The 576,716-nt window shown below is 40.2% G+C and overlaps 1 protein-coding gene across 5 annotated transcripts; it reads left to right on the top strand.

Annotated features, from left to right (window-relative positions):
• Nucleotides 1-94,448: 94,448 nt before the first annotated feature.
• Nucleotides 94,449-498,339, top strand: TPST1 (tyrosylprotein sulfotransferase 1). Of its 5 annotated transcripts, none has more exons than XM_053707438.1 (7): nucleotides 94,449-94,646; nucleotides 240,870-241,816; nucleotides 341,103-341,280; nucleotides 404,911-404,961; nucleotides 442,867-442,897; nucleotides 473,294-473,332; nucleotides 496,656-498,339. In XM_053707438.1, the coding sequence occupies exons 2-5, from the start codon at nucleotides 240,978-240,980 to the stop codon at nucleotides 442,894-442,896; spliced, it is 1,098 nt and encodes a 365-aa protein (XP_053563413.1). In that variant the 5' UTR covers nucleotides 94,449-94,646; nucleotides 240,870-240,977; the 3' UTR covers nucleotide 442,897; nucleotides 473,294-473,332; nucleotides 496,656-498,339. The 5 variants fall into 5 exon arrangements, with proteins under 5 accessions (XP_053563413.1, XP_053563411.1, XP_053563416.1 ...); XM_053707436.1 differs by having other exon boundaries at nucleotides 341,103-341,301; XM_053707441.1 differs by lacking the exon at nucleotides 442,867-442,897.
• The last annotated feature ends 78,377 nt before the right edge of the window (nucleotides 498,340-576,716 follow it).

The raw sequence follows: 576,716 nt of genomic DNA, 5'->3' as shown, positions 1-576,716 counted from the left end.
AATTATAACCCTTTTTAATTTTGCTTATATATCTATTAATTAGTGGCAAAAACCTTCCACTGGGTCTGATTTCTGATTTCCATGGTAAAAGTTATATTTTGAATTTACATTAATATGTTTGATTCCTAAATTATTTTCTTTCCCTTTTTTTCACTATTTGATTATTTAAAAAAAATGTATTTAAAGTTAGATTACCAACAAATTGATTCAAACTTATATAATTATTAAAATTATTAAGTTGTTGGCTCAGTGCACATTTTAAACCTTTATTTTAAATGTTTTTGATTATCTAATAATCTACTATGCTAGGTTTGAAAATATCATAAATTTTTCCTTCCTTTTTTTTTTAAACTTTTATTTATAGCCAATGCAGGGTACAGTGTTAAAAAACACACCATCACTCACCTCGCAGGGCGGCTTATGAGACAAGAAGTACATTACAGTGTATTGCGACAGTATAATATGTAATTTTGAGCATTTTCCGATGGATCAACAAACGTTTTGGTAAATAATTGCTTGTACCACAACATTGGAGTTTTTTAATATTATTTAACTTAACACCAACTATTAACACACAACCCAAGCAAACCAACTAATCAATCAGACAACACATAGCAAACCACCAGTCTCATCCACAATATCATCTAAAGTGTTAGCCTTTGTAGCAGTTCGACTAAGTCGCCCCTCAAGTCTATATTAATAACAGATTATCTTAAAGTATGAAACATAACGATGAGATGCTGAACAATTTCTCTTTGCACCTGAGTTATATAAAACCACTGCAGTATCCACACTGCTAGCCCGATTCTAAGAATATTGCAGTACTTCATACAATTAAAACAGCTTGCAAATCCTTAGTTTAGTTCGAAATGCATCTGCAAATTTGGAGGTCAGTGTAAAAAAATTGATACATGTATCCATTACGTTTGGGGCAAGCAAAATGCATAAGAGACGAAATGAGATAAAACTACGTACAGGGCATTTCTACTCAAGTGGGGGGATGAGGGAGGTAAAGTGTAAGTGCAGACACAAGAAAATAAGACAAACAATTTTTAATACCAACAGCAAGCATACCAATCAAGCAAACAGACCACCCAGTCAAACAAAAACATAACAAACCACCAAACCTATCCACAAAGTTATCTAGAGTCTTAACATTCATAGTAGTCCAGCTGAGCCGCCCTCAGGTCTATATTGATCACAGATTCTCTTAGAGTATGGGATATCACAATGTGGTGCTGGGTAATTTTCCACACATCTGTGCTACACCATACTACTATAATAACTACACTGTTAGCCCAGTCCTGAAAATATTGCAGTACTTTGTATAATTAAAACAGATTGTAAAATCTTGGTTTAGTTCAAAATGCTTCAGCAAAGTTAGAGGGCAGTATAAAGAATCAGTACATGTATAGCCCTACTAAGCAAATGTTAAAACTTTTACAACCGGAGTAATGTACTGGTTCAAAATTAATAGTTTCTTGACCATGATAAAATAAACAGTTGGGTTCAGTTAATATCCTCATTTAAACACAAGCGTGAAATAAAATGTAATTAGAGCAAGAATAGCAAAGTTAAAGTTAAAGTATGAGGTGTTCCCCTTATTTACTCCTTAAAGCAGGGGTTAATGCAGAATGATATATTCATGAGGGGTTAAGGTATCTGGTAAAAGCGTACTTATATGTGCCAACCCTGTTTAAACCAACTACCGTTTTGCAGCAGGAATTTAATTACCTACCATTGGTTCTCAGCTGTATAGATGAAGTAAGGGAACTTTCAAAAAGATTACAAGGCCAAATCTGACAACACTAATAAAGGATTGCTCTAATTTTTATACATTTGTACTTGTGGTGCTTTCTAGGGAATATAATCAGGTGCTGGCAGATGAACATTACGTTTAAGTGTTGAGGAGAATAGTCTATATGCAATGTTCCGTTGAGTGTGGAGCAGGCAAATTGCATAAGAGACGGAGTAAAATAGCACTGTACACAGAGACATTTCTGCTCAAGTATGGAGCTGGAAAAGGAAAACCATAAAAGCAGACACAAGCAAGTTAGGCAAATAACTTTTAACCCTAAGAACGGAGCTCAGTCTGTAAGCATTAATAGTCCACAAGTCCCAACATTTAACCCACCAAATACTGCCCATGACCAGTGCCGTAACCTGATATATATAGGAGACGGCAAGATATAAAGTTAAGAGCTAACCGTCCCCCCCACGGGTCATCCCGTGATTACTTTCTAAATTGTCTTGGCTTTGCAGGCTCCATTGTAACACCCGTCGGTGCAAGTAAGTAGAAGAACAAGCTCGGATGTTAATCAAAAAGATCCCGGTGGTTAGTGAAGGTTGAGCTGATAGGTCTGCAACCGGCTTCATTTCAAATGCAAACTGTAGCTGAGTCGTTGCTAGCAGCAAGTCTCTAATTGACACTTCTCCATGTGATCGGCATACAGCCCGGTAAATTGCAATCTTTAATGGCTGGTAAGGAGAAGAGTGATTGTCGGGGTCGCGCTGCAGCTCGGGTCAGATCTTGCGGCTTTCATCGCCCCCTCCTTAATAACTGCCGGGGGTCCTGCTTCCTTGCTATTTCTGAATATGGGACCAGAGCCCTCTACCATCAGTGGCTGTCCCTTTGATCCCTCCTTGTGCCGTCTCTGATGTGCCTCAGGAGTCATGCCGGTATGATTACAAATAGGTTCTGCTGGGAGGCGGCGCCATTTTGGACTCGCATGCAAGAGATCCACGACCTGAGTTTGGACCAGTAGAATCTGCAGGGTAGATTCCAGCTTGGTTAACGCTGGCAGAAGCAAGCCCTGTATGGCAGTTAAAATGTCTTTGTTTTGAGAGTCTGTTGCGACTGGGGAGATTTCCATGCTTATTCCTTTGTCCCCAGCTGTGCTGTGTACCATGCGTATCACAGATCTCTGCTCTTCTATAACTTTCCGTCGTTCCGGGGTCCAAGAGTTGTAAAGCTTGATCCTTAGAAATGCCCGAACAGCTAAAACTGCTAAGGAAATTGGAAAGTTGTTTAAAATTTAATTTGACCTGAGTGTCCCTTTTAGGAAAAGCTTTATAATGTCCACACTCTCTGCAAGATTACGAGTTTTGCGATAACAGGGGTGCGGTGCTAACGAGCCTTTTTTTCCCACCGCTCCCTTAAGACAACGCTGGTATTACAGGTTTTTTTAAACCTGGTGTTAGCTGCAAAAAGGTGAGCGTTGAGCAAAATTTAGCTCCACAACTCACCTCAATACCAGCGTTGCTTAAGTCAGCGGTGAGCTGGCTAAACGTGCTCGTGCACAATTTCCCCATAGGAAACAATGGGGCTGAGCTGGCTGAAAAAAACCTAACAACTGCAAAAAAGCAGCGTTCAGCTCCTAACGCAGCCCCATTGTTTCCTATGGGGATATTAATTTTATGTCTGCACTCAACACCCTAACATGAACCCCGAGTCTAAACACCCCTAATCTTACACTTATTAACCCCTAATCTGATGCCCCCGCTATCGCTGACACCTACATTATATTATTAACCCCTAATCTGCCGCTCCGGACACCGCCGCCACCTACATTATACTTATGAGTAGTAAGAGTATGGAGGTTATGTCAAACTTTTTTGACAGGTGGACACGCCCCTTTCCACTCCCACTTTTATGCCCCTTTTTATATCAATTTGATATAAAATTGATATAAAAAGGGGATTTTGATACGAATTTGATATAAAATCGATATTAAAAAAGTGTTTTTAATACAAATTTGATATAAAATTGATATTAAATTGTTTTTTTTATTAGGATTTGGATTAAAAGGTTATAAGAGGTTATTAAGCGTAATTATTTTGATATTGTTGATTAGGAGCTTTATAAAAGACTATAAAGTTTAATGTTATTTAATTAAAAAAATAACTCCCCACGTCATTTAACTCCCCACGTCATTTAAAGGAACCTTCATTCTTCGCTTGGACATCGTTTAAAGGGGATGGCTCTGCATCGGTGGGATTGAAGATGGACCCGCTCCGCTCTGGATGGATGAAGATAGAAGATGCCGTCTGGATGAAGACTTCTGCCGCTTGGAGGACCTCTTCTGCCCGGATCGGATGAAGACTTCTGCCCCTCTGGAGGTCCACTTTTGCCCGGCTGGGTGAAGATGGCTCAAGGTAGGGTGATCTTCAAGGGGTTAGTGTTAGTTTTTTTTAAGGGGGGACTGGGTGGGTTTTAGAGTAGGGTTGGGTGTGTGGGGTGTGGGTTGTAATGTTGGGGGGGTATTGTCTTTTTTTTTCCAGGTAAAAGAGCTGATTACTTTGGGGCAATGCCCCGCAAAAGGCCCTTTTAAGGGCTATTTGTAATTTAGTATAGGGTAGGGAATTTTATTATTTTGGGGGGCTTTTTTATTTTATTAGGGGGATTAGAGTAGGTGTAATTAGTTTTAAAAAATTGCAATTCTTTTTTTATTTTCTGTAATTTAGTGTTTTTTTCCGTACTTTAGTTTATTTAATTTAATTGTAATTAATTGTAGGTAGTTTAGGTAATTTATTTAATGATAGTATAGTGTTAGGTGTAATTGTAACTTAGGATAGGATTTATTTTACAGGTATATTTGTCTTTATTTTAACTAGGAAGTTATTAAATAGTTAATAACTATTTAATAACTATTGTACCTAGTTAAAATAAATACAAAGTTGCCTGTAAAATGAATATAAACCCTAAGCTAGCTACAATGTAACTATTAGTTATATTGTAGCTAGCTTAGGGTTTATTTTACAGGTAAGTATTTAGTTTTAAATAGGATTAATTTATTTAATTGTAGTAATTTTATTTAGATTATTTTAAATTATATTTAAGTTAGGGGGGTTAGGGTTAGGTTTAGACTTAGGTTTAGGGGTTAATATATTTATTAAAGTGGCGGCGAGGTCCGATCAGCATATTAGGGGTTAATATATTTATTAAAGTGTTTCCGATGGGGGGGCTCGGTTTAGGGGTTAATAGGTAGTTTATGGGTGTTAGTGTACTTTTTAGCACTTTAGTTAAGAGTTTTATGTTACGGCATTAGCCCATAAAACTCTTAACTACTGACTTTTAAATGCGGTAGAAGTCTTGACAGGAGAGGGTCTACCGCTCACTTCTTCCAAGACTCGTAATACCAGCATTAGGCAAATCCCATTAAAAATATAGGATACGCAATTGACGTAAGGGGATTTGCGGTATGCTCGAGTCGCGGAAGAAAAGTGAGCGGTACACCTGTACCTGCCAGACTCGTAATACCAGCGGGCGTTAAAAAGCAGCGTTGGGACCTCTCAATGCTGCTTTTTAAGGCTAACGCAAGACTCGTAATCTAGGCGTCTGATTGTAGATTCAAGACCATTTTTTTTAAAGCTAATTAATAGAGATATAAGCAAAATCACAAAGGGTTATAATTTAAACATGAGTAAAAGTGAAATAAGAGCTAAGGAAAAATGACAAAATAATACAGAAATATTGTTAAAGCCTGCTGATTATAGATAAAGAAGCTTATAATTGGGAATGCCAAAGACAATTAAATGATATTCATACATATATAAAATTGAAAAGTAACCCAGTGAATTTATATAAAGTGAGATTGTTAACATTACAAAAGGGTATTTATATCAATATATGAAATTAAAAAAAATAAATAAATGTACTGTTCCCTAAAAACACAACTTTCTATATTTTACCAAAAATTCATAAGAATCTACAAACCCCAACCCTTCTGGGGAGACCTATTGTCCTCAGTATCGGATCATTAATGAGTAATCTGTTGATATACAGTACATAGATACAGAGGTATACCCCAGCGCCAACTCAACCTTAAATGCCTGAGGCGGTGATACCTAGCTATCACCTATGGAGAGACAAATGTGAGAAATAAGCCCAGGCGCCAACAATACGAAGGCTAAGGTTTAGGTATAAATGTGAATGATTTTAGTTCACTAAAATGTATGAGTTTATTATATAAAAACACTGTTAAAATCACTCTGTTAAAAAATGCAATATTACATGTGCACGGATCCACGCTAATAAAACATAAAAACAATGGTGCATAAAATGGTAACAACTATACACATAGATATGGTATGTAATAATAATTTACAGTGCTGTCTAATCCAAAGTGTAAATAGGGTGAATCAGCAATCAAGTGTCCAAAAAAAGGGATTTGTGTTGTGAGGTATATAAATTAATCCATAGCGTCAATCAAACCAAATGGTATTTGGAAGTGGATAGCAACAATATTTCAAATAAAATGTCAATCCTGTGAAGTAAGATACATAATAAATGAAAAGTCCAAATGTGTCCGGGGACTCCGGTGTAGTGATATCCTTCTCCCTTGGGACTTGGATGTCCGTGGGGGCTACGCCCCAGTGAAAATCAAAAAATCTAAGTGAAAAATAAAAATAAAAATTAAAAGTGAGGTGCTGAAAGCAAACCAAAAATCAAAAACAATGGCAACGAATAAAATACCAAACAAAAAACCTGTGGAATAAAAAGGAAAAAACAATGTGTAGAGTGTTCCCAAAATGATCCTCCTAATGAAATAAAGCTTACCAGGTCTACGCGTTTCGGCCCTTCCTAGGCCTTTATCAAGACTGATGATAAGCTGTGAATGTTGATCTTATATAGAGATATCAATTTATTGCCGGAAATGGGCTTAGTTGATAACTTCCGGTTTTCCGTAAATATAAAACTTGGTTATTTAGTTATTTGGATGTGCTTAGATATTTCTATATATCAGTGCATATGTAGCTTATAGAGATATACAATATGTAGTAATTAATATAGTTAAACAGTTAAAAACTTTCCTTATAATCCTTAGCCTTCGTGATTCAGTGACGTCACTTCCGGTGGGGATACACGGCCGAATGTATCTGGCTAAAAAGGCTTTAAAACTAGCGATCTAGTCACTACTAGTGCTCAAAACATTATAGCTAACCCACTATTAAATAGTGGAGTATGTGTTTCAAATATTAGGGTATTATAGTGTAAAAATTGGGTTCCGATTTTCGGAAGTTCCCATTGGTTGTGACGTCACAACTAGTTGGCGCTTGTGATAGGCTTAGAAACCCAACTGGTTCCTATACTAGAGACAGATTCTTTGTAAATAGCGGAGGTGTGTTTGACCTTTCTGACTTGATTTGTTGTCTATGTTCCTGAATGTATTATTGCTGGCCATATTACTGACAGAGGTGATGCCCTTATATTTTTTGTATCTGATCACGTCCTAATCCTCCTATCTTAATTGTTGCATTTTGACATGCAAAAAAGTAATGATGTTAGGACTTAGTGATCTGATCGTTTCCTGATCAGAACAGGACTAATGCTAATTCACCTCAGCATGAAGGCAGTGAATCGCCAACAAAATACTAAATGATTCTAATGTTCTCCTCCTAAAATTGTGAATATTGTATTAAGCGTATGTGTAAGAGATTTCTTGTCATAAAAGAGCATTCTCGTCATTTATGGGAGGGGGTTCATATTTTTCACTTAAGGTATAGAGGGAATTCCTATTATACACTTAAAGTGCAGACCTTAATCCACTTGGGATCAGGGGATGGAGGGACAACTATTTTTGGACTTCTCATAAAGAGGTAGTTGTCTTATTCACATATATAGCCGACAAGGGGTAAAAGAATTGTTATTCTAAAAAGTATTATTATTTTGATTTTTGTTTTAAATCCTCATAATTCGGTAGTTTTCTTGTCATACATCGTTGGTATTACTCTGCTTAATGTAATGGGGAAGGGGCTATTATCAGTGCTCCTGGCTCGTTCAATGTTTTTTTTTTATATATGTATATGGTCTATTACTCAATACCCTTTTTTTGGACACTTGATTGCTGATTCACCCTATTTACACTTTGGATTAGACAGTACCATATCTATGTGTATAGTTGTTACCATTTTATGCACCATTGTTTTTATGTTTTATTAGCGTGGATCCGTGCACATGTAATATTGCATTTTTTAACAGAGTGATTTTATCAGTGTTTTTATATAATAAACTCATACATTTTAGTGAACTAAAATCATTCACATTTATACCTGAACCTTAGCCTTCGTATTGTTGGCGCCTGGGCTTATTTCTCACATTGATATACAGTACATAGACACATTCTTTAACCTTATGTCTTGAAAACAGAATCCTATTTAAAGTATATTTTGAACATAATACTCAATTAGGAAAAATATAAATAATGGCCAATACTGGTTGATCAAAGCAGATGTGGCTTTATTGTATACAAATATTATGACGGATAAAGGTTTAAAAGTAATTGATAGTATACTGAGCTAAGATGAGACACATAACTTAGAACAAAAGGAATTTATTATAGAAGGGATTAAATTAATACTTGAGACAAACTTTTCTTGGTAAAGCAATTGGGTCAATCACAATCCTTTAGAAAAGCTTATCAAATTATTTCCCCCAAAAATCACCATTAAAATCTATTCAGATTTTTTAGGTAAATCATTACATAAGTTTTCTAAAGCTACAAGAATGGCCACTAATTTTGCACTCACCTGTGCCAACCTCTATATGGCAGCATGAGAGGAGGCATTTTTGATCTCTATACATAACTGAAATGGAAACTAAATTGCCAATTATGGGCTAGGTTACAAGTGGAGCACTAAATTATTGGCTGGTTATTTGGTTATCTGGTTATCTGGTTAATTTTCTAAAAGTGCCCCAAATGCCCTCAAAATAGAGGGCATTGTAGTTTTTTATTAAAAAAAAGTAGCATTTTTTCTAAAATAAAAACAACTGCACAAGATTTTGGGGTCTTAAGTCTGTGGGAGTGGGGTGTTAGAAAAAAACAGCACCGAAAAGAGCCTTTACATACATATTAACACATAAATATATATGTTTATAATCATGTACATATATATTTGCTGCCCATTGCTGCGCGACTTACCCCCTTCACTGTGCGGTGTCTGGCGGCATCAGAATGAGGCTCCCATTGTAAACTATGGAAGCGAGCTCTTGTGAGTGCGATGCTTCCCAGCAATGCGATCGCACCCTTGCGTTCACATTGCTGTTAACTTGTAATACCAGCGCACATCAGTGTGTGCTGGTATTACAAAGTGGAGCGCTAATATCGCTTTCTTGAAAGCAATATTTAGTGCTCCACTTGTAATCTAGCCCTATATATTATCTGTGATGTGTTTTTATTTGTAAGAGATGTAGAAACTCTTTAGAATTACTTGTAATGTTTGTGCTGCCTCAATGAGGCATAGAATATTACATAGCCTCTGTTATGTTCATGTTGTTATAGTTAAGAAATCATATATTTTGATGCCATTGTTTTCTAGGCTTCCCTGTGTTTGTTCTGTACTGCCATCTAGCGACCCTTTTTGGTAATGCTCCTGTTTTCTAGAATGTCTTACCCCTGACCTTATTATGCATTTCCTTTTTGTGTATTGCTCCGCCCTTGTAGTTTTATGATGTTTTCCTGTGTCATGGCTGCAGCTAACAGGCCTCATGTAACAAGCACTCATGTTAATTCATTGCAAGCTACGATCAGTATCATCTTTTGACCGCAAAATACTTTAACCATTCATTCATCTGCTGTATTATAATCTGCTGTAACCTGATATTCAGAATAAAGCAACGTTGTGGATGAACAAAGTATTGGTGAGTTCAGCTATCTGACAAGGATTGTCTGCAGTGATTGTATCTTCTTATACAGGCCAGGCATAGAGGTCTCAGCAAGGGATAGATCATTATTAAAACTATCTGAGTCAGAATAATGTTTAAATAAATTGAATTAGGTTGGGAATGTAGAAATAAAGACATTTATTTTTTTTAGTTATGATTATCTACATAGAAAAAGTAAAATATTTTAAACTAGTTGATGTGAGTAATTTTATTTAAATGAATAGATGCCACCTCAAAAGATGGCTATTAAACATTTCTAAAGACCAATTTCATAGATTAAAATAAACTGTTCAGAAAACGTGTTTTTAAAAGAGCAATCAGAAGTATTAAAGAATAGTTTTTAGGGAAAACATTATGAAGAGGAATATTTAAATTAAATTCTAAATGAAATTGAGAAAAAATGGATTTATTGATATATCAAAAAAAAAAAATGATTGTTGACAGTTAGGGGAACTAAAGGGAAGAAGGTATTTTTGGATTACTGCGTACAAAATAAAAAGTAAGGGAATTTATATGTAAACACTGGAGAGTTTGAAAAAAAAACAACGATATGTTATTATTCTTGAAGGACCCAAAATAGTACCTAATATAAAAGATATAACTACTAAAAGCGGTATACGAAATGATAAAGAATAAGTATTGTTGAATAGGGAAGTGAAATTTTACAAAGGTGGCAAATATTTAGGCTGCTGATCATTTAATAAAAGAAGTCCAAAAATATCCTCTTGTTTGGATAACAAGACTTAACCAGATATTAACCAGTCTATCACCTGATGTAATCTACATGCTATAATAATCATGTCAGTTACAGTACATCGGTCACACGTCCAGAAGTTTAGTTACCCGGAATTGCACCATTTTTTATAATCATATATATATTTATAATTAGATACATTTTTCTATTTTTCTTTTATTCTTAATGTTTTATTCTGGATTTTTTTTTTTTAATTTTCATTATAATTACCGTAAGTATCAATTGATTAATAGATTTAGCTTTTTAAAAGATACATTTATATATTGTTAGACTACACTAACCAACTATAAGGTGGTGAAAGTGCTAACATTTGACTGAGAATATAATATCATGTGTTGTATTCCCATAAAGTATACAAGTTTTTATGTATAATTTTTATTAATTAATTTTATAGTAAATTATAAGAATTTGTTTTATGGGAGAAATGCTTGTCATTTCTTTATTGGCAAACTCTTTTTGTGTTTATTTAAGAATGGAGAATTGTAGATTCAATTCCAAATAAACACTTACACCTAGATTACGAGTTTTGCGTTAGGAGGGGTGTGGTGCTAACGAACAGTTTCCCTCACCGCTCACTTACAGACAACGCTGGTATTACGGGTTTTTACAAACCCGGCGTTAACCACAAAAAAGTGAGTGAAGAGCAAAATTTAGCTCCACATCTCACCTCAATACCAGCGCTGCTTACGTTAGCGGTGAGCAGGTAAAACGTGCTTGTGCACGATTTCCCCATAGGAATCAATGGGGGAGAGCTGGCTGAAAAAAAACCTAACACCTGCAAAAAAGCAGCGTTCAGCTCCTAACGCAGCCCCATTGATTCCTATGGGGAAATACTTTTTATGTATACACCTAACACCCTAACATGAACCCTGAGTCTAAACACCCCTAATCTTATACTTATTAACCCATAATCTGCCGCCCCCAACATCGCCAACACCTACATTATATTGTTAACCCCTAATCTGCTGCTCCGGACACCGCCGCCACCTACATTGTACTTATGAACCACTAATCTGCTTCCCCCAACATTGCTGAACCCTACATTATATTTATTAACCCCTAATCTGCTGCCCCCAATGTCGCCACAACCTAACTACATTTATTAACCCCTAATCTGCCGCCCACAACGTCGCCACCACTATATTAAATGTATTAACCCCTAAATCTAAGTCTAACCCTAACCCTAACACCCCCAAACTTAAATATAATTACAATAAATCTAAATAAAATTACTACAATTACCAAAATAATTCCTATTTAAAACTAAATACCTATAAAATAAACCCTAGGATAGCTACAATATAACTAATAGTTACATTGTAGCTATCTTAGGGTTTATTTTTAGTTTACAGGCAACTTTGTATTTATTTTAACTAGGTACAATAGTTATTAAATAGTTATTAACTATTTAATAACTACCTAGTTAAAATAAAGACAAATTTACCTGTAAAATAAAACCTAACCTAAGTTACACTAACACCTAACACTACACTATAATTAAATAAATTCCCTAAACTAAATACAATTAATTACAATTTTAAAAAATTATCTGAAGTACGAAAAAAAGTACGAAAAAAAACAAACACTAAATTACAGAAAATAATAAAATAATTACAAGATTTTTAAACTAATTACACCTACTCTAAAACACACCCAATCCCTCCTTAAAAAAACCGAACACTAACCCCTTGAAGATCACCCTACCGTGAGATGTCTTCACCCAACCGGGCAGAAGTGGTCCTACAAATGGGCAGAAGTCTTCATCCAAGCCGGGCAGAAGTGGTCCTCCAGACGGGCAGAAGTCTTCATCCAGACGGCATCTTCTATCTTCATCCATCCGGCGCGGAGCGGGTCCATCTTAAAGACATCCAATGCGGAGCATCCTCTTCAAACGACGGCCGACTGAAGAATGAAGGTTCCTTTAAATGACGTCATCCAAGATGGCGTCCCTTCAATTCCGATTGGCTGATAGAATTCTATCAGCCAATCGGAATTAAGGTAGAAAAAATCCTATTGGCTGATGCAATCAGCCAATAGGATTGAGCTTGCATTCTATTGGCTGATCCAATCAGCCAATAGAATGCCAGCTCAATCCTATTGGCTGATTGGATCAGACAATAGGATTGAACTTCAATCCTATTTTCAGCCAATAGGATTTTTTCTACCTTAATTCCGATTGGCTGATAGAATTCTATCAGCCAATTGGAATTGAAGGGACGCCATCTTGGATGACGTCATTTAAAGGAACCTTCATTCTTCAGTCGGCCGTCGTTTGAAGAGGATGCTCCTGTAATGTTGAACACCACTTCAGTAACCAATTGCTTTAAAATTAGTGTAACTGAGATTACTTAGTTTAAAGTAAATATAAAAACTGAGGTACACAGTAATATGTGTTATGTTACACCCTAAATATGTTAACACTATGGAGAAGTATTAACAACAGAAGTAAGGTGTATTTATATGTAGTGTCCCAACAAGGATAAATAACAAAGAACTCTTATGGAGAGTATAATTGTTTTAGAATATCCATCAGAATGAGAATAGATAATTCCAGCAGTTCTGGTATGTTGCAGAAATAGATAGTGTAACTTGTCAGCTATAGGTAATGTAATGCTGGGGTAGATGGAGGTTCACTCCTTAAGTTACGTTTTTGAGTAATCAGTTCACAAAGTTACGAAAAGCAGTGACAAATGTGTAACTTCAGATTATTATAATGTTACCTTCAGTCCGGCAAGATATATCAACCTCCGTAGAGAACAGCAAGATGGAGGTGGAGTTCCGCTGTGGCTCAGTACAGCTGAGCTTCCTGTGGCGTGTGACGTCAGAGGACGGGAAACGGCCGATTGCCGTGACTAAAACTGTATTACCAGCTGAAAGATAATGAGTAAGAATAAACGTTCGGCAAATACCTTAAGTTCTGGAAGCACTTGAATTACACACTGAGGCAGGTAGTTGTTGAATAGTGAGAACACGATAAGGCAATCCCAAATTAGTTGGATAGTAGATGAACTTGCACACACTCTGGGAATATAATTCACACTGCGGCAGGGAGTTGTTGAATAAAAGCAGCACAGCAAAGTAATCCCAATTGGTTGAATAGGAAATGATCTTGTACACACTCTGCAATAATGTTGATACGAAATATCAAAGGTTAGTAGTAAAACACGAAGTTCAGGAGCTTAGGTAGAGATGAACTACTTAGAGCAGTTTAAACAAAATACTAAGCATGGAATGAAGGTGTGCAGGTGTTTTGTAAGGGGCGTATGCATATGATTGGTGCAAGAATCCTTAAAGGTGTATGCACGAGGTAAAATAACCTGACAGGCCCCATCCTCAGGCAAGCTGTCCCACACCTTGTGGTCGAGGACGATCAGGAAACCTTCGGTGGTACTGAGCTACCAACCGAGGAGCGTTAAGATTAGAGGAGGGTTCCCAGCTGTCTTCTTCTGCAGAAAAGTTTTTCCAACGGACTAAATATTGCAAGGTACCTCTATAGAACCTGGAATCAAGGAGAGAATGAACCTCATAAACATCAGGATCCTGTGAATCCAAAGATGATGGTAGCACCGATACTGTATTCCTAGTCGGGTTGTAGGGTTTGATCAAGGAAACATGGAAAGTCGGATGAATTTTTAGACTAGGAGGTAAGTCAAGAGTGAAAGCATTTTCATTGACAATTCTTTGAATCGGAAATGGTCCACAGAATTTTTGTGTTAGTTTCCTAGTAGGAACTTGTAACCTTAAATTTTTGGTGGATAACCATACCCTATCTCCTACTTTGTAGGGAGGAGGTTTCCTACGACGCAGATCGTAGTAATACATTTGTGTTGTTTGAGCTTTTTCTATGTTTTCCTTAATAAATCTGAAATTGTCCGATATACTATTACATAATTCATCTACTATTGGTGAAGTGGATGCAGTTGAGGAAAGAGAATCAAAACTGGGATGGAATCTATAATTAGCATAAAACGGTGAGAGTTTGGTTGAGGAGTTAGTTAAATTATTGTATGCAAATTCAGCTAACGGTAGGAAGGTAGACCAATTGTTTTGTTGGTATGAACAGAAACACCGTAGGTATTCATCCAACCATTGGTTGAGTCTTTCAGCCTGTCCATTAGCCTGCGGATGATAAGATGTTGTATAATGATGGTTTATCTTAAAGGGACATGAAACCCAATTTTTTTCTTTCGTGATTTAGAAAGAGCATGTCATTTTAAACAACTTTCTAATTTACTTCTATTATCTCATTTGCTTCATTCTCTTGATATCACTTGCTGAAAAGCATATCTAGATATGCTCAGTAGCTGCTGATTGGTTGCTGCACATAGAGGCCTTGTGTGATTGGCTCACACATGTGCATTGCTATTTCTTCAATAAAGATATCTAAAGAACTGAGCAAATTAGATAATAGAAGTAAATTGGAAAGTTGTTTAAAATTACATGCCCTATCTGAATCATGAAAGTTTAATTTTGACTAGACTGCCCCTTTAAGTGAAGAACAGAGACTATTAAGTGAATTGAGATCCCCTGTCCAATATTATTATTTTAGGAACTCCATGTAGTTTAATGATGTTATCCAAAAACAATGTGGCTGTCTCTGAAGAAGTTGGCAATTTATGAAATGGTAAGAAGTGTGCCATTTTAGTAAATGTGTTGATAACTACTAGTATAGTAGTATAGGTCTTAGATGGTGGCAATTCAACAATAAAATCCAAAGCAACTTGTTGCCAGGGTTTATCAGAAGTGGGTAGAGGCAAAAGCAATCCATAAGGAGATTTATTTTCGGTTTTTGAGACTTGACAAATAGCACAGGTCTTAACATATTCAAGAACTGTGTTAAACATGTTAGGCCACCAGTATTTTCTAGAGAGTAAGTCTACAGTACGTCTAACACCTGGATGTCCAACTAGCGGTTAATCATGATGTTGTTCTAGTAGCTGAATCCTGATTTCTTCTGGAATATAAATTTGGTATCTATAATAGTATAACCCATCTTTGTAAGTCACATCTTTGTTGTTGGATGGAGGGGATTGATCAGCATACTTTTGAACCTCTTTAAGAAACTTGGAGGTAAAACCCAAGAAACGTTCTGTCGGTATAATACATGTAGGATTCTGAGTGTCAATGTGAACTGTTTCATGGCGTAAGAGCGCATCTACTTTACCATTCTTACATGCGGGACGGTAAATTATTTGGATATCAAACCTGGAAAAATATAAACTCCAACGTACCTGTCTGCGTGATAAAGTTTTATTGTTTTGCAGATGTAAATTTTTATGATCAGTAAAAATTATAATTGGATGTAAAGCTCCTTCTAGGAGATGTCTCCAGAATTCAAGTGACTTACAGATGGCAAGCAAACTCCTTATCTCCTATAGCATAGTTCTTCTCTGCTGAAGTCATTGCTTTAGAAAAGAATGATATGGGATGTAATGGATCTGTAGGTGAAATTTGTTGTGATAGGACTGCTCCTATTGAATGATCAGAAGAGTCAACCTCAAGTATATATTGTAGATTAACGTTTGGAAACTTTAAAATGGGGGCAGTAGTGAATGAAGTCTTCAATAACTGAAAAACCTTGGTATGAGTTGAAGTCCAATTGAATGGAACAGTAGATCCTGTAAGCTGTGTAAGAGGTCTAACAATTTTAGAGAAATGTTTTATGAATTTTCGATAGTAATTAGAAAACCCCAGGAATATTTGTAATTCTTTCTATTTGTGGCAGTAGGCCAATCTTTAACTGCTTCAACCTTTTCAGTCTGCATTTGTATACCAGAAGGTGAGATGGTATATCCTAGAAATGATATTGTAGTATTATGGAAAGAACATTTTTCCGGTTTGGCATATAATTTGTGGACCCTTAACCATGCTAACACCCATCTGACATGTTTGATGTGCTCTTCTAAATTGGTTGAATATATAAGTATATCATCAAGATATACCACCATACACACGTCCAGCAAATCCCTAAAGATGTCATTAATGAAGTGCTGGAACGTGGCAGGGGCATTACACAGGCCGAATGGCATCACTAAATATTCAAAAAGACTGTATCTGGTCCTGAAAGCTGTGAGCCATTCGTCGCCTTCACGTATACGTATAAGGTTGTAAGCCCCGCGTAGGTCAAGTTTTGAGAAAATGGTAGCATTAGTTAACCTTTCAATTAGCTCTGGTATTAGAGGCAAAGGATAACGGTTTTTCACTGTACATTTATTTAGTTCTCTGTAATCTATTATGGGTCTTAGTGTTTTGTCCTTATTTGTAACAAAGAACATTCCTGTGGCTGTTGGAGAAGTGGAAGGCCTTATAAAACCTTTACGTAAGTTTTCCTGTAAGTATTCTTTCAGATGAGAGAGTTCTGGCAGGCTTAACGGATATAAATGACCTACGGGTAATACTGATCCTGGAATCAATTCAATTGGGCAATCGTAAACCCGATGAGGTGGTAAAGTTTCAGCTTCAACCTTACTAAAAACATCTGTGAAATCAATGTAATACTTTGGTAATATCAATGTATCAGTAGGTGTGAGCAATAAATCTTGTTGTGGGAAACAGGTATTTTTACAATAGGATGAGGTAAATGAGGGTTCTAAAGTATTCCAGTTGATTGAGGGATTGTGCAACTGTAACCATTGAAGACCTAAAACAACTGGAAAATGTGGAGAAGGAATTATATCAAATGTAATAATTTCTGTATGCCCAGTATCAGTGGTAGTAAAAAGAGGAATGGTGTTATGAGTAATGTGTCCAGTATCAAGTATGGAGCCATCAATAACTCTGAGAGAAACAGGTACATTCTTTTTCACAACAGGGATTTTATTAAGACTAACATATGTAGCATCTATAAAGTTGCCAAAGGCTCCAGAATCGATTATGGCATTGGTCTTCAGTCTGTTAAGGTCCCACTGTATCAAAAGAGACAAATTGCAGTAAGTTTGTGTTAATTCAGAATTGTGTGACTTATACAGATATGTAGACTTACTCTTTTTATTCTTGCGGAGAGTTGGACAGTCAGTGACTGTATGGTTAGGATTGGCACAATACATACATAGTCTCTGTAATCTACAACATAATCTTTCTTCTGCAGATAGGGGACCTCTCAACATGCCAATTTCCATCTGAGTATTTTGGTCAGTAGATGAGCTAGGTTCCATGGAACGAGCAAAGGGTTGTACTTTGTGCTGAACCTCAGTGTGTTGCCGCTCAGCCTTCCGTTCACGCATCCGGCGATCAATTTGTGTAGCTAATTTCATTAAGCCGTCTAAGGTATCTGGCAATTCCGTGCGTGCAAGCTTGTCTTTCAAAGTCTCAGAAAGTCCAAGTCTAAACTGATTCCGGAGAGACACTAAACTCCAAGATGAATCTGTTGCATACAATTTAAATTCACTTATATAGTCTTCAACTGGTTTTTTACCCTGTTTTAATTGCCTCATTTTGGTTTCTGCTGAAAGCTGAATGTCAGTGTCAGAATATAATTCATCCATAGCATGGAAAAAAATCACTTAGAGAATTCAATATAGGTGAATTTGATTCACAGAGCTGGTCTGCCAAAATTCTAGGTTCTGCCTTCAAGTAAGAGATAGTGGTTAATACTTTCACATGATCTGTAGGATATGTTCAAAGTTTTAGATTATAGAATAGACCACAGGCATTTTTAAATTGCCTATAATTTTTCCTGTCACCAGAAACAAATTATGGTAAACAAACTTGTGGTTCTGAGGGACTAATGTGTTGCTCCTTTGAATCTTTAATTAATTCTCTTAATACTTGATTTTCCATTTGTAAATCTAAGATGGCTTGTCCCATCTGGTCCACCTTTTGGGACAAGTTGTATACAACCTGTGGGAGGTCTGGTTGTTCCATCTTGTACTAATTTTATGGCTTAGTATTATGTAATGTTGAACACCACTTCAGTAACGAATTGCTTTAAAATTAGTGTAACTGAGATGACTTAGTTTAAAGTAAATATAAAAACTGAGGTACACAGTAATATGTGTTATGTTACACCCTAAATATGTTAACACTATGGAGAAGTATTAACAACGGCAGTAAGTTGTATTTATATGTAGTGTCCCAACAGGGATAAATAACAAAGAACTCTTATGGAGAGTATAATTGTTTTAGAATATCCATCAGAATGAGAATAGATTATTCCAGCAGTTCTGGTATGTTGCAGAAATAGATAGTGTAACTTGTCAGCTATAGGTAACGTAATGCATTGGTAGATGGAAGTTCACTCCTTAAGTTACGTTTTTGACAAAGAGTAATCAGTTCACAAAGTTACGAAAAGCAGTGACAAATGTGTAACTTCAGATTATTATAAGGTTACCTTCAGTCCTGCAAGATATATCAACCTCCGTAGAGAACAGCAAGATGGAGGGGGAGTTCCGCTGTGGCTCAGTGCAGCTGAGCTTCCTGTGGCGTGTGACGTCAGAGGACGGGAAACGGCTGATTGCCGTGACTAAAACTGTATTACCAGCTGAAAGATAATGAGTAAGAATAAACGTTCGGCAAATACCTTAAGTTCTGGAAGCACTTGAATTACACACTGAGGCAGGTAGTTGTTGAATAGTGAGAACACGATAAGGCAATCCCAAGTTAGTTGGATAGTAGATGAACTTGCACACACTCTGGGAATAGAATTCACACTGTGGCAGGGAGTTGTTGAATAAAAGCAGCACAGCAAAGTAATCCCAATTGGTTGAGTAGGAAATTATCTTGTACACACTCTGCAATAATGTTGATACGAAATATCAAAGATTAGTAGTAAAACACGAAGTTCAGGAGCTTAGGTAGAGATGAACTACTTAGAGCAGTTTAAACAAAATACTAAGCACGGAATGAAGGTGTGCAGGTGTTTTGTAAGGGGCGTATGCATATGATTGGTGCAAGAATCCTTAAAGGTGTATGCACAAGGTAAAATAACCTGACAGCTCCGCATTGGATGTCTTGAAGATGGACCCACTCCGCGCCGGATGGATGAAGATAGAAGATGAGGTCTGGATGAAGACTTCTGCCCGTCTGGAGGACCTCTTCTGCCCGGCTTGGATGAAGACTTCTGCCCGTCTGGAGGACCACTTCTGCCCGGTTGGGTGAAGACGTCTCACGGTAGGGTGATCTTCAAGGGGTTAGTGTTAGGTTTTTTTTAAGGGGGGATTGGGTGGGTTTTAGAGTAGGGTTGGTTGTGTGGGTGGTGGGTTTTAATGTTGGGGGGGGATTTTTGTACTTTTTTTTAACAGGTAAAAGAGCTGATTACTTTGGGGCAATGCCCCGCAAAAGGCCCTTTTAAGGGCTATTTGTAATTTAGTGTAGGGTAGGGCTTTTTTTATTTTGGGGGCTTTTTTATTTTGTTAGGGGGATTAGAGTAGGTGTAATTAGTTTAAAAATCTTGTAATTATTTTATTATTTTCTGTAATTTAGTGTTTGTTTTTTTCGTACTTTAGATAATTTTTTTAAATTGTAATTAATTGTATTTAGTTTAGGGAAATTATTTAATTATAGTGTAGTGTTAGGTGTTAGTGTAACTTAGGTTAGGTTTTATTTTACAGGTAAATTTGTCTTTATTTTAACTAGGTAGTTATTAAATATTTAATAACTATTTAATAACTATTGTACCTAGTTAAAATAAATACAAAGTTGCCTGTAAAATAAAAATAAACCCTAAGCTAGATACAATGTAACTATTAGTTATATTGTAGCTATCTTAGGGTTTATTTTATAGATAAGTATTTAGTTTTAAATAGGAATTATTTAGGTAATTGTAGTAATTTTATTTAGATTTATTGTAATTATATTTAAGTTGGGGGGGGTTAGGGTTAGACTTAGGTTTAGGGGTTAATACATTTAATATAGTGGCGGCGACGTTGGGGGCAGCAGATTAGGAGTTAATAAATGTAGGTAGGTGTCGGCGATGTTAGGGACGGCAGATTAGGGGTTAATATTATTTAACTAGTGTTTGCGATGCGGGAGTGCGGAGGTTTTGGGGTTAATATGTTTATTATAGTGGCGGCAATGTCCGGTTCGGCAGATTAGGGGTTAAAAATTTTCTTTTAGTGTTTGCGATGTGGGGGGGCCTCGGTTTAGGGGTTAATAAGTAGTTTATGGGTGTTAGTGTACTTTTTAGCACTTTAGTTAAGAGTTTTATGCTACGGCATTGTAGTTTAAAACTCTTAACTACTGACTTTAAAATGCAGTACCAGGCTTGACAGGAGAGGGTCTACCGCTCATTTTTTGGCAGACTCGTAATTCCGGTGCTATGCAAGTCCCATTGAAAATATAGTATACGTAATTGACGTAAGTGGATTTGCGGTATTTCCGAGTCTGGCCAAAAAAGTGAGCGGTACACTTGTACCTTCAAGACTCGTAATACCAGGGGGCGTTAAAAAGCAGGGTTGGGACCGGCCAACGCTGCTTTTTAACCCTAACGCAAAACTCGTAATCTAGGTGTTATTTTATGGTAAATTCAAAGTGTTAAATATGTCCTCAAAAATATGAAATAGTTTTACAAATAAAATAGAAATAAAATAATAAGATTTTTATACATTTAGTTTGTTCTTTTAAAGGTTTTTTTTTAAGTTGTTTTTTAAGTAATATAGTTGTTTTAGTTGATTTCTTATGATTCTAACTGTAATATTTCTGCTTTTTGAAATGTAACAATATGTGTTTAAATGTAAAAATATGTTTATCTTTTGTATTTTGATTTGTTGGCTGTAATTATTGTAAAACATCATTTGATACATTTATTGTGACATTATTTTGTTAAAATTATGAAAACAAAGAGTTAATTAATTGAACCAATGAAGAAGTAAGAGGGACATCAGAAGGAGATAGATGGACGTGGATCAATCTCCTTGAAAAAGCCATGAACAGTGAAACATACATCGGAGATAGCATCATGTGAGGCGAGACACAAGGAGGCCTAGAATTCTTACCAGCACTGGAGAGATTAAACTTAAGTGAAACACTGCTCGAAGTATCTGTCATTTATAATGCTTTTTTTTATGATAAATTGTTTACAAATAAAGTACAGAAGAGATTTTGAACATCCATATGGGTATTAGTGACAACTCACTTTTATCTAGGTTTAGCTCTGGTATATGAGAGTACCTTTCTATTAAACTGTGAATCTGATAAAATGTTGAAGCAATGTAACACTATGAAAGTTGTCTATCTCTTTTCTCTTTGCAGACACCAGGTTTGGAATCTACAATTAGTGTGAACATAATAAAACTTTCCTATAAGTACGGGATAATATAATTATGACATATTATCACATTATTTTGAAGCACAAGATTATTTGCACAATTGTTTATTTTATTACACTTTGGTCACTATTTTGTGTAATATAATCACTGTATTGTGGTAACTATTTTTTATTTTGTAATATTAGTTGTAAACTATATTTTTAAAACTATTAAAGAGATATGAAACCCAAATTTTGTTCTTTCATGATTCAGATAGAGCATGGGATTTTAAGTAACTTTCTAATTTTCTCCTTCAAGCCTTCAGGCTCGCTGGAAACAGACGTTATGAAGCAGCAGTCTAAAGACCGCTGCTCCATAACCTGTCCACCTGCTCTGATGCGGCGGACAAAAACTAACACGATTGAATATGATCGGGTTGATTGACACCCCCTGCTCGCGGCCGATTGGCTGTGAATCTGAACTGCTGGTGCAATGATAAATGCCGACAGCGTGTGCTGTCGGCATTTATCAATGTGCAGTGGGCATGATCCGCTATATCAGATCATGTCCGCTCGCACTTACATAAATTGACCCCTAGTATCAATTTGTCCTCGTTCTCTTGGTATCTTTATTTGAAAAAGCAAGAATGTAATTAAATGAAAATACCAAGAGAACAAAGAAAAATTCATAATAAGAGTAAATGAGAAAGTTGCTTAAAATTGCATGCTCTATCTGAATCATGGATATTTTAAAAATATGTCAATTGGAGTCACAGACACAAGTCTTTTGCAACACTTATTCCTCCAACCTATTCAGATCCATTTCTAAATATCTGACCAACAAAGATTGTATTTTATAAGAAATAGACATTTTAAATAATGTAAAAAAGAATCTCCCATCAACGCCAGCGGAGCCCACAATATATTTAAATGTATTCATTACTGCAGTTGTTATGTGTTATTGACATCTGGAGTCTTTTCTAAAATAAAAAAATATATACAAGTGAAGATCAGATTCCAGGTGCTTGGCACTAGATGACAGGACATAAAAATGGATGAATGGGCAAACAAAAAATGATTCTTTCCTGTAAGATAGCAAACAGTATTTTGTTGCATTTTATTGGAAAAAGTGATATGAAACAATTATCATAACATGTTAAATAGTTCTGGCTAGTAAACCAGGAGTTTGTCTTGTAGAAATTACATAGTATAATGGAAAAAGGTACTTTACCTTAAAGTCACTGGATAAATGTTTGACAGGCTTTAACAGAAATGCAGAGACTATATTGTGGGCTAGAATACGAGTTGCACGCTGTTGTGAGTGTGGGGGGCGATAGCATTAACTTGCGCTCATGTTACAAATGAAAAGTAAACATGACCACACATGCACAAGCTAAATTTGCGCTTATCTGGTTAGCATGATTGAAGACCTCGCATAAAGGGTTCGGGCTAAATAAAAAGTTGCACTGAACACAATACAAATACATTAAAATAAATTGTTACACTCATACAGTATATGCAGTATCCAATAAACATGATTCATATACATATTAATAGAAACGTTAGAAGGATTAAAGATATATAGTAAATGACAAGGTGCTATAATATGTGTATACATGTGCATTTATGTTTTTATATGTGTATATATGTGTATACATATGTATATATACTTTGGAAATATTTTACATTTCAATGTTCTTCACTAAGAAGAAAAAGTTCTTTAATTTCTAAACATTTATTTATTTCTTATATATTTGTATGGATGTATATATATATATATACACACACACCTGTATATATTCATATATTCACTTTTTTAATGCAAACTAATATAATTCTGAAAACAAATATTGGAGGAATAAGTATCCCAGTAATCCCCTTTGAGAAAAGTGGTGTGTGCATAATATACTGGGGCATATTTTTCAAGCTCCGAATGGAGCTTGATGCGCCGTGTTTCTGGCGAGTCTTCAGACTCGCCAGAAACAGCAGTTATGAAGCAGCGGTCACAAAGACCGCTGCTCCATAACCTGTCTGACTGCTCTGAGCAGGCAGACAGACTTCGCCGGAATTCAACCCGATCGAGTATGATCGGGTTGATTGACACCACCCTGCTGGCGGCCGATTGGCCGCGAGTCTGCAGGGGGTGGCGTTGCACCAGCAGGTCTTGTGAGCTGCTGGTGCAATGCTGAATACGGCGAGCGTATTGCTCGCCGTATTCAGCGATATCTGTCGGACCTGATCCGCACTGTCGGATCAGGTCTGACAGACATTGATAACTAGAGGCCACTGACTCAACGGAAAATAGGTCTGGTCTCCAAATTTTCCAAGGCTGCTTTTTATTCCCAGTCCAGCCCTGTTCAGATTGGGTGGCTTTGGCTTCTTTTTCTTAGATATACAGACTCATTTGCATAGCTGCTTTTAGAATTAGAGAAATGTTTTTAAGTTATCAACATAATTTGCTTTTTATGAGGCAAAGCCACTAGTAAATATGTGTTAAATATATTGTTTGGGGATTTACAGTGACCTTCATAGCATTTCTGCTGGCTTTTCATAGACAATCAAAGTAGGATATTTTTACAAGCTATTGGCAAATGACAGCATTATCTACATACACTGTTTTACTATACATAAGGTCATGTTAATGAAATACAGTTTAGCTGTATAGTTCAGTTTGAAGAGGCAGAGACACAAAACTCCAGAAAAAAATTGTGTATGTGTGTTTTTCTTTAAATATTTATTTTTACATACACGACACATGTATATACACAGATATAATATTCCACATACACACACTTTTTTTCAATAAATACAATAAAAGGCAGAGTGATTGGGGGACAGATGTAGAGAGTAAAAGAGAGGGAAATAATTGATGAGGGAAGTTTATTTGTGTATAGTGTGAGGAAAGAAAGAAATCTGAATATAAAATTGTAAGAGAATAAAAAAATATTCTGTTTTTTGGTTTCCGTGAGTGCTGCCTTTTCTTTCTTCATGCTTTTTAACTCTGTCTTTCACAGGTACAAACTAAAAATAATGACATTTTAAACATATCTCTTGTTTGTATGTTTTTCAGATAAAGTGCTCTGTTTACCATTCTACTAATGCAAATCAATGATGAATATGGGGTGAGAATGTGATTTGACATTAACAATCTTAGGGCTAGATTACAAGTGGATTTCTATTTATCGCTTCCGAGCTAACTGCGCTCGACTTAGGCTTTTGCGTGCGTTGGATACAACACATATAACAAGTTGAAGGTAAAAAGGTTTTTTTCGCACGCTAACCCGACGTGCGCAAAAAGCTGGAGTTACAATATCCCGACTGTGTTAACGTATTCCTCCACAGATTTCAATGAAGAGTGAAACGTGGAAAAAACCCTAACACACAACATTTCACGCAAACCAGATCCCATTTTGTATCAACATGAAATATGAATATTTCACATTCCAATGTTCTTCACATAACAGAAATACACACACATATATATTGTTGGTAAAAACAATAAATATATATATATATATATATTGATTGATGATTATATTTAGGTATAGTTAGATATATACAGATATTGCACCTCTCATTGCACCTTTCAACAAATACAACCCATCTCTTTCCTCACATTTTCATCATTCAAATCCCACATGATTCGCTTATTTTCTCCCCTCTCTATAGGTATTGCAGTAATATACCACCCCCTGGCTCCTCAACTCAATTTCTAGATCACTTTGCTGCCTGGCTACCTTATTTCCTTTCCTCAGACATTCTTGGTGACTTCAACATCCCTCTTGACAATCCCACTGCCTCCTCTGTAAAACAATTTCTGCAACTCACTTCCTCTTTTGGTCTGTCACAATGGACTTGCTCTCCCTCTCACAAAGATGGTCACTCCCTTTATCTAATCTGTAGCTATTGATGCACTATTCCAAACTTCACAAACTCCCCTTTTCCTATTTCTGACCATCATCTCCTCACTTGCAACATTTCATCCCTCCCTACAACTCTCCCTCCTTCTATCCGTCACACCAAACTTCACAGTAGCATTTTGTCATTAGATCAGTAACAGTTCGCTAGTTCTCTCGAACCTCTCCTCTGATCCATCTCCTCCTTTTCCTGCCCTGACAATCTATCTGCGACTACAATTCCACCCTTACATCAGTCCTTGACAATCTGGCCCCTCCTACCATAGCTCGGAAATCACACACTCACCCTCAGATGTTCCTGTACTGCTGAGTGGCACTGGAGAAAATCTTGGAGTTCCACTGACTTTCTTCACTGCAAGTTTATTTTGAACTCCTACTACTCTGCCCTTAATCTTTATAAGCAACACTACTTTTCTTCTCTTATCTCCACCCTTTCTTCAAACTCAAATATTGTTCTCCATTTGCAACACCCTTCTCCACCCACCCCCACCTCCTAATACAACTTCTCTGTCAGCTCAAGATTTTGCCAGCCACTTCAATAACAAAATTGATTCCATCAGAAACTAAATCAGCTCTCAGCATGCTTCCAGCCTCTCATCCCCTCAAAAGCTTGCAATTAACCAAAACCCACATAGCCATATATTTAGCTCTTTTGCCCCTGTTACTGAGGAAGAAGTTTCTGCACTTATACTGTGCTCTCACCTCACTAACGGTCCCCTCGACCCCATCCCATCACAACTACTCCCCTCCCTCTCTTCTACCCTTACCCCTATACTCACACACTTTTTCAACCTCCCTCCTCAGCACTGGTATATTTCCCTCATCTCTAAAATATGCGCTGGTCACACCTATCCTCAAAAAACCTTCACTCAATCCAACCTCCCCATCCAACTACTGCCTATTTCCCCTACTTCCTCTTGCCTCAAAGCTTCTTGAAAAGCTAGTACATGCACGCCTATCCCATTTCCTTACATTAGACTCCCTCATTGACCCACTGCAATCTGGATTTCGCCCCCATCACTCCACAGAGACCGCAATGATACTGTTGACCACCCTCTTTTGCTCCAAACCCTCCAATTCTTCAGCATTTGTGAAACAGCCCTCTCGTGGTTCTCTTTCTACCTTCTCTGGGGCTTCCTCTGCCCCGTTACCACTTTCTGTTGGGGTACCGCAAGGCTCTGTCCTCAGTCCCCTTCTCTTCTCAATCTACACGTCATCATTAGGTTCCCTAATAAAGTTCCGCGAGTTTCAGTATCATTTGTATGCTGACGACACTCAAATCTACATCTCTGCTTCAGACCTTTTTCTTTCCTTGCAAACCCGTGTAAATAAATGTCTCTCTCACATCTCTTCATGGATGTCCTATCAATACCTAAGCTAAATCTCTCTAAAATTAAGGTCCTTATTTTCCCCCTAAAATCTCCACCCCCCATCTTTCTATAACTGTCGACAATTCCCGCCTTGACTATTGCAACTCCCTCCTCTCTGGTCTCCCTAGCTGCCATCTAGCTCCTATACAATCCATATTGAATGCCTCTGCCAGACTCATCTTCATTAAACGTTGCTCTTCATCTGCTGTACCTCTCTGACAGGGTGAGGCCGTGGGCGGACCTAAGAATGCCCGCGAAACAGCCATTTTTGCTGAGAATTCTGAGTGTGTGGCAGCAATAGGCTTTCATCCTGGAGTCATCTGGGAGTGGTGTGGCGGTGGTCAATCGGTGGTATGGCAGTGGTCAAGCGGTGGTGTGGTGGTGGGACAGCTCAAAGTTGTGAGCAATAAAGTAAACTTTCTACAAAATCTTTAAAGTGCGTTACTGACTTTTTTTTAAATTAACTTCTGTGACGTATGTGAATGTGAACATTGAGATTTTGATAACATGTTCATTAAGGGTTGCTAATTGCTTGTAGGATTATTGTTTGTGAATGATTGAGAAGTGAATTTATATTATATATTTATTATTTATGTAAAACAAAATAAATAATATTATAAATAATATAATATATCATAATATATACTACTACAGTACAGTCTCTAGCTCTACTATATCATCAGAATATAGAGCTGTCATAGAGGATGATATATACAGTATATACTTAGAGAATGATAGTTACTTTTTAATAGATATTCCCAGAAGATAGATCATCAATCTCATAAACAGTACACAGTGGTGCAGTCAGTGCACAGTGCACCTTTTATTTTTTTAAATTATATTATTTCCTCTAATTTTATTGTTAATTTTATATTTACATTACCATTACCCTTATTATACCAGTTTGCAGTCCAGTAGTGTACCATAACACAAATAATTTTTTATAAATAATCAAAAATGATCTATTATTCTATTAATTTATGTTCCCCAAAAAGTAATTTTGGTTTAATAAAAATTTTATTTAGTCATTCATTATTTATGGATGGATACTGCAGCTGCTGCAAAGCAAGTAATATTATTTTTTAAAAAAAAATTAAGAATTTTTTTTTAATAATTTTTTATTGTAAGCTCAGTCTCTGCAATCAATGCAAGTAAGATTTTCTTTCATGTAATTGGCAAGAGTCCATGAGCTAGTGACGTATGGGATATACAATCCTACCAGGAGGGGCAAAGTTTCCCAAACCACAAAATGCCTATAAATACACCCCTCACCACACCCATAATTCAGTTTTACAAACTTTGCCTCCCATGGAGGTGGTGAAGTAAGTTTGTGCTAAGATTTCTACGTTGATATGCGCTTCTCAGCATTGTTGAAGCCCGATTCCTCACAGAGTACAGTGAATGTCAGAGGGACGTGAAGGGAGTATCACTTATTGAATACGATGATTTCCCTAACGGGGGTCTATTTCATAGGTTCTCTGTTATCGGTCGTAGAGATTCATCTCCTACCTCCCTTTTCAGATCGACGATATACTCTCAATTTACCATTACCTCTACTGATAACTGTTTTAGTACTGGTTTGGCTATCTGCTATATGCGGATGGGTGTCTTTTGGTAGGTATGTTTTTTATTTCTTAAGACACCTCAGCTATGGTTTGACACTTTATGCATTTATATAAAGTTCTAAATATATGTATTGTACTTATATTTGCCATGAGTCAGGTTCATGTATTTCCTTCTGCAGACTGTCAGTTTCATATTTGGGGAATAGAAACATTTTTTTAAGAAATTTTCTTTCTTACCTAAGGTTTAGTCTTTTTTTCAATTGACTACTTCTTGCAAATTGCGGGCGGTATTAGGCCCACGGGTGCGTCACATGCTTAACTTTATTGCGTCATTCTTGGCGCGACAATTTTTTTGGCGCGAAAAATAAGTCTATGACGCGACTTCGTAATTTCCGGCGTCATAGTTGACGCCAAAGCCTTACACACGGTTGCGTCATTAGTGATGCGAGTGTGTCATTTCCGGTTATTATTGGCGCCAAAAAAGTTTTCAGTTACGTTGTGCGTCATACTTGGTGCCAAACTTTTTCATTATTTCAGTACCCCATTGATGTTTGCCTCTTGCCTTTTTCTCTATCGGAGGGCTATGCTATTTGCATTTTTTTCCCATTCCTGAAACTGTCATATAAGGAAATTGATAATTTTGCTTTATATGTTATTTTTCTTTTACATTTTGCAAGATGTCTCAATCTGATCCTGCCTTAGAAGTTTCTGCTGGAACATTGCTGCCTAACATCGGTTCTACCAAAACTAAGTGCATTTGTTGTAAAATTTTGGAAATTATTTCGCCGAATGTCATTTGTAATAGTTGTTATGATAAACTTTTACATGCAGATAGTGTATCCATCAGTAATAGTACATTGCCAGTTGCAGTTCCTTCAACTTCTAATGTACATGATATACCTATGAATTTTAAAGAATTTGTTTCTGTTTCTATCCTGAAGGCTTTGTCTGCATTTCCTTCTAATAAACGTAAAAAGGTCTTTTAAAACTTCTCATTTTGTTGATGAAATTTCAAATGACCAACAACATAATAATTTATCCTCTTCTGATGAGGATCTATCTGATTCAGAAGATCCTTCCTCAGACATTGACACTGACAAATCTACTTATTTATTTAAAATAGAGTATATGCGTTCTTTATTAAAAGAGGTAACCAGTCCTCTTGACGTTCAGTCTAATAAACGTTTAAATGCTGTTTTTAAACCTCCTGTGGTTTCTCCAGGGGTTTTTCCTATTCCTGAGGCTATTTCTGATATGATTTCTAAGGAATGGAATAAGCCAGGTACTTTTTATTCCTTCTTCAAGGTTTAAAAAATTGTATCCTTTACCAGCAAATTCTATAGCGTTTTGGGAAAAAATCCCCAAAGTTGATGGGGCTATTTCTACTCTTGCTAAACGTACCACTATTCCTATGGAAGATAGTACTTCCTTTAAGGATCCTTTAGATAGGAAGCTTGAATCTTATCTAAGGAAGGCCTATTTATATTCAGGTCATCTTCTCAGACCTGCAATTTCTTTGGCTGATGTTGCGGCTGCATCAACTTTCTGGTTGAAGAATTTAGCGCAACAAGAATTGGATTCTGACATATCTAGCATTATTCGCTTACTGCAATATGCTAATCATTTTAATTGTGATGCTATTTTTGATATGATCAAAATTGATGTTAGATCCATGTCTTTAGCTATATTAGCTAGAAGAGCTTTGTGGCTTAAATCTTGGAATGCTGATATGACATCTAAATCTAGATTACTATCTCTTTCTTTCCAAGGTAATAATTTATTTGGTTCTCAGTTGGATTCTATTATTTCAACTGTCACTGGGGGAAAAGGAGTTTTTCTGCCTCAGGATAAAAAAACCTAAGAGTAAATCTAAGGCTTCTAACTGTTTTCGTTCCTTTCGTCAAAATAAGGAACAAAAACTTAATCCTTCCCCCAAGGAATCTGTTTCCAATTGGAAGCCTTCCTCAAATTGGAATAAATCCAAGCCATTTAGGAAACCAAAGTCTTGGGAGGCGGATTATCTCAGCCGTCAGACTTTACATCCAGGGGAGTGGTCTCTCCATCCAGGTTTTCTCAGATTGTTCAGATGTGGGGTCTTCCAGAGATAGATCTCATGGCCTCTCATCTAAACAAGAAACTTCCCAGATACCTGTCCAGGTTCAGGGATGTTCAGACGGAAGCAGTGGATGCGCTGACACTTCTTTGGTGTTATCATCCTGCTTACATTTTCCCGTCTCTAGTTCTCCTTCCATGAGTGATCTCCAAAATCATCATGGAACAATCATTTGTGTTGCTGGTGGCTCCAGCATGGCCACACAGGTTTTGGTATGCGGATCTGGTTTGGATGTCCAGTTGCCAGCCTTGGCCACTTCAGTTAAGGCCAGACCTACTGTCTCAAGGTCCGTTTTTCCATCAGGATCTAAAATCATTAAATTTGAAGGTATGGAAGTTGAACGCTTAGTACTAAGTCAGAGAGGTTTCTCTGGCTCAGTGATTAATACTATGTTACAAGCTCGTAAATCTGTCTCTAGAAAGATTTATTATAGAGTTTGGAAGACTTACATTTCATGGTGTTCTTCTCATAAATTCTCTTGGCATTCTTTTAGAATTCCTAGAATTTTACAGTTTCTTCAGGATGGTTTGGATAAGGGTTTGTCTGCAAGTTCCTTGAAGGGACAAATCTCTGCTCCTTCTGTTTTATTTCACAGAAAGATTGCTATACTTCCTGATATTCACTGTTTTGTACAGGCTTTAGTTCGTATTAAGCCTGTCATTAAATCAATTTCTCCTCCTTGGAGTCTTAATTTGGTTTTGAAGGCTTTACAGGCTCCTCCATTTGAGCCTATGCATTCTTTGGACATTAAACTACTTTCTTGGAAAGTGTTGTTCCTTTTGGCTATCTCTTCTGCTAGAAGAGTTTCTGAGCTATCTGCTCTTTCTTGTGAGTCTTCTTTTCTGATTTTTCATCAGGATAAGGCAGTTTTGCGGACTTCTTTTCAATTTTTACCTAAGGTTGTGAATTCTAACAACATTAATAGAGAAATTGTTGTCCCTTCCTTGTGTCCTAATCCTAAGAATTCTTTGGAAAGATCTTTACATTCTTTGGATGTGGTAAGAGCTTTGAAATATTATGTGGAAGCTACTAAAGATTTCAGGAAGACTTCCAGTCTATTTGTTTTATTTTCTGGTCCTAAGAAAGGTCAGAAGGCTTCTGCTATTTCCTTGGCTTCTTGGTTGAAACTTTTGATTCATCAAGCTTATTCTGAGTCGGGTCAGGCCCCGCCTCAGAGAATTACAGCTCATTCTACTAGATCAGTCTCCACTTCGTGGGCCTTTAAGAATAAAGCTTCTGTTGATAAGATTTGCAAAGCGGCAACTTGGTCCTCTTTGCATACATTTACTAAATTCTACCGTTTTGATGTATTTGCTTCTTCAGAAACAGTTTTTGGTAGAAAAGTTCTTCAGGCAGCTGTTTCAGTTTGATTCTTCTGCTTTTGATTTAAGTTTTTTTCTTTCATTTATGAGAATAAACTTATTTCTTTTTTGGTTGTGGATTAATTTTTTTCAGTGGAAAATGACTGTTTTTATTTTTTATCCCTCCCTCTCTAGTGACTCTTGCGTGGAGTTCCACATCTTGGGTATTGCTATCCCATACGTCACTAGCTCATGGACTCTTGCCAATTACATGAAAGAAAACATAATTTATTTAAGAACTTACCTGATAAATTCATTTCTTTCATATTGGCAAGAGTCCATGAGGCCCACCCTTTTTATGGTGGTTATGATTTTTTTGTATAAAGCACAATTATTTCCAAATTTCTTTTGTTGATGCTTTCTACTCCTTTCTTTATCACCCCACTGCTTGGCTATTCGTTAAACTGAATTATGGGTGTGGTGAGGGGTGTATTTATAGGCATTTTGTGGTTTGGGAAACTTTGCCCCTCCTGGTAGGATTGTATATCCCATATGTCACTAGCTCATGGACTCTTGCCAATATGAAAGAAATGAAATTATCAGGTAAGTTCTTACATAAATTATGTTGTTTTCTTTATCATTGCTGCTAGGCTAGAAAATAGCTAAGCTAATAAAATATAAGTCAATTCAATTGCGAATGTTATATAAATAGCATGGCGATGCCATGCTCTATTGCTCTTGATTCAGAACACAAAATAAATTAATAAAATGTAGAAAAAAAAGTGTTTTTTACTTTGATGTCCCTTCCTAGTCCATGACTGTTTCTGTGTGTTTGTTATTGTCTTTCCAAAAATTAGAACTTGTCTCCCCTGACCAGACCACCCCTATTTCTATGTCTATTTTTTCATCCCTCCCACCACCTTATTCTAAAAATCTTTTATGTTCATTGTTCAACCAACAGCAAAGACTGCCTGTGTGTCGTCTACTACTAGTATTAAGTTCACCAAAGTCAGCCAACAGCTGTGGTTCCAGATTGCATTCTGTTTCTTCTTCTACAACAGCATGGGCATCAACACATCCTGCAGCCTGTTTCTTCTTCTACAACAGCAAGGTCATCCACACATCCTGCAGCCTGTTTCTTCTTCTACAACAGAAAGGTCATCCGCATCCTTCAGCCTGTTTCTTCTTCTACAACAGCAATGTCAGCCATTCAGCCAGTGTCTTCTACAACAGCAAGTCAGTCATCCAAAGCCAGTGTCTTCTACAACAGCAAGGTCAGTCATCCAAAGCCAGTGTTTTCTACAACAGCAAGGTCAGTCCTCCCGAGCCAGTGTATTCTACAACTGCAAGGTCAGTCTCCTCCAGTGAAAGCCAGTGTTGCCTCAGTCTCAAATAAATATGAATGTGAGCAACCCTATTGTTGTCTTATTTATATTCAAATCATTTCAAGTGTAAGCTTGTGGTCTCTTGTCTCTTCTCAATCAAGGTGACTGCATCATCATTAAGTTAAGCCAGCCCATTGTTGTCTTATTTATATTCAAGTGCAAGGCAAGCCTGTGGTCTCTTGTCTCTCAATCCAGGTGATGTCACTGCATCATCAAGCCCATTGTTGTATTCTTTCTTTATATTCAAGTGCAGCAAGCCTGTGTTCTATTCAATCAAGGTGACTGCATCATCAAGCCCATTGTTGTCTTCTTTATATTCAAGTGCAGCAACCCAGTCAGTATGTTCTCTACTTCACTTCAATCAAGGTGATTGCATCATCTAGCAGCCTATTGTTACTGTAATTTTATTCTTTATATTCAAGTGCAGCAAGCCTGTGTTCTCTCGTCAATCAAGGTGACTGCACCATCAAGCCTATGTTAGTCTTCTTTAGTTTCAAGTGCAGCAAGCATGTGCTCTCTCTTCAATCAAGGTGACTGCTTAATCATGCCCATCGTTGTCTTCTTTATATTCAAGTGCAGCTAGCCTGTGTTCTCTCTTCAATCAAGGTGACTGCTCAATCAAGTCCATTGTTGTCTTCTCTATATTCAAGTGCAGCAAACCAGTGTGTTCTCTACTTCTGTTCAATCAAGGTGATTGCATCATATAGCACTATCAGCCTATTTTTTTCTTCTTTGTGGATGTGGATGGCAGAGAGATGACAATCTTGAGATTCCACCCACTGGAGAATGCGAGTCACCTCCGTCATTGCTAAAGAGCTCTGAGTTCCTCCCTGGTAGTTGATGTAAGCCACCGAGGTGATGTTGTCCGATTGGAATCTGATAAACCGGACCAAAGCTAGTTGAGGCCAAGCTGTCAAGGCATTGAAGATTGCTCTCAACTCCAAGATGTTTATTGGAAGTGAAGACTCCTCCTGAGTCCAAAGAGCCCCAGACTGCTCCCCAACCTAACAGACTGGCATCTGAGGTCACAATCACCCAGGAAGGTCTCAGAAAACATGGGCCTCGAGACAGATGGTCCTGAAAAATCAACCATAAGAGAGAGTCTCTTGTCAGAGGATCCAGAACTATCCTCTGCGAGAGATCCGAGTGGTCTCCGTTCCATTGACTGAGCATGCACAACTACAGCGGTCTCAGATGGAACCCAGCAAAAGGAATAATGTCCATGGAGGCAACTATCAGACCAATCACCTCCATGCATTGAGCCACTGCTGGACGAATAGCAGACTGGAGAGAAAGGCACAAGGCAAGAAGTTTGGATTTTCTTACATCTGTCAGAAAAATCTTCATGGACAGGGAATCTATAATTGTTCCTATGAAACACAGCCTTGTATCTGGTACAAGGGAACTCTTTCACAGATTCACTTTCCACAAGTGGGAACGTAGAATAGATAACAACATCTCTGTATGAGATCTTGCTAGGTAAAAAAATAGCGCTTGAACCAAGATGTCGTCCAGGTAAGGCACCACAGCAATTCCCTGTGACCTGACCACTTCCAGAAGAGCCCCCAGAACCTTTGTGAAAAAGGCAAGGCCAAAAGGAAGAGGAACAAACTGGAGATGTTTGTCCAGAAAGGCTAACCTCAGATATTGATAATGATCCCTATGAATGGGAACATGAAGATATGCATCCTTCAGATCTTTGGTTGTCATAAACTGACCCTCCTGAACAAAAGGAAGAATGGAGCGGATGGTCTCCATTTTGAAAAATGGAACCTTTAGGAATTGGTTGAGACACTTAAGTCCAAGATGGGACGGAAAGTACCCTCCTTTTTGGGAACTGCAAATAGATTTGAGTAGAATCCTAGACCCTGCTCCTCTAGAGGAACTGGAACAATCACTCCAAGGAAAGATAGGTCCCTTACGCAGTTTAAGAAAGCCTCTCTCTTTATCTGGTCCGCAGATAACCTTGAAAGGTAGAATCTGCCCCTGAGAGGACAGGATTTGAATTCTATTCTGTAACCATGGGACACTATGTCTATGTCCCAGGGATCTTGAACATCGCATATCCAAGCCTGCTGAAAAAAGAGAGCCTGCCCCCACTTGATCTGATACAGGATCGGGGGCAGACCCTCATGCTGACTTAGAATCAGCGGAAGCCTTCTTGGCTTGCTTTCCTTCATTCCAAGGCTGACCAGACCTCCAAGAAGACTTGGATAGTTCCGGCTTGGAAGAGGAAGACTTTTGTCCCTTAAAGTTACGAAAGGAACGAAAATTAGAATTCTGGCAACCCTTTATTTTGGGGGGTTGGTCTATTCTTCTTATCCTGAGGTAGAAAAGAAGCCTTACCACCTGTAATATCGGAAATTATTTCAGCCAGACCCTGACCAAACAAGGTTTTACCCTTATAAGGCAAAGATAAAAGCTTGGACTTGGATTGACATCTGCAGACCAAGACTTTAACCACAGAGCTCTGCAAGCTAAAACAGTAAAACCAGAAATCTTAGCTCCAAACCTAAGAACTTTCATTTTGGCATCACAAATAAAGGTATTGGCTAGCTTTAGAGCCTTGATTCTGTCTTGGATCTCCTCTATAGTAGTCTCTTCTAAGATTAGATTAGATAAGTCATCGCACCAATAAGATTCTGCCCCTGCAACTGTAGCAATACTAGCAACAGGCTGCCACTGTAATCAATGATGAATATACATCTTCTTCAAAAAAGCCTCAAGCTTCTTATCCATGGGATCCTTGAAAGAACAACTATCTTCAATAGGAATAGTAGACCTCTTGGCAAGAGTAGAGATAGCTCCCTCTACCTTGGGCACTGTGCACCACGAGTCACGAATAGAGTCAGCAACAGGAAACATCTTTTTAAAAACAGGCGACGGGAAAAAAGAATCCCTGGTTTATCTCATTCCTGAGCTATGATATCTGCCATATGGTCTGGAACTGAATCTGCAGAATTGGTCACTACAGTATCAGAATTTGACAATTCGCCTTCAGAAGCCATTGAGGCATTATTATTATCAGATAGCTGTGGCAAACTGACTAATGCAGCCTTAGCGGAGTCAGAACCCTTATTAAAATTAATATTTTTAGATTTCCTCTTGCACTTACCAGCAACCGGAAAAGCTGATGAAGCTGCTAAAACAGCAGATGTTATCTGCACAGCAAAATCCCCTGGTAAATAAATACCCCCAGGAGGAAGCTAAAATGAACCGCAGGGCACTTCATGTGAAACAGGATGGGACATTTGAGGAGAAAGCTGAGGATTGGCATGGACAACATCATCCTGAGAGACAGACTCAGAAGGGGAAATCTTGTCTTTAAAAAGTAAACACCTAGATTACGAGTTTTGCGTTACGGTTTTAACGTTGAAAAAATGGCAATTTCAGCGTAAAAACAGTAACGCAGCCATTACGAGTCTTGTCAGTATAGCTGTACCGCAAGCATTTCAGCCTGTAACGCATCGTCAATCCCGCACTCAAAAAAATGACGTTTTTGTGTGGGATTTCCATAGCGCTGGTATTACAGGTTATGCGGTGAGGCTAAAATGCTTGCTTTCCAGCCTATACCGACATGATCCGTTCAGCTATCTGAGACCAGTAGTTATGAGTTTTGCGCAAATAAATTGTTACAAAGTACACTAACACCCATAAACTACCTACTAACCCCTATTCCGCCGCCCCCCCCCCCGCATCCCAAAGACTATATTAAACTTATTAACCCCTAATCTGCCTCTCCCGATATCGCCGCCACTAATAAAAGTTATTAAACCCTATTCAGCCGCTCCCCGACATCGTCAACACTATAATAAAGTTATTAACCCCATTCCCCCGCACCCCATCACACACACTATAATAAAGCTATTAACCCCTATTCTGCCTCTCCCCGACATCGCCACCACTAAATAAAGTTATTAACCCCTAAACCTCTAGCCTCCAACATCACAGCCACTAAATAAACCTATTAACCCCTAAACCGCCAGCCCCCCACATCGCAAAAATCTAAATTAAACTATTAACCCCTAAACCTAACAACCCCATAATTTTTTTTTTTTTTTTTTAAATAGTTTTTATTGAGGCAAATAACAGATACATCAATCACAACATGAGGGATAACATCTTCAGATCCATAATACAAGTCCAAAAAAACGTATACAATAATATATCAGTAAGTGGGGTGTTACCAAGGCAGAATGTTATCCTCCATCCTTGCCTCTAGTTTTAATGGTTAAGGCTCTAGCGTCTTCCATGTGCTATAGATCCTCTCATAGGATCTGATTACTGGACTTATCTGAAGACATGTCCCGGACTGCAAATAGCCCTCATCGCTAGTCAGGAGAACAACCTATACTAGTCTTACTTGGACATCATGTAAATATTTTGGGCTTATCTATAAAGCTAATAGCAAGCTTAGTAAATATACTATTACTCAAAACAGTGTATAAGATAACAAGAAAAACAAACTTCAGGGACTGCTTCCCAAAAAAAATCCAGGTACTAATATATATAGGAGTATTACAATTCATATCTATATAGATTGCTTAACATCATAATGACAAATAAGGGAGTAATACAGTAGCTATATAAGGAGAGCATACAACCATATGCAGTTAGCCATATATGCCAGGCTAATAAATGAAATCTTCCAGTGTCTCCCATCATAAACTTTTGTGCTTTAAACACCACGTCCGTAGGCCTAACACATGCAGTAAATGTTTATGCAAGTTATCGATAGTATATGAATTATAGGGGTAAGCAGTCAGGAAAATTGAAACGTAGAAGGATAATCATAGGGATTCTTTCATTAGTAAAATCCGGAGAGTCTAAGTGGCATTGATATAGAAACAAACTGGGTCCAGGCTCTTCGGACAGGGCAGAGGCTACCTAACTCTGCCAAATAGGAAGGGGGTATAGAGGATAAGCTGTGTATCCCAGGCCCCCTAGATGGGGGGGCGAGACACCAGCACTTAGGGAGCAATCTCTTCACTAAGCTGTGTGTGGGCAGAAGCCCCAGAGCCCAACATCATAATGACTCCAAGGGTGGCAAGCCCAGCATATGTCAGCTCTCTTAGTAGAACTAAACAGATTAAGCTAATTGATCAACTGACATTGACAGACCATACCAACTCCCCAGTGAACCTTGTAATATGCACAGTTGTCAGCTGTTTTGCACTAGTGAATATACATTTATTTTACATTATATGTGCAACCTTATTGAAACCTTTTGATATGCATAACATAATAGGTGCCCTATGAGGGCTAAAAATTTCTTAAAGTCATGACTAACTATCTAGCGCTACCCACGATGCACTGTTAAACTCTCAGACTGAGGGATCCTGAACTAAAAAAAACATATATGTAGCTAGTATTATAATATGTAAATGCGAACAACTCGCAGATCCATCAGAGTTAGAGACCCTATTAAGCAATGCTCAGTCTGCACAGGTGCTGGGCAAAACTTGTTGCATATAGTGGGTAGTTTGTCAACATCATAACATGGGGTAATGAACCAGCAGATCTGTGATGGTATGAAAAAACATTGGACAAAAACATATTTGCTAAAAGGTGTTGCCTTATCATATTATCTAGAACAGAGGCTGCAATACTAAATCAGCCCAGGGGCTTCATAAGAAAACGTTATATAGCATGCAGTGTCCCGGCTCCAGCAAGTTATGGGATTAAAGTCAACAGACATTAATAGTAGCAGAGTCTCAATGTCCTGTGTGCTTAAATCCACTTCCAGCAACACTCTTCAACCTACTCCTTTCCTACGGGCTAGGGAGCAGGCTACCCCTCCAGACTCCACACATCTTACCAAGTTATCTGCAGTCACTTTTAGTCTCCTATGGAGGGGTCTGTGTAAATCCAGAAATGGCTGACCTGTGCTGAATCGCTGTGCAGGGCAGTGCCAAATGTTTCTCTCCCACATACCCACTCTGCGATGTGGCCCCTCTGACTTCACTTTGTATGTTACAAAACCAGGGAACCCGTCAGGTGCCGGGCGAGCAGTTCCGTCCCCACTAGGCAACTCACACCTCAGCAGACTCTTCTCACTAAGAGGGCTAGCCTCAGCCTCCACTTTCTGCACCGGAGGGGCGGCCGCATTCCACCGCGCATCAGCCAGGGCCAAGGGGTATGGACCTCCAGTGCAGGTCAACATGGAATGGTTAACTCTGATCTCCTTGGGTAGCGGGTATAGTGTAGGGCGCATGTCCCCATAATCGACGGTGGACTCTCCATATTCTGTATCTCCAAGCACAAGAGCACTTCCCACTGATATGTCTGGACGGGGAATGTATCGAGTGTGGGGAAGACTGCTCGTCCCCAAGAGGCTCACATCCCTATTCACTCTTAAAGACTGTTCAGTAAAGCTCAGCGTACACTTCTGTTTTCTGGTAAGGCTTGTCTCCCCTGCTGTTTCAGACTTGTCCCGGACACTAGCAGCCTGCATTTTTACTAGGAGCTGATCAAATTTGGCCAGAATTACAGTCTCGTGCTCCGCAAACATAGCTTTGACTGCACTATGGAAATCCTCCATCTTGAAGTTTGAAAGGCTCCAAACAGCGCAGATGGCAGCGCTGCGTAGTGTTGTGTAGGGATTAGCTACTCTCGGGCAGTATGGCCGGCCTCTGTGTCTGAGATGATGATGGTCTTTATGACCCTTGAGGCTCCAGGCTGATATCGCTTACCCCCCTAAGAGTCAATTGCAGGCAATTGTAGTAAGGAATCACTACCATGCTGATACTCGCGGCCTGAAGGCCCTGTGCTGGTGTGTAACCAGTATCCTTCAGAGTTCACACGTCTCACACTCCACGGGTTCCCGGTACAGCTACAGGGGTGGTCTGGAACGTTTTTGTGTATAATAAACTTGATTTCTAGTTATATTTTATTTGTTTTTGGCAGGAGCTATGGGCACACACGTCTGTTCTGAAAGCTGGTTAGCTCCGCCCCCCCAACCCCATAATTTTAAATTAAAATTACAATTTTCCTATCTTAAAATAAATAAAAACTTACCTGTGAAGTTTAAACTAACAATTAACCTAACATAACTATTATACTAAAATTAAAATAACTACAAGTTAAATAAACTCAATTACACATTAAAAAAACTAACACTACTAAAAAAAATTAAATCTAAAATTACAAAAAATAACAAACACTAAATTACGAAAAATAACTTTTGTTGCGTTTGTTTCTCACCCTCTATAGCGCAAAACTTGTAATCTAGGTGAAAGTTGCACAGGAGGCACTATCTGAGCCTCCAAACACAATAAACATTTTGCAAAATTAGTAGTAATATTTTGTTCAGAGTCCATTGCAGCAAGGTGACAATTCCCACAGAAATGAGAACATAATAACTAATGTGCAGGCAGAGTATAAAACATAAACATACCCCCACAGCACTAAAGAAAACAAATAACAAACTCTACCTCTATATCCTCAGACTGACGCAACTCACCACACCGGACCAGGAGTTCCCAGTAGCAATCAGATTCGGCAAGAAACAAGCAATCCGTCTGCGATAACTGGGAAGCAGCTTAGAGACAACACGCCACTCCGCTCTTCAAGCCGTATTGAAAACGAAGGCGGAACAACGAAGGGTCACGTGAACGCACGTAAAGCTTCAACAGCGTCACAGAGTTAAAGCGCACAAAATCAAAGCGCTATGTATAACACTCTAAACTCACAAACAAATACAAGTCCCCTTATCATGACCCAAACTGTCTTATAAAGTTAGCCATCATCCTAATGTGTCCAACCCGAGTCAGCCTCTACATACATAGGTCTAAATATTAACCCCTTATGCTCCTAGAAAAAAACTGTTCCACATTTATAAAGTTCCCTCTTTAAAATGCTGCCCTTTTTTATATACATTCCCATACGCAGGAAATAAAAATGAGTCTCATAAGATGATTCACAGAGGATTAACCTTTAGAGTGCTGCCCTCAGAACCTAGAAGGCAATAGCACTTACCTGTGGATCCAGGTGCAGAGCAGAACCAGCTTCTTAGGTGTGACTGAATCACTAACATCCATCAGGGACCTGTAGATGAAAGAAAAAACAGAGTAACCAACTCTGGTTTTTTATCCAAGGGGTAGCATAGGTGTAAGAAATAAAGCAAGGACCATCTCATTGCCTTCGAATTGCTAAAAGCCACCATTACTTTTACTAAAGAGATTGACATGGACACAGCATAGTCCCAAATCCTTGTTTGCAGGGAAAAGTACCCATTAAAGGATTAAATATCTTCAGACACCATCTTCGCACATCCTCCATTGACAAAGGCAAAGAGAATGACTGGGGGGTTATGGGTAAGTGAAGTGATATTTAACAGCTTTGCTGGGGTGCTCTTTGCCTCCTCCTGCTGGCCAGGAGAGAATATCCCACAAGTAATTGGAATTATTCGTGGACTCTCCATGCCATAAGAAAGAAAATGTATCAAATTGAAAAAAGCACAAAGAGCAGAAACTTGGTTACTTACTCTCGATTAAGTAGAAATATAATTTTAACATCTATGTGAGTAGCGAAGAAATTACATTTGATAGAGGTCGAAATGTTTTTAAAAGGTCAAGGCTGCTGAAATAGAAACGTTCCAAAATAGTGTAAAAATCTGTTAGAAGCAGGGGTTTTTTTTTCTTCTTTATTTTCTTTTTTCTTTTTGTGTTGTGTATTTCCATGCTATTTCCAACTCTTTAAACAAACTATCTAAGGGCTAGATTTCAATTGGAATGCTATTTATCATGTGCAAACCCAATCACATTTTCTCAAGTGTGCTAACCCAAGATGAATTATGAATATTTCACATTCCAATGTTTTTCACATAGAAAATGGCATAAATATGCTTTTTATATGTTTTCAGCTAATTGACTGCAAAGGGTTCAACTGATATATATGCCTTTATATGTATACATATGTATTGATGTGTTTATAAGTGTATATATGTTTGTAAATACATATCAACACATATAAATACATATGTACACACACACACACACACATATATATATATATATATATGTACTGTATATGTATGTATCTCAGTGTTAAAGCCTTTTGCATGCATGTTTCTTTCGCCTGAGACCCCATATCTTTGTGCCCTTATAACTTTTTATGCATTTTTTGACTGTTGCAGGGCTGATTAACCTTTTTTTCCATCACAGTCCCTATGCAAAATATGAGGGTATGAGAAGAAAACCATGGTATTATTTCATTTTAGAGTTGTTTGAATGGCTCCAGTTTTCAAGATTTTTTTTCAGTTTGCACAACACTTCTGATGGATAAGAATAGACCTCACTGATATTAAAAAGGCACCTAAAAAAGGACATTAGCATTTTTTTATAACATGCATGTTGTCCAGCATAAATGCCAGCGAAACGTACGTCGGAACTGAACTGTTCTATTGTCATGTTCTGTCTCAGGATATCATGTGAGAGCCTCATTGTCTGGAACAGTTGCTTTAAAGGAAGATTAGTAGAAGCCATACTGATTGAAAATGAAAACAAATTTATTTAAACAACAAAATACTTTGTTTAAGCAAATACTTGCAGAATATTTAAATATGCTACTCAGGTATGTTAAGACCACATACAGCAGGAGTGAAAATAAAGAAAACTAGTAAGCAGAGATGCAGATTCAAAAAGGAAAGTCTTTCTCTTGGTAATAACTGAAATGTAAGATTTGCACAAGGCAGAAAACAACTTGTAAACAGGTAGCAGGTTTAAAGGTAAAGTCTCTCTCCTTGTAATTGCTGAGTCCAGGAATTGCACAATTGCAGGAAACAACTTGCAAACTGGTAACAGGTTTAAAGGAAAAGTCTCTCTCCTTGTAATTGCTGAAGGCAGGAAACAAACTTGCAAACTGGTAACAGGTTTAAAGGTAAAGTCTCTCTCCTTGTAATTGCTGAGTGCAGGAATTGCACAATGCAGGAAACAACTTGCAAACTGGTAACAGGGTTAAAGGTAAAGTCTCTCTCCTTGTAATTGCTGAGTGCAGGAAACAACTTGCAAACTGGTAACAGGGTTAAAGGTAAAGTCTCTCTCCTTGTAATTGCTGAAGGCAGGAAACAAACTTGCAAACTGGTAACAGGTTTAAAGGTAAAGGCTTTGTCCTGGTAATACCTTGTAAACAGGTGCAAAGGTAATCTTTCTCCAAAGAAGTACAGGAAACAGGTTCTGACTTGACAAAACAGATCCAATGTGAAGACAAAAATGCAGACTAAAAGCCATCCTTAAATAGGGAGGTTTTGCACAGGGTTGGTTCTGATTAATTCCAGAATTGAGAACACCTGTGTGTTGCACAGGTGTAATAACAAGTAAGGCAAATAGTTATTTATCAGATCTTTTAAGATCCATGCTATTGCTAGAACTGGCTGTGGCTCAACATGTAAGCAAACATAAATAGCAACCACAGAGCCACAGGTTCAAATCCCCACACAGCCCTTCTTAGCAGAATGCCTCCCAGACCTTTTCTTTTTCGTCTGGAGGCTTGGTTCATGACATCTATATTGAGTTTTATTGCGTCTCTACACTAGCCAGGACACCTGGGGGCTTAGCGCTATTGTCTTGCTACTAAAAAGGTTTTGGCTTCAGCGGTCACACTCCTGCTGATCCATTTACCTCTTTGCAAGTTTGGCGATTTGAAGCATTTGTTACAGCATATCTGCTTTTGTACCCTTACATTGTGGTGTTATCAAGGCTTATGTGACGCTTTTATATATTTTAAAATAAATTTGTATCCAAGTTTTGCCTAGTGTACTGTTTTCCCATCAGTATAAAGTGGGAGTGCGCATATCCTTGAGCTTAGTGGAAAGCTCCAACAAATGTGAGTAGTCATTTGTTACAAAACAACTACTTCCTCAAAGTGCCATTACAGATTCACACTATGTTGCAATTTTCTGTTTCCTTTTTTATGGGATCTCACTGAGGAATGCTAACAAGCTGAAAAACTCATCCAGAGGACACAGACATATCCTTGATTCAGAACTTTATTTGGTTTTCCTTTTATGATTTTTGTTATCACATTTATTTCACATAAATGCCAACCATCCCGAATCTTGCAGGATTGTCACTGGGTTAGGAGGTACATTCGGCTTTCCCTGTCAGAGCAAATTTCCCAGTTCCCAAGGACTGCCCAGGGTCCTCCTATGTCATGCTATGACTCATACCAACACCACTGTGACACAACTGGAACTGTCCATCACATGCCCTATGCCCCCACCTTTCTGTCCTGACTAGCCCACCAAACACTGGGTGGCCCCAACTTCCAAGTCCCCCTCACCTCCCTGTCATGGAAATATAGAGATATATGGTTCAATAAGAAATGGATTGAAGGACTTAATGTTCCTTTTTTTTTTCAATGGAAAATAATATATAGAAGTGGTTTATGATCTGTAATTTCATACAGATAGTGGTCAAATTAAATTGCAGATAAAAAGGGTTGCAGGGTTCCCCCTTACAAACCACTAATGTATACACAAAGGGAATAAACAAAACCATAATTCTTGTGTAGCTGCATCCAGAGAACAAATAGAGAATACCATTCCCACAAAATGCTAATTGAAAACGTAACAATATTTGTTCAAGTTCTGTGTAGCTAAGGGCTTTTTTCCCTGTATAATGCATAATAAAATAAAAACAGTACTGAACTTGGAGCTGAGTATTGACTAAGCAAAAGAGAATATTATTGAGCACTAGTTGTGAGGGTAATATAGTTATTAATGTTTTCATACTATTGTTTAATCCTTATTAAATGTTACTTTCCAAGTGTATTATTTGCTGTTTAGTGACATCTTTTTGGGAAGGAAAGAAAACACAAACATTGTTTAGTCCCTCTATCATATTTATGACTGAAATTTGTAAGCCAGTAAAGACTGAAAATGTTTTGAAATACTCCCAAGTAAAATACATTGCTAAAACAATAAACTTCCTTTTGTGGTGGGAGGATATGAATATTATCACAAGACAAGAGGTTCCTATTTTGCATTACTTATTTCACTAAAAAAATCAACCAATGAACATAATACAAAGCGCTATGAAACAGACAGCTCCTTCCACTTACTCTTTATTTACTGTTCCCTGGAGATATATCCAGCTAGGGCTCCCTAATGATTCTCTTTCCTGCCTTCATTGGTAAGCTTGTCTGTGACTACTGTCAGCTTCTCTGCTAATCTTGTCTCTCCCGAACTGTGGTCAGTATGCACACTGTATCCACATGCTCCAGCAGCCATCTTTATTTCCAAGTGGAGATAGAAAAAAGTAGAGACAGAAAAAAGAGAGTGCCTCATGTAGTGATATCGTACATACAAGGTGTAAGAGCCAAAGGGAACAGCAGGCGTTGAAAAGGTGCTCACAAGAAAGTTGGCACTAAAGATAAGTGCATATGAGCAGGCTGACCTTTTACAGCAGTCATCAGTACGCTGAGGGGTTATGTCTTGACAATGGTCCGCCGAAAGCGAGAGCAGGCTAGTCCTGGTAGCCACACTGGTGGGAGCTCCCCTGCACACAGTGTATGCAGATCAAGTCAGCGTATGCAAATCAGATGGTCGACCTCACAGGTAACTCCGGAAAACAGCACACTGGCGTTATACAGAGCCTGAATACAAGCGGTCCGTTATATACTTCAATTGCCAGTGTTAGAAAATAACCAGCGATTGTGTGGAGGGTTACAAATATGTATACAATGTAACAGGATCAGATGTATTGTAAAAGAGATATTTATTGGAGCAATACAACACGTTTCTCGGCCGTTAAGCTCTTGGCCGTTTCATCAGGTAGTATCTTTATTTCCATTTGCAGCCTTTCCTTCACATTTCTACTGGCAGCCATTTTTCCTTACTGGTCACACTACAATAGTAGTGTTACTGTTCTCTGCTTGTTTAATATCTGTATCCATATACAAGGTGTTGTATGTATTGTCTTATATTATATGGTTAATGGTTAACTACTGTACCTGTTCATATTGTAACGTTCCTGTGTAACCCAATATTCATGCACATCTATATGTAGGTCATTTGATTAAACCTTTCCTTTCCCAAGGGATTCTTTTTTTATTTATTACATTATATCAAACTCCCAATTTCTCATTAATCAAAGCTTACATATTAAGACAGGCTTACAATCTTGTATTTATAATTTCACTGGTAGTTCTATTACATTACTAGTATATTTATACCTAAATCTTGTTGTATTACATTAAGATGACTTTAACAGATAAGAACTGGACAATGTCCAACCCACTTACAGAACCTGAACAGGGAGCAAGTCATTGGTAGCTTCATCTGTTGCTCAAGCTATGTCCCCTGTTATGGGAGATAGGATAACCCCCCTACTGTGGCATATATCCTATTTGCTTCTGAGTGTGACACTGAATGCTACTAATCTGACCACTCTGGTCCAGAGGGCAAACCATTTTATGTAATTGAAACATATAACTGTCCACATTATATATATATATATATATATATATATATATATATATATATATATACAGCATATATATATATATATATATATATATACACACGTATATATATATATATATATATATATATACTGTATATATATATATATACAGTATATACAGGGAGTGCAGAATTATTAGGCAAATGAGTATTTTGAGCACATCATCCTCTTTATGCATGTTGTCTTACTCCAAGCTGTATAGGCTCGAAAGCCTACTACCAATTAAGCATATTAGGTGATGTGCATCTCTGTAATGAGAAGGGGTGTGGTCTAATGACATCAACACGCTATATCAGGTGTGCATAATTATTAGGCAACTTCCTTTCCTTTGGCAAAATGGGTCAAAAGAAGGACTTGACAGGCTCAGAAAAGTAAAAAATAGTGAGATATCTTGCAGAGGGATGCAGCACTCTTAAAATTGCAAAGCTTCTGAAGCGTGATCATCGAACAATCAAGCGTTTCATTCAAAATAGTCAACAGGGTCGCAAGAAGCGTGTGGAAAAACCAAGGCGCAAAATAACTGCCCATGAACTGAGAAAAGTCAAGCGTGCAGCTGCCAAGATGCCACTTGCCACCAGTTTGGCCATATTTCAGAGCTGCAACATCACTGGAGTGCCCAAAAGCACAAGGTGTGCAATACTCAGAGACATGGCCAAGGTAAGAAAGGCTGAAAGACGACCACCACTGAACAAGACACACAAGCTGAAACGTCAAGACTGGGCCAAGAAATATCTCAAGACTGATTTTTCTAAGGTTTTATGGACTGATGAAATGAGAGTGAGTCTTGATGGGCCAGATGGATGGGCCCGTGGCTGGATTGGTAAAGGGCAGAGAGCTCCAGTCCGACTCAGACGCCAGCAAGGTGGAGGTGGAGTACTGGTTTGGGCTGGTATCATCAAAGATGAGCTTGTGGGGCCTTTTCGGGTTGAGGATGGAGTCAAGCTCAACTCCCAGTCCTACTGCCAGTTTCTGGAAGACACCTTCTTCAAGCAGTGGTACAGGAAGAAGTCTGCATCCTTCAAGAAAAACATGATTTTCATGCAGGACAATGCTCCATCACACGCGTCCAAGTACTCCACAGCGTGGCTGGCAAGAAAGGGTATAAAAGAAGAAAATCTAATGACATGGCCTCCTTGTTCACCTGATCTGAACCCCATTGAGAACCTGTGGTCCATCATCAAATGTGAGATTTACAAGGAGGGAAAACAGTACACCTCTCTGAACAGTGTCTGGGAGGCTGTGGTTGCTGCTGCACGCAATGTTGATGGTGAACAGATCAAAACACTGACAGAATCCATGGATGGCAGGCTTTTGAGTGTCCTTGCAAAGAAAGGTGGCTATATTGGTCACTGATTTGTTTTTGTTTTGTTTTTGAATGTCAGAAATGTATATTTGTGAATGTTGAGATGTTATATTGGTTTCACTGGTAAAAATAAATAATTGAAATGGGTATATATTTGTTTTTTGTTAAGTTGCCTAATAATTATGCACAGTAATAGTCACCTGCACACACAGATATCCCCCTAAAATAGCTATAACTAAAAACAAACTAAAAACTACTTCCAAAACTATTCAGCTTTGATATTAATGAGTTTTTTGGGTTCATTGAGAACATGGTTGTTGTTCAATAATAAAATTAATCCTCAAAAATACAACTTGCCTAATAATTCTGCACTCCCTGTATATATATATATATACAGTATATATATTTATAATTTTTTCAAGTTTATTGTTGTGTGCATGTTTGATTTGAATTCCAGTGCTGGGAAAATGTTTTGAGTTATGTTATTCTACAGTTTACAAAAACTAGATAAAAGAAAGAAGACTTAATACCCAAGACAGTAATACAGCAGGGAAAACATAATTTACATGTGTGAGATTAACCTATTGTAATTCAAATCCATCCTGATCACTGCTAAACAATATTATATACATTATGTGCATGATGGGTATAATGGGCATACTTGCTTGATAAATATGGGCTAGATTACAAGTGGCACTCTATTTAGCGAGCAAAAGCTGACACATGCTAACTTGAGGATTTTGGCTATCATAACCGCACTAACTTCTTCACATAGCCTGCAATGAAGAGCGGCAACTGGAAAAAAACAAGCACTTCTCGTTTGCACGCCAACCCAACAGGAGTTAAACCAACAGCGCTAATTCGAAGGTAGTTATGAATATTTTGCATTCCAATGCACATAGAATAAAATGGTCTATCTATTTTTAAATCGATATTTATTTATATATATATATATATATATATATATATATATAAAATGTATTTTTGTAAAATATATATCTATACCTATATAACTATAAATATATAAATATATATAGGTATATACAGATAAAAATGTATAAAGGAGTATTTATTTAAAAATACATAAAACATTTTCCCCTATGTGTCCCACTGCATACCCTTTATTTCTTTCATGTAATTGGCAAGAGTCCATAAGCTAAAGACGTATGGGATATACAATCCTACCAGGAGGGGCAACGTTTCCCAATCCTCAAAATGCCTATAAATACGCCCCTCACCACACCCACAATTCAGTTTTACAAACTTTGCCTCCTATGGAGGTGGTGAAGTAAGTGTGTGCTTGATTTTCTTCTGTGATATGCGCATGTCAGAGGGACGTGAAGGGAGTATCACCTATTGAATTCTATGGTTTCCCTTGCTGGAAATCTTTTAATAGGTTCTCTATATCTTCCCGTCTCTAATTCTTCTTCTAAAAGTGATCTCCAAGATCATCATGGAACATGCGTTTGTGTTTCTGGTAGCACCAGTATGGCCTCACAGGTTCTGGTATGCGGACCTTGTCCGGATGTCCAGTTGTCAGTCATGGCCACTTCCATTAAGACTAGATCTTCTATCTCAACGACCGTTTTTCCATCAGGATCTCAAATCATTAAATTTGAAGGTATGGAAATTGAACGCTTAGTGCTTAGTCATAGAGGTTTCTCTTACTCAGTGATTGATGCTATATTACAGGCTCGTAAATCTGTTTCTAGGAAGATTTATTATCGAGTTTGGAAGACTTATATTTCATGCTGTTCTTTTCATAAATTCTCCTGGCATTCTTTTAGAATTCCTAGAATTTTACAGTTTCTTCAGGATGGTTTGGATAAAGGTTTGTCTGCAAGTTCCTTGAAGGGACAAATCTCTGCTCTTTCTGTTTTATTTCACAGAAAGATTGCAAAAGTTCCTGATATTCACTGTTTTGTTCAGGCTTTGGTCCGTATCAAGCATGTCATTAAATCAATCTCTCCTCCTTGGAGTCTTACGCCTAGATTACGAGTTTGCGTTAGCCTTAAAAAGCAGCATTAAGGGGTCCTAACGCTGCTTTTTAACGCCCTTTGGTATTACAAGTTTGGCAGGTACAAGTGTACCGCTCACTTTTCTTCCGTGACTTTTACATACCGCAAATCCCCTTACGTCAATTGCGTATCCTATCTTTTCTATGGGATTTTACTAACGCTGGTATTACAAGTCTTGGAAGAAGTGAGCGGTAGACCCTCTCCTGGCAAGACTTCTACCGCATTTAAAGTCAGTAGTTAAGAGTTTTATGGGCTAACGCCGGCACCTATAACTCTTAACTAAAGTGCTAACAAGTACACTAACACCCATAAACTACATATTAACCCCTAAACCGAGGCCCCCCCACATCGCAAGCACTATAATAAATATTTTTAACCCCTAATTATGATTTATTTTTATTTTACTGGCAACTTTGTATTTATTTTAACTAGGTACAATAGATATTAAATAGTTATTAACTATTTAATAACTACCTAGCTAAAATAAGTACAAAATTACCTGTAAAATAAATCCTAACCTAAGTTACAATTACACCTAACACTACACTATCATTAAATAAATTACCTAAATTAACTACAATTAATTACAATTAAATACAATAAACTAAATTACGAAAAAAAAAACACTAAATTACAGAAAATAAAAAAATTTACAAGAAGTTTAAACTAATTACACCTAATCTAAGCCCCTTAAAATAATAAAAAAGCCCTACCCTATACTAAATTACAAATAGCCCTTAAAAGGGCTTTTTGCGGGGCATTGCCCCAAAGTAATCGGCTCTTTTACCTGTAAAAAAAAGAATACAATACCCCCCAACATTACAACCCACCACACACCCCTACTCTAAAACCCACCCAATTCCCCCTTAAAAAAACCTAACACTACCCCATTGAAGATCACCCTACCTTGAGCCGTCTTCACCCAGCCGGGCACCAGTGGTCATCCGATCCGTCCAGAAGTCTTCATCCAATGGGCCAGAAGAGGACATCCAGACCGGCAGAAATCTTCATCCTATCCGGGCAGAAGACATCTGGACCAGGAGAAGGCTTCCATCCAAGCGGCATCTTCTATCTTCATCCATCCGATGAGGAATGGCTCCATCTTGAAGACCTCCGGCGCGGAACATCCTTCTAGGCCAACGACTAACTCCGAATGACGGTTCCTTTAAATGACGTCATCCAAGATGGCGTCCCTCAAATTCAAATTGGCTGATAGGATTCTATCAGCCAATCAGAATTAAGGTAGGAAAAATCCGATTGGTTGATGCTATCAGCCAATCGTATTGAATTTCAGCAGATTAGGGGTTCATAAGTATAATGTAGGTGGTGGCGGTGTCCAGAGTGGCAGATTAGGGGTTAATAGTATAATGCAGGTGGCGACGATGTCGGGGGCAGCAGATTAGGGGTTAATAAGTGTAATATTAGGGGTGTTTAGACTTGGGGTTCATGTTAGGGTGTTAGGTGCAGACATATTTTTTCTTTCCCCATAGGAAACAATGGGGCCGCGTTAGAAGCTGGACGCTGCTTTTTTGCAGGTGTTAGTTTTTTTTTCAGCCAGCTCAGCATCATTATTTCCTATGGGGAAATCGTGCACGAGCTCGTTTTAGCCAGCTTACCGCTACCGTAAGCAACGCTGGTATTACAGTGAGATGTGGAGCTACATTTGCTCAACGCTCACTTTTCTGAGGCTAACGCAGCCATTCAGAAAACTTGTAATACCAGCGTTGTTTTAAGTGAGCGCTGGAAAAAAAGGCTTGTTAGCAACGCAAGTCTTTACCGACAAAACTCGTAATCTAACCGTTAATTTAGTCCTGAGAGCTTTACAGGCTCCTCCTTTTGAGCCTATTCATTCTTTGGATATTAAACTACTTTCTTGGAAAGTGTTGTTCCTTTTGGCTATTTCTTCTGCTAGAAGAGTTTCTGAATTATCTGCTCTTTCCTGTGAGTCACCTTTTCTGATTTTTCATCAAGATAAGGCAGTTTTGCGGACTTCATTTAAATTTTTATCTAAAGTTGTGAATTCTAACAACATTAATAGGGAAATTGTTGTCCCCACTTTGTGTCCTAATCCTAAGAATTCTTTGGAGAGATCCTTACATTTTCTGGATGTTGTAAGAGCCTTGAAATATTATGTTGAAGCTACTAAAGATTTCAGGAAGACTCCTAGTCTATTTGTTGTCTTTTTTGGTTCTAGGAAAGCTTCTGCCATTTTCTTGGCATCTTGGTTAAAGCTTTTGACTCATAAGGCTTATGTGGAGTCGGGTCAGGCCCCGCCTCAGAGAATCACAGCTCATTCTACTAGATCAGTCTCCACTTTATGGGCTTTTAAGAATGAAACTTCAGTTGATCAGATTTGCAAAGCAGCCACTTGGTCTTCTTTGCATACATTTACTAAATTCTACCGTTTTGATGTATTTGCCTCTTCAGGAAGTAGTTTTTGGTAGAAAAGTTCTTTAGGCAGCTGTTTCAGTTTGATTCCTCTGCTTATGTTTTAAGTTTTTTTCTTTTCAATTATAAGAAAAAGTTATTCTTTTGGTTGTGGATTTAATTTTTCAGCGTAAAATGGTTGTTTTTATTTTATCCCTCCCTCTCTAGTGACTCTTCTGTGGAGTTCCACATCTTGGGTATTACTATCCCATATGTAACTAGCTCATGGACTCTTGTAAATTACATGAAAGAAAACATAATTTATGTAAGAACTTACCTGATAAATTCATTTCTTTCATATTGGCAAGAGTCCATGAGACCCACCCTTTTTATGGTGGTTATGTTTTTTTGTATAAAGCACAATTATATTTCCAGTTCCTTTTTTGATACTTTTTACTCCTTTTTCAGGTATTCGACTGGAAAGGGCTTGAAAGTATATATACATATGTATATACCACCGTATGTGTATAAATGTGTGTAAATATGTGTTTATATGTGTATCTATGTATGTATATACATACAGTATATACACATATAAACATAAAAACAAATGTATGCACATACATATGTATATATACATACATATTATAGTATTTTCCATTCAAATACATTGTCATATAGCATATATCTTTTAACTCGTACAACTTCTTTTTTTAATTAATATGATTATTTTTTATTAGATATTGTACATGTGGAACATATTATTGTAATGTATTTATGTTGTGTTTATTGCCCTAACTCTTTGCGTGAGGTCTTCAGTCGTATTAACCCAACAAGCAAAAATTTAGTTTGTGCTTGTGCGGTCTCGTTTACTTTCAACTTGTAATACGCATGCACGTCCCAAATATTTAGAGTGTTACTATAGTAGGACTGGCTGGTGGCCAGTTGTAAGTGATCCTCACGCATCATTTGAATTTAACTATACTATGTTGAACTTAAGCATACAAGCTTCATTGTCATCAGCTATTTTGCTGCACCGGTGATAGAAAATTCCACCATATCACTATAACGTTCACTTGTTAACTATATGTTCTAAGTCTAGTTTAATGAACTTACTGTTTATAATAAATAATCAATAACATAAGAGTTACAATCTGTTGCAGTATAAAAAAATTTATTTAGTAGTGGTAACCATTACACACTGATACATGAGAATACATAAATTAAGTTTCAAGCTCAAGGACTCATCTTGGGGGTGTGACAGGCAGTGTGATCTCTCAACCTGTCACATATAGCGTATTTCAACTTAATTTATTCTGTAGATACAACAACATTGTAACCAAAAGTGAACTTCACTTGAGCAATATGTTTGTGTAACAATTATGTTTATCACAGTGCAGCCTCTTAGGCATGACAATATATTAAACGACTATCAGCTATACAGAGCAGCATATTATTATTCTTTGAACATTCAGTTGCTTTAGACTTTACAAGATACAATTTATTGTTACCTTAGCCTGTTGCTCGTTTCAACATGTACTTATTATAAAATATCTTGGATTCAGAACTGTTTCAGACCATACAAAGTTTATTAAACTGTATTTTGTTACTTGGGTCAATAAGCCCTCATTACCAAGTACGTGGGTTTTTAGAACTGTCTCTGACCACACTAAGCCCTCTAATCTGAATGATTCAGGAATGTGTAGTTAATATCTCAGTTACAGGTAATATCAGAAGAGATATTTAACATTGGCAGGTCTGACACTATAACTGATCAGTGGGGTTATACACCAATAGTACCTCAAACCTTGAACCCCTTTGCTCCTGTCAAGTATAAATTTAACCCCAAGTTGATATAAATAATTGACACTTGAACTGGACCTGAGGTCAATAAGGTATTGACTTTAACCCTCCAGATCTTGTTAAGTGGAAACAGAATCTCAGATCTACCATATATGTGATAATATTTTATATCTAAATATTTTTACGCATTATTTAATCAAAAGCCCTCAGAAATGCAGATAGAGTATATTGTTCAAAAATGGAATAAGACATTTCCAGGGATAGAAGGCACAGTGATAACGAATTCCTTCAAAGCAACACAGAAAAGTTGGATTTTAACTTCATGGAGGGAATCACAGATCAAACTATCGCTAATGACTTATCTAACACCAGATAGATTGTCTAGATGGTATAAGACCCGAACAGTCTGTACGCGTTGTAGCGCCCCCTGTGCAGACTTATTTCACTGTTTTTGGTCCTGCCCAAAGATTGCTCAGTTCTGGGCGAAAAGTTTTTATTGGATGAAAGTAACTCTCAAGGTAGATTATGAGATTCAACCCCTGGAAATATTCTTTCTGGCTCAAAACGCTCAGCAAGGGATTAAATGAATTAATATAATCATATTATTGGGTCGTATCTTAATACTAAGATCCTGGAAGGCCAAAACTGCTCCCACCCTGAAAGAGTTAAAAAAAGCACTAGTCACCCAAGTAATTTCTGAACAATATAATCTACAAAGCGCAACTGATGACCATCTTGCAATGTTTTTTAGACATTGGAAGACATTTATTTTATCTTGCCCTCTCCCGATACAGATAATGTTACTCAAACCATTTAGGGAAAACCCCTATGTCCAATTGCAAGTGCTTGCTGGACATTTTCCAAGGGTTTGGCTTGGGGGGGAAGCTTCGGAGGGAGAGGGGGTGTGAGGACAGAGGGGGCCTTCTCTTCTAGCTTTGATCCCTTTTTTTTTTTTTTTTTTTTTTTTTTCTTCTTTTTCCTCTTCCTTTTTTTCTTTTTTTTTTTTTTTTTTTTTGATTCACTATAAAGAATCAACCTTGCAAGCCAGGGCAAACAAGGTATGGTTAATGTACCCTAAAAAGGGAAGGAATGAAGATTTTTTGACCGTGTGTTGGTTTACTGATTCTGTTGGGTATGATATGATTAGGCGTTACTGCAAAATGGTTGTAAAGGGAAAGGAGAGAAAAAAACAAAAATTTATTTTTCTGTATGCAGTGTTTTCTTTACACATGGAATATTAAGTGTTATTTATGTATTATGTTTTGCTGGAAAAATTTCTTTTTGTGAAAAAATAAATATAAAAAAAAAAGATATTGTACATGTGGAACATATTATTGTAATGTATTTATGTTGTGTTTATTGCCCTAACTCTTTGCGTGAGGTCTTCAGTCGTATTAACCCAACAAGCAAAAATTTAGTTTGTGCTTGTGCGGTCTCGTTTACTTTCAACTTGTAATACGCATGCACGTCCCAAATATTTAGAGTGTTACTATAGTAGGACTGGCTGGTGGCCAGTTGTAAGTGATCCTCACGCATCATTTGAATTTAACTATACTATGTTGAACTTAAGCATACAAGCTTCATTGTCATCAGCTATTTTGCTGCACCGGTGATAGAAAATTCCACCATATCACTATAACGTTCACTTGTTAACTATATGTTCTAAGTCTAGTTTAATGAACTTACTGTTTATAATAAATAATCAATAACATAAGAGTTACAATCTGTTGCAGTATAAAAAAAATTATTTAGTAGTGGTAACCATTACACACTGATACATGAGAATACATAAATTAAGTTTCAAGCTCAAGGACTCATCTTGGGGGTGTGACAGGCAGTGTGATCTCTCAACCTGTCACATATAGCGTATTTCAACTTAATTTATTCTGTAGATACAACAACATTGTAACCAAAAGTGAACTTCACTTGAGCAATATGTTTGTGTAACAATTATGTTTATCACAGTGCAGCCTCTTAGGCATGACAATATATTAAACGACTATCAGCTATACAGAGCAGCATATTATTATTCTTTGAACATTCAGTTGCTTTAGACTTTACAAGATACAATTTATTGTTACCTTAGCCTGTTGCTCGTTTCAACATGTACTTATTATAAAATATCTTGGATTCAGAACTGTTTCAGACCATACAAAGTTTATTAAACTGTATTTTGTTACTTGGGTCAATAAGCCCTCATTACCAAGTACGTGGGTTTTAGAACTGTCTCTGACCACACTAAGCCCTCTAATCTGAATGATTCAGGAATGTGTAGTTAATATCTCAGTTACAGGTAATATCAGAAGAGATATTTAACATTGGCAGGTCTGACACTATAACTGATCAGTGGGGTTATACACCAATAGTACCTCAAACCTTGAACCCCTTTGCTCCTGTCAAGTATAAATTTAACCCCAAGTTGATATAAATAATTGACACTTGAACTGGACCTGAGGTCAATAAGGTATTGACTTTAACCCTCCAGATCTTGTTAAGTGGAAACAGAATCTCAGATCTACCAAATATGTGATAATATTTTATATCTAAATATTTTTATATCTGTACATATAACACAAAGGACTATCACTGAACTAAGTCTAAGAATTACAGATACTACACAGTAACACTGTAGTGGATACAAGAGCAGTATCAACTCAATATACATCACTTAACCCTTACGTGTCTATGATCATTACAAATTTACCAAGTTTCCCCTGACTTAACACTTTTACTAAGTTAATTTGATTCAACGTGACATACAACCACTTTTCACATTCTGTGAATATTGGATCTACATTTAATCCGACCAAACCCTGTGGTCTTAATCCTTGTGTGTGTGTGGTTTTCTATTGTTTTTCTTTTTAAATTACTGAATAAAGGTTATATTTTAAGTAAACTTTCTCTGCACTTCCTCTCCTAGGATACCTTTATCTTGTCCTAACTCCAGCCACTATCGATTAGGGGATGAGTGCTACTTAGGTGTACAACTCATCAATCCTCGGATTGATATTGTTTTTCTAGTCCTATATTGACACTTTTTATATTTTAAAAGTATTGTTTATTTGAATAATTTCTTTATTTTAAAAGAAAAGTTTTTCTGGTTTGGCGAGATATACACCTGAAATCAGGAAGAAGACCTTGGGGGGTAGTTATCAAGCCGTCTACTTTACCTGCCTTCGCCCGCCTAAGCTCGCCTACCATCGCTGCCGCGGACCTTCAAAATTTTGCCTAAGTTATCAAAAAAGCTGTCAAAAATCCGCGCACCAAGTACGGGGCGATGAGCAGCGGACTGTGAGAGTTATCACTCATCCAATCTCGCTGCTCTTTGGCTTTTTGACAGCTTTATTGATACCCCTGTCACTAAGCACCCACACTAACTACACTGTTCTACCCCCTATACCGGCACCCCAGGAGCCCCCCGCAACTCAATAAAGTTATTAACCCCTAAACCGCCGCTCCTAGACCCCGCCGCAAATCTTATAAATGTATTAACCCCTAAACCGTCGCTCCCGGACACCGCCGCCCCCTACATTATACCTAGTAACCCCTATCCTGCCCCCCCATACCGCCGCCACCTATAATAAAGTTATTAACCTTTATCCTGCAGATCCCGGACCTCGCCGCAAATAAATAAATAGTTTAACCCCTAAACCGCTGCTTCCGGACCCCGCAGCAACCTATATTAAACTTATTAACCCCTATTCTGCCCCCCTACACCGTCGCCACCTATAATAAGTTTATTAACCCCTATCCTGCCCCCCCTACACCGTCGCCACCTATAATAAATTTATTAACCCCTATCCTGCCCCCCTATACCGCTGCCACTGTAATAAAATTATTAACCGCTAAACCTAAGTCTAACACTAACCCTAACACCCCCCTAACTTAAATATTAATTAAATAAATCTAAATAATATTTCTCTTATTAACTAAATGAATCCTATTTAAAACTAAATACTTACCTTTAAAATAAACCCTAATATAGCTACAATATAAATAATAATTATATTGTAGCTATTTTAGGATTTATTTTTATTTTACAGGCAACTTTCAATTTATTTTAACTAGGTACAATAGCTATTAAATAGTTATTAACTATTTAATAGCTACCTAGCTAAAATAAAGAGAAATTTACCTGTAAAATAAAAACTAACCTAAGTTACAATTACACCTAACACTACACTATGCTTTAATAAATTATTCCTATTTAAAACTAAATACTTACCTGTAAAATAAACCCTAAGATAGCTACAATATAATTAATAATTACATTGTAGCTATTTTAGGATTTATATTTATTTTACAGGTAACTTTGTATTTATTTTAGCTAGTTAGAATAGTTAGTAAATAGTTATTAACTATTTAATAACTACCTAGCTAAAAGAAATACAAAATTACCTGTAAAATAAATCCTAACCTAAGTTACAATTAAACACTACACTATCATTAAATTAATTAAATAAATTACCTACAAATAACTACAATTAAATTAAATTAAATAAACTAACTAAAGTACAAAAAATAAAAAAAGCTAAGTTACAAAAAATAAAAAAAATAAGTTACAAACATTTAAAAAATATTACAACAATTTTAAGCTACTTACACCTAATCTAAGCCCCCTAATAAAATAACAAAGCCCCCCAAAATAAAAAAATGCCCTACCCTATTCTAAATTAAAAAGTTACCAGCTCTTTTACCTTACCAGCCCTTAAAAGGGCCTTTTGCGGGGCATGCCCCAAAGAATTCTGCTCTTTTGCCTGTAAAATAAAAATACAACCCCCCCAACATTAAAACCCACCACCCACATACCCCTAATCCTAATACTACCCCCCTGAAGATCATCCTACCTTGAGTCGTCTTCAGCCAGCCGACCACCGATGGAACTGAAGAGGAGATCTGGAGCGGCAGAAGTCATCATCCAAGGGGCGCTGAAGAAGTCTTCCATCCGATGAAGTCATCATCCAGGCGGCGCTGAAGAGGTCTTCCATCCGATAGAAGTCTTCATCCAGGTGGCGTCTTCAATCTTCATCCATCCGGAGCGGAGCGGAGCCATCTTCAGACGAGCCGATGCGGAGCCATCCTCTTCTTCCCGACTACTAACGATGAATGGATATTCCTTTAAGGGACGTCATCCAAGATGGTGTCCCTTCAATTCCGATTGGCTGATAGGATTCTATCAGCCCATCGGAATTAAGGTAGGAAAAATCTGATTGACAGATTGAATCAGACAATCAGATTGAAGTTCAATCCGATTGGCTGATCCAATCAGCCAATCAGATTGAGTTTGCATTCTATTGGCTGTTCCGATCAGCCAATAGAATGCAAGCTCAATCTGATTGGCTGATTGCATCAGCCAATCGGATTGAACTTCAATCTGATTGGCTGATTCAATCAGCCAATCAGATTTTTCCTACCATAATTCCGATTGGCCAATTGGAATTGAAGGGACGCCATCTTGGATGACGTCCCTTAAAGGAATATCCATTCGTCGTTAGTCGTCGGGAAGAAGAGGATGGCTCCGCGTCGGCTCGTCTGAAGATGGCTCCGCTCCGGATGGATGAAGATTGAAGACGCCGCCTGGATGAAGACTTTTATCGGATGGAAGACCTCTTCAGCGCCGCCTGGATGATGACTTCATCGGATGGAAGACTTCTTCAGTGCCCCTTGGATGATGACTTCTGCCGCTCCCGATCTCCTCTTCGGTTCCATCGGTGGTCGGCTGGCTGAAGACAACTCAAGGCAGGATGATCTTCAGGGGAATAGTGTTAGGTTTATTTAAGGGGGGTTTGGGTTAGATTAGGGGTATGTGAGTGGTGGCTTTTAATGTTGGGGGGGTTGTATTTTTATTTTACAGGCAAAAGAGCAGAATTCTTTGGGGCATGCCCCGCAAAATGCTCTTTTAAGGGCTGGTAAGGTAAAAGAGCTGGTACATTTTTAATTTAGAATAGGGTAGGGGATTTTTTTATTTTGGGGGGCTTTGTTATTTTATTAGGGGGCTTAGATTAGGTGTAAGTAGCTTAAAATTGTTGTAATATTTTTTAAATGTTTGTAACATTTTTTTTTATTTTTTGTAACTTACCTTTTTTTATTTTTTTGTACTTTAGTTAGTTTATTTAATTTAATTTAATTGTAGTTATTTGTAGGTAATTTATTTAATTAATTTAATGATAGTGTAGTGTTTAATTGTAACTTAGGTTAGGATTTATTTTACAGGTAATTTTGTATTTCTTTTAGTTAGGTAGTTATTAAATAGTTAATAACTATTTAATAACTATTCTAACTAGCTAAAATAAATACAAAGTTACCTGTAAAATAAATATAAATCCTAAAATAGCTACAATGTAATTATTAATTATATTGTAGCTATCTTAGGGTTTATTTTACAGGTAAGTATTTAGTTTTAAATAGGAATAATTTATTAAAGCATAGTTTAGTGTTAGGTGTAATTGTAACTTAGGTTAGTTTTTATTTTACAGGTAAATTTTTCTTTATTTTAGCTAGGTAGCTATTAAATAGTTAATAACTATTTAATAGCTATTGTACCTAGTTAAAATAAATTGAAAGTTGCCTGTAAAATAAAAATAAATCCTAAAATAGCTACAATATAATTATTATTTATATTGTAGCTATATTAGGGTTTATTTTAAAGGTAAGTATTTAGTTTTAAATAGGATTAATTTAGTTAATAAGAGAAATATTATTTAGATTTATTTAATTAATATTTAAGTTAGGGGGTGTTAGGGTTAGTGTTAGACTTAGGTTTAGGGGTTAATAATTTTATTACAGTGGCGGCGGTTTAGGGGGGCAGGATAGGGGTTAATAACTTTATTATAGGTGGCGACGGTATGGGGGGGCAGGATAGGGGTTAATAGGTATAATGTAGGTGGCGGCGGGGTCCGGGAGCGGCGGTTTAGGGGTTAAAATATTTATTATAGTGGCAGTGGGCTCCGGGAGCGGTGGTTTAGGGGTTAACATATTTATTATAGTGGCGGTGGGCTCCGGGAGTGGTGGTTTAGGGGTTAACATATTTATTATAGTGGCGGTGGGCTCCGGGAGCGGCGGTTTAGGGGTTAACATATTTATTATAGTGGCGGTGGGCTCCAGGAGTGGCGGTTTAGGGGGTAATAACTTTATTTAGTTGCGGCGGTGTAGGGGGGGACAGATTAGGGGTGTTTAGACTCGGGGTACATGTTAGGGTGTTAGGTGTAGACCTCTCCCATAGGAATCAATGGAATATCGGGCAGCAGCGAACATGAACTTTCGCTATGGTCAGACTCCCATTGATTCCTATGGGATCCGTCGCCTCCAGGGCGGCGGCTTGAAAACCAGGTACGCTGGGCCGGAAAAGTGCCGAGCGTACCTGCTAGTTTTTTGATAACTAGCAAAAGTAGTCAGATTGTGCCGCACTTGTGTGCGGAACATCTGTAGTGACGTAAGCATCGATCTGTGTCGGACTGAGTCCGCCGGATCGAAGCTTACGTCACTAAATTCTACTTTTGCCGGTATCTAGGGCTTGATAACTAAGGCGAATTAGCCTCGCCACAAATACGCTGCGGAATTCCAGCGTATTTGAGGTTGACGGCTTGATAACTAGGGGCCTATGGGTTTCTATTACAGGAAACTGACCTCAACTTATCTAATCTTCTAAAATAAAATTTTAACAGTTCTCACACTGTAAAGCATTGAGCCGCTCCATTGCAATATTGTAGCCAAAATAATGTTGTACAAACCGGATCACGTCTTGATGACTGCAAAGTCAAAACACGTTCAAAACTTAAGGCTATATTAATGAATAACTGCTCACAAAGGTGCAATCCTGTTTGAAAGCCTCAATAACTATGCACTAACATTCTTGACATTTACTACATCAGACATTTATGAAACAGATTTTATATGTAATTAAACAACAGATCGTGTAACATATCTGCACATTTTTCCACAGAAAAACCTAACATATATTTACACTGGGGCAGGGGATTCTGGGTAATAATAAGTAAATTAGTTTTAGAGTCCCTCACCTTTTTGCTTCCAAATATCTGTTTTAAATACAGACTCGCTATGCTAGTGCAATGCTATTCTAGGCAACTTTAAAGCAAAGCAGGGATAATATAAATACAGCAAGGAAATGGATCATGTAGACAGCTGTTCCATCTCTTTAATTTAATGGAAAAATACACTTTATAATAAAAACAAAAATTAAAAAAACAAAACATTAAACAAAATACTGACTTATTAACATACCATAAGAAAAAAAAAACAACTTCAACTGCATACAACATTCAAAGAAAAACTAACAAAATTCCAAAAAAACCTTTCATTTCATAAACCTTTATACAGACAGAAAGTTAAAGGGACAGTCTACACCAGATTTTTTTTGCTTTAAAAGATAGATAATCACTTTATTACCCATTCCCCAGTTTTGCATAGCCAAAACTGTTATATAAATATACTTTTTCCCTCTCTGATTACCTTGTATCTAAGCCTTTACAGACTGCCCCTTATTTCAGTTCTTTTGACAGACTTGCATTTAGCCAAACAGTACCCTCTTATTTGTAACTCCACGGGCGTGGTCACAATGTTATCTGTATGGCACACATGAAATAATGCCATCTAGCTGTGAAAAACTGCCAAATGCATTGAAATAAGGTGCTGCCTCAAGGGCTTATAAATTAGCATATGAGCCAACATGGGTTTAGCTTTTAACAAAGAATACAAAGAGAACAAAGCAAATTTGATGAGAAAAGTAAAGTGGAAAGTTGTTTAAAATTGCATTCCCTGTCTAAATCATGAAAGTTTAATTTTGACTAGACTGTCCCTTTAAAGGCAACAAAAGGAAACAGTTTCTTTGTTTTGTCTTAACCCTTCGTCATAACATATAAGGAATCTCCATTGCCCTTTCCAAATACATCTCCATGCCAGTTTGACACAAAGATTTTAGAACTTCCCCTGAGTAATACCAGATACTAACCTAAAGACTTTCCTCCTGCCATCTCTACTTCACGTTAGTAACATACCAGCCTTTATTTGGAACAAAGGAGTACTTATTTTTATCAATATCTAATAATTATTTGACAGCAGAAAAATGACTACTCTTATTCTTTACAACCAAGGGCGTGATCCGATATACCGCATAGTTTTCGGAGCAAGCAAGGGAACACGCGCCGGCCGTAATTTCACCTCGCACATCGGGGTATCCAATATACGGCGCCGTCAGATGCTAAAGTGGCGTAAGTAGGACAAACTGGCGTTGTTCCGAAAAGTGCGCAAATACACATTTTAGTCGTTGTAAGTACTTACGCCAGTATTTTGTCCACGTAAAGTCTCAATAAAGTGTAGTTTTATGCAAATTAGGCTAACACTCGTAAAAATTACCCGCAACTCCATCTAAAAATGCGACAACGTAATTACGCTATTCAAAAGTCATATATAAACCCATGCGCAGCCGCCACTTTCTTCAGTGTGTTTGGATGGTTTGTTGAGCTACAGCACACTACAGTGAGTTTAGGATTAGTAAGAGTAGTGAGAGAGGCGCAGCATAATAGTTAAGTCGGATTTTTGTTTGGGTAAGCTTGTACATTTACTTAAACTTATTTTTACATATTGCACACATATTGCATACATACATATACAAAATACACAACCCTTTTTTTTTCTAACACCTCACACATTTTATTTCAATTTTACAGTGTGATAGGCTGAGTGTTTGGTTGTGATTGTGTGTGATTAAACTGGGAGTGAGTGTGAGTGTGTGAGCAGGGATAGGCAAGGTGTCCGTATACGGACACTGGTGTCCGTGACTGGTCCCTGCAGTGTCCGCCACCCGTTTTGTGAAGGGGAGGGAGGAGTAGGACAGATGAATGCTGGTCCTCACTCCTCCTTGACCCAAACGGCGTCCCGCTTAGTAGCGGGAAAGTGAGGGAAGAAGGAAGCTGCCTGCAGTTAACTAACCGTGAGTGGTGACTTATCCCAATTCCTTGATCTGTGCGGCAGCGTGATGCTGGTGTCTGTGTGTAGAAGACCGCTGCCTACTCTGACAAACCTTACATAACCAACCATGATGATCATGCAATTAACATCAAGGTGGGTGGGTTTGGTCAGGAGTTGCAGACTCTCAATATAACCCCACAAAAATAAAAGGTAATACCACCAGCGGTCTTTATATAAATGTTATTTTAAACTTGTTTGATTAGATACCTAATTTGTACTTGTGGAACTAGACCAGGGGCGTCCAACGTGCAGCCCATTTGACAGCAAAGTGTCGCTTTCCTGACTTATAGAAACATAGAATATGTTGGCAGATAGGAACCAATCGGTCTATCTAGTCTGCCCAATTTTCTGAATAATTTTATTAGTTCCTCGCCTTATCTTATATCTAGCATAACCTTAGGCCTATCCCATGCATGTTTAAACTTCTTCACTGTCTCTACAACTTCTGCTGGATGGCTATTCCACCACGTATCCACTACCCCCTCTGTAAAGAGTGTTTTTTGATGTTTTTAATTTGAAATGTACCTTGGTGTCCTTCAATAACGTCTGTACTTTGGAAAATGTCCGCCATAGCCTTGGTCTGTGCCTATCCCTGTGTGTGAGTGTGTGTAGTGTGAGGATGTCAGGGAGAGGTAGGGCGAAGGGGAGCGGAGTTGCAGGGAGAGGAGTATTGTAGCGGACAGGAGGAGCAGCGGGGTCCCCGTCAGGGAGTAAATGGAGTGAGGAGAGGGAGAGTTAGAAGGGATGATGGGAGGGGAGATGCCCAGAGACCAGGCACACTTAGAAGAGGGACAGAGGGTGCACATGGGGACAGAAGGGGGGAGGAGGGAGAGGATAGGGAGGAACCCACACCAGGGACATCCCAGGGAGCAAGCCAGGTGGCCACAGAGGATGAGCGCATGAGATGCCCAAACTTCTCATTCAATGAGAATGTTGCGCTAGTCCAGGCCATCATGGACAACCACAGTGCCCTCTTTGGCCAGGAGAAGGGCAAAGGATTTGCCCGAAGGCGTAAGGCAGCATGGTTGGTGGTAGAGGATGCTGTAAACAGTGTGGCCCCGCAGAGGAGGACGGTCAAGGGACTTAAAAAAAGCCTATCATCTGTATCCAGCACACCAGCAGAAACAGAACAATCCTCTCAAACCAGGAGAACAAGGCAATCCACTACAGCCACCTCAGCTCCCTCATACAAGAAGCCAAAAAAGAAATAAATATTCTTATAGTTCACCATAAATCTTGTCCTCTGTTATTTACCATATATTTGTCATCCACATCCATGTGAGGTGTGTTTTAGTACAGTAATATTGTTAAAACATATAATAAGACCTGTGTGGAAATGGCCCAAAAAAGGTCATATTATCATGTTTATGACATATTCATGTTCTATAAACCACATCACATAGTTGTGTATGAAGGGTAAATATAGTAATATTCACTTATAAGATGTAAATCAAGGTTTCTCACATCCAATATAAATTGACACATGGGTATATCTAAATAATAATGTATTTACAGAAGGTGTGAACATAAGGTATAAACATACATTTTCATTCTTATTAATCTTATTAATGATAGTCAATAAATCATAGTGACCTAAACATGAATTAAACAAATGTGAAATTTACAGTAATTAGGGTGGTTAAGGGAAGGGGGGTAGGATGTAGTAGTTTTACTTACATGCAGTGGAAATCCGCAGTATGTAATTCTGCAAGACATGATATATACACATGCAATGGTTGCTGAGGTACAGTCAAACATCATAATACATGTGAATGTTACGGTTTACTGTACTTATGAACAAGTAACTTACAGGTGAAGTATTCGCGGATCACAAAGTCCCTCACTTCATTCCCCCTCAGTGTCCCCCTGTCCACATCCTCAGGTACAGGAACTAGCTGCTGTTCTTCTGGTTCCATGTCCCCCAATATACGTGTGTCCACAGCAATGCTGTGTAGAATACAACATGCATTGACAATGGAACACACTTTGTTGGGTTATACTGTAAAGCTCCACCTGTCAAATCCAGACACCTGAATCTGGTTTTGAGCAGGCCAAACCTCCTTTCGATGACATTTTGGGTCCGTATGTGGGCCTCCTGGTACCTGAGTTGAGGCTCTGTAAGGGGGTGCACCAAGGGGGTTAACAGCCATGGTCTGCAGCCGTATCCTGCGTCACCTGTCATGTAACATATGTATTCTGATTACTACAGGTTCATCATGTGCTTAAAGGGACATAACATGGATTTCATTTTAAAGAAATTTTTTACAAAAATATTAAATTGGTGCATTGTAAGCTATCTACTTTTATACGAATCCAAACAAAGTAAAAGGGACACTGAACCCAAATTTTTTCTTTTGTGATTCAGATAGAGCATGTAGTTTTAAACAATTTTCAAATTTACTTCTATTATCTAATTTGCTCAATTCTTTAGAGATCCTTTGTTGAAGAACTAGCAATGCACATGTGTGAGCCAATCACACAAGGCCTCTAGGTGCAGCAACCAATCAGCAGCTACTGAGCATATATAGATATACTTTTCAGCAAGTGATATCAAGAGAATGAAGCAAATTAGATAATAGAAGTAAATTAGAAAGTTGTTTAAAATGACATGCTCTTTCTAAATCACGAAAGAAAACAATTGGCTTTCATGTCCCTTTAACCTAGGAGGTTCATATGCTAATTTTTTAGACCTTGAAGGCCACCTCTTTTCAGAATGCATTTTAACAGTTTTTCACCACTAGAGGGTGTTAGTTCACGTAATTCATATAGATAACACTGTGCTCGTGCACATGAAGTTATCTGGGAGCAGGCACTGATTGGCTAAACTGCAAGTCTGTCAAAAGAACTGAAATAAAGGGGCAGTTTGCAGAGGCTTAGATACAAGATAATCACAGAGGTTAAAAGTATATTATTCTAACTGTGTTGGTTATGCAAAACTGGGGAATGGGTAATAAAGGGATTATCTATCTTTTAAAACAATAAAAATTATTGTGTAGACTGTCCCTTTAAGAAAATGTCCTTTAATAGTGATGTCGCGAATTGTTCACCGGCGAATAGTTCCCGGCGAACATAGCATGTTCGCGTTCGCCGCGGTGGGCGAACATATGCGATGTTCAATCCGCCCCCTATTCGTCATCATTGAGTAATACTTTGACCCTGTACCTCACAGTCAGCAGGCACATTCCAGCCAATCAGCAGCAGACCCTCCCTCCCAGACCCTCCTACCTCCTGGACAGCATCCATTTTAGATTCATTCGGAAGCTGCATTGTTAGTGAGAGGAGGGACAGTGTAGCTGCTGCTGATTTAATAGGGAAATCGATAGCTAGGCTAGTGTATTCAGTGTCCACCACAGTCCTGAAGGACTCATCTGATCTCTGCTGTAAGGACAGCACCCCAAAAAGCCCTTTTTAGGGCTGCTTTTTTTTTTTTTTCCTTTGTAATCTAATTGCAGTTGCCTGCCAGCGTGTGTGTCAGGTTCACAGCGTATACTGTGCCCACTTGCCCAGTGCCACCACTCATATCTGGTGTAACAGTAGTGTAGATTTAAAAAAAACAACACTTTTTTGACTGTGTTAAATAATAGCAGTTTCCTTCACACGTGTGCGTTTAAGTGCCTGCCTGCCAGGGCACAGTGTCACCCCAGTGCAACTCATATCTGGTGTAACAGTAGTGTAGATTTAAAAAAAAAAAAACACTTTTTTGACTGTGTTAAATAATAGCAGTCAGTTTCCTTCACACGTGTGCGTTTAAGTGCCTGCCTGTCTGCCAGGGCACAGTGTCACCCCAGTGCAACTCATATCTGGTGTAACAGTAGTGTAGATTAAAAAAAAACAACACTTTCTCCAACATAGGTGTGTCCGGTCCACGGCGTCATCCTTACTTGTGGGATATTCTCTTCCCCAACAGGAAATGGCAAAGAGCCCAGCAAAGCTGGTCACATGATCCCTCCTAGGCTCCGCCTTCCCCAGTCATTCTCTTTGCCACGGAGATGGCTTAGAGTTTTTTGGTGTTTAAATGTAGTTTTTATTCTTCAATCAAGAGTTTGTTATTTTAAAATAGTGCTGGTATGTACTATTTACTCTGAAACAGAAAAGAGATGAAGATTTCTGTTTGTAAGAGGAAAATGATTTTAGCAACCGTTACTAAAATCGATGGCTGTTTCCACACAGGACTGTTGAGAGGAATTAACTTCAGTTGGGGGAAACAGTGAGCAGACTTTTGCTGCTTGAGGTATGACACATTTCTAACAAGACTTGGTAATGCTGGAAGCTGTCATTTTCCCTATGGGATCCGGTAAGCCATTTTTATTAAATAAGAATAAAGGGCTTCACAAGGGCTTTAAAGACTGGTAGACATTTTTCTGGGCTAAAACGATTGATTTATAAGCATTTTTAATAGTTTATAGCTTTGAGGAGTTATTTTATTCTTGGGAATTATGTTAAAGAAACGGCAGGCACTGTATTGGACACCTTTTTCACTGGGGGCCTTCTCTAATCATAGGCAGAGCCTCATTTTCGCGCCACTAATGCGCAGTTGTTTTTGGGAAGCAAGGCATGCAGATGCATGTGTGAGGAGCTCAGATACATAGAAAAAGCTTACTGAAGGCGTCATTTGGTATCGTATTCCCCTCTGGGCTTGGTTGGGTCTCAGCAAAGCAGATACCAGGGACTGTATAGGGGTTAAATATAAAAACGGCTCCGGTTCCGTTATTTTAAGAGTTAAAGCTTTCAAATTTGGTGTGCAATACTTTTAAGGCTTTAAGATTCAAGCGTCGTCTCTACCACAAGCAAAGGCTCATACGGACATTGTCCTGGCCTTTCTCAGATCTCACGGGTGGAAAGTGAACGTAGAAAAAAGTTCTCTATCTCCGTCAACAAGAGTTCCCTTCTTGGGAACAATAATAGACTCCTTAGAAATGAGGATTTTTCTGACAGAGGCCAGAAAATCAAAACTTCTAAGCTCTTGTCAAGTACTTCATTCTGTTCTTCTTCCTTCCATAGCGCAGTGCATGGAAGTAATAGGTTTGATGGTCGCGGCAATGGACATAGTTCCTTTTGCGCGAATTCATCTAAGACCATTACAACTGTGCATGCTCAGTCAGTGGAATGGGGATTATACAGACTTGTCTCCGACGATACAAGTAGATCAGAGGACCAGAGATTCACTCCGTTGGTGGCTGACACTGGGCAACCTGTCACAAGGGATGAGCTTCCGCAGACCAGAGTGGGTCATTGTCACGACCGACGCCAGTCTGGTGGGCTGGGGCGCGGTCTGGGAACCCCTGAAAGCTCAGGGTCTTTGGTCTCGGGAAGAATCTCTTCTCCCGATAAATATTCTGGAACTGAGAGCGATATTCAATGCTCTCAAGGCTTGGCCTCAGCTAGCAAAGGCCAAATGCATACGGTTTCAATCAGACAACATGACGACTGTTGCGTATATCAACCATCAGGGGGGAACAAGGAGTTCCCTGGCGATGGAAGAAGTGACCAAAATAATTCAATGGGCGGAGACTCACTCCTGCCACTTGTCTGCAATCCACATCCCAGGAGTGGAAAATTGGGAAGCGGATTTTCTGAGTCGTCAGACATTTCATCCGGGGGAGTGGGAACTCCATCCGGAAATCTTTGCCCAAATAATTCAATTGTGGGGCATTCCAGACATGGATCTGATGGCGTCTCGTCAGAACTTCAAGGTTCCTTGCTACGGGTCAAGATCCAGGGATCCCAAGGCGACTCTAGTGGATGCACTAGTAGCACCTTGGAGCTTCAACCTAGCTTATGTGTTCCCACCGTTTCCTCTCATTCCCAGGCTGGTAGCCAGGATCAAACAGGAGAGGGTATCGGTGATCTTGATAGCTCCTGCGTGGCCACGCAGGACTTGGTATGCAGATCTGGTGAATATGTCATCGGCTCCACCATGGAAGCTACCTTTGAGACAGGACCTTCTTGTTCAAGGTCCGTTCGAACATCCGAATCTGGCCTCACTCCAACTGACTGCTTGGAGATTGAACGCTTGATTTTATCAAAGCGAGGGTTCTCAGATTCTGTCATTGATACTCTTGTTCAGGCCAGAAAGCCTGTAACTAGAAAAATCTACCATAAAATATGGAAAAAATATATCTGTTGGTGTGAATCTAAAGGATTCCCATGGAACAAGATAAAAATTCCTAAGATTCTATCCTTTCTTCAAGAAGGTTTGGAGAAAGGATTATCTGCAAGTTCTTTGAAGGGACAGATTTCTGCTTTATCTGTTTTACTTCACAAAAAGCTGGCGGCTGTGCCAGATGTTCAAGCTTTTGTTCAGGCTCTGGTTAGAATCAAGCCTGTTTACAAACCTTTGACTCCTCCTTGGAGTCTCAATTTAGTTCTTTCAGTTCTTCAGGGGGTTCCGTTTGAACCCCTACATTCCGTTGATATCAAGTTATTATCTTGGAAAGTTTTGTTTTTGGTTGCAATTTCTTCTGCTAGAAGAGTTTCAGAGTTATCTGCTCTGCAGTGTTCTCCTCCTTATCTGGTGTTCCATGCAGATAAGGTGGTTTTGCGTACTAAACCTGGTTTTCTTCCGAAAGTTGTTTCTAACAAAAATATTAACCAGGAGATAGTCGTGCCTTCTTTGTGTCCGAATCCAGTTTCAAAGAAGGAACGTTTGTTGCACAATTTGGATGTAGTTCGTGCTCTAAAATTCTATTTAGAGGCTACAAAGGATTTCAGACAAACATCTTCCTTGTTTGTTGTTTATTCTGGTAAAAGGAGAGGTCAAAAAGCAACTTCTACCTCTCTCTCTTTTTGGCTTAAAAGCATCATCAGATTGGCTTATGAGACTGCCGGACGGCAGCCTCCTGAAAGAATCACAGCTCATTCCACTAGGGCCGTGGCTTCCACATGGGCCTTCAAGAACGAGGCTTCTGTTGATCAGATATGTAAGGCAGCGACTTGGTCTTCACTGCACACTTTTACAAAATTTTACAAATTTGATACTTTTGCTTCTTCTGGGGCTATTTTTGGGAGAAAGGTTTTGCAAGCCGTGGTGCCTTCCATCTAGGTGACCTGATTTGCTCCCTCCCATCATCCGTGTCCTAAAGCTTTGGTATTGGTTCCCACAAGTAAGGATGACGCCGTGGACCGGACACACCTATGTTGGAGAAAACAGAATTTATGTTTACCTGATAAATTACTTTCTCCAACGGTGTATCCGGTCCACGGCCCGCCCTGGTTTTTTAATCAGGTCTGATGATTTATTTTCTCTAACTACAGTCACCACGGTATCATATGATTTCTCCAATGCAAATATTCCTCCTTTACGTCGGTCGAATGACTGGGGAAGGCGGAGCCTAGGAGGGATCATGTGACCAGCTTTGCTGGGCTCTTTGCCATTTCCTGTTGGGGAAGAGAATATCCCACAAGTAAGGATGACGCCGTGGACCGGACACACCGTTGGAGAAAGTAATTTATCAGGTAAACATAAATTCTGTTTTTTTGACTGTGTTAAATAATAGCAGTCAGTTTCGTTCACACGTGTGCGTTTCAGTGCCTGCCTGCCAGGGCACAGTGTCACCCCAGTGCAACTCATATGTGGCGTAACAGTAGTGTAGATTTAAAAAAACAACACTTTTTTGACTGTGTTAAATAATAGCAGTCAGTTTCCTTCACACGTGTGCGTTTAAGTGCCTGCCTGCCAGGGCACAGTGTCACCCCAGTGCAACTCATATCTGGTGTAACAGTAGTGTAGATTTAAAAAAAAACAACACTTTTTTCACTGTGTTAAATAATAGCAGTCAGTTTCCTTCACACGTGTGCGTTTAAGTGCCTGCCTGCCAGGGCACAGTGTCACCCCAGTGCAACTCATATGTGGTGTAACAGTAGTGTAGATTTAAAAAAAAAACAACACTTTTTTGACTGTGTAAAATAATAGCAGTCAGTTTCCTTCACACGTGTGCGTTTAAGTGCCTGCCTGCCAGGGCACAGTGTCACCCCAGTGCAACTCATATCTGGTGTAACAGTAGTGTAGATTAAAAAAAAAAAGGTGATTTATGCCGCAAAAGAGAGGGGGAGAGAGAGCGCAAAAGAGGGGGGGGAGAGAGCATGCAAAAGAGAGGGGAGAGAGAGAGCAAAAGAGAGGGGGCGAGAGAGAGCAAAAGAGAGGGGGGAGAGAGAGAGAGCAAAAGATGGGGGAGAGAGAGAGCGCAAAAGAGAGGGGGGCGTGAGAGTGCAAAAGAGAGGGGGGAGAGGGGGGGGAGAGCGCTAAAGAGATGGGGGAGAGAGAGAGCGCAAAAGAGATGGGGGAGAGAGAGAGCGCAAAAGAGAGGGAGAGAGAGCGCAAAAGAGAGGGGGAGAGAGAGAGCGCAAAAGAGAGGGGGAGAGAGAGCGCAAAAGAGAGGGGGAGAGAGAAAGCGCAAAAGAGAGGGGGAGAGAGAGAGCACAAAAGAGAGGTGGGAGAGAGACAGCTCAAAAGAGAGGGGGGAGAGAGAGAGCTCAAAAGAGAGGGGGGAGAGAGAGAGAGAGAGAGCTCAAAAGAGAGGGGGAGAGAGAGAGCAAAAGAGAGGGGGAGGGAGAGAGCGCAAGGGGTGGGACCGCTGTACTGCAAAAAATGGCCCGTGTGAACGGGCTTTAGGACTAGTGTGAATATATTGTATTAAAGTGCCAGTAAACCATAAAAAAATGTTATATAATTCTGCACATAGTGCAGAATTATATAACATTATAATAGCGCAAACATTGTAAAACCAAATTTCCCATTTGAATTTAAAAAAAATAACTGCTCTTTTACAGACCCGCTCTCTGTGATCTTCTGAGCGGGTCTGTTTTTTTCAAACAGCGCATCGGACAGCAGGAGCGAGCTGCACTTAGTGCTATGGCGCGGTCGGGCCGGGCTGTGACTATACAGCTGGCCCGATGCGCTGTTTGAAAAAAACAGACCCGCTCAGAAGATCACACAGAGCGGGTCTGTAAAACAGCAGTTATTTTTTTAAATTCAAAGGGGAAATTTGGTTTTACAATGTTTGCGTTATTATAATGTTATATAATTCTGCACTATGTGCAGAATTATATAACATTTTTGTTATGGTTTACTGTCCCTTTAAAGTAATATTGTTATGTCATATTTTTTATTCTAGTTCTAGGCTGATTGCAATTATTGTATCTATCTAAAATGAGAAGCTATCAAGTCCTAAATTGATAGTTTTATTGAGTTTCTAGTTTTGAGTTAAACAATGGTATCTAATATTAATATTTGAAATCTGTCTAAGAAAGTTCTCATTTAGTTGAATCATTGTAGTAATACATATATGTATATTCATTTTGTAAAGTTGTACTTACACTACAAATACGATGTAAGAATTTGAAAATGATAAGTTTTTTATGTATTTTCAATATGAGTGGTACCATAAGGGCAAGGGTGCTGGCAACAACTAAATGTGAGGCATATATGGAGTTAAACACTCGGGAGGTGTGTCATTTGAGCTATATAAGGATGATTGCCAACCCCTTAGCCCATAGGTCATTGAGGAAGTTACGTCTTTTGCTGACGAAACACGTTTGACCATTTGACTGCTACTCATCTTCTGTTTGATGCTTTTATCGTTGGAATAAAGAATTATTTGATTTTATTCATATCTCCTGTGTTGATAAATCTTTACCGAAGTGCCGGGATCACTGTGTCTAAAAAAATGTTGTTAGCACTCTGTTTTTAAGGTTTTCTGAATATTTGGTGAAATCTATTTTCCTTGCTCAGAGCTTTGATTATGTAGTATATTTTATGCGCACAGTAAATCACTACTGTCGCCGAGCACTCCTCTGGGATTCTCTGTATTTGCTCAGGTTTTAGATGTAATCTATTGAATCCTGCAGACTGAGTACCCTGCACCTGTCACTTTTATTAACAACTGAATATGCCTCAGTAATGAAACCTGTAGCTCAATGTCAATGTGTTTCAGAACACCTGCCAGCTTCCAGAGCTCAGTCATCAAGGCCTACAGTGATTTTGCTGTGAACTACAATGATGAAGCTTTATCTTTAAACTTCTGAAGCAGATACAGCTGTGAGTTAACAGCACTATATTATATTTCTATCCGCTATCCATTTCATTCACTAGAATAATTAAAGGAACTATTTCTGCACTGCTATTTTTTTTTACCTGCAGAGTTCTTAATAAGCTGGATATATTTAGCTACGCCATTGCAATAGACAATGCTGAAATAGAAAAGGAAAATAAAGTTTACTCACTATTGTGTCACTATCTTTAAACCATGCTTTTGCAAGTTTTCAAATAAGTAGCCAACCTGAACTAACCTGAGCTAGTGAACAAGTTTTAGACCTTAAAGGGACATGAAAACCAATGTTTTTCTTTCAGGTAGAGAATACAATTTTTTTTTTTTTTTTAAATATTTATTTATATCGAACCAAGTGTACAGTCAAATGAATTCAACCTCTCTGTGCCACACAGGGCCAGGTAAGACATATTATTATACACAATGAAACAAATTTAGAGCAATAATTTCACTTTCTCTTGCTGAATTCATGATCCCCTTATATAAAATATTTGTACACATAGCTAGGATTTTTCTTTTTTCAATACTCAGAGAAAACAATTAAACTCTCTTTATATAAACAAAGACACCCGGAATGCAGTTTTATATACTACTGCATCACAGATATTGATAGAATACAAAAAAAAAAAAAAAATAGAAAATAATATTTTTACATGTTGCTCATGAGAATAATCTTATTTGACCTTAGATTGTGATTCTAATGAACATTTAAAGAAAAAGCTTGCATATCTTCTGCGATTCATATTCCGTAATATATTTCTTGATATAAAATGAGGCAGACTGAACAGAACATAGCAACCATCGAAACAAAACATAAACCATAACAAAAAAAAAGAAAAAAAAACAAAAAAAAACAAAAACAAAAAAAACACAAGGAAAGAAAGTTGTCCCTCCATCTCCCGATCCCCCCCCCTCTCCCCTCAGACCTAGTATCACCATCTGTCTAATAGAACTATTTCGGAATTTCTGAACGGAAAGATCATATGATCGATTTCAGAAGGTGTAAATATCTTAATAAATTTGGCCCATTTCCTGAAAAAAGTTATTATTTCTTGCTCTGAATTCAAATCTGTAACTAATTGTTCAATTAAGAATTGTTTCTTAAGATAGTTTCTTACTTCTACAATTGATGGTATAAATTTAGTTTTCCATTTTTTAAAGATTAAATTTCTGGCTGCTAAAATAGTTACATTTACTATCCCAGCATCAGAAAAATTCCTACTATTGGTTATCAGGAAGATAATTATGTGGAGTGAGAGTTTGAAAGAAGTAACTTTCATCACTCTAAGCAACCAAAATTCAATCTTTTTCCAGAATTGTTTGAGTCTAGGACAATTCCATATCATATGGGCTAGGTCTGCTGCTGTTAAGCTGCATCTTGGACATTTATTAAAATTATTATGCCATTTGTAGCCTTTATCCGGAGTAAAGTAAGATTGATACAAGAGTTTTATATGGGACTCTCTCCAGGTTTCAGCTATGGAAGACTGAAAAAGTAATCTCAGAGATCTGGCCACATATGTATCATCTACTACATCTAAATCTGAAAGATTTGTCCATTTTTTAGCTATTTTCTCCATATTTGAAATTCCTTTAATTGAAACAAGATGCCTATACCATGGGGCAATAGAGAAATGCCCTGCTTTGGAGAGGATTATCCAGTTATCCAGCTTACCCCATGACCATCTCCATCTAAATTTACTGAGCAGTTGTAACGCGTAATGTCTAGCTTGTAGGTATACAAAGAAGTCTTTATTATTAAGATTAAACTCCTGTTTCAGGTCTTCAAATGATTTAATGATTCCTGTCTCTAAGGTAAACATTTGAGATACCCAATATAAACCTTGATTGTGCCAGTGTTGTAATACCACAGACTGTGTTCCTTCCTGGAATTCGGGATTCCCCAAAAAAGTTTGAAATCTAGGTATGTTGGTATCTACTTCGGCACGTGCTCCTATCTTCCCCCAGGCTAAAATTACTGAGTATATAGTTTTAAGATTTTTCACTTGTTTAGGAATTAATTTTAACGGGAGATGAAGCAGTGCTACAGGCTGGATTGGATAAATCATACTTGTTTCAAGATCATAATCTGAAAAATGGTTTGACTCCGCAATCCAATCTGCTGCTATACGTCCTAAGAAAACTAGATTGTACAAATATATATCAGGTAGTGCAAGACCAGCCATTTGCTTGGGTAAATTTAATCTCTGTAAAGATATTCTGTTTTTTTTTGAATACCAGATAAAATGGCGGAGTGCAATATTAAATTTTTTAATATCATATCTTTTCAATATAATAGGAAGATTTTGAAACATATAGCCAAGCTTCGGAAGTAGTACCATTTTGAACAGCGCGATACGTCCAGATAGAGATAAAGGCAGATTCTGCCATCTTCTCATATGCTGGATAGATTGTGAAAGAGTTGGGGTGATATTTAAGGAATACCAATCTTGTGGGTCCGCGGATACCAAGATCCCTAAATATCTAAAAGATTTGGAAACCGTCTTAAAAGGATATTCTTTAAGAGAGTTTTTTGTTGTTCTTAACCACAGAAGTTCTGATTTAGTTTTATTCATTCTATATCCTGAACAAGAACCATACAAGTCAATTATATCTAGAAGCAATGGAATGTTTTTATGAGTATTCAATATATATAACAATAAGTCATCTGCATATAATGCGACTTTAGCCTCTTTTTTGGAGATTCTAATGCCTTCAACTAGTTGTCTGATTTTATTGGCTAATGGTTCAATTGCTAAATTGAATAATAGCGGCGATAATGGGCAGCCTTGCCGTGTACCTTTTTCTAGTCTTATTTTTTCCGATAACACACCGTGGATAACTATAGAGGTGGAAGATTGTAAGCATATATTTTTAATTAGGTTGAGGAAGTTATTCCTCAATCCAAAGCGCTCTAATGTATCTACTAAATAATCATGGCTAACCCTATCGAATGCTTTCTCAGCGTCAATTGCGAGTATTGCTGCATCTGGTGAATTTATGGAGATCCTATCCTCTGAATTTTTAAAGTAGTCTATAATCAATAAAAGTTGTCTGATTTTGGCAGCTGAGCTTCGTTTAGTTAAAAAACCCCACTTGGTCTCTGTGAATAATCTCAGTTAACCCTTTTTGTAATCTTTTAGCTATAATAGTGGTTAATATCTTATAGTCCGTGTTTAATAATGCAATCGGTCTATATGATTCCCTGTTATGTGGATCTTTTCCTGGTTTAAGGATAAGTATAGTATGGGATTCCACAAAGTAGGGAGATAATTGAGCATTTTCCTGAAAATAAAAGTTGTAGAGTTTAGTCAAATGGGGGGTTATTGATGATTCCAAAGTCTTATAAAATTCATTTGGTATTGCATCAGGACCTGGGGCTTTCTCAAGCTTCAGTGCCTGAATTGTTTGAGAGACTTCTAATTCGGTAATAGGAGCATTTAAGGAAGAATTAAATTCCTCGCTACATCTTATAATAGGTAAATTTTCCCAAAATCTAATCTGAGCACTTTTCTCAATCGGAGAGACCGAATAGATAGATTTATAATACTCAAAGAAGGATTCTGAGATTTCCTCAGATGAATTGAGCCGCTTCTTTTCAACCTGTAAGAATTCGATTGTGTTAGATTGTTTAGAGTTTTTCACCAGTTTGGATAGCAATTTACCACATTTATTGCCATATTTAAAAAGTTTAGATTGGTATTTCAACTCTGTTTGTACTATGTGTGTAGTTATAAAGGTATCTCGTTCCTGTTTTGCCTTGATATATTTTTTCCAATTTTCCCCAGTAGGGGTTAGAAGGTATCTATTATATGCGTTTGATACCGTAGCTGTTATCTGTCTCTCCTTTGCTCGGGAATCGCGCTTGATTTTTATTGTGTAGGCAATAATATCCCCTCTTAAAACGGCTTTTGCTGCCTCCCACAGAGTTGAAGGACTAGATACCGAGCCCTCATTTAATTTGAAAAATTCCTCCATCTTATTTTTGAGCCAATTTATATATTTTAAATTTTTGCTTAGATATTTTGGGTAAAAGAAATGTGCCCCTTTTGGACTAGAATTCTGAGTTGGGAACATTATAGGGGCATGATCTGAAATGCAGATTTCTGCAATTGACGCCTTAGCCCCGATATGATATAGGCTATCATTAATTAGGAAGAGATCAATTCTTGATAAAGATTTGGTAGCTTTTGAATAACAGGTATAACTCTTGGTATCTGGGTTCTGAGCCCTCCACACATCTCTAACTGCCAGATTTAAAAATATATTGTTATAGAGTTTTGTTTCTAGATTGTCTTTTTTAGACTTCCTTTGTGAGGCCCCACGCCTGAGTCTATCCATAGGAAACCGTGGAGACATATTAAAGTCCCCGGCTAGAATCACATGACCCTCTGCTACCTGGAGAATTTTGGATTGAAGAGAGTCCCAGAACCGATGATCAATTATATTGGGTGCATATAAATTACATATAGTATATATTGAATTTAGCATTTTAATTTTTAGTATTATATATCTGCTTTCCACGTCTATTACTGTTAACAGTTTATCATATGTTAGTTTTTTCCCAAGAAGGATAGCTACACCTTTTTTCCTACTTAATGATGGCGCAAATATGACCTCTGCCACCCATGAAGATTTTAATTTGAATGATTCCTCAGTGTTTAAGTGTGTTTCCTGTAATAGTGCAATAGAGGTGTTCAATCTCTGTAGGTGTGATAGAATTGTCTTCCGCTTAATGGGGGAGGTTATACCCCCTATACTCCAAAATGAGATTCTAAGCCTATTTTTCATAAGTTTTTACCTAATAGAGAAGTTGCCGTTTCTGGAGTGGAGTAGAGAGGTCGAGAGGAGGGGGGGAAGAAGGAAGAAAGAAAGAAAAAAAAACAAACAAAAAAAACCCCATAAAATATTTTTCTCCTTTTTCTCTTTCCCCCCCTTTTTCTCCCTTTAATCCGTGTAACCATATTCCAAAAAAAATAAAAAACGGAGGGAGAAGAAAAAAGGAAAAAAAAAAAAAAAGAAAAAAAAAAAAACAAGAAAAAGAAATTATCCATTACAGCCATGTTCCGCTAATATTTTTTCTGCCTCTGCTGCTGAATTAAAAAAGAAAGTCTGACCTTCCAGAAACAGTCTAAGTCTAGCAGGATAAATAACTGTAGCCTGCCACCCTGCCTTTAACATTTTGCCGCAGACTGGGGAGAGTTCCCTCCTCTTCCTGGAAGTCTCAATAGAGAAGTCCTGGAATAGGAGGATTATATTACCTTCGTATAAAATAGGTTGGTTTTTGCGATAATATTGTAGAAATAACATTTTATCCTGAAAATTCAGGAATTTTGCTATGATTGGTCTTGGATTAGTTAAATTGGAAGAGCTCTCTATTACTCTCCCCAGTCTGTGGACTCTTTCAATTAGGGCAGGAGACTGGGTTTCTGGGATTTTTAACAATAGGGGTAGAGTGTGGGTCATAACTTTCATAAGGTCTTCTTGTTTAGAGGAATCTGGGAATCCAATGACTCTCAGATTATTCCTCCTTGACCTGTTTTCTAGGTCGTCTATCTTTGCCTGTAGTTTAGATATCTCGCTCTGATTATTCTCTATTTGAGGTATGTATGCGTTTGTTGTATCCTCTAGCTCTGAGATACGTTCCTCCGCTTCCTGTAGTCTTTTGGAGAATTGTCTAATCTCTACCGTTAACAATGTGATATCTTGCTTAATTTCATTCTTTAAAATATCAAATTTGGGTGATATGGCCTCTAGGATGCTGTTTACTAAAGCTTGATTATCTTGTAAGGTCGTAGACTTTTGAGGTTTTGAGAGGGTAGTTTCTTCAAAAATTTCGGGTGAAGTTTCAGAAAGGTTGGAGAAGTGATATATTTATCCATAGAAAGAGTGCAATCATACACCGTGTGTTATTCTTATATTAGGAAGTGATGTGTATAGTGTGGAGCAACACTTAATAAGGGGGAAGAAGAGAAAGAAAAAAAAAAAAAAAAAAGTGGAAGTGATATTCTCTAAAAATCAGGGAGTGAAACGTGCAATGTGAAACACCGTTCTGTGATAGTGAAAAAACAAAACAAAAAAAACAAATAAAATTTTTTTTAAGAGTGATAGTAAGACCAGAAGATGGCGGCGATTTAAGGGTGGCTATTGCCGTTACAAGTCTTTCGGTTCCTCTCTAAATCTGAGGCTAGTTCCTTGCCTTTTTGTGCTATTGAAGGTTATATTATAATACTTTTTATAAGGTGACCTCTAGCCGCCTTAAGTGTTTATTTATCAAGAATGTCGCCTCTGCAATATACTTATAAAAGATCTAGAGGAATATCCACTATATTCCTACACACCCAAACTAGGGTAGGAGGTTTTTACCAGTATTATTTGTATTAAGTTAACAAGCTTTCTCCTAACGAATTATATTCGTTTCAATGAGCTTTTGGAGCTATGAGAGTACAAACCTAGAGTTCTAAATAACAATAGTAGATAATTTCCATCTTGAGATTAACCTCTTTCAACTCCCTCTCTGACTATGACCAAAGAATATATGTAGATATTGAAGAGGAGGTTAAAGTAGAGCTTTGATGAAAATAAACTCGTTAAATTATGACCAGCTTTATATCAACACATTTACTTGATTTGTACTTAAGGTTAGTCAGTTCCTTGGGATTCCCTCAAATAGAAAATAACTAGTTAATACCAACCTCTGAAGATAATTTACCCTTACTGGGTTATAAACTTTATCCTTTAACTCTTTTGGGGTACGTCAGTGTAGCTATTATTTATTTTATTGACTCTAATAATCTATGAGCTATGTTAGCTTCCTGTACTCCTTATAATCCCCTTATAGACAATAGTATTATTTATGCCACAACAGATGTCACATAGCCCCCCAATAAACAGTAGGATACCAAATTATTAGTGTCATACTCCCGCAACTATAACCACTCCAGAATAACAGAGTTATAACCTTTCAGGATTTTGTATAGAGAGTCCTTTAACTTCCTTGAGAGATAATAAACAGTTCACTAGTTGGTGAAAAAGAATTATATAAGATAAAGGGCATCAAATTCCTATTATTATGACAGTCTCTGGGGATATATGTAGGTTTCCCTTTCTTGCTGCTAGAGCTTCTTGTTCTCCCAATGACTTTCACTGAGAAATGCAACTACCCATGTGCGTGGGATATAACTTGTGTCTTTTACTCCTCAATAATGCATCTTTGATGGTTCTCAGTAACCAGCCGCCACCATTGATAGCTTTAGATTTTTAAATATGGTTACTCCGGACCTGGTTATTTATTCGGGATACTTTAAACAGTCACAAAAAAAAAAAGAATCAAATTTACCCCGCACTCACCCCTGCTACAGCGATAAACTTTCTCTTTATCCCTGAAGAAGTGGAGCCGATGCAGATTTTCTCCTTGTCTTGGGACTTTACAGCTCAGGTCTGAGCCTAGCGATTTGAGATGCTTTTTGCCCAGACTCCTGCACGTCTAGATCCGTTCCGCTACTCGCGATATCCTTGCGATCAGGCCTGTAGCTGGGTTATCGCTCTCTGCAGCTGAGTCCGGTAAAGATCCTCAGCTGTATGGGAGACTCTGTCGTAGCTTTGCAATCTGAGCACCGGACCCTGCCGACTCCCCACACGCAGCACCGGTGGGTGAGGAGGGCAGTCTTAGCTCCAGGCCACAGCAGATAAGCCCCCAGGTATGAAGACCCCCGAGGGGGATGTGGATATATCTCAGTCGGCTGTGTGTTCTTGCCTCACAGTAGCGGAGCACTCCTGTATCAGCTGGGGTAATTACTTCTTACCGGCAAACGAATCTCAAGCTGTCAGCGGCTCCCCACTCGCAGCATCGGTGGTTGGGGAGGAGACAAACTGTGGTACACGTCTCAGCTGAAGCTCCGGTTCTCCTGCATGCTGTGCTGTTAACCAGTACTTTAACCTCTTGTTCGAGCGTTAGGGTGAGTGCGGGGCATAAACTGTATTTTCCGTGAATACCCAGATGCGGTAAAAAGAGAGAACCAAGGGAGCAAACCTGGCTGTCCACCCCTCTCTCCTTTACAAGGATAAAAAGGGGGGGTGAATGGATGTATCTTTACCGTAAGGGAGCTTAGTCTTACAGCCAGCTAGGACCAGCTCCAGGTAACAAAGTTCTTAGCGTAACTGGAAACACACGCTATAGAGGGAAATACCAGGTTGAAATTCTAACTGGCTGCAGGGTTTGCAAGGACAAGTGGAGCTAATCCTTCTCTGCAACAAACAGGTGAGCTCCTGGCGCGAACTACCGCCTCTGAAGCACCTGCAGGGGAACGAAGCCTGCTCATGCACTGACTCCTCCTCTTCCCTCTTGCCTCCAGACTTCAGAGAATACAATTTTAAACAACTTTCCTATGTACTGCTAGTATCTAATTTACTTTATTCTCTTGGTATCCTTTGTGGAAAGAGCAGTAATGCACTACTGGGAGCTGAAGAAAAATATTGAGTTTAATGTCCCTTATAATTATTTAGAATATATAATATATATATAAAAATATATAGATTTATTTATATAAAGGGACCATGATTCCTGAACCAGAGATTGAATTTTAGAGCAATATGGATATCACCAGACGGTTTCTAGGGGAGCATTCGTCAGTCGCTTATGCTTCTTCCAGATCTCCTGTCTCCCCCATTTTATCACATACACACCCCTCACTGACATACCAGTTCCTGTGGACTTTAACTAGACTACCAGAGAATGAAAAAGGTAACCATCATGAATGCAACTCCTCCCCAGTCTTGCACCCCACTGGACCAGACAAGACAGCGGGCATTTTTCTTGCGGAATTAATCAAGGGGCCTTCTACTGCATCTTTAGCCGCATGCCTTCAGATATCAAATATCGCAAATGCGTTAATGCATTCCCCCATAGACTTCAATAGAGAGTGAAAAGTGGAAGAAAAACACCCTACTCCCATGTAAAAACTCAATTGTGTTTAACCAAAGTGCTCTACCGGACATGAAATATGAATATTTCACATTCCAATGTTCTTCACATAGCAGAATATGTTCTATTTATTCTTAAATACATATTTCTATATATATCTTTTGTTTTTTTGTAAAATATCTTTACCTATATATGGATGATTATATATAAGTATATATATATATATATATATATATATATTTTGAAATTATCCAGTTCGCACTACCTCTTATTATTAACACTCTAAATCATTCGAGTGGTCTGACTTATAAGTTAATATCAGAACCACCCTGTGCACGGAGGGAAGAGGAATATTAATAGTAATACTTAAACAAGAATTGTGTGAAAAACCTTTTTCACACTAAGTTCCCTATGTCCAGCACCAGATTATAGGTTATAAATCAACAAACTAGTATAACCATATTGGGACTATATCTATTGGAATTACCACACAATACAAGTCATAATAATTAACAACAAAAAGAAAACAATTTAAACATTTGCAATATGTTTACTGAAATATCCGTAAGAAAGACACCAGATAACAAATTATTAATATACGAACGTGGGCCCACTTGTGTATTTTAAATATTGGCCAATATATCTAATGCCCATTTTGTAGACTTTATCCTTTTATATTCAGGGTAATAATATTTTTGTTAATATTCTTAACATATATTTGTTTGCTTTAAGGATTTCAATATTTTTGCCATGCAGCGGGCTTATCCTTTGCTCGTATAGATTGAAAAGTTCTCAGCGATATTTTATGAGAAGGTTTTTCAACACTCTAGGGGTGGAATAACATTTGTAACAATTTGCAGAGTTCATCAAAGTTAACACTTGTTGTTGTGTTTCCAATTGTATCACAGCGTGGCGCCTCAAGGGATTATGGCTTCAGAGATTTTTTTATGTATACACCTCCTGCTCACCTTGCTAGGCTGCCTATCGCAACTTAAGTAACACCACAAAGTTTATTTTACCTTGATTGCAGCTTGTCTCCGTATATAGAGAAAATTACTCACATGTCTTCTTTGTTTTGTGAAATTCCGACCCTCAGCGAGTGGACCTTACTCAATGTCGCTGTTGTTTATCCGGTCTTTACTTTCGGTTAATCCAGCTTGTTCATGAGGACTCAGCTGTAGCCCTCAGTTTGAATTTCATGCAGCTACGCGCGTTTCACCCTTACTGGTTATTCGCATAGGGCTTCATCCGGCTTCATTTCTTTCTGGTTCTAGTGCCGACCTTTTATTTGATTCTGAATCTGTTCCGCCCATAAGATGAAATAAATATTTACATATTGCTTCATTTTATAACATTGTATCTTTCTATTGCGAGGATTCCTTTATACATCTTTGTTGTTGTAACAACCTTTCATAGACCTTTTTCCAAATATACAATAATTGTTAATTTTACATATGTATGACTGGCAAAATACTTTCATTTTTATATACAGTTATCTCATATATAACATCATAATCGATGAAGAATTTATTCTTAATTTTGTTCAAGACACCATTGGTGAAGATTTTTATCATTCCATGTTTTTTATAACTTTTGTGAGATGCAAACATAAATTTAAATAACTCTTTTTATTCTTATTTTTGATAAATTACTGAGGGGTTGGGTTAAAGATAGAAATTTTCCTTTTCAATTTAGCTAGACAGTAATAATAAAAGAACTCATTCCATTATTGTTGAGTAGTGGGGTTTAACCCTTATTGTTGTGATTTAATTTTCTTGAAGGAAAGGAGCATAATTTATCTCTTCATTTAATCCATATGGTTTCAAAGCTTTAAGATCATATATCCACTTACATTCCTTTTGAAGCAATATATTATCTAGGTTTCCACCCCTTGCTGATATATCTACTTTTTCCAACCCCAGAAATTTCAGGGTTTCCTCATCACTGTTGTGAAATTTCTTAAAGGGTCTTGCTACACTACTGGTTTTTACTTTGTTAGAAATATCTCTTTTATGTTCCTTAATCCTTTCTTTCAATTCACGGTAGGTTTTACCTACATAATATAGGGGGCAGCAACAATAGACTAAGTATATAATTCCTTCACTTTTACAGTTAATTCTTCCTTTTATTCTATAGCTTTGACCACTTTTATCTACAAAGCAAGTGCCTTGTTGCATATTGCTACAAACTGAGCATTTATTGCATCTGTAATTTCCTTCCCTTGTTTGATGCTTTCCTAACCAATTGCGTTTAAATGTATCTATATAGTGGCTTTGAACCAGTTTATCCTTGAGGTTTGGAGCCCTTCTAGCTGACATTAGGTGTCTATCTCCCACATAATTTATGATTTCCTTCTCTAGAGTTAGAATTGGCCAATGTTTGTTTAATATGGCTCTAATGTCCTGCCATTTATTATTATACATTGCAATAAATCTAATCTTATTGTCTTGGTTTATTTCTTTAGTCTTGTATAACAATTCTTCTCTATTTCTTTTGATGGCTAACACATATGCTTTTTTAAGTACATTATTAGAATATCCTCTTTTTCTAAATCTCTCTCTTAGGGAGCCAGCTTCTTCTTTAAATTTAGTTACTTCTGAACAGTTTCTACGATGTCTCAAATATTGTCCTTTTGGAATATTATTTATTAGGGAGGGTGGATGGTGGCTTTCGGCCATTAGTAAAGTATTTCCTGCCGTTTTTTTCCTGTAAGTACTGGTACATATTTTATTATTTTGTATGTTAATCCTTAAATCCAGGAAGGTTATTTCTGTTTTATTAAATTCATAAGTGAATTTAAGATTATAATTATTTATGTTAATTTCTTTCATGAAATTTTTTAACATTACTTCTGTTCCTGACCAGAATAGTAGGATGTCATCTATGAAGCGAAGCCAGAGCTTGATATTATCCCCCTGGCTTCCCCCATAGATGGCATCCTTCTCCCATTTGCCTAAATATAGGCAAGCATAGGTTGGGGCACAGCAAGTTCCCATTGCCGTGCCCCTCACCTGTTGATAGAATTTACCTCCAAATGTGAAGAAATTTCTTTCCAATACAAAGCTCAAAAGTTTGCTCACATATTTGGTGTGTTTTGAGAACAGATGCCCTCTTTGATCTAAGAAGTATTCACATGCCGCTATACCTTTCTTGTGTGGTACTGAAGAATAAAGTGATTCAACGTCTATTGCCACTAATATCCACTCATTCTCAAAACACATACCTTGAATGATTTTTTATACATCATGAGTATCCTTTACATATGAAGGCAAATTTAAGAGACTGGGCCTAAGTATATAGTCAATGTATTGTGATGCTTTTTCTGTTAAGGAACCTTGACCAGAAATTATTGGTCTACCTGGTGGTGGAACTATACCTTTATGGATTTTTGGTATTGTATAAAAAGTTGATAATTTGGTCAATTTTACTCTTAAAAATTCCACTTCCTTTTTATTAAGTAAGCCTCCATCTTTGCCCTCCCCAATGAGTTTTTCTAATTCATCCTTATATGTTTCTGTTGGGTTGGTTTTAAGAATCATATATTGCTTTCTATCCAAAAGTTGTTTAGAACATTCTTTTACATAATCTGTAGTTCTTAGTACTACGACATTGCCGCCCTTATCGGCTGGCTTTATAGTAATTGTTTTATCATTTGCCAAGGAATTTAATGCTTTTCTTTGTTCCTGTGTTAAATTATCATTAAATGCTGTTGCTGTGTTTAATTCATTAATATCAGCCTCAACTAATTTAACAAAATTATTCACACAAGCCACCTGTGAGAGTGCTGGCATGTGAGAAGAATTATTTCTAAGAGTAGTGTGTCCAATTTTTTGTTGTTCAGTGTTCATCTCTTCTGCTAATTCTTCTAACTGTACTAAAGTTGCTCTGTCATGAATGTCTAACATTTCAGTAGTATTTGTATTCTTAGTGCTAAAGACCTTTTTCAGGACTATTTTCCTAGCAAACATATGGACGTCTTTTACTATTTCAAATTTATTGCATCTGTTTGTCGGTACAAAGTTTAGTCCTTTTTCTAATACTTTAATTTCACTTGTTGATAAGATTCTATCGGATAGATTTATTATGTCTGTATTTATTTCTGCACTTGCTGGTTCCTCAATGGGTATCTCTGTTGTTTTTCTGTAAAATCCTCTCTTGTGTTTTTGTCCCCCTCTCCTTGTCTTGTTCTTCTTCTCCTGAATAAAAAACCTCTTCTATTATAATTCCCTCTTCTCCTAGAGTTATCTGATGGTGTACCTGAAGTATCTGATTCTGAACTACTTGATTGTAAATTGGTATATTCATATACTTTTCCTTCCTGGTAATCCCCCCAATCTCTTTGGAATTTTCTTTTTTTCCTATACTTTATTTCTTCATGGATTTTTCTAACTTCCATTTGGACTAAGTCCAACTGTCTACGATATTCTTCTAGACTTTCCCATTTCTTTAATTTTAATTCTAGTTATTTTATCTCATTTTCTATTTTTAGTTTCCTTAATTCATTTTCACCCAACATTAATTTCATCCAATTCAATGAACATTCATTTGCATATTCCTCCCATTTTTGTTTAAAATTCTCTGTTAGAGGATCATTTAGATTAGTTCCTGGTCTTTTTCTGATTCTGAGACCTCTTGGTATCATTTTTGCTTCTGTATATTTTGTTAAACTTGAAATTTCCCATCTTAGTTTCTGTTCTTTTAGTAGTTTCTGTTTATAATCTTTAAATGATTTATATATATTATCTGTAACATTTGAATCCCTATTTTCAGTGGATATATCTGATGTAGAAAATGTTTCCGCCATAGCATATTCCCATTCTTGTTCATTAAAGAATGCCATCTTAATTTGATCCCTTTTAATATGGGTGACTATATTTTAGAAGTGTGCAATCTAGATTTAAAAGATCCCTTAACTGTTCAGAAGTAACTAAATTTAAAGAAGAAGCTGGCTCCCTAAGAGAGAGATTTAGAAAAAGAGGATATTCTAATAATGTACTTAAAAAAGCATATGTGTTAGCCATCAAAAGAAATAGAGAAGAATTGTTATACAAGACTAAAGAAATAAACCAAGACAATAAGATTAGATTTATTTCAACGTATAATAATAAATGGCAGGACATTAGAGCCATATTAAACAAACATTGGCCAATTCTAACTCTGTTCCGATCAGCCAATAGAATGCGAGCTCAATCTGATTGGCTGATTGGATCAGCCAATCGGATTGAACTTGAATCTGATTGGCTGATTCCATCAGCCAATCAGAATTTTCCTACCTTAATTCCGATTGGCTGATAGAATCCTATCAGCCAATCGGAATTCGAGGGACGCCATCTTGGATGACGTCCCTTAAAGGAACCGTCATTCGTCGGGAAGTCGTCGGTGAAGATGGATGTTCCGCGTCGGCGGGATGAACATGGATCCGGAAGAAAGAAGATTGAAGATGCCGCTTGATAGAAGACTTCAGCCGGATCATGGACCTCTTCAGCTCCCGCTTGGATGAAGACTTCAGTCGGATCATGGACCTCTTCAGCTCCCGCTTGGATGAAGACTTTAGCCGGATCATGGACATCTTCAGCCCCCTGCTTGGGCTTGGATGGACCGATCGGTGAGCCGGTGTGGTGAAGACAAGGTCAGGGGCTTAGTGTTAGGTTTATTTAAGGGGGGTTTGGGTTAGATTAGGGGTATGTGGGTGGTGGGTTGTAATCTTGGGGGGGGGGGTATTGTATGTTTTTTTTTACAGGCAAAAGAGCTGAATTCTTTGGGGCATGCCCCGCAAAAGGCCCTTTTCAGGGCTGGCAAGGTAAAAGAGCTTTTCTATTTTAATTTTAGAATAGGGTAGGACATTTTTTTATTTTGGGGGTCTTTGTTATTTTATTAGGGGGCTTAGAGTAGGTGTAATTAGTTTAAAATTGTTGTAATATTTTTCTAATGTTTGTAAATATTTTTTTATTTTTTGTAACTTAGTTCTTTTTTATTTTTTGTACTTTAGTTAGTTTATTTAATTGTATTTATTTGTAGGTATTGTATTTAATTAATTTATTGATAGTGTAGTGTTAGGTTTAATTGTAGGTAATTGTAGGTATTTTATTTAATTAATTTATTGATAGTGTAGTGTTAGGTTTAATTGTAACTTAGGTTAGGATTTATTTTACATGTAATTTTGTAATTATTTTAACTAGGTAACTATTAAATAGTTATTAACTATTTAATAGCTATTGTACCTGGTTAAAATAAATACAAAGTTGCCTGTAAAATAAATATTAATCCTAAAATAGCTACAATATAATTATAATTTATATTGTAGCTATATTAGGGTTTATTTTACAGGTAAGTATTTAGCTTTAAATAGGAATAATTTATTTAATAAGATTTAATTTATTTAGTTAGATTTAAATTATATTTAACTTAGGGGGGTGTTAGGGTTAAGGTTAGACTTAGCTTTAAGGGTTAATAAATGTATTAGAGTAGCGGTGAGGTCCGGTCGGCAGATTAGGGGTTAATACTTGAAGTTAGGTGTCGGTGATGTTAGGGAGGGCAGATTAGGGGTTAATACTATTTATTATAGGGTTATTGAGGCAGGAGTGAGGCGGATTAGGGGTTAATACATTTATTATAGTAGCGGTGAGGTCCGGTCGGCAGATTAGGGGTTAATAATTGTAGGTAGGTGGAGGCGACGTTGGGGGCGGCAGATTAGGGGTTAATAAATATAATATAGGGGTCGGCGGTGTTAGGGGCAGCAGATTAGAGGTTCATAGGGATAACGTAGGTTGCGGCGGTGTACGGAGCGGCAGATTAGGGGTTAAAAATTTTTAATAGAGTGGCGGCGATGTGGGGGGACCTCGGTTTAGGGGTACATAGGTAGTTTATGGGTGTTAGTGTACGTTAGAGCACAGTAGTTAAGAGCTTTTTTAAACCGGCGTTAGCCCAGAAAGCTCTTAACTCCTGACTTTTTTCTGCGGCTGGAGTCTTGTAGTTAGATTTCTAACGCTCACTTCAGCCAAGACTCTAAATACCGGCATTAGAAAGATCCCATTGAAAAGATAGGATACGCAAATGGCGTAGGGGGATCTGCGGTATGGAAAAGTTGCGGCTGGCAAGTGAGCGTTAAACCCTTTCCTGACTGACTCTAAATACCAGCGGTAGCCCAAAACCAGCGTTAGGAGCCTCTAACGCTGGTTTTGACGGCTAACGCCAAACTCTAAATCTAGCCGTATGATTTTAGAAGGGCTGGAAAAAAAATGCGCCTGGGACAGAGGGAGAGAAATAGGGACAGGGATAGCGGGTCAGTTAATAAGATAGAGAACGATGGATAGGGACACAGGGATAGGGAGACTGAGATTTAGGGACAGAGGGATATGGATATATATATAGGGTTGAGGGATAGAGTAATAAGTGCTGTGACAAAGGTATAGGGACCACATATAGAAATAAAGGGTTAGCGATATAATGACATGGCTATAGGGAATAAATCTATTACAGCTATGATGGACAGATGTACAGGTCCTGTTGACTATTGATATTGAAAAAAAATTATATAGGGACATGTATATATAATATAAATATATATATATATAGAGTATGTCAATGGAATATGTACAGCTGGACAGGAGCATACAAATAAGAAAAAATAATTGAAATGTAGATTGTCCAAATTATAGAGGGAAAGGGACATAGTAAGATAAGTTAAAAAGGTATAATGATACTTGAAACATTATTTTTCCTTTTAAAGCTATCACGACAAACACAACTTTGAATAAGTATATATAGTATGAAACTGTTTTAGAAGTGAAGTGAACATCTTCTTTGTAAATTCTATTATTTGCGCATCAATATTGATATTCCATTTCGATATAATGCATTTATTGTTTTAAATAAATTATTACAATAAGTAATAGATGTAAATAATATATAATTGATTATGTTTTAGAGGAAATGCACCGAAAATACATATCTGTAAAACCGCTATAGATTTACCTTCCCTAAGGAAAGAATATGTACATAAATGAATTTATACTAATTACGCTTCAATGATGCGACCTACACTCATGCGCAGTAGAATTATAGGGAAGTAGAGATGACATACACACGAGCGTGATCAAGCTTTTGTGGGAGGATAGAGTTACGTCACATCATTTACATGTGGGAAGTACAGAGTAAGTCTATACCGCCCACATTGGAGACGCCGTGGAGGGGTTGGAGAACGGACAAAAAGAAACGGTTAGGATGCAAAAATAAAAATGGAATAAAACAGGTTTGAATCTATTTTATCGATAAATGCACTATGCGGTTAGATTGTAAGTATATATAGGAGTTTATACTTATCTTTAACATCGACTGAGTTTACTGACCCTTTAAGGCAAGATACATGATTAAGAGCCTGTTGAGGCTTGAAACGTTGTAATTTCTACTCAGGACCCTATATGAAATAAAGGTCTTTTAAAGAAATTGGAGGCTGGAATATTCTTTATATTTGGATTGACTGGGACCTGGCAAGTCCTTTATTCTGTGCCCCACTACAAACAGAGAAGGTGTGCTGTTTTTCTAACCTTTTGGTGATCAAGATAGGAGAAGGACAGATTCTGCTGAGCTGACTTGTAACTGGTTTGTTGGGCGTGAGATACCATTACTCTAGCAAAGCTGGTCTACCCTTTCTCATTGATTGCAAAATATACTTATTGGTATTTCTAAAGGTGAGATTAAACCTGCTGAGAGATATTGGATATCGATTGGTGTTCATCCTGGTAAAGTATTTAAAGATTGTTGATAGATTGTTTCATATTCTGGTATTACAAATATATTCAAATGTGTTCATAGATATTAACTAATAAAAAGAATTCAGGTATTTATATTAATTTTAGCGCTGCGGAATCTGTTGGCGCTCTACAAATAACCGATAATAATAATAATAATTTTATGGTTTCTAGTAGATGCATATTGATTGAGGGTTCATTTTTAAAGGATAATTATTAAATATATTGTATTATAACCCTGCCATAGACTGACATATTATTTGGAGAGCACCACTGACATTCTTATAAATATACTGACAGGCCACTGTGCTCAAGCTTATGCTGGATTCGATGTGTATGCCAAAACCAACTTGCTTGTCATACTTTTATTTTACCTGCTTGGCTGTTTTATCTAATATTGTTGAATATCAACCTTCAAACTTGTTTCTGCTTGCATGGCTTCCAGCTCCTACTTACCAGCATTGCCAATTCAGGGCGAGATTACAAGTGAGGCACAACAGACTTTGTGCTAGCGCAATGCCGATTTCACAATCCATTTTTTTCCCGCTAGTATTACAAGTCAGGAAAAATCGCAATTGCGCTAGCGATACCTGCTCCTCAGGGTCTGCTGCAGCAGGGTGATGTACCTGCTATATTCTTTGTATATCTGCTTTGTGTGGTATGTATTTGGGCATCACTTATGTATATATGTTTTATTCTAATATGTTTTGTATATGATTCCTCTGTGTGTTGTATTTGGGGGTTCTGTTTTCGACCTGTGAGGAGTATCACAAAATACTGAGAATGCAATTGACATTATTGAATCCTTTATGGATAATACATTAAAAATTAGTTTGAACTACTAATAGTGCTGAATTCCCTTTATTTAGTGCAGTGCCATATGTAGCACTGTTTCTTCCTTGTTTTGCTATTTATTTACTTCTAGTGGTGTTTGGGTGCGAGCAAAGGCGCTAAAGAGCGCACTATTTGTAATCTAGCCCACAATTGTTTCAAGAGAACTAAAACAATAAACATAAGTAATGTGATTACAGCTTAGCAACTGTTTTACACATTATGCCACTAAATAAACTTATATGGGCACGGTAACATTATAGAAAAAGTGAGTGACTTGGTTATTGTTTCTAAGTTTTGCAAACTCAGTTTACTATTAAAGTCACTTGCATTTTGTGAACTTGTTATAACTGTGACCTAATATAGTTGCAAATACATATATAAACACGATACATACATTGTTAGATATATACCAATTTTAGCAAAACTTCATAAGTTAAGAAATGTTGCTGAAATGTAGATTCTTTCCATAAAAAAAATACCTAAGTAGGGTTTGGAGCATGCACATATCTTGAGCACTATATAGCATTGGTGTTTTGCAGCAATGTATAACATTATCACAAACACTGTTGAAACATTATTGACATATAGGACTCAAGATGTACACTTTATGAGACTTCCTAGGGATGGGTTAATCTAAAGTAGCTAAGTTTAAACAAAGGATGATAAGAGAATTAAGTAAATTAGATGATAAAGGTAAATTGTAAACACTTTTAATATTTCAAGCAATGTATTAGTAATAAAGATTTAACATTAACATCCATAATCTGCAGTTGTTGATCAGTTCCTCTTGTACATAGTACAGGGGCTGGGCAGCTTCATAAGACTTTTTTTTTATACCAATACCAGGTCATTACACCTAAGGGCAGTTTAATAAACTATTTTTTAACATTTTGTCAACCAAATGATACTGTTTTGACTTTGATCTCCTCTCATAACTAATGCCCCTGTGCATTTTAAACACCAGAATGCTTCCTTCTTCGTGTTCTGAACAGGAGGTCAGCATGCACATACATGTCTTTTTAAGAGAATGAGATATGCCCAGGGCAAATGTAATCTTTTTTTAAAAAACAAAAAATCCACGTTTTACTATACGGAATTAAAGACTTTTACTTCTAGGCAAAGTGATATTGGCTTCTTTAAAATTATTTTGTAGTGTTAGTTTTTAATCAATACTTTTGAAGCAACAAACTTCTGTTTGACAGGATTAGTTACGGCGAAACATTACACTATTTACACCAGGAATTATAAACATTTTCTGACTGACGTAAAGGAATGAATCAGTAACAATAAAGAGCAGGGATGCGATGCTTTCTAAGGTTGCTGTGTGATTTATTAATATAAAATCAGGTATTCTAGAAAATTAAGGGCAGCTAGATTTTTTTTGCTGCGTCTTTGATATTACAGCTAATAATGTAGTGACGCATTTGGTATCGAAAGCTAAATCGAATAAGACGTTATTTTTCGACGAGGAGCTTTAAAGTGTAATCTGAGTTCGTTTTTTTTCTACACAAAACCCATATCTACTAGCGAACACTACAAGGTACCGTATTTAAAAATATTGCTACACTATTTTTAATTATTAAAATTGCGTCAATCACGCATCATACATTCTGGTAATTTATGCATTTCCTCCGTTTACATACAATTGGAATGTCGACTACTCAAGATCGCAACGCCCACTGCAGAATGTGCCAATCAAACATTTGGATACACCGCAGCCCCTAGGACCAGACGGCCAATTGTCTTGTTGTTCACATTCTCCTCCTGGAGCATGGCCAGAGCGCGCCGCGGGTACGGGCAGTGAGACTGAGGCAGAGGCTGTAATCGCCAGAAACCCAGGATGCCGGGGGGTAGGGGGGACCGGAGGTGACAGCAGCTGATTGCATGGGACAGTGACACAGGTGAGAGACGTACACATCTCCTAAAACAAGGGAAGTCACACGGTGGAATTCTGAAAGACACAGAGCCACTAACACTGTGAACTCAGTAGCACGAATAGTGGAAAGTCAACCTACTGTCACTGTATGCGCGCTCGTGTATATGTCTGTCTGTATCTATATATCTATCTAATCTTCTTAGTTACGGCTAACTTTATAATGCATACCTTGCTTTATAGTTTTGCTGTTGAATATTAATAACTATATTATACAAATGTGCTCAGTACGGGAGAACAAATATATATGAACAGTATAATTAGTGCTCGTTAAACCACAATAAAAATAAAGCAAATAATCTGCTATTTGGATCGCATTTAGCATAACAGATTCCTAGAAGGTTTGCTCCAATGTGAGACGTTATTTTTCAGTGTGCCTATTCTCTGTTATGATGATTTGTCTGTTAGTAGTTGCGGATCCACATTGTGCTCATTATTTCACAAGGGTTGAAAGAGCTGGAGTTCTGTACTGTAAAGGTGATTAATTACTGATGGATATAGGTGATTGTTTCCTCCAGCAGAACATTACATTGTACCAACATTTTCAGAGCAGGATTTATTTGGGTGCTTTTTCTCTTCCAAATGCTATACAAACAGAAAACACTTCCCCTCTGGAAGAGGTGGGTTCATTACTGTATTACAATGAAAATGAATAGTTTGATGGCATGTGTCGTGCTGCATTTGATGAGATGGTTCCTTCCATAAATAGAATGAGCTTTTGTTTTGTTTTTTTTGTTGTGTTTTTTTTCCATCCACTGCGCTTATTTGCTTTCTTTATTATCAAATTGTATTGAATGAATGTTTACTAAAATAAGTATATGTATCAGTTTATCCTTCATTTGTTCACTATAGAAGTGTTTTTCTGTTCCTTAATTTTGAGTATTATTTAGATTCTTGATTGCATTTAAAACCATATTTTTGGCATATACAGATGTTTGTAAAATGCATCTTGAATAATGGGATTCCAGTCTAACCAACACTCGATTGATAATTGCATTTGTTCTGTTCTACGTCCACAGTAGTTGGAATTTTTAAGTATTTTCCATTCTTCCTGATAATATTTTGAAATTCTCTCTGCATCCATTAGTACATGATAACCAGTAACACTATCCAAAATAAAAAAAATTAAACCTTATCCCTATGAAAATAAAAACACCCCCTAATCTAATGGTAAACTACCAATAGACCTTAAAAGGGCTTTTTGCCCTAAGTTTAACAGCTCTTTTACACATATCTGGGAAGACCGCTTATGTTTTTTTTTTTTTTGCATCCACTGTGCTTATTTGCTTTCTTTATTATCAAATTGTATTGAATGAATGTTTACTAAAATAAGTATATGTATCAGTTTATCCTTCATTTGTTCACTATAGAAGTGTTTTTCTGTTCCTTAATTTTGAATATAATTTAGATTCCTGATTGCATTTAAAACCGTATTTTTGGTATTTACAGATGTTTGTAAAATGAATAATGGGATTCCAGTTTAATCAACACTCAATTGATAATTGCATTTGTTTTGTTCTATATCCATAGTAGTTGTAACTTAAGTATTTATTTTCCAGCCTTCCTGATAATATTTTGAAATTCTCTCTGCATCCAGTTGACCTAAAGCTGTCAAGATATAGCTATTTTTTTGCTTAGTACATGATAACCAGATATACATTGCTTTAATAAAGAATTCTACATCTTTGTCAAGCTTAGTTTGTATGTTATAACCTTAAAGGGATAGCATAGTTAACATTAAACTTTCATGGTTCAGATAGAGCATACAATTTTAAGCAACTTTCTAATTTACTCCTATCATCAATTTTTCTTTGTTCTCTTGGTATCTTTATTTGAAAACGAAGAATGTAAGCTTAGAAGTCAGCCCATTTTTGCTTCAGCACCTGGGTAGCGCTTGCTGATTGGATGGTTACATTTAGACACCAATCAGCAAGCGCTATCCATGCGCTGAAACAAAAATGGGCCGGCTCTTAATCTTACTTTCCAGCTTTTTTAAAAATAAAATAAAGATACAAAGAGAAAGAAGAACAATTGATAATAGGAGTAAATGGGAAAGTTGCTTAAAATTGCATGCTCTATCTGAATCATGAAAGTTTATTTTTGACTAGGCTATCCCTTTAAGGAAGACCAGGGAGGCATGTGCTGGTGCTTGCCAGACTTACAGATGAGATCATGTGTGTAGAGGACCACCCTGTCACACACAAACAAATTAAAGTCTGAATTAGAGCGTCCTTACATGACCTCACTAAAATAACTGACATCTCATGGGAATCAGAGAGCCATGGATGTTATTAAAGGGACATTAAACACTTAGAGATGGTAATATAAAATGATAAATTGTATATATAAAACAACTCTGCAAATATACTTTCATTATTTATTTTGTCCTCTTTGCCTGTAATTCCATTCTGAAATTGTAAGCTTTTCAGTTCCTGTTAGAAATGGAAGTGCAGAACACTGTTAAATCCAGCACAACCATTGGCTGCACACTCTAGTGACCTATTTATAACGGTCCCTAATTGGCCGCAGCAGAGAAGGTAACACAAGTTACAACATGGCAGCTCTCAGTGTTTTATAGACACTAAAACTTTACACTTATTTTGTCACTTTTTAAGCACCTAATATAACTTTAAAAAATACATCTACATGTTAGTCATGGACTAATCTTTTCTTTGAATGCATCATTCTATCTAGCATGTATTTAGTGTTTAATGTCCCTTTAACTTATTCAGGGAGCTTATTTTTTATTAGAATGTTTTAGAGCTGCAACAACTAATCAGCATAATCGATAATGAAAATAGTTGTCAACGAATCTCATAATTAATTAGTTGGTCTGTGCACAACACCAGCTGCTTTACTCCAATAAGCTCCTGCACATGGTATTGTGTTTTATGGTTATGCCCTTAGCCTAAAGGATGTCTACAGTCCTTTTACTTTTCACTTTTTTAGGACACTAAGTTTCTTTTTAAGTTTACAACTACTCCTGTCTTATGTGCAACCCAGAAATAAAATAGGAGTCATAATTTGGATTGTTTATATAAAATCAGGTGATTTGGGTCTATGCTTTGCATGGTATAGCGCTGTGCTTATTTACACATAGGCCTAGATTGATGGCATTTGTAATATAAATTGATGTCAGTATTACCTGTTTGCACCATTTTTAGCGGATCGCTTGCTATTGCTGATATTTGTACTCTATAGATAAATGTGTAGGGCTGTGTCCTGTTACTGATATATAGTCTTTAGCCCTTTTGCTTTTTTTTTTTTTCTTCCTATTTTTAATTGCAATATGTACCAAATTCAACCTCTGTAAGTATGTATCTGTTATTTTAAGAGTAGACTAGATATTTCCCCCCCTAACCTTTTATAGATGGTTATTTACCACTGCATATAGATATTCAAGATATTTTATGTTAAAATGAAGTCCAGGCTTACTTTGTTGAGAGGCCCCTTGCTTTGGTGGAGAACTAACAAAGATAAATAGCACACCTTGGTGAAATTGGCAAAACCCTATTTATGCAACTCAGGCACCTCAACACCATCTGAGCGCCCCTTCTTTGCTGCAGGCAAAATAGCTGCACAAAAGGGAGCCAGCCTCAGACAGGAGCATGTGGTCATGTTGATATTTTTGCATTTCAATGCAAAGTTTCTGAAAGAATGAATAACAGAATGTTATTAACATTGAAAGTCTACCTCTTACTAGTTCTACCTCTTTTCAAACAGTTTGTGGTTTTGTTTTGTGTAATTATAAAAATTTGTTCTGCTGCTTAAAATATTGGACCAACAGTTGTTTTAATGTAAAGTTTTAGTTGGAAGTTTATATTTATAACACTCAGTAAGTATGTGGATTTTATTTTAAATATAGGAAAAAATAATGTATTCATTTTTTATCCGATTAATTGAAAGACTAATCGGCCGATTAATCGATTTTATGAAAATAATCGTTAGTTGCAGCCCTAGAATGTTTTCATTGATTACTATCCTATCCTATCTATCTATCTATCTATCTATCTATCTATCTATCTATCTATCTATTTCTATATATACAGTGATCTTTTCCTGTGTACTCAATTTTCTGGAGGGCTCCTAAGTTTAAATGAACAGTATACTCCAGATTTTTTATTGTTTAAAAAGATAGATAATCCCTTTACTACCAGTTCCCCAGTTTTGCAAAACCAACACTGTTTTGTTAATACACTTTTTACCTCTGTGATTATCTTGTATCTACCCCTCAGCAGACTGCCTCCTTAGTTCTTTTGACAGACTTGCATTTTAGGCAATCAGTGCTGACTCATAAGTAACTCCAGGGAGTTAGCACAATATTATTTACTAGTCCTAAAGCCCGTGTACACGGGCCATTTTTTGCAGTACAGCGGTCCCACCCCTTGCTCTTGCTCTCTCCCCCTCTCTTTTGCTGTCTCTCTCCTCTCTTTTGCTGTCTCTCTCTTCCCCCCTCTCTTTTGCTGTCTCTCTCTTCCCCCCCTCTCTTTTGCTGTCTCTCTCTTCCCCCCTCTCTTTTGCTGTCTCTCTCCCCCCCCCCTCTCTTTTGCTGTCTCTCTTCCCCCCCCTCTCTTTTGCTGTCTCTCTTCCCCCCCTCTCTTTTGCTGTCTCTCTTCCCCCCCCTCTCTTTTGCTGTCTCTCTTCCCCCCCCTCTCTTTTGCTGTCTCTCTTCCCCCCCCTCTCTTTTGCTGTCTCTCTTCCCCCCCTCTCTTTTGCTGTCTCTCTTCCCCCCCTCTCTTTTGCTGTCTCTCTTCCCCCCCTCTCTTTTGCTGTCTCTCTTCCCCCCCTCTCTTTTGCTGTCTCTCTTCCCCCCCTCTCTTTTGCTGTCTCTCTTCCCCCCCTCTCTTTTGCTGTCTCTCCCCCCCCCTTTTTTGCTGTCTCTCTCTTCCCCCCCTCTCTTTTGCTGTCTCTCTTTTCCCCCCCCCTCTTTTGCTGTCTCTCTTTCCCCCCCTCTCTTTTGCTGTCTCTCTTTCCCACCCCCTCTCTTTTGCTGTCTCTCTTTCCCCCCCCTCTCTTTTGCTGTCTCTCTTTCCCACCCCTCTCTTTTGCTGTCTCTCTTTCCCCCCCCTCTCTTTTGCTGTCTCTCTCTCTTTCCCCCCCCTCTCTTTTGCTGTCTCTCTCTCTTTCCCCCCCCTCTCTTTTGCTGTCTCTCTCCCCCCCTCTCTTTTGCTGTCTCTCTCCCCCCCTCTCTTTTGCTGTCTCTCTCCCCCCCTCTCTTTTGCTGTCTCTCTCCCCCCCTCTCTTTTGCTGTCTCTCTCCCCCCTCTCTTTTTTGCTGTCTCTCTCTCTCTCCCCCCCTCTCTTTTGCGGTCTCTTTCCCCCCCTCTCTTTTGCGGTCTCTCTCTCCCCCCCTCTCTTTTGCGGTCTCTCTTCCCCCCTCTCTTTTGCTGTTTCTCTTTCCCCCCCCTCTCTTTTGCTGTCTCTCTCCCCCTCTGGCCCCCGGCCGCGTCACGCCCGGCCCCACCCACCCACACCATGCCCGGCCACGCCCACGTCACACCCGTCTGGTCACGCCTACTCCACCTCACAACGCCAGATCAGTTGGAAGGCCAGGTGTGTTTGTCCTTGCGCGCAGTCTCTACTGCGCATGACAGCTTCGGACAAACACAATTGGCCTTTTATATAGGGTATGGCACACATGAACTAGAGCTGTCTAGCTGTGAACAACTGTCAAAATGTGTTGAGGTGCCCTTCAAGGGCTTAGAAATTAGCATATGAGCCCACCTAGGTTTAACTTTCAAAAATAATACCAAGAGAACAAAGTAAATTTAATTAAAGTACATTAGAAAGTTGTTTAATATTGCATGCTTTATATGAATCATGAAAGTTTTTAATTTTGACTAGACTGACCTTTTAAAGATGCATAGCTAAGTGCAGTGTTTTCCCAAGGACCTATTTAGTGGGCATATCAACCGGCTAATTTTACTGACCACTTGGCTCATTTTAAAGACATAATTAAGCTAAAATGAGCAAATATTAAATATGTTCAATGTTTGTTGCACACATTATCATTAAATACATTTGGTTAAATTATGCAATTTAATTTTATGCTTAGGATAGCTTTAACAACATATATAAATAACAGAATTTTATAATATTGCACGGTATCTCTGGAGAACACTGAAATGTTTTATATTAAATTATCAAGGTGTTCTTTTAAGTTTCTGCTCTAGTCTTGGCAGTTAGGGCTATTAAACCCCCAATTTACTACTGTTATCAAATTTGCTTTGTTCCCATGGTATTCTTTGTTGGAGCAAAACTGCTGCTATATAGTTCTCCAGACACGTGCATGCTCCTTAGCTTACATCCCTGCTTTTCAACAAAAGATACCAAGAAAAAAAAATTCATGTCCCTTTTAACATTGTGAATGTACAAGACTTTGCATTCAAATACATTTTGTTTGTTGTAAAAATACTGGTTTCTCTTGTGATTTCTGCTATTTCTAAGGTAATAAAATATTTTTTTTTTTTTTTTAAATCTCTTTATTGATGGCCGAAAACAGAAAAAAAAATAAAAATACAATATACAAGGATCTCCCTTGTTGTCATATACATTGCGTGACAAAATCAAGTGACATAACAATAGTGGACAACATAATCCAGGAAACAACATATAACAATATTTCATCAGCATTTTTATAGTTGACTCCTCGTAGCGCTTGGCTAAGAGGAGCCATAGAAAAAATAAAAGAGAATAATGCTGGAAAAGAAAAGAAAGAGAGAGAAAAAATAAAATAAAAAAAATACTCCTAAGTCTCAGTCCCCGTGACCACTAGGCTTGTATCTCGGTGGCATTTGTAATCCATGTATGCGGGAACAATTCTAATACTACCATCTCAGCAAAACTAATAGAAGATAGAAAGGGCACTAAAATCTGTTTTTGTATAGCTAGAGGGTATGTCTTAATAATAGAATACCACCCACGTAAGAATTTCTTGATTCTTTTTTCTGAAGGATCCTGAAGATGGTAAGATTCAAGAATGATCTGTTCTTGAATCGTCTGAATAACCTCTGAAAAGGGAGGACCTCTTCTCACTTTCCATCTTTTTAATATACACTGTCTTACAGCTAATATTGTAATGTTCAATGAATATACCCAGAAACTATCTTGATTACTAGAGGTCTTAAATAATAAGACAATATCCTGGAATGTGAGGGAGATAGATTATGAACAGTATTGAACCAGTATATAATTTTTAGCATTAGCTGATTTATCTTAGGACAAGCCCAGAACATATGAAATAAATCAGCATTCAGGTATAGACATCTTGGACAGCCTGAGGATCTAGCCTGGTAAAATCTAGCAAGTTTAGCTGGATGTAAATAAAAATTATTTATGAGTTTCATATGCGCTTCCTTCCAGCTTGATGGGATTTAACACTTATCCAGAATATTAAATCTCTGTCTAACTCTGTCCTGATCTATATCCGGGATTCACGGAATCCAGAAATTACAAATCCTATCCAGAAAACCTTGAGTTTGCTTTGACAGCATAATATCATAAATTAATGAAATTGATGTACCCGTAATAAATCTTTGTAAGAGAGTCCTGACATCGGACCACGCAATAGACAGAGGGAGCATCCATTCTTGTGCAGTAATAAAATGTCGGATCTGAAAAAATGCGAATAAATCAGATCTGGGTAGGTTAAATAATGAAAACAGAGTTTCCCCTGGTAATACTGCATCATCAGGTCCTAATAATTGACAAACCGTATTTAAACCTTTTTCTGCCCATAACTTAAAAGGCCTCTGGTTAATACCGGGAGAAAAGAGTGGATTACCCTGAATAGGGAGAAATTCTGAAAAAGTAAAATCTAGCTCTAATATTCTACAGAATTTATGCCATGCAAGGACTATATTTTTGAATGTAATCATTGAAAAAACATTAGAAGGTAACTGTCGAGGCTTACAATGTATTATAGCTGCCAAAGCAAAAGGATATATCAAAAAAGACTCTTCTTCAAAAGTGGAGTATATATTTGTTTTAACCAGCCAGTCAATTGCAATTTTTATTAATGAAGCAATATTATATAAACTAATATCTGGAAACGATAACCCACCCGCCCCTGGTTTCTGCGTTAATCTAGATAATGAAATGCGAGTTTTTTTTTAGTAAAAAATGTGTATAAAGCGCCTAAAAAAGGCTGGGTAATATCTGGCCCAATGTACTGACCAGACTCCAGTATAAGTAAAAAGCCCTTAATAAATTAAATTGAGGTATAAAAGCCCATAATACAAGTTAAATGGGATTAAAATGTTTAAAATATTAATTTATTACAAATTATAATGACATAAAAACAAATATAAGAACAAAATAAAGTACATAAAAACAGGTTTTTTATTCAACCATATGAATTTCGAAAAATGACAGCGCAATTTTCTTAGATCACTATTAAGTAAAAGTAACGGCAAGTTTTGTAGCGGATAAAGTAGGCGTGGAAAAATAATGGTTTTAACCAGATTAACCCTTGCCGTTAGAGATAGTGAAAAATGATTTTTTGAAATAAAGAAGTATAATTATCAGAATACCAATATTTAGGATTTTTATGCAATACAAGTCCCAAGTATTTAATAGTCTCCACCTCCTTAAAAGCTTTAATGGAAAGCCTGGAAGGTGATTTACCCACGATCATCAATTCGCTTTTTCCAGTATTAACACTGTAACCTGAAAATGAGCTAAACTCTTCCAATAACTGAATCAAAATTGGGATAGATTGCTGCAAATTCTCTATAAAAAGTAAAATATCATCTGCATATAGTAAGATATTCAGACGGTACAAACCTAATGAAATCCCAGTTAAATACTTTCTTACCTGGATCGCAAGTGGCTCTAACGCTATATTAAACAGTAAAGGTGACAGTGGGCAACCTTGCCATGTACCACGCTGAAGTGTAATCTTAGGGGAGATAATCCCATTAACCAATATATGTGATATAGGTTTTGAATATATTCTGTGGATACATTATGCAAAATTCCCTTTAATTCCGAATTTTCCTAGTGATAAAAATAAATGTTCCCACACTATGGAATCAAACGCTTTAACCGCGTCTAATGTTAGAACAGCCATGTCATATTCTTTATTTAACTGATCATGATTCCATGCATAATCCAAAAAAGTTGTTAATTTACGTATGTTCTTGCATGAGTTTCTATTGATCATGAACCCAGTCTGATCTGGATGAATAAGTTTCTGTAAACAAAATGCAAATCTGTTAGCTAGAATAGCGGTTAAGATCTTATAATCAGAATTTAAGACCGATATCGGTCTGTAAGATGCTGGGTCCTCTGCATCTCTATCTTTTTTCAAGATGAGAGAAATATTAGCCATTGAAAAATAAGCTGAAATCGGCGTATCTTCTGTGTAATACTTATTAAAAAGAATCTCTAATACTGGTAATAAATCTTCCTTTAAGCACTTATAGAACTTGGATGGAAATCCGTCTAGACCGGGCGCTTTATTAGATTTCAATTTATCAATAGCATTGCCAATTTCTTCTCTAGTTATAGGTTCATTTAAAATAATCAAATCTTCAGCTGGAATTTTTGGAGTCATATTCTGGTCAAAAATAGTGTCTTGGTTACAGGTATTTATCTCCACTGTGGAATATAACTGCTGATAATAAGAAGCAAAGATTTCGCAAATTTTCGAGGTTTCAAAATATCTAGTCTCATTGTCTTTAATAACAGGTATACATATTTTTTTTCTTTCTACATTTGGTGAGACTTGCTAAATATTTAGCTGAACGCCCATGGAATCCCTTATAATATCGGTTTATTCTAATTTCCTCAGCTAAAAACTTTTGTTTCAAATGGAGATCTCGTACTTTTCTGATAGCAATATAACTATCCCAATTTTGCTGTAAGGGGACCCTCTGTACCTGTGTATACGCCTTCTGTACACTTGTTGCCAATGCAACTTCCCTAGCTTTGATCTTTTTCACACGTACATTCAAGAAAGCAACAATCTCTCCCCTAAGCACAACTTTGGCAGCCTCCCAGAAAATTTCAATTTTATTTCTATATTCCGCATTATTCAACCCATATTCTTGCCATTTTGCTTGTAACCATGATCGGAATCTAGGTTCAGAACATAAGGAACAAGGAAAAAAAAATAGAGAGTTCTGAAATTTACCCTTATTCATCAAAAAAAAAGTTAATGAAATTATTGCGTGGTCCGATATCAGGATCTCTCTAATCTCTGCCTTTGATTGCCATATGGAAAGTGGTTCAGAGACCAAAAACAAGTCAATCCTAGAAAATGTTCTATGGGCTCTAGATTCACATGTATATCGTAAGCTGTCAGGATTTTGGATCCGCCAAATGTCCGTCAATTTTAGTTTGCGACAGAATTTCTGAAAAAATTTTGCACTGTATCTGTTACTAACTACATTTTTGTGTGAAAACCGATCTAATGATGGATCTAATGTCATATTAAAGTCTCCACATATAACTAAATTTTGGTTTTTAAATGGAAATACTTTATTTTGAATTTTTTCCCAAAATTCTAATGAAAGCCTATTAGGTGCGTATACGTTACAAATGTTCTATTTTTGACTAATATTTGGAGTAAGATAAATCTAGCTTGACTATCGATATCTATCTTGATTATCTTATAATCTAGTTGCTTATGCAGTAATACTACCACCCCACATTTTTTGTTTGGGCCTTTAGTGGAAATTACTTCCCCGACCCAGTTAATCCTTAGTTTAGCTGCTTCTATCTCATTGAGATGTGTTTCCTGAAGGAAAACTATATCGGGTTGCAGTTTAACCAAAGTTTTAATAACTAATTTACGTTTCACTGGGGATGATATCCCCCCCACATTCCAGGACAACATCCTAATACTCCCTGACATTATTATTTAACATCTAACAATCCTTCCATAGTTTGTCTCTGTGAGAGGAGAAAAAAACGAGATATAGAGACGAGGAGAGAGGAAGAGGGGGGGAAAAAAAAAACCCCCCAGGAAATTAAAATACCAAACCGGGGGACAATTAGTCCAAAAAAGAACTATAATTATAAACATCCAGATCAATAACCCAACACTGAAAATATACTATATACATTACATTGTTATCCCACAGTTTTTAAAAATTCAGTAACCTCTGATATTCCATTAAATACCAGTCTACTGCCTTTGTCCTCAATTACAATTCTAGCCGGGTACATCAACCATGCATTTATGCCTTTATTTATCAACTGTGTACAGTACGGAGCCATGGCCTTCCTTCTGGCAGAGGTTTTGCTAGAGAAATCCTGAAACAACAAGATCTTGTTGTTACCGAATATCACCGGCTCATTTTTTCTTCCTTTAAAAAGATTCAATAGCTCTATTTTGTCCTGGAACTTCAGGAGCCTGAAGATAGTCATTCTTGGTCTAGTCGGCCCATTACCCACAGTCCTTCTGGTGCCAGCTCTGTGCGCTCTCTCAACTATTAATGGTAATAAGTGTGCTGGCATGCCCAGGGGCCTGTGGTAGGGGTTGTAGAAGCAAATGTCATGAGATCCTCAAACTCCGGAAACTCTGTTATTGCGCCTGGAGCGATCCTCTAGATCCTCCAGGCGCAATTGCATACTGTTTAACTTATCCTCTTGTTTTTGTAAAGTTACTTGCTGTGTGTTTGTCTGATCTTCTAATAAAGAGATCCTTTCTTCAGCTTCAACTAATCTAATTGAAAATTGCTTAATTTCCAAGGTGAGTGTTGCTATATCAGCTGAGATCACTCCTAGCTCTTTTTTAATGGAATCAAATTGCAGTGAAAAAATAGCCGACAACTGGCCTATTAAGGCCTGAGTGTCTATAACTAGGGGAACTGCGTCTGATATATTATCAACACTATTATCTGTCGTCTTGGCTTTTTTATCTTTAGATTTCGCCGGCATTTTTGGGGAACTAGATCATGCTTGAGTAATGAATTTTTCCATTGATGAAGTGACAGAAAAAATAAAGTGAACACACTCAATTTAGTGAAAAAATAAAACACAAGTTATAATAAAAAAAAAAAAAAAAAAAAAAAAAAGAAAAGAAAAAACCATGAGTATTTTTACCATAGATGAGTCAGTTAACAAGCTGACTTTTACCCAGTGAGAGAAAACTATTTTTTTTTTTATTTTTTAAAGTGTGTATATATATATGTAATTAAATATTTTTCCTAGCGTGCAAAATTATATGTGCTTGGTGTTTGCTAGAGAGCTTAAATGTGTAAGAGGAAAACTATTTTACTTTACTGGTAAAAAAACAGCTTATACCCTATTTAACAAAAAAACAACAACAACAAAAAAAGAGAAACACCAAAAATAACCAAGCGGCAACACTTGTAAGACAGTACTTGACTCCAATACCTTGTCTAATTCAGATCTCTAAGGAAATAATTTCACTAGTTTATATGATTTAACTATATACCATAAAACTTTCCCTGCAGTGTCAGACTGTTAACACTCTTATAGCTTTTAAGAGACTATAATCACAATTTTCATAAATTTGTATATATTTACACTTTGCTTGTAGAGCAGCAAGATATGCTTGACCCACTTATGTTTTCATTAAACAATTTACATAAATGTCATGGTATAAGTCCAGCCCAACAGGGCAATAAGATACATTTCAGACTTTTTTGTATTTAAGGCAAAAAAAAAAAAAAAAAGCCACTTCTTCTGCAGGAAAAAACAATAGAAAAAAAGAAGAAAGAGAAAAAAAAAACCCAACTCGGTAAACTTTGCTGTGTAACGGAGCCAGATGGAAAAGATATGTTCCAAGCTGAATGTATCTTCCACCAATTTAAACCAAATAATTAACTAAATGCCAATCCATTCTGGTGGATAATTTCTAGCAGATCATTCTGATGGATACTTTTTAGCACTTTTAACAGAATTTTACCAGCCCATGAAGGAAGATAACTTCCTTTTTGAGGTAGCATATGAGGGTTATCAAATATACTTGCGATATCCAAAGTGTGAGTTCATAATGCCTTCAACGGAGAGGATTGACTCCGACAAAGCTTCTGCCAGTGTGGAACTACAGGTAAACCCGCTGCTTGGCCTGAACACCGAACAGTACCAGCTCGGACGCCGGGGCACACTTCTGACAAACAAGCTCTCAAAGATCTTCCGGCACTTTACCGCAGGATGTCGCGTGCAGATCCTTCCGCAGCTCCTTAACGGCTCTCGTGGAATGCCGTCCCCAGACCCAGGCTGTGACACTCGTCCCGCTGTCCAGGAATCCCAGGCATCGAAAGAACTGAGGTAATACAGTGCTCGCTAATCTTGATCTGTCAGGCTCTTAGCTGCAGCAGGGTACCCCTTGGGAAGGGCAGCAGTATTCAGCTTCACTATGTAGCAGCTCCAATGCCTGGGTATACCACAAAGATTCTCCTTTTACCGTCCAGGCATATATTGTAGACAGAGACAGCATCAATTTAAAAACAGGGATGCGGCCATGCCGCTGGCCAAACTGGCCTCTTTGACTTTCCATCTCTGACAAGTCGAACTTGCCGCGGCCCCACAGAACCACCAGAGTCTGGGGTTATAGAGCAGAGAGAGGGGGGATAGAATGGTAACAGTCGACCTGCACGCCGACTTGCAACATGCGGCCAGTAGTCTCCACCCCCTAACAGGAAGTGACTCTATAAAATATTGTTATGCCCTGGTGCTGGGGCAGTTTAAAATTAGGTCTAACAATAGGACTGAAAAAGGGAAGGAAATGGACACAGGAATGCAGTAGAATAATAAGTGTTTATTATGAACTTATAGCATTAACATAAATCCAAGGCAGTGATTAAACTTATAAACGCATTACTTCGGGTTTCGAATAATGCATTCATTTCTGTGTTGAAGAGTAGACCGGAACATCACAGCTACATGCAGAGTCATCACTTAGTGGAAAACATGCAGCAGATTTTACAGGTGCTAATGTTTGAGATTTTACCCAAACTTCTCCTGCCCCCCTTTAGCAATTCTAATAATACATTTATTTCATGATTCAGAGAGAACATACAGTTTTAAACAACTTTCCAATGCACCTTTTTTTTTTAAATCAAATATTCTTCAGTTTCTTGTTATCCTTTGTTTAAAATCAGGAAGGTAAGTTAAAAAATGTGCACGTGTCTGCAACACTATATGGCTGCAGTTTTGCAACAATGTTAGAGAGCACGAGATGGCAGCACTATTTCCTGTCATGCAGAGCTCCCATAAATGTGCACACTACCTACCTAGATATCTCTTTAACAAAGAATAACAGAAGTAATAAGAACAAAGTAAATTTGATAATTGAAGTGAATCGGAAACCTTTTTTTTTAAAATTGTATTCTCTATCTGAAAAATGAAGGAAACAGAAATTGTTTCATTTCCCTTTAAAGTACAGTTTAGAAGGCATGCCTAATATTATGACAATCATATTATTTAATGTAGCAAGCATTTAGCAAAATAAGTGTTTTTAAAGCAAACAAATATACTCACAGCAGAACATAACACTATAGGTCTTGGAATGTAACATCCCTCCCTTTCTAGATAGAGTTTCTGCTACTAGAACATACAGGCATAGTGTAACATTTCTTAAAGGTAATATATGTGTTATGTGCTATACTATATATATGTTTGCATACTGTGTAGATGCTGTGTGATGAATAATTGTCTCCTTTACAAAAACTAAAACACTTGTGAATAAATAGTATCAACGTTCTAATTTACTTCTCTTATCAAATTTGCTTCATTATGTTAGTATCCGTTTTTGACAGAGCAGCAATACATTACTGGAAGCTAGCTGAAGACATCAGGTGGGAAAAACATAATATATATGGTATATATGCGTAGCTAGTTTTACAGAAGTGCTTTACTGCTTCTGAGTCTACCTAGGTATGCTTTTAAACAAAAGATATTAAGAGAACAAATCACATTAGATAATAGAAGTCATTTGGAAAGTTGTTTACAATTGTGTGCCCTTTCTGAATAATGGAAGAAATATTTGGGGTTTGTGTCCCTTTCAGTAATGAAAATGAAATTAATTATTGCATATATTTCAGTTGGTCTGTTATGTTTTTCGTGACACTACAGAAATGAAAAAAAAAATGCAATACCTTTTATACTTCCATTGCCAGCTACTAGCCACACATGCCTATTCTTCCATAAGCCCTGTAAGAAGTGCTACCACACATGCCTATTCTTCCATAAGCCCTGTAAGAAGTTCTACCACACATTATTCTTCCATAAGCCCTGTAAGAAGTGCTACCACACATGCCTATTCTTCCATAAGCCCCGTAAGAAGTTCTACCACACATGCCTATTCTTCCATAAGCCCCAGAAGAAGTGCTACCACACATGCCTATTCTTCCATAAGCCCCGGGAAAGAGGTGCTACCACACATGCCTATTCTTCCATAAGCCCCAGGAAAGAGGTGCTACCACACATGCCTATTCTTCCATAAGCCCCGGAAGAAGTGCTACCACACATGCCTATTCTTCCATAAGCCCTGTAAGAAGTGCTACCACACATGCCTATTCTTCCATAAGCCCCGGAAGAAGTGCTACCACACATGCCTATTCTTCCATAAGCCCCGGAAGAAGTGCTACCACACATGCCTATTCTTCATAAGCCCCGGAAGAAGTGCTACCACACATGCCTATTCTTCCATAAGCCCCGGAAGAAGTGCTACCACACATGCCTATTCTTCCATAAGCCCCGGAAGAAGTGCTACCACACATGCCTATTCTTCCATAAGCCCCGGAAGAAGTGCTACCACACATGCCTATTCTTCCATAAGCCCCGGAAGAAGTGCTACCACACAACCCTATTCTTCCATAAGCCCTGTAAGAAGTGCTACCACACATGTGCAGGCCGGCCTGCTTTCAAAATATTCAATTTTGTGCTCATATTTGTATATTTGATGATGTTGCACAAATAAATCAACCATCATATACCATATGGCTTAATTTATTATCTACATTTAAGTTTTAATGGATTTTTAAATTTAATTTGTGCCTAGGTTAAAGTTTTGCACAATATGATTTTTCTTTTTATAGTTCAATTTTACTGGTTCATAGTGTGATTTGCAGGACAATCCTAAAATGTGTCACACTGTCCTATAGTGTGTGTCTCTCTCTCTCTCTCTCTCCTCTCTTTTTTTTTTAAATTTTTTTTCTCTCAAATGAAAACACAATAATGAAACGTAACATCTAAATAGACTTGACTAGAATCGCCAAGGGAAATTATAGAATTGCCTGTTTAAGGCAAAATAGCTTATCTTGCTATGTCACTCAGTGATGAATACAGTTCTATTGGAAAACGGGGTATATGGAGCTTATGGTTAGTAACACAAAAGTTATTATTTTCAGTTTATATATTAATATTTATTTTATTTGTGAGCAGTAGTCAAGAAAAAATACATAGTAGATCGTTTTACTGGACCACAGAGGTTCTTACAGAAAACAATTTAAACTTTTCTGGACTATTTTTATAATAATGCTGGAAAAGTGGAATTTTTTTTTTTTTTGCTTTAATATTCTTTTTATTGAGGTTTAAGCAATAACATATCAAGTGGTTAAGGTCAATGCACAGAAATATATCTCTTGGGTATTACAAAAACTCACAGTAGGACAATGTCAGAAATATAGGTAGTAAGGTCATATAAACATTTGTGTTACATAAATAAAAGAAAAAGGACACACCCCATGGCTATTGCTAGATTATATATATATATATATATATATATATATATATATATATATATATATATATATTATATGTACATAGATAAAGCTTGACATTAACCAGGGCACCAGAGGAATGTCGTACTTTTGAATGATGTTGCTCATTCAAAAATTGGTACTTGCATTTCTAGTCATATAGATTGTTATGAAGTAACTTAACTCTAGAGAACTGTAAACCAGTTTAGAGAGAAGGTGGTGGGAATATATGTTTATTTATTCATGCCACCCTGGCCGCAGGTAGCATTGCAAGTATAAGTAACTAACACCTAGATAACGAGTTTTGCGCTAAACAGGGTGCGAAACTAACTCCAAAAAAGTTGCATTATTTTACCCTCCATAGCGCTGCCATTACGAGTTACTGAAAAGCCTCCTTGTGCGTGTGATATGGTGGCGTTAAGCTGCATATCGCACAAAAGCCAAGGGCTGATTTGATGTGCTCGTGCACGCTTTCCCCCATAGACATCAATGGGGACAAGGTGTTAAGAAAAAAACTAACACTGGAAGTGCGGAATGAAAAATCTCCGTAATGCAACCCCATTGATGTCTATGGGGAAAAAAATGTTATGTTTAAACTTAAAACCCTAACTCTAAACACCCCTAATCTACCGCCCCTGACATCCCCGCCTCCTAAATAAAGTTATTAACCCCTAATCTGCCATTCCCGACATCAATAACATTTATTTTCTCCCTAATCCGATGCTCCCCGATATCACTGCCACTATAATAGTTTGTAACCCCTTTTCCGCCGCTCCCCGACATCGCCAATACTATAATAAAGTTATTAACCACTAAACCTCCGGCCTCCCCTTTTCTCTACAACTAAATAAACCTATTATTCCCTAAACAGTCACCCCCCACAACGCAAAACGCTAAGCTAAACTATTAACCCCTAAACCTAACTCCCCCTTAACTTTAAATTCAATTACATTATAACTATATTTAAATAAATAAAAACTTACCTGTGAAATAAAAATAAACCTAACATTAAACTATAAATTAACCTAACCTTACTATTCTAATAAAATAAAAAATACTACCAATTAAAATTTAATTGGTAGTATTTACATTAATTACAAAACGTATATTCTTGCTTTTCAAATAAAGATACCAAGAGAATGAAGAAAATTTGATAATAGGAGTAAATTAGAAAATTGCTTAAAATTGCATGCTCTATCAGAATCACAAAAGAAAAAAAAAAACTGGGTTCAGTGTCCCTTTTTAAATTAGGAGCTTCTACGTAAGTTTTTTTTTTAAAAGGTTTTACACTGGATTTTTATATCGGTATCTGTGCATATTATTCTTCATAGTAGTGTCTATTACATGCATTTAAATGAAAAGTGGTGTATTCTGCCCCTTTTAAGTTTTTTTTTTTGTCAATACAAACTTTCCATTTTGAGAGAGAATTTTTTTCTTTATCAGGCCCACACCACTTTAGAGGTTTCAAAGAGATTTAAACTCTTACAGACGGAGGTTTTTCCCATTTTCTGTGCTTAAATAGCACTAGCAATTTTATTTTTTATCACTATTGGTTTCACCTTAATTATCCTCTCTTGTCATTTTTTTTTTTTTTCATGATTCAAATAGAGAATGCAATTGTTAACAACTTTCCAATTCACTACTATCTAATTTATCTTGGTATCATTTGTTGAAGAAACAGCAATGCACATCGATAAGCCAATATTATGAGACTTATATGTGCAGCCACAAATCTGCAACTCCTGAGCCTACCTAGGTATGCTTTTCAACAAAGGATAACAAGAGAACAAAATAAACTAGATAAAATAAGTTTAAAGTTTTATCTGAATTATGAATGAAAAAAATTAGTTTCATGTCCCTTTAAGTGCACCCATTAATATTATATCTAATCTTTTAACAGACAACCAGGCCTTTCTAGTGATACCTTTATATGGATATATAAAATAACACTATATAGGAATTTAGTAATGAAAAACTGAAAAAATTGAAAACAAAAAAATCCATTTTTTAAGTTTTCTTTATAACAATTTCTACAAAACTAATATAGCTAAAGGGAAAAAAATACATCCAAATAGATTTATTTATTAAACCTATTAACCCCTAAACCTCCGGCCTCCCACATCTATTAACCCCTAGACCTAACACCCCCCTTAACTTTAAATTAAAATTACAATATACTGTAACTATATTTAAATAAATAAAAATTTACCTGTGAAATAAAAATAATACATGTTAATAAACATTAAACTATAAATTAACCTAACCTTACTATTCTAATAAAATAAAAAATACTACCAATTAAAATTTACTAAATTTATTATTTTTTTTTATTTTTTGGGGGTGTTTTTTTTTTAGGTTAGGGTTTGGGCTTTGAAAAAGAGCTAAATGCCCTTTTAAGGGCAATGAAAAAAGAGCTGAATGCCCTTTTGAGTTTTTTTTTAGAGTTTTTTTTTATTTTGGTTGGTTGGGTGGTGGGTTTTACTGTTTGGGGGGACTTTGTATTTTTTTTGCAGGTAAAAGGCTGTTTATCTTAGGGCAATGCCCTGCAAAAGGCCCTTTTTAAGGGCTATCTATTGGTAGTTTATTGTAAACTAGGGGGTGTTTTTATTTGAGGGGCTCTTTTATTTTTATAGGGCTATTAGATTTGGTGTCATTTTTTATTTTGATAATTTAGTTTATTATTTTTGTAAGCTTAGTGTTTTATTTTTCTTAATTTAGTGTTTATTATTTTTTGTAATTTTAGATTTTTTCGTAGTGTAAGGCTTTTTTAAATTTGTAATTTTACTATTTTTAATTGGTAGTATTTTTTTATTTTATTATAATAGTAAGGTTAGAGGTTAATTTATAATATATTGTTAGGTTTATTTTTACTTCACAGGTAAGGATTTATTTAAATATAGTTATATTGTAATTTTAATTTAAAGTTAAGGGGGTGTTAGGTTTAGGGGTTAATAGTTTAATTTAGTGTTTTGCGTTGGGGGGGGGGCGGCGGCGGTTTAGGGGTTAAATAGGTTTATTTAGTTGTGGAGATGAGAGAGGCCAGAGGTTTAGGGGTTAATAGGTTTATTAGTAGTGGCGATGTCGAGGAGCGGCAGAATAGGAGTTAAAGGGACACTGAACCCAATTTTTTTCTTTGTGATTCAGATAGAGCATGCCAATTTTAAGCAACTTTCTAATTTACTCCTATTATCAATTTTTCTTCGTTCTCATGCTATCTTTATTGAAATAAAAGCCATCTAAGCTTTTTGGTTAAGCACTCTGGACAGCACTTTTTGATCGGAAGATGAATTTTTTCCACCAATTGGCAGAGGACAACCCAGGGTTTTCACTAAAAATGGGCCGGCATCTAAACTTAGATTCTTTAATTTCAAATAAAGATACCAAGAGAATAAATAAAATTTGATAATAGGAGTAAATCAGAAAGTTGCTTAAAATTTCATGCTCTATCTGAATCACAAAAGAAAAAATTTGGGGTTAAGTGTCCCTTTAATAGCTTTATTATAGTGGCGGTGATGTCGGGGAGCGGCGGAATAAGGGGTTAATACATGTATTTAATAGTTGCAATGTGGGTAGTCGGCAGATTAGGGCTTTATAGCTTTAATATAGTGTTTGCGATGCGGGAGGGTGGCAGTTTAGAGGTTAATAGGTAGTTTATGGGTGTTAGTGTACTTTGTAACACTTTAGTTATGAGTTTTGTGAAACATTTTTGTGGCGCAAAACTCATAACTACTGCTATCAGATGGCTGTATGGATTGTGTCGGTATAGGTTGTAATGCAAGCATTTTAGCCTCGCCGGCACAACCTGTAATACCGGTGTTATGAAAATCCACACGCATTTTTGTGAGTGCGGGATAGACGCTAGCGTTACAGGCTAAAATGCTTGCGGTATAGCTATACCGACACAACTCACAATAGCTGCATTACGGCTTTTAATGCTGAAAAAAATGGCAATTCAGCATTAAAGCAGTAACGCAAAAACTCGTATCTAGGGTGTAAGTTCGCTAAAATAGCCCATTAGTTAAAATAATGTGCTCCACCATTTGTTATATTTATGTCCCTTTGAATACTATATACATTAAAGAATTGTTAGGATATCTCTTCTGAGTCACATAAAAAAGCAAAATAGGTCTCTGTCCTAGGGTTAGCAAGGGGGGCATGGCACAAGATACAAGTAAAGTTAGACATTGGGTGAAGTAAATAATATAACAGTAGTATATAAACCAGAAGCTCTATGTAGTAAATTAGAAACAATGAGGGCTTGTTCTGAGCACATGAAAAGTCTGAGTCCTTAAAATGTTCTTATAACTGCATGTAATACACTACTATAAAGAATAATATGCACAGATACTGATATAAACATCCAGTATAAAAACTGTTTAAAAACTTACTTAGAAGCTCCCAGTTTAGCACTGTTGAAAAGGTTAGGCTGGGACAACCCACTGAAAGGGGCTAGGGAAAACAAGAAGAGCAGACACTCCCCCCCTTCCTGCATATGAAAATACAGATAGCATAAACAGGAGACTGCAGGGGTCTGTAAACACATGTAATACATCTGACACTGTGGGACTTGGTTAGGGAGTCCTGAAAATCAGCACATTGTTTTTAAAAAATAAATACACAAGCAAAACTATACATTTTTACAAAAACACTACCAGAGGGGCTATATAAATAAATCATCTACAAAACATTTATGCAATGAAAAATCTAGTGTACAATATACCTGGCACAGGTAGCAACATTATAGATAAGATAAATCAATGAACTCTATGAAACTTACTGAGCTAAAAGGCTTTAGCCCATACCTGTCTTGTAAAAATAATTATTCACAGAAAAACGTAACCTTTGTAAAAGCAATAGGCTCTTGTATAGTCCTTGAGGTAAAGGTGAGTCATAGTGCCTTGTCGTTGTTGTGTGATCTCCAAGCGCAATGGGTATCTGTGTGTTTAGGGTCCCCAGAGGGATTATTGTTTTAACAGAGTTAATACAGAGAGAGCTGACCTGTTCCATCTGTGAAGAGCTTGACAGAGTTCCCTTGTGGGCGACATCAGAGGTTGCCCTCCTAGGTGCTAGCTCTGTAGGTAAGCAAGGTAAATGACGTGGAGTCTCCTCTTCATTGCAAACATCGAAACACTCTACTGCAGTCCCTGTGATATAGGAGACCTTTTCTACATGTGGCTCTCATTGTTCTAAGTACTGTTTAAATGTTCCAACCATGCAATTGGCGTATTTGGTAGTGTTATGCTGAGATGACTTGGTGCTGTGGAGATAATCTGTGGATTATCAATTTCTTGTCGGGAGCTTCTGAAATTGTGACCAGTCATGGCTGCCACCTAGACACGCCTCCCATATTTTCTGTTATAATTTAATAATTCAAAGGGACATTATACATTAGATTTTGCTTTGCATAAATGTTTTGTAGATGACCCATTTATATAGCCCATCTAGGTGTATTTTAATTACATTGTGCTGATTTTCAGACTCCTAACCAAGCCCCCCGATTTTTTTTTTTTTTTTTTTTAGATGTATACTGACTTCCAACTGCTTCTGTTTGTATAATGGGTCTTTCTCCTGTAAGTGTAGTCAGTCCACGGGTCATGCCATTACTTATGGGATTATATCTCCTCCCTAACAGGAAGTGCAAGAGGATCACCCAAGCAGAGCTGCTATATAGCTCCTCCCCTCTACGTCATACCCAGTCATTCTCTTGCACCTAACTAATAGATAGGACGTGTGAGAGGACTGTGGTTGTTAAACTTAGTTTTTTATTTCTTCAATCAAAAGTTTGTTATTTTAAACGGCACCGGAGTTGTGTTGTTTTCTTCTCAGACAGCATTAGAAGAAGAATCTACCTGAGTTTGTGTATGATCTTAGCGGTCGTAACTAAGATCCACTTGCTGTTCTCGGCCATTCTGAGGAGTGAGGTAACTTCAGAACAGGGGATAGCAGGCAGGGCTCACCTGCAAGGAGTATGTTGCAGTATATTATTTTCTATAGGAATGGAATTGACTGAGAAAATACTGCTAATACCGATGTAATGTAAGTGCAGCCTTAAATGCAGTAGTAGCGACTGGTATCAGGCTGATATGTATGTATGTATGTATGTATACACTGAGGTATTTCTGGGGAATGGAATTTCACTAAGAAAATACTGTATATATTTAAGTAATATTTGAGCCTCCACTGCAGTGAAAGCGACTAGCAGCAGGCTTATTAATAACATTTCATAATTTTATTTTTAAAACGTTTACTGGCATGTTAATCGTTTTTTTCTGAGGTACTTGGTGATAAAACTTTATGGGCATGATTTTTACCACATGGCTGTCGTTTGTTTCTGAATAAAATCAGTTTACTGAGCTTCCCCACTGTTGTAATTGGCTTCGTAGCATAATACGTTTAGCATATGAGACTGCTGGACAGCAGCCTCCTGAAAGGATTACGGCTCATTCTACTAGAGCTGTGGCTTCCACTTGGGCCTTTAAGAATGAGGCCTCTGTTGAACAGATTTGCAAGGCTGCAACTTGGTCTTCACTCACACTTTTTCAAAATTTTCAAAATTTGACACTTTTGCTTCTTCGGAGGCTGTTTTTGGGAGAAAGGTTCTACAGGCAGTGGTTCCTTCCGTGTAAAGATCCTGCCTTTCCCTCCCGTCATCCGTGTACTTTTAGCTTTGGTATTGGTATCCCATAAGTAATGGATGACCCGTGGACTGACTTACACTTAACAGGAGAAAACATAATTTATGCTTACCTGATAAATTCCTTTCTCCTGTAGTGTAGTCAGTCCACGGCCCGCCCTGTTGTTTACGGCAGGTCTAAATTTTTAAATTAAACTCACAGTCACCACTGCAACCCTATAGTTTCTCCTTTCTCGTTTGGTTTCGGTCGAATGACTGGGTATATGATGTAGAGGGGGAGGAGCTATATAGCAGCTCTGCTTGGGTGATCCTCTTGCACTTCCTGTTAGGGAGGAGATATAATCCCATAAGTAATGGATGACACCGTGGACTGACTACACTACAGGAGAAAGGAATTTATCAGGGAAGCATAAATTAGTTTTTCATATACAGGGAAGCTTCTGCTATCAGCCCCTTTCAGTGGGTGTCCCAGGCTTATCTAAGTGTTAAAGGGGATACTGAACCCAAACTTTTTTTCTTTCGTGATTCAGATAGAGGCATAGCAATTTTAAGTAACTTTCTAATTTACTCTTAGTATTAAGTTTTCTTCATTCTCTTGATATCTTTATTTGAAAAAGAAGGCATCTAAGCTATTATTTGGTTCAGACCTGGACAACACTTGTTTATTGATCGGTTAAATTAATCCACCAATCGGCAAGAACAACCCAGTATGTTCACCAAAAATGGGCCGGCATCTAAACTTACATTCTTGCTTTTCAAATAAAGATACTAAGAAAATGAAGAAAATTTGATAATAGGAGTAAATTATAAAGTTGCTTAAAATTGCATGCTCTATCTGAATCACGAAAGAAAAAAAAATTGTGTTCATGTTCCTTTAAATTGGGAGCTTCTAAGTAAGTTTTTTTTAAAAAGGGTTTTACACTGGATTTTATATCAGTATCTGTGCATATTATTCTATATAGTAGTGTTTGTTACATGCAGTTAAATGAAAATTGGTGTATGCTGCCCCTTTAAGTTGTGTTTTTTTTTTTTTTTTTGTCAATACAAACTTTCCATTTTGAGAGAATTTTTTTTCTTTATCAGGCCCATACCACTTTAGAGGTTTCAAAGAGATTTAAACCCTTACAGGCGGAGGTTTTTCCCATTTTCTGTGCTTAAATGGCACTAGCAATTTAATTTTTTTCATTATTAGTTTCACCTTAATTATCCTCTCTTGTCATTTTTTTTCATGATTCTAATAAAGAATGCAATTGTTAACAACTTTCCAATTTACTACTATCTAATTTCTCTTGGTATTGTTTGTTGAAGAAACAGCAATTCACATCGATAAGCCAATATTATGAGGCTTATATGTGCAGCCATCAATCTACAACTCCTGAGCCTACCTAGGTATGCTTTTCAACAAAGGATAATAAGAGAACAAAACAAACTAGATAAAATAAGTTAAAGGGACACTGTACCCAAAATTTTTCTTTCGTGATTCAGATTGAGCATGAAATTTTAAGCAACGTTCTAATTTTTTTGACACATTATGTTAAACCATTTTATCGACAAAGACAGAAACTAAAATTTAGGGGTAAATAAACACAAAAAAACACTTTATTAAAATAAAATGATAAAAAAAATATTTTTTTAAAAATATTTCATTAAAATGCGAAACGCTAAAATTTAAATTCCAATTCCTTCCAGCTAACAAGTTCAGACCCCTGGGTTTTTGTTGACAGATTTGTCTGTCCCAGGTTTTAGTTCCATCATACTGATTTTTCTGAGAAATCTGATTAGTTTTTCTCCAGGCAAAATTACTTCAGAGGTGTGATGTGTCTCTCTCTTTAATTACAGATTTTGCTTGTCTCATGTGAGACTTTTAGCTGAGCTTTCTTTCTCAATTGAACCATATTCACAATGATTTGTCTCAGTTGATTTATTTTTCTTAAAAAAGGTGGTCTCCACAGAGGTCCCCCTGTCTTAATAAATACTCTTGAAATAAGATGATTTTTAATGGCCTAGGAGATTTGAAGTATTCAGTTAATTAATTGTCTTGGACAGAATTACTGTGATTATATTATGGTGAATGCTTGTATCCGTAATTGGGGGTTGTTGGAAGCAAATCTTTGATAAAGAATGCTGCTTTCATCCTCAGGTGGAGGAGATCAGCCTTGCAACAATTCCAACTCTTCATACCTCAGACCTTCAAAACCATCAGATTTCCTAAGTTTTTCTATTTAGGTATATGGTAAAAAGTGAATTTCCAAAAATATATTTCAGGCACTGTGCCTGAAGCAGATATCTTTGTCTTTATTTTACATTTAATGGCCCCTTGGAATTTCAGACTTGTATGTCCTTTCAGTGGTCTTGCCTTATCATGTGATACAAAATATAAAGTATGGAAAGCAAAAGACAATTCTTTGGGGACTAGCATGAACAAGAAAATACCTTCTGGAATAATCAAAATTAATTGGCTACTCTTTTTTTCATTACAATGACTTAAAGGGACATAAAACCCACATTTTTTCTTTCATGATTTAAAAAGAGCATACAATTTTAAACAACTTTCTAATTTACTTCTATTATATCATTTTGTTTTATTCTCTTGATATTCTTTGCTGAAAAGCATATCTAGATAGGCTTAGTAGCTGCTGATTGGTTCCTGCACATAGAAGCCTTGTGTGATTGGCTCACCCATGTGGATTGCTTTTTCTTCAACTAAGGATATCTTAAAAATGAAGCAAAATAAATAATAGAAGTAAATTTGTAATTGTTTAAATTTGTATTCTCTATCTGAATCATGAAAGTTTTTTTTGGGGGTTTAGAGCCCCTTTAAGGTTCTTACATTGCTGTCTTAGTTACTGAATCCTTCATTCTCTTTCACTACAGTAGATTAGAATTTCTCCAAAATTCTGATTGTTGTTTGAAAGTGCAAGATTCACTAGATGTTCTGACATTCTTCTAGTTTCTGTAAACTTAGTCCAGATTTCTTCTGCAAATCTCAAGGCTTATTAAGTCAAAAGCTATCTTAAAATTTGGCCAAAATTGCTAAATGGGAAATGCTTGTGCAATGCGCCACCTGCAGAATTGCGGCCAATTGGTCGCTAGCAGGGGGTGTCAATCATCCCGATCGTATCTGATCGGTATGATTGCAGTCCGCACCTCAGAGGTAGCGGATAAGTTAAGGAGCAGCGGTCTTATGATAACTTTCATTATTCAGATAGAGCAGGCAATTTTAAGCAACTTTCTAATTTACTCCTATTATCAATTTTTCTTTGTACTCTTTATCTGAAAAGCAAGAATGCAATCTTACGAGCTGGCCCAATTTTGGTTCAATGTAGCCACCAATCAGCAAGCGCTACCCAGGGTTCTGAACCAAAAAATGGTCCGGCTCCTACGCTTACTTTCTTGCTTTTTCAAATAAAGATACCAAGAGCACAAAAGAAAAATTGATAATAGGAGTAAATTAGAAACTTGCTTAAAATTGCATGCTCTATCTGAATTATGAAAGTTTTAATTTTGATTAGATTATCCATTTTAAATGATCTTAATAGCAATAAACTAAGGTGATGACATCCACAAAGTATATGTTATAAAAATAGAACAAGAAAGAGAAGGATGACAAAAATGTAGCAACAAAAAGATTGGACACAGGTCACGCATAGCGTTAAATTCTATCAATAAAAAAACTTCACAAATCAATATAAACCTGTGACAAATTAATTATAACTCTGATTTAAGAAATGGGGCTCACACCTAATGTAGTATTAGACATATAAATATATTTTAAAAATAACTAATTAACCCTTTGAGTGCTAACAACAGCTCTGAGCCGCCACAAATTGTCCCAGTCAGGTGCTGACGACGGCTTAGAGCCGTCGCTAGCACTCATCCACCTTGAGGACAATCTGGGGACTCCACCTACTCCCACCCCGGCGATCTGGCTTGAATAGTGAGTCATCATCGGGACTTCAGGATTTGCGCAGTGCCGTCACTTTATTTAAAATTAACAGTAGACAATATAGGGAAATGGGGGCATGCTGCTTAGAAGCCTGTATCTCAGGCATCTAAGCAGCTACAGACCCCCCCAAGACCCACCGTTGGTAAGGTAATCGCCTAATCTTTCCAACAGTATAAGTCTTGGGGGTCTGGAAAAAAAAGTTAAAGTAAAAAATAAATATATTTAAAAAAAAAAGTAAAAAAAAAGCTCAAATCCAGCTTAGCAGCCAAAGCGTTAATGTTAAGAATCAAAACATTCAAATTATTTGTGCAGAATTGCAGTTATGCAAACAATAACCACCACGTCTTATAGGGTATTATTTAAATTAGTTCCAAAGTTCTATTTGTAATCCCCATATACTTGTATAGTTCAATTATATCAGAAGTGAGGAGTTAAAGTGAATGTAAATTTTGATGCTGAGGTGTCCTGTTTTTAAAAATTACGCCCGTTGCAAAGCCTCTTCCTGGGTCTAAAATGAGGTATCCGGCTTCCTCCAATCACGGCTTCGAATCAGACACTGATTCCCCCGGGGGGGGGGGGGAGCCGTGATTGGAGGATGACCAATCAACCACTTAAACGTTTCACCCCCTATGCTAATAGGGATTCCTCTGGGCTGTCTGATCACACAGTCCTCTTCCTTTTTATAGCATCTTCAAACTCCACCCCAGGATTTTTAAAATATCTCTTAAAGGCACTATTTTTGCATTTCGCAGCTATTATTTATAGTTGTACTTAAAAAACAAACAAACAAAAAAACAGTGGTGGGATTGCTCTTCCACCTCCTGATCCCACCCCCCCCCAACACACACACACACACACACACACACACACACACACACACACACACACACTGGTCAAGGCAGACAGTCTGCCAGAATGCAGTTTATGGCTTTTTTAAAATTTTTCTCCCAAATCTATTTTCTTGTCCCCCCCCCCTCCCTGTAGTGTAGGGATCCCACCTCCCTGATTTCCCCCCCCACCCCCGCCAGATGTCTTCTACCCCCTGGTTGTGGCTACTGCTGTCTGAGCTGACAGTGGGAGCTGCAACATGTGTCTCTGCTGGGCGTAGGTACCAGTACGCTTGGGCAAAGTACTTTGTGAAGTAGTACCTACGTCAATATGGCGCAAGGGTTTAATATAGAGTTTTATGTGACTAGTGTTTTTTTTTGGGATGATGTAGTTTGGGTATATTAATATAGAGATGTCCTCCCACTCTTTTGTGGCTATAAAAACCGCAACTCTTCTGGGAAGGCTTTCCACAAGTTTGTGGAGTATGTCTGTTAGAATTTGTGCCCATTCAGCCAAAACCGGTAGGTGGCATTCTTCTGGCATTCACCACATCCAGATTCTTCTATCAGACTGTCATAGTGAAGCATAATTCATAACGCCATTTCCAGTGCTCCAGTGACTGTGCACTTTACACCACTCCAGCCAAGGTTTGGCATTGATATGAGGCTTATGTGCAGCTGTCTGGCCATAGATACCCCTACTCCTGATGCACAGTTTTTGTCCTGATGTGTCTTCCAGAGTTGCGGCTAGATTTAGAGTTTTGTCGGTAACGACCCGCGTAGCTAACGCATGCTTTTTTTTCCCCGCACCTTTTAAATACTGCTGGTATTTAGAGTTCACAGAAGGGCTGCGTTAGGCTCCAAAAAGGGAGCGTAGAGCATAATTTATCGCCACTGCAACTCTCGATACCAGCGATGCTTACGGACGCGGCCAGCTTAAAAAACGTGCTCGTGCACGATTCCCCCATAGGAAACAATCGGGCAGTTTGAGCTTAAAAAAAACCTAACACCTGCAAAAAAGCAGCGTTCAGCTCCTAACGCCGTCCCATTGTTTCCTATGGGGAAACACTTCCTATGTCTGCACCTAACACTCTAACATGAACCCCAAGTCTAAACACCCCTAACCTTACACTTATTAACCCCTAATCTGCCGCCCCCGCTATTGCTGACCCCTGCATATTATTATTAACCCCTAATCTGCCGCTCCGTACACCGCTGCAACCTACATTATACCTATGCACCCCTAATCTGCTGCCCCTAACACCGCCGACCCCTATATTATATTTATTAACCCCTAATCTGCTGCCCCCAACGTCGCCGCCACCTACCTACAATAATTAACCCCTAATCTGCCGACCGCACCGCTACTCTAATAAATGTATTAACCCCTAAAGCTAAGTCTAACCCTAACACTAACACCCCTCTAAGTTAAATATAATTTAAATCTAACGAAATTAATTAACTCTTATTAAATAAATTATTCCTATTTAAAGCTAAATACTTACCTGTAAAATAAATCCTAATATAGCTACAATATAAATTATAATTATATTGTAGCTATTTTAGGATTAATATTTATTTTACAGGCAACTTTGTATTTATTTTAACCAGGTACAATAGCTATTAAATAGTTACCCTATTCTAAAACTAAAATAGAAAAGCTCTTTTACCTTACCAGCCCTGAAAAGGGCCCTTTGTGGGGCATGCCCCAAAGAATTCAGCTCTTCTGCCTGTAAAAACAAACAAACATACAATACCCCCCCAACATTACAACCCACCACCCACATACCCCTAATCTAACCCAAACCCCCCTTAAATAAATCTAACACTAAGCCCCTGAAGATCTCCCTACCTTATCTTCACCACACCGGGTATCAGCGATCCGTCCAGGCTCCGATGTCTTGATCCAAGCCCAAGCGGGGGGCTGAAGATGTCCATGATGCGGCTGAAGTCTTGGCCCAAGCGGGGGCTGAAGATGTCCATGATCCGGCTGAAGTCTTCATCCAAGCGGGAGCTGAAGAGGTCCATGATCCGACTGAAGTCTTCTATCAAGCGGCATCTTCAATCTTCTTTTTTCCGGATCCATGTAGTTCATCCCGCCGACGCGGAACATCCATCTTCACCGACGAATGACGGTTCCTTTAAGGGACGTCATCCAAGATGGCGTCCCTCGAATTCCGATTGGCTGATAGGATTCTATCAGCCAATCGGAATTAAGGTAGGAAAATTCTGATTGGCTGATGGAATCAGCCAATCAGATTCAAGTTCAATCCGATTGACTGATCGGATCAGCCAATCAGATTGAGCTCGCATTCTATTGGCTGATCCAATCAGTCAATCGGATTGAACTTGAATCTGATTGGCTTATTCAAGCAGCCAATCAGAATTTTCCTACCTTAATTCCGATTGGCTGATAGAATCCTATCAGCCAATCGGAATTCGACGGACGCCATCTTGGATGACGTCATTTAAAGGAAACGTCATTCGGCGAGTAGGCGTCGGTAGAAGAGGATGGATCCGCGTCGGCTGGAAGAAGATGGCTCCGGAAGAAAGAAGATTGAAGATGCCGCTTGATAGAAGACTTCATCCCGATGATGGACTTCTTCACTCGCTTGGGCTTGGATGAAGACTTTGGATCCTCTTCTGGAGCGATTGGTGAACCCGGTGAGGTGAAGACAAGGTAGGGAGATCTTCAGGGGCTTAGTGTTGGGTTTATTTAAGGGGGGTTTGGGTTAGATTAGGGGTATGTGGGTGGTGGGTTGTAATGTTGGTGGGGGGGTATTGTATGTTTTTTTTTTTTACAGGCAAAAGAGCTGAATTCTTTGGGGCATGCCCCGCAAAGGGCCCTTTTCAGGGCTGGTAAGGTAAAAGAGCTTTTCTATTTTAATTTTAGAATATGGTAGGGCATTTTTTTATTTTGGGGGTCTTTCTTATTTTATTAGGGGGCTTAGAGTAGGTGTAGTTTAAAATTGTTGTAATATTTTTCTAATGTTTGTAAATATTTTTTATTTTTTGTACTTTAGTTTATTTCATTGTATTTATTTGTAGGTATTGTATTTAATTAATTTATTGATAGTGTAGTGTTAGGTTTAATTGTAGATAATTGTAGGTATTTTATGTAATTAATTTATTGATAGTGTAGTGTTAGGTTTAATTGTAACTTAGGTTAGGATTTATTTTACAGGTAATTTTGTAATTATTTTAACTAGGTAACTATTAAATAGTTATTAACTATTTTATAGCTATTGTACCTGGTTAAAATAATTACAAAGTTGCCTGTAAAATAAATATTAATCCTAAAATAGCTACAATATAATTAATTTATATTGTAGCTATATTAGGGTTTATTTTACAGGTAAGTATTTAGCTTTAAATAGGAATAATTTATTTAATAAGAGTTAATTTTTCTCCTGTTAAGTGTGGTCAGTCCACGGGTCATCATTACTTCTGGGATATTATCTCCTCCCCTACAGGAAGTGCAAGAGGATTCACCCAGCAGAGCTGCTATATAGCTCCTCCCCTCTACGTCACCTCCAGTCATTCTCTTGCACCCAACGAATAGATAGGATGTGTGAGAGGACTGTGGTGATTTTAATTAGTTTATTACCTTCAATCAAAAGTTTGTTATTTTATAATAGCACCGGAGTGTGTTATTCATTCTCTGGTAGAATTTGAAGAAGAATCTACCTGAGTTTTTTCTATGATTTTAGCCGGAGTAGTTAAGATCATATTGCTGTTTCTCGGCCATCTGAGGAGAGGTAAACTTCAGATCAGGGGACAGCGGGCAGATTAATCTGCAAAGAGGTATGTAGCAGTTTATTATTTTCTGACATGGAATTGATGAGAAAATCCTGCCATACCGTTATAATGTAAACTCAGCCTTAAATACAGTAGATGTATCTGGTATCAGGCTGTCATGTATGTATATTTTACACTTCAGTATTCTGGGGAATGGTACTTCACTGGATTTATACTGTATGCATAGACTTAACCTAATTTGCAGGGACTTGCAATAGGTTTTTAAATAACAATTAATTTATTGAGGTTAAACGTTTTTTGCTGGCATGTAAAATCGTTTATTTCTCTGAGGTACTGGGTGAAAAAATGTTTTGGGCACTGTTTTTTCCACTTGGCAATAGTTTTGTTTAAATTTAAACAGTTTACTGATCTCTCTCACTGTTATGTGTGAGGGGGAGGGGCCATTTTTGGCGCTATTACTACGCATCAAAAAAAAAAAAAAAACTCAGTCAGAGGTTCATTTTCTTCCTGCATGATCCGGTTCATCTCTACAGAACTCAGGGATCTTCAAAGCTTGTTTTGAGGGAGGTAATCATTCACAGCAGAGCTGTGAAGATTGTAGTTGACTGTGATAAAAAACGTTTATTTGTGTATTTTTTCTGCTGTCAGGGTTAGTTATCCTTTGCTAATGGGAACAATCCTTTGCTAAAATTGTATATTTCTTACAAAGATTTGATGCTATAATTTATTTATTTCAACTGTCATAATTTTTTCTGTGCTTCTTATAGGCACAGTTCGTTTTCATATTATTGTAAATTACTTGAAAAGCATTTCCAAGTTGCTAGTTAATTGCTAGTGTGTTAAACATGTCTGATTCAGAGGAAGATACATGTGCTATATGTGCTAATGCCAAAGTGGAGCCCAATAGAAATTTATGTACTAACTGTATTGATGCTACTTTAAATAAAAGTCAATCTGTACAAATTGAACATATTTCACCAAACAACGAGGGGAGAGTTATGCCGACTAACTCGCCTCACGTGTCAGTACCTGCATCTCCCGCTCGGGAGGTGCGTGATATTGTAGCGCCGAGTACATCTGGGCGGCCATTACAAATCACATTACAGGATATGGCTACTGTTATGACTGAAGTTTTGGCTAAATTACCAGAACTGAGAGGTAAGCGTGATCACTCTGGGGTGAGAACAGAGTGCGCTGATAATATTAGGGCCATGTCAGACACTGCGTCACAGGTGGCAGAACATGAGGACGGAGAACTTCATTCTGTGGGTGACGGTTCTGATCCAAACAGACTGGATTCAGATATTTCAAATTTTAAATTTAAGCTGGAAAACCTCCGTGGATTACTAGGGGAGGTATTAGCGGCTCTGAATGATTGTAACACAGTTGCAATACCAGAGAAAATGTGTAGGTTGGATAGATATTTTGCGGTACCGACGAGTACTGATGTTTTTCCTATACCTAAGAGATTTTCTGAAATTGTTACTAAGGAGTGGGATAGACCCGGTGTGCCGTTCTCACCCCCTCCGATATTTAGAAAAATGTTTCCAATAGACGCCACCACACAGGACTTATGGCAAACGGTCCCTAAGGTGGAGGGAGCAGTTTCTACTTTAGCTAAGCGTACCACTATCCCGGTGGAGGATAGCTGTGCTTTTCTCCAACATAGGTGTGTCCGGTCCACGGCGTCATCCTTACTTGTGGGATATTCTCTTCCCCAACAGGAAATGGCAAAGAGCCCAGCAAAGCTGGTCACATGATCCCTCCTAGGCTCCGCCTACCCCAGTCATTCTCTTTGCCGTTGTACAGGCAACATCTCCACGGAGATGGCTTAGAGTTTTTTAGTGTTTAACTGTAGTTTTTATTATTCAATCAAGAGTTTGTTATTTTAAAATAGTGCTGGTATGTACTATTTACTCAGAAACAGAAAAGAGATGAAGATTTCTGTTTGTATGAGGAAAATGATTTTAGCACCGTAACTAAAATCCATGGCTGTTCCACACAGGACTGTTGAGAGCAATTAACTTCAGTTGGGGGAACAGTGTGCAGTCTCTTACTGCTTGAGGTATGACACATTCTAACAAGACGATGTAATGCTGGAAGCTGTCATTTTCCCTATGGGATCCGGTAAGCCATGTTTATTAAGATAGTAAATAAGGGCTTCACAAGGGCTTATTAAGACTGTAGACTTTTTCTGGGCTAAATCGATTCATTATTAACACATATTTAGCCTTGAGGAATCATTTATTCTGGGTATTTTGATATGATTATATCGGCAGGCACTGTTTTTGACACCTTATTCTTTAGGGGCTTTCCCTAATCATAGTCAGAGCCTCATTTTCGCGCCGGTATGGCGCACTTGTTTTTGAGGACAGCATGGCATGCAGCTGCATGTGTGTGGAGCTCTGATACATAGAAAGGTCTTTCTGAAGGCATCATTTGGTATCGTATTCCCCTTTGGGCTTGGTTGGGTCTCAGCAAAGCAGATTCCAGGGACTGTAAAGGGGTTAAATATAAAAACGGCTCCGGTTCCGTTATTTTAAGGGTTAAAGCTTCCAAATTTGGTGTGCAATACTTTTAAGGCTTTAAGACACTGTGGTGAAATTTTGGTGAATTTTGAACAATTCCTTCATACTTTTTCGCAATTGCAGTAATAAAGTGTGTTTAGTTTAAAATTTAAAGTGACAGTAACGGTTTTATTTTAAAACGTTTTTTGTGCTTTGTTATCAAGTTTATGCCTGTTTAACATGTCTGAACTACCAGATAGATTGTGTTCTGACTGTGGGGAAACCAAGGTTCCTTCTCATTTAACTATATGTATTTTATGTCATAAAAAAATTTAGTAAAAATGATGCCCAAGATGATTCCTCAAGTGAGGGGAGTAAGCATGGTACTGCATCATCCCCTCCTTCGTCTACACCAGTCTTGCCCATACAGGAGGCCCCTAGTACATCTAGTGCGCCAATACTCCTTACTATGCAACATTTAACGGCTGTAATGGATAATTCTATCAAAAACATTTTAGCCAATATGCCCACTTATCAGTGAAAGCGCGACTGCTCTGTTTTAGAAAATTCTGTAGAGCATGAGAACGCTGATGATATGGTTTCTGAAGGGCCCCTACACCAGTCTGAGGGGGCCAGGGAGGTTTTGTCTGAGGGAGAAATTTCAGATTCAGGAAACATTTCTCAACAAGCTGAACCTGATGTGATTACTTTTAAATTTAAGTTGGAACATCTCCGCGCTCTGCTTAAGGAGGTGTTATCCAATTTGGATGATTGTGATTATCTGGTCATTCCAGAACCACTATGTAAAATGGAAAAGTTCTTAGAGGCCCCGGGGCCCCCCGAAGCTTTTCCTATATCCAAGCGGGTGGCGTACATTGTTAGTACAGAATGGGACAGGCCCGGTATACCTTTAGTACCTCCCCCCATATTTATAAAATTGTTTTCCTATAGTCGACACCAGAAAGGACTGATGGCAGACAGTCCCCAAGGTCGAGGGGGGCGGTTTCTACTCTACACAAGCGCGCCACTATACCCATAGAAGATAGTTGTGCTTTCCAAGATCCTATGGATAAAAAATTAGAAGGTCTGCTAAAGATGTTTGTTCAGCAAGGTTCCCTTCTACAACCAATTGCATGCATTGTCCCTGTCACTGCAGCCGCGTGTTTCTAGTTTGATGAGCTAGGAAAGGCGATTATTAGTAATTCTTCTTCTTATGAGGAGATTATGGACAGAATTCGTGCTCTTAAATTGGCTAATTCTTTCACCCTAGACGCCACCTTGCAATTGGCTAGGTTAGCGGCGAAAAAATTCTGGGTTTGCTATTGTGGCGCAGAGCGCTTTGGTTAAAATCTCGGGCAGCGGATGCGTCTTCCAAGAACAAATTGCTTGACATTCCTTTCAAGGGGAAAACACTCTTTGGCCCTGACTTGAAAGAGATTATCTCTGATATCACTGGGGGCAAGGGCCACGCCCTTCCTCAGGATAGGTCTTTTCAAGACCAAAAATAAACCTAAGTTTCGTCCCTTTCGCAGAAACGGATCAGCCCCAAGGGCTACGTCCTCTAAGCAGGAAGGTAATACTTCTCAAGCCAATCCAGCCTGGAGACCTATGCAAGGCTGGAACAAAGGAAAGCAGGCCAGGAAACCTGCCACTGCTACCAAGACAGCATGAAATGCGGGCCCCCGATCCGGGACCGGATCTGGTGGGGGGCAGACTCTCTCTCTTCGCTCAGGCTGGGGCAAGAGATGTTCTGGACCCTTGGGCGCTAGAAATAGTCTCCCAAGGTTATTCTCTGGAGTTCAAGGGGCTTCCTCCAAGGGGGAGGTTCCACAGGTCTCAGTTGTCTTCAGACCACATAAGAAGACAGGCATTCTTACATTGGGGTAGAAGACCTGCTAAAAATGGGAGTGATTCATCCTGTTCCATTAGGAGAACAAGGGATGGGGTTCTACTCCAATCTGTTCATAGTTCCCAAAAAAGAGGGAACGTTCAGACCAATCTTAGATCTCAAGATCTTGAACAAGTTTCTCAAGGTTCCATCGTTCAAGATGGAAACCATTCGAACACTTCTTCCTTCCATCCAGGAAGGTCAATTCATGACCAAGGTGGATTTCAAGGATGCGTATCTACATATTCCTATCCACAAGGAACATCATCGGTTCCTAAGGTTTGAATTCCTGGACAAGCATTTCCAGTTCGTGGCGTTTTCTTTCGGATTAGCCACTGCTCCTAGGATTTTCTCATAGGTACTAGGGTCCCTTCTGGCGGTGCTAAGACCAAGGGGCATTGCTGTAGTACCTTACTTGGACGACATTCTGATTCGAGCGTCGTCCCTTCCTCAAGTAAAGGCTCACACGGACATTGTCCTGGCCTTTCTCAGATCTCACGGATGGAAAGTGAACGTGGAAAAGAGTTCTCTATCTCCGTCAACGAGGGTTCCCTTCTTGGGAACTATAATAGACTCCTTAGAAATGAGGATTTTTCTGACAGAAGCCAGAAAAACAAAACTTCTAGACTCTTGTCGGATACTTCATTCCGTTCCTCTTCCTTCCATAGCGCAGTGCATGGAAGTGATAGGTTTGATGGTAGCGGCAATGGACATAGTTCCTTTTGTGCGCATTCATCTAAGACCATTACAACTGTTCCTGCTCAGTCAGTGGAATGGGGACTATTCAGACTTGTCTCCGAAGATACAAGTAAATCAGAGGACCAGAGACTCATTCCGTTGGTGGCTGTCCCTGGACAACCTGTCACAAGGGATGACCTTCCGCAGACCAGAGTGGGTCATTGTCACGACCGACGCCAGTCTGATGGGCTGGGGCGCGGTCTGGGGATCCCTGAAAGCTCAGGGTCTTTGGTCTCGGGTAGAATCTCTTCTACCGATAAATATTCTGGAACTGAGAGCGATATTCAATGCTCTCAAAGCTTGGCCTCAGCTAGCGAGGGCCAAGTTCATACATCAACCATCAGGGGGGAACAAGGAGTTCCCTAGCGATGGAAGAAGTGACCAAAATCATTCTATGGGCGGAGTCTCACTCCTGCCACCTGTCTGCTATCCACATCCCAGGAGTGGAAAATTGGGAAGCGGATTTTCTGAGTCGTCAGACATTGCATCCGGGGGAGTGGGAACTCCATCCGGAAATCTTTGCCCAAGTCACTCAACCGTGGGGCATTCCAGACATGGATCTGATGGCCTCTCGTCAGAACTTCAGAGTTCCTTACTACGGGTACAGATCCAGGGATCCCAAGGCGGCTCTAGTGGATGCACTAGTAGCACCTTGGACCTTCAAACTAGCTTATGTGTTCCCGCCGTTTCCTCTCATCCCCAGGCTGGTAGCCAGGATCAATCAGGAGAGGGCGTCGGTGATTTTGATAGCTCCTGCGTGGCCACGCAGGACTTGGTATGCAGATCTGGTGAATATGTCATCGGCTCCACCATGGAAGCTACCTTTGAGACGAGACCTTCTTGTTCTAGGTCCGTTCGACCCACTCCAGCTGACTGCTTGGAGATTGAACGCTTGATCTTATCAAAGCGAGGGTTCTCAGATTCTGTTATTAATACTCTTGTTCAGGCCTGAAAGCCTGTAACCAGAAAATTACCACATAATTTGGTATATCTGTTGGTGTGAATCTGCAGGATTCCCTTGGGACAAGGTTAAGATTCCTAAGAGTCTATCCTTCCTTCGAGAAGGATTGGAAAAAGGATTATCTGCAAGTTCCTTGATGGGACAGATTTCTGCCTTGTCTGTGTTACTTCACAAAAAGCTGGCAGCTGTGCCAGATGTTCTAGCCTTTGTTCAGGCTCTGGTTAGAATCAAGCCTGTTTACAAAATTTTGACTCCTCCTTGGAGTCTCAACCTAGTTCTTTCAGTTCTTCAGGGGGTTCCGTTTGAACCCTTACATTCCGTTGATATTAAGTTATTATCTTGGAAAGTTTTGTTTTTGGTTGCAATTTCTTCTGCTAGAAGAGTTTCAGAATTTTCTGCTCTGCAGTGTTCTTCTCCTTATCTGGTGTTCCATGCAGATAAGGTGGTTTTGCGTACTAAACCTGGTTTTCTTCCAAAAGTTGTTTCTAACAAAGACATTAACCAGGAGATAGTTGTGCCTTCTTTGTGTCCTAATCCAGTTTCAAAGAAGGAACGTTTGTTGCACAACTTGGATGTAGTTCGTGCTCTCAAATTTTACTTAGCAGCTACTAAGGTTTTCAGACAAACTTTGTCTTTGTTTGTTGTTTATTCTGGTAAACGGAGAGGTCAAAAAGCAACTTCTACCTCTCTCTCCTTCTGGATTAAAAGCATTATCCGATTGGCTTATGAGACTGCCGGACGGCAGCCTCCTGAAAGAATCACAGCTCACTCCACTAGGGCTGTGGCTTCCACATGGGCCTTCAAGAACGAGGCTTCTGTTGATCAGATATGTAAGGCAGCGACTTGGTCTTCACTGCACACTTTTTCTAAATTTTACAAATTTGATACTTTTGCTTCTTCTGAGGCTATTTTTGGGAGAAAGGTTTTGCAAGCCGTGGTGCCTTCCATTTAGGTGACCTGATTTGCTCCCTCCCTTCATCCGTGTCCTAAAGCTTTGGTATTGGTTCCCACAAGTAAGGATGACGCCGTGGACCGGACACACCTATGTTGGAGAAAACAGAATTTATGTTTACCTGATAAATTACTTTCTCCAACGGTGTGTCCGGTCCACGGCCCGCCCTGGTTTTTTTAATCAGGTCTGATAATTTATTTTCTTTAACTACAGTCACCACGGTAACATATGGTTTCTCCTATGCAAATATTCCTCCTTAACGTCGGTCGAATGACTGGGGTAGGCGGAGCCTAGGAGGGATCATGTGACCAGCTTTGCTGGGCTCTTTGCCATTTCCTGTTGGGGAAGAGAATATCCCACAAGTAAGGATGACGCCGTGGACCGGACACACCGTTGGAGAAAGTAATTTATCAGGTAAACATAAATTCTGTTTTTCAGATCCAATGGATAAAAAATTAGAGGGCTACCTTAAGAAAATGTTTGTTCAACAAGGTTTTATATTGCAACCTCTTGCATGTATTGCGCCTGTCACGGCTGCAGCAGCATTTTGGTTTGAGTCTCTGGAAGAGACACTTGAATCATCTACACTAGATGAGATTACACACAAACTTAAAGCCCTTAAGTTAGCTAACTCATTTATTTCAGATGCCGTAGTACATTTAACTAAACTTACGGCTAAGAATTCCGGATTCGCCATTCAGGCACGCAGAGCACTGTGGCTAAAATCCTGGTCAGCTGATGTTACTTCTAAATCTAAATTGCTTAATATACCTTTCAAAGGGCAGACCTTATTCGGGCCCGGGTTGAAAGAGATTATCGCTGACATTACAGGAGGTAAAGGCCATGCCCTGCCTCAGGACAAAGCCAAAGCTAAGGCTAGACAGTCTAATTTTCGTTCCTTTCGTAATTTCAAAGCAGGAACAGCATCAACTTCCTCTGCACCAAAACAGGAAGGAGCTGTTGCTCGCTACAGACAAGGCTGGAAACCTAACCAGTCCTGGAACAAGGGCAAGCAGGCCAGGAAACCTGCTGCTGCCCCTAAGACAGCATGAATCGAGGGCCCCTGATCCGGGACCGGATCTAGTGGGGGGCAGACTTTCTCTATTTGCCCAGGCTTGGGCAAGAGATGTTCAGGATCCCTGGGCGTTAGAGATCATATCTCAGGGATACCTTCTGGACTTCAAATCCTCTCCCCCAAGAGGGAGATTTCATCTGTCAAGGTTGTCAACAAACCAAACAAAGAAGGAAGCGTTTCTACGCTGCGTACAAGATCTTTTATTAATGGGAGTGATCCATCCAGTTCCGCGGTCGGAACAAGGACAAGGGTTTTACTCAAATCTGTTTGTAGTTCCCAAGAAAGAGGGAACTTTCAGGCCAATCTTGGATTTAAAGATCCTAAACAAATTCCTAAGAGTTCCATCGTTCAAGATGGAAACTATTCGAACAATTTTGCCCATGATCCAAGAGGGTCAGTACATGACCACAGTGGATTTAAAGGATGCTTACCTTCACATACCGATTCACAGAAATCATTACCGGTATCTAAGGTTTGCCTTTCTAGACAGGCATTACCAGTTTGTAGCTCTTCCATTCGGATTGGCTACGGCTCCAAGAATCTTCACAAAGGTTCTGGGTACTCTTCTGGCGGTACTAAGACCGCGAGGAATTTCGGTAGCTCCGTACCTAGACGACATTCTGATACAAGCTTCAAGCTTTCAAACTGCCAAGTCTCATACAGAGTTAGTACTGGCATTTCTAAGGTCGCATGGATGGAAGGTGAACGAAAAGAAGAGTTCTCTCTTTCCACTCACAAGAGTTCCCTTCTTGGGGACTCTGATAGATTCTGTAGAAATGAAGATTTACCTGACAGAAGACAGGTTAACAAAGCTTCAAAATGCATGCCGTGTCCTTCATTCCATTCAACACCCGTCAGTAGCTCAATGCATGGAGGTGATCGGATTAATGGTAGCGGCAATGGACATAGTCCCCTTTGCACGCCTACATCTCAGACCGCTGCAATTGTGCATGCTAAGTCAGTGGAATGGGGATTACTCAGATTTGTCCCCCACTCTGAATCTGAATCAAGAGACCAGAAATTCTCTTCTATGTTGGCTTTATCGGCCACATCTGTCCAGGGGGATGCCATTCAGCAGGCCAGACTGGACAATTGTAACAACAGACGCCAGCCTACTAGGTTGGGGCGCTGTCTGGAATTCTCTGAAGGCTCAGGGACTATGGAATCAGGAGGAGAGTCTCCTTCCAATAAACATTCTGGAATTGAGAGCAGTTCTCAATGCCCTTCTGGCTTGGCCCCAGTTAACAACTCGGGGGTTCATCAGGTTTCAGTCGGACAACATCACGACTGTAGCTTACATCAACCATCAGGGAGGGACAAGAAGCTCCCTAGCAATGATGGAAGTATCAAAGATAATTCGCTGGGCAGAGTCTCACTCTTGCCACCTGTCTGCAATCCACATCCCGGGAGTGGAGAACTGGGAGGCGGATTTCTTAAGTCGTCAGACTTTTCATCCGGGGGAGTGGGAACTTCATCCGGAGGTCTTTGCCCAAATACTTCGACGTTGGGGCAAACCAGAGATAGATCTCATGGCGTCTCGTCAGAACGCCAAGCTTCCTCGCTACGGGTCCAGATCCAGGGATCCGGGAGCGGTTCTGATAGATGCTCTGACAGCACCTTGGACCTTCAAGATGGCTTATGTGTTTCCACCCTTCCCGATGCTTCCTCGATTGATTGCCAGAATCAAACAGGAGAGAGCATCAGTGATTCTAATAGCACCTGCATGGCCACGCAGGACTTGGTATGCAGATCTAGTGGACATGTCATCCTGTCCGCCTTGGTCTCTACCTCTGAAACAGGACCTTCTGATCCAGGGTCCATTCAAACATCAAAATCTAACTTCTCTGAAGCTGACTGCTTGGAAATTGAACGCTTGATTTTATCAAAACGTGGGTTTTCTGAGCCAGTTATTGATACCTTAATACAGGCTAGGAAGCCTGTTACCAGAAGGATTTACCATAAAATATGGCGTAAATACTTATATTGGTGCGAATCCAAGAGTTACTCATGGAGTAAGGTTAGGATTCCAAGGATATTGTCTTTTCTACAAGAAGGTTTAGAAAAGGGTTTATCCGCTAGTTCCTTAAAGGGACAGATTTCAGCTCTGTCCATTCTTTTACACAAACGTCTGTCAGAAGTTCCGGACGTTCAAGCTTTTTGTCAGGCTTTAGCTAGGATCAAGCCTGTGTTTAAAACTGTTGCTCCGCCATGGAGTTTGAACTTAGTTCTTAATGTTTTACAGGGTGTTCCGTTTGAACCCCTTCATTCCATTGATATCAAGTTGTTATCTTGGAAAGTTCTGTTTTTAATGGCTATTTCCTCGGCTCGAAGAGTCTCTGAGTTATCTGCCTTACATTGTGATTCTCCTTATCTGATTTTTCATTCAGACAAGGTAGTTCTGCGTACTAAACCTGGGTTCCTACCTAAGGTGGTCACTAACAGGAATATCAATCAAGAGATTGTTGTTCCATCTTTGTGTCCTAATCCTTCCTCGAAGAAGGAACGTCTGCTACACAATCTAGATGTAGTCCGTGCCCTGAAATTTTATCTACAGGCAACTAAGGATTTTCGTCAAACGTCTTCCCTGTTTGTCGTTTATTCTGGCCAGAGGAGAGGTCAAAAAGCTTCGGCTACCTCTCTCTCTTTTTGGCTTCGTAGCATAATACGATTAGCCTATGAGACTGCTGGACAGCAGCCTCCTGAAAGAATTACAGCTCATTCTACTAGAGCTGTGGCTTCCACTTGGGCCTTTAAGAATGAGGCTTCTGTTGAACAGATTTGCAAGGCTGCAACTTGGTCTTCTCTTCATACTTTTTCCAAATTTTACAAATTTGACACTTTTGCTTCTTCGGAGGCTGTTTTTGGGAGAAAGGTTCTTCAGGCAGTGGTTCCCTCCGTGTAAAGAGCCTGCCTGTCCCTCCCGTCATCCGTGTACTTTTGCTTTGGTATTGGTATCCCAGAAGTAATGATGACCCGTGGACTGACCACACTTAACAGGAGAAAACAAAATTTATGCTTACCTGATAAATTCATTTCTCCTGTAGTGTGGTCAGTCCACGGCCCGCCCTGTTTTTTATGGCAGGCTAAAAATTTTTTGGATTATACTCCAGTCACCACTACACCCTTGGGCTTCTCCTTTCTCGTTGGTCCTTTGGTCGAATGACTGGAGGTGACGTAGAGGGGAGGAGCTATATAGCAGCTCTGCTGGGTGAATCCTCTTGCACTTCCTGTAGGGGAGGAGATAATATCCCAGAAGTAATGATGACCCGTGGACTGACCACACTACAGGAGAAATGAATTTATCAGGTAAGCATAAATTTTGTTATTTCGTTAGATAAAAATTATATTTAAGTTAGGGTTAGACTTAGCTTTAGGGGTTAATACATTTATTATAGTAGCGGTGTGGTCTGGTCGGCAGATTAGGGGTTAATAATTGTAGGTAGGTGGAGGCGACGTTGGGGGCGGCAGATTAGGGGTTAATAAATATTATGTAGGTGTCGGCGGTATTAGGGGCAGCAGATTAGGGGTACATAGGGATAACGTAGGTGGCGGCGGTGTGCGGTCGGCAGATTAGGGGTTAAAAAATTATAATAGAGTGGCGGCGATGTGGGGGGGGGCCTCGGTTTAGGGGTACATAGGTAGTTTATGGGTGTTAGTGTACTTTAGAGCACAGTAGTTAAGAGCTTTATAAACCGGCGTTAGCCCAGAAAGCTCTTAACTACTGACTTTTCTGCGGCTGGAGTTTTGTCGTTAGATTTCTAACACTCACTTCAGCCACAACTCTAAATACCGGCGTTAGAAAGATCCCATTGAAAAGATAGGATACGCAATTGACGTAAGGGGATCTGCTGTATGGAAAAGTCGTGGCTGCAAAGTGAGCGTTAGACCCTTTCCTGACTGACTCTAAATACCAGCGGTAGCCCAAAACCAGCGTTAGGAGCCTCTAACGCTGGTTTTGACGGCTAACGCCAAACTCTAAATCTAGCCGTTGGTTTTTAACTCTTTAGTGAGTGATGCAATAGATGATTATTTAAGCACTATGTGCTTCAGCACTCTGTAGCCTCACTCTGTGAATTTGACTGGTCTTTCACTTCCTTGCTGAGATATTGTTGGTCCTAGATACATCCACATCACAATAATAGCATTTACTGTTGACTGGGGGCAGTTTTAGTAGGGTAGAAATGTGATGAATTGACTTGTAGCATCCTTTTATAGTGCCAGGTTTAAAGTAATGGATCTATTCAGTATGACCCATTGTACTGCCAACACATGTCTCTCTGCTGGATTTTATGCACTTTTTAGCAATGTGTTTGGCTGAAACACATAAACTCAATATTTAGTTGGGGTGTCCATATACTTTTGGCTATATAGGGGTCTATTTAAGAAGCAGCGGATGGTGCCTCCGACCCACTCCAGTTCCGGCTGAAGCGGAAGTTAAGAAGCAGCGGTCCTAAGACTGCTGCTCCTTAACTCGTCCGCCACCTCTGAGGTGGCAGACAGTAATCATCCCGATCGAATACGATCGGGCTGATTGACACCCCCTGCTAGCGACCGATTGGCTGCAATTCTGCAGGGGGTGGTATTGCACCAGCTGTTCTCAAGAACTGCTGGTGTAATGATAAATGCCGACAGCTTATGCTATATCGGATCATGTCTGCCCGCACATTTAATAAATGGACCCCGTTGTGTAAATTAATGGGCTATTATATTTTTAGAATTAAATGTTCTAATGAATTAGATCATGTAGGTTTTCAACTATGATGACCCTTTAAGTTATAAAGAAAAAACTTTTATAAGCTTTGCAATACACATTTTTGCTTTACAAGTTGGTTTTGTTTGCTAGATGTTCCTTATTATGCACACATATAATAGAAGCTAATTGACATTTCTACAGAGACAGAAGGCATTAACCAGATTAAATAGTGTATCTTTCATTTTATGTATTGCATTGTGTGGTAAATTAAATAGTACATATTTTCTCAGTTACTGAAACAGCTGTACTTGATCAACTATTGTAAAAGCAACAATGTTTATACAAATGATTATTTAACCGTAAAGACGGTCCTCTTCTAGGGGAAGGAATTTTTTGCCACGCTGTCTTTTTTGATTGTCTACGTTGCTTCCAAGAGAATTGCTCTGGAGTTAGTAAGTGAATAAGCAGCCATTGATTAAAATTACTTTCCTGGAAAATCTGAGTAACCTTGTCACTGCTAAGAGTGCCAACGGTGCCTAGTACAGGGCTTCACAAATTTATATCAAATTTAGGAGTCTGCCTGAAAATTGAGGCAGAAGATACAAATGCTTTTTATATATAGAATATTCTTAATAAAATAAATAAATAGCAGTTATGACTAAATTTCTTTGAGCTCGTGTCCCTTTGTTCCTGGGGTAATACTTATGTAATATATAGCTCTAAAGCCTGTTAACATACTTTGCAGATGTATCTCTTGATTTTTTTTTTTTGTTAAATTCATCAATGTACTGTCTTCAACAGTCTGAAAAAAATGTTTTAAACCAGTTGTTGCTTTCAGCAGGCTGTAATTTAGAATGTTAATTTGGGCAAATTAACCCACTTATATTTTGTGACTTTCTCTTGTAAGGTGTATCCAGTCCACGGGTTAATCCATTACTTGTGAGATATTCTCCTTCCCAACAGGAAGTTGCAAAGAGGACACCCACAGCAGAGCTGTCTATATAGCCCCTCCCCTAACCCCCACCTCCAGTCATTTTCTTTGCAACTCTCGACAAGATAGGAAGTATAAAGAGATATGTGGTGTCTTAGTGTAGTTTTACCTTCAATCAAGAGTTTATTCATTTTAAACGGTACCGGTGTTGTACTGTTTTACTCTCAGGCAGAAATTAGAAGAAGAATTCTGCCTGGAGGTTGATGATCTTAGCGCTTTGTAACTAAGGTCCATTGCTGTTCTCACACATAACTGAAGAGTATGGGAAAACTTCAGTTGGGGGAACGGTCTGCAGATTACCTGCTTTGAGGTATGTTCAGTATTTTTATTTCTAGAGAGCTAATAAGTTCTAGAAAATGCTGACAGAGCCTTGTGTATTTGAGGTTAGCTAGATGCAGTGATTTTGCAACGACTGGGATCATGCTTACAAAACAGGGTAATACTCATGTTAATACTCCTATTACTTAGTGACAAAACGTTTACATGTTTCATAAATAGAACGTTTTTTTCTCTGAGGGTGATAAGTCTTTAGTTGGGGCCTAGTTTTCCACATGGCTAGTCAGATACTCCTAGGAGTATTTCCTTAAGGCCCCTCTGACATCGAGTACATGGTGGGAGGGGCCTATTTTCGCGCTTTAGATGCGCAGTTTCTTCCAGACTGAGACATCCAGCTTCCCTAGAGAAGTCTTCTTGCATCTGAGGACCACTATAGAGGGCTTATTTCTTCTCTAATCATATTTGAGGGCAGGTAGGAGCGACAGCAGAGCTGTGGCAAAGGGCTTAACTGTCTTTTACCGTTTTTTAAATCCAGTTTGGGGGCTAAGGGGTTAATCATCCATTTGCAAGTGGGTGTGATGTTGCTTTAGTCCCTTATACACACTGTAAAAATTTCGAAGAGTTTACTACTTTTTAACACTGTTTTGCAGTTTATATGCTAGTTTTTTTTTCTCTTAAAGGCACAGTACCGTTTTTGTTTAATTGCTGTTTCACATTTATTAAAGTGTTTTCCAAGCTTGCTTGTCTCATTACTAGTCTGTTAAACATGTCTGACATAGAGGAAACTCCTTGTTCAATATGTTTAGAAGCCATTGTGGAACCCCCTCTTAGAATGTGTACCAAATGTACTGAAATTTCTATAAACTATAAGGATCATATTATGGCTCTTAAAGATTCTCAGACTGAAAAAAGGGAGGTTATGCCATCTAGCTCTCCCCATGTGTCAGAACCTATAACTCCCGCTCAATTGACGCCAAGTACATCTAGCGCGTCTAATTCTTTTACCTTACAGGACATGGGGACAGTTATGAATTCTACCCTCACAGAGGTATTGTCCAAACTGCCAGGGTTACAAGGAAAGTGAGACAGCTCTGGGGCTAGAACAAATACAGAGCTTTCTGACACTTTACTAGCTGTGTCCGATTTACCCTCACAATGCTCCGAAGCTGGTGCAAGGGAGTTTCTATCTGTGGGTGACATTTCAGATTCAGGGAAGGCTTTACTTCAGTCCGATTCTGAAATGACAGCGTTTAAATTTAAGCTCGAACACCTCCGCTTATTGCTCAGGGAGGTTTTAGAGACTCTGGATGACTGTGACCCCATTGTAGTTCCAGAGAAGTTGTGTAAAATGGACAAATACTTTGCAGTGCCTGTTTACACTGATGTTTTTCCAGTCCCTAAGAGGTTTTCGGAAATTATTACTAAGGAATGGGAAAGACCAGGTGTGCCGTTCTCTCCCCCTCCTGCTTTTAAAAAGATGTTTCCCATAGATGCCGCCATACGGGACTCGTGGCAGACGGTCTCTAAGGTGGAGGGAGCTGTTTCTACCCTAGCTAAGCGTACAACTATCCCCGTCGAGGACAGTTGTGCTTTCCTAGATCCTATGGATAAAAAATTGGAGGGTCTCCTTAAGAAAATATTTATACATCAAGGTTTTATTCTCCAGCCCCTTGCATGCATTGCCCCAGTTACTGCTGCAGCTGCTTTTTGGTTCGAGTCTCTTGAGGAGGCTCTACAGGTGGAGACCCCGTTAGATGATATTTTAAACAGGATTAAAGCTCTTAAGTTAGCTAATTCCTTTATTTCTGACGCTGTTTTTCATTTAACCAAGCTAACGGCTAAGAATTCAGGTTTTGCCATTCTGGCGTGCAGGGCTTTATGGCTTAAGTCCTGGTCAGCAGATGTTAATTCAAAGTCTAAGCTTCTTAACATCCCCTTCAAAAGACAGACCCTATTCGGGCCTGGCCTGAAGGAGATCATCTCTGATATTACCGGAGGAAAAGGTCACGCCCTTCCTCAGGATAGGTCCAATAAATTAAGGGCCAAACAGAATAATTTTCTTTCCTTTCGAAACTTCAAGAGTGGCGCAGCTTCAGCTTCCTCTAATGCAAAACAAGAGGGATATTTTGCCCAGTCCAAACCAGTCTGGAAACCTAACCAGGCTTGGAACAAGGGGAAGCAGGCCAAAAAACCTGCTGCTGCCTCTAAGACAGCATGAAGGAGTAGCCCCCGATCCGGGACCGGATTTAGTCGGGGGCAGACTTTCTCTCTTCGCCCAGGCTTGGGCAAGAGACGTCCAGGATCCCTGGGCATTAGAGATTGTTTCCCAGGGATATCTTCTGGAATTCAAAGGTTCATCTCCAAAGGGGAGATTTCATCTCTCACAACTATCTGCAAACCAGATAAAGAGAGTGGCATTCTTACGTTGCGTTCAAGACCTACTGGTTATGCGAGTGAGCCACCCAGTTCCAAGGGAGGAACAGGGGCAGGGTTTCTATTCAAACCTGTTTATAGTTTCCAAAAAAGAGGGAATTTTCAGACCTATCTTGGATCTCAAGATCCTTAACGAATTTCTCAGGGTCCCATCCTTCAAGATGGAGACAATCCGAACCATCCTCCCTATGATCCAGGAGGGTCAATATATGACTACCGTGGACTTAAAGGATGCTTATCTCCACATTCCGATTCACAGAGATCATCATCAGTTCCTCAACAGGCATTACCAGTTTGTGGCTCTTCCCTTCGGGTTAGCCACAGCGCCAAGAATCTTTACGAAGGTTCTAGGGTCCCTTCTGGCGGTTCTAAGGCCGCGGGGCATAGCGGTGGCCTCTTACCTAGATGACATTCTGACCCAGGCGTCGACTTTTCAAATCGCCAAGTCCCATACGGACATTGTTCTGGCCTTTCTGAGGTCTCGCAGGTGGAAAGTGAACAAAGAAAAGAGTTCTCTCTCTCCTCTCACAAGAGTTTCCTTCCTAGGAACTCTGATAGATTCAGTAGAAATTAATTTTTTTTTGACAGAGATCAGGATATCAAAGCTTCTAACTTCCGGCCGTGCTCTTTATTCCACTTCTCGGCCGCCAGTGGCTCAGTGTATGGAAATGATCGGCCTCATGGTAGCGGCAATGGACATAGTTCCGTTTGCCCGCCTACATCTCAGACCACTGCAACTTTGCATGCTCAACCAGTGGAATGGGGACTACACAGATTTGTCCCCTCTTCTAAATCTGGATCAAGAGACCAGGGATTCTCTTCTCTGGTGGTTATCTCGGGTCCATCTGTCCAGGGGAATGAGTTTCCACAGGCCACAGTGGACTAAAGTGACGACAGATGCCAGCCTTCTGGGTTGGGGCGCAGTCTGGAACTCCCTGAAGGCTCAGGGTTCGTGGACTCAGGAGGAAGCCCTCCTTCCGATAAACATTCTGGAACTAAGAGCGATATTCAATGCTCTTCAGGCTTGGCCTCAACTAGCTGCGGTCAGATTCATCAGATTTCAGTCGGACAATATCACGACTGTAGCCTATATCAACCATCAGGGGGGAACAAGGAGTCCCCTGGCAATGATGGAGGTTTCCAAGATAATTCTATGGGCAGAGGTTCACTCTTGCCATCTCTCAGCTATCCATATCCCAGGAGTAGAGAACTGGGAGGCGGACTTTCTAAGTCGGCAGACCTTTCATCAGATGGAGTGGGAGCTCCATCCGGAGGTATTTGCCCAGCTGATTCAACTATGGGGCAAACTAGAACTGGATCTGATGGCGTCTCATCAGAACGCCAAGCTTCCTTGTTACGGGTCCAGGTCAAGGGATCCCCAGGCAGTGCTGATAGATGCTCTAGCAGTGCCCTGGTCCTTCAGACTGGCTTATGTGTTTCCACCATTTCCTCTCCTCCCTCGTCTGGTTGCCAAGATCAAGCAGGAGAGAGCTTCAGTGATTTTGATAGCACCTGCGTGGCCACGCAGGACTTGGTTTGCAGATCTGGTGGACATGTCATCCTTTCCATCATGGACTCTGCCGCTGAGGCAGGACCTTCTACTCCAAGGTCCATTCAAACATCCAAATCTAATTTCTCTGCGTCTGACTGCTTGAAGATTGAACGCTTGATTTTATCAAGAAGTGGTTTCTCCGTGTTGGTCATTGATACTTTGATTCAGGCTCGAAAGCCTGTCACCAGAAAAATCTATCATAAGATATGGTGTAAATATCTTCATTGGTGTGAATCCAAGGGTTACTCATGGAGTAAGGTCAGGATTCCTAGGATATTATCTTTTCTCCAAGAAGGATTGGAAAAGGGATTATTAGCTAGTTCCTTAAAAAAAAAATTCTTTCTCTTGTGGTGTATCCAGTCCACGGCCCGCCCTGTCACTTTACGGCAGGTGTTTTTATTTTTTGAACTACAGTCACCACTGCACCCTATAGTTTCTCCTTTTTCTTACTTGTCTTTGGTCGAATGAATATCCCACAAGTAATGGATGAACCCGTGGACTGGATACATCACACGAGAAAGAAATTTATCATGTAAGCATAAATTTTGTTTTTGCACATTGTACAGAGTCTTATTTTGGCAACTGCAACTATGAACATATATATATACTTTTGTTAAAATTGGGAAACGAGGAAATATAAAGTAAAGTGTTTGAAATATAATCAAAAGCGGTTGATAATACTCACTGCCCACTGCTCATATTACACCAGACACTTGGCTGGCCCAGTTAGGGAGGCAACATAGTGGAATGTTAAGAGGGACTGAGGAGGAGACAGGGACTCTCATTATACAGTTAAATCGTGCGCACAAAATAGTTAATTTGGGGCTACGTACTATTCAAAAATGACAGATTCATAAAATAAATATAACATTTGTTACTGTATTGGTTCTATAGCAAAGCTTATTGGTTGTAATACAATTGCAATACAATGAAGACATAAGGCAGTTATTATTTATATAAGAAGAAAGGATAAGGGCTCAATGATCAAAAACCCGCTGGCATGTAGAGAAATCTCGTAAAATCTTTGGCTTTCATATCCAGAAACATGCATAGGGAAATAAATAGCTTTCAAGCTAAAATTTGCCTTTCTATTTTTTATTTTGAAGGACCTTGCTGTACTAACAAGATTATCCCGCTTGATCTTTTAGATTGTTTGGACCTAATTCTTTCTGTAGGAACTTTCCAAATTTTTGGGAAAGAATCTTGGATATGGAAGTCCAAACCATCCACAAAGTGCTCTCAAGTCATGCCTAAGGACCCCTTATTTCTCCTACATTGGTGTGTCCGGTCCACGGCTTCATCCTTACTTGTGGGAATATTCTCTTCCCTAACAGGAAATGGCAAAGAGAGCACAGCAAAAGCTGTCCATATAGCTCCCCCTCTGGCTCCGCCCCCCAGTCATTCTCTTTGCCGCTCTGAACAAGTAGCATCTCCACGGGGATGGTAAAGAGTATGTGGTGCTAGTTGTACTTTTATTTCTTCTATCAAGAGTTTGTTATTTTAAAATAGTGCCAGTTTGTACTATTTACTCTACAACAGAAAGTGATGAAGAGTTCTGTTAAAAGAGGAGTATGATTTTAGCAACAGTAACTAAAATCCATTGCTGTTCCCACGCAGGACTGTTGAAACCAGAGAACTTCAGTTGGGGGGAACACTTTGCAGACTTTTCTGCTCCAGGTATGACTAGTCTCTTTTCTAACAAGACATAGTAATGCTAGAAGACTGTCATTTTCCCTTATGGGATCAGTAAGCCATTTTCTTAGACTCATAACAGAATGAAGGCTTATAAATGGGCTCTATACTGGTTGACACTATTGTGGGCTGAATCGATTGATTTATATAATATTTATATGACTTTTGGGGTGTTTTGTGACTTTGAAACACTTTTGGGGAACGTTTTTATTATGCCTGGCACTTGTTTAGACACCTAATCTAGTCAGGAAGGCCCCTTCACTCTGGTATGCAGAGGGAGGAGGCCTCATTTTCGTGCCTCAGTTGTGCAGTTACTTCTAGAAGCAGTGCATGCAGCTTCATGTGAGAGGGTCCTGTGGCCATAAAAACGAATTCAAGAAGGCTTATTTCTGTGGTGAATAACCCCCAAGGAAGGTAAAAGCCGCAGCAAAGGCTGTGGCAGGGACTGTAGTGGGTTTAAACTGGGAAATTGAACAATTAGCTCCGGTTTGCCCATTTAAGGGGTTAGAGACTTGAAACTTGGTGTGCAATTCTTTCAAAGCATTAAGACACTAGGGTGCCAATTTTGTAAAGATCGGATATTTCCTTCATAGTTTTTCAAACATTCAGAAATAAAGTGTGCTCTTTTTATTATTTAAAGAGACCGTAACGGTTTTGTTTAAAAACAGTTTTATTGCATTAATAGCCTGCCAAAGTCTGTCTAACATGTCTATACCTTCAGATAGCATATGTTCTGTGTGTATGGAGGCCAAGGTGGTTCCCCCTTTAAATGTATGTTCAAATTGTGCCATGGCGTCCAAACAAAGTAAGGACAGTACTGTCACATTTAATAAGGTTGCCCAAGATGATTCTTCAAGTGAAGGTAGTGGGGATAGTTCATCATCCTCTCCTTCTGTGTCAACACCAGTTTTGCCCGCGCAGGCGATACCTAGTACATCTAGCGCACCAATGCTTGTTACTATGCAGCAATTAACTGCAGTAATGGATAATTCTATAGCAAATCTTTTATCCAAACTGCCAGCATTTCCCAGAAAGCGTGATTGCTCAGTTTTAAATACAGAGGATGAGCAAGTGGGCGCTGACGATAATTTATCTGTTATACCCTCACACCAGTCTGAATTGGCAGTGAGGGAGGGTCTGTCGGAGGGAGAAATTTCTGATTCAGGAAAAGTTTCTCAGCAGGCAGAACCTGATATCGTGGCATTTAAATTTAAGTTAGAACATCTCCGCGCCCTGCTTAAGGAGGTGCTAACTACTCTTGATTGTAACTCTTTGGTGATTCCAGAGAAATTGTGCAAATGGACAAATTCTTAGAGGTCCCTGTGCACGCTGATGCCTTTCCGATACCCAAGAGGGTGGCGGACATAGTGACCAAGGAGTGGGAGAAACCAGGTATACCTTTTGTCCCACCTCCTATATTTAAGAAAATGTTCCCCATTGTCGACCCCAGAAGGGACGCATGGCAAATAGTCCCTAAGGTTGAGGGGGCAGTTTCTACGTTGGCCAAGCGCACAACTATTCCCATTGAGGACAGTTGTGCTTTCAAAGATCCTATGGATAAAAAAATTGGAAGGATTGCTTAAAAAGATATTTGTTCAGCAAGGTTTCCTTCTCCAACCAATTTCGTGCATTATTCCTGTCACCACGGCGGCGTCTTTTTGGTTCGAGGAACTAGAAAATTTGCTCCATAAGGAGACTCCATATGAGGAAGTCATGGACAGAATTCACGCACTAAAGTTGGCTAATTCCTTTATTTTAGATGCCGCTTTTCAATTGGCTAAATTAGCGGCGAAAAATTCAGGTTTTGCAATAGTGGCGCGCAGATCGCTTTGGCTAAAATCTTGGTCGGCGGATGTGTCGTCCAAGACAAAACTGCTTAATATTCCTTTCAAAGGTAAGACCCTTTTCGGGCCAGAATTGAAGGAGATTATTTCAGACATCACTGGGGGAAAGGGCCATGCCCTCCCACAGGATAGGCCTTTCAAGGCTAAGAACAAATCTAATTTTCGTTCCTTTCGCAATTTCAGGAACGGACCGGCTTCTAACTCTGCAGCCTCTAGACAAGAGGGTAACAATTCACAGCCTAAACCAGCATGGAAACCAATGCATGGCTGGAACAAGGGTAAACAGGCCAAGAAGCCTGCGGCTGCTACCAAGACAGCATGAAGGGGTAGCCCCCGATCCGGGACCGGATCTAGTAGGGGGCAGACTTTCTCTCTTTGCTCAGGCTTGGGCAAGAGATGTTTCGGATCCCTGGGCACTAGAAATAGTCTCTCAGGGGTATCTTCTAGAATTCAAGGAACTTCCTCCAAGGGGAAGGTTCCACATGTCTCGCTTATCTTCAGACCAGATAAAGAGACAGGCTTTCTTACATTGCGTAGAAGACCCATTAAAGATGGGAGTGATACACCCAGTTCCAACAGCGGAACAAGGACTGGGTTTTTACTCAAACCTGTTCGTAGTTCCCAAAAAAGAAGAAACTTTCAGGCCAATTCTGGATTTAAAAATTCTAAACAAATTCCTCAGAGTTCCATCATTCAAAATGGAAACCATTTGGACGATTTTACCAACAATCCAGGAGGGTCAATACATGACTACCGTGGACTTAAAGGATGCATACCTACATATTCCTATTCACAAAGATCATCATCAGTTCCTAAGGTTCGCCTTTCTGGACAAACATTACCAGTTCGTGGCTCTTCCGTTTGGTTTAGCCACTGCTCTCAGAATTTTCACAAAGGTGCTAGGGTCCCTACTAGCAGTTCTAAGACCGAGGGGCATTGCGGTGGCACCTTATTTAGACGACATCCTAATCCAAGCGTCGTCCCTTTCCAGAACAAGGGCTCATACAGACGTATTAGCCTTTCTCAGGTCTCACGGGTGGAAGGTGAACGTAGAAAAGAGTTCCCTGTCCCCGTCCACAAGGGTTCCTTTTCTGGGAACAATAATAGATTCTGTAGAAATTAAGATTTTTCTGACAGAGGTCAGAAAATTAAAACTTCTAAACGCTTGTCAAGTTCTTCAATCTATTCCTCAGCCTTCCATAGCTCAGTGCATGGAGGTAATAGGATTAATGGTTGCAGCAATGGACGTGGTTCCTTTTGCTCGAATTCATCTAAGACCATTGCAACTGTGCATGCTCAAACAGTGGAATGGGGATTATGCAGACTTGTCTCCCCAGATTCAAGTAGACCAGGTAACCAGAGACTCACTCCGCTGGTGATTGACTCAGGATCACCTGTCTCAGGGAATGAGTTTCCGCAGACCAGAGTGGGTCATCGTCACGACCGACGCCAGTCTCTTAGGCTGGGGCGCGGTCTGGGACTCCCTGAAAGCTCAGGGTCTATGGTCTCGGGAAGAGTCCCTTCTCCCGATAAACATTTTGGAACTGAGAGCGATATTCAATGCGCTCCTGGCCTGGCCTCACCTAGCGAAGGCCAGATTCATAAGATTTCAGTCGGACAACATGACGACTGTAGCGTTCATCAACCATCAGGGGGAACAAAGAGTTCCTTGGCGATGGCAGAGGTATCCAAGATCATCAAATGGGCGGAGGATCACTCCTGCCACCTATCTGCAATCCACATCCCAGGAGTAGACAGCTGGGAGGCGGATTATTTGAGTCGTCAGACTTTCCATCCGGGGGAGTGGGAACTCCACCCGGAGGTCTTTGCCCAGTTAACTCAACTATGGGGCACTCCGGATATGGATCTGATGGCGTCTCGTCAGAACTTCAAAGTTCCTCGATACGGGTCCAGATCCAGGGATCCCAGGGCGACACTGGTGGATGCATTAGTGGCGCCTTGGTCGTTCAATCTAGCTTATGTGTTTCCACCGTTCCCTCTCCTTTCCAGGCTGGTAGCCAGGATCAAACAGGAGAAGGCCTCAGTGATTCTAATAGCTCCTGCGTGGCCACGCTGGACTTGGTATGCAGACCTGGTGAATATGTCATCGGCTCCACCATGGAAGCTACCTTTGAGACAGGATCTTCTAGTACAAGGTCCATTCGCACATCCAAATCTAGTCTCTCTGCAACTGACTGCTTGGAAATTGAACGCTTGATTCTATCTAAGCGTGGGTTTTCAGATTCAGTTATAGATACTCTGGTTCAAGCCAGAAAGCCTGTGACTAGGAAGATTTACCATAAGATATGGCACAAATATATCCGTTGGTGCGAATCCAAGGGATTTTCTTGGAGTAAAATCAAAATTCCTAGGATTCTTTCCTTTCTCCAAGAGGGTTTGGAGAAAGATCTGTCAGCTAGTTCTCTAAAGGGACAGATATCTGCTCTGTCTGTCTTGTTGCACAAACGTATGGCAGCCGTGCCAGATGTACAAGCGTTTGTACAGGCGTTAGTCAGAATGAAGCCTGTTTACAGACCTATGACTCCTCCATGGAGTCTAAACTTAGTTATTTCAGTTCTTCAAGGGGTTCCGTTTGAACCTTTGCATTCCATAGATATTAAGTTACTATCTTGGAAAGTTCTGTTTTTGGTACTTCTCCCTATCTAGTATTCCATGCAGATAAGGTAGTTTTACGTACCAAGCCTGGTTTTCTTCCAAAAGTTGTTTCCAACAGGAATATTAACCAGGAAATAGTTGTTCCTTCTCTATGTCCGAATCCAGTTTCAAAGAAGGAACGGTTGTTACACAACCTAGATGTGGTCCGTGCTTTAAAATTCTATTTAGAAGCAACAAAGGATTTCAGACAAACATCATCTTTGTTTGTCGTTTATTCTGGTAAGAGGAGAGGGCAGAAAGCTACTGCTACCTCTCTTTCCTTTTGGCTGAAAAGCATGATCCGATTGGCTTATGAGACTGCCGGACGGCAGCCTCCTCAACGAATTACAGCTCACTCTACTAGAGCTGTGGCTTACACATGGGCCTTCAAGAACGAGGCTTCTGTTGATCAGATCTGTAAGGCAGCGACTTGGTCTTCTCTGCATACTTTTGCCAAATTTTACAAATTCGATACTTATGCTTCTTCGGAGGCTGTTTTTGGGAGAAAGGTGTTGCAAGCTGTGGTGCCTTCCGTTTAGGTAACCTGACTTGTTCCCTCCCTTCATCCGTGTCCTAAAGCTTTGGTATTGGTTCCCACAAGTAAGGATGAAGCCGTGGACCGGACACACCAATGTAGGAGAAAACAGAATTTATGTTTACCTGATAAATTTCTTTCTCCTACGGTGTGTCCGGTCCACGGCCCGCCCTGGCTTTTAGTCAGCTTTAAATTTTTTTAGTTCTGTACACTAGTCACCACAGCACCCTATAGTTTCTCCTTTTTCTCCTAACTGTCGGTCGAATGACTGGGGGGCGGAGCCAGAGGGGGAGCTATATGGACAGCTTTTGCTGTGCTCTCTTTGCCATTTCCTGTTAGGGAAGAGAATGTTCCCACAAGTAAGGATGAAGCCGTGGACCGGACACACCGTAGGAGAAAGAAATTTATCAGGTAAACATAAATTCTGTTTTCCTAGCTGTTCCTGTGTAATCCCTTCCTCTACAAGTCGTTTATTTTTATTTTTCTTTTGCAAAGAATTGGTTTTCAAAGCTATCCTACATCTAGATAATATCCATATATTTTCTCATGTTTAGGAAGGTTGCACCTCAAAAAGAGGAAAAAGCATAAAAGTTAAATTCTGCAAACAAGTTAAACAGGAGTGAGGAGAAACCGTGCTCACGTGTCAGTTATGACTTTGCTCTCAGTGTATAAGCCCAAAAACATACATCCTTCATTCAAATGGTAGAATGATCAAAACACTTTATTGGGGAACAAACAATTTCACTTGAGTGTATGGCAAGCTTCAAGTACAAAACCACCAGCACATTTGAAAAAAGTAAGGTGAGGTATATGTTTATTGGGTAGATTTGTCAAGCCCTACTTATCAAAAGTTCTTATTTTCTCATAAAGCATCCTATGATGTGTAGAGCTTGTTGGGCTTTTTTGAAACATCATCTAGATTTTGCTCAGTAACAGGGCCAGGTTTTCTATTTCAGTCTACAATTTTTAAAAAATAGGATGGAAAGACTTTTGTCCATTTAGGGACTTGAAGTAACTTAGTATGTTTATGTTAATTCTTCATTTTAAAATATTGTCATTATGTGGAAAACGTAATGATGCTTTTATTGTTTTTTTTATTGATCCATATAATTTAATATTCCTCAGGCTTCTGCTGGAATGATTCTAGGGTTGCCAACCCCTCTCATGTTTCCTGGGTTCTTCCGTAATTCAGTAAAAAAAAATAATTAGATTTCTCCCAGCCCGGCAGTCAGTGTGTTGGGGGAAAAAAAGAACTAAATTTTTAATGGCAGCATTTGTTTCCCGAGTTCCTGTACTAAAGAGCCAGCTGTAGGCTTGCACCATTGAGGAAGCATAGCACTTGGTTCACCAGACTTTTGGTTCCACCGCCAAGCTTTATTTATCAGGCTCTCGATCCCAATGATAACAGACAGCTCTGGGGCGTTTCTGCATGATACAGTGTGTGGTTACGATATTCATATACATGGATTATCAGCTTTGCTTAGTATTCTTAAGCTCTGATTAATGGCAATTACTCTTTTTCCTGAGAGATAGTAATATAAGGAATGTTTATAAGGAATGTTTCCTTGGAGAATTGTCAGGATTGACTTCACTTACTGCTTTTAGGGAATGCTTGGTAACCTCTCGGTGTCCTGTGAGAAGCTGTATTTGCAGAGCAGACAGTTCTGTAGTAGCGTTTAAAAATATGCACAGGAAGTTCAGGCAGGGTTTTGGTTTTTTTAGGGGCAGTTTTTTTTTTTAAATGTATTAAAAAAAAAAAAAGAAAAAAAAGAGAGAATTCTGGCAGCAACCAGTACACAGAAAATATATTGTTGGCATGAAGTACAATGAGGGCACAGTAGTCCTGTGTGAATGCCAGCTCCTTCATATTGTCACAAAATGATCCTAGAAATTGTTTTGTAAAGCAGAATTGTTTGCAATGTTTTTAGAGCACTGTTACTTCAGTTATATATATATTCTCTTTTTAAATACATATCTCTACATAGAAATGCAGTTGCAGGAAATTTAGGGAAGAAATAATGTCCAATATATATAGAACCGATAAACACTGATTATGTAACTTAATTATGTGACTCATATTTACTAACAGCAGACAAGTAATATGACAATTAAATAAAAATAAGAAAATAGTTGTTTACTGTGTTTAACCCTGTCAGAAAATATAATCATGTTTCTTGGATTCTATCCATATATATCGCTTGTGGGTACATAACACTTTTTTTGTGTTGCTGTGTGTGAATGTAAGACAATGAAATAATACAGGTTTTATATATTTTTTAACCTTCCTATGCGCTATAGGTACTAGGTTACAATGGAATTGTTTATTTTTTTTACGTACAATAATTTTTGTTATACAGTGTACACACATATATACACACACACACTTCTAAGGAATTTTGAAAGTGTTTTTTCATGTTTGTTTAAGAAGACAGTAATTTATTTTATCAGATGGTAAGAGCCAACAAGACATAGCATGGGATTACAATCAAATTCAATAGGAGGGCCTGCGTACCAGGGGGCTGATTTATTAAAGTGCGAGCAAACATGATCCGCTGTAGAGGATCATGTCCGCCGAACATTGATAAATGCCGACAGCTTACGCAGTCTGCATTTATCATTGCACAAGCAGTTCTTGTGAACTGCTTGAGCAATGCCGCCCCCTGCAGACAGCTGCTTCTTAACTCTTGTTTCCGGCGAGCAGAAACGGCTGCATCAAGCTCCATATGGAGCTTGATAAATCGGCCCCTAGAGCTTAAATCCCTCCCACTCTCCCTGATTCGTTCAGTCAAAATTTTCACCTCCAAGATGGAGTTAGGGGAATACTAAATTGCTGACCTACACATTGTCGATAGGGGTTCTCTTACCTATCTGAGACCCATTTCCCCCTCAGAGTGCCTACAATGACAGAGTGAAAGACAGAAGTTGCTCCTTGTTACTTTCTTGGAATTGTGCTTTCACATATCTTTCGAAAGGGCCCATCTACCGGAAGCAGTCGTCTGCAGCTAAGGTAAGCAGAGTAGATGAAGGCGCTGACAAGTACAATAGTATCTATAATAGCCACTGTCTATTAGTTTAAAGGGACAGTCTACAAAATAATTTTTGTTTTAAAAGATAGATAATCCCCTTATTACCCATTCCCCAGTTTTGCATAACCATTATATTAATATACATTTTAGCTCTGTGATTACCTTGTAACTAAGAATCTTCTGACAGCCCCCTGGTCACATGACTTTTTATTTATTATCTATTGACTTGCATTTAGTACTGTGTTGTATTACATCTTAAATTCAACTCTGGATTTTGAACAAACAATAACATATCGTCTGCGTATAGAGATAGATGGTATTTGTTCCCATTCATCTCTATACCCGTATTGATGTTTCTCAATTTAATTGCCAAAGGTTCTAATGCCAAGTTGAACAATAGGGGTGACAGAGGACAACCCTGACGGGTTCCTATGCCCAAATTAAATCTAGATGATAACTCTCCATTGGCAATAACCGAGGCATTGGATTTTAGATAGACATTTTCAATAAGCTTACTAAATGGACCTTTTATATTGTATTCCTCTAAGCATGTTATTAAATAAGACCATTCGACTCTGTCGAAGGCCTTTTCCGCATCTAAGGCCAACAACAGGGTATTTGGAATTACTTCTCCTTTATGTTGTTTTTTCATAAGCCAATAATGGTTAACTACATGTAATGCTTTACGAATGTTCTTGCTTAATGGTCTAGCCTGAATGAATCCTGATTGATCTTTATGAATTAACTCCGAAAGTAAGATTTTCAATCTGTTAGCCATTATTTTTGTTAAGATTTTATAGTCCTGATTAAGCAGGGATATCGGTCTATATGACATGACATTTTGAGGATCTTTCCCTAATTTAGGAATTACAGTAATGTTAGCTGCAGAAAAAATTAAAGACGGCTTAATTCTATCACTCAGGTATCCATTAAATAGATGTGTCATCAGATTTATCAATGATTCTTTCATAATTTTATACCATTCTAACGGTATCCCATCTGGGCCAGGGGCCTTGCCTATTGGCATCTTTGCTATTACTTTATCTACTTCATCTGTTATGTTAGAGTTTAACATTTCTTGCTGTTCCTGTGAAATTTTTGGAATATTAGTGCCTTCTAAAAAAGACCTAATATCCATTACATAGTTTTTACTCTCAGATGTGTAAAGATTATTATAGTATTTCCTAAATTCCTCAATTATCTCTATATTATTACTAATTATTTTTTCCCCGGCTTTCAATGCCGTGATTTGTCTTGGTGATTTTTGTACTTTAACTAAGGACGCTAGAAGCTTACCAGATCTATTACCAAATCTGTATAATTTCCCCTTATCTTTTCTAAGATCTCTTATAGCTTGTTGGCTTATATGTAATTCCAGCTCCTTTTTATCCTCCATATATTCTTTCCTCCAGAAAGTTGTTCCAAGTTCTAAATATTGGCTATAAGAGTATGTTGTTTTTTCACTCAGTTCTTTATATTGTCTATTTATTTCTCTATTGTATTTTATTACATAAGAAGTTATCTCACCTCTGATAACCGCCTTTCCTGCCTCCCAAATAGTTTGTACATTTTCACAGCCATTTATATTATTTTTCATATATTCACTCCATTTTTCCTCAATATGTTTCCTAAATGGTTCTGAACCGTACAAAAATTTTGGAAATCTGAAGCTTTGTTTATCATACATCTTCTTTCCCAAATTAAAGCTTAAATTAACTGCAGCATGATCAGAGATAATAATTTAATTGATCTTTGCTTCCTCTATATTTGTAATTGAGGCTTTTGAGACCAAAAAAAAATCGATTCTTGAAAAAGAATCTTGTACTTTTGAATGGAATGTATACTCTCTTTGGGTAGGATTTGTAATTCTCCATACATCTGCTATATCTAGTGTCTCTGTTATATAGTTCACCATTTTTTTTATCAAATTTTCCTCTTTTTATCAATCCCTTTTTCAAATTTCCTATAGAACTTCCACTTCTATCTAGATAGAAATTCGGAGAGAGATTAAAATCTCCTCCTAATATTAATTTAGTGTCGATATATTTAAGTAATATTTTTGTTATATCCTCCCAAAATGACCCATTAATCTCATTTGGTCCATAGATATTACATAAAGTTACCAGTTTATTTTCAATGGTCATTTGTACTATTATATATCTGCCATGTATATCATAAATTATTTTTTTAATCTCATATTCCAATCTCTTATTAAATAGGATAACTAGTCCTCTGCTTGCTTTCTTATATGATAGAAAAATCACTTCTTTTACCCAATCTCTTTTTTAATTTCTCATGTTCCTTATCTAGTAGGTGGGTTTCTTGTAACATGGCTATGTCCGTCTTACATACTTTCTTTAGATGATTCAAGATAGCTTTTCTTTTTATAGGAGAGTTAATCCCTCCTACATTCCATGTTGTTATGTTTACCATTTTTATTTTTTATTTTTTTAAAATGTGAATATATTCAATATATTCAAAAACATTATAAGGTAAAGAAGAAAGGAAGAAAGGGGGAGGAGTGATATCTATAGAAAGAAAAAAAAAAAAAGATAGTGCTAAGAGCAAAGCCCTTTCTATTCACGTGAATGTGCTTAATGTGACTTTGTATTCATCTTTATAAGATAAGATTTTTTATACCTAATCTATTAATTGAAACTTAAAACACTTACTCATCTCTTATTGTGTCTTTTTAATCATCTTTATAAAATCTTTTATTCTTAATCTGTTAGTTAGTAAAAAAAAAAAAAAAAAAACACTTACTCATCTCATTAACAATAATAAACCTTAAAGTGAATCACTCCTATAAAATATTTAATGTGCCTAAAATTGGTGTCTAAATTTTCTCAATAGTAAGGCTTAAAGTAAATCATTCCTGTGAATTATTAATGTGTCTAAAACTACTGTCTAAAGTTTCTCAATCCTCCCCCCTTGTCCCTCTCCCCCCTAGACTTCTAACCTTTGTTAGAATCCAAAAATGTCATTACTTCCTCTCTATTATTTAGAATTTTTGTTTCATCCTGGAGTAAGATCTTAATTTTTGCTGGAAAAATCACAAAAGCTTTAAATCCCTTATTATTGAGTTCATTACATAAGGGTATCAATTGTTTTCTAGCTCTCGCAGTTTCAACTGCATAATCCTGATATATAGAGATTCTTTTATCCTGAAATAGAAGCGTGCTCATTTGTTTATAGGCATTAAAACTAAGCATTTTTGTTTCAAAACTTGTGAATTCCACTATTACTGGTCTTGTAAAATCTCGAGAATAGTTATTTTTTTTTAACATATTAATTCTCTGAGTTTTTTCCACTTTAAATGGCCCTTTTTCAACAGGTATTCCCAGTAATATTGGAAGTTCCACTTCCATGAATTCTTTTAATTCATGTACCTTTATTGATTCTGGGACTCCCAAGAACCTTAAATTTTTTTGTCTTGACCGGCTTTCTAAATTTTCTAATCTCATCATTAGTAGTTTATTCTGCTTTTCTAATTCCATTACTCTCTCATTTAAATTAGTATAGCCATCCTCTATATCAGAAATTCTCTGTTCAGATTCCCCAAGCCTTATTTGAAAATTCTTAATCTCCATTGATAAAGATTGTATGTCTCTTTGAACTTCTTTTTGTACCCCTTCTATTTTTGGAACTAATATCTCTGTTATTTGAGTTATTAAAGATACTCCCTCTTTCTCTGGGATATTTTCTCCTAATGCCACTGGTTTTTCTACATATCTATCTAAGGATAGCCTTGTTTGCCTATCCCCTTGTTTTTTTGGTGGCACATTGTGTTTAAGGAAGATTTTTTCCATAAAACCTCATACAAAATACAATTTCCCTATTCTCAATATACTCAATAAATATTTGATTATTCCCTTAATATTAACCAAACAAGCTAACAAACATGCTTCAGAATTATACAACCTAAGTACAAATTACTCAAGTTACTTATCTGTTCTTAACTCTATATATAAGTATATCAATGGGATATCATTTTGTTACGGATATGAAAAACCAAGCACTATTTCCAAAAATACTGCAGAAGAAACATTCAATAAATCATTTTTCAATTGTCTTCTATGTCACTAATCTAGCCTTCTCTAGTCTTCTCCCACTGTTGCTATGATTCTTTTATTCAATTTTATATTGCTTGAAAAAAAAAAGAAAAAAAGGAGAAATTCTTAATCTATATAAAAGTCTATAAAAAAGTCAGTAGATTTTCATTTATGATTGTCTCCAAAATATTTAGTTTCTTGCACAGTCTCCCACAGTGGGTCTTTATAGAGGTAATATTATAAAGTCCTTGACTGCTGTGCATGTGAGAGCAAGGCTCACAGCATATGTTAATATGCCACTGCCTCTTCCAGACCTTATAAAACTGCTCTTGCAATGTTTTCTTCAATGACTGTGGTGTGTCTTTATTTATCTTTAGTCTAGGGAGACATCAAGCTTAAACTTATTTATAAATCTTTTCTTGCAATGTCACTTCCGTGATTCAAATAGTTAGTGTCACTTCCATTAGCTCTTTAGAAAAATAAGAGTGACAGTCTTCCACCAATAACCACAATGTTAATCTTCTCCACAGATGGTTTTAAAAGTATGAGGAAAGTATAAGAAAAGGCAAAGTATCCACGTAGAGGAAAGTAACAGCTTACAAATGTGCAGTTAATCTCACAACTGTTTGTGATCAACAATACTTGATTTTTTCCAAAAGTTCCAATTTTTATATAATTTTTTTTTTTATGGTGTCTGCATGTTGTAGTACCAGCAAGAAAAACCAGCAAAGAAAAACTTCTTTTTTTTTTTTTCAATAACAGAGGGTACTTATATATTTTTATATCTTCACTGGGGGAGCTAACCTTATATCAAACTATTTTTAAAACACCTTGTAAGGAGACCGTTAGTATTTCTTTTGTGCACTGAGGAACGCAGTTTAAGAGAGAAAGGAAGGTCGGTTTTATACCGCTTTACTCACCAATCTTTATCCTCTCCAAATAACCGCATTGTTTTCCAGCTTATCAGAAAAGCCTGGAGAGGCCTGGAAGTGTCACAACTTTACCTTACTGTTCTTCCTATACTCACAGGTTTTATTCCCTCCAAGTGCCAAATGCCAGGTGTATATTCATCTGTACCTTGTTTGTTGAGGTTCTCCCCCAGACTAGTCACCCCCTCTTAAATTTTCCAAACTCGAGCTGATACTGAGCTCCGGTGCTACGATGTTTGTCCGCACCAAAACAGGGCTCCTCTTAAAGGGAGAGTGTGGGCGCACAAAACGCCTCTATGGCGGAAAAAGACGGATAATCCACAAACTTCATGCCTTTCTTCTTGTCTCTGTCCTTTCTGCTCCACCTCTCTTCAGTGGAGTCTGCCCGACTGGAATTGCTCTACCCAGCCTAGGGCCTTGCGGTCGGCGTTTTCCTGCTTAGAGAGACACGCTACCACGGTCCCTTCTAGCCCTGCCTCCGGAAGCTTAAATAACTCCTCGGACGTGAACACAGTGTTATCTATATATCCCACACGAACTAGCAGCATTTTGTTGTGAAAAGGAAATAAGAAAAGCATGTGATAAGAGGCTGTCTAAAGTGGCTTAGGAATAGACAGAAATTTAGAGGTTTAAATGTTATAAAGTATATTAATATATCAATGTTGGTTGTGCAAAGCTGGGGAATGGGTAGTAAAGGCATTATCTATCTTTTTAAACAATAACACTTTTTTATTTTATTATAAAGTTATTGAAATATACATAATTAAAAAAAAATATATATAAACATCAAACTTCTATACAACATTACATACATAATAACAATTGAGTATCTGTGTGTGTATGTATATATATATATATATATATATATATATATATATATATATATATATATATATATACACACAACTATATGTCAGGGGATTCTTCCAATTTTCTGTATTATATAGGTTTATACATTATAGGGAAAAACAGTCAGGAGAGACAAGGAAGTAACAGAGAGAGCCTCACACTTTCCCAACATAGCAAGTTTTTAAGTCATGACTCTATTATCTATACTAGTGGTGTAATCTCTTTTAAACCTTTATATAACATGTTTTGAGTTTCCTCATTCATTGTTTTTATATATTCCCATTTATTCATAAAACAGAGTTTTCTCCCTCTGGTATCTCCTAGGGTATCATATTTCTCTATTATTAATTGTTGCCATATTGCTTTCTTAAGTATTGTAATAGATGGATACTTTTTTTCAATCCACAACTTTGTAATTGTTTTTCTTGCTATAACTATAACCATCACAGTAAATAATTTATAATGCGACATGTTTAAATTAGACATTTGTAATAAAAAAATTGCTTGTTTAACAATTTTATAGTTCATTTCTATTATCTTGGATATCCAGAATGAAACCTGGGCCCAATATTGATATATCCTTGGGCAATCCCAAAAATAATGTGATAAATTAGGGAATGGGTATGAGCATTTTGGGCAAGTTGGGCTAGTTTCCTTTGCCCATTTATACCTTTTAGTTGATGTAATATAATCATTATGTATAATTCTATACTGTAATTCCTCAAATCACTTGCCAATGTGGTTTGTTTTACAATTTTCAAACTATAATATAGTTGTTCCTTAGTGCTTTCTATATCCATTAGCTGGTTGCATTGTTTAACCATCTCAGGAGTATTTGCCTCTACAGACCTATTGGCTAGTTTATTGTATATTTTGGTTAGTTTGTGGTTACCTTTTTCATAATTTTCACACAATTCTGTTATTATATTCTTTTTACAATTACTTATTGAATCTCGCGTAACCTTTTTTAAATATGATTCAATCTGGAAATAATAGAAATGATTTTTAATTTTAACTTGATATTTTTCAAAAATCTGTTGGATAGAGTATACAACTTTGTTATTCTCATGATAGAGGTCGCATATTTTATTAATTCCATAATTTCCCCAATTACAAAATGGGTAATTATTACCCATTTGAAATTTAGGGTTACCTGTAATTGGAATATATTGTGAGTACTTGTAATGTATCCCTAACAATCTATTTGAGTTTCCATATTGCCAGAGAATCTTGGAATATTATGATTTTTAATATTTTTAGCAATTTCGGTGACCTCTGCATGGGGTAAATATGCTATTGACATAGGTTTGATCAGTTCTTTCTCTAATTTCATATTGACATATTTTTCTTTTCCTGTTATCCATTCCATATTATATCTTGCTAGTGCCGCCCAGTTATAATATTTTATATTTGGCAAACTCCATCCTAATTTATTTGCAGGCATTTGTAATTTGGAGGCGCTAATTCTTGATTTATTTCCATTCCATATAAACTCTCTTATTGCAGTATTGAGTAATTTAAGATCTTTAGTCGGGATTCTTAGAGGAAGCATGTGAATAGGATATCATAACATAGACATTTAATTACATGAACCGTTATTTCCCCCCCAGATCCCCAAGACTCATACAATTGGAAAGGTTAGGTGATTACCTTTCCAATGGTGGGTCTTGGGGATCTATAGCTGCTCAGATCCCTGAGTTACAGGTTTCTAATCAGCATGCCCCCTTTCCTTATACTTTGTATTGACAATTTTAAATAAAGTTGCGCGGTGACATCATCACGTCATTACGCATGACGTCACCGCACGTAACGGGAAGCCCCGGCGATGCCTGTCACTATGCAGGCCTGATCGCCGGGGTAGGAGTGGGTGGGAGCCCCCAGATCACCAAAAAGGTAGTTGAGTGCTAGCGACGGCTCTGAGCCGTCATTAGCACTCAAGAGGTTAAGCAACTTTCTAATTTACTGCTATTATCATTTTTTCTTCGTTCTCCTGCTATCTTTATTTGAAAAAGCAGGCATCTAAGATAAGGAGCCAGGCATTTTTTGGTTCAGTACCCTGGGCAGCACTTGTTTATTAGTAGTTGAATTTATCTACCAATCAGCAAGAACAACCCAGGTTTTTCACCAAAAATGTACTAGCATCTAAACTTACATTCTTGCTTTTCAAGTAAAAATAACAAGAGTATGAAGAAAATTTGATAATAGGAGTAAATTTGAAAGTTGCTTAAAATTGCATGCTCTATCTGAATCACAAAAGAAAAAAATTTGGGTTCAGTGTCCCTTTAAGGACTTAGAATCAATGGAAGTAATTGTTTCAGTTCCAACTTCAGAAATAAACCTGTGATTTTATTCCCATCTCTTTATAGTACCAAATAATTAAGGTACATTTCAGCCTATGGATTGCAAAGCATTGAACACATTTTTAAAAGTTCCCACTTTCAAAATGGAGGCGATTTGCACTATTATTCCTTTAATTCCGGGTCAATATACCTCTGCATATATTTCATTATTTTATTTTCATATCCCCATTCACAATGATCATGTCATGTTCCTGAGATTTGCCTACCAAAATAGGCATTATCAGTTTGTGGAATCTCTATTTGGTCTGGCAACAGTGCCCAGATTATTTACCCAGGTTCTAGGAGCATTGTTGACTGTAGTACAAGCTCAGTGAATCTCTCTAGTTTTTTACTTGAGTGATATTTTGATCCAGGCACCCTTTCTTCAACTGGCTGTGACACACACACACACACTTCTTCAGCTGTTTAACAGTAATGGCTGGAATATCAATCTTCCAAAGAGTTCTTTAACTCATACATGTGTGTTTCTTCATGGGTCTTTAATCGACTCAGTGACTAAGTAACTGAGCACATATTCAATAGGCCTGTGCTCAACCTCTACTCGGTCCTCTTCCTTCCATTGTTCAACTCATGGAATTTGTGGGCCTCATGGTTGCTGCTTCAGATGCAGTCCATTTACCAGATTTCATCTTCAGTCTCTCCAATTTCAGATGCTGCATACTTGGAACAGATACTACAAAGATTTATCTCAGAAGATCCTATTAAATCACAAGACAAGAAAGTTAACATTGTGGCAGACTCACCAATCCCTTGTTCAAGGGGCCTGTTTTCTTCAGATAGTATACGTAGTGATTACCACAAACGTCTGCCTGCTAGTCCATTTTTAAATTAACAGATATATACTTATAGAGGTTGAGTTTGGTACATATTACAATGTATTAAAAATAGAAAAGAAAAAAAAGGTAAAAGGGATAAAAACTATATATTAGTTAAAGGACACAGCCTTACACATTTATCTATTGAGTACATATAATTAGCAATAGCAAGCGATCCGCTAAAAATTGTGCAAACAGGTAATAGTGACATCAATTCATATAACAAATGCCATCAATCTAGGGCTAGGTGTAAATAACAAGCTTGGCACTATATCATGCAAAGCATAGTCCCAAATCACCTGATTTAATATAAACAATCTAAATGATGATTCCTATTTTATTTCTGGGTTGCACATAAGCCAGGAGTAGTTGTAAACTTAAAAATAAACTTATAGTGTCCTAAAAAAGTGAAAAGTAAATGTCTGTAGACTTCCTTTAGGTTAAGGTCATAACCATAAAACACAATACCATGTGCAGGAGCTCATCGGAGGAAAGAAGCTGGTGCTGTGCACAGACCAACTAATTGCAAACCAACTAATCAATTATGAGATTCGTTGACAACTATTTTCATAATCGATTATTATCGATTATGCCGATTGTTTCAGCTGTTGCAGCTCTAAAAACAATACAATTTTATTTTTTATGCTTACCCCTTCCTACTCACACTTATGTCCTTGTGCAGATCTTTTCCACTCCAAACAATCTTTTATTCAGTGAGTTTCTTGAAACCTAATATGGGTTAATTCTTGCACATAGATTTGCAGGGGAGCAATGGCATTAAAGGGTCATTAAAGTAAAAATCTACTTTCATGATTCAAAAAGAACAAGCAATTTTTTTCCAATTTATTTTTCCTTTCTAATGTTCTTAGTTCTCTTGTTTAAAAGCATAGATAGGTAGGCTCAGAAACAATGCACTACTGTGAGTTAGCTACTTGTCACTGTCTCACCCAGTGTGTTCATCTAGGTTCCAGTAGAGAATTGCTGTCCTTCAATGAATATACAGTATCTTGCTATATAATTAAAAACAAATCTATTTTTCTTTTGCAAGATGTACCGAGTCCACGGTTTCATCCTTACTTGTGGGATATTATCCTTCCCAACAGGAAGTGGCAAAGAGAGCACCCTCAGCAGAGCTGTCTATATAGCTCCCCCCTTAACTCCACCCCCCAGTCATTCTCTTTGCCGGCTCTAAGCAGGAAGGGTAAAGTGAAAGAGGTGATAAACTGTTAGTTTTTATTTTTCTTCAAGCAAGATTTTTTTATTTTTAAATGGTACCGGTGTTGTACTATTTACTCTCAGGCAGGAAATGGATGAAAATTTCTGCCTAGAGGATGATCTTAGCATTTGTAACTAAGGTCCACTGCTGTTCCCACAGAAGCTGAGGAGTACAGGAAAACTTCAGTGTGAGGAACGGTTTCTTGCTATGCAGCAAGGAGGTATGTTCAGTCGCTTTTTTTCTGGAAAGACTGTGATATTTCAGAAAGGCTGACAGTATCCCCATGAGGGAAGGGTAAGCAGTAATCCTAGTCTTATAAGGGGCATTACTAAGCTTGCATAAAGGGGCTAAACTTATGGTTGACACTCAGTTTGAATAACATATAGCAAACGGTTGTGTGTTCTGGGAGTACGGTTCATAACACTTTAAGGGACAACTGTATTGAGGGTACACTTGGCTTTTTGGGGTTTTTATAACCCACATGGCTGTAAAAATGCCTGGTATGTTTCTTTGAAGGCCTTAGTAACATCGAGTGCGATGGGCGGGACCTATTTTCGCGCCTCAGTTGCACAGTTGTTTTCTCTAGATAAGCAGCAAGCTACAGCACCGGAGGGTCCTGGTGAACTTCTTGGGCCAAATCGAAGCTTTATCCCCAAATTGCCAATCCCTAAGGCCAGGTAGGCGCCACAGCAGAGCTGTGGCAAGGTGCTGACAGGGGTTTTACCGGTTTTTGATACTTTGTCAATCCGGTTTCCTTATTTGGGGGTTAATTGGTTAAATTGCTTGTGGTGCAATCTTACTAAAGCTTATTGATTATACTGTAAAAATTTCGGAAGATTTGAGATAATTTTAAGCAGTTTTGCAGTTTGTGTATGCCTTTTTTTCTCTTAAAGGCACAGTACCGTTTTTTTATCATTGTTTTTTTTTTAATTAAATAAAGTATTTTCCAAGCTTGCTTGTCTCATTACTAGCTTGTTCAACATGTCTGACATTGAGGAAACTCATTGCTCAATATGTTTAGAAGCCATTGTGGAACCCCCTCTTAGAATGTGTCCCACATGTACTGAGATGTCTATAAATTGCAAACAGCATATTTTGACTTATAAGAGTTTGGCACTGGATGATTCTCAGACAGAAGGAAATCGGGTTTTGCCATCTAGTTCTCCCCAAGTGTCACAACCAGTAACGCCCGCACAAGTGACGCCAAGTACCTCTAGTGCGTCTAATTCTTTCACCTTGCAAGATATGGCCTCAGTTATGAACACTACCTTCACAGAGGTGTTATCTAAACTACCTGGGTTGCAAGGGAAGCGCAGTAGCTCTGCGTTAAGAACAAATGCTGAGCCTTCTGACGCTTTAGTAGCCGTATCCAATATACCCTCTCAATGTTCAGAGGTGGGGATGAGGGATTTGCTATCTGAGGGAGAGATTTCTGATTCAGGAAAGATGTTCCCTCAGACAGATTCAGATATGACGGCATTTAAATTCAAGTTAGTACACCTCCGCTTACTGCTCAAGGAGGTTTTAGCGACTCTGGATGATTGTGACCCTATTGTAGTTCCAGAGAAATTGTGTAAAATGAACAAATATTTAGAGGTTACTGTTTACACTGATGTTTTTCCGGTCCCTAAGAGGATTTCGGACATTGTTACTAAGGAGTGGGATAGACCAGGTATTCCGTTCGCTCCCCCTCCTGTTTTTAAGAAGATGTTTCCCATACCTGACACCATGCGGGACTTATGGCAGACGGTCCCTAAGGTGGAGGGAGCTATTTCTACTCTGGCTAAGCTTACAACTATACCTATTGACAGTTGTGCTTTCAAAGATCCTATGGATAAAAAATTAGAGGTTCTCATAAAGAAGTCAGGCTTTAGTTAGAATCAAGCCTGTGTTTAAACCTGTTGCTCCGCCATGGAGTCTAAATTTAGTTCTTAACGTTCTTCAGGGGGTTCCGTTTGAACCCATGCATTCCATAGATATTAAGTTTCTATCTTAGAAAGTTCTGTTTCTAGTTGCTATCTCTTCAGGTCAAAGAGTTTCTGAACTATCTGCATTACAATGTGACTCGTCTTATTTTCTTTTCCATGCTGATAAGGTGGTTTTGCATACCAAACCTGGGTTCCTCCCTAAAGTTGTTACTAACTGGAATATCAATCAGGAGATGGTTGTTCCTTCTCTGTGTCCTAATCCTTCTTTTAAGAAGGAACGTTTATTGCACAACTTGGACGTGGTTCGTGCTTTGAAGTTTTATTTGCGGGCAACCAAAGATTTTCGTCAAACATCTTCTTTGTTTGTTGTCTATTCTGGAAAGCATAGGGGTCAAAAGGCTACGGCTACCGCTCTTTCCTTTTGGCTGAAAAGCATCATCCGTTTGGCTTATGAACAAATTTGTAAGGCTGCGACTTGGTCTTCGCTTCATACCTTTTCCAAATTTGATACTTTTGCTTCTTCGGAGGCTATTTTTGGGAGAAAGGTTTTGCAAGCAGTGGTGCCTTCCGTTTAGGTTCCTGTCTTTTCCCTCCCTTCATCCGTGTCCTAAAGCTTTGGTATTGGTATCCCACAAGTAAGGATGAAACCGTGGACTCGGTACATCTTGCAAAAGAAAACAAAATTTATGTTTACCTGATAAATTTCTTTCTTTTGCGATGTACCGAGTCCACGGCCCGCCCTGTCTATTCAAGACAGATAGTATTTTTTATTGAAAACTTCAGTCACCTCTGCACCTTTATAGTTTCTCCTTTTTCTTCCTTGGCCTTCGGTCTAATGACTGGGGGGTGGAGTTAAGGGGGGAGCTATATAGACAGCTCTGCTGTGGTGCTCTCTTTGCCACTTTCTGTTAGGATGAAACCGTGGACTCGGTACATCGCAAAAGAAAGAAATTTATCAGGTAAGCATAAATTTTGTTTTCAGGATGGATAACCTTTATATTTTAATGTATCTTAAATAGAAACTATCTTTAGATAGACTTTTTTCCTCAAAAAAACATTTTACATAGATTTTTTTTCTCTCAAAAACTTTGCCCAGAAAATTGTTGCAATTACAAATGTTTAGGCATTCTCATGTTTATTTATTTTGTTTGTATTGGTATGACACAAAAAAAGTGGAGAAAAAAAGCCCAAATCTGACACATTCCACGCAAAACTCCAACAATGAACTGGACAAAATTATAGGCACCTTCTTAAAATTGTAAGAAATACAGTAATTGCATTCCAAGTTTGTGATGCTCCTGTAATTTGTAATTCATTTCACCTGTATCAATTAACAGTTGCTGAAAATATAGATATCACACCAGCAACCAGTTAAAATGGTGTCTCTCTGTGTCATACTGAGCATGGAGAAGAGCAAGCAGCAAAGAATTGTCTGAGGATTTGAGACCAAAAATTGCGGATAAGCATGGACAATCTCAAGGTTACAAATCCATCTCCAGAGATCTTAATGTTCCTGTGTCCGCCGGGCGCAACATTGTCAAGAAGTTTACAGCCCATGGCACTGTGGCTTATCACCCTGGATGTGGACGAAAGAGAAAGATTGATCGAAGATTGCAACAAAGTTTTTTTTTAATAATGGATAAAGAACCTCAATCAACTTCCAGACAAATTCAAGACACAGGCACAGTGTACAAATGTGTCAGCTCACAGTATATGTCACCATCTGAATAAAAAGGGACACTATGGTAGGAGACCCAGGAGGACCCCACTGCTGACACAAACATAAAAAAGCCAGATTGGAGTTTGCCTATACTTACCTGAGGAAGCCAAAATCCTTTTGGGAGAATGTGCTGTGGACAGACTAAACAAAATGAAAGCTATTTGGTAAAGCCCATCATTCTACTGTTTTCAGAAAAAGAAATTAAGCTTTTAAAGAAAAGAATACAGTCCCTACAGTCAAACATGGTGGAGGTTCACTGATGTTTTGGGATTGCTTTGCTGCTTCAGGCACTGGATGTTTTGACTGTGTGCATGGCATTATGAAATCTGAAGACTACCAAATAATTCTGTGGTGCAATGTAGGGCCCAGTGTCAGAAAGTTGGGTCTCCGTCAGAGGTCATGGGTCTTAGAGCAGGGCAATGAGCCAAAGCACACCTCAAAAAGCACCCAGAAATGGTTTTAAGAGAAAGCACTGGAGAGTACTGAACTGGCAAGCAATAAGTCCAGATCTCAATCCCATAGAGCACCTGTGGAGAGATCTCAAAACAGCAGTTGTGAAAAGTAACCCTTCCAATCTGAGAGACCTGGAGTAGTTGGCGAAATAAGAGTGGTCCAAAATTCCAGTAGAGAGGTGTAAGAAACTCATTGATGGTTACAGGAAGCGATTGATTTCAGTTATTTTTTCCAAGGGGTGTTCTACCAAATATTAAATTGAGGGTTCTAATAATTTTGTGCAGTCCATTTTTGGAGTTTTGCATGGAATGTGTCAGATTTGGCTTGTTTTTCTCCACTTTTTCTCTTGTTAAGTGTGTTCAGTCCACGGGTCATCCATTACTTATGGGATATATTCTCCTTCCCAACAGGAAGTTGCAAGAGGATCACCCAAGCAGAGCTGCTATATAGCTCCTCCCCTCACATGTCATATCCAGTCATTCTCTTGCAACCCTCAACAAAGAAGGAGGTCGCGAGAGGAGCTGGAGTTTTTACTTAACTATTCTTCAATCAAAAGTTTGTTATTTTAAATGGCACCGGAGTGTGCTGTTTTTCTATCTCAGGCAGTATTTGGAAGAAGAAACTGCCTGCGTTTTTTTTCTATGATCTTAGCAGGCGTAACTAAGATCCACTGGCTGTTCTCGACATTCTGAGGAGTGGGGTAACTTCAGAAACTGGGAATAGCATGCGGGGTCCTCCGCAAATGAGGTATGTGCAGCACTTTATTTTCTGGGAATGGAATTGACTAAGAAAATACTGCTTTTACCGTATGATGCAAGTACAGCCTTAAATGCAGTAGTGGTAACTGGTATCAGGCTGATAAATGTATGCGCAGTCGAGTTATATTCTAGGGACTAGAATTTGACTGAGAAAATACTGTTAACACTGAAATAATACTTAAGCCTTCTCTGCAGTGGTAGCGACTGGTAGCAGGCTTAGTGATAGCTTTGCATGACATTGAAAAATGTTGTTTTTTAATAAAACGTTTACTGGCATGTTATTCGTTTTTGTGAGGTACTTTGGTGATAAATCGCTTTGGGCATGATTTTTTTTCCACATGGCTAACATATTTTCTGCATGGAAACCGTTATATCAGGGCTCCCACTGTTGTGATTGGAGTGGGAGGGCCCTTGTTTTAGCGCCTTGTTGCGCAGTTAAAATTCTTGCACAGTCTTCCTGCTTCTTCCTCCTTGATCCAGGACGTCTCTAGAGAGCTCAGGGGTCTGCAAATTTCATTTGTGAGGGAGGTAATCAGTCACAGCAGATCTGTGACAGTGTGCTGACTGTGATTAAAAGCGTTAAATCTTAATTGATATCTGTTTTATCCGTTTTGGGTATTGAGGGGTTAATCATCCTTTTGCTAATGGGTGCAATCCTCTGCTAATAATACACTTCTTGTTAAGAATTGTTTAATTATATCTGTATTTTTGAAGCGCTGCAGCGTTTTTTATATTGCTTGTAAACTTATTGAAAGTGATTTCCAAGCTTGTTAGTTTCATTGCTAAGTCTGTTTAAACATGTCTGATTCAGAGGAAACTGTTTGTTCATCATGTTCAAAAGCCAATGTGGAGCCCAATAGAACGATGTGTACCAATTGTATTGATATTGCTTTGAATAAAAGTCAATCTGTACCGATAAAGAAGCTATCACCAGACAACGAGGGGGAAGTTATGCCGCCTAACTCTCCTCAGGTGTCAGTACCTGCGTCTCCCGCTCGGGAGATGCGTAGGATTGAAACACCTAGTACATCTAGGCCCTTACAAATCACTTTACATGATATGGCTAATGTTATGAAAGAAGTATTATATAATATGCCCGAATTAAGGGGCAAACGCGATAGCTCTGGGTTAAGGACAGAGCGCGCTGATGACACGAGAGCCATGTCTGATACTGCGTCACAATTTGCAGAACATGAGGACGGTGAGCTTCATTCTGTCGGTGACGGTTCTGATCCGGGGAGACCGGATTCAGAAATTTCAAATTTTAAATTTAAGCTTGAGAACCTCCGTGTGTTACTAGGGGAGGTATTAGCGGCTCTGAATGATTGCGACACGGTGGCAATTCCAGAGAAATTGTGTAGGTTGGATAGATACTATGCAGTACCGGTGTGTACTGACGTTTTTCCTATACCAAAAAGACTTACAGAAATTATAAGTAAGGAGTGGGATAGACCCGGTGTGCCTTTTTCCCCTCCCCCGATATTTAGAAAAATGTTCCCTATAGACGCCACCACACGAGACTTATGGCAGACGGTCCCTAAGGTGGAGGGAGCAGTTTCTACGTTAGCCAAGCGTACCACTATCCCGGTGGAGGATAGCTCTGCTTTCTCAGATCCAATGGATAAAAAATTGGAGGGTTATCTTAAGAAAATGTTTGTTCAACAGGGTTTTATATTGCAGCCTCTTGCATGCATTGCGCCTGTCACGGCTGCAGCGGCATTCTGGTTTGAGTCTCTGGAAGAGGTGATTCGCACAGAGCCGTTGGATGAGGCTTTGAGCAAAGTTAGAACCCTTAAGCAAGCTAATGCGTTTGTTTCAGATGCCGTAGTACATCTAACCAAACTTACGGCTAAAAATTCCGGATTCGCCATACAGGCGCGCAGAGCGCTCTGGCTTAAATCCTGGTCAGCGGATGTAACTTCCAAGTCTAAGCTACTTAACATTCCTTTCAAAGGGCAGACCTTATTCGGGCCCGGCTTGAAGGAAATTATTGCTGACATTACGGGAGGTAAGGGCCACGCCCTTCCTCAGGACAGGGCCAAACCAAAGGCCAAACAGTCTAATTTTCGTGCCTTTCGTAACTTCAAGGCAGGAGCAGCATCAACTTCCTCCGCTCCAAAACAGGAAGGAACTACTGCTCGTTACAGACAGGGTTGGAAAGGCAACCAGTCATGGAACAAGGGCAAGCAGGCCAGAAAGCCTACTTCCGCCCCTAAGACAGCATGAAGTCAGGGCCCCCTATCCGGAGACGGATCTAGTGGGGGGCAGACTTTCTCTCTTTGCCCAGGCTTGGGCAAGAGATGTGCAGGATCCCTGGACGTTAAAGATTATATCTCAGGGATAGCTTCTGGATTTCAAAACCTCTCCTCCACGAGGGAGGTTCCATCTTTCGAGGTTGTCGACAAACCTAGTAAAGAGAGAGGCATTTCTACAATGTGTACAAGACCTCTTACTCATGGGAGTGATCCACTCAGTTCCGCGATCGGAACAGGGACAAGGATTTTACTCAAATCTATTTGTGGTTCCCAAAAAAGAGGGAACCTTCAGGCCAATCTTGGACTTAAAGATCTTAAACAAATTCCTAAGGGTACCATCGTTCAAGATGGAAACCATTCGAACCATCCTACCCATTATCCAAGAGGGTCAATATATGACCACGGTGGACTTAAAGGATGCTTACCTTCATATACCGATTCACAAAGATCATTATCGGTACCTGAGGTTTGCCTTTCTAGACAGGCATTACCAGTTTGTGGCTCTTCCCTTCGGGTTAGCCACGGCCCCGAGAATTTTTACGAAGGTTCTGGGCTCACTTCTGGCGGTACTAAGACCACGAGGCATAGCGGTGGCTCCGTACCTAGACGACATTCTGATACAAGCGTCAAGTTTTCAGAATGCAAAGTCTCATACAGAGATAGTTCTAGCATTTCTGAGGTCGCATGGGTGGAAAGTGAACGTGGAAAAGAGTTCTCTGTTACTACTCACAAGGGTTCCTTTTCTAAGGACTCTTATAGATTCTGTAGAGATGAAGATTTACCTGACGGAGTCCAGGTTATCAAAGATTCTCAATGCTTGCCGTGTCCTTCATTCCGTTCCAAGCCCATCAGTAGCTCAGTGCATGGAGGTAATTGGCTTAATGGTCGCGGCAATGGACATAGTGCCATTTGCGTGCCAGCATCTCAGACCGCTGCAACTATGCATGCTCAGTCAATGGAACGGGGATTACTCAGATCTGTCCCCTTTGCTAAATCTGGACCAGGAGACCAGAGATTCTCTTCTCTGGTGGTTGTCACCGGTTCATCTGTCCAAAGGAATGACCTTTCGCAGGCCAGATTGGACGATTGTAACAACGGATGCCAGCCTTCTAGGCTGGGGAGCAGTCTGGAATTCCCTGAAGGCTCAGGGATCGTGGACTCAGGAGGAGAAACTCCTCCCAATAAACATTCTAGAATTGAGAGCAATATTCAATCCTCTTCTAGCTTGGCCTCAGTTAGCAAAGCTGAGGTTCATCAGATTTCAGTCGGACAATATCACGACTGTGGCTTACATCAATCATCAAGGGGGAACCAGGAGTTCCCTAGCGATGTTGGAAGTCTCGAAGATAATTCACTGGGCAGAGTCTCACTCTTGCCACCTGTCAGCGATTCACATCCCAGGCGTAGAGAACTGGGAGGCGGATTTCATCCGGGAGAGTGGGAACTTCACCCGGAGGTATTTGCTCAACTGATTCGTCGTTGGGGCGAACCGGATCTGGATCTCATGGCATCTCGCCAGAATGCGAAGCTTCCTTGTTACGGATCCAGGTCCAGGGACCCGGGAGCGGTGCTGGTAGATGCATTAGCAGCCCCTTGGGTTTTCAACATAGCTTATGTGTTTCCACCATTTCCGTTGCTACCTCGGCTGATTGCCAGGATCAAACAGGAGAGGGCATCGGTAATTCTGATAGCGGCTGCGTGGCCACGCAGGACCTGGTATGCAGACCTAGTGGACATGTCGTCCTGTCCACCATGGTCTCTTCCTCTGAGGCAGGACCTTCTAATTCAGGGTCCTTTCAACCATCCAAACCTAATTTCTCTGAGGCTGACTGCCTGGAAATTGAACGCTTTATTCTATCAAAGCGTGGGTTTTCGGATTCGGTTATTGATACATTAATACAGGCTCGGAAACCTGTGACAAGAAAAATTTACCATAAGATATGGCGTAAATATTTATATTGGTGCGAATCCAAGAGTTACTCATGGAGTAAGGTTAGGATTCCTAGGATATTAGCTTTTCTACAAGAGGGTTTAGAAAAGGGTTTATCCGCTAGTTCGCTAAAGGGACAGATTTCAGCTCTGTCTATTCTTTTACACAAACGTCTGGCAGAGAATCCAGACGTCCAGGCCTTTTGTCAGGCTTTAGCTAGAATTAAGCCTGTGTTTAAAGCTGTTGCTCCTCCGTGGAGCTTAAACTTGGTTTTTAAAGTTCTTCAGGGTGTTCCGTTTGAACCCCTTCATTCCATTGATATTAAGCTTTTATCTTGGAAAGTTTTGTTTTTGATGGCTATTTCCTCGGCTCGAAGAGTCTCTGAGTTATCTGCCTTACATTGTGATTCTCCTTATCTGATCTTTCATTCAGACAAGGTAGTTCTGCGTACTAAACCTGGGTTTTTACCTAAGGTTGTTTCTAACAGGAATATCAATCAAGAGATTGTTGTTCCATCATTATGTCCTAATCCTTCTTCAAAGAAGGAACGTCTTTTGCATAATCTAGACGTGGTCCGTGCTCTGAAGTTCTACTTACAGGCAACTAAAGATTTTAGACAAACTTCTTCTCTGTTTGTCGTTTACTCTGGACAGAGGAGAGGTCAAAAGGCTTCGGCTACCTCTCTCTCTTTTTGGCTTCGTAGCATAATACGTTTAGCCTATGAGACTGCTGGACAGCAGCCTCCTGAAAGAATTACAGCTCATTCCACCAGAGCTGTGGCTTCCACCTGGGCCTTTAAGAATGAGGCCTCTGTTGAACAGATTTGCAAGGCTGCAACTTGGTCTTCACTTCATACTTTTTCCAAATTTTACAAATTTGACACTTTCGCTTCTTCGGAGGCTGGTTTTGGGAGAAAGGTTCTACAGGCAGTGGTTCCTTCTGTTTAATGTTCCTGCCTTGTCCCTCCCATCATCCGTGTACTTAGCTTTGGTATTGGTATCCCATAAGTAATGGATGACCCGTGGACTGAACACACTTAACAAGAGAAAACATAATTTATGCTTACCTGATAAATTTGTTTCTCTTGTAGTGTGTTCAGTCCACGGCCCGCCCTGTCTTTTTAAGACAGGTTCTAAATTTTAAAATTATAACTCCAGTCACCACTGCACCTTATAGTTTCTCCTTTCTCGTCATGTTTCGGTCGAATGACTGGATATGACATGTGAGGGGAGGAGCTATATAGCAGCTCTGCTTGGGTGATCCTCTTGCAACTTCCTGTTGGGAAGGAGAATATATCCCATAAGTAATGGATGACCCGTGGACTGAACACACTACAAGAGAAACAAATTTATCAGGTAAGCATAAATTATGTTTTTGTGCGTCATTCCAATACAAATATATATTTGTACATATATACCTCTTTAAGCTCATCCCAGTCCAACACCTTCTCATTTACCATATCACACAATTTGCAGCATACTTAGGACCAGATTACACACTAGTCCCCCCCCCTCCCCTAACGCCAACTATTCTCAATGAAAAAAATTGTTGCGGTCACAGTAGAGCGTGTTTTACAAGTTGAAAGTAAAAAGTTAGAGTGAAAACTTCTTTCCATACCTTCTATGGGTTGTACTAAAACCGCTTACGGTAACAGATTAGCTGATGCTGAACACTCACTGGCCTGTAGATATAGGATCCATATCATATTTGTCAAAATTTCTTATAGACTGTTCGGCAACTACCTAATACCACACACACGACCTCTAATCCATACACAAGAGCAGTCGCACACACGCCAACACCAGGAGCATGGTTTTGCACTAATGAATATTGGTTTAGGCGTCTCAATACTTTGTTAATCTTGGCATGCTTCTCTGAGCTGGTACTTACTATCATGCTCTGTCTGAATCATATAACTTTAATTTTGACTTGTGTCCCTTAATACAGAATAGGCAGAATAGCTTCCATAGGGACTGTGGCAAGGTTGTTTTATGATCTAAAAATTAGGCAAATCTATAAGTTTTATATTCATTATTTAGAATTATTTTGAATGTATTCTCCCTTTATATGGATTGCTGGTTACATCAGATTAAAGGAATATGAAACCCAAAAATTAATTAAAATACAGACATTTTAAAAACCGTTTTCGCTTTGTGAAATCATGCATCTGGCCAATAATGCAATTAAAGAGACGTGAAAGCCAAACATTTTTCTTTTGTAATTTAGACAGAGCATACAATTTTAAAACTATTTCCAATTTGCTTTTGTTATAACATTTGCTTCGTTCGCATGGTATTCTTTGTTGAAGAGATACCTAGGTAGGTGTCTGGAGCACTTCTTAGCAGGAAATAGTGCTGCCATCTTTGCTTTTGCAAATGGATAACATTCTTGCAAAACTGCGACCATATAGTGCTCCAGACGTGCACGCTACTGAGCTTATGTCCCTGCTTTTCAACAAAAGATTGTAGAAAATTTGATAATAAAAGTAAATAACAAAGTTGTTTAAAATTGTGTCTAAATCACGAAAGAAACGTTCTTGCTTCAATGTCCCTTTTGAGTAAATTACAGAAATAAGGGCAGAAAAAGTCTCGTTTGGACTAGAACATTGGTTCATGAGTTCAGCCAGTGTATCGTTAATAGCTATTTTCAGTGTGTTTTGCCCATGTGAAAAACCTGTGTTCCATTTGGAAACTTCTGGATACTTGTTAGCAAGTTGCAAAGTCCTTTTAGTTGTCAAGTAAAAAATAGGCCCGCACATCAGTTGATAAGTATTGTTATTTTGGATTGTGATTGCTTTGAACAGGACTGCCCCATGAAAATATGATCTTTTTTTTTTGTGATCCAATAAGAAGATAGTGGTGCCAGAAATATTGAAAAATATTTTCTCACAACTTTGGAAAGAACTTATCTGCAGCTGCTGTTCTTCTGATAATTATCAAACAATATATTGTGATTGACTCCTATGTTCAGGAATAGAGTCTGGAATGGCATGTACTTATGAATGCACTGGTGTGCAAACGCTGTCTGAAAACAGAATGAGCTGGGTTGATATAAACAGTGACAAGCAACTATAATAATCCATTCTAATTTTCTTCATATCCCATAACAAGGAAGAGATCCCTTCCAGCTGCTTTATATAAGGACATTTTAAACTCCTCTAGTCTTTTTTATGTGTAAAAATTGTGCTTGTTCCACGTTCCCTGGAGAGGCTAAAAAAACATATTCTTTAATCTTCAAATGCTGCAAATCATATAAGTGGTTTAGGCAGTTTTCAGGATTTTGAAAATAAAGGTTACAGATGTGACCTTTTTAGCCTATCTTGGGATTGTAGGACAAAACACACGTTTTACACAAAAGCAGTGCATGTTTTTACTGTCTCTTTAAAGCAAAGGACCAACTGTAGAGCCTCATGTTATGTTAATAGACTTTTATATCATCTGTATTTTATTTTAGCGTATTATTCTGGTTATATCATTTTACTTTCTGCATATTAGGCCATGTGAATGTTTATTAAGCCAATGCATTTCATCGCTACTCAAAAATAACGTTAAACATCTGTTTGTTATTCAAAAAAAAAAAAAATATATATTCAAAATACAATAAATGTTATAAACTCAACTCAAGTAATCCTAATGAGCAAATGTTTGTTTATGCATTGGGAAAATGCAGATTATGCAATATTAATATGTAGCAATTTGTAAATTTATAGTTTTACATGAATAATTTTGTCTCTTAAGACTTAGTTATGATGCCAAAATTCATGTCCTTAATCAGTCTGTTGTCCCTATGCATGGGTTATGGAACTTATGGTGAACATGCAACAGACATGCATATCATTTATCTTATATAGCTTGAGATACATCAAGGCTGTTTCGGAGACTATGAATAGACAGATGTTGACCTGATGATAGGACTTAATAGCTTCCAGAGTATGAATTGCTGTTTAGCAATGAGATTTAATAGCAGAAGTAAAGTTTAAAAAAATTCTATAATGCAATGTTGACAACTACAATTTCTTCATTTTTAAGACCGAAACTGTTATTTTCACTTTTAGTCCTATGTACTACATTTCAGCCTTTGGCTCCGAACTATTTTTCTTTCTTAAAGGGACATAAAAATCAGTATAGAGAGCTGTAACAGAATTACAAAGCACATGCAGCCATAGTCACTACTGAAATAATTAATGCAATCTCATATTGGAGGGTAGTAGAAGGGCCAGAGTTATCACAGTCTGGCTGTCAGGATTTTTTTTCCCTGCTTTGTTTGCCATGTGCTGCTGGCAGCCATTTTACTCACCTCTCTTGCTGACTCTGGTGCATAGTATGTGATGCTGCTCATTTCCTACACGCCCTTTTATGGCCAGACTGGTGTACATCATCCATGTGAGACAGGTTGCAGTCTCAGAATTGTGATGTCATCACTTATTATTTAAAGGGCCTCTGTTCAGTATGCTTTGCCCTTGCGTTGTCTCAGACCTGTTTGTGAGAGTTCCAGTTCCTGTGTATTACCTGGCTGTCTGACGTCCCTCCTGGTTCCTGATCCCTGGCTTGTTCCTGACTCTGCTGTTCTCCTTCCTGATTCCGGCTCGTCTGTCTATTCGCTTTGGCACCTGACTCGGCTCGTCTGACTACCAGCTCTGGTTTTGACTCCTGGCTTGTTATTTGACTTGTGGACGTTTTATTATGTTTTGCTATTAATAAAGGTGTGATTATTTCTTTCATGTAATTAGCAAGAGTCCATGAGCTAGTGACGTATGGGATATACATTCCTACCAGGAGGGGCAAAGTTTCCCAAACCTTAAAATGCCTATAAATACACCCCTCACCACACCCACAATTCAGTTTTTACAAACTTTGCCTCCTATGGAGGTGGTGAAGTAAGTTTGTGCTAGATTCTACGTTGATATGCGCTCCGCAGCAGGTTGGAGCCCGGTTTTCCTCTCAGCGTGCAGTGAATGTCAGAGGGATGTGAGGAGAGTATTGCCTATTTGAATGCAATGATCTCCTTCTACGGGGTCTATTTCATAGGTTCTCTGTTATCGGTCGTAGAGATTCATCTCTTACCTCCCTTTTCAGATCGACGATATACTCTTATATATATACCATTACCTCTGCTGATTTTCGTTTCAGTACTGGTTTGGCTTTCTACAACATGTAGATGAGTGTCCTGGGGTAAGTAAGTAAGCTTATTTTCTGTGACACTCTAAGCTATGGCTAGGCACTTTTTATAAAGTTCTAAATATATGTATTCAAACATTTATTTGCCTTGACTCAGGATGTTCAACATTCCTTATTTTCAGACAGTCAGTTTCATACTTGGGATAAATGCATTTGTTTCAATCATTTTTTCTTACCTTAAAAAATTTGACTTTTTCCCTGTGGGCTGTTAGGCTCGCGGGGGCTGAAAATGCTTCATTTTATTGCGTCATTCTTGGCGCGGACTTTTTTGGCGCAAAATTTTTTTTTTTCTGTTTCCGGGGTCATACGTGTCGCCGGAAGTTGCGTCGTTTTTTGACTTTTTTTGCGTCAAAAGTGTCGGCGTTCCGGATGTGGCGTCATTTTTGGCGCCAAAAGCATTTAGGCGCCAAATAATGTGGGCGTCTTTTTTGGCGCTAAAAAATATGGGCGTCATTTTTGTCTCCACATTATTTAAGTCTCATTATTTATTGCTTCTGGTTGCTAGAAGCTTGTTCACTGGCATTTTTTTCCCATTCCTGAAACTGTCATTTAAGGAATTTGATCAATTTTGCTTTATATGTTGTTTTTTCTTTTACATATTGCAAGATGTTCCACGTTGCAACTGAGTCAGAAGATACTTCAGGAAAATCGCTGCCCAGGGCTGGAGCTACCAAGCTAAGTGTATCTGCTATAAACTTTTGGTATCTGTTTCTCCAGCTGTTGTTTGTATTGCATGTCATGACAAACTTATTAATGCAGATAAAATTTCCTTTAGTACTGTTACATTACCTGTTGCTGTTCTGTCAACATCTAATTTTCAGAGTGTTCCTGATAACATAAGAGATTTTATTTTTTAAATCCATTAAGAAGGCTATGTCTGTTATTTCTCCTTCTAGTATACATAAAAGTCTTTTAAAACTTCTCTTTTTTCAGATGAATTTTTAAATGAACATCATCATTCTGATACTGATAATGGTTCTTCTGGTTCAGAGGTTTCTGTCTCAGAGGTTGATGCTGATAAATCTTTGTATTTGTTCAAGATGGAATTTATTCGTTCTTTACTTAAAGAAGTATTAATTGCATTAGAAATAGAGGATTCTGGTCCTCTTGATACTAAATCTAAACGTTTAAATAAGGTTTTTAAATCTCCTGTAGTTATTCCAGAAGTATTTTCTCTCCCTGATGCTATTTCTGAAGTAATTTCCAGGGAATGGAATAATTTGGGTAATTCATTTACTCCTTCTAACGTTTAAGCAATTATATCCTGTGCCATCTGACAGATTAGAGTTTTGGGACAAAATCTCTAAGGTTAATGGGGCTGTCTCTACTCCTGCTAAACGTACTACTATTCCTACGGCAGATAGTACTTCCTTTAAGGATCCTTTAGATAGGAAAATTGAATCCTTTCTAAGAAAAGCTTACTTATGTTCAGGTAATCTTCTTAGACCTGCTATATTTTTAGCGGATGTTGCTGCAGCTTCAACTTTTTGGTTAGAAGTTTTAGCGCAACAAGTAACAGATCATAATTTTATAGCATTATTATTATTCTATAACATGCTAATAATTTTATTTGTGATACCAACTTTTGATATCATTAGAGTTGATGTCAGGTATATGTTTCTAGCTATTTTAGCTAGAAAAGCTTTATGGCTTAAAACTTGGAATGCTGATATGTCTTCTAAGTCAACTTTGCTTTCCCTTTCTTTCCAGGGTAATAAATTATTCGATTTTCAGTTGGATTCTATTATCTCAACTGTTACTGGAGGGAAGGGAACTTTTTTACCAAAGGATAAAAAATCTAAAGTAAATTTAGGTCTATTAATAATTTTCTTTCCTTTCCTCAACAAGGAACGAAAGCCTGATCCTTCATCCTCAGGAGCGGTATCAGTTTGGAAACCATTTCCAGTTTAGAATATATCCAAGCCTTATAGAAACCTATAGCCAGCTCCTAAATACCCATGAAGGTGCGGCCCTCATTCCAGCTCAGCTGGTATGGGGCAGTTTACGTTTTCTTCAAAGAAATTTGGATCAATTCCGTTCACAATCTCTGGTTTCAGAACATTGTTTCAGAAAGGTACAGAATTGGCTTCAAGTTAAGGCCTCCTGCAAAGAGATTTTTTTCTTTCTTGTGTCCCAGTAAACACAGCAAAGGTTCAGCATTTCTGAAATGTGTTTCAGATCTAGAGTTGGCTGGAGTAATTATGCCAGTTCCAGTTCTGGAACAGGGGCTGAGGTTTTATTCTATCTCTTCATTGTACCAAAGAAGGTCAATTCCTTCAGACCAGTTCCGGATCTATCTATTGAATCGTTATGTAAGGATACCAACATTCAAGATGGTAACTGTAGGACTATCCTGCCTTTTTGTTTAGCAAGGGCATTATATGTCTACAATAGATTTACAGGATGCATATCTGCATATTCCGATTCATCCAGATCACTTTTAGTTTCTGAGATTCTCTTTTTAGACAAGCATTACCAGTTTTGTGGCTCTACCGTTTGGCCTAGCGTCAGCTCCAAGAATTTTTTTCAAAGGTTCTCGGTGCCCTTCTGTCTGTAATCGGAGAACAGGGTTTTGGTATATCCTTATTTGGACGATATCTTGGTACTTGCTCAGTCTTCACATTTTCGCAGAATCTCATACGAATCGACTTGTGTTGTTTCTTCAAGATCATGGTTGGAGGATCAATTTACCATTCAGTTCATTCCTCAGACAAGGGTAACCTTTTTAGGTTTCCAGATAGATTCAGTGTCTATGACTCTGTCCTTGTCAGATAAGAGAAGTTTAACATTGTTATCAGCTTGTCAAAACCTTCAGTCACAATCATTCCCTTTGGTAGCCTTATGCATGGAAATCTTTAGGTCTTAGGACTGCCGCATCGGATGCGATCTCCTTTGCTCGTTTTCACATGCGACCTCTTCAGCTCTGTATGCTGAACCAGTGGTGCAGGGATTACACAAAGATATCTCAATTAATATCTTTAAACCAATTATACGACACTCTCTGACATGGTGGACAGTTCACCATCGTTTAGTTCAGGGGGCTTCTTTGTTCTTCCGACCTAGACTATATCTCAACAGATGCAAGTCTTACAGGTTGGGGAGCTGTGTGGGGGTCTCTGACGGCACAAGGGGTTTGGGAATCTCAGGAGGTGAGATTACCGATCAATATTTTTGAACTCCGTGCAATTTTCAGAGCTCTTCAGTCTTGGCCTCTTCTGAAGAGAGAGTTGTTCATTTGTTTTCAGATAGACAATGTCACAGCTGTGGCACACATCAATCATCAAGGAGGGACTCACAGTCCTCTGGCTATGAAAGAAGTATCTCGAATTTTGGTTTGGGCGGAATCCAGCTCCTGTCTAATCTCTGCGGTTCATATCCCAGGTATAGACAATTGGGAAGCGGATTATCTCAGTTGCCAAACGTTGCATCCGGGCGAATGGTCTCTTCGCCCAGAGGTATTTCTTCAGATTGTTCAAATGTGGGAACTCCCAGAAATAGATCTGATGGCTTCTCATCTAAACAAGAAACTTCCCTGGTATCTGTCCAGATCCCGGGATCCTCGGGCGGAAGCAGTGGATACATTATCACTTCCTTGGAAGTATCATCCTGCCTATATCTTTCCGCCTCTAGTTCTTCTTCCAAGAGTATTCTCCACCTGCTGGTAGCTCCAGCATGGCCTCACAGGTTTTGGTATGCGGATCTTGTCCGGATGGCCTCTTGCCAGCTATGGACTCTTCCGTTAAGACCAGACTTTCTGTCGCAAGGTCCTTTTTTCCATCAGGATCTCAAATCCTTAAATTTTAAGGTATGGAGTTTGAACGCTTGATTCTTGGTCAAAGAAGGTTTCTCTGACTCTGTGATTAATTACTATGTGACAGGCTCGTAAATCTGTATCTAGAGAGATATATTATAGAGTCTGGAAGACTTATATTTCTTAGTGTCTTTCTCATCATTTTTTCCTGGCATTCTTTTTGAATACCGAGAATTTTCCAGTTTCTTCAGGATGGTTAAGATAAAGGTTTGTCCGCAAGTTCCTTGAAAGGACAAATCTCTTCTCTTTCTGTTCTTTTTTCACAGAAGGATTGCTAATCTTCCTGATATTTCATTGTTTTGTACAAGCTTTGGTTCGTATAAAACCTGTCATTCAGTCAATTTCTCCTCCTTGGAGTTTGAATTTGGTTCTGGGGGCTTTTCAAGCTCCTCCTTTTGAACCCATGCATTCTTTGGTCGTTATATTACTTTCTTGGAAAGTTTTGTTTCTTTTGGCCATCTCTTCTGCCAGAAGAGTCTCTGAATTATCTGCTCTTTCTTGTGAGTCTCCTTTTCTGATTTTTCATCAGGATAAGGCGGTGCTGCGAACTTCTTTTGAATTTTTTACCTAAGGTTGTGAATTCTAACAACCTTAGTAGAGAAATTGTGGTTCCTTCATTATGTCCTAATCCTATGAATTCTAAGGAGAAATCATTGCATTCTTTGGATGCTGTTAGAGCTTTGTATTATTATGTTTAAGCTACTAAGTCTTTCCGAAAGACTTCTAGTCTATTTGTCATCTTTTCCGGTTCTAGAAAAGGCCAGAAAGCTTCTGCCATTTCTTTGGCATCTTGGTTGAAATCTTTATTTCATCATGCCTATGTCGAGTCGGGTAAAATTCCGCCTCGAAGGATTACAGTTCATTCTACTAGGTCAGTTTCTACTTCCTGGGCGTTTAGGAATGAAGCTTCGATTGATCAGATTTGCAAAGCAGCAACTTGGTCCTCTTTGCATACTTTTTCAATTCTACCATTTTGATGTGTTTTCTTCTTCTGAAGCAGTTTTTGGTAGAAAAGTACTTCAGGCGGTGGTTTCAGTTTGAATCTTCTGCTTATGTTTTTCATTAAACTTTATTTTGGGTGTGGATTATTTTCAGCAGGAATTGGCTGTCTTTATTTTATCCCTCCCTCTCTAGTGACTCTTGTGTGGAAAGATCCACATCTTGGGTAGTCATTATCCCATACGTCACTAGCTCATGGACTCTTGCTAATTACATGAAAGAAAACATAATTTATGTAAGAACTTACCTGATAAATTCATTTCTTTCATATTAGCAAGAGTCCATGAGGCCTGCCCTTTTTTGTGGTGGTTATGATTTTTTGTATAAAGCACAATTATTCCAATTCCTTATTTTATATGCTTTCGCACTTTTTTCTCATCACCCCACTTCTTGGCTATTCGTTAAACTGAATTGTGGGTGTGGTGAGGGGTGTATTTATAGGCATTTTAAGGTTTGGGAAACTTTGCCCCTCCTGGTAGGAATGTATATCCCATACGTCACTAGCTCATGGACTCTTGCTAATATGAAAGAAATGAATTTATCAGGTAAGTTCTTACATAAATTATGTTTTTTGCCCATCTCGTCTCAGTTTCCTGATTCCTGGCACCCTGACATTACGCAAGGACTATGAATCCTGATGTTGCAAATAATCCACCTTTACCTACCATTATTTCCAGGATGGATGAACAGGATCACCGCTTGGATCAATTTGCACTAGCCCTGCAAACCTTGCTGACTCGCACTGCACATTTGGACCAAAGTGTCCCGCAAGTTATGGCTGCTCCTGTTTCCGCTGCTGCACCTAGTCCTACCAGGAGCATGTCCGGTTCTGCACCTCTACCTCGGCTATATGGAGGCGATCCTATTCAGTGCAGAGGGTTTTTGAACCAGGTGGGCATTTACTTTGAGATGTTAACTCAGGCATTTCCATCTGAAAGAGCTAAGGTGGGATTTCTCATCTCGTTACTCTCTGACACAGCTCTTGCCTGGGCTAATCCCTTGTGGGAGACTAATACACCTGTGCTTTCAAATTACCCTGCATTTGTGGCCTCCTTTCAAAGGGTATTTGATGTTACGGCTCGCTCCTCCTCTGCTGCTAAATGACTCATGTCCATTCAGCAAGGTGCAAGATCTGTTGCTCAGTATGCATTGAGTTCTGTACGCTTGCTGCAGAGGTAGGTTGAAACAATGAAGCCCTTGTTGCCGCCTTCTTTCATGGACTCTCTGATGCGATTAAAGACGAAGTTGCTGCCAGAGGATCTCGAGGCATTGGTGTCTTTTTTTTTTTTATCCTAATTGACATCAGACTCAGAGAGAGGCCCTTCTTCAAGGAGTGCTTGCGGAAGCCTCCTGTTCCATTGTCTCCTGCGTGTTCTTTCCCACCCATGCCTCCCTCTCCTCCCATGCTTCCTGGTCCCGAGTCACCAGGTACTGCTGAGCCGATGCAGTTGGGATTCACGCGTCTCTCTGTGGCGGAGAGGGCCTTTAGGTGGAGGGAGGGGCTCTGCCTCTATTGTGGGTTACAGGGCCACCTTTTTGAAGTCTTGTCCTACACGGCCGGAAAAACGCTCACACCTAAGGCCCTGTCGGGGGCAGACCTTGGGTGGTTTATCCTCGTCCCCAGAACCGCTAAAGGAGAAACCTTTGGTCACGGTTGTCCTTTCCTGGGTGGACTCCTCCATAGTCGCCCAGGCTCTTGTTGACTCCGGCGCTGCGGGCTATTTCATTGACAGTGCTTTTGTCTCAAAGCACTCCATTCCTGTTTTGCCTCGGTCCTTTCCGCTTGCTATTGAGGCCATTGATGGCAGGTCCCTTCAGCCCGTACTCGTTACTCAAGAAACCGCTCCGTTATCCATGGCTGTTGGGGCTCTCCATTTTGAAACCCTCCAGTTCCAGGTGATAAATTCTCGAGAAATGTGAGTTCCATCAGACTCAAGTAACCTTTCTAGGTTATGTTATCTCCGTTGCAGGGTTCTCCATGGATCCTGACAAGTTGTCTGCAGTTCTGCAGTGGCCTTGCCCAGTTGGTCTTCGGTCTATTCAACGTTTTTTGGAGTTTGCCAGTTACTATAGAAAGTTTATTAAAAACTTTTCTTCCTTGGTCAAACCTATCACAGACCTGACCCGTAAAGAGAATGATCCACTTCATTGGTCACCTACTGCCATTAAGGCCTTTGATAGTCTTAAGACTGCCTTTGCTGCCGCTCCAGTTCTGGCTCATCCTAACCCTGTCCTGCCTTTCGTTCTTGAGGTTGATGCATCTGAGACTGTAGTAGGTGCCCTCTTGTCTCAACGTCCTACGCCTGACGGTTCCTTGCATCCGTGTGGTTTATTCTCTAAGAAATTGTCTCCAGTGGAGTGCAATTATGAAATTGGCGACAGGGAATTACTGGCCATAATTTTGGCACTCAAGGAATGGAGGCATCTTCTCGAGGGTACCAGTGCTCATTCTTACTGACCACAATAATTTAACTTATCTATCTGAAGCAAAACGTTTGTCGCCCCGACAGGCCAGATGGGCGCTATTTTTGTCTCGGTTTAGTTATGTGGTCTCTTACCTGCCTGGTAGTAAGAATGTTAGAGCTGATGCCCTCTCCCGACAATTTTCGCCTCTGTCCAAGGAGGAGTCTTGTACCTACTCCAGCTATACCTCCTGACCATTTTTTAACTACCATACGTACTAATTTGACTTTCTTTCATGTAATTAGCAAGAGTCCATGAGCTAGTGACGTATGGGATATACATTCCTACCAGGAGGGGCAAAGTTTCCCAAACCTCAAAATGCCTATAAATACACCCCTCACCACACCCACAATTCAGTTTTACAAACTTTGCCTCCGATGGAGGTGGTGAAGTAAGTTTGTGCTAGATTCTACGTTGATATGCGCTCCGCACCAAGTTGGAGCCCGGTTTTCCTCTCAGCGTGCAGTGAATGTCAGAGGGATGTGAGGAGAGTATTGCCTATTTGAATGCAGTGATCTCCTTCTACGGGGTCTATTTCATAGGTTCTCTGTTATCGGTCGTAGAGATTCATCTCTTACCTCCCTTTTCAGATCGACGATATACTCTTATATATACCATTACCTCTGCTGATTCTCGTTTCAGTACTGGTTTGGCTTTCTACAAACATGTAGATGAGTGTCCTGGGGTAAGTAAATCTTATTTTCTGTGACACTCTAAGCTATGGTTAGGCACTTTGTTTATAAAGTTCTAAATATATGTATTCAAACATTTATTTGCCTTGACTCAGAATGTTCAACTTTCCTTATTTTCAGACAGTCAGTTTCATATTTGGGATAATGCATTTGATTTAATCATTTTTTCTTACCTTCAAAAATTTGACTCTTCCCTGTGGGCTGTTAGGCTCGCTGGGGCTGAAAATGCTTCATTTTATTGCGTCATTCTTGGCGCAGACTTTTTTTGGCGCAAAAAAAATCTATTTCCGTTTCCGGCGTCATACGTGTCGCCGGAAGTTGCGTCATTTTTTGACGTTATTTTGCGCCAAAAATGTCGGCGTTCCGGATGTGGCGTCATTTTTGGCGCCAAAAGCATTTAGGCGCCAAATAATGTGGGCGTCTTATTTGGCGCGAAAAAATATGGGCGTCGCTTTTGTCTCCACATTATTTAAGTCTCATTTTTTATTGCTTCTGGTTGCTAGAAGCTTGTTCTTTGGCATTTTTTTCCCATTCCTGAAACTGTCATTTAAGGAATTTGATAAATTTTGCTTTATATATATGTTGTTTTTTCTCTTACATATTGCAAGATGTCTCACGTTGCATCTGAGTCAGAAGATACTACAGGAAAATCGCTGTCTAGTGCTGAATCTACCAAAGCTAAGTGTATCTGCTGTAAACTTTTGGTAGCTATTCCTCCAGCTGTTGTTTGTATTGATTGTCATGACAAACTTGTTAAAGCAGATAATATTTCCTTTAGTAAAGTACCATTGCCTGTTGCAGTTCCTTCAACATCTAAGGTGCAGAATGTTCCTGATAATATAAGAGATTTTGTTTCTGAATCCATAAAGAAGGCTATGTCTGTTATTTCTCCTTCTAGTAAACGTAAAAAATCTTTTAAAACTTCTCTCCCTACAGATGAATTTTTAAATGAACATCATCATTCTGATGATTCCTCTGGTTCAGAGGATTCTGTCTCAGAGGTTGATGCTGATAAATCTTCATATTTATTTAAAATGGAATTTATTCGTTCTTTACTTAAAGAAGTACTAATTGCTTTAGAAATAGAGGATTCTGGTCCTCTTGATACTAATTCTAAACGTTTAGATAAGGTATTTAAAGCTCCTGTGGTTATTCCAGAAGTTTTTCCTGTTCCTAATGCTATTTCTGCAGTAATTTCCAAAGAATGGGATAATTTGGGTAATTCATTTACTCCTTCTAAACGTTTTAAGCAATTATATCCTGTGCCGTCTGACAGATTAGAATTTTGGGACAAGATCCCTAAAGTTGATGGGGCTATTTCTACCCTTGCTAAACGTACTACTATTCCTACGTCAGATGGTACTTCGTTTAAGGATCTTCTAGATAGGAAAATTGAATCCTTTCTAAGAAAAGCTTATCTGTGTTCAGGTAATCTTCTTAGACCTGCTATATCTTTGGCTGATGTTGCTGCAGCTTCAACTTTTTGGTTGGAAACTTTAGCGCAACAAGTAACACATCGGGATTCTCATGATATTATTATTATTCTTCAGCATGCTAATAATTTTATCTGTGATGCCATTTTTGATATTATCAGAGTTGATGTCAGGTTTATGTCTCTAGCTATTTTAGCTAGAAGAGCTTTTTGGCTTAAAACTTGGAATGCTGATATGGCTTCTAAATCAACTTTACTTTCCATTTCTTTCCAGGGTAACAAATTATTTGGTTCTCAGTTGGATTCCATTATTTCAACTGTTACTGGTGGGAAAGGAACTTTTTTACCACAGGATAAAAAATCTAAAGGTAAAAACAGGGCTAATAATCGTTTTCGTTCCTTTCGTTTCAACAAAGAACAAAAGCCTGATCCTTCATCCTCAGGAGCAGTTTCAGTTTGGAAACCATCTCCAGTCTGGAATAAATCCAAGCCAGCTAGAAAGGCAAAGCCTGCTTCTAAGTCCACATGAAGGTGCGGCCCTCATTCCAGCTCAGCTGGTAGGGGGCAGGTTACGTTTTTTCAAGGAAATTTGGATCAATTCTGTTCACAATCTTTGGATTCAGAGCATTGTTTCAGAAGGGTACAGAATTGGTTTCAAGATGAGACCTCCTGCAAAGAGATTTTTTCTTTCCCGTGTCCCAGTAAATCCAGTAAAAGCTCAAGCATTTCTGAAATGTGTTTCAGATCTAGAGTTGACTGGAGTAATTATGCCAGTTCCAGTTCCGGAACAGGGGATGGGGTTTTATTCAAATCTCTTCATTGTACCAAAGAAGGAGAATTCTTTCAGACCAGTTCTGGATCTAAAAATATTGAATCGTTATGTAAGGATACCAACGTTCAAGATGGTAACTGTAAGGACTATCTTACCTTTTGTTCAGCAAGGGAATTATATGTCCACAATAGATTTACAGGATGCATATCTGCATATTCCGATTCATCCAGATCATTATCAGTTCCTGAGATTCTCTTTTCTGGACAAGCATTACCAGTTTGTGGCTCTGCCGTTTGGCCTAGCTACAGCTCCAAGAATTTTTACAAAGGTTCTCGGTGCCCTTCTGTCTGTAATCAGAGAACAGGGTATTGTGGTATTTCCTTATTTGGACGATATCTTGGTACTTGCTCAGTCTTTACATTTAGCAGAATCTCATACGAATCGACTTGTGTTGTTTCTTCAAGATCATGGTTGGAGGATCAATTTACCAAAAAGTTCTTTGATTCCTCAGACAAGGGTAACCTTTCTGGGTTTCCAGATGGATTCAGTGTCCATGACTCTGTCTTTAACAGACAAGAGACGTCTAAAATTGATTGCAGCTTGTCGAAACCTTCAGTCACAATCATTCCCTTCGGTAGCCTTATGCATGGAAATTCTAGGTCTTATGACTGCTGCATCGGACGCGATCCCCTTTGCTCGTTTTCACATGCGACCTCTTCAGCTCTGTATGCTGAAGCAATGGTGCAAGGATTACACGAAGATATCTCAATTAATATCTTTAAAACCGATTGTTCGACACTCTCTAACATGGTGGACAGATCACCATCGTTTAATTCAGGGGGCTTCTTTTTTGCTTCCGACCTGGACTGTAATTTCAACAGATGCAAGTCTCACAGGTTGGGGAGCTGTGTGGGGATCTCTGACGGCACAAGGAGTTTGGGAATCTCAGGAGGTGAGATTACCGATCAATATTTTGGAACTCCGTGCAATTTTCAGAGCTCTTCAGTTTTGGCCTCTTCTGAAGAGAGAATCGTTCATTTGTTTTCAGACAGACAATGTCACAACTGTGGCATACATCAATCATCAAGGAGGGACTCACAGTCCTCTGGCTATGAAAGAAGTATCTCGAATTTTGGTTTGGGCGGAATCCAGCTCCTGTCTAATCTCTGCGGTTCATATCCCAGGTGTAGACAATTGGGAAGCGGATTATCTCAGTCGCCAAACGTTGCATCCGGGCGAATGGTCTCTTCACCCAGAGGTATTTCTTCAGATTGTTCAAATGTGGGAACTTCCAGAAATAGATCTGATGGCGTCCCATCTAAACAAGAAACTTCCCAGATATCTTCCAGATCCCGGGATCCTCAGGCGGAGGCAGTGGATGCATTATCACTTCCTTGGAAGTATCATCCTGCCTATATCTTTCCGCCTCTAGTTCTTCTTCCAAGAGTAATCTCCAAGATTCTGAAGGAATGCTCGTTCTGCTGGTAGCTCCGGCATGGCCTCACAGGTTTTGGTATGCGGATCTTGTCCGGATGGCCTCTTGCCAACCGTGGACTCTTCCGTTAAGACCAGACCTTCTGTCACAAGGTCCTTTTTTCCATCAGGATCTGAAATCCTTAAATTTAAAGGTATGGAGATTGAACGCTTGATTCTTGGTCAAAGAGGTTTCTCTGACTCTGTGATTAATACTATGTTACAGGCTCGTAAATCTGTATCTCGAGAGATATATTATAGAGTCTGGAAGACTTATATTTCTTGGTGTCTTTCTCATCATTTTTCCTGGCATTCTTTTAGAATTCTGAGAATTTTACAGTTTCTTCAGGATGGTTTAGATAAGGGTTTGTCCGCAAGTTCTTTGAAAGGACAAATCTCTGCTCTTTCTGTTCTTTTTCACAGGAAGATTGCTATTCTTCCTGATATTCATTGTTTTGTTCAAGCTTTGGTTCGTATAAAACCTGTCATTAAGTCAATTTCTCCTCCTTGGAGTTTGAATTTGGTTTTGGGAGCTCTTCAAGCTCCTCCGTTTGAACCTATGCATTCATTGGACATTAAATTACTTTCTTGGAAAGTTTTGTTTCTTTTGGCCATCTCTTCTGCCAGAAGAGTTTCTGAATTATCTGCTCTTTCTTGTGAGTCTCCTTTTCTGATTTTTCATCAGGATAAGGCGGTGTTGCGAACTTCTTTTGAATTTTTACCTAAAGTTGTGAATTCCAACAACATTAGTAGAGAAATTGTGGTTCCTTCATTATGTCCTAATCCTAAGAATTCTAAGGAGAAATCGTTACATTCTTTGGATGTTGTTAGAGCTTTGAAATATTATGTTGAAGCTACGAAATCTTTCCGTAAGACTTCTAGTCTATTTGTTATCTTTTCCGGTTCTAGAAAAGGCCAGAAAGCTTCTGCCATTTCTTTGGCATCTTGGTTGAAATCTTTAATTCATCTTGCCTATGTTGAGTCGGGTAAAACTCCGCCTCAGAGAATTACAGCTCATTCTACTAGGTCAGTTTCTACTTCCTGGGCGTTTAGGAATGAAGCTTCGGTTGACCAGATTTGCAAAGCAGCAACTTGGTCCTCTTTGCATACTTTTACTAAATTCTACCATTTTGATGTATTTTCTTCTTCTGAAGCAGTTTTTGGTAGAAAAGTACTTCAGGCAGCGGTTTCAGTTTGAATCTTCTGCTTATGTTTTTCGTTAAACTTTATTTTGGGTGTGGATTATTTTCAGCAGGAATTGGCTGTCTTTATTTTATCCCTCCCTCTCTAGTGACTCTTGTGTGGAAAGATCCACATCTTGGGTAGTCATTATCCCATATGTCACTAGCTCATGGACTCTTGCTAATTACATGAAAGAAAACATAATTTATGTAAGAACTTACCTGATAAATTCATTTCTTTCATATTAGCAAGAGTCCATGAGGCCCGCCCTTTTTTTGTGGTGGTTTTGATTTTGTATAAAGCACAATTATTCCAATTCCTTATTTTATATGCTTTCGCACTTTTTTATCACCCCACTTCTTGGCTATTCGTTAAACTGAATTGTGGGTGTGGTGAGGGGTGTATTTATAGGCATTTTGAGGTTTGGGAAACTTTGCCCCTCCTGGTAGGAATGTATATCCCATACGTCACTAGCTCATGGACTCTTGCTAATATGAAAGAAATGAATTTATCAGGTAAGTTCTTACATAAATTATGTTTTTCCCTTGGGGAGGAGATCCTGGCTGCACAAACCAATGCACCTCCTGAGAAACCTAGTGGTAAGTGTTTTGTTCCTGAGAATATTCGAACTAAACTTTTGCACACTTACCACTATCCTAAAGCCGCAGGTCACCCAGGCAAGAACCAAATGATTTGGTCTGTCACTCGACAATTCTGGTGGCCAGGTCTTTGTTCTAATGTTGCTGCGTATGTTGCCTTCTGCTCAGTTTGTGCACAGAATAAGATTCCTTGACGTCTTCCTGTGGGTCTTCTTCAACCTATTGCTAATGGTGAGCGTCCTTGGACACATCTTTCCATGGACTTCATTGTCAAGCTCTCTGTTTCCAATGGCAATACTGTTATCCTTATGGTGGTTGACCGTTTTTCTAAAAGGTCACATTGCATTCCCTTGTAGAGGCTGCCTACCGCTCAGGAGCTTGCTTCAATTTTTTGCCCAGGAGGTCTTCCGTTTACATGGGTTACCCAAGGAGATAGTGTCGGACCGGGGTAGCCAGTTTGTCTCCAGATTTTGGCGTTCCTTTTGTGCTCAAATGGGAATCCAGCTTTCCTTCTCCCCGGCATATCACCCTCAATCCAATGGGGCTGCGGATCGGTCTAATCAAGCTCTGGAACAGTTCCTCCGTTGCAATGTCTCAGATCACCACAATAATTGGTCTGAACTGTTACCTTGGGCAGAGTTTGCTCGTAATAGTGCTATTAATGCTTCCTCCAAGTTATCCCTGTTCATGGCGAATTATGGGTTTCAACCATCCTTGTTGCCTGATTCATTTATGTCTCAGGGTATTCCGGCTTTGGATTAGCATCTCCGGCAACTCCTTTCCACATGGGTGCAGATTCAGGATTGCCTTCATCGTTCTATGCAGCGCCAAATGTTCCAGGCCGCGCTTTCCTACCAGGTTGGTGACGAGGTTTGACTATCCTCCCGCAACTTGAACCTTTGTGTGCCTTCCAATAAACTGGCTCCCCGTTATGTTGGTCCTTCTCGAATACTCAGACGGGTCAATCCTGTGGCCTACGCTCTTGACCCTCCTCCTGCAATGCACATCTCCAATGTTTTTCATGTCTCCCTCTTGAAACCATTGGTTTGTAATCGATTTACCACTGTGTTGCCTCGTCCCTGTCCTATCTTTGTTGACAACCATGAAGAATATGAGGTTAGCAGCATTATTGACTCACATATGTCCAGTGGCCGCGTACAGTATTTGGTTCACTGGAGGGGTTACGGTCCAGAGGAGCGTTCATGGTTTTCCTCCTCTGATGTTCATGCTCCCGCCCGTTTCCCCAATAAGCCTTTTGTCCTCCCACGGGGGAGGGGTCGTTGAGGGGAGGGTACTGTCAGGGTTTTTTCACTGTTTTTTTTTGCCGAGTGCTGCTTGCAGCCATTTTACTCACCTCTCTCTTGCTGACTCTGGTGCATAGTGTGTGATGCTGCTCATTTCCTGCACGCTCTTTTATGGCCAGACTGGTGTACATCATCCATGCGAGACAGGTTGCTCTCTCAGAATTGTGATGTCATCACTTATTATTTAAAGGGCCTCTGTTCAGTATGCTTTGCCCTTGAGTTGTCTCAGACCTGTTTGTGAGAGTTCCAGTTCCTGTGTATTACCTGGCTGTCTGACGTCCCTCCTGGTTCCTGATCCCTGGCTTGTTCCTGACTCTGCTGTTCTCCTTGTTCCTGATTCCAGCTCGTCTGACTATTCGCTTTTGCTCCTGACTCGGCTCGTCTGACTACCAGCTCTGGTTTTGACTCCTGGCTTATTTGAATTGTGGACTTTTATTATTTTTTGCTATTTATAAAGGGGTTATCATTTTTGCACTTCACGTCTCAGTCTGATTCCTGGCACCCTGACACTGGCATAAACTCTGAGAAAGGTAAAAACTGAATTTTTTGTTTTAAAAGCATGAGTTTTCAATTCTTTCAAAGTTTTTAATTTTTTATTCCAACATTTAGGTTTCTTGTAAAGGCTACAGGGAAACCAGACTTTGCTTAATTCTTCTTATAGCTCCAGATACACTATATTTCTCTTTATGATCCCCTTTTATAGAAGCACTCAAAATTTGTCAGACATTTTTATATACAATCACACTTAATCAGTCTGTAGCTCAACAACAAAAATCTAAACCTTGAATCTTACAAGAAACAGCAGCATATAAGAGGAGGCCTATACAGCATCACTGAAATAGTACACATATATGTACTGGATATTTGAGTGACATGCATTCTCATGATGACTCATAAAATATGCAATTTAGGCCAGATAATACACCCTGTACGGGCCACCTGTTAGACAGCCCTGCAAATATTATGAAATTGATTTAGTGGAATAAAAAAACAGCAACAAATATTGTGTTAGAATAAGGCTAACACAGTTTTATGGGAAGATTTGTTGTGTGCTGGAGGTTGTGGTGGGGATAAATCATAGGTAAAGTCAGTTATAGTGTGAAAAATGGTATTTAATATAGAAATGGCTTCTTCAGCTGATGTATAACCAGTCAAACAATCACCCTTGGAAGACGCTTGTAGAGAAGAATATATTGTCAATAGTATTTGCAGTTGCTCTTTCCGTGAATATATTTTAGTATGATCAAAATGCATATTTCTCTGTTTGGGTCTAATTTTAGTTAAATTATTTTAATATTGCACTATTGTTATATTAAAGGGTAGTGGTACATGAAACATTTCTTTCACAAGGTGGTGAGATTCCACGAGTCGCAACATGTGGGATTGAATTCCTGCCACTAGGAGGAAGCAAAGGTACCCCAAACACTAAGTGCTTTTGAACCCTCCCACCTCCCTGTGAATCTCATTTATTGTTTGTCTCCCAGGTTTAGGTGAAGGTCTGAAGTTCTCCAGATTCTTTGTTGAAAGTGGTTCTCAGACCTGTGTTTCCCCCCCTCATACAGCCGACCTTGGACACAGGGGTGTATGGAGTAATGGTTACTAACATTCTATTTCCCTATTGGATTTAGTCACAAGCCTACCACAAGTGTTGCGGGGACCTGTCATACTCCTTCCTAGAGACCCTCTGCTGTTGCTTGCACAGCACTGGATGGGCTGTCTACTGGACAATAGCTGTTTGAGTCATGTTATGCACTCCAGTCAGTCTGCCCCTTTTTTCCTCTAATGGTCATTGTCCTACTCGTTTGTGTACCCCACTAGGAGGTTCTTTGGATTTTGCTCTAAATTTTAAAGATTTGATAAGCTTTACAATATCTGAAGTATTAGAGATTATGGGGCCTATTTAGCATGATGTGAACGGACCTGATCCGATATTGTGGATCATGTCCGCAGCACATTGATAAATGCCGACAGCATACGCTCTTGTGAACTGCTGGTGCAATACCGCCCCCTGCAGATTCGCAGCCAATTTGGCCGCTAGCAAGGGGTTATCAATCAACCCGATCGTATTCGATCGGGTTGATTTCTGGCGATGTCTGTCTGCTCCCTCAGAGCAGGCGGACAGGTTATGGAGCAGTGGTCTTTAGACCGCTGCAGCATAACTTGTGTTTCTGGCAAGCCTGAAAGCTCACCAGAAACACAGGGCATCAAGCTCCATACGGAGCTTGAAAAATATGCCCCCCATGCCTCTACAAAGTAAGCAAAAGCTCAAGTCTGCGGACCCTATTATTTCTTGGGACTCTAAAACCACTACTATATCTCATAAAGAGTGTCAGGATATTGGTCTGGAGATTAGTTTGGATAGTTCTGTACCCTTTGATGGAGAATTATGTTCAGACGTCCATGAATCTCTGATCAAGATGCAGATAACTCTTTTATGTTCAGGGTGGGACATTTTATCTAATTTTTAAACCCTCAGCTAAGTTTACTGTGTTTTTTCTCCATTGTCTAATGCAAATTCACAGCTCATCAGAGATTTTTTTGTTGCGCATATTTATTTTAAATTTTTTTTATGACTGCTTGTTGGCCTTCGAGTCTGCAAGTGTCGGGATAATGTTCATGAGCCCTGGAGACTGCCCAAATCTTTTTTTTTTTTTTGCGTACTCTGTAGCGTTATTTTTTTCTGTGCTTTGGCTTTCGGGTTAATGCACATATGCCCTCTGCTATGCGCACATCGGCTTTGGTGTTCTAATCTCTCCTGTAATAGTTGCATTTTCACGCACATTTTCCTATTCAGCTGCGCATTACCAAGGCTTCCGATGTGGAGTTTTCTTTTTCCCTTGCGTTATTTATCAGTTCACATTCGTTCAGAATTCCTAGAATTTTGCAGTTCTTACAGAATGGTTAGGATAAGGTCCTATCTGACAGCTCTTTGAAAGGGCAGATTTCTGCTCTTTTAACATTGTTTCATAGGAAATTTGCTAATTTTCCTGACATTCATGGTTTTGTTCAGTGTCTTAACTTGGTATTAAAGGTTTTGCAGGCACCTCCTTTTGATCCTTTGCATAAAGTGGATATCAAGCTTCTTTTTTGAAAGATGTTGTTCCTTTTTGCTCTGCTTGAAGAGTTTCTGAATTGTCTGTACTTTTTGTGACCCTCCTTATCTTAAAGGGACAGTCTAGGCCGAATTGTAATTGTTTAAAAAGATAGATAATACTTTTATTATCCATTCCCCAAATTTGCATAACCAACACTGTTATATAAATACACTTTTTACCTCTCTGATTACACTGTAAGAGTCTTCTGACAGCCCCCTTATTTTAGTTTCTTTTCTCTTGTAAGGTGTATCCAGTCCACGGATTCATCCATTACTTGTGGGATATTCTCCTTCCCAACAGGAAGCTGCAAGAGGATCACCCACAGCAGAGCTGTCTATATAGCTCCTCCCCTAACTGCCACCTCCCAGTCATTCTCTTGCAGCTCTCGACAAGGGAAGCAGCTAGAGAGATGTGGTGAATTAATGTAATTTATCTTCAATCAAAAGTTTATTTTCAAATGGTACCGGAGTTGTACAATTTTAGCCTCGGGCAGAAAGTTGAAGAAGAGTCTGCCTGTGGTCTTTGATGATCTTAGCAGGTTGTAACTAAGATCCATTGCTGTTCTCACACATAACTGAAGAGATGGATAACTTCAGTTGGGGAAATAGCGTGCAGGGTCTCCTGCTCTGAGGTATGTGCAGTTTAAAATTTTTCTAGAGAAATGATAAGCTAGAAAAGGCTGACAATACCGGATTTATGTAAGGTAAGCCTGCTTACGGTGATTTAATAACGACTGGTATCATGCTTGCTATAAAGGGTAATATTTTTATTATTTACTCACATTACTGAATAGATATAACGTTTGCTTGAGGTGTATAAACGTTTATTTCATATTGGTGATAAAACTTTATTCTGGGGCCCAGTTTTTCCACATGGTTGACTAGATTTTGCCTAGGGATAGTTTTTTAAGACCCTCTCACTGTGAGTACAGGTTGGGAGGGGCCTATTTTCCATTAGGTTTTGCAGCTTGAGACATCCAGCTTCCCTGAAGGAGTTCCCTGAACATATAGGACCTCTCTAAGGGGTTTTTGTGCCTTCCAAAGTCGTTGTACGGGCAGGTAGGGCCACAGTAGAGCTGTGGCAGTTTGTTGTGACTGTTTAAAAACGTTTATCGTTTTTTTTTATCCGGTTTTGAAACTAAGGGGTTAATCATCCATTTGCAAGTGGGTGCAATGCTCTTTCAGCCTATTATACACACTGTAAAAATTTCGTAAGATTTACTGCTTTTTTCACTGTTTTAGCAGTTTCTGTGATTGTTTTTTTCTCAAAGTCACAGTATCGTTTTTATTTTTTGCTTGTTCACAGTTATTAAAGTGTTTCCCAAGCTTGCTGGTCTCATTACTAGTCTGTTTAAACATGTCTGACATAGAGGAAACTCATTGTTCATTATGTTTAGAAGCCATTGTGGAACCCCCTCTTAGAATGTGTACCAAATGCACTGATTTTACTATAGATTACAAAGACCATATTCTGGCTTTAAAAAATTTATCACCAGAAGAAATTGACAAGGAGGAAGTTATGCCGTCTAACTCTCCCCACGTGTCAGAACCTATAACTCCCGCTCAGGGGACGCCAAGTACATCTAGCGCGCCCATTGCGTATACCTTGCAAGACATGGCGGCAGTTATGAATCATACCCTTACAGAGGTATTATCTAAACTGCCAGGATTGCAAGGAAAGCGAGACAGCTCTGGGACTAGAATAAATACAGAGCTCTGACGCTTTAGTAGCTATCTCTGATACACCCTCACAATATAATGAAGCTGAAGCAGGGGAGCTTCAATCTGTGGGTGATTTTTCTGATTCAGGGAAGATACTTCAATCTGATTCTGATATGTCTACATTTAAATTTAAGCTTGAACACCTCCGCGTATTGCTCAGGGAGGTTTTAGCAACTCTGGACGACTGTGACACTATTGTAGTCGCAGAGAAATTATGTAGATTGGATAAATACTATGCAGTACCTACTTACACTGATGTTTTTCCAATCCCTAAAAGGTTTTCTGAAATTATTACTAAGGAATGGGATAGACCAGGTGTACCGTTCTCTCCCCCTCCTGTTTTTAAAAAGATGTTTCCTATAGACGCCGCTACACGGGACTTATGGCAGACGTCCCTAAGGTGGAGGGAGCAGTTTCTACTCTAGCTAAGTGTACCACTATCCCTGTCGAGGACAGTTGTGCTTTTATAGATCCAATGGATAAAAAATTAGAGGGTTACCTTAAGAAAATTTTTATTCAACAAGGTTTTATTCTCCAGCCTCTTTCATGCATTGCCCCAGTCACTGCTGCCGCGGCTTTCTGGTTTGAGTCCCTAGAGGAGGCTCTACAGGTTGAAACCCCGTTGGAAGATATTATTGACAAGCTTAGGGCCCTTAAGCTAGCCAATTCATTTGTTTCTGACGCCGTTGTTCATTTAACCAAGCTAACGGCTAAAAATTCAGGTTTTGCTATTCAGGCGCGTAGGGCGCTATGGCTTAAATCCTGGTCAGTTTACGTGACTTCAAAGTCTAAACTTCTCAACATTCCCTTCAAAGGACAGATCCTATTCGGGCCTGGACTGAAGGAGATCATTTCTGACATCACTGGAGGAAAAGGTCACGCCCTTCCTCAAGACAGGTCCAACAAATTAAGGACCAAACAGTCTAGTTTTCGGCCCTTTTGAAACTTCAAGAGTGGCGCAGCTTCAACTTCCTCTAACACAAAACAAGAGGGAACTTTTGCCCAGTCTAAGCCGGTCTGGAGACCTAACCAGGCTTGGAACAAGGGGAAACAGGCCAAGAAGCCTGCTGCTGCCTTTAAGACAGCATGAAGGAGCAGCCCCCGATCTGGAAACGGATCTAGTAGGGGGCAGACTCTCTCTCTTCACCCAGGCTTGGGCAAGAGATGTCCAGGATCCCTGAGCATTGGAAATTGTGTCCAAGGGTTATCCTCTGGAATTCAAAACCTCTCCCTCAAAAGGGAGATTTCATCTCTCACTTTTATCTGCATACCAGATAAAGAGAGAAGCATTCTTACATTGTGTTCAAGACCTCCTAGTTATGGGAGTGATCCACCCAGTTTCGCAGGAGGAACAGGGACAGGGCTTTTATTCAAATCTGTTTGTTGTTCCCAAGAAAGAGGGAACATTCAGACCTATCTTAGATCTCAAGATCTTAAACAAATTTCTCAGAGTCCCTTCCTTCAAGATGGAGACTATTTGAACCATCCATCCTATGATCCAGGAGGGTCAATACAGGCACTACCAGTTTACAAAGGTTCTAGGGTCCCTTCTAGCGGTCCTAAGGCCGCGGGCTATAGCAGTAGCCCCTTACTCAGACGACATTCTGATACAGGCGTCGACTTTTCAAGTTGCCAGGTCTCACACGGACATTGTTCTGGCATTTCTGAGGTCGCATGAGTGGAAAGTGAATGAAGAAAAAAGTTCTCTATCCCCTCTAACAAGAGTTTCCTTCCTAGGAACTCTGATAGATTCTGTAGAAATTAAGATTTACCTGAAAGAGGCCAGGTTGTCAAAACTTCTAAATTCCTGCCGTGTTCTTTATTCTACTTCTCGCCCTTCAGTGGCTCAGTGTATGGAAGTAATCGGCTTAATGGTAGCGGCAATGGACATAGTGCCCTTTGCCCGCCTACATCTCAGACCGCTGCAACTCTGCATGCTCAGTCAGTGGAATGGGGATTACACAGATTTGTCCCCTCTACTAAATCTGGATCAAGAGACCAGGGATTCTCTTCTCTGGTGGTTATCTCGGGTCCATCTGTCCAAGGGTATGACCTTCCACAGGCCAGATTGGACAATAGTAACGACAGATGCCAGCCTTCTGGGCTGGGGTGCAGTCTGGAACTCCCTGAAGGCTCAGGGCTTGTGGACTCAGGAGGAAACACTCCTTCCGATAAACATTCTTGAACTAAGAGCGATATTCAATGCTCTTCAGGCTTGGCCTGAGCTAGCTGCGGTCAGGTTCATCAGATTTCAGTCGGACAACATCACGACTGTAGCTTACATCAACCATCAAGGGGGAACAAGGAGTTCCCTAGCAATGTTGGAGGTTTCAAAAATAATTTTATGGGCTGAGGTTCACTCTTGCCATCTATCAGCTATCCATATCCCAGGAGTAGAGAACTGGGAGGCGGATTTTCTAAGTCGACAGACTTTTCATCCGGGGGAGTGGGAACTCCATCCGGAGGTGTTTGCACAGTTGATTCAACTTTGGGGCAAACCAGAACTGGATCTCATGGCATCTCATCAGAACGCCAAGCTTCCTTGTTACGGGTTCAGGTCCAGGGATCCCAAGGCAGCGCTGATAGATGCTCTAGCAGCGCTTGGTCTTTCAACCTGGCTTATGTGTTTCCACCGTTTCCTCTGCTCCCTCATCTGATTGCCAAGATCAAGCAGGAGAGAGCTTCAGTGATTTTGATAGCTCCTGCATGGCCACGCAGGACTTGGTACGCAGATCTGGTGGACATGTCATCCTTTCCACCTTGGACTCTGCCGCTGAGGCAGGACCCTCTACTTCAAGGTCCCTTCAAACATCCAAATCTAATTTCTCTGCGTCTGACTGCTTGGAGATTGAACGCTTGATTTTGTCAAAACGTGGTTTTTCCGAGTCGGTCATTGATGCCTTAATTCAGGCTCGAAAGCATGCCACCAGGAAAATCTATCATAAGATATGGTGTAAATATCTTCATTGGTGTGAATCCAAGGGTTACTCATGGAGTAAAGTCAGGATTCCCAGGATATTGTTTTTTCTCCAAGAAGGATTGGAGAAGGGATTGTCAGCTAGTTCCTTAAAGGGACAGATTTCTGCTCTGTCTATTCTTTTGCACAAGCGTCTGGCGGATGTTCCAGACGTTCAGGCGTTTTGTCAGGCTTTAGTTAGAATCAAGCCTGTGTTTAAACCTGTTGCTCCGCCATGGAGTTTAAATTTAGTTCTTAAAGTTCTTCAAGGGGTTCCGTTTGAACCTCTGCATTCCATAGATATCAAGCTTTTATCTTGGAAAGTTCTGTTCTTGGTAGCTATCTCTTCGGCTCAAAGAGTTTCAGAGTTATCTGCCTTGCAGTGTGATTCCCCTTATCTGATCTTCCATGCAGATAAGGTAGTTTTGCGTACCAAACCTGGGTTTCTTCCTAAGGTGGTATCCAATAAGAATATCAATCAAGAGATTGTTGTTCCGTCACTGTGTCCTAATCCTTCTTCAAAGAAGAAACGTCTATTACACAATCTTGACGTGGTTCGTGCTTTAAAGTTTTATTTACAAACTACTAAAGATTTTCGTCAAACATCTGCATTGTTTGATGTCTACTCTGGACAGAGGAAAGGCCAAAAGGCTTCAGCAACTTCTCTTTCTTTTTGGTTAAGAAGTATAATCCGCTTAGCTTATGAGACTGCTGGCCAGCAGCCTCCTGTAAGAATTACAGCTCATTCCACTAGAGCGGTGGCTTCCACATGGGCCTTTAAAAATGAGGCTTCTGTTGAACAGATTTGTAAGGCGGCGACTTGGTCTTTGCTTCATACTTTTTCTAAATTCTACAAATTTGATATTTTTGATTCTTCGGAGGCTATTTTTGGGAGAAAGGTCTTACAGGCAGTGGTGCCTTCCGTTTAAGCGCCTGCCTTGTCCCTCCCTTCATCCTTGTCCTATAGCTTTGGTATTGGTATCCCACAAGTAATGGATGAATCTGTGGACTGGATACACCTTACAAGAGAAAACAAAATTTATGCTTACCTGATAAATTTATTTCTCTTGTGGTGTATCCAGTCCATGGCCCGCCCTGTCATTTTAAGGCAGGTGTTTTTTAATTTTTAAACTACAGTCACCACTGCACCCTATAGTTTCTCCTTTCTCTTGCTTGTCTTCAGTCGAATGACTGGGAGGTGGCAGTTAGGGGAGGAGCTATATAGACAGCTCTGCTGTGGGTGATCCTCTTGCAGCTTCCTGTTGGGAAGGAGAATATCCCACAAGTAATGGATGAATCCGTGGACTGGATGCACCACAAGAGAAATAAATTTATCAGGTAAGCATAAATTTTGTTTTTACAGACATCCATTTTAGCCAATCGGAGCTTGCTCACTGGATCTCCACGTGTGTGAGCACAGTGTTATCTATATGTCACACATGAACTAACACCCTCTAGTGGTGAAAAACTGTCAAAATGCCCTGAGAGAAGAGGCGGCCTTCCAAGGGCTTAGGAATTAGCTTTTGAACCTCCTAGGTTTAGTTTTCAACTAAGAATACCAAGAGAACAAAGCAAAATTGGTGATGAAAGTAAATTAGAGAATGTAATTTTAAACAATTTTCCTTCTGAATCATGAAAGTTTATTTTGGATTAGACTGTCCCTTTAGCGTTCATCAGGATAAGGCAGTCTTAAAGGGACATGAAACCCCAATTTTTTTCTTTCATGATTTGGATAGAACATACAATTTTAAACTACTTTCCAAATTTACTTCTATTATCAAATCTGCTTCATTTTCTTGTTACCTTTTGCTGAAGAAACAGCTTTGCACCACTGGGAACTAGCTGAACACATCTTCTAGTTAGCCAATCACAAGAGAGAAATGTGTGCAGGCACCAATTGGCAGCTAACTCCCACTAGTGTAGGATATGTGCACATTCTTTTTCAACAAGGGTTAACAAGAGAATAAAGCAAAAAAAAGTTCTTAGTGTGTTAGGGTATCTTTGCCTCATGCTAATGGCAGGCATTCAATCCCGCACGTTAATGCTCATGAACTCTCACCACCATGAAAGAGAGGAATTTATCAGGTAAGTATAAATTATGTTTCCTTCCTAAGATAGGCAGAGTCCACAGCTTCATTCCTTACTGTTGAGAAATACAACACCTGGCCACCAGGAGCAGGCAATGACACCCCAGCCAAAGGTTTAAATATCCCTCCCACTTCCTCATTACCCCAGTCATTCTTTGCTTTTTGTCACGTTAGGAGGAAAGTGTCAGAAGATTCGGAGAGTCCTGAAAAGGGTATATGCCCTTCGAGATAGGACTGGAGTTTTAAGTAGTCATGTCAACCTCTTAGTGAGAGTATTGATGAAAGTTAGAGTCTGGAGATGCAGGGAAAGTTTTTCTGCGAAACCATCCAGACTACTGCCAACTGCTCTTAAGCAGTCAGTGTTGATGAGTTTCATTGCCTGCTTTTCTCTCACTCAAGTCCATGTCAGGAGTGCTGCTATAAGACTGTCACACTTAAGAGGCTGTGTTCTGTTCCACAGCATGGATCCTGGAGGTAAGATTGTTTCAATATTTACACATAAAACACTCCTTTATACCTTGATAGGATCCAGGGTTAATATCCTCTGAAGGGGGTTTATTAAACAGTTGTGGTTAATTCATCAGTCTTTTAATTATTTACATGCTGCTTTTGTGTGATTTTTTTTTTCCTGGGCTGATAGACTGTGTGTTTTTGGCTGGAACAAACAGGTTTCATTTAAGTTTTACTTTCGTTTTTTAAAGTGTTGCACAGCTTCCATTACTTGCTGTACTTGTAATAACAGGGGAAGTATTGTCTTGCACTCCATGTGACCGGGTGTGGTCTATGTTAATTTCCTCCATTCCGTCTGAGACTTGAACCTGAGGAGTGCCTTTCTTCCGTTAACTGTCTGGGTCTAGGAGGTGGTGAGTGCCCCAGCCATTGGGAGTATAAAGATGCAGTTTTCTATAATAAAAAAAATGTTTTTATTTGCAGTTCCCCGTAGCACAGCTAATCCTCCATCCAGAGGGGGCCTTCTTCCTGCAGATTTTGCCACGCAGTTACAAACGGCGGTGTCTGTAGCCCTCAGTGCATTACCTCGCTGTAACAAATGCAAGAGAAAGGTTAAACATAGCTCTCCTGACCCGGAGTCATCTAAATATTTATCGGATTTAGCTATTATGTCCCAGTTATCCGATGATGAGTTAACCTCTGTAGCTTCAGAGGGTGAACTTTCTGGGTCGGAGTCCTTAGCGTCTAAGCCTCCTGCTGTGGAGGAACCGTCCTTTAGATTTAAAATTGAGCACTTGTGTTTTTTATTAAAGGAGGTTCTGTCTAAGTTAGAGGTTCCGTCTATGTTAGAGGTTCCAGAGGCTGCGCTGCCTGAAGAACCTATGATACCTAAATTAGACAGAGTTTACAAAGACAGAAAAGTTCCTTTGACTTTTCCTGTGCCGGTTAAGATGGCAAACATTATTAAGAATGAATGGGAAAGAATTGGTTCTTCCTTTTCCCCCTCGTCTATTTTTAAAAAGTTGTTTCCGGACTCTCAACTGGATTTGTGGGGCTCCATTCCTAAGTTGGATGGTGCAATCTCTACGCTTGCTAAACGTACTAATATACCTCTTGAGGATAGTTCTTCATTCAGAAAGCCGATGGATAAGAAAATGGAAACCCTTTCTGAGAAAGATGTTTCAACATTCGGGATTTTTGTTTCAACCGGCGACTGCGGTTGCGGGAGCGGCTACCTACTGGTGCGACTCTTTGTCGTAACTCCATTGAGGTGGAGTCTCCCCTCGAGGATATTCAAGACAGAATTAAAGCTCTAAGAATTGCTAATTCTTTTTTCTGTGATGTGAACATGCAAATTATTTGCCTAAATGCAAAGGCCTCTAGCTTTGTGGTCCTAGCCTGCCTGGCGCTCTGGTTGAAGTCTTGGTCTGCGGATATGACTTCTAAGCCTAAACTTTTTTCTCTTCCCTGCAAGGGAAAGATTTTATTTGGTCCAGGCCTGGACTCCATTATTTCCAAGGTTACCGGAGGCAAGGGTGCCTTCCTACCGCAAGATAAGAAGAACAAGTCTAAGAGACGACAATCTTCAAATTTTCGTTCCGACAAATCCCAACAACAACAACAATCCTTCTACAAGCCCGAGCAACCCAAGAGTACTTGGAAGCCGGCTCATTCCTCGAATAAATCCAAGCAGAATAAGAAGCCCGCCAAAAACAAATCGGCATCAAGACGCGCCCCCCCCCGATCCGGGATTGGATCGTGTAGGGGGCAGACTGTCTCTTTTTTCAGACGCCTGGTTCAATTACGTACAGGATCCGTGGGTCCTGGAGGTGATATCTCAGGGATACAAGATAGGCTTCAAATATCTGCCAAGGGGCAGATTCCTTCCCTCGAATCTGTCTACCAGACCAGAAAAGAGGGATGTCTTTCTAGGGTGTGTTTGGGATCTATCATCCTTAGGAGTTGTTGTCCCGGTGCCTATTGAAGAAAGAGGTTTGAGGTTTTATTTTCATGGTCCCAAAGAAGGAGGGAACTTTCAGCCCAATTCTGGACCTAAAGTGCTTAAACAAATTTCTCAGTGTCCCTTCCTTCAAGATGGAGGCGATAAGGTCCATCCTTCCTTTAATTCAGGAAGGCCAGTTTATGACCACTAATGATCTGAAGGACGCTTACCTCCATGTTCCAATCCACAGGGAACACTTTCAGTTCCTGAGGTTTTCATTCCTGGACCAGCACTTCCAATTCATTGCCCTTTCCGTTTGGCCTAGCAACTGCTCCAAGAATCTTTACAAAGGTTCTGAGGGCTCTTCTAGCTGTTGCCAGAACTCGGGGTATTGCAGTAGCCCTATACTTGGATGATATTCTGGTGCAAGCACCATCCTTTCGTCTTGCGGAAGAATTCCCGGAGTCCCTTCTCAGTCTTCGATCACATGGATGGAAGATAAACTTGGAAAAGAGTTCTCTTATCCCAAGTACCAGGGTGGAATTCCTGGGTACTATAATAGACTCCATATCCATAAGGATATTTCTAACAGACCAGAGACGTTGCTAGCTAACTTCGGCATGTCTTGCCCTCCGGACCTCCTTAAGTCCCTCTGTGGCTCAGTGTATGGAGGTGATTGGTCTCATGGTGTCCTGCATGGACATCATTCCTGTTGCCAGGTTCCATCTCAGAGCTTTACAACTGTGCATGCTGAAGCAGTGGAACGGCGATCATTCAGATCTGTCAACAGATTGTATTAGACAGCCGGTCGAGAGAATCACTCTCTTGGTGGCTCTATCCAGATCATCTGTCCCGAGGGACATGCTTCTTAAGACCATCCTGGGAGATTGTGACTACAGATGCAAGCCTATCCGGATGGGGAGCTGTTTGGGGTGCCAAGAAGGCACAGGGGTTGTGGACTCAGGAAGAGTCCAAACCCTCCTGATCAATATTTTGGATCTACAGGCAATCTTCAAGGCCTTGAAGCCTTGACCACTTCTGAGTTCGTCCCAGTTTATCAGATTCCAATCGGATATTATAACCTTGATGGCTTACATCAACCATCAGGGGGGAACGAGAAGTTACTTGGTGATGAAGGAAGTATCTCAGATTCTGGAGTAGGCGGAGGCCCACAGCTGTTTGCTGTCAGCGATCCACATTCCGGGTGTGGACAACTGGGAGGCGGATTTTCTCAGCAGGCAATCCTTCCATCCAGGGGAATGGTCTCTCCATCCCGAGATGTTTGCAGAGATATTCAACAAGTGGGGGACGCCGGAGATAGATCTCATGGCGTCCCGTCTCAATACCAAGCTACCCAGGTGCAGGTCGAGGGATCCCTAAGCGGATCTAATAGATGCACTAGCAGTGCCCTGGAGGTTCAAACTCATATATAGTTTTCCTCCATTACCGCTTCTTCCTCGAGTGGTGGCCCGCATCAAGCAGAAGCAGGTATCAGTTATGATTGCTCCATCGTGGCCGTGAATGAAGTGGTTCGCAGATCTAGTGGGGATGTCCTCATCTCCTCCATTAAAGTTACCTTGTCGCAGAGACCTGCTGATACAAGATCCATTTGTTCATCAAAATCTAGATTTTCTGAGGCTGACTTCGTGGAGATTAAACGCTTAGTCTTAGACAAAAGAGATTTCTCTTGAGTGTCATTGATACTCTTATTCAAGCTCGTAAACCAGTTACTCTGCGTATCTACCACAAGGTGTGGAGGACCTACTTATTCTGGTGTGAAGAGTGTGGGTTTTCCTGGCACAGAGTTAAGGTTGCCAGGATCTTATCTTTTCTCCAGGATGCGCTGGAGAAGGGCCTTTCTGCTAGTTCCCTGAGGGGACAGATTTCGGCTCTGTCGGTTTTATTGCACAAGAAACTGGCTGAGCTTCCAGATGTGCAGTCCTTTAAGGCTCTGATTAGGATCAGACCTGTGTTTAGATCTGGGGCTCCTCCTTGGACCCTAAATGTTGTTCTTCGGGTTTTGAAACAGGTTCCGTTTGAGCCTCTGCATTCCGTTGACATTACATTGTTATCTTGGAAGGTTCTCTTTTTATTGGCTATTGCCTTTGCGCGCAGAGTTTCTGAGATCTCTGCTTTGCAATGTAACCCCCCTTATCTGATTTTTCATGCAGATAAGGCAGTTTTACGTATTATATTAGGTTTTCTTCCTAAAGTTGTGTCAGATCACAACATCAATCAGGAGATTGTGGTTCCTTCCTTGTTTCCTAATCCTTCATCGAAGGAACGCTTACTTCACAATTTGGATGTGTTTCGCACCTTAAAGTTCTATCTTCATGCTACTAAGGAGTTTAGACGATCTTCCTCTTTATTTGTTGTGTATTCGGGGAAGCGTAAGGGGCAGAAGGCTACTTCGACTTTCCTATCTTTTTGGTTAAGGAGTGTCATCTGCTTAGCTTACGAGACAGCGGGACGTCGTCCTCCTGAGAGGATAATGGCTTATTCCACTAAAGCAGTGGCTTCCTCTTGGGCCTTTAAGAACGAGGCCTCTATGGAACAGATTTGTAAGGCGGCTACCTGGTCCTCCTTACATACTTTTTAAAAATTTTACAAGTTTGTTGTTTTTGCTTCTGCTGAAGCAGCTTTTGGGAGAAATGTTTTGCAGGCTGTGGTGCCCACAGAATAGGGTCCACCTCTTCCTTTTTGTTCCCTCCCGTTATTCATTCAGTGTCCTATGGAGCTTGGGTATAGTTTTCCCAACAGTAAGGATTGAAGCCGTGGACTCTCCCTATCTTTGTGAAGGAAAACATCATTTTTGCTTACCAGATTGTCATGATACAATCATGTGGAGTAGTTGATGCCTGGATTGGCTGCTCAGCAGAGGTGGTATTGTCTCAGCTTGGAAGGGGTTAAGGTGAACTGTTATTTCTTTTTGTGGAATCTGTATTCAGAGAAGCTGTGGGCTGAGCCCCCAGCCCCCTCCTTAGCCTAATGATGTAGTGTAAAGGAATGCAGAACGCTCCTCCCCTTGGAGACTGATAGTGGTAGTTAAGACTTGTTGGTATTGGCTGAAGTCGTTGTAAATTATAACCCAGGCGTTGTCTTTGACAAGACAAAGAGAATATGTTTTAAGTTTTGCAACAGCAAGGTTTTTTGGTCAGAACTGCCCTTGGGACCAAGCGACTAACATCTGAAATGGCAGCTCTCCACATATCTAAAGGAACTTGGCAATAAGTTAGATATTGTGAGTAATTCTTTTCATGTCCCATTTTGTTTCTAAAGAACTGTAGCTTTGCATTTGTATGTTATTTTGAATGTCTTTATAATTTTGCACTGTGTAACCTGTATTGATAATTTTGTTATTAAACGCATAGAAAATCTCATTCTGTCTTTGGGCTCTAATATCTGAATTCACACTCCTATTGAGACAGGGTTAAAGGCACGTTACCCAAGTATTAAATAGTGTGAGTTTTAGGGGTTCACCAAAACTCCCCTTTAATTTAAAAGTTCTGGTGGTGGCAGCAGGGAAATTGTTAATTAGAGCAGTGTGGACCGGATTTGGTTAATGTGGTGTCTCTTTTAAGGTCCTTTTGCAGAGTTGCAAGGATAAGGGAACCAGAGCTGTGTGCCATTAACCCCTTCATGCCCACACCCCTCTATTGTGACGTTGAGAAGTTTTGATTCGTCACACAGATAAATTCCTTTCCTTCCGGATAGGGAGAGTACACGGCCCCCGCCCATTTTTTTTTCTTGTCTATGGGTGGTCTCCTATTATTTTATTTTATTCTTCTGGCACCATTTATACCCAAATGTTTCTCCTACTTTTCCTTGTTACCTCGGCAGACTGACTGGGGTAATGAGGAAGTGGGAGGGATATTTAAGCATTTGGCTGGGGTGTCTTTGCTTCCTCCTGGTGGCCAGGTGTTGTATTTCCCAACAGGAATGAAGTCATGGACTCTCCCTATCCGGAAGGAAAGGAATTTATCTGGTAAGCATAAATTATGTTTTTTGCTGAGTGGTGCAGTGAAGTACTGATTCAGATGCTGTAAAAGGGTGGTGCAGTGGCTTCAAAGTAAGATTTGTTGGGTAAAATTCTTTATTTTATGTGCAAAACATTGGCATTTTTAAAAAAAAATATATTCTGTCTTATACCATTTATAAAATGACTATTTTCAATTTTAGTATTTTTTAAATAATTATTCCAAATAATATATTGAGTGCAAATTACTATGACAACTAAATATTGGGACGAGAGTCACGAGACCCTAAGTAATTTGCACCAATAGGGCTGGTTAATGGATTAGAGCAAGATTGCAGCCTTACCTTAGACTCCACAACACTTAACCTTTTTTTTTTTTCCCCTCTGTTTGAATAAAAAAAATTTGTATAGCAATATGAGAATTTTTAGATAAAGCTTTAGTGAAAACTATTGTATCTGTCTAAAATATGTTTAAACTGTGAAAATTTTTTAGTTAATGCCCTCCTGGTTCTAAAATTGCTCTCTGGCTTTGGAGGACATAAATGTTTGACACACACGCGCACACACACAAACAAAAAAGGAAGAGATATTAAAGGGACACTGAACCCATTTTTTTCTTTCATGATTCAGACAGAGCATGAAATTTTAAGCAACTTTCTAATTTACTCCTATTATCAATTTTTCTTTGTTCTCTTCCTATCTTTATTTTAAAAGTAGGAATGCAAATCTTAGCAACCAGCCTATTTTAGGTTCAGCACCATGGATAGCGCTTGCTTATTGGAGGTTTACACTTACCCACCAATAAGCAAGCATAACCCAGCTTCTTAACCTAAAAAGGGCCGGCTCCTATGCATCACATGCCTGCTTTTTAAATAAAGATAGCAAGAGAATGAAGAAAAATTGATAATAGGAGTAAATTACAAAGTTGCTTAAAATTGCATGCTCTATCTGAATCATATAAGAAAAAAATTGGGTTTAGTGTCCCTTTAAGCATAGAAGCCTCTTCATATCACATTAAAACTGAAGAATGTGCTTTAGATTAAATATTCTATTAAGACTTATAATTGTAAACTGGGTGCTGAAAAAATAGAATGAAAATATAGTGTGTGCACACATTGGATAATAAGACATGAAAGTTCTCAAAAATGTTTTTAGTATGTTAGTCAAGCTGTTACCCCAGCAGTGTTATTCTACTACACAGCCAATGTAATGTCCTTAAAAGTCTATCATTTTTCCCCACTGTAGGGAAAATTGTTATTCTTGGCTTTAATAAAGTGGATGCCAAACATGTAATGTCATGTCTCTAAATTTTTAGGGAAGAATGAAACCAAAATTTTCAGACTTTTAGGGGACAACAAATGTCCTTTTGAAGGTACACAATATGCATTTGACAGAGGTGGGTAATTTTTCTCAGATGTTTAATGCTTCTTTTAATATATAGAGGGAGACACAAATAGACACTTTTTTTTTTTTTAAATGTAATGAAACACGTGTGATTTAATAACCATTTAAATCTAAGAGAGTAGCATAACTGTTCATTTGGGAATCTGGAAGTTAACAGAATACTTACATTGACTAGAGTTAATATAGGCTGTATTTACTCTTTAAATATGAATGTTAAGTGTTAAAGACCGTTATACTACACCAATGAGTTTTAGGACTGCTGCCATATAATGCTCCAGACAAATGTAAGTACCTGAGCCTACCTACCTGTCTTTCTCTAAAGGATGGAAAAAGAACAAAGTAAATTTGATAATGAAAGTAAATTGTACAACTATGAGTCCCCCCAGCTGAACACACAGACACACACACACACACAATACACATACATATATATATGTGTGTGTGACATGCGGTGAGCTCAGAGGCTAGTGAGGCAGTGGCTATGATACGCCTGAGAAGCACATATATGAACCTAATAGAGGTAACTTAACTGTACGATTAAATTAGCAGGTTACACAATGACTATTAGAATTGTATCTAATATCTTGTATTTAAGCCTCTGCAGACAGTCCCCTTATCTCAGGGCTATTTATTTATTATCTATTGACTTTTAGCCAGTTAGTGCTGTGTCCTGCACAACTCCACGGGAGAGAGCACAATGTTATCTATATGACACACATAAATTAGCAGTCTCTTGTTGTGAAAAAGCTAATAAAAAAAGCATGTGATAAGAGGCTGTCTGTAGTGGCTTAAACAGTCAGAAATTTAGAGATTAAACGTTAATTGTTCAAAGCTGGGGAATGGGTTGTAAAGTAAATTTGATAGTTTTGATTCCTGAAAAACAGGAGTCTAAACAATCCAGTAGTTTAGATATTCTCCTTTCTCCAACATTGGTGTGTCCGGTCCACGGCTTCATCCTTACTTGTGGGATATTATCTTCCCCTACAGGAAATTGCAAAGAGAGCACCCAGCAAGAGCTGTCCATATAGCCCCCCTCTGGCTCCGCCCCCCAGTCATTCTCTTTGCCGCTCTGAACAAGTAGCATCTCCACGGGGATGGTAAAGAGTATGTGGTGTTAGTTGTAGTTTTTTATTTCTTCTATCAAGAGTTTGTTATACTAAAATCTGTTGCTGTTCCCACGCAGGACTGTTGAAACCAGAGAACTTCAGTTGGGGGGAACAGTTGCAGGCTTATCTGCTGCAGGTATGATCAGTCATATTTCTAACAAGACATGTTATTGCTAGAAGACTGTCAGTTTTCCCTTAAGGGGTAAGTAAGCCATTTTCTTAGACTCATAACAGATTAAGGCTTATTATTGGGCTCTATACTGGTTGACACTATTGTGGGCTAAATCGATTGATTTATTTCATGTTTTAGAGTGTTTTTGTGTAAGTAAAAGCACTTTTGGGAACGTTTTTATTCGCCTGGCTTTTTGTTAGACTACTATTTCAGTCAGATAGGCCCCTTCACTCTGGTATGCAGAGGAAGGAGGCCCCGTTTTCGCGCCTCAATTGTGCAGTTTACTTCCATGGCAGTGCATGCAGCTTCATGTGAGGGGTCCTGTGGCTACAAAAACGGACTCAGGAAGGTTTATTTCAGTGCTGGATAACTCTCAGGGAAGGTAAAGAGCCGCAGCAAGGCTGTGGCTGTGATTGTAGTGTACTAAAATTGTTAAATTGAACAAATAGCTCCGGTTTGCTCATTTTAAGGGTTAAAGTCTTGAAACTTGGTGTGCAATACTTTCAAGGCATTAGGACTCTGGGGTGAAAATTTTGTAAAAATCGGACATTGCCTTCATTGTTTTTCAAAATATCAGAAATAAAGTGTGCCTGTTTATTATTTAAAGGGACAGTAACGCTTTTCTTTAAAAACGTTTTTATTGCATTATTAGCCTGCCAAAGTCTGTCTAACATGTCTATGCCTTCAGATGACTTATTTTCTGTGTGTATGAAAGCCAAGGTGGTTCCCCCTGTTAATGTATGCGCAAATTGTGACATAGCGTCCAAACAAAGTATGGACAGTACTGCCACATTGAATAAGATTGCCCAAGATGATTCTTCTAATGAAGGTAGTGGGGATAGTTCTTCATCCTCTCCTTCTGTGTCAACACCAGTTTTGCCTGCGCAGGCGATACCTAGTACATCTAGCGCGCCAATGCTTGTTACTATGCAACAATTAACAGCAGTAATGGATAATTCTATAGCAAATCTGTTATCCAAACTGCCATCCTACCCTAGAAAGCGTGATAGCTCAGTTTTTTAAATACAGAAGATGAGCAGGTTGGCGCTGAGGACAATTTATCAGTTATACCCTCACATCAATCTGAATTGGCAGTGAGGGAGGGTCTGTCTGACGGGGAAATTTCTGATTCAGGAAAAGTTTCTCAGCAGGCAGACACTGATGTCGTAACATTTAAATTTAAGTTAGAACATCTCCACGCCCTGCTTAAGAAGGTCCTAACTACTCTCGATGACTGTGATTCTTTGATAATTCCAGAGAAATTGTGCAAGATGGACAAATTCTTAGAGGTTCCAGTGCACGCTGATGCCTTTCCGATACCCAAGCGGGTGGCGGACATAGTGACTAAGGAGTGGGAAAAGCCAGGTATACCTTTTGTTCCACCTCCTATATTCAAGAAAATGTTCCCCATTGTTGACCCCAGAAGGGACGCATGGCAAACGGTTCCTAAGGTTGAGGGGGCAGTGTCAACGTTAGCTAAGCGCACAACTATTCCTATTGAGGACAGTTGCGCTTTTAAAGATCCTATGGATAAAAAATTGGAAGGATTGCTAAAAAAGATATTTGTTCAACAAGGTTTCCTTCTTCAACCAATCTCGTGCATTATTCCTGTCACCACGGCAGCGTATTTTTGGTTCGAGGAACTAGAAAAATCGCTCCAAGAAGAGACTCCATATGATGAAGTCATGGACAGAATTCACGCACTAAAGTTGGCTAATTCCTTTATTTTGGATGCCGCTTTCCAATTGGCTAAGTTAGCGGCAAAAAATTCAGGTTTTGCAATAGTGGCGCGCAGAGCGCTTTGGCTAAAATCCTGGTCGGCGGATGTGTCGTCCAAGAATAAATTGCTTAATATTCCTTTCAAGGGTAAGACCCTTTTCGGGCCGGAATTGAAAGAGATTATTTCGGACATTACTGGTGGAAAGGGACATGCCCTTCCACAGGATAGGCCTTTCAAGGCTAAGAACAAATCTAATTTTCGTTCCTTTCGCAATTTCAGGAACGGACCGAATCCTAACTCTGCGGCCTCCAGACAAGAAGGCAACTCTTCCCAGCCTAAACCAGCATGGAAACCATTGCAAGGCTGGAACAAGGGTAAACAGGCCAAGAAGCCTGCTGCTGCTACCAAAACAGCATGAAGGGGTAGCCCCCGATCCGGGACCGGATCTAGTAGGGGGCAGACTTTCTCTCTTCGCTCAGGCTTGGGCAAGAGACGTTCCGGATCCCTGGACACTAGAAATAGTCTCTCAGGGGTATCTTCTAGAGTTCAAGGAACTTCCTCCAAGGGGAAGGTTCCACATGTCTCGCTTATCTTCAGACCAGATAAAGAGACAGGCATTCTTACATTGCGTAGGAGACCTATTAAAAATGGGAGTGATAAACCCAGTTCCAACAGTGGAACAAGGTCTGAGTTTTTACTCTAATCTGTTTGTAGTTCCCAAAAAAGAGGGAACTTTCAGGCCAATACTGGATCTAAAAATTCTAAGCAAATTCCTCAGAGTTCCATCATTCAAAATGGAAACCATTCGGACAATTTTACCAACAATCCAGGAGGGTCAATATATGACTACCGTGGACTTAAAGGATGCGTACCTGCATATTCCTATCCACAAAGACATCATCAGTTCCTGAGGTTCGCCTTTATGGACAAACATTACCAGTTCGTGGCTCTTCCGTTCGGTTTAGCCACTGCTCCCAGAATCTTCACAAAGGTGCTAGGGTCCCTTCTAGTGGTTCTAAGACTGAGGGGCATTGCTGTAGCATCTTATCTAGACGACATTCTAATCCAAGCGTCGTCTCTTTCCAAAGCAAAGGCTCATACAGACATAGTTCTAGATCTCACGGGTGGAAGGTGAACGTAGAAAAGAGTTCTCTGTCCCCGTCAACAAGAGTTCCCTTTTTGGGAACAATAATAGATTCTTTAGAAATGAAGATCTTCCTGACAGAGGTCAGAAAGTTAAAGCTTCTAAACGCTTGTCAAGTTCTTCACTCTATTCTTCAGCCTTCCATAGCTCAGTGCATGGAAGTAGTAGGATTGATGGTTGCAGCAATGGACATAGTTCCTTTTGCTCGAATTCATCTAAGACCATTACAACTGTGCATGCTCAATCAGTGGAATGGGGACTATGCAGACTTGTCTCCCCAGATTCAAGTAGACCAGGTAACCAGGGATTCTCTCCGCTGGTGCTTGTCTCACGATCACCTGTCTCAGGGAATGAGTTTCCGCAGACCAGAGTGGGTCATTGTCACGACCGACGCCAGTCTCTTAGGCTGGGGTGAGGTCTGGGAATCTCTGAAAGCTCAAGGTCTATGGTCTCGAGAAGAGTCTCTTCTTCCGATAAACATTTTAGAACTGAGAGCGATATTCAATGCGCTCCTGGCGTGGCCTCACCTAGCAAAGGCCAAATTCATAAGGTTCCAGTCGGACAACATGACGACTGTAGCGTACATCCATCATCAGGGGGGAACAAAGAGTTCCTTAGCGATAAGAGAGAGGTATCCAAGATCATCAAATGGGCGGAGGATCACTCCTGCCACCTATCTGCAATTCACATCCCAGGAGTGGACAACTGGGAGGCGGATTATCTGAGTCGCCAGACTTTTCATCCGGGGGAGTGGGAACTCCACCCGGAGGTTTTTGCCCAGTTAACTCAACTATGGGGCATTCCAGATATAGATCTGATGGCGTCTCGCCAGAACACCAAGGTTCCTCGATACGGATCCAGATCCAGGGACCCCAAGGCGACACTGGTGGATGCATTAGTGGCGCCTTGGTCGTTCAACCTAGCTTATGTGTTTCCACCGTTCCCTCTCCTTCCCAGGCTTGTAGCCAGGATCAAACAGGAGCAGGCCTCGGTGATTCTAATAGCCCCTGCGTGGCCACGCAGGACTTGGTATGCAGACCTGGTGAATGTCATCGGCTCCACCATGGAAGCTACCTTTAAGGCAGGATCTTCTAGTACAAGGTCCGTTCGAACATCCAAATCTAGTCTCTCTCCAACTGACTGCTTGGAAATTGAACGCTTGATTCTATCTAAGCATGGGTTTTCAGATTCAGTCATAGATACTCTGGTTCAAGCCAGAAAACCTGTAACTAGGAAGATTTACCATAAGATATGGCAAAAATATATCCGTTGGTGTGAATCCAAGGGATTCCCTTGGAGTAGAATTAAAATCCCTAGGATACTTTCCTTTCTCCAAGAAGGTCTGGATAAAGGTTTGTCAGCTAGTTCCTTAAAAGGACAGATATCTGCTTTGTCTGTTTTGTTACTTAAACGTCTGGCAGCAGTGCCAGATGTACAGGCGTTTGTACAGGCGTTAGTGAGAATCAAGCCTGTTTACAGACCCATGACTCCTCCTTGGAGTCTAAATTTAGTTCTTTCAGTTCTTCAGGGGGTTCCGTTTGAACCCATGCATTCCATAGATATTAAGTTACTGTCTTGGAAAGTTCTGTTTTTGGTTGCTATTTCTTCTGCTAGAAGAGTTTCTGAATTATCTGCTTTGCAGTGTACTTCTCCCTATCTGGTATTCCATACAGATAAGGTAGTTTTACGTACCAAGCCTGGTTTCCTTCCAAAGGTCGTTTCCAACAGGAATATTAACCAGGAAATTGTTGTTCCTTCTCTGTGTCCGAATCCAGTTTCAATGAAGGAACGCTTGTTACACAATCTAGATGTGGTCCGTGCTTTAAAGTTCTATTTAGAAGCAACAAAGGATTTCAGACAGACAGACATCCTTGTTTGTTGTGTATTCTGGTAAGAGGAGAGGACAGAAAGCTACTGCTACCTCTCTTTCTTTTTGGCTGAAAAGCATCATCCGATTGGCTTATGAGTCTGCCGGACGGCAGCCTCCTGAACGAATTACAGCTCCTTCTACTAGAGCTGTGGCTTCCACTTGGGCTTTCAAGAACGAGGCTTCTGTTGATTAGATCTGTAAGGCAGCGACTTGGTCTTCTCTGCATACTTTTGCCAAATTTTACAAATTCGATACTTATGCTTCTTCTGAGGCTATTTTTGGGAGAAAAGTTTTGCAAGCCGTGGTGCCTTCCGTTTAGGTAACCTGGTTTGCTCCCTCCCTTCATCCGTGTCCTAAAGCTTTGGTATTGGTTCCCACAAGTAAGGATGAAGCCGTGGACCGGACACACCAATGTTGGAGAAAACAGAATTTATGTTTACCTGATAAATTTCTTTCTCCAACGGTGTGTCCGGTCCACGGCCCGCCCTGGTTTTTAATCAGGTTTGATGAATTTCTTTCTTTATACACTACAGTCACCACGGCACCCTATAGTTTCTCCTTTTTCTCCTAACCATCGGTCGAATGACTAGGGGGCGGAGCCAGAGTGGGGGCTATATGGACAGCTCTTGCTGGGTGCTCTCTTTGCCATTTCCTGTAGGGGAAGAGAATATCCCACAAGTAAGGATGAAGCCGTGGACCGGACACACCATTGGAGAAAGAAATTTATCAGGTAAACATAAATTCTGTTTTTGGGTTTGGAGAAAGTCCATTTTGTTCTGTTGGCTCTACCTATCCCATCTGCTAGCGCAGTCCAAAGACCTTTTTTCTATTTTTCTCAAGAATGGGTTGTAAAGGCATTATTTGTCTTTTTAAATAATAGCGATTTTGGTGTAGACTGAATTCTGACCCAGGCAGGATGAAATACTTGCAAGCACACAAACAAGGCTTCCAAACAATCTGCAGGGGATGACTGACAATTTTGGAACCAGGGGGCAAGTACAATTCACTGGCCCAAGTACTAAAACCCTGCCCACTATGAAATGCTATATCAAATAGTTAAAATACAAGGGGAGCAAAGCACCTAAGAAATTATAAAAATAAGGCTATAAAAACAGAATTTTTATGAAAAAAAAGAATATATATTTATTTTTTACTAACATCCATGTACAGCCCTAGCATACTGCTGACATCATGTACATTTCCAGAAAACTGCTGACATCATGTACATTTCCAGAAAACTGTTGACATCCATATACAGTCCTAACATACTACTGACGTCCTTGTACAGCCCCTTACAAAACCATTAATCAGGGCCCCCCACACATACATAGAAACACACACTCACAAACATAGATTCACATACACACAGAAACACACTCAGACATACAGAGGCACTAACACATACAGACACACAAACACAGTGACACACACATAAACAGACACACCGAATCACACACATAAATATACACTCAGATATACAAGAAAAATCACACAGACACACACAAACAGATACACACACACACAGACACGCATAGCATGCAAGCACCATCAGATACCATATACACATAGGAACCAACGTACACAAAACCGGGCACCCAAAAAGCACAGACAAGAAGACACATACGTCCTCACACATACACAAGCACCCACAGGAATACACACTAAGAGGCTGGCTAATCCACAAATCTATACAGACAAGCACACACACACTCGGATACACACACACACTTCCATGTGACTTTTACATGAGTTAAATATATAATAGTTGAATAAAATGTTTTATTAATATTATATGCCAGTTGTACTTGACAAGATGGAGTGGCCCCCTGTCTGTGTGCCAGTAATACATTACATTAGATTAAGGGCCTTTTACAACCACTTAATACAGTTTTCTGCCACATGACTCCCTTCCCTTATTTATGCCACTCCTCATATACCATATTAAAACTGTCCAATCAAAGTTCCCCTACTCCCATGAATGCCAGCTAAATACCACAATATACCAGGCAAGATGCAAGATTCCCTATCCCCATACGTTTCCTGAGAGATATCAAAGCTCACTTTAACTTGTGGATCTAATATGAAAACAACTAATAAAATATATATATATATATATATATATATATATATATATATATATATATCATATAAAATAATTTTTCAATACTAAAAATATAAAAACTATACTTTTTAATAAATGACAGACAGATCATCATATTACAGAAAGACAATAAAAAAGTGAGGTGTTATAAACAGGAGAACCCAAAAGCATGGAAAACTGCAGTAAAAAAGTGTATTTATTGATGGAAAACAACTGTAGGATGAAATAGAGTGAAGTACTGACCTTAAATTAATCAGTATATCTAATCCACATACATAGAAACAAAGTCAGCACAGTTTTGTTCTTTTTAATTTTTAGTGCACATAACTAAGATACTCAGAAGTTAGTATCTGGACCCAGTAGATCTCACCTTATATCTTGGGTGACAGGACATAGGAGTGTACTCAGCACTGACTGTTTTACATGAGGCAAAGTACATTGTTTATTATATAGACCAGAAGAGGTTCTTGCATAAAAAAGGCACTCGCATTATCTTTTTTACACAAGGGCACCAGCTAGTGACAACACAATACTTACTAAGAGCTGTAGTATTAAAGCATGCTCTGCAGTCAATGTTGTTAACTTGTTAAAAAGCAGCAAATTACCAGATCACATTAAAAACTAAATATTCACAATAAAAAGTTCAAATAAACTGCCAGCAAAATGTGGGAAGCTATTATAATTACCAGCACTCCTCAGTCACAAGAGCCAACATTGTTAGTAAGTAGAAAGCTTACAGTTCACATTAAAAGCATTAATATTAACACTATCATTTAACAGAATGAGGAAAGCTATAAACCCTAACAATACCCCTTACTGTGCACTTCTACCTCCAGTTCTTATTCTTGCCTCTTGTTTCTAGTGAAGCCTGTGCTAGTGGGAGGGCCCCAGACGGGATTACAGTAACAGCAAGTCAGTGAACATCAGACAGGGCCAGTCCTGTATTCTGCATAATTAATAATGCCAAGAAGAGTTTAAAATTAGTTTTTACTTCTCTGATTGGCGCCCTCGCTAAGAGGCATCATGAGGGATGCCTCCTATTAGTCATTATTTTTGCTTCAGGTAGTTTTAAGGTAGTTTTACCACCAGTGGGTGGCGCTGCTGCTATTGAAGAAAAGTATCCATGTTTTGCTATGGAGAGATGTAGTCCTGTATGATGTCTCTCCATAGCATTACATGGGTGAAAATAAAAAGGATATATATTTTTTTTTTAAATTAAAATTCATCAGTTGGGTCTCCTTTTAGGGACCTGGGTTCCCCTCCGGGATATGGTCGTTCTCAGCAAGTATTCTTCTGTGTCATCCTAATGATAGCTGTGTGTTCTTGACTCTGGGTTTTTTGTCTGGGTCTGTTACACGTTCCTTTTTTGTCTGACTACTAAAGTATTCTTAGTTCTGACGATGTGAGGACTCCGTCTTCAGTTGTCTTTTGGTGCTTTTGCACGATGTTGAGAGGTTTCTCTGTTTTGAGGCCTGGTCCTAAACCTTTGGTTTCTGCTTGGTCTGGGCATAGCCTCCCCTTGTCTGTCAGGACCCATTTGGGGTCTTTGTGAGCTGGGCTAGCTATTGGGGTTTTTCCTTTTATGAATTTTGTGGTGACCTTTCGGTTCTTTTTTGCCCTATGCCTTGGTGAGGGACCGCCTGTTGGGCGACGGTGTCTCCTGGAAGACTGTTGGCTCAGTTGAGTCCGATTTTGCGGTCTCTAGCCAGGCTTCTGGACTATCTGAGGGTCAGTGCCCTTTGGGCCTTTCCTTTTCAAAGTTTTCTCGGCTTCGGACAAAGCGGATTTTTTTGTTGAGTAGTGGTTTCTGGCTTGGTGCCCTCAGAATGGGCTGCCTATTTTACCCTCCCGTTTTGGCATTGTGTCCTCTTTAGCTTGGGTATTGTTTTCCCAAAAGTAATGAATGCAGCTGTGGACTCTTTCCAATTAGGAAGAAAAACATAAATTATGCTTACGTGAATTTTCTACGTGGGGCGTCCTTTTATTCTTCTGGCACCTTTTTTCACCCTGAAATTTCTTCTACTGTTCCTTGTTCCTCGGCAGAATGACTGGGGGATGAGGGAAGTGGGAGGAGTATTTAAACCTTTGGCTGGGGTGTCTTTGCCTCCTCTTGGTGGCCAGGTTCTTATTTCCCAAAAGTAATGAATGCAGCTGTGGACTCTTTCCAACGGAAGAAAAGGAAATGATCAGGTAAGCATAATTTATGTTTTTATATGCTGGTTTATTTACACATGATAAGCACATTATAAATATTATAGGATAAAAGTACAAAGTATACATTTTGGTATTACAGGGTTAAAACAAGATATACATGTAAACCCACCAACCGTTAATTTACAGAATTTTCTGTAGTAAACAAAGAAAGGTCTCTGCTACTTGAAAAAACACAAAGACCAGTTTAACAAAGCATTCGATAAATCACATTTAAAAGCAGTTTTGTGTCTGTTCAATTGTCACTTTGAGGACATATTCATCAAAAATGTTGTTTATTTGTGTTTGTTTTGAAGCAAGAGAATCTAGTTATTGATAATCGGCACACATTAGAAAAAGCCATAGCTAGGGACAGATGATGAAATGTATTCGGAAAACGCAACTTCCAATAAGGAAAATTTTAAAATAAGTATGAGACAGTTTTAACAAACTCTATTTTTTGATTGTTTTCAGATGTGTAAAGCTCTTATTGCATGCAATTAAAATACACAATTTCCTTTAATTGGGACATCATCATATGAGAAATGTGTGCTACATAGAGAAAACTGGACACAGCCCTATTTTTTTTTTTTCTGTACTTGCTACCAAATACAGAATTAGCTTACAATATAATTAAAATTAAATTAAAAGGTAGCTATTTATATGATGGCCAAAATGGTCATACCTGAAATCTCAAATTACAGTTAAATAGCTGGGCATTTTCTTTCTTTCAACCAAAATAGTGTGTCAACCTATAATTATAGAAAATTAAAAGGTGCTTAGTCTTCCTTTTCTGTCATCCCTTATGATCTCAAATACCTTTAATTCTGTGCGTGGTAAAACAAAAAAACAAGTAACCTTTTGATTTCAACACCATTATGAACTTTTTCTGTAGCTAAAGTTATTAATTATGTCTTTAGCTATAGTGATAATTTACATTTGCCATTTGTAATGAGCAACTTAGATTAAAAGTGTTTTCTGTTCAATAATGAAACAAATGAAATATTGCAATTTCAGTATCTGTTAAATGTCTACACTGTTTTTATACTATATAGTACTTGCTGTACTTTCAGTTTAACCCCTTAATGACCGGACCATTTTTCAATTTTCTTACCCTTAATGACAATGGCTATTTTTACATTTCTGCAGTGTTTGTGTTTAGCTGTAATTTTCCTCTTACTCGTTTACTGTACCCACACATATTATATACCGTTTTTCTTGCCATTAAATGGACTTTCTAAAGATACCATTATTTTCATCATGTCTTATAATTTACTAAAAAAAAATAATAAAATATGAGGAAAAAATGGAAAAAAACACACTTTTTCTAACTTTGACCCCCAAAATCTGTTACACATCTACAATCACCAAAAAACACCCATGCTAAATAGTTTCTAAATTTTGTTTAGAAATACCCAATGTTTACATGTTCTTTGCTTTTTTTGCAATTTATGGGGCAATAAATACAAGTAGCACTTCGCTATTTCCAAACCACTTTTTTTCAAAATTAGCGCTAGTTACATTGGAACCCTGATATCTGTCAGGAATACCTGAATATCCCTTGACATGTATATATATTTTTTAGAAGACAACCCAAAGTATTGATCTAGGCCCATTTTGGTATATTTCATGCCACCATTTCACCGCCAAATGCGATAAAAAAAAAAAAGTTCACTTTTTCACAAAATTTGTCACAAACTTTAGGTTTCCCACTGAAATTATTTACAAACAGCTTCTGCAATTATGGCACAAATGATTGTAAATGCTTCTCTGGGATCCCCTTTTTTCAGAAATAGCAGACTTATATGGCTTTTGGGTTGCTTTTTGGTAATTAGAAGGCCGCTAAATGCCGCTGCGCACCACACGTGTTTTATGCCCAGGAGTGAAGGGGTTAATTAGGGAGCTTGTAGGGTTAATTTTTAGCTGTAGTGTAGTAGACAACCCCAAGTATTGATCTAGGCCCATTTTGGTATATTTTATGCCACCATTTCACCGCCAAATGCGAGCAAATAAAAAAAAAAAAACTTTACATTTTTCACAATTTTAGGTTTCTCACTGAAATTATTTACAAACAGCTTGTGCAATTATGGCAGAAATTGTTGTAAAAGCTTCTCTGGGATCCCCTTTGTTCAGAAATAACAGACTTATATGGCTTTGGCGTTGCTTTTTGGTAATTAGAAGGCCGCTAAATGCTGCTGCGCACCACACGTTAATTATGCCCAGCAGTGAAGGGGTTAAATTAGGTAGCTTGTAGGGAGTTTGCAGGGTTAATTTTAGAGATCAGCCTCCCACCTCACACATCCCACCCCCTGATCCCTCCCAAACAGCTCTCTTCCCTCCCCCACCCCACAATTGTTCCCGCCATCTTAAGTACTGGCAGAAAGTCTGCCAGTACTAAATAAAAGAGGTTTTTTTTTTTTTTAAATAAAAATAATAAAGTATTTTAGCTGTGATGGACCCCTGCCTTAGCACCAACCTCCCTGATCCCCCCTCCAGCTCTCTAACCCTCTCCCCTACCTAATTACCACCATCTTGGGTACTGGCAGCTGTCTGCCAGTACCCAGTTTGGCCCCATAAACCCCCCAAAAAGTATTTTTATTTTATTTTTACTTAAAAAACTATTTCTGTAGTGTAGCAGCCCCCCACAATACCCCCACCCCCACCCCCTTTCCAGATCCTTTTATATATTTTTTTTTAAAAAAAAATCCCTTTTTTTTCCCCTTTCTACATCATTCATTGGTGTCAGTGTGGCTAATGGGTGCACGTGCACGCGCGCACGTGCATGCTCACGTGCACACGCGCGCATCGTGCACATGCGCGCGCACCCTCACACCCGTCACTATCGCTACCGGTGCAGAGAGGGCCACAGAGTGGCTCTCTCTGCATCGGGGGCTTGTAAAGTGGTATTGCAGGATGCCTCCATATCGAGGCATCACTGCAATACCCTCAGAGCTGCTGGAAGCATTTGTGATCGCTTCCAGCACTCTGTTAGACAACTGACGTACCAGGTACGTCCATTGTCATTAACTGCTTGTTAATGCATGACGTACCTGGTACGTCAGTTGTCATTAAGGGGTTAATTTAGGAGTATCATCTGTAAGAAGAGATTTTCCTTATACAGCATTTTTTATTTTAAATGAATTTGGGGCTTTGAGTGTCAGTAGTTTGCTGGGGCTCTGCAGCAAACGGTTATATGACACTTTGCTGTCCCATAAAAAAAACAGAATTTATGTTTACCTGATAAATTACTTTCTCCAACGGTGTGTCCGGTCCACGGCGTCATCCTTACTTGTGGGATATTCTCCTCCCCAACAGGAAATGGCAAAGAGCCCAGCAAAGCTGGTCACATGATCCCTCCTAGGCTCCGCCTACCCCAGTCATTCGACCGACGTTAAGGAGGAATATTTGCATAGGAGAAACCATATGATACCGTGGTGACTGTAGTTAAAGAAAATAAATTATCAGACCTGATTAAAAAACCAGGGCGGGCCGTGGACCGGACACACCGTTGGAGAAAGTAATTTATCAGGTAAACATAAATTCTGTTTTCTCCAACATAGGTGTGTCCGGTCCACGGCGTCATCCTTACTTGTGGGAACCAATACCAAAGCTTTAGGACACGGATGATGGGAGGGAGCAAACCAGGTCACCTAGATGGAAGGCACCACGGCTTGCAAAACCTTTCTCCCAAAAATAGCCTCAGAAGAAGCAAAAGTATCAAACTTGTAAAATTTGGTAAAAGTGTGCAGTGAAGACCAAGTCGCTGCCCTACATATCTGATCAACAGAAGCCTCGTTCTTGAAGGCCCATGTGGAAGCCACAGCCCTAGTGGAATGAGCTGTGATTCTTTCGGGAGGCTGCCGTCCGGCAGTCTCGTAAGCCAATCTGATGATGCTTTTAATCCAAAAAGAGAGAGAGGTAGAAGTTGCTTTTTGACCTCTCCTTTTACCGGAATAAACAACAAACAAGGAAGATGTTTGTCTAAAATCCTTTGTAGCGTCTAAATAGAATTTTAGAGCGCGAACAACATCCAAATCGTGCAACAAACGTTCCTTCTTTGAAACTGGTTTCGGGCACAGAGAAGGTACGATAATCTCCTGGTTAATGTTTTTGTTAGAAACAACTTTTGGAAGAAAACCAGGTTTAGTACGTAAAACCACCTTATCTGCATGGAACACCAGATAAGGAGGAGAACACTGCAGAGCAGATAATTCTGAAACTCTTCTAGCAGAAGAAATTGCAACCAAAAACAAAACTTTCCAAGATAATAACTTAATATCAACGGAATGTAAGGGTTCAAACGGAACCCCCTGAAGAACTGAAAGAACTAAGTTGAGACTCCAAGGAGGAGTCAAAGGTTTGTAAACAGGCTTGATTCTAACCAGAGCCTGAACAAAGGCTTGAACATCTGGCACAGCTGCCAGCTTTTTGTGAAGTAACACAGACAAGGCAGAAATCTGTCCCTTCAGGGAACTTGCAGATAATCCTTTTTCCAATCCTTCTTGAAGGAAGGATAGAATCTTAGGAATCTTAACCTTGTCCCAAGGGAATCCTTTAGATTCACACCAACAGATATATTTTTTCCAAATTTTGTGGTAAATCTTTCTAGTTACAGGCTTTCTGGCCTGAACAAGAGTATCGATAACAGAATCTGAGAACCCTCGCTTCGATAAGATCAAGCGTTCAATCTCCAAGCAGTCAGCTGGAGTGAGACCAGATTCGGATGTTCGAACGGACCTTGAACAAGAAGGTCTCGTCTCAAAGGTAGCTTCCATGGTGGAGCCGATGACATATTCACCAGATCTGCATACCAAGTCCTGCGTGGCCACGCAGGAGCTATCAAGATCACCAACGCCCTCTCCTGATTGATCCTGGCTACCAGCCTGGGGATGAGAGGAAACGGCGGGAATACATAAGCTAGTTTGAAGGTCCAAGGTGCTACTAGTGCATCCACTAGAGCCGCCTTGGGATCCCTGGATCTGGACCCGTAGCAAGGAACTTTGCAGTTCTGACGAGAGGCCATCAGATCCATGTCTGGAATGCCCCACAGTTGAGTGATTTGGACAAAGATTTCCGGATGGAGTTCCCACTCCCCCGGATGCAATGTCTGACGACTCAGAAAATCCGCTTCCCAATTTTCCACTCCTGGGATGTGGATTGCAGACAGGTGGCAGGAGTGAGACTCCGCCCATTGAATGATTTTGGTCACTTCTTCCATCGCCAGGGAACTCCTTGTTCCCCCCTGATGGTTGATGTACGCAACAGTTGTCATGTTGTCTGATTGAAACCGTATGAACTTGGCCCTCGCTAGCTGAGGCCAAGCCTTGAGAGCATTGAATATCGCTCTCAGTTCCAGAATATTTATCGGTAGAAGAGATTCTTCCCGAGACCAAAGACCCTGAGCTTTCAGGGATCCCCAGACCGCGCCCCAGCCCATCAGACTGGCGTCGGTCGTGACAATGACCCACTCTGGTCTGCGGAAGGTCATCCCTAGTGACAGGTTGTCCAGGGACAGCCACCAACGGAGTGAGTCTCTGGTCCTCTGATTTACTTGTATCCTCGGAGACAAGTCTGTATAGTCCCCATTCCACTGACTGAGCATGCACAGTTGTAATGGTCTTAGATGAATGCGCGCAAAAGGAACTATGTCCATTGCCGCTACCATCAAACCTATCACTTCCATGCACTGCGCTATGGAAGGAAGAGGAACGGAATGAAGTATCCGACAAGAGTCTAGAAGTCTTGTTTTTCTGGCCTCTGTCAGAAAAATCCTCATTTCTAAGGAGTCTATTATTGTTCCCAAGAAGGGAACCCTTGTCGACGGAGATAGAGAACTCTTTTCCACGTTCACTTTCCATCCGTGAGATCTGAGAAAGGCCAGGACGATGTCCGTGTGAGCCTTTGCTTGAGGAAGGGACGACGCTTGAATCAGAATGTCGTCCAAGTAAGGTACTACAGCAATGCCCCTTGGTCTTAGCACAGCTAGAAGGGACCCTAGTACCTTTGTGAAAATCCTTGGAGCAGTGGCTAACCCGAAAGGAAGCGCCACGAACTGGTAATGCTTGTCCAGGAATGCGAACCTTAGGAACCGATGATGTTCCTTGTGGATAGGAATATGTAGATACGCATCCTTTAAATCCACCGTGGTCATGAATTGACCTTCCTGGATGGAAGGAAGAATTGTTCGAATGGTTTCCATCTTGAACGATGGAACCTTGAGAAACTTGTTTAAGATCTTGAGATCTAAGATTGGTCTGAACGTTCCCTCTTTTTTGGGAACTATGAACAGATTGGAGTAGAACCCCATCCCTTGTTCTCCTAATGGAACAGGATGAATCACTCCCATTGTTAACAGGTCTTCTACACAAAGTAAGAATGCCTGTCTTTTTATGTGGTCTGAAGACAACTGAGACCTGTGGAACCTCCCCCTTGGGGGAAGCCCCTTGAATTCCAGAAGATAACCTTGGGAGACAATTTCTAGTGTCCAAGGATCCAGAACATCTCTTGCCCAAGCCTGAGCGAAGAGAGAGAGTCTGCCCCCCACCAGATCCGGTCCCGGATCGGGGGCCAACATTTCATGCTGTCTTGGTAGCAGTGGCAGGTTTCTTGGCCTGCTTTCCCTTGTTCCAGCCTTGCATTGGTCTCCAAGCTTGCTTGGCTTGAGAAGTATTACCCTCTTGCTTAGAGGACGTAGCACTTTGGGCTGGTCCGTTTCTACGAAAGGGACGAAAATTAGGTTTATTTTTGGCCTTGAAAGGCCGATCCTGAGGAAGGGCATGGCCCTTACCCCCAGTGATATCAGAGATAATCTCTTTCAAGTCAGGGCCAAACAGCGTTTTCCCCTTGAAAGGAATGTTAAGTAGCTTGTTCTTGGAAGACGCATCAGCTGACCAAGATTTCAACCAAAGCGCTCTGCGCGCCACAATAGCAAACCCAGAATTCTTAGCCGCTAACCTAGCCAATTGCAAAGTGGCGTCTAGGGTGAAAGAATTAGCCAATTTGAGAGCATTGATTCTGTCCATAATCTCCTCATAAGGAGGAGAATCACTATCGACCGCCTTTACCAGCTCATCGAACCAGAAACATGCGGCTGTAGCGACAGGGACAATGCATGAAATTGGTTGTAGAAGGTAACCCTGCTGAACAAACATCTTTTTAAGTAAACCTTCTAATTTTTTATCCATAGGATCTTTGAAAGCACAACTATCTTCTATGGGTATAGTGGTGCGTTTGTTTAAAGTGGAAACCGCTCCCTCGACCTTGGGGACTGTCTGCCATAAGTCCTTTCTGGGGTCGACCATAGGAAACAATTTTTTAAATATGGGGGGAGGGACGAAAGGAATACCGGGCCTTTCCCATTCTTTATTTACAATGTCCGCCACCCGCTTGGGTATAGGAAAAGCTTCTGGGAGCCCCGGGACCTCTAGGAACTTGTCCATTTTACATAGCTTCTCTGGGATGACCAAATTGTCACAGTCATCCAGAGTGGATAATACCTCCTTAAGCAGAGCGCGGAGATGTTCCAACTTAAATTTAAACGTAATCACATCAGGTTCAGCTTGTTGAGAAATGTTCCCTGAATCTGTAATTTCTCCCTCAGACAAAACCTCCCTGGCCCCATCAGACTGGTTTAGGGGCCCTTCAGAACCATTATTATCAGCGTCGTCATGCTCTTCAGTATCTAAAACAGAGCAGTCGCGCTTACGCTGATAAGAGTGCATTTTGGCTAAAATGTTTTTGACAGAATTATCCATTACAGCCGTTAATTGTTGCATAGTAAGGAGTATTGGCGCGCTAGATGTACTAGGGGCCTCCTGAGTGGGCAAGACTCGTGTAGACGAAGGAGGGAATGATGCAGTACCATGCTTACTCCCCTCACTTGAGGAATCATCTTGGGCTATCATTGTCATTGTCACATAAATCACATTTATTTAAATGAGAAGGAACTCTGGCTTCCCCACATTCAGAACACAGTCTATCTGGTAGTTCAGACATGTTAAACAGGCATAAACTTGATAACAAAGTACAAAAAACGTTTTAAAATAAAACCGTTACTGTCACTTTAAATTTTAAACTGAACACACTTTATTACTGCAATTGCGAAAAAATATGAAGGAATTGTTCAAAATTCACCAAAATTTCACCACAGTGTCTTAAAGCCTTAAAAGTATTGCACACCAAATTTGGAAGCTTTAACCCTTAAAATAACGGAACCGGAGCCGTTTTTAACTTTAACCCCTTTACAGTCCCTGGTATCTGCTTTGCTGAGACCCAACCAAGCCCAAAGGGGAATACGATACCAAATGACGCCTTCAGAAAGTCTTTTCTATGTATCAGAGCTCCTCACACATGCGACTGCATGTCATGCCTCTCAAAAACAAGTGCGCAACACCGGCGCGAAAATGAGGCTCTGCCTATGATTTGGGAAAGCCCCTAAAGAATAAGGTGTCTAAAAAAGTGCCTGCCGATATAATCTTATCAAAATACCCAGAATAAATGATTCCTCAAGGCTAAATATGTGTTAATAATGAATCGATTTAGCCCAGAAAAAGTCTACAGTCTTAATAAGCCCTTGTGAAGCCCTTATTTACTATCTTAATAAACATGGCTTACCGGATCCCATAGGGAAAATGACATCTTCCAGCATTACTTCGTCTTGTTAGAATGTGTCATACCTCAAGCAGCAAGAGACTGCTCACTGTTCCCCCAACTGAAGTTAATTCCTCTCAACAGTCCTGTGTGGAACAGCCATGGATTTTAGTAACGGTTGCTAAAATCATTTTCCTCATACAAACAGAAATCTTCTTCTCTTTTCTGTTTCTGAGTAAATAGTACATACCAGCACTATTTTAAAATAACAAACTCTTGATTGAATAATAAAAACTACAGTTAAACACTAAAAAACTCTAAGCCATCTCCGTGGAGATGTTGCCTGTACAACGGCAAAGAGAATGACTGGGGTAGGTGGAGCCTAGGAGGGATCATGTGACCAGCTTTGCTGGGCTCTTTGCCATTTCCTGTTGGGGAGGAGAATATCCCACAAGTAAGGATGACGCCGTGGACCGGACACACCTATGTTGGAGAAAAAGTATGCAATAATAAAAAAAAAAGGTTCTCTTTTAGCCTTTTTTAACCTTTGATTATTGCCACATGCAGATGCTTTGTACATGAGTGCAGATTTGTGTAAAGCGTGTGAAACAAATATATCAATTGGCATCCAAGTAAGTGCAATGAATGGCTCCAGGGGTATGCATGGGGTTTTAATCCTGGGTTTTCAATAATTAAAAACAAAGAAAAAATGGTTAAAGCATTCTTTTTAACTCTGCTTTGTAGTACTTCTGTACAGTAGTATTATTTTATCATTGCTAGTACGTTTGCTTATTGATTAAAAAAAATATGCACTAAAATCAAAAACTGCAATAACCTATACATAAGATTTAAAATATTTACTAGCACATGATGTGCAACTAATTAAATTGACTGAAAAACTGTATTGGTTCTGATGTTGGTTTATACATACTGTCTGCAATGTTGACTGTCTCAAGGGTGACGGCATAATTTTGTAAATTATTTACATGGATTGTATATGGTTTTGACAATAGTATTTTGATTTTATAAGCATTTGGCATTTGTAGTATTTTTTTTTTATACTTTTTCATTTGGACAAATGTTAATGTAGCAGTTTGCATTACTATTGGACTGTTTTTCCTTTTTTTTCATATTTAATTTGTTTGAATAGGAATAATACGCGTTTGTTAAAAACACAGCATTATCAGTCCCATTTGTAGGAAGTAGAGTTCAAATATTGTTTCTATAATTACAAATCCATTGACCTTCTCCTTGCAATGAAAGGATCTATAAATACAAGGAATGTGCGTCATTACATGATAATAGAATTGCGTTCAATTGCTGTGTTGCTGGCTTTCTTTGTGGCATTCGTACCTAAACTCTTCATTTGGTCAGGCAATGCACAGACGCTGACTCACTGTTGAAGCTGGCTGTCAGATGTTACATCCTTTCTCATAATCGGATACATGGCTGCCTAAGATACAGTGTGTGTAGATCAAGAGATGTTAATTTATTGGTTAAAATATTAACCATGTGGATCATATGGATCTTAAATATTCATGGGATTTTAATATTATATTGGTAAGGAACTATTTTCTGTATCACTTATATGGTAATTGGCAATGTGTTAATTTTGTATGCAATGTTTGTATTTTCCTCTGTGCTTTCAGATTGGACCCATCATTTACAGTATAGAACTGTAGTTTTTATTGCACTGATGTATGTGTTTCATTTTGTGCTTTTGATCATCATTCTGTGTTTTTTCTTTTTTGTTTTGCAGTAAATATGTTAGCTGAACCTTCTTCAACGTTAAAGACAATGAAAAAAAGAGCTTAATTAAAGTGAAAGTAAATCCTACTTACTATTGAAACAAATAAAGGGCACTTTCATTCATGAAGTATAAGATACTTCATGTAGAAATCTCCTTTATTTAAATCAATCGATAGCCGCTCTTAGCTCCTACAGGAGGACATGGCTAAAAATGTTTTTGGCTAAGAGGTGACGTTTTCACCTCTTAGCCAATAGCCGTGCGGTAAATCCACCCAGTGCACCTAGGATTGTCCCATTATCCACGCTCTTAAAGGGACAGTCTAGTCAAAATTAAACTTTCATGATTCAGATAGGCCATGCAATTTTTAAACAACTTTCCAATTTACTTTTATCATCAAATTTGCTTTGTTCCCTTGGTGGTACTTTTGAAAAGCTAAACCTAGGTAGTCTCAAACTGATTTCTTAACCGTTGATGACTGCCTCATAGCTCAGAGCATTTTGAAAGTTTTTCACTGTTACTAGTTCATGTGTGTCATATAGATACCATTGTGCTCACTCCCGTGGAGTTATTTAGGAGTCTGCACTGATTGGCTAAACATCATGTCTAGAGCTGCAACAACTAATCGTCATAATCGATAATAATAGATTATGAAAATAGTTGTCAACGAATCTCATAATCGATTAATCGATTAGTTGGTTTGCAATTAGTTGGTCTGTGCACAACACCAGCTGCTTCACTCCAATGAACTCCTACATATGGTATTGTGTTTTATGTTTATGTCCTTAGCCTAAAAGACGTCTACAGAAGTCTATTTTTAACTTTTTCAGGACATTATACGTTTACAACTACCCCTGGCTTATGTGCAACCCAGATATAATAGTCATCATTTGGATTGTTTATATTAAATTTGGTGATTTGGAACTATGCTTTTCATGATATAGTGCCAAGCTTGTTGTTTACACCTTGCCCCTAGATTGATGGGAGTTATTTAAATTGATGTGCACTATTATCTGTTTGCACAATTATTAGCGTATTGCTTGCTATTGCTGATTATATGTACTGTATAAACAAATGTGTAAGGCTTTGTCCTGTTATTGATATACAGTCCTTTAGCGCTTTTGATTTTGTTTTTTATTGTTTTTTTATATTTTTAATAAATTGTGATAATATGTACCAGATTAAACCTTTATAAGTATATATTTGTTATTTTTAGAGCAGACTAGATATTTCCCCTAACCTTATAGCTGGTTATTTACCATTTTATATAGATATTCAGGATATTTTTGTGTTAGAATGAAGTCAAGGGTTACTTTATTGAGAGGCCCCTTGCCAAGGTAGAAAACACTTAGCATTAGGGTTGCCAGGTCTCTTCCACAAAAATACCGGACACGGGGGGGAGGGGGGTGGAATTTAATAAAAAGAACACACACACACACACACACACACACATACATATATATATATATATATATATATATATATATACATACACATACACATACACACACACACACACACACACACACACACACACACACACATATATATATATATATATATATATATATATATATATATATATATATATATACACACACACATTATCACGTGACATCCGACACTCACAGCACGCACAGGCACAAATCAGGAAGAAAGTCATGCCCACTTCCTTCCTGCAAGCTAAATAGCATGCTAGAAGGGGTGCTGCAGTGCCAGTTGAGGAGGGTGGAAGTAAAAACACGGGCTGGGAAGGTTGGGTTAGGTATAGCTATAAGCTGGTGGATGCGGCCAGGGGTCTGGACCGGATCACATAAAAAAATGTAAACACTTTGAATAATCTTAAAAGCTGCCTATGTCCGTTTTTTTAACACAAAATACCGGACAGTAACTTAAAATACCAGACTGTCCGGTCAAATACCGGACGCCTGGCAACCCTACTTAGCATTGGTGAAGAGCTAACAAAGATAAATATCCCACTTTGGTGAAATTGGCAAAACTCTACTTATACACCTCAACAGCCTTTTCTCTGTTGCAGGAAATATAGCTGCAAACAGAGAACCAGCCTTAGCCAGAAGCATGTGGACATGTTGAGATTTTTGCATTTCAATGCAAAGTTTCTGAAAGTTCTACCTCTTTTCAAACAGTTTATGGTTTTGTTTTGTTTAATTATAAAACTGTGCTCTGCTGCTTAAAAATTGAAGAAACAGTTGTGTTAATGTAAAGTTTTAGTCTGAAGTTCATATTTGTAACACTCATTATGTGGATTTTAATTTAAAACATAGAAAACTATTATTGATTCTCTTTTTATCCGATTAGTCGATTAATCGAAAAAATAATCGATCGATTATGAAAATAATCGTTAGTTGCAGCCCTAATCATGTCTGTCAAAAGCACTGAGATAAGGGGACAGTCTGCAAAGGCTTAGATACAAGGTAATCACAGAGGTATTAAGTGTATTAATATTACCGTGTTGGTTATGCAAAACTTGGGAATGGGTAATAAAGGAATTATCTATCTTTTTAAACAATACATTTTTTCACGTGGACTGTCCCTTTAATTCTCTGCCTGTAATAAACAATTAACCTGTTAGCCTTACTAACACAGTTTAAAACAGTCAACCAAAGGAAAAACACATAATTTTTATTATTTTTTTAATCTTGACAGAGGCCTGATATATCTTTTGTATACATTTTACCCTGCACCTACCCATCTTTTTTTTTTTTTATCTGCTCAGCTGGACCCTATTCTGAAGGAATGGGGGTCAAACAACTAGCATCTCATCCCAATTTTTCAACTGCCAACCGAAAAACCTTTTTAAATAAAAAACTGATTAAATTACTCTCATCTTTATGCAAAAAAACATAATGCCCACTGCAAGACCCGCCTCTAAATAATTATTTACATTTGTAACTGGACAGATTTTACCTCCTGACGCCTTAGCTGATACCCATGCCCCTCTTCTTTCCCTATCGGTTTTAGATCTTCTAATAAATATTAAAACCGCCTCTTCAGAAAACCTAACATCCTCCAATTTTAAACCGGACTCCACTGACCCCTTACTTAAAGCCACTAGCTTGCTTAATCGTAAAGGCTGTTGCAAAACTCAGTGCAAAAGCTGCTTTAAATAGCCTTGCCTCCAAAGCATCGACACAAACATCATCTAATGCTCCCACTAACGCCTGCAATCTTTCTGCAGTAATGGGTTCCCTTTTATCTTTAGTTTTTTCCTCCCTTGCTGACCAATACTTTTTTTTTTTTTTTTAAAACTATAAACCGTTTTGTAACATCTTCCTCAAACAAATATGCTGCTAAACTTTCCTTTTTAACCCTTAGCTCCCTACGTTCCACCACTTATTCCAAGAAAAGCTTGGAATGTTTTTTCCCTTCTTTGTTCCCTACAAACTACTTCCAGTCTTTCCAATTTTGGCCAAATTGCCGATGACCTAATTACTTCCAATCTGCCAAAGATAAAAAAAACAGGTCAATCATCACCTTTCTGTGCCAATCAGGTGCTAATTTTCTAAAAACATCCCATTTAAACCTTGACAAAGAATCAGCAATAACGTTTTTTACACCTGGTATTTGCTTAGATTTAAATTGTATGTTATACTGTAAGCATTGTAAAACCAACTGCTGTACATATGCTATGACCTGTGGAAAAAAGTTATTAAATACATCCACTACTCCTCTATTGTTAAACCAAAACAGGATGCTTTTGTTAGCTAATTCCTTAGCCTATAGTTCTGCTGCAGCAACAATTGAGGAAAAATTCAAGCAACACCAAATTCATTGTCCAACCCCAATCCTGCCACACTTGAGGCCATTTTGTGCGCACCATTTGCCATTAAAAAATGGACGAAAACCTGCTCCTCCTGCGGTGTCTATATACAATTGAATTTCATTCACTAGCCTTCTGTTCCCAAATCCATACTCCATTAAAGTTTTTTAAAAAACAATCCCAGACTTTAAATCTCATTTACTGATTGACCCTTAGTGTGTGACAAGAGCTGTATCATTCTAAATTTGTCAGCATCTTTTTTTTGGGTACCACTCCCAACGGTAATATTATCAGCTGTTTAAACGAGTTGTCCTTAAATGGGGTCTGCCATCATCTGTTCCAACTCTTTGGAATTCATAAACTAATTTTAATTGTGTTGTTGTCTTTTTTGCCCCAACTACCTCCTCCTGAATAGGCTCTTTAAAACCCTATTAATATATGTCCATCCTTAACTTTATATCTCTTCAATTCTGTTACTATATTTCTTATTTTTAGTAGTGTTCTGGTAAACCAGCGCAGTGTCTACAAACGTGTTTGTGTTTGCAAGATAAACTCGTCACAACGCTTGCCATTAAATGCCCAATATTCCTTCATCTCATTTTTACCCCCTCTTATCACTACAGCATTTCCAGACCCCTGGCCTCTTTCCAGCTTAACCAAGCGTGACCACATATCAATGATTTTTACCCCAAAATCTTTCCTCTAAACTCTTCATCATATTCTTTCCATGGAAAACCCCAATAGGCTGTTTAACAGTCATCAAATAAATGTATTTGCATAGCATTTTTTTTGTTACTATTTTATGTATTTTCTTGTTTGGGCCTTTAATTCCCTAAGAACCAGATTCAAAGTCACTACTAGAACTGTCAGATGATAAATCACTAATACAACGTTTTTTACCTCTCTTCTGAACCAGTAATTCATCAAGCCTCATTGTCCCTTAAATACTTATTGACCCAAGGTGATTTCACTGCATGTATATAAGGAGACCCCCTAGTGTACAGCTGACAAATGGCTCTATTATCATTATGTTGGCCAGACTTGTTATGTATTATAAGCTCGACCACATAATATCTATGATTAATATTATTAGTTCGATCCCCTATATTAAAAGATCTCCTCACAGGGAGGGACTACATAGGATATTATTCTACTGCCCTCCCCACTCCCCTTTCTTCCCTTGCTGTGTATCTTAATGCCCCATAGGTGCCATTATCCCTATCCAGATACATCCTCCTCGCTAAATGCCCGTACATCCCAAGCCCAGATCTAGCTACATACCCTGGCGTACCACTCGAGCTCCCACCCGTGCAGCCATCTCAGAGGAATGGCGATCGGTGGTCATAAAATACCACCCACAAGATGGAGGCTCCCACACTAGTCTATGTGGCGCTGACCACACACCCAAGCAAACCTATGACATCATCAAAATGCGTTCCCAATGCTGACGTGCATGAGGGGACGGCCCCACAAGCTACCAGAGAAAACAATAATGGTGGTGAATTTAGTCACAAACCTCCCCCACTATTACAACCAGGAAAATGCTCTAAATAACACCCGGGACCACGCTTGTCCCTAATCTGCCCCGCTCAGCATGCTACAAACCGATGACATAGGTCCTCCCTGACTTTAGGGTATTCCCAAGAGAGAAAAATCTTGAGATGCTATTTGCACCGAATGGCGTATAGGAGGGGGGAGCTGGCAATTGTAAAGAATTAGAACAATACCACAGAGGCCAATAAACTGCAATAAGGTGAGGGAGACACAGGGGGCAGGGACCCAGTGGGAACTGGAATAGAATCCATTACCTCATTATTAGCATGTGCTGCATTGCCTACCAGCTCAGAAAGGACCACTCCCTGATAATCCATAGTCTCCTACTCATTCTGTAGGTCTCCTCCCTTTTCTTGCCCTCTTTTCCTCCCATGCTGCATTGCCACTCTACATTTTCCCTCCATCCAAGTGCTTCCAGGTATTTTGCTGTTCCTGGTGGTCATCTTGGTAGAGTTCACTAATTCAGCTGAAAAATCTGCAAGCAAAAAGGAACAAAAGTAGTTTCCTGCTCAGTTACTGTGTGCAGCCTGTTATATAACCCTCTCCCCCTCCTCCTTGTGACATCACACTTCTTATCACACCTGCACCAATCCAGGGGCTAGCATCTTCAGTTAAACAATACACCTAGCCCAACCCTAGCCCCCCTCTAACTTACTTCTCTCTACAATACACCTAATCTAACCCAACCCCCGCCTTACTTCCCATGGCCAGCAAAGTAAATTCCTTAAGTTCCCTTCCTATATAGTCAGTGCACTTTACTTCCAGTTGTATGTGTTGTAAATAGGGATGCACCCAAATTTCGGCCGAAGAGGACAAAAACAGCCGAAAATGAGCCACCCCCAATCCTCCTCCTGTTCCCGGTACCGCTTTATCCTTGGGCCGAAGAGAATAGGTTATTATCGGACTGACTGGAGAAGTTTTTCTTGTAAGGTGTGCACATACTGATTTATTACAAGTTTACATTTCATTCTCATGTGGGCACAGCTTGATTGCGATTGCCGCCATTTTGGATCCTTTAGACACACACAGTTAAAGGGAAATATGATTTACTCTGATTACCCTTCTCCTATACCCCTCTACTGCTTTGCTGAGGTCCCTGCTCTCCCTTCAGTAAAGCGTTTTAATTTATAAAATTATAGAAGGAAAATGTAGCAACAATAAATACATATTTATAATAAGCAGCTGCCAAATTTTAATGTTCACTTGAAATGCAGAATATTCAGACTGCTGTCTTTAAGACCCTGCATATTCCCGAGTTCCCAGACACACTCTCACTGTACAGATTGCTCCAAGTTGAAGTTGCCAAATTGGAAGAGAATTTGAGAACGAGCTGAGGTAGAGAGAGCTCCAGCAGCACCAACCCATAGTTAAAACCTGCGAGGGAAGCAGGGAACATGGAAGGCTCCTCTACCCTGGCTAATAGGAAAGTTGTCCTGCGGTTCCGGAAAACAAGCTGCCTGGCACCCAGCTCTCCTGAAAAGCGGGAGCAGCACACAATTGCCTGGGAAGCAAGAGCCACGCACAGTTGCTTGGATAATCAGAAGAGTTACGGTCTATTATTTTGCCTGCTGTTACCCCTTTCCCAGTAGACTAACTACTGAAGGTGCCTTCACAAGTTCAAGTACTTCCTCTTGTTATACATACTGCTAATATTCTACTGTATAGTTATGTTCTTGAAGGAGCCCTGAGTATCACCATGCAAAATTCTTACTGTGAAAACTTGCTGTGGAATTTTCCCGTCCTACCCACAACTCATCTAGAAACCACTCAAACTTCTGATGAGCCATAAGCTATTTATCTGATTGGGTATAGTGTTCTCCCTTACCAATGCCCATATATCTTCTAGTTCAAGGTCAATAATCTTAGGGAGTCTGAATACCAGAAGAGATGAGACACCAGGCATCATACTCACTGCACCACTCTGTGTGCACGACTAAAGGGAATGGAACAGAGCCCCCAAAGTTGTGATATCATAAGCCTGGAAATAAAACAACATGTTGCACCCTTATGTCACACTTTGTCATATACTGCAAGTGCATTACTCTTCCACAGTGTAGCATTAGATTATTGCCTGTAGCACAGTATAGCGGTAAAAGAATATACTGTTACATACCATAGTCACTCACCATGTGTTACAGCATGATAGAAATGACACGCTGCACTATACCATACAGGAGTGACACACTGCGCTGTCATACAATGTAAGCACACTACACATGCTATATTGCCATATACTGTATTGCACTACCTCAGTTTAAAACAATTGTCATGTTCGGTTATTTAAGAATACTACACTAAAAAAATATTGCTATCTATCAACACTTTTTACAGCATTAAGGATCTATGGTATAATTATCAAATACTTTAGTCACCACTAGCAAAAACTCTTTAGTACGCTGTGTAGCTGCACAGCATTACAAAAATGCAGCAATAATATATTTAAAGTTATAGAACCCAGTAATACAATGCAGCACTCTCTCTCTGTCTCTCAACCCCCCCCCCCCCCCAGTCTCTCTCTCTGTCGAGGCCCTTCAGTCAAAGCATTGCACGGGTTATCATGGCAACGCTCGGGGCTTGCGAGAGAAGAGGCGGAGGACCTATTTCAAGTGAAACCGGAGTCTCCTGGGCCAGACCAATGCCACGGAATAGCCAGCATGGTTCCTACTGAGATGGGCACACTCCTGTACCTCCAAGGACCACCAGGGAATGGCTAGTGTGTCCTGTGCCCCCTGCACCTAGACAGGACCGCACTGGGAGCCATAGGACCACCAGGGAATTTAGTTCCCCCTCCCTGGCATCAAGTAAGAGGCAGGGAGGGGGGAAATAACTCCCCACAGCCCCTATCCCACAAATTCACACACACAGTGCATCCACTACATACACACACTAGTTAAAAAAGAAAAAGTTGTTTTTGGCCAAGGGCATTCTGAATTTTCGGTTTTGGTCCAGAATTTTCGTTTCGGTGCATCCCTAATTGTAAACATATCCATTGGTTTTAAACACTTAATGGGACATTCTAGTAAAAAAAAAAGTTCATTCTTTAGAGCATGCATTTTTTGTACTATTGAGGCTTCAACTATATGTGTTTAACCCCTGCAAAGGTGTTAAACATTTAGTTAGTTTTGCTTAGAATCTGCAGAGAACTGATGGTCTCAATCAAGAAACATCTGGTGAGCCAATAGGCAGTGGCAGTCACAGATCATGCTGATCACCAGCTGTGTTCAGTTCTGAAGCTGTATTGCTTGCGGCACAAAGTGGGTCTTTAACTATGTGCTTAATCCTGGGTTAATCACAGAGTTGGAGCATCTATAGTGCAAAAATAATATGATCTAATGAATTAGAGTATGTTATGTTTCCACTTGAATGTCCTTTTAAATAATGTTTGCAATACTTTGTATATGAAGTAACATATCTTTGTTCAGGAAATGTTATAACCTTTACCGTACTTCTTACCTAAGACCTTATCACTTAACATTGTCAAATAAAAAAAAATAAAAAAATTACTTTTTCCAAAGAGCCTAAAATTGATTTGGTGCCAGAGAAGTGTAGAAATGTTGTAGTTATATGGTATCTGGTTTCTCAAGCTTTACGTACAGAGACTCTCCAGCTTTGCTAACAAATTAATAAATGTTAAAGACCTTGCAACAATAACCGTTGGTTTGCTTTACTTTAATGTCACCAAGACCAAATTAAACTAGAAATGATATCAATGTTTGTCTATGCTTCATAGCTAAAGTTGACTTTTTCTCTTTCAGATGCAGCAGATGGCTATACTCTCCTTGGATTTGAATATTTTTCGCTGATTGTGCGAAAAGAAGACTGAAGTTAACATCTTGTTTGTCTTTGGGGACAGTATTATCAAAATGATTGGGAAACTAAAGCAAAACCTACTATTGGCTTGTCTTGTGATTAGTTCTGTGACTGTATTTTACTTAGGACAACATGCTATGGAATGCCACCATCGAATAGAGGAACGGAGTCAGCCTGTTAAAATAGAGAATGTTAAAGCAACATTAAGAACTGATCTCAAATCCAACGCTAGTTTTGTGTATAATAAGGACATGCCATTAATATTTATTGGAGGCGTACCCCGCAGTGGCACTACACTTATGCGTGCCATGTTGGATGCACATCCTGAAATCCGTTGTGGAGAAGAAACCAGGGTCATACCTCGAATTCTGGCAGTGAAACAAATGTGGGCACGATCAAGTAAAGAAAAAATTCGTTTAGATGAAGCTGGTGTTACAGATGAAGTGTTGGACTCTGCTATGCAGGCTTTTTTATTGGAAATAATCGTTAAACATGGAGAACCTGCTCCCTACCTGTGCAATAAGGATCCATTTGCTTTAAAATCATTGTCCTACTTAGCCAAAATTTTTCCTAATGCCAAATTTCTTCTGATGGTACGGGATGGACGTGCCTCTGTGCATTCAATGATTTCTAGAAAAGTCACTATTGCTGGATTTGATCTTAATAGCTATAGAGATTGCTTGACTAAGTGGAATCGTGCAATAGAGACAATGTATAATCAATGTATGGAAGTTGGATATGATAGGTGTATGTTAGTACATTATGAACAGCTAGTTTTGCATCCTGAACGATGGATGAGGACGCTTTTGAAATTTCTTCTTATTCCCTGGAATGATGCTGTACTGCACCATGAAGAGATGATTGGAAAAGCAGGTGGTGTGTCCTTGTCTAAGTATGTATATTTTCTGTTTAAATTGCACCAATACATTTTTTAAAGCATAAAATTGTAGCTATAGGAACCCTACAACTCTGTATGTTCAACCTCTGCAAAGGGGTTGGACACGTAAATAAATTACTGCTGCGGAGCTGCATGGAATAAATAGCTGGTCACAAGCAGACACGGTGGGCCATTCATCATCAATAGTCTCCCAGCTGGTTAGTGGAACCGCTGCTGCTCCCCCCCCCCCCACACACTTTTGACCATAGTAAGGAATTAGAGCATATATTTTTTCCAGGTATAATAACCCTTTTAACTTTTCTGATTATTACTTTATAACTTCTTTTTTGTGTCTTCAATCCATTTAAATGGACATATAAAATGTTTAGTTATGCATAATGAAACAACTTTGCAATATATTTTCATTATTCATTTTCCCATTTTCATGTAATTTATCTCTGAAAATTGAGCAATTTCTAATTCTCAGAACTTAAAATGCACCCTTCTAACTTCTCAAGGCTAATTCTGCCTCATGTATGCAAAACAATAATCCCAGATTGGCTCCTCCAAGTAAGACAAATGGTGGGTGGAGTTTGGCTTTTAAAGAAAAAAAAAAAGCAATAAAAAGGATGTTAATTTGTCTTAAAAATGTTAACACAACATAAAAGTCTTGTAATTAATTACAATGTGTCTCCTGTCCCTTTAATAACAGAAGGATACACCCTGTACTCTATTGCAATATCTTGAAACCTGATAAGGATATAGCTTTTTATTGTCACATAATATTTTTTTTTACAACTACAGTGCCAATGCCAATTCAGATGGGAGCAGTTGTTGAGAGCTTATATCTTGAGACTGTATTTAAACTGTTTGCACACAAATTATATGGGTTTTATAAATAGTTGGCAGCTATTACCTGTTCAATCTAAACATTGGCGTTTAAGGTCTGATAAAGGTAGCTGATGATAACTGATGGTTCTAAAAACAATGTCAAACCTACCTTAAAGCGACAGTAAACACTTTTAGATTGTGGTATAAAATGCTTACTTATGCATAGTAAAATAACTGTTATATACCTTTTAAAGGGACAGTCCACACCAGAATTTTTGTTATTTAAAAAGGTAGATAATTCCTTTATTACCCATTATACATTTTACCTCTGTAATTACCTTGTATATATGCCTCTGCAAACTGCCCCCTTATTTCAGTTCTTTTGACAGACTTGCATTTTTAGCCAATCAGTGCTCACTCCTTGGAGCTTCACGTGCCTGAGCTCAAAGTTATGTATATGAACCACATGAACTAACGCCCTCTAGTGAAGAAAAACTGTCAAAATGCTTTCAAATTAGAGGCGGCCTTCAAGGTCTAAGAAATTAGCTTATGAACCTCCTAGGTTTAGCTTTCAACTAAGAATACCAAGAGAATAAAGCAAAATTGGTAATAAAAGTAAATTGAAAAGTTGTTTAAAATTACATGCCCTATTTAAATCATGAAAGTTTTTTTTTTTTTTTTTTTTTACTTGACTGTCCTTTAAATTTTTATTTTGCCTTGTTTTCCTATAATTTAAGTAAACATTGTCGTTGTTCCTGTGCTGAAAACAAACAAAAAAAATAAATCATATTTACAGGGTTAACAGGACTATGGGGTCGATTTATCAAACGATTCGCCCCAAAACGGCTGCAGGTTCTCACAAGAGAACCTGCAGTCCGTATTTAACAAGCAGCGGTCATCAGTCCTAACCATTCGCCACCTCTTATATGGCAAATTTCAGTCACCCCGGTCTCGTCCTACCGGGGAGATTGACAGCTCCTGCCCACGGGTGATTGGCTGTGCGCAGGCAGGAAGGCGGAATTGCATGCAAGCGCAAAATAGCTCTCGTGTGCAATGCTGAATTCCTGCAGCGGCATTCAGCCCGCCAGAGACAAGCTGCGGCAGACAGGGGCGTGTATGCAGCTTGATAAATAGACCCCTAACTGTGCCATATATATGTACCTAATTTTCAGTTTATCTTTTCTGCTGAAGACAAACAATGTAGATCTTGTTAAAACAATGTCAATGGCATAGCCATCTCCAGAATCCAATCCCAATTGACTAAAGATAAAATGTTGTAATTAATGTGTTTCCTATACCTTATTAACTGCTGTCAAGTCCTGAAATAAGCAATATGATATCATCTGACGAACACAGGAGGTCAAGTCCTGTCGTATAAAAATGTTTGATGCAAATGTATAACTTTTTAAGTCATTGTTTCATGTTCTATTGCAGAGAAGTGCCATTAATAAATTAAAATTTCTTTCAGATATATGGTTTATAAAAGTGTAAGCATGGTCTCTAATCAGTATAATATTTTAAGTGGATTGGTTATCTAGTTTGCTTTTAGACATTTGTCTGTTTTTTTGTTGTTGCTTTTTTGTAATTGTCGGCAGAAAAAAATGGCTCCCTAGATGTGCCTGAAAGTTGGCATAGAGAGGTAGCTTTTGGAAACAATATTGGAATTACATATTATTATTTTTTATTTTTTTTATTTTTGGCAAACTGTACAAAACTGGACAAGTTTATTAATCTTTTATATATTTTAGGCATTACAAAAATCTTTTTTTTCACTGTGATTAATTAGACGCTCCTTTTTTTTAAGGTTCACACTAGAGCTATTTCATAATTTATTATTTTGGAATGAGTGATGTAGTTTCCTCGTTTTTTTTCAGCAGCTAATATATCATTGATTCTCAAAAAAGGAAAAAACCCAGAGAATCCGGCTTCTTATAGGCCCATATCAGTCCTTAATGCGGATTATAAAATCCTCGCTTCTATTATCTCGCATAGATTAGTTGTCTGTTTGGAGAAAATTATTCATCCTGACCAGGTGGGTTTTATGCCTTCACGGTGTTCCGCTAAGAGTATAAGGAAATTAACAACTTTAGTTGATTACATTTTAAATTCAGACCAGTCTAAGGAGAGGCCTGACCTTAAGGATGTCGCAGTTCTTACTCTTGATGCAGTCAAAGCTTTTGACTGCATCTCGTGGAAACACATGTTTTCAACGTTGGCCAAATTGGGTTTTTCTGGTAACTTTTTCAATTTTGTTCAAAAATTATATCAGAGACCTGTCTCTTATCTAATTGTCAATGGGCTGATCTCCCCCGAGATTATCCTGCAAAGAGGAACAAGACAAGGATGCCCGTTGTCGCCCCTTCTTTTTAATATTGTATTCGAACCACTGGCAATCAAATTACGTCAAATTCTGCCGGGAATCTCCTTGGGGGGGCCAAAATTTGAAAATATTACTCTATGCGGACGATATATTACTCTTCCTAAATAAAACAACGATTACTATTCCGAATGTGATCAATACTATAACTTTATTCAGTTCATTTGCGGGCTATAAAATCAACATGGAGAAGAGTGAATTGATGTGGTTAGGGAGACAGGAGTGAGAGCAACCCTTGACTATTTTTCATAAGGTAGATGCTGTTAAATATTTGGGGTTGGAGATCAACAGAAATCCGAAACTCTGGTATCAGGCCAATTTTGGTAGGCTATTTCAGAAAGTTCAAGAAGATCTAAAATTATGGGTGGCATTTCCCCTTTCGCTATCAGCCTCGGTCAATCTGATTAAAACGATAAGTTTCCCAAAAATTTTATATTATCTGCAGAATCTTCCCCTTCTGATTTTAAATAAAGATCTGAAGAAGTTGGCATCTTGTTTTTCAAAGTTTATATGGAAATCTAAAAAGCCACGGCTATCGCTTAATCGGCTCGCGCAAAAATTCACAAGGGCTGGGTTAGCGCTGCCCAGCATTAGACTTTATAATTATGCTTCTCTGTGCAAGTGTGCTTTTGATTGGTTATCTTGATCTGAGTTAGTTACTACATTTGATGTGGAATCATTTATGTATAACTAGCAGTTTGTTTTTAAAACATATTGTTCCTTTTATTATTGTAATTTTATAGCAAGTAGTTCCAACCCCCACACAAATGTAATAAGTGTTAATAGTATCGCAGGTGCAAGCAATGTTTTATTAAGTGAAATTAAAGACTGGGTTATTTAAGCTTTTAAAGACGATATGTTTTTTTATGCATCTACACATACAATTGAATATAGTTACACTCTCACTGGAGAATATATACCACGTGAGATGGTGAAGAATTTAATTGGGGCTGAACTTGTACAGAATGTATATCCCGGCAAAAATTGATTACTCTCCATATGTTCACTTACCTCTTGAAATGCGCAGAGGAGCATTTATGCTGGGAAGGAACTAGTCAAAGTGTTTTGAATGAAGTCCCGTGATTAGTGACATTGCCGTCATGCATACTCAGAAACTATTGCCGGATATGATATGTTGATTGTATGTGGTATTATCTGTTTAATAAAACACTACTGTGGGTCGTAGGTGCGCTGTCTTTTGTCTCGTCAATACAGATTGTACATGACCGGGTCCTTGTCAACCAGAATCCATACTTCACGAGCAGCACAGGCAGTGAATACCCTGGCCTTCAGTGAGGAAAAGTATAGGTGTGATTGTCTGCTTTCACATCAGGATTACTCAGACAATAGCTTGGTCTGTTTGAAGATAAGTGACTAATATTGCCTGATTGCATGTCTTGGATATTTTAAGTGGCTTATCTCCATATTATGTATATATTAGTTGTAGGGATGCACTGACATTTCAGCCGCAGAAACGTTTCGGTCGAAAATGTCATTTTATGGATATTTCGTTGTTTTTTTTTTCCTGTTGTTATTTTCAGTACAATTATCGTGTAGCATATTTCAAATTTGATGCTAGCCTAAAGAGCTGCAGTTTGAGTTCATTACTTGACTTACTGTTTTGCATAAAATAATAGATTTCTAGGACTATATTATATTTGGATAATTGGTGAAAAAACCCTGATTCTGTTACACAGAACTAAATAAAGAATGGTTGAGTATATTGATATTTAATATTGTTTTAATTAGGGATGCACCGAAATTTTAGTCGCAAAACATTTTGTCCGAAAATTTCATTTAAATTTTTTTGCCTGTTTTTTTTTTTTTTTTTTGTCTTGGTAAAAATTATTGTGTAGCATATTGTTTTAAGATATTTTTTGTCCAATTTTAGTGTGTCACTTTCTATAAGTGTGGTTATTTTTTTGTTGTTGTTGCTTTGCAGTTTTCTCCTGTTAAGTGTAGTCAGTCCACGGGTCATCATTACTTATGGGATATTAACTCCTCCCCAACAGGAAGTGCAAGAGGATCACCCAAGCAGAGCTGCCACATAGCTCCTCCCCTCTACGTCACACCCAGTCATTCTCTTGCACCCAACTAATAGATAGGATGTGTGAGAGGACTGTGGTGATTAAACTTAGTTTTTTATATCTTCAATCAAAAGTTTGTTATTTTAAACGACACCGGAGTGTGTTGTTTCCTTCTCAGGCAGAATTTGAAGAAGAATCTGCCTGAGTTTTTTTGTATATGATCTTAGCGGACGTAACTAAGATCCGTTTGCTGTTCTCGGCCATTCTGAGGAGTAAGGTAACTTCAGATCAGGGGACAGCGGGCAGGTTCACCTGCAAAGAGGTATGTTGCAGTATATTATTTTCTAAGGAATGGAATTGACTTTGAAAATACTGCTAATACCGATATAATGTAAGTACAGCCTTAAATGCAGTAGTAGCAACTGGTATCAGGCTGACATGTATATATGTTAACACTTAAGTATTTCTGGGGAATGGCACTTCACTGGGAAAATACTGTATGCAAATAACTTTTAGCTTAACTTGCAGTGTGAGCGACTAGCAGCAGGCTTTTTAATGACATTTCATGTATTAGATTTTAAACGTTTACTGGCATGTTAAATCGTTTAATTATCTGAGGTACTTGGTGAAAATTGTTTTGGGCTTTATTTTCCACATGGCTGTCGTTGTTTTAAATTAAAACAGTTTACTGAGCTTCCCTCACTGTTGTAGTGTGAGTGGGAGGGGCCTATTTTGGCGCTTTTACTACGCATCAGAAATTCAGTCACAGTCTGTCTTTTTCTCCCTGCATGATCCAGGACGTCTCCACAGAGCTCAGGGGTCTTCAAAACTAGTTTTGAGGGAGGTAATCACTCACAGCAGACCTGTGAGACTGTGCTTGACTGTGATAAAAACGCTTATATTGTCAATTGTTATACGTTTTTTTCTGACATTAAGGGTTAATCATCCATTGCTAATGTGTGCAATCCTTTGCTAAATTTGGTTTATATAACTAATCCGGTTCATTGTTATTCAACTGTGACAGTTTTTGTGTGCTTCTTAAAGGCACAGTAACGTTTTCATATTGCTTGTAAATTTAGTTGAAAAGTATTTCCAAGCTTGCTAGTCTAATTGCTAGTTTGTTTAAACATGTCTGACACAGAGGAAACTCTTTGTGCAATATGTTCAAAAGCCAAGGTGGAGCCCAATAGAAATTTATGTACTAATTGCATTGATGCTACTTTAAATAAAAGTCAATCTGTACATGTTAAGCAACATTCACCAGACAACGAGGGGGAAGTTATGCCGACTAACTTGCCTCACGTGTCAGTACCTGCATCTCCCGCTCAGGAGGTGCGTGATATTGTAACGCCAAGTACATCAGGGCGGCCATTACAAATCACTTTACAAGACATGGCTAATGTTATGACTGAGGTTTTGTCTAAATTGCCAGAACTTAGAGGTAAACGAGATCACTCTGGGATGAGAACAGAGTATACTGATAATGCTAGGGCCATGTCTGATACTGCGTCACAATATGCAGAGCATGAGGACGGAGAGCTTCATTCTGCGGGTGACGGATCTGATCCAAATAAATTGGATTCAGACATTTCAAATTTTAAGTTTAAGCTGGAAAACCTCCGTGTATTGCTAGGGGAGGTGTTAGCGGCTCTGAATGATTGTAACACAGTTGCAATCCCAGAGAAAATGTGTAGGTTGGATAAATATTTTGCGGTACCGACGAGTACTGACGTTTTTCCTATACCTAAGAGACTTACTGAAATTATTACTAAGGAGTGGGACAGACACAGTGTGCCTTTCTCACCCCCTCCTATATTCAGAAAAATGTTTCCAATAGACGCCACCACACGGGACTTATGGCAAACGGTCCCTAAGGTGGAGGGAGCAGTTTCTACTTTAGCTAAGCGTACCACTATCCCGGTGGAGGATAGCTGTGCTTTTTCAGATCCAATGGATAAAAAGTTAGAGGGTTACCTTAAGAAAATGTTTGTTCAACAAGGTTTTATATTACAACCCCTTGCATGCATTGCGCCTGTCACGGCTGCGGCAGCATTTTGGTTTGAGTCTCTGGAAGACACCCTTAACTCAGCGACATTAGATGAGATTTCACTTAAGCTTAAAACCCTTAAGCTAGCTAATTCATTTATTTCTGATGCCGTAGTACATTTAACTAAACTTACGGCTAAGAATTCCGGATTCGCCATTCAGGCACGCAGAGCGCTGTGGCTAAAATCCTGGTCAGCTGATGTAACTTCTAAATCGAAACTACTTAACATACCTTTCAAGGGGCAGACTTTATTCGGGCCCGGTTTGAAAGAAATTATCGCTGATATTACGGGAGGTAAAGGCCATGCCCTGCCTCAAGACAGAGCCAAACCCAGGGCTAGACAGTCTAATTTTCGTGCCTTTCGTAATTTCAAGGCAGGAGCAGCTTCAACTTCCTCTGCTCCAAAACAGGAAGGAGCTGTTGCTCGCTACAGACAAGGCTGGAAACCTAACCAGGCCTGGAACAAGGGCAAGCAGGCCAGAAAGCCTGCTGCTGCCCCTAAGACAGCATGAAGTAAGGGCCCCCGATCCGGTAACGGATCTAGTTGGGGGCAGACTCTCTCTCTTCGCCCAGGCTTGGGCAAGAGATGTCCAGGATCCCTGGGCGTTGGAGATCATATCTCAGGGATATCTTCTGGACTTCAAAGCTTCTCCTCCACAAGGGAGATTTCACCTTTCAAGGTTGTCAACAAACCAGATAAAGAAAGAGGCGTTTCTACGCTGTGTACAAGACCTTTTACTAATGGGAGTGATCCATCCAGTTCCGCGGTCGGAACACGGACAAGGGTTTTACTCAAACCTGTTTGTGGTTCCCAAAAAAGAGGGAACCTTCAGACCAATATTGGATTTAAAGATCCTAAACAAATTCCTAAGAGTTCTATCATTCAAGATGGAAACTATTCGGACAATCTTACCCATGATCCAAAGAGGTCAGTACATGACCACAGTGGATTTAAAGGATGCTTACCTTCACATACCGATTCACAGAGAACATTACCGGTATCTAAGGTTTGCCTTCCTAGACAAACATTACCAGTTTGTAGCTCTTCCCTTCGGGTTGGCTACGGCTCCAAGAATCTTTACAAAGGTTCTGGGCTCTCTTCTGGCGGTACTAAGACCGCGAGGAATTTCGGTAGCTCCGTACCTAGACGACATTCTGATACAAGTGTTAAGCTTTCAAACTGCCAAGTCTCATACAGAGTTAGTACTGGCATTTCTGAGATCACATGGGTGGAAAGTAAACGAGGAGAAGAGTTCTCTCTTACCACTCACAAGAGTTCCCTTCTTGGGGACTCTTATAGATTCTGTAGAAATGAAAATTTACCTGACAGAGGACAGGTTAACAAAGCTTCTAAATGCTTGCCGTGCCCTTCATTCCATTCAACACCCGTCAGTGGCTCAATGCATGGAGGTAATCGGCTTAATGGTAGCGGCAATGGACATAGTTCCTTTTGCACGCCTGCACCTCAGACCGCTGCAATTGTGCATGCTAAGTCAGTGGAATGGGGATTACTCAGATTTGTCCCCTACGCTGAATCTGGATCAGGAGACCAGAGATTCTCTTCTATGGTGGCTTTCTCGGCCACATCTGTCCAGGGGGATGCCCTTCAGCAGGCCAGACTGGACAATTGTAACTACAGACGCCAGCCTTCTAGGTTGGGGCGCTGTCTGGAATTCCCTGAAGGCTCAGGGATCATGGACTCAAGAGGAGAGTCTCCTTCCAATAAACATTCTGGAATTGAGAGCAGTTCTCAATGCCCTACTAGCTTGGCCTCAGTTAGCAACTCTGAGGTTTATCAGGTTTCAGTCGGACAACATCACGACTGTGGCTTACATCAACCATCAGGGAGGGACAAGAAGTTCCCTAGCGATGATGGAAGTATCAAAGATAATTCGCTGGGCAGAGTCTCACTCTTGCCACCTGTCAGCGATCCACATCCCAGGAGTGGACAACTGGGAGGCGGATTTCCTAAGTCGCCAGACTTTTCATCCGGGGGAGTGGGAACTTCATCCGGAGGTCTTTGCCCAAATACTTCGACGTTGGGGCAAACCAGATATGGATCTCATGGCGTCTTGCCGGAACGCCAAGCTTCCTCGTTACGGGTCCAGGTCCAGGGACCCGGAAGCGGTCCTGATAGATGCCTTGACAGCACCTTGGACCTTCAGGATGGCTTATGTGTTTCCACCCTTCCCGATGCTTCCTCGTTTGATTGCAAGGATCAAACAGGAGAAAGCATCAGTGATTCTAATAGCGCCTGCGTGGCCACGCAGGACCTGGTATGCAGATCTAGTGGACATGTCATCCTGTCCACCTTGGTCTCTGCCTCTGAGACAGGACCTTCTAATTCAGGGTCCTTTCAAACATCAAAATCTAATTTCTCTGAAGTTGACTGCATGGAAATTGAACGCTTAATTTTATCAAAGCGTGGATTTTCAGAGCCAGTAATTGATACCTTAATACAGGCTAGGAAACCTGTTACCAGGAAAATTTACCATAAGATATGGCGTAAATACTTACACTGGTGCGAATCCAAGGGTTACTCATGGAGTAAGGTTAGGATTCCTAGGATATTGTCTTTTCTACAAGAAGGTTTAGAAAAGGGTTTATCTGCTAGTTCGTTAAAGGGACAGATCTCAGCTCTGTCCATCCTTTTACACAAGCGTCTGTCAGAAGTTCCAGACGTTCAGGCTTTTTGTCAGGCTTTGGCCAGGATTAAGCCTGTGTTTAAATCTGTTGCTCCGCCGTGGAGCTTAAACTTAGTTCTTAACGTTTTACAGGGTGTTCCGTTTGAACCCCTTCACTCCATTGATATCAAGCTGTTATCTTGGAAAGTTATGTTTTTAATGGCTATTTCCTCGGCTCGTAGAGTCTCTGAATTATCAGCCTTACATTGTGATTCTCCGTATCTGATTTTTCATTCAGATAAGGTAGTTCTGCGTACTAAACCTGGGTTCTTACCTAAGGTAGTCACTAACAAGAATATCAATCAAGAGATTGTTGTTCCATCATTGTGTCCTAACCCTTCTTCAAAGTAGGAACGACTTCTGCACAATCTAGATGTAGTCCGTGCCCTGAAATTTTATTTACAGGCAACTAAAGATTTTCGACAAACTTCTTCCCTGTTTGTCGTTTATTCTGGACAGAGGAGAGGTCAAAAAGCATCTGCTACCTCTCTGTCCTTTTGGCTTCGTAGCATAATACGTTTAGCTTATGAGACTGCTGGACAGCAACCTCCTGAAAGGATTACAGCTCATTCTACTAGAGCTGTGGCTTCCACTTGGGCATTTAAGAACGAGGCCTCTGTTGAACAGATTTGCAAGGCTGCAACTTGGTCTTCTCTTCATACTTTTTCCAAATTTTACAAATTTGACACTTTTGCTTCTTCGGAGGCTGTTTTTGGGAGAAAGGTTCTTCAGGCAGTGGTTCCTTCCGTATAGAGATCCTGCCTGTCCCTCCCGTCATCCGTGTACTTAGCTTTGGTATTGGTATCCCATAAGTAATGATGACCCGTGGACTGACTACACTTAACAGGAGAAAACATAATTTATGCTTACCTGATAAATTCCTTTCTCCTGTAGTGTAGTCAGTCCACGGCCCGCCCTGTTTTTTAAGGCAGGTCTAAATTTTTAAATTATACTCCAGTCACCACTGCACCCTATAGTTTCTCCTTTCTCGTTTGGTTTTTGGTCGAATGACTGGGTGTGACGTAGAGGGGAGGAGCTATGTGGCAGCTCTGCTTGGGTGATCCTCTTGCACTTCCTGTTGGGGAGGAGTTAATATCCCATAAGTAATGATGACCCGTGGACTGACTACACTACAGGAGAAAGGAATTTATCAGGTAAGCATAAATTATGTTTTTCAATTCAGATTCATTCATTACATAGTCTAATTATGTAAAAAACAAAAAGGCATTTACGGCCAAGTGCATCCTGGAATAGAATTTGCATACTCCAGATATCCCAAGTCTCCCGGAAGCTCCGGGATTCTCCCGCATTGAAATCGTTGCTCCCTGATGCCCGCAAATCAATTGGACTATCCCAGAAGTTCAACCTATGGCAACTAACCAATATAATTATGGTAATTTCTTCAGCTAGTAACAGAGCGTTATGCACACTCTGTTACTAGCCAGTAACTGGTTTGTTTTGGTCTGATTTTGATCGCTTGTTGGTCCTTTCCCGTTAAGCAGTTTTGTGATTAGCTGAATAACTGCTGGCTGCTTCATTTGTGTTCATCTGTGTTCCAGTGTAAATGCTGGTAACCACCCGGTAGTCAGATCATAACACAGAGGATTGAAGTAAGTGGCCGTTAAGAGGTCAGGTGGCCGTGGAGTTTTCAGCGCTATAGGGAAATTAACGAGCAGGTTTAATTACAGGTAAAAGAGCTGATTTCTTTGGGGCAATGCCCCACAGAGGGCCATTGGTAGTTTAGTGAAGGCTAGGGTTTTTTTTATTTTGGGGGGGCTTTTTTATTTTGATAGAGCTATTAGATTAGGAGTAACTCGTTATTTTTATTTTTTGATAATTTAGTTTTTTATTTTGTGTAACCAAGTGTTTATATTTTTTTGGTAATGTAGATAATTGTATTTTATTAATTTAATTTATTTTATTTGATTGTAATGTTAGGTTTTATTGTAAGGCAGGTTAGGTTTTATTTTACAGGTAACTTTATATTTATTTCAGCTAGGTAGTTAGGTTAGTAAATAGACTAGTTAGTAAATAGTTATTAACTATCTAGTTAAAATAAATACAAACTTACCTATGAAATAAAAATAAATCCTAAGCTAGCTACAATGTAACTATTATTTATTTTGTAGCTAGCTTAGGTTTTATTTTATAGGTAAGTATTTAGCTTTAAATAGGAAATATTTAGGTAATAATTGTAAGTTTAATTTAGGGGTTGTTAGGGTTAGATTTAGGCTTAGGGTTACGTTAGGGTTAGGTTTAGGGGTTAATAGTTTATTATAGTGGCGACGATGTCGGGGAGTGGCGGAATAGGGGTTAATAAATTTTTTAAGTGGCGGCGATGTCCAGAGCGGCAGATTAGGGGTCAATACATTTATTTTAGTATTTCCGATGCGGGAAGGCTTCAGTTTAGGGGTTAATAGGTAGTTTATAGGTGTTAGTGTACTTTTTAACAGTTTAGTTATGAGTTTTATGGTACAGCTTTGTAACGTAAATCTCATAACTACTGACTTCAGATGGTGGTACGAATCTTGTCAGTATAGGGTGTACCGCTCACTTTTTGGCCTCACAGCAAAACTTGTAATACCGCTGCTATGGGAGTCCCATTGAAAAGGACTTTTTTAGAAGTGCGTTACTGATGTTGCGTGATGGCCAAAAAGGTGTGCGGTACACCTATACCAACAAGACTCGTAATTGTGGCGTTAGGGAAAAAGCATTGTTATGAAGCATAACGATGCTTTTTCACTCATAACACCAAACTCGTAATCTAGCTGTATGTTTTCTAGTTCAGTTTTACAATTTCTGCCATGAGCTGTGCAAAGTGTGGATAACACCTCCCTGAAATGAGTTTTTGCAGTTTGGGATGTCTGATACACACACGTATATATAATAATTATTAATTGTTATAAGATTTGTTTTGCGCTGTACAATTTTAGTTCTATTTTTCTATCACTGTAAAAAGCTTACAAAAAAATATCACCTGGACATGTCTTTGCAAAAACAAAAAGGAAGATATTTTACCTCAAAACTTCTTCAGAATCGTAAGTGCTCTGTGAACATGTATCCTTGAGATAATGTCAGCTGCATGTGCTTATGCCACACTTGGCTTTACTGTTATTTCTGTGAAATCTCATGAGATTTCATAATAAACTTCCTTAAAGGGACAGTATACACCAATTTTCATTTAACTGCATATAATAGCCACTACTATAAAGAATAATATGCACAGATAGTGATCTAAAAATTTATTACAAAACCATTTTAAAACTTACTTAGAAGCTCCCAGTTTAGCTCTGAAAAGGTTAGCTGGAACACCCACTGAAAGGGGTTCTATAGCAAAAAGAAAAATGATGTAAATGACTGCGCCTGGCTATAGTAACCACGCTCACTAAAAATGGGGCCTCGCTAACAAAAAGCCAAAGGTAACAGAAGAGGAAAGGTGTAAATCTAGGAGCGCCGGAGGCTTAAGGTTACTTATCAAGGGGAAATTAACCTAAACTTAAGAAGGAAAACTCAGTAATAATACAACCAAGTTACAGAAGAGTAAACAAAGGTTTAATAAAGACCTGAATAACCACATAGGGCAAAATATCTGAACATGTAAAAAATGTGTATGTGCAAGGATAAAAACCTACAAAATATATACACAGATTGTATGCACCTAACTATACAGTGCTCAAATAAAGTGCAGAGATAATAACACATTAAACCATGAATCATATAATTCATAAATGTAATAATACCCGGGTATCGGATGTGGGAATAGTTCCCAAAAAATACAGTGGCTCCTCCTGGGGTTAGGTGGAGAAAAAATAAGATAAAAGTGTCTCAAAATAATATATGTAACGAAAGTCCAGACATCCTAATGGCCAATTAATGTAAGTACACTGTCCATTAAAAAGAAGTCCTTGACGGTGTCCTAAGTAATAGTAGTATCAGCCTGTAGGTGTGGGCTTTACTTGTGAACAATAAAAGAAAGACAACATGCAAAAACAGCTATATAAAAATGAGTCTATTGGAAACTGACTCACCAGGGTAGAATACAAACCTCCTTATGTGCAGTCTACGTGTTTCAGCCCTTAGCAGGGCCTTTCTCTAAGGAGGCTTGTATTCTACCCTGGTGAGTCAGTTTCCAATAGACTCATTTTTATATAGTTGTTTTTGCATGTTGTCTTTCTTTTATTTTTCACAGGTAAAGCCCGTTTAGGTTCACTGTCTCCTTGTAGCCCACACCTACAGGCTAATACTACTATTACTTAGGACACCTTCAAGGACTTCTTCTTTTTAATGGACAGTGTATTGGCCATTAGGATTTCTGGACTTTCGTTACATATATTATTTTTAGACACTTTTTTTCTTATTTTTTCTCCACTTAACCCCAGGAGGAGCCATTGATTTTTTTTTTTTGGAACTATTCCCATATATATTCCCTCAGATACCCGGGTATGATTATATTTATGAATTTTATGATTCATGGTTTAATGTGTTATTATCTCTGCACTTTATTTGAGCACTGTATAGTTAGGTGCATACAATCTGTGTATATATTTTGTAGGTTTTTATCCTTGCACATACACATTTTTTACATGTTCAGATATTTTGCACTATGTGCTTATTCAGGTCTTTATTAAACCTTTGTTTACTCTTCTGTAACTTGGTTGTATTATTACCGAGTTTTCCTTCTTAAGTTTAGGTTCATTTCCCCTTGATAAGTAACCTTAAGCCTCCGGCGCTCCTAGATTTACACCTTTCCTCTTCTATAGCAAAAAGAGCAGACCCCCCCCTTCCGATGCGTGTGAAAAAACTCTTTACACAGACAGGAGCAAGCTGGAGTAGGTATACATCAGTATACTTCTAAAACTTTGGGGCTTGGTTAGGAGTCCGAAAACCAGTGCAATGTTATTTAACAATAAGCAAAACTATACACCTTTTTTAAAAAAAAAAAAAAAATCCAAAAAAAAAAAAAAAACCCTGTATAGGCTATATAAATGGATCATCTACAAACCATGCAAAGAACATCTAGTGTATAATGTCCCTTTAAACTGAGGGAAATAGCATAACTGTGCCCCCACATGCCAGATGCATGCAAGTCCTGGGAGTAGCATCCTGATTGATTGCTTAAAGGGACAGTCTAATAAAAAATAAACTCATGTTTCAGATAGGGCATTCATTTTAAACAACTTTTCAATTTTCTTTTATCATCAATTTGTTCTCTTGACATTCTTAGTTGAAAGCTAAACCTAGGTAGGCTCATATGCTAATTTGTTAGCCCTTGAAGGCCGCCTCTTATCTGAATGCATTTTGACAGTTTTTCACAACTAGAGGGTGTTACTTCATGTGTGCCATATAGATAACATTGTGCTCGCGCCTGTGGAGTTACCTAGGAGTCAACACTGATTGGCTAAAATGCAAGTCTAGGTAATCAGAGGTAAAAACTGGGGAATGGGTATTAAAGGGATTATCAATCTTATCAATCTTTTTAAACAATACAAATTCTGGTGTAGACTGTCCCTTTAAATGCCCATTACAATGTGATGTGGCTAATGAGGAAATTTTCAGGTAAAATATCTATCTATATATTCAGTTTTTATAAAGCGCGGCTAATCACCTGTGTGGGTCTCGAGGTATAGAGATGTTCACAAGATATTTTCTAGCTATGCAGGATCACTTTCAAGCACTTCAACATGTGGGTATCATGTTCCTTTAAGGAAACACCGAAGGCCATTAACAAATCTAAAAAAGAATTATAGGACTGTTTTTCCCTCAGAAAACCTTTAGATAAATTGTTTCCAATGCAGCAAAGGATTCTGGATAATATATGCAAATGAGGTTCACAATGCCTCACCTTTTTAACTTCTACAAGCAGATTCCTTTTTAGCCATAGCATTGCTGTGTATACAGCTTTTAATCTTAGCTGACTTGTCTAGATGTGTTAATAAACTACACAATGTGCATAGTGGAGGATTTTAATCTCACTTTTTGCCTCCCCTTCATTTTAAAAGTTATTTTATATTTAAATGTATGCATGCCTTCATTAAAAACCATAGGGGCTCTGCAGGTAAAGTCCCAGACTAATAGGTTGTCTGCCACAATAAAATAAAATAAAAAAATAATAATATTTATATAACGCATATCTATATACACACACACACCGGATTTAGGATCCTGCATTGGTCCTTCCATTTTGCTTGCAGATGACTTTAGTAGAAACATCTGGTTTGTTAGAAGTAATTTGGCACATGGTATAAGAGCAATGGTGAGCTTTCAGACTAACTCTCCACTTTCACATATAACATTGGCTTTTCATATGTCTATAAAATGGGTGGTGATCCTTTGTGAGAGTCTTTGCCAAGGTTAGAGGTATTTGGTTTTGAATGCCACAGTTTGCCACACCTGGTCTATAAACTATTATAATTGCCTGCTATCTGATATGTTGGTAATTGAAGGTTGTATTGTGAATGACAGCAGCCCTAAGCTATATTAATAAGAGAGCCTGTTGTTTTGTTACCAAGACTCTTCAGGACCTGTGTTTATGATATGACTGCTAAAGGGATTGTATGGCTTATCTATAGCTTATGTAAAGGCAATGTATGCCATTTGCATTCATGCTTATTTGCTTTCTGCTGAATACAAATGTTTCTTAAGTCACAAAGAATCAATGTCACTATGTACTTTTCCATATGGCATTGTAACTGAAATGTTATTAGTGCTTATTGATAGGCCACACCATCTGTTTCTGAGCAATACCTCATTTCTAATTATCACTGCTGGATACTCTTTATCTGTTTGTATATTTGCCAGCTTAGGTAATGTATCCTCTGCCTTCAGAGATTTCATTAACCTTTTCAGTATGACTTCAATTAATGACCTGCTGTAATGTAATTTGTTAGAAACAAGTAGTTCTAGAAGACATGTCAGCCATTATTTAGTACAGGGTTTGACTTTTACCCGTGAGCCACAGACCCCAGTATTTGATTAGTGGCTTCTAATATTTTTTACTACTTCGACATATCTGTTTACAAACACACTTGTCTTGCTTCCACGCAAAAAAAAGTATGTGGCTTGCCCTGAATGGTTTGATCAAGCTTTAAAAGGATATGTTAGTATGATTGTTTAAATAATGTCTCTTATATTTTTCAAATAGCACCCCTCAAATTTGCATTTTTACTGTGTTGTGATCCAAAAATTCCATCACTTGCATGAGGAGATACCTTGGTAGGATATGCAGGAGTGCACATCCTTCATGTGAGCTTTCTTTCTAAATAAGGTAGTGATGTCAGTGACAATGTGACCAGTCGACGACTTCCGTTTGGGGCGGAGCAAGGTGCAAGTGCTGCTGTTTGCGCGTGCAAGGATGATACTGCATGGATACCAGCGTCTTGATGCAGGGAGATATCCATGAGCTGGAAGCACTGAGCTATTAGTAGCTCACTGAAGGAAGTCGACAGTTTGCCTTCTAAAGCGCAGTGGCGCACGCAAGAGCGAAGAGGTAGGGGAGAGGAGTGGGGTGAAAAACCCGTTGTAAATCCAGAAGGACAGAGGACAGTAAGAGCTGCTGTGTTTGTGTGCACTGGGAGGACGGGTCAAAACCGATGAAATTGCTCAGGGAATAGGAGCTGAAGATTTCTTGGAATGTGGGCCGTACCTTGATTATAGGGCCTCTCTTAATCTGCTACTTTTTTAAAATCCCGACCCTGGGGCCTCCCAGAGATAACATGCTGTCCCCTAGGTATGAGGAATACGGTACTTAATGTCTACCCCCCCTCCCCCTGGTGGATCTTAATTTTTTGTCTGGTCACACGTTAACTAACCTAACGGTTGAAACCTGTTCCTTATAAGTCTAACTGGGAACAATTCATCATTTCTGTATCGTATATATGGAGTATTTGCCCCTTATTTATTTATATACACAGCCCCTGTTGGAAACTTCAGTATTGGGTACATCTTGGTATATTTTGGGTAGTAATCCCATAAGGAAGTTGCAGTGAGCAGCTGGAGTAAAAGCTGAATTCTGGTTGATTGAATATAATATATATGTGTGGGTCCTGCTAAAAGAGTCGCCTCCATGGTTAGCTGTGAACAATTTATTACTTGCACAGTATTTGGAGTATTTGTCTCTTATATGCACACACAGCACCTGCTAGAAATCTCAGTACTGGGTACATGTTGGTATATGCTGAGTAGTAATTCCATAAGCAAGTGGCAGTGAGCAGATTTAAAAGTCTGAAAAAGAGCTTTGGAGTAAAAGCTGAATCTTGGTTGACTACTATGATATATATGTGTGGACTCGGCTAAAAAAGTCACCTCTATGGTTCAGCTGTGAATAATCTATCACTTTCACTGTATCTGGAGTATTTCTCTCCTATACGCACATACAGCCTTGGCTCTAAATCTCAGTAATGGGTACATCTTGGTATTCAGTAATCTCATAAGGAAGTAACAGTGAGTAGATTTAAAAGTCTGAATTACAAGGCAAACAGAGCTTGGGAGTACAAGCTGAATTTTGGTTGATTGCCTATCATATATATGTGTGGATCTTGCTAAAAGAGTCATCTTCATGGTCAGCTGGGAACAACTTACTACGTCCACAATATCTGGAGTATTTGTTTCTTATGAAGCATATACAGCTCCGGCTAAGAAATCTCAAGTACTGGGTACATCTTGGTATATGTTGAGTAGTAATCCCACAAGGAAGGTGTAGTGATCAGATTTAAAAGTCTGAATTACAAGGCAAATAGAACTTTGAAGTAAATCTGAATCTTGGTTGATTGATTATGCTATAGATGTGAGGACTCAGTTAAAAGAGTCACCTCCATTATAAGCGAAGCTGCAGTGGAACTAACCTATTTAGTGCTTGTAAAATTCTGTCTAAATCATCTACTAATCTCCAAATTCGGTATATCCTGGTTTAATCTGTGAAGAGTTAAGTTGTGAGCAGAGTTAAAAATCGTAAAAGCCATATATATGGCAATGATTGCTGATTAAAAAAAACCCAAATTGCATGTTGGATTACCATACTGAATAGTCTCTATTGTTTGTAAAGAATTATATATATAACATGAGCTACATGGTAATTTGAAACTTTGATGGCTTATTTGATTATCTGTATATTTCATCAGGAAGAATCATGCATATTGTATATGGGTCCTGGGGTATTTGAAGCTTTTTCGGTTCACTAAACTGGGCTTATCCTGGCTTGTCATTGCTGAATATTATTATTATTATTATCTGTTATTTGTAGAGCGCCAACAGATTCCGCAGCGCTATTAACAAAGGCGGAGTACAAAAAAAACAGTTATAGGGATCAAATGGGTAGATGGCACTGCTAAGAGTTGCACTGTTGTAGTCAGCTCTTGAGAAGGTGATCAACAAACAGCTGGACTCTTAAGCTTACATGCTAGGTGGGTTCAGGGGATAGCAATGGAGGAGAGGAAATGGTATAGAGAAAGGTTAGCGTAGGTTGTATGCATCCCTGAACAGTAGAGTCTTTAGGGAGCACTTGAAGCTTTTAAAACTATAAGAGAGTCTTGTGGAGCGAGGCAATAGAGTTATTATAAGAGGATCTATGTAAAGGGTATTGTATATATGAAGCTACGTTAAGACCTATTGATACTATATATATATATATATATATATATATATATATATATATATATATATATATATATACACATACTTTATAATTTCTGGAAGGTAGTGGATCCCAGGGGAATACCCTTGATTATAGCTGATTTCCCCAATTAATGGGCCGGTAACCAAGCAATTAGGAGAGGAAGACTAGTAAGTTGTAATTTCTAACTTTTGGGTTGTGAATTTACCTAGGGCTCTTATAGGTACAGTCTACACCAGATTTTTTTATTGTTTTAAAAGATATATAATCCCTTTATTTCCCATTCCCCAGTTTTGCATAACCATCACAGTTATATTTATATACGTTTTACCTCTGTGATTATCTTGTATCCAAGCCCCTGCAAACTGCCCCTTTATTTCAGTTCTATTGACAGACTTGCAGTTTAGCCAATCAGTGCTGGCTCCCAGGTAACTTCACGCGCATGAGCACAGTGTTATCTATATGAAACACATGAACTAACACCCTCTAGTGGTAAAAAAACTGTTAAAATGCATTATGAAAAGAGGCGGCCTTCAAGGTCTAAGATATTAGCATATGAACCTCCTAGGTTAAGCTTTCAACTAAGAATACCAAGAGAACAAAGCAAAATTGGTGATAAAAGTAAATTGGAAAAGTGTTTAAAATTACATGCCCTATCTGAATCATGAAAGTTTATTTTGGACTAGACTGTCCCTTTAAAGCACTAAATCACGATTACACTTTTTATTATTTGTTTTTCTCTTTCTTATTCCTAAATGTATTTTTATACATTTCTGTGTGTTCATGGCTAATTAAGCCATTGATTTATTAATATGAAGTGGACTTATCACTTATTAAACTCCATAAGATTTATCTGGTAGCTGATATATAGAAGCTACCACACAAGTATAAGTGTAAGGATAAATTTAGGTCACAGGTGAAAACACATTCACCCGTAATGCCAACTAAAATTAAGGATAAGAAACCTAAAAGTGCTGATCTTAGTATTGAGTATTCCTCTGAAATTCAGCCTCAGACCACTGACTCCTCTTATCTTATGTCCCAACTCTCTGCTTTTTTCCCACCCCAATTGGATGCAATTAAGAAAGAGTTGGGCTCTTTTACCTCTGGAGTGTTTATACTCTCCAATGAAATTGGGCAATTTGCGAGAAGGGTGAAAGAAGCAGAGAGTAGAATCTCGGAATTGGAGGATCAGGTTAACACCCAGAATAACTTAATTCAGAAACAGGGAAAGTATATTCAGTCGATAAAAACTAGACTCAAAGACCTCAAGGATAGGTCTCGACGTAATAACGTACGTAATGTAGGCCTTCCAGAAAATTCGAATTACACAGATTTAATTAAATTTACCTCAATTACTCTGCCACAAGCTCTTGGTATACCCGATGAGAATCTTCCGTTAAAAATAGAGAGAGCTCATAGGGTGGGTAATAGAAGATCTAAGCCGGAGGATGCAGAGTACAACAGAACACTTATATTTAGAGTCTTGAATTACCAAGACAAGATAGAATTGTTTAAGCATTATAGAGAACTTGGTTCTCTAACTGTAAATAATCATAAAATGCTGATGTTCCAGGATTTCTCTAGCGAAACTCGAATAAAAAGGAAAAACATGTCCCCCTATTTCTCTCAATTTACAGAAAAAGGCTGTTAAGTCAGAAAGTTATATCCAGCCAAACTCTGGGTGGATGTTAAGGGTAAAATTAACATATTAAACAATGTTCAAGAAGCGCAGGAATTGCTGGCCTTTATTTAAAAGTATTTCATTAAAGGAATCAATGTCCATCTTTATGGAAAATAGTATTAATAAAGTTCGAACTTCTTTGTCATCTGAGTGACCAAATGTTAGTCAAAATAGGGTATTCGCTCGGTAGGGGTATGTTAGGACGTTTATATATTTTTCTCTCTCTCCATTTAAGTATACAGAGCACTACTAAATGGGTATACAGTTGAATATCATGTTGGGGGAATTTCTTCCCCAGTAAAACGTAAGCAGATAATAGCACAGCTGGGCAAACATTCCCCTGACATTGCCATGATCCAGGAAACGCTTCTTAAGGAGAGCGAATTAAGTAAATTAAAGACTCATTGGGTGGGGGAAGTATTGGCCACATCCTCCATCAAAAGGAGCTGTGGTGTCGCAATTTTAATGCATAAAAAAATTAGAATACCAAGTTTTAAAAGTTGAGCGGGATCCAAATAGTAGGTACATATTTGTCCATCTAATAATTGGTGGTATACAATATATGATAGGTAATATATACGTGCCAAATGCGTTTTCCCCAGAGTTCTGGGATACTATTAAAAGTAAGTATTTTAAAAAAATGTTGTACTGCTCTAAAACTTAATGATATTTGGAGAATTAAAAACCCAGATAGCTGTGAATATATATGTGTGTCAAGACCCATCGCTCATTTTCCAGAATTGATTATATTCTCGTTTTATAGCAACTTATCTTATTAGATTTAGAACCAAAAATCCATGAGGTATTGGTCTCGGATCACTCGATAATTTCCATCAAACTCCAAATGATAAAAGCTGAAAACATTTCCACGTTTTATGTTAGAGAATACAACATTTATTATGTGGTTATCCTGTCAATGGAAAGATTTCCATCACAATAATAGAGGGTATTATGATAAAATTGAAGTATACTGGGAAACGGCAAAAGCGGTATTGAAGGAAAAGATAAAAGCATATATGTGTAACTAGAAAAGAAAACGTCAAGCTAGGGAACTACAGCTATCTAATCAGCTCAGGAATGCATTATCTTGATATAGATTGGAGAACTCTAAATTTAACTGGGATAAATATTGCTATGCTAGAACTGAAAGGGAGTTATTTCTAAAGCAAAATGTTTAGAGGAAGACAAGAAAATTAACAATAGATATAAAGGGTATATTGGATGCTCATCTAAATATTTAGCTAAAATAACCAAGAATAGGAAGAGTAAAAATTATATAGCTGCAATTAACGAAGGTTGTCATAGATATACTGATAACGAAAATATTAGGGATGTATTCTTTAATTTTTATCAAAATCTGTATAAGAAAGTTAACAAAGATCCATTTAACAGAATAAACTTCTGGTCCAAAATTACACCTCCCAAGGTAACTGAAAATGATCTTGAATAGATCAATAAACCATTTTCAGTAGATGAGATACGTGAGGCCATCAGTGAATCCAAACTGAATAAGGCAGCTGGCCCAGATCGGCTCCCGGCAGAGTTTTATAAAATTCTAGTAGAAGATATTAAACTGACACTAACTAAACTTTTTAATGTGTATTACACCACTAATATGCCAATATCAAGCTATTACTCAGCAGCTAATATTACTCTTATTCATAAAAAAGGCAAGGATGCTGAAGAGCCAGCATCCTATAGGCCAATCTCTGTCCTGAATGCCGACTACAAAATCCTGACGTCTATTTTAGCGAACAGGTTAAACAAATTTTTGTATAAAATGATACATCCTGATCAAACCGGCTTCATTCGGGAAGGAATATGTCTTTGAATTTGCGTAAAGTGGAAGTCAACTTGGATTATTTTTGGAATACAACCCCACAACAATTACCTAAAAAATCCAATAAAAAGAAGTTGTTTGATACAGATCTGGCTCTGCTGTCATTAGATACAGAGAGCTTTTAATTCAATTTTTTGGAATCATTTGCTCGATTCATTATCCCAGTTTGCATGTTTTATCCGGAAATTATATACAAATCCTTATTCTTTTTTTATTGATCAATGGCAACCCCTCATCTAGAATCTTATTAGGCCGTAGGACCCTCCAAGGATGTCCCCTTTCCCCGCTATTGTTTAACATTTCTATAGAATATTTTGCTATATGGCTTTGGTCTGAACTGACAGGGCTAAAATTTGGTACAGAAAATGTTAAAATATTATTGTATGCTGATGACCTGTTAGTCTTTTTGGAAATCTCAAAAAAATCTATACCTTTTTATTATTAGATATGCTTACTACATTTAGTTCGATCTCAGGCTATAAGACGAATCTAGGGAAAAGCAAATTAATTTGGATCATGAAGAAGTCAGATAGCTATATACATTATCATTTTAAAACAACCGATTATATAAAATATTTGGGGATACTTCTCCATAAAAATCAGAAATTTTGGTATGAAATGAATATTCCGCAGGTTTTCAACAAATCTATTTTAGATCTTAAAAACTGGATGGATCACCCTATATATTTGTCAGCTAGAATTACCCTGATTAAAACAATTATATTCCCGCAAATTCTGTATTTGTTACAGAACCTACCACTTATTATTTTTAAACAGCAAATAAATAAATTCTATTCAGCATGTTCTCAGTTTTTATGGAAAAAGCAAAAAGCTTGCATATCGGTAGCAAAATTGACACAATAAAAAGAGAATGCTGGGTTGGCATTTCCAGATATTAAACTGTACAATCTTGTAAGGTTAGCCAGGACAGCAATGGACTGGCTAACGAATTTAAGTAAATTTACTTTACTTTACTATCGAACTTGAAATAGAAATAGTCTCACCATTCTCTCTTAAGGTGATCTTGCACTGTCTGATAGGGAATCTCCCTAGTAATCTAATTAACTTGATTTCATTTAAGAATGTTATCATAGAATGGCAAAAGATTTGTTACAATCTAAGAATAGATTTCAAATGTTCTTCTCCTCTCCCAATATGTGGGAATCCAGAATTCATACCAGGAATTCAACAATCTGTTTTCAAATCATGGTCTCAAAAGGGACTGATATATGTACATCAATTGTCCTTTAATGATCTTATCCGTATGTATCATATATTTAGGAATGATCTATTTGCATTCTTTCAGATATGTCACTTTATTAATGCCAAAAGTTGGAAAGTGGAGCTACTGGGTCGATGGTCAGAGATCAATCTAGCTATTAGAACATATGCCTACAGAAAATTTCCTTTCTCTTTGCTATATGATATTCTGTTCTTCAAACAGGGACAGCTACATTTAAATAAAATTCAAGCTTTTTGGGCATTGCACTTTCCAGCAGTAGAGCCCATAAATATCAGATATAGTTTTATGATAACACAAAAGCTTACAATTCCCAGTGGTTGGAAAGAATCACATGTCAAATTGATACATAATGTCTATTTTTCTCCCTTCAAATTGGCAAAATTCTTTCTAAATAATGTTTTTTTTTCTGTCCTAAATGCCATTTAAATAAGGCAGATATTCTACATATATTTTGGAAATGTCCAAAAATACCACAATTGTGGTCCAAATTCAATTTTTGGTACAATAAACTCTTTTCTGATCATTTCCAGATTAATGATAGTTAGATTTTTTTTTTTGTCAGACTCGACAATTATTAGACCAAATCATTACCATACCTACTGTACTATGATAATGAGATTCATGATACTGAAGAAGTGGAAGGATACATCCCCACCCAGGTTTGCTAGTTTTTTAAGTATCCTACTACAACATATTACGTTCGAGATACAGAACATTAACTTATTAAATGATAATAAGACGCAGGAATTTCTGGATAAATGGCTACAGTTAATAAAAACACAAACACTGGAGATTCAAAAACAGTTATTATCCCCACTATTCAAATAATTTATTTCAGCAGATAAAGCGGGGCTGCTTCCTCTCTCTTTATTACCAGTTTCATCATTAGCTTAGTAATCTGAGGACTGTGTTAAAGCAATGAAGTATATAGAGGGATGGAGTGATGCATTTATGTAAAGAAAAAAAAAGAGAGAATTTGTTTTTGTTTTTTTCTCTTTCTCGTTATATTTATTCTACTAGATACGACGAGTCCACGGATTCATCCTTACTTGTGGGATATTATCCTCCTGCTAACAGGAAGTGGCAAAGAGCACCACAGCAGAGCTGTCTATATAGCTCCTCCCTTGACTCCACCCCCCAGTCATTCTCTTTGCCTACACTAAGTAATAGGAAGAGGTAAAGTGAAAGAGGTGATAAAATGATAGTTTTTATTTTCTTCAAGCAAGATTTTTGTCTTGTTAAGTGTGTTCAGTCCACGGGTCATCCATTACTTATGGGATATATTCTCCTTCCCAACAGGAAGTTGCAAGAGGATCACCCAAGCAGAGCTGCTATATAGCTCCTCCCCTCACATGTCATATCCAGTCATTCTCTTGCAACCCTCAACAAAGAAGGAGGTCGCGAGAGGAGCTGGAGTTTTTACTTAACTATTCTTCAATCAAAAGTTTGTTATTTTAAATGGCACCGGAGTGTGCTGTTTTTCTATCTCAGGCAGTATTTGGAAGAAGAAACTGCCTGCGTTTTTTTTCTATGATCTTAGCAGGCGTAACTAAGATCCACTGGCTGTTCTCGACATTCTGAGGAGTGGGGTAACTTCAGAAACTGGGAATAGCATGCGGGGTCCTCCGCAAATGAGGTATGTGCAGTACTTTATTTTCTGGGAATGGAATTGACTAAGAAAATACTGCTGTTACCGTATGATGTAAGTACAGCCTTAAATGCAGTAGTAGCAACTGGTATCAGGCTGATAAATGTATGCGCAGTCGAGTTATTTTCTAGGGACTAGAATTTGACTGAGAAAATACTGTTAAAACTGAAATAATACTTAAGCCTTATCTGCAGTGGTAGCGACTGGTAGCAGGCTTAGTGATAGCTTTGCATGACATGGAAAATGTTGTTTTTTAATAAAACGTTTACTGGCATGTTATTCGTTTTTTGTGAGGTACTTTGGTGATAAATCGCTTTGGGCATGATTTTTTTCCACATGGCTGACATATTTTTCTGCATGGAAACAGTTATATCAGGGCTCCCACTGTTGTGATAGGAGTGGGAGGGACCTTGTTTTAGCGCCTTGTTGCGCAGTTAAAATTCTTGCACAGTCTTCCTGCTTCTTCCTCCTTGATCCAGGACGTCTCTAGAGAGCTCAGAGGTCTGCAAAATTCATTTGTGAGGGAGGTAATCAGTCACAGCAGATCTGTGACAGTGTGCTGACTGTGATTAAAAGCGTTAAATCTTACTTGATATCTGTTTTATCCGTTTTGGGTATTGAGGGGTTAATCATCCTTTTGCTAATGGGTGCTATCCTCTGCTAATAATACACTTCTTGTTAAGAATTGTTTAATTATATCTGTATTTTTGAAGCGCTGCAGCGTTTTTTTTATATTGCTTGTAAACTTATTGAAAGTGATTTCCAAGCTTGCTAGTTTCATTGCTAAGTCTGTTTAAACATGTCTGATTCAGAGGAAACTGTTTGTTCATCATGTTCAAAAGCCAATGTGGAGCCCAATAGAATGATGTGTACCAATTGTATTGATATTGCTTTGAATAAAAGTCAATCTGTACCGATAAAGAAACTATCACCAGACAACGAGGGGGAAGTTATGCCGCCTAACTCTCCTCACGTGTCAGTACCTGCGTCTCCCGCTAGGGAGATGCGTAGTATTGAGACGCCAAGTACATCTAGGCCCTTACAAATCACTTTACATGATATGGCTAATGTTATGAAAGAAGTATTATATAATATGCCCGAATTAAGGGGCAAACGCGATAGCTCTGGGTTAAGGACAGAGCGCGCTGATGACACGAGAGCCATGTCTGATACTGCGTCACAATTTGCAGAACATGAGGACGGTGAGCTTCATTCTGTCGGTGACGGTTCTGATCCGGGGAGACCGGATTCAGAAATTTCAAATTTTAAATTTAAGCTTGAGAACCTCCGTGTGTTACTAGGGGAGGTATTAGCGGCTCTGAATGATTGCGACACGGTGGCAATTCCAGAGAAATTGTGTAGGTTGGATAGATACTATGCGGTACCGGTGTGTACTAACGTTTTTCCTATACCAAAAAGACTTACAGAAATTATTAGTAAAGAGTGGGATAGACCCGGTGTGCCTTTTTCCCCTCCCCCGATATTTAGAAAAATGTTCCCTATAGACGCCACCACACGAGACTTATGGCAGACGGTCCCTAAGGTGGAGGGAGCAGTTTCTACGTTAGCCAAGCGTACCACTATCCCGGTGGAGGATAGCTGTGCTTTCTCAGATCCAATGGATAAAAAATTAGAGGGTTATCTTAAGAAAATGTTTGTTCAACAGGGTTTTATATTGCAGCCTCTTGCATGCATTGCGCCTGTCACGGCTGCAGCGGCGTTCTGGTTTGAGTCTCTGGAAGAGGCGATTCGCACAGAGCCGTTGGATGAGGCTTTGAGCAAAGTTAGAACCCTTAAGCAAGCTAATGCGTTTGTTTCAGATGCCGTAGTACATCTAACCAAACTTACGGCTAAAAATTCCGGATTCGCCATACAGGCGCGCAGAGCGCTCTGGCTTAAATCCTGGTCAGCGGATGTAACTTCCAAGTCTAAGCTACTTAACATTCCTTTCAAAGGGCAGACCTTATTCGGGCCCGGCTTGAAGGAAATTATTGCTGACATTACGGGAGGTAAGGGCCACGCCCTTCCTCAGGACAGGGCCAAACCAAAGGCCAAACAGTCTAATTTTCGTGCCTTTCGTAACTTCAAGGCAGGAGCAGCATCGACTTCCTCCGCTCCAAAACAGGAAGGAACTACTGCTCGTTACAGACAGGGTTGGAAAGGCAACCAGTCATGGAACAAGGGCAAGCAGGCCAGAAAGCCTACTCCCGCCCCTAAGACAGCATGAAGACAGGGCCCCCTATCCGGAGACGGATTTAGTGGGGGGCAGACTTTCTCTCTTTGCCCAGGCTTGGGCAAGAGATGTGCAGGATCCCTGGACGTTAAAGATTATATCCCAGGGATACCTTCTGGATTTCAAAACCTCTCCTCCACAAGGGAGGTTCCATCTTTCGAGGTTATCGACAAACCTAGTAAAGAGAGAGGCATTTCTACAATGTGTACAAGACCTCTTAATCATGGGGGTGATCCACTCAGTTCCGCGATCGGAACAGGGACAAGGATTTTACTCAAATCTATTTGTGGTTCCCAAAAAAGAGGGAACCTTCAGACCAATCTTGGACTTAAAGATCTTAAACAAATTTCTAAGGGTACCATCGTTCAAGATGGAAACCATTCGAACCATCCTACCCATGATCCAAGAGGGTCAATATATGACCACGGTGGACTTAAAGGATGCTTACCTTCATATACCGATTCACAAGGATCATTATCGGTACCTAAGGTTTGCCTTTCTAGACAGGCATTACCAGTTTGTGGCTCTTCCCTTCGGGTTAGCCACGGCCCCGAGAATTTTTACGAAGGTTTTGGGCTCACTTCTGGCGGTACTAAGACCACGAGGCATAGCGGTGGCTCCGTACCTAGACGACATTCTGATACAAGCGTCAAGTTTTCAGAATGCAAAGTCTCATACAGAGATAGTTCTAGCATTTCTGAGGTCGCATGGGGGGAAAGTGAACGTGGAAAAGAGTTCTCTGTTACCACTCACAAGGGTTCCTTTTCTAGGGACTCTTATAGATTCTGTAGAGATGAAGATTTACCTGACGGAGTCCAGGTTATCAAAGATTCTCAATGCTTGCCGTGTCCTTCATTCCGTTCCAAGCCCATCAGTAGCTCAGTGCATGGAGGTAATCGGCTTAATGGTCGCGGCAATAGACATAGTGCCATTTGCGTGCCTGCATCTCAGACCGCTGCAACTATGCATGCTCAGTCAATGGAACGGGGATTACTCAGATCTGTCCCCTTTGCTAAATCTGGACCAGGAGACCAGAGATTCTCTTCTCTGGTGGTTGTCACCGGTTCATCTGTCCAAAGGAATGACCTTTCGCAGACCAGATTGGACGATTGTAACAACGGATGCCAGCCTTCTAGGCTGGGGAGCAGTCTGGAATTCCCTGAAGGCTCAGGGATCGTGGACTCAGGAGGAGAAACTCCTCCCAATAAACATTATAGAATTAAGAGCAATATTCAATGCTCTTCTAGCTTGGCCTCAGTTAGCAAAACTGAGGTTCATCAGATTTCAGTCGGACAATATCACGACTGTGGCTTACATCAATCATCAAGGGGGAACCAGGAGTTCCCTAGCGATGTTGGAAGTCTCGAAGATAATTCGCTGGGCAGAGTCTCACTCTTGCCACCTGTCAGCGATTTACATCCCAGGCGTAGAGAACTGAGAGGCGGATTTCCTCATCCGGGAGAGTGGGAACTTCACCCAGAGGTATTTGCTCAACTGATTCGTCGTTGGGGCGAACCGGATCTGGATCTCATGGCATCTCGCCAGAACGCGAAACTTCCTTGTTACGGATCCAGGTCCAGGGACCCGGGAGCGGTGCTGGTAGATGCATTAGCAGCCCCTTGGGTTTTCAACATAGCTTATGTGTTTCCACCATTTCCGTTGCTACCTCGGCTGATTGCCAGGATCAAACAGGAGAGGGCATCGGTAATTCTGATATGCAGACCTAGTGGACATGTCGTCCTGTCCACCATGGTCTCTTCCTCTAATTCAGGGTCCTTTCAACCATCCAAACCTAATTTCTCTGAGGCTGACTGCCTGGAAATTGAACGCTTGATTCTATCAAAGCGTGGGTTTTTGGATTCGGTTATTGATACATTAATACAGGCTCGGAAACCTGTGACCAGAAAAATTTACCATAAGATATGGCGTAAATATTTATATTGGTGCGAATCCAAGAGTTACTCATGGAGTAAGGTTAGGATTCCTAGGATATTAGCTTTTCTACAAGAGGGTTTAGAAAAGGGTTTATCTGCTAGTTCGCTAAAGGGACAGATTTCAGCTCTGTCTATTCTTTTACACAAACATATGGCAGAGAATCCAGACGTCCAGGCCTTTTGTCAGGCTTTGGCTAGAATTAAGCCTGTGTTTAAAGCTGTTGCTCCTCCGTGGAGCTTAAACTTGGTTCTTAAAGTTCTTCAGGGTGTTCCGTTTGAACCCCTTCATTCCATTGATATTAAGCTTTTATCTTGGAAAGTTTTGTTTTTGATGGCTATTTCCTCGGCTCGAAGAGTCTCTGAGTTATCTGCCTTACATTGTGATTCTCCTTATCTGATTTTTCATTCAGACAAGGTAGTACTGCGTACTAAACCTGGGTTTTTACCTAAGGTTGTTTCTAACAGGAATATCAATCAAGAGATTGTTGTTCCATCATTATGTCCTAATCCTTCTTCAAAGAAGGAACGTCTTTTGCATAATCTAGACGTGGTCCGTGCTCTGAAGTTCTACTTACAGGCAACTAAAGATTTTAGACAAACTTCTTCTCTGTTTGTCGTTTACTCTGGACAGAGGAGAGGTCAAAAGGCTTCGGCTACCTCTCTCTCTTTTTGGCTTCGTAGCATAATACGTTTAGGCTATGAGACTGCTGGACAGCAGCCTCCTGAAAGAATTACAGCTCATTCCACTAGAGCTGTGGCGTCCACCTGGGCCTTTAAGAATGAGGCCTCTTTTGAACAGATTTGCAAGGCTGCAACTTGGTCTTCACTTCATACTTTTTCCAAATTTTCCAAATTTGACACTTTCGCTTCTTCGGAGGCTGGTTTTGGGAGAAAGGTTCTACAGGCAGTGGTTCCTTCTGTTTAATGTTCCTGCCTTGTCCCTCCCATCATCCGTGTACTTAGCTTTGGTATTGGTATCCCATAAGTAATGGATGACCCGTGGACTGAACACACTTAACAAGAGAAAACATAATTTATGCTTACCTGATAAATTTATTTCTCTTGTAGTGTGTTCAGTCCACGGCCCGCCCTGTCTTTTTAAGGCAGGTTCTAAATTTTAAAATTATAACTCCAGTCACCACTGCACCTTATAGTTTCTCCTTTCTCGTCTTGTTTCGGTCGAATGACTGGATATGACATGTGAGGGGAGGAGCTATATAGCAGCTCTGCTTGGGTGATCCTCTTGCAACTTCCTGTTGGGAAGGAGAATATATCCCATAAGTAATGGATGACCCGTGGACTGAACACACTACAAGAGAAATAAATTTATCAGGTAAGCATAAATTATGTTTTTTATTTTAAATGGTACCGGTGAGTGCTATTTTTCCCCAGGCAGCAGATGGATGAAGATTTCTGCCTGGAGACTGATGATCTTAGCAGCTGTCACTAAGATCCAGAGAAGTTCCCACAGAATGGCAGAGGAGTACTTTAGAAGCTTCAGTGTGAGGAACGTTTTTCATGCTACATGCATTGAGGTATGTCAGTCATTTTTTTCTGGAGAGACTGTGTTATTTCAGAACTGGCTGACAGTATTCCCATAAGGGAAGGGATAAGCAGTAATCCTACATATGAGAGAGGGGTATTCCTGGGACATGTATATTATGGGCTAATAAATGGTTGACACTGGTAACGTGATGTTTTTTTGGGCAAAACGATTTTATGTTTGCACACAAAAAACGTTAAATTGCCTTCCAAATGTTTTTTGACTTTGATGGCACTGGAGGGTTCACATGGCTTTCTATGATATTCGGGTTATGGAAACCCACATGGCTAGGTTCTAGACTGTTTTACAACGGTTTTTACTAGGCAGTGAGACATCAATGTAGATGGGCGGGGCCTAATTTTGCGCCTCAGATGCGCAGTTGAATTTCCCATGCAAGCAGCAAGCTCCAGCTCCGGTGGGCCTAAACTGACAGATTTGGCCTAAACGAAGTGATAGTGATTTAACAGACCCCTGAGGTGCAGGGGGTAGATTGTTTTTATAACGTTTTTTTAGGTAACGTTTTTTTCATTAAGGGTTAAGCATACCTTACTTGTGGTGCAATCTTAGCTGGCAAGATAGGACACACATATATACGAAAATTGGGATAATTATAATATTTTAGAGCAGTTTTGGAAAAAATCCATGCTTTTTACTCTTAAAGGCACAGTACCGTTTTTCAGATTGTTGTTTTTTCACTAAATAAAGTGTTTTCAAGCCTGTTTGTGGTCATTACTAGCCTGTTTCAACATGTCTGACATTGAGGAAAGTCAATGTTCTATGTGTTTAGAAGCCATTGTGGAACCCCCACTTAAAATATGTCCCTCATGTACTGAAAGGGCCTTACATTGCAAAGAACATATTTTAGGTGATAAAAGTATGTCTCTGGATGGTTCTCAGTCAGAAGAGAGGTTATGCCATCCAATTCTCCCCAAGTGTCGCAACCTTTAACACCCACTCAAGCGACGCCTAGTACTTCTAGCGCATCTAATTCTTTTACCCTGCAAGATATGGCTGCAGTTATGTCTACTACCCTTACAGAAGTATTATCTAAGCTGCCAGGTTTACAGGGTAAGCGCAGCAGGTCAGGTATTAGAGTAAATGCTGAGCCCTCTGATGCTTTGTTGGCCATCTCCGATGTACCCTCACAGTGTTCTGAATTGGGGGTGGGGGAATTGCTGTCTGAGGGAGAGCTTTAAGACTCAGGAAAGATGTTCCCTCAAACAGACTCAGATGTGACGGCCTTTAAGTTTAAGCTTGAACACCTCCGCTTGTTACTCCGGGAGGTTTTAGCGACCTATTGTCGTCCCACCAGAGAAATTGTGTAAAATGGATACATATCTAGAGGTCCCTACTTACACTAATGTTTTTCCAGTCCCTAGAAGGATTTCGGACATTGTCACTAAGGAATGGGATAGACCAGGCATTCCGTTCTCTCCCCCTCCTACTTTTAAGAAAATGTTTCCCATATCTGACACCATTCGGGATTCCTGGCAGACGGTCCCTAAGGTGGAGGGAGCTATTTCTACCCTGCCTAAGCGTATAACTATCCCTATTGAGGACAGTTGCGCTTTCAAAGATCCTATGGATAAAAAGTTAGAGGGTCTTCTAAAGAAATTGTTTATTCATCAGGGTTTTCTTCTACAACCTATAGCGTGCATTGTTCCAGTAACTACTGCAGCAGCTTTTTGGTTTGAGGCTCTAGAGGAGTCTCTTAAGGTTGAGACCCCATTAGATGATATTTTGGATAGAATTAAGGCTCTAAAGCTAGCTAATTCTTTTATTACCGATGCCGCTTTTCAAATGACTAAGTTAGCGGCAAAAAATGCAGGCTTTGCCATTTTAGTGCGTAGAGCATTATGGCTTAAGTCTTGGTCTGCTGATGTTTCATAAAAATCTAAGCCTTTAGCTATTCCTTTTAAGGGTAAGACCCTATTCGGTCCTGAACTAAAGGAGAACATTTCCGACATTACTGGAGGTAAAGGTCATGCCCTTCCTCAGGACAAGACGGTTAAAATGAGGGCCAAACAAAATAATTTTTGTTCCTTTCGAAACTTTAAAGGTGGACCCTCTACTTCCTCCTCCGCCACAAAGCAGGAGGGGAATTTTGCACAATCCAAGTCAGTCTGGAGACCTAACCAGACCTGGAATAAAGGTAAACAAGCCAAGAAGCCCGCTGCTGCTACCAAGACAGCATGAAGGGGCAGCCCCCGTTCCGGGACCGGATTTAGTAGGGGGCAGACTTTCTCTCTTCGCTTGGGCAAGGGACGTTCAGGATCCCTGGGCATTAGAAATCATGACCCAGGGGTATCGACTAGAATTCAAGGATCTTCTCCCAAGCGGGAGATTTAATCTTTCACGTTTGTCTGTAGACCAGACAAAAAGTGAGGCGTTCTTACGCTGTGTAAAAGACCTATATACCATGGGTGTAATCTTCCCAGTTCCAAAACAGGGGCAGGGGTTTTATTCAAATCTGTTCGTGGTTCCCAAAAAAGAGGGAACCTTCAGACCGATTTTAGATCTCAAATACCTAAACAAATTTATCAGAGTCCCATCGTTCAAGATGGAGACTATTCAAACTATTTCTCTTGTAAGGTGTATCCAGTCCACGGGTTCTTCCATTACTTGTGGGATATTCTCCTTCCCAACAGGAAGTTGCAAGAGGACACCCACAGCAGAGCTGTCTATATAGCTCCTCCCCTAACCCCCACCTCCAGTCATTCTCTTGCAACTCTCGACAAGATAGAAAGTATCAAGAGATATGTGGTGACTTAGTGTAGTTTTACCTTCAATCAAGAGTTTGTTATTTTTAAACAGTACCGGCGTTGTACTGTTTTACTCTCAGGCAGAAATTTGAAGAATTCTGCCTGGAGGTTTGATGATCTTAGCAGTTTGTAACTAAGGTCCATTGCTGTTCTCACAAATAACTGAAGAGTATGGGAAAACTTCAGTTGGGGGAACGGTCTGTAGATTACCTGCTTTGAGGTATGTTCAGTATTTTTATTTCTAGAGAGATGAATAAGTTCTAGAAAATGCTGACAGAGCCTTGTGTATTTGAGGTAAGCTAGATGCAGTGATTTAACAACGACTGGGATCATGCTTACAAAACAGGGTAATACTCATGTTAATACTCATATTACTTAGTGACAAAACGTTTTGCATGTTTCATTAATAGGACGTTTTTTCTCTGAGGGAGATAAGTCTTTATTTGGGGCCTAGTTTCCACATGGCTAGTTAGATACTCCTAGGAGTATTTTCTTAAGGCCCCTCTGACATCCAGTACGTGGTGGGAGGGGCCTATTTTCGCGCTCTAGATGCACAGTTTTCCTTCAGACTGAGACATCCAGCTTCCCTAGAGGAGTCCTCTGGCATCTGAGGACCATTACAAAGGGTTTATTTCTGCACAAAATCGTATTTGAGGGCAGGTAGGAGCCTCAGCAGAGCTGTGGCAAGGTGCTCAACTGTCTTTTTTTTAACGTTTTTTTAATCCGGTTTGGGGCCTAAGGGGTTAATCATCCATTTGCAAGTGGGTGCAATGTTGCTTTAGTCCCTTACACACACTTTCAAAGATTTTACTATATTTTTACACTGTTTTGCAGTTTAAGTGCTAGTTTTTTTCTCTTACAGGCACAGTAACGTTTTTGTTTAATTGCTGTTTCACCTTTATTGAAGTGTTTTCCAAGCTTGCTTGTCTCATTACTAGTCTTACTAGTCTGTTAAACATGTCTGACATAGAGGAAACTCCTTGTTCAATATGTTTGGAAGCCATTGTGGAACCCCCTCTTAGAATGTGTACCAAATTTACTGAGATTTCTATAAATTATAAAGACCATATTATGGCGCATAAAGATTTATCTACAGAGTATTCTCTGACTGAAAAAATGGAGATTATGCCATCTAGCTCTCCCCATGTGTCAGAACCTATAACTCCCACTCAAGTGGCGCCAAGTACATCTAGCGCGTCTAATTCTTTTACCTTACAGGACATGGCGGCAGTTATGAATGCTACCCTCTCAGAGGTATTGTCCAAACTGTCAGAAGTTCCAGGGAGCGCTCAGACACAGCACTCGATGCGGCAAAGGTTACCAGGAACCCTGCAGTGGCCTTCACGTAGAGAGTCACACCCCCTCCAATGCGTCGTAATGACGTCACGATTTCACCCGACTGGTGCGAAGACAGGAACGTTCCACCTGCGCTCCAAGTTCAAACAGAGATCATGGTAGTCAGCGCACCCAGGTAGGCAAAAGAATACAAAGAAAATTGTATTTGATCCAACTCCTTTATTGTAATGAATCACATTACAAGTGTATAGGCAAGTGTATAGGCAACAAAAATAATACGGCTGGCAGCTCAGGTCAGGAAAAAACAAAGGTCAGACGCGTTTCCTAGTGCATTAAGCACATTATCAGCATTAGCTCCTCAGTGACCATAATGTGCACCCATAATTCCAAGTTTTATATGCACAGGTAGACTCCTCCTGGGTAATTGCTTAACCAATTGTGTGTAAGCAGCAATGCATGAATAGGAAAAAATTGGGTGCACACTAGGGGGAATTTGAAAAATAACACGTAAAGAATGCTACAGTCCCAAAAATAAAAATAACCAAAAATTACTACATGAATATATATATTATTATTAATAATATGCTGAAAATATTTGGGATCTGAGCACTATTAGCATGTGTATAATTATTTACAAAAAAACAAATGACAACAAACTAATGTCTTTAAATGCAGAATGTCATGAAAAATTTAAAGGTACAGCATTGAACAATTAAATTTGTAAATTGAAAAAAGTTTTGAAAAATAAAATATAAAAGTAATACATAAATGAATATTCAAATCTGGCTTACTATTGATCCACATATAGCTTAACATCCCACTCTGAATTAAGACCAATTGGCATTCGAGTATCTAAATGAAAAATCCAAAAAACCTCTCTTTTACTGAGGGCTATCCCTCTATTGCCCCCTCTGGGGTGTCTTGGGATAAATTGGATACCCTGGAATGTCAAGAGGGAAATGTCAGAGTTATGACATTTTTTGAAATGCAAAAATATTGGGGTGGTAGACTCAGGGTCCTCTATAGAGCGTAAATGCTCAAGAAAACAATCTTTCAAGGCTCGTGTAGTTTGACCTACATACTGCCTCGAACAACCCTTGCATGTCAAAAGATAGATGACATAACAAGAATTGCAAGTCATATGTTCCCGAATTTGAAAACTCCTGTCATTTGCAGAAGATACAAAGCTTGTCCCAAAAGAAGCATAAGAACAAGATTTGCACCTCCTGCTGCCACATTTAAAAAACCCTGGCTTAATTGAGAGCCAATTTTTTGTATGTGGTACCCTTGGCAACATGGAAGGAGAGAGAAGATTCCCTAAAGTTGGTGATTTGCGTGACACAAAGCATGTACCATCCCTTGTAATGCTTTTAAGACTCTCATCTGTGTCTAAAATTGGTAATGCTTTCCGTACTATATCACAGATTTGCCCAAATTCAACACTATACGTAGTGATGAACTTGAGTTTATTAAATCTACTCATTTTGGTAGATTTTTCTGATTGGAAGAAAGTTTCCCTGTCAAACTGGTCAACTTCCTGTTTGGTCCGTTCAAGAAGGTCCTTAGAATACCATCTCTCAATAAGTCTAGCTGTTAATTGTGCAGAATATTTTGAATAGGTCTGTGGGTTGCTACAATTACGTTTGACCCTGATGTATTGGGACTTGGGTATGGAATTTATGGTATGTTTAGGATGACATGACCGGGCATTCAAAATAGTATTTCTAGCACTGGATTTGCGAAACAATTGTGTTTCTATAGTGGAGGTATGTAAATTAGCACATAATTCGATATCAAGAAATGAAATCGAAGATGTATTAACCTCCATAGTGAATTTGAGATTCAACAGATTGTCCTGGAGATAGATTTGAAACTGTTCAAGAAGATCCATTGGGCGCTTCCAGATGAGAAGGATGTCGTCAATGTACCGACCGTAATATTGGATAAATTGTCTGAAGGGGTTTCTATCTCCATAGACGTGGGACAGCTCCCACCAACCCATGTACAGGTTGGCATAGGAGGGGGCAAATTTAGCCCCCATAGCCGTCCCACGCCTCTGGAGATAGAACTCCCCCTCAAACAAGAAAAAATTGTGTGTTAACAAATATTCCACAGCAGTCTTGATGAGCAGTTTCAAAGCCTCATCATAGTTTGAAAAAGTATTCAAAAAAAATTCAATTGCTTGTATGCCCTGTTGATGTGGTATACAAGTATACAGTGAGGACACGTCAATGGTAACAAAAGTAAATTCTTTATGCCATTGAATCTGTGTCTAAAATTGGTAATGCTTTCCGTACTATATCACAGATTTGCCCAAATTCAACACTATACGTAGTGATGAACTTGAGTTTATTAAATCTACTCATTTTGGTAGATTTTTCTGATTGGAAGAAAGTTTCCCTGTCAAACTGGTCAACTTCCTGTTTGGTCCGTTCAAGAAGGTCCTTAGAATACCATCTCTCAATAAGTCTAGCTGTTAATTGTGCAGAATATTTTGAATAGGTCTGTGGGTTGCTACAATTACGTTTGACCCTGATGTATTGGGACTTGGGTATGGAATTTATGGTATGTTTAGGATGACATGACCGGGCATTCAAAATAGTATTTCTAGCACTGGATTTGCGAAACAATTGTGTTTCTATAGTGGAGGTATGTAAATTAGCACATAATTCGATATCAAGAAATGAAATCGAAGATGTATTAACCTCCATAGTGAATTTGAGATTCAACAGATTGTCCTGGAGATAGATTTGAAACTGTTCAAGAAGATCCATTGGGCGCTTCCAGATGAGAAGGATGTCGTCAATGTACCGACCGTAATATTGGATAAATTGTCTGAAGGGGTTTCTATCTCCATAGACGTGGGACAGCTCCCACCAACCCATGTACAGGTTGGCATAGGAGGGGGCAAATTTAGCCCCCATAGCCGTCCCACGCCTCTGGAGATAGAACTCCCCCTCAAACAAGAAAAAATTGTGTGTTAACAAATATTCCACAGCAGTCTTGATGAGCAGTTTCAAAGCCTCATCATAGTTTGAAAAAGTATTCAAAAAAAATTCAATTGCTTGTATGCCCTGTTGATGTGGTATACAAGTATACAGTGAGGACACGTCAATGGTAACAAAAGTAAATTCTTTATGCCATTGAATGCTTTCAACCTGTCTAATAACATCTGACGTGACTTGTAAGATTCAATACAAATGGTTGGAGATAGCCATCAATGAGTTCCGAAAGTGGTTCATTGAGGGATCCAATCCCTGCCACTATGGGTCTCCCTGGGGGGTTGGTACCTTGCTTATGGACCTTGGGCAAATAGTGAAAAATGGCCATGACCGGATGCTCAGTGTATAGAAAGTCAAAATTAGATTGTTTAATAATTCCCTCATGCAATGCTGTAACCAATATGTTACGTAACTCAGATTTATAAAAGAAAATGTCCAAACTGCCAGGGTTACATGGAAAGCGAGACAGCTCTGGGGCTAGAACTAATACAGAGCTTTCTGACGCTTTAATACCTGTTTCCGATATACCCTCACAATACTCAGAAGCCGAGGCAGGTGAGCTTCTATCTGTGGGTGACATTTCAGACTCGGGCGTTGCTTCAGTCTGATTCTGAAATGACAGCGTTTAAATTTAAGCTCGAACACCTCCGCTTATTGCTTAGGAAATTTTAGCGACTCTGGACGACTGTGAACCCATTGCAGTTCCAGGAAAATTGTGTAAGATGGACAAATACTTTGCAGTGCCTGTTTACACTGATGTTTTTCCAGTCCCTAAGAGGTTTTCGGAAATTATTACTAAGGAATGGGATAGACCAGGTGTGCCGTTCTCTCCCCCTCCTGCTTTTAAAAAGATGTTTCCCATAGATGCTGCCATACGGGACTCGTGGCAGACGGTCCCTAAGGTGGAGGGAGCAGTCTCTACCCTAGCTAAGCGTACAACTATCCCCGTGTGCTTTCCTAGATCCTATGGATAAAAAATTGGAGGGTCTCCTTAAGAAAATTTTTATACATCAGGGTTTTATTCTCCAGCCTCTTGCATGCATTGTCCCAGTTACTGCTGCAGCGGCTTTTTGGTTCGAGTCTCTTGAGGAGGCTCTACAGGTGGAGACCCCGTTAGATGATATTTTAGACAGGATTAAAGCTCTTAAGTTAGCTAATTCCTTTATTTCTGACGCCGTTTTTCATTTAACCAAGCTAACGGCTAAGAATTCAGGTTTTGCCATTCTGGCGCGTAGGGCGCTATGGCTTAAGTCCTGGTCAGCAGACGCTACTTCAAAGTCTAAGCTTCTTAACACCCCCTTCAAGGGACAGACCCTATTCGGGCCAGGGCTGAAGGAGATCATCTCTGACATTACCGGAGGAAAAGGTCACACCCTTCCTCAGGATAGGTCCAATAAGTTAAGGACCAAACAGAATAATTTTCGTTCCTTTCGAAACTTCAAGAGTGGTGCAGCTTCAGCTTCCTCTAATACAAAACAAGAGGGAAATTTTGCCCAGACCTAACCAGGCTTGGAACAAGGGGAAGCAGGCCAAAAAACCTGCTGCTGTCTCTAAGTCAGCATGAAGGAGTAGCCCCCGATCCGGGACTGGATCTAGTCAGGGGCAGACTTTCTCTCTTCGCCCAGGCTTGGGCAAGAGACGTCCAGGATCCCTGGGCACTAGAGATTGTTTCCCAGGGATGTCTTCTGGAATTCAAAGGTTCATCTCCAAAGGGGAGATTTCATCTCTCACAACTTTCTGCAAACCAGATAAAGAGAGAGGCATTCTTACGTTGCGTTCAAGACCTACTGGTTATGGGAGTGATCCACCCAGTTCCAAGGGAGGAACAGGGTCAGGGTTTCTATTCAAACCTGTTTATAGTTCCCAAAAAAGAGGGAACTTTCAGACCAATCTTGGATCTCAAGATCCTAAACAAATTTCTCAGGGTCCCATCCTTCAAGATGGAGACAATCCGAACCATCCTCCCTATGATCCAGGAGGGTGAATATATGACTACCGTGGACTTAGAGGATGCTTATACACCTCAGACCACTGCAACTTTGCATGCTCAATCAGTGGAATGGGGACTACACAGATTTGTCTCCTTTGTTAAATCTGGATCAAGAGACCAGGGATTCTCTTCTCTGGTGGTTATCTCGGGTCCATCTGTCCAGGGGAATAAGTTTCCGCAGACCAGAGTGGACTATAGTGACGACAGATGCCAGCCTTCTGGGCTGGGGCGCAGTCTGGAATTCCCTGAAGGCTCATGGTTCGTGGACTCAGGAGGAAGCCCTCCTTCCGATAAACATTCTGGAACTAAGAGCGATATTCAATGCTTTTCAGGCTTGGCCTCAGCTAGCTGCGGCCAGGTTCATCAGATTTGAGTCGGACAATATCACGACTGTAGCCTATATAAACCATCAGGGGGGAACAAGGAGTCCCCTGGCAATGAAGGAGGTTTCAAAGATAATTCTATGGGCAGAGTTTCACTCTTGACATCTCTCAGCTATCCATATCCCAGGAGTAGAGAACTGGGAGGCAGATTTTTTAAGTCGGCAGACTTTTCATCCGGGGGAGTGGGAGCTCCATTCGGAGGTATTTGCCCAGCTGATTCAACTATGGGGCAGACCTGAAATGGATCTGATGGCGTCTCGTCAGAACGCCAGACTTCCTTGTTACGGGTCCAGGTCAAGGGATCCCCAGGCAGCGCTGATAGATGCTCTAGCAGTGCCCTGGTCCTTCAGCCTGGCTTATGTGTTTCCACCATTTCCTCTCCTCCCTCGTCTGATTGCCAAGATCAAGCAGGAGAGAGCTTCAGTGATTTTGATAGCACCTGCGTGGCCACGCAGGACTTGGTATGCAGATCTCGTGGACATGTCCTTCTTTTCCACCATGGACTCTGCCGCTGAGGCAGGACCTTCTACTCCAAGGTCCATTCAAACATCCAAATCTAATTTCTCTGCGTCTGACTGCTTGAAGATTGAACGCTTGATTTTATTAAAACGTGTTTTCTCCAACATAGGTGTGTCCGGTCCACGGCGTCATCCTTACTTGTGGGATATTCTCTTCCCCAACAGGAAATGGCAAAGAGCCCAGCAAAGCTGGTCACATGATCCCTCCCAGGCTCCGCCTACCCCAGTCATTCTCTTTGCCGTTGTACAGGCAACATCTCCACGGAGATGGCTTAGAGTTTTTTAGTGTTTAACTGTAGTTTTTATTATTCAATCAAGAGTTTGTTATTTTGAAATAGTGCTGGTATGTACTATTTACTCAGAAACAGAAAAGAGATGAAGATTTCTGTTTGTATGAGGAAAATGATTTTAGCAACCGTAACTAAAATCCATGGCTGTTCCACACAGGACTGTTGAGAGCAATTAACTTCAGTTGGGGGAACAGTGTGCAGTCTCTTACTGCTTGAGGTATGACACATTCTAACAAGACGATGTAATGCTGGAAGCTGTCATTTTCCCTATGGGATCCGGTAAGCCATGTTTATTACGATCGTAAATAAGGGCTTCACAAGGGCTTATTAAGACTGTAGACTTTTTCTGGGCTAAATCGATTCATTATTAACACATATTTAGCCTTGAGGAATCATTTTATCTGGGTATTTTGATATAATAATATCGGCAGGCACTGTATTAGACACCTTATTCCTTAGGGGCTTTCCCAAAGCATAAGCAGAGCCTCATTTTCGCGCCGGTGTGGCGCACTTGTTTTTGAGAGGCATGGCATGCAGTCGCATGTGAGAGGAGCTCTGATACTTAGAAAAGACTTTCTGAAGGCGTCATTTGGTATCGTATTCCCCTTTGGGCTTGGTTGGGTCTCAGCAAAGCAGATACCAGGGACTGTAAAGGGGTTAAAGTTTAAAAACGGCTCCGGTTCCGTTATTTTAAGGGTTAAAGCTTCCAAATTTGCAATACTTTTAAGGCTTTAAGACACTGTGGTGAAAATTTGGTGAATTTTGAACAATTCATTCATGTTTTTTCGCAATTGCAGTAATAAAGTGTGTTCAGTTTAAAATTTAAAGTGACAGTAACGGTTTTATTTTAAAACGTTTTTTGTACTTTGTTATCAAGTTTATGCCTGTTTAACATGTCTGAACTACCAGATAGACTGTGTTCTGAATGTGGGGAAGCCAGAATTCCTATTCATTTAAATAAATGTGATTTATGTGATAATGACAATGATGCCCAAGATGATTCCTCAAGTGAGGGGAGTAAGCATGGTACTGCATCATTCCCTCCTTCGTCTACACGAGTCTTGCCCACTCAGGAGGCCCCTAGTACATCTAGCGCGCCAATACTCCTTACTATGCAACAATTAACGGCTGTAATGGATAATTCTGTCAAAAACATTTTAGCCAAAATGAACACTTGTCAGCGTAAGCGCGGCTGCTCTGTTTTAGATACTGAAGAGCATGACGACGCTGATATTAATATCTCTGTAGGGCCCCTAACCCAGTCTGATGGGGCCAGGGAGGTTTTGTCTGAGGGAGAAATTACTGATTCAGGGAACATTTCTCAACAGGCTGAACCTGATGTGATTGCATTTAAATTTAAGTTGGAACATCTCCGCATTCTGCTTAAGGAGGTATTATCCACTCTGGATGATTGTGACAAGTTGGTCATCCCAGAGAAACTATGTAAAATGGACAAGTTCCTAGAGGTGCCGGGGCTCCCAGAAGCTTTTCCTATACCCAAGCGGGTGGCGGACATTGTTAATAAAGAATGGGAAAGGCCCGGTATTCCTTTCGTCCCTCCCCCCATATTTAAAAAATTGTTTCCTATGGTCGACCCCAGAAAGGACTTATGGCAGACAGTCCCCAAGGTCGAGGGAGCGGTTTCCACTTTAAACAAACGCACCACTATACCCATAGAGGATAGTTGTGCTTTCAAAGATCCTATGGATAAAAAATTAGAAGGTTTGCTTAAAAAGATGTTTGTTCAGCAGGGTTACCTTCTACAACCAATTTCATGCATTGTCCCTGTCGCTACAGCCGCATGTTTCTGGTTCGATGAGCTGATAAAGGCGGTCGATAGTGATTCTCCTCCTTATGAGGAGATTATGGACAGAATCAATGCTCTCAAATTGGCTAATTCTTTCACCCTAGACGCCACTTTGCAATTGGCTAGGTTAGCGGCTAAGAATTCTGGGTTTGCTATTGTGGCGCGCAGAGCGCTTTGGTTGAAATCTTGGTCGGCTGATGCGTCTTCCAAGAACAAGCTACTTAACATTCCTTTCAAGGGGAAAACGCTGTTTGGCCCTGACTTGAAAGAGATTATCTCTGATATCACTGGGGGTAAGGGCCACGCCCTTCCTCAGGATCGGCCTTTCAAGGCAAAAAATAAACCTAATTTTCGTCCCTTTCGTAGAAACGGACCAGCCCAAGGTGCTACGTCCTCTAAGCAAGAGGGTAATACTTCTCAAGCCAAGCCAGCTTGGAGACCAATGCAAGGCTGGAACAAGGGAAAACAGGCCAAGAAACCTGCCACTGCTACCAAGACTGCATGAAATGTTGGCCCCCGATCCGGAACCGGATCTGGTGGGGGGCAGACTCTCTCTCTTCGCTCAGGCTTGGGCAAGAGATGTTCTGGATCCTTGGGCGCTAGAAATAGTCTCCCAAGGTTATCTTCTGGAATTCAAGGGACTTCCCCCAAGGGGGAGGTTCCACAGGTCTCAGTTGTCTTCAGACCACATAAAAAGACAGGCATTCTTACATTGTGTAGAAGACCTGTTAAAAATGGGAGTGATTCATCCTGTTCCATTAAGAGAACAAGGGATGGGGTTCTACTCCAATCTGTTCATAGTTCCCAAAAAAGAGGGAACGTTCAGACCAATCTTAGATCTCAAGATCTTAAACAAGTTTCTCAAGGTTCCATCGTTCAAGATGGAAACCATTCGAACTATTCTTCCTTCCATCCAGGAAGGTCAATTCATGACCACGGTGGATTTAAAGGATGCGTATCTACATATTCCTATCCACAAGGAACATCATCGGTTCCTAAGGTTCGCATTCCTGGACAAACATTACCAGTTCGTGGCGCTTCCTTTCGGATTAGCCACTGCTCCAAGGATTTTCACAAAGGTACTAGGGTCCCTTCTAGCTGTGCTAAGACCAAGGGGCATTGCTGTAGTACCTTACTTGGACGACATTCTGATTCAAGCGTCGTCCCTTCCTCAAGCAAAGGCTCACACGGACATCGTCCTGGCCTTTCTCAGATCTCACGGATGGAAAGTGAACGTGGAAAAGAGTTCTCTATCCCCGTCAACAAGGGTTCCCTTCTTGGGAACAATTATAGACTCCTTAGAAATGAGGATTTTTCTAACAGAGGCCAGAAAAACAAAACTTCTAGACTCTTGTCGGATACTTCATTCCGTTCCTCTTCCTTCCATAGCTCAGTGCATGGAAGTGATCGGGTTGATGGTAGCGGCAATGGACATAGTTCCTTTTGCGCGCATTCATCTAAGACCATTACAACTGTGCATGCTCAGTCAGTGGAATGGGGACTATACAGACTTGTCTCCGAAGATACAAGTAAATCAGAGGACCAGAGACTCACTCCGTTGGTGGCTGTCCCTGGACAACCTGTCACAAGGGATGACATTCCGCAGACCAGAGTGGGTCATTGTCACGACCGACGCCAGTCTGATGGGCTGGGGCGCGGTCTGGGGATCCCTGAAAGCTCAGGGTCTTTGGTCTCGGGAAGAATCTCTTCTACCGATAAATATTCTGGAACTGAGAGCGATATTCAATGCTCTCAAGGCTTGGCCTCAGCTAGCGAGGGCCAAGTTCATACGGTTTCAATCAGACAACATGACAACTGTTGCGTACATCAACCATCAGGGGGGAACAAGGAGTTCCCTAGCGATGGAAGAAGCGACCAAAATCATTCTATGGGCGGAGTCTCACTCCTGCCACCTGTCTGCTATCCACATCCCAGGAGTGGAAAATTGGGAAGCGGATTTTCTGAGTCGTCAGACATTGCATCCGGGGGAGTGGGAACTCCATCCGGAAATCTTTGCCCAAGTCACTCAGCTGTGGGGCATTCCAGACATGGATCTGATGGCCTCTCGTCAGAACTTCAAAGTTCCTTGCTACGGGTCCAGATCCAGGGATCCCAAGGCGGCTCTAGTGGATGCACTAGTAGCACCTTGGACCTTCAAACTAGCTTATGTGTTCCCGCCGTTTCCTCTCATCCCCAGGCTGGTAGCCAGGATCAATCAGGAGAGGGCGTCGGTGATCTTGATAGCTCCTGCGTGGCCACGCAGGACTTGGTATGCAGATCTGGTGAATATGTCATCGGCTCCACCTTGGAAGCTACCTTTGAGACAAGACCTTCTTGTTCAGGGTCCGTTCGAACATCCGAATCTGGTTTCACTCCAGCTGACTGCTTGGAGATTGAACGCTTGATTTTATCGAAGCGAGGGTTCTCAGATTCTGTTATCGATACTCTTGTTCAGGCCAGAAAGCCTGTAACTAGAAAGATTTACCACAAAATTTGGAAAAAATATATCTGTTGGTGTGAATCTAAAGGATTCCCTTGGGACAAGGTTAAGATTCCTAGGATTCTATCCTTCCTTCAAGAAGGATTGGAAAAAGGATTATCTGCAAGTTCCCTGAAGGGACAGATTTCTGCCTTGTCGGTGTTACTTCACAAAAAACTGGCTGCTGTGCCAGATGTTCAAGCCTTTGTTCAGGCTCTGGTTAGAATTAAGCCTGTTTACAAACCTTTGACTCCTCCTTGGAGTCTCAATTTAGTTCTTTCAGTTCTTCAGGGGGTTCCGTTTGAACCCTTGCATTCCGTTGATATTAAATTTTTATCTTGGAAAGTTTTGTTTTTAGTTGCAATTTCTTCTGCCAGAAGAGTTTCAGAATTATCTGCTCTGCAGTGTTCTCCTCCTTATCTGGTGTTCCATGCAGATAAGGTGGTTTTACGTACTAAACCTGGTTTTCTTCCAAAAGTTGTTTCTAACAAAAACATTAACCAGGAGATTATCGTACCTTCTCTGTGTCCGAAACCAGTTTCAAAGAAGGAACGTTTGTTGCACAATTTGGATGTTGTTCGCGCTCTAAAATTCTATTTAGATGCTACAAAGGATTTTAGACAAACATCTTCCTTGTTTGTTGTTTATTCCGGTAAAAGGAGAGGTCAAAAAGCAACTTCTACCTCTCTCTCTTTTTGGATTAAAAGCATTATCAGATTGGCTTACGAGACTGCCGGACGGCAGCCTCCCGAAAGAATCACAGCTCATTCCACTAGGGCTGTGGCTTCCACATGGGCCTTCAAGAACGAGGCTTCTGTTGATCAGATATGTAGGGCAGCGACTTGGTCTTCACTGCACACTTTTACCAAATTTTACAAGTTTGATACTTTTGCTTCTTCTGAGGCTATTTTTGGGAGAAAGGTTTTGCAAGCCGTGGTGCCTTCCATTTAGGTGACCTGATTTGCTCCCTCCCTTCATCCGTGTCCTAAAGCTTTGGTATTGGTTCCCACAAGTAAGGATGACGCCGTGGACCGGACACACCTATGTTGGAGAAAACAGAATTTATGTTTACCTGATAAATTACTTTCTCCAACGGTGTGTCCGGTCCACGGCCCGCCCTGGTTTTTTAATCAGGTCTGATAATTTATTTTCTTTAACTACAGTCACCACGGTACCATATGGTTTCTCCTATGCAAATATTCCTCCTTAACGTCGGTCGAATGACTGGGGTAGGCGGAGCCTGGGAGGGATCATGTGACCAGCTTTGCTGGGCTCTTTGCCATTTCCTGTTGGGGAAGAGAATATCCCACAAGTAAGGATGACGCCGTGGACCGGACACACCGTTGGAGAAAGTAATTTATCAGGTAAACATAAATTCTGTTTTCTCCACGTCACCAGGAAAATCTATCATAAAATATGGTGTAAATATCTTCATTGGTGTGAATCCAAGGGTTACTCATAGAGTAAGGTCAGGATTCCTAGGATTTTATCTTTTCTCCAAGAAGGATTGGAAAAGGGATTATCAGCTAGTTCCTTAAAGGGACAGATTTCTGCTCTGTCTATTCTTTTGCACAAGCGTCTGGCAGATGTTCCAGACTTTCTGGCGTTTTGTCAGGCTTTAGTTAGAATCAAGCCTGTGTTTAAACCTGTTGCTCCGCCATGGAGTTTAAATTTAGTTCTTAAAGTTCTTCTGATCTTCCATGCAGGTAAGGTAGTTTTGCGTACCAAACCTGGGTTTCTCATTAAGGTAGTATCTAATAAGAATATCAATCAGGAAATTGTTGTTCCGTCACTGTGTCCTAATCCTTCTTCAAAGAAGAAACATCTGTTACACAATCTTGACGTGGTTCGTGCTTTAAAGTTTTATTTACAAGCTACTAAGGATTTTCGTCAAACATCTGCATTGCTTGTTGTCTACTCTGGAAGGAGGAGAGGCCAAAAGGCTCTTTTTGGCTGAGAAGCATAATGCGGTTAGCTTATGAGACTGCTGGCCAGCAGCCTCCTGAAAGAATTACAGCTCATTCTACTAGAGCGGTAGCTTCCACATGGGCTTTTTAAAATGAGGCCTCTGTTGAACAGATTTGTAAGGCGGCGACTTGGTCTTCGCTTCATACTTTTGCTAAATTTTACAAATTTGATACTTTTGCTTCTTTGGAGGCTATTTTTGGGAGAAAGGTCTTACAGGCAGTGGTGCCTTCCGTTTAAGTTCCTGCCTTGTCCCTCCCTTCATCCTTGTCCTAAAGCTTTGGTATTGGTATTCCACAAGAAATGGATGAACCCGTGGACTGGATACACCTTACAAGAGAAAACAAAATTTATGCTTACCTGATAAATTTCTTTCTCTTGTGGTGTATCCAGTCCACGGCCCGCCCTGTCACTTTAAGGCAGGTGTTTTTATTTTTAAACTACAGTCACCACTGCACCCTATAGTTTCTCCTCTTTCTTACTTGTCTTCGGTCGAATGACTGGAGGTGGGGGTTAGGGGAGGAGCTATATAGACAGCTCTGCTGTGGGTGTCCTCTTGCAACTTCCTGTTGGGAAGGAGAATATCCCACAAGTAATGGATGAACCCGTGGAATGGATACACCACAAGAGAAAGAAATTTATCAGGTAAGCATAAATTTTGTTTTTACCAATGATCCAGGAGGGTCAATACATGACTACCGTGGATTTAAAGGATGCGTATCTTCACATTCCTATCCACAGAGATCATCACCAGTTTCTCAGGTTCGCCTTCTTGGACAAACACTACCAGTTTGTGGCCCTCCCCTTCGGGTTGGCCACAGCTCCCAGAATCTTCACAAAAGTGTTAGGGTCCTTTTTGGCGGTTCTAAGGCCGCGAGGCATAGCAGTGGCGCCCTATATGGACGATATTTTGATTCAGGCGTCATCTTACCAGCTAGCCAAATCTCACATGGCCATTGTGCTGGCTTTTCTAAGAACTCACGGGTGGAAGGTGGATATACAAAAGAGTTCACTAGTTCCACTGACAAGCGTTCCATTCCTAGGAACTCTGATAGACTCGGTAGACATGAAAATATTTCTGACGGAGGTCAGAAAGTCAAAGATCTTAACTTCTTGTCGGGCACTTCGGTTCACTCCTCGGTGAGGAGATTGAAAAGCATTGTCTACGCCCACGATGGGCGGTACTTCCTGATTTTACGCGCCACCTACACAACGCTGTTCTTGTGAGAGGATCAGTACGACATTAGTCTGGGGGAATTATTGATCTGTTCTAGAGCTGCATGTAAGAGTTTTCATGAGCTTCTAGTACAGACACGGTATACCCGGTTTTGAGAAACTTGAAAACTTTGATGAGTGACAGAACGGCTCATCTGTGAGATCCGGTTACTGGTTAGCATGGTAGGAGCACCTCAGCAGGCTGCTGAGGTGCAGAGGTTCTTTGGGGAGTAAAATTAAATATATTTTTTGCTTAGAACGGAATTCTGATCCTTTGCAGTAGAAAGGAAAACCGTTTGTACTTAAAGGGACAGTAACATTTTTTTATTTTTATTTGCCAATAATTCTGAATTTTTCTTTTGATTATTTGAAAAATTGTGAACATATATGGACCAAGAGGGTGTGCAATATGTTACATGCGCTTTGTGTCTTGATGCCAATGTGGAACCACCAATCCCTTTCTGTCCTACATGTATTGAAAGGACTGTGAGTTATAGGGAAAAGATTTTTCATTTCAGAGTCAATCTCCTCTATGGCAGATGTTGTCCAATAGTCTTCTGATGCGGGTCAATATATGCCTCAGCTTTCTCCCCAAGCGTCCCAAAAATTACCGCCCCCACTAGCAGTGCCCTGCGCTTCAGCTGTAGTCCCTTCTGGGATTTCATTACAGGACATAGCCTCTCTCATGTCTTCTACTATTTCTGATGCTTTGTCTGCCTTTACAATGTTGCAGGGCAAATGCAAGAGTAAGGCCATTCCTGCAGTCAGCGAGGTCTCTGATGCAGTTGTGGCTATTTCTGAGGTATCTTCTCAACGACCTGAAGAGGAGGTTAACACATTAGCGTCTGAAGGAGAAGTCTCAGATTCAGAAGATATCTTGCCTTTGACGGACTCGGAGGTGATATCGTTTAGCTTTAAATTAGACCACCTTCGTCTTTTACTTAGGGAGGTTTTAATTACCCTAGATGATAGTGACTCCACAGTGGTGGTTGTCCCTCCGAAGTCTAGACTAGACCGATATTTTGAGGTTCCTTCCTTCACGGATGTCTTTCCAGTCCCCAAGAGAGCCTCTGAAATCATTGCTAAGGAGTGGGAGAGACGGGGCATTCCTTTCGCTCCCTCGCCTTTTTTCAAGAAGATGTTTCCAATTCAGTTAGAGAGACTTGGCAAACTGTTCCTAAGGTAGAAGGAGCTGTTTCCACCTTGGCTAAGAGAACTACTATTCCAATAGAGGATAGTTGTGCGTTTAAGAATCCAATGGATAAGAAGTTAGAGGGGTTACTCAAAAAGATTTATGTGCACCAGGGTCTGCAGTGGCAACCGGCTGTGAGCATAGCCACCGTCTCTAGTGCTGTGGCATATTGGTTTGACGCACTGTCTGAGGCCCTCAGGACAGAAACTTCTTTGGATGAGATCCAAGACAGGATAAAAGCTCTTAAGCTAGCTAATGCCTTTATTTCCGATGCTTCCCTTCAAGTTATTAATTTGGGAGCTAAAATTTCCTCTCTATCCTAGCCCGCAGGGCCTTATGGTTAAAACCTTGGTCTGCGGATGTTTCTTCTAAGTCAAAGCTCCTAGCTATTCCTTACAAGGGGAAGACCTTGTTTGGCCCGGAGCTGAAGGAGATTATTTCTGATATCACGGGAGGGTAAGGGTCATATTCTCCCTCAAGATAAAAGAAATATGCAAAAAGGACGGCAGAGCAATTTTCGTTCCTTTTCTCCAACATAGGTGTGTCCGGTCCACGGCGTCATCCTTACTTGTGGGATATTCTCCTCCCCAACAGGAAATGGCAAAGAGCCCAGCAAAGCTGGTCACATGATCCCTCCTAGGCTCCGCCCACCCCAGTCATTCTCTTTGCCGTTGTACAGGCAACATCTCCACGGAGATGGCTTAGAGTTTTTTAGTGTTTAACTGTAGTTTTTATTATTCAATCAAGAGTTTGTTATTTTAAAATAGTGCTGGTATGTACTATTTACTCAGAAACAGAAAAGAGATGAAGATTTCTGTTTGTATGAGGAAAATGATTTTAGCAACCGTCACTAAAATCCATGGCTGTTCCACACAGGACTGTTGAGAGCAATTAACTTCAGTTGGGGGAACAGTGTGCAGTCTCTTGCTGCTTGAGGTATGACACATTCTAACAAGACGATGTAATGCTGGAAGCTGTCATTTTCCCTATGGGATCCGGTAAGCCATGTTTATTACGATCGTAAATAAGGGCTTCACAAGGGCTTATTAAGACTGTAGACTTTTTCTGGGCTAAATCGATTCATTATTAACACATATTTAGCCTTGAGGAATCATTTTATCTGGGTATTTTGATATAATAATATCGGTAGGCACTGTATTAGACACCTTATTCTTTAGGGGCTTTCCCAAAGCATAAGCAGAGCCTCATTTTCGCGCCGGTGTGGCGCACTTGTTTTTGAGAGGCATGGCATGCTGTCGCATGTGAGAGGAGCTCTGATACTTAGAAAAGACTTTCTGAAGGCGTCATTGTGGTGAATTTTGAACAATTCCTTCATGTTATTTCGCATTTGCAGTAATAAAGTGTGTTCAGTTTAAAATTTAAAGTGACAGTAACGGTTTTATTTTAAAACGTTTTTTGTACTTTGTTATCAAGTTTATGCCTGTTTAACATGTCTGAACTACCAGATAGACTGTGTTCTGAATGTGGGGAAGCCAGAATTCCTATTCATTTAAATAAATGTGATTTATGTGATAATGACAATGATGCCCAAGATGATTCCTCAAGTGAGGGGAGTAAGCATGGTACTGCATCATTCCCTCCTTCGTCTACACGAGTCTTGCCCACTCAGGAGGCCCCTAGTACATCTAGCGCGCCAATACTCCTTACTATGCAACAATTAACGGCTGTAATGGATAATTCTGTCAAAAACATTTTAGCCAAAATGAACACTTATCAGCGTAAGCGCGGCTGCTCTGTTTTAGATACTGAAGAGCATGACGACGCTGATATTAATATTTCTGAAGGGCCCCTAACCCAGTCTGATGGGGCCAGGGAGGTTTTGTCTGAGGGAGAAATTACTGATTCAGGGAACATTTCTCAACAGGCTGAACCTGATGTGATTGCATTTAAATTTAAGTTGGAACATCTCCGCATTCTGCTTAAGGAGGTATTATCCACTCTGGATGATTGTGACAAGTTGGTCATCCCAGAGAAACTATGTAAAATGGACAAGTTCCTAGAGGTGCCGGGGCTCCCAGAAGCTTTTCCTATACCCAAGCGGGTGGCGGACATTGTTAATAAAGAATGGGAAAGGCCCGGTATTCCTTTCGTCCCTCCCCCCATATTTAAAAAATTGTTTCCTATGGTCGACCCCAGAAAGGACTTATGGCAGACAGTCCCCAAGGTCGAGGGAGCGGTTTCCACTTTAAACAAACGCACCACTATACCCATAGAGGATAGTTGTGCTTTCAAAGATCCTATGGATAAAAAATTAGAAGGTTTGCTTAAAAAGATGTTTGTTCAGCAAGGTTACCTTCTACAACCAATTTCATGCATTGTCCCTGTCGCTACAGCCGCATGTTTCTGGTTCGATGATCTGATAAAGGCGGTCGATAGTGATTCTCCTCCTTTTGAGGAGATTATGGACAGAATCAATGCTCTCAAATTGGCTAATTCTTTCACCCTAGACGCCACTTTGCAATTGGCTAGGTTAGCGGCTAAGAATTCTGGGTTTGCTATTGTGGCGCGCAGAGCGCTTTGGTTGAAATCTTGGTCGGCTGATGCGTCTTCCAAGAACAAGCTACTTAACATTCCTTTCAAGGGGAAAACGCTGTTTGGCCCTGACTTGAAAGAGATTATCTCTGATATCACTGGGGGTAAGGGCCACGCCCTTCCTCAGGATCGGCCTTTCAAGGCAAAAAATAAACCTAATTTTCGTCCCTTTCGTAGAAACGGACCAGCCCAAGGTGCTACGTCCTCTAAGCAAGAGGGTAATACTTCTCAAGCCAAGCCAGCTTGGAGACCAATGCAAGGCTGGAACAAGGGAAAGCAGGCCAAGAAACCTGCCACTGCTACCAAGACAGCATGAAATGTTGGCCCCCGATCCGGGACCGGATCTGGTGGGGGGCAGACTCTCTCTCTTCGCTCAGGCTTGGGCAAGAGATGTTCTGGATCCTTGGGCGCTAGAAATAGTCTCCCAAGGTTATCTTCTGGAATTCAAGGGACTTCCCCCAAGGGGGAGGTTCCACAGGTCTCAGTTGTCTTCAGACCACATAAAAAGACAGGCATTCTTACATTGTGTAGAAGACCTGTTAAAAATGGGAGTGATTCATCCTGTTCCATTAAGGGAACAAGGGATGGGGTTCTACTCCAATCTGTTCATAGTTCCCAAAAAAGAGGGAACGTTCAGACCAATCTTAGATCTCAAGATCTTAAACAAGTTTCTCAAGGTTCCATCGTTCAAGATGGAAACCATTCGAACTATTCTTCCTTCCATCCAGGAAGGTCAATTCATGACCACGGTGGATTTAAAGGATGCGTATCTACATATTCCTATCCACAAGGAACATCATCGGTTCCTAAGGTTCGCATTCCTGGACAAACATTACCAGTTCGTGGCGCTTCCTTTCGGATTAGCCACTGCTCCAAGGATTTTCACAAAGGTACTAGGGTCCCTTCTAGCTGTGCTAAGACCAAGGGGCATTGCTGTAGTACCTTACTTGGACGACATTCTGATTCAAGCGTCGTCCCTTCCTCAAGCAAAGGCTCACACGGACATTGTCCTGGCCTTTCTCAGATCTCACGGATGGAAAGTGAACGTGGAAAAGAGTTCTCTATCCCCGTCAACAAGGGTTCCCTTCTTGAGAACAATAATAGACTCCTTAGAAATGAGGATTTTTCTGACAGAGGCCAGAAAAACAAAACTTCTAGACTCTTGTCGGATACTTCATTCCGTTCCTCTTCCTTCCATAGCTCAGTGCATGGAAGTGATCGGGTTGATGGTAGCGGCAATGGACATAGTTCCTTTTGCGCGCATTCATCTAAGACCATTACAACTGTGCATGCTCAGTCAGTGGAATGGGGACTATACAGACTTGTCTCCGAAGATGCAAGTAAATCAGAGGACCAGAGACTCACTCCGTTGGTGGCTGTCTCTGGACAACCTGTCACAAGGGATGACATTCCGCAGACCAGAGTGGGTCATTGTCACGACCGACGCCAGTCTGATGGGCTGGGGCGCGGTCTGGGGATCCCTGAAAGCTCAGGGTCTTTGGTCTCGGGAAGAATCTCTTCTTCCGATAAATATTCTGGAACTGAGAGCGATATTCAATGCTCTCAAGGCTTGGCCTCAGCTAGCGAGGGCCAAGTTCATTCGGTTTCAATCAGACAACATGACAACTGTTGCGTACATCAACCATCAGGGGGGAACAAGGAGTTCCCTAGCGATGGAAGAAGTGACCAAAATCATTCTATGGGCGGAGTCTCACTCCTGCCACCTGTCTGCTATCCACATCCCAGGAGTGGAAAATTGGGAAGCGGATTTTCTGAGTCGTCAGACATTGCATCCGGGGGAGTGGGAACTCCATCCGGAAATCTTTGCCCAAGTCACTCAGCTGTGGGGCATTCCAGACATGGATCTGATGGCCTCTCGTCAGAACTTCAAAGTTCCTTGCTACGGGTCCAGATCCAGGGATCCCAAGGCGGCTCTAGTGGATGCACTAGTAGCACCTTGGACCTTCAAACTAGCTTATGTGTTCCCGCCGTTTCCTCTCATCCCCAGGCTGGTAGCCAGGATCAATTAGGAGAGGGCGTCGGTGATCTTGATAGCTCCTGCGTGGCCACGCAGGACTTGGTATGCAGATCTGGTGAATATGTCATCGGCTCCACCTTGGAAGCTACCTTTGAGACGAGACCTTCTTGTTCAGGGTCCGTTCGAACATCTGAATCTGGTTTCACTCCAGCTGACTGCTTGGAGATTGAACGCTTGATTTTATCGAAGCGAGGGTTCTCAGATTCTGTTATCGATACTCTTGTTCAGGCCAGAAAGCCTGTAACTAGAAAGATTTACCACAAAATTTGGCAAAAATATATCTGTTGGTGTGAATCTAAAGGATTCCCTTGGGACAAGGTTAAGATTCCTAGGATTCTATCCTTCCTTCAAGAAGGATTGGAAAAAGGATTATCTGCAAGTTCCCTGAAGGGACAGATTTCTGCCTTGTCGGTGTTACTTCACAAAAAACTGGCTGCTGTGCCAGATGTTCAAGCCTTTGTTCAGGCTCTGGTTAGAATTAAGCCTGTTTACAAACCTTTGACTCCTCCTTGGAGTCTCAATTTAGTTCTTTCAGTTCTTCAGGGGGTTCCGTTTGAACCCTTGCATTCCGTTGATATTAAGTTATTATCTTGGAAAGTTTTGTTTTTAGTTGCAATTTCTTCTGCCAGAAGAGTTTCAGAATTATCTGCTCTGCAGTGTTCTCCTCCTTATCTGGTGTTCCATGCAGATAAGGTGGTTTTACGTACTAAACCTGGTTTTCTTCCAAAAGTTGTTTCTAACAAAAACATTAACCAGGAGATTATCGTACCTTCTCTGTGTCCGAAACCAGTTTCAAAGAAGGAACGTTTGTTGCACAATTTGGATGTTGTTCGCGCTCTAAAATTCTATTTAGATGCTACAAAGGATTTTAGACAAACATCTTCCTTGTTTGTTGTTTATTCCGGTAAAAGGAGAGGTCAAAAAGCAACTTCTACCTCTCTCTCTTTTTGGATTAAAAGCATCATCAGATTGGCTTACGAGACTGCCGGACGGCAGCCTCCCGAAAGAATCACGGCTCATTCCACTAGGGCTGTGGCTTCCACATGGGCCTTCAAGAACGAGGCTTCTGTTGATCAGATATGTAGGGCAGCGACTTGGTCTTCACTGCACACTTTTACCAAATTTTACAAGTTTGATACTTTTGCTTCTTCTGAGGCTATTTTTGGGAGAAAGGTTTTGCAAGCCGTGGTGCCTTCCATTTAGGTGACCTGATTTGCTCCCTCCCTTCATCCGTGTCCTAAAGCTTTGGTATTGGTTCCCACAAGTAAGGATGACGCCGTGGACCGGACACACCTATGTTGGAGAAAACAGAATTTATGTTTACCTGATAAATTACTTTCTCCAACGGTGTGTCCGGTCCACGGCCCGCCCTGGTTTTTTTTAATCAGGTCTGATAATTTATTTTCTTTAACTACAGTCACCACGGTACCATATGGTTTCTCCTATGCAAATATTCCTCCTTAACGTCGGTCGAATGACTGGGGTGGGCGGAGCCTAGGAGGGATCATGTGACCAGCTTTGCTGGGCTCTTTGCCATTTCCTGTTGGGGAGGAGAATATCCCACAAGTAAGGATGACGCCGTGGACCGGACACACCGTTGGAGAAAGTAATTTATCAGGTAAACATAAATTCTGTTTTTAAATTTCAAAATAATCTCTTCTTCTAAGCAGGAACAGGCTAAACCTACATGGAGACCCAGCCAATCTTGTAACAAGGGAAAGCAGTCCTAGAAGCCGGTCAGTGATTCCAAGTCAGCATGAAGGTCATGCCCCCGATCCGGGACCAGATCTGGTAGGGGGCAGACTTTCCTTCTTCGTTCAAACTTGGGTTCGGGACGTCCAGGATCCCTGGGCTATAGAAATAGTGTCTTAGGGATACAAACTGGAGTTTAAAGTTTGTCCTCCCAGAGGCAGGTTTCTAATTTCAAGATTATCTGCAGACCAGACAAAGAGAAAGGAGTTCTTACATTGTGTAGAAGACCTCTCCACTCTGGGAGTGATTGTTCCCGTCCCAATTCAAGATCAGGGACTGGGATTTTATTCCAATCTGTTTGTGGTTCCCAAAAAAGAGAGAACTTTCAGACCTATTCTAGACCTCAAAAGTCTAAACAAGTTCCTCAGGGTACATTCCTTCAAGGTGGAAACTATGCATTCCATTGATTTAAGAGGGTCAATTTATGACAACAGTGGACTTAAAAAAACGCGTATCTACATGTTCCCATTCACAGGGATCATCACAAGTTCTTAAGGTTTGCTTATCTAGACAAACATTACCAGTTTGTGGCTCTTCCTTTCGGTCTTGCCACAGCCCCCAGAATCTTCACAAAGGTTCTGGGATCGCTGCTGGCGGTGCTTCGTTCAAAAGGCATTGCAGTGGCACCTTATCTGGACGACATTCTAGTTCAGGACCCATCCTTTCAGCTAGCAAAATCTCACACAGACTTGGTGTTGTCCTTCCTAAGATCCCACAGCTGGAAGGTGAATTTAGAAAAGAGTTCCCTAGTCCCACACACAAGAGTGTCCTTCCTAGGAACCATAATAGACTTTTCTGACAGAAGTCAGGAAATCAAAGGTTATCGATACTTGTCTAGCCCTTCAGTCTTCTCCTCGTACTTCAGTGTCTCAGTGCATGGAGTTAATTGGACTGATGGTGGTGGCAATGGACATCATCCCGTTTGCTCGCTTTCATCTCAGGGCTCTGCAGTTGAACATGCAGAGACAATGGAATGGAGATTATTCAGACTTGTCCCCTCAGCTTCTATTGGAGCAGGAGACAAGGGATTCTCTTCATTGGTGGTTGCCTCTGGATCATCTTTCCCAGGGAACCTGCTTTCGCAGACCATCTTGGGTGACTGTGGCAACAGATGCCAGCCTTCTAGGGTGGGGAGCAGTCTGGGTCTCCGTAAAGGCTCAGGGAATGTGGTCTCAGGCAGAGTCCCCTTTGCCTATAAACATTCTGGAACTGAGAGTGATCTACAATGCTCTCCTGGCCTGGCCCCAGTTAGCTTCGGCTCAGTTTATCAGGTTCCAGTCGGACAACATAACTTCAGTGGCTTACATCAATCATCAGGGAGGAACGAGGAGTTCCTTTTTGATGACAGAAGTAACCAAAATAATTCAGTGGGCGGAGGCCCATTCTTGCTGCCCGTTGGCGATCCACATCCCAGGGGTGGACAACTGGGAGGCGGACTTCCTGAGCAGGCAGACCTTTCATCCGGGGGAGTGGGAACTTCATCCTCAAGTGGGGTCAGCCGGAGTTAGATCTCATGGCATCCAGGCAGAATGCCAAGCTCCCGAGATACGGGTCGAGATCCAGGGATCCCCAGGCGGAGGACCTTCAATCTAGCATACCTGTTTCCTCCATTTGCTCTTCTTCCTCGAGTAATTGCTCGAATCAAACAGGAAAAGGCCTTGGTGATTCTCATAGCACCGGCCTGGCCTCGCAGGATTTGGTATGCAGATCTGGTGGAGATGACGTTTCTACCTCCTTGGAGACTTCCGTTACGAAAGGACCTTCTGATTCAGGGGCCCTTCCTTCACCCAAATCTAGTTTCTCTGAAGCTGACTGCTTGGAGATTGAACGCTTGAATTTTTCCAAACAAGGTTTCTCTGATTCGGTCATAGAGACCATGATTCAGGCTCGTAAACCTGTAACTAGAAGATTTTACCATAAGATTTGGCATAAATATCTTTATTCGTATTAATCTAAGGGCTACTCTAGGATTCCTAGAATATTGTCTTTTCTCCAGGAAGGTTTGGTGAAGGGTTTATCAACGAGTTCCTTAAAGGGTGAAATCTCAGCTTTGTCTATCCTGTTAGACAAACGTCTGGCGGATGTCCCAGATGTTCAGTCTTTTTGTCAGACCTTGGTTAGAATCAAGCCTGTGTTCAGACCAGTTACTCCTCCATGGAGTCTTAATTTAGTTCTCAATGTTCTTCAAGGGGCTCCTTTTGAGCCTATGCATTCCTTAGATATTAAGTTGCTATCTTGGAAGGTTTTATTTCTGGTGGCTATTGCTTCTGCTCGCAGAGTGTTGGAACTCTCAGCATTACAGTATGAGTCTCCTTATCTTATTTTTCATGCAGATAAGGTAGTTTTGCGTACAAAATTAGGATTTCTTCCTAAGGTTGTTTCTGATCGGAACATTAATCAGGAGATTGTTGTGCCTTCTTTGTGTCCTAATCCTTCTAAGCAGGAAAGACTTTTGCACAATTCGGACGTGGTGCGTGCCTTAAAGTTTTATCTGCAAGCGACTAAGGACTTTCGTCAGTCTTCTTTATTTGTGGTTTTCTCAGGAAAACGTAAGGGACAGAAAGCTACGATTACTTCTCTTTCTTTTTGGTTGAAGAGCATCATACGTTTTGCATATGAGACTGCTGGACAGCAGCCTCCTGAAAGGGTTATGGCTCATTCCACAAGGGCTGTTGTTTCCTCATGGGCATTCAAAAATGAAGCTTCTGTGGAACAGATTTGCAAAGCTGCAACTTGGTCCTCTCTTCACACTTTTTCAAATTTGACACTTTTGCCTCGGCTGAGGCTATTTTTGGGAGAAAGGTTCTTCGAGCAGTGGTGCCTTCCGTTTAGGTACCCTGTCTTGTCTCTCCCGTATCATCTGTGTACTCTAGCTTGGGTATTGAATCCCATTAGTAATTGAGATGATCCGTGGACTCGTGTCTTAAAAAAGAAAAGAAAATTTATGCTTACCTTATAAATTTATTTCTTTTTTGACACGATGAGTCCACGGCCCGCCCTGTTCTTTTAGATAGGTTATGGGTTATTGTAAACTTCAGGCTTTTCCTTTCTCTTCCTAACTTCGGTCCAATGACTGGAGTGGGAGGGAGAGGAGGAGCTATATTACAGCTCTGCTGTGGTGCTCTTTGCCTCCTCCTGCTGACCAGCAGGAGAACATCCTATTAGTAATTGAGATGATCCGTGGATTCATTGTGTCAAAAAAGAAATACATTTATCAAGTAAGCATAAATTCTTTTTAGCAGCTGCTCTCTCGATCCGATGCATGGATCTGGCAGAAATCTTCCTCAATGTGCCTTTATCTGCACAAACCCGTCTGTGCTCTGAATCAGCCACAAATCTCTTAATAGTGCGATGATCACTTTTAAGTTTTTGGTGAAATATCTAATGTTTTCATACCTTGTCCAAGGCATTGAACTATTTCACTCTTTTCGGCAGCACAGAGATCCTTTTTCTTCCCCATATTGCTTGAAAATGGTGCTCTGCTTAATGATGTGGAACACCCTCCTTTATTAGTTTTTCCTTTAATTGGGCTCACCTGGCAATCTAATTATCACAGGTGGCCGACATTGTTTTCAGGGATCAAAAGAGCCCTGAGACACAATGCCATTCATGAGTTAAATTGGAAAAAAAATAAATTAATCTTTGTGACACTGAAATAGAATTTGCATAATAAATTGGGGTGTATTAACCCCTAATCTGCCATTTACCCACATCACAATAAACCTAATGTATTAACCCCTAATCCACTATTAACCCACATCACAACAAACCTTATAAATCTATTAACCCCTAATCCGCCAAACCCCCACAACGTAAATAACTAATTCAATTACTAAACCCCCTAACCTAACACCCCCTAAATTAACCCCAATTACCTAAATTAAATAATAATAAGTTACAATTTAAATAAAAAAACTAAAATTAAATTAATCTAAGATTACAAAAAAATTAATGGTCTAAGGGACATTCAGCTCTTTTAAGAGTGCCCAATAAATCCCTAGTCTAACCCCCCTCCAAAAAAAAGGCCTAAATCTAATCCCCAAATAAAACTCAATATTCCTGAAGTCCAGCGGAGAAGGTCCTGTTCCAGTCGGTGAAGTCTTCTTCCAACATCTCCTTCAATAGGATTTCAGTAGCTCTCCTATTGGCTAATTTGAATTTGATTAATCAAACCAGCCAATAGGAATGCAAGGGACGCCATATTTAAACGCATACCTTGAATTCACTATTCAGTGTACGGCGGCGATCATAGAAAGAGGATCCTCCACGCTCCGCGGTCGCCGGTCCTGCTCTGCACTCATCTCCGTTCCACGGATTAGGGGTTAATACTTTTATTAGGTAGTTTGCGATGTTGGGTTTGACGGATTTTAGGGGTCAATACATTTTTTATTAGTTCCGATATGGGGGTGATGGCAGATATAGGGTTTTTACGAGTCAGGTTTATTTTTGGGAGGCGTGTTAGACTTTTATGGGAGATTTAACATTTTTTTTTATTTTCTTAGGCACCGGCAGTTTCTAACGTGCGGCACTTTATGAACTGTCGGTGCCGTATATATGTAATTCCCCGACGTGCGAGGGCAAATTACGGGCAACGTGGGTTTCAGCAGTTTTGCTGAAGCCTGCGCCACTTATGTCATCTCGCCCTTTGTCTTTGTTGATACCTAGTGGGTCACAGATAATCTTAACCTATTGGCGCAGCTCAGTGGGAACTGAAACTATTCCCATTGGTGGCTTTGGCGGCACGTTGGCTCCTGACGGCATGTGTAGTCAGTGAGTGGGATAGCAGTGTGTTTGCAGAACAGGCAGTAGTCAGTGCAACTCACAGACCTCTGAGGGCGGCAGCTTTAATGCTGAGCTGAAGTCAGAAGTCAAAGTGTTTTTTTTTTGCATCTAGCTCCCAGTAGTGCATTGCTGCTCCTGCTCTTGATATATGGATAGGAAGTGGAAGCTTAAAAATGCTTAATGATAAAATGCGAGTGTCTTTAATATTCCACCAAATATTCAGAAACTGTGTTCATCCCATCAACCTCATACATCCCATTAAAATAGTAAGTAGCTATTGGAGATATTAAACTTTTTTTTTAATTCTTGCACATACTTGTAAATACATTTAGTTATTATATGATTTATGAATGTCTTTTTATCTCTTTAAACAAGTTAGTTTAACCGCCTGTTTGCTAGTACAACTGAATTACTGTGCCGCGAAATTATGTAGGTCTAAAAAGTGTGTCACCAACATGAAAAGTTTGGAAAGCTCTGCTCTAGGGAATGGTGTATCCCAGGTAGTCTCCTTTTAATCCATCTGCAAGGATTAAGAAACTGTATCCTCTACCTGCTTCTAATATTGAACTTTGAGAAACTGCCTGTAAAGTGGATGGGGCCATTTCTACCTTTGCTAAGCAGATAGTTCTTCCTTTTAAAGACCCTTTAGATAGAAAGTTATAATCCTTCCATAGAAGGGCTTTTCTGCAAGCAGTTTATTTATTTAGGTTAGAAGTCTCAATTGCTGGTGTGACTGCTGCTTCTTCCATTTGGTTAAATAGTATTTCTAAGCAGTTTTCTGATGATTCTGCTAGTGAAGATTTTTTTAACCTGTTAGAATGGCTTAAATGTGCTAATGCTTTCATTTGTGATGCGATTTATGACATCATTAAGATTAATACCAAGAGTGTGTCTTTGGCAATTCTTTCCAGAATAGCTTTATGGTTAAAGCAATGGTCTGCTGTTATGGTGTCTAAATCCAGATTTTTTTTTAAATTTATATAAAAACTTTATAAAGATTTTTTTTTTTCTTTTTATAATTTTTTATTTGAGGTTTGAAAGAAGGCATACATGTTATATGATTTCCATAGAACACAGTAGTAATGGAATACAAGAATCATATTACAAAATAATTGAAATATACAATACATGTTTCTGAAGAAAAAAACCAAGGACAAAAAATGTGTATAGTCTGCCTAATGCTTTCTACACCTCCAAATTGACACAGGTGGCCACTTTTTTTGACCGCAACAGTATATAAGCATAATTTTAGGAGGTTGTGTCCAACCTATGAGACCACTTTTGGGTCTCAACTGACAAGCCTCGTGTATATGTGTGTATATATATATATATATATATATATTTCAATATAACCTTAATTAACAGTCTAAGATGGTCTATAAGGGATGAAACAATAAACTGTGCTAAATGGTAGAATAGGGCTTTGAGCTATCTCTGTCAATCAGCTATAAGGGGAATAGACTTACAATGCACATGAATATCATATGTAGTGCAAAAAATTGGGGTTGCGAAAGATATTTACAGTAGTCATAGAACCACCTTATTGCACACCCACATTAATGCAATATGAAATAGTAAACGACCCAGCTGTATATAAAGGATCAATTAGTTAACAGCACAAACAACTATATGGCTGCATCATATCTGGCTAGAGGGCACATATTTCAATAATTCCTAGGTACTAGAGCCAGTCTAAGTAACTAGACGTTTTAACTGTCCCTGTAAATTAACTGGTAGGACTGTAGAAATACAATACACATGCATATTATATGTAAAACAGAGAATTAGCGTGATAGGATATACTTCCATATTGATCAGTATTTATAGAGCCAATGTATTACAGTTCCACCTTTATTATAGTAGCTAGTAAACATTCAGGATATATATTTTATATAAAGAAGGGAATATTTAGCAACATATGCATCTAGACTGCTGCAGCTTATCAGGCTAGAGGGCTTATATTTTAATAGTCTCTAGATACTGGAACAAGTCATATTAGCTGTTTAAAACCGGAGAATTTCCTATTGGAACCCAGACATATTAAAATTGGAGACGAAAATTAACCTACTCTGGTTTTGATTATCGCCTGTCCTGCTTGTAGGAGCGTGTTTCTCAATATTGTGCAATAGTAGATCTTCGACCCTCACCTTCGATCCCAATCAATTTCGCTCTCGGCATCGGCAGGCTCACTAGGAAAGTGAATGAATATTCCTTATAGACCCTCTGGTATAGCAGTATCTCTGATGTAGGAATTGGCTCTCTCTGGCTAGAGCCCTTCTCCTACATGGCGTCCCCCATCATCTCAATATCGAAGTCGCTCTTAATAAAGTTTCCAGGGGGAAGTTGGCTTATGTCCAGTATGGGAACATTAACAGGCCTCCTCTCGATATGTTTAGATCGCGACTAGAAACATTTATGGGGGAGCGTGGTAGGTAGGGAGCTCTGCAATATATAGTGTTCCCCATGTATAGGTATAGCAGTCGCATCATCCGTAGGCCAGGTTAACACAGAAAGGCTAAATTAAGTCACAGTTAGATCCATTTTATTGTTTAGAGATCGATGATCTTCAGAAGCTCTCTCTCAGTGTTGCTTGATTGCTGCGGTCACTTGCTCCCTCCAATTGCCAGAAATGCTCATTCATAAGATCCCAAATCTTCTCGATCAAGATAGGTGGCTTCATTCTGAGAACGTAGAGTGGTATTAGCGCCACTGAATGCTTAGAACAAAGAACTGTCCAGTTATAGTTAAACTGGTTTGGTAACCCAGGGTCCTGGGGGGAGTATGTACGCAGTAACTTCAACAACACTGACAGTCAGACAGTAAAGGCCTCTTAAACTCGTGGCTAGTCGCAGTGAAGTTAGCTGATTAACATAGGTAGGTCCGTATTATGTTAGATATTCCCAAACTCCTCTTGAGTAAACAAGGTTATTTAGCTTAAGTTTGCCAACAAGAAAAATAAGCAGAGTTAAAATATATCATCTTAAAAGGCTGATTAGGTCCAGGAGTTCTTCACACACACGTCCTGCCTCAACAGCTATAGGCTAAGGTTGATCTAAAGGAGGGAACTTTCAGACCAGTTTTGATCTAAAAGCTCTGATCAAATTAAAGTACCTACTTTCAAAATGAAGACTATTCAGACTATTTCTTTCCTAAGATATGGTGAGTCCACAACATCATCAATTACTGTTGGGAATATTACTCCTGGCCAGCAGTAGGAGGCAAAGAGCACCACAGCAGAGCTGTTAAAGGGACAGTCTAGGCCAAAATAAACTTTCATGATTCAGATAGAGCATATAATTTTAAACAATTTTCCAATTTACTTTTATCACCAATTTTGCTTTGTTCTCTTGCTATTCTTAGTTGAAAGCTTAACCTAGGAGGTTCATATGCTAATTTCTTAGACCTTGAAGGCCACCTCTTTTCAGAATGCATTTTAACAGTTTTTCACCACTAGAGGGTGTTAGTTCACGTATTTCATATAGATAACACTGTGCTCGTACACGTGAAGTTATCTGGGAGCAGGCACTGATTGGCTAAACTGCAAGTCTGTCAAAAGAACTGAAATAAATGGGCAGTTTGCAGAGGCTTAGATACAAGATAATCACAGAGATTAAAAGTATATTAATATAACTGTGTTGGTTATGCAAAACTGGGGAATGGGTAAAAAAAAGGAATTATCTATCTTTTAAAACAATAAAAATTCTGGGGTAGACTGTCCCTTTAAGTATCGCTCCCCTTCCCACAATCCCCAGTGATTCTCTTTGCCTTAGTGCATGGATGTGGTGAAGTTTTGATGCCTGAAGAAAATTGACTGAGTTCTTTCCTTTGTTTTAAAGATTGTGTCTAGCCGTAGTCCAAGTTAATCTCTTCAGTAGATTAGTAGGGGCTTTAAAGCAGTTAGGAACTTGTGTGGTTGGCCTTGCTGCGTTTTTCTACAGGTCTCTGTGAGGTGTGGCGTCCTCTCACGCCGGGTAAACTGTCCTCCTGCCGGACGACTAGATGCATGCAAGTGCCTTTTTGTATTCTAGTAGGGAGATGGGCACTTAAGAAGTCTGCATTGTTAAGGGACATATATATATATTCTGTATCAGGATATTTCAAGGCAGGGAGTGGGCATTTCTAATGTGACTGGAGACAGGGATTATTACCCTTCTAGGGATTAGATGTATATACTCTTTGCTTATTGTGGGCAGCAAAGCAAGCTTATGTTTGGTTCATGGCATGTTTATGGTATTATATGCTAAGAAATAATATTTAGCTGTTCTGCTCAGTGCTTGTTTATACAGCAGTTTGGTCTATCACAGACGCCATTACTGTGGATGCGCTGTACGTTTTGAGAACAGGTTGTCACTATATGTACTGGTTGTCACATTATGCTTTGATGGACTAATGTATTTTTATTTGTCTGGGGCGGCAGCACAAATATATTGAGATCGCAGTCAGAATCCTATTGAGCGATACGGTCCTCCGCCATTACACATTTCTGTGGCGGGAAGGACTACAATATGCAGACTGAGTGAATTGCGCGCTCGCATAACTGTCCGGATTCTAGTTGGTGAGCCACGTGACCCGCTTTCCGCTTTGATCAGGCGGATCAGTGTCTTCCTTTCTGCCATTTATTCAGAATGTTTTTGTGGCAACAGAACTTTGCTGAGTTTCCAGGGAAGTATTTTTGCAATATAGTTTAGTCACCTCAGTCAGGCTGGGGTGTAGGATGGCTTTATTTGTGATTATCTACATTGTGCTTGCCTTTTTTTATCAGAGGATACACACTAGCCCTTCAGTATTTAAAGTGACAGTACATTGCATAATTAAATAAAGAATATGTTTTATTGGGACATGGATTCCCTGTGTTTCTGACAATCATGTTGGTTATGTAAGGCACAAATTGTTGTCTATCCAATTCTGTGCGGCTTGTTTTGTGACTGTATTTATTAAAGCGACAGCTAATTAACTAAAGGGACTATTTAACTATTAAAATTTTAAATATATCTGTCCTTGCCCTGTGTTCTTTTGGAAAAGAACTCTGTTGGTTATTACACGCTGGCTTACCTTTAGAAGGCGCAAGCAGTGTATGTGAATTGTTGGTTTGTTTCCTTATTTGATAGGGCAAATAATATACAATAATTGTTTCAAATATGCTTTTGCTAATCTCTTGAGGGTAGAGTGTTGCCTCTGAGCCCATTGTCTCCCAGGATGATGTTGTTTAGGCAGTGCCACAACTTTCTCCTATAACATGCCCAGCCTCTATGGCGTCTCATGCAGTGGCCTGTGGTTCCTCTCAATCTCCTAGAGGAGTTATTTGCCTGCAGAAATTACTGCCCGGGTGTCTTCTGCGGTACCTGTGGCATTATCTGCTTTTCCTATACTAAAGGGAAATCTCAAGAGGAAAATTAGAGATTATGATTGTAAGGTTTCTGTGCCCTGCTGCTACACAGGTTGCCTTTCCTCATACCAAACACACAAATGAAAAGGTGGTACCAAAATTATATGAAATAATGTAAAGTGTCAGCAACCTGGTAAATGGAATTAGACACTAATATGAAAAAGAAAGAAAGAATTGCATCGGCATAAGATGCAATTCAAAGACCAGGATAAACAGCCAAACACTATATAATGACAAGAATACTACAATAAAACAAAAAATATGTGCAGTTTATTAATTAAAGAATTAAAAAAAAAAAAACTCAAAAAAACATACTAAACCAAAACATACTTATATAGCTTTCAAATGAAAAAATATACCACAGAAAAAATATATATTACAAAGCATACACAACCCCCACATGAATACACAAGGGACAGACAAACAATACACATGGGCCCAACTTATACCACAGAACTAAACCTAAGCCGGCAAATGAAAGTTCATGGCAAACAACAGAATCCAAAAGTGAATGAAATGAAAAGATGACATGGCAGCAAGCCAAAACAGGAGATGGGTGGCTGATGATGATAGCTGATGCTATAAATGTGAAATGTTCATAGGTGAATGAATGAGATGATGGTTAATGGAAATAATCATACATTCCAAGGCTTAGGTGAAGTTGTAGGGTAAAGTACACAAGCAGACGCGTCGGTGAGCAGTGTGTGTTTGCCGTGGGATACCCCTACTACTTGTATGCAGAAGCAACTAATCTCAGCAAGTTTGATTTGCTATCTCTGTCGGTCAGAGACTTGGTGGATGTTGGTGAAGTGCGGTCGTAAGTATGAATGGAAGGATCGCATGAGTGATCGACATTAGGGGCTTGGAGTACTATATTACTGCCGCTTGTGTGCATTGACCATCTGACCATGTACTCGCCCCCAACTGGAATATACACTTGAACTGTTATTTGATTTAGGCCCGCCACACCTCTCCATCCACATATTCTTGATAATTTGGCATTTGCTCTGCTTGTGTACTTTGTGTATTGTTTGTCTGTTTATCCTGGTCTTTGAATTGCATCTTATGCTGATGCAATTCTTTCTCTCTTTTTCATATTAGTGTCTAATGCGTTTCCTCATAGGTTTGATGAGGAGGATATGTAGGTAGCCTCTGAGGGTGAAATCTCGTATTCGGACAGTATAATTCCTTCATCTGATGCTGAAGTAGTATCCTTCAGATTTTAGCTTGAACACCTTCATGTATTGTTAAAGAAGGTTATTGCTTCTTCTGGCGACTCCGATATGCCTACCGTTGTCAACCCCACGGAATTTAGTCAACGTCATAGTTGTTTGATGTTCCTTTCTCTGTGGAAGTGTTTCTTGTTCCAGACCGTGCTAGGAGTTTTTTTCTCAGGAATGGGAGAAGTCAGGGTTTCCTTTTTCCCTGTCGCCTGTCTTTTTAAAAAAAAAAAAAAAAAAAGATTTTTGCTGTCACTGTCTCCATTAAATATCATGGCGCACGGTGCCTAAAGTAGAAGTTTTCTTTTCTACTCTGGCTAGAGAATTACAATCCCTATAGAGGATAGCTGCTCTTATAAGGATTAATGGACTAAGCTGAAGGCTTATGTGGAAGTTTGTATTGCCACTGTGTCAAGTGCGGCATCTTATTGGTGCAATGCCTTGTCTGATTCCATTTGGGTAGAGTCCCCTTTGGAGGAGAACCAGAACCGAATTAAGGCTCCTAAGCCAATTCTTTTATTTCTGATGTTACCATGCAAGTCATTAAGCCGGGTGCCAAGATATCTGGCTTCACTGTGCTAGCCCACTGGGCGTTGTGGCTATATTCTTGGTCAGTGGATTTTTCCTCTGAGTCCAAACTTCTGGTGCTTCCTGACAAGGGTAAGACTTTGTTTGATGCGGATCTGACCGGTATAATTCTGATATACGGATGGAAAAGGTTTTTTTCTACCACAAGACAAGCATAAGAGATGTTAAGGACATCAGATTAGAAACCTGTAGCTGAGTCTAACTCAGCATGAAGGGTTTGCCCCCAATCCAGGATCGCAACTATTGGGGGACTGATGCTCTCTGTTTTTCTTCAAACATGGGCACAAGATGTCCCAGATAGGACTTAGTGCCTCAGGGTTACTAAATAGAATTCAAACCTTTCCTCCCAGAGGCAGGATCCATCTCTCAGTTTTATCTGCGGACCAGATAACAGAGAGGTGTGTTTGAATTGTTTTTGGGACCTTTTTCCCTGGGAGTAATAGTCCAGTTCTTGTAAGGGAACAGTGTTTAGAATTCTATTCATCCTGTTTGTGGTTCCTGGAAAAGTGGGAATTTTCCGTCCTATTTTAGACCTTAAGTGTCTCAACTAGTTTTTCTCAGAGTACCATCCTTCAAAATGGAAAGCATTGGTTCCATTCTTCCTTTGGTCTAAGAGGGTCAGTTCACGATGACCATAGACTTGAAGGACGCGTATCTTCAAGTTCCTGAGATTTGTCCTTCTGTCAAAAACTTTTTCAGTTTGGCGCCCTTCCTAGACGACATATTGGTTCAGGCCCCTTCCTTTCAACAAGCAAACTCTCATACAGGGTTCTTGTTTTCTTTTCTTCGTTCCCATGGATGGGAAGTGAATATGAAAATGAGTTAATTTGTTCCAACTACAGGGGTAGTTTTTTTAGGGACCACAATAGTTTCCCTATCTCTGAACTTATTTCTGACAAGAGGTCAGAAAATTGAGGATTCTTTCATCTTGCCACTTTCTACAGTTTACTGTTAGGCCTTCAGTGGCTTAATTTATGGAGGTAATTGGTTTGATGGTCACTTTGTTGGACATTGTCCTTTTCCTCGGTTCTATCAGAGAGTTCTGCTGTTATGCATGCTTAGATAGTAGAATTGGGAACATGTAAATCTGTCTTGGAGGATAGATTTCTCCAACATAGGTGTGTCCGGTCCACGGCGTCATCCTTACTTGTGGGATATTCTCTTCCCCAACAGGAAATGGCAAAGAGCCCAGCAAAGCTGGTCACATGATCCCTCCTAGGCTCCGCCTACCCCAGTCATTCTCTTTGCCGTTGTACAGGCAACATCTCCACGGAGATGGCTTAGAGTTTTTTAGTGTTTAACTGTAGTTTTTATTATTCAATCAAGAGTTTGTTATTTTGAAATAGTGCTGGTATGTACTATTTACTCAGAAACAGAAAAGAGATGAAGATTTCTGTTTGTATGAGGAAAATGATTTTAGCAACCGTCACTAAAATCCATGGCTGTTCCACACAGGACTGTTGAGAGCAATTAACTTCAGTTGGGGGAACAGTGAGCAGTCTCTTGCTGCTTGAGGTATGACACATTCTAACAAGACGATGTAATGCTGGAAGCTGTCATTTTCCCTATGGGATCCGGTAAGCCATGTTTATTACGATTGTAAATAAGGGCTTCAAAAAGGGCTTATTAAGACTGTAGACTTTTTTTGGGCTAAATCGATTGATTATTAACACATATTTAGCCTTGAGGAATCATTTTATCTGGGTATTTTGATATAATAATATCGGCAGGCACTGTTTTTAGACACCTTATTCTTTAGGGGCTTTCCCAAAGCATAGGCAGAGCCTCATTTTCGCGCCGGTGTTGCGCACTTGTTTTTGAGAGGCATGGCATGCAGTCGCATGTGAGAGGAGCTCTGATACTTAGAAAAGACTTTCTGAAGGCGTCATTTGGTATCGTATTCCCCTTGGGGCTTGGTTGGGTCTCAGCAAAGCAGATACCAGGGACTGTAAAGGGGTTAAAGTTCAAAACGGCTCCGGTTCCGTTATTTTAAGGGTTAAAGCTTCCAAATTTGGTGTGCAATACTTTTAAGGCTTTAAGACACTGTGGTGAAAATTTGGTAAATTTTGAACAATTCCTTCATGTTTTTTCGCATTTGCAGTAATAAAGTGTGTTCAGTTTAAAATTTAAAGTGACAGTAACGGTTTTATTTTAAAACGTTTTTTGTACTTGTTATCAAGTTTATGCCTGTTTAACATGTCTGAACTACCGGATAGACTGTGTTCTGAATGTGGGGAAGCCAGAATTCCTATTCATTTAAATAAATGTGATTTATGTGACAATGACAATGATGCCCAAGATGATTCCTCAAGTGAGGGGAGTAAGCATGGTACTGCATCATTCCCTCCTTCGTCTACACGAGTCTTGCCCACTCAGGAGGCCCCTAGTACATCTAGCGCGCCAATACTCCTTACTATGCAACAATTAACGGCTGTAATGGATAATTCTGTCAAAAACATTTTAGCCAAAATGAACACTTATCAGCGTAAGCGCGACTGCTCTGTTTTAGATACTGAAGAGCATGACGACGCTGATATTAATATTTCTGAAGGGCCCCTAACTCAGTCTGATGGGGCCAGGGAGGTTTTGTCTGAGGGAGAAATTACTGATTCAGGGAACATTTCTCAACAAGCTGAACCTGATGTGATTGCATTTAAATTTAAGTTGGAACATCTCCGCATTCTGCTTAAGGAGGTATTATCCACTCTGGATGATTGTGACAAGTTGGTCATCCCAGAGAAACTATGTAAAATGGACAAGTTCCTAGAGGTGCCGGGGCTCCCAGAAGCTTTTCCTATACCCAAGCGGGTGGCGGACATTGTTAATAAAGAATGGGAAAGGCCCGGTATTCCTTTCGTCCCTCCCCCCATATTTAAAATTTTTTTTCCTATGGTCGACCCCAGAAAGGACTTATGGCAGACAGTCCCCAAGGTCGAGGGAGCGGTTTCCACTTTAAACAAACGCACCACTATACCCATAGAGGATAGTTGTGCTTTCAAAGATCCTATGGATAAAAAATTAGAAGGTTTGCTTAAAAAGATGTTTGTTCAGCAGGGTTACCTTCTACAACCAATTTCATGCATTGTCCCTGTCGCTACAGCCGCATGTTTCTGGTTCGATGAGCTGATAAAGGCGGTCGACAGTGATTCTCCTCCTTATGAGGAGATTATGGACAGAATCAATGCTCTCAAATTGGCTAATTCTTTCACCCTAGACGCCACTTTGCAATTGGCTAGGTTAGCGGCTAAGAATTCTGGGTTTGCTATTGTGGCGCGCAGAGCGCTTTGGTTGAAATCTTGGTCGGCTGATGCGTCTTCCAAGAACAAGCTACTTAACATTCCTTTCAAGGGGAAAACGCTGTTTGGCCCTGACTTGAAAGAGATTATCTCGGATATCACTGGGGGTAAGGGCCACGCCCTTCCTCAGGATCGGCCTTTCAAGGCAAAAAATAAACCTAATTTTCGTCCCTTTCGTAGAAACGGACCAGCCCAAAGTGCTACGTCCTCTAAGCAAGAGGGTAATACTTCTCAAGCCAAGCCAGCTTGGAGACCAATGCAAGGCTGGAACAAGGGAAAGCAGGCCAAGAAACCTGCCACTGCTACCAAGACAGCATGAAATGTTGGCCCCCGATCCGGGACCGGATCTGGTGGGGGGCAGACTCTCTCTCTTCGCTCAGGCTTGGGCAAGAGATGTTCTGGATCCTTGGGCGCTAGAAATAGTCTCCCAAGGTTATCTTCTGGAATTCAAGGGACTTCCCCCAAGGGGGAGGTTCCACAGGTCTCAGTTGTCTTCAGACCACATAAAAAGACAGGCATTCTTACATTGTGTAGAAGACCTGTTAAAAATGGGAGTGATTCATCCCGTTCCATTAAGAGAACAAGGGATGGGGTTCTACTCCAATCTGTTTATAGTTCCCAAAAAAGAGGGAACGTTCAGACCAATCTTAGATCTCAAGATCTTAAACAAGTTTCTCAAGGTTCCATCGTTCAAGATGGAAACCATTCGAACTATTCTTCCTTCCATCCAGGAAGGTCAATTCATGACCACGGTGGATTTAAAGGATGCGTATCTACATATTCCTATCCACAAGGAACATCATCGGTTCCTGAGGTTCGCATTCCTGGACAAACATTACCAGTTCGTGGCGCTTCCTTTCGGATTAGCCACTGCTCCAAGGATTTTCACAAAGGTACTAGGGTCCCTTCTAGCTGTGCTAAGACCAAGGGGCATTGCTGTAGTACCTTACTTGGACGACATTCTGATTCAAGCGTCGTCCCTTCCTCAAGCAAAGGCTCACACGGACATTGTCCTGGCCTTTCTCAGATCTCACGGATGGAAAGTGAACGTGGAAAAGAGTTCTCTATCTCCGTCAACAAGGGTTCCCTTCTTGGGAACAATAATAGACTCCTTAGAAATGAGGATTTTTCTGACAGAGGCCAGAAAAACAAAACTTCTAGACTCTTGTCGGATACTCCATTCCGTTCCTCTTCCTTCCATAGCTCAGTGCATGGAAGTGATCGGGTTGATGGTAGCGGCAATGGACATAGTTCCTTTTGCACGCATTCATCTAAGACCATTACAACTGTGCATGCTCAGTCAGTGGAATGGGGACTATACAGACTTGTCTCCGAAGATACAAGTAAATCAGAGGACCAGAGACTCACTCCGTTGGTGGCTGTCCCTGGACAACCTGTCACGAGGGATGACATTCCGCAGACCAGAGTGGGTCATTGTCACGACCGACGCCAGTCTGATGGGCTGGGGCGCGGTCTGGGGATCCCTGAAAGCTCAGGGTCTTTGGTCTCGGGAAGAATCTCTTCTACCGATAAATATTCTGGAACTGAGAGCGATATTCAATGCTCTCAAGGCTTGGCCTCAGCTAGCGAGGGCCAAGTTCATACGGTTTCAATCAGACAACATGACAACTGTTGCGTACATCAACCATCAGGGGGGAACAAGGAGTTCCCTAGCGATGGAAGAAGTGACCAAAATCATTCTATGGGCGGAGTCTCACTCCTGCCACCTGTCTGCTATCCACATCCCAGGAGTGGAAAATTGGGAAGCGGATTTTCTGAGTCGTCAGACATTGCATCCGGGGGAGTGGGAACTCCATCCGGAAATCTTTGCCCAAGTCACTCAGCTGTGGGCATTCCAGACATGGATCTGATGGCCTCTCGTCAGAACTTCAAAGTTCCTTGCTACGGGTCCAGATCCAGGGATCCCAAGGCGGCTCTAGTGGATGCACTAGTAGCACCTTGGACCTTCAAACTAGCTTATGTGTTCCCGCCGTTTCCTCTCATCCCCAGGCTGGTAGCCAGGATCAATCAGGAGAGGGCGTCGGTGATCTTGATAGCTCCTGCGTGGCCACGCAGGACTTGGTACGCAGATCTGGTGAATATGTCATCGGCTCCTCCTTGGAAGCTACCTTTGAGACGAGACCTTCTTGTTCAGGGTCCGTTCGAACATCCGAATCTGGTTTCACTCCAGCTGACTGCTTGGAGATTGAACGCTTGATCTTATCGAAGCGAGGATTCTCAGATTCTGTTATCGATACTCTTGTTCAGGCCAGAAAGCCTGTAACTAGAAAGATTTACCACAAAATTTGGAAAAAATATATCTGTTGGTGTGAATCTAAAGGATTCCCTTGGGACAAGGTTAAGATTCCTAGGATTCTATCCTTCCTTCAAGAAGGATTGGAAAAAGGATTATCTGCAAGTTCCCTGAAGGGACAGATTTCTGCCTTGTCTGTGTTACTTCACAAAAAGCTGGCCGCTGTGCCAGATGTTCAAGCCTTTGTTCAGGCTCTGGTTAGAATTAAGCCTGTTTACAAACCTTTGACTCCTCCTTGGAGTCTCAATTTAGTTCTTTCAGTTCTTCAGGGGGTTCCGTTTGAACCCTTGCATTCCGTTGATATTAAGTTATTATCTTGGAAAGTTTTGTTTTTAGTTGCAATTTCTTCTGCTAGAAGAGTTTCAGAATTATCTGCTCTGCAGTGTTCTCCTCCTTATCTGGTGTTCCATGCAGATAAGGTGGTTTTACGTACTAAACCTGGTTTTCTTCCAAAAGTTGTTTCTAACAAAAACATTAACCAGGAGATTATCGTACCTTCTCTGTGTCCGAAACCAGTTTCAAAGAAGGAACGTTTGTTGCACAATTTGGATGTTGTTCGCGCTCTAAAATTCTATTTAGATGCTACAAAGGATTTTAGACAAACATCTTCCTTGTTTGTTGTTTATTCTGGTAAAAGGAGAGGTCAAAAAGCAACTTCTACCTCTCTCTCTTTTTGGATTAAAAGCATCATCAGATTGGCTTACGAGACTGCCGGACGGCAGCCTCCCGAAAGAATCACAGCTCATTCCACTAGGGCTGTGGCTTCCACATGGGCCTTCAAGAACGAGGCTTCTGTTGATCAGATATGTAGGGCAGCGACTTGGTCTTCACTGCACACTTTTACCAAATTTTACAAGTTTGATACTTTTGCTTCTTCTGAGGCTATTTTTGGGAGAAAGGTTTTGCAAGCCGTGGTGCCTTCCATTTAGGTGACCTGATTTGCTCCCTCCCTTCATCCGTGTCCTAAAGCTTTGGTATTGGTTCCCACAAGTAAGGATGACGCCGTGGACCGGACACACCTATGTTGGAGAAAACAGAATTTATGTTTACCTGATAAATTACTTTCTCCAACGGTGTGTCCGGTCCACGGCCCGCCCTGGTTTTTTTAATCAGGTCTGATAATTTATTTTCTTTAACTACAGTCACCACGGTACCATATGGTTTCTCCTATGCAAATATTCCTCCTTAACGTCGGTCGAATGACTGGGGTAGGCGGAGCCTAGGAGGGATCATGTGACCAGCTTTGCTGGGCTCTTTGCCATTTCCTGTTGGGGAAGAGAATATCCCACAAGTAAGGATGACGCCGTGGACCGGACACACCGTTGGAGAAAGTAATTTATCAGGTAAACATAAATTCTGTTTTTCCACAGGAGAATCTGTTTCAGGGTACATGCTTCCGGAGACCTTCTTGGGTGATAGTGCCCACGGTCGCCAGCCTGTTGGGCTAGGGACTATGGACTCGGAAGGAGTCTGTTTTCCTTATTTCCATCTTGGAGTTGAGAGCAATCTGCAATGTTTTCCCGGGGGGTGGGCGCTCTTTCCGGAGGTTTCTCCAGATTAACCTCAAATGGGGGATGCTGGAGTTGGATCTGATGGCGTCTCTGCAGAAGCCAAGCTTCGAAGGTACGGTTCAAGGTGAAGAGATCTGCAGACCGTCTTGATAGATGCTCTGGCGGTTCCTTGGGATTTCAGTTTAGCATACCTTTCTCCAACATAGGTGTGTCCGGTCCACGGCGTCATCCTTACTTGTGGGATATTCTCTTCCCCAACAGGAAATGGCAAAGAGCCCAGCAAAGCTGGTCACATGATCCCTCCTAGGCTCCGCCTACCCCAGTCATTCTCTTTGCCGTTGTACAGGCAACATCTCCACGGAGATGGCTTAGAGTTTTTTAGTGTTTAACTGTAGTTTTTATTATTCAATCAAGAGTTTGTTATTTTGAAATAGTGCTGGTATGTACTATTTACTCAGAAACAGAAAAGAGATGAAGATTTCTGTTTGTATGAGGAAAATGATTTTAGCAACCGTCACTAAAATCCATGGCTGTTCCACACAGGACTGTTGAGAGCAATTAACTTCAGTTGGGGGAACAGTGAGCAGTCTCTTGCTGCTTGAGGTATGACACATTCTAACAAGACGATGTAATGCTGGAAGCTGTCATTTTCCCTATGGGATCCGGTAAGCCATGTTTATTACGATCGTAAATAAGGGCTTCACAAGGGCTTATTAAGACTGTAGACTTTTTCTGGGCTAAATCGATTCATTATTAACACATATTTAGCCTTGAGGAATCATTTTATTTGGGTATTTTGATATAATAATATCGGCAGGCACTGTTTTAGACACCTTATTCTTTAGGGGCTTTCCCAAAGCATAGGCAGAGCCTCATTTTCGCGCCGGTGTTGCGCACTTGTTTTTGAGAGGCATGGCATGCAGTCGCATGTGAGAGGAGCTCTGATACTTAGAAAAGACTTTCTGAAGGCGTCATTTGGTATCGTATTCCCCTTTGGGCTTGGTTGGGTCTCAGCAAAGCAGATACCAGGGACTGTAAAGGGGTTAAAGTTCAAAACGGCTCCGGTTCCGTTATTTTAAGGGTTAAAGCTTCCAAATTTGGTGTGCAATACTTTTAAGGCTTTAAGACACTGTGGTGAAAATTTGGTGAATTTTGAACAATTCCTTCATGTTTTTTCGCAATTGCAGTAATAAAGTGTGTTCAGTTTAAAATTTAAAGTGACAGTAACGGTTTTATTTTAAAACGTTTTTTGTACTTTGTTATCAAGTTTATGCCTGTTTAACATGTCTGAACTACCAGATAGACTGTGTTCTGAATGTGGGGAAGCCAGAATTCCTATTCATTTAAATAAATGTGATTTATGTGACAATGACAATGATGCCCAAGATGATTCCTCAAGTGAGGGGAGTAAGCATGGTACTGCATCATTCCCTCCTTCGTCTACACGAGTCTTGCCCACTCAGGAGGCCCCTAGTACATCTAGCGCGCCAATACTCCTTACTATGCAACAATTAACGGCTGTAATGGATAATTCTGTCAAAAACATTTTAGCCAAAATGAACACTTATCAGCGTAAGCGCGACTGCTCTGTTTTAGATACTGAAGAGCATGACGACGCTGATAATAATGTTTCTGAAGGGCCCCTAACCCAGTCTGATGGGGCCAGGGAGGTTTTGTCTGAGGGAGAAATTACTGATTCAGGGAACATTTCTCAACATGCTGAACCTGATGTGATTACATTTAAATTTAAGTTGGAACATCTCCGCATTCTGCTTAAGGAGGTATTATCCACTCTGGATGATTGTGACAAGTTGGTCATCCCAGAGAAACTATGTAAAATGGACAAGTTCCTAGAGGTGCCGGGGCTCCCAGAAGCTTTTCCTATACCCAAGCGGGTGGCGGACATTGTTAATAAAGAATGGGAAAGGCCCGGTATTCCTTTCGTCCCTCCCCCCATATTTAAAAAATTGTTTCCTATGGTCGACCCCAGAAAGGACTTATGGCAGACAGTCCCCAAGGTCGAGGGAGCGGTTTCCACTTTAAACAAACGCACCACTATACCCATAGAGGATAGTTGTGCTTTCAAAGATCCTATGGATAAAAAATTAGAAGGTTTGCTTAAAAAGATTACAGCCGCATGTTTCTGGTTCGATGAGCTGATAAAGGCGGTCGATAGTGATTCTCCTCCTTATGAGGAGATTATGGACAGAATCAATGCTCTCAAATTGGCTAATTCTTTTACCCTAGACGCCACTTTGCAATTGGCTAGGTTAGCGGCTAAGAATTCTGGGTTTGCTATTGTGGCGCGCAGAGCGCTTTGGTTGAAATCTTGGTCGGCTGATGCGTCTTCCAAGAACAAGCTACTTAACATTCCTTTCAAGGGGAAAACGCTGTTTGGCCCTGACTTGAAAGAGATTATCTCTGATATCACTGGGGGTAAGGGCCACGCCCTTCCTCAGGATCGGCCTTTCAAGGCAAAAAATAAACCTAATTTTCGTCCCTTTCGTAGAAACGGACCAGCCCAAAGTGCTACGTCCTCTAAGCAAGAGGGTAATACTTCTCAAGCCAAGCCAGCTTGGAGACCAATGCAAGGCTGGAACAAGGGAAAGCAGGCCAAGAAACCTGCCACTGCTACCAAGACAGCATGAAATGTTGGCCCCCGATCCGGGACCGGATCTGGTGGGGGGCAGACTCTCTCTCTTCGCTCAGGCTTGGGCAAGAGATGTTCTGGATCCTTGGGCGCTAGAAATAGTCTCCCAAGGTTATCTTCTGGAATTCAAGGGGCTTCCCCCAAGGGGGAGGTTCCACAGGTCTCAGTTGTCTTCAGACCACATAAAAAGACAGGCATTCTTACATTGTGTAGAAGACCTGTTAAAAATGGGAGTGATTCATCCTGTTCCATTAAGAGAACAAGGGATGGGGTTCTACTCCAATCTGTTCATAGTTCCCAAAAAAGAGGGAACGTTCAGACCAATCTTAGATCTCAAGATCTTAAACAAGTTTCTCAAGGTTCCATCGTTCAAGATGGAAACCATTCGAACTATTCTTCCTTCCATCCAGGAAGGTCAATTCATGACCACGGTGGATTTAAAGGATGCGTATCTACATATTCCTATCCACAAGGAACATCATCGGTTCCTAAGGTTCGCATTCCTGGACAAGCATTACCAGTTCGTGGCGCTTCCTTTCGGATTAGCCACTGCTCCAAGGATTTTCACAAAGGTACTAGGGTCCCTTCTAGCTGTGCTAAGACCAAGGGGCATTGCTGTAGTACCTTATTTGGACGACATTCTGATTCAAGCGTCGTCCCTTCCTCAAGCAAAGGCTCACACGGACATAGTCCTGGCCTTTCTCAGATCTCACGGATGGAAAGTGAACGTGGAAAAGAGTTCTCTATCTCCGTCAACAAGGGTTCCCTTCTTGGGAACAATAATAGACTCCTTAGAAATGAGGATATTTCTGACAGAGGCCAGAAAAACAAAGCTTCTAGACTCTTGTCGGATACTTCATTCCGTTCCTCTTCCTTCCATAGCTCAGTGCATGGAAGTGATCGGGTTGATGGTAGCGGCAATGGACATAGTTCCTTTTGCGCGCATTCATCTAAGACCATTACAACTGTGCATGCTCAGTCAGTGGAATGGGGATTATACAGACTTGTCTCCGAAGATACAAGTAAATCAGAGGACCAGAGACTCACTCCGTTGGTGGCTGTCCCTGGACAACCTGTCACAAGGGATGACATTCCGCAGACCAGAGTGGGTCATTGTCACGACCGACGCCAGTCTGATGGGCTGGGGCGCGGTCTGGGGATCCCTGAAAGCTCAGGGTCTTTGGTCTCGGGAAGAATCTCTTCTACCGATAAATATTCTGGAACTGAGAGCGATATTCAATGCTCTCAAGGCTTGGCCTCAGCTAGCGAGGGCCAAGTTCATACGGTTTCAATCAGACAACATGACAACTGTTGCGTACATCAACCATCAGGGGGGAACAAGGAGTTCCCTAGCGATGGAAGAAGTGACCAAAATCATTCTATGGGCGGAGTCTCACTCCTGCCACCTGTCCGCTATCCACATCCCAGGAGTGGAAAATTGGGAAGCGGATTTTCTGAGTCGTCAGACATTGCATCCGGGGGAGTGGGAACTCCATCCGGAAATCTTTGCCCAAGTCACTCAGCTGTGGGGCATTCCAGACATGGATCTGATGGCCTCTCGTCAGAACTTCAAAGTTCCTTGCTACGGGTCCAGATCCAGGGATCCCAAGGCGGCTCTAGTGGATGCACTAGTAGCACCTTGGACCTTCAAACTAGCTTATGGGTTCCCGCCGTTTCCTCTCATCCCCAGGCTGGTAGCCAGGATCAATCAGGAGAGGGCGTCGGTGATCTTGATAGCTCCTGCGTGGCCACGCAGGACTTGGTATGCAGATCTGGTGAATATGTCATCGGCTCCACCTTGGAAGCTACCTTTGAGACGAGACCTTCTTGTTCAGGGTCCGTTCGAACATCCGAACCTGGTTTCACTCCAGCTGACTGCTTGGAGATTGAACGCTTGATCTTATCGAAGCGAGGGTTCTCAGATTCTGTTATCGATACTCTTGTTCAGGCCAGAAAGCCTGTAACTAGAAAGATTTACCACAAAATTTGGAAAAAATATATCTGTTGGTGTGAATCTAAAGGATTCCCTTGGGACAAGGTTAAGATTCCTAAGATTCTATCCTTCCTTCAAGAAGGATTGGAAAAAGGATTATCTGCAAGTTCCCTGAAGGGACAGATTTCTGCCTTGTCTGTGTTAATTCACAAAAAGCTGGCAGCTGTGCCAGATGTTCAAGCCTTTGTTCAGGCTCTGGTTAGAATTAAGCCTGTTTACAAACCTTTGACTCCTCCTTGGAGTCTCAATTTAGTTCTTTCAGTTCTTCAGGGGGTTCCGTTTGAACCCTTACATTCCGTTGATATTAAGTTATTATCTTGGAAAGTTTTGTTTTTAGTTGCAATTTCTTCTGCTAGAAGAGTTTCAGAATTATCTGCTCTGCAGTGTTCTCCTCCTTATCTGGTGTTCCATGCAGATAAGGTGGTTTTACGTACTAAACCTGGTTTTCTTCCAAAAGTTGTTTCTAACAAAAACATTATCCAGGAGATTATCGTACCTTCTCTGTGTCCGAAACCAGTTTCAAAGAAGGAACGTTTGTTGCACAATTTGGATGTTGTTCGCGCTCTAAAATTCTATTTAGAAGCTACAAAGGATTTTAGACAAACATCTTCCTTGTTTGTTGTTTATTCCGGTAAAAGGAGAGGTCAAAAAGCAACTTCTACCTCTCTCTCTCTTTTTGGATTAAAAGCATCATCAGATTGGCTTACGAGACTGCCGGACGGCAGCCTCCCGAAAGAATCACAGCTCATTCCACTAGGGCTGTGGCTTCCACATGGGCCTTCAAGAACGAGGCTTCTGTTGATCAGATATGTAGGGCAGCGACTTGGTCTTCACTGCACACTTTTACCAAATTTTACAAGTTTGATACTTTTGCTTCTTCTGAGGCTATTTTTGGGAGAAAGGTTTTGCAAACCGTGGTGCCTTCCATTTAGGTGACCTGATTTGCTCCCTCCCTTCATCCGTGTCCTAAAGCTTTGGTATTGGTTCCCACAAGTAAGGATGACGCCGTGGACCGGACACACCTATGTTGGAGAAAACAGAATTTATGTTTACCTTATAAATTACTTTCTCCAACGGTGTGTCCGGCCCACGGCCCGCCCTGGTTTTTTTAATCAGGTCTGATAATTTATTTTCTTTAACTACAGTCACCACGGTACCATATGGTTTCTCCTATGCAAATATTCCTCCTTAACGTCGGTCGAATGACTGGGGTAGGCGGAGCCTAGGAGGGATCATGTGACCAGCTTTGCTGGGCTCTTTGCCATTTCCTGTTGGGGAAGAGAATATCCCACAAGTAAGGATGACGCCGTGGACCGGACACACCGTTGGAGAAAGTAATTTATCAGGTAAACATAAATTCTGTTTTTTCCTCCGTTTGCTCTCCTTCCATGAGTCATTGCTTGTATCAAGCAGGAGAGAGCATCAGGGATTCTAAAAGCTCCTGGGTGGCATCGCAGGATTTGCTATGCAGATCTAGTGAAGATGTCATCTCTTCCACCTTGGAGGACCTTCTAACTCAGGGTCGATTCCTTAATCCAAATCTCATTTCCATGAAGCTGACTGCTTGGAGATTGAACACTTAGTTCTGTCTAAGCTTGTTTTTTCTGAGTCGTTCATTGAGACCATGTTTCAGGCTCGCAAGCCTGTTACTGAAAAGATTTACCATAAGGTATGATGTAAATGTCTTTATTGGTGTGAATCCAAGGTCTACTCTTGGAGTAGGGTCAGGATTCCTAGGATTTTGTCTTTTTCTCCAGGAGCATCTGGAGAAGAGATTGTCTGACAGATTTCTGCGTTATCTGTTTCTCCAACATAGGTGTGTCCGGTCCACGGCGTCATCCTTACTTGTGGGATATTCTCTTCCCCAACAGGAAATGGCAAAGAGCCCAGCAAAGCTGGTCACATGATCCCTCCTAGGCTCCGCCTACCCCAGTCATTCTCTTTGCCGTTGTACAGGCAACATCTCCACGGAGATGGCTTAGAGTTTTTTAGTGTTTAACTGTAGTTTTTATTATTCAATCAAGAGTTTGTTATTTTAAAATAGTGCTGGTATGTACTATTTACTCTGAAACAGAAAAGAGATGAAGATTTCTGTTTGTATGAGGAAAATGATTTTAGCAACCGTTACTAAAATCCATGGCTGTTCCACACAGGACTGTTGAGAGGAATTAACTTCAGTTGGGGGAACAGTGAGCAGTCTTTTGCTGCTTGAGGTATGACACATTCTAACAAGACGATGTAATGCTGGAAGCTGTCATTTTCCCTATGGGATCCGGTAAGCCATTTTTATTCAGACAGTAAATAAGGGCTTCTCAAGGGCTTATTAAGACTGTAGACATTTTCTGGGCTAAATCGATTCATATATTACACATTTTTAGCCTTGAGGAATCATTTAATCTGGGTATTTTTGTTAAATAATATCGGTAGGCACTGTTTTAGACACCTTATTCTCTAGGGGCTTTCCCTAATCATAGGCAGAGCCTCATTTTCGCGCCGGTATTGCGCACTTGTTTTTGAGAAGCATGACATGCAGTCGCATGTGTGAGGAGCTCTGATACATAGAAAAGACTTTCTGAAGGCGTCATTTGGTATCGTATTCCCCTTTGGGCTTGGTTGGGTCTCAGCAAAGCAGATACCAGGGACTGTAAAGGGGTTAAAGTTAAAAACGGCTCCGGTTCCGTTATTTTAAGGGTTAAAGCTTCCAAATTTGGTGTGCAATACTTTTAAGGCTTTAAGACACTGTGGTGAAATTTTGGTGAATTTTGAACAATTCCTTCATACTTTTTCGCAATTGCAGTAATAAAGTGTGTTCAGTTTAAAATTTAAAGTGACAGTAACGGTTTTATTTTAAAACGTTTTTTGTACTTTGTTATCAGGTTTATGCCTGTTTAACATGTCTGAACTACCAGATAGACTGTGTTCTGAATGTGGGGAAGCCAAGGTTCCTTCTCATTTAAATAAATGTGATTTATGTGACACTGAAAATGATGCCCAAGATGATTCCTCAAGTGAGGGGAGTAAGCATGGTACTGCATCATTCCCTCCTTCGTCTACACGAGTCTTGCCCACTCAGGAGGCCCCTAGTACATCTAGCGCGCCAATACTCCTTACTATGCAACAATTAACGGCTGTAATGGATAATTCTATCAAAAACATTTTAGCCAAAATGCCCACTTATCAGCGTAAGCGCGACTGCTCTGTTTTAGATACTGAAGAGCATGAGGACGCTGATGATAATGGTTCTGAAATGCCCCTACACCAGTCTGAGGGGGCCAGGGAGGTTTTGTCTGAGGGAGAAATTTCAGATTCAGGGAAAATTTCTCAACAAGCTGAACCCGATGTGATTACATTTAAATTTAAGTTGGAACATCTCCGCGCTCTGCTTAAGGAGGTATTATCCACTCTGGATGATTGTGAGAATTTGATCATCCCAGAGAAACTATGTAAAATGGACAAGTTCCTAGAGGTCCCGGGGCTCCCAGAAGCTTTTCCTATACCCAAGCGGGTGGCGGACATTGTAAATAAAGAATGGGAAAGGCCCGGTATACCTTTCGTCCCTCCCCCCATATTTAAAAAATTGTTTCCTATGGTCGACCCCAGAAAGGACTTATGGCAGACTGTCCCCAAGGTCGAGGGAGCGGTTTCTACTTTAAACAAACGCACCACTATACCCATAGAAGATAGTTGTGCTTTCAAAGATCCTATGGATAAAAAATTAGAAGGTTTGCTTAAAAAGATGTTTGTTCAGCAAGGTTACCTTCTACAACCAATTTCATGCATTGTCCCTGTCACTACAGCCGCGTGTTTCTGGTTCGATGAGCTAGTAAAGGCGATCGATAGTGATTCTCCTCCTTATGAGGAGATTATGGACAGAATCCGTGCTCTCAAATTGGCTAATTCTTTCACCCTAGACGCCACTTTGCAATTGGCTAGGTTAGCGGCGAAGAATTCTGGGTTTGCTATTGTGGCGCGTAGAGCGCTTTGGTTGAAATCTTGGTCAGCGGATGCGTCTTCCAAGAACAAACTCCTTAACATTCCTTTCAAGGGGAAAACGCTGTTTGGCCCTGACTTGAAAGAGATTATCTCTGATATCACTGGGGGTAAGGGCCACGCCCTTCCTCAGGATAGGTCTTTCAAGGCCAAAAATAAACCTAATTTTCGTCCCTTTCGTAGAAACGGACCAGCCCCAAGTGCTATGTCCTCTAAGCAAGAGGGTAATACTTCTCAAGCCAAGCCAGCCTGGAGACCAATGCAAGGCTGGAACAAGGGAAAGCAGGCCAAGAAACCTGCCACTGCTACCAAGACAGCATGAAATGTTGGCCCCCGATCCGGGACCGGATCTGGTGGGGGGCAGACTCTCTCTCTTCGCTCAGGCTTGGGCAAGAGATGTTCTGGATCCTTGGCCACTAGAAATAGTCTCCCAAGGTTATCTTCTGGAATTCAAGGGGCTTCCCCCAAGGGGGAGGTTCCACAGGTCTCAATTGTCTTCAGACCACATAAAGAGACAGGCATTCTTACATTGTGTAGAAGACCTGTTAAAAATGGGAGTGATTCATCCTGTTCCATTAGGAGAACAAGGGATGGGGTTCTACTCCAATCTGTTCATAGTTCCCAAAAAAGAGGGAACGTTCAGACCAATCTTAGATCTCAAGATCTTAAACAAGTTTCTCAAGGTTCCATCGTTCAAAATGGAAACCATTCGAACAATTCTTCCTTCCATCCAGGAAGGTCAATTCATGACCACGGTGGATTTAAAGGATGCGTATCTACATATTCCTATCCACAAGGAACATCATCGGTTCCTAAGGTTCGCATTCCTGGACAAGCATTACCAGTTCGTGGCGCTTCCTTTCGGATTAGCCACTGCTCCAAGGATTTTCACAAAGGTACTAGGGTCCCTTCTAGCGGTGCTAAGACCAAGGGGCATTGCAGTAGTACCTTACTTGGACGACATTCTGATTCAAGCGTCGTCCCTTCCTCAAGCAAAGGCTCACACGGACATAGTCCTGGCCTTTCTCAGATCTCACGGATGGAAAGTGAACGTGGAAAAGAGTTCTCTATCTCCGTCGACAAGGGTTCCCTTCTTGGGAACAATAATAGACTCCTTAGAAATGAGGATTTTTCTGACAGAGGCCAGAAAAACAAAACTTCTAAACTCTTGTCAAACACTTCATTCCGTTCCTCTTCCTTCCATAGCGCAGTGCATGGAAGTGATAGGTTTGATGGTAGCGGCAATGGACATAGTTCCTTTTGCGCGCATTCATCTAAGACCATTACAACTGTGCATGCTCAGTCAGTGGAATGGGGACTATACTGACTTGTCTCCGAAGATACAAGTAAATCAGAGGACCAGAGACTCACTCCGTTGGTGGCTGTCCCTGGACAACCTGTCACAAGGGATGACCTTCCGCAGACCAGAGTGGGTCATTGTCACGACCGACGCCAGTCTGATGGGCTGGGGCGCGGTCTGGGGATCCCTGAAAGCTCAGGGTCTTTGGTCTCGGGAAGAATCTCTTCTACCGATAAATATTCTGGAACTGAGAGCGATATTCAATGCTCTCAAGGCTTGGCCTCAGCTAGCAAAGGCCAAGTTCATACGGTTTCAATCAGACAACATGACGACTGTTGCGTACATCAACCATCAGGGGGGAACAAGGAGTTGCCTGGCGATGGAAGAAGTGACCAAAATCATTCAATGGGCGGAGACTCACTCCTGCCACCTGTCTGCAATCCACATCCCAGGAGTGGAAAATTGGGAAGCGGATTTTCTGAGTCGTCAGACATTACATCCGGGGGAGTGGGAACTCCATCCGGAAATCTTTGCCCAAATTACTCAACTGTGGGGCATTCCAGACATGGATCTGATGGCCTCTCGTCAGAACTTCAAGGTTCCTTGCTACGGGTCCAGATCCAGGGATCCCAAGGCGACTCTAGTAGATGCACTAGTAGCACCTTGGACCTTCAAACTAGCTTATGTATTCCCGCCGTTTCCTCTCATCCCCAGGCTGGTAGCCAGGATCAATCAGGAGAGGGCGTCGGTGATCTTGATAGCTCCTGCGTGGCCACGCAGGACTTGGTATGCAGATCTGGTGAATATGTCATCGGCTCCACCATGGAAGCTACCTTTGAGACGAGACCTTCTTGTTCAAGGTCCGTTCGAACATCCGAATCTGGTCTCACTCCAGCTGACTGCTTGGAGATTGAACGCTTGATCTTATCAAAACGAGGGTTCTCAGATTCTGTTATTGATACTCTTGTTCAGGCCAGAAAGCCTGTAACTAGAAAAATTTACCACAAAATATGGAAAAAATATATCTGCTGGTGTGAATCTAAAGGATTCCCTTGGGACAAGGTAAAGATTCCTAAGATTCTATCCTTTCTTCAAGAAGGATTGGAGAAAGGATTATCTGCAAGTTCCTTGAAGGGACAGATTTCTGCCTTGTCTGTGTTACTTCACAAAAAGCTGGCGGCTGTGCCAGATGTTCAAGCCTTTGTTCAGGCTCTGGTTAGAATCAAGCCTGTTTACAAACCTTTGACTCCTCCTTGGAGTCTCAACTTAGTTCTTTCAGTTCTTCAGGGGGTTCCGTTTGAACCCTTACATTCCGTTGATATTAAGTTATTATCTTGGAAAGTTTTGTTTTTGGTTGCAATTTCTTCTGCTAGAAGAGTTTCAGAATTATCTGCTCTGCAGTGTTCTCCTCCTTATCTGGTGTTCCATGCAGATAAGGTGGTTTTACGTACTAAACCTGGTTTTCTTCCAAAGGTTGTTTCTAACAAAAACATTAACCAGGAGATAGTCGTGCCTTCTTTGTGTCCGAAACCAGTTTCGAAGAAGGAACGTTTGTTGCACAATTTGGATGTTGTTCGCGCTCTAAAATTCTATTTAGATGCTACAAAGGATTTTAGACAAACATCTTCCTTGTTTGTTGTTTATTCTGGTAAAAGGAGAGGTCAAAAAGCAACTTCTACCTCTCTCTCTTTTTGGATTAAAAGCATCATCAGATTGGCTTACGAGACTGCCGGACGTCAGCCTCCTGAAAGAATCACAGCTCATTCCACTAGGGCTGTGGCTTCCACATGGGCCTTCAAGAACGAGGCTTCTGTTGATCAGATATGTAGGGCAGCGACTTGGTCTTCACTGCACACTTTTACCAAATTTTACAAGTTTGATACTTTTGCTTCTTCAGAGGCTATTTTTGGGAGAAAGGTTTTGCAAGCCGTGGTGCCTTCCATCTAGGTGACCTGATTTGCTCCCTCCCTTCATCCGTGTCCTAAAGCTTTGGTATTGGTTCCCACAAGTAAGGATGACGCCGTGGACCGGACACACCTATGTTGGAGAAAACAGAATTTATGTTTACCTGATAAATTACTTTCTCCAACGGTGTGTCCGGTCCACGGCCCGCCCTGGTTTTTTAATCAGGTCTGATATTTTATTTTCTTTAACTACAGTCACCACGGTATCATATGGTTTCTCCTATGCAAATATTCCTCCTTAACGTCGGTCGAATGACTGGGGTAGGCGCAGCCTAGGAGGGATCATGTGACCAGCTTTGCTGGGCTCTTTGCCATTTCCTGTTGGGGAAGAGAATATCCCACAAGTAAGGATGACGCCGTGGACCGGACACACCGTTGGAGAAAGTAATTTATCAGGTAAACATAAATTCTGTTTTTGTTACACAAATGTCTGGCTGATGTACCAGATGTTCAGTCTTTTTGTCAGGCCCTGGTCAGAATCAGGCCTGTGTTTAAGTTTGCTGCACCTTCTTGGAGCCTTAACCTTGTTCTTAAAGTTTTACAGCAGGCTCCGTTTGAGCCATTGCACTCCATAGATATTAAGTTATTATCTTGGAAGGTTTTGTTTCTTTTTGCTATTTCTTCTGCTTGGAGAGTTTTGGAACTCTTTGCCTTGCAGTGTGATTCACCCTATCTTATCTTTCATGCTGATAAGGCGGTTTTTCGTACTAAGTTGGGTTTTCAGAATGAAATATTAATCAGAAAATTGTTGTTCCTTCTCTGTGTTCTAATCCTTCTTCACATATGGAACGTTTGTTACACACCTTGGATGTGGTGCGTGCTTTAAAATTCTTCCTACAGACGACTAAGGATTTTCGCCTGCCTTCTGTCCTGTTTGTTTGTTTCTCTAGCAAGCGTAACGGTCAGAAGGTTTCTGCTACTTCTCTTTCCCTCTGGTTGAGAAGTATTATTCGTTTTGTTTATGAGACCTGGTCAGCAGCCTCCTGAGAGAATTACAGCTCATACCACAAGAGCTGTTTCCTCTTCCTGGGTTTTCAAAACAAAAGCTTATGTGGAACAGATTTGCAAGGCTGCAACTTGGTCCTCTCTATATACATTTTAAAAAAAAATTCAAAATTTGATACTTTTGCCTCGGCTGAGGCTTTTTTGGGGGGAGAAAGGTGCCTTCTGTTTAGGTATGCCTGTCTTTTTTTCTCCCTAGTCATCTGTGTCCTCTAGTTTGGGTATTGGTTCCCACTAGTAATTGATGATGTCGTGGACTCACCATGTCTTAGGAAAGAAAAGAAAATGTATGCTTACCTGATAAATTTCTTTCTTTCAGAATCTGGTGAGTCCACAACACCTTCCATAAATTTTAGACAGTTGTTTTTGACTAAACCTTAGGCAACTCTACACCTTTGTGTTATTCCTTTTTCCATTTTCCTTCAGTCGAATGACTGGAGATTGTGGGAAGGGGAGTGATACTGAACAGCATTGCTGTGGTGCTCTTTGCCTCCACCTGCTGGCCAGGAGTGATATTTCCACTAGTAATTTATGACGACGTGGACTCACCATATCCATAAATAAATACATTTATCAGGTAAGCATAAATTTTCTTTTTGCCTTTTGTTCCGCAAGTTGAGTTTATATCCACAACAGATTTAAAGGATGCTTACCTTCATGTTCCAATTCACATCATCAGCCTATTATGCAGGGGGCTTCTTTTTCTCATCCTATTTGGACTGTGATCACTACAGTTGCAAGTCTTACAGGTTGGGGGGCAGTCTGAGGGGTCCCTGAAGGCACAGAGTGTTTGGGCTCCTCGGAAGGTGAGGATGCCAATAAGTGTTCTGGAACTCCAGAGTTGTCCTAATCTCCAATTTCAATCAGGCAATTTCACTGCTGCAGCCTATATTGAACGGTTAGTTCTATGGCACACTCTGTAATTAAGACTTTGATACAAGTTCATAAACCTGTGATTAGAATGATCTATCATAAGGCTTGGAAGGCCTATATTTTGTGGTGTTTGGATCATGGTTTTCCCTGTCATTCTTTATGTTTGCAGTTTCTGCAGGATGCTTTTGTATAAAGATTTATCCACCAGTTCCTTAAGAGGTCAGATTTACGCTCTTTCAGTTTTGTTTCATATGAAGATTATTAATCTTCCTGTTATTCATTATTTTGTGCAGGCATTAGTCATGATTATGCCTGTTAATAACCCTTATTATCTGATCAGCAGTTGTGCTCTAGAATAAAAAAAAAAACCCACTTAATCTAAATGTTACACATAAGGTGGTGTCTTCGAATAATATGAGTATGGAAATTTTGTTGTTCATTCCATTTATCCTAATCCTAAGAATTTATTTGGATGTTATTAGAGCCTTGAAATACTATTTGCAGGCTACTAAGGATTTTAGGCAAACTTCTAGTTTGTTTACTTTTTTGGTTCTAGAAAGGCTTATGCCTTTGATTCAGACCGCTTGCTTGGAGACGCGTCAGTCTCCTCCTAAATGGATTACTGCCCATTCAACCAGGTCAATTGCCACATCTTGGGCCATTAACCCCTTCGCAACCGAGGACGTGTCAGGTACGTCGTATAAAAAAATTACCCTTAAGGACCAAGGACGTGCCTGACACGTCCTCTGGGGTTTGAAGCGCTGAAATGCAATACCCTTTTTAAACCACCGATGCAGAGAAGGCGGCCCATCAAGTTCTGGTTCCTGTGCACACCAATTTGTACGTGTTCACTCGCGGGCACGGCGGGGTGGACGCACGCGTATGTGCGCGCGCACGCCACATTTACATAATCCAAATTCAAGAATGCACGTGAAGCAGGGAGAGGAAAGGGGGGGGGGTATTAAATATTGGCCAACAGATCTGGGGGGGAGGGTATTGAGGGGGGGCAGCTACACTACAGAAAAACACTTATTTTTAATATAAAATTTAAAAAAAAAACTACTTTTTTGTGGAAAACTGGGTACTGGCAGACAGCTGCCAGTACCCAAGATGGCGACAAGTAGGTAAAGGGGGGAGGGTTAGAAAGCTGTATGGTGGGGGGATCAGGGAGGTTGGGGGCTAAGGGGGGATCTAATACTGCATAATTAATAATAATAAAAAAAATGCCTTTTATTTTAGTACTAGCAGACTTTCTGCCAGTACTTAAGATGGCGGGGACAATTATGGGGTTGGAGAGGGAAGAGAGCTGTTTGGGAGGGATCAGGTGGTGGGATGTGTCAGGTGGGAGGTTGATCTCTACACTAAAACTAAAATGAACCCTACAAGCTACCTAATTAACCCCGTCACTGCATAATACAAGTGTGGTGCGCATTTAGTGGCCTTCTAATTACCAAAAAGCAACGCCAAAGCCATATATGTCTGCTATTCCTGAACAAAGGGGTTCCCAGAGAAGTATTTGCAACCATTTGTGCCATGATTGCACTGTTTGTAAATAATTTCAGTGAGAAACCTAAAATTGTGAAAAACTTAGTGATTTTTTTTTTTATTTGACCGCATTTGGTGGTGAAATGGTGGCATGAAATATACCAAAATGGGCCTAGATCAATTATTTGGGTTGTCTACTACACTAAAGCTAAAATTAACCCTACAAACTCCCTACATGGTCCCTAATTAACCCCTTCACTGCTGGGCATAATTCACGTGTAGTGCGCAGCGGCATTTAGCAGCCTTCTGATTACTAAAAAGCAATGCCAAAGCCATATAAGTATTTCTGAACAAAGGGGATCCCAGAGAAGCATTTACAACCATTTGTGCCATAATTGCACAAGCGATTTATAAATAATTTCAGTGAAAAACCTAAAGTTTGTGAAAATGTTTGTGAAAAAATGAACGATTTGTTTTATTTGATCGCATTTGGCGATGGAATAGTGGCATGAAATATTGAATATTAGGCCTAGATCATTACTTTGGGTTGTCTACTAAACAAAAATATATACATGTGAAGGGTTATTCAGGGATTCCTGACAGATATCAGTGTTCCAATGTAACTATCGCTAATTTTGAAAATAAAATTGTTTGGAAATAGCAAAGTGCTACTTGTATTTATTGCCCTATAACTTACAAAAAAGTAAAGAACATGTAAACATTGGGTATTTCTAAACTCAAGACAAAATTTAGAAACTATTTAGCATGGTTGTAGATGTGTAACAGATTTTGGGAGTCAAAGTTAGAAAATGTGTGTTTTTTTCCCATTTTTTCATATTTTATAAAAAAAATATAGTAAATTATAAGATATGATGAAAATAATGGTATCTTTAGAAAGTCCATTTAATGGCGAGAAAAACGGTATATAATATGTGTGGGTACAGTAAATGAGTAAGAGGAAAATTACAGCTAAACACAAACACAGCAGAAATGTAAGAATAGCCCTGGTCCCAAACGGTCAACAAATGGAAACGTTTTCTGATCATGAAGGGGTTAAGAATGAGGATTCTGTAGATCAGATATGCACTAAAGTCTATCATGTTGATGTTTTTGCTTCTTCTGAAGCAGTCTTTGGTAGGAAAGGCCTTCAGACTGTTTCTCATTATTCATGTTTTTTTGCATAAAACAAAAAAGGAAAAACACTTTCTAGTATTTAGTAGTTTAAAATTTTTTTTATTATATAAGAATAAACATTACATTATAGATAATGCTTGTCCCAGCCTCGTTACTCATGGACTTTACTGCTTGGTTTTTGGTTTCCCATGAGTAATGGATTGTGAACTCTCACAACTTGTATGAAAAAAAAAATTATGCTTAACGGATAAATTAATTTCTTTCATGGTGGTGAGAGTCCACAATACCCCACCCTATTTATTTTTTTCTTGTGGTTGCTTTATTTTTTCTGTATTATTACTTTTTCTAACTTTTATGCTTGGCTTAACGTCAGACTAGTTTCTAGTATGGTGTAAGGATTTTATTGAGCTCTTGGTGTTTGGATTTTTTCACTTCCTCTTAGTGGTACGGAAGAGTAATTCCCAGGAGTGATGGATCGTGAACTCTCACTACCATGAAATAAATTAAGGTAAGCATACATTATGTTTTCTCTAAGTTTGATGCTCTAAGGAGTGGGGAACTCATTCTGTACTTTATGTTCCAGTACTACTACACAAAGGAGGTTGCATATGTTAACTAGTTGTAGGTGTTTGCGGCCAGCTTGTAATGCAATGGGCATACATCCAGTTTATGTTTGATTTCTGTAATTCAAGGCCATTTGAACTTCTCAGCAGTTTTATTAAAATTAAAAAGGGCAAGTTGTAATGGACTTTATTTTAGAAAATTAGTTATGGCATGACAATATTTTTGCGGTCCATTTCTTTACCTACCAGTGCCAACTGATGCCTTGGTTACTGAATCCTCAATTTTCAAGGTTAAAGGTTTCTCAGATAAAATAGTTTCATCTTTTCTCTTGTTAAGTGTATCCAGTCCACGGATCATCCATTACTTATGGTATATTCTCCTTCCCAACAGGAAGTTGCAAGAGGATCACCCACAGCAGAGCTGCTATATAGCTCCTCCCCTAACTGTCATATCCAGTCATTCTCTTGCAAGCCTCAACCAAGATGGAGGTCGTAAGAGGAGTGTGGTGTTTTATACTTTGTTTATTCTTCAATCAAAAGTTTGTTATTTTTAAATGGTGCCGGAGTGTACTGTTTATCTCAGGCAGTATTTAGAAGAAGAATCTGCCTGTGTTTTCTATGATCTTAGCAGAAGTAACTAAGATCCATGGCTGTTCTCACATATTCTGTGGAGTGAGGTAACTTCAGAGAGGGAATGGCGTGCAGGTTTTCCTGCAATAAGGTATGTGCAGTTAATATTTTTTTAGGGATGGAATTTGCTAGAAAATGCTGCTGATACCGAACTAATGTAAGTAAAGCCTTAAATGCAGTGATAGCTACTGGTATCAGGCTTATTAATAGAGATGCATACTCTTATAAAAATGTAATATAAAACGTTTGCTGGCATGTTTAATCGTTTTTATATGTATTTGGTGATAAAACTTATTGGGGCCTAGTTTTTTTCCACATGGCTGGCTTGAATTTTGCCTAGTAACAGTTTCCTTAGGCTTTCCACTGTTGTAATATGAGTGGGAGGGGCCTTTTTTAGTGCTTTTCTGTGCAGATAAAAATACTGACAGAGACATTCAGTTTCCCTCTGCATGATCCAGGACATCTCTGGAGGGCTCAAAAGGCTTCAAATTCGTTTTTGAGGGAGGTAAAAAGCCACAGTAGAGCTGTGGCAGTTGTTGTGACTGTTTGAAAGAAAAAACAAAACAAAAAAAAAACGTTTTTGTCTTTTATTATTCCATTTTGGGTATTAAGGGGTTAATCATCCATTTGCAAGTGGGTGCAATGCTCTGCTAACTTATTACATACACTGTAAAAATTTTGTTAGTGTAACTGCCTTTTTTCACTGTTATTTCAAATTTTGACAAAATTTGTGTTTCTTAAAGGTGCAGTAACGTTTTTTATATTGCTTGTAAACTTGTTTAAAGTGTTTTCCAAGCTTGCTAGTCTCATTGCTAGTCTGTTTAAACATGTCTGACACAGAGGAAACTACTTGTTCATTATGTTTGAAAGCCATGGTGGAGCCCCATAGGAGAATGTGTACTAAATGTATTGATTTCACCTTAAACAGTAAAGATCAGTCTTTAACTATAAAAGAAATATCACCAGAAGATTCTGACGAGGGGGAAGTTATGCTGACTAACTCTCCCCACGTGTCAGACCCTTCGCCTCCCGCTCAGGGGATGTACGCTAATATGGCGCCAATTACATCAGGGACGCCCATAGCGATTACCTTGCAGGACATGGCTGCAATCATGAATAATACCCTGTCAGAGGTATTATCCAGGTTGCCTGAATTAAGAGGCAAGCGCAATTGCTCTGGGGTTAGGAGAAATACAGAGCGCGCAGATGCTGTAAGGGCCATGTCTGATACTGCGTCACAATATGCAGATCATGAGGACGGAGAGCTTCAGTCTGTGGGTGACATCTCTGATTCGGGGAAACCTGATTCAGAGATTTCTAATTTTAAATTTAAGCTTGAGAACCTCCGTGTGTTGCTTGGGGAGGTATTAGCTGCTCTGAATGACTGTAACACAGTTGCAGTACCAGAGAGATTGTGTAGGCTGGATAAATACTATGCGGTGCCGGTGTGTACTGATGTTTTTCCTATACCTAAAAGGCTTACAGAAATTATTAGCAAGGAGTGGGATAGACCGGGTGTGCCTTTTTCCCCACCTCCTATATTTAGAAAAATGTTTCCAATAGACACCACTACACGGGACTTATGGCAGACGGTCCCTAAGGTGGAGGGAGCAGTTTCTACTTTAGCAAAGCGTACTACTATCCCGGTTGAGGACAGTTGTGCTTTTTCAGATCCAATGGATAAAAAATTGGAGGGTTACCACTTACCTTAAGAAAATGTTTATTCAACAAGGTTTTATGTTACAGCCCCTTGCATGCATTGCGCCTGTCACGGCCGCGGCGGCATTCTGGTTTGAGGCCCTGGAAGAGGCCATCCATACAGCTCCATGGACTGAAATTATTGACAAGCTTAGAACACTTAAGCTAGCTAACTCATTTGTTTCTGATGCCATTGTTCATTTGACTAAACTAACGGCTAAGAATTCCGGATTCGCCATCCAAGCGCGTAGGGCGCTATGGCTTAAATCCTGGTCAGCTGACGTGACTTCGAAGTCTAAATTACTCAACATTCCTTTCAAGGGGCAGACCTTATTCGGGCCTGGTTTGAAGGAAATTATTGCTGACATTACTGGAGGTAAGGGTCACACCCTTCCTCAGGACAGGGCCAAAGCAAAGGCCAAACTGTCTAATTTTCGTGCCTTTTGAAATTTCAAGGCAGGTACAGCATCAACTTCCTCCGCTTCAAAACAAGAGGGAACTTTTGCTCAATCTAAGCAGGCCTGGAAACCTAACAAGTCCTGGAACAAAGGCAAGCAGGCCAGAAAGCCTGCTGCTGCCTCTAAGACAGCATGAATGAACGGCCCCCTATCCGGCGACGGATCTAGTAGGGGGCAGACTTTCTCTCTTCGCCCAGGCGTGGGCAAGAGATGTTCGGGATCCCTGGGCGTTGGAGATCATATCTCAGGGATATCTTCTGGACTTCAAAGCTTCCCCTCCACAAGGGAGATTTCATCTTTCAAGGCTATCTGCAAATCAGATAAAGAAAGAGGCATTCCTACGCTGTGTGCAAGACCTCCTAGTTATGGGAGTGATCCATCCAGTTCCGCGGACGGAACAAGGACAGGGTTTTTATTCAAATCTGTTTGTGGTTCCCAAAAAAGAGGGAACCTTCAGACCAATTTTAGATCTAAAGATCTTAAACAAATTCCTCAGAGTTCCATCTTTCAAAATGGAAACTATTCGGACCATCCTACCTATGATCCAAGAAGGTCAGTACATGACCACAGTGGACTTAAAGGATGCCTACCTTCACATACCGATTCACAAAGATCATCATCGGTTTCTAAGGTTTACCTTTCTAGACAGGCATTACCAATTTGTAGCTCTTCCCTTCGGGTTGGCTACAGCCCCGAGAATCTTTACAAAGGTTCTGGGCTCACTTCTGGTGGTTCTAAGACCGGTGGCTCCGTATCTAGACGACATCCTGATACAGGCGTCAAGCTTTCAAGTTGCCAAGTCTCATACAGAGATAGTTCTGGCATTTCTGAGGTCGCACGGGTGGAAAGTGAACGAGGAAAAGAGTTCTCTATCCCCACTCACAAGAGTCTCCTTCTTAGGGACTCTTATAGATTCTGTAGAAATGAAAATTTACCTGACAGAGTCCAGGTTATCAAAACTTCTAAATGCTTGCTGTGTTCTTCACTCCATTCCGCGCCCTTCGGTAGCTCAGTGTATGGAGGTAATCGGCTTAATGGTAGCGGCAATGGACATAGTGCCATTTGCGCGCCTTCATCTCAGACCGCTGCAATTATGCATGCTGAGTCAGTGGAATGGGGATTACACAGATTTGTCCCCTCTGCTAAATCTGGATCAAGAGACCAGAGATTCTCTTCTCTGGTGGTTGTCTCGGGTACACCTGTCCAAGGGTATGACCTTTCGCAGGCCAGATTGGACAATTGTAACAACAGATGCCAGCCTTCTAGGTTGGGGTGCAGTCTGGAATTCCCTGGACTCAGGAGGAGAAACTCCTTCCAATAAATATTCTGGAGTTAAGAGCGATATTCAATGCTCTTCTGGATTGGCCTCAGTTAGCAACACTGAGGTTCATCAGATTTCAGTCGGACAACATCACGACTGTGGCTTACATCAACCATCAAGGGGGAACCAGGAGTTCCCTAGCGATGTTAGAAGTCTCAAAAATAATTCGCTGGGCAGAGTACCACTCTTGCCACCTGTCAGCAATCCATATCCCAGGCGTGGAGAACTGGGAGGCGGATTTTCGAAGTCGTCAGACTTTCCATCAGGGGGAGTGGGAACTCCATCCGGAGGTGTTTGCTCAGTTGATTCATCGTTGGGGCAAGCCAGAGTGGGATCTCATGGCGTCTCGCCAGAACGCCAAGCTTCCTTGTTACGGATCCAGGTCCAGGGGCCCAGAAGCGACGCTGATAGATGCTCTAGCAGCGCCTTGGTTCTTCAACCTGGCTTATGTGTTTCCACTGTTTCCTCTGCTCCCTCGACTGATTGCCAAAATCAAACAGGAGAGAGCATCGGTGATTCTGATAGCACCTGCGTGGCCACGCAGGACTTGGTATGAAGACCTAGTGGACATGTCATCCTTTCCACCATGGACTCTGCCTCTAAGACAGGACCTTCTGATACAAGGTCCTTTCAATCATCCAAATCTAATTTCTCTGAGACTGACTGCATGGAGATTGAACGCTTGATTCTATCAAAGCGTGGCTTCTCAGAGTCAGTCATTGATACTTTAATACAGGCACGAAAGCCTGTTACCAGGAAAATCTACCACAAGATATGGAGTAAATATCTTTATTGGTGTGAATCCACGAATTACTCATGGAGTAAGGTTAGGATTCCTAGAATATTGTCTTTTCTCCAAGAGGGCTTGGACAAAGGATTATCAGCTAGTTCCTTAAAGGGACAGATTTCTGCTCTGTCTATTCTTTTGCACAAGCGTCTGGCAGAGGTTCCAGATGTCCAGGCATTTTGCCAGGCTTTGGTTAGAATTAAGCCTGTGTTTAAACCTGTTGCTTCCCCGTGGAGCTTAAACTTGGTTCTTAAAGTTCTTCAAGGAGTTCAGTTTGAACCCCTTCATTCCATTGATATTAAACTTTTATCTTGGAAAGTTCTGTTTTTGATGGCTATTTCCTCGGCTCGGAGAGTCTCTGAGCTATCTGCCTTACAATGTGATTCTCCTTATCTGATTTTTCATGCAGATAAGGTAGTCCTGTGTACCAAACCTGGGTTTTTACCTAAGGTGGTTTCTAACAAGAATATCAATCAAGAGATTGTTGTTCCATCATTGTGTCCTAATCCTTCTTCAAAGAAGGAACGTCTTTTACATAATCTGGACGTAGTCCGTGCCTTGAAGTTTTACTTACAAGCTACTAAAGATTTTCGTCAAACATCTACCCTGTTTGTCGTTTACTCTGGACAGAGGAGAGGTCAAAAAGCTTCGGCAACCTCTCTTTCCTTTTGGCTTCGGAGCATAATACGCCAAGCCTATGAGACTGCTGGACAGCAGCCCCCTGAAAGGATTACAGCTCATTCCACTAGAGCTGTGGCTTCCACCTGGGCCTTTAAAAATGAGGCCTCTGTTGAACAGATTTGCAAGGCCGCGACTTGGTCTTCACTTCACACTTTTTCCAAATTTTCCAAATTTGATACTTTTGCTTCTTCGGAGGCTGTTTTTGGGAGAAAGGTTCTTCAGGCAGTGGTTCCTTCCGCTTAATCCTGCCTTGTCCCTCCCATCATCCGTGTACTTTAGCTTTGGTATTGGTATCCCATAAGTAATGGATGATCCGTGGACTGGATACACTTAACAAGAGAAAACATAATTTATGCTTACCTGATAAATTTATTTCTCTTGTAGTGTATCCAGTCCACGGCCCGCCCTGTCCTTTTAAGGCAGGTCTAAATTTTAATTAAACTACAGTCACCACTGCACCCTATGGTTTCTCCTTTCTCTGTTTGTTTTCGGTCGAATGACTGGATATGACAGTTAGGGGAGGAGCTATATAGCAGCTCTGCTGTGGGTGATCCTCTTGCAACTTCCTGTTGGGAAGGAGAATATCCCATAAGTAATGGATGATCCGTGGACTGGATACACTACAAGAGAAATAAATTTATCAGGTAAGCATAACTTATGTTTTATTAGGTCTTATGCAATATGTAATATGCAATATGTATTTGGCTAAATTAAGATATTTACTTTTTCTTTCAGAGTGGAAAGGTCAACAGACCAAGTCATCAAACCAGTAAATCTTGAAGCTTTATCCAAATGGGTTGGGAAAATACCTGCAGATGTTTTAAGGGACATGCCAGTGATTGCACCAATGTTAGCAAAACTGGGATATGATCCATATGCTAATCCACCTAATTATGGAAAGCCAGATCAGAAGGTACTTGACAATACAAGACGCGTAAGTTGCTTTTTTTTTTTTTTTTTTTTTTTTTTTTTTTTTGCTTCCTCCACCACCACCAAAACATGACAGAATTTAAGATTAGTTGTTTTCTGTTGAGCAAAGCTTACATACATACTAATGACTAGATAACAGTTGGAGCGCAAACGTCCATGTGCTTGCATTGGGGCTAAAATTAGCAAAAGTTGCATTCTTTTTACTTTAAGCTTGTAATATGTGCGCACATTAATGTAAAACAATTGAATATCATGCTCACAGAAGCACAAATTTGCATTCCAACTGTAATCTAGCCCTAAGTCCACTAGCATGCAAACATGCTTATTTCTCTTGCAAGGTGTATCCAGTCCACGGATTCATCCTTACTTGTGGGATATTCTCATTCCCTACAGGAAGTGGCAAAGAGAGCACACAGCAAAGCTGTCCATATAGCTCCCCCTCTGGCTACGCCCCCCAGTCATTCTCTTTGCCGCTCTAACAATTAGCATCTCCACGGGAGGGTAAAGTGAATGTGGTGTTAGATTTGTAGTTTTTATATCTTCAATCAAAAGTTTGTTATTTTTAAATAGTACCGGTTTGTGCTATTTACTCTCTGGCAGAAATATGATGAAGAATTCTGCTGAGAGGAAAATGATTTTAGCATGTTGTAACTAAAATCCATTGCTGTTCCCACACAGGACTGAGGAGTACCAGAAAACTTCAGTTGGAGGGAACAGTTTGCAGGCTTAACTGCTTTGAGGTATGTTTCAGTCATCTTTTTTCTAGTCAAGACAAGATAATGCTAGAAGACTGACAAGATTCCCCATGTGGGAAGGGTAAGCCATGTTCTGAAACTTAGTATAGAACTAGAGGCTTATTTAAGTGGGCTCAATAGACTGGTTATCACTTTAGAACGGCAATCGATTATTTTATTTAGAAAAATACTCTTTATTGACACTTTTAAGCACTTTTGATGTGTTTATTGGGGTTTTATTCCACATGGCATTGTTTTTAGTCACCTAAATTGGGTTCTGAAGGCCCCACAGCTGTGGAGTGGGAGGGGCCTAATTTCGCGCCTCAGTTGCGCAGTTTATTCTGACAAGATTTCCTTGCATGCTGCTTCACATGGGTCCAGAGACTGCTTGAGGACTTCAGGAGGCTTGCTTTTCTCAAAATCAATCCTTAAGGGAAGGTAGGGCCACAGCAGGCTGCTGTGGCAAGGTGCTGTAGTGTATTACCCAGGTTGTTTGCTTTAGGCAGCTCCGGGTTGGGCATTAAAGGGTTAATCAGGCTGAAACTTTCTGTGCAATCATATCGAAGCATTAGGCACATACTGTAAAAATTTCAAGAGATTTGGTTCATTTTTCACCGTTTTGTAAAATTGTGTGCGCTTTTATCATCTTAAAGGCACAGTACCATTTATTGCAAATTGTATTTTTTATTACATAAAGTGTTTTTCCAAGCCTGCTTGTGTATAATACCAATCTGTTAAACATGTCTGACACTAAGGAAAAGCCTTGCTCTATGTGTTCAGAAGCCATGGTGAAACCCCCACGCAAAATGTGTCCCAAGTGCACTAATGTGTCTATACACTTTAAAGATCATATTGTGTCACTTCAAAATATAGCCCTAGATGATTCTTTGACTGAAGGTAATGAGGATAGTCTGCCTTCCTCTCCCCATGTGTCATCACCAGTTACGCCCGCTCAAGCGATACCTAGTACCTCTAGTGCATTAGCACCTATTACATTGCAACAACTGGCGGCAGTCATGGACAATTCCCTTGCGGCCTTTCTATACAAACTGCCAGTTTTCCCTAAAAAGCGCGATAGCTCTGTTTTGAAAACAGATGAGGAGCAGTCGGAAGCTTTGGGAGGCTTATCTGATGTACCCTCACAACACTCTGAAGTAGGGGCGAGGGATGTTTTGTCTGAGGGAGAAATTTCTGACTCAGGAAAAGTTTCTCAGCGGGCAGAATCAGATTCACTAGCATTTAAATTTAAATTGGAACACCTCCGCGTACTACTTAGGAAGGTCTTATCAACTCTGGATGATTGTGACCCTATGGTGGTCCCAGAGAAATTGTGTAAAATGGACAAATATCTAGAAGTCCCTGTATACACTGATGCGTTTCCGATCCTTAAGAGGGTAGCGGATATTGTTGCTAGGGAGTGGGAAAGACCAGGTGTACCTTTTGTTCCCCCACCTATCTTTAAGAAAATGTTCCCCATAACTGATCCCAGGCGGAACGCGTGACAGACGGTCCCTAAGGTAGAGGGGGCAGTTTCAACACTAGCCAAGCGCACAACCATACCAATTGAAGACAGTTGTGCTTTCAAAGATCCTATGGATAAAAAATTAGAAGGTTTATTAAAGAAAATATTTGTTCAACAAGGTTTCCTTCTCCAACCTATTGCCTGCATTATTCCTGTAACTACTGCAGCGGCTTTCTGGTTTGAGGCGCTGGAGGAGTCGCTCCAGACAGAGAACTCATATGACGAAATTATGGATAGAATTAAGGCTCTAAATCTGGCTAATTCTTTTATCACAGATGCCGCTTTGCAATTAGCTAAGTTAGCGGCGAAAAATTCTGGTTTTGCCATAATGGCGCGCAGAGCGCTTTGGCTTAAATCATGGTCGGCCGACGTGTCGTCTAAAACAAAATTACTGAATATTCCTTTCAAGGGAAAGACCCTTTTCGGGCCCGAGTTGAAAGAGATTATTTCGGATATCACTGGGGGAAAGGGCCATGCCCTCCCGCAAGATAGGCCTTTTAAGGCTAAAAACAAGGCTAATTTTCGTTCCTTTCACAACTTCAGGAGCGGTCCTGCTTCAGCCTCTGCTACCGCAAAGCAAGAGGGTAACACTTCACAGCCCAAGGCAACCTGGAAGCCTTTGCAGGGCTGGAACAGGGTAAACAGGCCAAGAAGCCTGCAGCTGCTACTAAGACAGCATGAAGGGGTAGCCCCCCATCCGGGACCGGATCTGGTAGGGGGCAGACTCTCTCTCTTTGCTCAGGCTTGGGCAAGAGATGTTCCCGATCCCTGGGCATTAGAGATAGTTGCTCAGGGATATCTTCTTGAATTCAAGGACTCTCCTCCAAGGGGAAGGTTCCACATTTCTCGTCTGTCTACAGACCAGACAAAGAAAGAGGCGTTCTTACGCTGTGTAGAAGATCTACTCAAGATGGGAATGATATATCCAGTTCCAATTACAGAACAAGGACTGGGTTTTTACGCAAACCTGTTTGTGGTTCCCAAAAAGGAAGGAACTTTCAGACCAATCCTGGATCTAAAAATTCTAAACAAATTCCTGAGAGTTCCATCTTTCAAGATGGAGACCATTCGGACAATCTTACCGATGATCCAGGAAGGTCAATATATGACTACCGTGGATCTAAAGGATGCGTACCTTCATATTCCTATCCACAAAGATCACCATCAGCTCCTAAGGTTCGCTTTTCTGGACAAGCATTACCAGTTCGTGGCCCTTCCCTTCGGGTTGGCCACCGCTCCCAGAATTTTCACAAAGGTGCTAGGGTCCCTTCTAGCAATACTAAGACCGCGGGCATTTCAGTAGCACCCTATCTGGATGACATCTTAATACAGGCGTCGTCTTTTCCCAGAGCTCATACGGATATTGTTCTGGCCTTTCTAAGGTCTCACGGGTGGAAAGTGAACACCTAAAAAAGTTCTCTGTCCCCGCTCACAAGGGTTCCCTTCCTGGGAACATTAATAGACTCGGTAGAAATGAAAATATTTCTGACGGAGGTCAGAAGGTTAAAGCTTCTAAGTACTTGCCGAGCTCTTCATTCCATTCCTCGGCCATCTGTAGCTCAGTGCATGGAGGTAATCAGATTAATGGTAGCAGCAATGGACGTAGTCCCTTTTGCTCGAATTCATCTCAGGCCACTGCAATTGTGCATGATCAAACAGTGGAATGGAGATTATGCAGATTTGTCTCCTCAAATCCAACTGGACCAGAAAACCAGAGATTCTCTTCTCTGGTGGTTGTCTCAGGATCACCTGTCGCAGGGAATGTGTTTCCGCAGACCGGAGTGGATCATTGTAACAACCGACGCCAGTCTGTTAGGCTGGGGCACGGTCTGGGGCTCCCTGAAAGCTCAGGGCCTATTGTCTCGGGAAGAGTCTCTTCTCCCGATAAACATTTGGGAACTGAGAGCGATATTCAACACGCTCCAGGCATGGCCTCAGCTAGCGGCGGCCAAGTTCATCAGATTTCAGTCAGACAACATCACGACTGTAGCATACATCAATCATCAGGGAGGAACAAAGAGTTCCTTAGTGATGAAGGAAGTAACAAAGATAATCAGGTGGGCGGAGGATCACTCTTGCCATCTATCTGCAATTCACATCCCAGGAGTAGACAACTGTGAAGCGGATTTCCTAATTCGTCAAACTTTTCACCCGGTGGAGTGGGAACTCCACCTGGAGGTATTTGCTCAGCTGACTCAGCTATGGGGCATTCCAGAGTTGGATCTGATGGCGTCCCGTCAGAACACCAAATTTCCTCTTTACGGTTCCAGGTCCAGGGACCCCAAGGCAGCATTGATAGATGCTCTAGTAGCGCCTTGGTCTTTCAATCTGGCCTATGTCTTTCCACCGTTTCCCCTTCTCCCTCGGCTGGTAGCCAGAATCAAACAGGAGAAGGCCTCTGTAATTCTGGCCACGCAGGACTTGGTATGCAGACCTAGTGGACATGTCATCTGTCCCACCATGGACACTGCCAATGAGGCAGGATCTTCTAATACAGGGTCCATTCAAGCATCCAAATCTAGTTTCTCTGCAGCTGACTGCTTGGAGATTGAATGCTTAATTCTATCCAAGCGTGGGTTCTCTGAATCAGTCATAGATACTCTGATCCAAGCTAGAAAACCTGTCACCAGGAAAATTTACCATAAGATATGGCGGAAATATCTTTGTTGGTGTGAATCCAAGGGTTACTCGTGGAGTAAGATTAGGATTCCAAGGATATTGTCTTTTCTCCAAGAAGGATTGGAGAAAGGTTTATCAGCTAGTTCCTTAAAGGGGCAGATATCCGCTCTGTCTATCCTTTTACACAAGCGTCTGGCAGAAGTACCAGATGTTCAAGCGTTTGCACAGGCGTTAGTCAGAATCAAGCCTGTCTATAAACCTGTGGCTCCTCCATGGAGTCTAAATTTAGTTCTTTCAGTTCTTCAAGGGGTTCCGTTTGAACCTTTACATTCCATAGATATTAAGTTATTATCTTGGAAAGTTTTGTTCTTGGTAGCTATATCTTCTGCTCGAAGATTTTCAGAATTGTCTGCTTTGCAGTGTAATTCACCCTATCTGGTGTTCCATGCAGATAAGGTAGTTTTGCGTACCAAACCTGGTTTTCATCCTAAAGTTGTTTCTAATAAGAACCAGGAAATCATTGTTTCTTCTCTGTGTCCTAATCCAGCTTCTAAGAAGGAACGGCTTTTACACAATCTTGATGTGGTTCGTGCTTTGAAATTCTATTTACAAGCAACTAAGGATTTCAGACAAACATCATCTTTGTTTGTTGTCTATTCTGGTTAGAGGAGAGGTCAAAAAGCGACGGCTACCTCTCTTTCCTTCTGGTTGAAAAGCATCATCCGATTGGCTTATGAGACTGCTGGGCAGCAGCATCCTGAACAAATTACAGCTCATTCCACCAGAGCTGTGGCTTCCACTTGGGCCTTCAAGAATGAGGCTTCTGTTGAACAGATTTGTAAGGCAGCGACTTGGTCTTCACTGCATACTTTTGCCAAATTTTACAAATTCGATACTTTTGCTTCTTTGGAGGCTATTTTTGGGAGAAAGGTTCTGCAAGCAGTGGTGCCTTCCGTTTAGGTTACCTGTCTTGTTCCCTCCCTTCATCCATGTCCTAAAGCTTTGGTATTGGTATCCCACAAGTAAGGATGAATCCGTGGACTGGATACACCTTGCAAGAGAAAACGGAATTTATGCTTACCTGATAAATTACGTTCTCTTGCGGTGTATCCACTCCACAGCCCGCCCTGGCAATTAAGTCAGGTTAAAATTTCTTGTTTAAACTACAGTCACCACTGCACCCTATGGTTTCTCCTTTTTCTCCTAACCATCGGTCGAATGACTGGGGGGCGGAGCCAGAGGGGAAGCTATATGGACAGCTTTGCTGTGTGCTCTCTTTGCCACTTCCTGTAGGGAATGAGAATACCCCACAAGTAAGGATGAATCCGTGGACTGGATACACCACAAGAGAAAGTAATTTATCAGTTAAGCATAAATTCTGTTTTCTTTCTGTGTAAGTCTTGTCATCTACTATTTTAAGATGATCATGCACATACCCAGCTATTGTTAACAAAGTGTTGTTCATACACCATTGCTACCTGTATGTTTGATATAACACCTTAAAGGGACATGAAACCCATTGTGTTTCATTATTCAGATAGAGGATGCAATTTTAAATAACTTTACAATAATTTTGTCTAATTTGTTTAATTCACTTTGTTAAAAAATATACCTAGGTAGGTTAAGAAGCTGCTGATTGGCGACTGCACATCTATGCCTCTTGTCATTGGCTTTCAGCTAGCTCCCTGTAGTGCACTTCTGCTCCTTCAACAAAGGATGCTAAGAGAATTAAGCAAATTAGATATTAGAAGTTAATTGGAAAGTTGTTTAAAATTGTATGATATATATATATATATTCAGAAAAATAAATAGATTTCATGTAAATTTAAGCATACATTTGAGATCAATGGCAGATGACTTGTACATCTGTTATCTGAAAATCCTGCAAATTGCAGAACACATATGTTAAGTCCAGAATTAAGGCTAAAACAAAAAATCCTTTTAGAAAAGGGACTGTGACCTATAGATGTGAGGAATACTCCAGCCTTGCTGCATCTTTACTCATATGACTGAAAGCATCTTGATCATTGCTTCCCAAGCTATAGCTTGAGGGCCACATCCGGTCCTCCAAAGGTGTTTTTGCAGCCCTCGATAGCACTGGATAGAAAGCAAACAGTGCATTTGTATTAGATTTTTCTCTAATTTGAGTAGTGTATGCTTCAATTAATAAGTAGAAAATAATTTGATATGTATATTTATATGTGCTCCAAGACCAGTTCACAGAGGTAGAAAAGTCTTCCTAAACACTGACAAAACTGTCACAATGATCTTTGGAACGGGTCCTAAATTACACAAATTACAAAATTCCTATCTACGCATCAAAACAAAATCCAATTGCACACTGACTCTTTCAAATACTTGGGTATGTTGTTAGACCCTAATCTATTTTTTGGCCTCCACATAGAAAAACTTGCATCTAAACATTATCCAAAACTAGGTGCCCTGTACAGAAACAAATCTTGCCTCAGCCTTACAGTAAAGGAAAAGATTGTACAGCTAATGCCTATCATGGATTACGGGGACGTACTATACGCACCTGCACCGCAAACTCATCTTAATAAACTTCATACATTGTATAACTCGTTCTGCTGCTTTGAGCTACAATGTAACTACAGGACCCACCATTGTGACATGCTAAAAGAACTAAACTGGCTGACGCTGGAATCCAGACGCACCCTCCTGCCTTTTGTTTAAGAGTCTTTCTGGAAGCTCCCACCCTACCTGAGCAGAATGCTCTCCCTGGCTATTCCCACCTCCTATAACCTCCGATTCAGTACCAGCACATTATTTTGCTTGCCTCAATACAAAAAGAAAGCAGCTCGATCCTCCTTTTCCTACAGAACACCACAGTTATGGAATGACCTCCTGCACACTTTCAAACCTTCCCCAAGCCTAATATCCTTTAAGAGATCACTCTCTACATATCTCAAAACAGAATGCACCTGTCATGGTTGATTATATATTTCCTACCTGTTCTATGTTAAATTTTTGCATATATTGTATTATTATTATTGTTTTTGAATTTTATTGTACCCTATTGTATCAATGCAATATTTTGGGGACCCAGGACATACTTGATAACGAGAGAAATCTCAATGTATCCTTCCTGGTAAAATATTTTATAAATAAATAAATATTGCCATCTTAATGGGAGGAGAGTCCGCTGCTTCATTCATTACTTGTGGGAATTAAGAACCTGGCCACCAGGAGGAGGCAAAGACACCCCAGCCAAAGGCTTAAATACCTCCCCCACTCCCCTCATCCCCCAGTCATTCTTTGCCTTTTGTCACAGGAGTTTGGCAGAGAAGTGTTGGAAGATTCAGAGTAGTCTCTTATGGAGGGTAGTACTCTTCGAAATGGGACTGGAGTTTTAAGTAGCCCTGTCAGCCTCTCAGTGAGAGCATGGATGAAAGTTATAGTCCGGAGATGCAGGGAGAGTCTTTCTGCGAACCCATCCCGACTCAAAATAACGGCTCCATAAGCAATCAACGTTGACGAGTTTCGCTGCCTGCTTTTCTGCTCTCAAATCCATGTCAGGAGCGATGCTACTACCCTGTCACACTTGAAGGGCCATGTTCCTGTTCCACGGCGTTGATTTTGGTAAGATTGTTTCATTTTTATATATATTTGAAAATGCAAGAAGACAGGGTCACAATGTGGCTCCTTTTTATCTTTATAGAATCTAGGGTAATACCCTCGGAAGGGGGCTGTTGAACAAGGGGGATATTATTATGCATAATATTGTTTGTGTTTTTCTACTGCATTTGTGTGAGATGAGGCTCTGTCAGTGTGGAGCACAGTTCATTAGCAAGAGATTGAGGCAGGCTTTTTTTGGTGCTTCCTTCTCTCGAGTACAGGGGCGGTCCTGCATGGCACTCCATGTGACTGGGTGTGGCCTCTGCAACTTCCTCTTTCTCGACATGTGTTCGAAGGAGACGAAAGCTGTTCCTTGTATTCCGGGTCATAGGAGGTGGTGAGTGCCCCAGTCATTGGGATATAAAGGTGCCATTTATTTTTTTATCATGTCCGTAATAAAGGCGCAAGCTATGGAGGACGCTGATATGTTAGAGGATACTCCCTCTTTATCCAAACCCATTAACTGTGTATATTGTGAGGAGGTCCCAGTCAAACCGCCTACGCAACTCTGTTCCACATGCTTTGACAATATCGCTATTTCCAAAAAGAAGGTATTTAGTACTACTGAGCCGTCCACCTCTTTAAGGCTCCCCGCTCCCGCGAGGTGTGTTCCCTGCAATCATCTCCAATTACCCAAGCAGTTCCCCAGGGCCTTACTAATCCTCCTGCGGGAGGGGTCCTTTGGCCTCCAGACTTCGCCAATCAATTACTGATGGTGGTTTTTGCGGCCATTAATGCAATGCCTTGCCCTACTAAGCGCAAGCGGAAGGTACTGCTATCCATCTCAGGGGTCTTCGACTCTGCTGGATGTCTGACAGATTATCCGCTGAGGACAACTCTGACTTATTGGAGGATGTCGCTTCTGGGTTGGAATTGGCTACGTCTAGACCTCCATCTGCGGAGGAGCCAGATTTCAAATTTAAGATGGAGCATTTGCGCTTTCTGCTGAAAGAGGTGCTTGCTACGTTGGCAGTTCCGGAACCAAAACTACAGGAGGAACCTTCGATCCCTAAACTGGATAGGGTTTATGAGGACAGGGTAGTGCCCCAGGCCTTCCCTGTTCCAGTCAAAATGGCTAACATTAATAAGACTGAATGGGAGAAACGTGGTTTGTCCTTTTCCCCCCTCTTCTTCTTTTAAAAAGCTTTTCCCCGTTCCGGAAGCGCAGCGTGAACTGTGGGGTGGACGGTGATATCTCCACGCTTGCTAAGAAGATAGCTCTTCTTTCAAGGAATTCATGGTTAAAAAAAATTGAGTCCATGCTGTGGATGATGTTCCAACTCACAGGGTTTGTTTTTCAACCGGCGGCAGATGTCGCTGTGTTGGCTGGTGCGGCTACCTAGTGGTGTGACGCTCTATCAGCTTTGGTTGAGGTGGAGACTCCTCTATGAAATTCTAGAATGAATCAAGGCCTTAATAGTGGTGTATTCGTTCATTTGTGATGCGAACATGCAGATTTTCCACCTGAATGCTAAGACATCAGGTTTTTCTGTTTTAGCCCGCAGGGCTTTGTGGCTAAAGTTGTGGTCTGCGGACATGACTTCTAAGTCTCGTTTGCTTTCCCTTCCATTCAAGGGGAAGGTTTTGTTTGGCCCGGGCCTGGATTCCATCATATCTACGGTCAGGGGTGGCAAGGTTGCCTTCTTGCCTCAGGATAAGGAGGCTAAACCTAAGGGATCTACTTTTTGTCCCTTCTGTGTGGACAAGTCTCTGCGCCAGCAGCCTGCTGCAAAGTCGGAGCAATCCAAGGGATCTTTGAAGCCAGCTAACTCTTGGAACAAGTCCAAGCAGAATAAGAAGCCCGCCGAATCAAAGTTGGCATGAAGGGGCTGCCCCCTGGTCCGTTTTCGGATCATGTAGGGGGCCGACTATCTCTTTTTGCGGACACCTGGAAAAGAGACGTTACAGACCCTTGGATTCTGGAGGTCGTATCCCAGGGTTACAGGATAGGTTTCATGTCTTATCCGCCCAGAGGCAGATTCCTCCTGTCAAACATATCTTCAAGACCAGAAAAGAGAGACGCCTTCCTGGGGTGTGTGAGGGATTTCTCATCAGAGTAATCATCCCAGTCCCTCCAGCAGAAAGAGGCCTGGGGTATTATTCAAACCTTTTCGTGGTCCCAAAGAAGGAGGGCACGTTCCGTCCAATTCTGGACCTGAAGGCCCTTAACAAATGTTTGTCAGTTCCGTTGATCAAGATGGAGACGATCTGGTCAATTTTGCCCCTTTTCATGAGGGGCAATTCTTGACAACTATAGACCTGAAGGAAGCTTACCATAATGTTCCAATCCACAAGGATCACTTCAGGTTTCTAAGATTCGCCTTCCTGGACCAGCACTTCCAGTTTGTGGCCCTTCCATTTGGTCTGGCAACTGCCCCAAGAGTCTTCACAAAGGTTCTGGGAGCTCTTCTCGCAGTAGCGAGAGCCAGAGGAATTGCAGTGGCACCTTATCTGGACGATATCCTGGTCCAGGCTCTGTCCTACAGTTTTGCGGAGGATCATTTGAGAGCTCTTCTCCTTCGGTCACACGGGTGGAAGATAAACAAAGGAAAGAGTTCATTGGTCCCCAGTAACAGGGTGGAATTCCTGGGTACGATAATAGATTCTTCTACAATTAAGATATTTTTGACAGATCAGAGACTCTGCAAACTTGCGTCAACTGTCTAGCTCTTCAGACATCCTCCAGGACATCTGTGGCCAGGTGTATGGAGGTGATCGGGCTCATGGTGTCCAGCATAGATGTCATTCCATTTGCCAGGTTCCATCTCAGACCTCTTCAGCTGTGCATGTTGAGACAATGGAACGGCATTCATTCAGATCTGTCCCAACAGATATCTCTAAACAGAGCGTTGAGGCAGTCCCTATATTGGTGGACCCGACCGGGGCAGTTGTTTTAGGGGACATCCTTTTTGAGACCATCCTGGGAGATTGTGACCACGGATGCAAGTCTATCAGGATGGGGAGCTTTTTGGGGTGCCAGAAAGGCACAGGGCAGATGGACTTGAGAAGAATTGAGTCTGCCGATAAATATTTTGGAACTTCGAGCGATATTCAATGCCCTTCTGGGGTCATCTCGATTCATCAGATTCCAGTCGGACAACATTACCTTGGTGGCTTAGATAAACAATCAGTGGTGGACGAGAAGCTCCCTAGCCATGAGGGAAGTATCTGGGATTCTGGATTGGGCAGAGGCTCACTATTGTGCGCTCTCAGCGATCCACATTCCGGGTGTGGACAACTGGGAAGCGGATTTTCTGAGCAGACAGACGTTTCATCCAGGTGAATGGTCCCTCAATCCCGAGATGTTCACAGAAATCTGCAGCAGATGGGAGACGCTGGAGATGGATGTCATGGCGTCCTGACTCAATTGCAAGCTACCCAGATACGAGTCGCAATCCAGGAATCACCAGGTGGAACTGATAGATGCCTTGGCGGTACCCTGGGATTACAACCTAATTTACATATTTCCACCGTTACCTCTTCTACCTCGGGTAGTGGCCCGCATCAAGCAGGAGCAAGCTTTGGCTATTCTGATTGCTCTGTCGTGGCCGCAGAGGATGTGGTTTGCGGATTTGGTGGCGATGTTGTTTGCTCCGCTGTGGAAGTTACCTTGTCAAAGGTGTGTGACAAGGTGACCAAGGGAGTGTTGAGTCGTAACATCAGTCAGGATATAGTAGTTCCTTCTTTGTGTCCTAACCCTTCTTCTTCAAGGAGAGGTTGCTTCATAATCTGGACGTGGTTCGGGCGTTGAAGTTTTATCTTCAGGCCAGGAAGGAGTTTAGACAGACTTCGTCCTTATTTGTTGTATATTCAGGGAAGCGCAGGGGACAAAGGGCCTCTGCCACTTCTCTATCTTTTTTGGTTGAGGAGTATGATCCGTCTGACATATGAGACGGCGGGACACAAGCCTCCTCAGAGGATTACGGCTCACTCGTCTAGAGCTGAGGCCTCTTCTTGGGCCTTTAAGAATGAGGCTTAAATGGAGCAGATTTGTAAGGCGGCCACTTGGTCTTCCTTGCATACTTTTGCAAAATTTTATAAATTTTATGTTTTTGCTTCAGCGGAAGCAGCTTTTCGGAAAAAGGTTCTGTAGGCTGTGGTGCCCTCAGTATAGGGTCCGCCTCCTTTTACCCTCCCATTTTATTCATACAGTGTCCTCTAGAGCTTGGGTATTTGTTCCCACAAGTAATGAATGAAGCAGTGGACTCTCCTTCCATTAAGATGGAAAACCTAAATTATGCTTACCTGATCATTTCATTTCCATCTGTGGGAGGATAGTCCACTGCCCCCGCCCGTTTCTCCAATGGGCGGACCATTTATTTAGTAAGTATCTTCTGGCACCATTTATACTCCTACTGTTCCTTGTTCCTTTGACAGAATGACTGGGGGATGAGGGGAGTGGGGGAGGTATTTAAGCCTTTGGCTGTGGTGTCTTTGCCTCCTCCCGGTGGCCAGGTTCTTAATTCCCACAAGTAATGAATAAAACAGTGAACTCTCCTCCCACAGATGGAAATTAAATTATCAGTTAAGAATAATTTATGTTTCTCCAACATAGGTGTGTCCGGTCCACGGCGTCATCCTTACTTGTGGGATATTCTCTTCCCCAACAGGAAATGGCAAAGAGCCCAGCAAAGCTGGTCACATGATCCCTCCTAGGCTCCGCCTACCCCAGTCATTCTCTTTGCCGTTGTACAGGCAACATCTCCACGGAGATGGCTTAGAGTTTTTTAGTGTTTAACTGTAGTTTTTATTATTCAATCAAGAGTTTGTTATTTTAAAATAGTGCTGGTATGTACTATTTACTCAGAAACAGAAAAGAGATGAAGATTTCTGTTTGTATGAGGAAAATGATTTTAGCACCGTAACTAAAATCCATGGCTGTTCCACACAGGACTGTTGAGAGCAATTAACTTCAGTTGGGGGAACAGTGTGCAGTCTCTTACTGCTTGAGGTATGACACATTCTAACAAGACGATGTAATGCTGGAAGCTGTCATTTTCCCTATGGGATCCGGTAAGCCATGTTTATTAAGATAGTAAATAAGGGCTTCACAAGGGCTTATTAAGACTGTAGACTTTTTCTGGGCTAAATCGATTCATTATTAACACTTATTTAGCCTTGAGGAATCATTTATTCTGGGTATTTTGATATGATTATATCGGCAGGCACTGTTTTAGACACCTTATTCTTTAGGGACTTTCCCTAATCATAGTCAGAGCCTCATTTTCGCGCCGGTATGGCGCACTTGTTTTTGAGGACAGCATGGCATGCAGCTGCATGGGTGTGGAGCTCTGATACATAGAAAAGTCTTTCTGAAGGCATCATTTGGTATCGTATTCCCCTTTGGGCTTGGTTGGGTCTCAGCAAAGCAGATTCCAGGGACTGTAAAGGGGTTAAATATAAAAACGGCTCCGGTTCCGTTATTTTAAGGGTTAAAGCTTCCAAATTTGGTGTGCAATACTTTTAAGGCTTTAAGACGATGTGGTGAAATTTTGGTGAATTTTGAACAATTCCTTCATACTTTTTCGCAATTGCAATAATAAAGTGTGTTTAGTTTAAAATTTAAAGTGACAGTAACGGTTTTATTTTAAAACGTTTTTTGTGCTTTGTTATCAAGTTTATGCCTGTTTAACATGTCTGAACTACCAGATAGATTGTGTTCTGACTGTGGGGAAACCAAGGTTCCTTCTCATTTAACTATATGTATTTTATGTCATAAAAAAAAAAAAAAAAAAAAAAAAAAAAAAAAAATTTAGTAAAAATGATGCCCAAGATGATTCCTCAAGTGAGGGGAGTAAGCATGGTACTGCATCATCCCCTCCTTCGTCTACACCAGTCTTGCCCATACAGGAGGCCCCTAGTACATCTAGTGCGCCAATACTCCTTACTATGCAACATTTAACGGCTGTAATGGATAATTCTATCAAAAACATTTTAGCCAATATGCCCACTTATCAGCGAAAGCGCGACTGCTCTGTTTTAGAAAATTCTGTAGAGCATGAGAACGCTGATGATATGGTTTCTGAAGGGCCCCTACACCAATCTGAGGGGGCCAGGGAGGTTTTGTCTGAGGGAGAAATTTCAGATTCAGGAAACATTTCTCAACAAGCTGAACCTGATGTGATTACTTTTAAATTTAAGTTGGAACATCTCCGCGCTCTGCTTAAGGAGGTGTTATCCAATTTGGATGATTGTGATTATCTGGTCATTCCAGAACCACTAGGTAAAATGGAAAAGTTCTTAGTGGCCCCGGGGCCCCCCGAAGCTTTTCCTATATCCAAGCGGGTGGCGTACATTGTTAGTAAAGAATGGGACAGGCCCGGTATACCTTTAGTACCTCCCCCCATATTTATAAAATTGTTTTCCTATAGTCGACCCCAGAAAGGACTGATGGCAGACAGTCCCCAAGGTCGAGGGGGCGGTTTCTACTCTACACAAGCGCGCCACTATACTCATAGAAGATAGTTGTGCTTTCCAAGATCCTATGGATAAAAAATTAGAAGGTCTGCTAAAGATGTTTGTTCAGCAAGGTTCCCTTCTACAACCAATTGCATGCATTGTCCCTGTCACTGCAGCCGCGTGTTTCTAGTTTGATGAGCTAGGAAAGGCGATTATTAGTAATTCTTCTTCTTATGAGGAGATTATGGACAGAATTCGTGCTCTTAAATTGGCTAATTCTTTCACCCTAGACGCCACCTTGCAATTGGCTAGGTTAGCGGCGAAAAAATTCTGGGTTTGCTATTGTGGCGCAGAGCGCTTGGTTAAAATCTTGGGCAGCGGATGCGTCTTCCAAGAACAAATTGCTTGACATTCCTTTCAAGGGGAAAACACTCTTTGGCCCTGACTTGAAAGAGATTATCTCTGATATCACTGGGGGCAAGGGCCACGCCCTTCCTCAGGATAGGTCTTTTCAAGACCAAAAATAAACCTAAGTTTCGTCCCTTTCGCAGAAACGGATCAGCCCCAAGGGCTACGTCCTCTAAGCAGGAAGGTAATACTTCTCAAGCCAATCCAGCCTGGAGACCTATGCAAGGCTGGAGCAAAGGAAAGCAGGCCAGGAAACCTGCCACTGCTACCAAGACAGCATGAAATGCGGGCCCCCGATCCGGGACCGGATCTGGTGGGGGGCAGACTCTCTCTCTTCGCTCAGGCTTGGGAAAGAGATGTTCTGGATCCTTGGGCGCTAGAAATAGTCTCCCAAGGTTATTCTCTGGAGTTCAAGGGGCTTCCTCCAAGGGGGAGGTTCCACAGGTCTCAGTTGTCTTCAGACCACATAAGAAGACAGGCATTCTTACATTGGGTAGAAGACCTGCTAAAAATGGGAGTGATTCATCCTGTTCCATTAGGAGAACAAGGGATGGGGTTCTACTTCAATCTGTTCATAGTTCCCAAAAAAGAGGGAACGTTCAGACCAATCTTAGATCTCAAGATCTTGAACAAGTTTCTCAAGGTTCCATCGTTCAAGATGGAAACCATTCGAAAACTTCTTCCTTCCATCCAGGAAGGTCAATTCATGACCAAGGTGGATTTCAAGGATGCGTATCTACATATTCCTATCCACAAGGAACATCATCGGTTCCTAAGGTTTGCATTCCTGGACAAGCATTTCCAGTTCGTGGCATTTTCTTTCGGATTAGCCACTGCTCCTAGGATTTTCTCATAGGTACTAGGGTCCCTTCTGGCGGTGCTAAGACCAAGGGGCATTGCTGTAGTACCTTACTTGGACGACATTCTGATTCGAGCGTCGTCCCTTCCTCAAGTAAAGGCTCACACGGACATTGTCCTGGCCTTTCTCAGATCTCACGGATGGAAAGTGAACGTGGAAAAGAGTTCTCTATCTCCGTCAACGAGGGTTCCCTTCTTGGGAACTATAATAGACTCCTTAGAAATGAGGATTTTTCTGACAGAAGCCAGTAAAACAAAACTTCTAGACTCTTGTCGGATACTTCATTCCGTTCCTCTTCCTTCCATAGCGCAGTGCATGGAAGTGATAGGTTTGATGGTAGCGGCAATGGACATAGTTCTTTTTGTGCGCATTCATCTAAGACCATTACAACTGTTCATGCTCAGTCAGTGGAATGGGGACTATTCAGACTTGTCTCCGAAGATACAAGTAAATCAGAGGACCAGAGACTCATTCCGTTGGTGGCTGTCCCTGGACAACCTGTCACAAGGGATGACCTTCCGCAGACCAGAGTGGGTCATTGTCACGACCGACGCCAGTCTGATGGGCTGGGGCGCGGTCTGGGGATCCCTGAAAGCTCAGGGTCTTTGGTCTCGGGTAGAATCTCTTCTACCGATAAATATTCTGGAACTGAGAGCGATATTCAATGCTCTCAAAGCTTGGCCTCAGCTAGCGAGGGCCAAGTTCATACATCAACCATCAGGGGGGAACAAGGAGTTCCCTAGCGATGGAAGAAGTGACCAAAATCATTCTATGGGCGGAGTCTCACTCCTGCCACCTGTCTGCTATCCACATCCCAGGAGTGGAAAATTGGGAAGCGGATTTTCTGAGTCGTCAGACATTGCATCCGGGGGAGTGGGAACTCCATCCGGAAATCTTTGCCCAAGTCACTCAACCGTGGGGCATTCCAGACATGGATCTGATGGCCTCTCGTCAGAACTTCAGAGTTCCTTACTACGGGTACAGATCCAGGGATCCCAAGGCGGCTCTAGTGGATGCACTAGTAGCACCTTGGACCTTCAAACTAGCTTATGTGTTCCCGCCGTTTCCTCTCATCCCCAGGCTGGTAGCCAGGATCAATCAGGAGAGGGCGTCGGTGATTTTGATAGCTCCTGCGTGGCCACGCAGGACTTGGTATGCAGATCTGGTGAATATGTCATCGGCTCCACCATGGAAGCTACCTTTGACAGACCTTCTTGTTCTAGGTCCGTTCGACCCACTCCAGCTGACTGCTTGGAGATTGAACGCTTGATCTTATCAAAGCGAGGGTTCTCAGATTCTGTTATTAATACTCTTGTTCAGGCCTGAAAGCCTGTAACCAGAAAAATTACCACATAATTTGGTATATCTGTTGGTGTGAATCTGCAGGATTCCCTTGGGACAAGGTTAAGATTCCTAAGAGTCTATCCTTCCTTCGAGAAGGATTGAAAAAAGGATTATCTGCAAGTTCCTTGATGGGACAGATTTCTGCCTTGTCTGTGTTACTTCACAAAAAAGCTGGCAGCTGTGCCGGATGTTCTAGCCTTTGTTCAGGCTCTGGTTAGAATCAAGCCTGTTTACAAAATTTTGACTCCTCCTGGGAGTCTCAACCTAGTTCTTTCAGTTCTTCAGGGGGTTCCGTTTGAACCCTTACATTCCGTTGATATTAAGTTATTATCTTGGAAAGTTTTGTTTTTGGTTGCAATTTCTTCTGCTAGAAGAGTTTCAGAATTATCTGCTCTGCAGTGTTCTTCTCCTTATCTGGTGTTCCATGCAGATAAGGTGGTTTTGCGTACTAAACCTGGTTTTCTTCCAAAAGTTGTTTCTAACAAAAACATTAACCAGGAGATAGTTGTGCCTTCTTTGTGTCCTAATCCAGTTTCAAAGAAGGAACGTTTGTTGCACAACTTGGATGTAGTTCGTGCTCTCAAAGTTTACTTAGCAGCTACTAAGGATTTCAGACAAACTTTGTCTTTGTTTGTTGTCTATTCTGGTAAACGGAGAGGTCAAAAAGCAACTTCTACCTCTCTCTCCTTCTGGATTAAAAGCATTATCCGATTGGCTTATGAGACTGCCGGACGGCAGCCTCCTGAAAGAATCACAGCTCACTCCACTAGGGCTGTGGCTTCCACATGGGCCTTCAAGAACGAGGCTTCTGTTGATCAGATATGTAAGGCAGCGACTTGGTCTTCACTGCACACTTTTTCTAAATTTTACAAATTTGATACTTTTGCTTCTTCTGAGGCTATTTTTGGGAGAAAGGTTTTGCAAGCCGTGGTGCCTTCCATTTAGGTGACCTGATTTGCTCCCTCCCTTCATCCGTGTCCTAAAGCTTTGGTATTGGTTCCCACAAGTAAGGATGACGCCGTGGACCGGACACACCTATGTTGGAGAAAACAGAATTTATGTTTACCTGATAAATTACTTTCTCCAACGGTGTGTCCGGTCCACGGCCCGCCCTGGTTTTTTTAATCAGGTCTGATAATTTATTTTCTTTAACTACAGTCACCACGGTAACATATGGTTTCTCCTATGCAAATATTCCTCCTTAACGTCGGTCGAATGACTGGGGTAGGCGGAGCCTAGGAGGGATCATGTGACCAGCTTTGCTGGGCTCTTTGCCATTTCCTGTTGGGGAAGAGAATATCCCACAAGTAAGGATGACGCCGTGGACCGGACACACCGTTGGAGAAAGTAATTTATCAGGTAAACATAAATTCTGTTTTTTTAAACCTGAACTTTTATACTCACCTTAAATACAAAATACATTTTATGTTGTACACCTATCTCAAAATCATCAACTGTCTGTGTGCTATGTTATATAGAAACACAGACACATATAAAGCTTTGTTTTATTGACAGCTTACAAACAGGTTCCTTAAATACCATTAAAGACGTTGTAGTCCGTGTTTTCATTGTTTCATCTAAATATGGCTTTCAAAATATATTTTAACTTGTGTTTTTTTTATAAAATGGATATTCCTTTCCTCAATAAACAAATATTTATTTCATAAAGGTGGTTAGAGTCCATGATCCATTACTCCTGGGACTTACTCTTTACTACCACTAGGAGGTGGCAACAACTCCCAAGATCTCTATAAAATCTCTCCCACCTCACAGGTATCTGTCTTGTCTTTGCTCCAGCTGGAGGTTTTTGAAGAATGAAGATGTGCAATTGATTCTACAGAGAGTGGAGTTTTCGGTCTATGTTGAGGACCGTTTTCACCTCAGAATACAGTGGGTTGTATGTGGGTTGTATATGGGGTATGGTTAGTGAAACTTTTTTTCACCTCATGGGAAGACCTTCAATAATTGGTTGCAGGGACTTGTCTTTTGTCTCCTTCTATGGTTCTAAAATACACTCCTATTCCATATACTCTGCTGATATGTTTCAGTACTGTATCATATTTTTATCTATAGCCTTATGTGGGTATCTATAGTTATTTATTTATATATATATAGCCCATGGGACAGAATCTATATATTCCTGTATAAAAAAATTATATATATATATATATATATATATATATATATATTTTGCTTCCATCTGATTTTTTTTAATACTTAGATTATTTTAATTTTTTATGGTGTGTCGGCCTTTAAGTCTGCGTGTGTCGGTTTATCGTTCATGAGCCCTTGGGATTGCGCATGTTGGGGCTGGAGCATTAGTTTTTTCCCCCCACTCTGTTACAAATTTTTGTATCATCTGCAAACAGACATACTTTCCCCTGTAGCCTTTTGCTGATATCGCAGATAAATATGTTACAGAAAACAGGCCCCAGAACTGACCCCTGAGGAACACCACTAGTAACAGCCCCCTCTGCTGAATGAACTCCATTTACTAAGACACTTTATTTTGTGTCCAAAAGCCAGCATTCCACCCAGTTCACAATTTTTGAATCTAGACCAAGGAGATACAGTTTGTGAATTAGTTTATTGTGTGGGACGGTGTCAAATGCTTTGCTGAAATCTATATATGCTGCTCAACCCTTGTCTAATAATTTTATTACATAATAAAAGAAGTCAGATTAGTCTGACATGATCTCCCTGAAGTAAAACCATGCTGATTTTGGTCCTCTAAATTGTTTGTCTTTATGTAAGTTTGTTTGTCTTTATGCGTTAAGGCCAAAGAAGTGTTCGGTGCCCCTAAACCTGCAAGACTCGTAATACCAGCGGGCGTAAAAAAGCAGCGTTAGGGCCTCTTAACGCTGCTTTTTTACCCTAACACACAACTCGTAATCTAGCCGATAGATAATGCCTTTACTACCCATTCCCCAGCTCTGCATAACCAACATGTTTATATTAACATACTTTATAACCTTTAAACCTCTTATTTTCTGTCTGTTTCTAACTCACTAAAGACAGCCCCGTGATCACATGTTTTTTTTTTTGTTTAAAGGTTTTTATTGAGGTAATAAAAACATATTACATACATAGAACCGTATTCCAGTCACCGTAGTTTACAGATGGGATACGAACAACAAACATAGAATACACGTTTCCACAATCAAAGAACTCAATCCTAACAAGGACCTCTAATACAACAAAATACAATCTGTGTCATTTGATACATCAAATCATTTTTACCTCATTTTATAACTTATCTTTTTTGTTTTTTATTCTGTGCTTCCATCTACTCTACTTTGTCCCTCGCTTTTTGCTTAAACTGTAAAGCTTCTAGTACGTGTTTCTAAAGAACATGACAATACAAAGTACTCTCCAACATAATGGTTAGGTATAAGTGACTTCTTCTTGCTCAATGTGCATAATTTAGGTCTTAACATCTAATGTGTAACATAATTAGATTAACTGACAGCAATGATATGGATAGAAGGCACTTGATGTTGCATAGATTACAATCTTACTCAAGCATAGTCGGTCCCCTTGTTACACCCAGGTAGGTGAGGAGGGGAATCAGAAAGAGAAGGGAGGAAAAAAAGGGGGGTTTAAGCCCGCTCTAAGACGGGTGCTATCCAGAGCTACACATCTCCAGGTTTTTCTCACAGAAACAGTTCCCAGATGCTCTGCTGTCTAAGGTCTGATTTTGGGAATCTCCAACTAGTCAAGAATTTATGAAATCTGAGACGCTCCAATTGGAACCATGTCGGGGGTGGATCTTTTCCAAATAGATCTGCAGGTTGTAGAGTATTCTGCTGATACAGTTCAGATACATGTGAAAGGCCCCATTTTCTCCAATGGGAAATGTTAATATCCGGGAGACCTCTTAACAAAGCAGGGATGTAATGAATCTGCGAAGGGTGAGGTGCTATCTCTACAGCATTCTAAGTTTTGTTTATTGATTACATTATGGATATTTAATTGATTAGCTTGATAATCAGGTATCCACTGTAAATCCCTTAGGGTAAACCCTGCTGGTAGGGAATACAGTTCAACCCTTTTCCAACCCTGTGAATCATCTGCCTTTCCCCAGCTAGAGACATGTGTAGGTCACGCAGCCTCATAATAAATGGACATGTTCGGGAGGAAGACTCCTCACTGATTGAAGGGTTTTTGCAGCTTTTTTTTTTTTAGAGATTCTCTGCTTTTTGCCTTGCCAGATATACCTCATGATCAGAGCATTAAACCTATCCAAGAAGTCCTTAGGCAAATTTATTGGGAGACAACAGAAGTAGTACAAAAGTTTAGGTAAAATGGTCATTTTGACCGATGCTATCCGACCTAGCCAGGATACCTCCTGAAAGGTCCAAGAGTTTAAAAGACTTTTAACTTCCTGTAAAAGCTTATGGTAGTTCTTATCTCTTACCATAAGAACATAAGGGCCTAGTTGCACTCCTAAGTGGTTAATAGTCTCTAATGACCATTTGAATTGATAAGTGTTCTGGAGAATTTCTAATTCAAACTTCGGGATATGAATGGGTATGGCTGCCGTTTTAGTAAGATTAATCTTATAGAAACTTACGCCTAGATTTAGAGTTTTGCGGCCAAAGGGGTGCGTTAGCTACGCATGTTTTTTTTCTAGTGCTGCTTCTAAACAACGCTGGTATTTCTCTGAAGGGCTGCGTTAGGCTCCAAAAAGGGTGCGTAAAGGCATATTTTCCGCCACTTCAACTCTCAATACCAGTGTTGCTTACGGTAGCGGCTAGCTGGATAAACGTGCTCGTGCACGATATCCCCATAGGAAACAATGGGGCAGTTTGGGCTGAAAAAAACCTAACACCTGCAAAAAAGCAGCGTTCAGCTCCTAACGCAGCCCCATTGTTTCCTATGAGGAAACACTTTCTAAGTCTGCACCTAACACCCTAACATGAACCCCGAGTCTAAACACCCCATACCTTACACTTATTAACCCCTAATCTGCCACCCCCTGCATTATATTATTAACCCCTAATCTGCCGCTCCGTACACCGCCGCAACCTACATTATCCCTATGTACCCCTAATCTGCTGCCCCTAACATCGCCAACCCCTATATTATATTTATTAACCCCTAATCTGCCACCCCCAACGTCGCCGCTACCTACCTACCTACACTTATTAACCCCTAATCTGCTGACCGGACCTCACCGCCACTTTAATAAATGTATTAACCCCTAAACCGCCGCACTCCCGCCTTGCAAACCCTATAATAAATAGTATTAACCCCTAATCTGCCCTCCCTAACATCGCCGACACCTAACTTCAAGAATTAACCCCTAATCTGCCGACCGGACCTCGCTGCTACTCTAATGAATGTATTAACCCCTAAAGCTAAGTCTAACCCTAACACCCCCTAAATTAAATATAATTTTAATCGATAAATAAATTAAATATTATTAACTAAAGTCTTCCTATTTAAAACTAAATACTTACCTGTAAAATAAACCCTAATATAGCTACAATATAACGAATAATTATATTGTAGCTATTTTAGGATTTATATTTATTTTACAGGCAACTTTGTATTTATTTTAACTAGGTACAATAGCTATTAAATAGTTATTTACTATTTAATAGCTACCTACTTAAAATAATTACAAAATTACCTGTAAAATAAATCCTAACCTAAGTTACAATTAAACCTAACACTACACTATCAATAAATAAATGAAATCAATTAACTACAAGTACCTACAATTAAATAAACTAAACTAAATTACAAAAAATAAAAAAAGATTACAAGAATTTTAAGCTAATAACACCTACTCTAAGCCCCCTAATAAAATAACAAAGCCCCGCAAAATAATAAAATTCCCTACCCTAATCTAAATTAAAATAGTTAACAGCTCTATTACCTTACCAGCCCTTAAAAGGGCTTTTTGCGGGGCATGCCCCAAAGAAATCAGCTCTTTTGCCTATAAAAAAACCACAATACCACCCCCAACATTACAACCCACCACCCACATACCCCTACTCTAACTCAAACCCCCCTTAAATAAACCTATCACTACCCCCCTGAAGATCTCCCCACCTTGAGTCGTCTTCACTCAGCCGAGCACCGATGGACCAAAAGAAGACATCCGGACCGGTAGACATCTTCATCCAAGCGGCATCTTCAAGACCTCCGGCGCGGAACATCCTTCCCCGACGACTACCCGACGAATGAAGGTTCCTTTAAGTGACGCCATCCAAGATGGCGTCCCTCGAATTCCGATTGGCTGATAGGATTCTATCAGCCAATCGGAATTAAGGTAGGAAAAATCTGATTGGCTGATTGAATCAGCCAATCAGATTCAAGTTCAATCTGATTGGCTGATCCAATCAGCCAATCAGATTGAGCTTGCATTCTATTGGCTGATCGGAACAGCCAATAGAATGCGAGCTCAATCTGATTGGCTGATTGGATCAGCCAATCAGATTTTTCCTACCTTAATTCCGATTGGCTGATAGAATCCTATCAGCCAATCGGAATTCGAGGTACGCCATCTTGGATGACGTCACTTAAAGGAACCTTCATTCGTCGGGTAGTCGTCGTTGAAGAAGGATGTTCCGCGCCGGAGGTCTTGAAGATGGAGCCGATCCTTGTCGGATGGATGAAGATAGAAGATGCCGCTTGGATGAAGATGTCTGCCGGTCCGGATGTCCTCTTCTGCCCGGATAGGATGAAGACTTCTGCCGCTCCGGATGTTTTTATTTTGGTCCATCGGATGAAGAGTTCGGCCCAGTTGGGTGAAGATGACTCAAGGTAGGGAGATCTTCAGGGGGTTAGTGTTAAGTTTATTTAAGTGGGGTTTGGGTTAGAGTAGGGGTATGTGGGTGGTGGGTGTAATGTTGGGGGTGGTATTGTGTTTTTTTACAGGCAAAAGAGCTGATTTCTTTGGGGCATGCCCCGTAAAAAGCCCTTTTAAGGGCTGGTAAGGTAATAGAGCTGTTAACTATTTTAATTTAGATTAGGGTAGGGATTTTTTTTTATTTTGGGGGGCTTTGTTATTTTATTAGGGGGCTTAGAGTAGGTGTAATTAGCTTAAAATTCTTGTAATCTTTTTTTATTTTTTGTAATTTAGTGTTTGTTTTTGTAATTTAGTTTATTTAATTGTAGGTACTTGAAGTTAATTGATTTAATTTATTTATTGATAGTGTAGTGTTAGGTTTAATTGTAACTTAGGTTAGGATTTATTTTACAGGTAATTGTGTAATTATTTTAACAAGGTAGCTATTAAATAGTAAATAACTATTTAATAGCTATTGTACCTAGTTAAAATAAATACAAAGTTGCCTGTAAAATAAATATAAATCCTAAAATAGCTACAATATAATTATTTGTTATATTGTAGCTATATTAGGGTTTATTTTACAGGTAAGCATTTAGTTTTAAATAGGAAGACTTTAGTTAATAATATTACATTTATTTCGTTAGATTAAAATTATATTTAATTTAGGGGGGTGTTAGGGTTAGGGTTAGACTTAGCTTTAGGGGTTAATACATTTATTAGAGTAGCTGCGAGGTCCGGTCGGCAGATTAGGGGTTAATACTTGAAGTTAGGTGTTGGCGATGTTAGGGAGGGCAGATTAGGGTTTAATACTATTTATTATAGGGTTTTTGAGGCGGGAGTGAGGCGGTTTAGGGGTTAATACATTTATTAGAGTAGCGGCGAGGTCCGGTCGGCAGATTAGGGGTTAATAAGTGTAGGTAGGTGGCGGCGACGTTGGGGGGGGGGGGGCAGATTAGGGGTTAATAAATATTATGTAGGTGTTGGCAATGTTAGGGGCAGCAGATTAGGGGTACATAGGGATAATGTAGGTTTCGGCGGTGTGCGTTCGGCAGATTAGGGGTTAAAAATATTTATTAGAGTGGCTGCGATGTGGGGGGACCTCGGTTTAGGGGTACATAGGTAGTTTATGGGTGTTAGTGTACTTTAGAGCACAGTAGTTAAGAGCTTTATAAACCGGCGTTAGCCCAGAAAGCTCTTAACTACTGACTTTTTTCTTCGGATGGAGTCTTGTTGGTAGAGGCTCTACCGCTCACTTCAGCCAAGACTCTAAATTCCAGCGTTAGGAAGATCCCATTGAAAAGATAGGATACGCAATTGGCGTAAGGGGATCTGCGGTATGGAAAAGTCGCCGCTTGGAAGTGAGCGTTAGACCCTTTCCTGGCTGACTCTAAATACCAGCGGGCGGTAAAAAGCAGCGTTAGGAGCCCTTAATGCTGCTTTTGACGGCTAATGCAGAACTCTAAATCTAGGTGTTAGAGAGCTAAATTGGACTATAAGATCAAATAGGGCTGGGAGTGAACCTATGGGGCTAGTCAAGAATAGGTGTCACGGCCGTGCCTGGATTTGAACCTGGGACTCCTGGTTCCCAGCCTGTTTTTCTTTTCCTGTGCCACCAGAGGTATCTGTTTATGTTTGCAGCTTTTTGGAGACCAGTTACCTGCAGTGGATTACTCTCTGGCTCCACCTGCTTGCCAGCTGCAGGTAGTTTTCTAATCAGTTCTGCTATAAAGGGCTGCTTCACTAATCATTTGGTGCCTTGACATTGTGATTGATTTCCTTTGTTTTTGCCTCTGTTCTGTTTCCTGAATTCCTGTTTTGTTGTTGGATCCCTGGCATCTGAAATCGGCTTGCTGATTGACCATTCTTCTGGATTCCCCTTTTTGCTTTATGAAAGATTGGACTGCTTTCCTGGCTACTGACCCTTGGCTTGTATTCTGACTATTCTTTTGTATCCTGTATGCTTACTTGGCTACTGTGTCTATCACCATGCTGTGAGAACTGTAAGCTTAACTGGCTGCTGAGTCTAAGCAACTATACTGTGACATCTGTTTATCCTGAAGCCAAGTACCTCTGCTGTGAGTACCTGTATACTTCCTTGGCTGTTGGTACTAAACTCCACTGCTGTAAGAACTGTATGTTAATCTGCTTGCTGAGTCTAAGCAACTATACTGTGACATCTGTTTATCCTGAAGCCAAGTACCTCTGCTGTGAGTACCTGTATACTTCCTTGGCTGTTGGTACTAAACTCCACTGCTGTAAGAACTGTATGTTTATCTGCTTTCTGAGTCTAAGCAACTCTACTGTGACATTTGTCTTCCTGAACCCAAGTTGCCTTACCGAGATACTGGCGTATGCTCGTCCCCTTCCTGAAACCAAGTTGCCTTACCAAGATACTGGCGTATGCTCGGCCTGTTCCTGAACCCAAGTTGCCTTACCGAGATACTGGCGTATGCTCGGCCTGTTCCTGAACCCAAGTTGCCTTACCGAGATACTGGCGTATGCTCGGCCTGTTCCTGAACCCAAGTTGCCTTACCGAGATACTGGCGTATACTCGGCCTGTTCCTGAACCCAAGTTGCCTTACCGAGATACTGGCGTATGTCGTCCTGTTCCTGAACCCAAGTTGCCTTACCGAGATACTGGCATATGCTCGGCCCCTTCCTGAAACCAAGTTGCCTTACCGAGGTACTGGCGTATGCTTGGCTCCTTCCTGAAACCAAGTTGCCTTACCGAGATACTGGTGTATGCTCGGCCTGTTCCTGAAACCAAGTTGCCTTACCGAGATACTGGCGTATGCTCGGCCCCTTCCTGAACCCAAGTTGCTATACCGAGATACTGGCGTATGCTCGGCCCCTTCCTGAAACCAAGTTGCCTTAACGAGATACTGGTGTATGCTCGGCCCGTTCCTGAAACCAGGTTGCCTTATCGAGATACTGGCGTATGCTCGGCCCGTTCCTGAAACCAAGTTGCCTTACCGAGATACTGGTGTATTCTCGGCCCATCCTGAAACTAAGTTGCCTTACCGAGATACTGGCATATGATACCAAATACCTTGGCTCTAATACCCGTGTATGCCCACTTTGATCCTAATATCAAGTACTCGTATCGGTCGTCTGTGTCTGTTGAAGGACTTCTGCTTGAACTGTTCTTTTACAAAGACTTTCATTTGTTTATTATCAGTTTGGAATATAACCTCGATGTGCTTTACCTCTTGTTTTCCTTGCACATGCTCCAAACCCCTGAACCTACTCAGCCGAGCATGACAATAGGGTAATATTGTCTGCAAAGAGTGCTATTTTTTCTCCTTGCTGACTTAAGGGGACAACCCGAATTGCAGCCGAGTTTCTAATAGCCTGGGCAAAAGGGGTTCAATGGCCAGGGCAAATACTATGGGCGAAAGAGGACAGCCTTGTCTCATCCCATTAGTAATAAAACATTCTCCTGAGCAGAATCCTAACCCCTTGACTCTCGCTCAGGGGGAAGCATACATGGCCTAGATGGCTGTCACTATTTCTTTGGGAAACCCAAACTGCAACAGCATCTCCCAGAGGTATTCCCATCTGACCCTGTCAAAAAGCTTTTTCAGCATCCAAGGGCAGGGCCAACATGAGGACCTTCAATCTGTTTGCCTCAGTGAAAATATTTAGTATTCTTCTGGTGTTGTCTGGGCTTCTCTGCCCCATGTGAATCCCACCTGGATGTAGAAGTGTGGGAAGGATTAAACGTAATCTGTTAGTCCAAAGCTTAGAATATAATTTAACATCATTGTTAATGAGGGAGATGGGCTGGTAGCTGCTGCACTGGGTAGGGTCTTTATTGGGTTTTGGGATGGTTAGTACCATCGCCTCTAAGAGTTCTCTTCTATAAGTAACACAATCTCTGGCCTCCGAGTAAGCCCTCAGAAGTAGGGGTGAAAGAGTGTCTCGGAAGGATTTATTAAACATGGCAGGGAACCCATCAGGGCCTGGTGCTTTACCGTTTTGGAGTTGACAAATGACTCCCTTCAACTCATCCACAGAGAATGGGGCCATAAGGGAATACACATTCTCTACTGTCAATGTAGGGAGTTTTAGATTCATTAAGAAAGCTCAAATTTTATCTCTTATTTCAGCATTATGGAGATTGTATAATTTGGAGTAATAAGACGCAAATGCTTCTCAAATATCCCTAGGGGATGTTACCTGTTGACCCTCCCTGTCAATTGCAAGGGTGCGAGAATTTCCGCATCTGCCTCTTAGTTTTTACGCGAGGATGGACGATGCTTTATTCCCCTGATAGTAGAGGAGCTGGTTAAACCTACGAATAGCTTCTTTAATTCGGTTTGTTTCCACCTCTTTTATCTGACTATTCAGGGACTCTATATCTGCAGTTATTTCTGGGGAAGGGCTATTTTTGTTGAGCCTTTCTTTGATTCTAAGCTTAGCGACCAGGAGTCCTAGAGGTGCTCCCTTCCATTTTTTAATGGAGGCCTGCTTGTGAATGCAGACTCCTTTAATAAAGGCCTTTAAGGCTTCCCATATTGTTTGATGTGAGATCGAAGGGTCTGAATTATGTGTCAAATAATATTGTATAGAACTTTGTATTAAGGGCTTGAAGTCTGGGTTTGACCACAGATGATCCGGCAGCCTCCAGCCTGGGCAAGATGAAGTGTGGAGACTAGAGTCCAGTGAGAATATGAGTGCATCATGGTCAGACCAGGAACAGGACCTAATATTAGCCTCCCTAATTTTGTTTAGGGTCCATGTATGTGTAAAAAAATAATCCAGTCTTATGTAAGAACTGTGTGGCCTAGAATAGAATGTATAGTCCCTAGTAGAGGGGTGGCATGCTCTCCAAATATCAAATAGATTATGTTGTGAGATAAGGTCCCTACATTTCTTAGCTGTATTGACTGAGTAGGAGTCTATAACTTTGCCAGCACTTACTCGCTTATCTAGTGTAGGGTCCCAGATCATATTAAAGTCGCCCCCAACCAGTAGTCTACCTGACTTAAGTCTGTCAATGTTCTGGAGTAGGGTCTTCAGAAAACGGGGCTGACATTGGTTCGGGGCATACAGGTTAACTAAAGTGTATATATATCCATCAAGCTTACATATTAAAATAAAGAATTTACCCTCTGGGTCTGTTTCTAAGTATATTTTTTCACAGCTTACCTGTTTATGTATGAGGGTGGCAACCCCTCTTGTTTTATCAGAAAACGAAGCCGATACATAGTGGACATAATATGTAGATTTAAGTATTGGTGTCGAAGTGGTCAGCCAATGAGTCTCCTGAACAAACACAATTTTTACTGTTTTAGCTTGCATGTAATTATTTAGGGGGCTATGCTTGGTAGGCGAATTTAAGCCTTTACAATTCAAGGATGCGAAGGTGAGAATGTCTGACTTCTGCTCCATAATAGTAACAAAACAAAAAAAAGCGGGGGGGGGGGAGATGTGAGGCAGAAAGGGAAGAAGACTTAAGGAGTAAGAAAGGAAGAGGAAGCTTCACCTACTCTGGCTAATTCCTATTTCAGGGCTAAGGGGCATTATGGATAGGTGTTGCATCTCTAAATTGGCCACACCTAAGTAGCTTCTACTAGGTCATCAAATCAATGAAACCTGCATAGATACATTTCCCACAACTTATCCCTTTAATAAACCTAGACTAAGAAAGAGAAACAGTAACAGATACCAAACAATGTAGTAATATATTGAACAGTGGTATTGATCTTGAGCTCTCCAGACCATAGTTAGCTAAATTGAAATGTTCAGTTACAGTAAGCTTAACCTCAAAGGTGGAATTCCCCCAAATATTTGTTCAATTTAACGATACCAAACATGGGGTAATAGACTGTTAGCTGGTCTTTACACATGAGAAAGCAATTTTTAATTTTACCTATGATGTCAGCCAAAATGGGGACTAGAGTGTGGTAACACTCCAGCCCCCTCGGTACAAGGAGGGGACTGGCTTTCAAGCTGGGGGCTTGGGACCAGGGTCAAGAGGTTATAAGAGGTCTCAGTGATATGCTACTTCACTGTAACCGAAAGACTACTTTCAAATATAAGTAGAATGGACTGTATATGGCTTCACTGAACAGGGGCAAAGCCCCTATGCCTGATAATTAATGAAACTATTGGTACGGTCTGTATGAATATACATTATCACCAGGTTCTAGGTCTTGTCTGTTATTTCGGGCTGTGATATGCTGTGGGCTGGTGCAAAGCATCGGTGGTAATTATATATAGGTTGTATGACTTGATATATTGGTAAAGTGTAATTAAGTTTTAACATTGCATAAACCACGCCACTGTAACAGGTCCGGGCTAAGGAAGGAGTGACAACAATAAAAGTAGAACAATACAACATTGTGATGTACAATAACATTGGTGTTAAACATACCTCCTTGGAGGCGTTTGGTACGGTCTGTATGAGTATACGTTATCACCAGGTTCTAGGTCTTGTCTGCAATTTCGGGCCGTGATATGCTGTGGGCTGGTGCAAAGCATCAGTGGTAATTATATATAGGTTGTATAACTTGATATATTAGTAAAGTGTAATTAAGTTTTAACATTGCATAAACCACGCCCCTGTAACAGGTCCGGGTTAAGGAAGGAGAGACAACAATAAAAGTAGAACAATACAACATTGTTATGTACAATAACATTGGTGTTAAACATACCTCCTTGGAGGCGTTTAGCAGTAAACACTCCAGTCCAAGTAACATGCTTACAGAATCAGAGATTCCCTAACTAATAGCTTGGGCTAACTGTAACTAGTATTAAGCAGCAGTCACTCAGTTCAAGTATCAGCATCTGTGGGATGATTCAGTGTGGTCTTGGATACACTCTTAGGGTCCTGGGTTGGGGCGGAACGCTGTGGAAGAGTTGACCACTCAGTTGCATTTACCTGGAGCTTTTGTGTAGGAACTGCAACCTCAGGGATTAAGGGATCATTTGTTAAGTCCCATTCTTTAAGGTGGTCCATACCTTTATTCACTGATGATATTGTGTACAAAGTCCCATTCCTGTTGACTATGAGCTTAGTAGGGTACCCCCAGCGATACTTAACGTTGTTGTCGGAGGGCTTGCATGGATGGGGCAAAAGACCTTCTCCTCTAAAGTGTGAACTGGGATAGGTCTGAGAACACCGCTATGGTTTGTAAGTTTTTCGGGCATTGTAGGCTTCTTAGCAAGCTCTCTCAAGATCCTTTCTTTGTGTGTAAAGAAGTGGATCCTAGCCAGGACATCCCTGGGTTTATATGCTGAAATGTTTCGGGGTCTTGGGGTACGTTGGACTCTATCAAGAATGAAGTTGGGGGCGTCAGGATCAGTGAGGAATTGGATGCCGAATTCTTTAATTAACTTATCCAGATCAGCAGTTGCAACCTCCTCAGAAACCCCCCTGGACCTTAGAAGATAGATCCAGAAGAAATAACCTAAGTCAGAGAGTTTCAGTTCTAGATCCGAAATTTGGGAAGCGAGGTTCTGGGAATGTGACAATAAATTCTCCTGGTTATCAACCAAGTCCTCTTGTTTTCTCTCCAGCGCTTCTGTTCTTTCTCCAATCACTGCAATATCTCTGTGCAATTCAACTGCAGATCCCTTGATAGCCTTGTTAGAGAGTCTTGCAAACTATTCAAGTGCTGCGAAAGCGTAGCCACTATACTGGCTGCCATGTTGTGTAGTGGGGGGACTCAGTGATGTGGGAACTGGGGATAGGGTCAGTCTCCTGATCTTCTAGGGATAGAGCACCCTCAGGTGAGGACCCGTTTTCTTCTCTAGAGGGGTTTTTGAAATGGTCTCCTACAGTCCTGGGTGGGCCTGCCAGCTTAGTCTTCTTCCTATTAGATTAGAGCATAGCAGGGACTGAACAGATGTATCTTAAATTACCTCCACTATACTTGCAGAATATACTCATAAACCAATGACATGTAGATGGAACTTATGGTCTTTCTCCCCCCGTGTACTCAACAGCCCATTTATGCCATCACGGAGCAACTAACATCCTGCAGGGAGCAACACATTTTCAGCTGGAGAACGCCTCTCCCCCAGGGGAGAGTGTTATCTAATAACTATGTGGGGAAAAGGAGAGTGGATATGACCCACCGAGAGGGCCTCTGTGGGAAATGATGGGGGAGAGGCTTTGTTTAGCTATGTAGGCCACGGATTATTGTTGGAGGGCTCTCAGAACGCCCTTCAAAAGCAGACTATGCCTATTTTATTGTAACAGTTCATGTGGAAATGCTGTTTATAAAGTGAAGGGTCGTTATCCCTCTTTTTCCTTTTCTATCTCCTTCTGCTTTATCTCTCCTTCACTCATCCACCACTCCTTCCTCTCCTTTCCTTGTCTTTCCCCCTTTTTGTTTTCCTCACTTTTTCTTTATCTCTTCCCCCTTGTACCTTCTCTTTTCCTTTTCTCTGTTCTCCTACCTCCTGTCCGTTTCCACCCTAAGCACCTTCTAGCAGTTCCTATTCCTTTAGTTTTACAGGGCTACACCAGTGGCATACCACACACCGGGGATTCAAAGAGTAGTGGGGAGTAGATCTCTGATATGGCTTAAAGAGATAGTGAGAGAGGCTATGTGACGCAAGTTATCCCCAGTCTATACAGGCCACTGCAGCAGTATGGGAGGTGCATAGCGTAATTCAATAGGTTGTAGGGACAGCACTGACTATGCTTCCTGGGGCTAAGATGAGTGAGGAGTAGGTAAGTTATGGAGAACTTTTACCGGCCTTCGATGACCCCTTAGAGTGACTGGGTTTGTGCTTCTGGAGCTCCGGAAATGTGTACGCCCTGTGCGGTAAGAGGAGGCCTGAAGGAAAGATGGCAGCCTTTCGCACCAATCTGCAAATGCCGGTTTCTTCAGGGAAGCCCCCTTCAATAGTGTTAGCCAGATGTGGGTCTTAGCTGTCCTATTTTGGCAATCTGGGTTGGCTAGCTCCCGATGGAGCCCTGGGAGGTAATTCACTTCTCCGTTCTCGACCGACGTGTCCTCAGCATGTGGGCTTAGGCCCTCTGTAACTAGGATCACTCTGTTTCGTCTCCGATTGTCACCTTGTACTTCGGCTCCGGAGTGGAGCCCGGACCCTCCGGAGCTCGGATGTGTCTCGATGTGCAGCAGGATTTCAGGTGGGTAAGGCCTCAGGTGCACTGATAGTCTAGCGATGTCTGCCTCAAAATAAGAGTTCCCCTGAGGGTCCAAAAATCTCAGATCAGGGTCTCTCTTCTAAGGAATATCTGCATGACAATGTCTTGGGTAGCTCTAAATAAAGGTAGAATTTTACTTTTTAATTAACTCGGACAGAGAGCTCCCTCAAAACACGTCTGCTCTGTTTGACGGTTAGCTCCGCAACCCACATGCTTTTTTAATTTGCTTTTTACAACAGGGGAGTTCTAGTTCATATAAGCCATATAGATAACATTGTGCTGACGCCCGTGGATTCTAACATCACAGTACTAATTGGCTTAAATGCAAGTCAATAGATAATTAATAAAAAGTCATGTCATCAGGGGGCTGTCAGAAGATGCTTAGAAACAAGGTAATCACAGAGGTAAAAAGTATATTAATATAACAGTTTTCTGTGCAAAACTGGGGAAAGGGTTATAAAGGGATTATCTATTTTTAAACAATAAAAATGTATGAGTTGATTGTCCCTTTAAAGACTAAGCTGAATTTCTTGCCTGAGGTTGTGTCTTCAGACAATTATCAGTATGGAAATTGTTGTCCCTTATTTGTGTCCTTATCCCAAGAATGCTTCAGAGGGATCTTTGCATAATTTTGATTTTGTTAGCATTGAAGTATTACATTGATGCTGCTAAAGATTTCAGGTAAACTTCTAGTTTAACTTTTTTCAGGTATTAGGAAAGGACTATACATTTCTGCTGTTTTTGTGGCCTCTTGGTTGAAATGTTTGGTTCACAATGCTTACTTGTACGCAGGTCAGCCAACACCGAAACGGATTACTGCTCATTCTACTAAGTCGGCTGCCACTTCGTGGCCTTTTAGGAATGAGGCTTCAGTTGACCAAATTTGCATGGCAGATGTTTTGATGTTTTTGCTTCTTCTGAGGCAACCTTTGGTAACAAGGTCCTTCAGGCAGTTGTCTCGGCTGGATTTATTTTTCCCTAATTGTTAAATTTAAAGTGCATTTCAAAAATTCCCTTTTTTGGGGGGGAGGGGGTGGGTTGTGGATTTTGTTTTCAGCAACATTTATTTTTCTAAATCCCACACTTTATGTCTCATTACTTGTGAACTCCACAGCTTGGGTATTAGTTCCTCCTGTATGGAGAGAAATATAATTTAGGCTTACCTGATAAATTAATTTCTTTCATGGTGGTGACAGTCCACGAGACCTCAGCCTATGTTTTTGGTGTTCATTTTTTTTTTCTTAAGCACATCTTTTTTCCCTGCTCCTTTTATTGCTCTTGTAGCTTTTCCTATCTTTCATTTTGCATGGATATGTGTTAGACAGCGGCACCTGTGAGGTGAGAGGGGTTTTATAGAGCTCTTGTGGTTTGGGAATTTTGCCTTATCCTAGTGGTAGGGAAGAATAATTCCCAGGATTAATGGATTGTGGACTCTCACCACCATGAAAGAAATTCATTTATCAGATAAGCATAAATTATCTTTTTCTTGCTAGGCTTGTCTAGACGTGTCCCATTTCACCCAGCAGAATTGTGAGTTGTCCTTATCATTTTAAATAGTTATTTTTCAAGGTGCGCCTCTATAACCCAATGTGGGGATATACAGTCTTAAAGTTTAGAGAGAACTGACTTGTTCTAATAGGATTAAGATAAACAATGAAGAGTACTATAGTGATTGAGCAAATAAAATATTTTTTATTAAACATTAGACAAATGATGTTAAAAATAGTTATGTAGTTTTTTAATAAATTACTATATATAGTGTATTCTGTATCTTTTATTGCCTAATAAATGCGCTGTGCAATTACATCCTATGCAAAAGTAGGTTATTTAAAATTGATCAATTGCTGATTCATAAAAACTTCTTCAGAAAAAATATAAATCGATTTAAATACATAGATAAAATACATAAGACAAATACATATTTGGCCAAATATAAAAACAATTAATTGCAGGAAGCTTCCTATATGTTGTACATCAACAATTTAAATACTTTGTGACAGTCTGTTGTGTGAAACTTTCTTTGAGTTATTCACTGACACTTAGACACTTAGTAACAAAGTTTTGTTTTTTGGAGATACCTTGTTTGGCGATTACCGGTAAAAGCCATTCCTTGTCATTTTTTCAGATCTTTATGTTTCAGCTTACACCGCTCCTTGTTTTTTGGCTAGTCGATCCTTATGGTGCTTGATTCACCTTACTGTGGAAAGTTATTAAGCCTGTTATTATAATCAGCTGTACTTATCCACTTCAGATCCTCTCTAGCTCCAATCCCTTCAGTTGCGGTTGAACATATAGCTCCAAGCTGTATGAAGTTGTCGTTATTCAGTCAAAGTTAAAAGGTATTTAGCACACTACTACGCGTTTCAGCTGATTCCTTCATCCTTTCTCAAGCAGAATAATGCCAACGGTGTCGGCTTTTTAAATCTTTTCTGTAGATTCTATTGGTTGGGGCAATCCTGCCATGATTTCATAGGCTCTTGGGAATTAGTTATGTTCACAATAATTATTCACAGTCTAGAACAGCTGATTGGATTTAAATGATCATAAATACATAGAAATTCTCATTTCTAAACATCAATCCTTTGCTACAATTTTCGAGCAAAAAGAATAGTACTTGCAATTGTGTAATGTATGTAAATTCTCGTAATTAAAAACGTAATTATAAAATAGAAGGAAATGGAATATAGATTTCTCTGCAGATGTATAGAGAGTATGTTTAGTTCGGTTGATAAAAATGATGGGACTATATTCTTATTATGTCTGTAATCTATAATATAACAGTCTTTATATTTATAGTATTGATTTGTTGTATGATCCTAATCTGAATTATATTCCAAACTAAAGACTGTATATAGCCCTATGGATTATAAATTTAGAAGCAACAATTAAAATTTTGTAAGTATTAGAAATTGATAACAATAAAAATGAAACTAAAAATAAAGATCTCCATAAACGTTTAAATAGAGGTATATAAAACTTATATAAGAAAACGTGTATAAAAAATTGTAATTAAGCTCTTTATTGAATTCATTAATAAAATTTGATTATTATAAATCAGCTTATATGGCATTGATTTATTTAAATATATACAAGAGTCCACTTAGAATATTTTTTATAGTATGTTTGATGGAATAAAGGATTAATATTAAATTCTATTTTTATTGCAGGAAAGGAGTAATACTGAATTCTATGTTGAGGCCTTTTGGATATTTGGTTTCTAATTCATATATCCATTTATACTCTAATTTTAAGAGCTCTTTTCTTTTACAAGATATGACGAGTCCACAGATTCCATCCTTACTTATGGGATAACGCCTCCTGGTCGGCAGGAAGTGGCAAAGAGCATCACAGCAGAGCTGTATATATAGCTCCTCCTTTCCCGCCCACTCCAGTCATTCTCTTTGCCTGTGTTAGTGATAGGAAGAGGTAAAGTGAGGTGTTAGTTAAGATTCTTCAATCAAGAAGTTTTTTATTTTAAAATGGTGCCAGTGAGTACTATTTTTCTCGGAGAAATCGTCAGCCAATAACTTCCCAAGAGGAGTGGAGACATCTTATTTTCTGCCCTGATGTTGATGATCTTTGCAAACATTATCTAAGATCTTGCTGGTTCCCACAGAGTGGTTGAAGGTAGTGTAAAGAAACATCTTCAGTGTGGAGAACCGTGTCATGCTAAAAGCAGCATTGAGGTATGTTCAGTCATTTGTTTCTGGGGAAACTATATGCATCAGAACAGGCTGACATTATTCCCTAACTGGGGATGGGTAATCAGTATGCACTATATGTAAGGAAATGGTATACCTGGAATTCCCTTTTATTTTGATTACTGCAGAATATCAATGTGTTTGGTGTTTCACTTTCTTCTACAAGATACGACGAGTGCACGGATTTCATCCTTGTGGGATATTATCCTCCTGCTAACAGGAAGTGGCAAAGAGCACCACAATCTGGATGATTGTGACCCTATTGTGATACCACCAGAGAAATTGTGTAAGATGGACAAATATCTACAGATACCTACTTACACTGATGTTTTTCCGGTTCCTAAAAGAATTTCGGAAATTGTAAAAAAAGGAATGGGATAGACCAGGCATACTGTTCTCTCCCCCTCCTAATTTTAAGAAAATGTTTCCCATATCAGACACCATTCGGGACTCTTGGCAAACTGTCCCTAAGGTGGAGGGAGCTATATCTACCCCGGCTGTACCACTATACCTATTGAGGACAGTTGTGCTTTTAAAGACCCTATGGATAAAAAATTAGAGGGTCTTCTAAAGAAATTATTTATTCATCAGGGTTTTCTTTTGCAAGCTATAGCTTGCATTGTTCCAGTTACTACTGCAGCAGCTTTTTGGTTTGATGCTCTAGAAGAGTCTCTGAAGGTTGAGACTCCATTAGATGACATTTTGGATAGAATTAAGGCTCTCAAGCTAGATAATTCTTTTATTACTGATGCCGCTTTTCAAATTGGTAAATTAGCGATGAGGGGTAAAAAAAATAATTTTCGTTCCTTTCGAAACATTAAAGGAGGACCCTCTGCTTCCTCCTCCTCTACGAAGCAGGAAGGGAATTTTGCTCAATCCAAGTCGGTCTGGAGACCCAATCTGGCTTGGAATAAAGGTAAACAATCCAAAAATCCAGCTGCTGCTACAAAGACAGCATGAAGGGGCGGCCCCCGATCCGGGACCGGATCTAGTAGGGGGCAGACTTTCTTTCTTTGCTCAGGTTTGGGCAAGAGATGTTCAGGACCTCTGGGCACTGGAAATTGTGACCCACGGGTATCAACTGGAATTCAAGGATTTTCTCCCAAGAGGGAGGTTCCATCTTTCACGATTATCTATAGACCAGATAAAAAGAGAGGTGTTCTTACGCTGTGTAAAAGACCTCTATACCATGGGAGTAATTTGTTCCGTTCCAAAACTGGAACAGGGGCAGGGGTTTTACTCAAATCTTTTCGTGGTTCCCAAAAAAGAGGGAACTTTCAGACCCATTTGAGATCTCAAGTGTCTAAACAAGTTTCTCAGAGTTCTGTCATTCAAGATGGAGACTATACGAACAATATTACCTATGATCCAGGAGGGTCAATATATGACTACCATGGACTTGAAGGATGCATACCTTCATATTCCTATTCACAAGGATCATCATCAGTTCCTAAGGTTTGCCTTTCTAGACAAGCATTATCAGTTTGTGGCTCTTCCTTTCGGGTTGACCACAGCACCCAGGATCTTCACAAAGGTTCTAGGGTCCCTTCTGGTGGTTCTCAGACCGCGGGCATAGCAGTGGCGCCTTATCTGGACGATATTCTGATCCAGGCGTCAACTTATCAACTGACAAAATCTCACACGGACACGGTGTTGTCTTTTCTGAGAACTCACGGCTGGAAGGTGAACATAGAAAAGAGTTCACTAGTTCCACAGACAAGGGTTCCCTTCTTGGGAACTCTAATAGACTCGGTAGACATGAAAATATTTTTGACGGAGGTCAGAAAATCAAAGATTCTAAATACTTGCCGAGCACTTCAGTCCATTCCTTGGCCATCAGTGGCTCAGTGTATGGAGGTCATTGGATTAATGGACATCATTCCGTTTGCTCGCTTTCATCTTAGACCACTGCAGCTGTGCATGCTCGGACAGTGGAGTGGGGATTATGCAAGTTTATCTCCTCAGATAAATATGGATCAAGAGACCAGAGACTCTCTTCTTTGGTGGTTGTCGCCAGATCATCTGTCCCAGGGGACTTGTTTCCGCAGACCCTCGTGGGTGATAGTAACAACGGACGCCAGCCTACTGGGCTGGGGTGCAGTCTGGAATTCCCTGAAGCCTCATGGTGTTTGGACTCAGGTGGAGTCTCTACTTCCAATCAATATTCTGGAACTGAGAGCAATATTCAATGCGCTTCAGGCGTGGCCTCAGTTTGCTTCGGCTAGATTAATCAGATTCCAGTCGGACAATATCACGACTGTGGCGTATATCAATCATCAGGGGGGAACAAGGAGTTCCTTAGCGATGATAGAGGTATCAAAGATAATCCGATGGGCGGAGGCCCACTCTTGCTATCTATCAGCGATCTACATCCCAGGAGTAGAGAACTGGGAAGCAGATTTTCTAAGTCGTCAGACTTTTCATCTGGGGGAGTGGGAACTCCACCCGGAGGTGTTTGCCTCATTGATTCTCCAATGGGGCAGACCGGAATTAGACCTGATGGCATCTCGTCAGAATGCCAAGTTTCCACGTTACGGATCCAGGTTGAGGGATCCTCAAGCCGAACTGATAGATGCCTTGGCAGTGCCTTTGGTCGTTCAGCCTAGCTTATGTGATTCCACCGTTCCCTCTCCTTTTTCGCGTGATTGCTCGAATCAAACAGGAGAGAGCTTCAGTAATCCTGATAGCGCCTGCATGGTCACGAAGGACTTGGTATGCGGATCTAGTGGACATGTCCTCTCTGCCACCGTGGAAACTTCCTTTGAGACAGGATCTGCTCATTCAAGGTCCTTTCCTGCATCCAAATCTACATTCTCTGCTTAGAGATTGAACGCTTGATTTTATCTAAGCGAGGATACTCTGATTCGGTCATCGATACTTTGATACAGGCTCGAAAGTTTGTCACTAGAAAAATCTATCATAAGATATGGCGTAAATATCTTATTGGTGTGAATCCAAGGATTACTCATGGAGTAAAGTTAGGATTCCCAGGATTCTGTCTTTTCTCCAAGAAGGATTGGAGAAAGGGTTATCAGCAAGTTCCTTAAAGGGACAAATTTCTGGCTCTGACTAGAATTATGCCTGTATTTAGACCAATTACTTCTCCATGTAGTTTGAATTTAGTTCTTCGAGTTCTTCAAGGGGTTCCGTTTGAACCCATGCATTCCATAGATATTAAATTGTTATCTTGGAAAGTTCTGTTTTTAGTTGCTATTTCTTCTGCTCGACGAGTTTCTGAACTTTCAGCGTTACAATGTGATTCACCTTATCTCATTTTTCATTCTGATAAGGTGGTTTTACGTACCAAACCTGGATTTCTTCCTAAGGTTTTTTCAAATAAGAATATTAATGAGGAAATTGTTGTTCCTTCCTTGTGTCCTAATCCTTCTTCTAAGAAGGAGCGTCTATTACATAACCTGGACGTGGTCTGTGCCTTGAAGTTTTACTTACAGGCGACTAAGGATTTCCGTCAATGATCTTCATTATTCATTGTTTATTCTGGAAGGTGTAGGGATCAGAAAGCTACGTCTACCTCTTTCTTTTTGGCTGAAGAGTATCATCTGCCTGGCATATGAGACTGCTGGACAGCAGCCTCCTGAAAGAATTACGGCTCATTCTACTAGGGCTGTGGCTTCCACTTGGGCCTTTAAAAACGATGCTTCTGTTGAACAGATTTGTAAGGCTGCGACTTGGTCGTCCCTTCATACTTTTTCCAAATTTGATACTTTTGCTTCTTCTGAGGCTGTTTTTGGGAGAAAAGTTCTTCAAGCAGTGGTGCCTTCCGTTTTAGGTCTCTCTCTTGTCCCTCCCTTTCATCCGTGTCCTGTAGCTTTGGTATTGTATCCCACAAGTAAGGATGAAATCCGTGGACTCGTCTTATCTTGTAGAAGAAAAGGAAATTTATGCTTACCTGATAAATTGATTTCTTCTATGATACGAGTCCACGGCCCTCCCTGTCATTTTAAGACATATTACATTTTATTTTTTACAACTTCAGTCACCTCTGCACCTTTCAGCTTTTCCTTTCTCTTCCTAAAACCTTTGGTCGAATGACTGGGGGTGGAGGGAAGGGAGGAGCTATATATACAGCTCTGCTGTGGTGCTCTTTGAACCTTCCTGTTAGCAGGAGGATAATATCCTACAAGTAAGGATGAAATCCCTGGACTCGTCTTATCGTAGAAGAAATCATTTTATCAGGTAAGCATAAATTTCCTTTTTGCATTATACTGTGTGGGCCGACGCTGGGAGATGTGGTTGCTGCTTTAGGGCTCTTGTTATGTTATTGTAACTGGCTTGGCAGAGAGCTATTTCAATGTTTGTTGCGCTTTTATTAAAGTGTGTGTATCAGAGGGGCACATGGCGTTGCATAGTGAGTTAAGTTGGGAAACCAACATGTTGTTTTTCTTCCCATACGGGTCTCAGTACGGCTCGTGTTACGCCCACGGCGGGCGGGGCCTAATTTCTCGCACTCAGCCGCTCAGTATTTATCCAGATCGGCAGCAAGGTCCTGGGCTCCGGTGGGGCCTAAGTCAGTTTGTACAAGAAGGGTACAGAGAGCCTTAAGAGCACTACTCAAGGAGGATCAGTGTGATCTGGGGGCAGGTTGGCGCTGCAGCAGAGCTGTGGCGAGGTGCAGGGGCCTGAAGTGTGACAAAAATTGTTATATAACATAACCACACAAACGGAGCAATATTGTTAAGTTTCTTTGGAACATAAGGGCACTTTTTTATTGCTGCAAACGTTGTTTTGACTGATGATAGAAAAATTGTTGCGTTTTTATTATTTAAAGGTGAGGTACACTTTTTAGTTTTAATTTTTTTTTGATATATGATTTGACTTCAGAGCTCAATATATTAAGTATAGAACGACTATTATTGCTAGTCTGTTTAACATGTCTGAACTTGAGGAAAGTACTTGTTCTATGTGTTTAGATGCCATTGTGGAACCCCCTCTTTTTATCCCTCATGTACTGAAAGGGCCTTACAATGTAAAGAGCAGATTTTCTTTAAGGAAAGTGTGTCTAAGGATGCTTCTCAGTCTGATGAGAATTAGGGTATACCGCTACTTTCTCCCCAAGCGTCACAACCTTTACCGCCCACCAAGTGACGCCGAGTAAACTGCGTCAACTTCATTTACTCTGCTGGATATGGCTGCAGTTATGTCATCTAACCTTACAAAGGTTTTATCTAAGTTGCCAGTTTTTCAGGGCAAACGAAGCAGGGCAGGAGCCAATTCGAATCCTGCGACCTCTGATGCTTTGTTGGCTATTTCCGATGTACCCTCAGAGGGATCTGAATTGGGGGTCAGGAAACTTTCTGAGGGAGAACTTTCCGACTCGGAAGTGTGTTACCTCAGACGGACTCGGACGTCATGTCCTTTAGATTTAAGCTTGAACACCTCCGCCTGTTACTTCGGGAGGTTTTAGCGACTCTGGATGACTGTGAATCTATTGTTATACCACCAGAGAAATTGTGTAAGATGGACAAATACTTAGAGGTGCCTGCTTACTCTGATGTTTTTCCGGTTCCTAAGAGAATCTCGGAAATTATTACGCGGGAATGGGAAAGACCGGGTATCCCGTTCTCACCCTCTCCTAATTTTAAGAAAAAGTATCTCATATCTGACACTGTCCGGGACTCTTGGTAAACAGTCCCTAAGGTGGAGGGAGCTATATCTACCCTGGCTAAGCGTACAACTATTCTTATTGAGGACAGTTGTGCTTTCAAAGACCCTATGGATAAGAAATTGGACGGTCTTCTAAAAAAGTTATTTATTCATCAGGGTTTCCTTTTACAACCAACGGCCTGCATTGTGCCAGTTACAACTGCGGCGGCATTCTGGTTTGACGCCTTAGAAGAGTCTCTTAAGACTGAGACTCCTTTGGAGGAAATCGTAGATAGAATTAAGGCTCTTAAGCTGGCTAATTCTTTTATTACGGATGCCGCCTTTCAGATTGCCAAATTGGCGGCTAAGAATGCCGGAATTGCCATTTTAGTGCGTAGAGCGTTATGGTTAAAATCTTGGTCTGCTTATGTGTCATCTAAGTCAAAGCTTTTGGCTATTCCTTTCAAAGGAAAAACCCTATTCGTGCCTGACTTGAAAGAAATCATTTCTGACATTACGGGAGGTAAGGGTCATTTCCTACCTCAGGATAGAACAGCTAAACTGAGGGGTAAACAAAATAATTTTCGTTCCTTTCAGAACTTCAAAAGAGTCCCCTCTTCTTCCTCTTCTTCCACTAAACAGGAAGGGAATTTTGCTCAGGCCAAGTCCTTCTGGAGACCCAACCAGGCTTGGAACAAGGGTAAACAACCTAAGAAGCCCGCTGCTGCTACCAAGACGGCATGAAGGGGCGGCCCAGGTAGAAAGAGAACAACTGATGAAACTCAATGAAGAATATGAACTGAATGGTAAGCCGTTATAAGTTTATTATAACTGCCATTCAGTAAGATAAATGCTGTATAATCTTGTTTTTAACATTATTTTTTTTAGTTATTAATATATTTGTATTGTGATTAAGAGATGTTCTTTTTAAGAATAAAGCAGAAAGAAACTCAGCTGTTAAACATCTACATGTGTTATCAATTAAGCATATTATAAAATATAGGCTTCTTCTTAAAGGGACACTGAAACCAAAAAAAATATTTTGTGATTCAGATAGAGCATGCAATTTTAAAGGGCCATAATACCCAAATGTTTAAACACTTGAAAGTGATGCAGCAAAGCTGTAAAAAGCTGACTAGAAAATATCTCCTGAACATCCCTATGTAAAAAAGAAAGATATTTTACCTCAAAAGTTCCTCAGTAGCCACCTCCCATTGTAAAGGATTTCTAAGCAGCATATTAGTGTGTCTGTCCTGGGACATCTTAGGGGATGAGCCTCGTGAACTCTCATATTATTTCACCAATCAGGTAAAGGAAGCTTACTATGAAATCTCATGAGAGTTAAGTCAAATCTCACGAGATCACAGTAAGAGTTCATGACCTCAGCACTGCTGATGCTGATTGGCTGCTGTTCATTTCTTCATTTTTTTTTATATTTTTACCTGCAGCTGGGAACAGCTGAGTATAACTTTTTACACAGAACTTACTCTGCTGAGCTGAGATTGTGAGGTAAAATATCTTACTTTTTTACATAGAGATACTCAGGTGATATTTTCCTGTCAGCTTTTTACAGTTATACTGCATCAGTTTCAAGTGATTTAGCATGTGAGTATTATGTCCCTTTAAGCAACTTTCTAATTTACTCCTATTATCACATTTTCTTCGTTCTCTTGTTATCTTTATTTGAAAAAGGCATCTATTTTTTTGGTTCAGGCCCTGGACAGCACTTGTTTATTGGTGGGCGAATTTATCCACCAATCAGCAAGAACAACCCAGGTTGTTCACAAAAAATGGGCCGGCATCTAAACTTAGATTCTTGCATTTCAAATAAAGATACCAAGAGAATGAAGAAAATGTGATAATAGGAGTAAATTAGAAAGTTGCTTAAAATTGCATGCTCAATCTGACTCACAAAAGAAAAAATGTGGGTTCAGTGTCCCTTTAAGCTCACTATCTTCTCTGAGGAAGTAAGGCATGGGCAGCGTACCATAAGTAACACATCAGACCTATTATATTTTGCACATGGCATTATAAATGGAGATTTAACCCTTTCACTGCTGAGCCATTTTAACACCCCTGTTCTAGAGGTATTTTTAGTTGTTTGTCCCTCGTTGCAATTACACATACATTTTAACTTTTTTCTGTGAGCTATCCCCACAAATTATGCATAATTTATTCAGCATTTTTAGAAAATATCTTTAGCTTGCAGAAACATATCAGAAAACCCCAATTTTGAAATGTATAAAAAAAAAAACAACAAAACAAATTGTCATTTTCTGTGGTGTATATAGTAAGGAGAAGCATTGGAGTCAATATTTCTTACATTTTTCAAACACACATTTTATTGTCCCACATTAAGCATCTGTTCATCTTCCCAAAACAGCAACATCTATAATTGTATACTTGTATGCTTCAATTAAATTTAACAATTAAAAATCAGAAATTAGATTGTTATTTTTGTCACTACAGGGAGTGCAGAATTATTAGGCAAGTTGTATTTTTGAGGATTAATTTTATTATTGAACAACAACCATGTTCTCAATTAACCCAAAAAACTCATTAATATCAAAGCTGAATAGTTTTGGAAGTAGTTTTTAGTTTGTTTTTAGTTATAGCTATTTTAGGGGGATATCTGTGTGTGCAGGTGACTATTACTGTGCATAATTATTAGGCAACTTAACAAAAAACAAATATATACCCATTTAAATTATTTATTTTTACCAGTGAAACCAATATAACATCTCAACATTCACAAATATACATTTCTGACATTCAAAAACAAAACCAAAAACAAATCAGTGACCAATATAGCCACCTTTCTTTGCAAGGACACTCAAAAGCCTGCCATTCATGGATTCTGTCAGTGTTTTGATCTGTTCACCATCAACATTGCGTGCAGCAGCAACCACAGCCTCCCAGACACTGTTCAGAGAGGTGTACTGTTTTCCCTCCTTGTAAATCTCACATTTGATGATGGACCACAGGTTCTCAATGGGGTTCAGATCAGGTGAACAAGGAGGCCATGTCATTAGATTTTCTTCTTTTATACCCTTTCTTGCCAGCCACGCTGTGGAGTACTTGGACGCGTGTGATGGAGCATTGTCCTGCATGAAAATCATGTTTTTCTTGAAGGATGCAGACTTCTTCCTGTACCACTGCTTGAAGAAGTTGTCTTCCAGAAACTGGCAGTAGGACTGGGAGTTGAGCTTGACTCCATCCTCAACCCGAAAAGGCCCTACAAGCTCATCTTTGATGATACCAGCCCAAACCAGTACTCCACCTCCACCTTGCTGGCGTCTGAGTCGGACTGGAGCTCTCTGCCCTTTACCAATCCAGCCACGGCCCATCCATCTGGCCCATCAAGACTCACTCTCATTTCATCAGTCCATAAAACCTTAGAAAAATCAGTCTTGAGATATTTCTTGGCCCAGTCTTGACGTTTCAGCTTGTGTGTCTTGTTCAGTGGTGGTCGTCTTTCAGCCTTTCTTACCTTGGCCATGTCTCTGAGTATTGCACACCTTGTGCTTTTGGGCACTCCAGTGATGTTGCAGCGCTGAAATATGGCCAAACTGGTGGCAAGTGGCATCTTGGCAGCTGCACGCTTGACTTTTCTCAGTTCATGGGCAGTTATTTTGTGCCTTGGTTTTTCCACACGCTTCTTGCGACCCTGTTGACTATTTTGAATGAAACGCTTGATTGTTCGATGATCACGCTTCAGAAGCTTTGCAATTTTAAGAGTGCTGCATCCCTCTGCAAGATATCTTACTATTTTTTACTTTTCTGAGCCTGTCAAGTCCTTCTTTTGACCCATTTTGCCAAAGGAAAGGAAGTTGCCTAATAATTATGCACACCTGATATAGGGTGTTGATGTCATTAGACCACACCCCTTCTCATTACAGAGATGCACATCACCTAATATGCTTAATTGGTAGTAGGCTTTCGAGCCTATACAGCTTGGAGTAAGACAACATGCATAAAGAGGATGATGTGGTCAAAATACTCATTTGCCTAATAATTCTGCACTCCCTGTATGCACCATCATGCAATTTATGCAGAAAATGAGTAGGTATAAAATATCTAACCATACAAATTTTACATACATTTAAAATTACACAAAATTCTGATTTCCCAGAGGAGTGGATTAACCCATTATGACAAAGTATGAATGTTCTGTGCAGCATCATCCTATTTAGAATTTCATAAAATATCACCCATTTCTTCTACTAGATACGACGAGTCCACGGATTCATCCTTACTTGTGGGATATTATCCTCCTGCTAACAGGAAGTGGCAAAGAGCACCACAGCAGAGCTGTATATATAGCTCCTCCCTTCTCTCCACCCCCAATCATTCTCTTTGCCTATACTAAGTAATAGGAAGACATAAAGTGAAAGAGGTGATAAAATGATAGTTTTTATTTTCTTCAAGCAAGACTTTTTTATTTTAAATGGTACCGGTGAGTGCTATTTTTCCAAGGCAGCAGATGGATGAAGATTTCTGCCTGGAGACTGATGATCTTAGCAGTTGTCACTAAGATCCAGAGTAGTTCCCACAGAATGGCTGAGGAGTATTTAAGAAACTTCAGTGTGAGGAACGTTTTTCATGCTACAAGCATTGAGGTATGTTCAGTCATTTTTTTCTGGAGAGACTGTGTTATTTCAGAACTGGCTGACAGTATTCCCATAAGGGAAGGGGTAAGCAGTAATCCTACATGTGATAGAAAGGGTAATACTGGACCTGTATGTTATGGGCTGAAAAAATGGTTGACACTGATAACATAATGTTTTTGTGAAAAACGATTTTATGTTTGGAGGGCAATTTAAAGTTTTTTGTGTAAAGCAAACGTTTTTGACTTTTGATGGCACTGGAGGGTTCACATGGCTTTCTTTAATAGTTGGGTATATGGAAACTCACATGGCTAGGTTCTAGACCTAAAGCGGTTTTCTCTTACATGGTGTATCCAGTCCACGGTTTCATCCTTACTTGTGGGATATTCTCAATCCCTACAGGAAGTGGCAAAGAGAGCACACAGCAGAGCTGTCCATATAGCTCCCCTCAGGCTCCGCCCCCCCCCCAATCATTCTCTTTGCCGCTCTAACAAGTAGCATCTCCACGGGAGGGTAAAGAGTATGTGGTGTTAGATTTGTAGTTTTTATTTCTTCAATCAAGAGTTTGTTATTTTAAAATAGTGCCGGTTTGTACTATTTACTCTGAGGCAGAAAGTGATGAAGATTTCTGCTGAGAGGAAAAAGATTTTAGCATGTTGTAACTAAAATCCATTGCTGTTCCCACACAGGACTGTTGAGTACCGGAGAACTTCAGTTGGGGGGGAACAGTTTGCAGGCTTAACTGCTTAAGGTATGCTCAGTCACTTTTTTTCTAACAAGACTTGGTAATGCTAGAAGACTGACAGAAATCCCCATGTGGGAAGGTAAGCCATATTCTGAGACTCAGTATAGAAGGATGGCTTAGTTAAAAGGGCTTAAATCACTGGTGGACTCTGTTATGGGGAAAATCGATTATTTTTTTACTATAATCTGACATTTGCACAAGTGTTTATCATGTTTGGAACACTTTTTAGGGGTTTTATAAGCCTGGCATAATTTTAGACACCTAATTTGGCTTAGGAAGGCCCCACAACTCCGGAGTGAAGAGGGAGGGGGCCTAATTTTCGCGCTTCAGTTGCGCAGTTCTTTTGCAAGACAGCTTCATGCAGCTTCACATGTAGAGTCCAGAGATTGCAGGAGGACTACAGGGAGGCTTATTTTCGTTCCAAAACTAATCCCCAATTAAGGTAGGGCCACAACAGAGACTGTGGCATCGTGCTGTAGTGTGTTAAACCGGTGGCCAGCTTCAATTTGCTCCGGTTTGGGCAATAAGGGGTTAATTGGCTTGAAACTTGGTGTGCAATCTTTTTAAAGCTTTAGGATCATATGGTGTAAATTTCATAAAGATCTTTTTATTATTTAAAGGCACAGTAACGTTTTTTCAAAAAGTGTATTTTTCTGTATTTGAGTGTTATCTAAGTCTGTCTAACATGTCTGAGCCTACAGATAGACCTTGTTCCATGTGTTTAAAAACCATGGCGGTACCCCCATTGCATTTGTGTTTAAAGTGTGCTAAGGTATCTAAACATTTTAATAACCATGCAGTGACACTTAAAAATGTAGCCCAAGATGATTCTTTGACGGAAGGTAATGAGGATAGTCCTCCTTCCTCTCCCCATGTGTCGACACCAGTTACGCCCGTGCAAGCGTTGCCTAGTACCTCTAGCGCATTGTGCCCTATTACATTACAACAATTAGCAGTCATGGATAATTCCCTTGCGGCATTTCTATCCAAACTGCCAGTTTTTCCAAAAAAGTGTGATAGCTCAGTTTTAAGAACAGAGGATGAGCAATCAGAAGCTTTGGATGATTTATCTGTTCTACCCTCACAACACTCTGAAATGGCAGTGAGGGATGGTCTTTTAGAGGGAGAAATTTCTAACACAGGATAAGTTTCTCAGAGGGCAGATTCAGATTCCTTAGCGTTTAAATTTAAGCTGGAACACCTCCGCGTCCTGCTTAAGGAGGTTTTAGCTACGCTGGATGATTGTGACCCCCATGGTGGTCCCAGAAAAATTGTGTAAAATGGACAGGTTTTTAGAAGTCCCTGTATACACTGATGCGTTTCCGATCCCAAAGAGGGTGGCGGATATTGTGACTAGGGAGTGGGAGAGACCAGGTGTACCTTTTGTTCCCCCTCCTATCTTTAAGAAAATGTTCCCCATAAATGACCCCAGGCGGGACACGTGGCAGACGGTCCCTAAGGTAGAGGGAGCAGTTTCAACACTTGCTAAGCGTACAACTATACCAATAGAAGACAGTTGTGCTTTTAAAGATCCTATGGATAAAAAATTGGAAGGTTTGCTGAAGAAAATGTTTGTTCAGCAAGGTTTCCTTCTTCAGCCAATTGCCTGCATTATTCCTGTAACTACTGCAGCGGCTTTTTGGTTTGAGGCGCTGGAGGAGTCGCTCCAGAGGGAGACTTCATATGACAAAGTCATGGATAGAATTCATGCTCTAAAGCTGGCGAATTCTTTTATCACAGATGCCGCTTTACAATTAGCTAAGTTAGCGGCGAAAAATTCTGGTTTTGCCATTATGGCGCGGAGAGTGCTTTGGCTCAAATCATGGTCGGCTGACGTGTCGTCCAAGACAAAATTACTAAATATTCCTTTCAAGGGAAAGACCCTTTTTGGTCCTGAGTTGAAAGAAATTATCGCGGATATCACTGGGGGGAAGTGCCATGCACTCCCGCAGGATAGACCGTTTAAGGCCAAAAACAAGGCTAATTTTCGCTCCTTTCGCAACTTCAGGAGCGGACCTGCTTCAACCTCTGCTGCCGCAAAGCAAGAGGGTAATGCTTCACAGCCCAAAGCAACCTGGAAACCCTTGCAGGGCTGGAATAAGGGTAAACAGGCCAAGAAGCCTGCGCCTGCTACCAAGACAGCATGAAAGGGTAGCCCCCGATACGGGACCGGATCTAGTAGGGGGCAGACTTTCTCTCTTTGCTCAGGCTTGGGCAAGAGATGTTCCAGATCCCTGGGCATTAGAAGTTGTGGCTCAGGGGTATCTTCTAGAATTCAAGGACTCTCCCCCAAGGAGAAGGTTCCACATTTCTCGTTTGTCTTCAGACCAGACAAAGAAACAGGCGTTCGTACGCTGTGTAGAAGATCTTTTAAAGATGGGAGTGATTCACCCAGTTCCAATTGCAGAACAAGGACTGGGATTTTACTCAAACCTGTTTGTAGTTCCCAAAAAGGAGGGAACTTTCAGGCCAATCTTGGATCTAAAAATTCTCAACAAGTTCCTCAGAATCCATCTTTCAAAATGGAAACCATTCGGACAATCTTGCCGATGATCCAGGAAGGTCAATATATGACTACCATGGATCTAAAGGATGCGTACCTACATATTCCTATCCACAAAGATCATCATCAGTTCCTAAGGTTCGCCTTTCTGGACACGCATTACCAGTTCGTGGCCCTTCCTTTCGGTTTGGCCACCGCTCCCAGAATTTTCACAAAGGTGCTAGGGTCCCTTCTAGCGGTCCTAAGACTGCGGGGCATCGCAAGTAGCTCCTTACCTAGACGACATCTTAATTCAGGCGTCGTCTTTCCACAGAGCCAAGGCTCATACGGACATTGTTCTGGCCTTTCTAAGGTCTCACGGGTGGAAGGTGAACGTCAAAAAAAAGTTCTCTGTCCTCGCTCACAAGGGTTCCCTTCCTCTGAACACTAATAGACTCGGTAGAAATGAAAATCTTTCTGACAGAGGTCAGGAAGTCAAAACTTTTGAATACTTGCCGAGTTCTTCATTCCATTCCTCGGCCTTCTGTGGCTCAGTGCATGCAGGTAATTGGTTTAATGGTTACGGCAATGGACGTAGTCCCTTTTGCCCGAATTCATCTAAGACCACTGCAACTGTGCATGCTCAAACAGTGGAATGGGGATTATGCAGATTTGTCTCCTCAAATACAAATGGACCAGAAAACCAGAGACTCTCTTCTCTGGTGGTTGTCTCAGGATCACCTGTCTCAGGGAATGAGTTTCCGCAGACCGAAGTGGATCATTGTCACGACCGATGCCAGTCTGTTAGGCTGGGGTGCGGTCTGGGACTCCCTGAAAGCTCAGGGTCTATGGTCTCGGGAAGAACCTCTTCTCCCGATAAACATTTTGGAACTGAGAGTGATATTCAATACGCTCCAGGCATGACCTCAACTAGCGGAGGCCAAATTCATCAGATTTCAGTCGGACAACATCACGACTGTAGCGTACATCAATCATCAGGGAGGAACAAAGAGTTTCCTAGCGATGAAGGAAGTAACCAAGATCATCAAATGGGCGGAGGATCACTCCTGCCATCTATCTGCAATTCACATCCCAGGAGTAGACAACTGGGAGGCGTATTTTCTGAGTCGTCAGACTTTCCATCCGGGGGAGTGGGAACTCCACCCGGAGGTTTTTGCTCAGCTGACCAAGCTATGGGGCATTCCAGAATTGGATCTGATGGCGTCCCGTCAGAACACCAAACTTCCCCTTTACGGATCCAGATCCAGGGATCCCAAGGCGGCATTGATAGATGCTTTAGTAGCGCCTTGGTCATTCAGTCTAGCTTATGTCTTTCCACCGTTTCCTCTTCTCCCTCGGCTAGTAGCCAGAATCAAACAGGAGAAGGCTTCGGTAATTCTGATAGCGCCTGCGTGGCCACGCAGGACTTGGTATGCAGACCTAGTGGACATGTCATCGGCTCCACCATGGAAACTGCCATCGAGGCAGGATCTTCTAATTCAAGGTCCATTCAAGCATCTAAATCTAGTTTCTCTGCAACTGACTGCTTGGAGATTGAACGCTTAATTCTAGCTAAGCGTGGGTTCTCTGAATCAGTTATAGATACTCTGATCCAGGCCAGAAAGCCTGTCACCAGGAAAATTTACCATAAGATATGGCGGAAATATCTTTGTTGGTGTGAATCCAAGGGTTACTCGTGGAGTAAGGTTAGGATTCCAAGGATATTGTCTTTTCTCCAAGAAGGATTGGAGAAAGGTTTGTCAGCTAGTTCCTTAAAGGGACAGATATCTGCTCTGTCTATCCTGTTACACAAGCGTCTGGCAGCTGTACCAGACGTTCAGGCGTTTGCACAGGCCCTAGTTAGAATCAAGCCTGTTTACAAACCTGTGGCTCCTCCATGGAGTCTAAATTTAGTTCTTTCAGTTCTTCAAGGGGTTCCGTTTGAACCTTTGCATTCCATAGATATTAAGTTATTATCTTGGAAAGTTTTGTTTTTGGTAGCTATTTCTTCTGCTCGAAGAGTTTCTGAATTGTCTGCTTTGCAGTGTAATTCACCCTATCTGGTGTTCCATGCAGATAAGGTTGTTTTGCGTACCAAACCTGGTTTCCTTCCAAAAGTGGTTTCTAATAAGAATATTAACCAGGAACTTATTGTTCCTTCTCTGTGCCCTAATCCAGTTTCTAAGAAGGAATGACTGTTACACAATCTTGATGTGGTTCGTGCTTTAAAATTCTATTTAAAGGCAACTAAAGATTTCAGACAAACATCATCTTTGTTTGTTGTCTATTCTGGTAAGAGGAGAGGTCAGAAAGCGACTGCTACCTCTCTTTCCTTCTGGCTGAAAAGCATCATCCGATTGGCTTATGAGACTGCTGGAAAGCAGCCTCCTGAACGAATTACAGCTCATTCCACTAGAGCTGTGGCTTCCACATGGGCTTTCAAGAATGAGGCTTCTGTTGAACAGATTTGTAAGGCAGCGAATTGGTCTACACTGCATACATTTGCCAAATTTTACAAATTCAATACTTTTGCTTCTTCGGAGGCTATTTTTGGGAGAAAGATTTTGCAAGCAGTGGTGCCTTCCGTTTAGGTTACCTGTCTTGTTCCCTCCCTTCATCCGTGTCCTAAAGCTTTGGTATTGGTATCCTACAAGTAAGGATGAATCCGTGGACTGGATACACCATGTAAGAGAAAACAGAATTTATGCTTACCTGATAAATTACTTTCTCTTACAGTGTATCCAGTCCACGGCCCGCCCTGGCAATTAAGTCAGGTTCAAATTTAATTTTGTAAAACTACAGTCACCACTGCACCCTATGGTTTCTCCTTTTTCTCCTAACCGTCGTTCGAATAACTGGGGGGCGGAGCCTGAGGGGAGCTATATAGACAGCTCTGCTGTTTGCTCTCTTTGCCACTTCCTGTAGGGATTGAGAATATCCCACAAGTAAGGATGAATCCGTGGACTGGATACACCGTAAGAGAAAGTAATTTATCAGGTAAGCATAAATTCTGTTTTTACTAGGCAGTGAGACATCGATGTGGTGGGGCCTAATTTCGCGCCTCAGATGCGCAGTTTAATTCCCCATGCAAGCAGCAAGCTCCAGCTCCGGTGGGCCTAAACTGAAAGATTTGGCCTAAACGAAGTGTTAGAGTGATTTTACAGGGGGCTTATTGTTTAATATCATAACGTTTTTGAGTAACGTTTTGTTCCATTAAGGGTTAAGCATACCTTACTTGTGATTCAATCTTAGCTGGCAAGATAAGACACACATATACTAAAATTGGGGTAATTATAACATTTTAGAGCCTTTTTGGAAAAATTCTACGCTTTTTTATCTTAAAGGCGCAGTACAGTTTTTCAGATTGTTATTTTTTTCACTAAATAAAGTGTTTTCAAGCCTGTTTGTGGTCATTACTAGCCTGTTTCAACATGTCTGACATTGAGGAAAGTCAATGTTCTATGTGTTTAGAAGCCATTGTGGAACCCCCACTTAAAATGTGTCCCTCATGTACTAAAAGGGCCTTACATGGCAAAGAACATATTTTAGGTGATAAAAGTATGTCTCAGGATGATATTCAGTCAGAAGAGAATCAGGTTATGCCATCTAATTCTCCCCAAGTGTCACAACCTTTAACGCCCGCTCAAGCAACGCCTAGTACTTCTAGCGCATCTAATTCTTTCACCCTGCAAGATATGGCTGCAGTTATGTCTACTACCCTTACAGAGGTATTATCTAAACTGCCAGATTTACAGGGTAAGCGCAGCAGGTCAGGTATTAGAGTAAATGCTGAGCCCTCTGATGCTTTATTGGCCATCTCCGATGTACCCTCACAGTGTTCTGATTTGGGGGTGGGGGAATTGCTGTCTGAGGGAGAGCTTTCAGACTCAGGAAAGATGTTCCCTCAAACAGACTCAGATATGACAGCCTTTAAGTTTAAGCTTGAACACCTCCGCTTGTTACTCAGGGAGGTTTTAGCTACTCTGGATGATTGTGACCCTATTGTCATCCCACCAGAGAAATTGTGTAAAATGGATATATATCTAGAGGTCCCTACTTACACTAATGTTTTTCCGGTCCCTAGAAGAATTTTGGACATTGTTACTAAGGAATGGGATAGACCAGGCATTCCGTTCTCTCCCCCTCCTACTTTTAGGAAAATGTTTCCCATATCTGACACCATTCAGGATTCGTGGCAGACGGTCCCTAATGTGGAGGGAGCTATTTCTACCCTGGCTAAGCGTACAACTATACCTATTGAGGACAGTTGTGCTTTCAAAGATCCTATGGATTAAAAATTAGAGGGTCTTCTGAAGAAATTGTTTATTCATCAGGGTTTTCTTCTACAACCTATAGCGTGCATTGTTCCAGTAACTACTGCAGCAGCTTTTTGGTTTGAGGCTCTAGAGGAGTCTCTTAAGGATGAGACCCCATTAGATGATATTTTGGATAGAATTAAGGCTCTCAAGCTAGCTAATTCTTTTATTACAGATGCCGCTTTTCAAATGGCTAAATTAGCGGCAAAGAATGCAGGCTTTGCCATTTTAGCACGTAGAGCGTTATGGCTTAAGTCTTGGTCTGCTGATGTGTCATCAATATCCAAGCTTCTGGCTATTCCTTTTAAGGGTAAGACCCTATTCACACCTGAACTAAAGGAGATCATTTCCGACATTACTGGAGGTAAAGGTCATGCCCTTCCTCAGGACAAGACGGTTAAAATGAGGGCCAAACAGAATAATTTTCGTTCCTTTCTAAACTTTAAAGGTGGACCCTCTACTTCCTCCTCCGCCACTAAGCAGGAGGGGAATTTTGCACAATGCAAGTCAGTTTAGAGACCTAACGAGTCCTGGAATAAAGGTAAACAGTCCAAGAAGCCCGCTGCTGCTACCAAGACAGCATGAACCGGATCTAGTAGGGGGGCAGACTTTCTCTCTTCGCTCAGGCTTGGGCAAGAGATGTTCAGGATCCCTGGGCATTAGAAATTGTGACCCAGGGGTATCGACTAGAATTCAAGTATTCTCTCCCAAGAGGGAGATTTCATCTTTCACGTTTGTCTGTAGACCAGACAAAAAGAGAGGCGTTCTTACGCTGTGTAGAAGACCTATATACCATGGGTGTAATCTGCCCAGTTCCAAAACTAGAACAGGGGCAGGGGTTTTACTCAAATCTGTTCGTGGTTCCCAAAAAAGAGGGAACCTTCAGACCGATTTTAGATCTCAAATGTCTAACCAAATTTCTCAGAATCCCATCGTTCAAGATTGAGACCATATGAACAATTTTACCAATGATCCGGGAGGGTCAATATATGACCACCGTGGATTTGAAGGATGCGTATCTTCACATTCCTATCCACAAAGATCATCACTAGTTTCTCAGGTTCGCCTTCCTGGACAAACATTACCAGTTTGTGGCCCTCCCTTTCGGGTTGGCCACAGCTCCCAGAATCTTCACAAAGGTGCTAGGGTCCCTTCTGGCGGTTTTAATGCCGCGGGGCACAGCAGTGGCGCCCTATCTGGACGATATTTTGATTCAGGCGTCATCTTACCATCTAGCCAAATCTCACACTAACATCGTGTTGGCTTTTCTAAGAACTCACGGGTGGAAGGTAAACATACAAAAGAGTTCACTAGTTCCACTGACAAGAGTTCCTAGGGACTGTGATAGACTCGGTAGACATGAAAAATTTTCTGACGGAGGTCAGAAAGTCAAAGATCCTAACTACTTGCCGAGCAGTTCATTCCATTCCATTCCATCGGCCATCAGTGGTGCAGTATATGGAGGTCATTGGGTTAATGGTAGCGGCAATGGACATAGTTCCGTTTGCTCGCTTACATCTCAGACCACTGCAGCTGTGCATGCTCAGACAGTGGAATGGGGATTATGCAAATTTATCTCCTCGGATAAATCTGGATCTAGAGAGCAGATATTCTCTTCTGTGGTGGTTGTCACAGGATCATCTGTCCCAGGGAATGTGCTTCCGCAGGCCAGCATGGGTCATAGTGACGACGGACGCCAGCCTCTTGGGCTGGGGTGCAGTCTGGAATTCCCTGAAGGCTCAGGGTGTTTTGACTCAGGAGTCGTCCCTACTACCAATAAATATTCTGGAACTGAGAGCAATATTCAACACGCTTCAAGCGTGGCCTCAGTTGGCCTTAGCCAAATTCATAAGATTTCAGTCGGACAATATCACGACTGTAGCATATATCAATCATCAAGGGGAAACAAAGAGTTCTCTAGCGATGATAGAGGTTTCCAAGATAATTCGATGGGCAGAGACGCACTCTTGCCATCTATCAGCAATCTACATCCCAGGAGTGGAAAACTGGGAAGCGGATTTTCTAAGTCGTCAGACTCTTCATCCGGGGGAGTGGGAGCTCCATCCGGAGGTGTTTGCGACATTTATTCGTCAATGGGGCACACCGGAATTGTATCTGATGGCATGTCGTCAGAATGCCAAACTTCCTTGTTACGGATCCAGATCAAGGGATCCCCAAGCAGTACTGATAGATGCTCTAGCAGTACCTTGGTCGTTCAACCTGGCTTATGTGTTTCCTCCCTTTCCTCTCCTGCCTCGTCTGATTGCCAGAATCAAACAGGAGAGGGCTTCGGTAATCTTGATAGCGCCTGCGTGGCCACGCAGGACCTGGTTTGCAGATCTCGTGGAAATGTCATCTTTGCCACCATGGAAACTGCCACTGAGACATGACCTTCTCATTCAAGGTCCGTTCCAACATCCAAATCTAATTTCTCTGCAGCTGACTGCCTGGAGATTGAACGCTTAATTTTATCTAAGCGGGGATTCTCTGAGTCGGTTATTGATACTTTGATTCAGGGCCGGAAGCCTGTCACTAGGAAAATTTACCATAAGATATGGCGTAAATATCTTTATTGGTGCAAGTCCAAGGTCTACTCATGGAGTAGGGTTAGGATTCCTAGGATTTTGTCCTTTCTCCAAGAAGGATTGGGGAAGGGATTATCGGCTAGTTCCTTTAAGGGAAAAATTTCTGCTTTGTCAATCTTACTACACAAGCATCTGGCGGATGTCCCAGATGTTCAGTCTTTTTGTCAGGCTTTAGTCAGAATCAAGCCTGTGTTTAAAGCTGTTGCTCTGCCATGGAGTTTGAGTTTAGTGCTAAATGTTCTTCAAGGGGTTCCGTTTGAACCTATGCATTCCATAGATATTAAGCTTTTATCTTGGAAAGTTTTGTTTTTAGATGCTATCTCTTCTGCTCGAAGAGTTTCTGAGTTTTCTGCATTACAATGCGACTCGCCTTATCTTATATTCCATTCTGATAAGGTGGTTTTGCATACTAAGCCTGGATTCCTTCCTAAGGTTGTTTCTAATAAGAATATTAATCAGGAAATTGTTGTTCCTTCTCTATGTCATAATCCTTCTTCTAAGAAGGAGCGTCTGTTACATAATCTGGACGTGGTTTGCGCCTTGAAGTTTTAATTACAAGCGACCAAGGATTTCCGTCAAACATCTTCTCTATTTGTTGTTTATTCTGGAAAGCGTAGAGGTCAAAAAGCTACGGCTACCTCTCTTTCTTTTTGGCTGAAAAGCATCATCCGTTTGGCATACGAGACTGCTGGACAGCAGCCTCCTGAAAAGATTACAGCTCATTCTACTAGAGCGGTGGCTTCCACATGGGCTTTTAAAAATGATGCTTCTGTTGAACAGATTTGTAAGGCTGCGACTTGGTCCTCCCTTCATACCTTTTCCAAATTTTCCAAATTTGATACTTTTGCTTCTTCTGAGGCTGTTTTTGTGAGAAAAGTTCTTCAATCAGTGGTGCCTTCTGTTTAGGTATCTGTCTTGTCCCTCCCGTTCAGCCATGTCCTGTAGCTTTGGTATTGTATCCCACAAGTAAGGATGAATCTGTGGACTCGTAGTATCTAGTAGAAGAAAAGGAAATTTATGCTTACCTGATAAATTGATTTCTTCTACGATACGACGAGTCCACGGCCCTCCCTGTCAATTTAAGACAGATTATATTTTTTGTTCAAAACTTCAGTCACCTCTGCACCTTTTAGCTTTTCTTTTCTCTTCCTATACCTTTGGTCGAATGACTGGGGGTGGAGAGAAGGGAGGAGCTATATATACAGCTCTGCTGTGGTACTCTTTGCCACTTCCTGTTAGCAGGAGGATAATATCCCACAAGTAAGGATGAATCCGTGGACTCGTCGTATCGTAGAAGAAATCAATTTATCAGGTAAGCATAAATTTCCTTTTTACATTCTCCTAGTTCTCCCATTTATTTGATTCTTAATTTTTATGTAAGTTAAGACAAACATCGATCTATGAGCCCTAACTGTACAAAAAATCAAGCTAGCTAGGTTATCAGGTTACCAGTCTTGCTATGTTATTGACTCCATAACAAAGAAGGTGAAACCTCTTATTTTAATTGTAAAACCTCACTCTTTCAAATACGGGGTATATCAATTTATTATGGTGAGCAGGTAATAAAGGCCTTTTAATAATCTTTAGAGGTGTTTGCTAGCAGCATTTAGATTCATGATCAAAAGATTGCTGCTTTCGAATGAGGTGTCAAATTTACGTATGTATTGTTGGTGGGGTCCCTTTTATAGCCCGGAAGACTGTAAAAGGTACCAAGTATACAGGTGATTGCTATTTATATAGCAATCACCTGCTACTTAAAGGACCACTCATTTGACTATGGGCATTGTAAATTCTTTAGGTAGGTGATTGGCATAAAATGGCAATCGCATACTAATTATAGGGGTATGAGACCCCCACACTGATAAGAGGAGGTTCCTCTCTTTTAAACTGGGGTCTGGCATTCTTTTGTGTTTAATGGCGGGAATATGGGCTCTAAAACACAGTACACCTGTATAATTGGGAAGCCCTCTTTCACTTGTTGGGTTTCATACCCCTCTAAGTCAAAAGTGGAGATAGGAGCTCTAGTAGCTCCCCTTCCCACCACTAGGAAATCACTTTGTTTCTAGTGGGGCAGGTTATCTCAATTTTTAATGGTGATCAGCTGCATCCTAGGGGGCAAATGACCACCCTCATTTGAAATAGGAGAATATGCTCTTTCAAATAATTTCACTTGCCCCTGTAGCCCAAAAAGGATAAGAGATATGGAGGGGCTCTATTATAGCCCTCCACCCCTCAAGTTAAACCGCATTTTAAATGCTGCTTTAGGTAATCATGTTTACGGTAATCACCTGCAATGTGTCATGTAACCCACTTATCTGAAAGGGGGTGAGATATATGTGTGCATAATCCTCTCTATCCCCTGGCTTCCTGTCTCAAACTATTTTTTAGCAGGAGTAGATGTGCAGGACAAGAAGTGTTCATCATGCCCATCTAGGTTAAAGGGACACTTAACCCAAAAAAAATCATTCATGATTCAGATAGAGCATGCAATTTTAAGCAACTTTCTAATTTACTCCTATTATAATTTTTTCTTCGTTCTCTTGCTATCTTCATATGAAAACGAAGGCATCTAAGCTTTTTTCTTGGCTCAGAACTCTGGACAGCAGTTTTTGATTGGTGGATGAATTTATCCACCAATTAGCAAGGACAACCTAGGTTGTTCACCAAAAATGGGCCGGCATCTAAACTTACATTCTTGCATTTCAAATAAAGATACCAAGAGAATAAAGAACATTTGATGATAAGAGTAAATTAGAAAGTTGCTTAAAATTTCATGCTCAATCTGAATCACAAAAGAAAAAATTTGGGTTCAGTGTCCCTTTAATTTGTAAAGTTCTTCAGATTGTATTCCTTATTGTGGATAATTTTGAGGCTCAACAATAGGCGAGCATTACTGGGAATTACTCAATTGATACTGTGGTTTAGTTTTAATTTAAACAGCTTTTACTTTCTGGCAGTAAAATATTTTTAGCATGTTGGCGTATGTCACGGATACTGGATAACCAAGGTTACCCCCTACTACCTGTATAACTCCTTTTTACTTCAGATTTGGCCCATTCATGGCTTACAGGATCTCCCAGACCATTGCTATCTGTTGTTTTGCTATGTGTACTTTGTCAGGAAAGAGCTGAACTCTGACCGGGAAAACCCTTTTCGACTGGCCGGGCTCCTGGAACTGCCGGTCGGCCACATCACCCATGGCACCCACCTTGCCCCTCTCCGGCTGGCTGGGCTCCTGGAACTGCCGGTCGGCCGCATCACCCCGGGCACCCACCTAGCCCCTCTCCGGCTGGCCGGGCTCCTGGAACTGCCGATTGGCTGTATCAACCCCAGACACCCGCTAACTTTTACACCAGGTTGCTCCAGCGGCCCTTTGCCCCAGAGCTCTGCTCTTTTAGGGATTGGTAGCCCCTAGGGAGGACCAGAGATGGGGTGATTACTGGAAGGGAGCTCCCTTGGGAAATGGGGGGTTTGGACACCCCCATCTGCATATCTTTACCAGACTGTAACTCCGGTCCCCAGTAGTGGATCCTGCTGCTTTTTGGACTTGCATCTGGGCACCGAGGGCTTTCCAAGGACACCCTGGAAGTGCCGCCGCTCCACCGGGATCACCCCGAAACAGGGACCTAAGTACTGTAGGGACCCTATGGGACTGGGGCTCCTATGGAGGTGCCGGACTGTCTAGAGGGGTGGGAATGGCGTGAGATCTTGGGATCAGATAAGGCTCTGAATGTGTATATAAGCAGTGTGTGTTTCACAATAAAATCAGTTCTTGTTTCACCTGAATACTAGCCTGTGTAGTTCTTTGGGGGGGGGGCTCCTGAATACTAGTCTGTGTAGATCTTTTGGTGGGCTCCGGAATACTAGTCTGTCTAGTTATTTGGGGGGCCTCGCTATAATCACTTTCTTCGCTACATAGCGGCCTTTTCCAAGTATAGGAAGGATCCTTCTTGCGGAGTTACCCAGTCGGGGTAGCCGGTATCTGTCAAAGGTGGGCTACAATCACTTGGCGGCTACAGCGGACATCGCTTCCCCTCAGCAGAGAATGACACAATTTTGTTCTCCTGCATAAATGATGAAGTACCTGGGAAAGAGGCACTTCCTTATTGCTAGTGGTGATAAGGGTGATGCTTTTACAACGGTCTTATCTTAATTTCCGCACCTCTTAGATTCACCAGCAGCAGACATATGACTGTGGAAGGGAATCTAACTTAACCTTTATCTTCACCTGTTTTATTTTTCCTTAGGGTTAGGTTACCCATCATTTGCAACTTGAGAAGCCACTATTTTATAAAAGGGGTAGTTTGTCCCTCTAAGATGTAGGTGATCACTATAAAACAGAGCCCCTATCACCCCCTCAGATTTAGATATGGTCGTCTAAATTTGCAGAATTGTAATGTTGATTACATACCCCAATTGGGTACCAGGAAGGAGTTAGCTAAGAGAGAAGAGTTTTTTTTAATGCCATTGATACCCCTCTCAAGCCACATAGAGGGTCATAAAAACAATAATTTGTAAAGAAGGGTACTGCTTATTTCCAGTGAGGGAGTATCTAACCTTTGTTATTTTTAGGTAATTTTTATGGCAGTCACCGTTTATAATTATGCAATTTTATTTAGTGTTTAAGGGAAATTATGGCTCAAAAGGAGCACCCATACCCACAAGACAGCATACATCATCCAAATACCCTTCATATGACAAAGTGGATTACTCTCTTTCAAATAAGATGTCAACTGGGAAGGTATGCTCATGCAGGAAAATGAATATGTGGGTCTTAAAACTTTAATATGGGTGCTTGTAGAGAGTATTGAAAGTGGGAATTCTGTTTATGGATTTATTATCCCACTTTGTTCAGTAACCCAAAAAAAGAGTGCAGTTGTGCAGGTCCAAGCAATGCAAAGTAGGTGATCATTTATTACAATGGAGAGAATTCAACTATTCATTTTATACAGCAGATTTTGCAGGGTCTCCAGCTTTTTTTCCCCTTGTGATCACTTCACTTTATTTTTCCAGTACAAATGTGTCTTTCAGACAACTGATATTACAACATTGGGCAGATAGGATATCCCAGTCATTTCGGAAATTCCTTGCTAAATTACACTCCCAAATGCTAATAGAACAGGAAGATGTTAAGGGAAACATTGAACAGAGGATATCTTGATTCATTAAGAAATGGGAACTATATCTACTACACTTACCAGAGAATGTTAGAGAGAGAGTCTTATACCCATTTAAAAATAGTGAATTTATATTAAAAGAGAATCTCAAGGGCAACTGGTGTTTCTCCGACACTAACACATAACATGTTCAAGGTTATACCACAATCCTTCTATATTCACACTGTCTTGAAGTACTGGTCAAGGGCTGGCAGGCTGGAGGGTGCTCCGGGTAAGTAGAATTAGTACCACGCATTGTTGGTACACATTATTATTTTTTGTTTTATTTTATTTATGTTGTTATATGTTGTTCATGTTATAAAGAAAATAGGAACATGTGAGGGGTAGAAGCAAGACCCATGACCCCTTTGCCATACTAATGCAGGACTGTTATCTATTGTTCCTTGGACAGAAGCATTGCCGGGGTCTGGCATTGGACGTGAAATGTTATTTTTTCTATATATGTAAATTGATTTATCATTGTCCTGGGCTTGTGTGTATACCATTCACACTGAATAAATAAAGTTTTTAAAAAAACAAAACAAATGTGTCTTTCATTCGTATCTTGATGTTCTTTCAAGCCAGGAAAGAATTTTCAGTTTTCAATTATCCCATTCCTTTTTGAGATCTAATTTTTACTTTCAGGTTCATAATTTTGAACCTTTGCACAAAGTGTCTTTTTACTCTTTACATTAATTTTTAAAATGTTTCTACTAGCTCTGACCATTCTTCAGAAGTCACTAAACAACTTCTTCAAGTATTTACACTCTACATAATCCTTTATATTATCAACTTCAGGTTTATTTGTTAGGTTTAGACTATTAGATTAGTAAAGCACTAAAGCACATTTTATTGTTATTTTAGCAATTACTTCTCATGTCATTATCCCTTTACCAATAATGTTCATCGCTGCCTTATGAACATTTACTGAAGTGTCTCTAAAAACTCTTTATAATTCATTTTACAGGTTTATAAAGGTGAATTTCAACTCCCTGATTTCTTGAGAGAGGTACCTCAGGTAGAGTATTTTGAATATGTATTAATATCTTTATTTTACCTTGTCCATTATTTAGATATGCTTTTCATGTTGAAATATTTAACATAAACATTGACATAAATAATTAGAATCTTAACATTCAATGCCACAATTTAGAACATTTTAAAACACAATAGGCAACATTTTGATGTCAGGTTACCACAAAAGTGCTTATCACTAGTTGTTAATACTACACAAAATAGTAAAATAATAGTAGTTGTGAAACGTAAGAGGTGCAGGAAGTTTCTACTTATATTTATTGTGAGGTCAACATTCTGTGTGAGGGGGCAGCTCAAGCAATTAGTTTTGGGGATCACAATTGACCGAAAAAATGGATCATATAAGCAGAGTTTTAATTGTTGATTTATACAAATAACATCTATTTTTGTAAAATCACCACTATAGTTCAAATGAACAGAACATTTGAGATTCATGTAATGGGAAAAATATTTAATGTTTCATACATATACTATAAATTGGCTGGATATATTATGGCTCATATACACATGATACAAGTTATAAGCTTATATAAACAGATACTGTATATGGTATTTTTCAAATAAAATGCCTGCATGCAGTTGATATGAACATATGATTGTGTGTGATAGTTCATATCAAGAGCATAAGGAAAAAGCACCCCCCTTATTTATATCAAATGCGCATCTGAGTCACAAGATAAGTATAATCCAAAAAGTTTGTTAGATAGGAGCCTTTCTTTCTCGTGTCTTGTGGGTAGTAGCACCAAATGAGCCCCTGTCCCCTGATGACAGCAAAAAAATGATGCACCCCCCCCCCAACACACACAAATGGAGGGGTCTCTTGTCCTCTATTTAGCAAGTAATTACATTAGAAATGTTTAGGGTGCTTTGGGCTTGCACCTCTATGTAAGCACTAAAATGACCAAAATTCTCCAGTTTTAACAAAGTTGTAATTTGATTGGCTCCTTATTAGGTGATTACTGTGGCAATATGGGCAAACTTGGGAGGGGGTCCATAGAGGGGCTCCTTTGAAAGCAGCAGACCTCCACTTTCAGATTAATGATCCTTTCTGTCCTACTACCAGTTGATTGTTGCACTAATTACAAATACCTCACAGAACTTTGACCTATTTTGGGGCGGGTTCATCTATATTAAAGGGACAGTCTACACCCAGGGCCGGATTTCCCATTAGGCACAGTAGGCATGTGCCTACAGGCGCCTTGCAGTGAGGGGCTCCTGCCTGACAGTAATAAAATTTTTTTTTTTTTTTTTTTTTGGTGAGGGCATTAATTTTAGTAAGAATTGTGCTGCCAGGTGCTTACAGAGTCGAGTGTTTATTGGGAATATGTTACAGCAGTTGAGGGAGCCATGAAGGAGAGAGGGGCAAATATTAAAACTAAACCCCTCCCATTTTCGCCAGGCATGTTTAGTTTCACTTTTATTTTATGTACTTCTGTTGCCTCACACAGCCAAGCTCCATGATGATGTGTAGCAGACACTTTTTTGTTGAGGAATGAAAGCTTCAAAACAACAGGTTAGGACTGTACAAGGCTTCTAATGCTGCCTAGAATGACAACATAACAAGCAGAGCACTTTAACCCCTTGGCTACCAGAGAGGGTTGCAGTGTATTCACTTGTTATGTGCTGTAGGGCATTTTTATAGCCAGTGGGTTAAATTCTGCTTCAGGATGAATGTTTTTGTTCTATAAAGGCCTTGGAGGTGTGGAGGTTATGTGGGACTAGCTGCTCTGCTCTTTATTACAAGCTGCCAATTGTGATTTACAAATTTTACAGCCTTTAGGGCACTTTGACAACAAAGTTTGTAGACTGTAAGGCTGTAAAATGTGTGTGTGTAAACCACTCACATGGCATATTTGTTTGTATGTATGTATATGTATGTGTGTATATATATATATATATATATATATATATATATATATATATATATATATATATATACAGTTGCAAGAAAAAGTATGTGAACCCTTTGGAATGATATGGATTTCTGAACAAATAGGTCATAAAATGTGATCTGATCATCATCTAAGTCACAACAATAGACAATCACAGTCTGCTTAAACTAATAACACACAAATAATGAAATGTTGCCATGTTTTTATTGAACACACCATGTAAACATTCACAGTGCAGGTGGAAAAAGTATGTGAACCCCTAGACTAATGACATCTCCAAGAGCTAATTGGAGTGAGATGCAACTGTAGTCCAATCAATGAGATGAGATTGGAGGTGTTGGTTACAGCTGCCCTGCCCTATAAAAACACACACCAGTTCTGAGTTTGCTTTTCACAAGAAGCATTGCCTGATGTGAATGATGCCTCGCACAAAAGAGCTCTCAGAAGACCTACGATTAAGAATTGTTGACTTGCATAAAGCTGGAAAGGGTTATAAAAGTATCTCCAAAAGCCTTGCTGTTCATCAGTCCACGGTAAGACAAATTGTCTATAAATGGAGAAAGTTCAGCACTGCTGCTACTCTCCCTTGAAGTGGCCGTCCTGTAAAGATGACTGCAAGAGCACAGCGCAGACTGCTCAATGAGGTGAAGAAGAATCCTAGAGTGTCAGCTAAAGACTTACAAAAGTCACTGGCAAATGCTAACATCCCTGTTAGCGAATCTACAATACGTAAAACAATAAACAAGAATGGATTTCATGGGAGGATACCACAGAGGAAGCCACTGCTGTCCAAACAAAACATTGCTGCACGTTTACAGTTTGCACAAGAGCACCTGGATGTTCCACAGCAGTACTGGCAAAATATTCTGTGGACAGATGAAACCGAAGTTGAGTTGTTTGGAAGAAACACACAACACTATGTGTGGCGAAAAAGAGGCACAGCACACCAACATCAAAACCTCATCCCAACTGTGAAGTATGGTGGTGGGGGCATCATGGTTTGGGGCTGCTTTGCTGCGTCAGGGCCTGGGCGGATTGCTATCATCGAAGGAAAAATGAATTCCCAAGTTTATCAAGACATTTTGCAGGAGTACTTAAGGCCATCTGTCTACCAGCTGAAGCTCAACAGAAGATGGGTGTGTTGCAACAGGACAATGACCCAAAGCATAGAAGTAAATTAACAACAGAATGGCTTAAACAGAAGAAAATACGCCTTCTGAAGTGGCCCAGTCAGAGTCCTGACCTCAACCCGATTGAGATGCTGTGGCATGACCTCAAGAAAGTGATTCACACCAGACATCCCAAGAATATTGCTGAACTGAAACAGTTCTGTAAAGAGGAATGGTCAAGAATTACTCCTGACCGTTGTGCATGTCTGATCTGCAACTACAGGAAACGTTTGGTTGAAGTTATTGCTGCCAAAGGAGGTTCAACCAGTTATTAAATCCAAGGGTTCACATACTTTTTCCACCTGTACTGTGAATGTTTACATGGTGTGTTCAATAAAAACATGGCAACATTTCATTCTTTGTGTGTTATTAGTTTAAGCAGACTGTGATTGTCTATTGTTGTGACTTAGATGATGATCAGATCACATTTTATGACCAATTTGTGCAGAAATCCATATCATTCCAAAGGGTCACATACTTTTTCTTGCAACTGTGTATATATATATATATATATATATATATATATATATATATATATATATATATATATATATATATACACACATCACATAAAAAATTGTTAATCTGTTCTTTTATCAAGTAAGTGTGGTATTTTTGTATTGTGGTAAATTGAATTTCTAATTTTAAACACATTTGTTGACCCCTGGATTACATATAATCTACAACATTCCATGTTTCTCTTACATTGGTGTGTCCGGTCCACGGCTTCATCCTTACTTGTGGGATATTCTCAATCCCTACAGGAAGTGGCAAAGAGAGCACACAGCAGAGCTGTCCATATAGCTCCCCTCAGACTCCGCCCCCCCAGTCATTCTCTTTGCCGCTCTAACAAGTAGCATCTCCACGGGAGGGTAAAGAGTTTGTGGTGTTAGATTTGTAGTTTTTATTTCTTCAATCAAAAGTTTGTTATTTTAAAATAGTGCCGGTTTGTACTATTTACTCTGAGGCAGAAAGTGATGAAGATTTCTGCTGAGAGGAATATGATTTTAGCACCAGTAACTAAAATCCATTGCTGTTCCCACGCAGGACTGTTGAATACCAGAGAACTTCAGTTTGGGGGAACAGTTTGCAGGCTTAACTGCGTCAGGTATGATCAGTCATTTTTCTAACAAGACCCAGTAATGCTAGAAGACTGACAGGAATCCCCATGGAGGAAGGTAAGCCATTTTCTCAGACTCGGTATAGAAGGATGGCTTAGATTAAGGGCTTAAATACTGGTGGACACTATATTGGGCTCAATCTATTGCTTTATTAGCATGATTTCATATTGAATCTGGTGTTTTTAGACTTATAAAACACTTATGTTTTTTTTTTTATTCGCCTGGCACTTTATTAGACACCTAATCTATCTCAGAGGCCCCATCACTCCGGAATGAAGAGGGAGGGGGCCTCATTTTCGCGCATCAGTTGCGCAGTTGTTTTGCTAGACAGTTCATGCAGCTTCACGTGTAGAGTCCAGAGACCTTAGAGAGGACTTCAGAGAGGCTTATTTCTTCTTCAAATAATCCCTAAGGAAGGTAAAAGCCACAGTAGAGGCTGTGGCATAGTGCTGTAGTGTTTACAACCGGTTGACTGCTCTCTTTAGCTCCGGTTTGGGCATTAAGGGGTTAATTGATTTGAAAATTTGTGTGCAATCATTCCAAAGCATTAGGATAATGTGGTGAAAATTTCATTAAGATCGGATGTTTCTTTGATGTTTTGGTAAAAAATTGTGTGCTTTTTATTATTTAAAGACACAGTAACGTTTTTTCAAAAAGTATTTTTTCTTGCATTATAGTGCTGTCTAAGTCTGTCAAACATGTCTGAGCCTTCAGATAGCCCTTGTTCTGTGTGTTTAAAAGCCATGGTGGTACCCCCATTGCATATGTGTTTAAAGTGTGCTATAGCGTCTAAGCAGTTTAAGGACCATGCAGTGACACTTAAAAATGTAGCCCAAGATGATTCTTTAGCAGAAGGTAGTGAGGATAGTACTCTCTCCTCTCCTCCTGTGTCGACACCAGCTATGCCCGTTTTTTTATATTGCTTGTTAACTTGCTTTAAAGTGTTTTCCAAGCTTGCTAGTCTCATTGCTAGTCTGTACAAACATGTCTGAAACAGAGGATACTTGTTCATTATGTTTAAAAGCCATGGTGGGGCCCCATAGGAGAATGTGTACTAAATGTATTGATTTCACCTTAAACAGTAAAGATCAGTCTTTATCTATAAAAGAATTGTCACCAGAGGGGTCTGTCGAGGGGGAAGTTATGCCGACTAACTCTCCCCACGTGTCGGACCCTTCGCCTCCCGCTCAAGGGACGCACGCTAATATGGCGCCAAGTACATCAGGGACGCCCATAGCGATTACTTTGCAGGACATGGCTGCAATCATGAATAATACCCTGTCAGAGGTATTATCCAGATTGCCTGAATTGAGGGGCAAGCGCGATAGCTCTGGGGTTAGACGAGATACAGAGCGCGTAGATGCTGTAAGAGCCATGTCTGATACTGCGTCACAATATGCAGAACCTGAGGACGGAGAGCTTCAGTCTGTGGGTGACGTCTCTGAATCGGGGAGACCTGATTCAGAGATTTCTAATTTTAAATTTAAGCTCGAGAACCTCCGTGTATTGCTTGGGGAGGTATTAGCTGCTCTGAATGACTGTGACACAATTGCAGTGCCAGAGAAATTGTGTAGGCTGGATAAATACTATCCAGCCTCCTGCCGGTGAGTACTGATGTTTTTCCAATACCTAAAAGGCTTACAGAAATTACTAGTAAGGAGTGGGATAGGCCCGGTGTGCCCTTTTCCCCACCTCCTATATTTAGAAAAATGTTTCCAATAGATGCCACTACACGGGACTTATGGCAGACTGTCCCTAAGGTGGAGGGAGCAGTTTCTACTTTAGCAAAGCGTACCACTATCCCGGTTGAGGACAGTTGTGCTTTTTCAGATCCAATAGATAAAAAATTAGAGGGTTACCTTAAGAAAATGTTTATTCAACAAGGTTTTATTTTACAGCCCCTTGCATGCATTGCGCCTGTCACTGCTGCGGCGGCATTCTGGTTTGAGGCCCTGGAAGAGGCCATCCATACAGCTCCATTGACTGAAATTGTTGACAAGGTTAGAACTCTTAAGCTAGCTAACTCATTTGTTTCTGATGCCATTGTTCATTTGACTAAACTAACGGCTAAGAATTCCGGATTCGCCATCCAGGCGCGTAGGGCGCTATGGCTCAAATCCTGGTCAGCTGATGTGACTTCAAAGTCTAAATTACTCAACATTCCTTTCAAGGGGCAGACCTTATTTGGGCCTGGTTTGAAAGAAATTATTGCTGACATTACTGGAGGTAAGGGTCATACCCTTCCTCAGGACAGGGCCAAATCAAAGGCCAAACAGTCTAATTTTCGTGCCTTTCGAATTTTCAAGGCAGGTGCAGCATCAACTTCCTCTGCTTCAAAACAAGAGGGAACTTTTGCTCAATCCAAGCAGGCCTGGAAACCTAACCAGTCCTGGAACAAGGGCAAGCAGGCCAGAAAGCCTGCTGCTGCCTCTAAGACAGCATCAAGGAGCGGCCCCCTATCAGACAACGGATCTAGTAGGGGGCAGACTCTCTCTCTTTGCCCAGGCGTGGGCAAGAGATGTTCAGGATCCCTGGGTGTTGGAGATCATATCTCAGGGATATCTTCTGGACTTCAAAGCTTCTCCTCCACAAGGGAGATTTCACCTTTCAAGAATATCTGCAAACCAGATAAAGAAAGAGGCATTCCTAAGCTGCGTACAAGATCTCCTTGTAATGGGAGTGATCCATCCAGTTCCGCGGACGGAACAAGGACAGGGGTTTTATTCAAATCTGTTTGTGGTTCCCAAAAAAGAGGGAACCTTCAGACCAATTTTGGATTTAAAGATCCTAAACAAATTCCTCAGAGTTCCGTTATTCAAGATGGAAACTATTCGAACCATTTTACCCATGATCCAAGAGGGTCAGTACATGACCACAGTGGACTTAAAGGATGCCTACCTTCACATTCCGATTCACAAGAATCATCATCAGTTCCTGAGGTTTGCCTTTCTAGACAGGCATTACCAATTTGTAGCTCTTCCATTCTGGTTGGCTACAGCCCCAAGAATTTTTACAAAGGTTCTGGGCTCACTTCTGGCGGTCCTAAGACCGCGAGGCATAGCGGTGGCTCCTTACCTGGATGATATCCTGATACAGGCGTCAAGCTTTCAAATTGCCAAATCTCATACAGAGATAGTTCTGGCATTCCTGAGGTCGCATGGGTGGAAAGTGAACGAAGAAAAGATTTCTCTATCTCCTCTCACGAGGGTTTCCTTCCTAGGGACTCTAATAGATTCTGTAGAAATGGAAATTTACCTGACGGAGTCCAGGTTATCAAAACTTATAAATGCTTGCCGTGTTCTTCACTCCATTCCACGTCAGTGCATGGAAGTAATCGGCTTAATGGTAGCGGCGATGGACATAGTGCCATTCGCGCGCCTGCATCTCAGACCGCTGCAATTATGCATGCTCAGTCAGTGGAATGGGGATTACACAGATCTGTCCCCTCTACTAATCTGGATCAGGAAACCAGAGTTTCTCTTCTCTGGTGGTTATCTCTGGCCCCTCTGTCCAAGGGTATGACCTTTCGCAGACCAGATTGGACAATTGTAACAACAGATACCAGCCTTCTAGGTTGGGGTGCAGTCTGCAACTCCCTGAAGGCTCAGGGTTCATGGACTCAGGAGGAGAAACTCCTCCCAATAAATATTCTGGAGTTAAGAGCTATATTCAATGCTCTTCTGGCTTGGCCTCAGCTAGCAACACTGAGGTTCATCAGATTTCAGTCGGACAACATCACGACTGTGGCTTACATCAACCATCAAGGGGGAACCAGGAGTTCCCTAGCGATGTCAGAAGTCTCTAAGATAATTCGCTGGGCAGAGACTCACTCTTGCCACCTGTCAGCGATCCATATCCCAGGTGTAGAGAACTGGGAGGCGGATTTTCTAAGTCGTCAGACTTTTCATCCGGGGGAATGGGAACTCTATCCGGAGGTGTTTGCTCAATTGGTTCTCCGTTGGGGCAAACCAGAATTGGATCTCATGGCGTCTCGCCAGAACGCCAAGCTTCCTTGTTACGGATCCAGGTCCAGGGACCCAGAAGCAGCACTGATAGATGCTCTAGCAGCGCCTTGGTTCTTCAACCTGGCTTATGTGTTTCCACCGTTTCCTCTGCTCCCTCGTCTGATTGCCAAAATCAAACAGGAAAGAGCATCGGTGATATTGATAGCGCCTGCGTGGCCACGCAGGACCTGGTATGCAGACCTAGTGGACATGTCATCCTTTCCACCATGGACTCTGCCTCTGAGACAAGACCTTCTAATACAAGGTCCTTTCAATCATCCGAATCTACTTTCTCTGAGACTGACTGCATGGAGATTGAACGCTTGATCCTATCAAAGCGTGGCTTCTCCGAGTCAGTAATTGATACCTTAATACAGGCACGAAAGCCTGTCACCAGGAAAATTTACCACAAGATATGACGTAAATATCTTCATTGGTGTGAATCCAAGAATTACTCATGGAGTAGGGTTAGGATTCCTAGGATATTGTCCTTCCTCCAAGAGGGTTTGGACAAAGGATTATCAGCTAGTTCTTTAAAGGGACAGATTTCTGCTCTGTCTATTCTTTTACACAAGCGTCTGGCAGAAGTTCCAGACGTTCAGGCATTTTGTCAGGCTTTAGTTAGAATTAAGCCTGTGTTTAAACCTGTTGCTCCTCCATGGAGCTTAAACTTGGTTCTTAAAGTTCTTCAAGGGGTTCCGTTTGAACCCCTTCATTCTATCGAAATCAAACTTCTTTCATGGAAAGTTCTTTTTCTGATGGCTATTTCCTCGGCTCGAAGAGTCTCGGAAGTTATCTGCCTTACATTGTGATTCTCCTTATCTGATCTTTCATTCAGATAAAGTTGTTCTGCGTACAAAACCTGGGTTTTTACCTAAGGTGGTTTCTAATTAGAATATCAATCAAGAGATTGTTGTTCCATCATTATGTCCTAATCCTTCTTCAAAGAAGGAACGTCTTTTGCATAATCTAGACGTAGTCCGTGCCTTGAAGTTTTACTTACAGGCTACTAAAGATTTTCGCCATACATCTAACCTGTTTGTTGTTTACTCTGGACAGAGGAGAGGTCAGAAGGCCTCTGCAACCTCTCTTTTTGGCTTCGGAGTATAATCCGTTTAGCCTATGAGACTGCTGGACAGCAGCATCCTGAAAGGATTACAGCTCATTCCACTAGAGCTGTGGCTTCCACCTGGGCTTTTAAAAATGAGGCCTCTGTTGAAAAGATTTGCAAGGCTGCGACTTGGTCTTCGCTTCATACCTTTTCCAAATTTTACAAACTTGATACTTTTGCTTCTTCAGAGGCTGTTTTGGGGAGAAAGGTTCTACAGGCAGTGGTTCCTTCTGTTTAAGTTCCTGCCTTGTCCCTCCCATCATCCGTGTACTTTAGCTTTGGTATTGGTATCCCACAAGTAATGGATGATCCGTGGACTGGATACACTTAACAAGAGAAAACATAATTTATGCTTACCTGATAAATTTATTTCTCTTGTAGTGTATCCAGTCCACGGCCCTCCCTGTCCTTTTCAGGCAGGTCTAAATTTTTATTAAACTACAGTCACCACTGCACCCTATGGTTTCTCCTTTCTCGGCTGGTTTCGGTCGAATGACTGGATATGGCAGTGAAGGGAGGAGCTATATAGCAGCTCTGCTGTGGGTGATCCTCTTGCAACTTCCTGTTGGGAAGGAGAATATTCCACAAGTAATGGATGATCCGTGGACTGGATACACTACAAGAGAAATAAATTTATCAGGTAAGCATAAATTATGTTTTTGCAGACTATCCCTTTCAAAATTGGGAAAAATGTATTTAGGAAGTTTTTTCTTTTACAAGATATGACAAGTCCACAAATTTCATCCTTACTTGGGATATTGCCTCCTGGTCAGCAGGAGGAGGCAAAGAGCACCACAGCAGAGCTGTATATATAACTCATCCCTTCCCTCCCACTCCAGTCATTCTCTTTGCCTGTGTTAGTGATAGGAAGAGGTAAAATGAGGTGTGAGTTTAGATTCTTCAATCAAGAGTTTATTATTTTTAAATGGTACCGATGTGTACTATTTTATTCAAGGGTAAAGCAAGGGGAGCTGTACAGATTGATACATTTGTTTCTGTGACCCCCAGACTGTGTGCTGCCCTGCTGAATATGGTCTTAGCAAATTTTATCTAAGACCCAGTTTTGTTCCCACAGATTCCTTGAGGAGAAGAAGGACCTCTGGCAGTGTGGGACAAGTCATGCTGTTACTCAGCATTGAGGTATGTGCAGTCTATTACTTTCTGTGACACCTAGTACCTCAGAAAAGACTGTCGTTTTCCTCTGTGAACTGATTATCCTAACCTATGTCTTTGTGCTACTAGTACATGATTCTAGAGGGCTACCATAATTATTGGGCCTGTTTTTAAGGGGCTGCATGTGGTACATTTGTTTTTTGTTTTTTTCAGAAATAACCCCTTCAGGTTCTGGGCTGACGCTGGGGATGTTTATTTTTATTGAGTATTGCTCTCCGGTATGCTGCTCGTGTATACTCCTGGTTCAGGGGTTGTCTCAACAGACCGGGAGTTGTCAGATTTAGTTGGGGGTCTGGCTCCTATGTTAGACTTGTATTTTGGGTCACATTTATCCCGGCGACTCCATTTTGTGCTACTGTACAGAGCCGCCCGGGAGTTTCCTTTGATACGCCCACGATGGGCGGGGCACTCTTTTGCGCACTGAGAGAAGCCGCGCAGTGTCTTCCTGGGAGTCGGACAGAATAATTGACTCCGGTGTTTGTCTGGACCGCGTGGGTAGATCAGGCGGTATAGACACTCTGCTGTCCGGATGCACGGTTGTCCCTGGGTCATAAGGAGCAGCTAGGCAGCGCAGCAGAGCTGTGGCGAGGTGCTCTTATTTTTTAAAGGGTAGTTACTGCTCCAAATTAGTTAACAGCTCTTATGGGATACATAAAAACAACGTTTTTGTCTCCAAAACCACATGTATTAAAAAACAAAATTTCACAAGTGTACTAAGCAAAACATTTTTATTTTTAAAGGCACAGTTGCTTTTATTTTTACAATGGTTTTCTATATAAAACGTATATTACATAATTAAAGAACTTTTTGTTTTCACAATGGATGATCTTAATGCCAGTACTTGTTCCATGTGTTTAAATGCCAATGTGGAACCCCCGGTTACTTTTTGCCCTTCATGCACTGAAAGGGTATTGCAATATAGAGAAAAGATTTTCTTTAACAAAGATATAGCTAAGGATGTTTCTCAGACTGATGAGACTCAAGTTATGCCACTTCTTTCTCCCCAAGCGTCACAACCCTTAATGCCCACTCAAGCGACGCCATGTTCTTCAACTGCGTCCGCCTCATTTACTCTGCAGGATATGGCTGCAGTTATGTCATCCACTCTTACAGAAGTTTTATCTAAGTTGCCGGTGTTACAAGGCAAACGCAGCAGGACAGAAGCCCTTTTGGTTCCTGCGACTTCTGATGCTTTGATGACTATCTCAGATGTGCCCTCCCAGGGATATGATTTGGGGGGTAGGGAGATTCTGTCTGAGGGGGAACTTTCTGACTCAGGGAGTGCACTACCTCAGACAGACTCGGACGTCATTAAGCTTGAACACCTCTGCCTGTTACTTCGGGAGGTTTTAGCGACTCTGGACGACTGTGACTCTATTGTGGTACCTCCAGAGAAATTGTGTAAGAAGGACAAATACTTAGAGGTTCCTTCTTATTCTGATGTTTTTCCGGTTCCTAAGAGAATTTCGGAAATTGTTACAAGGGAATGGGAAAGACCGGGTATCCCGTTTTCACCTTCCCCTAATTTTAAGAAAATGTACCCTATAGCTGACACTGTTCGGGATTCTTGGCAAACGATCCCTAAGGTGGAGGGAGCTATCTCTACTCTGGCTAAGCGTACGACTATCCCTATTGAGGACAGTTGTGCTTTCAAAGACCCTATGGATAAAAAGTTGGAGGGTCTTCTAAAGAAGCTATTTGTTCATCAAGGGTTTCTATTACAGCCGACGGCTTGTATTGTACCAGTCACAACTGCGGCTGCCTTTTGGTTTGACGCCTTAAAAGAGTCTCTTAAGACTGAGACTTCTTTAGAGGAAATATTGGATAGAATTAGGGCCCTTAAGCTGGCTAATTCTTTTGTTACGGATGCCGCCTTTCAGATCGCCAAATTGGTGGCTAAGAATGCAGGATTTTCCATTTAGCGCGCAGAGCTTTATGGTTAAAGTCTTGGTCTGCGGATGTGTCCTCTAAATCCAAACTTTTGGCTATTCCTTTCAGGAAGGTCACCTCCTACCTCAGGATAAATCATCTAAACAAAGGGGTAAACAGAGTAATTTTTGTTCCTTTCGAAATTTCAAGGGAGTCCCCTCTTCCGCTAAACAGGAAGGGAACTTTGCACAAACCAAGTCCATCTGGAGACCCAACCAGACTTGGAAAAAGGGTAAACAGCCCAAGAAGCCCGCTGCTGCTCCCAAAACAGCATGAAGGGGCGGCCCCCGATCCGGGACCGGATCTAGTAGGGGGCAGACTTTCTCTCTTTGTCCAAGCATGGATACGAGACTTTCAGGACCCATAGACACTAGAGATAGTGTCTCAAGGGTATCAGTTGGACTTCAAAAATTCTTTCCCAAGGGGAAGGTTTCTTCTTTCAGGATTGTCTGTAGACCAGATAAAAAGAGAGGCGTTCTTACTTTGTGTAAAAGACCTCTCCACTATGGGAGTAATTTGTCCCGTTCCAATACAGAAACAGGGACAGGGGCTTTACTCAAATCTTTTTGTGGTTCCCAAATAAGAGGGAATGTTCTGACCCATTTTAGATCTCAAGAGTCTAAACAAGTTTCTCAGAGTTCCATCCTTCAAGATGGAGACTATTCAGACAATTCTTCCATTGATCCAGGAGGGTCAATATATGACTACCGTGGACTTAAAGGATGCATATCTTCATATTCCTATCCACAGAGATCATCACCAGTTCCTAAGGTTTGCCTTTCTGGACAAACATTTTCAGTTTGTGGCCCTTCCTTTCGGGTTGGCCACGGCACCCAGGATCTTCACGAAGGTTCTGGGGTCTCTGCTGGCGGGTCTCAGGCCACGGGGCATTGCAGTGGCGCCTTATTTGAACGATATTCTGATACAGGCGTCGTCTTATCAACTGACAAAGTCTTATACCGACAATGTTCTGTCCTTTCTAAGGACTCACGGGTGGAAGGTGAATCTAGAAAAGAGTTGATTAGTTCCACAGACAAGGGTTCCTTTCCTGGGAACTCTAATAGACTCTGTATCCATCCAGAAGTCAGAAAGTTAAAGATTCGGCGTACATACCAAACCCTTCAGTCCAATCCTCGGCCATCAGTGGCTCAGTGCATGGAGGTAATTGGGTTCATGGTGGCGGCAATGGACATCATTCTCGTTTTCATCTCAGACCTCTACAGCTGAGCATGCTCAGACAGTGGAATGGAGATTATGCAAATTTGTCTCCTCAGATAGATCTGGATCAAGAGACTCTCTTCTTTGGTGGTTGTCGCAGGATCATTTGTCCCAAGCGACGTGCTTCCGCAGACCCTCATGGGTGATAGTGACAACGGATAGTCTACTAGGATGGGGTGCAGTCTGGAATTCCCTGAAGGCTCAGGGTGTGTGGACTCGGTCGGAGTCTCTACTTCCAATCAATATTCTGGAATTGAGAGCAATATTCAATGCACTTGAGGCTTGGCCTCAGTTGGCTTCGGCCAAATTCATCCGGTTTCAGTCGGACATCACGGCTGTGGCTTACATCAATCATCAGGGAGGAACAAGGAGTTCCTTAGTGATGACAGAAGTGTCCAAGATAATTCGGTGGGCGGAGGCTCACTCTTGTTATCTGTCGGCAATCTACATCCCAGGAGTGGACAACTAGGAAGCGGATTTTTTGAGCAGACAGACGTTTCATCCGGGGGAATGGGATAGATGTCTTGGCAGTGCCTTGGTCGTTCAACCTAGCTTATTTGTTTCCACCGTTTGCTCTCCTTCCCCGGGTGATTGCTCGGATTAAACACGAGAGGGCTTCAGTGATTCTCATCGCTCCTGCGTGGCCTCGCAGGACTTGGTATGCCGACCTGGTGGACATGTCCTCTCTGCCACCGTGGAAGCTTCCATTGAGGCAGGACCTTCTCATTCAGGGACGCTTCCATCATCCGAATCTAGTTTCTCTGCAGCTGACTGCTTGGAGATTGAACGCTTGATTTTATCTAAGCGAGGGTTCTCTGACTCGGCCATTGATACCTTGATTGAGGCGCATAAACCTGTTACTAGAAGAATTTACCATATGATATGGCGTAAATATCTTTATTGGTGCGAATCCAAGGGCTACTCATGGAGTAGGGTTAGGATTCCCAGGATTTTATCTTTTCTCCAAGAAGGATTGGAGAAAGGGTTGTCGGCAAGTTCCTTAAAGGGACAGATTTCTGCTTTGTCTATTTTGCTACACAAACGTCTGTCAGATGTTCAATCTTTTTGTCAGGCCCTGACTAGAATCAGGCCTGTGTTTAGACCAATTGCTCCTCCTTGGAGTTTGAATTTAGTTCTTAATGTTCTTCAAGGAGTTCCGTTTGAACCTATGCATTCCATAGATATTAAGTTGTTATCTTGGAAAGTTTTATTTCTGGTTGCTATTTCTTCTGCTCGCAGAGTTTCTGAGCTTTCAGCTTTACAATGTGATTCTCCTTATCTTATTTTCCATTCTGATAAGGTGGTGTTACGTACCAAACCTGGTTTTCTTCCTAAGGTTGTTTCTAATAAGAATATTAATCAGGAAATTGTTGTTCCTTCCTTGTGTCCTAATCCTTCTTCTAAGAAGGAACATCTGTTACATAACTTGGACGTGGTCCGTGCCCTGAAGTTTTACTTGCAGGCGACTAAGGATTTTTGTCAATCATCTTCATTATTTGTTGTTTTTTATGGAAAACGTAGGGGCAAGAAAGCTACGGCTACCTCTCTTTATTTTTGGCTGAAGAGTATCATCCGTCTTGCGTATGAAACTGATGGACAGCAGCCTCCTGAAAGAATTACGGCTCATTCTACTAGGGCTGTGGCTTCCTCATGGGCATTTAAAAATGATGCTTCTGTTGAACAGATTTGCAAGGCTGCAACTTGGTCGTCTCTTCACACTTTTTCCAAATTTGATACTTTTGCCTTGTCCGAGGCTGTTTTTGGGAGAAAGGTTCTTCAAGCAGTGGTGCCTTCCATTTAGGTCTTGTCTTGTCCCTCCCTTTCATCCGTGTCCTATAGCTTTGGTATTGTATCCTATAAGTAATGATGAAATCTGTGGACTCGTCATATCTTGTAAAAGAAAAGGAAATTTATGCTTACCTGATAAATTTATTTCTTTTACGATATGATGAGTCCACGGCCCACCCTGTCATTTTCTAAGACAGGTCTTTATTTTTGTTAAACTTCAGTCACCTCTGCATCTTGGCTTTTCCTTTCTCTTCCTAACTTTGGTCGAATGACTGTAGTGGGAGGGAAGGGAGGAGCTATATATACAGCTCTGCTGTGGTGCTCTTTGCCTCCTCCTGCTGACCAGGAGGCGATATCCCATAAGTAAGGATGAAATCCGTGGACTCGTCATATCGTAAAAGAAATAAATGTATCAGGTAAGCATAAATTTCCTTTTTTATCTTACCTGGGGTATAGTCTTTTCTTCAAAATTGACTGTTTTCTTTAATTTTCACGGGCAAAATTAGGCTTGCGAGGCCGCAAAATGCTATTGTTTATTGCGTCATTCTTGGCACAAGAATTTTTTTGGCACGAAGGTACGTTAGTTGACTCAAGTTCGTCATTTCTGGCGTCTTAGTTGACGCCAGGTTCCTTGCACAAGGTTGCGTCTGCCATGATGCGAGTTGCGTCATTTACGGAGCCCTCAGAGGGCTTTGCTGTTTGCATTTTTTCCCATTTCTGAAACTGCCATATAAAGAAATTGATAATTTTACTTTAAATGTTGTTTTTTCTCTTACATTTGCAAGATGTCTCAATCTGAGCATGTCTCAGAAACCACTGTTGGATTCCTGCTGCCTGATAACAGTTCTACCAAAGATAAGTTTATCTGTTGTAAATTAGTAGAGATTATATCTCCAACGGTAGTATGTAACAGTTGTCATGATAAACTTCTACATGCAGAGAATGTATCTATCAGTACTACTAGTACAATGCCTGTTGTTCCTTCAATATCTAATGTAGATGATATCCCTGTGAATATAAAAGATTTTATTGCTGATGCGATTCAGAAGGCTTTGTCTGCTATTCTGCCTTCTAATAAACGTAAAAGGTCTTTTAAAACTTCTCATAAAGTTAAATTCTGTTTATAAACCTTCCTAATGCTATTTCTGATATGATTTCAAAGGAATGGAATAGGCCTGGTACTTCTTTATTCCTTCTGCTAGGTTTAAAAAGTTGTATCCCTTGCCAGCAATTAGATTGGAGTTTTGGGAAAAAATCCCTAAAGTTGATGGGGCTATCTCTACTCTTGCCAAATGTACTACCATCCCTATGGAAGATACTTCCTTTAAAGACCCTTTAGATAGGAAACTTGAATCTAATCTAAGGAAAGCTTATTTATATACTGGCTATCTTCTCAGGCCTGCCATTTCTATGGCTGATGTTGCAGCTGCATCAACTTTTTGTCTGGAAAGTTTAGCGCAACAGGAAACAGATCCTGATTTGTCTAGCATTGTTCGCTTGCTTCAACATGCTAATCATTTTATCTGTGATGCTATTTTTGATATCTTCAAAATTGATGTTATATCTATGTCTTTATCTATCTTAGCTAGAAGAGCTTTGTGGCTTAAAGGGACACTGAACCCAATTTTTTTCTTTTGTGATTCAGATAGAGCATGCAATTTTAAGCAACTTTGTAATTCACTACTATTATCAAATTTTCTTTTTTCTCTTGCTATCTTTATTTAAACAAGAAGGCATATAAGCTTTTTTATTAGTTCAGACTCTGGACAGCACTTTTTTATTGGTGGATGAATTTATCCACCAATCAGCAAGAACAACCCAGGTTGTAAACCAAAAATGGGCCGGCAGCTAATCTTACATTCTTGCATTTCAAATAAAGATACCAAGAGAATGAAGAAATTTTGATAATAGGAATAAATTAGAAAGTTGCTTAAAATTGCATGCTCTATCTGAATCACAAAAGAAAAAAATTGGGTTCAGTGTCCCTTTAAATATTGGAATGCTGACATGGTATCTAAGTCTAGATTACTATCTCTTTCTTTCCAAGGTAACAATTTATTTGGTTCTCAGTTGGATTCAATTATTTCAACTGTTACTGGGGGGAAGGGAGTTTTTTACCTCAGGATAAAAGATCTAAGGCTTCTAATCATTTTCGTTCTTTTCGACAGAATAAGGAACAGAAAGCCAATCCTTCCCCCAAAGAATCTGGTTCCAATTGGAAACCCTCAAGTTGGAATAAATCCAAACCTTTTAAGAAACCAAAGCCAGCCCCCAAGTCTGCATGAAGGTGCGGCCCTCATTGCAGCTCAGCTGGTGGGGGGCAGATTAAAAAAATTCCAAGACGTTTGGGCAGATTCTGTCCAAAATCAATGGATTCAGAGCATTGTCTCTCAAGGGTATCGAATAGGTTTCAGAGTAAGACCTCCTGTGAGAAGATTTTTTTTCTAACGCATTCCAGCAAACCCAGTGAAGGCTCAGGCCTTTCTGAAGTGTGTTTCAGATCTAGAGCTTTCAGGGGTAAATTATACCAGTTCCGTTTCAGGAACAGGGTCTGGGGTTTTATTCAAATCTATTGTCCCAAAGAAAGAAAATTCATTCAGGCCAGTTCTGGATCTGAGAATTTTAAAACATAATGTGAGAGTGCCAACTCTCAAAATGGTGGCTATAAGGACTATTCTGCCTTTTGTTCAGCAAGGTCATTATATGTCCACAATAGACTTACAGGATGCATATCTTCATATTCTGATTAGTCCAGACCACTATCGGTTTCTGAGATTCTCTTTTCTAGACAAGCATTACCAATTTGTCGCTCTTCCATTTGCCCTAGCAACAGTTCCAAGGATTTTTTCAAAAGTTCTCGGTGCCCTAGTCTCTGTAATCAGAGAACAGGGTATTGCGGTGTTTCCTTATTTGGACAATATCGTGGTACTAGCTCAGTCTCTTTACATTTTGCCGAATCTCACACATATCAACTAGTGTTGTTTCTTCAAAGACATGGTTGGAGGATCAATTTACCAAAAAGTTCCTTGATTCCTCAGACAAGGGTCACCTTTTTAGGTTTCCAGATAGATTCAGTGTCCATGACTCTGTCTCTAACAGACAAGAGACAAATTAAATTGGTTTCAGCTTGTCGGAACATTCAGTCTCAATTGTTCCCTTCAGTGGCTATGTGCATAGACGTTTTAGGTCTTATGACTGCAGCATCGGACGCGATCCCCTTTGCTTGTTTTCATATGAGACCTCTCCAGCTTTGTATGCTGAAGCAATGGTGCAGGGATTATACAAAGATATCACAATTAATATCCTTAAATCCCACTGTTCAACTTTCTTTGACTTGGTGGTTAGACCACCACCGTATAATTCAAGGGGCCTCTTTTGTTTATCCAACCTTGACTGTAATCACAACAGATGCAAGTCTTTCAGGTTGGGGAGCTGTCTGGGGAACTCTGATAGCACAAGGGGTTTGGAAATCTCAAGAGGTGAGGTTACCAATCAATATTTTGGAACTCCGTGCTATTTTCAGGGCTCTTCAGGTTTGGCCTCTGTTGAAGAGAGAACCATTCATTTGTTTTCAGACAGACAATATCACAACTGTGGCATATGTCAATCATCAGGGCGGGACTCACAGTCCCCTAGCTATGAAAGAAGTATCTCGGATACTTGCTTGGGCGGAATCCAGCTCTTGTCTAATTTCTGCAGTACATATCCTAGGTATAGACAATTGGGAAGCGGATTATCTCAGCCGTCAGACTTTACATCCGGGGGAGTGGTCTCTCCATCCAGATGTGTTTTTTCAGATTGTTCAGATGTGGGGTCTTCCAGAAATAGATATGATGGCTTCTCATCTAAACCAGAAACTTCCCAGGTACCTATCCATGTCCAGGGATCCTTAGACGGAGTCGGTGGATGCGTTAGCAGTTCCTTGGTTTTACCAACCTGCTTATATCTTTCCGCCTCTAGTTCTTCCAAGAGTGATTTCCAAAATCATCATGGAACGTTCGTTTGTGTTGTGATTGATACTATGTTACAGGCTCGTAAATCTGTTTCTATGAAGATTTATTATCCAGTTTGGAAGACTTATATTTCATGGTGTTCTTCTCATAAATTCTCCTGGCATTCTTTTAGAATTCCTAGAATTTTACAGTTTCTTCAGGATGGTTTGGATAAAGGTTTATCTGCAAATCTCTGCTCTTTCTGTTTTATTTCACAGAAAGATTGCTAAGCTTCCTGATATTCTCTGTTTTGTTTGGGCTTTGGTCCGTATCAAGCCTGTTATTAAATCAATCTCTCCTCCTTGGAGTCTTAATTTGGTTTTGAAAGCTTTACATGATCCTCCTTTTGAGCCTATTCATTCTTTGGATATTAAACTACTTTCTTGGAAAATTTTGTTCCTTTTGGCTATCTCTTCTGCTAGAAGAGTTTCTGAATTATCTGCTCTTTCTCACCTTTTCTGATTTTTTTATCAAGATAAGGCAGTTTTGCGGACTTCATTTAACTTATTACTTAAAGTTGTGAATTCTAACAACATAAATTGGCAAATTGCTGTCCCCTCTTTGTGTCCTAATCCTAAGAATTCTTTGGAAAGATCCTTATTTTCTCTGGATGTTGTAAGAGCTTTAAAATATTATGGTGAAGCTACTAAAGATTTCAGAAAGACTTCTAGTCTATTTGTTGTCTTTTCTGGTTCTAGGAAAGGTCAGAAAGCTTCTGCCATTTCCTTGGCATCTTGGTTAAAGCTTTTGATTCATAAGGCTTTTTGGAGTTGGGTCAGGCCCCGCCTCAGAGAATCACAGCTCATTCTACTAGATCAGTCTCCACTTAGTGGGCTTTTAAGAACGAAGCTTCAGTTGATCAGATTTGCAAAGCAGCAACTCGGTCTTCTTTGCATACATTTACTAAATTCTACCGTTTCTATGTATTTGCCTCTTTTTGGGAGAAAAGTTCTTCAGGCAGCTGTTTCAATTTGATTCTTCTGCTTATGTTAGTTTTTTCTTTCATCTATGAGAAAAACTTATTTTTTTTTTTGGTTGTGGATTTAATTTTTTCAGCGGAAAATGGCTGTTTTCATTTTATCCCTCCCTCGCTAGTGACTCTTGTGTGGAGTTCCACATCTTGGGTATTTCTATCCCATACGTCACTAGCTCATGGACTCTTGCCAATTACATGAAAGAAAACATAATTTATGTAAGAACTTGCCTGATAAATTTAATTTCTTTCATATTGGCAAGAGTCCATGAGACCCACCCTTTTTATGGTGGTTATGTTTTTTTGTATAAAGCACAATTACATTTCCAATTCCTTTTTTGATACTTTTTACTCCTTTTTTCTATCACCCCACTATGGCTATTCTTTAAACTGAATTGTGGGTGTTGTGAGGGGTGTATTTATAGGCATTTTGAAGTTTGGGAAACTTTGCCCTTCCTGGTAGGATTGTATATCCCATACGTCACTAGCTCATGGACTCTTGCCAATATAAAATAAATGAAGTTATCAGGTAAGTGCTTACATAAATTATGTTTTTCCTTCTGTATCCCTGTCCAATCCGCTTAGACTTGTTGATCAGACACAGGTGTGCGCACGCACTAGCAGAAGGAACACTGTTTATCAGAGTAACTAGTATCCCCTAGCAATGTTTATAGCAGCTGTCCTAGCATGTCAGTCAAGGGAATCAATATGTACTTTACAAAGCCAGTCCCTTGGCGAGCCTTCATTTTCCAACATACCGATTTTAGATTTAAAAGATAAGGTCCCTTTAAACATTTATTTATAGGAGAGTTCATTTGGTGTTTAATTTTGGGTAACATGCAAGTCTACGTCTGAATTAAATACTGTAAAGCAGGCGAGCAAACACTATCATACATTTTTGTTTGAAATTTTTAATAATGATTCATTTAGTTTTTGGTAAACTACAATCATGAAAAAAAATTTGACACGTGGCTTTGATTTTGCAAGATATGACTCTTTAATTAGTAAATTATCTTACAAAAATGGCATTGCAAAATTCTTCTGAAATACTATGACTGTGGGAAAAATATTTTAGTCCAAGTGTAAATGCTTTGTAATCAGACACTTTAGAGTGATCAAATGATCTTCCATTCTTTATGAAGCCCCATCGTATTGTTTAATTTTTTTAAAAATGTACTTTCTCTCTCATGTAGTCGCATGTTTAGGTAGTAGTGGATCATATGTCGGCTTTGTAATAGGTAGAAGTACCCTTAAAGGGACATTGTACGCTAGATTTCTCTTTGCATAAATGTTTTGTAGATTATCCTTTTACATAGCCCATCTGTGAGTTTTTTTGTAACAATGTATAGTTTTGCTTATTTTGTATTAACATTCAGGGCTTGGTTAGGAGTCTGAAAATCATCAGCACATAGGGCTCCATGTACTAAGAGGCGGGCGGACAGCTTCTTAACTCGCGAAGCTGTCCGCCCGCCTCCGCTACACACGGGCAGCGGATCTATTGATCCGCTTGCCCGTATGTATCATTACACACTCAGCGGAGTGTGTAATGCCCGCCCCTTCAGTCGCGCGACCAATCACGCGACTGAAGGGGCTGTCAATCACCGAGAGCGAGCGAGCTCTCGGTGATTTTGCTTCGCCACCTAAGAGGTGGCGTAGGGTGTAGGAAGCAGCGGTCTAATGACCGCTGCTTCTTACATTGCGGGAAGCAGGCTCGCATATGCGAACCTGCCCCGCAAAGGCTCCGGAGCAGCTTTCGCTGCTTCGTACATGGAGCCCATAGTGTCAGGTGTATATTTAGTTTACAGACTACTGCTGGCTCCTGTTTGTTATCTGTGTTTTCATATGCGGGGGGGGACGACTGCTCTACCTACTTTCCCAGCCCTTTTCACTGGATGTCCCTGCCTAACCACATCAACAGTGCTAAACTGGGGGTTTCTAACTAAGTTTTTGAAAGTTTTTATACTGGATTTTTAGATCAGTATCTGTGCACATTCTTCTTTATAGTAGTGTCTATTACATGCGTATTATATGAAAAATGGTGTATACTGTCCCTTTAAACCTTCAGATCACCTTGGCTTTGCTTTTACCCGTTCTGAAGTTACAAAGTGTGACCTTTCCAGCCCCATTTGAAATTTGTTTTTCTTTCTAGATGATGAAAGGCCACCATAAGTTATTGGAATTGTCTGTGAATAGGGTGTTTCGGGCTTAAGATTCTTGTTTTTTGTGTGTCCTGTTTGTTCAGTGAAGGTAAAGGTGTTTTGGGCACTCTTTAAAGATGGTAGATCCTGGGTTGGGTTCCACACTTCTTTCTTTTAAAGAGTGGGGTTGTTTTTGTTTCTTTTTGCCTCCAACTGTATTGTACTATAGAATAAGAGACCATTGTGTTAATTTCGAAAATATTTGAAAAACACTGGATAATACCTTTTTTTTAAAAAAATAATAATAGATTAAATGTACTTAAAGGATGCCTACTATCATGTTGCTATCCACCCAGATATATTTTAAGTTCTTCAGGATTGATGTGGGACATTTTCTTATCACGAATCTTGTCTACAATTCAGTTGAACTAAACTAATGTGGTGGTGTTCTGACAATGATTTGTTCAAAAAGCATTCTCTAAAACCTGATATCTGGATAACATTGTGGTACAAGCTTTGTTGGCAGAGGGGACTGTCACACCAACTTGGAGATTTATATGCTTCAGAGTTTAGTTTGGCAGTGCAATCGTTGTGTCTCATTCAGCCAGGGTCCTGACTCCCTTAATTAAAAGTTAACTTTCATATAAATCTCTACAATGTTTTTCTCATGTATGAGAAACTGTTTCATGTAATCAGGATTCTGAATACCAGATATCTGTTCTACACAGTGTGATATATGTGCTACACATTGAAATTGCACAGAATTTCACAGATCTTTTCCATATAATACATCAATCTCATCAGATGAGGTCATTCTTCAACTAATGATAAATGAAAACTAAACACTTCAAAATGAAATAGTTGTCTTTTGCCCAGTTGGATCTCTAAAGCTGCTGGTCTGCAAACATGAAATACAGTAGAAAATTATTTCAGTGCTTTTTGAGCATTGTCTCTTTGAGAGACCTGTCCTTCAAATGCTCTGAAAACCTTGTATGTCTTAATTCCAGGGACAGGTTTTAAATCAGTCCTAAAAGTGCAGCTGCTAATGTAATTAATTGATGTGGATTTAAAGCAAGTCAACAACTTTGGATGTTGACTACATCTTCTATGGGATGAAATTAATTTGTATCCCATCCATTGAATCTACTGAAGTTACCAGTAGATTAATTTAAGGTTACACTTGGATGTCTTTGTGGAAATTTCTATATCAAAATAACAAGTCTTGCAGTGTGCAGTAATACCTTTATTATTGGACTAATATTACATAGTTAAAAAAAAAAAAGCTTTCGAGATTTCTCTGTTCCTCAGGTCTGAAGCAATACTGATCAATAGGATAGAATTTATTTATTAATATCTTAGAGACAAGGGGGCCTATCTATCAAGCTCCAAATGGAACTTAATGCCCCGTGTTTCTGGCGAGCCTGCAGACTCGCCAGAAACAGCAGTTATGAAGCAGCAGTCACAAAGACCGCTGCTCCATAACCTGTCCGCCTGCTCTGAGCAGGCGGACAGACATCGCCGGAATTCAACCCGATCGGGTTGATTGACACCTCCCTGCTGGTGGCCGATTGGCCGCGAGTCTGCAGGGGGCGGCGTTGCACCAGCAGCTCTTGTGAGCTGCTGGTGCAATGCTGAATACGGAGAGCATATTGCTATCCGTATTCAGCGAGGTCTGGCGGACCTGATCCGCACTGTCGGATCAGGTCCGCCAGACTTTGTTAAATAGAGGCCAAGGGGTGCTAAGGGAAGACAAAACAAGAGGTGGGAGAGATCATTCAGAGAATTCGCTGAGTATTGTAAAAAAAGATCAGTCTCATGCTAAAAAATGTTGGGGTGGGGCACTGGCAGGTTAAGTGCTGGATAATCTTAATACAGAAAATTGCATGCTGAGGTATACTGTACATAACGTTTTCACATATAATGCACAGGCATTTACTGATGTTAACATTTACAGGGTACAGGCCAATAAAAGATGTTAGGTGACTTATATAAAGTTTTGGTAATGTGACAAAAAAAAACCTTTGTTTTGGTGACATGACCAGACTGCAAGGTAACTAAGTTTCTCTTGTAAGATGTATCGAGTCCACGGATTCATCCTTTACTTGTGGGATATTCTCCTTCCCAACAGGAAGTGGCAAAGAGGGCACACAGCAGAGCTGTCCATATAGCTCCCCCTCTAGCTCCACCCCCCAGTCATTCTCTTTGCCGGCTCTAAGCAATCGGAAGGGTAAAGTGAATGTGGTAAAAAAATGTAGTTTTTATTTTCTACAAGCAAGAGTTTATTTTAAATGGTACCGGTGTGTACTATTTACTCTCTAGCAGAAAGGATGAAGATTTCTGCAGGGAGGAAGATGATTTTAGCATGTTGTAACTAAAATCCACTGCTGTTCCCACACAGGACTGAGGAGTACAAGAGAACTTCAGTTGGGGGGAACGGTTTGCAGGTTAGGCTGCAATAAGGTATGTTCAGTCATTTATTTCTAGACAAGACTGTGATAATGCTAGAAAAGACTGTTAATATCCCCATGAGGGAAGGGTAAGCTGTATTCAGAGACTAAGTATGGAATTTCAAGCTTACATAACTGGGCTAGTTTATGCTGGTTGACACTACTCAGGGTTTTTATTGAAAATATCGTTTTTTGAGACACTTTGAAGGTTCCTTTGGGTTTCTTTCAGGGGTTGTTATCCACATGGCTATTACTAAAACACTTTGGAGTGTTTCTTTAGGCCTCACAAGCACCGGAGTGAGGTGGGAGGGGCCTAATTTCGCGCCTCAGATGCGCAGTTATATTGACTAGAAGCTCAGGCTGTTTTCACATGGAGGGTCCTGCTGCAGTTTGAGGGCCTATAAGAAGCTTATTCCCCACAAATCTGGTTCCTAAGGGAAGGTAGGGCCACAGCAGAGCTGTGGCAAGGTGCTGAACTTTTTTTAACCGTTTTTTTTTTGGCTTACTGTCGATCCGGTTTGGGCATTAAGGGGTTAATCGTTTTTATTGCTAGTGGTGCAATCTTAATAATGCTTTAGGTACATACTGTAAAAATTTCGAAAAGTTTGCTGCATTTTGTCACTGTTTTGCAAAATTGTGCGCCTTTTTTATCTCTTAAAGGCACAGTAACGTTTTTTTTCAAAGTGTGTTTTTACTTGATTAAAGTGATTTCCAAGCCTGTTTGTACTACTACTAGTCTGTTAAACATGTCTGACACCAAGGGAAATGCTTGTTCAATGTGTTTAGAAGCCATGGTGGAACCCCCTCTCAGAATGTGTCCCACTTGTACTGATATGTCTATACACTTTAAAGAACATATTGTTGCACTTAAAAATGTGGCCCAAGATGATTCTCAGACAGAAGGTAACGAGGTTAGCCCGTCAACCTCTCCCCAAGTGTCACAACCAGTTACGCCCGCTCAAGCAACGCCTAGCACCTCTAGTGCGTCTAATTCTTTTACCTTGCAAGACTTGGCGGCAGTTATGAATAATACCCTATCACTGTTCTTATCTAAACTGCCCGTGTTACCTGCAAAGCGTGATAGCTCTGTTTTAAGAACAGATATTGAGCATTCTGACGCTTAGTAGCCGTATCCGATATACCCTCACAACACTCTGAAGTGGGGGCGAGGGATGTGCTGTCTGAGGCAGAAATTTCCGATTCAGGAAAGGTTTCTCATCAGACAGATTCAGATACGTTGGCTTTTAAATTTAAACTAGAACACCTCCGCGTACTGCTCAGGGAGGTATTAGTTACTCTGGATGACTGCGACCCTATGGTGGTTCCAGAGAAATTGTGTAAAATGGACAAGTACCTAGAAGTTCCTGTTTACACTGATGTGTTCCCTGTCCCTAAGAGGATTGCGGATATCGTTACTAGGGAGTGGGATAGACCAGGTATTACCTTTGAAAATGTTCCCCATATCTAACCCCATGCGGGACTCGTGGCAGACGGTCCCTAAGGTGAAGGGGGCTGTTTCTTCACTTGCTAAACGCACAACCATACCAATTGAAGACAGTTGTGCTTTTAAAGACCCTATGGATAAAAAAATAGAGGGTTTACTTAAGAAAATTTTTGTTCAACAAGGTTTTCTTCTCCAACCTTCTCCAACCTATTGCGTGCATTGCTCCTGTAACTACTGCAGCTGCTTTCTGGTTTGAGGCGCTGGAAGATGCGCTCCAGACGGAGACCTCATATGAGGACAAGTCCTTTAAGATAAAGAACAAACAAAATAATTTTCGTTCCTTTCGGAATTTCAGGAGCGGTCTCGCTTCATCCTCCCCTGCTACAAAGCAAGAGGGTAACTCTTCGCAACCCAGGTCAGCCTGGAAACCTTACCAGGGCTGGAACAAGGGTAAACGGGCCAAGAAGCCTGCAGTTGCCTCCAAGACAGCATGATGGGGTAGCCCCAGATCCGGGATCGGATTTTGTAGGGGGCGGACTCTCTATCTTCGCTCAGGCCTGGGCAAGAGACGTACACGATCCCTGGGCCTTAGAGATTGTATCCCAGGAATATCTTCTAGAATTCAAGGACTCCCCTCCAAGGGGTAGGTTCCACATTTCTCGTCTGTCTACAGACATGACAAAGAAAGAGGCGTTCTTACGCTGTGTAGAAGACCTACATACAATGGGAGTGATCCACCCAGTTCCAATTGCGGAACAAGGGCTGGGTTTTTACTCAAACCTGTTTGTGGTTCCCAAGAAAGAAGGAACTTTCAGACCAATCCTGGATCTCAAAATTCTAAACAAATTCCTCAGACTCCCATCATTCAAGATGGAGACCATTCGGACAATCTTACCAATGATCCAGGAGGGTCAATATATGACTACCGTGGATCTAAAGGATGCGTATCTGCACATTCCTATCCACAAAGATCATCACCAGTTTCTCAGGTTCGCCTTTCTGGACAAGCATTATCAGTTTGTGGCTCTTCCTTTTGGGTTGGCCACTGCTCCCAGAATTTTCACAAAGGTGCTAGGGTCCCTCCTGGCGATTCTAAGACCGCGGGGCATAGCAGTGGCGCCTTATCTAGACGACATCTTAATTCAGGCGTCGATTTTCCAAAGAGCCAAGTCTCACATGGAAATTGTATTGGCCTTTCTGAGGTCTCACGGGTGGAAGGTGAACATCAAAAAGAGTTCTCTCTCCCCCTCACAAGAGTTTCCTTCCTAGGAACCCTAATAGACTCGGTGGAAATGAAAATATTTCTGACGGAGGTCAGAAAGTTAAAACTACTTGCCGAGCTCTTCATTCCATTCCTCGGCCATCTGTAGCTCAGTGCATGGAGACAATCGGACTAATGGTAGCGGCAATGGACATAGTCCCTTTTGCACGGATACACCTCAACCACTGCAACTATGCATGCTCAAACAGTGGAATGGGGATTATGCAGATTTGTCTCCTCAAATACAGTTGGACCAGGAAGACCAGAGATTCTCTTCTCTGGTGGTTGTCTCAGGATCACCTGTCTCAGGGAATGTGTTTCCGCAGACCAGAGTGGATCATCGTAACGACCGACGCCAGTCTGTTGGGCTGGGGTGCAGTCTGGGACTCCCTGAAAGCTCAGGGCTTATGGTCTCGGGAAGAAGCTCTTCTCCCGATAAACATTCTGGAACTAAGGGCGATATTCAACGCGCTTCAGGCATGGCCTCAGCTAGCTGCGGCCAAATTCATCAGATTTCAGTCGGACAACATCACGACTGTAGCTTACGTCAATCATCAAGGGGGAACAAGGAGTTCCCTAGCAATGATGGAAGTAACCAAATTAATCAGATGGGCGGAGGATCACTCTTGCCATCTCTCAGCAATTCACATCCCAGGAGTAGACAACTGGGAGGCGGATTTTCTAAGTCTTCAGATTTTTCACCCGGGGGAGTGGGAACTCCACCCGGAGGTATTTGCCCAGTTGACTCAGCTATGGGGCACTCCAGAATTGGATCTGATGGCGTCCCGTCAGAACACCAAACTTCCTCTTTACGGGTCCAGGTCCCGGGATCCCCAGGCGGTGCTGATAGATGCTCTAGCAGCGCCTTGGTCCTTCAATCTGGCCTATGTTTTTCCACCGTTTCCTCTCCTCCCTCGTCTGGTTGCCGGAACCAAGCATGAGAGGGCTTCAGTGATTCTAATAGCGCCTGCATGGCCACGCAGGACCTTGTATGCAGACCTAGTGGACAGGTCATCTGTTCCACCATGGACACTACCAATGAGGCAGGACCTTCTAATACAAGGCTCTTTCAAACATCCAAATCTAATTTCTCTGCGTCTGACTGCTTGGAGATTGAACGCCTAATTCTATCAAAGCGTGGTTTCTCTGAGTCGGTTATTGATACCCTGATTCAGGCTAGAAAGCCTGTCACCAGGAAAATCTACCATAAGATTTGGCGAAAATATATTTTTTGGTGCAAATCCAAGGGTTACTCATGGAGTAAGATTAGGATTCTTAGGATATTGTCCTTTCTCCAAGAAGGATTGGAGAAAGGATTATCAGCTAGTTCCTTAAAAGGACAGATATCTGCTTTGTCTATTCTTTTACACAAACCTCTGGCAGAGGTACCAGACGTTCAAGCGTTTAGTTAGGCTTTAGTCAGAATCAAGCCTGTTTATAGACCTGTGGCTCCGCCATGGAGTCTGAATCTAGTTCTTTCAGTTCTGCAAAGGGTTCCGTTTGAACCTTTACATTCCATAGATATTAAACTTTTATCTTGGAAAGTTTTGTTTTTGGTAGCTATCTCTTCTGCTCGAAGAGTTTTAGAGTTATCTGCTTTATAGTGTGATTCACCTTACCTGGTTTTCCATGCAGATAAGGTAGTTTTGCGTACCAAACCCGGTTTTCTTCCTAAGGTTGTGTCTAATAAGAATATTAATCAGGAAATTGTTGTTCCTTCTCTGTGTCCTAATCCTTCTTCGAAGAAGGAACGTCTGTTACACAATCTTGATGTGGTTCGTGCTTTAAAGTTCTATTTACAAGCAACCAAGGATTTCAGAGAAACAACTTAATTGTTTATCTATTCTGGTAAGAGGAGAGGTCAGAAGGCGACTGCTACTTCTCTTTCCTTTTGGCTGAAAAGCATCATCCGTTTGGCCTATGAGACTGCTGGCCAGCAGCCTCCCGAAACAATTACTGCTCATTCTACTAGAGCAGTGGCTTCCACATGGGCTTTTAAAAATGACGCTTCTGTTGAACAGATTTGCAAGGCAGCGACTTGGTCTTCGCTGCATACTTTTTCCAAATTTTCCAAATTTGATACTTTTGCTTCTTCGGAGGCTATTTTTGGGAGAAAGGTTTTACAAGCAGTGGTGCCTTCCGTTTAGGTATCTGTCTTGTTCCCTCCCTTCATCCGTGTCCTAAAGCTTTGGTATTGGTATCCCACAAGTAAAGGATGAATCCGTGGACTCGATACATCTTACAAGAGAAAACAGAATTTATGCTTACCTGATAAATTACTTTCTCTTGTGATGTATCGAGTCCACGGCCCGCCCTGGCTATTAAGTCAGGTAGTTTTTTTGATTACACTACAGTCACCACTGGACCCTATGGTTTCTCCTTTTTCTTCCTAACCTTCGGTCAAATGACTGGAGTGTGGAGCTAGAGGGGGAGCTATATGGACAGCTCTGCTGTGTCCTCTCTTTGCCACTTCCTGTTGGGAAGGAGAATATCCCACAAGTAAAGGATGAATCCGTGGACTCGATACATCACAAGAGAAAGTAATTTATCAGGTAAGCATAAATTCTGTTTTTATAACAGAAGCAGAGATCCTCATGTAATTACTGTAGATACCATGATGATTCCTCTGTGGTACAAGCTGGTGTATTTTCCTCTGATCACTACTTCATCTGACGATCTAGTAAATCACATAGTGTAAGCAGGATGCTATCCTTCTAGTCTGATCAAGAATGTTTTTTTATTTGAGGTACAGGACAGTATATATGTTATTTCCTTATATTCCTGGTCTTCTCTTTTTAGGTTCTTTTTCATTTAGATAATTTCTAGTGTTTGCATTTAGAGCATTACTTTTTTCTAGCCATATTTAACAAATGTGGCGAGAAAAATATTATTTGGGATATAACTTCTATAATATTGTAGTTTGGTTCTATAGTTGCTCTTACATCATGCTGTGGAACCTGTCCACAACTTGTCTATAAAATCCATTTTAACTTTACTTGACACTTTATACACAGATAGGAGATTTTGTTATCTTTTCTTTCTCCATATAAGTTATGCCTTGTCTATACCTAATGCTGACATGAGGGGGGGAGGATATGTAAATAGCAAGAAGACATCTGGTAACTTCTGCCTTCTGTAAATAGGCACAAGTGTGAAGAAACTGATTTATGGGTAACTGGGTTTTTAATGCAATTTTAAGATGTGCTGGCCACTTTCAGAATCACACAACCCATTGTTGTGTTATTGAAGGTGACAATACCAGAGAAATACTATTTGTTTTATTACCAATGATTTAGAAACACAATTTTGCAAAGTAGATATTGCAGGTTAAACTCAAAATGTGATCTCCCATAAACTAATTTAAATAATGAAAATATCACACCATTACAATTTGCATTCAATATTTATTTTGCTTGGTTTTGCTGAAAAATATCTCTAAAAATTGTGTTTTTTCCCGCTTCTTTCTAGAAAGGATGGAACCCAAATTTTAGATTGCACATCTAACCTTAGTTGGCCACAGTCAAAGGAGAGGAGATAAACATACTCACTAGGGTTTTAGTGGTCTGCTCTAAGACAGTAAAACTTTGCATATTGTGCTAAAAAGGGGACAGTACTATGTTTTGTTTTTTTAAAAGAAAACATTTATTTAAATATTTTGCAATTCATTGCTTGTTTATTGCTATAGTTTATACATATATAAAATATCCTGAATTTCCCGTCAAGCTATGTTATAAAGTAAAAAAAAGATACAAATTCTTCATACCATTATAGAGCTGGATAATCCAACCAAAGTCCTTCACCCTTCAGCGTGCTACCTTTTTTTTCTGGTAGCACACTGAAATTGTATGTTTGTGTGCCACAAATTTTAGTATTTTGCAGCATACTACCACACTTTTTGCAACCCATGACTACATGCAGTTAAGGTGAAACACCTCTGCACCTTTAGAATAGACAGTGTGCACACTTAGGGCTCATCGGTGATGCTGAAGCCGTGAATGTTCTTATATCTTTATATATATATATTATATATATATACTGAAAAAAGGATGAACGTAATGTTTGGTACTTGAGTTACTTTATATTGAAAATATAGTTTAGAAGTATTTTGTATGCCTTATATAGGATGTATATTTAACTCACTAAAATGTCTTAAAGGGTATGGGGGATATTTATCAAAGCGTCAACTCAAAATACGCTGGAATTCCACGTCGTAATTGTCGCAAGATTGATCCGCCGTAGTTATCAAAGCTTCAAGATCGGCAAATGTGGAAATTTGTGACGTAACATACAATCCCGCGATCTCAATCCGACGCACATCGATGCGAGTTGAAAACCCGTGGAATTCGAGCGGAATCGTGTTCATTCGCCCTCCTATTTGACACTATTTGAAGCTGGGACAAAAAGAGAAAACTGAGCAAGTCCGTTGTATATATAAAACTTAGCATTTATTGCACCCATGTGGGTATTTAAAAGTTCTTGGTTACTCCACCATAAAAGACATAACAGCACATAGGTTTAGGGTACAGCTGTGTAAAGCATACGCGTTTCAGCAAAAGCCGTAATCATAGCCTAACTAAACAGTTACGCGTGCGTCTTTTCCGACTCAGTGTATTTGGTTTTCAATCCACCACCCTTTAGGTCATGGATGCCATAGAACTCAATGGGAGTCTGAAAACACAGAAAGCGTATGGTCGATGCTGCAAGAGAATGAAGTATATTACATAATAAAAGTAAATTAGAAACTTTATTAAAATTGTATACCCTTTGTAAATCAAACAATATTATTGCTCCACATTTGTTGCTCTAGTAGATATAGGGATAAAAATGAAAAATACATTACTACTGATGGATTATGCTACAACTTTGTATCTCATTACAAATCAAGGGGACAATATTATTTGTACATAGTTGGTGCAAAGTTTTGCCCCAAACGTGTCGCCCTAATAGATATAGAGATAAAATTAAATAAATACACAACATAATATAGCTAACTTCATTTTTATTTTTGAAAAAATATATGTGCACCATGTTATTACAAGTCCCACTCTACACTTCGCGCCATTTTTGATGCAACACTTTTCGCACCGATTATGACACAAACTCTTAAATAACCCACACTCGTGAATTTTTCCACCACTTTTGATTGGAATATGCATAATCACATGATTTGACATCAGCCAATCTGATTCAAATACACATTATAAACTATCACTGATTAATTAAAATTCTCGATACTTGTGTCACTCATCGGAACTTGTAAGTGCCATTTGTTACATTGTGTATTATACTTTGAAAGTATGTATTTGTGAAATTAGTATTAAAGATAAACATTGATGCTGACATTAGAACACACAGTATAATATTTTAGACAAGGATTTTAAAATTCGAATTGATGTTTGATTCAATATAATCTTAAACTGATAGCTCAAAGGGAAAGCCCACATAACTTTAAACTGTCATGATTCAGATACAGCAGAAATTAAAATCACCTCTTTACTGTCATGCTATTTTCAGTGTATTTCTTCCTTCTCTTGAATCTCTTTTTCAGTAAGAAATGTCATTTTATATGCCAGCCCATTTTATAACACCTGTGAAGGAGTGGTTTTTAAAAATAGATTGCAATCAGGAGGGGTTAGACAAGTGCAGAGAGAAACCTGGCCCAGTTCTTAAAGGGACAGGAAACCCCAAAATATTATTTCATGATTTAGATAGAACATACAATTTTAAACAACTTTCCAATTTACTTCTATTATGAAATTTGCTTAATTCTCTTTGCTTAATTCTCTTGTTATCCTTTGCTGAAGGAATAGCATTGCACTACTGGCAGCTAGCTGAAAACATCTATTTAGCCAATCACAAGAGACAAATGTGTGCAGGCACCAATTAGCAGCTAGCTCCCACTAGTGCAACTTAAATTTTTTCTTTCCTATGCCTTTAAAATATCCATTGATTGCAAATAAATACATATGATACTCTGATTACTAAAATATGTATATACAATATTAAAAATAATTCTAATAATTCACTATCCACTTTGCACCAAATATGTCGCTACTTGCTATATTCGCAATTAGTCCTGCTCAGAAAAAGAATACATTTACACTATCTATACTATAATTGCGTTTGTAATGTCCGTCGGCAGTTGCGCATGCATCCTCAATGGAATGTTGGCAGTGCGAGTTAGCCAACAGAAGTCGCTGCATCCAGGTGGATTCCAAAAATGGCAGGGTGGTGAAATAATCCACCGGGATGCAGCCACCCTGCCATTTTCGGAATACACTGGGATGCAGCGAATGCAAATGGAGCATTACAAAAAAGAAAAAAAAACATTCCCCGCACAAAGTATATAAAAAAAAAAAAAACGAACCTCCCACACGAAGTATTAACACATACACCGCAAACCCACACATCACAAAATAAAGTAATAAAGCCATTAATCCCTTAACCGTCAACCACCCACATCGCAATAAACCTAATTACCCTATTAACCCCTAAACCGCAAAACCCTCACATCGTAATAAACCTAATTACCATTTAACCCCTAAACCGCAAACCCCCCACATCGCAACAAAAATAATTAACCTATTAACCCCTAAACTGCAAAACCCACACAGCGCAATAAACCTATTTACCCCATTAACCCCTAAACCGCAAAAAACACACATCGCAATAAACTTGATTAACCTATTAACCCCTTAAACCGCCAAAACCTACAATGCAAATAATTAATTATTACTAAGCCCCCAACCTAACACCCCTTAAACTAACACCCCCTAAAATAACACAAATTAACTAAACAAAATACTAAAGTTACAAAAAATAAGCTTAGATTACAAAAAATAAAAAGGCTAACATTACAGAAAATAAAAAAAAACAAATTACCCAAGTTTACAAAATTAAATTTAATCCCTATGAAAATAACCCCCCCCCCCAAATAAAAACATCCCCTACTCTAAGAAATAACTACTATTAGCCCTTAAAAAGGCTTTTTGCAGGGCATTGCCCCAAGATAAACAGCTCTTTTACATTTAAAAATACACAAAGTCCCCCCTAACAGTAAATACCCACCAAACCTCCCAAAATAAAAGAACCTAACACTAAAAAACCTAAACTACCCATTGCCCTGAAAAGGGCATTTGTTTGGGCATTGCCCTTAACCCCCAGGTTGGTACTCACCATTCCTGAAGTCCGACGGAGAAGGTTCTGTTCCAAGCTGTGAAGTCTTCTTCCAAGCGGCGATCTCTTCTTTCTTCTTCCAGGAACAATCCACAGCGGAGGGTGGAGCTGAAGACCGGCGACCCTGGAGCTGAAAACCACGGAGCCATGGTGCGTGGAGGATCCTCTTAGTACGATTGCTGCCGTACACTGAATAGTGAATTCAAGGTACGCGATTAAAGATGGCGTCCCTTGAATTCCTATTGGCTGATTTAATTCTTCAAATTCAAATCAGCCAATAGGATGAGAGCTACTTAAATCCTATTGGCTGATTTAAACAATAGGAATTCAAGGGACGCCATCTTTAATTGCGTACATTGAATTCACTATTCAGTGTACGGCGGCAATCGTACTTAGAGGATCCTCCATGGCTCCACGGTCGCCGGTCTTCAGCTCCAGGGTCTCCGGTCTTCAGCTCCGCCCTCCGCTCCGCGCCGGATTGTTCCTGAAAGAAGAAAGAAGAGAACGCCGCTTGTAAGAAGACTTCACCGCCTTGAACAGGACCTTCTCCGCCGGACTTCAGGAATGGTGAGTAACAACCTGGGGGTTAGACTTAGGTTTTTTTAAGGTTTTTTTTTGGGGGGGTTGTTTTATTTAAATTAGGGATTGGCAGTAAAAGAGCTAAATGCCAAAAAAGATGCCCTTTTCAGGGCAAGCGGTAGTTTTTTTAGTTTTAGGTTCTTTTATTTTGGGGGGTTTAGTGGGTGGAGGGGTTTACTGGGGGGACTTTGTGTATTTTTAATGTAAAGAGCTGTTTTTTATCTTGGGGCAATGCCTTGCAAAAAGCCCTTTTAAGGGCAACTGGCAGTTTATTCTTATATTAGGGGGGCTTTTTTATTTTCATAGGGATTAGGTTTAATTTTGTAAACTTTGGTAATTTGTTTTTTTATTTTCTGTAACTTAGGTTTAATTTTTGGGGGTTAGACTTAGGGTTTTTTAAAAATAATTTTATTTTTTTTAGATTAGGGATGGGCAGCAAAAGAGCTAAATGCCCTTTTAAGGGCAATGCCCATACAATTCCCTTTTCAGGGCAATGGATAGTTTAGGTTTTTTTAGTGTTTATTTTGGTGGGTTTTACTGTTAGGAGGGACTTTTTGGTAACTGCAAAAGAGCTGTTTAACTTAGGGCAATGCCTTACAAAAAGCCCTTTTAAGGGCTATTGGTAGTTTAGCATTAGGTTAGGGGGTGTTTTTATTTTGGTGGGCTTTTTTTATTTTCGTATGGATTAGGTTTTCTTTTTTTTTCCCTGTAATATTTTTTGTTTTATTAACACAGACTGAGAGGGGAGAGAGAGAGCAAAAGAGAGGGGAGAGAGAGAGCAAAAGAGGGGGGAGAGAGAGAGCAAAAGAGGGGGGGAGAGAGAGAGCAAAAGAGAGGGGAGAGAGAGAGCAAAAGAGAGGGGAGAGAGAGAGCAAAAGAGAGGGGAGAGAGAGAGAGCAAAAGAGAGGGGAGAGAGAGAGCAAAAGAGAGGAGAGAGAGAGAGCAAAAGAGAGGAGGGAGAGAGAGCAAACGAGAGGAGGGAGAGAGAGCAAATGAGAGGGAGGAGAGAGAGCAAATGAGAGGGAGGAGAGAGAGCAAACGAGAGGGAGGAGAGAGAGCAAGCGAGAGGGAGGAGAGAGAGCAAACGAGAGGGAGGAGAGAGAGCAAACGAGAGGGAGGAGAGAGAGCAAACGAGAGGGAGGAGAGAGAGCAAACGAGAGGGAGGAGAGAGAGCAAACGAGAGGGAGGAGAGAGAGCAAACGAGAGGGAGGAGAGAGAGCAAACGAGAGGGAGGAGAGAGAGCAAACGAGAGGGAGGAGAGAGAGCAAACGAGAGGGAGGAGAGAGAGCAAACGAGAGGGAGGAGAGAGAGCAAACGAGAGGGAGGAGAGAGAGCAAACGAGAGGGAGGAGAGAGAGCAAACGAGAGGGAGGAGAGAGAGCAAACGAGAGGGAGGAGAGAGAGCAAACGAGAGGGAGGAGAGAGAGCAAACGAGAGGGAGGAGAGAGAGCAAACGAGAGGGAGGAGAGAGAGCAAACGAGAGGGAGGAGAGAGAGCAAACGAGAGGGAGGAGAGAGAGCAAACGAGAGGGAGGAGAGAGAGCAAACGAGAGGGAGGAGAGAGAGCAAACGAGAGGGAGGAGAGAGAGCAAACGAGAGGGAGGAGAGAGAGCAAACGAGAGGGAGGAGAGAGAGCAAACGAGAGGGAGGAGAGAGAGCAAACGAGAGGGAGGAGAGAGAGCAAACGAGAGGGAGGAGAGCGAGCAAAAGAGAGGGGGAGAGCGCAAAAGGGGTGGTGAAATAATCCACCTGGATGGATTCTTTCACCACACTGCTTTTTTCGGAATCCACCTGGATGCAGCATAAGCTGCATCCAGATGGATTCCAAAAATGGCAGGATGATGAAAAAATCTGCCTCATCCAGGTGGATTTTTTCACCACCCTGCCATTTTCGGAATCCACCTGGATGGCAGGGTGGTGAAAGATTCCACCTGGATGCAGCATAAGCTGCATCTAGGTGGATTCTTTTACCACCCTGCCATTTTCGTAATTCACCTGGATGCAGCATAAGCTGCATCCAGGTGGATTCCGAAAATGGCAGGGTGGTTCCATCACCACAATAGACTGCCCTTCCGAAAATGGCAGGGTGGTTCGGTGGTTCCGTCACCACAATAAACTGCCCTCTGGGCAGGCTTTCCCACTAGTATACAATAATGGGCTGAAAAGAAATGTGCTTGTTCGTGGACAGTAATGAAATTTTATACATAAAGTTGGGAAAAACCCGAATAGCCGCGACATCCATGACTGTTAGTTAACACCAGTCCGATGCTCTTCGCATCGTACTTGACGCGCAGGTTTTTGATGGCTTTTTTGATAAATAAGGAGATCGTATTCAGATCCTCGTCCGCAATGTTTGGCAAGCGTATTGACTCCCATGAATGCAACATAGTTGACGCTTTGATAAATATACCCCTTAATCTATTTTTTTAAATTATTTGATATATTTTAAAACATATATGGTTTCTTGTGTTTTAGCCAAAGAAGACAAAAGAAGAAAAATCCTGAGGCAAGATTTGTCTTTGCATGGATTATTAGACTAACTACTGTTTTACCTACTTGCAACTAATGTTTGGCATTTGATATTATTAATTATGGCACAGTATCTTAAACTTAACTGTTGCTACTAGTATGGAACTTCTGCATGCTTTAATACCCTAAATGTAGTCTGCCTCTGAAATCTTTCACTAATGCTTGCAATAAATAAAGCATATTAAAGTATCTGTAATTTGATTAACATGTTGCATTGAAATATGGTGCTGCGAAAAAATATGCTAAAACTAAATTTAAAAGTCTGCTTGAATCTGTTTGAAATATTAATTGCAACTAAATCGCATTCATAACAAATTAAACCATTTAATTAAAACTGTTGCAGGATAGATAATTTACTTTCAAGGAACATTCATTTTCGCCCTCCCAATCTAAATTCCAGCTGCACATAATTTTGATACTCACTCATGTTTTATTATAACTGCGTGTGATTCCTTATGATTGGGTTGCATGCGTTTTGCCCATTTGGAAACACTGAATCACTTTCAGCTTCTATTTAAATATACCATCCTTGTCCTTTCAAACCATTTTTTTTGTTCTACTTGAATAAATTGGTATCAGAATCTAAAACTGTTACTCTAACCTGACAAGTTTTATATATAAGAATTCTGCATTATAATACAGGTGGCCCTCAATTTACGCCGGGGTTAGGTTCCAGAAGGTATGGTTGTAAATCGAAACTGTTGTAAATTGAAACCCAGTTTATAATGTAAGTCAATGGGAAGTGAGGGAGATAGGTTCCAGGCTCCTCTCAAAATTGTCATAAGTAACACCTAATACATAAACCTAATAAAATAATCACACAACACAGACTTCACTTGCATTTTTCTGCAAACAGTTCTTTCTGTGCATTCCAATCTGGACTGATTTATAGACAGGAAGATCTTGTTCCTTTGAAATCTGCTCAATAGCTCAGGTCTGGTTAAACGGGTTAATTTCAGCTTGCTTGGCTTTGCTGCAACACAAGTGGACAGCTCCACCTACTGGCTATTTTAATAAATGCACTGCTTCTCAATGCTTTTTCAATAGCAGTCACATGACTGGAAAAAAAGGTTGTTATTCTGAAACGGTGTAAACTGAACCGTTGTAAAACGAGGGCCACCTGTAATCCGTTTCTATAATAGTTACTACTGCTGCAAGGTTCCACACATCTTAAATGGTTATTGGGTAGACAGAGGGGACATTTAAACTGTAGCCCATCTCAGTGTGAGTTTCACCTAAGGCTAGTGATGTACACTGCAGAAATCTTTGATGAGAAAGAGGAGACAAGAGATTTATATGTGCTTATAAAATCAGTACTGGGAACCGAAAATGAATGGAGCAATAATGGAAGGCGAGCTATCTTTTGTCAAAGGGAGCATCTCAAAATAAAATTAGATTATAATCAATTTTTTATTTAAAAATTACATAGAAAAATATTTAATGTTAAGCTTAAAGTAAATGTAATTTTTACTGATTGGTACAAATACACATGCATAATTATCTATTTGTTTGGCAACACATCTGCTTTCTAAGGGCCACACAAAACCTTAGAGGGCCAGATGTAGCCCATGGGCAGTAGTTTGAGCAGTCCTGAGATAGAGCATGATAGAACATGCATTTTTAAAAACATTGCTGCAGAAACTGTCACCCTATTGTACTCAAGATACATGCATGCTCCTGAGCCTACCAAGTTATGATTTATATGGAAAGGAAATACATTTTAACAAATGCCTAGCGAACAAAGTACATTGGATAACAGAAGTAAACTGGAAAGCTTGTTTTCATAATATATGCAGTCTCTAAATTAAGAGACTTTTTAAAGGGACAGTAAAGTCAAATTTAAACTTTCATGTTTCCAATAGAGCATGCAATTTTAAACAACTCTACAATTTACTTCTATTTAATGTATTTATTCTCTTGGTATCCTTTTGTTGAAAACCCATCTACGTAGGCTTAAGAGCAGCAATGTACTACTGGGACCTAGTTGCTGATTGGTGGCTGTACACATACAAATGTTGTCATTGTTTCACCCAATGTGCTCAGCTTCCTGTATTGCAATGCTGCTCCTTAAACTAAGGATACCAAAGTAATTAAACTAATTTGCTAACAGAAGTAAGTTGAGAAGTTGGTTTAAACTGTATGCTCTAAATTCTGAAAGAACAAAATTGTATTTCTTTCATACAGGTGTTGAGAGCCCACAATCCATTACTCATGGGAATTACTCATCCCTACCACGGGGGAAGGAGGCAAAGATTTCCAAACCCTAAGAACTCTGTAAAACTCCTCCAACCTCACCAGTACCTCAGTCTTGTCTTTGCCTCCATCTAGATGGATTTCTGCTTGCTTTGTTTTTTTGACCAGTTGCCACTTGTCAGCCATTTGGCGTTACTGCATGTTTTGTTTTACCATTTTAATGTTGTTGCTGCTTCTGAGGCAGCCTTTGTAATGTGTCCTTCAGGGAGTTGTCTCAGGTTGATATATTTTTGTCTGTTGGTTATTTTTTATTGCCGTTTTTAGGCTCTATTAGGGTTTTGGATTTAGTTTCTCAGTGAAAAAGATGTTTTTTAGATCCCTCCATTTTCTGTTATTACTCATGGACTCCACAGCTCGGGCATCAGTTCCGTGGAGTAATGGGTTGTGGACTCTCACCACCTGTATGAAAAAAACCCCATAATTTATGCTTGCCTGATAAATTAATTTCTTTCATCGTGGCAAGAGTCCACGAGACTCTACCTTATTTTTTCTTGGCTTGTCCCCCCCCCCCCCCCCCCCTTTATGTGGCACTTATTACTTTTCCTTCCCCTTTGTGCACAGCTATACATTAGACTGAGGTATTGGTGAGGTAGAAGGGGTTTTTATAGATTTTTTGGGGTTTTAGGAATCTTTTTCCTCCTCCTAGTGGTAGGGAAGGGTAATTCCCAGGAGTTATGGATCGTGGACTCTCACCACCATGAAATAAATTCATTTATCAGGTAAGCATAAACCCCTTTAACTGAAAAGTTTTATGGCAAACAGAGGCACAGTGGCAGGAGATGGGGTGAACATGAGATTTGGTAAAGTAGCTGAAAAAAAAAGTATAGGAATCTCAGATCCCCCATCAATACACCCATTGCCAATAACCACTGGTGCAGAGTAAAACAGGTTATTCGCACCATCAATGCATTATGCAGAGAATAATATACACAACATGGTGGATTCTGGGGAATAATTGTCTACATCAACAGCACACTCATTAATTTATATGTGCAAATAAGTTGATAAATCAAATACTTGGTTTCAAATGTCAAAGGATGTTACCTATATTCTGGTTACAGAGATTTATAAAACGGAATGTACAATTAACACAACCCTAACACCATTATTTACTTATAAATAATCTAGGATATTTTTTTGGGAAAAAGTTTTTCTATTAATTTTGCATTTAGGTGGATCTTCCAGACCGTACATTTCTCTGTTAACAGGAACTTTACAGAAGTTGGAAAATCTTTTTGGCAGCATAATAAAAAAATAAAAAAAATTCCTAAGCTATGCTTTATAATAAAAACTTGTGTTACTGTTTAGTTCCTTTAAGTCAATTTGCAAAGATTATCATATTGACTTTGTTTCTTTTCTGTAGTTTAAAAACATACAAAAAAAATAGTTAAGCCTTTTGACTGCTTTAAAAGTGTTTTTAATCTTTTGGTGTGTTTTTTATTTTACCAAAGAGAGGGTCAGAAATTCCATTTCATGTTGTTTCATTGGATAAATACATTTGGTGAAGCTTCCTATTTTCTGAAAGTGTTTATTCATATCATTTGATATAGATCAGACTCTGCTTTCTTTTTTCCCCATTTAACTAAAAGCTGAATTTCATGCAACATCCTTCCAGTCTGTGAGGATTTTTCATTCAACTGCTAAGGAGGAGTCCAAAGGGTGTCTTCTTTGTTATACACCTCTCAAGCTTACTTGAGCAGAATTCAGTTTTAGTACCACAATCTTTCTTTTTTTTTGACCTTTTATATTTTTAGAACCAGTTTTTCTTAGTTGTTTAACAAATTTTCCAAAGACGTGGCTTCTTCTCTTAGATGTATGTGTTGTATATATTTTTTTATTCCCTTACATTTAAGAGATACATTTGATGGTGGCTACTGCAGAGTTTTGCTGTTTTACTTAAAATTAATGAGTAGCTCAGGCCTTTGCTCTTAATACAGTGTTGTTTGTCTTTGATGCTGAGACTGGTTTGTTTTCTTCAATTGCTTTTCTTTCTGATACTATTTAGATGTTTTAACAGAACCAGCACAGATCAGATGTTCAGTTTGGGACCTGGCCCACCTAACTGGGCAGTTTTATTGGTAAGTTCACTAGGTTTCCAATTTTTGTTTGTTTACCAAGATTTGAGAGCATTGGCTGCAAGAAGTATCTCTAATGCTGAAACAATATTCTCCAAATATTGGAGTTGAGCAGTTTAGCTGATACAGCTTATTTATTTATTTTCTTCTGTAAATGTCTTGGCAAAAACTGGAAGAGAACTAATTTTCAAAAAATCCTGTTTCTCCTTTGGCTGTATTACTAAAGATTTTTCCTAGAGACTTTAGACATCCTACGGTTAATTGCTTCTAATAAATACCACCTAATCTGATGTAATGCAGTTTTATTTCACTTAACCAATAACACATTCATGAAGAGACTGCAGTTTCAAATATGTTTCACAGTGTTGTTAACATTTTTGAAATTCCAAAGACTAAAATTCTGATGACTGAGTTTTAAGTTATGTTCAGGTTATATAGTTTAAACATCTGATTCCTTTAGGGTTGATAATAATGTTTATTAATACTTGAACTGTTCAGAAACTAGACTGGGAATAATCCATATGCACCACCATGATATAATGCTTGAAATTGGGTTTTAAGAGGTCAACATTCTGGAAATAGAAAAGTCAATAATTCATAGCTGCTAGAAAGATATATTTTGATTTAATATGGCTGTTGCTTTTTCTTTCCTAAGATATGGTGAGTCCACGGCTTGAGTAATTACTGTTGGGAATATCACTCCTGGCCAGCAGGAGGCAAAAAGCACCACAGTTAAACTACTAAGTATCACTCCCTTACCCACAACCTCCAGTCATTCTCGTTGCCTTAGGTGCATGGAGGAGGTGAAGCTTAGGTGTCTGAAGAAAAATTTTCATCTACAAGCAAGTTTTGGGCTATAGCCGTATTCCACGTCATTCCTTGCAATCGGGTAATGGTGTCTTTAAAGCAGTTAGGAACTTGTAAAGAGGTACTTACTGAGTTTTCCTAACAATTGCTGCACTGGTTTAGAAAGCCAGAGTTGTCTACTCTGTTCTTCCTTTTTTAAAGGTCTCTGTGAAGAACTGTGTCTTGGTGCCATATGAGGCAAGCAGGGCAGCTCTTAGGAAAGACTTGGAGAATTGAACTCACTAAACATTGCTGATCCCAGAACTATTTAAGCTTGCCGTATTTGTGACCTCAGAGAACTGAATAAGATCGTTGAGACCGGTAGCAAAGGCCTCATTTTCTTCAATCCTACCAACCCCCTGTAACTGGGGTTTGCAGCGTAGATACAACTACCACTACTCTACACCGACTAGATCATGGAGGACACCAACAGACTCATACAAAAATTATTGCCAGAACTAGATCAGATGTGCAGGAATTTTGAAAACCTTATACATACAGTACGTCATGCACATGTGGAAGACAACATCCTGAAACAAGAAGAAGATCCTACCGCAGAACCAGTTGATCGATATTGGAGGCATTCGGGTCCACCTAGAGAAGAGAAAGAATCAGACTACAATTTGGCACACATCTGTGAGAGTCCAGCACCCCTTATCCTGAACCCTGTAAGAGGTGATGCGGCCAGCCCCTCCCAGGGTGATGGAGTTATATCAAACTTGGAGATAAAGACAGAATACCTGCCATGCCAGATAGATGAGCACACTACTTGGTCAGGAAAGATTCTTCCACAACCTTATGAGAAACAGAACCGTTTCATTATTCTGGATTGTTCCACCCTCATTAACACATTCCAGGAGAACACCACCGGATTAGTTTTTGCGCTCAGTGCTACTAGGGGAGGGGAGCACCTTCTCAGACTGCAAGTCACTAGGATGTCTGCTGACGAGGATTCGTGTTTTTCATCTTACCGGGTATCTTGCAAACACCAGTTGCCATTGCCAGTAGAAGAGGTTACACCACTTTCCTCTTGGATGCCGCCCAAACACGGCATAGGTTAAACGGATAATACACTGATGGGACCAGCTGAGAATCCTTTTTTTATTTTTTTTATTTAGTATTTGACTTTACTATATTTTTCCATTAAAGTTGATTCTTACAGTGGATGCCAGCACCCCCAATACTATTGCATAATGTTTATCTGGAGTACTGTACTGTGAGCTTCTTACTAAATCCCTAGTAGGAAGACGTTCCTTATTGCAAGAAAGCTACGGACTAGCATGTGTTCCTCTAAACATGCAGAACCTGCATTTCATTAGCCATATGAGATGATCATATTGCAGCATAAATTGACAGGGACTCAGTTAATATGTTCTACTAGCCCATGGGTTCCTATTTTGTCATTCCTGCTGTGAAAACTCTGATCCTGTTACATTCAATTACCATCCTTTCCACCTGTGCGTTATATAGTGAATGTGATAGCTTGTAATCATTAGATGTACCACTTAGCACATCAGAATAAGATAGCCTGACAGCTCACTCCTGGCTCCTATAATTATATCCATCTGTCTATATAAGTGTATATACTTTTGTATACCCCCAACACTATTATTCATGCCTCACAACAAATAGATAATTAAGTTCCATAGTTCATCTTGACACATGTATATTACACTGCACTAGTACATCTTTGTTTAATATTACCCACTCTAGATATTTAGCTTTAATGACACACCTATATTACACTGCATGAGTATCTCTGTGTTTTATATGGCCTCCTCTAGATATTTAGCTCTTATGACACATGTATATTACACTGCGCTAGTATGTCTGTGCTTTATATTACCTCTTCTAGATATTTAGCTCTTACTATTGCTCTGGTTATTACTTTCTTGTTCAGTAATTATTTGCATGTAACAGACATGCAACACTCATATGTGTGGTAGTTCTACTTACATTGTTTTGAATGTAATTGCAATATCATATCTGTACAACCTCAAGAAAAAAAATTCTTTAAAAAAAACAAAGAAAAAAAAAAACTATATCTTCTCATACATTGTAACTGTCTTCATGCCGGACAGCGGAGCTGGTAAGTACTTTTTCTTCCGGTTGGGGAGACCATGCACTTAACAAATTAAAATACACTGCTATTTTATTGGGACATAGATAATCCTGTTGTATGGGTTACACTGGGGCATGAAGCCAGGCCACTGTAGCATGTGTGAGATTAATCTCTTTTAAAAAGAAAGGGTAAAATGTTTTTATTAGGCTTTATTTTCTGACACACATTTACTTGATAAAACAATGCAAGTTTAAACTGAAAGTAAGGCTTACTTTTCTATTTCAGCAGCTTATTCATTTCCCCATTGCTTTAAAATAAACCGATGCAACATTTGAAAAAACGGTTATTTCCGGTACTCATTGTACCAGGAAGCTATTTTTAGTGCCTCTCTGTGTCGTAGCAGTAATTTGAGCTCGGCAGTTGCGGTCGCATGACCGGCTTTACTTCATAATGTTTCTGAGGAAAAAGTTGTTTTTCTCTATTTTTGGGGGATCCTGTCTTAATTGGTAGAGGTAAGGCACCTCAGTAATTAAGGTGTGGGGTTGCCTGAGGGGTATTTTAGAAGGTTTTTTATGTTTATTAAATGTTTTTTTCTTAATTTTTCTCACATAATTTTAACTGTGGATCGATCCTAATTAGGGATAAAATGAATTTTTTCCCAAGTAAATTTTTTCCTTAGTGAATTTTTTCCTTGGCTTATTTTAATTGAATATTAAAATCTTTGAAACTTATTTGTACAAGTTTATTTACTGTTTCATAACATGTCTGATATGGAGCAAGAGCCTGCTCTCATGAATTCATGCTTATTATGTTTAGATGCACAAATTGCAGCTCTTATCCAATTTTGTTCTTCATGTGTCAAGAAAACCTTGCAAAATAAAGGTAAATTTTTTTAGCCTAATGTCTCTCAGGATGATGCTGTTAAAATAATACCTTAGCTTTCTCCTGCTACATCCCAAGCCTCATTGGCATCACATGCAGTGCCCTGCGGTTCCTCTATAACTCCTAGTGGAGTTTATTTAAAAGCAGAAATTGCTGCCCATGTATCTTCAGCGGTATCTGCGGCATTAGCTGCCATTCCCAGATTACAGAGAAAACGCAAGAGGAAATCTAGAAATTCAGAAAGTAAGGTGCCTGTCCTCATTTCTGCTTTCTAAGTTGCGTCTGATGAGAAAGATACATTGGGACTTTCTGAGGGTGAAATCTCAGATTAGGACAGTATAATTCCTTCTTCTGAGACTGAGGTGGTATCCTTCAGATTTAAGCTTGAACACCTTTGTGTATTGTTAAAGGTTTTTTTTTTTGCTACTTTAGATGACTCCGATACCCCTGTCGTCACTCCTAAGAAATCGAGTAAACTTAATAGTTTCTTTGATGAACCTTCCACTTCTGCTAGGGAGATTATCTCACAGGAATGGGAGAAACCTGAGGTGTCTTTTTCCCCATCTCCCATTTTTAAGAAAATGTTTCCTGTTGAGGACTGCATTAAAGACCCTTGGTATACTGTACCCAAACTGGAAGGGGCCATTTCCACTCTGACTAAGAGAACCACTATTCCTATTGAGGATAGCTGCTCTTTTAAGGATCTGATGGACAAGAAGCTGGAGGCTTAGTTGAAAAAGAGTTATGTTCATCAAGGTCTCCAATGGCAACCTGTGGTGTGTATTGCAACCTTGACTAGAGTGGCATCTTATTGGTTCGAAGCCTTGTCTGATTCTCTTCAAGTAGAGACTTCCTTGGATGAAATTCAAGATAGGATTAAAGCTCTTAAGTTGGCCAATTCCTTTATTGCAGATGCCATTTTACAGGTTGTTAAACTAGAAACTAAAACTTCTAGTTTTGCTGTCCTAGCCTGCATGGCGTTATGGTTGAAATCCTGGTCTGTGGACGTTTCCTCTAAAGTCAAGCTTCTGGCAATTCCTTACAAGGGCAAAACCTTGTTTGAACCCGGTTTGGCAGAAATTATATCTGATATTACGGGTGGAAAAGGGTCTTTTCTAGCTCAAGATAAGAATAGGCTTAAAGCACGTCAGAGTAATTTGTGTTCCTTTTGTAACTTCAGAGGAAAGCCTACCCCTTCTTCCAAGCAGGAACAATCTAAGTCTTCTTGGAAACCCAATCAGTCTTAGAACAAGGGGAACAATCAAAGAAACCTGCAGCTGATTCCAAATCAGCATGAAGAGTTTGCCCTTGATCCGGGATCGGATCAGGTGGGGAGCAGACTTTCTCAGTTCTCTCAAGCCTGGATACAAGATGTCCCAGATCCCTGGACTGTGGACATAGTATTACAGGGTTACAAATTGGAATTCAAGACTTTTCCTCCCAGAGGTAGATTCCATCTCTCAAGATTATCTGCAGACCAGATAAAGAGAGGGGCATTCTTGAAATGTATACAACATCTTTCCTCCCTGGGAGTGATAGTTCCAGTGTAGGAACAGGGTCTCGGGTTCTACTCCAACCTATTTGTGGTTCCCAAAAAAGAGGGAACTTTCCGTCCCATTCTAGACTTGAAGTGTCTAAACAAGTTTCTCAAAGTTCCATCCTTCAAGATGGAGACTATACGCTCCATTCTTCCTTTAGCACAAGAGGGTTCGTGCATAACAACCATAGACCTAATGGATGCATATCTTCATGTTCTTATTCACAGGGACTATCACAGATTCCTGATATTTTCCTTTCTGGACAAACCTTTCCAGTTTGTGGCCCTTCCATTTGGTCTAGCCACAGCTCCCAGAATTTTTTCAAAGGTTCTTGGGGCTCTTTTGGCAGTGATCCGTTCTCGTGGAATTACTGTGCCACCCTACCTGGACGACATATTGGTTCAGGCGCCATCTATTTAACTAGCAAAATCTCACACAGAGATAATGTTGTCTTTTCTTTGTTTCCACGGATGGAATGTGAATCTGGAAAAAAGCTCCCTTTCCCCTGCTACAAGAGTAGTGTTCTTAGGGACCATAATAGATTCTCTATTGATGAAGATTTTACTAACAGAGGTTAGGAAAAACTAAATAATTTCCTCTTGCCTCTCTCTTCAGGCTTCTGCTCATCCTTCAGTCGCTCAATGTATGGAGTTTATCGGTCTGATGGTGGCTTCCATGGACATCATTCCTTTTGCTCGATTCCATTTGAGAGCTCTCCAGTTGTGAATGCTCAGACAATAGAATGGCGACCATGCGGATCTATCGCAGAGAATAGAGTTAGATCAGTCATCAAGGGATTCTCTCCCATGGTGAATTTCTCAGGAACATCTGTCTCAGGGCATATGCTTTCTGAGACCTTCATGGGTGATCGTGACCATGGACGCCAGCCTACTGGGCTGGGGAGCAGTCTGGAACTCGTTAAAAGCCCAGGGCCTTTGGACTCAGGAGGAGTCTGCTCTTCCCATCAACATCTTGTAGTTGAGGGCGATTTACAATGCTCTATTGGCTTGGCCTCAGTTGTCCTCAGCCCAGTTTATCAGGTTCCAGTCAGACAACATAACTTCTGTGGCTTACATAAATCACCAGGGAGGAACGCTGAGTTCCTTAGCCATGAAAGAGGTTACTCAGACTCGTCAGTGGGCAGATACCTCCAATTGCTATCTATCTGCCATCCTCATTCCAGGAGTAAACAACTCAGAAGCAGATTTTTTATTGGTGAGCAGACAGACTTTTCATCCCGGGGAGTGGGAACACCATCTGGAGGTGTTTTCCAGCTTAGTCCTCAAATGGGGGGTGCCGATGTTAGATGTGATGGCGTCCCGTCAGAACTCCAAGCTTCCAAGGTACGGTTCAAGGTCAAGAGAGCCGCAGGTTGTTCTGATAGATGCTCTGGCGGTTTCTTGGGTTTTCAGGTTGGCATACCTGTTTGCTCTCCTTCCACGAGTCATTGCTCGTATCAAACAGGAGAGGGCATTGGTGATTATAATGGCCCCTGCGTTGCCTCGCTGGATCTGGTTTGCAGACCTAGTGGAGATGTCCTCTCTCCCAACTTGGAGTCTACCTCTGAGGAAGGACCTCCTGATTCAGGGTCCCTTCCTTCATCCAAATCTCGTTTCTCTGAAGCTGACTGCTTGGAGATTAAACGCTTAATTCTGTCTAAGAATGGTTTTTCTGAGTCGGTCATTGAGACCATGATTGAGGCTCTCAAGCCTGTTACTAGAAATATTTACCATATGGCGTAAATATCTTTATTGGTATGAATCCAAGGGCTACTCTTGGAGTAGAATTAGAATTCTTAGAATTTTATTTTCTTCAGGAAGGCCTGGAGAAGGGATTGTCAGTTAGTACCCTGAAGGGACTGATTTCTGCTTTATCAGTTTTACTACATAAACGTTTGTCGGATGTGCCAGATGTGCAATCTTTTGGCCTGTCTTTAAGTCTGTTGCTCCTCCTTAGAGCCTTAACCTTATTCTTAACATTTTACAGCTTGCTCTGTTTGAGCCGTTGCATTCCATAGACATTAAGTAGTTATCTTGGAAGATTTTGTTTCTTGTTGCTATCTCTTCTGCTTGAAGTGTCTCGGAACTCTTATCTCTGCAGTGTGATTCCCCTTATCTTATTTTTCATGACGATAAGGCGGTTCTTCTTACTAAGTCCTTCCTAAGGTTGTTTCTAATAGATATATCAATCAGGAAATTGTTGTTCACTCTCTGTGTCCTAATCCTCCTCCTTCCAAAGAACGTTTGTTACTCAATTTGGATGTTGTACGTGCTCTTAAATTCTACTTACAGGTGACTAAGGATTTTCGCCAGTCCTCTGCCCTCTTTGTCTGTTTCACTGGGAAACGTAAAGGTCAGAAAGCTACTGCTTACTACTGCTTGGTTACGAAGTATAATTCGTTTGGCTTATGATACCGCTGGACAGCAGCCTCCTGAGAGAATTACAGCTCATTCCACAAGAGCTGTTTCCTCTTCTTGGGCTTTCAAAAATGAAGCTTCTGTGGAACAAATTTGCATGGCTACAACTTGGTCTCTACATACTTGTTTCAAAATTTTACAAATTTGATACTTTTGCCTCGGCTGAGACTTCTTTTGGGAGAAAGGTTCTTCAAGCAGTGGTGCCTTCTGTTTAAGACTGCCTTGTCCCTCCCTATTTATCCGTGTCCTCTAGCTCGGGTATTGGTTCCCAACAGTAATTACTCAAGCCATGGATTCACCATATCTTTGGAAAGAAAAACAAAATTTATGCTTACCTGATAAATTTCTTTCTTACCAAATATGGTGAGTCCACGGTGCCACCCTTTATTTTAAGACAGTTGCTCTTTTGACTATAACTTCAGGCACCTCTACACCTGGGCAGATTGGACCTTTGCGATGACATATCTGCATAATTGTTTTTATGGTCTGTTGCCTACAAACTTGCTTAAATTTTGCTGGAAAGATAATAAAGAGGAAAATTTGCTTTTAAAGGATTGCTGTGTTATTTTGTTTATTTTCTGCATTACCGCTACACCTTGTGTTACTCCTTTTTCTCCATTTCCCTTTGGTCGAATGAAAGGAGGTTGTGGGTAAGAGAGTGATACTTAACAGTTTAACTGTGGTGTTCTTTGCCTCCACCTGCTGGCCAGGAGTGATATTCCCAACAGTAATTACTCAAGCCGTGGACTCACCATATCCGGAAACAATAAATTTACCAGGTAAGCATACATTTTGTTTTTTCTTCCTAAGGTTGTGTCAGACCCCAACATCAATCAAGAGATTGTGGTTCCTCCCTTGTGTCTTATTCCTCCTTCATCAAAGGTTGTGGTTGTGGTTCGCGCCTTTAAGTTCTATCTTCAGGCGACTAACGAGTTTAGACAATCTTCCTCTTTGTTTGTTGTCTATTCAGGGAAGCGTAAGGGGCAGAAGGCTACTAAGACTTCCCTATCTTTTTTGGTTAAGGAGTGTCATCCACTTAACTCAAGAGATAGCAGGACATCTTCCTCCTGTGAGGATAACGGCTCATTCCACTAGAGCAGTGGCATCCTCTTGGGCCTTTAAGAACAAGGCCTCTATGGATCAGATTTGCAAGGTGGCTGCCTGGTCCACCTTACATACTTTTCTTTCATGTAATTGGCAAGAGTCCATGAGCTAGTGACATATGGGATATACAATCCTACCAGGAGGGGCAAAGTTTCCCAAACCTCAAAATGCCTATAAATACACCCCTCACCACACCCACAATTCAGTTTTACAAACTTTGCCTCCTATGGAGGTGGTGAAGTAAGTTTGTGCTAAGATTTCTACGTTGATATGCGCTTCTCAGCATTGTTGAAGCCTGATTCCTCTCAGAGTACAGTGAATGTCAGAGGGACGTGAAGGGAGTATCACTTATTTGAATATGATGATTTCCCTAACTAGGGTCTATTTCATAGGTTCTCTGTTATCGGTTGTAGAGATTCATCTCCTACCTCCCTTTTCAGATCGACGATATACTCTCAATTTACCATTATCTCTACTAATAACTGTTTTAGTACTGGTTTGGCTATCTGCTATATGTGGATGGGTGTCTTTTGGTAGGTATGTTTTTATTTCTTAAGACACCTCAGCTATGGTTTGGCACTTTATGCATTTATATAAAGTTCTAAATATATGTATTGTACTTATATTTGCCATGAGTCAGGTTCATGTATTTCCTTCTGCAGACTGTCAGTTTCTTATTTGGGGAATTTAAACATTTTAAGAAATTTATTTCTTACCTGGGGGTTTTAGTCTTTTTTTCAATTGACTACTTCTTGCTATTGCGGGTATTAGGCCCGCGGGTGCGTCAAATGCTAAACTTTATTGCGTCAATCTTGGCGCAAATTTTTTTTGGCGCGGAAAAAGACGTTTATGACGCAACTTCATCATTTCCGGCGTCAGACGTGACGCCGAGACCTTTCACACGGCGGCGTCATTAGTGACGCGAGTGTGTCATTTATGGTTATTTTTGGCGCCAAAAAAGTTTACGTTACGTTGTGCGTCATACTTGGCGATAGAGTATATGCGTTCTTTATTAAAAGAAGTGTTAATTACTTTGGATATTGAGGTAACTAGTCCTATTGACGTTCAGTCTAATGAACGTTTAAATGCTGTTTTTAAACCTCCTGTGGTTTCCCCAGGGGTTTTTCCTATTCCTGAGGCTATTTCTGATATGATTTCTAGGGAATGGAATAAGCCAGGTACTTCTTTTATTCCTTCTTCAAGGTTTAAAAAATTGTATCCTTTACCAGCTAAATCTATAGGGCTAGATTTAGAGTTCTGCGGCTAAAGGGGTGCGTTAGCTACGCGTGTATTTTTCCCCCGCACCTTTTAAATAATAATAATTTACCGCCACTGCAACTCTAAATACCAGCGGTGCTTACGGACGCGGCCAGCTTAAAAAACGTGCTCGTGCAAGATTCCCCCATAGGAAACAATGGGGTAGTTTGAGCTGAAAAAAACCTAACACCTGCAAAAAAGCAGCGTTCCTAAGTCTGCACCTAACACCCTAACATGTACCCCGAGTCTAAACACCCCTAACCTTACACTTATTAACCCCTAATCTGCCGCTCCGTACACTGCCGCAAACTACGTTATCCCTATGTACCCCTAATCTGCTGCCCCTAACACCGCCGACCCCTATATTATATTTATTAACCCCTAATCTGCCGTCCCCAACGTCGCCGCCACCTACCTACAATTATTAACCCCTAATCTGCCGACCGGACCTCACCGCTACTCTAATAAATGTATTAACCCCTAAAGCTAAGTCTAACCCTAACACCCCCCAAAGTTAAATATAATTTTATTCTAACGAAATAAAATAAATCTTATTAAATAAATTATTCCTATTTAAAGCTAAATACTTACCTGTAAAATAAACCCTAATATAGCTACAATATAAATAATAATTATATTGTAGCTATTTTAGGATTAATATTTATTTTACAGGCAACTTTGTATTTATTTTAACTAGGTACAATAGCTATTAAATAGTTAATAACTATTTAATAGCTACCTAGTTAAAATAATTACAAAACTACCTGTAAAATAAATCCTAACCTAAGTTACAATTAAACCTAACACTACACTATCAATAAATAAATGAAATAAACTATCTACAATTACCTACAATTAAATCAACTAAACTAAATTACAAAAAAAACAAAACACTAAATTACAAAAAAAAAAAAACACTAAATTACAAAAAATAAAAAAAGATTACAAGAATTTTAAACTAATTACACCTACTCTAAGCCCCCTAAAAAAATAACAAAGCCCCCCAAAATAAAAAAATGACCTACCCTATTCTAAAATAAAAGTTGTAAAACTCTTTTACCTTACCAGCCCTTAAAAGGGCCTTTTGCGGGGCATGCCCCAAAGAATTCTGCTCTGTTGCCTGTAAAAAAAAAAACATACAATACCCCCCCCCCAACATTACAACCCACCACCCACATACCCCTAATCTAACCCAACCCCCTTTAAAATAAACAGATCAATCAGATTGAGCTCGCATTCTATTGGCTGTCCGCATGAAGGTGCGGTCCTCATTCCAGCTCAGCTGGTAGGGGGCAGATTAAGGTTTTTCAAGGATTTTTGGATAAAATCTGTCCAAAATCATTGGATTCAGAACATTGTCTCTCAAGGGTATCGAATAGGAATCAAAGTAAGACCTCCTGTGAGAAGATTTTTTCACTCACGCATCCCTGTAAATCCAGTACAAGCTCAGGCTTTTCTGAAGTGTGTTTCAGACCTGGAGTCTTCATGTGTAATCATGCCAGTTCCTCCTCAGGAACAAGGTTTGGGGTTTTATTCAAACCTATTCATTGTACCAAAGAAAGAAAATTTGTTCAGACCAGTTCTGGATCTGAAAATTTTGAATCGTTATGTAAGAGTACCAACTTTCAAGATGGTGACTATAAGGACTATTCTGCCTTTTGTTCAGCAAGGACATTATATGTCCACAATAGACTTGCAGGATGCATACCTTGATATTGCGATTCAACCAGAACAATATCAGTTTCTGAGATTCTCTTTCCTAGACAAGCATTACCAATTTGTTGCTCTTCCATTTGGCCTAGCAACAGCTCCAAGATTCTTTTCAAAGGTTCTGGGTGCCCTACTATCTGTAATCAGAGAACAGGGTATTGCGTTGTTTCCTTATTTGGACGATATCTTGGTACTAGCTCAGTCTTTACATACTGCAGAATCTCACACAAATCAACTAGTGTTGTTTCTTCGGAAACATGGTTGGAGGATAAATTTACCAAAAAGTTTCTTGATTCCTCAGACAAGGGTCACCTTTTTAGGTTTCCAGATAGATTCAGTGTCCATGACTCTGTCTCTAACAGACAAGAGACGTTTAAAATTGGTCGCAGCATGCCGGCACCTTCAGTCTCAGTCATTCCCTTCAGTGGCTATGTGCATGGAAGTTTTAGGTCTCATGACTGCAGCATCGGACGCGATCCCCTTTGCTCGTTTTCACATGAGACCTCTACAGCTTTGCATGTTGAATCAATGGTGCAGGGATTATACAAAGATATCACAATTAATATCCTTGAATCCCAATGTACGACACTCTCTGACATGGTGGATAGATCACCATCGTTTGGTTCAAGGGGCCTCTTTTGTTCGGCCAACCTGGACTGTGATCACAACAGATGCGAGTCTTTCAGGTTGGGGAGCTGTTTGGGGATCTCTGACAGCACAAGGGGTTTGGAAATCTCAAGAGGCGAGATTACCAATAAATATTTTAGAACTCCGTGCAATTCTCAGGGCTCTACAGTTTTGGCCTCTGCTAAAGAGAGAACCGTTCATTTGTTTTCAGACAGACAATATCACAACTGTTGCTTATGTCAATCATCAGGGTGGGACTCACAGTCCCCAAGCTATGAAAGAAGTATCTCGGATACTTGCTTGGGCGGAATCCAGCTCTTGTCTAATCTCTGTGGTGCATATCCCAGGTGTAGACAATTGGGAAGCGGATTATCTCAGCCGCCAGACTTTACATCCAGGGGAGTGGTCTCTCCATCCGGATGTGTTTTCTCAGATTGTTCAGATGTGAGGTCTTCCAGAGATAGATCTCATGGCCTCTCATCTAAACAAGAAACTTCCTAGATACCTGTCCAGGTCCAGGGATGTTCAGGCGGAAGCAGTGGATGCACTGACACTTCCTTGGTGTTATCATCCTGCTTACATCTTCCCGCCTCTAGTTCTCCTTCCAAGAGTGATCTCCAAAATCATCATGGAACAGTCTTTTGTGTTGCTGGTGGCTCCAGCATGGTCACACAGGTTTTGGTATGCGGATCTGGTGCGGATGTCCAGTTGCCCGCCTTGGCCACTTCCGTTACGGCCGGACCTACTATCTCAAGGTCCGTTTTTCCATCAGGATCTCAAATTATTAAATTTGAAGGTGTGGACATTGAACGCTTAGTTCTAAGTCATAGAGGTTTCTCTGACTCAGTGATTAATACTATGTTACAAGCGAGTAAATCTGTCTCTAGAAAGATTTATTATAGAGTTTGGAAGACTTACATTTCATGGTGTTCTTCTCATAAATTCTCCTGGCATTCTTTTAGAATTCCTAGAATTTTACATTTCCTTCAGGATGGATTGGATAAGGGTTTGTCTGCAAGTTCCTTGAAAGGACAAATCTCCGCTCTTTCTGTTTTATTTCACAGAAAGATTGCTATACTTCCTGATATACACTGTTTTGTACAGGCTTTGGTTCGTATTAAGCCTGTCATTAAGTCAATTTCTCCTCCTTGGAGTCTTAATTTGGTTCTGAGGGCTTTACAGGCTCCTCCATTTGAACCTATGCATTCTTTGGACATTAAACTACTTTCTTGGAAAGTGTTGTTCCTTTTGGCTATCTCTTCTGCTAGAAGAGTTTCTGAGCTATCTGCTCTTTCTTGTGAGTCTCCTTTTCTGATTTTTCATCAGGATAAGGCAGTTTTGCGGACTTCTTTTCAATTTTTACCTAAGGTTGTGAATTCTAACAACATTAGTAGAGAAATTGTTGTCCCTTCCTTATGTCCTAATCCTAAGAATTCTTTGGAGAGATCCTTACATGTGGTAAGAGCTTTGAAATATTATGTGGAAGCTACTAAAGATTTCAGGAAGACTTCTAGTATATTTGTTTTATTTTCTGGTCCTAGGAAAGGTCAGAAGGCTTCTGCTAGTTCCTTGGCTTCTTGGTTGAAACTTTTGATTCATCAAGCTTATTTTGAGTCGGGTCAGCCCCCCCCCCCCCAAGAGAATTACAGCTCATTCTACTAGATAAGTTTCCACTTTGTGGGCTTTTAAGAATGAAGCTTCAGTTGACCAGATTTGCAAAGCGGCGACTTGGTCCTCTTTGCATACATTTAGTAAATTCTACCGTTTTGATGTATTTGCTTCTTCGGAAGCAGTTTTTGGTAGAAAAGTTCTTCAGGCAGCTGTTTCAGTTTGATTCTTCTGCTTTTGATTTAATTTTTTTTCTTTCAAAGATGAAATAAACTTATTTTTGTTTTGGGTTGTGGATTAATTTTTTCAACGGAATATGGCTGTTTTTATTTTTATTCCCTCCCTCTCTAGTGACTCTTGAGTGGAAGACTCCACATCTTGGGTATTGATATCCCATATGTCACTAGCTCATGGACTCTTGCCAATTACATGGAAGAAAACATAATTTATGTAAGAACTTGCCTGATAAATTAATTTCTTTCATATTGGCAAGAGTCCATGAGGCCCACCCTTTTTATGGTGGTTATGATTTTTTGTATAAAGCACAATTATTTCCAAATTTCCTTTGTTGATGCTTTCTACTCCTTTCTTTATCACCCCACTGCTTGGCTATTCGTTAAACTGAATTGTAGGTGTGGTGAGGGGTGTATTTATAGGCATTTTGAGGTTTGGGAAACTTTGCCCCTCGTGGTAGGATTGTATATCCCATATGTCTTTTGCAGGCTGTGGTGCCCTCAGAATAAGTTCCACCTCTTCCTTTTTGTTCCCTCCTGTTATTCATTCAGTGTGCTCTGGAGCTTGGGTATGGTTTTCCCAACAGTAAGGAATAAAGCCGTGGACTTTCCCTATCTTAGGAAGGAAAACATAATTTATGCTTACCAGATAAATTCCTTTCCTTCCATATAGGGAGAGTCCACGGCCCCCGCCCATTTTTTCTTGCATAAGGGCGGCCCCCTATTATTTATCTTATTCTTCTGGCACCATTTATACCCTGATATTTCTCCTACTTTTCCTTGTTCCCTCGGCAGAATGACTGGGGTAATGAGGAAATGGGAGGGATATTTAAGTGTTTGGCTGGGGCGTCTTTGCCTCCTCCTGGTGGCCAGGTGTTGTATTTCCCAACAGTAAGGAATGAAGCCGTGGACTCTCCCTATCCGGAAGGAAATACATTTTTCTGGTATGCATAAATTTATGTTTTCCTTTCATACAAATGGTGAGAGTCCATGATCCATTACTCCTTGGAATTACTCTTCTCTACCACTAGAAGGAGGACAAGATTCCCAAACCCCAAGAGCTCTATAAAACCCCTCCCACCTCACAGGTACTTCGGTCTGTACTTTGCCTCCGCTGTAGGTGGTCAAAGAATGAAGATGTGCATTTGATTCTTCAGAGAGAGGGGTTCTCAGTCTATATAAAGTCATGGTTCCTCCTCAGAGTACAGTGCTTGTCAGAGGGACATATATGGAGTGTGGTTTGTGGCTCCTTGTTCATCTCGTGGGAATTCTGTTACAGATCCTCCATAATTGGTTGCAGGGACTTGTCTTTTGCCTCCTTCTATGGGTATACAATATATAACGTCTGCTGAAATGTTTCAGTACTGGTTTGGTTGTCTACCAGTTGTTTGCTGGTAGACTAGTGTCTATTGGTATGTATACATTTATCATTTAGACACTGTATAGCTTTAATACGGGCAATTATGGTTTATATAGATATGTATTTAATATATATGACCCAGGGACAGAATCTATATTTAATTCCCATTGCTTGTTGGTTGGTTTACTTGTGTCGGGATATTGCACATTGGTGCACTCTAGTCTCACGCATTTGGGGGTGTCTGAGAGTGCAAGGAGTTTGGAATCCTCGGGAGGCGAAGTTTCCAATAAATATTTTGCTATTTTCAGGACTCTTCAGACTTGTCTCATCTCGTTTCCAAACAGACAATGTCACAGCAGTAGGTTATGTCAACCATCCTGGGGAAAAATAGTTAGCCATGTGGGAAGTGTCTCGCATTCTCTCATGAGTAGAAATCAATTCCTGTCTAGTCTCTGCGATTCATATTCCAGGAGTGAACAACTGGGAAGCAAACTTTCTCAGTAGTCGATCTCTACATCCAGGGGAATGGTCTTTTCACAAGGATGTGTACAATCAGATTGTGGATCTTTTGGGATTTTCCAGAAATAGATCTAATGGCTTGCCAATTGAACAACAAATGTACCTGAAACTTTGTGAGGTCCAGGGACCCTAAGGCAGAGTTTGTGGATACTCTAGTAGCTCTTTGGTCATTTCAGCTTGTTTATCTATTTCCTCCTCTGGTTCTTCCCAGAGTGATATCCAATATATGCCTAGAAAAATCATCTATAATCCTGATTTCCCCAGTTTGGCCTCATAGGATTTGCTATGCAGATCTGGTTCAGATGCCCAGTTGCCCTCCTTGGCCTCTTACTCTATGGTCAAACCTCTTGTCTCAAGGTCTGCTTTTCCATCTGGATTTTTAAGTCTCTGGACTTAATGGCATGGAAACTGATCAGTTAGTCCTTGGACATAGATGTTTAGCTGATTCTGGTATTGAAACCTTAATTCAGGCACATTAGCCTGTAACTAAGAAGATTTATCATAGGGTTTGAAAGGCCTTTATTTCTTGGTGTTTGGATCATGGCTTTTCTTGGCGTTCTTTTAGAATTCAGAGGATTTTGCAGTTTTTACAGGATGGTCTGGGTAAGGGCCCATCTGCCAGTTATCTAAAGGGGCAGATTTCCGCTCTTTCAGTTTTGTTTCATAGGAAGATTGCTGGTTTTGTTCAGGCTTTGGCCAGTATTAAGCCTGTAATCAAGCCAATTTCTCAGCATAAGAATATTAACTTGGTGTTAAAGGTTTTGCAGGCTCGTTTCTTTGAACCTATGCATAAGGTTGATGTTAAACTGCTTTATTGGAAGTTTTTATTCTTTTTAGCTATTTCTTCTGCTATTAGAGTTTCAGAGTTAACTGATCTTTGCTGTGATCCTCCTTATCTTATTTTTCACCAGGATAAGGCAGTGTTACAGACTAAATTTGACTTTTTTCCTAAAGTTTCTTCAGACAATGGGCTTGTTTTTATTGAGGTGTTAAAGTGTGGAAACTGGTGATAAAAACCTTTATCTCCATTAAAGTCTATGGAGACTTTTTAAGTTACCACCATTTTCTAAACTTTACCACCTCAATGGAAACTAGGCCAATATTGGCAGATAGATTGTTATTCCTTTGTTGTGTCCTACTCCTAAGAATGCTTTAATGCGTAATTTGGATGTTGTTAGAGTGTTGAATTAAAATATTGATGCTTCTAAGGACTTTAAACAGACTGCTCCTTTTTTGGCTCTTATTCCTTTTTCTTACGTCATTTTGCTTGGCTATACGTTAGACTGAGGTACCTGTGAGACGGGAGGGGTTAGTTCTTGGGGTTTGGGAATCTTTGTCTCTTCCTTGTGGTAGGAAGAGTAATTCCCAGGAGTAAGATTGTGGACTCAGGTAAGCATAAATTGTTTTTGTTTTTTTTTGTTTTGTTTTTTGCTTAACACTATTTAAAATGTATCAAGTAAGTGGCATTTTCTGAGGTAAAAATTATTTTTTTAATTTTTTTATTTTTGTTGCTGCAGTTATCACAGGCAGTAGTTTAATAGGCCCAGACATACCCCAGTCAATCATTATTTATTTCCTGTCCTTTGAATTACTTTCCCAGCATTTGAAGAGGCTGAGCTTAGGAAAGCCTCATTATATAAGCACGGGCAATTAAACATGTTCAAATTGTGCAATGCTATTGAGATGCCTTGCTTCATCAACACTTGCATCCTACCCTCCCTGGTGTTGTTTATCTTGTTTATCGCATCTCATTGCTTCCCCCTGGCACCTAACTATACATTGGTAAACTTCAGTGTAACAGAAGACAACAAAACTGTAACAGAGACTGGTAATAACTATAGAGTAAAATTAAAAGCCACAGTGACCTCTGTGGTGGGAGTACTGCACTGCACAATATTATTATTATTATAAATACAGACTAAATTTAACAAGGGACATGCTTAAAAGCCAGGGACAGAAAGCCACATTTGGACTATCCCAGGAATTAATTGGACAGTTTGTAACTATACTTTGCAAAACTCTTTTCATAAATGCTGTTTACACAAATACCTATTAAATAGTTATTTGTAAAGCCTTCATTCCCTTATGATATTTGTATGTAGTATAGTTTGATACTGATCTAACATTCAGGAATCATGTGCTGTTGTGATAGAACCGCTTTATTCTTAAATCAGCTTTAATAAAGGGACTTTAATTGGACCTAAAGGTGAAAAAACAAAGTACTTGTAATGTGTTAAAGCATTTCATCGTTGCACTACAACTGGCATATAACTATGTTTAGTTCCTGCAAAGAGGTTAAACATGGAGTTAAAGGGACACTGAACCCAACTTTTTTTCTTTCATGATTCAGATAGAGCATGGCATTTTAAGCAACTTTATATTTTACTTCTATTATCAATTTTCTTTGTTCTCTTGCTATCTTTATTTTAAAAGCAGGAATGTAAATCTTAGCAGCCAGCCCATTTTAGGTTCAGCACCATGGATAGCGCTTGCTTGTTGGAAGCTTAAATTTACCCACCAATAAGCAAGCATAACCCAGGTTCTCAACAAAAAATGGGCCGGCTCCTATGCATCACATTCCTACTTTTTAAATAAATATAGCAAGAGAATGAAGAAAAATTGATAATAGGAGTAAATTAGAAAGTTGCTTAAAACTGCATGCTTTATCTGAATCATAAAAGAAAAAAAATGGGTTTACTGTCCCTTTAAAGGTAGCTCCAAACCAGCAATGCACTACTGGGACCTAGGTGATCACATCTGATGAGCTAATAACAAAATGCATGTGTTTATGTGTGTGTGGAGCAACCAATCACTAGCTAGTCCTAGCAGTGCGTTGATGTTCTGGAGCTTACCTAGATATGCTTTTCAACAAAGGCTACCAAGAGAACAAGGTACATTTTTATAATAGACGTACGTTGAAAAATCTCATAAAATTGCTTGCTCTATCTGAACCATGAACATTTAGTTTTGACTTTTATGTTCCTTTAAACTCAACAAAGCATCTGCCTTTTAAATGTTTAAAGGGACAGTCAACACCAGATTTTTTGTTGTTTTAAAAGATAGATAATCCCTTTATAACCCATTCCCCAGTTTTGCATAACCAACACAGTTATATTAATATACTTTTTACCTATTTAATTAAAGGGACAGTCTAGTCAACATTAAACTTTCATTATTCAGATAGGACATGCAATATTAAACCACTTTCCAATTGACTTTTATCATTAAATTTACTTTGTTCTCTTGGTGGTAATTTTTAAAAGCTAAACCTAGGTAGGCTCAAACTGATTTCTAAACCGTTGTAAACCGCCTCTTAGCTCAGAGCATGTTGAAAGTTTTTTAAAGTTAGACAGTACTAGTTCATGTGTTTCATATAAATAACATTGTGCTCACTGCCGTGGAGTTATTTAGGAGTCTGCACTGATTGGCTAAACTGCATGTCCGCCAAAAGCACTGAGATAAGGGGGCAGTCTGCAGAGGCTTAGATACAAGGTAATCACAGAGGTAAAACGTATATTAATAAAACTGTGTTGGTTATGCAAAACTGGGGAATTGGTAATAAAGGGATTATCTATCTTCTTAAACAATACAAATTCTGGTGTAGACTGTCCCTTTAATTTGTATTTAAGCGTCTTCTGACAGCCCCCTGATCACATGACATTGTATTTATTATCTATTGACTTTCATTTTAGCCAATTAGTGCAGTGTCTGCCACAATCCACAGGCGTGATCACAATGTTATCTATATGGCTCACATGAACTAGCACCCCATTGTTTTGAAAAGCAAATAAAAAAGCTTGTGATTAGAGGCGGCTTTCAAGGGCTTAGAAATTATCATATGAGCCTTCCTAGGTTTAGATTTCAACTAAGAAAGTTGTTTAAATTTGCATGCCCTATCTGAATCATGAAATTTTTCTTGGACTTGACTGTCCCTTTAATAAAGAAAAATAAACACGGTCATTCATTATTTTACCTGTTTTTGCTTTGCAAAACTGTTTAAATTGTGCAAACAAAATGACCATGCGAAACATCGGTTTTTCTAAACAGTGGTTAAATGCTATTATACATTACGAGTTTCATGTCCCTTTAGGTACAGAATGACAGGAAACAAAAGCAAGCCCGGTCCTAACTCTGATTTGTTAGGTATCCTATCTGATTTTTTTTCATACAGGTGGTGAGAGTCCACGATCCATTGTTCTTAGGAATTATTCTTCTCTACCACTAGGAGGAGGCAAAGATTCACAAACCCTAAAAGCTCTAAAAAAAAACCTCCAACCTCACACATACCTCAATCTTTTTCTCCACTTGAGGTGGTTGAAGAATGAAAATTAGTTTTTTTCCAGTTTATATTGAGGCCCGGTTTACAGTGCTTGCTTGGTATGGTTTGTGATTCTTTTTTCACCTCATGGGTATTTTTTTATAAACCCTTCATAATTGGTCGTAGGGAGAAATAGTGCTGCCATGTTGCAAAACTGCTGCCATATATTGCTGAAAACGTGCACACTCCTAAACGTACGTCCCTGCTTTTTAACAAAGGCTAACAAGAAAATGAAGATAATTTGATACTAGAAGTAAATTGGATAGTTGTTTAAAATTGTATGCTCTAAATTTTTGTTTTCTTTTTAATGACACGGTGAGTCCACGGATCATCATAATTACTATTGGGAGTATCACTCCTGGCCTGCAGGAGGAGGCAAAGAGCACCACAGCAAAGCTGTTAAATACCACTCCCCTTACCCACAACCCCCAGTCATTCTCTTTGCTGTAGTGCATGGAGGTGGTAAAGTTAGGTGTCTGATTCTTCAATCAAGAGTTTTTTATTTTTCAAACAGAGCAAGTTTGTTTTGTTTTTTTCCTTGGGGGTTTAGCTGTATTCCACGTCAGTCTCTTCAGTAGAGCTGTGGTGGCTTTTAAGTTTTTGGGAACTTGGGGGGTATAATCCCCTCTGTGCCTCTCAAGATGTGATGCTGCCGCTTCATTGTTAAAGATTATGTAGGTTTACTTGGTCTTTTTATTTTATTCTCCGGGCCCTGTTAGGAAGAAATCCTTGCAAGCCTGTTAAACTGCCTTGCTGCCTGGCAGTCTGGAGGTAAGTGCTATTTTTGTTTTTTTCTGCTGGATCACAGAAATAATCATTAGCTCTTATGGGGTTACTCCTGCTTGTGTGCAGGTGTCTTTTTGGTAGTTTTTGTATTGATGTGGGGCTCTTTGTTTAGACTGTGAGAGGGCTCTGTGAGGCTTTACAGTTCCTTAGGAATTTTATTTTAATAGCATGTTTTTTGTTTAGGCTTCACAGTATTTTATTTGTCAGCCTGCTTATTTTTGGCGCACTAGCTGCTGGCGTTCTGTTCTGCTGCTTATTGCACAGTTTAGAAGCCTGTTAGTTTCTCTGTGATGCCCACGATGGGCGGAGCTTGGTGTGGCGCGTAGTTTTCACGCTCTTCCGCTCTGGGGGTTTATCTTTAGAGCAGCAGCTGGCAGTGTGCAGTTTTTCCTGGGTCCGTTCCGGTGCTGCTGTTTTTCGTCTTGGTGAAGTCCGTTTTCTCTGGATGCACAGTGGTCGTATCCTCTGGCTGGTAGTTTTTTTTTTTTAGCGCCTCAGTTTGGCTGTTAAAGTTGCAGAGGTGCTTGTAGGGGTATTTTATCCTGTTTATTTTGTTTTTGTTATTTTGTAACGTTTTTTTAAAGTGACAGTAACGTTATATTTTTTTTTCACATTTATTTCATTTGTGTGTAATATGGACCAGGAAGACTTGCAACCTATGTCTAGATGCTAATTTAGAGCCTCCTATCCCTTTCTGTTCCTCTTGTGTAGAGAGTACTATGCAGTACAGGGATAGACTTTTTGATACAGATCCTTCATTTTCCAAGGAGACTGTTGTTCAGGAGCCTCCTGTTCAAGCTGTAGATCAGCTTTCTCCCCATTCATCCCAATCTCACTCCTCTTCACAGGCAGTGCCCTGCGTTTCGTCTCAGGCTAGTTTTTCTTTGTAGGATTCGTCTACTCGCATATCCTCTGCTATATCTGAGGCATTGTCTGCTTTTCCTGTGTCACAGGATAAACGCAGAAGGACTTCTGACTCTGTTGCAGTTTTGTCTAATGTTTCTTCTCATAGGACTGGGGAAGAAGATATTTCAGTAGCTTCTGAGGGCGAAATTTCAGACTCTGATAGTGTGTCTCCTTTGACTGATTCTGAGGTGGTTTCTTTCAGATTTAAGTTTGAGCACCTCCGTTTGTTACTCAGGGAGGTTTTGGCTACTTTGGATGACTCTGATTCGATGGCCATAGTTACTCCCAAGAAGGCTAGTAAGCTTAATAAGTTTTTTGATGTGCCCTCCGTGGCGGAGGTTTTTCCTGTGTTGGATAGGGTTTCAGAGATTATTTCTCGGGAATGGGAGAGGCCGGGAATTACTTTTTCTCCTTTTCCTATTTTTAGGAAGATGTTTAATATTGCGGATTCTAATAAGGAATCTTGGCAGACAGTCCCTAAGGTTGAGAGAGCTATTTCCACATTGGCCAAGAGGATCACTATTCCTATTGAGGATAGTTGTGCTTTTCAGGATCCCATGGATAAGAAGTTGGAGGCTTTACTTAAGAGGATTTATGTTCACCAGGGGCTCCAATGGCAACCTGTTGCGTGTATTGCTACGCTTACCAGTGAGGCTGCCTATTCGTTTGATGCATTGTCTGATTCTATTCTTCATGAGACTTCTCTGGAAGAGATTCAGGATAGAATTAAGGCTTTAAAACTGGCCAATTCTTTTATTGCGGGTGCCTCTTTGCAGATTGTCAAGTTGGGAGCAAAGATAAGTCTAAGCTTTTATCAATTCCTTACAAAGGGAAGACTGGGCCTGGTTTGGCTGAAATTATTTCTGATGTTACTGGTGGGAAGGGACATTCTCTTCCTCAGGATAAGAGAAATAAGCAGAAAGGTTGTCAGAGTAATTTTCGTTCCTTTCGTAACTTCGCTGGTAAGTCTTCCTCTTCCTCCTCCAAGCAGGATCAATCCAGGCCTTCCTGGAGACGTAATCAGTCCTGGAGCAAGGGAAAGCAATCTAAGAAGCCTGCCGCTGACTCAAAGTCAGAATGAAGGGTCTGCCCCCAATCCGGGAATGGATCGCATGGGGGGCAGGCTGTCTTTGTTTGCTCAAGCCTGGGCAAGGGATGTTCCAGATCCTTGAGTAATAGATATTCTATCCCAGGGATACAAACTGGAGTTCAAGACTTTTCCTCCCAGGGGCAGGTTTCATCTCTCAAGGTTATCAGTAAATCTGTTAAAAAAGAGGCATTCTTAAGTTGTGTCCAGGATCTTTCAGATATGGGAGTGATCGTTCCTGTTCCAGTTCAGGAGTTTACCTCGTTTCATCTTAGGCCTCTGCAGTTATGCATGCTGAGATTGTGGAACGGGAATTATATGGATCTATTTCCAAAGATTGTTCTAAATTAGGCTGCAAGAGATTCTCTTCTGCGGTGGTTGTCTCAGGATTGTCTCTCTCAGGGAACTTGCTTTCGCAGACCTTCCTGGGTGATCGTGACAACGGACGCCAGTTTGCTGGGTTGGGGAGCTGTCTGGGGTTCTCTGAAGGCGCAGGGTCTGTGGACCCGGGAGAAATCGTTTTTTCCTATAAATGTCTTAGAATTGAGGGCAATCTTCAATGCTCTTCTAGCCTGGCCTCAGTTGGCTTCAACCCAGTTTATCAGATTTCAGTCGGACAATATAACGTCCGTGGCTTACATCAATCATCAGGGAGGAACTCTGAGTTCCTTGGCGATGAAGGAGGTAGCCAGGATTATTCAGTGGGCAGAAGCTCACAATTCTTGTCTGTGCGATCCACATTCCAGGGATGGACAATTGGGAAGCGGATTTTCTGAGCAGACAGTCTTTTCATCCGGGGGAGTGGGAGCTTCATCCGGAGGTGTTTTCCAGTTTGATTCTCAGGTGGGGTCATCCGGAGTTAGATCTTATGCCAAGCTTCCGAAGTACGGGTCGAGGTCAAGGGATCCTCAAGCGGTTCTAATAGATGCTCTAGCAGTTCCTTGGAAGTTCAGTCTGGCATACGTGTTTCCCCCGTTTGCTCTTCTTCCTCGGGTCATTGCTCGGATCAGGCAAGAGAGGGTGTCAGTGATTCTCATTGCACCGGCCTGGCCTTGCAGGATCTGGTATGCAGATCTGGTGGAGATGTCATGGTCTCCTCCCTGGAGTCTTCCATTAAGGAAGGACCTTCTATTTCAAGGGCCCTTCCTTCATCCAAATCTCGTTTCTCTGAAACTGACTGCTTGGAGATTGAACGCTTGATTTTATCTAAGCGTGGTTTTTCTGAGTCAGTTATTGAAACTATGATTCAGGCGCGTAAGCCTGTGACTAGAAAGATTTGGTGTAAATATCTGTTTGGTGTGAATCTAAGGGCTACTCTTGGAGTAGAGTTAGGATTCCTAGGATTTTGTCTTTTCTTCAGGAAGGTCTGGAGAAAGGTTTGTCTGCTAGTACCCTGAAGGGTCAAATTTCTGCTTTATCTATTTTGTTACATAAACGTCTGGCGGATGTGCCCGATGTTCAGTCTTTTTGTAAGGTCCTGGTAAGAATTTGGCCTATGGTTAAGTTTGTAACTCCTCCTTGGAGTCTTAATTTAGTTCTGAGAGTTCTTCAACAGGCTCCGTTTGAGCCTATGCATTCTTTGGATTTCAAGTTGTTAACCTGGAAGGTTTTGTTTTTGGTTGCTATCTCTTCGGCTCAAAGCGTTTTGGAGCTCTCTGTGCTGCAGTGTGAGTCTCCTTTCCTCATTTTTCATTCAGACAAAGTAGTACTTCGTACGGCTTTGGGTTTCCTGCCTAAGGTTGTTTCTGATAAGAATATTAATCAGGAGAATGTTGTTCCTTCTTTGTGTCCTAATCCTTCTTCTCATAAGGAACGTTTGTTGCACAATTTGGATGTAGTTTTTTGCGTTAAAATATTATTTGCAGGCGACTAAGGATTTTCGCCAGTCTTCTTCTTTATTTGTAATTTATTTCTGGGAAACGTAAAGGTCAGAAAGCTACGGCTACTTCTCTTTCTTGTTGGTTGAGGAGTGTTATTCACTTGGCATATGAGACTGATGGTCAGCAGCCTCCTGAGAAAATCATGACTCATTCCACGAGGGCTGTTTCTTCTACTTGGGCTTTCAGAAATGGTGCTTCTGAGGATCAGATTTGCAAGGCTGCCACTTGGTCATCTTTACATACTTTTTCTAAATTTTACAAATTTGATTCTTTTGGTTGAGGCTGTTTTGGGGAGAAAGGTTCTTCAAGCAGTTGTGCCTTCTGTTTAGGTTATCTGTTTTGTCCCTCCCTTATCATCCGTGTCCTCTAGCTTGGGTATTGATTCCCAGTAGTAATTATGATGATCCGTGGACTCATCGTGTCATTAGAAAGAAAATGAAATTTATTCTTACCTGATGATGATAAATTTGTTTCTTTCTTGACACGGTGAGTCCACGGCCCCACCCTGTATTTTCAGACAGTTCATTTTTTCATAAACCTCAGGCACCTTTGCACCTTATATTACTTTCCTTTCTCCTTTCCCTTTGGTCAAATGACTGGGGGTTGTGGGTAAGGGGAGTGGTATGTAACAGCTTTGCTGTGGTGCTCTTTGCCTCCTCCTGCAGGCCAGGAGTGATATTCCCAATAGTAATTATGATGATCCGTGGACTCACCGTGTCAAAAAAGAAACAAATTTATCAAGAATAAATTTCATTTTTTTAATGTTCACCTGTGATTGCTATGCAGTATGTGCTGTTAATGGCTTGCAAAGCATGCTCTCTACTCCTTTGTAGGTCTGGTTTTAAGTTTAGTTTAATACCCTACCACTGAACAATATTAAAATGTATCTTCTTTTTTCCTTTCAGACGGAACCTGTGAACTAGTGAAACTAAAAGCGTATCGAGGTAATAATGCCACCTGGGATATATTAAAGGGACAGTAAACATCTTGTAAATACAATACATGTCTGTTGATTTGTTATAGAATAACATATCAGCAAAGTCTAAATGTTTTTAAAACGCCTTATTTGCTGCAGTTGTTGTCAGTAGCCAAACTACATCCACTAATTGCATTATTTGGAAGAGAAAAAAAAATCACAGAAAGCAGCAGCACTGAAATTAATCAAGTTTATTGGCACCAAAAAATGCCCACAATGTTTTGGTAGTTAACCGTTAATCATGTGGACCTTGATTGGTCAATTTTTCTGTGATAGGCTGCTTCAAGTTTATAATAGGTTGTGACACTATGGACCTCCACTAGATGGAGCTGTGAATGTTTAATTGAAAATGAGGAGGTAATTACACTTTTGTTTAAAAGGTAGAGATTCACTGTTCTTTTTTATCCTCATGATAAAGGGGTAGCTCCCGAAACGTTGTGGGCATATTTTGGTGCCAATAAGCTTGATTAATTTCAGTGCTGCTGCTTTCTGTGATTTTTTTACAGATTGTGGGATTACAGTCTCCCTTGTAGCGTGCATTGTGGTACAGGTGTGCTGGACTCTGTTTGGACAATTATTTCGAAGAACCAATCCAAGCTTAAATCTGAAGACAGCAAATCTAGCCACTGTTATGCTAGTGTAAACTTGTTTTTTCAATTATTTGCTAAGGCCAATTAAGGAATGATATGTAGCACAGTTAGTCTTCAGAAGTCAGCAGAATGCATTTCCAGCCCTGAGAATGAGAGAATCCACAATTTACGCATGAAAAGAGGGCAAAAGAAATAAAGCATATTGCTTATAAAGTTGTTTTAGTTCACATAACTAAACATTTTATAGTTAAATCTCAGGTTGATACGCTGGTCTTTTAAGACTTCTGTAGAGATGCTGTGTCATGTGCATTGCTTCACACTGTCTATTTGTTTGACCTTAGTCAGCCTTACTCCTAGTAATAAAATTCCTTATGAAAGAGAGATGTTTGCAGTATGAGTGGTCCTGATTACTGACAAGCGTAATAAAATCATCAAGCAAACAGCAGGATTTCTTTCATGTAATTGGCAAGAGTCCATGAGCTAGTGACGTATGGGATATACAATCCTACCAGGAGGGGCAAAGTTTCCCAAACCTCAAAATGCCTATAAATACACCCCTCACCACACCCACAATTCAGTTTTACAAACTTTGCCTCCTATGGAGGTGGTGAAGCAAGTTTGTGATAAGATTTCTACGTTGACATGCGCTTCTCAGCATTTTGAAACCCGATTCCTTTCAGAGTACAGCAAATGTCAGAGACGTGAAGGGAGTATCACCTATTGAATGCCATGATTTCCCTAACGGGAGATCTATTTCAACAGGTCTCTGTTATCGGTCGTAGAGATTCATCTACTACCTCCCTTTTCAGATTGACAATATACTCTCATATACCATTACCTCTACTGATAACTGTTTCAGTACTGGTCTGGCTCTCTGCTATATGTAGATGGTTGTCTTTTTGGTAAGTATGTTTTTTATTACTTAAGACACCCCAGCTATGGTCTGGCACTTTATGCATTTATATAAAGTTCTAAATATATGTATTATGCTTATATTTGCCATGAGTCAGGTTCATGTATTTCCTATTTGGGATTTTAAACATATTAAGAAATATTTTTTTCTTACCTGGGGTTTAGTCTTTTTTCAAATTGACTACTTTTTATTTTCAAATTGCGGGCAGCATTAGGCCCACTGGTGCGTCAAATGCTAGACTTTATTGCTTCATTCTTGGTGCGAGAATTTTTTGGCAAGAAAATTACTTCGTTGATGCTAGTTCGTCACTTCCGGCGTCGTAGTTGACGTGGGAGTCTGTCACACGTTTGTGTCGATAGTAACGCAAGTGTGTCATTTCCGGATGTTGGCGCCAAAAAAAATTTCTCTTACGTTGGGTGTCATACTTGGCCCCAAATTTTTCAGTACTTTTATACCCCATTGCTGTTTGCCTCTTGCCTTTCTCTATGTCAGAGGGCTATGCTGTTTGCATTTCTTTCCCATTCCGGAAACTGTCATATAAGGAAATTGATAATTTTGCTTTATATGTTGTTTTTTATTTTACATTTTGCAAGATGTCTCAATCTGATCCTGCCTGAGAAGTATCTGTTGGAACGTTGCTGCCTGACATCGGTTCTACCAAAGCTAAGTGCATTTGTTGTAAGATTGTGGAAATGATATCTCCGAATGTCATTTGTAATAGTTGTCATGATAAACTTTTACACGCAGAGAATGTATCCATCAGTAATAGTGCATTGCCAGTTGCAGTTCCTTCAACGTCTAATGTACATGATATACCTATGAATTTTAAAGAATTTGTTACTGATTCTATTCAGAAGGCTTTGTCTGCATTTCCGCCTTCTAATAAACGTAAAAGGTCTTTTAAAACGTCTCATAAAGTTGAAGAAATTTCAAATGACCGGCAACATAATGATTTATCCTCCTCTGATGAGGATCTATCTGATTCAGAAGATCCTTCCTCTGATATTGACACTGACAAATCTACTTATTTGTTTAAAATAGAGTATATTCGTTCTTTATTAATAGAAGTGTTAATTACTTTGGATATTGAGGAAGCTAGTCCTCTTGACATTAAGACTAGTAAGCGTTTAAATGCTGTTTTTAAACCTCCTGTGGTTACTCCAGAGGTTTTTCCTATTCCTGATGCTATTTCTGATATGATTTCTAAGGAATGGAATAAGCCAGGTACTCCTTTTATTCCTTCTTCAAGGTTTAAAAAAATGCATCCTTTACCAGCAATTTCTATAGAGTTTTGGGAAAAAATCCCCAAAGTTGATGGGGCTATTTCTACTCTTGCTAAACGTACCACTATTCCTATGGAAGACAGTACTTTGTTTAAAGATCCTTTAGATAGGAAACTTGAATCCTATTTAAGGAAAGCTTATTTATATTCAGGTCATCTTCTCAGGCCTGTAATTTCTTTGGCTGATGTTGCGGCTGCATCAACTTTTTGGTTGGAGAATTTAGCGCAACAAGAGTTGGATTCTGACATATCTAGCATTGCTCGTTTACTGCAACATGCTAATCATTTTATTTGTGATGCCATTTTTGATATTATCAAAATTGATGTTAGATCCATGTCTTTAGCTATTTTAGCTAGAAGAGCTTTGTGGCTTAAATCTTGGAATGCTGATATGAAATCTAGATTATTATCTCTTTCTTTCCAAGGTAATAATTTATTTGGTTCTCAGTTGGATTCTATTATTTCAACTGTTACTGGAGGAAAAGGGGTTTTTCTGCCTCAGGATAAAAAACCTAAGGGTAAATCTAAGGCTTCTAACCGTTTTCGTTCCTTTTCGTCAAAATAAGGAACAAAAATCTAATCCTTCCCCCAAGGAATCTGCTTCCAATTGGAGGCCTTCCTCAAATTGGAATAAATCCAAGCCATTTAAGAAACCAAAGTCAGCCCCTAAGTCCGCATGAATGTGCGGCCCTCATTCCAGCTTAGCTGGTAGGGGGCAGATTAAGGTTTTTCAAGGATTTTTGGATAAATTCTGTCCAAAATCAATGGATTCAGAGCATTGTCTCTCAAGGGTATCGAATAGGATTCAGAGTAAGACCTCCTGTGAGAAGATTCTTTCTCTCACATATCCCAGCAAATCCAGTAAAAGCTCAGGCTTTTTTGAAGTGTGTTTCAGACCTGGAGTCTTCAGGGGTAATCATGCCGATTCCTTTTCAGGAACAGGGTCTGGGGTTTTATTCAAATCTATTCATTGTCCCAAAGAAGCAAAATTCATTCAGACCAGTTCTGGATCTGAATTTTTTTTTATTGCTATGTAAGAGTACCAACTTTCAAGATGGTGACTATAAGGACTATTCTGCCTTTTGTTCAGCAAGGACATTATATGTCTACAATAGACTTTGCAGGATGCATACCTTCATATTCCGATTCATCCAGAACATTATCAGTTCCTGAGATTCTTTTTTCTAGACAAGCATTACCAATTTGTTTCTCTTCCATTTGGCCTAGCAACAGCTCCAAGAATCTTTTCCAAGGTTCTAGGTGCCCTACTCTCTAATCAGAGAGCAGGGTATTGCTGTGTTTCCTTATTTGGATGATATCTTGGTACTAGCTCAGTCTTTACGTTCTGCAGAATCTCACACGAATCAACTAGTGTTGTTTCTTCAAAGACATGGTTGGAGGATCAATTTACCAAAAAGTTTCTTGATTCCTCAGACAAGGGTCACCTTTTTAGGTTTCGAGATAGATTCAGTGTCCATGACTCTGTCTCTAACAGACAAGAGATGTTTGAAATTGGTTGCAGCCTGTCGGCACCTTCAGTCTCAGTCATTCCCTTCAGTGGCTATGTGCATGGAAGTTTTAGGCCTCATGACTGCAGCATCGGACGCGATTCCTTTTGCTCGTTTTCACATGAGACCTCTCCAGCTTTGCATGTTGAATCAATGGTGCAGGGATTATACAAAGATATCACAGTTAATATCCTTAAATCCCAATATTTGACACTCTCTGACGTGGTGGTTAAATCACTAGCGTTTAGTTCAAGGGGCCTCCTTTGTTCGGCACACCTGGACTGTGATCACTACAGACGCAAGTCTTTCAGGTTGGGGAGCTGTTTGGGGATCTCTGACAGCACAAGGGGTTTGGAAATCTCAAGAGGCGAGATTACCAATCAATATTTTAGAACTCTGTGCAATTTTCAGAACTCTTCAGTTTTGGCCTCTGTTGAAGAGAGAACCGTTCATTTGCTTTCAGACAGACAATATCACAACTGTGGCATATGTCAATCATCAGGGTTGGACTCACAGTCCCCAAGCAATGAAAGCAGTATCTTGAATACTTGCTTGGGCGGAATTCAGCTCCTGTCTAATCTCAGCGGTGCATATGCCAGGTGTAGACAATTGGGAGGCGGATTATCTCAGCCGTCAGACTTTACATCCAGGGGAGTGGTCTCTCCATCCAGATGTGTTTTCTCAGATTGTTCAGATGTGGGGTCTTCCAGAGATAGATCTCATGGCCTCTCATCTAAACAAGAAACTTCCCAGATACCTGTCCAGGTCCAGGGATGTTCAGGTGGATGCGCTGACACTTCCTTGGTGTTATCATCCTGCTTACATTTTTCCGCCTCTAGTTCTTCTTCCAAGAGTGATATCCAAAATCATCATGGAACAATCGTTTGTGTTGCTGGTGGCTCCAGCGTGGCCACACAGGTTTTGTTATGTGGATCTTGTTCGGATGTTCAGTTGCTAACCTTGGCCACTTCCGTTAAGGCCGGACCTTCTGTCTCAAGGTCCGTTTTTCCATCAGGATCTCAAATCATTAAATTTGAAGGTATGGAAATTGAACGCTTAGTACTAAGTCATAGAGGTTTCTCTGACTCAGTAATTAATACTATGTTACAAGCTCGTAATTCTGTCTCTAGGAGTCTCTATTATCGAATTTGGAAGACCTACATTTCCTGGTGTTCTTCTCATAAATTTCCTTGGCATTCTTTCAGAATTCCTAGAATTTTACAGTTTCTTCAGGATGGTTTGGATAAGGGTTTGTCTGCAAGTTCCTTGAAGGGACAAATATCTGCCCTTTCTGTTTTATTTCATAGAAAGATTGCTAAACTTCCTGATATTCGCTGTTTTTGTACAGGCTTTAGTTCGTATTAAGCCAGTCATTAAATCAATTTCTCCTCCTTGGAGTCTTAATTTGGTTTTGAAGGCGTTACAGGCTCCTCCATTTGAGCCTATGCATTCTTTGGACATTAAACTACTTTCTTGGAAAGTGTTGTTCCTTTTGGCCATCTCATCTGCTAGAAGAGTTTCTGAGCTATCTGCTCTTTCTTGTGAATCTCCTTTTCTGATTTTTCATCAGGATAAGGCGGTTTTGCGGACTTCATTTACATTTTTGCCTAAAGTTGTGAATTCTAACAACATTAGTAGAGAAATTGTTGTCCCTTCCTTGCGTCCTAATCCTAAGAATTCTATGGAAAGATCCTTACATTTTTTGGATGTGGTAAGAGCTTTGAAATATTATGTTGAAGCTACTAAACATTTCAGGAAGACTTCTAGTCTATTTGTTATATTTTTGGGTCCTAGGAAAGGTCAGAAGGCTTCTGCTATTTCCTTGGCTTCTTGTTTAAATCTTTTGATTCATTCAGCTTATTTGGAGTCGGGTAAGACCCCGCCTCAGAGAATTACAGCTCATTCTACTAGATCAGTCATCACTTTGTGGGCTTTTAAGAATGAAGCTTCAGTTGATCAGATTTGCAAAGCAGCAACTTGGTCTTCTTTGCATACATTTACTAAATTCTACCGTTTTGATGTATTTGCTTCTTCAGAAGCAGTTTTTGGTAAAAAAAAGTTCTTCAGGCAGCTGTTTCAGTTTGATTCTTCTGCTGATGTTTTAAGTTTTTATTGTCATTAAAAGAATAAACGTATTATTTGGGTTGTGGATTATTTTGTCAGCGGAAAATGGCCGTTTTTTATTTTATCCCTCCCTCTCTAGTGACTTTTGCGTTCCACATTTTGGGTATTGATATCCCATACGTCACTAGCTCATGGACTTTTGCCAATTACATGAAAGAAAACATAATTTATGTAAGAACTTACCTGATAAATTAATTTCTTTTATATTGGCAAGAGTCCATGAGGCCCACCCTTTTTATGGTGGTTATGATTTTTTGTATAAAGCACAATTATTTCCAAATTCCTTTTTTGATGTTTTTTTACTCCTTTCTTTATCACCCCACTACTTGGCAATTCGTTAAACTGAATTGTGGGTGTGGTGAGGGGTGTATTTATAGTCATTTTGAGGTTTGGGAAACTTTGCCCCTCCTGGTAGGATTGTATATCCCATACGTCACTAGCTCGTGGACTCTTTCCAATATGAAAGAAATTAATTTATCAGGTAAGTTCTTACATAAATTATGTTTTTCTGCTTTATGGCTTCCAAATAGTTGATAGATCTACTTTAATATTACTTCACAAATAAGAATGAACTACACTTCTTGGGATTGTGTGTAGTTTGCTTCGTATAAAAGAAGCCTAATTATAAAATTATTTTATGATCTTGTCAGATAAAATGTTCAGATTAATGGTTTTTTTTCTAGTAGATACGACGAGTCCACGGATTCATCCTTGTGGGATATTATCCTCCTGCTAACAGGAAGTGGCAAAGAGCACCACAGCAGAGCTGTCTATATAGCTCCTCCCTTGACTCCACCCCCCAGTCATTCTCTTTGCCTATACTAAGTAATAGGAAGAGGTAAAGTGAAAGAGGTGATAATATGATAGTTTTATTTTCTTCAAGAAAGACTCTTTTATTTTAAATGGTACCGGTGTGTGCTATTTTTTCTCAGGCAGCAGATGGATGAAGATTTCTGCCTGGAGACTGATGATCTTAGCAGTTGTCACTAAGATCCAGAGTAGTTCCCACAGAATGGCTGAGGAGTACTTGAGTACTTGTGGTTATTAATAGCCTGTTCAACATGTCTGACATTGAGGAAAGTCAATGTTCTATGTGTTTAGAAACCATTGTGGAACCCCCACTTAAGATGTGTCCCTCATGTACTGAAAGGGCCCTACATTGCAAAGAACATATTTTAAGTGATAAAAGTATGTCTAGGGATGATTCTCAGTCTGAAGAGCATCAGTTTATGCCATCCAATTCTCCTCAAGTGTCACAACCTTTTAACGCCTACTCAAGCAACGCCAAGTACATCTAGTGCGTCTAATTCTTTTACTCTGCAAGATATGGCTGCAGTTATGTCTACTACCCTTACAGAGGTATTGTCTAAACTGCCAGGTTTACAGGGTAAGCGCAGTAGGTCCGGTACTAGAGTAAATGCTGAGCCCTCTGAAACTTTATTGGCCATCTCCTTGGGGGTGGGGTATTTACTGTCTGAGGGAGAGCTTTCAGACTCAGGAAAGATGTTCCCTCTAACAGACTCAGATGTAACGGCCTTTAAGTTTAAGCTTGAACACCTCCGCTTGTTACTCCGGGAGGATTTAGCGACTCTGGATGATTGTGACCCTATTGTAATACCACCAGAGAAATTGTATAAAATGGATAAATATCTAGAGGTCCCTACTTACACTAATGTTTTTCCAGTCCCTAGAAGGATTTCGGACATTGTTACTAAGGAATGGGATAGACCAGGCATTCCGTTCTCTCCCCCTCCTACTTTTAAGAAAATGTTTCCCATATCTGACTCCATTCAGGATTCCTGGCAGACGGTCCCTAAGGTGGAGGGAACTATTTCTAGCCTGACTAAGCGTACAACTATACCTATTGAGGACAGTTGTGCTTTCAAAGATCCTATGGATAAAAAATTAGAGGGTCTGTTAAAGAAATTGTTTATACATCGGGGTTTTCTTCTACAACCTATAGCGTGCATTGTTCCTGTAACTACTGCAGCAGCTTTTTGGTTTGAGGCTCTAGAGGAGTCTCTTAAGGTTGAGACCCCATTAGATGATTTTTTGGATAGAATTAAGGCTCTCAAGCTAGCTAATTCTTTTATTAACGATGCCGCCTTTCAAATGGCGAAATTAGCGGCAAAAAATGCAGGCTTTGCCATTTTAGCGCGTGGAGCGTTATGGCTTAAGTCTTGCAGGCCCACTTATCAAGCTCCGTACGGAGCTTGAAGGGCCGTGTTTCTGGCGAGTCTTCAGACTCGCCAGAAACACAACTTATGAAGCAGCGGTCTAAAGACCGCTGCTCCATAACCCTGTCCGCCTGCTCTGAACAGGCGGACAGGAATCGCCAGACATCAACCCGATCGAATACGATCGGGTTGATTGACAGCTCCCTGCTGGCGGCCGATTGGCCGCGAGTCAGCAGGGGGCGGCGTTGCACCAGCAGCTCTTGTGAGCTGCTGGTGCAATGTTAAATGCGGAGAGCGTATTGCTCTCCGCATTTAGCGAGGTCTTGCGGACCTGATCCGCAGTGTCGGATCAGGTCCGCAAGCCCTTTGATAAATGGGCCTGTTGGTCTGCTGATGTGTCATCAAAATCTAAACTTTTAGCTATTCCTTTTAAAGGTAAGACCCTATTCGGGCCTGAACTAAAGGAGATCATTTCTGACATTTCTGGAGGTAAAGGCCATGCCCTTCCTCAGGACAAGACAGTTAATATGAGGGCCAAACAACATAATTTTCGTTCCTTTCGAAACTTTAAAGGTGGACCCTCTACTTCCTCCTCCGCCACAAAGCAGGAGGGTAATTTTGCACAATCCAAGTCAGTCTGGAGACCTAACCAGACCTGGAATAAAGGTAAACAGGCCAAGAAGCCCGCTGCTGCTATCCAGACAGCATTAAGGGGCAGCCCCCGATCCGGGACCAGATCTAGTAGGGGGCAGACTTTCTCTCTTTGCTCAGGCTTGGGCAAGGGACGTTCAGGATCCCTGGGCATTAGAAATCGTGACCCAGGGGTGTTCGTGGTTCCCAAAAAAGTGTGAACCTTCAGACCGATCTTAGATATCAAATGCCTAAAAAATTTCTCAGAGTCCCCATCATTCAAGATGGAGATCATTCAAACTATTTTACCAATGATCCAGGAGGATCAATATAGGACTACTGTGGACTTAAAGGATGCGTATCTTCACATTCCTATCCACAAAGATCATCACCAGTTTCTCAGGTTCGCCTTCCTGGACAAACACTACCAGTTTGTGGCCCTTCCTTTCAGGTTGGCCACAGCTCCCAGAATCTACACAAAGGTGCTAGGGTCCCTTCTGGCGGTTCTAAGGCAGCGGGGCATAGCAGTGGCGCCCTATCTGGACCACTGCAACTGTGCATGCTCAGACAGTGGAATGGGGATTATCCGGATTTATCTCCTCAGATAAATATGGATCTACAAACCAGAGACTCTCTTCTTTGGTGGTTGTCACAGGATCATCTGTCCCAGGGAATGTGCTTCCGCAGACCAGCATGGGTCATAGTGAAGACGGACCCCAGCCTCTTGGGCTGGGGTGCAGTCTGGAATTCCCTGAAGGCTCAGCGTCTTTGGACTCGGGAGGAGTCCCTACTTTCATTCAATATTCTGGAACTGAGGGTAATATTCAACGCGCTTCAAGCGTGGCCTCAGCTGGCCTTGGCCAAATTCATAAGATTTCAGTCGGACATTATCACGACTGTAGCATATATCAATCATCAAGGGGGAACAAAGAGTTCTCTAGCAATGATGGAAGTTTCCAAGATAATTTGATGGGCAGAGACTCACTCGTGCCATCTATCAGCAATCTATATCCCAGGAGTAGAGAACTGGGAAGCGGATTTTCTACGTCGTCAGACTTTTCATCCGGGTGAGTGGGAGCTCCATCCGGAGGTGTTTGCGGCATTGATTCGTCAATGGGGCACACCGGAATTGGATCTGATGGCATCTCGTCAGAATGCCAAACTTCCTTATTACGGGTCCAGATCAAGGGATCCCAAAGCAGTATTGATAGATGCTCTAGCAGTACCCTGGTTGTTCAACCTGGCTTATGTGTTTCCTCCTTTTCCTCTCCTGCCTCGTCTGATTGCCAGAATCAAACAGGAGAGGGCTTCGGTAATCTTGATAGCACCTGCGTGGCCACGCAGGACTTGGTATGCAGATTTAGTGGAAATGTCATCTCTGCCACCATGGAAACTGCCACTGAGACAGAACCTTTTCATTCAAGGTCCGTTCCAACATCCAAATCTAAATTCTCTGCAGCTGACTGCCTGGAGATTGAACGCTTGATTTCTCTTGTTAAGTGTATCCAGTCCACGGATCATCCATTACTTGTGGGATATTCTCCTTCCCAACAGGAAGTTGCAAGAGGATCACCCACAGCAGAGCTGCTATATAGCTCCTCCCCTCACTGCCATATCCAGTCATTCTCTTGCAACTCTCAACTAAGATGGAGGTCGTAAGAGGACTGTGGTGTTTTATACTTAGTTTATTTCTTCAATCAAAAGTTTGTTATTTTTAAATGTTACCGGAGTGTACTGTTTATCTCAGGCAGTATTTAGAAGAAGAATCTGCCTGCGTTTTCTATGATCTTAGCAGAAGTAACTAAGATCCTTTGCTGTTCTCACATATTCTGAGGAGTGAGGTAACTTCAGAGGGGGAATAGCGTGCAGGTTTTCCTGCAATAAGGTATGTGCAGTTAAAATATTTTTCTAGGGATGGAATTTGCTAGAAAATGCTGCTGATACCGAAGTAATGTAAGTAAAGCCTTAAATGCAGTGATAGCGACTGGTATCAGGCTTATTAATAGAGATACATACTCTTATAAAAGTGTATTTTAAAACGTTTGCTGGCATGTTTAATCGTTTTTTTACATATGTTTGGTGATAAAACTTATTGGGGCCTAGTTTTTTCCACATGGCTGGCTTGAATTTCTCCAACATAGGTGTGTCCGGTCCACGGCGTCATCCTTACTTGTGGGATATTCTCTTCCCCAACAGGAAATGGCAAAGAGCCCAGCAAAGCTGGTCACATGATCCCTCCTAGGCTCCGCCTACCCCAGTCATTCTCTTTGCCGTTGTACAGGCAACATCTCCACGGAGATGGCTTAGAGTTTTTTAGTGTTTAACTGTAGTTTTTTTTTATTCAATCAAGAGTTTGTTATTTTAAAATAGTGCTGGTATGTACTATTTACTCTGAAACAGAAAAGAGATGAAGATTTCTGTTTGTAAGAGGAAAATGATTTTAGCAACCGTTACTAAAATCCATGGCTGTTCCACACAGGACTGTTGAGAGGAATTAACTTCAGTTGGGGGAACAGTGAGCAGTCTTTTGCTGCTTGAGGTATGACACATTCTAACAAGACGATGTAATGCTGGAAGCTGTCATTTTCCCTATGGGATCCGGTAAGCCATTTTTATTCAGACAGTAAATAAGGGCTTCACAAGGGCTTATTAAGACTGTAGACATTTTCTGGGCTAAATCGATTCATATATACACATATTTAGCCTTGAGGAATCATTTAATCTGGGTATTTTTGTAAAATAATATCGGCAGGCACTGTTTTAGACTCCTTATTCTCTAGGGGCTTTCCCTAATCATAGGCAGAGCCTCATTTTCGCGCCGGTATTGCGCACTTGTTTTTGAGAAGCATGACATGCAGTCGCATGTGTGAGGAGCTCTGATACATAGAAAAGACTTTCTGAAGGCGTCATTTGGTATCGTATTCCCCTTTGGGCTTGGTTGGGTCTCAGCAAAGCAGATACCAGGGACTGTAAAGGGGTTAAAGATAAAAACGGCTCCGGTTCCGTTATTTTAAGGGTTAAAGCTTCCAAATTTGGTGTGCAATACTTTTAAGGCTTTAAGACACTGTGGTGAAATTTTGGTGAATTTTGAACAATTCCTTCATACTTTTTCGCAATTGCAGTAATAAAGTGTGTTCAGTTTAAAATTTAAAGTGACAGTAACGGTTTTATTTTAAAACGTTTTTTGTACTTTGTTATCAAGTTTATGCCTGTTTAACATGTCTGAACTACCAGATAGACTGTGTTCTGAATGTGGGGAAGCCAAGGTTCCTTCTCTTTTAAATAGATGTGATTTATGTGACACTGAAAATGATGCCCAAGATGATTCCTCAAGTGAGGGGAGTAAGCATGGTACTGCATCATTCCCTCCTTCGTCTACACCAGTCTTGCCCACTCAGGAGGCCCCTAGTACATCTAGCGCGCCATTACTCCTTACTATGCAACAATTAACGGCTGTAATGGATAATTCTATCAAAAACATTTTAGCCAAAATGCCCACTTATCAGCGCAAGCGCGACTGCTCTGTTTTAGATACTGAAGAGCATGGGGACGCTGATGATAATGGTTCTGAAATGCCCCTACACCAGTCTGAGGGGGCCAGGGAGGTTTTGTCTGAGGGAGAAATTTCAGATTCAGGGAAAATTTCTCAACAAGCTGAACCCGATGTGATTACATTTAAATTTAAGTTGGAACATCTCCGCGCTCTGCTTAAGGAGGTATTATCCACTCTGGATGATTGTGAGAATTTGATCATCCCAGAGAAACTATGTAAAATGGACAAGTTCCTAGAGGTCCCGGGGCTCCCAGAAGCTTTTCCTATACCCAAGCGGGTGGCGGACATTGTAAATAAAGAATGGGAAAGGCCCGGTATACCTTTCGTCCCTCCCCCCATATTTAAAAAATTGTTTCCTATGGTCGACCCCAGAAAGGACTTATGGCAGACAGTCCCCAAGGTCGAGGGAGCGGTTTCTACTTTAAACAAACGCACCACTATACCCAATAGAAGATAGTTGTGCTTTCAAAGATCCTATGGATAAAAAATTAGAAGGTTTGCTTAAAAAGATGTTTGTTCAGCAAGGTTACCTTCTACAACCAATTTCATGCATTGTCCCTGTCACTACAGCCGCGTGTTTCTGGTTCGATGAGCTAGTAAAGGCGATCGATAGTGATTCTCCTCCTTAGGAGGAGATTATGGACAGAATCCGTGCTCTCAAATTGGCCAATTCTTTCACCCTAGACGCCACTTTGCAATTGGCTAGGTTAGCGGCGAAAAATTCTGGGTTTGCTATTGTGGCGCGCAGAGCGCTTTGGTTGAAATCTTGGTCAGCGGATGCGTCTTCCAAGAACAAACTACTTAACATTCCTTTCAAGGGGAAAACGCTGTTTGGCCCTGACTTGAAAGAGATTATCTCTGATATCACTGGGGGTAAGGGCCACGCCCTTCCTCAGGATAGGTCTTTCAAGGCCAAAAATAAACCTAATTTTCGTCCCTTTCGTAGAAACGGACCAGCCCCAAGTGCTACGTCCTCTAAGCAAGAGGGTAATACTTCTCAAGCCAAGCCAGCCTGGAGACCAATGCAAGGCTGGAACAAGGGAAAGCAGGCCAAGAAACCTGCCACTGCTACCAAGACAGCATGAAATGTTGGCCCCCGATCCGGGACCGGATCTGGTGGGGGGCAGACTCTCTCTCTTTGCTCAGGCTTGGGCAAGAGATGTTCTGGATCCTTGGGCACTAGAAATAGTCTCCCAAGGTTATCTTCTGGAATTCAAGGGGCTTCCCCCAAGGGGGAGGTTCCACAGGTCTCAATTGTCTTCAGACCATATAAAGAGACAGGCATTCTTACATTGTGTAGAAGACCTGTTAAAAATGGGAGTGATTCATCCTGTTCCATTAGGAGAACAAGGGATGGGGTTCTACTCCAATCTGTTCATAGTTCCCAAAAAAGAGGGAACGTTCAGACCAATCTTAGATCTCAAGATCTTAAACAAGTTTCTCAAGGTTCCATCGTTCAAAATGGAAACCATTCGAACAATTCTTCCTTCCATCCAGGAAGGTCAATTCATGACCACGGTGGATTTAAAGGATGCGTATCTACATATTCCTATCCACAAGGAACATCATCGGTTCCTAAGGTTCGCATTCCTGGACAAGCATTACCAGTTCGTGGCGCTTCCTTTCGGATTAGCCACTGCTCCAAGGATTTTCACAAAGGTACTAGGGTCCCTTCTAGCGGTACTAAGACCAAGGGGCATTGCAGTAGTTCCTTACTTGGACGACATTCTGATTCAAGCGTCGTCCCTTCCTCAAGCAAAGGCTCACACGGACATAGTCCTGGCCTTTCTCAGATCTCACGGATGGAAAGTGAACGTGGAAAAGAGTTCTCTATCTCCGTCGACAAGGGTTCCCTTCTTGGGAACAATAATAGACTCCTTAGAAATGAGGATTTTTCTGACAGAGGCCAGAAAAACAAAACTTCTAAACTCTTGTCAAACACTTCATGCCGTTCCTCTTCCTTCCATAGCGCAGTGCATGGAAGTAATAGGTTTGATGGTAGCGGCAATGGACATAGTTCCTTTTGCGCGCATTCATCTAAGACCATTACAACTGTGCATGCTCAGTCAGTGGAATGGGGACTATACAGACTTGTCTCCGAAGATACAAGTAAATCAGAGGACCAGAGACTCACTCCATTGGTGGCTGTCCCTGGACAACCTGTCACAAGGGATGACCTTCCGCAGACCAGAGTGGGTCATTGTCACGACCGACGCCAGTCTGATGGGCTGGGGCGCGGTCTGGGGTCCCCTGAAAGCTCAGGGTCTTTGGTCTCGGGAAGAATCTCTTCTACCGATAAATATTCTGGAACTGAGAGCGATATTCAATGCTCTCAAGGCTTGGCCTCAGCTAGCAAAGGCCAAGTTCATACGGTTTCAATCAGACAACATGACGACTGTTGCGTACATCAACCATCAGGGGGGAACAAGGAGTTCCCTGGCGATGGAAGAAGTGACCAAAATCATTCAATGGGCGGAGACTCACTCCTGCCACCTATCTGCAATCCACATCCCAGGAGTGGAAAATTGGGAAGCGGATTTTCTGAGTCGTCAGACATTACATCCGGGGGAGTGGGAACTCCATCCGGAAATCTTTGCCCAAATTACTCAACTGTGGGGCATTCCAGACATGGATCTGATGGCCTCTCGTCAGAACTTCAAGGTTCCTTGCTACGGGTCCAGATCCAGGGATCCCAAGGCGACTCTAGTAGATGCACTAGTAGCACCTTGGACCTTCAAACTAGCTTATGTATTCCCGCCGTTTCCTCTCATCCCCAGGCTGGTAGCCAGGATCAATCAAGAGAGGGCGTCGGTGATCTTGATAGCTCCTGCGTGGCCACGCAGGACTTGGTATGCAGATCTGGTGAATATGTCATCGGCTCCACCATGGAAGCTACCTTTGAGACGAGACCTTCTTGTTCAAGGTCCGTTCGAACATCCGAATCTGGTCTCACTCCAGCTGACTGCTTGGAGATTGAACGCTTGATCTTATCAAAACGAGGGTTCTCAGATTCTGTTATTGATACTCTTGTTCAGGCCAGAAAGCCTGTAACTAGAAAAATTTACCACAAAATATGGAAAAAATATATCTGTTGGTGTGAATCTAAAGGATTCCCTTGGGACAAGGTAAAGATTCCTAAGATTCTATCCTTTCTTCAAGAAGGATTGGAGAAAGGATTATCTGCAAGTTCCTTGAAGGGACAGATTTCTGCCTTGTCTGTGTTACTTCACAAAAAGCTGGCAGCTGTGCCAGATGTTCAAGCCTTTGTTCAGGCTCTGGTTAGAATCAAGCCTGTTTACAAACCTTTGACTCCTCCTTGGAGTCTCAACTTAGTTCTTTCAGTTCTTCAGGGGGTTCCGTTTGAACCCTTACATTCCGTTGATATTAAGTTATTATCTTGGAAAGTTTTGTTTTTGGTTGCAATTTCTTCTGCTAGAAGAGTTTCAGAATTATCTGCTCTGCAGTGTTCTCCTCCTTATCTGGTGTTCCATGCAGATAAGGTGGTTTTACGTACTAAACCTGGTTTTCTTCCAAAAGTTGTTTCTAACAAAAACATTAACCAGGAGATAGTCGTACCTTCTTTGTGTCCGAAACCAGTTTCGAAGAAGGAACGTTTGTTGCACAATTTGGATGTTGTTCGCGCTCTAAAATTCTATTTAGATGCTACAAAGGATTTTAGACAAACATCTTCCTTGTTTGTTGTTTATTCTGGTAAAAGGAGAGGTCAAAAAGCAACTTCTACCTCTCTCTCTTTTTGGATTAAAAGCATCATCAGATTGGCTTATGTGACTGCCGGACGGCAGCCTCCTGAAAGAATCACAGCTCATTCCACTAGGGCTGTGGCTTCCACATGGGCCTTCAAGAACGAGGCTTCTGTTGATCAGATATGTAGGGCAGCGACTTGGTCTTCACTGCACACTTTTACCAAATTTTACAAGTTTGATACTTTTGCTTCTTCTGAGGCTATTTTTGGGAGAAAGGTTTTGCAAGCCGTGGTGCCTTCCATTTAGGTGACCTGATTTGCTCCCTCCCTTCATCCGTGTCCTAAAGCTTTGGTATTGGTTCCCACAAGTAAGGATGACGCCGTGGACCGGACACACCTATGTTGGAGAAAACAGAATTTATGTTTACCTGATAAATTACTTTCTCCAACGGTGTGTCCGGTCCACGGCCCGCCCTGGTTTTTTAATCAGGTCTGATAATTTATTTTCTTTAACTACAGTCACCACGGTATCATATGGTTTCTCCTATGCAAATATTCCTCCTTAACGTCGGTCGAATGACTGGGGTAGGCGGAGCCTAGGAGGGATCATGTGACCAGCTTTGCTGGGCTCTTTGCCATTTCCTGTTGGGGAAGAGAATATCCCACAAGTAAGGATGACGCCGTGGACCGGACACACCGTTGGAGAAAGTAATTTATCAGGTAAACATAAATTCTGTTTTTGCCTAGAAACAGTTCCTTGAGGCTTCCCACTGTTGTAATATGAGTGGGAGGGGCCTATTTTGGCGTTGTTTTGCACAGCAAAAATTACAGACACAGACATCCAGCTTCTTCCTGCATGATCCAGGACTTCTCTGAAGGGCTCAAAAGGCTTCAAAAGTCGTATTGAGGGAGGTAAAAAGCCACAGTAGAGCTGTGGCAGTTGTTGTGACTCTTTAAAAAACGTTTTTGTCATTTGTTATTCCGTTTTTGGTATTAAGGGGTTAATCATCCATTTGCAAGTGGGTGCAATGCTCTGCTAACTTATTACATACACTGTAAAAAATTTCGTTAGTGTAACTGCATTTTTTCACTGTTATTTCAAAATTTGGTATGACCTTTCGCAGGCCAGATTGGACGATTGTAACAACAGATGCCAGCCTTCTAGGTTGGGGCACAGTCTGGAACTCCCTGAAGGCTCAGGGATCGTGGACTCAGGAGGAGAAACTCCTCCCAATAAATATTCTGGAGTTAAGAGCAATATTCAATGCTCTTCTAGCTTGGCCTCAGTTAGCAACACTGAGGTTCATCAAATTTCAGTCGGACAACATCACGACTGTGGCTTACATCAACCATCAAGGGGGAACCAGGAGTTCCCTAGCGATATTAGAAGTCTCAAATATAATTCGCTGGGCAGAGTCTCACTCTTGCCACCTGTCAGCGATCCACATCCCAGGCGTAGAGAACTGGGAGGCAGATTTTCTAAGTCGTCAGACTTTTCATCCGGGGGAGTGGGAACTCCATCCGGAGGTGTTTGCTCAACTGGTCCATCGTTGGGGCAAACCAGAACTGGATCTCATGGCGTCTCGCCAGAACGCCAAGCTTCCTTGTTACGGATCCAGGTCCAGGGACCCGGGAGCAACGCTGATAGATGCTCTAGCAGCTCCTTGGTTCTTCAACCTGGCCTATGTGTTTCCACCGTTTCCTCTGCTCCCTCGACTGATTGCCAAAATCAAACAGGAGAGAGCATCAGTGATTCTGATAGCGCCTGCGTAGCCACGCAGGACCTGGTATGCAGACCTAGTGGACATGTCATCTTTTCCACCATGGACTCTACCTCTGAGGCAGGACCTTCTAATACAAGGTCCTTTCAATCATCCAAATCTACTTTCTCTGAGACTGACTGCATGGAGATTGAACGCTTGATTCTATCAAGGCGTGGCTTCTCCGAGTCAGTCATTGATACCTTAATACAGGCTCGGAAGCCTGTCACCAGGAAAATCTACCATAAGATATGGCATAAATATCTTTATTGGTGTGAATCTTGATAAAGGCCCAAGCGGCTGAAACGCGTAGAACTTTGCTCACTGGAAAGATTGCTACTTTTGAATACTTTCATTTAAGTCGGATATAGTGCAGTAGGCTGGGTACTTTGAACTAAACATAAGCATGTGCAGTTCTATAAGTATAATTCCTAACCCATGATCTGATCACTATCCTTCTTATAATTTAACCGCTGTGAAATAAGACAGCGGTGACTCAACAAACAATCTACTTCTCTTCAACTTTGCTCCGGAACCACTTGGAGGCAATTAACCACAAGGAGAAATCTCCCCACAACAACACAGAGATTTCACTGTCACGCTGACATTCGATACGGCGTATATGATACGCATACAAAGCCATCACAAACCACAGAGTTGATATAAAGAAAAATATCAGGACACGGACATCATACGGCAGGGAAAATTAAAGTTGGAACTTTGACCTTTTTCCTTGAGAGAACTGCCGACAAATAGAAACTGTTTTAAAAAACATAATCAATACAGGACTAAACACTGAGAGTCCCGGTCCATTGAAATAGCGAATATACACAAATCTCTGCATATAAGGTAATATCAATACAAATATCTAACACCTATATGCACGGTGATAATCGCTATTTTTTCTTTAAAGTTTAATATATAAAACCTGTTCAAATTGCTTTTAATTAATTTGTTATATTGTCATTGTTTTATAATATAACGCTACATTTGTATACATTGTATCTAATTTTCCATATAGAATTGATGCCGGCATCCATCTTTATTTATATTTTTAATTTTTATTAAAACTTTTTATATGAAACACAAGGTTTATATGAATATCACTATATAAGAAAAATATATATAACTCTTACAGAATATCTATCTTTACACCCTCTTTAAGCTTTAATTTAGCGCTAACCCTAAACACACTTTTTTTCATGAATCCAAGAGTTACTCATGGAGTAAGGTTAGGATTCCTAGGATATTGTCCTTTCTCCAAGAGGGTTTGGACAAAGGCTTATCAGCTAGTTCTTTAAAAGGACAGATCTCTGTCTATTCTTTTGCACAAGCGTCTGGCAGAAGTTCCAGACGTCCAGGCATTTTGTCAGGCTTTGGTTAGGATTAAGCCTGTGTTTAAAACTGTTGCTCCCCCGTGGAGCTTGAACTTGGTTCTTAAAGTTCTTCAGGGAGTTCAGTTTGAACCCCTTCATTCCATTGATATTAAACTTTTATCTTGGAAAGTTCTGTTTTTGATGGCTATTTCCTCGGCTCGAAGAATCTCGGAGTTATCTGCCTTACATTGTGATTCTCCTTATCTGATTTTTCATTCAGACAAGGTAGTTCTGCGTACCAAACCTGGGTTTTTACCTAAGGTGGTTTCTAACAGGAATATCAATCAAGAGATTGTTGTTCCATCATTGTGTCCTTATACTTCTTCAAAGAAGGAACGTCTTTTGCATAATCTGGACGTAGTCCGTGCCTTGAAGTTTTACTTACAGGCTACTAAAGATTTTCGTCAAACATCTGCCCTGTTTGTCGTTTACTCTGGACAGAGGAGAGGTCAAAAAGCTTCGGCAACCTCTCTCTCCTTTTGGCTTCGGAGCATAATACGCTTAGCCTATGAGACTGCTGGACAGCAGCCCCCTGAAAGAATTACAGCTCATTCTACTAGAGCTGTGGCTTCCACCTGGGCCTTTAAAAATGAGTCCTCTGTTGAACAGATTTGCAAGGCTGCGACTTGGTCTTCGCTTCACACCTTTTCAAAATTTTACAAATTTGACACTTTTTCTTCTTCGGAGGCTGTTTTTGGGAGAAAGGTTCTACAGGCAGTGGTTCCTTCCGTTTAAGTTCCTGCCTTGTCCCTCCCATCATCCGTGTACTTTAGCTTTGGTATTGGTATCCCACAAGTAATGGATGATCCGTGGACTGGATACACTTAACAAGAGAAAACATAATTTATGCTTACCTGATAAATTTATTTCTCTTGTAGTGTATCCAGTCCACGGCCCGCCCTGTCCTTTTAAGGCAGGTCTAAATTTTTATTAAACTACAGTCCTATGGTTTCTCCTTTCTCGTCTTGTTTCGGTCGAATGACTGGATATGGCAGTGAGGGGAGGAGCTATATAGCAGCTCTGCTGTGGGTGATCCTCTTGCAACTTCCTGTTGGGAAGGAGAATATCCCACAAGTAATGGATGATCCGTGGACTGGATACACTACAAGAGAAATAAATTTATCAGGTAAGCATAAATTATTTTTTTATATAAGCAGGGATTCTCTGAGTCAGTCATTGATACCTTGATTCAGGCTCGGAAGCCTGTCACTAGGAAAATTTACCATAAGATATGGCGTAAATATCTTTATTGGTGCAAATCCAAGGGCTACTCATGGAGTAGGGTTAGAATTCCTAGGATTTTGTCCTTTCTCCAAGAAGGATTGGAGAAGGGATTATCGGCTAGTTCCTTAAAGGGACAAATTTCTGCTTTGTCAATTATACTGCACAGACGTCTGGCGGATGTCCCAGAATTTCAGTCTTTTTGTCAGGCTTTAGTCATAATCAAGCCTGTGTTTAAACCTGTTGCTCCGCCATGGAGTTTGAATTTAGTTCTAAATGTTCTTCAAGGGGTTCCATTTGAACCCATGCATTCCAAAGATATTAAGCTTTTATCTTGTAAAGTTTTGTTTTTAGTTGCTATATCTTCTGCTCGAAGAGTTTCTGAGCTTTCTGCGTTACAATGCGACTCGCCTTATCTTATATTCCATTCTGATAAGGTGGTTTTGCGTACTAAACCTGGATTCCTTCCTAAGGTTGTTTCAACTAAGAATATTAATCAGGAAATTGTTGTTCCTTCTCTATGTCCTAATCCTTCTTCTAAGAAGGAGCGTCTGTTACATAACTTGGACGTGGTAAGTGCCTTGAAGTTTTAATTACAAGCGACCAAGGATTTCCGTCAAACATCTTCTCTCTTTGTTGTTCATTCTGGAAAGCGTGGGGTCAAAAAGCTACGGCTACCTCTTTCTTTTTGGCTGAAAAGCATCATCCGTTTGGCATACGAGACTGCTGGACAGCAGCCTCCTGAAAAAATTACAGCTCATTCTACTAGAGCAGTGGCTTCCACATGGGCTTTTAAAAACGATGCTTCTGTTGAACAGATTTGTAAGGCTGCGACTTGGTCCTCCCTTCATACCTTTTCCAAATTTTCCAAATTTGATACTTCTTCTGAGGCTATTTTTGGGAGAAAAGTTCTTCAAGCAGTGGTGCCTTCCGTTTAGGTATCTGTCTTGTCCCTCCCGTTCATCCGTGTCCTGTAGCTTTGGTATTGTATCCCACAAGTAAGGATGAATCCGTAGACTCGTTGTATCTAGTAGAAGAAAAGGAAATTTATGCTTACCTGATAAATCGATTTCTTCTACGATACGACAAGTCCACAGCCCTCCCTGTCATTTTAGACAGATTATATTTTTGTTTTCAAACTTCAGTCACCTCTGCACCTTTTTTAGTTTCTCCTTTTTCTTCCTATACCTTCGGTCGAATGACTGGGGGGTGGGGTCAAGGGAGGAGCTATATAGACAGCTCTGCTGTGGTGCTCTTTTTCATCTAACACTGAACTCTGCATGTATTAGCAGTAATGTGTGTCATGTCCTTGATGAGAATAGTCAATAGTCTTCAGTTCCTTATCACTTTTTTTTTAATCCTACTGATTTCTTAAAATTTGAATTATCTCTTATTGCATTTAATTATATACAGATTAGCATCAAGGAGCAAACACATTTTTTTACTATATGTATATTAAACTACACAATTTTGTTTTCTGGATATCAGTGATAATTGTAATTTAAAAGCTCAATTAACACTGTGAGATTGTTTTGTTAATTGATCCTTTATATCCCTCCCTAACTGGCTTTTGCAAAGATAACACGTAAGACAACAGACTGTTAAACCTGGGGAAACCTAGGTGGTAGCCCCTATTACTTTGTGGAGACTAAACATTCTATTTAATATTTAAACAATATAATTTTAAAAAATGTTTACATATTATTCTTAGGCTAATCTCTGCATACATCAACATTCTGTCTTTACAATTGCAAAGTGATCTAATGTGCACTGATGCTTGCATATAGTTAAAGTCCGCGCAAGTGCACTAATAGATTACAGGGAGCTAGCTGAACACTATTGATAAGCAAGAGGCATATTTTTGTAGCCATCAATCACCAGCTAGCTCCCAGAAGTGCTTTGCTGCTTCTGTGCCTATCTATGCAGTTAACTCAGGTAAAGTAGTGTTCAGGAGCAGCAGAGCAATACCAAATAGTAGCAACAGTTGTGGAGCTAGGTCAGTGGTAGTTTCCACTCAGAACCAGCAGTGCTCTGTGGCTTCCAAACAGCACTTTAACTGTGTGTTTAACCCCTTTGTGGAAGAGTTAGCGCATTGCTAGTGTTAAAATTACATGGTCTAATTACTTATATCTTCAGTTTTCATAATTATTTGAAATTATTTAAATTGCATAGGCAGATGATCTAAATAAAATCTGACACTTTCAGGAAATAAGATACATTCCCGGTACTGTCTGTAAAAAAAAAAAACTAAATCAACAGTAGGAGAGACACATCTTAGACTAAACCATATTAAATTATATTTAATTTATCCAAAATGATAGTATGTTTGGTACAAATAATGGTGATGAGAAATTTGATACAAAAAATGTGTTATAACTGAGAAATGTATATGTTATAAAAAAAAAACTGTAATCTTTAAACATTTTTTATATGTCTGTTTCTCTTTTTAAATAGGACTAGTCCTCCTCCACCGGGAATATATCTGATGCCAATTTCCTTGCTGGTAAATGGTGTTATTGTGGCCATATCTTGATCCGTATTCATCTCTGACCTGCTGAACACCGCGTATTGCAACAGGCACAAGTTCACCTGTAGGACACATCACCTCTAGCAGTGGTGCAGTACAGTTCTAGCCAGCCTTATTTGTTTTTTAAGTTAACCAAAAAAGTTTGACGTTCTTGTTGAAGATGCTGTACAAGCTTCAAATAACCTAACACATGCAAGCAGTGAACACATTGGTAATGTTAGCAGTGCAATGAAGTTTTAATGCTTTGCACTGCTTTTTGATCAATAAAGTATTGGAAATTAATGTATTTTCCATTCATATAAAGTATAAGTATCTGTATATACTTCAGTGTTCAGGCACATGTTTGTTTTTTCACCAGCAATGTAATTATGTGATATAGCTTATCATTTAATGATATATTTGCTATTAGAAAGAGAATGAATTTTAACATCTGTCTGCTAAGTTGAACCGTTTTTAGGAATCATTGACCCTTTAAAGGGACACTAAACCCAAAATGTTTCTTTCATGATTCCGGTAGAGAATACAATTTTAAACAGCATTCCAATTTACTTCTATTATCTAAATTGTTTCATTCTTGAGATATCCGTTGTTTAAGAAATAGCCATGCACATGTGTGAGCCAATCACATGAAGCATCTATGTGCAGCACCCAATCAGCAGCTGCTGCGCCTATCTAGATATGCTTTTCAGCAAAGAATATCAAGAGAATGAAGCAAATTAGATAATAGAAGTAAATTAGAAAGTTGTTTAAAATTACATGCTCTATCTGAATCATGAAAGAAAAAATGTGGGTTGTATGTCCCTTTAATGTCAGCTTCTATACAAAAAGCACTCAAATTGTTAGTCTTTATTTAACATAAAACAATTTCATGTGTTTTGTTGTTTAATGATTTATGTAAAATATGTGTAGCTTTGAAGAATAAGCAGTGTCCTGTGATGGCAAAGTTCCATGGTCAGTTGAATATACTGTGTGTAATAGCACACACTCATACAGTGATATACTCATGTATTTTGTAATCCATACTGTCATACTGCCTTGCTTTAAAACCTGCACATGTGTGTGGTAAATAAACTGTCCCTTTTTAGCCGCAGTGAGTTCTTTTGCATACCTATAGAGGAAGCAACTACAGCTGCGTTCCAGCAGTACTAAACAACAGTGTGCAACAATAATTCAGTTGTATTTGTAGGCTGTTCTTCACAGCTTTAGTTCTGCGTTAGTAAATTGTCCATGTGGGCAAATATTCAGACAGTATTTCTACTGAAACCTGAGAAGTGTGACATTCCATGCGCTTTCTATGTCTCAACAGGATATCCTGTTATGATTACTATTAACACAAATTGAATTTGCTAAGTTGTGACAAATCAGGGGTTTAAAAAAAAATGAAACAATGGAAGGATGTTTTTTAAATAGTTAATTCAGCCTTCTGTAAAAACCAGGCTCGGCCACCAATGGGCTGATAAGTTGAAAAAAGACAAAAAAAATGTTTTTTAATTATTTAATTAAAACTTCCAAAGAAATAGAATGGGCTTGGGGGTTTAAGAAAATATGTACATTTTAAAATGTATTAACTATTTTGTATTTTATTTTTCAAAATAAAAGCTTTAAATGTGAGTTGCTTGCCAGCAAGTCCAAGTGTGTTTATTTCATACTTAGAACACAAGTACACAAACACATCTGTTATTTTGATACAATAGAATTATAATTTTGGTACAATATGCATTAGTTTTCTTTCCACAGCAATTTCACTCAAATTTACTGTATGAATTCAAGTGACAACATTTTGTTAAATCATGGTAATTTTCACACTAATCATCCTGGAACTCTAAAAGTCTTGCTTGGGGGCTGCAAGCCCTTCAGATCCTTAAAATGAACGCAGCCAGTGATTGGCTAGGTTGTGCGACTGCAGCTGATGGTTACCCGCACAGGACCAGCAGTTCTCTCTGGCTCTTTTTTGGGGTTAATTGTTGCACTACAATGTCTCTTTAACACATTTAAGTTATCGAATTATGATAGTATCTGCATATGGAATAAACACTTAAATCACGTTATCATGTAATTTCAAATGGTTACACTTCATTTTGTGTTTGTGAGTCTTAAAACATTCACTGTAATTAGCTCATGGAATCTCCCAGCATGAGTTAAATTAGAAACCTATGAGACGCACTGGGAGGAAACTCAAATCAAATTCCGTATGCAAAGTACTTTACAAAATGTTGTGTGTTTTATTAAAGGGGCATTGTACTCAATTTAGTTTTCTTCATATTTTACCCTCTGTTTTCTAACACTGAATTCCAATCATGCTTTCTTATTTCACCTGTCCTATGCCTGTATTGGTACACTAGTAAATTCTTGCTGGTGTACTGTTTTGTACTTGGGAAACCATTTTATGTTTATGATGTTTTATGAGGATGCTGCTATAGTTTTAAGTATTGCTGTTTACAGATTGATAGCAAAACCACTGTTTCTTTCATGTAATTAGCAAGAGTCCATGAGCTAGTGACATATGGGATATACATTCCTACCAGGAGGGGCAAAGTTTCCCAAACCTCAAAATGCCTATAAATACACCCCTCACCACACCCACAATTCAGTTTTACAAACTTTGCCTCCCATGGAGGTGGTTGGAACTCTGTGCGATTTTCAGAGCTCTTAAGTTCTGGCCTCTTCTGAAGAGAGAATTGTTTATTTGTTTTCAGACAGACAATGTCACAACCGTGGCATATGTCAATCATCAAGGTGGGACTCACAGTCCTCAGGCTATGAAAGAAGTATCTCGGATACTTGTATGGGCGGAATCCAGCTCCTGTATAATCTCTGCGGTTCATATCCCAGGTGTAGACAATTGGGAAGCGGATTATCTCAGTCGCCAGACGTTACATCCGGGCGAATGGTCTCTTCACCCAGAGGTATTTCTTCAGATTGTTCAAATCTGGGGACTTCCAGAAATAGATCTGATGGCCTCTCATCTAAACAAGAAACTTCCCAGGTATCTGTCCAGATCCAGGGATCCTCAGGCGGAAGCAGTGGGCGCGTTGTCGCTTCCTTGGATTTATCAACCTGCTTATATCTTTCCGCCTCTAGTTCTTCCAAAAGTGATTTCCAAAATTCTAATGGAACGTTCGTTTGTATTGCTGGTGGCTCCAGCATGGCCTCACAGGTTTTGGTATGCGGATCTTGTTCGGATGGCAAGTTGCCAACCTTGGACACTTCCGTTAAGCGCTGAAAAGCTTAAAAGGCTAAGATTACAAACGGAATTACAGTGAGAGCCTCATTTTGGGTTCACATAAGTTTACCGCAGTAATACTGACAAGCGGCATAAATACATCCATTTTTAAATAGCGGATAAAAAAGAAAAGTAGGCAGATTCTAGATTAGTATCAGTGATCGAGTTCACAACTTTAATCAGATAAACTTCATTCATTTTAGGTTAGATGACTATTAAATACAACACAAAATATGACATTAGGAAGTTTCCCAGAGATGCAATGGGCCAAACAGGAAGGGGAGGGTTTTCCAAATTTTGTATAGTCTTAAGAAAGGCCTAGTCTAGGCCGAAACCCGTTGGCATACTGGTGAGCTTGGTTTTAATTATCATTGTTTATTGTATACAGTGTTGCACTATTTGTTTTTCTTTTGTTTCCTTTTAGGTTTTTTACAGTGTTACTGTTTTAATATGAGTATATGACATCAGACACTCGGCTTTTACTCATGCCTATGTGAATTTGCCATCTGTTCCTGATATTTTTCATATTTTTCAAATTTTTTCACTTTATTTTTGTTTTTTCACAATTGGCTTTGACTATTTGAACGTATACAAACACTTTTTCAGCTTGTTTACAACCCTGTCTGTCTCACACTAATTTTGAAATTGGGTTTTAATTTTTTTATACCTTTTCATTCATTTTTTACCACATTTTTTCTTCACGTCATATTGGAGGACACTTCGACGGACTTACATGGGATTTTATTGTGACTGTATCAGCATATCAATGTACTTTTCTTAAGTTTTATATGTGCACATATTTATTATTGGGACTTCAGTATTGCAATTTGATTTATTCCATTCCATTTATTATCATATTGTTGATTTCATTACTTATCTTTTTACACGAATTACTACGGCAGAGTTCCGTCTCTATCACGGAGGTCACTTATTGTGTGTTACATCATTACTAGGAGACTTTTTTCCATTTTTACCAATTGGCATGTTTTAATTAGGCTGATTTGTATTTATATGGTTTTAAAGCATTCTGTTAGACATGGACCCATGCATCTTGTTTTAACTTTTATTCTATATGTGTAGAAATTATTTGATTTGTATAACATTGTATTAAATTTTTCCATAAGGATCTCAAATCATTAAATTTGAAGGTATGGAGATTGAGGTTTCTCTGACTCAGTGATTAATACTATGATACAGGCTCATAATCTGTGTCTAGAAAGATTTATTATCGAGTCTGGAAGACTTACATTTCTTGGTGTTCTTCTCATAAATTCTCTTGGCATTCTTTTAGAATTCCTAGAATTTTACAGTTTCTTCAGGATGGTTTGGATAAGGGTTTGTCTGCAAGCTCTTTGAAAGGTCAAATCTCTGCTCTTTCTGTTCTTTTTCACAGAAAGATTGCTAATCATCCTGATATTCATTGTTTTGTACAGGCTTTGGTTCATATCAAGCCTGTCATTAAGTCAATCTCTCCTCCTTGAAGTCTTAATTTGGTTCTGAGGGCTTTACAGGCTCCTCTGTTTGAACCTATGCATTCTCTGGATATTAAATTACTTTCTTGGAAAGTGTTGTTCCTTTTAGCCATCTCTTCTGCTAGAAGAGTTTGAGTTATTTGCTCTTTCTTGTGAATCTCCTTTTCTGATTTTTCATCAGGATAAGGCAGTGTTGCGGATTTCATTTAAATTTTTACCTAAGGTTGTGAATTCTAACAACATTAGTAGAGAAATTGTTGTCCCTTCATTGTGTCCTAATCCTAAGAATTCTCTGGAGAGATCTTTACTTTCTTTGGATGTAGTAAGAGCTTTGAAATATTATGTTGAAGCTACTAAAGGTTTTAGAAAGACTTCTAGTCTATTTGTTATCTTTTCTGGTTCCAGGAAAGGTCAGAAGGCTTCTGCCATTTCTTTGGCATCTTGGTTAAAATCTTTGATTCATCATGCTTATGTTGAGTCAGGTAAGTCCCCGCCTCAAAGGATTACAGCTCATTCTACTAGGTCAGTTTCTACTTCCTGGGCTTTTAGGAATAAAGCTTCTGTTTATCAAATTTGCACAGCAGCAACTTGGTCTTCTTTGCATACTTTTACTAAATTCTACCATTTTGATGTTTTCTCTTCTTCAGAAGCAGTTTTTGGTAGAAAAGTACTTCAGGCAGCTGTTTCAGTTTGATTCTGCTGCTTATTATTTCATTTTTTTGATTTGGGTTGTGGATTATTTTTTCAGCGGAATTGGCTGTCTTTATTTTATCCCTCCCTCTAGTGACTCTTGCGTGGAAGTTCCACATCTTGGGTATCTGCTATCCCATACGTCACTAGCTCATGGACTCTTGCTAATTACATGAAAGAAAACATAATTTATGTAAGAACTTACCTGATAAATTCATTTCTTTTATATTGGCAAGAGTCCATGAGGCCCATCCTTTTTATGGTGGTTATGATTTTTTGTATAGAGCACAATTATTCCAATTTCTTATTTTTTGATGCTTTCGCTCCTTTTTTATCACCCCACTTCTTGACTATTCGTTAAACTGAATTGTGGGTGTGGTGAGGGGTGTATTTATAGGCATTTTGAGGTTTGGGAAACTTTGCCCCTCCTGGTAGGAATGTATATCCCATACGTCACTAGCTCATGGACTCTTGCTAATATGAAAGAAATGAATTTATCAGGTAAGTTCTTACATAAATTATGTTTTCTTGCATTAGGGTGTTGCCGGAATTGATAAGCTCAGGTATCAACTACTGAATGAGTAGCATCATTGTACTCTGAGCAGCATAACCGCTCTATTTTGGCAGCCAAAGGGGCATTCCAAGAGTACCCTTATAGGATTTATTTTGGTTCCTAAGGTTTACTGCCTGGCCTGAGTAGAAGCTGGGATATTTGCTCCTGAATATGTTATATTGTTGAGTCTCTTGTATTCTTGCTACCCCTGTATAGGGAATCTAGCTTACTCACTTTACCTTTTTGCAGCTAGGTAATCTTCTCTAAGAAGTATATGCATGCTTTTTTTAGTTTCTTCCATTTGTGATTGGAGTTCAGATTCATCCACTTTGTTTTGTAGAGCTAATGTTCTTTTCCCTTTGTTTAGAGCAATATTTTTTTTTCATGTAATTAGCAAGAGACCATGAGCTAGTGACATATAGGATATGTATTCCTACCAGGAGGGGGCAAAGTTTCCCAAACTTCAAAATGCCTATAAATACACCCCTCACCACACCCACAATTCATTTTTACAAACTTTGCCTCCTATGGAGGTGGTGAAGTAAGTTTGTGCTTGTTTTTTTATGATTTCTTCTATGATAAGCGCTTCTAAGCATTCTGACGCCCAATTCTTCTGAGTAAAGTGTTTGTCAGAGGGATGTGAAGAGAGTATCGCCTATTGATTTTATGGTTTTCCTTGCGGGAAATCTTTTCAAAGGTTCTCTGTTATCGGTCGTAGGGATTAATCTCCTACCTCCCTTTTCAGATTGATGATATACTCTTATATACCATTACCTCTACTGATAGTTTTCAGTACTGGTTTGGCTATCTACTATATGTGGATGGGTGTCTTTCGGTAAGTAAATAAAGTATGGCGCTTTATGTATTAATATAAAGTTTTAGATATATGTATTTACCTATGTTTGCTATGAGTCAGGTCTATGTGTATTTCCCTTTGCAGTCTAAACCGTTTCAGTATGGAAATCATGTTTGGGAAGTTTATACTTTTTTCTTACCTGGGGTTCAGTCTTTTTCTAATTTGGCTTTCATTTTTTCGCGGGCAAATCTAGGCTCGCGAGGGCGCAAAATGCTGTTTTTTTATTGCATCATTCTTAGCACAAAATTTTTTGGCGCGAAGTTGCGCCTTTGGTGGCGCAAATTTCGTAATTTCCTGCGTCTTTGTTGACGCTAGTTATTTTACCCCTCTCCCTCTATTGCGCGCTGTTTTCATGAACTTTGAAAGCTATTATGCCTGCTTTTGTTTTTCTTTACTGAAACGGTTATATTGTGGAAATTGAATATTTTGCCTAATGTTATTTTTATTTTTATTTTACATTTTGAGAGATGTCTCATTCTAATCCTGATTCTGATGTTACTGTAGAAACTATGATGCCCTGGAACACAATTCTACAAAACTAAGTGTGTTATTTTCATTTTTTTAAGCTGTTTCTTCAGCTCAATTACGTGGCATTTATTTATCATGTTTTATGCTTGCAATGTTTCTACATGTACAATAACATTTACTGTTTTTTACATATTCAGTTCATGTACTTGATTTCATCTGCAAACATCACATGTTGTTGCTTATATCATAAAAGGTTATGACTGCTATTATGCCTTTAAGTAAACTTACGAGGTCTTTTCAAAATTGTTAAGATTTACTTTATTAAGTTTATTCTACTGATGAAGGTTTCTTTGGCTCAAAGGATCCTGTATCAGACTGTTTGTTAAAAATTCTCCTTATTTTTCATTTGAACATTTTTTGTTCTTTAACAAAATTTTTCTATTTATAGATTTTAGGAGTCTAGTCTTCCTATTAACTATTGGCTAGATTACGAGTTTTGCGGTATGAGTGAAAAAGCCTCATAACGCTGCTTTTTCACTACCGCTGCTATTACGAGTCTTGTAGGTACAGCTCTACCGCACACTTTTTTGGCTGTCACGCAACAGAACTACCGCACTTTTAAAAAAGTCCTTTTTCAATGGGACTTCCATAGCGCCGGTATTACAAGTTTGTCTGTCTAGCCAAAAAGTGAGCGGTACAGCCCATAACTACAAAATCCGTACCGTAAACTGAAAGTTATTTTTATTTAGATTTATTTTAATTATATTAAAGTTAGGGGTTTTAGGGTTAGACTTAGGTTTAGGGGTTAATATATTTATTTAGTGTTAGTGATGTGGGAGGCCAGAGGTATAGTGGTGGCGGCAGAGTTGGGGGCGGCATATTAGCGGTTAATACATTTATGTAGGTGGGTCGGTAGATTACGGGTTAATAAGTGTAGGTAGGTGTCGGCAATGTCTGGGGCAGCAGATTAGGGGTTAATAAGTGTAATGTGTCGGCTATGTCAGGGGCGGCAGATTAGGGCTGTTTAGACTCAGGGTTTATGTTAGGTTGTTAGATGTAAACATAAATTTTCTTTCCCCATAGAAATCAATGGGGCTGCGTTACGGAGCTTTACGCTGGTATTTGTGTGCGGTATGGAGCTCTACACTGCCATATTGCCTGCTAACGCCGGGTTTTGCAAACCTGTAATATCAGCGCTATTAAAGGTGAGCGGTGGAAATAACTCGTAATCTGGCATTTTTTGCTTTTAATAGAGCATATTCACGTACTGTTTATATTTTTAGCTCAGCTTTATCTTTGGCTGACATTACTGTTCTCTCAACCTTTGTTGAACAATTAGCATAAGCAGTTTGATTCTTAAGTATATAACTCTGTTTATTTACTTTCGATGTATTCATTTAATTATGTTTACTATATCTATTATTATGATTTCAAATATATTTTATTATCTCTCTCTTGATAATAATTTGTTTGATTTCTTTTATCTCCTCTATTTCTGGAGGTTTAGAGTTTTTTTCTGCCCTAATTTTTTTGCCGCTGATGTAGATCAGTTGGTGAATGTCCTGACTACAAACACTTGTTCTAGATCCAAGGGTCATAGATTAATTTCCTGTTAGGGTTAATACAGCTCTTTGGCCTTTTGAGGTCAATTTATTGTGTACCATTTATTTGGGTAATAATAACTACTGTTTTTACCAGCTGCTAATTTGGTTAAAGGGACACTGTACCCAACATTTTTCTTCTGTGATACTTTACTCCTATTATCAAATTTTCTTCATTCTCTTGGTATCTTTATTTGAAATGCAAGAATGTAAGTTTAGATGCCGGCCCATTTTTGGTGAACAACCTGGGATGTCCTTGCTGATTGGTGGATAAATTCATCCACCAATAAAAAAGTGCTGTCCACAGTACTGAAACCAAAAAAAAGCTTAGATGCCTTCTTTTTGAAATAATGATAGCAAGAGAACGAAGAAAAAATGATAATAGGAGTAAATTAGAAAGTTGCTTAAAATTGCATGCTCTTTCTGAATTACAAAAGAAAAAATTTGGGTTCAGTGTCCCTTTAACTCCGAGTGTAAGCACTAAAGAAGCGTTTTTTTGTATCCTTCTGGGAGAGAAACACTTTATAGTTACTATTTATTAGACTGCATGATGGTGCGGTTCTCAAACCAGTCCTCCTGGTGGGGGACAGATTGAATTGTTTTTGGATGCACTCAGTCCAAATTCTATATTATTCTTGGGGTTTGAATAGATTTTTCTCAGTACACTGTAATTTTTTTTCAGGAGTTATGCCAGTTTTTTTTTGCAGGAACAGTATTTGGGTTTCTATTCAATTCTATTCTTTGTCCCTAAGAAGAAAGGTTTATTCTGTCCATTCTTGGATCTGAAGACTTTCATATTGTTTTGTTAGAGTCTCAACTTTTAAGTTGGCGATTATAAGGACTATTATACCTTTTTGTTAAGGTAATTTCATGTCCACTACATTTTTCAGGATGTTTATCCTCATATTTTATTTCATTCAGACCACTTGTGGATTCTGAGTTCTTTTAAGCTTTGCCAGTTTGTCGCTTTTCCATTTGGTTTAGTTTGGAAAACCTATATTTTATAGTGTTCTTCTCATAAATTCTCTTGGCATTCTTTTAGAATTCCTAGGATTTTACAGTTTTTCAGGATGGTTTGGATAAGTTTGTCTGCAAATTTTTTGAAGGGACAAATCTCTGTTCATGTATTAATTTCTACTTACTGGAGTCTTATTTGGTTTAAAGATTTTGCAGGCTCTATTCTTTTGAGCCTTTATTTTCTTTTGACTATCTCTTCTACTACAAGAGTTTCTGATTTATCAGCTCTCTCGTGTGTCTCCTTATCTGATTTTTTCATCTAGATAAGTTGTTTTGTGGACTTCTTCTTTTTTTCCTACTGTTGTGAATTTGAAAAACATTAGTAGAGAAATTGTTGTTCCTTCTTTGTGTCTTAATCCTTAAGAATTTTTTGAGAGTTCTTTACATCCTTTGGATGTGGTAAGAGGTTTATAATTCTATATCGAGGTTACTAGGATTTCAGGAGACTTTTAGTCTATTTGCTTTTTTTCTGGTTCCAGAATAGGTTAGGTAGCCTCTGTCATTTCTTTGGCATCCTAATTAAAGCTTTTGTTTTTCAAGGCTTATTTTGAGGCAGGGCAGGCCCCGCCATTTCTTGGGCTTTTTCAGAATGAAGCTTAGGTTGATCTAATTTGCAAATCAGTAATTTGGTCTTCTTTGCATACTTTTATTGTTTTTACTATTCTGATGTATTTGCTTCTTCTGAAGCAGTCTTTGGTAGAAAAAGTTCTTCAGGCAACTGTCTCAGTTTGATTCTACTGCTTTTGATTTAAGTTTTTGAGAACAACTTAATTATTGTGTGGATTTAATTTCTCAGTGGAAATAGCTGTTATTTTATCCCTCCCTCTCTAGTGACTCTTCTGTGGACTTCCACATCTTGAGTATTTCTATCCCATACGTCACTAGCTCATGGACTCTTGCCAATTGCATGAAAGAAAACATAATTTATGTAAGAACTTACCTGATAAATTAATTTCTTTCATATTGGCAAGAGTCCATGAGGCCCACCCTTTTTATGGTGTTTATGAATTTTGTATAAAAGCACAATTATTTTTCCAGTTCCTCTTTTTGTTTGCTTTTCTGCTCCTTATTTTATTACCCACTACTTGTCTATTTGTTAAACTGAATTGTGGGTGTGGTGAGGGGTGTATTTATAGGCGTTTTGAAATTTGGGAAACTTTGCCCCCTCCTGGTAGGAATGTATATCCCATACGTCACTAGCTCATGGACTCTTGCCAATATGAAAGAAATTAATTTATCGGGTAAGTTCTTACATAAATTATGTTTTTTAATTGAATAAATAAACCTGACTTTATAGTTTTCAGATTGTCCTTTTCCAGGTTTTGCTTGGCAGGTCTGTTTTCTTTCATACAGGTGGTGAGAGTCCACAATCTATTACTTCTGGGAATTACTCTTCCCTGCCACTAGGAAGAGGCAAAGATTACCAAGAGCTCTATAAAACATATCCTACCCTACTGGAAACTCAAATACAAAGTTTGGTTTAGCACACCCTACAAAAAATTTAGATACATCTTTGGGGGAGTGCTGCCAGTGAGAACAAATAGTTACACAAAACAAAGGGTATTTGCGCACATCCATTTACAAATAACAACACATTTTTAAATGCTGCAAAAAATAGCTATGCTTTGATATTAAATTTGGAATCTTAGTTACAGGATATGGCCATATTCTGCTTGGTTATAATAAAGGATTAAGAGTGGTAGGATAATATTTTCAATAGATCACATCTATTCTCTCCAATGAGTTCTGCTGCCACTTGTACACTGACTCCCCAGACTGTTCTCCCTGGAACTCAATAGTCTCCAAGTATGGTATCTGTGGTACACTTTTACCCTGATTTGGATGCCATTCAGCAACACCAGTCCTTGCTCGATTGTACGCTACGGTGCAGAGGGGCTCTGTGATACTACGGTCTGCAGTAATACTGGGGAGGAGAACTGCCACTAGTTATAGTGAATTAAAGGAATAAATGGTAATGCGATTCCGGTGCTAACCCTCCATAAATACAGCAAGGAAAAAAGAGGTGAAAGAACCTCAAGGGGTGGGTTTAGTTAAGCACTCATTCCTAATTGAAGTGTTAAAATTATGATTTTTAATCGGAAATATTAAAGTAAAGACCTCTGAGTATTAAAGGGACAGTCAAGTCCAAAAAAACCTTTCATGATTTAAATAGGGAATGTAATTTTAAACAACTTTAATTTACTGTTATCACCAATTTTGCTTTGTTCTTTCATATTCTTAGTTGAAAGCTAATTCTAGGAGGTTCATATGCAAATTTCTTAGACATTGAAGACTGCCTCTAATCTGAATGCATTTTGACCACAAGAGGGCATTAGTTCATATGCTTCATATAGATAACATTGAGCTCATGCACGTGAAGTTACCCTGGAGCCAGCACTGATTGGCTAAAATGCATGTCTGTCAAAAGAACTGAAATAAGGGGGCAGTCTGCAGAGGCTTAGATACAAGGTAATCACAGAGGTAAAAAATCTATTGCTATAAAAGTGTTATGCAAAACTGGGGAATGGGTAATAAAGGGATTATGTTTCTTTTTAAACAACAACAATTCTGGTGTTGACTGTCCCTTTAACAATGTACCAACAATTCACATCATCCCCCTGTTTCCTGGCCGATAACAGCTCCCTCGGCTTCGGGTGACAGGGATAATGGGCAACTAAAGTTAAAACCAAATAAAGTGCACCGTAGTGACACAATACACACAAACGCGTTTCGGCTGTAATGTCAGCCTTTTTCAATGTGAAAAGACAAACCGAGGCCCAGGTGCCACCCCTTGATATATCACATCATAAAAATCATGAACCAATCCTATACTGTAACACGGAACTACCCTCTAAAGTCACCAATCCAGATCATTTACGTAGTAAGTAGTAAAGGTGTGAGGACAATGGTTAATCCTATTGGTTACAAGGCGCCGTGAATGTCAGTGACGTATCATTTGTTTATAGTTGCGCTGCTATTATCGCATCTGCCACAATTCATTAGTATATGTATTTGGCGTATTATATATTCAGGTCTTAAGATGAAAAGCATCTGTATTCTGTCTAGTCGTACAGTTATATTGACACAAAAACACGCAATATCTATAATATCTCAGCAAAGTGTGTAAAATGATATACATGGAACCACCCTCTTAAATCACCAATCCAGATTGTTTACGTAGTAAGTAGTAAAGGTGTGAGGACAATGGGTAATCCAATTGGTTACAAAGCGCCATGAATGTCAGTGACGTATCATTTGTTTATGTTTGTGCTGCTCGAATCGCATCTGCCACAATTCATTGGTGTATGTGTTAGGCGTATTATATATTCAGGTCTTAAGGTGAAAAGCACCTAAATTCTGCCTAATTGTACCATTATGTTGACACCAAAAACACATAGTGTATATAATATCTCAGCAAAGTGTGTAAAATGAATAGTATACTGGTGCTGAAAGTATATATATATATATATATATATACTGAAAGCTTGTCTCAGGAAATATGCGCATATGATACACGGTATTAGTGTGATAACACTTATACGTGTAACTGCAAAGAGTGTCATGTATTATAAAAATATATTTATACTTTATGACAAGTCAATACTACTATATGCATATAAAATTCTTGAGACAGTGTGTGCCATTGTGACTTGTACCGTAGATAAAATTGTACGTTTAGATCAAGACTAGTCAAATACATTAAATGGCCAGTGATACTATCATTATGATGATATCCCGAATAAATTAGGGACATAACACAATAGGGGCTATAAAGTAAGGCAAGGAATTGGATAAAATAAAAGTTGTGCTTTGGGCAGCAGCAGACACCAATACAAAATTATCAGTCTGAAACATACAAAGTGGAGAACCACCGCATAACCAAATCGGTAAAGGCCACCACTGTATGTTAACATCAGTTGGTTATTATTAAATGAATGTGTGTGTGTGTCATCACATACAGATGGTCAGCAAAATGTACAAATGCCATCCGATATGGGCCCATTTAATCAAACTCTGATAAGTTATGACTGATAAAAATACCTTTGTTGTAGGTACCTAGATTCATATCCACCCACATCCACATTAGTAAGTTAAATAGAGTGGGCTTAAAGTTATTAAAGAAACACCCAATAATTATTGGCTTCATTCATCCCGTGTGGTATGACAGTGTTTAGTTTAAAAATCCAGCCAGTTTCTTTTTGCAACAGGATTATCTCACTATTTCCCCCTCTAATTCCTGGTTTAACCTGTTCCAGGCCCCAGCATTTAAAAGAAATAGTTCTGCCAGAGTGGCACTGAAGGAAATGTTTCGCTACACTGGTTATTTGTTTACACTTCTCTGAGTCTTTTTGTGCGTTGCAAATATTGCTTAAATGTTCAGTAACTCTAGTACTGAGTTTACGTGTTGTCATACCTGTATAGATAATATTACATGAACATGACAAGCAATAAATGACATTTTCGCTTTGGCAATTGATATGGGTTTTGATTTTCCCGATCTTAGAGAATCTGTCAGTGATGGTATCTTTTTTTACCCTGAACTCGCATGTTTTACATGCGAGTTCAGAGTAGAGCCTTGGTAAATTGTTTTTATGTTTCTATTTCTGTTAAAATGACTTTTAGTTAGATTATCCATCAAATTATTTGCGCATCTAAAAGTGAATGAAGGTCTATCTGGTAGAAGTGATTTTAATTTTTCATCACTTATTAGAATATGCCAATATTTATTGATAATTGTGGTCACTTTGTCACTTTGACAGTTATATGTGGGTATGAATCTGATTGTATTTGATTCTGACATAATTAGCTTTTTTGGTTTTAGACGTTTCGACCTATTTTTAGCTAGTGCTTTTCAATTAGCTCTAGCTAACAGTTTTCTGGTGTAGCCACGTTTCAATAATCTTTCTCTCAGCTCCAAGGCTGATTTTTTGAAAGAATTAATGTCTGTGCAATTCCTCCTTATTCTTAAATATTCTCCATAAGGAAGGCTATTAATAGTAGACGGATGATGATGACTGTTAGCGTGTAATATATTATTAGTAGCAGGAGGTTTTCTGTAAGTTTCTGTTACTAATTTGTCATCATATTTAATAATAGTCAGATCCAAGAATTCAACTTTGTCACTACTGGTGTTATATGTCAAAAACGGATTGGTGTTGTAGTTTAACAAAATCATCCAATATTTCTATTGGACCCACCCATATGAGAAGAATATCGTCTATATACCTGGACCAGTGGGAGATGTATTGAGTATTTTGGTTCATTGTTTCACTGAACACTATCATCTCTTCCCACCAGCCCAGGTAAATATTAGCATAAGTCAGTGCGCATGATGTACCCATAGCGGTACCACATATTTGTAGAAAGAATTTATCATCAAAGACAAAGTAATTGTATGTAAGGACAAATTTGAGTAATCTGATGATAAAATCTTTGGTAGTTAAGTCCATATCAGTATCTTTTTTCAAAAAATGGGCAACCGCTTTAATACCCCATTCAGTCTTGATGCTGGTATAAAGTGACTCAACATCACATGTTACAAGTATAGAATGTTGTGTAACCTGAATGTTTTGCATTTTATTTAAAATGTGCATGGTGTTTCTGGTGTAAGAGGGCAAAGCATCCACAATATTTCTGAGTCTCGCATGCACATATTTACTGGCTTTTTCTGTTATAGACCCCATTCCAGAAACGATGGGTCTCCCAGGAGGACAAGAGATATTTTTGTGGATTTTGGGTAAAAGGTACATTGTGGCTACTTTAGGATTGGTCACAGTTAGGTATTTGTGTTCTTTTAGGTCAATGGTCTTCTCTGAAAAAGCTACAGCAAAAAGAAACTGGCTGGATTTTTAAACTAAACACTGTCATACCACACGGGATGAATGAAGCCAATAATTATTGGGTGTTTCTTTAATAACTTTAAGCTGACTATTTAACTTACTAATGTGGATGTGGGTTGATATGAATCTAGTTGCCTACAACAAAGGTATTTTTATCAGTCATAACTTATCAGAGTTTGATTAAATGGGCCCATATCGGATTGCATTTGTACATTTTGCTGACCATCTGTATATGATGACACACACACACATTCATTTAATAATAACCAACTGATGTTAACATACAGTGGTGGCCTTTACCGATTTGGTTATGCAGTGGTTCTCCACTTTGTATGTTTCAGACTGATAATTTTGTATTTGTGTCTGCTGCTGCCCATAGCACAACTTTTATTCTATCCAATCCCTTTCCTTTCTTTATAGCCCCTATTGTGTTATGTCCCTAATTTATTCAGGATATCATCATAATGATAGTATCACTGGCCATTTAATGTATTTGACTAGTCTTGATCTAAACGTACAATTTTATCTACGGTACAAGTCACAATGGCACACACTGTCTCAAGAATTTTATATGCATATAGTAGTATTGACTTGTCATAAAGTATAAATATATTTTTATAATACATGACACTCTTTGCAGTTACACGTATATGTGTTATCACACTAATACCGTGCATCATATGCGCATATTTCCTGAGACAAGCTTTCAATATATATATATATATATATATATATATACACTTTCAGCACCAGTATACTATTCATTTTACACACTTTGCTGAGATATTATAGACACTACGTGTTTTTGGTGTCAACATAATGGTACGATTAGGCAGAATTTAGGTGCTTTTCACCTTAAGACCTGAATATATAATACGCCTAACACATACACCAATGAATTGTGGCAGATGCGATTCGAGCAGCGCAACCATAAACAAATGATACGTCACTGACATTCATGGCGCTTTGTAACCATTTGGATTACCCATTGCCGTCGCACCTTTACTACTTACTACGTAAACAATCTGGATTGGTGATTTAAGAGGGTGGTTCCATCTATATCATTTTACACGCTTTCCTGAGATATTATAGATATTGCGTGTTTTTGTGTCAATATAACTGTACGATTAGACAGAATACAGATGCTTTTCATCTTAAGACCTGAATATATAATACGCCAAATACATATACTAATGAATTGTGGCAGATGCGATTATAGCAGCGCAACTATAAACAAATTATACGTCACTGACATTCACGGCGCCTTGTAACCAATAGGATTAACCATTGTCCTCACACCTTTACTACTTACTACGTAAATTATCTGGATTGGTGACTTTAGAGGGTGGTTCCGTGTTACAGTATAGGATTGGTTCATGATTTTTATGATGTGCTATATCAAGGGGTGGCACTCGGGCCTCGGTTTGTCTTTTCACATTGAAAAAGGCTGACGTTACAGCCGAAACGCGTTTCATTTATTAATTTCTACTTACTGGAGTCTTATTTGGTTTAAAGATTTTGCAGGCTCTATTTTTTTGAGCCTTTATTTTCTTTTGACTATCTCTTCTACTACAAGAGTTTCTGATTTATCAGCTCTCCCGTGTGTCTCCTTATCTGATTTTTTCATCTAGATAAGTTGTTTTGTGGACTTCTTCTTTTTTTCCTACTGTTGTGAATTTGAAAAACATTAGTAGAGAAATTGTTGTTCCTTCTTTGTGTCTTAATCCTTAAGAATTATTTGAGAGTTCTTTACATCCTTTGGATGTGGTAAGAGCTTTATAATTCTATATCGAGGTTACTAGGATTTCAGAAGACTTTTAGTCTATTTGCTTTTTTTCTGGTTCCAGAATAGGTTAGGTAGCCTCTGTCATTTCTTTGGCATCCTAATTAAAGCTTTTGTTTTTCAAGGCTTATTTTGAGGCAGGGCAGGCCCCGCCATTTCTTTGGCTTTTTCAGAATGAAGCTTAGGTTGATCTAATTTGCAAATCAGTAATTTGGTCTTCTTTGCATACTTTTATTGTTTTTACTATTCTAATGTATTTGCTTCTTCTGAAGCAGTCTTTGGTAGAAAAAGTTCTTCAGGCAACTGTCTCAGTTTGATTCTACTGCTTTTGATTTAAGTTTTTGAGAACAACTTAATTATTGTGTGGATTTAATTTCTCAGTGGAAATAGCTGCTATTTTATCCCTCCCTCTCTAGTGACTCTTCTGTGGACTTCCACATCTTGAGTATTTCTATCCCATACGTCACTAGCTCATGGACTCTTGCCAATTGCATGAAAGAAAACATAATTTATGTAAGAACTTACCTGATAAATTAATTTCTTTCATATTGGCAAGAGTCCATGAGGCCCACCCTTTTTATGGTGTTTATGAATTTTGTATAAAAGCACAATTATTTTTCCAGTTCCTCTTTTTGTTTGCTTTTCTGCTCCTTATTTTATTACCCACTACTTGTCTATTTGTTAAACTGAATTGTGGGTGTGGTGAGGGGTGTATTTATAGGCGTTTTGAAATTTGGGAAACTTTGCCCCCTCCTGGTAGGAATGTATATCCCATACGTCACTAGCTCATGGACTCTTGCCAATATGAAAGAAATTAATTTATCGGGTAATTTCTTACATAAATTATGTTTTTTAATTGAATAAATAAACCTGACTTTATAGTTTTCAGATTGTCCTTTTCCAGGTTTTGCTTGGCAGGTCTGTTTTCTTTCATACAGGTGGTGAGAGTCCACGATCTATTACTTCTGGGAATTACTCTTCCCTGCCACTAGGAAGAGGCAAAGATTACCAAGAGCTCTATAAAACATATCCTACCCTACTGGAAACTCAAATACAAAGTTTGGTTTAGCACACCTTACAAAAAGTTTAGATACATCTTTGGGAGTGCTGCCAGTGAGAACAAATAGTTACACAAAACAAAGGGTATTTGCGCACATCCATTTACAAATAACAACACATTTTTAAATGCTGCAAAAAATAGCTATGCTTTGATATTAAATTTGGGATCTTAGTTACAGAATATGGCCATATTCTGCTTGGTTATAATAAAGGATTAAGAGTGGTAGGATAATATTTTCAATAGATCACATCTATTCTCTCCAATGAGTTCTGCTGCCACTTGTACACTGACTCCCCAGACTGTTCTCCCTGGAACTCAATAGTCTCCAAGTATGGTATCTGTGGCACTCTTTTACCCTGATCTGGATGCCATTCAGCAACACCAGTCCTTGCTCCATTGTACGCTACGATGCAGAGGGGCTCTGTGATACTACGGTCTGCAGTAATACTGGGGAGGAGAACTGCCACTAGTTATAGTGAATTAAAGGAATAAATGGTAATGCGATTCCGGTGCTAACCCTCCATAAATACAGCAAGGAAAAAAGAGGTGAAAGAACCTCAAGGGGTGGGTTTAGTTAAGCACTCATTCCTAATTGAAGTGTTAAAATTATGATTTTTAATCGGAAATATTAAAGTCAAGACCTCTGAGTATTAAAGGGACAGTCAAGTCCAAAAAAAACTTTCATGATTTAAATAGGGAATGTAATTTTAAACAACTTTAATTTACTGTTATCACCAATTTTGCTTTGTTCTTTCAAATTCTTAGTTGAAAGCTAATTCTAGGAGGTTCATATGCAAATTTCTTAGACATTGAAGACTGCCTCTAATCTGAATGCATTTTGACCACAAGAGGGCATTAGTTCATATGCTTCATATAGATAACATTGAGCTCATGCACGTGAAGTTACCCTGGAGCCAGCACTGATTGGCTAAAATGCATGTCTGTCAAAAGAACTGAAATAAGGGGGCAGTCTGCAGAGGCTTAGATACAAGGTAATCACAGAGGTAAAAAATCTATTGCTATAAAAGTGTTATGCAAAACTGGGGAATGGGTAATAAAGGGATTATGTTTCTTTTTAAACAACAATTCTGGTGTTGACTGTCCCTTTAACAATGTACCAACAATAAACTAAGTCACATCATCCCCCTGTTTCCTGGCCGATAACCGCTCCCTCGGCTTCGGGTGACAGGGATAATGGGCAACTAAAGTTAAAACCAAATAAAGTGCACCGTAGTGACACAATACACACAAATGCGTTTCGGCTGTAATGTCAGCCTTTTTCAATGTGAAAAGACAAACGAGGCCCAGGTGCCACCCCTTGATATAGCACATCATAAAAATCATGAACCAATCCTATACTGTAACACGGAACTACCCTCTAAAGTCACCAATCCAGATCATTTACGTAGTAAGTAGTAAAGGTGTGAGGACAATGGTTAATCCTATTGGTTACAAGGCGCCGTGAATGTCAGCGACGTATCATTTGTTTATAGTTGCGCTGCTATTATTGCATCTGCCACAATTCATTAGTATATGTATTTGGCGTATTATATATTCAGGTCTTAAGATGAAAAGCATCTGTATTCTGTCTAGTCGTACAGTTATATTGACACAAAAACACGCAATATCTATAATATCTCAGCAAAGTGTGTAAAATGATATACATGGAACCACCCTCTTAAATCACCAATCCAGATTGTTTACGTAGTAAGTAGTAAAGGTGTGAGGACAATGGGTAATCCAATTGGTTACAAAGCTCCATGAATGTCAGTGACGTATCATTTGTTTATGTTTGTGCTGCTCGAATCGCATCTGCCACAATTCATTGGTGTATGTGTTAGGCGTATTATATATTCAGGTCTTAAGGTGAAAAGCACCTAAATTCTGCCTAATTGTACCATTATGTTGACACCAAAAACACATAGTGTATATAATATCTCAGCAAAGTGTGTAAAATTAATAGTATACTGGTGCTGAAAGTATATATATATATATATATATATATATATATATATATATATACTGAAAGCTTGTCTCAGGAAATATGCGCATATGATACACGGTATTAGTGTGATAACACATATACGTGTAACTGCAAACAGTGTCATGTATTATAAAAATATATTTATACTTTATGACAAGTCAATACTACTATATGCATATAAAATTCTTGAGACAGTGTGTGCCATTGTGACTTGTACCGTAGATAAAATTGTACATTTAGATCAAGACTAGTCAAATACATTAAATTGCCAGTGATACTATCATTATGATGATATCCCGAATAAATTAGGGACATAACACAATAGGGGCTATAAAGTAAGGCAAGGAATTGGATAAAATAAAAGTTGTGCTTTGGGCAGCAGCAGACACGAATACAAAATTATCAGTCTGAAACATACAAAGTGGAGAACCACTGCATAACCAAATCGGTAAAGGCCACCACTGTATGTTAACATCAGTTGGTTATTATTAAATGAATGTGTGTGTGTCATCACATACAGATGGTCAGCAAAATGTACAAATGCCATCCGATATGGGCCCATTTAATCAAACTCTGATAAGTTATGACTGATAAAAATACCTTTGTTGTAGGTACCTAGATTCATATCAACCCACATCCACATTAGTAAGTTAAATAGAGTGGGCTTAAAGTTATTAAAGAAACACCCAATAATTATTGGCTTCATTCATCCCTTGTGGTATGACAGTGTTTAGTTTAAAAATCCAGCCAGTTTCTTTTTGCAACAGGATTCTCTCACTATTTCCCCCTCTAATTCCTGGTTTAACCTGTTCCAGGCCCCAGCATTTAAAAGAAATAGTTCTGCCAGAGTGGCACTGAAGGAAATGTTTCGCTACACTGGTTATTTACGTGTTGTCATACCTGTATAGATAATATTACATGAACATGACAAGCAATAAATGACATTTTCGCTTTGGCAATTGATATGGGTTTTGATTTTCCCGATCTTAGAGAATCTGTCAGTGATGGTATCTTTTTTTACCCTGAACTCGCATGTTTTACATGCGAGTTCAGAGTAGAGCCTTGGTAAATTGTTTTTATGTTTCTATTTCTGTTAAAATTACTTTTAGTTAGATTATCCATCAAATTATTTGCACATCTAAAAGTGAATGAAGGTCTATCTGGTAGAAGTGATTTTAATTTTTCATCACTTATTAGAATATGCCAATATTTATTGATAATTGTGGTCACTTTGTCACTTTGACAGTTATATGTGGGTATGAATCTGATTGTATTTGATTCTGACATAATTTGTTTTTTTGGTTTTAGACGTTTCGACCTATTTTAAGCTAGTGCTTTTCAATTAGCTCTAGCTAACAGTTTTCTGGTGTAGCCACGTTTCAATAATCTTTCTCTCAGCTCCAAGGCTGATTTTTTGAAAGAATTAATGTCTGTGCAATTCCTCCTTATTCTTAAATATTCTCCATAAGGAAGGCTATTAATAGTAGACGGATGATGATGACTGTTAGCGTGTAATATATTATTAGTAGCAGGAGGTTTTATGTAAGTTTCTGTTACTAATTTTTCATCATATTTAATAATAGTCAGATCCAAGAATTCAACTTTGTCACTACTGGAGTTATATGTCAAAAACGGATTGGTGTTGTAGTTTAACAAAATCATCCAATATTTCTATTGGACCCACCCATATGAGAAGAATATCGTCTATATACCTGGACCAGTGGGAGATGTATTGAGTATTTTGGTTCATTGTTTCACTGAACACTATCATCTCTTCCCACCAGCCCAGGTAAATATTAGCATAAGTCAGTGCGCATGATGTACCCATAGCGGTACCACATATTTGTAGAAAGAATTTATCATCAAAGACAAAGTAATTGTATGTAAGGACAAATTTGAGTAATCTGATGATAAAATCTTTGGTAGTTAAGTCCATATCAGTATCTTTGTTCAAAAAATGGGCAACCGCTTTAATACCCCATTCAGTCTTGATGCTGGTATAAAGTGACTCAACATCACATGTTACAAGTATAGAATGTTGTGTAACCTGAATGTTTTGCATTTTATTTAAAATGTGCATGGTGTCTCTGGTGTAAGAGGGCAAAGCATCCACAATATTTCTGAGTCTCGCATGCACATATTTACTGGCTTTTTCTGTTATAGACCCCATTCCAGAAACGATGGGTCTCCCAGGAGGACAAGAGATATTTTTGTGGATTTTGGGTAAAAGGTACATTGTGGCTACTTTAGGATTGGTCACAGTTAGGTATTTGTGTTCTTTTAGGTCAATGGTCTTCTCTGAAAAAGCTACAGCAAAAAGAAACTGGCTGGATTTTTAAACTAAACACTGTCATACCACACGGGATGAATGAAGCCAATAATTATTGGGTGTTTCTTTAATAACTTTAAGAATGTAAAATCAGTGGATATAGGAGGCGCTATAGAGCCGTAGGATATATAGATATAAATAAATGTAAAATTCACTGTATCGTGACCAGTTAAAACATTCAAAAAATTAAAAATCCAAAATTCCAATGACCCTTAAGGGATACGTTAAAATACTATTTATGTGCAAAATCTGTGATAAAAATCGGTGATAATTAAAAATAAAGGAAAATATCTACGTATATATATATATATAAAAAAACAATTTATCCAAGTGAAAAATCAAAGTGAAATAAATGCAGTATCAAAGTGCAATCAATGATCAAGTGACAATAATTAGTAAAACACAGATGTGATATTTAATAAGTCAATGCATAAAAGGTTGACACAAACAATCCATATAACAATCAATCATACATAAAATAAAGTAAAACCGGTTAAACATACACACTATACATAACCCCTCAGATTCCCCAAATCAAATGGGGCTGGCGGAGAACACCTATAATGACTGTGTTCTAATCTTGGTGTTAGTAGTTCAAGGGGATCCCCCAAAGAAGATGGTCCGGAATGACAATGTGGGTTTAATTATTGTAAATCCAAAGATATAAATGTTAATGTTTCTGAATGGTGCCGTTAATCCCCAGTCTTATTTGGTCACAAATAAAAGCCCACAATGGTGTAGAGCTCCTTCCTTAATGTTCTCTTAGTTAAAGGCAATCAAGTATTTATAACTTAGCCGGGAGGCTCTCCTACCTTCTTACAAGTGTCTGCCAGCGATCTCCTTACCTGGCCCGACACTTCGGCTGCTCCTTTAGATGTCTGCTCAGCGAAAATCCCTTGAGTGACGTCACCCGGTTCCGGATCCTAGGTGACCACTTGCGCAAGTGTTTGTTTCCACAGGATGTCCTCTGTACGCCAGGGTACAGAGAGTTCACTTCAGCTTCGGTCCTCCAAATTAATAATAACTTTAAGCCGACTCTATTTAACTTACTAATGTGGATGTGGGTTGATATGAATCTAGTTGCCTACAACAAAGGTATTTTTATCAGTCATAACTTATCAGAGTTTGATTAAATGGGCCCATATCGGATTGCATTTGTACATTTTGCTGACCATCTGTATATGATGACACACACACACACATTCATTTAATAATAACCAACTGATGTTAACATACAGTGGTGGCCTTTACCGATTTGGTTATGCGGTGGTTCTCCACTTTGTATGTTTCAGACTGATAATTTTGTATTCGTGTCTGCTGCTGCCCATAGCACAACTTTTATTCTATCCAATCCCTTCCCTTGCTTTATAGCCCCTATTGTGTTATGTCCCTAATTTATTCGGGATATCATCATAATGATAGTATCACTGGCCATTTAATGTATTTGACTAGTCTTGATCTAAACGTACAATTTTATCTACGGTACAAGTCACAATGGCACACACTGTCTCAAGAATTTTATATGCATATAGTAGTATTGACTTGTCATAAAGTATAAATATATTTTTATAATACATGACACTCTTTGCAGTTACACGTAGATGTGTTATCACACTAATACCGTGCATCATATGCGCATATTTCCTGAGACAAGCTTTCAATATATATATATATATATATATATATAAACTTTCAGCACCAGTATACTATTCATTTTACACACTTTGCTGAGATATTATAGACACTACGTGTTTTTGGTGTCAACATAATGGTACGATTAGGCAGAATTTAGGTGCTTTTCCCCTTAAGACCTGAATATATAATACGCCTAACACATACACCAATGAATTGTGGCAGATGCGATTCGAGCAGCGCAACCATAAACAAATTATACGTCACTGACATTCATGGCGCTTTGTAACCATTTGGATTACCCATTGTCGTCGCACCTTTGCTACTTACTATGTAAATTATCTGGATTGGTGATTTAAGAGGGTGGTTCCATGTATATCATTTTACACACTTTCCTGAGATATTATAGATATTGCGTGTTTTTGTGTCAATATAACTGTACGACTAGACAGAATACAGATGCTTTTCATCTTAAGACCTGAATATATAATATGCCAAATACATATACTAATGAATTGTGGCAGATGTGATTATAGCAGCGCAACTATAAACAAATTATACGTCACTGACATTCACGGCGCCTTGTAACCAATAAGATTAACCATTGTCCTCACACCTTTACTACTTACTACGTAAATTATCTGGATTGGTGACTTTAGAGGGTGGTTCCGTGTTACAGTATAGGATTGGTTCATGATTTTTATGATGTGCTATATCAAGGGGTGGCACTCGGGCCTCGGTTTGTCTTTTCACATTGAAAAAGGCTGACGTTACAGCCGAAACGCGTTTGTGTGTATTGTGTCACTACGGTGCACTTTATTTGGTTTTAACTTTAGTTGTCCATTATCCCTGTCACCTGAAGCCGAGGGAGCTGTTATCGTCCAGGAAACAGGGGAATGATGTGACTTAGTTTATTGTTGGTGCATTGTTAATACTCAGAGGTCTTTATTTTAATATTTACGATTACAAATAATAATTTTATCACTTCAATTAGGAATGAGTGCTTAACTAAACCCACCCCTTGTGGTTCTTTCACCTTTTTTTCACTATGGTCTACAGACCATTGCTTCACCTTTTCACAGCGTCTTCGGCTATCCACAAACAGTGTCACGGCAATTAAGACTCCCGGGCGCTCTGATGACGTCACTTCTGGGGGGAAGTGTGCAGAGCGTAACGTTGTAGCAGGGCAGTGTGGCGGTCCGCTGTAAACAGGAGTAAATCAACTGGAAACTGATATACTGTAGAACAAATACGATCCACTCCTTCCAATAGGTAAAACAGCAAAATGTAATTGAAATCTTTTAAAACATAACACAGGAAGCTCCAATACTATTACTAGGCTTACGAGTTTCGGCTGTCTAGCCGTAATCATAGCCTGTAGTGCTGTGCCTTACTCTTCCTTTTAAGACTAAATGAAATAAGCCTATTGGCTCAGATACAAATCATAATTAAAACAACATGCACTCACTTTGTTAACCCCTTCTATCCTGCTCCTGACAAGGTCATTAATTTAAATGTAACTGTCAACTCGAGTGTGCTCTATATGATACAGTGTACGTGAATCATCATATACATATATACAAATGAGCTGGGCGTTAATATATGTCATATTACTAGCAAGTATAAATGTTGAACACAATCGCCTAGATTTAGAGTTTTGTCTGTAAAGACCTGCGGTGCTAACAAGTCTTTTTCTCTTGTAAGATGTATCGAGTCCACGGATTCATCCATACTTGTGGGATATTCTTCTCTACAGGAAGTGGCAAAGAGAGCACCCATATAGCTCCTCCCTTAGCTCCACCCCCCCAGTCATTCTCTTTGCCTACTCTAAGTACTAGGAAGGGTAAAGTGAGTGTGGTGACAAAAATTTTAGTTTTTATTTTCTCAAGCAAAAGTTTGTTATTTTAAATGGTACCGAAGTGTACTATTTACTCTCTGGCAGAAAAGGGATGAGGATTTCTGCAAGGAGGATGATGATCTTAGCATTTTGTAACTAAGATCCACTGCAGTTCTCACAAGGCCTGAAGAGTACAGGAAAACTTCAGTTGGGGGAACAGTTTGCAGGCTAAACTGCATTGAGGTATGTTCAGTCTATTTTTTTCTAGACAGACTGTGATTATTCTAGAAAAGACTGACAATATCCCCATGAGGGAAGGGTAAGCTGTATTCAGACACTTAGTAGGAATCCTAGCTTGCATAAAGGGCTCATTAGTTACTGGTGACACTGATAGGAAAAAACGTTTTTGTTTTTTATATAAAAAATGCAATTATAACGTTTTTTGAGGGACTTTAAGGGGTCATTGTGGCTTTGTTAAGGGTTATTAACCCACATGGCTAGTTTAGGAAACACTCTTCTTTTAAGCCTCATAACATCGAGTGAGGTGGGAAGGGCCTATTTTCGCGCCTCAGTTGCACAGTTTATTTTCCTCAGACAACCAGCTACTTCTCCAGAGGTCCCTACTGTGTTTGAGGGCTGTAAAGAAGTTGTTTTCCCCACAAATCGTTTCTAAAGGGCAGGTAGGCACCACAGCAGAGTTGTGGCAAGGTGCTGAACGTTTTTTACCGGTTTTTGACGTTTTGCCAATCCGGTTTTTACATTAAGGGGTTAATTGTTTATTTGCATAGCTGAGCAAAGTTACTAAGGCTTTATGATGCTACTGTAAAAATTTCGTTGAGTTTACTGCTTTTTTACACTGTTTTGCAGAGTTTGTGCAGCTTTTTTTCTCTTAAAGGCACAGTACCGTTTTTTTTCTAAGTGTTATTTGCTTTGATTAAAGTGTTTTCCAAGCTTGCTTGTTACATTATTAGCCTGTTTAACATGTCTGATACCAAGGAAAATCCTTGTTCAATGTGTTTAGACGCCATTGTGGAACCCCCTCTTAGAATGTGTCCCACTTGCACTGATATGTCTATAAATTATAAAGAGCATATTTTAGCACTTAAAAATATTGCAATAGATGATTATCAGACAGAAGGAAATGAGGGTTTAACATCTAGCTCTCCCCAAGTGTCACAACCAGTAATGCCTGCACAAGTGACGCCTAGTACCTCTAGTGCATCAAATTCATTTACTTTACAAGACATGGCCACAGTTATGAATACAACCCTCACAGAGGTTTTATCCAAACTGCCTGGTTTACAAGGAAAGCGTGACAGCTCTGGGTTAAGAACAAATACTGAGCCGTCTGATGCTTTAGTAGCTGTATCCGATATACCCTCACAATGTTCTGAAGTAGGGGTAAGGGATTTGTTATCTGAGGGAAATTTCTGATTCAGGAAAGACGCTCCCTCAGACAGATTCTGATATGACGGCATTTAAATTTAAGCTTGAACACCTCCGCTTATTGCTCAGGGAGGTATTAGTGACTCTAGATGATTGCGACTCTATAGTTGTCCCAGAGAAATTGTGTAAAATGGACAAATACTTAGAGGTCCCTGTTTACACTGATGTTTTTTCAGTCCCTACGAGGATTGTGAATATTGTTACTAAGGAGTGGGATAGACCAGGTATCCCCCTCCTGTTTTTAAGAAAATGTTTCCCATATCTGACACCATGCGGGACTCGTGGCAGACGGTCCCTAAGGTGGAGGGAGCTATTTCTACTCTGGCTAAGCGTACAACTATACCTATCGAAGCTTTCTAAGATCCTATGGATAAAAAATTAGAGGGTCTCCTGAAGAAAATTTTTGTTCAAGGTTATCTTCTCCAACCTATTGCGTGCATTGTTCCTGTAACTACTGCAGCTGCTTTCTGGTTCAAGGCTCTAGAAGAGGCTCTTCAGATGGAGACTCCATTAGAGGATATTATGGACAGAATTAAGGCCCTTAAGTTGGCTAATTCTTTCATCACAGATGCCGCTTTCCAACTGGCTAAATTAGCGGCAAAGAATTCAGGTTTTGCCATTTTAGCATGCAGGGCATTATGGCTTAAGTCCTGGTCTGCCGATGTGTCATCAAAATCTAAACTTTTGAACATCCCTTTCAAAGGAAAGACCCTATTCGGGCCTGAACTGAAAGAGATTATTTCAAACATCACTGGAGGGAAAGGCCATGCCCTCCCTCAGGATAGAACAAATAAAATGAGGACCAAATAAAATAATTTTCGTTCCTTCCGGAACTTCAAGGGTGGTCCCGCTTCAGCTTCCCCTGCTGCAAAGCAAGAGGGGAATTTTACCCAATCCAAGTCAGTCTGGAGACCTGACCAGGCTTGGAACAAGGGTAAACGGGCCAAGAAGCCTGCAGCTGCCTCTAAGACAGCATGAAGGGGCAGCCCCCGATCCGAGACCGGATCTAGTAGGGACAGACTTTCTCTCTTCGCTGAGGCTTGGGCAAGAGATGTTAACGATTCCTGGGCCTTAGAAATTGTGTCCCAGGGATATCTTCTGGATTTCAAAGACTCTCCCCCAAGGGGGAGATTTCACATTTCTCAATTGTCTGCAAACCAGACAAAGAGAGAGGCGTTCTTACGCTGTGTAGAAGACTTACATACCATGGGAGTAATCCACCCAGTTCCAAAAGCGGAACAAGGGCTAGGGTTTTACTCAAACCTGTTTGTGGTTCCCAAAAAAAGAGGGAACTTTCAGACCAATCTTGGATCTCAAAATTCTAAACAAATTCCTCAGAGTACCATCATTCAAGATGGAGACTATTCAGACTATTCTACCGTTGATCCAGGAGGGTCAATATATGACTACCGTGGACTTAAAGGATGTGTATCTACACATCCCTATTCACAGAGATCATCATCAATTCCTCAGATTCGCCTTTCTGGACAGGCATTACCAGTTCGTGACCCTTCCCTTCGGGTTGGCCACGGCTCCCCGAATTTTCACAAAGGTGCTAGGGTCCCTTTTGGCGGTTCTAAGACCACGGGGCATAGCAGTGGCGCCTTATCTAGACGACATCTTGATTCAAGCATCGACTTTCCATCTAGCTAAGTCTCACACGGACATCGTGTTGGCTTTTCTGAGATCTCACGGGTGGAAGGTGAACATAAAAAAGAGTTCTCTCTTCCCTCTCACAAGAGTTTCCTTCCTAGGGACTCTGATAGACTCGGTAGAAATGAAAATATTTTTGACGGAGGTCAGAAAATCAAAACTCTTAACCACTTGCCGAGCTCTTCATTCCATTCCTCAGCCTTCAGTGGCTCAGTGTATGGAGGTAATCGGACTCATGGTAGCGGCAATGGACATAGTTCCTTTTGCCCGCCTACACCTCAGACCACTGCAACTATGCATGCTCAAACAGTGGAATGGGGATTATGCAGATTTATCTCCTCAACTGCATCTGCACCAGGAGACCAGAGATTCTCTTCTCTGGCGGTTGTCTCAGGACCACCTGTCTCAGGGAATGTGTTTCCGCAGGCCAGAGTGGCTTATAGTAACGACAGATGCCAGCCTGCTAGGCTGGGGTGCTCTCTGGAACTCCCTGAAAGCACAGGGCTTATGGTCTCAGGAGGAAACTCTACTCCCGATAAACATTCTAGAACTGAGAGCGATATTCAATGCGCTTCAGGCATGGCCTCAGCTAGCTGCGGCCAAATTCATCAGATTTCAGTCGGACAGCATCACGACTGTAGCTTATATCAATTATCAAGGAGGAACACAGAGTTCTCTAGCGATGATGGAGGTAACCAAAATAATCTGATGGGCGGAGGATCACTCTTGCCATCTCTCAGCAATCCATATCCCAGGGGTATAGAACTGGGAGGCGGATTTCCTAAGTCGTCAGACTTTTCATCCGGGGGAGTGGGAGCTCCATCCGGAGGTATTTGCCCAGCTGACTCAGCTATGGGGCACACCAGAATTGGATCTGATGGCGTCCCGTCAGAATGCCAAACTTCCTCGTTACGGGTCCAGGTCCAGGGATCCCCAGGCGGTACTTATAGATGCTCTAGCAGTGCCCTGGTCCTTCAATCTGGCCTATGTATTTCCACTGTTTCCTCTCCTCCCATGTCTGTTTGCCAGAATCAAGCAGGAGAGAGCTTTGGTGATTCTGATAGCACCTGCGTAGCCACGCAGGACTTGGTATGCAGACCTAGTGGACATGTCATCGGTTCCACCGTGGACTCTGCCAATGAGGCAGGACCTTCTAATCCAAGGTCCATTCATGCATCCAAATCTAATTTCTCTGCGTCTGACTGCTTGGAGATTGAACGCCTGATTCTATCAAAGCGTGGTTTCTCTGAGTCGGTCATTGATACCCTGATTCAAGCTAGAAAGCCTGTCACCAGGAAGATCTATCATAAGATTTGGCGCAACTATTTTTATTGGTGTGAATCTAAGGGTTACTCATGGAGTAAGATTAGGATTCCTAGAATATTGTCCTTTCTCCAAGAAGGATTGGAGAAGGAATTATCAGCTAGTTCCTTAAAAGGACAAATATCTGTTTTGTCTATTCTTTTACACAAACGTCTGGCAGATGTCCCAGACGTTCAAGCGTTTAGTCAGGCCTTGGTTAGGATCAAGCCTGTATTTAAACCTGTTGCTCCGCCATGGAGCCTAAACTTAGCTCTTAAAGTTCTTCAAGGGGTTCCGTTTGAACCTATGCATTCCATAGATATTAAGCTTCTATCTTGGAAAGTTTTGTTTTTAGTAGCTATATCTTCGGCTTGAAGAGTTTCTGAGTTATCTGCTTTACAGTGTGATTCACCTTACCTTGTTTTCCATGCAGATAAGTACCAAACCTGGGTTTCTTCCTAAGGTTGTTTCTAATAGGAATATCGATCAGGAGATTGTTGTTCCTTCACTGTGTCCTAATCCTTCATCAAAGAAGGAACGTCTGTTGCACAATCTTGATGTGGTTCGTGCTTTGCACAATCTTGATGTGGTTCATGCTTTAAAGTTCTACTTACAAGCAACTAAAGATTTCCGTCAAACATCTTCATTGTTTGTTGTTTATTCTGGTAAACAGAGAGGTCAAAAGGCTACGGCTACCTCTCTTTTTCCTTTTGGCTGAAAAGCATCATCCGTTTGGCTTATGAGACTGCTGGCCAGCAGCCTCCTGAAAGAATTACTGCTCATTCTACTAGAGCAGTGGCTTCCACATGGGCTTTTAAAAATGAGGCTTCTGTTGAACAGATTTGTAAGGCGGCGACTTGGTCTTCGCTTCATACTTTTTCCAAATTTTCCAAATTAGATACTTTTGCTTCTTTGGAGGCTATTTTTAGGAGAAAGGTTCTACATGCAGTGGTGCCTTCTGTCTAAGGTACCTGTCTTGTCCCTCCCTTCATCCGTGTCCTAAAGCTTTGGTATTGGTATCCCACAAGTATGGATGAATCCGTGGACTCGATACATCTTACAAGAGAAAACATATTTATGCTTACCTGATAAATTTATTTCTCTTGTGATGTATCGAGTCCACGGCCCACCCTGTTTATTTAAGACAGGCAGTATATTTTTATTTAAAAAACTTCAGTCACCACTGCACCCTATAGTTTCTCCTTTTTCTTCCTAGCCTTCGGTCGAATGACTGGGGGTGGAGCTAAGGGAGGAGCTATATAGACAGCTCTGCTGTGGGTGCTCTCTTTGCCACTTCCTGTAGGGAAGGAGAATATCCCACAAGTATGGATGAATCCATGGACTCGATACATCACAAGAGAAATACATTTATCAGGTAAGCATAAATTATGTTTTTTTTTCCAGCGCACCCTTAAGACAATGCTGGTATTACGAGTTGTCTGAATGGCTGAGTTAGCCTCAGAAAAGTAAGCGTTGAGCATAATTTAGCTCCACTTCAACCCTCAATACCAGCGTTGCTTACGGTAGCAGTAAGCTGGCAAAACGTGCTCGTGCACGATATCCCTATAGGAAACAATGGGGCTGAGCTGGCTGATCGGAACAGCCAATAGAATGCAAGGTCAATCCCATTGGCTGATTGGATCAGCCAAACGGATTGAACTAAAATCTGATTTTTCCTACCTTAATTCCGATTGGCTGATAGAATTCGAGGGACGCCATCATGGATGACGTCATTTAAAGGAACCGTCATTCGTCGGGAAGTCGTCGGCCAGGATGGATGTTCCCCGTCGGAGGTCTTCAGGATGCTTCCGCTCCGGATGGATGAAGATAGAAGATTCCGCTTGGATGTAGACTTCAATCGGATGGAAGACCTCTTCTGCCCCGCTTGGATGAAGACTTCAACCGGATGGAGGACCTCTTCTGCCCCGCTTGGATGAAGAATTCGGCTCGGCTGAGTGAAGACGACTCAAGGCAGGGAGATATTCAGGGTGTTAGTGTTAGGTTTTTTTAAGGGGGGTTTGGGTGGGTTTTAGAGTAGGGGTATGTGGGTGGTGGGTTGTAATGTTGGGGGGGTATTGTATTTTTATTTACAGGTAAAAGAGCTGATTACTTTGGGGCAATGCCCTGCAAAAGCCCTTTTAAGGGCTGGTAAAAGAGCTGATTACTTTGTAATTTAGGATAGGGTAGGGCATTTTATTATTTTGGGGGGCTTTTTTATTTTATTAGGGAGCTTATATTAGGTGTAATTAGTTTAAACTTCTTGTAATTTTTTTTATTTTCTGTAATTTAGTGTTTTTTTTGTATTCTAGTTTAGTTTATTTAATTGTATTTTAGTTTAGATAATTGTAGGTAATTTATTTAATTAGTTTAATGATAGTGTAGTGTTAGGTGTATTTGTAACTTAGGTTAGGATTTATTTTACAGATAATTTTGTAATTATTTTAACTAGGTAGCTATTAAATAGTTAATAACTATTTAATAGCTATTGTACCTAGTTAAAATAAATACAAAGTTGCCTGTAAAATAAATATAAATCCTAAAATAGCTACAATGTAACTATTAGTTATATTGTAGCTATATTAGGGTTTATTTTATAGGTAAGTATTTAGTTTTAAATAGGAATAATTTATTTAATGATAGTAAATTTATTTCGTTTTATTTAAATTATATTTAAGTTAGGGGGTGTTAGGGTTAGGGTTAGACTTAGGTTTAGGGGTTAATAACTTTATTATAGTAGCGGCGACGTTGGGGGCGGGAGTTTAGGGGTTAATAATTGTAGGTAGGTGGCGGCGATGTTAGGGAGGGCAGATTAGGGGTTAATACAATTTATTATAGTGTTTGCAAGGCGGGTTGTGCGGCGGTTTAGGGGGTTAATACATTTATTATAGTGGTGGCGATGTCCGGTCGGCAGATTAGGGGTTAATAAGTGTATGTAGGTGGCGGCGAGTTTGGGGGGGGCAGATTAGGGGTTAATAAATATAATATAGGTGTCAGCGATGTTAGGGGCAGCAGATTAGGGCTTCATAGGGATAATGTAGGTGGCGGCGATGTCCGGTCGGAAGACTAGGGGTTAAAAAATTTATTATAGGGTTTGCGATGTGGGGGGGGCCTCGGTTTAGGGGTTCATAGGTAGTTTATGGGTGTTAGTGTACTTTACAGCACAGTAGTTAAGAGCTTTATGTTCCGGCGTTAGCCCATAAAACTCTTAACTACTGACTTTTTTTTTTGCAGTAGGAGTCTTGGCGGTAGAGGCTGTACCGCTCACTTCTTCCAAGACTCGTAATACCAGCGTTAGGCAAATCCCATAGAAAAGATAGGATATGCAATTGACGTAAGGGGATTTGCGGTAGCCTCGAGTCTTGGAAAGAAAGTGAGCGGTAGACCCTTTCCTGCCTGACTCTAAATACCAGCGGGCGTTAAAAAGCAGCGTTAGGACCCCTTAACGCTGCTTTTTAACCCTAATGCAGAACTCTAAATCTAGCCGAATGTTAATTCCCAAAATACTATGGAGCAAATAATGCAGTGCCTAAATACAATACAGAGTCTGAAAATACAACCGATTCAAACACATTATAAATTAAAAAAGATTAAATAACCATTTGTTTATATCAGTAATGAATGAATAATATGGGACTCGGGATATTCTGATATGAGTCGTCCTGAAAAACTAAATTAAATTAAAACCTGAAATAACATGACGGGTAACTGGTTAATATAAAGAACCTCAGTGCATAATGTATGCATTATATGTGTCATGTAGGAGGTGGTATAAAGGAATTGTGTAACAATAGATGGAGATGTTTCTCATACCTTTACAACTATTATTGGTATAAAGGGAAATATGACTTGAACCCCTGACCTTGTTGAAAAATAGAAACTGAAGAACCACCCCAGGGTACCACAGTATTCAAGGGATATTTAGGTAAAACAACCTTCTCAATGGCACACCATCTGAATGTATTAAGGTTCCCATTGTATCTTCCAGTGAAATGCTGGACCAAAAGGGTAGATGCCTTGACTATGTTAATTGTGGGTAAGTGCTCTCTGTTTCTGGACCTCATGTCCCTAGACGTGAGGCCAATATATTGCATTTTGCACTGAAAGCAAGTGATCAAATATATAACATAGTTAGTAGTACAATTTAGGCATGACTGAATCTCATAGCTCTTCCCATTGACTTTAGACTCAAACTTTTTTGTAATGTGTACATATTCACAAGGGCAACAACGGCTACTGCCACATCTGTATATGCCAGTGTGTCTGAGCCAAGAACTGTTGGTGTTAGATGTATGTTTTAACTTTGTTGGTGCCAAAATAGAATCTAGGGTTCTACTCTTTTTATAAGAACATCTGATGCCCTTGTCCACGACACTGGTCAGATGATCCTCCGCTGCAAAAAGTGAAAAATGCTTTTTTACTATTTTGCAGATTTGCTGGTATTGAGCACTAAACTCAGTTACAAAATGGACCCCTTGGAAGTTATCTGTATGTGTTCCCTTCTGTTTGTTTTCCAGGAGAGTCTCTGTCAGAGTTTTTCCCTGCTTTGTTTGCCATGTGCTGCTGGCAGCCATTTTACTCACCTCTCTTGCTGACTGGTGCATAGTGTGTGATGCTGCTCATTTCCTGCACGCCCTTTTATGGCCAGACTGGTGTACATCATTCGTGTGAGACAGGTTGCAGTCACAGAATTGTGATGTCATCACTTATTTAAAGGGCCTCTGTTCAATATGCTTTGCCCTTGCGTTGTCTCAGACCTGTTTGTGAGTTCCAGTTCCTGTGTATTACCTGGCTGTCTGACGTCCCTCCTGGTTCCTGATCCCTGGCCTTGTTCCTGATTCCGGCTCGTTTGACTACTCGCTTTGGCTCCTGACTCTGCTTGTCTGACTACCAGCTCTGGTTTTGACTCCTGGCTTGTTATTTGACTTGTGGACTTTTTATTATTTTTTGTTATTAATAAAGGTGTGATTATTTTTGCACTTTTCGTCTCAGTCTGATTTCTGGCACCCTGTCATTACGCAAGGGCCATGAATCCTGATGGTGCTAATAATCCACCTTTACCTACCATCATTTCCAGGATGGATGAACAGGATCACCGCTTGGATCAATTTGCACTAGCCTTGCTAACCCTGCTGACTCGCACTGCACATTTGGACCAAAGTGTCCCGCAAGTTATGGCTGCTCCTGTTTCCTCTGCTGCACCTAGTCCTACCAGGAGCATGTCCGGTTCTGCACCTCTACCTCAGCGATATGGAGGCGATCCTATTCAGTGCAGAGGGTTTTTGAACCAGGTGGGCATTTACTTTGAATTGTTACCTCAGGCGTTTCCCTCTGACAGAGCTAAGGTGGGATTTCTCATCTCGTTACTCTCTGACACAGCTCTTACCTGGGTTAATCCCTTGTGGGAGACTAATAAACCTTTGATTTGATGTTCCGGCTCGCTTCTCCTCTGCTGTTAAATTACTCATGTCCATCCAGCAAGGTACAAGATCTGTTGCTCAGTATGCCATTGAGTTCCGTATGCTTGCCGCAGAGGTAGGTTGGAACAATGAAGCCCTTGTTGTCGCATTTTTTCATGGGCTCTCTGATGCGATTAAAGATGAAGTTGCTGCCAGAGATTTACCGGAGGATCTCAAGGCATTGGTGTCTTTTTTTTTTAATCCTAATTGACATCAGACTCAGAGAGAGGCCCTCTTTCAAGGAGCGCTTGCGGAAGCCTCCTGTTCCGTTGTCTCCTACGTGTTCGTTCCCACCCATGCCTCCCTCTCCTCCCATGCCTCCTGGTCCCGAGTCACCAGGTACTGCTGAGCCGATGCAGTTGGGATTCACACGTCTCTCCACAGCAGAGAGGGCCTTTAGGAGGAGGGAGGGGCTCTGCCTCTATTGTGGGTTACAGGGCCACCTTTTGAAGTCTTTTCCTACACGGCCGGGAAACACTCACACCTAAGGTCCTGTCGGGGGCAGACCTTGGGTGGTTTATCCTCGTCCCTGGAACCGATAAAGGAGAAACCTTTGGTCACGGTTGTCCTTTCCTGGGTGGACTCCTCCATAGTCACCCAGGCTCTTGTTGACTCCGGTGCTGCGGGCTATTTCATTGACAGTGCTTTTGTATCAAAGCACTCCATTCCTGTTTTGCCTCGGTCCGTTCCGCTTGCTATTAAGGCCATTGATGGCAGGCCCCTTACACCCGCACTCGTTACTCACGAAACCGCTCCATTAGCTATGGCTGTTGGGGCTCTCCATTTTGAAACCATCCAGTTCCATTTGATAAATTCTCCACATATTCCAGTTCTGGGTTATCCCTGGCTCCAAAAGCACAATCCCATTCTCGGCTGGCGCAGGTCTGAAATTTTGTCCGCAATGTTTTTCCACTTGTCTTCGGAAACCAGTTAAAGTCTTGTGCACTTCTTTGGTATCTCAATTGCCAGAGGAGTACCGAGAGTTCCTAGACGTTTTTGACAAGGTGCGTTCCGGTACGTTGCCTCCTCACTGGTCTTACGATTGTGCCATAGACCTGCAACCCAGAGCCATTCCTCCTCGGGGCCGGGTTTAACCCCTGTCTGTTGTAGAGAATTGTGCTGTGGAGGAATATGTTGCCAATGCTCTGTTGCGGGGGATCATCCACAAATCCTCCTCTCCTGCAGGGGCTGGCTTTCTTCTTGTGAAGAAAAAGGGTGGCGAGTTAAGACCATGCATCGATTATAGGGGTCTTAATCGTCTTACCACTAAGAATGCTTACCCTATTCCGCTTATTTACTCTTTGACCGCCTCAAGGGAGCTACGGTCTCTTTTAAACTTGATTTGAGAGGAGCGTACAATCTCGTTAGGATCAAGGAGGGCCACAAATGGAAAACAGCATTTAACACCAGGAGCGGGCATTATGAGTATCTTGTAATGCCCTTTGGCCTATGTAATGCTAATGCTGTTTTCCAGGAATTTATTAATGATGTCCTACAAAATATGTTGCAACCAGGGGCGTGTTAATGCATAGGCCGACAAGGCCGGTGCCTAGAGCGGCAGGTTTTGTGGGGCGGCACTTGGCCCCTACTGCACTAAATATGTGGGGTTATTAAAACATTTTTTTTACAATTTTGACAAGACAATTCGTTATTTTACATTAAAAAAACGTTGTTTTTTTTTGCCTGGGAACTTTTCTGAGGAGCGGGGCAGGTGCACTCTCAAATGTGCAGTACTGTCTGTGGAGGGCTGGGGGTATGAGCGGCGCCGGCGAGAGTGCTCTGTGGATACAGACTGACTGAGACAGTGGAACGGATTCGGATTCAATTTAGGAAGCACTTGTCAGAGTCAGACTAAGGTAAAAAAAACGTATAAAGTGGCCGTGCACTTTAGCAATCCAGCCTGGGATTGTTCGCATGACTCAAGAAATACCCTATTTACTATTATATTATTTACATTTTCCCCAAGTGTACACATGTACTTTGCAGCACGTATCACATATGTTAGATTGCTCATTTCTATTAAGATTATACGTTGAATAAATTAACCTCTGACTTGATGGCTATAAGTTTTTTTTATTATACTTATAGCTATCAAGACAGGTTAATTTATTCAATGTATAATCTTAATAGAAATGCGCAATCTAAATATGTGATACGTGGGTATTTCTTGACTCATGCCGCTCATCATCATGCGTTATAAAGATAATTTGAGTAGCAGGTAGCAACTCTGCAAATAAGTCATTCTGACTCATTCAATAATCTAATAGCCCTAGCTGTGTGCACACAGGGTATTGTAGTGTGTGTGGCGTGCTGTGTGTTTGCTGGGATTTAGGGTAAGCTATCTGCAGCCCTGGGTGCTATAAATAGAGGACGTCCGGAGACTTTCCATGCATTAGGGGGAGCTTGCGGCTGTGATCCAGCGCTTGCAGGGCAGTGACAAGTGATCTGTCATTTGCATGCCATTGCTATAGGGACCAAGGTGTCCTTCACTCTGGCTTCCTCACACTGGGAAACTATTTCCCATTAGGCTACCTGAAATGCAAGGAAAAGGGCTGACTGATCCAGCATGTCGTTGTATAGGCATAAATATTTATGCATTAACCTTTAATATGCCTAGTTGTGTGTGCAAAATAACAGTACCTGTTACTTTGATCAAACAGTATATATACTCATATTTTTCTTTATTTAACTACACACACCCTCACTGTAGTTATATGTTTGCAGCTGCCAGTGTCACAGTACAGCATAAAGTGCTTTTTCAGTAATTTATTTAACTTTTGATTTCATATGAAACTTTTTATTTTCCTACCTTACTCTCCTCCCCTTATTTTCTTCAAAACAATTTGGCTATATGTGTTTATTTAATTGTATATATATATATATATATATATATATATATATATATATATATATATATATATATATATATATATGTGTGTGTGTGTGTGTAATTGTATATATATATGTGTGTGTATATATATATATGCGTGTGTGTATATATGTGTATATATATATATATATATATATATATATATATATATATGTGTGTGTGTGTGTGTGTGTGTAATTGTGTATATATATATGTGTGTGTGTATATATGTGTGTGTGTATATATATATATATATATATATATATATAAAAGCATAGAATAAGCTGCAGCACTCCAAATTTCTTTTTATGTTATTTTATTACAAGCAGTAAGACATAGGCGATGTTTCGGGCTTTCGCCCTTTCTCAAGCCAATTGATTAAACACATAGTTAAGGCCTACTTTTTATAGGCTGAAAGTGTCGAAAAAACACAGGTGCAAAACATGACAGTAATTGAATTTTAAAGAAACAGTGTTATCTGTGACATCAAATATTTTCATATTATTTTTTTATAACTGATAAAACAATGTAACATTTTTAAGTGCAAAAATTAAAATAGCAATGTAACATATATTTATATATATTACATGAAGTGAATACTGTGTTTTTAGATATACAGGATTATATTTTTATAATTTTAAACCAATTATGTGCATTTATTTGTTGGTGCATTAAATAAGTAAAAAACTATTAATTTTAAAATTATCTGATTTGGTTAATTAAAACCAACAAATAGTTGTTAATCATTTAAGAAGTGTTTATCTTTTTAGATGGATGTTAAGGAAAGCTGAAAACTAATAAACTGCTAAAGCTAAAATGGACATGATTCTGATGAATTTAGATAGAGAAGTATAAATACAAAGTCTAATTCTCCTAAATCTATACGTAATGACTAAGGTTAACAAAGAAAATGATCTTTCTTCTGTTAAGTGTGATCAGTCCACGGGTCATCATTACTTGTGGGATATTAACTGCTCCCCTACAGGAAGTGCAAGAGGATTCACCCAGCAGAGTTGCTATATAGCTCCTCCCCTCTACGTCACCTCCAGTCATTCTCTTGCACCCAACGACTAGATAGGATGTGTGAGAGGACTATGGTGATATATTTAGTTTTTATATCTTCAATCAAAAGTTTGTTATTTTATAATAGCACCGGAGTGTGTTATTCCTTCTCTGGTAGAATTTGAAGAAGAATCTACCTGAGTTTTTCTATGATTTTAGCCGGAGTAGTTAAGATCATATTGCTGTTTCTTGGCCATCTGAGGAGAGGTAAACTTCAGATCAGGGGACAGCAGGCAGATTAATCTGCAAAGAGGTATGTAGCAGTTTATTATTTTCTGACATGGAATTGATGAGAAAATCCTGCCATACCGTTATAATGTAAACTCAGCCTTGAATGCAGTAGATGTAGCTGATATCAGGCTGTCATGTATGTATATTTTACACTTCAGTTTTCTGGGAAATGGTACTTCTCTGGCTTTTAAACTGTATACATAGACTTAACCTATTTTGCAGGGACTTGCAATAGGTTTTAAATGACAATTAATTATTGAGGTAAAACGTTTTTTTGCTGGCATGTAAAAACGTTTTTTTCTCTGAGGTACTGGGTGAAAAAATGTTTTGGGCACTTTTTTTCCACTTGGCAATAGTTTTGATTTAAATTAGAGCAGTTTACTGATCCCTCTCACTGTTATGTGTGTGGGGGAGGGGCCATTTTGGTGCTTTCACTATGCATCAGAAAAACTCAGTCAGAGGTTCATTTTCTTCCTGCATGATCCGGTTCATCTCTACAGAGTTCAGGGATCTCAAGAGTCTTTTTTGAGGGAAGTAATCATTCTTAGCAGAGCTGTGCTGATTGTATTGACTGTGATATAAAAAACGTTTATTTGTGTATTTTTTTCTGCTGCCTGGGTTAGTTATCATTTGCTGAGGGGAACAATCCTTTGCTAAAACTGTATATTCTGACAAAGATTGATGCTATAACTTAATTATTTTATCTGTTATAATATTTTCTGTGCTTCTTAAAGGCACAGTTCGTTTTCATATTATTTGTAAATTACTTTGAAAAGTATTTCCAAGTTGCTGTTTATTTGCTAGTGTGTTAAACATGTCTGATTCAGAGGAATATCTCTGTGCTATATGTGTTAATGCCAAAGTGGAGCCCAATAGAAATTTATGTACTAAATGTATTGATGCTACTTTAAAAAATAGTCAATCTGTACAAATTGAACATATTTCACCAAACAACGAGGGGAGAGTTATGCCGACTAACTCGCCTCACGTGTCAGTACCTGCATCTCCCGCTCAGGAGGTGCGTGATATTGTAGCGCCGAGTGCATCTGGGCGGCCATTACAAATCACATTACAAGATATGGCTACTGTTATGACTGAAGTTTTGGCTAAACTACCAGAACTAAGAGGTAAACGTGATCACTCTGGGATGAGAACAGAGTGCGCTGATAATGCAAGGGCCATGTCTGATACTGCGTCACAGTTTGCAGAACGTGAAGACGGAGAGCTTCATTCTGTGGGTGACGGTTCTGATCCAAATAAACTGGACTCAGACATTTCAAATTTTAAATTTAAGCTTGAGAACCTCCGTGTGTTACTAGGGGAGGTATTAGCGGCTCTGAATGATTGTAACACAGTTGCAATCCCAGAAAAAATGTGTAGGTTGGATAAATATTTTGCGGTACCGACGAGTACTGACGTTTTTCCTATACCTAAGAGACTTACTGACATTGTTACTAAGGAGTGGGATAGACCCGGTGTGCCTTTCTCACCCCCTCCTATATTCAGAAAAATGTTTCCAATAGACGCCGCCACACGGGACTTATGGCAAATGGTCCCTAAGGTGGAGGGAGCAGTTTCTACTTTAGCTAAGCGTACCACTATCCCAGTGGAGGATAGCTGTGCTTTTTCAGATCCAATGGATAAAAAATTAGAGGGTTACCTTAAGAAAATGTTTGTTCAACAAGGGTTTATATTGCAACCTCTTGCATGTATTGCGCCTGTCACGGCTGCAGCAGCATTTTGGTTTGAGTCTCTGGAAGAGACACTTCAATCATCCACACTAGATGACATCACACACAAACTTAAATTCCTTAAGTTAGCTAATTCATTTATTTCAGATGCCGTAGTACATTTAACTAAACTTGCGGCTAAAAATTCAGGATTCGCCATTCAGGCACGCAGAGCTCTGTGGCTAAAATCCTGGTCAGCTTATGTTACGTCTAAATCTAAATTGCTTAATATTCCTTTCAAAGGGCAGACCTTATTCGGGCCCGGCTTGAAAGAGATTATTGATGACATTACAGGAGGTAAAGGTCATGCCCTGCCTCAGGACAAGGCCAAAGCCAAGGCTAGACAGTCCAATTTTCGTTCCTTTCGTAATTTCAAAGCTGGAGCAGCATCAACTTCCTCTGCACCAAAACAGGAAGGAGCTGTTGCTCGCTACAGACAAGGCTGGAAACCTAACCAGTCCTGGAACAGGGGCAAACAGGCCAGAAAACCTGCTGCTGCCCCTAAGACAGCATGAATTGAGGGCCCCCGATCCGGGACCGGATCTAGTGGGGGGCAGACTTTCCCTCTTCGCCCAGGCTTGGGCAAGAGATGTTCAGGATCCCTGGGCGTTAGAGATCATATCTCAGGGATACCTTCTGGACTTCAAATCCTATCCCCCAAGAGGGAGATTTCATCTGTCAAGGTTGTCAACAAACCTAACAAAGAAGGAAGCGTTTCTACGCTGCGTACAAGATCTTTTATTAATGGGAGTGATCCATCCAGTTCCGCGGTTGGAACAAGGACAAGGGTTTTACTCAAATCTGTTTGTAGTTCCCAAAAAGAGGGAACCTTCAGGCCAATCTTGGATTTAAAGATCCTAAACAAATTCCTAAGAGTTCCATCGTTCAAGATGGAAACTATTCGAACAATTTTGCCCATGATCCAAGAGGGTCAGTACTTGACCACAGTGGATTTAAAGGATGCTTACCTTCACATACCGATTCACAGAAGTCATTACCGGTATCTAAGGTTTGCCTTTTTAGACAGGCATTACCAGTTTGTAGCTCTTCCATTCGGACTGGCTACGGCTCCAAGAATCTTCACAAAGGTTCTGGGCACTCTTCTGGCGGTACTAAGACCGCGAGGAATTTCAGTAGCTCCGTACTTAGACGACATACTGATACAAGCTTCAAGCTTTCAAACTGCCAAATCTCATACAGAGATAGTACTGGCATTTCTAAGGTCGCATGGATGGAAAGTGAACGAAGAGAAAAGTTCTCTCTTTCCACTCACAAGAGTTCCCTTCCTGGGGACTCTGATAGATTCTGTAGAAATGAAGATTTACCTGACAGAGGACAGGTTAACAAAACTTCAAAATGCATGCCGTGTCCTTCATTCCATTCAAGAGACCAGAAATTCTCTTCTATGGTGGCTTTATCGGCCACATCTGTCCAGGGGAATGCCATTCAGCAGGCCAGACTGGTCAATTGTAACAACAGACGCCAGCCTACTAGGTTGGGGCGCTGTCTGGAATTCTCTGAAGGCTCAGGGACTATGGAATCAGGAGGAGAGTCTTCTTCCAATAAACATTCTGGAATTGAGAGCAGTCCTCAATGCTCTTCTGGCTTGGCCCCAGTTAGCAACTCAGGGGTTCATCAGGTTCCAGTCGGACAACATCACGACTGTAGCTTATATCAACCATCAGGGAGGGACAAGAAGCTCCCTAGCAATGATGGAAGTATCGAAGATAATTCGCTGGGCAGAGTCTCACTCTTGCCACCTGTCTGCAATCCACATCCCGGGAGTGGAGAACTGGGAGGCGGATTTCTTAAATCGTCAGACTTTTCATCCGGGGGAGTGGGAACTTCATCCAGAGGTCTTTGCCCAAATACTTCCACGTTGGGGCAAACCAGAGATAGATCTCATGGCGTCTCGACAGAACGCCAAGCTTCCGCGCTACGGGTCCAGATCCAGGGATCCGGGAGCGGTCCTGATAGATGCCTTGACAGCACCATGGACCTTCAGGATGGCTTATGTGTTTCCACCTTTCCCGATGCTTCCTCGATTGATTGCCAGAATCAAACAGGAGAAAGCATCAGTGATTCTAATAGCGCCTGCATGGCCACGCAGGACTTGGTATACAGATCTGGTGGACATGTCATTCTGTCCACCTTGGTCGTTACCTCTGAAACAGGACCTTCTGATTCAGGGTCCTTTCAAACATCAAAATCTAACTTCTCTGAAGCTGACTGCTTGGAAATTGAACGCTTGATCTTATCAAAGCGTGGTTTTTCTGAGTCAGTTATTGATACCTTAATACAGGCTAGGAAGCCTGTCACCAGAAAGATTTACCATAAAATATGGCGTAAATACCTATATTGGTGCGAATCCAAAGGTTACTCTTGGAGTAAGGTTAGGATTCCTAGGATATTGTCTTTTCTACAAGAAGGTTTAGAAAAGGGGTTATCCGCTAGTTCCTTAAAGGGACAGATCTCAGCTCTGTCCATTCTGTTACACAAGCGTCTGTCAGAAGTTCCAGACGTTCAGGCTTTTTGTCAGGCTTTGGCCAGGATTAAACCTGTGTTTAAAGCTGTGGCTCCACCATGGAGTTTAAACCTTGTTCTTAACGTTTTACAGGGTGTTCCGTTTGAACCCCTTCATTCCATTGATATAAAGTTGTTATCTTGGAAAGTTCTATTTTTAATGGCTATTTCCTCGGCTCGAAGAGTCTCTGAGTTATCAGCCTTACATTGTGATTCTCCTTATTTGATTTTTCACTCGGATAAGGTAGTTCTGCGTACTAAGCCCGGGTTCTTACCTAAGGTAGTCACTAACAGGAATATCAATCAGGAGATTGTTGTTCCATCCTTGTGCCCAAATCCTTCTTCGAGGAAGGAACGTCTTTTGCACAATCTGGATGTAGTTCGTGCCCTTAAATTTTATTTACAGGCAACTAAAGATTTTCGACAAACGTCTTCCCTGTTTGTCGTTTACTCTGGTCAGAGGAGAGGTCAAAAAGCTTCTGCTACCTCTCTCTCTTTTTGGCTTCGTAGCATAATTCGTTTAGCTTTTGAGACTGCTGGACAACAGCCTCCAGAAAGAATTACAGCTCATTCCACTAGAGCTGTGGCTTCCACTTGGGCCTTTAAGAATGAGACATCTGTTGAACAGATTTGCAAGGCTGCAACTTGGTCTTCGCTTCATACTTTTTCCAAATTTTACAAATTTTACACTTTTGCTTCCTCGGAGGCTATTTTTGGGAGAAAGGTTCTTCAGGCAGTGGTTCCTTCTGTATAAAGAGCCTGCCTATCCCTCCCGTCATCCGTGTACTTTTGCTTTGGTATTGGTATCCCACAAGTAATGATGACCCGTGGACTGATCACACTTAACAGAAGAAAACATAATTTATGCTTACCTGATAAATTCCTTTCTTCTGTAGTGTGATCAGTCCACGGCCCGCCCTGTTTTTTAAGGCAGGTAAATATTTTTTAAATTATACTCCAGTCACCACTACACCCTTGGCTTCTCCTTTCTCGTTGGTCCTTGGTCGAATGACTGGAGGTGACGTAGAGGGGAGGAGCTATATAGCAACTCTGCTGGGTGAATCCTCTTGCACTTCCTGTAGGGGAGCAGTTAATATCCCACAAGTAATGATGACCCGTGGACTGATCACACTACAGAAGAAAGGAATTTATCAGGTAAGCATAAATTATGTTTTTATGAAAAAGATTTTTTTAGATTTTTAATTTGATATTGTTATTTGTAACCTGGTTATACATTGGATATAAGTTTTTGTAGAGTTGGCTTCCTTTGTTTCTTATTTCTTATGTGAATCTTGATCTAAATTAGTAGAAAGAAAGAGAAAGACATATAAATTATTGTATCTAAAGCACTGGTTAAAGAAACAAAAATAGATTGTAATCTTTGTTCAATCCTTTGGGGTACATACTATATAATGTATTAATCCATATAACTTCCCTTTGTTTTAATTTATTAATCCTATTCTGACCCCTTCTTTGGATTGGAACCTGTTCTAATATTTGACAGCGTAATTGATTTACATTATTTTTTTTTCTTTGAAGTGTGCAGAAACTGGTAAGTCTAACATGCCTTTATGTATGGTATATTTATGTTGAGTAAGTCTATCCTTTATTTTCTGACTAGTTTCCCCTATATAAATTAGTCCACATGGACATTTTAATAAATATATCACATGATCAGTTTGGCAGGTATATAACCCATTTATATTATACCGTTTTCCTGTATAAGGGTGTGTCACCTTATCTCCTCTTATAACACTATTACAGTGTGAGCAATTATAGCATGGAAAGGTGCCTTTTTACTTGAAGTTAACATTTTAGTTTTGCTACTACCTATGTCTGTTTTAACTAAATTGTCTTATAGATTCCTAGGACGTTTATAGGACAATAACGGGGGATTTTGAAACTCTTTAATGTCTTTATAACTATTTTTAAGAATGTACCAATGTTTTTTAATGACTCCAGTTATTTGTCTACTATTTGTATTGTATGTACTAATAAAAGGGATTCTATCCTTTTGTGATGTTTTCTGTTTTTTAGATAATAATTCATTACGTTCAATACTGTTGATCTTTCCTAATGCATTATCTAGTATTTGTTGTGGATATCCCCTTTGGGTAAATTTTTTACTCATTTCCTGAAGTCTCATATCACAGGATTTTTTATCACTTACAATTCGTTTTACCCGTATATACTGTGATTTAGGCAAAGATTTAATAGTACTTTTCAGATGACAGCTGTTATATGACAATAACGTATTTTTATCAGTTTCCTTCACAAAAATATCTGTTTTAAATGTATTATCTTCTACATAGATTGTAACATCAAGAAAATTGATCTGTTTGTGGTTATCTTGCATTGTAAATTCAATATTCTCCATATTGTTATTAATTTGTGAAAGAAACAAATTCAAGGTTTCCTTATCTCCCAACCACACCATGAAGACATCGTCTATATAGCGCTATATTTACCTGTCTGGGTGGGACAGAGGCAGCTTGCACCCAGCAACTAACGGAGAAACTGGTGCCGGACTCTACCTGTATTATATATATATATATATATATATATATATATATATATATATATATAGATATATATATATATATGTGTGTGTAATTGTATATATATATATGTGTGTGTGTGTGTGTGTATGTATATATATATATGTGTGTGTATGTATGTGTGTGTATATATATATATATATATATGATATGATATATGATAATTTTAAGCTAAATCCTGGTGAACATTTCCTAAAAAAAGTCACAATACCCTGACCAAAAAATAGTGTGGCCGAAAAACAGGCTAAAACCTATGGGGGGAGGGGGTGGGGGGGCAGCAGAATTTTGAGTGCCTAGGGCAGCACAAACCCTAAATATGCCCCTGGTTGCAACAGTGTGTTGTGGTGTACTTAGACGACATCCTCATACACTCACCCACACTTGAGGCTCATCGTTCTGATGTTACACAGGTTCTTCAGAGACTACGTGAGAACTGCCTGTTTTGTAAACTCTAGAAATGTGAGTTCCATCAGACTAAAGTAACCTTCCTAGTTTATGTTATCTCCGTTGCAGGGTTCTCCATGGATCCTGACAAGTTGTCTGCAGTTCTGCAGTGGCCTCGCCCAGTTGGTCTTCGGTCTATTCAACGTTTTTTGGGGTTCGCCAATTACTATAGAAAAATTATTAAAAACTTTTCTTCCTTGGTCAAACCTATCACAGACCTGACCCGTAAAGAAAATGATCCACTCCATTGGTCACCTACTGCCATTAAGGCCTTTGATAGTCTTAAGACTGCCTTTGCTGCCCCTCCAGTTCTGGCTCATCCTAACCCTGTCCTGCCTTTCGTTCTTGAGGTCGATGCGTCTGAGACTGGAGTAGGTGCCCTCTTGTCTCAACGTCGTACACCTGACGGTTCCTTGCATCCGTGCGGTTTCTTCTCTAAGAAATTGTCTCCAGCGGAGTGCAATTATGAAATTGGCAACAGGGATTTACTGGCCATAATTTTGGCACTCAAGGTATGGAGGCATCTTCTCGAGGGTACTAGCGTACCAGTGCTCATTCTTACTGACCACAAGAATTTAACTTATCTATCTGAAGCAAAACTTTTGTCACCCCGACAGGCCAGATGGGCGCTATTTTTGTCTCGGTTTAATTATGTGGTCTCCTACCTACCTGGTAGTAAGAATGGTTAGGGCTGATGCCCTCTCTCAACAATTTTCGCGTCTGTCCAAGGGGTAGTCTGTACCTATTCCAGTTACACCTCCTGACCATATTTTGGCTGCCATATGTACTAATTTGACTTCTCCCTTGGGGGAGGAGATCCTGGCTTTACAAACCAATGCACCTCCTGAGAAACCTAATGTTAAGTGTTTTGTTCCTGAGAATCTTCTAACTAAACTTTTGCACACTTACCACTATCCTAAAGCCGCAGGTCACCCAGGCAAGAACCAAATGATTTGGTCTGTCACTCGACAATTCTGGTGGCCAGGTCTTCGTTCTGATGTTGCTGCTTATGTTGCCTCCTGCTCAGTTTGTGCACAGAATAAGACTCCTCAACGTCTTCCTGTGGGTCTTCTTCAACCTATTGCTAATGGCGAGTGTCCTTGGACACATCTTTCCATGGACTTTATTGTCGAGCTCCCTGTTTCCAATGGCAATACTGTTATCCTTATGGTGGTTGACCGTTTTTTCTAAAATGTCACATTGCATGCCCTAGAAGAAGCTGCCTACCGCTCAGGAGCTTGCTTCAATTTTTGCCCGGGAGGTCTTCCGTTTACATGGGTTACCCAAGGAGATAGTGTCGGACCGGGGTAGCCAGTTTGTCTCCAGATTTTGGCGTTTCTTTTGTGCTGAAATGGGAATCCAGCTTTCCTTCTCCTCAGCATATCACCCTCAATCCAATGGGGCTGCGGAACGGTCTAATGAAGCTCTGGAACAGTTCCTCCATTGCTATGTCTCAGATCACCACAATAATTGGTCTAATCTGTTACCTTGGGCAGAGTTTACTCGTAATAGTACTATTAACGCTTCCTCCAAGTTATCCCCGTTCATGGCGAATTATGGGTTTCAAGCATCCTTGTTGCCCGATTCATTCATGTCTCAGGGTATTCCGGCTTTGGAGGAGCATCTCCGGCAACTCCGTTCCACGTGGGTGCAGATTCAGGATTGCCTTCATCGTTCTCTGCAGCGCCAAAAGTTCCAGGCTGATTGTAGGCGTCTGTCCGTGCCTTCCTACCAGGTTGGTGAGAGGGTTTGGCTGTCCTCCCGCAACATGAACCTTTGTGTGCCTTCCAATAAACTGGCTCCCCTTTATGTTGTTCCTTTTCGAATACTCCCGATGGGTCAATCCTGTGGCCTACGCTCTTGACCTTCCTACTGCAATGCACATCTCCAATGTTTTTCATGTCTCCCTCTTGAAACCATTGGTTTGTAATCGGTTTACCACTGTGTTGCCTCGTGCCCGTCCTATCTTTGTTGACAACCATGAAGAATATTAGGTCAGCAGCATTATTGACTTCCATGCCCGTTTCCCCAATAAGCCTTTTGTCCTCCCGCGGGGGAGGGGTCATTGAGGGGAGGGTACTGTCAGGGTTTTTTCCCTGCTTTGTTTGCCATGTGCTGCTGGCAGCCAGTTTACTCACCTCTCTTGCTGACTCTGGTGCATAGTGTGTGATGCTGCTCATTTCATGCATGCCCTTTTATGGCCAGACTGGTGTACATCATCCGTGAGAGACAGGTTGCAGTCTCAGAATTGTGATTAAAGGGCCTCTGTTCATTATGCTTTGCCCTTGCATTGTCTTGGACCTGTTTGTGAGTTCCAGTTCCTGTGTATTACCTGGCTGTCTGACGTGCCTCCTGGTTCCTGATCCCTGGCTTGTTCCTGACTCTGCTATTCTCCTTGTTCCTGATTCCCGGCTTGTCTGACTATTCACTTTTGCTCCTGACTCGGCTCGTCTGACTACCAGCTCTGGTTTTGACTCCTGGCTTGTTATTTGACTTGTGGAATTTTTATTATTTTTTGTTATTAATAAAGGTGTGATTATTTTTGCACTTCCTGTCTCAGTCTGATTCCTGGCACCCTGACAGTCTCCCTGGGAATAGACTCTATGGCTTTTCTAGCCCTGAATATGTCATGTTTTGGGGAACTATCACTGAGCCTTTTGCTAAGCTCATTAGCTTCCCTTGCAATATCATAACTGTTGGAACAATTCCTTTTCAATCTAGTAAATTGTTCTTTAGCTACTGCAGACCTTATCTGTTTGGGGTGGCAGCTTTTGCTGTGCAAAAGGTGTTCCCTGTTATAGGCTTACGGTACACGCTGGTCGTTACTTTTCTTCCTATTACTCCTTTAAGAGTCAAATCTAAGAAATTGATCTCAACTGGATTCATTTTCAATGTAAAGCGCAGTCTAACGTAATTTGAATTTAAATAATTCACAAACCTTGTCACATCATTGTGATCCCCTGTCCAAACGAACAGGAGATCATCAATGTACCTATTGTACATTTTAATGTTGCTCTTGAATGGGTTACTATCTCCAAAGATGTGGCCCAGCTCCCACCAGCCGAGGTATAAATTAGCATATGATGGGGCAAACGTAGCACCCATGGCTGTGCCGCATCTCTGGAGATAGAACTCTCCCTCAAACTTGAAGAAATTATGTGTGAGGAGAAACTATACAATTCTTGCAACATAGGCCTGGAAGTCACTTGAGTACTCTGTAAACTTCTGAAGAAAGAAGTCCACAGCCTGTGTGCCCTTCTCGTGCTGATAGACAAGTAGGGTGCTACTGCGTCGATTGCGAGCCATGTGTAACAAGCATCCCACTCAAAGTTTTGGATAATGTTAATGACATGCTTGGTAGCTCTAATATGAGGCCAAATCCACCACTAATGGTTGTAGAATAGAATCGACCCACTGCGAGAGGTGTTCCAATAAGGAATCAATCCCTTTCACAATGGGTCTTCCCTGGACATTTTCAAGGGTTTTATGTACTTTGAGGAGATGGTGGAACCAGGGAGTCCTAGGAAATGTTACATCCAGATAATCAATAATCTGGTCATCCAGGAACCCCTTTTCCCGACCATCATCCAAAATCTGTCTTAGTTCATACCTATACCTATTGGTGGGATCACTATCAAGTACCTGATAATCATGAGTGTTGTGCAATTGGCGCAGTGCCTCCGCCACATAGTCAGCCTTTTTCATGACCACTACCGCACCACCTTTATCGGCAGTGCGTATCACCAACTCCTCATTGCTTTGAAGTTCAGCCAAAGCCCTCTTTTGTTTATTTGTTAAATTATGCCTGGTATTGGTACAAGTGTTTGCTAGATTTGCAAGGTCAGTTTCTATCCTTTGTTGAAAGGTCTCAAGTATAGTGCCTTCTACTGTGAATGGGATAAAACCTGGACTTACTCTTCAGAGAGACTCCCCTGCTCACTGTACCCAAAGTTGTTCTGGATTCATTTTCCAGTGTCTGTAAAGAAAACACATCACATACTTCATCAAAACTTTGGATATTACTCACAGTGGGCAGAGATTGTCTAACCAAATGGTCTGCTGGTGGTTCACTAACTCCAAAATGTTTTCTCAGGGTTAAATTTCTTATAATGAGGTTTACATCCAGAAGATTCTGGAACACTTTAAAATTGATAGTAGGAGAGAAGCCCAAACCAAAAGCAAGGACAGCATACAGTTCCACTGACAATCTCTCTGAGAAGAGGTTGATAACATTATTAATTATTTGTACTTTTTTTGCGGGCGACTCCTCCTGAGCTGATATCTCCCTTGGGCATTCTGTGTTTGCTGTGCCACCCCCACTTGATCCTGTGCCTGTGGAAAAACCTGTTCAAAATCAGGGTGTGGGACAGTGGATGTATGCGTAGGGTTTGTAGTATGTTGTGTTTGATAATGTGCCCCCTGTTCGATTCTTGTATTATCTTTGGGTCTGACCACCAGTTCTCCCACAGGGACTTTCTTATTTTTCATAATCCCTGAAGTGGAAGTGGCAACAGAAGTAGCAGAGTATTTATTACACTCATCAGAGGAATATTCTGTATCGCTCCCAACTTACAAGGTGTCCTAATATTGACTGGTGCTAACACTACAGCACTTTGCCTTCATTGGCTGCTGCATTTTTTTCTCCTGCAATGAAGGACTTAATTCGCTCTACAGTATCTGAAATTTTGGTAGCTATGCCACCTTCAAGTGAGCGTAAAAGGTCAGTCATATTTTTCCTTCTATTAGTTTATGCCTTTTGAGGTTTATGTTTCTGTTCGAATCCTCAGAGGGAGATGTTTCTTTCATATAGGTGGCGAGAGTCCACAAGCTTTTTACTGATGTGATATACATTCCTACCAGGAGGAGGCAAAGTTTCCCAAACCTGAAATGCCTATAAATATACCTCCCACCTCACTCATACCTCAGTTTTCAAAACTTTGCCTCCTTTGGATGTGGTGAAGCATGATGTGCTTGATTCTTCAGTGAAATGCGCTTCTAAGCATATTGAAGCCCAGTACAGAGTTTGAGGGATGTGAAGAGAGTATTGCCTGATGATACAATGTTTTCACCTATGAGAAATTTTTTCATAAGGCTCTCTGTAAATTCAGTCGCAGGGATTCATCTGCTGCTTCCCTTTACAGATCGACATTATACTCTTAAACCATTACCTCTGCTGATATGTTTCAATACTGGTCTGGCTGGCTGCTATATGTGGATGGGTGTCTTATACAGTAAGTATTTTTTTTCTTCCAAAACAAGCTTTATTGAAACATAATTTCCAGATGTACAATAAAACGGAACAGTTCATACCATCAACAGTCTGGTGTTGTCATTGTCTACATTTTGTTATTAAAACAGTTCTTATGGGAAAGGTATCAATCATAATAGTATAATAAATAGTCAGCAGAGATTCAAACTGGTTAATCAATACAAGTCAAATCAAAATTCACATGTTCCTGCTTAGAGCTTGACATTTTAATATTTTCTTCAAACAGTTACAAGCTTTTTTAAATCTAAACCTTAAATCGTCTGTCAAGTATAAGAAGAGGATTAGAAAAAGATGTGAGGGAGGGAGGGGAAGAAGGAAGAAAAAAAAGGGGGAGAGGGGGAGGTCAGGGTGGGGGCTAATCCTTGGCCTATTTAGCAATTATTATGTTGGATTTTAATTATCAAAGGGGAGTGTCTTTCTAGGTAGCCAACATAATTTCATGGGTGCCAATTTGGTTGATTTTGAGAAAATGAAATCTCTCCAGCATTAACAATTCATCAACCAAGGAGGCAGATATTGATTAACACTTTGGCAGTGTAAATGATCTAAGCCATGCTTCCTGATCTATATCTTAATTGAGGTCTCTATTCCAAGCTATGGTGTATGTTGGTAGCAGTGTGTCTGGTGGTAGAAGTAGAAGCTTATAAATCAGCCATCTCGGTGGTGTATTCATTGTGCATACATGTTCTTAAAGTTGTCTTTGTATGCATGGGGTGTCAAGTAATGTGATAGTTGGATGTATCTCATCCATAAAGAGAATATTTATCTGTTTGTTTCTGTCATGTGTTGCTGTGAATGCAGTCTCCCGTTTTCAATTGCAAAATGCAATGTGCCAGTTCTCAGGTTGTAGGGTTTACTCATATGCGTTGCCAGCTTGTGGTATGGTATTCAGGGATTTCTATGATGAACAGTGGTGATTTTCTAGGTGATATATGCATGCTAGTGGCCAACAATTTGTCCAATTTGTGTAGTATTTCTAGAGACATGTGATATTTGTTAAGTAATTTGGGGCGTAGCGAGGGTGGAATCCATTATATTGTGCTAACGTTATTCAATTTGAATATTTGACCATCTAATCAGACCCACGCTTTATGTGTGGTGTTGTGAGACCATTCTATCAAACATTGCAACAGTATTGCACACTTGTAGGTAGTCAGGTCAGGAAATCCCAACCTTCCTCTATCTGGGGGAAGATACATTGTTTTCCTAGGGATCCTTCGCCTCGTATCCATCCAAACAAACTGCTTGCAGGTTTTTTGTAGTTGAGGTAAGAAATCTCCTGGTAGAGGGATTGGGACAGTCTGTAGGATGTATAAGATGCATGGAAGAAGGTTCCTTTTAATCATCCATATTTTTCCCAGCCATGAAAGTGGTTTATTCTTCCATGATGAGAGGTCTCTAACTATTTCCTCTCTTAGCTTTAGGAAATAATTTTTATATAAATCATGAGGATTTGCGGTGAGGTAAAGACCTAGATATTTTAATTGCGAAGTGGCTATGGGGACCTTGTAAATGTTTGTATATGTTCATGCGGTGCACTGACATTTAAAAGCTCAGATTTTGTGAGATTAAGGTAAAAATTAGAAAGTGCACCATATGTTTCTATTTCTTTAAGAAGTTCTGGGACAGAGGTATCTATATTTGTGAGAGTATAAAGTATATCGTCTGCATAAAGTACTTATTTGTGCTCAGTGTCTCCAATTCCAATACCAGTGACCTTGGGATTATTATTTTGTGTGCTAGGGCTTCGATTAATAGGGCAAATAAAAGGGGGGGATAGGGGGCATCTCTGCCTAGTGCCGTTTGTAATGTTAAATGTATCCAAGAGTGTTCCGTTTACTCTAACCCAAGCATTTGGGGTAGAATATAAATCAAATATCATGTTTATTAAGTCTCCAAAGTTTATAGCCTTCATTACTTGATGCAGAAAAAGCCAATCGACCCGGTCGAAGGCCTTCTCTGCGTCCGTTGAGAAGAGAGCCATAGGCACACCCTCAACTCAGGCATAATTTATTAATTGCTGTACCTTGGAAGTGTTGTCCCTAGATTCTCTGCCCGGGACAAAAACCACCTGATCGGTCGAATTGAGGTCTGGAAGATATTTATTCAGATGTTTTGCTAGGACCTTGGCTAAGATTTTGACGTCCATATTTAATAATGATATAGGTCTGAAGTTTTTCGGGGCGGTCGGGGGTTGACCAGGCTTTGGAATGATTGTGATATGCGCCTCAAGCGTTGAACTAGCAAGTTTGGGGCTTTCACGCAGATTGTTAAAAAGTTGGAACATTATTGGGGCTATGGAGTTATAGAATGTTTTATAATATTTTGGGATAAGTGCATCCGGGCCAGGACTTTTTCAATTTGGTAGATCCTTAATCGCTTGCGCTAATTCTCCCAGCGAGATAGGTGCGTCAAGACTATCCATGTCTGTTTTGTTTAGCTGTGGCAGACCTAATGTGGTTAAGTAGTTTTCAATGGCTTGTTGTTTTGAGGATATATTTTTGTATTGGGTTCTTGTGTCAGCTATTTTCGTGATGTTATATAAAGCACTATAATAAGAGTGGAAAGTATTGGCTATTTGTTTGCTACATTTTAATAATGTACCATCTGCAGACTTTATATAATGTATGTGTGATTTATGCTGATTTTTGCAGATTGATCTGGCCCATAATCCTCCAGGTTTGTTACCCCCTTCATAATATTGTTGTTTGATTGTTAATGTTTCGAGTTGGTAAGCCTCCATTAAGTGTTGTTTAAGTTCAACCCTAGCTTGTGTCAGTGCCTTTCTGGCGTCTTCATCAAGGGTATTCTGTTTATGTTGATGATAGGTTTATCTAGAAGTGAATCGTCAAGTCTCCATATATACGTTGTTGGGGGTATGGTGGGCCATTGAACTGCACAAGTGACAGGGGCATGATCAGACCAAGTGATTGAACCGATTTGGCATGCACTAATTATATCCAATCCCATAGTGTCTGTAAAAATATAATCAATTTGCGAATATTTGTTTTGTGTAGATGAGTAATAGGTGAAGTCTTTATTTGTTGGGTGTAGCGTTCTCCAGACATCGTGTAACACAAGGTCAGAGAGAGTTGACTTGACAGATTTAATCATCCTGCCGGAAATACTGGCAGTACCATTAGAGGTGTCGACTTGTGAGTCTAAGGGGAGATTGAGATCTCCGGTAAGGAACACTGGGCCTTTTACATGACCTAGCAATACCCTAGAGACTCGCTTGATGAACTGATGCTGGTTAGTGTTTAGGGTGTACATTGTTGCTAGTGTTATCTGATGGTCATAGAGCATACCTGTTAGAACAAGATAACGCCCCTCTTGATCTTTTTCGATATGTGTTGGTTTTAGGGGAACAGAATGATGTATTATTATTCCTACCTCACATTTTATGGTGGTATCTGAAGCAAAATGTGCCCTGGGGTATTGTGAGTATTCTTTTTTTCTTTCTTTCATGTAATTGGTAAAAGTCCATAAGCTAGTGACGTATGGGATATACAATCCTACCAGGAGGGGCAAAGTTTGCCAAACATCAAAATGCCTATAAATACACCCCTCACCACACCCACAATTCAGTTTGACTAACTTTGCCTCCCTATGGAGGTGGCGAAGTAAGTTTGTGCTTGATTTTCTTCTGTGATTCTCAGCATTTTGAATCCTGATTCCTCTCAGAGTACAGTGTTTGTCAGAGGGATGTGAAGGGAGTTTCACCTATTGATTCAATGGTTTTCCTCACGGGAAATCTTTTCATAGGTTCTCTGTTATCGGTCGTAGAGATTCATCTCCAACCTCCTTTTTCAGATCGACGATATACTCTCATATTCCATTACCTCTACTGATACTGTTTCAGTACTAGTTTGGCTATCTGCTATATGTGGATGGGTGTCTTTCGGTAAGTATGTTTTCATTACTTAAGACATTCTCAGCTATGCTTTGGCACATTATGTATTAATATAAAGTTTTAAATATATGTATTGTACTTATATTTGCCATGAGTCAGGTTTATGTATATTTCCTTTTGCAAACTATCAGTTTCAAAATTGGGAAACTATTTAGGAAGTTATTTTATCTTACCTGGTGTATAGTCTTTTCTTCAAATTGACTGCTTTTTCATTAAATTTTGCGGGCAAATTTAGGCTAGCAAGGTCGCAAAATGCTGATTTTTTATTGGCGTGAGAATTTTTTAGCACAAAGGTACGTTCAGTGACGCAAATTCGTCATTTCCGGCTTCTTAGATGACGCCAGGTTTCCTTGCACAAGGTTGCGTCTGCCATGATGCGAGTTGCGTCATTTCCGGATGTTAGCTCCAAAAAAAATCATTTTGCGTTGTGCGTCATACTTGGCGCCAAATAATTTAATTATTCAAACCCCACTTCCTATTTGCCTCTTGCCTTTTTTATGCTCAGAAGGCTATGCTGTTTGCATTTTTTTCCCATTCCTGAAACTGCCATATATGGAAATTGATCATTTTGCTTTATATGTTGTTTTTTTTCTCTTACATTTGCAAGATGTCTCAATCTGATCCTGTCTCAGAAACAACTGTTGGAATACTGCTGCGTGATAACAGTTCTACCAAAGCTAAGTGTATCTGTTGTAAATTGGCAGAGATTATATCTCCAGCTGTAGTATGTAACAGTTGTCATGATAAACTTTTACATGCAGAGAATGTATCCATCAGTGCTAGTACAATGCCTGTTGTTCCTTCAACATCTAATGTACATGATATCCCTGTGAATATAAAAGATTTTATTGCTGATGCGATTCAGAAGGCTTGTCTGCTATTCCGCCTTCTAATAAACGTAAAAGGTCTTTTAAAACCTCTCATAAAGTTGATGAAATTTCAAATGACTGACAACATACTGAATTATCCTCCTCTGATAAGGATCTATCTGATTCTGAAGCTCCTACCTCAGATATTGACACTGACAAATCTACTTATCTCTTTAAGATGGAGTATATATGTTTCTTGTTAAAAGAGGTGTTGATTACTTTGGCTATTGAGGAATCTAGTCCTCTTGATCCTGAAACTAGTAAACATTTAAATTCTGTTTATAAACCTCTTGTGGTTACTCCAGAGGTTTTTCCAGTTCCTGATGCTATTTCTGATATGATTTCAAAGGAATGGGATAGGCCTGGTACTTCTTTTATTACTTCTTCTAGGTTTAAAAAGTTGTATCCTTTGCCAGCAGCTAGATGGAGTTTTGGGAAAAAAAAAAAAAAAGTTGATGGGGCTATCTCTACTCTTGCCAAACGTACTACTATGCTATGAAATATAGTACTTCTTTTAAGGATCCTTTAGTTAGGAAACTTGAATCTTAGCTAAGGAAAGTTTATTTATTTTCTGGCTATATTCTTAGGTCTGCTATATCTATGGCTGATGTTGCAGCTTCATCAACTTTTTGGTTGGTAAGCTTTGCGCAACAGGAAACAGATTCTGATTTGTCTAGCATTATTCGCTTGCTTCAACATGCTAATCATTTTATCTATGATGGTATTTTTTATATCATCAAAATTGATGTTAAATTTATGTCTTTAGCTATTTTAGCTAGAAGAGCTTTGTGACTCAAATATTGGAATGCTGACATGGTATCTAAGTCTAGATTATTATCTCTTTCTTTCCAATATAACAATTTATTTGGTTCTCAGTTGGATTCTATTATTTCAACTGTCACAGGGGGGAAGGGAGTTTTTTGCCTCAAGATAAAAGATCTAAGGGTAAATCTAAAGCTTCTAATCGTTTTTGGTTCTTTTCGACAGAATAAGGAACAGAAAGCCAATCCTTCCCCCAAAGAATCTGGTTCCAATTGGAAACCTTCTTCAAGTTGGAATAAATCCAAGCCTTTTAAGAAACCAAAGCCAGCCCCCAAGTCTGCATGAAGGTGCGGCCCTCATTCCAGTTCAGCTGGTGGGGGGCAGATTAAAAATTTTCCAAGACATTTGAGCAGATTCTGTCCAAAATCAGTGGATTCGGAGTATTGTCTCTCAAGGGTATCAAATAGGATTCAGAGTAAGACATCATGTGAGAAGATTCTTTCTTTCTCACGTTCCAGCAAATCCGGTGAAGGCTCAGGCTTTTCTGAAGTGTGTTTCAGATCTAGAGCTTTCAGGGTAATCATACCAGTTCCGTTTCAGGAACAGGGTCTGGGGTTTTATTCAAATGTATTCATTGTCTCAAAGAAAGAAAATGTATTCAGGCCAATTCTAGATCTGAAAATTTTGAATCGTTTGTAAGAGTGCCAACTTTCAAAATGGTGACTATAAGGACTATTCTGCCTTTTGTTCAGCAAGGTCATTATATCTCCACGATAGACTTACAGGATGCATATTTTCATATTCCGATTCATCCAGACCACTATCGATTTCTGAGATTCTCTTTTCTAGACAAGCATTACCACTTTGTCGCGCTTCCATTTGGCCTAGCGACAGCTCCAAGAATTTTTTTGAAGGTTCTCGGTGCCCTACTCTCTTTAATCAGAGTTTCCTTATTTGGACGATATCTTGTTACTAGCTCAGTCTTTACATTCTGCTGAATCTCACACAAATCAACTAGTGTTTTCTTTTCAAAGACATGGTTGGAGGATCAATTTACCAAAAAGTTCCTTGATTCTTCAGACAATGGTCACCATTTTAGGTTTCCAGATAGATTCAGTGTCCATTACTCTGTCTCTAACAGACAAGAGACGAATAAAATTGGTTTCAGCTTGTCGAAACCTTCAGTCTCAATCATTCCCTTCAGTGGCTATGTGCATGGAAGTTTTAGGTCTCATGACTGCAGCATCGGACGCGATTCCCTTTGCTAGTTTTCATATGAGACCTCTTCATCTTTGTATGCTGAATCAATGGTGCAGGGATTATACAAGGATATCACAATTAATATCCTTAAATCCCAATGTTCAACTCTCTCTAATTTGGTGTTTAGATCACCATTGTATAGCTCAAGGGAACTCTTTTGTTCGTCCAACCTGGACTGTAATCACAACAGCAGGGCCGGACTGGGAAATCAAACCAGCCCTGGAAATTTGTATAGACAGGCCCAACCCCGCCCCCTCCAACATAGCCACGCCCCCTCCAACATAGCCACGCCCCATCCAAGCCAGCAAACTTTTTCCCTTCAAATATATATATATATATATATATATATATAAAATACAAATATTGTGAGTTAAGCAGGCAGTTTATACACAAATGAAATACTTGCAGACATACTTACACATACTTGCAGACACACTACATACACATGCAGACACACTATATACACTTGCATACAGATGCACACCACAACATACACATACATGCAGACACAAAACCTACACATACAAACCGACACACACATACATGCAGGCACAAAACATACACACACCACAGAGAATAGGATTTTTAGGTGGCTAATTAAAATGCCTAGAAAAGCAAAACATTGACCTCTTTTGACACTGACTTAATGCCACATGTATGGGTCACTCACAGAGTACCCCCCTTGCTTTGATGCTGCATCAGCAGCAGCACCCAGACGTCCCAGCTTCAGATTTCACTCACTGCACAGTGCACACTGACTGACAGACACTGAAAGTGCAATAAAATGATGCCCCCAGCCCCACTGCAATAAAATGAAGCCCCATCTCCCCTGCAATAAAATGATGCCCCCTGCAATAAAATTATGCCCCCAACAAAAATATGATGCCCCCAGCACAAAAATTATGCACCATCTCCCCTGCAATAAAATGATGCCCCCCTGCAATAAAATGATGCCCCCAGGCCCAGCCCCACTGCAATAAAATGATGACCCCAGCCCCATTGCATTAAATGATGCCCCTAGCAAATAAAAAAAATATGATGCCCCCAGCACAAAAATGATGCCCCATCTCCCCAGCACAAAGATGATGCCCCTGCAATAAAATGATGCCCCATCCCCCCTGCAATAAAATGATGCCCCATCCCCCCTGCAATAAAATGATGCCCCATCTCCCCTGCAATAAAATGATGCCCCCAACAAAAATATGATGCCCCCAGCAATAAAAAGATGTCCCCAGCCCCCTGCAATAAAATGAAGCCCCCCTGCAATAAAATGAAGTCCAGTCCCCCTGCAATAAAATTATGCCCCCAGCAAAAAAATTATACCCCTGCAAAAAAATTATGCCCCCAGCCCCCCTGAAATAAATGATTCCCCCAGCCCCACTGCAATGATGTCCCCAGCTATAAAATTAAACCCCCAGTCCCCCTGCAATAAATGATGCCCCCAGCAATAAAATGAAGCCCCCAGCCCCCCTGCAATAAAATGATGCCCCAGCCCCACTGAAGTATATGATTTGTTCCACTCACCCCAGCCCCACTGCAATAAAATGAAGCCCCATCTCCCCTGCAATAAAATGATGCCCCCTGCAATAAAATTATGCCTCCAACAAAAATATGATGCCCCCAGCACAAAAATTATGCACCATCTCCCCTGCAATAAAATGATGCCCCCCTGCAATAAAACGATGCCCCCAGGCCCAGCCCCACTGCAATAAAATGATGACCCCAGCCCCATTGCATTAAATGATGCCCCTAGCAAATAAAAAAAATATGATGCCCCCAGCACAAAAATGATGCCCCATCTCCCCAGCACAAAGATGATGCCCCTGCAATAAAATGATGCCCCATCCCCCCTGCAATAAAATGATGCCCCATCCCCCCTGCAATAAAATGATGCCCCATCTCCCCTGCAATAAAATGATGCCCCCAACAAAAATATGATGCCCCCAGCAATAAAAAGATGTCCCCAGCCCCCTGCAATAAAATGAAGCCCTCCTGCAATAAAATGAAGTCCAGTCCCCCTGCAATAAAATTATGCCCCCAGCAAAAAAATTATACCCCTGCAAAAAAATTATGCCCCCAGCCCCCCTGAAATAAATGATTCCCCCAGCCCCACTGCAATGATGTCCCCAGCTATAAAATTAAACCCCCAGTCCCCCTGCAATAAATGATGCCCCCAGCAATAAAATGAAGCCCCCAGCCCCCCTGCAATAAAATGATGCCCCAGCCCCACTGAAGTATATGATTTGTTCCACTCACCAGGGCCGTTTTTAGAGAATCTGGCTCCCAGGACGAAATTCCAAAATGTGCCCCCCCCCCCAAATTCTAAAGTTTTATTTACCCCCTCATAATGCACACATATAAGAACCCATAAACATAAAGTTAAGGACCCAACAAGAGCAAGTTAAAACTTAAAACCTGTTGATTACTACTTTTATCACTAAATACTCTAATTTACTGGACATTTAAAGGGACAGTCTACCCCAGAATTTTTATTGTTTAAAAAGATAGATAATCCCTTTATTACCTATTACCCAGCTTTGCATAAACAACACAGTTATATTAATACACGTATTACCTCTGTGATTACCTTGTATCTAAGCCTCTGCAGTGCTTTTGATAGACATGCAGTTTAACCAATCAGTGCAGACTCATAAATAACTCCACGGGAGTGAGCATAATGTTATCTATATGACACACATGAACTAGTACTGTCTAACTGTGAAAAACCTTAAAAATGCTCTGAGCTAAGAGGTGGTTTTCAACGGTTTTAGAAATTAGTTTGAGACTACCTAGGTTTGGCTTTTCAAAAATACCACCAAGGGAACAAAGCAAATTTGATAATAAAAGTAAATTGGAAAGTTGTTTAAAATTGCCTGCCCTATCTGAATCATGAAAGTTTAATTATGACTAGACTGTCCCTTTAAGTGTCCAGTATTTTTTTTTATAGATTTTACAGGACAGACTGCTAAAAACTGGACTGTCCGGGTTGAATACTTGACACCAGGCAGCCCTTCTTGTAAGAGACATTTTGCAATCTGCACATATTTGCACAGTGTGGAAGTGCAGAATATAGTAAGTGGTCAGCAAATGGTACTAATGTACAGTACCTCTGTTTAAAATATCCACTTTATTTACATCTTTAGGCATATAAAGACTTTATATGCCTAAAGGTCTAAATTAAGTGGGTATTTTAATCAGAGGTGCTGTGGACATTAATACCATTTGCTGAATGTTAGGCAGATAGGAGAGACCCCTGTCTGCATGTGCACTAGAGGATGCTTAACTGTTGCAGTTCTGGACAATTTTGATGGTATGTGGTCACAGACTAAAACCATCAGGAAATCCCCCTGCAACCCCCCCCCCCCCCTTACCTTGATATTGACTTTCTGCCTGCTGCTGTCCCCTGACCCATGATTTCTTCCCTTTTCCTGCCCTCCCACCTCCTCAATATCCCACATTTAGTGCTGTCAATTACACCCACATAAATAGCAAAGATGGGTAGTGAAGAACAGGGCAGAGTTAAGGTTAAGTGACCATTTGAAAACAAGCAGACAGAGTTGACTGTTATCTTAATCTTCAAAGCACTGCTGCCCACTGACACAGAATTTTACAGGGGGAGGACGGGACCATGTAGTAAATTAAGAGGGAGCAGAATGCAGGACCGGTTAATGCATTGACGCTTATAGTCACACTGAGGGAGGGAGACTAGCTTTTAAAATAGGTTAGTGATTTACAACATTTTTCCAGGGTCAGAGATTTCCTACTCACTTTACTTGTTTTTGCAGCCAGCCTCACTGTATTCCTGTAGTCTAATGTAAACGTTTTAATGACCTGATCCTCCCGCACATGGTTTGTGAAGAAAACATTGTGTAACAGTGGGGTCACAGGGCAGCATACAGCCAATCAACAACCTCCTGGATCTCTGGTGTAACGTAGCTGATATTTATCTTTTACTGTCTCAGCCAGCCTTCCTCACTGCGTGCTAAGCTAACTGTGCTTGGTTGTCAGACACTGCCTGCCTGTCATTACGGCATAAGAGCAATGTCAGAGTTTGCAGCCAGCATGATTGGGAGATGTTCCTCATAATCCCTTCTACCTTGGTCAGTCACGACTCCCTATGCTTATAGGAGAGTGGAGAGGTGGGGAAGCACAGGGGCGCTCTCAAGCTAAAGTATGTAAACGATAGAAATGCACAGGGCATAAAAAATTACAAGTTTTATTTCCTTCCAATATGCCGGCTCTGTCCCTACCTGACCCATGTGCCCCGGGAAGCTGCCCATATTGCCCGCCCCTAGAAACGGCCCTGCCACTCACTATAAACTACCCCTGCGCTGCATCCTCCATACTCTATACTGTAACAGAGTATGGACTCAGGATGCCGGGGTAGTTTATAGTGACTGGAACATCTGAGCGGTCACTGAGTTGTTGTAAGCAATTGTGTGCACAATTCAAACCCTGCTTACTTACCGCCCATCACTGCGATCTGACTCACACAGCCTCTGCAAAGTTAGGTGTCGCCGGCCGGTAAGGTTGGACTGTGAGTCAAGTGCTGCAGCCGCGTGTGTGAAGGCTGTGGTCGCGTAACTCAGAATAAGTGGCAACTGGGTCACGTGACGGCGGGTGCTGACGTCACTGCCTGTCTGTCACTCACCTGTCCCGGGCGGGTAAAAAATTGCGGGAATTTTTTTTAAAAAAAAATTGCGTACAAAAAATAAATAATAAAAATATATATATAGATTTCTTTTGTTTGTTGGAACCGGTGTGGTGGGCACAGCAAAGGGAGACTAACAGCCGCACTGATCAGGGCAAAAAAAAAATCTGCTGCTCTCAGTCTCTGCAGCAGCTGAGCCAGCACAGCTGAGCTGTCGGCCAGCAGCCCACCGGGATTTTTCCCGGTATCCCGGCTGCCCAATCCGGCCCTGCACAACAGATGCAAGTCTTTCAGGTTGGGGAGCTGTCTGGGAATCTCTGACAGCACAAGGGGTTTGGAAATCTCAAGAGGTGAGGTTACCAATCAATATTTTAGAACTCTGTGCTATTTTCAGGGCTCTTCAGGTTTGGCCTCTGTTGAAGAGAGAACCATTCATTTGTTTTCAGACAGACAATATCACAACTGGGGCATATGTCAATCATCAGGGTGGAACTCACAGTCCCCTAGCTATGAAAGAAGTATCTCAGATACTTTCTTGGGGTGGAATCAAGCTCTTGTCTAATTTCTGCGGTACATATCCTAGGTGTAGACAACTAGGAAGCGGATTATCTCAGCCGTAAGACTTAACATCCGGGGGAGTGGTCTCTCCATCCAGATGTGTTTTTTTCAGATTGTTCAGATGTGGGGTCTTCCAGAAATAGATCTGATGGCTTCCCATCTAAACAAGAAACTTCCCAGGTACTTGTCCAGGTCCAGGGATCCTCAGGCGGAGTCGGTGGATGAGTTAGCAGTTCCTTGGTTTTACCAACCTGCTTATATCTTTCCGCCTCTAGTTCTTCTTCCAAGAGTGATCTCCAAGATCATCATGGAACAGTCGCTTGTGTTTCTGGTAGCACCAGCATAGCCTCACAGGTTTTGGGATGTGGTTCTTGTCCGGATGTCCAGTTGCCAACCTTTGCCACTTCCGTTAAGACCAGACCTTCTGTCTCAAGGACCGTTTTTCCATCAGGATCTCAAATCGTTAAATTTGAAGGTATGGAAATTGAACGTCTAGTGATTAGTCATAGAGGTTTCTCTGACTCAGTGATTGATACTATGTTACAGGCTCGTAAATCTATTTCTAGGAAGATTTATTATCGAGTTTGGAAGACTTATATTTCATGGTGTTCTCCTAAATTCTCCTGGCATTCTTTTAGAATTCCTAGAATTTTACAGTTTCTTCAGGATGGTTTGGATTAAGGTTTATCTGCAAGTTCCTTGAAGGGACAAATCTTTGCTCTTTCTGTTTTATTTCACGGAAAATTGCTAAGCTTCCTGATATTCACTATTTTGTTCACGCTTTGGTCCGTATCAAGCCTGTCATTAAATCAATCTCTCCTCTTTGGAGTCTTAATTTGGTTTTGAAGGCTTTACAGGCTCCTCCTTTTGAGCCTATGCATTCTTTGGATATTAAACTACTTTCTTGGAAAGTGTTTTTCCTTTTGGATATCTCTTCTGCTAGAAGAGTTTCCGAATTATCTGCTCTTTCTTGTGAGTCTTCTTTTCTGATTTTCCATCAGGATAAGGCAGTTTTGCAGACTTCATTTAAGTTTTTACCTAAAATTGTGAATTCTAACAACATTAATAGGGAAATTGTTGTTCCCTCTTTGTGTCCTAATCCTAAGAATCCTTTGGAGAGATCCTTACATTCTCTGGATGTTGTAAGAGCTTTCAAATATTATGTTGAAGCTACTAAATATTTCAGGAAGACTTCTAGTCCAGTTGCCAACCTTGGCCACTTCTGTTAAGACCAGACCTTCTGTCTCAAGGACCGTTTTTCCATCAGGATCTCAAATCGTTAAATTTGAAGGTATGGAAATTGAACGCCTAGTGCTTAGTCATAGAGGTTTCTCTGACTCAGTGATTGATACTATGTTACAGGCTCGTAAATCTGTTTCTAGGAAGATTTATTATCGAGTTTGGAAGACTTATATTTCATGGTGTTCTCATAAATTCTCCTGGCATTCTTTTAGAATTCCTAGAATTTTACAGTTTCTTCAGGATGGTTTGGATAAAGGTTTATCTGCAAGTTCCTTGGAGGGACAAATCTCTGCTCTTTCTGTTTTATTTTACAGAAAGATTGCTAAGCTTCCTGATATTCACTGTTTTGTGCAGATTTTGGTCCGTATCAAGCCTGTCATTAAATCAATCTCTCATCCTTGGAGTCTTAATTTGGTTTTGAAGGCTTTACAGGCTCCTCCTTTTGAGCCTATGCATTCTTTGGATATTAAACTACTTTCTTTGAAACTGCTGTTGCTTTTGGCTATCTCTTCTGCTAGAAGAGTTTCTGAATTATCTGCTCTTTCTTGTGAGTTTTCTTTTCTGATTTTCCATCAGGATTAGGCAGTTTTGCGGACTTCATTTAAGCTTTTACCTAAAGTTGTGAATTCTAACAACATTAATAGGAAAATTGTTGTTCCCTCTTTGTGTCCTAATCCTAATAATCCGTTGGAGAGATCCTTACATTCTCTGGATGTTGTAAGAGCTTTGAAATATTATGTTGAAACTACTAAATATTTCAGGAAGACTTCTAGTCTATTTGTTGTCTTTTCTGGTCCTAGGAAAGGTCAGAAAGCTTTTGCCATTTACTTGGCATCCTGGTTAAAGCTTTTGATTCATCAGGCTTATTTGGAGTTGGGTCAGGCCCGCCTCAGAGAATCACAGCTCATTCTACTAGATCAGTTTCCACTTTGTGGGCTTTTAAGAAGGAAGCTTCAGTTGATCAGATTTGCAAAGCAGCAACTTAGTCTTCTTTGCATACATTTACTAAATTCTACCGTTTTTATGTATTTGCCTCTTCGGAAGCAGTTTTTGGTAGAAAAGTTCTTCAGGCATTTGTTTCAGTTTGATTCCTCTGCTTATGTTTTCAGTTTTTTCTTTTCAATTATGAGAAAAACTAATTTTTTTGGATGTGGATTTAATTTTTTCAGCGGAAAATGGCTGTTTTTATTTTTATCCCTCCCTCTCTAGTGACTCTTCTGTGGAGTGCCATATCTTGGGTATTACTATCCCATACATCACTAGCTCATGGACTCTTGCCAATTACATGAAAGAAAACATAATTTATGTAAGAACTTGCCTGATAAATTAATTTCTTTCATATTGGCAAGAGTCCATGAGACCCACCCTTTTTTATGTATTTTTGTATAAAGCACAATTATATTTGCAGTTTCTTTTTTTATGCTTTTTACTCCTTTTTCTATCACCCCACTACTTGGCTATTCGTTAAACTGAATTGTGGGTGTGGTGAGGGGTGTATTTATAGGCATTTTGAGGTTTGTGAAACTTTGCCCCTCCTGGTAGGATTGTATGACCCATACGTCAGTAGCTCATGGACGCTTGCCAATATGAAATAAATTAATTACCAGGTAAGTTCTTACATAAATTATGTTTTGTTTTACTCCTGACTTTGATAAATAATAGTATGTAATTTTATTTTTCTAATCTCTATCATCAAAACCTGTGTGGAAAGCTGGGCGGAGCTAACCGCCATACTGAGCGGCTGCAGGAGAAGAGAGTTCCGTGTTATATCAAATTAAAATAGTGTTTTTGAGCCTAAGACCTAGGTCTGGAAAACTCTGTAACATATATTTTTTGTCCCTGAAGGATCAGGAGACCCTTGTCCTGAGCCGAGAGCTGGTCTGAATTGACAGGACCCTAACCGTTGGACGGAGCTTTCACCCCTAACATAGGCGAACTGCATAGTAAGTCCAGCACACATCTCTACGCTCCGGAGGGCCGGGGCTCTGCTCCGGATTGTGTGCAGACCTGGCAGGGTTCACCTGATTACTTATCGGCAATCAAAGTGAAGCATCTTACAGCTAGGAGAGGAGGACCCTAGTGACAAGCACCCAAAGAAAGCGGCGGAAGTCGCGAACCCGGCAGCAGCTATACATCGTGCCTACAGGCACCTAGGTGAGCAGACACAGAGAAGGGACCTGCGGTGTCAGCCTAGGACATTAGATATAGTGGAGCCGGTGGCGATTAAAAGTGGCGCGAACACCCGTCATCTTTGTTGCACAGTGACACTGTAGAACACATAACTCTCTGAGACACACTACCGCCCACACAAAGTCCTTAAATAAATATCAGCTATACCTTATACAGCCCCCACCCCTAACTTGACAAACCCTGGGAAACACTGGGTAAATAGGCCCAAGCCGAAAGCGGCTTTCCATTGACACGCCTACATTGTCAGTGTACATTGAATTGGTACCGGTACACCTCTCCAGCCACGCAGCAGAGCGGGTGTCATAGTGGGGTGAGCCCACACAATTACAGGTCTCTCCTAGTCGTATTTAGGCCTGCAGTATAACCTTAAGGAGCCCATATACAGTGAGCTGTTTTTAAATATGGCACTGAAGCCCGGATCAGCCTCCTGAGCCCGAGACTATATTACCCGGACTGTACTGGGGACACTCTCTCTCCTCCATTTCCCACCTGTACCCTGCAGGTGGGTCATATCCCCTAGCCCTTTTCCTGACTTGGTCAAACAGTAGACAACACTCCCCAGGAGAGGAGTGTCAACTCAGCAGCTACGTAAGTTGCCCCTTTGATTCCCTGGGTTATTGGGGTCTCAGCCATCCTTGTTGCAACCCCCATAGTACCTTGCCTAGAGGTGGAGTGACCCTGTTAAGTTAACTGACCTACTATATATTGATCCAACACACTGTTATTAAGTAGACCTACTACCTGGTGATGTGACCCATATATGGCCCCAATGTGACTGCCCCAATGGAAAGGCACTAGGTTGGTCTCCAGAAGCTATGGACTTGTAAAACTACAATTATGTAAAGATCCTGAGGGTATCTACTTAGCAGCCAATGGGACCCTCCCCTAACTGATGGGCCCCTGATACTACTTTTGAACAGCGTGGGGTATAACACCAGAACAGCAGACTCCCCCCTGTACTGATAGTACACTAGGAACATATATACATATATACTAGTGCCTGTCCTCCTTAACAACTCCAATGGCACACAGTCAAAGGAAGAAGTCTAAAAAAAACCTGTGTGGAAAAATATTTTTAGTAGGTAACCTTTCTGAAATAAGCAGACATTAAGGACATTTCACTGTTTTTTTTGTCCACTGTTTTATTGCACACATGTCAATTTGATAAATTATCAAAAATACCATCTTAGAATTTACTGTAATGCTTTCAGCAATTAAACAGTTCTAGCCACCTGAGAAATTAAAATAAAATACACAAAGCATACGTTTTCAGAAAGTACAACCCTTGGTGCATCAAATAAGGGGCTACAAGTATTTCTAGCATGAATTGGGGGTGCGCAGCAATTAACGGAATAAGTTGCTTTGGTTAAAAAAAAAAAAAAATCTAAGCAAAGAGCCATATTCCACTTTTTATTACATTGTCTATTTTGTGCTAGTAATACATGTAGCCCCTCATTTGATGTGTCAAGGGGTGTACTTTCCAAAAATCTGTACTTTATTTAATGTATCTTAGTTTCCCAGGTTTCTACAGCTGTCTGATTTTGATATAGAAATTTGCTGAGGCATTTTAAGTCTAAAATGGGACGAAAAGTTCCCTCTTTTTTGGCAATCCCTCCCAGGGATGAAAGGTCCTGAACGCAGTTCAAGAATGCCTCTCTTTTTACCTGGGCTGCAGATAATCTTGAGAGGTGTAATCTGCCCCTGGGAGGGAACGTTTTGAATTCTTTTTTGTAACCCTGAGGATCTGGGACATCTCATCTCCACGCTTGACAAAACAGGGAAAGTCTGCCCCCACTTGATCCGATCCCGGACCGGGGGCCAACCCTTCATGCTGACTTAGACTCAGCTGAGGGTTTCTTTGATTGCTTCCCCTTATTCCAAGACTGATTGGGCTTCCAAGAAGACTTGGACTGCTTCTGCTTGGAAGAGGCAGAGGAAATCTTTTGACCTTTAAAGTTACGAAAGGAACGAAAATTACGTTTGACGTCCTTTGAGTCTGTTCTTCTTGTCTTGCGGTAGAAAAGACCCTTTTCCATCTGTAATATCAGAAAATATTTCTGCCATACCAGGTCTGAACAAGGTCTTACCCTTTTAAGGAAGCGCCTGAAGCTTCATCAGCTGACCAAGATTTTAGCCATAATGCCCTGCGGGCTAGGACAGTGAAGCCAGACATCTTGGCTCCCAGTCTAATAACTTGCATGTTAGCATCAGAAATAAAGGAATTGGCTAGTTTGAGAGCCTTAATCGTATCTTGTATCTCCTCCAACTGAGTCTTTACTAAAATTGATTCAGACAAGGCGTTGCACCAATAAGATTCCGCACTTGCTACTGTGGTAATACAAACTGCATGTTGCCATTGAAGACCTTGCTGAACATACATCTTCTCCAAATAAGCTTTCAGCTTTTTGTCCATGGGATCCTTAAAGGAGCAGCTATCCTCTATAGGGATCATAGTTCTCTTAGCCAGAGTAGAAATAGCCCCTTCTACTTTAGGCACCGTGCGCTAAGAATCTTTAATGGAGTCAGCAACAGGAAACATCTTTTTAAATACAGGAGACAGGGAGAAAGGAATCCCTGGCTTCTCCCATTCCTGTGAAATAATCTCCTTCATACAGTCTGGGACAGGAAAAACTTCCACAGAGGAAGGAACATCATAGTGTTTATTAAGTTTACTAGACTTCTTAGGGTTGACAACGACAGAAGTATTGGAGTCATCTAAAATAGCCAATACCTTCTTTAACAGTACATGAAGGTGTTCAAGCTTAAATCTGAAGTTTACTTCTTCAGTATCAGATGAAGGTATAATACTGTCCGAATCTGAGATTTCACTCTCAGAAGCTACGGATGTATCCTCCTCATCAGACTTATGAGGGGAGGGCAACTTGCATAGTAGTAGGTGGAACTGAAACCTTACTATATGAATGTCTACTTTTCCTCTTGCATTTTCCCAACATAGGAAAAGCAGATAATGCAGATAACTGTGCAGCAAAATCTGCAGGCAAATAAGTCCTCCAGGAGGCTGAGAGGAACTGCAAGGCACTGTATGTGACACCATAGAGTCTTGGGACGTTTGAGGAGAAAGCTGTTGCATTGCCTGAACAGCATCATCCTGAGAGACATTGGGCTCAGAGGGCAACAATTTATCTTTAAATTGAAGTGTTCTAGCTAAGCATGCAGCACAGAATTTCATAGGCAAAACAATTTGTGCCTGAAGGCATAACAAGTACTTGTCAAAAGACACAGAGTTTTGTTTCATGTCCATAATACTAAATAAAAAATTCCCCAAATTGTAGAAATGTTTTAAATACACTGACACTTTAAGAATTTTTAATACCACAGCCGCTTAAGGTTATGCAAAAATTCTTTATGATAATAAACCAATCAGGCCCCCTACACCTCAGACAGGCTGAGGTGCCTTACCATAAGACTTATACAGAATTTGGCTGCCAGATGTCTCTAAAACGATCATATAGTAGATCGACACTGAAGAGACTGAAATTCAATGATGCCACTCTGTGATTATCTGACAGCAGAGAGAAGTCACAGGACCGGCAGAGAGAGGAAACTACGCAGCAAGTAAAAGGCACCTACAACACCGGAGCTTAATTTACACAAACGCTCAAGCAGTCTGTCAGTTAGCCTGTCCTAGCTAAGCAAGCAAAGAAAACCAACTGCCAAATTTTAAGTTTATACATAAATCCCTGTATAAAACATAAGCCACACACATACTAATAAAGTATTTCAACAAAATTATCCCAAAGAGGAAAAATATCCCAATAAAGGGAAGATTAACTCCTAGAGGCATATTTAAGAAATGTCTTGCGGACCTGATCCGACAGTGCGGATCAGGTCCGCAAGACATCGCTGAATGCGGAGAGCAATACGCTCTCCGCTTTTAACATTGCACCAGCAGCTCACAAGAGCTGCTGGTGCAACGCCGCCCCCTGAAGACTCGCAGCCAATAGGCCGCCAGCAGGGGGTGTCAATCAATCCGATCGTACTCGATCGGGTTGAATTGTTGCGATTCCTGTCCGCCTGCTCAGAGCAGGCGGACAGGGTTATAGAGCAGGCTTCACAACTGCTGTTTTTGGCGAGTCTGAAGACTCGCCAGAAACACGGGCCATCAAGCTCCTTTCAGAGCTTGAAAGATAGAGGCCCTCGTCTCAACATACATAATATGCCTGCCCACTGTCAAAGAAAATCCTGTATAAAGGATTTTAAAAATGTCCCTATCTACTACATATGACATATTCTTCTGAAGTGCAAGTCTCCAAGACCTAGAAGACAAAAGCACTTACCTGCAGTCTAGCTGTCCGGCAGGAAGACAGCTCACAAGGCGTGAAAGGACACATACTCCTTACAGAGACCTGTAGAAAAAGAAAGAACAGAGTAACCAGCTCTGGCTTTCTTTAACATGGGCAGCAATGTGTTAGGAAACAAAGCAAGGACTACCTCACAACTTCCTAACTGCTTAAAAGCCACCACTACTCTACTGAAGAGATTGACGTGGACTCAGCTAAACCCAAATCCTTGCTTGCAGGAAAAAGTGCCCGAAAAAGGAATTAATTTCTTCAGACACCAAACTTCACCTCCTCCATTGACAGAGGCAAAGAGAATGACTGGGGATTTTGGGTAGGGGAGTGACACTTAACAGCTTTGCTGTGGTGCTCTTTGCCTCCTCCTGCTGGCCAGGAGTGATATTCCCACTAGCAATTGAATGACGTTGTGGACTCTCCATATGTTAGGAAAGAAACAGAAGTTTTGAAAGATGGAGAGAGCTGTGTAAAGAGGGTGTTTTACTCATCTTCCACGCATGCTTAAAGGCTGATTATAAAAATATTATTATTCATTTTAATAGCATTCCTCTACCATTTATTAATTTGTAACCACATTATCCAGGTGATCATGGGATTACAAATATAATATCGTCCCGTATTGTAAAAGAGAATGCGACATTTCTTAGCTAGGTGATCACTGCGATAACGCAAGTTACCACAGTAATCATTTAGCTATAATACTGAAGCCGATGTTTATTTAAAAAAAAAAAAAACTTTATTTTTAGAATATGTATTTTGGGCGTCTCTAGGCAATTTTGATCTTTATTTATGTGCCTTTATAGACCCCCAAATCCTTTTTTTTTTTACTTTTATATATATATACAGGGAGTGCAGAATTATTAGGCAAGTTGTATTTTTGAGGATTAATTTTATTATTGAACAACAACCATGTTCTCAATGAACCCAAAAAACTCATTAATATCAAAGCTGAATAGTTTTGGAAGTAGTTTTTAGTTTGTTTTTAGTTATAGCTATTTTAGGGGGATATCTGTGTGTGCAGGTGACTATTACTGTGCATAATTATTAGGCAACTTAACAAAAAAGAAATTTAAGGAAAGAAAAAGAGGTATCTTGTGGCACACTTAAATGGAAAACTTTATTTTCGATCTGATATTATAGAAAAGGCACTAAGGAGAAAATTAAAATATAACTTTTATTAATTTCTTTAAAACATTTAAATGACATGAAAACAAAACATATAAAATAGGGAGATTTGATGTTTTCAAAAAGTGTATCCCAAATGGTACTAAATTGTCATTTGTAAGTCACATAGGAACAGCTAGATAAATGCTGTTAATAAATAACCTCTATCAATCTGTATTTAGTTTTCCTATTACCATGGGAATTTACTTATACTCATTAGTGTCAAATTTCCCTAGAGATGATCTAAGTCATCCAACATAACTTGCTTATGGTAAAAATAGGTGTGAAAAACATTAAAATTGCTGTGTCAGGGATCACACAGGGAGATAGTGTATAACTTATTGGTGTGACTTGCGATCTCGACTTAATGGGGAATCAAATATTAAGTGTAACAATATATTCCAAACTTGTTGTTAATTACTGGTGGCTGAGTAAGGTGCTTAAACAATGTTGCAGCATTGCCCCAACCCAAAACTAACTGGTTTGGTTTGGACCACAATATAGCATGAGTAATGCCTATTAAATTCTTAAATATAAGGATTGCCCCCAAAAATATACACAGTGTTAAGTGTAAATACCCCCCTGAGAAGTTAAAGTATTATTGGAGACGTCTTCCAATAATATGATAGTGTTCTGTGACACAGCTAGTTTTTATTAAAATGATATATATATGCGCTTCTCGTTATACATAAGGGGAGTAACCCCTAGATTAAAGTATTCTAAATCAATATATTTTAGCTTAGGACCCGTTAATGGGTGATGGACAGAGTGTCACTGGTTAAAGGTAGTAAATAAGGCTATCGTAAGTAAAGCTATCAAAAAATAGGAGCTCCTATTTTTTGATAGCTTTACTTACGATAGCCTTATTTACTACCTTATTTACTACTACGATAGCCTTATTTACTACCTTATTTACTACCTTTTACCAGTGACACTCTGTCCATCACCCATTAACGGGTCCTAAGCTAAAATATATTGATTTAGAATACTTTAATCTAGGGGTTACTCCCCTTATGTATAACGAGAAGCGCATATATATATCATTTTAATAAAAACTAGCTGTGTCACAGTACACTATCATATTATTGGAAGACGTCTCCAATAATACTTTAACTTCTCAGGGGGGTATTTACACTTAACACTGTGTATATTTTTGGGGGCAATCCTTATATTTAAGAATTTAATAGGCATTACTCATGCTATCTTGTGGTCCAAACCAAACCAGTTAGTTTTGGGTTGGGGCAATGCTGCAACATTGTTTAAGCACCTTACTCAGCCACCAGTAATTAACAACAAGTTTGGAATATATTGTTACACTTAATATTTGATTCCCCATTAAGTCGAGATCGCAAGTCACACCAATAAGTTATACACTATCTCAATGTGTGATCCCTGACACAGCAATTTTAATGTTTTTCACACCTATTTTTACCATAAGCAAGTTATGTTGGATGACTTAGATCATCTCTAGGGAAATTTGACACTAATGAGTATAAGTAAATTCCCATGGTAATAGGAAAACTAAATACAGATTGATAGAGGTTATTTATTAACAGCATTTATCTAGCTGTTCCTATGTGACTTACAAATGACAATTTAGTACCATTTGGGATACACTTTTTGAAAACATCAAATCTCCCTATTTTATATGTTTTGTTTTCATGTCATTTAAATGTTTTAAAGAAATTAATAAAAGTTATATTTTAATTTTCTCCTTAGTGCCTTTTCTATAATATCAGATCGAAAATAAAGTTTTCCATTTAAGTGTGCCACAAGATACCTCTTTTTCTTTCCTTATTTCTTTGATATTTAACCAGGTATCAGGCACTGCCCTCCAGGGATACATAGGCCTACCCTGTTGGGATATTTTGGGAAACTTTGACCTGTCCCCAAACGTAAATCCCCTTTTTTTAGGGGAATTACTAAAATTCTAACTTAACAAAAAACAAATATATACCCATTTCAATTATTTATTTTTACCAGTGAAACCAATATAACATCTCAACATTCACAAATATACATTTCTGACATTCAAAAACAAAACAAAAACAAATCAGTGACCAATATAGCCACCTTTCTTTGCAAGGACACTCAAAAGCCTGCCATCCATGGATTCTGTCAGTGTTTTGATCTGTTCACCATCAACATTGCGTGCAGCAGCAACCACAGCCTCCCAGACACTGTTCAGAGAGGTGTACTGTTTTCCCTCCTTGTAAATCTCACATTTGATGATGGACCACAGGTTCTCAATGGGGTTCAGATCAGGTGAACAAGGAGGCCATGTCATTAGATTTTCTTCTTTTATACCCTTTCTTGCCAGCCACGCTGTGGAGTACTTGGACGCGTGTGATGGAGCATTGTCCTGCATGAAAATCATGTTTTTCTTGAAGGATGCAGACTTCTTCCTGTACCACTGCTTGAAGAAGGTGTCTTCCAGAAACTGGCAGTAGGACTGGGAGTTGAGCTTGACTCCATCCTCAACCCGAAAAGGCCCCACAAGCTCATCTTTGATGATACCAGCCCAAACCAGTACTCCACCTCCACCTTGCTGGCGTCTGAGTCGGACTATAGCTCTCTGCCCTTTACCAATCCAGCCACGGGCCCATCCATCTGGCCCATCAAGACTCACTCTCATTTCATCAGTCCATAAAACCTTAGAAAAATCAGTCTTGAGATATTTCTTGGCCCAGTCTTGACGTTTCAGCTTGTGTCTTGTTCAGTGGTGGTCGTCTTTCAGCCTTTCTTACCTTGGCCATGTCTCTGAGTATTGCACACCTTGTGCTTTTGGGCACTCCAGTGATGTTGCAGCTCTGAAATATGGCCAAACTGGTGGCAAGTGGCATCTTGGCAGCTGCACGCTTGACTTTTCTCAGTTCATGGGCAGTTATTTTGCGCCTTGGTTTTTCCACACGCTTCTTGCGACCCTGTTGACTATTTTGAATGAAACGCTTGATTGTTCGATGATCACGCTTCAGAAGCTTTGCAATTTTAAGAGTGCTGCATCCCTCTGCAAGATATCTCACTATTTTTGACTTTTCTGAGCCTGTCAAGTCCTTCTTTTGACCCATTTTGCCAAAGGAAAGGAAGTTGCCTAATAATTATGCACACCTGATATAGGGTGTTGATGTCATTAGACCACACCCCTTCTCATTACAGAGATGCACATCACCTAATATGCTTAATTGGTAGTAGGCTTTCGAGCCTATACAGCTTGGAGTAAGACAACATGCATAAAGAGGATGATGTGGTCAAAATACTCATTTGCCTAATAATTCTGCACTCACTGTATATATATATATATATATATATATATACACACACATTAAAGATTTATACCATTGGAAAGGTTAGACGATTTCAGGCATCTAAGCAGCATGCCCCCATCTCCCTATTACTGACAATTGTTAGTTTTAAATAAAGTTGTGCAGTGACGTTACTGCGCAAAACATGAAGCCCCGGCTCCCCAGAAATCCGCGAAGGTGGGGAACTGCTAGTGACGGCTCTGAGCCGTTGTTAGCACCTGAGAGGGAAACTTTGCAAAGGCTCAGAGCCGACGTTAGCACTCAGATTATGGGGTGTTTTTATTTTTGGGGGGATTTTTTATAGGGGTATTAGTTTAGGTTTAATTTTTTTATTTTGGATAGCTTTGTTTATTTTTTTCTGTAATTTTTTATTTTTTATTTTGTGTAATTTTAGCTTTGGGGTTTGTAGTTTGTTTGTTTTTTAAATAGACTGCTTATCGCCTTTAATGGAAATTTTTAAAAAGTATAATCCATTTCTTTTTTCAGTCTTTTGTTATGTAGGCTTACCACGATTTCTGAAATATTAACAGCACTCTAGGGGCATTGAAGTCTCAGGCTTCTGCACATAGAATGTGAATGATTAGGAATTATATGTACATCCAGACCCTGCACTGCAATCAGCACAATGATAAAACGCAAGAAAAGCAGCTGTTGCTATATCAACAGCCTTGGATATGTTCAAAGCATTGCCTGAAAAGCCTTCAAGGTGTAGTGCAACATAATGCATACGTATGCACAAATATATTAAATTTGTCATCTCTGACTCTGAGCCATAATCATTTGCTCAGTAAGCATTAAACATATGGATTTAAAATGTAATACTATGAACTGGAGACAACTATAATAAAGGGATCTTTATAATACCAAGTTTTAAATATTAGCTGCTTTTTAAAGCAACATTTAGTGTAACAATTCTCACATTCACCTAGATTACGAGTTTTGGACTATAGAGGGTGCGAAATGAACGCAACAAAAGCGCAGAATAAAAAGCTCCGTAACGCAACACCATTGATGTCTATGGGGAAAGAAAAGTTACATTTAAACCTAACACCCTAACATAAACCCCAAGTCTAAACACCCCTAAACCTCCTCCCCGACATCGCCGCCACCTAAATAAAGTTATTGACCCCTAATATGGCGCTCCCGACATCGCTGACACCTAAATAGTTATTAACCCCTAACCTGCCGCTCCTGACATCACTGACACTAATAAAAGTTATTAACTTCTAAACCTCTGGCCTCCCATATCACCACCACTAATAAAAGCTATAAGTTTAAACTAACAATTAACCTATAATAACTATTATACTAAACTATTATACTAAAATTAAAATAACTACCAATTAAAAAAACTAAATAACACATTAAAAAAACCTAACACTACTAAAAAATTCTGAAGTCCCGACATCCATCCTCATCCAGGCTGCGAAAAGTTTTCATCCAGGCGGCGTCTTCTGTCTTCATCCTGGTGGCGCGGAGCCGATCCATCCTTGAAGACATCCGGTGCGGAGCGTCCTCTTCATGCGGTCACCGCCGTAAATAGAGCTTGAATGCAAGGGAGCCTTTTCAAAATGGTATCCCTTGCATTCCTATTGGCTGATTTGATTCTTGAAATTCAAATCAGCCAATAGGATGAGAGTTACTGAAATTCTATTTGCTGATTTGAATAGCCAATAGAATTTCATTAGCTCTCACCTATTGGCTGTTTTGAGCAGCCAATAGAATGTCAGTAGCTCTGATCCTATTGGCTGATTTGAATTTCAAGAATCAAATCAGCCAATAGTAATGCAAGGGACACCATTTTGAAAAGTTTCCTTTGCATTGAAGATCCAGTGTATGGCGGAGACTGTATGAGGAGGATGCTCCGCGCCGGATGTCTTCAAGGATGGATCCGCACCGCCGAGATGAAGAAAGAAGACGCCGCCTGGATGAAGACTTCTCGCCACCTGGATGAGGATGGATGTCCGGACTTCAGAAACTGTGAGTGGATCTTCAGGGGTTAGTGTTAGGTTTTTAAAAAACATTTTGGGTGTTTTTTTTTTTATTAGATTAGGGTCTTGCGCTTTAGGTAAAAGAGCTGATTGCACTTTTCAGAGCAATGTAAAAGAGCTGAATGCCCTTTTCAGAGCAATGTAAAAGAGCTGAATGCCCATACAAATGGCCTTTTCAGGGCAATGGGTAGCTTAGGTTTTTGTTAGACTTAGGTTTTTTATTTTGGGGGTTGGTTGGGTGGTGGGTTTTACTGTTGGGGGGTCTTTGTATTTTTTTCCAGGTAAAAGAGCTGATTTCTTTAGGGCAATGCCCTATAAAAGGCCCTTTTAGGGGCTATTGGTAGTTTATTGTAGGCTAGGGGGTGTTTTTATTTTATAGGGCTATTAGATAAGGTGTAATTGTTTTTAATTTTGATAATTTCATTTGTTATTTTTCATAATTTAGTATTTTTTATTTTTTGTAATTTTAGACTTAATTTTTTTTAGTAGTGTTAGTTTTTTTTAATGTGTAATTTAGTTTTTTTAATTGGTAGTTATTTTAATTTTAGAATAATAGTTTAGTATAATAGTTATGTTAGGTTAATTGTTAGTTTAAACTTAGGGTTTTTTTAATTTCACAGTTAAGTTTTTATTTATTTTAAGATAGGGATTTTGTAATTTTAAATTTATGGGGTGATAGGATTAAGGGTTAATAGTTTAATTTATTAGTGGCAATGTGGAGGGGGCTGGCGGTTTAGGGGTTAATTGGTTTATTTAGTAGTGGCGATGTGTGCGGGCTGGCGGTTTAGGGGTTAATAGGTTTAGTTAGTGGTGGCGGTGTTGGGGAGCAGCGGAATAGGGGTTAATAACTTTATTATAGTGGCGGGGATGTTGGCGGGCGGC

Source organism: Bombina bombina, chromosome 3, assembly GCF_027579735.1.
Source record: "Bombina bombina isolate aBomBom1 chromosome 3, aBomBom1.pri, whole genome shotgun sequence".
Taxonomy (NCBI): Eukaryota; Metazoa; Chordata; class Amphibia; order Anura; family Bombinatoridae; genus Bombina; species Bombina bombina.
This window is presented reverse-complemented; position numbering and strand designations above follow the sequence as displayed.

Bases quoted from the DNA above. Each gene is read 5' to 3' on its own strand.
- TPST1 (XM_053707436.1), top strand. From the start codon at position 240,978: ATGATTGGGAAACTAAAGCAAAACCTACTATTGGCTTGTCTTGTGATT. The intron at 341,302-404,910 runs GTAAGTTGCTTT...TTCATTTTACAG, and splicing joins TACTTGACAATACAAGACGC to GTTTATAAAGGTGAATTTCA. The intron at 404,962-442,866 runs GTAGAGTATTTT...CTTGTGTTTTAG, and splicing joins TCTTGAGAGAGGTACCTCAG to CCAAAGAAGACAAAAGAAGA.